Source organism: Homo sapiens, chromosome 14, assembly GCF_000001405.40.
Source record: "Homo sapiens chromosome 14, GRCh38.p14 Primary Assembly".
Taxonomy (NCBI): domain Eukaryota; kingdom Metazoa; phylum Chordata; class Mammalia; order Primates; family Hominidae; genus Homo; species Homo sapiens.
The window spans coordinates 31,471,164-31,878,078 of NC_000014.9; the positions used below are offsets into that span (position 1 = coordinate 31,471,164).

Sequence of the window (406,915 nt, forward strand, 5' to 3'; positions counted from 1 at the left end):
GATCATGCAGACTGGAATAAGAGGCATATTAGTAGGGACCACTAAGAACCTAAGTCCTTAAGGCTGTCCTGCAATTCTCTGGACTGTGGAGGAAGGGATTTGGAATCAGATTTGATTTGATAAAGAAAAATAATGAACTATTTTTATGAAAACTAAATAATTGAAAGCTGTCAAAGATTATGACAGAGAAGTCTATCATGGCTGACTCCATCTTGTTTCTAGCTTCCCAGGCTGCTTGTCCTTGCTCATTCTTTGGTGTAGGCCAAGCTGACTATGGGAGGAATTTATAATTTAATTTTGAAGTAAGGATGATAATAATGTCTCCTTAAAATTAACTCCCTTCTTGCTCAGGGATCAAAACTGCCTTCGTAAAACTAATGAAAGGCCAAGAGGTTAGGATTATGGGAGGGGCCTGAATTCTGCTAAAATGTAGGTATAGCTAAACAATAATCATCCATTGTCCCCTAGTTTGCCCTTTTATAATCCCTTGCTGCTCAAGACTCATGTGGCCAGAGGTTGCAAGATTTTGTGACTTCCCCAATTGCTCCTATAGATAACATCATTATGGTAGAACCTGAGATTAGTCTTTTGACAGGTTTTTCAGACTTTTGCATTCTAGCAACTGACTGATTCCACTTGGCTGGGACTCATGACTCAACTGGTCCCATGGCTCCTACCCAGAAGTGGACTCAGCGCACGAGGACCATTTTCTACACCTCTATGATTTCATCCCCAACTAATCAGCATCACCCATTCCCTAACCTCATGCCCACCAAATTATCCTAGCGTCTGAGTTCTTGGGGAGACTGATTTGGTAATAACTCCAGTCCTACCACTTGGCTAGCTCTGCATTAATAAAACTCTTTATTTACTGCAATACTGAGTTCTCAGTGAATTGGTTTTGTCTGTGCAGTGGGCAGGGAGAAGCTGTTGAGCGATTACATTATTGTCTTTGAGTCTTATAACTAAGTGAAGTTAATACTGACTGCACAATAAAATAAATGAATAATAGAGATTTTAATAATTAATTGTTCATATACACCTATATCTTAAATTTCATTTACTTGAGATGAACAAGGGAGAGCAGTATTATTAGATGGCAGCTCCCTGATTGTTTGCTCCTTTTGGCAGGTGAAGCAAAACAACATGCTTGAGGGACAAGATCCCTCAAATCCCACAAATAACAGAAAAAATTCCAACTTCAGAATTAATTAATAACTGCATTCATGTATTTATTCAATTTTAATAAATAGTCATTCATCATTCCACCCTGAGCTAGGTGTTAGAGATAGATGAGAAATAAGACACTGTTCTTACAGTGAGTTTAGAGAAAAAACAAGGAAAATAAGGAATAACATTAGAAAAAACTCTTATTTCTCTCCCCACCACTGTATTTTTTCCCTCCCTTCTGCCTCTCAATCAAGAAAGGACAGGACTTAGAAGGAAGCCACCTCCTGGAAAGCCTGAACTAAACTAAAGTGGGGTGACTGGCCCTGACTGGAGGGAAGGCTTGTGGCCCAAACAATTTGACATAAACCAGATTTTCAGGCTCATAGAGGCTCCACCTCTAGGCAAATCTTTTCTTTTCTTCTTCTTCTTCTTTTTTTTTTTTTTGAAATAGATTTGCTCTGTTGCCCAGGATGGAGTACAGTGGTGCAATCTTGCTCACTGCAACATCCACCTCTTGGGCTCAAGTGATCCTCCCACTTCAGACCCACAAGTAGCTGGGACTACAGGCCTGCACCACCATACCTGGCTAATCTTTGTATTTTTTGTACAGATAGGGTTTCACCATGTTGCCCAGGCTGGTCTTCAACTCCAGAGCTCAAAGCCATCCCCCTGCCCCAGCCTCCCAAAGTGCTAGGATTAGAGGCATGAATCACTGTATTAGTCCATTTTCACACTGCTATAAAGAATACCTGAGACTGCGTAATTTATAAAGACAAGACATTTAATTGACTCACAGTTCCTCATGGCTGGGGAGGCCTTAGGAAACTTATAATCATGGCAGAAGACAAAAGGGAAGCAAGGCATGTCTTACATGGTGGCAGGAGACAGCCAGGGCCGGGGAAAGCCAAACATTTTAAAATCATCAGATCTTGTGAGAACTCATTCACTAGCATGAGAACAGCATGAGGAAACCGCCCCCATAATCCAATCACCTCCCACCAGGTCCCTCTCTCTACATGTGGGGATTACAATTCAAGATGAGATTTGGGTGGTGTATTAGTTTATTTTCATGGTGCTAATAAAGACATACCCAAAAGTGGAACAAAAGGAGGTTTAGTTGGACTTACAGTTCTACGCAGCTGGGAGCCAGAGGCCTCAGAATCATGGCAGGAGGTGAAAGGCACTTCTTACATGGTGGCGGCAAGAGTAAAATAAGGAAGAAGCAAAAGCGGAAACCCCTGATAAATCCGTCAGATCTTGTGAGACTTATTCACTATTACGAGAATAGCATGGGAAAGACCAGCTCCCATGATTCAATTACCTCCCTCTGGTTCCCTCCCACAACACGTGGGAATTCTGGGAGATAAAATTCAAGTTGAAATTTGGGTGGGGACACAGCCAAACCATATCAGGTGGGGACACAGACCCAAACCATATCAGCTACCACGCCCTACTAGCAAATCTTTTCTTTTTTTTTTTTTTTTTTTTTTTTTTTTTTTTGAGACGGAGTCTCGCTCTGTCGCCCAGGCTGGAGTGCAGTGGCGCGATCTCGGCTCACTGCAAGCTCCGCCTCCCGGGTTCACGCCATTCTCCTGCCTCAGCCTCCCGAGTAGCTGGGACTACAGGCGCCCGCCACCACGCCCGGCTAATTTTTTGTATTTTTAGTAGAGACGGGGTTTCACCGTGTTAGCCAGGATGGTCTCGATCTCCTGACCTCGTGATCCGCCCGCCTCGGCCTCCCAAAGTGCTGGGATTACAGGCGTGAGCCACCGCGCCCGGCCGCAAATCTTTTCTTAAATGCCAGCTGACTTGCTCTTCGGAATACCTTTCTGTCTCTTTTCTCTTTCATAGCACTTCTTTGTACACATATATACTGCCTTCAGAGTCTCCAAAATTTGCCTTGGGTTTGACTTCCGACTCCAATTGTTTCCTTCCTCTAGGCCACAATCAAGAGTCTGATATTCTAAGTACTGTGCTTAGCTGTACTCTCCTATAGGTGAAGCCGATTAAAGTAATTTCCATTAACTTGTGAATGAAACTTAACATTCTTAAAAGGTGTCTTTGCATTTTAATAGCAGCCCCTTAACACAAATTAATCTCTATTTGGTAAGATGTGTGAAAGTTACTTTTTGTGGGAAGAAAGAGGGTGAATTATTCCTTAATTCTCTGTTTAAAAGAGTTGCTACTCTCAGAGCCTCTGGAGTCTCATCTCCCAGTCACTCCCCAGCACAAGGCAATTTTGCTTTTCTTCCTGAAGCTAATCACTGAAAAATTCTTTAGGTTAAATTCACTGGACATATTTTAGTCATCTCTCTTAACCAATCTGTACACCCTACATCTTGAAATGTTGTGTTTCCTGACAGGAGACTTAGTTTTCCTTCTCTCTTTTCCATATGCTCCTTCTGAAGTTCCTGTCATGGGATCACCTCTGTGCTTGCCTCTAAACATCAGTGTTCCAGCCTCAGCCTTGAGTGCTCACTGTACACACTCACCTGAGGCTATGACTCTACTCCCATGGCTTTAGTTACTGTTCATTCGTTCATCTATTCAATACTTTTTTTTTTTTTGAGATCGAGTCTCAGTCTCTCACCCAGGCTGGAGTGCAGTGGCGCAATGTTGGCTCACTGCAACCTCCTCCTCCCAGGTTCAGGTGATTCTCCTGCCTCAGCTTCCCAAGTAGCCCGCCACTATGCCCGGCTAATTTTTTTATTTATTTTTTATTTTTAGTGGAGACGGGGTTTCACCGTGTTGGCCAGGCTGGTCTCGAACTCCTGATCTTAGGTGATAGTCCATTTTAATGTCTCTCAGGCATGAGAAATAAAAATAGAATTCTAAGTCTCCAACCTGACTGAACAGACCCCCTCTCGGCAAAGGGGACCCCAGAGAAACCTTGAAAACTCTCGGTCGTGATGGGATGGGAGGTCAGACATACCTTGCTGTACTCCCTCCCACGCTAACTGCCATTAGGCTTTCTTCCCTTAGGACTAAACAGAAACTAGTCCTTTCAAAAGACTCCACCCTTGATTTCAACCAAAGGCCTGAACACTGCCTCTCTTGCAGTTTCAACAAAACAACCAACCAGCATTTCTTCCTTATGAGAGATCACCGACCATGGAGTGGTTTGGCCAGTCTATGGAGAATGCACAGTGAGGGCTTTTGTGTCCTCTGCTTCACTTTTTGACATCAGGAGGCCTAAAACTCCACTTTCAGATAACGCTAATGCCGCCATTTTTGGAACATGGGTCCCATAAAGAAGCATGAAGCTCAATTACACATGCACATATTTATCCTCTCATAAATATTCAGGACTCCTTCTATAGCTTATTGAATACTGTATATTTAGCTACCCTTTTCAGCATAAATTCCTGTCTTATTCTTCTAACCTTTAAAGTGCCTGTTTCTGGCTTCTGGCTGGAGGTTATGCTTCAAAGCCTGTCACAATGATCACCCTGCAGGCTGCAATTTTTTATGAGAAATAAAGTTCTTCTTTCCAAATTTATGAGCCTTGTCATTCTTCAGTTGACAGGCACCTGAAACTTAGTATGTCTGTATTAGTCTGTTTTCACACTGCTATAAAAACATACCTGAGACTGGGTAATTTATAATGGAAAGAGATTTAATTAGCTCACTGTTGGAAGGCGAGACAGGCACTTTCTTCACAAGGCAGCAGGAGAGAGAAAAGCATGCAAGAGCAAGGAAAACTGCCTTATAAAACCATCAGACTTTGTGAGAACTCACTATCGTGAGACGAGCATGGGGGAAACCACCCCCATAATCGAATCATTTCCCTTCCTCAACACATGGGGATTACAATTCGAGATGAGATTTGGATGGGGACACAGAGCCAAACCATATCAATGTCCAAGACTGAACTTCTTTACCTGCTCCTTCCTTCCTCTTTTTCTTTCTTTCTTTCTTTTTCTTGCTTTCTTTCTTGCTTTTGTTCTTTCTTTCCTTTCTTCTTTCCTTTCCTTTTTTCTTTCCCTCCCTCCCTTCCTTTCTTCCTTCCTTCCTCCTTCCTTCCTTTCTCTTTCTTTCTTTCCTTTCTTCTTTCTTTTCCTTTTTTCTTTCCCTCCCTCCCTCCCTTCCTTCCTTCCTTCCTCTTTCTTCTTTCCTTCTTCCTTCCTTCTTCCTTATTTCTGTAAATGGAAACCACGAGCTGTCTCCGAATACAGAAATGTATGCATTTGTCATATTCTATCCATCATCTTTTGAATGGCTTTTATATTTGGGGAAATTCCTACATTTTGAGTAACCCCTTCTCACTCATGTAGAAATCAGAACTTAAATTCCCCAGCCTCATTTGCAGCTAGGATACAGGCATGCTGACTAGATATCCTTGTGCAAGACTAAATTTGGAAGTGAGCAATGTGAATAAGCAAGCTCTGCATGAGATTTCTGTCCTGTTGTCAGAGCTTTCAGGCACAGAGTGGTTCAAGACCTAATGCAGAAATGGTATCAGCGGCAGTAGCAGTTTTAGTAAAGCCAAATTGCTGATATTTTGGGCTCAACAGCAGCAGCAGCAACATTTGGTATCATTTACTGAAATACGGAACACCAGTGACAAATTCCTGATTTGGGTAGTTTTGTGGCATGTTTTGGGCATGGTTTCTGAGAGCTGCTCCTTGAATGTTTCTCCAACTATCCTAATAATTCTGTGAGTTACTTAATGTCTTTTAATAAATCAGTTTTTGCTTAAATCAGCCAGAATGAAATCTACTGTTTGCAACAAAGAACACTAATTGACAGAGGAATTGTCCTCAACTTCCCCTTCAACCAACAGAATTTACAGAACTCGACTTTTCTTGATCCTTACTTACACTTTTTTAGTAGGCCACATCATCTGTTACTTAGATTACTTTGGCACTGTCCTATTTGGCCACCCACCTCTAGTTTTGACCTCTCTACTGTAGTAGACAGAGCAATCTATCTTTCTAAAATGCAAATCTCAACCTATCACTCTTAGGTTTAAGGTCTTTCAGTGGCTTCCAAATGCCCTCAAGATAAAGTCTAGGATCAAGTCCAAATTCCTTCTTATAGGCTCTCAGGATCTAGTCCTGGTTGACTTTTCCAGCTCATGTTTCCAGCCTGCTTCTCACACTTAATGTTGCAATTATGTTTTTTGGCTTGTGCTGGACCAGCAGCAACAGGATCCCTTGGGATCCTGTTAGAAATGCAGAATCTGGGCCGGGTGCAGTGGCTCACGCCTGTAATCTCAGCACTTTGGGAGGCCGAGGCGGGCAGATCAGGAGGTCAGGAAATCGAGATCATCCTGGGTGAAAGCCCGTCTCTACTAAAAATACAAAAAATTAGCTGGGCGTGGTGGCGGGTGCCTGTAGTCCCACCTACTCGGGAGGCTGAGGCAGGAGAATGGCGTGAGCCCAGGAGGCGGAGCTTGCAGTGAGCCGAGATCACGCCACTGCACTCCAGTCTGGGTAACATAGCAAGACTCGGTCTCAGAAAAAGAAAAAAAAAAGACATGCAGAATCTGGCCTGGAGTGGTGGCTCACGCCTGTAATCCCAGCACTTTGGGAGGCTGAGGCAGGTGGGTCATGAGGTCTGGAATTCAAGACCAGCCTGGCCAAGATGGTGAAACCCCGTCTCTACTAAAAATACAAAAATTAGCCGGGTGTGGTGGCAGGCACCTGTAATCCCAGCTACCTGGGAGGCTGAGGCAGAAAATTGCTTGAACCTGGGAGGCGGAGCTTGCAGTGAGCCTAGATCACACCACTGCCCTCCAGCCTGGGCGACAGAGCAAGACTCTGTCTCAAAAAAAAAAAAAAGAGAAATGCAGAATCTGACTTACTGAAGTTAGATTTACTCCAGGTTTACTGAATCAAATCAACATTTAACAAGATTATTAGGTGATTCATTTGCATATTGAGGTTTGGGTAGTGCTGCTTTATAGCAATGTCTTCTCTTTCCCTCCAGGGCTCTTACACATTCTGCTTCCTCTCTTTGAAGGAACTATCCTCCTCTTCTTTATATGCCTAACACTGTTCTGCAGGACTCAGGCCCTTATCCAGGAAAACTTTTTTGACTGGTGAAGGCAGGAATTACCATTTTACTCCTTTTTCTTTCCTACTAAACTGGAGTTTTCTAACCTAATTGTACTTTAGACTTAATCTGAGAATAAAAAATATACTGGCCGGGTACGGTGGATCACACCGTAGTCCCAGCATTTTGGGAGGCCAATGTGGGTGGATTGCTTGAGGTCAGGAGTTCGAGACCAGCCTGGCCAACATGACAAAAGCCTGTCTCTACTAAAAATACAAAAATTAGCTGGGCGTGGCAGCACACGCCTGTAATCCCAGCTACTATGGAGGCTGAGGCACGAGAATTGCTTGAACCCAGGAGGCAGAGGTTGCAGTGAGCCAAGATCATGTCAATGCACCTCAGCCTGGGTGACAGTGAGACTGTTTCAAGAAACAAACAAACAAACAAACAAAGATACTGGTTCCTGCGTCCTGCTTCTAGAGATTTTAGTTTTAATTGGTTTGGATAAGGCCTTGAAACTGACATTTTAAAAAAGTATCCCAGATGATTACAATGTGGAGCCAAATTCAGAACCACTGCACTAGACTTCAAGCTTCTTTAGGACAGGGATTGTGTCAGATTCACTCTTGTTTCCCCAGTGCCTATCACAGTGCCAGGTACATATACTATACTGGTAAATGATTGTTTCCCCTAATTTCTCAGGGATATGGAATCAGATTTGTGTTGTACACAGCATTCTATCTTATACCCTAACCCCTCTCACACACGTTAGCATCTGAGCATCCTTCTCATCAAAACAAAGAGCTACTTCTTGAGGAAAGAACTTACACTGGCATTTAAAATGCATCTCTAATCATCCTTGTATTTTGTTCTTAAACCAGTTTGATACTGATATAGTGAAGCTGCTTTATATAATCGAGTGCTGACAGGCACATTGTTTTGAAACAGTGTCTCTTTGTACCAGTTCCACAGAGCAAAACCACCAACTCTTTGTTTATAAACCTTTTGAGTCCTGAGAATTCAAAATAGTGAGGAGGTTGATGAGATCAACGCAATTATAATGAGTAGATTTTTAAAAAATTAACCAGTTTTCTGTGAGGTTAAAAATGCATTTGGGAATAATTTTCTTAATTATACCCTATTTTCTTACATTTAAATTGACTTTAAAAAAACTCTTAATATCTTATATTTATACAGTGCTTTACATGTTGTAATTGTGCAAACTCAACTTTTATTAAATATCTTTTATTATCAATTGTGTATAATATTATAGAAATGAAATGCTATAGTTGATAGAATTCTTTCTGTCCCTGAGTTGTTTACAATTTATAGAAAGATGGAACAAAATACTTCAAAAAGCCCTGACCTAGGTCTCATGAAAAAGACAATTTAAAGCGTACATAGATAGCTGTAAGGAATGACAACATATGGCTTACAAATACCACAAAATCCACGCTTTCCAGGGCATGTTCCTTGTTTATTATTGTAGCAGGCCTGAGGAGGTAGACAAAAGGCACTCTCTGTAGCTGCTAGATTTCCAAAATCCAAATCTTGTTTCAAAGAATCCTATGTTGCATTCAATAATTTTCTTTCTTAAATCCTGCATCATAAAACTAAAACTTCAGTGGGCTTGTCAGGACCTGGGATAGTGTGGGGTGGAAAAAAGCACCATCCATTTCTCATTGCAGCTGTAGTCGGAGCCACAGCCTGGTCATCAATTCATATCTCCCTTTCCGAAAAAGAAAAAAAAAACTGTTCAAGCTTCAAAACCTTGAAATAGGGTCAGCAATTAAAGTTTTCATCTACCCAAAGCTTTTGTCATTCCAAGTAAGAGAGACCAAGCCCCCAATTGCCCAGGGGAGCCCTGATACCACGTCAATTAGCAGGATTTCTAGGACACCAAACTACTGTTACTTTCTCTATAAAAAGTTAGTCATGAAGATTAATTTTCTTCTTTCTGTATCTCCTTGTAATTCATATCATACGTTTTGGGGATTTCTGCGTAGGCTATATGCTTGCGGTTTGGAATGCTTTGTACAAAGCATGCTGGTGTATTCAGGGACTGAGTGTGGGATGTGACCCAAATATCTCCATGTTGTATCAGTTGAACTAACTAGATAGTTCAGTTGATTTAGAATTGACAGGACTACCTATTGATTGACATGTATTGATTGATTGATAGAATTAACTAAATACAAAGACAATAGGTGAGTGATATTATGTGGTTCTACATAACTTAGGTGCAGTCACTTAGTACACAAAGCTTGAAACATAACCTGAAAATCAGAGAACACAAATTAATATTGTTATTGCATTTATAAAATTAAGTCTATGACAACAGGCAGATTCTTGAACATTATTTTAGCCCCAAATTTTGGAGATAGCTTACTCTATAAATATTAGAAAAAGACAGTTAAGATGCCTTAATAATTAAAACACTAAAGTAGAAGTGTCTTTATGCTTTAACATGGATGTAACAAGATGAGTGCCTTGTGGCCGGGCGCGGTGGCTCATGCCTGTAATTCCAGTACTTTGGGAGGCCAAGGTGGGCGGATCACGAGGTCAGAAGATCAAGACCATCCTGGCTAACATGGTGAAACCCCGTCTCTACTAAAAATACAAAAAAATTAGCCAGGTATGGTGATGGGCGCCTGTAGTCCCAGCTACTCGAGAGGCTGAGGCAGGAGAATGGCGTGAACCCGGGAGACGGAGCTTGCAGTGAGCCGAGATCATGCCACTGCACTCCAGCCTGGGCAACAGAGCGAGACTCCGTCTCAAAAAAAAAAAAAAAAAAAAAAGAGATAAGTGCCTTGTCACTTCCATGTTAAGTTTTATTCATACCAGTTAAATAATTTAGATGTTACTAAATAATGAGGGAGCTCTGTCCAAATGTCTGTCAGAAGATTCTGTGACAGAAAATTCAAATCCTTGGATACTATTGATCAATTTGGCAACTGATATTCCTAGCTTCAAAAATCAAAAGTTTTAGCTGGACATGGTGGTGTGTGCCTGTAGTCCCAGGTACTCCAGAGGCTGAGGCAAGAAGATTGATTCAACCTACCAGAATGACTACACTATAATTAAAAAAAGGAAAATAACAAGTGTTGGCACAGATGTGGGGAAACTAAAACGTTTATACATTGCTGGTGGGAATGTAACATGGTGCAAATTGAAAAGCTTTATGATTTCTCAAAAAGTTAAACATAAAATTACCATTTGAACCGGTAATTCCACTCTTAGGTATATACCTACAATAATTGAAAACAAGGACTGACACAAATACTTATATACAAATGTTAATAGTAGCTTTATTCACAATAATAGTAGCTTTATTGACAATAGTCAAAAGGTGGAAACAACACAACAGATGGCTGGATTTAAAAATTATGTTATATACATACAATAAAATATAATTCAGCTGTAAAAAGAGAATGAAGTTCTGATACTGCAACAACACAGATGAACCTTGAAAACATTTTGCTGAGTGAAGTAAGTCAGACACAAAAGGGTAAATACTGTATAATTTCACATATATGAAACATCTAGAATAGGCAAATTCATAGAGACAGAAAGTAGACTGGAGATTATTAGGGACCAGGGGGAGGAGGAATAGGGAGTTACTACTTAATGGGCACAGAGTTTGTCCTTGGAATGATGAAAAATTTTGGAAATAGATGGTGGTGATGGTTGTACAATTTCGTGAATATAATTAATGCCACTGAAATGTTCACTAAAAATGGTGAAAATGGTAAATCTTATGTTACACATATTTTTCCACAATAAAAAATGAGTCGAAATAATCATAGGTCCAGCACAGTGGCTCATGCCTATAACCCCAACACTTTGGGAGGTTGAGGCAGGCGGATCACTTGGCACCAGGAGTTTGGGACCAGACGGGCCAATATGGGCAAAATCCCATCTCTACTAAAAATATAATTAGCTGGGCATGGCTGGGTGTGGTGGCTCACGCCTGTAATCCCAGCAGTTTTGGAGGCCGAGGTGGGCAGATCACGAGGTCAGGAGATCGAGACCATCCTGGCTAACATGGTGAAACCTTGTCTCTACTTAAAATACAAAAAATTAGCCAGGCGTGGTGGCAGGTGCCTGTAGTCTCAGCTACTCAGGTGCCCGAGGCAGGAGAATGGCTTGAATCCGGAAGGTGGAGCTTGCAGTAAGCCGAGATCGCACCACTGCACTCTAGCCTGGGTGACAGAGCGAAACTCCTTCTCATAAAAAAAATAAAATAAAAAATAAAAAAATTAGCTGGGCATGGTGGTGTACACCTGTAGTCCCAGCTACTTGGGAGGCTGAGGCATAAGAATCACTTGAACCTGGGAGGTGGAGTTTGCAGTGAACCTAGATTGCACACTGAACTCCAGCCTGGACGACAGAGTGAGACTCTGCCTCAAAGAAAAGAAAAGAAAAGAAAAGAATCACATTTGCAGCATGATCTTGCAAATTGCTTGTTTTCTTGCAGCCCTTTTATTGCTCAGAAATCTAACTATAGTACAGCCTAGTTATCTCTCTAATATAGGGACTATAGCATACAAAAGCAGAAGGTATATCCTATTGGTATAATTGACCAAGTGCGTGTTTGCTTAAGAATCTAGAATTTAAATTTAGGCTTCTGAGTTTAGGTTTGTGTCCTTTCTACAGAAGAATCTTCACTAAATGTTGACTCAAACAGAGCAAGAATGGACTTCTTGAAGACCTTTTTGAAATTCTCCCCAACAAATAAGTAGAGTGTGGGAGAAAAGATAGTATTGAAAGAAGTGGTTAGCACTGTAAGTATCAAAGTCAACTCTAAAAGTAGTGACTGGTTCGTAGTGAGAAGTAAGCCCTGGTGTATATGGTAGGGCATCCAACACACAAAGAAAGAGATAATGGCAGTCATCATAACTTTGAAGGGCTTGCTGGATTTAAACAGGCTCCTCTCTTTCACCTTGCTGGCTACTCTTTCATAACAAAAGATGATGATGAAGAAAGGCAGAAGAAAGCCCAGCAAGAAGCGGCTGATGAAACAGGCCACATGAATCCACTGCCTTGATGCTTGCATCTCCTTGCTTTCCCAGTTAGTAGACACAGCATAGTTATTTTGGCAAGTCACCTTTCCTTTACGGTCATGATGTGTCTCTCTGAAAATCAAATAGGGGATGCTGAGGGCAGCGGCTGAAATCCAGACTCCCAGGACAATGCTGGAAGCCCAGCGCGGGGTTCGGTGCTGCTGGGACCACACTGGGTGAAGAGTGAGAAGGTAACGATCAAGACCGATGGCCGAAAGGAAGAAAACAGAGGTGAACATCCCCAGAGACAAAGTGCCATTGAAGACCTTGCACAAGGCAGTTCCAAAGTTCCAGTGATTGTCTTGAAGTTGGGAGGTGGCCATAAATGGCAGAATCATTGTTGAAATAAAATAAGAGAGAATGAGATGAAAAAATAAGAGAGTATTGACAGTCTGTTTCATCTTGAATCTTAGCACCCATAGATAGAGGCCATTGGTGATGGTACCAATTATAGATGAAATGTACAAAGAAAGGGCAATAATCATTTTTGATGCAGGAGCTAGAAACTGAGTGCTGTTTCTTACTAAAGTAGAGGCATTGATCAGGTAATCAGTAGAGTTGATCAGATCCATAATGACCTGTGGAGTGAGAAACAGTGAAAATAACAACAAGAAAAAGCAAAAGAAAAGGTTAAATGTAAAAATTTAAAGAGTAATTTTTTACATAGTGATACTTCTAGTCCAAATGATAATATTTTAACAGCAGTAAGCAAAATATTTCTGCAAATCAAATATTTTTCTAAGGTCTATACTTTTATGTTTTAATGAGGAATTAAGATCAGATGAATCTGAGCATCAAAAATAGAAATATATGGATGAAATGAAATAAATGTGAAAAGAAGTAAATGTTGGGACATTTTGACAATTGTTCAATAATTAGGTAGTTAAAAATCTATTTTTTTTTTCTGAGATAGGATCTCACTCTGTCACCCAGGCTGGAGTGCAGTGGAGTGATTACAGCTCACTCAGCCTCAACCTCCTGGGCTCAAGGACTCCTCCTGCCTCAGCCTCCCAAGGAGTTGGGACTACAGGTGCACACTACCAGGCCGGATAATTTTTTTGTTTGTTTGTTTTGTAGAGATGGGGTCTCACTATGTTGCCCAGCCTGGTCTTGAACTTTTGGACTCAAGTGATTTTCCCGCTTGGCCTCGCAAAGTGTTGGGATGACAGGTGTGAGGCACTGCGTGTGGCCAAAAATCTTCTACTTGGACGTTAACCAGAAGTCTGACACTTTTTGATGGGCAAAACTTCTTGAATAAGGCAATGTAGAATGAGTCTTATTTGACTTGTGAGGGCAAAAGTAGCTAATGAAATGAATTTGAATAACAAAAATAATAGCAATGTTGCAAATTAGTAGTTATGGGTTTTATAATTAGATTTCTCTCATGAGCTAATTATATATAGTAAATACTATTGTCTAGTATTCTAATACTCAGCACATAACAGTAATAACTAATATTCATATGGGAGCTGTAAGCCACTGCAAGATTGTGAAGTACCTTCAGAATCATCAACAAAAGAGGGAAGTGTATTGTAAGATGTAGTAATTTTTTTTTTTTTTGAGTCAGAGTCTTGCTTTGTCACGCAGGCTGGAGTGCAGTAGCATGATCTTGGCTTACTGCAAACTCTGCTTCCTGGGTTCAAGCTATTCTCCTGTCTCAGCCTCCTGAGTAGCTGGGATTACAGACACTTGCCACCACGCCCGGTGAATTTTTGTATTTTTGGTAGAGAGAGGGTTTTGCCATGTTGGCCAGGCTGGTCTCAAACTCCTGACTTCAGGTAATCCATCCACCTTGGCCTCCTAAAGTGCTGGGATTACAGGCGTGAGCCACTGCGCCTGGCCAAATGTAGTAATATTAATAGTTCATTCTTGAGGAGGGGACAAAAAGGAGAAAAGTCACCAAACTCATATTTATCCAATATTTGTGGTATGCCAGGAACTTTCTATAAAAATCATTTCTGGCCGGGCGCGGTGGCTCATGCCTGTAATTCCAGCACTTTGGGAGGCCGAGGTGGGCGGATCACAAGGTCAGGAGATCGAGACCATCCTGGCCAACATGGTGAAACCCCGTCTCTACCAAAAATACAAAAATTAGCTGGGTGTGGTGGTGTGTGCTTGTAGTCCCAGCTACTCGGGAGGCTGAGGCAGGACAATCGCTTGAACCTGGGAGGCAGAGGTTGCAGTGAGCCGAACCGAGATGGTGCCCCTGCATTCCAGCCTGGTGACAGAGCGAGACTCTGTCTCAAAAAAAAAAAAAAAAAATTCTGTTTTTCCTTGCAAAGCCTGTGAAGCAAATCTTTGAACAGAGGGGAAAGTGAGGCTTCGTAGGGTTACATGTCTTATCCATCAATATTTCCCACCATGCCTCCATTGTACCAGGTGGGAAACTCTACTACTGTTTTATATTACTTCTTTGAAACTCAGTAATTCATATGTAGTGTTTTTAATAATGCTCAGATGATTTAGATAATCAGAGTGTTTGATTATCTAAAATATCCAATTTCTTGGATAATGGATCCCATGGTATCAAAAATATAAACCTGAGAATATTTTGGAAAATAGCTGTTATAACAGAGTCATATCAGCAAATTGGTTTTAGATAAATTGGATAAAGCAATGGAAATTACTAATGATGCTTTTTTCCTCACTAAACAAAAACATTCTAAGAATATATACAGAGAAGTAAGATAATTGCTATTTATTTTATTTTTGTTTATTTTTTAGAGACAGGGTCTCTCTCTGTCACCCAGGCTGGAGTGCAGTGGCACGATCCTAGCTCACTGCAGCGTGGAACTCCTGGGCTTCATCAATCCTCCCGCCTCAGCCTCCAGATAGCTGGGATCACAGGTGTGCAGCACCACATTTGGCTAATTTTAAAATTCTTTGTAGAGAAAAGGGTCTTGCTGTGATACCCAGGCTGGTCTTGAACTCCTGGCCTAAAGTGATCCTCCCACCTCAGCCTCCCAAAGTGCTAGGATTAGAGGCATGAGCTGCCGTGCCCAGCCATAATTGCTATTCAAAAATCACAACTTCCTAAGTTAATTCTGCCTTCTAAGGGAGTTGCAAAATTTTTCTCTAAAGTAGAAAAATGATTCTTCATGAAAATACCTTAGTAGTCTTCTTTGGGAATAAAAAGTGGAGTCTGAAGCATATGAAATGGACAGGCAATGGCAAATAAAAGAATGAGAACTTGAGAGAGAGGTTTTGTGAAGGCCCTGGGACCTTAAGAAGAGGGTGGAAGACGAGGATGATTTTAAGACAGGCAGCACAGAAAAAAACTCAGCAGGATGTTAGGAGCCCTACAGAGGAGAAAGGGTCAATGAAGTATTCTGAGAAGCAGAAATGACACAGGGGATTTAAAAATAGGAATGTCTAATAATTATAATCTATTTGCTATGCTTTGATATGGTATAGTGTCCCTTTTCCCCATTAACCCTCAGCTGTCTTGTGTTGGTGGTGGTTCTGGGGAATCAAAGTCTCTGTGGTGTTTTTATCCATGGAGTATGTGTAGAGGTGTGTCTGTGATCAGTGTATGTGTATCTCAGTGTATTTGTGTGATCTCTGTGTATGTATGTGTCTGTGGTCTTTGTATGTTTTTCTGTGGAATGTGTGTATGTGTAGTGTTTGTGTGTTTGTGTTGTATGCGTGTGGTCTCTTTATGTGTGTGCATATGAGAAACTAGATACCCGAATTATGGGAAAGATTTTTTTTTAATTGTGCATCTGAGCTCTAGAAGGACATCTGAAAGTAATGTAGAACATGGGCAAAATCATAGTAAAACTTTTCTGATCAATGTTGGTAGTGATTCTGAATATCATATAAAGTTTCCTAGGAATTCTGATTTATTGCACATAACCAGGAGATTTCTTCATCCTTAAACACCTTTAAAATGATGTTAAAGTACTTGAGAATAAATAAATGGGGCAGATCTCAGACTCTGGCATCCCACAGACCTGGGTTTGTATCCTACCTCTACCACTTACCAGCTCTGCAAGTTCAGATAACTTGTTGAGACTTTTTCTCCTGCTAAGCCCCTCAGTTTTTTTTTTTTTTTTTTTTTTTTTCAGATGGAGTCTTGCTCTGTCCCCCAGGCTGGAGTGCAATGGCGTGATCCTGGCTCACTGCAACCTCCGCCTCCTGGGTTCAAGTGATTCTCCTGCCTCAGCCTCCTCAGTAGCTGGGACTACAGGCACCTGCCACCATGCCTGGTTAAATTTTGTATTTTTAGTAGAGATGGGGTTTCACCATATTGGCCAGGCTGGTCTTGAACTCCTGACCTTGTGATCTGCCCGCCTCAGCCTCCCAAAGTGCTGGGATTACAGGCATGAGCCACCGTGCCCAGCCACAGGCGGCTTTCAGGAAGACCCCACCTCCACTTGGGAACACTGAGCTGCTGGCGCAGGGGAAGGCCACAGGAGCATCGGGAAGCTAATGTGCAATAAGCCTAGAGGGTCAATTCGGATGATAGCTCTAGGATAAACCTACTAGTCCAGAGAATCTTACCTCAGACCTGTATCTTCATGCCAGATTGGTCTTGAGCAGGCCAAAGTGACTCTACACCATCAATTTCTCACTAGGAACAGAGTGAACAAAATCAGTGACACTTTGCCTTCATTTCATATGTCTTTCTTCTTGCTGATGCTACTCCCCAAGCTTGAACTTGCTATTATTTAAATACTCAGTGAGGTCTTTTCCTCTTTTTGGTTCCTTTTTTTCTGTGGAATTTACTGCTATAGAGGTATAGAGAAATGAGTACTTCTTCAAATTATTTCTCCATTTTGAGGGGCATTAAAAAAAATCTGTAAGTGACCAAGTGCAGTGGCTCACACCTGTAGTCCCAGTGCTTTCTGAGGCCGAGGCAGGAGGACAACTTGAAGCCAGGAGTTAGAGACCAAAATAAAAAAAAAAAATAGCCGGGCCTGGTGGTGCACACCTGGCACACCTGTAGCACTAGCTACTCAGGAGGAGAGGCTGAGGCAGGAGGATCACTTGAGCCCGGGAGTTCGAGGCTGCAGTGTGCTATGATCATGGTGGTGAATAGCCACCACACTCCAGCCTGGGCAACAGAGTGAGACCCTGCCTCTCAAAAGAGAGAGAGAGAGAGAGAATGAATTGCATAAGCTAAGTCATTTCATTTAAAAGGTTAATAAACTTGTTTCGGGTGTTAATTCCCTTCTCGTATTGGGTCATCCCGCCAGGCACCCACTCTGCCTCAACTCTAGGGTGTTTATTAGCAGATGGATGGATGGTGTTGGGTACATAAGGAGGTGGTAAATATCAGGCAGAGACCAAAATAAACTCTGGAAATGAGCTATCTAATCTTTCTGGACAGAAAATAGTTAGAAGGAAAAACTTAAATACTGAGTTTCACATTAAAATGGAATTTATGAGGACAGGCCAGAGATTTATATTATTCAGTTTGGGTTGATGAAGACTGACAGGCAGAACAATCTGCATTTGTATGATGGTTGTAGAACGGTTGGAAAAAAACAGAATTGGTTACTACATCCTAGAAGATGATCTCATTATAAGGAATCTTCCAACACAGGTAATGCATTTATGAACCATTACTGACTGAGTTCTACATTTCCTATGTTCTTCTCTCTAATCTATCTCTGAAATTTTTTTTGGATCCCCTTCTGTGCTGACCTCAGTGTCCTGATTTTTTTCCTGCCTGCTTTCCTCTTCATCTCTTCATTACCAGTGGAGAAAATACATCAAAACCACTGTGCAGCGTTGGTGGTCAAGAGTTTAGGAATCAAAACCATTACCCAGTCTTTGTTAGACTTAGAATTTTAAAACTTTAACTGCTAGATTGTAGCCTTATTAAAAATAGGCTTAAATTTCAGTTCTTAATTCATTTGTGGCTGTGACCTTCAACCTAAGAACTGATCTTTGCAGGTTAAGGATAAATTTTCAAACCTGCTACTGTGTTTTAAAAGGGATTTTAAAAGGAATTTTGACAGGCTTTCATACCCTTGGGGTTAATTCACAGATTTGGAAGCAATCTGAGATATTATTTGGTCCAAACCCACTAATTCTGAAGATTAGCAAACTGAGACTCAGAGAGGTTAAATGAATTACAAAAGGTTTTCACCAAGAAAAGCTAAGGGCTCCTTCTTATGCTATCTTCTCAATTAAAAAAAGGAATTTGGGCCAGGCTTTTCCTCTTCTCCCCTCACTCTCTGTTTCTCAATTCTATAATTTCTAAAATTCATAAATAACAAATATATTAGGGACTAGTTCTTAACTTTTCTCCTCAAATATGTACTAGGGCTAGTACAACCATTAGATAGCCTAAAATTTGATTATTATATATCTCTCCTCAGAAATACCCTTAATAGTGAGTATTTTCCTCCCATAGGTGATTAAACCAATGATATTAACAATGTTAGGAAATACACAGAGTGTATTTGAGGAAGTAATTCTCTTCTGTGGCTTTAGTAATGTGGCTTCTTTCAGTTCACTTTTCATATTTCAAATCAAGTCAGATGATTTCAAAAAAGAACTTATGGAAATGGAAACAGTTTTATGTTGTTTTGATATAACCACTGTTTGAAGCAGAAATGCAGAAGCAGATGGTACTGCTGAACCAAATGTGTGAAAGGCTAGTAACTCATAGATGCATATAATTTTTAGAGTTGGAAGAGACCAAGGAGTTAAATTCATCTAACTCCCATTCTATAAGTATTTCAGATGACTGCAGTTGTGTAAGTTATTTATGAATATGATTTGTCTGCTTATAAATGTTGTGCCTGGATGACTGTCCTTAGTATACTTGTTTATGCTTGCAAAAATATGTATGTTATTATTGCCTATTTTATTGTGTAAAGTGGCCTATAAAGTGTTCTGTTGTTTTTGTTACTTTGTTTTGTTGTTGATGCTGTTTTTAAGAGACAATGTCTCTCTCTATCATCCAGGCTGGAGTGTGGTGGAGTGATCACGACTGACTGCAGTCTTGACCTCCCAGGCTTAAGTGATCTTCCCACTTCAGCCTCCCCAAGTCACTGGGACTACAGGCGTATGCCACTGCAGTGGGCTATTTTTTTATTTTTTGTAGAGACGAGGTTTCACTATCTTGCCCAGGCTGATATTGAACTCCTGGGCTCAAGTGATTCTCCTGCCTTGGCCTCCCGAAATGCTGGGATTATAGGCATGAGCCACTTCACCTGGCCAATATGTTTCTCAAATAAATCTTTTAAAAATGTAAATGCCTTTAAAGAACTTAAAAAATTTTTTTTAGAATTTTTTTTTTCAGAATTTTGATCTTTTAGGATTTCAACATTTGGGATTGTGGCCCAAACCCCTATAGGTAAGGGTTTAGCACAGTACCTGGCACATGATATGTATTAAATATATGATAGCTAATGCCAGGTGGGGTGTCAGAGCCTTGCCACAGAGAGTGATCGGCTTGAAGGTGGTAAAAAGAATTTACCAACAAAAGTATAGGTTTGAAAAGGAAAGTTGTATTAGATGGAAAGAACACTGTGGCAGAGTGCAATGGGCGGGCGCTTCGGCAAGAGAGGACTGAGGGAGCTGCAGTGGATTTTCCTTAGGGGTATTTATGGACCTTCAAGCAGGAGCTTAAGGATAATTTGGACCATATTAGTCACACAGGTAATGATAAATGATTACATTTGTAGACATTTTGGTGCTGTGACATCAGTAAGAATTGCACAGTGAGTTTTGACACGCATGCAGTCTGAAGATCTATAGAAATTCTAGTTACTTATAAGTTTTTGGGAAAGAAGCCTGGTACCAGATGCCAGCTTTAGATAGGAAGGACATCTAATTACTTCTGAATTCCTCAGATAAGGAGTTTTGCCTCCAGATGGTCTGCTTGCTGACCACCAGGTGATCTTTGCTCTCCTCAGCTAACATTAATATTATGTAAGTTGTAGTAGAGAACACCTGCAAGTCCAGTGGGCTGGAGCAAATCTCTGAGCAATGCAATTCAAGAAACATTCATTGAGTATCTATTGCATGTAAGACAGTATTTGAGACTGGGGAAAATAAAGTAAGTACTTCAAAATAATTGCCCTTAATGTTTGTAGTTATTAAAGGTGATACCTGAACTCAATAGCTTAGGGATGTTGGGGAGGGCATATTCTGGGTCTTGGAAACAGTATGCTTAAAGGCAAAGCTGAAGAGAGCAATGCTTCATTTTTCTGGCCTGGTTCTGTACTTTTCAAGGTCACTTCTCACCACCCTCCATATTCCAGCATAGTGACAGTGACAATGCAGGTGTCACTCCAGTGCTTTCTAGCCTGGCTGAAGTCACACTCACCTGGAAATCTTTAAAAACATACAAGGTGTTCCTGAGATTTCATTCATGCAATGTTTACCAAGTATTTATTGTATTTGAAGCACTATTCTTGCCACTGGGGAGAGACAGTGATAAGAGCTGTATTCTTATGGAGCTTACATTCTAGTGGGGAGAAGTGAGCATTAAACCAGTAAATAGAGGCAGATACGGTGGCTCATGCCTGTAATCCCAGCACTTTGGGGGCTGAGGAGGGTGGATCGCCTGAGGTCAGGAGTTCAAGACCAGCCTGGCCAACATAATGAAACCCCATCTTTACTAAAAATACAAAAAAAAAAAAAAAATTAACTGGGTGTTGTAATCCCAGCTACTCGAGAGGCTGAGGCAGGAGAATCGTTTGAACCCGTGAGGCAGAGGTTGCCATGAGCCGAGATCACGCCGTTGCCCTCCAGCCTGGGCAACAAGAGTGAAATTCCATCTCAAAAACAAAAAAACAAAACAAAACAAAAACAGTAAATAAACACAGAAAGAAGAGAAACATCAGCAAGCACTACAGTGCTATGCAGAATATTAAAACATAGAAATGTGAGATCATCATGGCAGATGGGAGACAGGACTAGATTGCAGCTCTAACTCGGACGGACAGAGCAGTGTGTGGAGGCTCACATCATGAATTTTAGCTCCAGAACGACTGCAGGAACAAAGCAGGAATCCCAAGAGGACCCACAGACCCTCTGAAGGAAGCAGACTGCTCCTGCAGGACCCAGGAGACACCCCAAATACTGTGAGTGCCCAAACTGCAGAAGTGGGAAAGGGAGACCCTCCTCTCCAGAACACACAACCCCACTAGGGAAAATGAACGTCTAGTTTGTGGGAAGTTTCACACCTTACCAGGAGCTGAGGCAATTTAGAGAGGCAAGTGAATTATGCAGCAGAGGAACAGGAAAGGTCCTGGGAACTTGCTGGGTCCCCAAGCAGGCCTTTCCTGCCTGGCCCCACAGGGATCCTTTTGGGAGGGCAGCCAGAGGTGTGGGGGAGTGGGGTGGGGGATGCCACAGGGAGAAGGAAGTCTCCAGCTAAACTTTGTAACAATTTGACCTGGGCAAGAAGCCTCCTGGCCAGAACTCTGGCGAGGGTGTGAATCCGGCATCCAGACTCCACAGGTGAGGGAGGAACCAAACCCTTTTCTTTTGCAGCTGGGAGGCGGGTAGCCTGGGGCAAGTTCTCAAGCCCTGCTTGCTCACTGCCTGGAAACAGACTCGTGGCTGTTAGGGATGGCACAGTGGGAATGAGAATGGCCCTTTGGATTGTGTGGGACCTGGGTGAGGCCTGTGACTGCCAGCTTTATCCCACTTCCCTGACAACCTGCATGACTCAGCAGAGGCAGCCATAATCCTTCTAGGTACACAACTCCATTGACCTGGGAACCTCGCCCCCATCTCCACAGCAGCTGCAGCAAGACCCACCCAAGCACCCAAGGAGAGTCTGAGGTCAGACGTGCCTTGTCCTGCCCCCCCCCATGGGCCTTTCCTACCCTCCCTGGTAGCTGAAGACAAAGGGAATATACTCTTGGGAGTTCTAGGACCCCACTCACTGCTGGTTCCTCTTCATATTACCACAGCTGATGCTCTCTGGAAAGCACCACCTTCCAGCCGGAGACCAACCAGCACAAAAATAGAACATTGAATGCAAATGGCCTAAACTCTCCACTTAAAAGATACAGAACTACAGAATGGATAAGAAAGAACTCACCAACCATCTGCTGCCTTCAGGAGACTCACCTAACACATAAGGACGCACATAAACTTAAGTAAAGGGGTGGAAAAAGGCATTGCATGCAAATGGACACCAAAAGCAAGCAGGGCTAGCTATTCTTATGTCAGAAAAAACAAACTTTAAAGCAACATCAGTTAAAAGAGACAAAGAGGGACGTTATATAATGGTAAAAGGCCTTGTCCAACAGGAAAATATCACAATCCTAAACATATATGCACCTAACAATGGAGCTCCCAAATTTATAAAACAATTACTAATAGACTTAAGAAATGAGATAGGCAGCAATACAATAACAGTGGGGGACTTCAATACTCCACTAACAGCACTAGACAGGTTACCAAGACAGAAAGTTGACAAGGAAACATTGGATTTAAACTATACCTTGGAACAAATGGACTTAACAGCTATGTACAGAACATTTCATCCAACAACTGCAGAATACACATTCCATTCAACAGTGCATGGAACTTTCTCCAGGATAGGCCATATGATAGGCCATAAAACAAGACTCAATAAATTTAAGAAAATTGAAATTATAGCAAGCACTCTCTCAGACCACAGTGGAATAAAACTGAAAATCAACCAGAAATAAACTTCAAAACCATGCAAATACATGGAAATTAAATAACCGGCTCCTCAATGAGCATTGGGTCAAAAACGAAATCAAAATGGAAATTAAAAAGTTCTTTGAGGAGCCAAATCAAGATGGCCAAATACGAACAGCTCCCATCTGCAGCTCCTAGCAAGACCAACATAGAAGGCAGGTGACTTCTGTATTTCCAACTGAGGTACCCAGTTCATCTCATTCAGACTGATTAGGCAATGGGTGCAGCCCACAGAGGGCAAGCAAGAGCAGGTGGGGCATCGCCTCACCTGGGAAGTGCAAGAGGCTGGGGACCTCCCTCTCCTAGCCAAGGGAAGCCATGAGGGACTGTGCTGTTTGACCCAGATACTATGCTTCTCCCACACTTTTTGCAACCCCCAGACCAGGAGATTCCCTTGTATGCCTGCACCATCAGGGGCCTGGGTTTCAAGTACAAAACTAGGCAGCTGTTTTGGCAGACACCGAGCTAGCTGCAGGAAGTTTTTTTTCATACCCCAATGGCGCCTGGAACCCCAGCAAGACAGAACTGTTCACTCTTCTGGAAAGGGGGCTGAAGCCAGGGAGCCAAGTGGTCTCACTCAGCAGTTCACACTCCCACAGAGCCCAGTAAGCTAAGAACCACTGGCGTGATATGCTTGCTGCCAGCACAGCAGTCTGAAGTTGACCGGGGATGATGGAGCTTGGTGGGGGGAGGGACGTCCACCATCACTGAGGCTTGGGTAGGCAGTTTTCCCCTCACAGTGTTAAGGAAACTGCCAGAAGTTTGGACTGTGCAGAATTCACCACAGCGTGGCAAAGTGGCTGTGGCCAGACTGCCTCTCTAGGTTCCTTCTCCCTGGGGAGGGCATCTCTGAAAGAAAGGCAGCAGCCCCAGTCAGGGGCTTAAAGATAAAACTCCCACCTCCCTGGGACAGAAGGGGTGGCTGTGGTTGCAGCTTCAGCAGACTAAAACGTTCCTGCCTGCCAGCTCTGAAGAGAGCAGTGGATCTTCCAGCACAGTGCTCGAATTATGCTAAGGGACAGACTGCCTCCTCAAGTGGCTCCCTGCCTCCTGTGCCTCCTGACTGGGAAACACCTCCCAGCAGGAGTTGGCAAACACCTCATACAGGAGAGCTCTGGCTGGCATTAGGCAGGTGCCCCTCTGGGAAGAAGCTTCCAGAGGAAGGAGCAGGCAGCAGTCTTTGCTGTTCTGCAGCCTCCACTGGTGATACTCAGGCAAACAGGGTCTGGAGTGGACCTCCAGCAAACTCCAGCAGACCTGCAGAAGAGGGGCCTGACTGTTAGAAGGAAAACTAACAGACAGAAAGCAATAACATCAACATCAACAAAAAGGACACCCACACAAAAACACCATCCAAAGACCATCAGCATCAAAGATTAAAGGTAGATAAATCCACAAATATGAGGAAAACCCAGCACAAAAATGCTGAAAATTCCATAAACCAGAATGCTTCTTCTCCTCCAAATGATAGCAACTCCTCTCCAGCAAGGGCACAAAATGGGACGGAGAATGAGTTTGACAAATTGGCAGAAGTAGGCTTCAGAAGGTGGGTAATAACAAACTCCTCTGAGCTAAAAGAGCATGTTCTAACCCAATGCAAGGAAACTAAGAGCCTTGATAAAAGATTACAAGAACTGCTAACTAGAAAAGCCAGTTTTGGCAGACACCGAGCTCGCTGCAGGAAGTTTTTTTTCATACCCCAATGGCGCCTGGAACCCCAGCAAGACAGAACTGTTCACTCTTCTGGAAAGCAGGCTGAAGCCAGGGAGCCAAGTGGTCTCACTCACATAAATGAACTGATGGAACTGAGAAACACAGCAAGAGAAATTCGTGAAGCATACACAGGTATCAATAGCCGAACTGATCAAGCGGAAGAAAGGATATCAGAGATTGAAGATCAACTTAATGAAATAAAGCGTGAAAACAAGATTAGAGAAAAAAGAATGAAAAGGAATGAACAAAGCCTCCAGGTAATATGGGACTATGTGAAAAGACCAAACCTATGATTGATTAGTATACCTGAAAGTGACGGGGAGAATGGAACCAAGTTGGAAAACACTCTTCAGGATATTATCCAGGAGAACATCCCCAACCTAGCAAGACAGGCCAACATTCAAATAAAGGAAATGCAGAGAACACCACTGAGATACTCCTTGAGAAGAGCAACCCCAAGACACATAATCTTCAGATTCTCCAAGGTTGAAATGAAGGAAAAAATGCTAAGAGCAGCCAGAGAGAAAGGTCAGGTCACCTACAAAGGGAAGCCCATCAGACTAACAGCAGATCTCTCTGCAGAAACCCTACAAGCCAGAAGAGTGGGGGCCAATATTCAACATTCTTAAAGAAGAGAATTTTCAACCCAGAATTTCATATCCAGCCAAACTAAGCTTTATAAGCAAAGGAGAAATAAAATCCTTTACAGATAAGCAAATGCTGAGGGATTTTGTTACCACCAGGCCTGCCTTACAAGAGCTCCTGAAGGAAGCACTAACTATGGAAAGGAAAAACCAGTCCCAGCCACTGCAAAAACACACCAAAACATAAAGACCAATGACACTATGAAGAAACTGCATCAACTATTGTGCAAAATAACTAGCTAGCATCATGATGAAAGGATCAAATTCACATATAACAATATTAACCTTAAATGTAGATGGGAAAAATGCCCCAATTAAAAGACACAGACTGGCAAATTGGATAAAGAGTCAAGACCCATCAGTGTGCTGTATTCAGGAGACCCATCTCATGTGCAAAGACACAACATAGGCTCAAAATAAAGGGATGGAGGAATATTTACCAAGCAAATGGAAAAAAAAAAAAAAGCAGGGGTTGCAATCCTAGTCTCTGATAAAATAGACTTTAAACCAAAAAAGATCAAAAAAGACAAAGAAGGGCATTACATAATGATAAAAGGATCAATGCAACAAGAAGAGCTAACTATCCTAAATGTATATGCATGCAATACAGGAGCACCCAGATTCATAAAGCAAGCTCTTAGAGACCTACAAAGAGACTTCGACTCCCACACAATAATAGTGGGAAATTTTAACATCCCACTGTCAGTATTAGACAGATCAATGAGGCAGAAAATTAACAAGGATATGCAGCACTTGAACTCAGCTCTGGAGCAAGTGGACCTAATAGATGTCTACAGAATTCTCCACCCCAAAACAACAGAATATACATTATTCTCAGTGCCACATAGCACTTATTCTAAAATTGACCACATAATTAGAAGTAAAACACTCCTCAGCAAATCCAAATGAATGGAAATCATAACAAACAGTCTCTCAGACCACAGTGCAATCAAATTAGAACTCAGGATTAAGAAACTCACTCAAAACTCCACAACTACATGGAAACTGAACAACCTGCTCCTGAATGACTACTGGGTAAATAACAAAATTAAGGCAGAAATAAATAAATAATTTGAAACCAATGAGAACAAAGACACAATGTACCAGAATCTCTGGGACACAGCTACAGCAGTGTTAAGAGGGAAATTTATAGCACTAAATGCCCACATCAGAAAGCGGGAAAGATCTAAAATTGACACCCTCATATCACAATTAAGAGAACTAGAGAAGCAAGAGCAAACAAATTCAAAAGTTAGCAGAAGACAAGAAATAACTAAAATCAGAGCAGAACTGAAGGAAATAGAGACACAAAAAACCCTTAAAAAAATCAATGAATCCAGGAACTGGTTTTTGAAAAGGTTAACAAAATAGATAGACTGCTAGCCAGACTATTAAAGAAGAAAAGAGAGAAGAATCAAATACACACAATAAAAAATGATAAAGGGTATATCACCACTGATCTCACAGAAATAAAAACTACCATCAGAGAATACTATAAACACCTCTATGCAAATAAACTAGAAAATCTAAAAGAAATGGATAAATTCCTGGACACATACACCCTCCCAAGAATTAACAAGGAAGAAGTTGAATCCCTGAATAGACCAATAACAAGTTCTGAAATTGAGGCAGTAATTAATAGCCTACCAACCAAAAAAAAGCCCAGGACCAGATGGATTTACAGCTGAATTCTACCAGAGGTACAAAGAGGAGCTGGTACCATTCCTTCTGAAACCATTCCAAACAACAGAAAAAGACGGACTCCTCCCTAACTCATTTTTATGAGGCCAGATACTAAAACCTGGCAGAGACATAACAACAAAAAAAAATTTCAGGCCAATATCCCTGATGAACATTGACGCGAAAATCCTCAATACAGTACTGGCAAACCAAATCCAGCAGCACATCGAAAGCTTATTCATCACAATCAAGTTGGCTTCATCCCTGGGATGCAGGGCTGGTTCAACATATGCAAATCAATAAACATAATCAGTCACATAAACAGAACTAATGATAAAAACCACATGATTATTTCACTAGATGCAGAAAAGGCCATCAATAAAATTCAACACCCCTCCTTGCCAAAAATACTCAATAAACAAGGTATTGATGGAACGCATCTCAAAATAATAAGAGCTATATATGACAAACTCATAGCCAATATCATACTGAAAGGGCAAAATCTGGAAGCATTCCCTTTGAAAACTGGCCCAAGGCAAGGATGCCCTCTCTCACCACTCCTATTCAACATAGTATTGGAAGTTGTGGCCAGGGTAATTAGGCAAGAGAAAGAAATAAAGGGTATTCATACAGGAAGAGGGGAAGTCAAATTGTCTCTATTTGCAGATGACATGATTGTATATTTAGATAACCCCATCATCTCAGCCCAAAAACTCCTTAAGCAACTTCAGCAAAGTCTTAGGATACAAAATCAATGTGCAAAAACCACAAGCATTCCTAGACACCAATAATAGAGAGCCAAATCATGAGTGAACTCCCATTCACAATTGCTACAAAGAACATAAAATACCTAGGAATACAACTTACAAGGGACATAAAGGACCTCTTCAAGTAAAACTACAAACCACTGCTCAAGGAAATAAGAGAGGATACAAATGGAAAAACATTCCATGTTCATGGATAGGAAGAATCAATATAGTGAAAATGGCCCTACTGCCCAAAGTAATTTATAGATTCAATGCTATTCCCATCAAGCTACCATTGACTTTCTTCACAGAATTAGAAAAAACTACTTTAAATTTCATATGGAACCAAAAAAGAGCCCACATAGCCAAGACAATTCTAAGCAAAAAGAACAAAGCTGGAGATACTATGCTACCTGACTTCAAACTATACTACAAGGCTACTGTAACCAAAACAGCATGGTACTGGTACCAAAAGAGATATATAGACCAATGGAACAGGACCAAGACCTCAGAAATAACACCATGCATCTACAACCATCTGATCTTCGACAAACCTGACAAAAACAAGAAATGGGAAAAGGATTCCCTATTTAATAAATGGTGCTGGAAAAACTGGCTAGACATATGCAGAATGAAACTGTACCCCTTCCTTACACCTTATACAAAAATTAACTCACAATGGATTAAAGCCTTAAATGTAAAACCTAAAACCATAAAAACTCTAGAAGAAAACCTAGGCAATACCATTCAGGACATAGGCAAGGGCAAAGACTTCATGACTAAAACACCAAAAGCAATGTGGCAACAAAAGCCAAAATTGACAAATGGCATCTAATTAAACTAAAGAGCTTCTGCACAGCAAAAGAAACTATCATCAGAGTGAACAGCAACCTATGGAATGGGAGAGAAATTTTGCAATGTATCCATCTGACAAAGGTCTAACATCCAGAGTCTACAAGGAACTTAAACAAATTTACAAGAAAAAACAACCCCATCAAAAAATAGGCAAAGGATATGAACAGACACTTCTCAACAGAAGACATTTATGTGGCCAACAAACATATGAAAAAAAGCTCACATCACTGGTCATTAGAGAAACGCAAATCAAAACCACAATGGGATACCATTTCATGTCAGAATGGTGATCATTAAAAAGTCAGGAAACAACAGATGCTGGAGAGGATGTGGCGAAATAGGAACACTTTTACACTGTTGGTGGGAGTGTAAATTAGTTCAACCATTGTGGAAGACAGTGTGGTGATTCCTGAAGGATCTAGAACCAGAAATACCATTTGACCCAGCCATCCCATTACTGGGTATATACCCAAAGGATTATAAATCATTCTACTATAAAGACACATGCACACATATGTTTATTACAGCACTATTCACAATAGCAAAGACTTGGAACTAACCCAAATGTCCATCAATGATAGACTGGATAAAGAAAATGTGGCACATATATGCCATGGAATACTATAGAGCCATAAAAAAGGATGAGTTCATGTCCTTTGCAGGGACATGGAGGAAGCTGGGAACCATCATTCTCAGCAAACTAACACAGGAACAGAAAATCAAACACTGCATGTTCTGACTCATAAGTGGGAGATGAACAATGAGAATACATGGACACACGGAGGGGAACATCACATGCCGGGGCCTGTCGGTGGGTGGGGGAGTAGTGGAAGGATAGCATTAGGAGAAATACCTAATGTAGATGACGGGTTGATGGGTGCAGCAAACCACTATGGCACGTGTATACCTATGTAACAAACCTGCACATTCTGCACGTGTCCCAGAACTTAAAGTATTTAAAAAAAAAAAAAAGGAAATAGGAATTCAGCTTTGTTCAGGAGGCTCTTTCCTGGGATCTGCTCCCAGCAGGTGACCTTACTGGATATGATCCACCACATTGGGCTCCATATCCTCTCCATGTCTGGACAGGATTCCCAGAACTGCAGGCAGGATATACCTGGAGGAGAGGCAGAAGGTGAGGCTGGGAAGTTGGCCTAGATCTTGAAAGTACTTGGATTCAGGATCAGTCTCAGGAGATAGGGTTGGACTGTGGAGCACAAGAGGAGAATATCAGTTTTGTGCAGGAGCAAAAGAGTTAAGACTTTGGATAGATTTTCTTTTTTGCCAATTCAGACTCGAGGTAATCTGCTGAGAGTAAACAGACACAGGATGTTGGAGAGCAATGAAGATTTACAATTTCCTAGGAAAGTAATGAGATATTAAAAATGATTGAGTGGTATTAAGCCTCTGTTTGAGATTAGGGACCAAGTGGTCCCTATCCTGAGAAGGCGGAAAATACCTCATCAGGAAAATTTTAAATTCTGACCTGCTCATTCTGTTGCATTTGCTTCTAGCCTGTATGTAGGGGCAGAAGGAGATGGCAAAATATTCAGGGCAGATGGCTTCTAAGCTAATACTACCAAGGGAGGAGGCCAGCTGACTTGAGAGTGCCAGTCAGAGAGTAGTAAAAGTGGTGTTGCTGGGGGTTTAGGTGAAATATGGAGTGTGCAAAGCCATCATGAGCTTGCCAGATGGTGAGAAAATGAGAGCTTGAGAGACTGGAGGTCTTAGTGCAGGCAGAGTAGTAGTGTTTGGATAAACATAGAAAACTATGGTCAGGTGTGGGATGTTGGAATTTAAAAATTTTGAGGTTTAGCAGTTCTGAGTGATGGCAAATTATCTAGAATGTGGCAAAGAAACTTGGGCAGTAAAGCAGTCATTGGAATTGATATCAAGAAACTTGAATCTGAGGTTATTAGATAGTCTTAGTCTAAGAGTGGTGGAAAATCACTGAAAAGTTGTAAGTAAGAAGTGATACGGTCACAGCGATTGTTTAAAAAGATAGCCCAGTTTTTGAGGTTGAGGATGGATTAGTGAGAGGTGAGAGTGGAAGTGGGAAGACCAATTATGTTAGTTTGGGTTCTTCACAAGCAGACCCCAAGACAAGGATTCTCAGCAAGTAGCTTATTTGCTAAATAAATGATTCCAGGAAATCCAATAAGTGGTGGGGAAGAGAGAGGGAAAGGCAGGAGCAACAAAGGGTGAATTATTAAACAGTTTACAGCTGCAGGTAACTAAAGCTGAATCCCAGCAAGGAAGAGAAACACCGGGTGTAGAACACATACTGCTGGCTTACCTCACCTGCAGTGTGAAGGCGTGAAGGGCTGGGGTATATACACATCAGCTCCTGTCAGTTACTGTTTGAGGAAGCTCCCAGTGGGTAATTTCTTGGTACTTCCTCTGCCACACACATGAGCCTAGTGGGATCTTGTGGCCAGAGAAACTTTTGGGCAAAGAAAAAAAAAAGGTAGATTCCAGCAGATGAAGGAAGTCTGGCCAGCAAGGACTGAGATGGTAAAGGCAACCAGTCATGAATGGGCATCAAAAAGGATGTGTTGCATCTGTTTGAAGGCTATTATGTTAATATTAGTACAGACAAGGGAAGAGGTAGCTTGGAAGACAGTTGTGAAAGGATTTAACAGGTGCATAAATGCTACTTTTGGGAACATTACTTTTATATTCTCCATTTTGTTAACCATGCTTGTAAGAGTGCTACATTTTTGTTCCTCTTTTAAAGTAAAGTGCAAGCCCAAGATATTCCAAGTAGATAGGAATAAAGTCTGATACTGTTACTCCTGACTCAGGTGAAAAGTGAAGGCAGTGTTGTCCAATAGAAATACTGTGTGAGCCACATGAAAAATTCTTTAGAAGCTACATGTAAAAAGCAGATAGAATTAATTTTAATAGTACATATTTTTTTACTGCTATAATCAAATATATCAAAATATTACCATTTCAGCATGTAATCATACAAAAAATATTGATGAGGTATTTTACGTCCTTCTTGGTGCTAAGGCTTTAAAATCTGATGTGTATTTTACACTTAGAGTATACATCAGTTTCAGTAAGTCACACTCAAGTGCCCAATAGCCACCATAGAGTGCAGGTCTAAGGGATGGTTTGTTTAAGAGATGTATTCTTATTTCACAGTGTATTATAAATAGCCGCTACCTAGTAGAAGGAAAATAGTTTGCATTTAAGTATTGAATGTTAAAGCTAAAATGGAAGAAGCAATATTAGTATAGTTTTGACTTTCTAAAGAGGAGTTTCCTAATCATGGTATTTACTTTGACACTGCCAAATCAAGTGGAAGATATAATTTGTAAGCTTAGTGTGGGTTTCTCCTAGTGACAACTAGATGACTAGAATGACAACTTTCTTAACAAACTGTTTTGACCTTAAATAACGAGTGGCCAGGTGCAGTGGCTCACACTTATAATCCCAGCACTTTGGAAGGCTGAGGCATGAGGATTGCTTGAACCTAAGAGTTTGAGACCAGCCTGAGCAACATAGTGAGACCCTATCTCTAAACAAAACAAACCAAAACAAGCAAACAAACAAAAAAACAAAATTAGTAGGCCGTCTTCCTGAAAATAAGCATTTCTTACTGTTTGCCAGTTGGACAGGAAGTATTCTTTAAGTTTTTGACATCAGAATCAGCCTTTTTTATGGCTCACTTCACATTCATGTCTTTCAGGCAGTATCCCAGTGTTATCTCTTCCTTTCCTTATTTCAAAACACAATTGGCAGAAGGAATGCAGAGCTCCTTGTCATATGAATCGCATGTCCCTTTCTTTCTCCGTCTTCATGATGGAAGTGAGAAATTTCTATGGCTAGGTAAGTGAAATAACTTAAGACAATATAATACAATGGTCTTTGAGATTATGATTTAATTATCAAGGGTCCAGAGCTATTCAGATGAATGAGATCAAATATTTAAAAATACTCCTATACTTAACAAAAATTTCATCCTCTAAGATATCTTTATGACAGCCACGGTCAAATGTGGCTCATTTATGTTTTTCTCCTAATTTGGGCATAGGGACAGCATAAAAACTAAGGCAACTCAGGCCGACTGTGGCTTAACCAAGGTAAGGAGTCTTTATGGCCATACCCAATTTAGGCATAAAATGTTCACTACTGGCTACCAGAATCTCATTTTTATGAGACCTTTAAGGAGTGTGGGGTGGGTTTCCTTATTTTATAAATAAAGCATTCTTCTGAGGAAGTCTAGTCACTGCTTCAAGATTGACTAAGAAAGTAACCTAGCAAAGTACAAAATAGCTTTGGAGCTTTGGCTTCAGAAATACTTGGATTTAAATCTTGGCTTTACTATTTTTATAAGATATGGCCTCAGTCCTACTAGATTCCGTGTTTCAGATATTCCCTATTTATCATAAAGAGATTTTTAAAAAGTGCTTGACTCACTAGATATTTTGCTGTGGTATATAAATCTAAATATGTATGTATATTTCTATAAAAATGGGCCGACTCTATGTATTCTGTTTGGTAACCTTTTCCATTTAATATGTTTTAAATGTTTTCTGGCCTGGCACAGTGGCTCATGCCTGTGATCCCAGCACTTTGGGAAGCCAAGGCGGCAGGATTGGTTGAGCCCAGGAGTTCGAGACCAGCCTGGGCAATTTATCGAGAACACATCTCTACAAAAATTTAAAAAATTAGCCAGTCATGGTGGCATGCATTGGTGGTCCCAGCTACTTGGGAGGCTAAAGTGGGATGATTGCTTGAACCCAGTAGGTCAAGGCTGCAGTGCGCTATGATTGCATCACTGCACTCCAGCCTGGGCAAGACCCTGTCTCAAAAAAAAAATTGTTTTAAATGTTCTCCATATCAGTAAACTAATATGTTAACAAACACACATCTGTATTATCTTTTTTTTTTTTTTTTTTTTGAGACAGGGTTTTGTTCTGTGGCTCAGGCTGTAGTGCAGTGGCATGATCATGGTTCACTGCAGCCTCAACCTCCTGGCTCAAGTGAACTTCCCACCTCAGCCTCCCGAGTAGCTGGGACCATAGGCATGTGCCACCATGCCTGGCTAATTCTTTGGTATTTTTTTCATAGAGATGGGGTTTCGCCATGTTGCCCAGTCTGGCCTCAAACTCCTGAGCTTAAACAATCTGCCTACCTCAGCTTCCTGAAATGCTGGGATTAAAAGCATGAGCCACCACACCCAGCCTGTATTGTCATTTTAATGGTTGCCTAATATTCCATTGCAAGTTATTCTGGGGATTAAAGAGACAAAACATATGAATATAACTGGCATCTAGTAATTGTTAAAACTATAAAGAGAAATGGTGCTGAAATTCATATTTCATAGAGTCAACCTGCTGGTTGACCTTTTCACACCTATCTTTGCTAGCCAGCCATTATCTTGCATGCAGGCAGTCTCCTCCTGCCTTAAAGCAAGACCTCCAAGACCTCTGCAGGAATTGCTTCATACATCAGGACCAGGAATCCTGTGTCTCAGTCACTGTAGGCACCAGAAAGAAGATGGCTCAGGGACCTGGATAGAAGATGTAGGTCACAAAGATTTTCTCTCATGGCAAATAATAGAATATTGCAGCTCCTTAGAGAAATAAAAGATATACTGCCCTGTTTCAAGATCTAGGCCATACCAAAGGAAAGAAAAACTTTTGAGAGATGGTTTTTCAGAACAGAGAGTTAACTTCTGTCTCTGTGAAGTCTTTCATTTCTAGCACCCTGGAGGTGTTTGTTCCCTTCCTTTTGGAATAAAACTCAGCTAATGACCTCTCACTTTAGTGAGATTATCAGAACTTGCAGAACATTCCAGATTCCTATTTGAAAATATGTGTTCCTCTTACTACATTCCTAGCCTTAAAATATCCTCTTTAACATTCCAAGAATTATTTTTGTAGATGATCTTGGCTGCAGTTCAAAATACTGTAGTGTTTGCTAGGCTAGTTCATAGTCCCTCTCTGAATACCATTTTACAGAAGTGTTCTCAGCTAGTCTGTGATACAGGCTATCTCCGGAGCTCAGCTTGCATGATCCCTCTGGTCATATGGGACAGGGTGTAAGAGAGGAATGTTGAGGTCTATTAGCCATTCTTCCTTTTTACTACATCTCCTGGGAAGCTATAGGTGCCAGTGAAAATAGAGTCTGCGGGGAAGGATAGCTGCATATTAGGCATCTTATGATGCTGTCCCAGGAGCTTCTCCAACTAAGCCAATTGATGTCTCAATTTCTCAACAGAAGTAGCTGTAGATAGTGAAAGAAAGAGAGCATCAGTCTTATGGCCAATGAATGCTGTTGAAGTCCTGCTATGTGCCAAATACTGTGCTGCCATTGTAAATAGAAAAATAAACCAGGCAGTAGTGATTCAGCTATTGTGGAGCTTCTTAATTAATAGAAAAACCAGTAGGTATGAGGCAAATAATGACAACTGTGTTTAGTGATAGAAACAAAGAGGAGATTGACCTAGACTAGGGAGTCAGGGAGATTTTCTTAAGGAAGTGACTCTGAGCTGAGACTTGAATTTAGGTGGGTAACAAAGATGGGGGACTGGTACTTCCAGCAAAGGAAGCACCTTGTGAGAAGGCCCCAGGTATGTTTGAGAACTGGGAGAAGTTCAGCACAGCTAGGGGCAGAGAGCTAGGGAAAGGAATGAGGCAAGAGATGTGCATAGGACCAAATCATCTAGAGCTTTATAGTCATATTAATTCCTTTGCATTTTATTTTAAGGGTGATGGGAAGGGGGAAGACAACATATGTATTAATTTTTTAGGGCTGCCAAAATGCCATGGACTGGTTGGCTTAAACAACAGAAATTTATTTTCCCACAGTTCTGGAGGCTGGAAGTCCAATATCAAGATGTTGCAGGCTTGGTTTCTTTGGAGGTCTCTCTCCTTAGCTTGCAGATGGCCTCCCTCTTACTGCCTCTTTATATGGTCTTTTCTCTGTGTGTGTGAGCCCCTCACGTCTCTTTCTTCTTCTTATAAGGATTTCTTCTTAGAAGGACACCGCTCAGATTGGATTGAGATCCCTCCATGATCTCATTTTAACTTAGTCACCTCTTTAAAGGCCTTGTCTCTAAATACAGTCATATTCTGAGATACTGGGCTTTAACATACAAATTTTATGGAAACATAATTCAGCCATAACACCATACATGTGGCAGTAGTATAGAGAATTAATTGGAGAGGGGCAATTATGCAGACCCATAGGAGTCTTGTGAGAGATGATAGCTACCCCATCAGGGTGTGTGCCATGAGGAAAGAGCAAAGGCAGAGTTTGAGAAACATTTCCATGGAGGACTGATGGCATATGGCAGTGACGTAGAGGGAGGAGCCAAAGATGCCTCCTAAATTTTTGGTTTTTGCATCTGGTTAGTGGTGTGGTTTGTTTAAAGAACAATGGAGAAAGAGAAACAATGGTTTTGGGGGGAAGATGATGGTTTTATTTCTGCTGATGTTGAGTGGTTGATGAGTAGGTTGTTTACTGGAGGAGAAATCAGCCTCTGCAACACACAGAGCTGGGATCATACGGCTCAGCCTCTATAACAGACAAAGTTGCTTGTCGCCTAGCCCTTACGTTTTACTTTTCATGGAAAAAAAACGTGTAGCCCTTTTCAAAAACATGCTCTTGATATCCTTAGAAATTCAAAATTTGTTAAACTAGGGTTCCAAGTTAACACTTTTATAGTTAACGTTGTGGAAGATTTAACATTTTTTCATAGTCAGCTTGACTTGTGACTATTATAATGTGCCTAAAGAAATTGCCTGTTACTGGGTAGGGAACAAGATGACTGAGGTACAAGGTTGGAAAGACAGACTACCCGTTTTGAATTTTTTTCTTTTTTCTTTTTTTTCTTTTGAGACAGAGTTTTGCTCTTGTTGCCCAGGCTGGAGTACAATGGCGTGATCTTGGCTCACTGCAACCTCCACCTCCTGGGTTCAAGCAATTCCCCTGCCTCAGCCTCCTGAGTAGCTGGGATTACAGGCGCCTGCCACCACGCCCGGCTAATTTTTGTATTTTTAGTAGAAATGGGGTTTTACCACGTTGGTCAGGCTGGTCTCGAACTCCTGACTTAAGGTGATCTGCCCACCCTGGCCTCCCAAATTGCTTGGGTTACAGGCATGAGCCACCTCGCCCGGCTTGAATGTTTTATCAGGTGTAAGTATAACCTGATTTAAAAAATAAATACTACAATTAAAAAAAATTTTATAATATTTATTTTATTCTCATGATTTTAAAATTTAAATTTTCAGAGCCTGTGGTCAAACATTAGCCACTGATAAAATGGCAACAGGTAACAAATCATATAAGAATATGTTTTCATTGTTCTTACTCTTGATATTCTTAAATCGATATTACTCCTAACTAGTTTGATTTTTAAATACATCTACCTACTTGCTCAACACCAAAATAAGAGTTCAAAAAAAAAAAAGAAAAAGAAAAAGAAATTGCCTGTTATCCTTACCCTGTTTGTGAGGATAAAACCACTCTTTTATTTCCTTTTCTGCATGCTAAGTCTTAGTAAAGAATGCGATCTTGCTCTAAAAACGAAGTCTGTAAAACTCTGACGTATGTGGTAAAAAAGGAGTCTTTCTATAGCAGCAGAGTCCCAGGGAGTAGAGTTGTGTGGGAGTTGGTGGCCCTCTCAGTGAGAGTGAGACTGTCAATGATAGATGGGGAGCAGAAAAGCAGGGTCAGGAAGCAGAATGTGCTGTAGCCCAAGTGCTGGGTCATGGTCAGTGGTGTTCTTGTGTGCCCTGGGATACTTGGAGGCAGGCTGCAGCTAGGTCAGAGGTGGGTCAGGAAAGAGCTGAGTTATTTCTGGAAAAGACCGAAGTTTTCCTTGAGTCCCCTGCCCCACGTTGCCTCAAAGGTCAAGGAGGTGATGCTACCTTGCTAAGAAGTAGCTGTAAGGCAGCCTGGGTGACAAGGCAAAATCCTGTCTCTACAAAAGATAAAAAAAATTACCTGGGCTTGGTGGTGCACACCTCTAGACCCAGATACTTGAGAGGCTGAGGTGGGAGGTTGAGGCTGCAGTGAGCCGAGATTACACTACTGCACTGCAGCCTGGGCAACAGAGTGAGACTCTGTCTCAAAAAAAAAAAAAAAAAAAAAAAAAGTAGCCATAAGGAGAGGAGTTAGAATGACTAGCTGTCCTGGTTTGTCTGGATCTGGGGCTGAGGGGTTCCTGGAATATGGGGCTTTTGGTTTTAAAACTGGGTTTCGCCATGTTGGCCAGGCTGGCTCGAACTCCTGACCTCAGGTGATCCACCCACTTCGGCGTCCTAAAGTGCTGGGATTACAGGCGTGAGCCACTGTGCCCGGCCTGAAATTTATTTCTAATTAAACAAGTTTTCCATAATATTTTATGAGCAAGAAAATAAAAATTGAAAGTGGAACATTACATAAGAGCAAACAGCCAATGAAAATTAAATGGAGGGTGGAGGGGGGAAGCATTGTCCAATTAGGGAAACTTTTTTTTTTCTTTATTTTAAAAATAAAGACACACACCTATGAAGGAAACATATTTTTTTTCCTTTTTTTTTTTGAGACAGGGTCTCACTCTGTCACCTAGGCTGCAGTGCAGTGGCTCGATCTTGGCTCATTGTAACCTCTAACTCCTGGATTTAAGTGATTCTCATGCCTCAGCAACATGGTGAGACCTTATCTCTACAAAAAATGCAAAAATTAGCCGCCGTGGTGGCGTGCATCTGTGGTTCAAACTACTTGGGAGACTGAGGTGGGGGGATCACTTGAGCCCCAGAGGTGGAGGTTGCAGTGAGCCCAGACCACGCTACTGCAACCTAGCGTGGGTGACAAAGCAAGACTGTCTCAAAAAAAAAAAGTAATGCACACATTGGAATAATATGCAATCCTTTTTTAAAAGGTAGCAGATTGATTGTTCTGATATGTGAAAATGCCCAACACACACTTAAATGTTTTTTGTTGTTGTTTTAGTTTTTTTTGAAACGGACTTTCGCTATGTTGCTTAGGCTGGAGTGCAGTGGCACAATCTCAGCTCACTGCAACCCTCACCTCCCGGGTTAAGGAATTCTCCTGCCTCAGCTTCCCAAGTAGCTGGGATTACAGGTACCCGCCACCACACCCGGCTAATTTTTGCATTTTTAGTAGAGATGGGTTTTCACCATGTTGGCCAGGCTGGTCTTGAACTCCTGACCTCAAGTGATCCACCCGCCTCAGCCTTTCAAAGTTCTGGGATTACAGGTGTGAGCCGCTGTGCCTGGCCTCAGGTGAACATTTTTTAAAAATTAAAAATATTTAGTGATACACGTTACTAAAATGTCTCAGGTAATTTGGTATGAAAATCATATTTTATTTATTTTTCTTTTTTTCCAGATCCCATAAGACTAATGAAAACCACATTTTTCTAAACAGGAAATTAACTATGCAGCATGTATTTAAACAATTATTAGGATAAAATATAAGTATTATTCAGAGAATAAGTATAGAGAGTATTTGTGTGTGGTGTCTAAAGAAATTCTATCCCAAATAAATCACTTCTCAGATTATGAGACATAGGTTTGAATACATTCATATTTATTTACAATCTAATTGAATGTTCATCCCCACCTTTCACCCACATTGAATATCACCTTTACATAGTTTTTCCATTTTAATGATTATTATTGACCACTAGGGGGAGAAACAACAAAAGCTTTGAAATTTTTGATACATTTGAAAGATTATTTAAATGCCAGCTGTGACATGTACTAATTGTAGTGAAATATGGATTCACAGAAGGTGCTAGCATATATTCTTGGTTGTTGGAGATCTGTTGATTCTATGGGGTCCTTCAGAAATAATGTAACAGAAAGGTGATGTAACTTCTCCAAAGGGTGAGGAACAAGGTGTTCTATGGTTGACCAGCTAAATTAGTTTTGTTCAACTTGTGCCTTTGCCCAAAGAGTAAGTGTGAAAAATAAACCTGTCTAATTAGAATGAATGATGAAAGGATTAAATGCCTTGGACTTCAAAGATGGGAAAAGTGGCAGTAAAGGAAAAATATTAACATAATCAAAACAATTTCCCTATGCTTTGCCTTAAGTGCACTTGACAATTAATACTTAAAATTATGGGCCAGGTACAGTGGTTCATGCCTGTAATCCCAGTACTTTGGGAGGCCTAGGTGGGATGATCACTTGAGGCTGGGAGTTCAAGCCCAGCCTGGGCACATAGTGAGACACCATCTTAAAAAACAAAATTACGGTTAAACATATAGAACATATTTGTTAAAAAGTGACTGAAAATTCTAACCAGCTAAAGGTGTATTTATCTTAAACTACTCAATATGTGAGTACTTTGAACTCTGTTGCTTAGTTAGAAAATGTTTTTGAACTATTTTTTATTCAAGAAATTGCTGACTCTGTTAGTTATGAGAAAAATGTATAAAATATGTTAATTCCACAAATAAATGTTTAAAGTCTACTCAATGCTAGGTACTCAGGAGACCCAAAACTGGATTAGACATATATATTTTCCTGAAGAAGTTTGTAGACTAAAAAATCTATTCATAAAAACCTATAAAACAAGGTAGATGTGAGACATACCATTAGAGAAGAGGCACTTTATGTATTAAGAAGGAAAAAATTATTTCTCTTCTCTTCTCTTCTCTTCTCTTCTCTTCTCTTCTCTTCTCTTCTCTTCTCTTCTCTTCTCTTTCAGAAACAGGGCTTTGCTCTGTCGCCCAGGCTGGAGTGCAGTGGTGTGATCACAGTGCACTGCAACCTGGAACTCCTGGTCTCAAGCAATCCTCTTACCTCAGCCTTCAAAGTAGCTAGGACTACAGGTGTGTGCCACAATGCTTGGCTAATTAAAAAAATTTTTTTTTGTAGAGATGAGGTCTTGCTGTGTTGCTCGGGCTAGTCTTGATCTCCTGCGCTCAAGCAATCGTCCTGCCTCAGCTTCACACGGGGCTGGGATTACAGGCATGAGCCACCATGCCCGGCCTACTTCTATTTTGATGTGTCTATAGGAGGTCGGGGTAGGAGGTATGAAGACTGTAGGAATCAGAGAAGGTTTTGTGAAGAATGTTGCATTTGAGCAGGGTTTAAAGATATTAAGGATATAGAAATGTGGCAATTACAGGAAAAACATTTCAAGTTCAGGGAGCACAGTGAGCAAAGGCATGGAGGTAAAATGCAAAGATGTATAAACTTCACACCGGCATTAAACAGAGGAAAGACCTGGTGATTTAAAAAGATTTAAATCTAATCCAACATGTGACATAAATTTAGTTTCACCTGTGACTGTTTGTGATGGTTAATTTTATGTGTCTGGGCCACAGGGTACCCAGATATTTGGTCAAATTTTTTTTGGGCTATTTCTATGGAAAGTTTTTGGATAAGATTAACATACACACACACATTTATTTAGAGACAGAGTCCCATTCTGTCGCCCAGGTTGGAGTGCAGAGGCGCCATCACGGCTCACTCCAGCCTCTACATCCCGGGTTCAAGCCATCCTTCTGCGTAGCCCCCAGAGTAGCTGGGACTACAGGCTTGCACCACCACAACTGGCTAATTTTGGTATTTTTTGTAGAGACGGGTTTTTGCCATGTTGCCGAGGCTGGTCTCAAACTCCTGAGCTCAAGTGATCCACCCGCCTTAGCCTCCCAAAGTGCTGGGATTACAGGTATGAGCCACTGAACCTGGCCCAAGATCAACATTTATTTATTTATTTATTTTATTTTTTTTGAGACAGAGTCTCGCTCTTTTGCTGAGGCTGGAGTGCAGCGGCGTGATCTCAGCTCACTGCAACCTCTGCCTCCTGGGTTCAAGCGATTCTCCTGCCTCAGGCTCCCAAGTAGCTGGGATTACAGGCGTGTACCACCATGCCTGGCTAATTTTTGTGTTTTTAGTCGAGAGGAGGTTTCACCATGTTGGCCAGGCTGGTCTTGAATTCCTGGCCTGAAGTGATCCACCCACCTGGGCCTCCCAAAATGCTGGGATTACAGGCATGAGCCATGGTGCCCGACCCAAGATTGACATTTAAATCTATAGACTAAGTAAAGCAGATTGCCTTCCATAATGTGGGTGGGCCTATTCAGTTGAAAGCCTGAATAGACCAAAAAAAACGGACCCTCCTCCAAGTAAAAGAGAATTCTCCTGCTTGAGACCTTTGAACTAGGACATGGGCTTTTCCTGGTTCTCCAGCAACGTGCTCCTGTTTGGACTTAAACTGAGACATCAGCTTTGCAGATTTTAAATTTGCCAGCCTCCATAATCACTTGGGTGAATTCCCTGTAATAAATCTATCTATTGATCTACCAATCGATCCATTTATCTATCCATTCATGCATCCTATTGCTGCTGTTTCTTAATACTGTTTAAAAGAAAGCATCTAATAATCTACCAACAAATATTTATTAGGTGTCATTTTAATCCCAGTGCTCTGCTAAACAATGGAAAAAATACTAGAGTAGCATAAATCTATAGTGAATAAATCCCAGAACTACTTCAATGAATATATACTGATAAAACTAATTTATTTAAAATCAATGTTTACTTTATTAATTTATTATTAAAGAAAACAATTAAAACTGTAACTTGGAGGAAAGTGGAAAAATAAATTATAACCCCAACAGCCTAATACAACCACTGTTAGCATCTAGTGTATTTTCTTTCAGTAACTTTTCCCTTTGTGGTATTTGATGTATATAAAATATTAGTTTATGAAAAATCATGCTGTCAATTCTTTTCTTTAACATGATATCACAGGTCAGATACAGTGGCTCATGCCTGTAATCATAACACTTTGGGAGGCTGAGGTGGAAGGGATAGCTTGAGCCCAGGAGATGGAGTTCACAGTGAGCCAAGATCATGCCACTGCACTCCAGCCTGTCCAGCCTGGGTGACAGAGCGAGACTCTGTTCCAAAAAACAACAACAACAACAACCAACCAACCAACCAACCCAAACATTATATCATAAACATTTCCCCATTTGTTTCATAATCTTAAGAATTATAATTTTTAATGGCTGTACAATACATAGTCTGCAAACATATAATTTTTATAATCATTTCCTTATTTTTGGATATTTAGATTATGCAGATTTTTTCTTTTTCTTTTTTTCTTTTTTTTTTTTGAGACAGAGTTTCACCCTTTTCACCCAGGCTGGAATGCAATGGTGCGAACTCGGCTCACTGCAACCTCTGCCTCCCACGTTCAAGTGATTCTTCTGCCTCAATTCCCAAGTAGCTGGGATTACAGGCGCCCACCACCACGCCCAGCTAATTTTCGTATTTTCAGTAGAGATGGGGTTCCACCATATTGGCCAGGCTGGTCTCGAACTCCGTATCTCAGGTGATACACCCACCTCTGCCTCCCAAAGTGCTGGGATTACAGGCATGAGCCACCACGCCCAGCCGATTTTTTCTGTTTTTAAGATCATCAATATAAATATCTTTATTACAGTCTTCTCACAGTTTGAATTATTTAAGAACAAATTCCTAGAACTGGTATTATTAAATCACCAGGTATGAAGTCTATATAGTAAGTCTAAATTGTTTTTCACAAATATTATACCAATTTGTAAGGCCATTGACTTTGACCATACATTTGCCTACCTAGTATTCATTCTCACCTTCATTAATCAAAGACTTTTTTTTTTTTAAGTGGGAATGTGACTTGTTATAAAAGCCTCATTTCCTCAGACTCCCTTGCATCTAGGTACGTCCATATGACCGAGATGTGGTCTATGATGGTTACAGGGTTCCGCTATGAGACACACTTTTGTTTTATTACATAAAAGGAACATGCTCTGCTGGCACACACTTTTTCCTCTTTTCCGCTCTTCTTTCTGACTGCAGGTAGAGCAGCCTTCTTGCAACTTTGAGGATGAAAGCTACAAGTTAAAGTGGTGGAAAAGGAAGCCAGAAGGAGCTTGTGACTTTCTTGAACATCTGCACCAGCTCTGGTCTCCTTTCTCTGGAATTCTTGTTACATGAATAAATTAATATGTGTTTGGTTAAGCAACTGTAGTCATATTTCTGCTGCATGAAATCAAAGGAAAACCTAATAGTAACATATATGCATAGTTATTCTCCACAATAATGAATATTGTCACTACAATTAGTGGGGATGGGGCACTGAGTTGGTACTCTTGATTGCAAATAACAAAAAACCTAAGCTGGTTTAAAGAAAAAAGGGAATTCACTGGTCCATGTACTGGGGGAGGTAGAGGGGTTGAATTCAGGCTTCACGAAGTAGCATCAGTAACACTTTTAGGTCTGACCTCTTTCTCCCTTTCCCTTTTTCCTCTCTCTCCCTTTCACATATCTCCTTTGCTTTCCTCTGTGTGTTGATCTCTTCTCTCCTACAAAAAAATGGACTTCTTCCACGCAACTGGAGAAATTGACCATGTTGGTTGAATGTCAGGAGAAAGAAAGAACTTTACAGTTTTGATCATATCAGTCCTTGGGAAGGACTCTGATTGACCAGGCCTGTTTCACCCATTCTTGGATGTGTTCATCCAAGAAGGGACGGGGAATAGAACAACTGTGATTATCATCCCCACCAGGATCACTCAAATACAGAAGAGGCAAGTCCTCAAAGAGAAAGTGAGGTGTTGACACCATAACATAGCTGCTGAAAGGCTAAAACAACCCATCATCAATAACCATTTTTTACTAATAAAATGTTTCTTATTGTTATTTTAATTTACCTTTATTTTAAGTTGAAGACTTTTTTGTTTGTTAATTTAATTTAATTTAAAAAATTTGAAAATTCCCTCTCCTAACATTGACAACCAGAATATGCTTATACCTGACAAATTGGGTAGTTGAATAGTCTCTTTATTTTGAACATGATCCCAATTTTGGGCTTGTAATCTAATATTCTGTAACTGGAAATGCCATGCACAAGGGAGAGAAAATATATGTTCTTTATGATGTCTGTGTATGTATAATGTTCTAAAGGTCCTAAATTTAGTGCGAACAGTGGCAATGGTGTAAGACATAAATTTAATCTGTAGTTGTATTTGAGTCATGTAATATATTTAGTATAGAGAGATTAAAAATATAGTAGATTCCCTTTCTAGAAGTTAACTAAATTGATTTTAATATATTACTTTGTGAGGGCTGGGGGCAGTGGCTCATGCCTGTAATCCCAAGCACTTTGGGAGGCCAAAAGCGGGCAGATCACCTGAGGTCAGGAGTTCGAGACCAGCCTGGCCAACACAGCAAAACCCTGTTTCTACTAAAAATACAAAAATTAGCCAGGTGTGGTGGCGGGCGCCTGTAATCCCAGCTGCTCAGGAAGCTGAGGCAGGAGAATTACTTGAACTGGGAAGGTGGAAGTTGCAGTGAGTTGAGATCGTGTCATTGCACTCCAGCCTGGGCGACACAACGAGACTCTGTATCAAAAAAAAAAAAAAAAAAGAAAGAAAGAAAGAAAGAAAGAAAGAAAGAAAGAAAGAAAGAAAGAAATATATACTACTTTGGGAGAAAGTTTCTTTAAGTATTACACTGGTATATTGGCATTATTGATTTTTCCCAAAGACTTTGAATTATTCAAAATGAGATTCAAAATCCTATTTAGGATTTAAGCTTTAGACTAAGGCTTAAAAGTAAGACATATTGCTTTTTCCCCCCATCTAAAGTAGTCTAGAGGATCTTTTGGTAAATAATATGAATATTTTATTAAATATTTTAAAATTTACTAAATATTCATTCATTTGGTGCTCAGAGCCATTATTTCATATGTTGTTATGGTGCACATGGGATCTTATGATTTTGGAGAGCGGGACAGTGGCTGTTGATTCTTTCATTCTTTACTTCTAGCTTTGGTGTAAGGGTAGTTCTAGGGTATTGCATGAGGCAAATGGATGAGAAACCAAGTCATCATTATGCATAGCTTTGCCTACATCATTCCAACAAACTGAATTTAAATGCCCTTTGAAAGTGGGAAGATTGAGACCTAAAAATAAGTAAGGTATTGATCATACCATGTACCCTATATATTAAATCGGCTAGATTTCCCTTTTCTTTTCAGAAAAGGGGCAGGTGATGGAAGTAAATGACTATCTTTTCTCTGCCCTCATATCTTCTTCTGTGTCTGGCTGCTCCAGACCAGCTGCCACCTGCAGTTATACACCCTGATGTGCTACTGGTTGCTGAGAAAGAGGCTTTTAAAAAAAATCTCTTAGAGTATAAATAAAATAACAGGTCAAAAATGCCTGAGACATACTGGTCTGCTGATAAATATTAATTACACCTGGATTTACATAATAGACGCTTGTTCAGGGTAGTTTGCAAACTTGCCATTTAGGCAACTGCATTTTATATGGAGCCCAGAGGAAATGACATTTACCTTCCAATGGATACTTGGAGTCCTAAGTAGGGGCTATATGCAGCTGAAAACATCCTGATAGCCATGTGATTTCATGCTTCTGTACCTTGCTTATGTTTTTCTCACCTGCCTGGAATTCTGTATTTTGTTTTTTGGGACTTAGCATGAGTTTATATTCTCTTGGAAGTGCTTTCTGACCATTCTCATTTCGCCATGACCTAGGTGCACTTTGTTTATACTCTCAGAGCATCTTGTGCATAATCATATACTTGAGTTCTAATATAATTGATTTTCCTACCTGCCTATCCCAGTGTAATTTCAGGGCGGGCTGCAACCATGTTTTATTTATCTTTGAAACATTATGGCGTAACAAAATACTAGGATCAGTGGGTACTCAGTGTCTGTTGAAAGGAGGAAGCAGTTGAATTTTATCTATGGAGTCTTCTCATCTCCCTCCTTGTTTTCCTTCTCTTTTGTGGTACCCCACCCTGTCTTACCCCATCTCACGACTTTTGTGCCTTCGTTCATTCTCCTTCTGGCTTGCTGATGGCTTCTATTTCCTGCTCTTGTCTGAGCTTGGAAATAAGTTTATTTACATCATAAATTACAAACCACTAGAGTGAGAAAAGTGTTGATCATCCATTCAAAAGTGTTGAATCCTTCAATAATTAGCAGAGTACTTTTCACACATAGGGGTTGATATGGTTTGTCTGTGTCCCCACCCAAATCTCATTTTGAATTCCCACATGATGTGGGAGGGACCCAGTGGGAAGTAATTGAATCATGGGGGCAGGTCTTTCCCGTGCTGTTCTTGTGATAGTGAATAAGTCTCATGAGATCTGATGACTTTATAAGGCAGAGTTTCCCTGCACAAGCTCTCTCTTTGCCTGCTGCCATCCAGGTAAGTTGTCACTTGCTCCTCCTTGTCTTCTGCCATGATTGTGTGGCTTCCCTAGCCTTGTGGAACCGTAAGTCTAATAAACCCTTTTTCCTGTATACATTACCCAGTCTTGGGTATGTCTTTATCAGCAGCATGAAAATTAACTAATACAGGGGTTTATTTAGACTTTAAAATATGTTGCTTTTTTTTTTTTTTTGAGATGGAGTCTTGCTCTGTCACTCAGGCTGGAGTGCAGGGGGGCAATCTCTGCTCACTGCAACCTCTACCTCCTGGGTTCAAGCAGTTCTCCTGCCTCAGCCTCCCAAGTAGAGTAGCTGGGTCTACAGGCATGTGCCACCATGCCTGGCTAATTTTTGTATTTTTAGTAGAGATAGGGTTTTACCATGTTGGCCAGCCTTGTCTCAAACTCCTGACCTCAAATGATCTGCCTGCCTCAGCCTTCCAAAGTGTTGGGATTACAGGCATAAGCCACCATGCCTGGCAATATCTATCTAGTTTTCTATCTAGTTATAAAAGTAATACTTATTCACTGTAGAGAATTTTTAAAAATACAGAATGTCATCAATCATAAAAAATCACTTATCTATCACCTATAGATAACCATTACCAATATTTCAGTACATTGATACGTATACTCTTTTGTTCCCCCGCAGGCATAAGCCAACATGGGTGGCCAATGTATATACACTTTTATTTATTTTTCTCAGCACAAATACAATGATACATTGACACATATAACAGTTCTTTTCCATGCATATATACTCTTTTCCTTTTTGCAAAATTGGGATCATACTGTATAAAATCTTTTATCCTACTTTTTGTATTTAACATGTATCATGAGCTTTTTATCATTATGTAAGCATTCTTTTAAAATGTCATTTATGTAATGCGTTTCTTATTTATGGATATTTAGATCATTTCCAGTTTTTCCTTTTATAAAACATGTCTGTGATAAAAATTCTGTGCCTAAATGATTTCTTTAAGATAAATTCCTAGAATTATTTGACCACTCTGTGTGAATATTTTAAGGTCTTTTGATTCAATAGCCAAACCAACTTCCAGAAATATTATATCACTTTTCCATTCATCCACCCACTAGCAAATATATATGTATTTTTTTTTTGAGAAAAAAAAGCATATATTTTTTTGAGATGGAGTTTCACTCTTGTTGCCCAGGCTGGAGTGCAATGGTGAGATCTTGGCTCACTGCATGCAACCTTCATCTCCTGGGTTCAAGCGATTCTCCTGCCTCAGCCTCCTGAGTAACCGGGATTACAGGCGCCCTCCACCACACCTGGTTAATTTTTGTATTTTTAGTAGAGACGGGGTTTCACCGTTTTAACCAGGCTGGTCTTGAACTTCTGACCTCAGGTGATCCGCCTGCCTCAGCCTCCCAAAGTGCAGGGATTACAGGCATAAGCCACCGAACCTGGCCAGCAAATATTTTTGAATCCTTTACTATGTGTTTGGCTCTAGGAGCTAGGATTATAATGGATAATAATACACTCAAGGTCCTTGCTCTCAAAAGACTGACATTCTACTGAGGAAGACAGACAATAAACAAATAAGTGACAACATAAAAGAATAATAGATTGTTGTCGCTGCTCTGAAGGAAGCCCTAGTAGAGTAGGACTGTACTTTGGTTAAAGTGGTGAGAGAAGGCTTTTCTGACAGAGTTAATTTAATCCGAAATATGAACACTAGCCATGGAAGTGGAGAGGATCATCTGCTGCGAAGGGCAGAATGGCAAGAAATGAGGTCGAGAGGGCTATGACGCCAAAGGTCCAAATCATGGTCCTGTGTTAGGTGACAGGGAGCTATTGAATATACCAATCATGGCAATGTGTTTATAGGCATCAGGAGGTCCACGCTTAATCACTTTTGGTGAATGTCTGCATTTTAACAGACGTTTCTAGAAATACCCTCCTTAACTCTAAAGAATGCCCCCACTGGTGGAATTTTGGGCATCACAGTTGGTGGACATTTCACTGCCTCTTAGGTCACATTTTATATGGAGGTGGCCTGCATTTCCTACATTCGAGGGTTTCTTCTCAGGCTATGTCCTCTTCCATCAATGCCCACGAGTCTACACAGATATTTTGGACATATACAGCAACAATACAAGGATCAAGGCTCATTTTCTTGCCTTCTCAATTAAGGTTAATAAAACCTGCTTAGCCATGATTTTCTTGGATTGATTTTATATCTCCTTAGCAGTGGAATTATTTAAGATGAATTTTTAAATATTTAATCTAAATATGCTTGCCACATTTGCACTCTGTATTTCTAATATACATATACTATATTATATATATTATAATAATTATATTACTTAATATTACATATTATATGGAATTATATATTATATATAGAGATAATATATGTAGAGAAATATATACGGACAATGAAAATAATCTTTTGTATAAAGAATTAAGAAGAAATTAATTTCCAAAAACTTTGTAGTATTATCTGAGATACATATTGAGATTCAACAGCAGGAGCTGTTTCTGAATCTAAATTCTTGGCTTTGATTAGTTTGTGTTTATATTAGGAGTCAGGATCTGTATTAGCTTTCAGATTTATTTTTGAGTATTTTGTGCATTGATATTTTGCTGAACACATTCAGATTTATACATATTTAAACATGAAAAGCTTTTTATTTTGGTAGTATAGATTTTACTTATTTCTTTCCCATCAAAAAGAAAATGATCCTCTATTAGAATTCAGATTTTTTCAAGACCATTCTGAAATCAAACATGATTATGGTGAGGAAAGCATTCTTTCAATTCTTTGTCTAAAAAAGCATGTCTGTACCGTACTATTCTGATTGTTCTTTTGAAAAGACATATTATTATAAGCAATCAAAACAAAATTTGTCTTGTATAACATAAAAGGAAATCAACAAATATCTACTGAGTGTCTACAGTGTACCAGGACCTGAGTAGTCACTGTGAGGACAATTGAGAAGTGCAGTATGTGATCCCTGCCCTATAATTGCTGACAACCTAACAGGGGAGATGAAACACAGGGATGGGGGAGCCCTTGGACACTGACATCTATAGCGCACCTGCTGTGGCCTAGGAATTGTGCTAGGTACTTCCACATAACTTATCTCATGCATTGCTGAGCTCAACATCATCCCCTAAAGTCTTCAGTATTCTCCTTCCCACTCTATCCAGTCATCTAGGCTTCAGGTCATCCTTAGTCCTTGCCACCCTAACTTACCTCCCACATCCAATCAAGATGAATTTTCATTCCTGGATCCTTCCAGTGGTCCTTTGACTGGTCTCATTGCCTCTATTCTCTTCCCTTAGCAGCTCATCCTCCTTCCATATTGTGGACAAAGTGAACTGTCAAAAATAAAAATATGATTAGATTAATTACAATTCTTTTGGGGTGCAAACAACATAACTCATTTAAGCAAACGTGAGCATTTATTATTATGACTGCAGCAGTGATTCTTGGGGTCCCAAGAGTAGGTTGCAGTGGGGTTGGATGAACAGAATGGACTGAGACTGCAGTCCTTCCTTTCTAACTCTTGTCTTTGCTCTTCTTTAAATGTTTACTTTATTTCTTACTGCAGATCAACTTTTTCTTACTTCTGGTCTATGTGGCAGAAAATGACAGCCAGACTGAGCCTGGACTTGATCAGTCCCCATTCTAAATTCCTCAGGGGAAGGCGTCATTTGACGAGCTTGGGTCAGGTGTCACCCCTGGATCAATCGCCAATGGCAATCAATGGCAATCACAGTTACCTTGAAGGAAAAAACAACTGAAACGTTGTTATTGAAAGGGAGAAGGAGCAGTTCTCAGGAAATGCATTGCTAGGCAGACAAATCAGTAGGCATTTCTTGGAGAGGCTGAGCATTTGAGTTGACTGGAGTATGTGATTGAATTAGAGGGAAAAATAAATAAGGTTGCAGGGATGATAGTTTGGAACTAAATTTTCAAGAATCTTTATGTAAAGCTAAGAATGTGAAGTTCATAGATATTTGGAAGTTACTGCAGTTTTTAAAGAGAGTAACATGATGAAGCACTATTTAGGATAATCTGGAGGCAAAGTAAATAGATTAGAATTGAGAGACACTGGAGCAGAGCCCATCTAGGAAGAAATTACAAGAGTCAGATATAAGAGCACTGGAAAAACGAGTAAAAATATTAGGAAGGACAGGATTACTTGGACATAGGTAGGTTTTTTGTCTTGTTTTTTGTTTTGTTTTTGTTTTTTTTGAGACAGGGTCTTGACCTGTTGTCCATGCTGAAATGCAGTGGTATGATCATGGCTTGCTGCAACCTTAAAATCCTGGGCTCAAGTGATCCTCTTGCCTCAGCCTCCCCAGTAGGTGGGATTACAGGCACACACCACCACACCCGGCTAATTGTAAAAGTTTTCCTTTGTAGAGACAGGGTCTTGCTCTGTTGACCAGTCTGGCTTCAAACTCCTGGCCTCAAGTGATTCTTCTGCCTTGGCCTCCCGAAGTGCTCGAGTGGTGGGATTACAGGTGTGAACCACCACACCTGGCTGACTTCTGTTTTTTAATCTATGTGAAATTTTTGTGACTATCATACTGCTATGGGATACAACACAAAACAGACCATATGTTTCACAGTTCATAAGGCTGAAACCATGTAGTTCAAACAATGCTATCATGGTTGTTAGAATTTCTAATTTTCTTTCCTCTGGGAAATAACAGCCAGGGTTTTTTTTTTTTCCCTGTCTCCCACCATCCCCACCCCACCGTATCATATATTGGGAAGATATTATTAGAAATAGGAATGAAGCCACAAAATTCTGGGGACTGGTTAGGCAGAGGGCAGGGAGAATGACGAAACCATGACCGATTGTTTTCAATTCAAGAGTGGAGTTCCTGTAACAAGGATAAAGCTAATATCATTAACTGTGAGTATTGGTGAGTCATTTTTAAGGAAGATCTGTCAAGTTTTTATAGCAATTTCTGTGTAAAGTTTATTTTAACATTTATCACATTGCATTTTACTTATCTCTCCATGTGGCCACTCAGCATTGGGCTGTCAGCTTCTCTAGGGCAGACATTCTTGCTTATTAATTTTTATATCCATGGTGCTTGGCACAATGCTTGACTTGTTATAAGTGCCCAACAAATGCTGAATATCCCCCATTTGATTATAGGCTTTTGAAGGTAGGGTCTATGCTTCTCCATATAACTTCCAAAGCATGTTGAACAAAAATGCTTTGAATTGAACAAAAATTACTAATATATGAGTTCCCAACCTTTCCCCTGTCTTGATTCTTTTGGATTTTTATGCTAAGAATCAAGAGCAAAAAGAGTGTAAGAGAAAAACAAGAAGGCTACGTTTGGGTGAAGAGTTTTCTGGGGGCTTGTATAGAAGAAGTGAGGGACTACCGGGGATGTGTGAGGACAGTGGATGGGACAGCATAGAAAGGGATTTTAAGAAGTGTTGATGTGAACTGTGTGCTTTCTTCTTGGTGTTCGGACAACACAAGTAAAGGACTTGCTTTATTTTTGAACTCCTGTTTGTTCTTGGACTGTGTGCCTTTGATGATGCCATTCTGGGATAGAACTATAAGGGTCACAGGTACATGAGCTTTATATTTATTTAGTAAATATCTGTGAAAGGAAGGAGAAGAAAAGAGAGCTAAAGAGAGAAGACAATGAGGGCTGGATGAAGGAAGAAAGAAATGAAGGGAGTACATTAATGTCAGATATCATAGAGGAGATATGTGAATCTAAACCATATACTTCCATTTCCATTTAGAAACCAATATGGTTCATCTGAATTATTATTAATTTTCTCTGAAATTGGTGAGATTTCCAATTAGATATAAGGAGCTGGGTGAGTTTCAAGTGAGAATAAAAAGCACTGGGACAAGCTCATTTTGCATTAAGAAATTCAGCTGATCTTTTATTACAAATAAAATGAACACTGAATAGTAATTTTCATTAAAGAATGAAAGCATTTAACTACTTACAAATACTTCAATTATTAGTTTTCAAAATGTATTTTATAGTAGAGATCAATACTTTTTGTCCAAGGAAATTACCCGCTTAAAATCTAGTATTTTTATATAGAAACATCATTCCTGGGATAAATTAAAAACTATTTTTTTCTAAATAATATACATGGATGTTGAGACTAATGTGGTATGCTATATTGGAAATATCTTCACAAACTTTAAAATAGAACATAAAAAATATTCAAAGGGCAAACGAAATAAAATAAATTTCAGGAATGAATCTGTTTTTAAGGTCATGTATAACTACTATTATTACATAATATAATTCTGAATAAATAAATCGTGTGTGCATGAACAAGCTAGAAGCTTATTTTAAGGGTTTCTTGAGGCTTTCTCACATTTAAAAAAGTCAGGCTATTGATTATAGAATCATAGCATTTTAGAACAGAAAAGGGCCTTGGAGATGGCCTTGTTCAACCCTTTCATTTTACAGGTGACTAAAGTATGTTATTTGGGTAGCAGCAAACTAAAAAGTCTTCAACGATGGTTCTCTATTGCGGTAACAACCACTCTGGCCTAACTATTCCTTCACCAGATCACTGCAACTCAACTGCAGGAACACAGAAAGAACAAAAGCGACAACATCAAGCCTCCGGGTTTGCTGGAATTCATTAATGACATCCCTTCCTGCTGAGCTAACAAAACCTTGAACCAGCAAGCAGTTGTCTTCTTAAATTGAGCTTGCCAACTGTGTTATAATGGTGGATTTAGAGACACTAGGTGACTCCACTTGAGCAGTTGTGGTGGCCAGAGAAGAATTATTCTTATCCTCATGAAACGTAGCCCAAACAATCATTACCAGTTGGTTCTAGGGAACTGCTTTTAGTGAGACTATTGTTGTCAGTATTGTTGAGTTGGGGTAAAAAGAAATAAGGTTACAGGGATGATAGTTTGAGGCCAAATTTTCAAGAATCTTATGTGATGTTAAAGATTTTGAAGATTGTCCTAAAGACATTTGGGAGTTACTGCAGTTTTTTTAAAAGGGAGTGATATGATAAAACACTATTTAGGGTAATTCAACTGGAGATGAAGTAGACAGATTAGAATTGGGATACTCTGGGAGGATAGAAGGTACAACAGAACAAGCAGGTGTGCCCCACTGAATCATCTATACATTTAGAAAGGTAAGACATATGTTTATCTCATAAAACAAATGAGTGGGCCGGGTGCAGTGGCTCACACCTGTAATCCCAGCACTTTGGGAGGCAGAGGTGGGTGGATCACTGGAGGTTGGGAGTTCGAGACCACCCTGGTCAACATGGTGAAACCCCGTCTCTACTAAAAATACAAAAATTAGCTGGGCATGGTGGCAGACTCCTGTAATCCCAGCTACTCAGTAGGCTGAGGCAGGAGAATCGCTTGAACCCGGGAGACTGGGGTTGCAGTGAGCGGAAATCATGCCACTGCACTCCAGCCTGGGCGCCAGAATGAGACACTGTCTCAAAAAGCAAGCAAACAAAAACCAAATGAGTGAAGATAGTTCTATGAGCAAAGCAGCTTTTAAATACCTGCTAAAGTGTGATTTCCCTTGTGAATTTTCTTATGTCCCTGTATTAGTCAGTCCTCGCATTGCTATAAAGAAATGCCAGAGACTGGGTAATTTATAAGAAAAGACATTTAATTGGCTCATGGTTCTGCAGGCTGTAGAGGAAGCATAGTGGCATCTGCTTCTGGGGAGGCCTCAGGAAGCTTCTAATCACAGTAGAAGGCAAAGTGGAGCAGGTATGTCACATGGTGAAAGCAGGAACAAGGGAACAAGGTGGGAGATGCTACACACATTTAAACAACCACATCTCATGAGAACTCACTATCATGAGGACAGTATCAAGGAGGATGGTGCTAAACCATTCATGAGAAATCTGCTCCTATGATCCAATCACCCCCCACCAGGCCCCACTTTCAACACTGGAGATTACATTTCAATATGAAATTTGGATGGGCACACAAAAATAAGCTATATCAGCCCTCTTCCCGACTCCACCACTGTAATTAATCAAGCAATATTGCAATGATTAATTTACATGTCTCTCTAGTTTACCAGTAATAAGCTCTTTGAAGGTAGGCATAGTCTTATTCCTCTTTGTATATCTACCACCCCATAAATATTACATAGATTGTTTTGAATTGAATATATTGTTATTGTTTGGTCTTGTAGGTCCTCATCATCAATCTCTAAATGAAGTTACTTGAAGCAATTCTTGAAACCATAATAATAATGTCTCCAGAATTGGTGGATTCTTGGTCTCACTGACTTCAAGAATGAAGCCACGGACCCTCGCGGTGAGTGTTACAGTTCTTAAAAGCGGCGTGTCCGGAGTTTGTTCCTTCTGATGTTCGGACATGTTCAGAGTTTCTTCCTTCTGGTGGGTTCGCGGTCTCACTGGCTTCCGGAGTGAAGCTGCAGACCTTCTCCCTGAGTGTTACAACTCTTAAGGCGGTGGCACATCTGAAGTTGTTCATTCCTCCTGGGGGTTCGTGGTCTCGCTGGCCTCAGGAGTGAAGCTGCAGACCTTCACCATGAGTGTTACAACTCATAAAGGCGGGGAGGACCCAAAGAGTGAAGAGCAGCAAGATTTATTGCAAAGAGGGAAAGAACAAAGCTCCCACACTGTGAAAGAGGACCCGAATACATTCCCATTGCTGGCTCCAGCAGCCTGCTTTCATTCCCTTATCTGGCCCCACCCACATCCTGCTGAATGGTCCATTTTACAGAGAGCTGATTGTCTGTTTTACAGAGAGCTGATTGGTCTGTTTTGACAGGGTGCTGATTGGTGCATTTACAATCCCTGAGCTAGACACAAAAGTTCTCCAAGTCCCCACTAGATTAGCTAGACACAGAGCACTGATTGGTGCATTCACAAACCCTGAGCTAGACACAGGGTGCTGATTGGTGCATTTACAAACCTTGGGCTAGACACAGAGTACTGATTGGTGCGTTTACAATCCCTGAGGTAAACAGAAATGTTCGCCAAGTCCCCACCAGATTAGCCAGATACAGAGTGCTGATTGGTGCATTCACAAACCTTGAGCTAGACACAGAGTGCTGATTGGTGTATTTACAATCCCTTAGCTAGACATAAAGGTTCTCCAAGTCCCCACTACACTCAGGAGCCCAGCTGGCTTCACCTAGTGGATCCTGCCCTGGGGCCACAGGCGGAGCTGCCGGCCAGTATCGGCATGCACCCGCACTCCTCAGCCCTTGGGGGTTTGATGGGACGGGGCGCTGCAGTGCAGATGGTGGCGCCCATTGGGGAGGCTTGGGCCGCACAGGAGCCCATGGCGGGGAGCCGGGGGGAAGGCTCAGGCATGGCAGGCTGCAGGTCCCAAGCCCTGCCCCACAGGGAGGCAGCAAAGGTCCAGCGAGAATTCGAGTGCACCACGGGCGGGCCGGCACTGCTGGGGGACCCGGCGCACCCTCCAAGCTGCTGGCCCAGTTACTGAGCCCTTACTGCCGGAGGCTGGCGGCGCCGGCCGGCTGCTCCGAGTGCGGGGCCGCCGAGCCCACGCCCACCCGGAGCTCGCGCTGGCCCGCAAGCACCGCGTGCAGCCCCGGTTCCCGCCTGCGCCTCTCCCACCAAACCTCCACGCAAGCTGAGGGAGCCGGCTCAGGCTTTGGCCAGCACAGAAAGGGGCTCCCACAGTGCAGTGGCGGGCTGAAGGGCTCCTGAAGCGTGACCAGAGTGGGCGCTGACGCCGAGGAGGCGCCTAGAGCGAGCGAGGGCTGCCAGTACACTGTCACCTCTAAATAAGATAAACATTTGAAGAGTGCCTTTAATGTTCAAGGAATTGTGAAAGACACAAAGTTGAACATGACATGGTATCTGCTTTGGAGAGGCTCATAGCTAAAGAAGTGTATTGGTTTGCTAGGGCTGCTGTAACAAAATACCACAGACTGGGTGGCTTAAATGACCACACAGAAATTTATTTCCTCACAGTTCTGGAGGCTGGAAGTCCAAGACCAAGGTGCTAGCTGGATTGGTTTCTTCTAAGGGCTCTCTTCCTGGCTTGCAGGTGGCCACCTTCTCACTGTGTCCTCCTGTGGCCTTTCCTCCGTGCATATGCCTCCCCGTTATCTCCTTGTATGTCCAGATTTCCTCTTCTTATAAGAAGCAGTAAGATTGAATTAGGGCCCACCCTAAAGGGCCCACCCTAGTGGCCTCATTTTAACTTAATCACTTCTTCAAAGGCTCTATCTCCAATTGCAGTCACATCCTGAGTTTCTGGGGGTTAGGGCTTCAACATACGAATTTGCCGGGGGGACACAATTGAGCTTATAAAAGGAAGGAGACTATAATAAACAGTTTAATACCAATCAGCTTTGATGGGAGGCATCTGGGAAATAAATAGTTCAGAACAGTAAACTTTGCAGCAGAAACTGGAGATGAAAGTTTGAGACTTTAATGGAATTTAATAATCAATGCATTCTCTTGAAGTCATTTTACAAAAATCAATATAAATTTTCAAATACCTTATTTGGAAAGCCACTGTGTAACTGGGCCAGATGGTCTGACATGAACTATACTCATTTATAGTCTTTTAAGGTAAAATGTCCTCCATGGGTATACAGTGTAGTAGTTTACTGGCACTGATTTTGGAATTACATTGTTCCGGTTTGAGCCATGGTTCTGACAGGTCCTGGTCTCTGTCGTTTATCCTCAGGCAAATGGCTTATTCTCACTAAGTTTCTTTCCTTGTCTGTAAAATAGGGGTAATTCTAGTTCCTATTTCATAGGGTGGTTATGAGGATTACATTAACATATAGGCTTTGTACATAGTAAATGGTCAATAAATTGTAGCTCTGTTCACAGGCTGTTAGTGGCTTGAATTCCTCAGACAGATTCTTTATTAAACATAATTATTCTTTCTGCTCACCCCTGAGGCTTAACCCAGTTTTTCATGCAGTATTATTTATTTATTTATTATTTATTTATTTATTATTTATTTCTGTTGCCCAGGCTGGAGTGCAGTGGGGCCACTGTACTCACTGCAGCCTTGAATTCCTGAACTAAAGGGACCCTGTCCCCTCAGCCTCCTGAAATGCTGGGATTACAGGCATGAGCCACTGTGCGTGGCCTCCAGTGCTATTTTATTAATCTTAAGAGATGTATCCGTGACAGTTCTAACTTGAGAACCTTAGATAGAGATAGTATAACATAAATTCAAAGCATTACTATAGATTATGGTAAATTTTAATGGTTCTCATGAAAACAATAAGGATTTCTTTATCAATCTGAGAGAAATTCTGTTGGGAAGGTATTATAGCATTAACCACTCTGTACTGTACTGTGTATATGTTTGCCTCCTTGGTTAGACTGTGAATTCTTAGAGAAAAGAAAACATGCCATGTTTATCTTTGCACTGTGATGCAACGATGGTGTAGTGGTTAAGAGCATGGTCTTTGGAGCCAGCCTTCTTAGGTTGATACCCTGGTCTATATCCAGACTTTTGGGATTCATACTTTACTTGTTTGTGTGTCCTTGGGCAAGATACTTAACCACTTGAGAACTCACTCACCTGTGAAGTAGAAATAGTAATGATGTCTACATACTTCATAAAAACTTCTATGAGGACTAAATGAACTAGTATATGTAAAGCTTAAAATAGTACTTGGTATGTAGCAAGCATTCAGTAGATTTTCACCATCATTAGTATAGCACATAGCTTAGCTGTGCTTAATAAACATGTGTTAAGTGAATGAATAACACGGATTCTGAGTAGTAAGAAGTTGGTGGCTCAGTGCTAGCTGGCATTCTATAGCTAAGCATGCAACCAAAATCGTATAATGAAGGACCACTGTCAGGGAACAGTGGCTTATGATAATAATGTGCTAGCAAAACCTGGAGGTAAGTTTCCTGTAACTTTGTAGAATGTGTGCTAATGCTGATGAGTCCAACACTGTGCCACACATTTTCCAGCAAATAATGAATACTTTTTGAGGGGGAAAAATCCCTGGGAAAATAAAATAGCTTCAGGAAGCCATGAAACTCTTGCTTTATTTTTGACTTGGCATAGAAGGTGGGGCACATACCTTGTTCTGAACCGAAGAAAGTGTAGTGAAAATATTATTTCATATTTCTCTTTTGTCTTTGGTATAGCAGAGTCTTCTGGTGCCCATACAATACTCCTTCTCTCTTTTTCCTTGCCAACAGTCGTGATTTTATATCCACCCCTCACCTTCCTGTTACAGATAAATCCTGATTTGTCTAAGTCAATTGTGGACACAGACACAACTCCAAACACACACACACACACGTGCATGTGCATGAGTGCACGCGAGTCTGATTTAGGAAGGAGCATAAGACACAATTCTGGCCAAAGAAAAATGAGGATAAATCTGTGATGAGGGCTTCTGGAAAAGATTTTCTTACTCTTAAAAAGAGACACGCAGGAGGAGGCAACCTCATTTTCTGCTGCACATTGCCACGTCAGGATGAAACGTTTGGAATTGTGACAGCATCTTGTAAGTATGAGGGGGAGCTAGCTATCAAAATGTAAACAAATTTTCTCTTTAGAATCAGTGAGATTTAATCTACGACAGAAATTTAAGCTTAGGTGTGAAATGACTTTCTCTATGTCTCCTATGAAGTTTGTGGTTATCTCATTATTACATTCTAGATTTCTACACTTTCCATCTAGTGCATTCAAATATGTTGACAATTTTTAGAGTTACAACTATGTACTGTTGCTTACTTTATATCTGTGATTTTTGATCCTTGTTTCCAGAAACATCTTCAATCTTATTTTTTTATAACAGTTTTGTCAAAATCTAATTCACATACTATGCAATTCGTCAATTTAAACTGTACAGCTCAATGGTTTTTAGTATATTCACAGAATTAAGCATTCCTCACCACAATCGCGGTTAGAATATTTTCATCACCCCCCAAAGAAACTTTGTAACCGTTAGCAGTCCTTCCGCATTTATACCCACTCCCTCTAGTCTTAGGCAGCCACTAATTTACTTTCTGTCTCTATAGATTTACTTATTCTGGACATTTCATTTAAATGGAATCCTGTATGGTCTTTTATGACTGGCTTCTTTCACTTGGCATATGAAAGATTCATCCATGTTGCAGTATGTATCAGTATAGCATGTCTTCTCTTGCTGAATAATATTATATTGTATGGATATGCCATATTTTATTTATCCATTTAAACAGCTGATGGACATTTGAGTTGTTTCCATTTTTTGGCTATTATGAATAATGCTGCCACTGATGTACTTGTACCTTTTTTTTTTTTTTTTTTTTTTGAGACAGAGTCTCTCTCTGTCACCAGGCTGGAGTGCAGTGGCGCAATCTTGGCTGACTGCAACCTCCGCCTCCTGGGTTCAAGTGAATTCTCCTGCCTCAGCCTCCTGAGTAGCTTGGACTACCGGTGCATGCTACCACTCCCAGCTAATTTTTGTACTTTTTACTAGAGACGGGGTTTCACCATGTTGGCCAGGATGGTCTCCATCTCTTGACCTCGTGATCCGCCCTCCTCGGCCTCCCAAAGTGCTGGGATTACAGGCGTAAACCACCGTGCCCAGCCACTTGTATATATTTATGTACACATTTTTTGTGTGGCTATATGTTTTCATTTCTCTTGAGTGTATACCAGGAGTGAAGTTGCTGGGTCACATACTAACTCTATGTTTAACCTTTTGAGAAACTGTCAGATATTCTTTAAAGTGGCTGCACCATTTTGTATTTCCATCAGCAGAATATAAGGGAACCATTTCTCTACGTTCCCTCCAATACTCATCATCTTTCTTTTGGATTATAGCCACCTTAGTGGTATCTCAACATAGTTTTGATTTGCATTTCTCTGATGGCTAATGATGTTGAGCATGTTTAATGTGCTTATTGGCCATTTGTGTATCTTCTTTGGAAAACTTTCTATTCATATTTTTTTAATTAATAAACTTTATTTTTAGAGCAGTTTATTTAGGTTTATCGAAAACATGAGCAGAAAGTACAGAATTCCCCTATATTCCCTTACCACTCCCCCAGTCCACACACAGTTTCCTCTATTATTATTTTTTGAGACGGAATTTTGCTCTTGTTGCCCAGGCTGGAGTGCAATGGCGCGATCTTGGCTTACCACAACCTCCGCCTCCCAGGTTCAAGCGATTCTCCTGCCTCAGCCCCCCTAGTAGCTGGGATTACAGGCATGTTCCACTACGCCTGACTAATTTTGTGTTTTTAGTAGAGATGGGGTTTCTCCATGTTGGTCAAGCTGGTCTCGAACTCTCGACCTCAGGTGATCCGCCCACCTTGGCCTCCCAAAGTGTTGGGATTACAGGCATGAGCCACCGTGCCCAGCCAGTTTCCTCTATTATTAACATCTTGAATTAGTCTGATACATTTGTTATAATTGATGAGCCAATGTTGGCACATTATTATTATTACCTAAAATCCATAGTTTACATTAGGGTTCACTCTACATTGTACATTCTGAGGGTTTTGGCAAAGTTATAATGACATGCAGTCACCACTACAGTATCATACAGAGTCGTTTCACTGCCCCAAATATCCCCTGTGTTCCACGTATCCATCCTTCCCACTTCCCCTTTCCCCCAAAACCCTGGCAGCCATTAATCTTTTTACTGTCTCCATAGTTTTGCCAATTTCAGAATGTCATGAAGTTGGAATTGTATGGTATATAGTCTTTTCTAATTGGCTTCTTTCACTTAAATATGGATTGATGGTTCCTCAATGTCTTTTTATGACTTGATAGTTCATTTCTCTTTATTGTTGAATAATACTTTATCGTATGGATGTACCACAGTTTATTTATCCTTTCATCTATTGGATGGCATTGTGGTTGCTTTTGAGTTTTGGCAAATATGAATAAGTGGCTGTAAACATTTGTGGGCGGGGTTTTGTGTATAAATATATTTTCAATTCATTTGGGTAAATGAATGCAGTTTCTGGATTATATGGTAAGAGTGTGTTTAGTTTTGTAAGAAACTGCCAAACTGTCTTCCAGAGTGGCAATACTATTTTGTATTCTCACCAGTAATGAATGAGAGTTCTTTTTGCTCCTTTTGTCTATTTTTTAAATTGGGTTATCTGTCTTTTTATTACTGACTTGTAAGAGTTCTTTATATATTCTAGATATAAGTCCCTCATTGGGTGCATGATTTGCAGAATTTCTCCCCATCCTGTGGGTTGTCTTTATTTTCTTGTTGGTGTCCTTTGAAGCACAAATTAAAATTTTTATAAAGTCCAGTTTATGTCTTTTTTCTTTTGTTACTAGTTCTCTTAGTGTCTTGTCTAAAAAGCCTTTGCCTAACCCAAGGTCATGATTCATTCCTATGAATGATTCTTCAAAGAGTTTTATAGTTTTAGCTGTTTTATCCATTTAAAATTAACTTTTATATGTGATGTAAGTTCGGAGTCCAGCTACACTTTTTGTATAGGGATAATCCTGCTGTCCCAGCACCATTTGTTGGAAAGAGTACTCTTTCCCCCATTGAATTGGCACTTTTATTGAAATTAACTGGCCATAAAAATGAAGGCTGATTCTTGGGCACTCAATTCTGTTTTAGTGATCTGCATTTGTATCCTCATGCCAGTACTACACTGTCTTGATTACCGTAGCTGTGAAGGAAAATTTGAAAACAGAAAGTGTGAGTCCTCCAACTTTGTTCTTTTCTTCGAGATTGTTTTGTCTATTCTGGGTCCCTTGTATTTTCATATGAATTTTAGGATTGGCTTATTTTTTTCTTTTCTTTTCTTTCTCTTTTTTTTTTTTTTTTTTTTTTTTGAGACAGACTCTTGCTCTGTCACCCAGGCTGGACTGCTATGGTACAATCTCAGCTCACTGCAACCTCTGCCTTACAGGTTCAAGCGATTCTCCTGAGTCAGCCTCCTGAGTAGCTGGGATTACAGGCGTGCATCAGCATGCCCGGCTAATTTTTGTATTTTTAGTAGAGATGGGGTTTCACCATGATGGCCAGACTGGTCTCGAACTCCTGACCTCAGATGATCTGCCCACTTTGTCCTCCCAAAGTGCTGGGATTACAGGTGTGAGCCACTGCACCTGGCCGGTGGAATTGTTTCCTTAATTTCATTTTTGAATTGTTTATTGCTAGTGTACAGAAATACAGTTGATTTGTGTATATAGATCTTATATGCTGCAACCATGCTGAACTGGTTTATTATTTCTAATAGTTTTAGTAGATTCATTCTGTTTTTCTACATATGAGATAATATTATCTGGAAATAGAGGTAATTTTACTTTTTCCTTTCCAATCTAGATTATTTTTATTTCATTTTCTTGCCTACTTGACCTGGCTAGAACCTCCAGTACAATGTTAAATGGAAGTGGCAAGAGTGGATTTTTTTTTTTTTTTTTTAGATGAGGGTCTAGCTCCGTCACCTAGGCTGTAGTGCAGTGGCATGATCTCGGCTCACCACAGCCTTGACCACCAGGGCTCAAGCAATCCTCCCACCTCAGCCTCCTGAGTAGCTGGGACCACAGGTGTGCACCACCATGCCAGACTAATTTTTTGTATTTTTGTAGAAACAGGGTTTTGCCGTGTTGCCCAGTCTGGTCTTGAACTCCTGGGCTCAAGTGATCTGCCTGCCTTGGCCTCCCAAAGTGCTGGGATTACAAGCATGAGCCACCGCGCCCAGCCTGAGAGTGGACATTTTTGTCTTGCTCCTGATCTTAGGGAAATAGTTTTCAGTCTTTTACTATTAAGTATGATGTTAGCTGTGGTTTTTTTTTTTTAAATAGATGCCCTTTATCAGGAGTGTCTAAGGAGAAGAGAGACAGCAACAAGCAATGGAAAAATAGATGTTGATGGGTATCTCATAGAAGGTTCTGTGCCCTACCTTTTGATCAAAGCCCCAAGGACAGGTAAAAACCTGTGACTGTCTAAGGCATTCAAAAACAGAGCCAGATTGTGCCGTGCTCCATACAGGTAAAATCAGAGTTCAAAATAGAAACTGGGCTGGGTGCAGTGGTTCACACCTGTAATCCCAGCACTTTGGGAGGCCAAGGTGGGAAGATTGCTTGAGCCCAGGAGTTTAAGACCAGCCTGGGCAACACAGAGAGACCCTGCCTGTACAAAAAATTTAAAAAAAAATCCAGGCATGGTGGTGTGTACCTGTGGTCTCAGCTACCTGGGAGGCTAAGGTGGGAGGATCGCTTGAGCCCAGGAGGTCCAGGCTGCAGTGAGCTGTATTCACACCACTGCACTCCAGCCTGTGTGACAGAGCAGGAACCTGTCTCAAAAAACAAACAATAAAAAAAAATGAATTTAAGTTGTAGGAAAATAAAGTTACATTTTTTGCTCACACAAATTGTAAGCTGAAACTCATAATCACTGTGTTATTAATCACCAAATAACTTTTACATCGGGTTTTTTTTCACTCATAAGTGGTAATGGATATGTATAATAATAATTTCCAGTAACATAATCTTTCTGGATGCCTGTCCTGCTCAGTATGAATCAATTCTGTTTCTTAGTGAATACGTTTTTAAAATGCTAAAACATTTTTTGGAATTAGCATTGATTTTTTAAGGGAATCTCCTGTGGCTAGAGCAGCGTATCTTTAATTGATTTGGAGTTAGAGAATAATACATTTATAGAAAAGACAATCACATTTTACATAAAAATCAATGCCATTTTGCCATGTAAAGGCTTCTGGGAAGCTGACTGAAGATGTGAATCTTGAGGCATTCCCTTTTATACGTTCAAATGAAACATTTATTCATTACTTTCTTATTTTGTAGGACTGTTATGTAATCAGAAGCAGGATTTCATGCAAAGTGTGGACATACATTATGATTTTCCTAATTACCACACTGCATTTTAATAGAAAAAAACCCATCAAAATTATTGAATTTAGCCCTGGAATTCAAAACAAAAACTATTTAAAATAATATTTTTCCTACGTTTTCAAAAATTTTCCCATTTTGAGAAGCCTACATTATCATATTTCTTTGAGCGCTTACTTTACTTCTTTTTCTTCTTGAAAACTTAGAAAAGCATTGATACTGGGTATTGTTTTTTACTTTATAACCAGTGGTTCTCAATCCTGGCTATACATTAGAGTCAAGTGGGTTGCTTTTATTTATTTATTTACATTGTTTTAGTTTTTATTTATTTATTTACATTGTTTTGTTTTTTATTTACATGATTGTTTTTTAGAGACAGGTTCTTGCTCTATCACCCAGGCTGGAGTGCAGTGGTACAATCATAGCTCACTGCAACCTCAAATTCCTGGGCTCAAGTGATCCTCCTGCCTCAGCTTCCTCAGTAGCTGGGACTACAGGCATGTGCCGTCACTGGGTTGCTTTTAAAAAATAACAACACGCGGGCCTTAGGCACCCCTGGGGGTGAGAGTTTGTCACTGATATTCTTTAAAAGCTCCCCAGTAATTTTAGCATACAGCTAGGTTGAGACTGTTATTTAAATGATCACTAGAAATGGTGAATTTTATGGTATGTAAATTATACCTCAATAAAACTGTGTAAAACAATAATCACCAACAGGTATCTAAAGCCTCACTGACATAAAGTGTCTCACCCATATGACTATCAGGTGCCAACAGGCCCAGTTTCCCCAGGATCGAGAGGTTTCCCCACACGAGGGACTTGCAGTGCTATAAAACTGGGAAAATCCTGGGAAAACTGGAAGAGGTGGTCACACTGTAGTATGGAAGAGATGGCTTTTCTAGATAGAAAAGAACATTTTTCCCTTCTTGGTAAAGGTTATTTGAGGAGAAACAGAGGTGGTTCTAGCTTCTTGCCCTTCTCAAAGACACTCATTGTAGCCACTTCTTGACCTCATACTCACTCATGAACACCTTGTCCTTTGACTTCAAACTCCACCACCTCACTGAAATTACCCTCTTGGAGATGACCAATGACTTTGTAATCACCAAATCCAGTGACTCATCAGTGTCTTCTGCTGATGCCTTTACCCCTTCCTTCTTGCTTTCTGTGGCATAGTATTAGAGTGTTTTTCCTACTCTCCTTGAACCATTGCTATTGCCTTTGTTAGCTCTGTTTTTTTTTTGTTGTCTAGGTGTAGGCATTTTTCATGGTTCTGTTGTCGGCTCTTTTCTTGCCTATATATACTTATGATTTCACCTGTTTCCTTTCTGCATAGATTCCTATTGTCAGTAGCTGTTTTCATGACCAGGACAGCCTTTCCCTCTCAGTATCTATGGCCCTAATGGGGTAATAGAAGAGAGAAAGACACACACCTGCTTGCACAATCTTAGAAAACTTTATTGTCTTCATAGTGAGTCCTGACATTATAGGGGGCAGATATGTAACGTGACACATCAAGACAAATTTATAGTAGTTAACTTTGACAAAGGTTCATATTTCCTGCCTCAGTAAATTGCAAACCCCATGAAAAACTCTGTATTGTCTCCCTAGCATTTGGCAAAGTGCCTGGTACATAGTAGGCACTAAATAAGGAGCTGTGCATCTTCAATAGCAACACATTTGCTGTTGTTTCTCAGTTCAGCCTTTCTTACACCATTCTCAGTCACATGCCAAAATTAGTAGAGGGAGATGGGAAAGGCCTGATTGCCGATGAAGGGGTATGGCCTGAGGGTTCTCTTAAGTTCTCTCGGTATTTTGTGACATATAGTATTTACCTAGGAGCCCTGGAAAAGTTTCCGGATGGATCTAGATACTTTAAAGATAAAGCTATTCCCATCCCAATTTCCATTAAACCTCAAGTTTCCATAAATGATAACAACACTGTGTAACTGTATCCCAGTTCCAAAATAACCACACAATATTCTAAGTAAAGAGGAAAGCAGGGAAATAGTCTGTAGGGAGCCTAGAAGAAAGGGAGTCAAAGGGGAAGACTCGGACATCATGTCTCTTCTGTTTAGAACGTTGGTGGACAGATCATAGCAGATGCTTTACTGCACCTTGGCAAATGTCTCTCTATGGGTCTAATGAGCTGCGTGAGGCTAAGCTAGCCAATGGAGATTGTTCACCTAATTCTATCTCTGATTTTGTGATCAGCAAGCAGGAGTCAGATTATGTTGTAGCAACCAACATGGACTTTTCTACAGGTACGAACTAAGCAATGTGAGCTCTAGAGTTGAGTTGACAATTATGTTTCTCACTTTAAAGTTTGACTTTACGTTAGTCTGTAGCTGTAGCATGCATTAGTTGTCCCAAGGCCAGTCATCTCTGGATGCACTGACAAAATGGAATTTTTCATTTGACCTGCAAAACTGGAAGAATATAGTGGCTACATCAAGGAGACAACACTGTGAAACAGCAAGCTGACCCGAGACAACGTGTCTGGCTTTCCTTTTCTACCTCTGAAATTCCTATTTCATATCTCTAGCTCTAACTTCTCTTGAGTTCCAGTCATCTGGGCATCTCCACCTTTGTATCCCAGGCCCATCTCAAACTCATTTTTTTTTTTGGTGTCAGGGTCTCACTCGGTCACCCAGGCTGGAGTGCAGTGGTGCAATCATGCTTCACTGCAGTCTCCACCTCCCAGGTTCTAGTGATCCTTCCATCTCAGCTTCCTGAGTAGCTGAGATCATATTTTTATTTTTTGTAGAGATGGGGTTTCCCTGTGTTGCCCAGGTTGGTCTCAAACTGAGACCAGCGATCCTCCTGAGCTCAAGTGATCCTCCCACCTCGGCCTCCCAAAGTGTTGGGATTACAGGTGTGAGCCACCTCAGCTGGCCTCAAACTCATTCCTAAGTGCAAATTACTAACCTCAAACTTCCAATCCTGTATTGTACCTGCTTTGGATTTCTTCAGAGGACTTCTAGCTTGCATAGCACTTACTTGTTTTATACATTGTTTGTTTCCCTCCACCACAATATAAGGTCCATGAGACAAGAGTTTGTGTATGTTTTGTTCATTGCTGTATTCCCACTACCAACAATAGTGCCTAATATGCAGTGGGTATTCGATGGATATTTGTTGGGTGAATGGAGTCCTTTCAGTCTTGTTTTCAAATATCTTTTAGGTTAATGTTGTCCTTTCCCTTCTTATTGACACCATTACGTTAGACTATGAAATAGAATCTACCAAGTCTCATATAATCTAGGTTTCTGTTACTTTAATCCTGTGCATCATTGCCAGATCAATCCTACTTGGAAATTATCTCTCATTGTGTCACTCCCTTAGTTGTAGCTCAATACTGTTTAAATATAGGATCTTCAGCCAGGCATTTGGAGCTACCACAATATGACCCCAATCTGTCACTTCAATTTTCTTTCGTGTGATTCCTTTACAGATGCCTTATAGTACAACCAAATTGGGCTGCTTGTTCTTTGAGTATTTCTTGAACTTTACTACCTCTGTACTTCTCCCATTCAGTTACTTTGCTCAGGAATGCCCATTTCCAGCTGTTTCTGTTGGTATTTGCTTTTGTGTAGCTAATAATATTCATAGATGACTATTTTAAAATTTATCCATTTAAAAAATTGACATTGTGGTCAGATGAGGATTTAGCTCTTTTATACTATCACACTTCACCTCTGTGCCACACAGCTTCTGTTTTTCCCTCCGGTTCCTCTGTCCTATATGGGCCACATCAACAGCTTCTGTGCCTCTGGCTCCTTGCTGGGTTTGGACAGTGGCATGTTCAAGGGAGGGAGGTGAGGCAGGTGACGGAGGTGAGGGTGTTTATTACCCCAACTCTCTTCCACTGTCCCTCAAACGAAGGTTATTGTTCCATTCAATACGGCCTCCTTTTCACAGACTTCTTTTGGATTTTGGTCAGCTCCCTCCCTCTTTCTTTGGACCTAGGGGACCCAACCCTGGGTTATTAAATATCCCTGTGATTTCCTTACATGCTGCCCACATTTTTGGAGATGACATTTTTATAAAGAAACGCCTCTGGTTAATCCTAATCTGAATGCACCCTCTGCTTTCTGTTGGGATTTGGCTGACAGATGTATTCTCTCTGCATCCTCCCAATTTAGTTATATTAAAATTTTTGTTACACCAATATTATTATTGTTATTTTTTTTTTGAGACAGAATCTCTGTCACCCAGGCTGGAGTGCAGTGGGGTGATCTCAGCTCACTGCAGCCTCTGCCTCCTGGGTTCAAGAGATTCTCCTGCCTCAGCCTCCCAAGTAGGTGGGACTACAAGTGTGCATCACCGCACCTGGCTAATTTTTGTTTTTTTTGTAGAGATGGGATTTCACCATGTTGGCCAGGCTGGTCTTGAACTCCTGAGCTTCAGTGATCCACCCACCCCGGCCTCTCAAAGTGCTGGGATTACAGGCGTGAGCCACCACACCTGGCCAAAATCAATATTATTTATAATAATATGACATTATAAATATCATAGTGTTCCCCCAGCAAATTTCCTTTCTGATACAGCCTTTTGTTTTTTCACAAATCGGTTATTATCTTATTTGCTCATTTGCTTAGTTTATGTGGAGCTTTTTTTTTTTTTTTTTTTTTTTTTTTTTGAGATAGATCTCCTCTGTCACCCAGGCTGGAGGACAGTGGCGTGATCTCAGCTCACTGCAACCTCCGCCTCTCCAGTTCAAGCGATTCTGCTTCTCAGCCTCCCGAGTAGCTGGGACTATAGGCGCATGCCACCATGCCTGGCTAATTTTTGTTTTTTTGTAGAGACGGGATTTCACCATGTTGGCCAGGCTGGTCTTGAACTCCTGAGCTCCAGTGATCAGCCTGCCCTGGCCTCCTGAAGTGTTGGGATTACAGGCGTGAGCCACCATGCCCAGCCTATGTGTAACTTTTGCCGCTTCTTCCTAGAAAGACAGTTGAACAGATTAGACATTCTATTTCTTCTGGAAATTTCCCTCCTGAGTCTTACCGTCTTTTTTTTTTTTTTTTTTTTTTTTTTTCAATCATGCTTAGGAATAGTCTAGGCTTGCATTCAATATCTCTGGAATCCTAAGACTTTTTCTTGGTTTACTCCTTTGATTTACTGAAAAATATATAACAGTAGTTTCCTAAGAAGTGAGAGGCAAATTCTTTGAGGTCTTGACTCTCGAAAAAGTTCTTGATAATTTGGTTGGGTACAGAATACTGTGTTGAAAATGGCTTTTCCCTCAGGATTTTAAAAGCATTGCTTTATTATCTTTTATTATCTTGTGTTTTTGATGAGAAGTGCAATACCATTCTAATTTTCTAACTTTTTTTTTTTTTCAAGACAGAATCTTGCTTTGTCACCCAGGCTGGAGTGCAGTGGCGTGATCTCGGCTCACTGCAACCTCCACCTCCTAGGTTCAAGCAGTTCTCCTGCCTCAGCCTCCCAAGTAGCTGGGATTACAGGTGCCCACCACCACACTTGGCTAATTTTTGTATTTTTAAGTAGAGACGGGGTTTCACCATGTTGATCAGGCTGGTCTCGAACTCCTGACCTCATGATCTGCCCACCTCAGCCTCCCAAAATGCTGGGATTACAGGCGTGAGCCACCTCACCCAGCTTTCCTAACTTTTGAATGTGATTTTAAGAAGTGTTTAGAAGATGAATCTTTGTGTTAGTCGTTTGATTTTTTTCACTGTGATTGACCTGTGATACATCCTTTCACTCTGGATATCTGTGTCCTTAAGTTCTTATCATTTTTTTTCTTGCAATATTATAGAATACGTTCTTAGCTGCCTGCTCAACAGACATTCTCTTCATATTCTTTGCTAACAGAATCCCGTTTTTATCCGGGCAACAATGCGTCCAGACCTACAGGATAGATACATCATGATTGTTAAAACAAATCATGGTAATCCCCTTTCCGTTTGCCAGATGCAGCATTTACTGTTCCAGCTTACCTTGTAACTAAGGGTGGCTATGTGATACCTTTCTTCTGGTCAATACGATAAAGGAAGTATTCTCGGGGGAGGAGAGGCTTCAGGGAATGGTTTTATTTTCCAATATAAGCCACAAGCATAGGAAGAGCTTATTGTGTTACCACTTTTCTCTTCTTTGGATTTGACTGTGAGAGAGCATATTGTCACCTTAAAATTGTAATAGCCATCTTACAGTCAAGTGGGGACAAGCCTAAGGCAAAATGCCAAAATACTGAGACTGTCAGAGTTGATTGAGTCAGTACATCAAACCAGGCACAGTTCCTCCAGACTTCATGTTATCTGAGATAATGGAACACTTTCATTATTTTAGCCAGTTTTTGCGGGTATTTTGTCAGGGGCAGGCAAATGACTTCTGATTGGAGCATAGTCCTTTGATAAGTTTTTCTCTTCATTTTCCCTGTCTGTTTCTGGAACTTCTATTAGCTGGAGCCCCTGGATTCATTTCTTTACCTTTTCCCCTCTTCCTTTTCCCCATCCCCTTTCTCACTGTTCTAATTTCCTGGGAAATTTCCTCAATTTTAGCCCCAACCATTCTACTAAATTATTGATTTAAGCCATCAGGTTTTTAATCTCATAAATGTAACATTTTTTAAGAATTAGAGGCTAGTAATTATTGTTTTGAAAAGTTTTCTTCTGCTACCTGCATTGTCTTTATTTCTTCTGAATTCCTTTTCTACACTGTTGTCTTTAGGGTAAAGGTATTCCTCAACTGTTGGGTGATACTAGGCTGTCTTTTTATATTTGCAAATGGTTCTTAAAAGTTGATTGGGAGCTTTATGTATATGGATGGACTTCCTTATATGTGATGAGGCAGCAAGCAAGCTTTTTTGTTTTTGAGACCCCAAAATAGCAGTTTCTATAGATCTTTTAGGATTTTAAATTTCTTCAAAGAAAATCATCAAAGGAATATACAGATACATGCAAGCATTCTAGGAGTAGCGTAGGTGAAAGTGATTATAGGCCCCACAGTTTACTACCTAGACTTTCACTTAATCCTTCTGTGATGTACTGCTAAATATTAACAACTAGTTATGTGAAAGGGGGAAAAAAAGACCTGATTTGTAGCATTTGCCAACATCTGTGTGTCATTATTCTCAACATGGCCAATTTCAGCCTACCAACATGATGTCATTTAATGTGGAGTTGGGAAGATACACATAGTAGCTTGCCATCATCACATAGTATTTCTACCATACGAACACAATAGGCGTAAATAACCTCGAGGAAATAGTAAAATATAGTAAAAATAATTAGGCAGTTATAAGCTTTGAATATTGATTATGTCTGTTTTTAATACAATTTATTTAATTGTAAGCTTATATAATTTAAGTTTTTTCAATGGCACTGTTTAACAACTGGCTTGCCAAATTCCTGAAAATTTAGCAATCAGTTCTTGTGAGCTGGTACAAACTAGTTCCAGAGCATCACTGCTGTTTCCAGTCCTAGGCCCAACCCTCACCATTTACTGTGTCTGGCCTTCCTGATTCTGGAGCCTCTATTGCTGATTTTCTCCTGAGAATATAGTTCTGGTAGCCTGCAAGGTGTGGTGGTGAAGGATAAAGGATAAAGAGTTATGGCCTAAATGTATGGGTTGTGACTGAGTAAAACTAGGAATCTATAGCTTATTCTACAGGCTTTTGACAAATCCCTATATTTTCAGCCACCTACCTAAGCACTTGCCTTCGACAGTGCCTAGCACCACAGATTCCTGAGCCCTCTTTGTCTCTGCCAGTAAAAGAAGCTTCTCTGCAGACACCAAAGAGCAGTGCCTCTGCCTTCCTGGGTCAGGTGCTGCTGTTCTACCTGCTTCCTCTCTTCTAAGATGTTGACATCACTTCTTGGTTATTATCTTTTCTCCCATTCTCTTTGTCCTTGTGGATTTATGCCTTTTATATGTCCTTTCTACATTTTAGTGGCAGCAGATAAATAAGTGTATTCAGTTAGGTTTGTTTAACTGGAAGAATAGCTCAATAAGTATTGCATTTAAAATTTGTTGAATTGACTTAAGATTCCTGGAGTTGTTGTAGCAGCAACTAAACTCTGTCAATTGTTGCTGCTGTCAGTTAGCAGGAACTCTGTCAATTAGCAGGAACTCACCAACTACTGATTTATTTAGTGTATTATTGTATCCTAGGCTATTAGATACCCACTTTGATTTTTCCTCTATTCTTTCCTTAAAATGAACTTTTTATTTTAGAGTAGTTTTAGATTTACAGAAAAGTTACAAAGACTGTACAGAATGTTCTCATATACCCTTACCCAATTTTCCCTATTATAAGTATCTTAGTATGTTACATTTGTCACAATTAATGAACCAATACTGATACATTACTATTAATTAAGGTCCATACTTTATTCAGGTCTCCCTAATTTTTACATAATGTCCTTTTTCTGCTCCAGGATCCTCTTCAGGATACCACATTACATTTAATCAGCATATCTCCTTAGGCAAGTCTTGGCTGTGACAGTTTTCAGATTTTCCTTGTTTTTGATGACTTTGACAATTTTGGAGAGTACAGATTAGGTATATTATAGAATGTCCCTCAACTTGGATTTGTTTTTCTCATCATTAGACTGAAGTTATGGGTTTTTGGGAGGAGGACCACAGAAGTTAAATGTCATTTTAAATATATCGTATTAAGGGTCTGCAATACTTAATGCAATTCTGATGCTAACCACTTGGAGTAGCACAGACTCCAAGTTAAGGTCACAATCCCCAGCAAGACTGCTCTCACTTCAGATGCTAGCCATACGTTTGGGGGTTCCCAGGCCACCCACACTTCTGCCCAACTAACTACACATTCAGGGGTTCCCACAAGCCCTTCAGCTTTGATAATTCCCTAGAATGACTCACGGAACTCAGGGAAGATCTATACTTACGATTATAAAGCACACAAATCAGGGACAGCCAAGTGAAGAAACACATAGCAAGAGGCCAGGGAGAGCCTCAAACACAAACTTTCATGTCCTCTCCCCATGGAGTCAGAATGTGTCACGCTCCTGGCACATCAATGTGTTCACAACTGGAAAGCTCTTCTGAGCTGTGGTGTCTGGAGTTTTGAATTAGAATTTCATTACACAGGCATGATTGATTGAATTATTAGCCACATTTTTGAACTCAGTGTCTGGGACCCCTCCCCTCCATGGAGTTGATTGAGCTGTGTTGATATCACCTGGCTCAAAATCTCCAAGTCTCTAATCACATGATTGGTCTTTCTGGCATGCCAGCTCCCATCCTGAACTATCTTATTAGCATAAATTCTATGATCTGAGGGGCTCATGAATAACCGTCACTCTTATTACTTGGGAAATTCCAAGTACTTGGCATCTTCCTCCCAGGAACCAAGGATGAATGAAGGCCGGTCAAATTCTTTACTATACAGCATACTATCAACATGACATATCACTGATGATGGTGACCTTGATCACCAGGCTGAGGTAGTGTTTGTCAGGTTTCTCCACTGTAAAGTTATTCTCTCCCCTCACCTTTTCCGTACTCTACTCTTTGGAAGGAAGTCACTACAGGCACTTCAGATATAAAAAGTTATGCCCAACCTCCTTGAGGGGTAAATATTTACATTAAATTAATCGGAATACTTTGACAAGAGAGATTTATATCTTCCTCCTGTTTATCTATTTATTAATGATTTACTTTATATCAGTGTGGGTTCATGAATATTTTATACTTTGGTTATAATCTAATAGAGCTTTATTTTACTACTCACGTTGTTCTAGCCTTGGTTGTTGGGAAGTCTTGCAGAGGCATCTTGTGTTCCTTTGACTTCCTCCCGCCACTGTGAATTGTTTTGTTTTTGTTTGTTTTTAGCACTTCCTTTCTTGTACTACAAGATGCTCTAAGCTCATCTTCTGTTTCCTGCCCCAGTCCTAGAGCCAGCCATTTCTCTAGAGAGCACTGGTTTTTTGAAATTGGAGAATACGTTTTATCTACATTCTTTTTAATCATTTTCTTTTCTTTCTGACTTTTGTTTAAACTTTATTTTTGGAAATAATATAGCTAGTCAGTGCTCATTCTCATTTTGGGTGAGATTACTGAGATACAGAAACTGTAAATCAGGGTCTGTCTTTCCTCTTGCACAGGAGACAAAAACAGCATTTTAAGTAAAAATTGCAGTTGCAAAGACCCGGAGTGTTTTCTTTTTGATAACCCCCATAATCCCAGAAGGGATGGAATTGTCTAAAATGAAAAAGAGAAGCACAGTTCAGGGAGTTGTTGGATGAGACTACGGAAACAGCAAGAGAAAACATGATTTTGACTTCATGATTTTTGTCTAGAATTTTATTTTGGAGATTTAACACTGGAATTTCATCTCTGGGAGGCCTGGGATATCTATTTTCTTACCAACATTTTATGTTATGAAGAATTTAAACATTTAACAAAGATGAAATAATTTTAGCCTGAAATAATTTTATGGTGAACTCTGTTGATATCACCTAGATTTTATCATTAACTGTTTATACTCCTTGTTCTATCACATATCTGTTTATCCCTCTGTCCATCTATTAATCTTCTTATTTTTGATATATTTTAATTGCAGACATCAGTATACTTCCCCCAATACTTCAGCATTTGTGTCAATAGCTAGAGTTCAATATTTACTTACAGTTTTTAAAATGTAAAATTTATATACAATGAAATGTGCAAAGTGTCCATCCATCAACAGATGAATATATAAAGAAAATGTGGTATATATACACAATAGGATATTATTCAGCCATAAACATAAATAAAATATAGTCATTTGCAACAACATGAATAGAAGTGGAGCCATGTTGGCCAGGCTGGTCTCAAACTCTTGACCTCAGGTGATCCGCCTGCCTCAGCCTCCCAAAGTGCTGAGATTACAGGCATGAGCCACTGTGCCCAGCCTTAATTGCCTTTTATTTATGAAAATACCACAAGTTTAAAATCCATTATTTTATTGACTGGGCATTTTCCTACTTGAGACTACTACGAAAAAAGCTGTTATGACCATTTCCGATTAAGTCTTGTTGGCTATATGTTTTCATTTCTCTTCGGTAAATGCTTAGCAGTGCAATTGCTAGGTCATAGAACAGGTGTATATTTAAGCCTCATAATGCCAGACCACTTTCCAAAATGGTTGCACCACTTAAAATTTCCTCTAACAAAGTGTATGAAAGTTCCGATTTCCTCACAACCTTGTCAGTGTTTGGTTTTGTCAGTTCTTTAAATATTTGAGATTCTGGTGATTATGTAGTGATACATCATTGTAGTTTTAATTTGTATTTCCCTGTTGACTAATGATACTGAGCACTTTTTCATGTGCTCATGGCTATTCATGTAGCTTCACTTTTATGAAGCATCTTTTCAAACCTTTTGTCTATTTTTCAATTCAATTTTTTTTTGTGTGTGAGTTCTGGTATTTCTTTATATTTTAGATCAGTGCTGTCCAATAGAATTTCCTACATTTGTTCAAAATGTTCATTGTAAAATGTGTCTAGTGTAATTGAGAAAAAAACTGTATTTAATTTTGATCAATTTACGTTGATATAGCTACATTGACTGATGACTACCATATCAAATAGTGTAGTTCTAGATATGAGTCATTTTTGGATACATGTTTTGTGAATATTTTCTCCCAGTCTGTGGCTTGGCTATTCATTTTCTTTTTTTAAAAAAATTAAAAACAAAATTTTTAAGTTTTATGGAAGTATGGTAGTTGTATATATTTATGGGGTACATGTGAGATTTTGATATAAGCATATAATGTGTAATGATCAAATCAGGGTAACTGGGATAACCATCACCTCAACCATTTATTTTTTTTTTTTTTTTGGGGTTAGGAAGATTCCAATCCCACTCTTCTATTTATTTTTAAATATACAATGAATTATTATTAACTGTAGTCACCCTATGTTGCTACTGAACACTAGAGCTTATTCCTTCTATCTAACTGATTTTTGTACCTATTAACCAGCTCATATTTATCGCCCTTCCACACTGCCTTTCCCAGCCTCTGATAACCATCAATGTATTCTCTATCTTCATGAGATCAAGTTTTTCACATATGCGTGAGAACACATGATATTTGTCTTTCTATGCCTGGCTTATTTCACTTAACGTAATATCCTCCAGTTCTATTCATGTCGTTGCAAGTGACAAGATTTCATTCTTTTTTATGGCTGAATTATATCCTATTGTGTATATATACCACATTTTCTTTATCCATTCATCTGTTGATGGATGGACACTTAAGTTGATTCCATATTTTGGCTATTGTGAATACTGCTGCAATAAACATGAGAGTGCAGATATCTCTTTGATATGTTGACTCTCTTTCTGGTTATATACCCAGCAGTGGAATTGCTGGATCAAATGGTGTTTCTAGTTTTTTATTGTTTTGTTTTTTTTTTTGAGACGGAGTCTCCCTCTGTTGCCCAGGCTGGAGTTCAGTGGCGTGAACTTGGCTCACTATAACCTCCGCCTCCCGGGTTCAGGTGAGTCTCCTGCCTCAGCCTCCCAAGTAGCTGGGACTACAGGCACCTGCCACCACGCCCAGCTAATTTTTGTATTTTTAGTAGAGACGGGGTTTCACCATTTTGCCCAGGCTGGTCTTGAACTCCTAACCTTGTGATCTGCCTGCCTCGGCCTCCCAAAGTGCTGGGATTACAGGTGTGAGCCACCGCACTTGGCCAGTTTTAGTTTTTTGAAGAAGTTCCATATTTTCCATAGTGGCTGTACTAATTTATATTCCCACCAACAGTGTAGAAGGGTTCCCCTTTCTCCACATCTTCACCAGCATCTGTTATTGCCTGTCTTTTTGACAAAAGCCATTTTAACTGGGGTGAGATGATATCTCATTACGGCTTTGATTTGATCTGATAATTAGTGATGTTGAACATTTTTAAAAAACCTGAATATCTGTATATATTTATTTGTACATCTTCTTTTGAGAAATGTCTATTCAGATCTTTTTCTCACTTAAAAATCAGACTTTTTTTTTTCTGCTTTTGAGGTGTTTGAGCTTCTTATGTATTCTGGTTATTAATCCCTTGTCAGATGGGTAGTTTTCAAATATTTTCTCCCATTCTGTGAGTGGTCTCTTCACTTTGTTTCCTTAGCTGTGTAGAAGCTTTTTAGCTTGATATGATCTCATTTGCCCACTTTTGCTTTGTTTGCCTATACTTTTGAGTTCTTACTCAAGAAATCTTTGCCTGAACCAATGTCCTGGAGCATCTCCTCAATGTTTTCTTCTAGTAGTTTCAAGTTTCAGCTCTTAGATTTAGGTTTTTATTTTGATTTGACTTTTGTGTATGGTGAGAGATAGGGGTCTAGTTTCATTCTTTCTCACATGGACATCTAGTTTCCCCAGCACCATTTATTGAAGAGACTGTTCTTTTCCTAATGTATGTTCTTGGTCCCTTTATTGAAAATGTGTTGACTGTAAATGCATGAATTTATTTCTGGGTTCTCTATTCTGTTCCATTGGTGTATGTGTCTGTTTTTATGCCAGTACCATGTTGTTTTGGTTACTATAGCTTTGTAGTATGATTTGAAGTCAGGTGGCTTTGTAATATAATTTGATGCCTCTAGCTTTGTTCTTTTTGCTTATGATTGCTTTGGCTATTCTGGTTCCTTTGTGGTTCCATATAAATTTTAGGATTGTTTTTTCTATTTCTGTGAAGAATGTTATTGGTATTTTGATAGGGTTTGCATTGAATCTGTAGATTGCTTTGGGTATTATGGACATTTTAACAATATTGATTTTTCCAATCCATGAACATGGAGTATCTTTTTCCTTTATTTTTTTCATTAGTGTTTTACAGTTTTCATTTTAGAGATCTGTATTAGTCCATTCTCACACTGCTATAAAGAAATATCTGAGACTGGGTAATTTATAAAGAAAAGAGGTTTAATTGGCTCATGGTTCTGCAGGCTATATAGGAAGTGTGGCTGGGGAGGCCTCAGGAAACTTACAATCATTGTGGAAAGTGGTCATTGTAGAATGTGAAGGGGAAGTAGACACATCTTCACATGGCCAAAGCAGGAGGAAGACTGAGATGGGGGAGTTGCCACACACTTTTAAAAAACCAGATTTCATAAGAACTCTATCAGTAGAACAGCACCAAAGGAGGAAATCTGCCTGCATGATCCAATCACCTCCCATCAGGCCCCACCTCCAACATTGGGTATTACAACTCAACGTGAGATTTGGGTGGATACACAAATCCAAACCATATCAACTTCTTCTCTTTCTCCTTCTCCTTCTTCCTCTCTTCCTCTCCTCCTTCTCCTCCTTCTCTTCCTCCTCCTGCTCCTCCTCTTCCTCCTCCTCCTTCTCCTTCTTCTCCCTCTTTTTTTTTTTTGACGGTCTCACTTCCATTGCCCAGGCTGGCATACAGGGGTGCAATCTTGGCTCACTGTAGCCTCAACTTCCTGGACTCAGATGATCTTCCCACCTCAACCTCCTGAGTAGCTGGGACTACAGGTGCACACCACCATGGCTGGCTAATTTTTTGTATTTCAGTAGAGGGGATTTTGCCATGTTGCCCAGGCTGGTCTCAAACTCCTGGGCTCAAGTGATCCACCTGCCTCACCCTCAAAAATTGTGAGCTGTTGTGCCCAGCTGAGATCTTTCACTTATTTGGTTAAGTTTATTCCTAGGTGTTCTATTTTATTTGTGGCTATTGCAAATTGGCTATTCATTTTCTTAGTGGGATCTTTTGATGTGCAGAAGTTTTAAATTTTGATCGTGCCTAACTTGTACATTTTTTAAAATGGCTTTTGTATTCTGTGACACATCTAAGAAACTTTTGATCACTCCTAAGTCAGGAGTAAATGCTCTCATTTTGCACTTTCTCAAGAAATTTTAGAATCATCTCATTAATTGCTGGGATTATGATTGGGGTTTTGTTGAATCTATAGATAGCGTGCAAGTAACATTGACTTTGATATTTTTAATTTGAGACTTTCAGGAATGGATATCTATGTTGGTCGATGTATTTTAATACTTTGGCGAAAGGAAAACAGGGTCTGATCAGCCTTCTGTGTTTTAGGCAAGAAGAGAGCCTATAATAGTCTACAAAATACTTCTATTTTGTGTTGTTTACTCAGAAGGACTTTGGACAACAATTTCTTTGACTGAAACTGGGGTCAGAGTTGCAGACTCCCTGGAACATGAAAAGTCAATAATCTAGTTCCCAAAAGGCAGACAAGAAACTATTCCCAAGATGAACAAATGATGAGAATAGAGGTAAAGGTGAAAATGATGGTAAGTGTGAAAAATCCATTTATAACACTTCAATTTGTGTTCTTTAAGGAAGAAAATATACCTTGTGCTTTTTCTGGTCTGCAGCATCTCTAAACTATTTGCCTTTATTTTCTCAAAAGTATTTTAGGAACAGTGAAGTTACACAACTTTGTTCTCTTCAGTTCTTATTTTAATTCAATATGAGCTTGGAAGAAGAATCTACAGATTATTTCATTTAATCCCTTCATGGTGTATGAAGTAAACAGATTTAGAGTTAAATGATTTGTCTGAGGCCATGCGGCTAGTTAGTAGCAGAGTTCTGACAACATCCCAGGCTTTTCTATCTCTCTACTCCACTGATATTTCCAGTATGCATTGCTTTTATAATAGCTAACCACTCACTAACTCCTGATCCCCTACAATGTGCCTGGCGCTGTGCTACATATAGGTGATATAAATTATCATTATAATATACTTTTGTTCCTCAAATACCACATAGCTCTATGTAATAGAAGACATATGAAAATAGTAAAAGGGGCCAGGTACGGTGGCTCACGCCTATAATCCCAGCACTTTGGGAGGCCAAGGCGGGCAGATCACCTGAGGTCAGGAGTTTGAGAACAGCCTGGACAACATGGTGAAACCCCGTCTCTACTAAAAATACAAAAATTAGCTAGGTGTGGTGGCAAGTGCCTGTAATCCCAGCTACTCAGGAGGCTGAGGCAGGACAATCGCTTGAGCCGGGGAGGCAGAGGTTGCAGTGAGCCGATATCATGCCACTGCACTCCAGCAGGGGTGACAGAGCAAGACTCTGACCCCAAAAAAAAAAAAAAAAAAAAAAAAAGAAAAAAGAAAAGATTGTATGAGAGAGACCTGACATAGGCTAGCATTGCTAACTTCAATTTATAAAATGAAAGCAATCAAACTGCACCTTAAATTCATGTTCTATTAAATAAAATGTTAACTGTTAAGGAAGGTGAAGTTTAATGCTTGATGAAATTATCAGAGAAGTCTATAGAAAAAGAAAAATTTGAGACAGAATTTCAAGGAATGATGGAATTAGGAAGGGTAGAGGGATTATAAACTATTATAATCGGGACACAACAAATATGTTAATAAAAACTTGAATACCTTATAAATTAAAATGCAATTTCAATGCAGTTCAAGACAAGGACATTACATATGTTTATGGGCTTCTGAAATAAATTACTTTTAACTAAAACTAATGAAACACAGATTTATATGAGAAGCTTAGAGGTAAATTAAGTCGTGAAGTAGGCATTCAGATTTCTTTCTGCAGAAGTAGTGATATTTCCCCCAGGCGCTTCTCTTATGGTAGCTGGTCCTAAGGGAATACTCTTTTGTCAGTAGCATGCAGTAGTCCTGTATAGGTAATAAGAGACCTCCATCTCCATATTGCTTTCAGCAATTTGCCCTAAAACAAATAATCTAAACTCTTTGATTCCTCATTTCCATATGCAGTAATAGGACTAATAATAACTGCCCTGTCAATCTCATGGCAGTTGTGAAAATGAATATATACAATTTTTATTTATCAATTATATTACACCTCAATAAAACTGGAGAAAATGAGAAATGTACAGATTATGGTTCAATGAAGATTCTATGAAGATATTTTTAGGGACAAAATCTGCAGTGTTGTCTGCAGCATTGACTTGGTTGTCTCCAAAGATTATAATAGCATTAATAATATTTTTCCTTGGGTTTAGATAACTCTATGGTGTCTGTGCAGTATGATTAATTGAATGCTTCATATGTACTGAATCTTTTTTCATGAACTAGGCTGATTTACAATGATACAGTTAGCAGTTATTTAGGGTGTCACTGGAAAATTCTTGTTTATATTACTTTTTATTTATACATTATGTACAAAAAATTGCCTTCTTCATGCTTGTATCCATATTATTTACATAATTGAAGAATGATGATGAACTGCTAATGTAGACAGAGAATGGAGATGAAACTAATTTCTTATATAACCACTGAAGAGAAGAGTGGTCATGGAGAGAAGAGTAGAACAAGAATTATAATCATGTTTAATTTTTCTTTCACTTGGAAATGACTTGAGTGGGTTCAACCATTACTAAGAAAAATATAATTTGATTTGTGAAACAAAGAGATTCTAAGAATCTCTTTGTTTCACAAATGTCTCTATTCTCTAGTATCTAATATTAAAATATTATTTTATGGGGTTGGCAATTAATATTATAAAATGAATGAATTATTAATAGTTAATAACATTTAATAACTCTCAACAAAGATTCAAACTACACAAAGGTTTTAATTTTGTAACAAAATGTGCAATTTTTTCCACAAATGGCAAAAAAGAATTGCTCACAAGAAACTATACCTTGACTGTAGACTTATTAAAATCTAGGTTATTGAGTATTAGTTATCTATTGCTGCATAAAAATTGCACAAACTTGGTGGTTTAAGACAATATGCATTTATTATCACACGGTATCTGTGGGTCAGGAATCTGGGCACAACTTGAGTCCTTTGCTTCATAATCTCTCACAAGACTGCACGGAAGAATCTGCTTCCAATCTCACATGGTTGCTGGCAGAATTCAGTTTCTTGCAGGCTGTTGGACTGAGGGCATCAGCTTTCTGTTGGCTATTGGCTGTCCTTTGCTACATGGGCTTTTCCACAGGGCATTTCACAAGATGATAGCTTGCTTTCTCAGAGCCAGTTGAGGGTCTCCTAGCAAGACAGATATACCATGTTGTGTAATATAATCATAGAAGTGATATCTATCAGTTTTGTTGCATTTTATTGATTAGAAGCAAGTTCTAGGTCCTGCTCACTCTCGGGAGGGACTTACACAAGGGTGAGAATACCAAGAGGTGAGGACCACTGGGGGCCATCTTAGAGTCTGTGGAAAAAGAATGGATTAATTTGACATATGGTAGAGTGAAAAGAGAGGGTAAACTCAGATGCTTATTAGCAATTCATATCCAATTAATTCTATAATCCAGAAGCAATTGGTGGGAATGGCTTAATAGAATTTCCAGTTAGCGATATAGTATCACAAACTAATAAGCACAAGGTGCTAAGTACATTATTTTCTTCTTCTGTGATCCTGCTCTGTCTCCAGTGCTGTCAGCTGTGAAATGAGAAAGCCTTCCATCAGACCCTGGAAAAGATGTAAAGAGCTGTACTTCAGAAAAATATTGGAGAAAAGTACAAATCTTAAAAAAATTTTTTTGAGTAGTGCATTTCATCAGCAGATGCTGTCAATTTTGTTATACTGGTAACAGATATCTATGGAAAATGAAATTCTCAACAGCACATTGCCAGCATGTTCCCCCACAAAAACAGCCATGGTTAAATAAAATAGAAATTCTTGCACATGATTAGAAATTTGCAAAAGAGATTAAATGTGGCATTGATATAATAAAGCCTTTGATTAACTAACAAAACTTCATCAGGTATCTAAAAGAGCTGTTTGAATTTCTAACCAAGTCAGAACACCAGCTATTACACTCCTTAAAACAATTATGCCCCAAATTAACATCTTATATGCAAAAACATTTTGTCTGTTTTGAAGACTAACAAAGACTGGAAAAGCATGAGAAAGATGAGTAGTTATCACTTCAATAGTGTTTGGATTATTGAGTTATGGTTAATTGATGGTCTTTAATAGGATTTACAAAGCTAGTATCATAGACGGTCAGGGAAATCCTCTTTCCAAACATTATATAGTTAAGTCACAGAAGATGCTGTGGAAAATAGACCCAAATAGTGCCTATAAGTATAGTTGGTATGAATTGAAGCACTACAAGCAGTGATAGAGCTGTGTGGAAGACAGAAGACAAACATCACACTTTTAAGTTTGCCGATCTACCCTGGAATAAATTGATGTTACAATCCTTGATGTTTGTATTTCTGCTCTGTTGCTCTAAGTGAGAATATAGGATGTACTTTGAGAGATTACAGTAAGTTGTAGGAGTTCCTCACTCATATAAATGGATTGAACAGGGCCAGGTGCGGTGGCTCATGCCTGTAACCCTGGCACTTTGGGAGGATGAGGTGGGAGGATTGCCTGAGCTCAGGAGTTCAAGGCCAGCCTAGGAAACATGGGAAGACCCTGTCTCTATGAATGAATGAATAATAAACAGATTTAATGAATTCTGGATCTGCTGTATTTATCGCATATCATGTATAATATCTTTATGTATGGTTAATAAATTCTAAATAGAAAAGGTTAATAAATGAATCAACAAGATTGGGTACCAGAACACCAAGTAGATAAGATATTATCCAAGCCACACGATTATAGAGAACATCCTCACATTTTGGCAGCAGCATAAAACAGACAAACATCTACATTATCTCATTTTTCCTGAAGAAAACAGAACTTCACATGAGCTGAAATGAATGCTTGGTATCATGATGGGTCTCTGTCATTGTCCTTGGTATGTCCTCTAAAGTAAAAACAGGAAAATCCTCTTCTGAATACCTAATGAAGTAAGGTTTCAGCAAAGTCTTGTAGAAACTTATGTTCTCTAGTCTCTAAGAATTGAAAGGTGGGAGGGGCTTGGCTAAAGGAATACTTGTTTGGTACTGGAGAAAATGAAAAAGCAAAAACATGGGAATTCTGGGGTTCCGTGCCTCGCAAATATTTGTCTTGGGTGACAAATTTTTTTCCAAATTCTGATTGTGTGGCTCCTGTTTCAGGATGGGCTCTTTGAAGCTTTAAACATTAATCAGAGACTATATTCAGGTATAAAGCAAGCCTGTGACCTTTGTCCAAGGATTCAGTTCAGTCTTGTAAATCAGAAATTCAAATGTCAAATCATTCATGATTTATTCAGCTTTGGATATGGGCATTTAGAAACACATGCTGTCAAAGTATAGAGGTGTATTTTTAGTCATTTGAGGCATATTCTCTGAAGTCTATCCCATCTACAAAGATACATACATTTCCTTTATGTAATTTTAAATTATAAGAATGGGGAACGTCTTTGACAGGACTAGTTTATGCCAGTTAAGATGCTGAAAGGCCAGCAAAGTCTTTGATAGGGGAAAGGCCATGAATTTCTAGATCACATTTCATATTGAGAGAGTGGCTCATTGTGGGAGCTATTCACTTAAACAGATTTATTCTATATTTCAATGTGCAAATTAGTATTCAATGTAGCTAAGAGACAGTTTCATGCTTGGAGCCATGAACAGGGAGGTTTGAAAACAAATCACAGTGTGAGGCAAAGTAGGGTCAATTAAGGGGGTTGCCATTTAGACAAGTCCCATAGATGGGATAAGGTTTTCTTTTTGGTGAGCCTTTGGACAGGATGAGAAGGTCAGTTGTGGACAGTAACCTCAAACTAAAGGAACTGAAATAAGTTTCTGAGCTTTATTCAGTATATTCAACAGAGACAAACTGTCCAAGATACCCTATTCTTCCTTAGTGAGTTGAGCAAGGGAGTGGATCACACGTTCTCAGCTGACATTGACACAGCCTGAGGCCTATGGAAAGGGAATGAGGTAGTCTTCTTATCTGTGAGGGAATCTGAAACTTCAGTGAGTCCTTAGTCACCTAAGAAGGGTTGTCTTTTGGGAGGAACGAGGGCAACCTTACAGGTATAAATCCTTCCTTTTTAGAAAACAATACAAGGTATTACTCTACACATAATTAGGAGATATTCAAAAGAATCTTCTTTATTTTGATCAGTATTTATTTATTTATTTATAAATTTCTGTCAGGGTGGGGGAAAATCTTGTTCAATACAGATTCCACCAGGATTGTAGCTAAGTCACAGACAGCCTATGCAGTGTCCAGATATCCACATGCTGAGGTGAACTTCATCTTCAAGGTATTTATCTATGCATACCAGCATCCATGGAGATGCTAATAACTAACCATGCAGATTGTTGCCAAATGTTCCCTAATTCTTGACCTTAAGGACTCTTTAGGATCAGCATTCTCTTAGCCACTTTGTGGCTCACTCAGATCTATCTATCTGCCTAAACATAACACTCAACCATTCTTATTCTGTGGTTCTGCCACTGCACTGAGCTCCACCTGGTAATGGGGACATTGATTCTGTTGTTTTCACATCCCCCAAGCTGATTTGGGGTTCTGTTGTCCCCCCTCCCCACTAGAGATTAATCTTGGGTGAACAGGAGAGAGGTAGTCTCAGAGTATGGGAGTCCTTCTTATTCGCTGTAACAGGCACAGATTATTGTAGCTCAAATAACAGAAATCCTAGCCAACAGTGGCTTAAATATCTCACATAACCAGAGGTCTGGAAATGCAGACCAGGACTGGTATAGCAGCTTAGTTATACTGCCAAGAATTCATCTTCTTGCCATATTTCCTCTTTGTCTTCCTCAGCTTTTGGCTTCTATTATTGTGGTTGTCATTATTGTGCTTTTCATGTTCACAAGATGACTGCCACATCTCCATGTCACATCCATGGTCAAGGTGGGAAAAAGGAGTTAGCACCAACTACGTTCCACTCAATCAGAAAAGCAAAAGCTTTCTCAGAAACTTCCCAGAAAAATTTCCCTTTACCACATTGGGTTAGCCAATTACAAATGACTGGTACAAGAACCCATGGATATTTAAGTTCTCAGTTTTCTTCAGATTCTCTTCATCCCTCATAATCCCAGGAAACTTGTTATAGTCTGTCTAGGACAGATACTAACTTGGCTCATTGACTACCCACTTCCAGTCACATTCTCCATTGCTTTCCTCTACTCTACAGGTTAGAGAGCTCTAAATGCTTAATTTCTCAGTTTCTCTTGGTTCTAAGGATGGTCATGTGACCCGGTTCTAGCCAGTCGGGTGTGTGTGTGTGTGTGTGTGTGTGTCTTCCTTTCCTGAATAAAAAAGGCAAAGGCTCACTAGGAAATTCTCTTTGTCATTCCCTCCTCTTCCTATATGGAACATAGCTTTGATGCCTGAAGGTACAACAAACATCTCATGACTATGAGGGGATGAAAATGGATACCAAGGATACCAAGATGATGGAACAAAAAGAATTGATTTGGAACATGACGGCACTATGGATTCATCGTATTGGACCTCTGTGATATAATTCTGAACTTTTCATATAAGACTAATATACCCCTACTTGTTTAATACAACTGTAGAGTTATCTGCTACTTGCAGCCAAATGTAATCCTAACTAATATAGGCAATAAATCATGTTTTTATATCACTATGTAGGTCTTCCAATCTATTGTCTTTGCCAGAGCTGTCTCCATTCTTCTAAAAGGTCCCAACTTCCAAAATTCAAAACCAAGAAAACAACCTCTTTTCTCTGACATTTTTATTGGGTCAGACATTTTGCTGTGTCAGAAAATGATTCCATATAATTTGTCCAAATGGGGAAGGGCTATGCGAGATACAAGGAATTATAGGGAGAAAATTATTGACACATATTTAAAAATATATCTCAGCATAGTTACAAATACACAGAAACCCATCCAAATTAGACTAAGACAGTAAATTTATTGGGTGGATGTAAGTATATCTTATGGACCTAAGGATAGGAAGTCCGGTTGAACCTCATTATGAACTGGAACCAGGAACTGAAAAGTTATGAACCAGTGCAGCTCTTCTCCCTTTCCTCTATGGTAACATGATCTCTTATGATCTACTTTCTTCTTCTCTCTTGCATTGGCTTTATCTGCTTCTGCATGCACATAGTAGAAAATAGTAATTTCAACTGTATTAGCTCAAAGACAAACTAAGATTGACTAACACCTGTTACTTTTATTTTCCAGGCTCTCTGGAGAATTAATCTGATTGGTCAATTTTTTGGTTGTACATCAGTCTTTAGTCCAATTAGTGACCTTGGGAATGGGGTCAAATGACTTAGCAATTCTTAGGACCAAAGGAGAATACCCTTTTGAAAAGAGGCCATGGATATGTATATGTGTGTCAGTGTTTTTTGGAGAAGAAACATCTCTACTACTCTCCTAAAATTTTAATTTGGGGAAAGGTAAACCAAAGTAATGATTCAGCCATTCTACAAACATTATTCTCACTTGCTCCTCCTCTTATGTTTTCTCTCAGGGAATTCATCTAGTTGCTCATGTCATAAACCTCTACACAACCAATGATTACCACAATAGCTAACAATTACTAACTCTGTGACAGCTGTTCTACATGCATTATCTTAAGTTCAACCTCACAACAACCATAGAAGTAGGAATTAACTATTTTATTGATAACAAAGTGAAATTTAGAGATGTTAAGTCAAGCCTTCAAGAGAGAGACCTCATGTCTCCTTGTCTCTGATCTTGCCCCGCTGATCCATTTCTTTTTTAACCCAGTAATCATAGTGGTATTTCTAAAACACAAATCTGATGTTACTTTCCTGCTTAAAATCCTTCTATAGTTCCCTTAGGATAAAGTCCAAATTTCTTTACAAGATATATACAGCCTTTCTTGATTTAGGCAACCTCCATCTAACCAACCTTCACTCCATCCTCATCTCTTTTAGTCACTTTGTCCTAAGTTGCACAGATCATTTACAGTTCTTAACAATCCAGAAAAGAAATGTATTTTCTACTCCTCTTGTGTTCTCTCTTCTTTTCTCTCTTCTTTCTTTTTTTATTTTTATTTTTGATATCTTTTTTATTTTTTTATTTTTATTTTTTAGTATTTATTGATCATTCTTGGGTATTTCTCGGAGCGGGGGATTTGGCAGGGTCATAGGACAATAGTGGAGGGAAGGTCAGCAGATAAACATGTGAACAAGGGTCTCTGGTTTTCCTAGGCAGAGGACCCTGCGGCCTTCCGCAGTGTTTGTGTCCCTGGGTACTTGAGATTAGGGAGTGGTGATGACTCTTAACGAGCATGCTGCCTTCAAGCATCTGTTTAACAAAGCACATCTTGCACCGCCCTTAATCCATTTAACCCTGAGTGGACACAGCACATGTTTCAGAGAGCACGGGGTTGGGGGTAAGGTTATAGATTAACAGCATCCCAAGGCAGAATAATTTTTCTTAGTACAGAACAAAATGGAGTCTCCTATGTCTACTTCTTTCTACACAGACACAGTAACAATCTGATCTCTCTTTCCTTTCCCCACATTTCCCCCTTTTCTATTCGACAAAACCGCCATCGTCATCATGGCCCGTTCTCAATGAGCTGTTGGGTACACCTCCTAGACAGGGTGGCGGCTGGGCAGAGGGGCCCCTCACTTCCCAGACGGGGTGGCCGGGCAGAGGTGACTCCACCTCCCGGACGGGGTGGCGGCCGGGCGGGGTCTGCCCCCCACCTCCCTCCGGGACGGGGCGGCTGACCGGATGGGGGCTGCCCCCCACGTCCCTCCCGGACGGGGCAGCTGGCCGGGCGGGGGCTTTTCTCTCTTCTTTCATCTTTCTTCCTTCTACTCTCTTCTTCTTTCTTCTTCCTTCTTCTTTCTTCTCCTTTTAATTTCCTCTTCCTCCTTCCTCCTTCCTTCTTTCTTCTTCTTCTGACAAGGTGTCACTCTGCTGCCCACGCTGGAGTGCAGTGGTGCAATCATAGCTCACTGCATCCTTGAACTCCTGGCTCAAGCAATCCTCTTGCTTTGGCCTCCCAAAGTGTTGGAATTACACGCGTGAGCCACCATGCCTAGCCTTAGCAGTCCATTTCTAACCTCTTTACAACAATCTCCTTGCCATTCTCCCAGCTAACTTCTACACATTATTCAGATTCAGCATTCAGCTTAGATATTACCTAATTTAGAAGCTTCCCCTGATTGAATTGAGTGCCCTTTCTTTGTATCACTTTGTCCTTTCTCCTGTATCCCTCAATGCTTTTCTCCTGTACTTATCATATTATACCGCAATTTTGTTGTTAACTTATTCTGTCTTTTGCACTGGATTATAAAGCCCTTTAGTGGAGGAATTATGTCGGTCTCAATGCTGAATATTTTAAGTCTACTGTAGTACTCGGTACATAGTAGTTGCTCAACGAATATTTGTTAAATAAATGAGTCTTAAGTCTGGAAGAACTTGCAAAGTTCTTTACCAGGTTGCTGGTAAAGCAACCTGACCTTTCTTTCAGGGAACTGTCAGCAACACAAGCCATGAATACCAACGCAAAACAGACTCTCACTGTAGATCACACGGGAAAAAATAAAATAAAAAGGTAAAATCCTTAACGGTGGTAGTATTTAAATGACCATATACTGCTTAGTAAGAAATCCTGGGGTCATTTTCAAGGTCCCCCATTTCCTACTTTTGTTAAGCTGGGTCAAGTCTCTTTAAACTTTCTCCGTTTTCTTGTCCATAAAAAGAGTATACTAGGTAAGTCTTCTGTCTACCTCGGGACTTCTGTAAGTATCATAAGAGATGTTTTATATGACAACACTTCACAAACGTTTAGTAAAACGCTGCAAAATGTTTGTAGCTGGCTATAAACAAGATCATGCAGATTGGGTTCCTGAGCCAACAAACCCAAAGAAGACCGGTTGCTAGGAAGAGAAAGCCGAGCGTTGCTCCGTGACGTCATCACTCCGCGCCACCCGCGACAGTTTCCCAGCAGGGCTCACAGCAGCGTTCCGCGTCATGGGGATTTGGCAGCGTCTGCTGCTTTTTGGTGGGGTGTCGCTCCGGGCTGGTGGCGGGGCCACTGCCCCGCTTGGGGGAAGCCGAGCGATGGTTTGTGGGCGCCAGGTCCGTGGTGCTGCAGGGCAGGGGGAAGCGGGCTGACAGATGCTGGGCTGCAGGGCCGCAGATGCCCTGGCATTGCTTCTTGCCAAAGACTCGCCTCAGTTCCTGAGACCCCCAGTGTGCTGGACGTGCCTACTTTTCAGGCAGGCCCAGGCTGAGGCGTGGCGGGACTTGAAACACAGTTAGAACGTAGATGTGGTATTCTACATTGCTTTCTTGGCTTTGGGTTATTTATCAAATAGATTGAAGAAAAGCAAAACACGTGGAAGCCTTATCTCCGTAAAGAGGCAGCGTTTTTACATTTTTAAACGTTCAGCGTATCCTGCTAGAAAAATTTCAATTTAAGCAATGTGTCTTTACAATTGTTATCAGTAGTAGTAGGTAAATGTCTCCATAGTGAAGATGAGCAGAATTAGAAAAGAAAGCCCTCTTAATTGCAAACCCCAGATTGTTTTTGCTTTTACAGTGTGATGATGGAGATGGCTTATTTAAAACGGCTTTTTATTATTATTATTTTTTAAAGTTGTCTGGCGCCGGGAGTGAGACCCTAAAACAAAGAAGAACACAAATCATGTCCCGAGGACTTCCAAAGCAGAAACCGATAGAAGGTGTTAAACAAGTTATAGTTGTGGCTTCTGGAAAGGGTGGAGTCGGAAAATCTACTACAGCAGGTATTATAGGATATTAATTCTATTCCTGATTAAGAACTTATGCCAACAGACAAGTGCACACTATTGAAATTATAGTTTTGTGTTTTAAAAATTTATTTGTGAAGTTCCTAACATGTGATTCCTTAGTTTCAGGAGTTGGTAGCGGGTAGACGCTTAGATTTTGGAGTTAGACAAAAGTAGGTACTAGCCGGGTCTCCCACCCCTTAACTCAGGAAAAAGTGGTCAGATTGTACAGCAAATCTTCAGTTCACTTAACTGTAAAATGGAGATAACTTCTTTCATAAGATGGTTATTCAAATTGCACAAGCTAACCACTTAGCTTAGTGTTTACTAGTGTTCAATAATTGGTTGCTGTTATTTTTAAAACATCTAGTAACTTTTTTTTTTTGTTTTTTTTTTTTTTTTTGAGACGGAATCTCGCTCTGTCACCCAGGCTGTAGTGCAGTGGCGCAATCTCGGCTCACTGTAAGCTCCGCCTCCCGGGGTTCACGCCATTCTCCTGCCTCAGCCTCCCAAGTAGCTGGGACTACAGGCGCCCACCACCACGCCCGGCTAATTTTTTTTTTGTATTTTTAGTAGAGACGGGGTTTCACCGTGTTAACCAGGATGGTCTCCATCTCCTGATCTCGTGATCCGCCCGCCTAGCCCTCCCAAAGTGCTGGGATTACAGGTGTGAGCCATCGCGCCCTGCCTACTAGCTCATTTTTCCCCATTTTTATCAGAAGGGAATTCTGGAAGAATTTGTCAGATGTTTTGGAAAAGTTAAGATTTACCAAATATTGTATTTGTGGTGGATCACTAATCCATTACTATTTGATAGATACCATATTGTTAAAAAAAATTAATAATCTGTTCTTAATGAATTCATGTGCTCTCCTGCACATTTTTCCTTTCTTTCCTAAAGGTTTACAATCCATCTGGTTGTTTTTAAAATTTAGAAGCTCTTAGTTTTTGGTTCTAGAACCTTTTGGAGTACATTTTTCAGTTTTCAGTGGTTTGAATCCTTTTGCATGCTCTGTGATTACTTGAACTGGATAAGGATGGAAGGTGTTTTCATGATTGTAGCCATAAGTTCTTTGCGTTTTGTAATTTGTTGGGTCTGTAGGCTGGCACTTGTTTAAGATTGTTTGTTTATTATTTTTAGTTGGAAGATGATTGTTGCCATGAAATGTGAAAGCATTTAAACAGGAAAATGTATGAGAAAGTGTACAACATGTGACACGTAATGGGTGCTTCAGTAAATGTCCCTTTCTCACTTTTTTTCTGTTAACATTATACCATCTGTCCCGAAAAGCTGGCCCATACTTTTTCATAACAGCTCTGTGAGCATATCTAAGTCTTAAAAATAGGTTATTTTTATGTAACTCTATTGGTATTATTAATATATTTCTTTTCCTTATATGTATTTATTCCTGCCTCAAACTACTTCAAAATACTTCCCATTTGAATATACATGCTAGAGATGTTTTAGATTAGAATGATGACATTTGACTAATGCAAATATGCTCAGTGATTCTATTGTTTAAATGTAGGAAGAACCTAACTCTAAAATGAATTGCCCTCTGAAAGTTTCTGCCTTAAAGTTGTATTATGTGTAACCTATCTTGTACCTGAAATTCAGAATTTTGTAACTTATAAAAACGAATTTATCAAGTCTTTGCCCTAGGCTAAGTATTTTACATGCAATATTTCGTTTAATCCTGATCACAGTTATGAAGTAGGCATTGTTTTCATTTTATAGAAGAGAAAACAGACTTATGGGTAAAATAACCTACTCAAGAGTACACAATAGAAGGTGGCAGAGCTGGGATTTGAACCAGGTCTGCCTTAAAAATTTATGCTCTTAACTAGTTTTAAGAAAATAACCCTGACATAGTTTATACCATTGTTCTGTAAGGAAATGTGATTCACATTATGAGCGCCTATTTGTTGATCAGTCTTTGAATTGTGTTACTCTTCTCGGATGTAGCATATTCCTATTGCTGGTCTAAAGCTGGCTTTGGGACTACTGCTTTCCTTCTTTATGGGATTCGTCAGCATAAGCAGTTTGGGAACACATTTTACTCTCTTACCTTTTACCCTTTTCCCTTCCCTCTGTGCACAGTAGTCCAGCCTTTCATATACATGAGTATTTATGAATTAGATACTTGGAACTCCTGCAATATCAGCATTTATTTTTAAAAGGCAGTAGGGGCAGGATGCGGTGGCTCATGCCTGTAATGCCAGCACTTTGGGAGGCTGAGGTGGGAGGATTGCTTGAGCCAGGGCAACATGGCAAGACCCTGTCTGTAAAAAAAAAAAAAAAAAAAAAAAATGAGCTGGGTGTGGTGGTGCCCACCTGTGGTCCCAACTCCAGCCTGGGGGACAGAGCATAGTAATCATAAATGAAAGGCAATGAGATTGTGTACATTTTTTAAAATAAAAAGACAATTTTTCTATAAAATATGGTTTTGAAAATAATTGAATTATATATTAACATGATTTTAAAAAATTAAGTGGATTATTTGAACAAAATTGTAACAGAAATGGATTTTTAAAAATGTTAGTTTTGGGACATGCATCTATTGCATTTATTGGCAAATTACTTTTTTACTTTTCTTTTTACTTTCTGTGTTCCTCCATGTGCTTGCTCTTTACAAGTAAGGGATATATGTTCAAAATTTATATGCTTAGGTTATTACATGAAAATATTAAAATTACATGAAATTATTAAAAATTACATGAAAATATTAAAAGATAAAATGAATTTTAATAGAAGGAAAGTTACTAAATTCAATTACTTTTTTTGTTTCTTACAGTGAATCTTGCACTTGCACTAGCAGCGAACGATTCGGTAGGTGTTTATTAATAGAAATATTAATTTATTAAAATGTTTTTAAGGCAATGATAAAGAGCATATTGGTGTTTTTTATTTACTCTGTCAGAAGCTATAGTGTAGTTGTAGTGAGTTGCATATCTTTAAGGAACTCAATGCTGCCATCACTACTGGTTACATTTAATAATAATAATGTATTTAAGTGTTGACCATATATTGTTTGCTATATATCCCACAAGAGGCTTTGATGTTCTTTATATCCTAAACCAATTTTGCCTTTATGATTTACAGAAGCATTATTCTGGGTTCAGTTTTTAAGTGTTAGGGATTAAGTTTTTTTAAGGGGAAAGATATTCTGAAAGTAGTGTATATCCATTAAAACAAAATTCAAATGGAATACGTGTGTAATGCAAAACTGAAAGTTTATGCATTCCTTTCTGTTCCAGAGAATTAACTTAGGCTATAGTTCTATGTATATCCTTTCAGCTCTTCCTTTCTCCATATAAAAATCTAAAACAATGTACATGTATGTGTGTGTGCATACATCTTTCCATGATGTGCCTCATTCTTAATGGCTGGTGCATTAATGGTCAATGATAATATATTTAACCAGTTCCCATTTGATGAAATATTTAGGTTGGGTCCCATTTTTTCCCTACTCTAAACGATGCTATGGTGGAGTTCTTAAATAGTATTCTTATATACTAAGTGATGACATTTTTGTAGGATAGATTCCTAGGAGTAAAACTACTAGGTCAAAAGATATTCCTACTTTAAATTGTACTCCTAAAAGTTTGCTTGTAAAAAATTTCAGTTCCATTCTTTTCCTTGGGAGAAGAAAAAAAAATTCAGCTATAGTCTATGGGAGTATCAATTTTTCATAGTCTCATTATTGTTGGATGTTATCTTTTTAGATATTAAAAAAAATAACATTCAACTTATTTGCAACTCCATAAATTATCAGCTACTAAATGAAAAGGCACACACGTATTTCAGAATTGATTTTAATTTCTGCTTCATACCTATTTTATAGAATACAGGCAAGAATCATTTAATATGTTTAACTGTGGCTATACTTCTAACTTATTTTCTACCCGTACTATGTAACTTCAGTTCCTAATAAATAGCACATATGAAAAAATAATATGTGGTATCTCTGTAAGTATGTTATCAGTATATGGAGTCCAGAATCTGCCAGATCCTGGAACTAGACATAGATATTCATGTCTTCTGATGCTTGGCTGTATATTTCTGAAAATTGGAAACTAATAAACAAGATTTATAATATTTTGGTTATGTAAATTTTATTCACCATAGAAACAGGTAGCATAAAAGGACTTTTAGGGAAGAAAATGTAATTAAGTTTCTCTAAAGTTGCGCTTCTAGAAAGAGAAGATTCAAATATCAAGACAAAATTTTTTCTTAAAAAATTTTTTTTCAACTTGCTTCCTTTTATGGGGGACCTACTTTCATGTATCCCATCTTATCCTCTTTCTTGAATTCTTTTTTTTGTTTTTCTGAAGGACACCCTTGAGTCCTTATATGGTTTGGTAGGCAGAACAGTGGCCTGCCAAAAGTGTCCACATCCTAATTCCTGGAACCTGTAAATATGTTACTTTTCCTGCCAAAAGGAACTTTGCTGGTGTGACTAACACCAGCAAAATTAAAGATCTTGAGATGGGAAGATTATCCTGGATTATCTGGCTAGGTCCAATTGAAGATCCTTATAAATGAAAGATGGAGGTAGGTCCGAGTCAGAGTGACTTGATAAGAGAAGGATTCAATCCACCATTGCTGGCCTTGAAGACAGAAGGGGACCACTAGTCAAGGAATGTAGTCAGCTTCCAGAAGCTTGAAAAGGCAAAGAAATTGATTTTTCCCTAAAGCTTCCAGAAGGTACGTAATTCTGCCAACACCTTAATTTTAGCTCATTGAGATCTCTTTGGACTTCTGTGATAATATTTTATAGAAGTAGGAAACTAATACATATAGGAAGTAAATTTGCTTATTTCTTTAATTTCCAAAAGTGTCTTTAATTTATATTCGTTATTTGATAGCTTAACTAGATTCTAGTTAACTATAAAATTCCAGGTTCAAAATAATTTCCTCTCTGAACTTTGAAAACAACATACCGTTTTTTTCTAGCATGCTAATGAAATGTCTGATGATAGTCTGATTCATGTTCTTTTGTAATAACCAGTGTTTTCCCTCTCAAAGAGTTTAGGTTTTCTTTATGTCTTTTACATTTAAAAGTGCCACAAACATGCGTCTAGTTATTGGCTTAACCTGCGTGGGATTTGGCCCTGCAGTATCAAGCTTTGAGTATTTTTCAGCATAGGAAAAATTTCTTCTGCTCATTGATTATGTTTTGTGATGTGTTTGTTCTGTCTCCAGAAACCTGTTAGGTAGATACTGACCTTTATGCTTGTTAATTTTTCTGTCATATTTTGATCTCTTTGTCTTTTGCTCTGTGTTTTGAAAGATGTCTTTGACTATTTTTCACATTGCTGTATTGGACTTTAGTTGTTATTAGGTTCTTCTGATTTTGTTTTTCATTTGGAAATTATTTTTTTTTCCAATTTTTCCAGAACTATTTCTTATTTTCCACTTGCTGTTCCAAAAAAAAGGTTGTACCATTCTCTTGAATCTCTCCGAGGATGCTAATTGAAATTAATAAAAAGTGTTTTTCTTAGTGACCTCTGCTTACTTAGGATGGTTCTTGTAATGTGGCTGTTGACCAGCAGAATCAGCTTTACCTGGGAACTTGTTAGACATGTAAAATCTTGAGCCCCACCCTAGGCTTACTGAATCAGAAACCCTGGGGATAGAGATCTGCAATCTGTGTTTTAACCAACCCTCTAGGCGATTTTGATGCATGCCAAAGTTAAGAACCATGGATCTAGAATTTTCCACTTCTAACCTGCTAATGTCACCCTCTTTTGTTTTCTAGTGTGGTTATGGTTTTATTTAGTTTTAGACTATTTTGTTTCCTTGTCATTTCAATGGAATTTGGAAGAGAAGGGAGATAAACATATATGTTTAGGCAACCGTATTGAGATAAGAGCCAGTAATATGGTTTTTTTCCTAGTGATTTTAATGACAGCACTTAGTTACCCTAGAAAAAGGACCCTGTCTTCCTTAAGGAAGGAAACGGAAAATTCAATGGATGGGAAGGTAGATAAATTTGTAGGTGTGGACCTCTTTTAATTTGGTTATCATTGCAGCCAAAGCTTTGAGTCTTATAGATAATGTGAAGTAACTATGTAATAAGGGATCCAAGGATGAAAAAAACAGTTAACTCATTTCCTGTTTAGAAAAAAAAAGTGCAGCTCGCTGCCAGCACTTATTTAACTTTACATAAACACGCCCTTCGAGGCTGAACCAAATCTGACTGATTTTCAATGTGAAAATAAAATATAAAAACTCTTCTTGGAGTTATTTCTAAACAGAACTAACATTAGAATTCTCTGAATCATCAGAATTGTCTATTTCAGAAAAATTGGATTCATCAAATGAATCTTCGGCCAACAACTGTTTGAGGATGATATTACCATCACACTCAGGAATGCTACGTTTTCTAGGATTTGACATTTTCAGTGATTGAGAATTACTATATTTTGTAAATTGAAATGCTGCTACTAAAAATAGAATGCTATAAATAGAATGATGTCTTTTGTTTCCAAAGTTGATATACTAGAGTGATGTGAAAATAATAATAAAAGCAAGATATTTCATGGAGTGGCAAGATCTAATAAGATAAGGTTGTAGGCCTAGGGGAAACAGGTCCAGGAAGCAATTCATTTTACTTTTCATGTTGTACTTAGTAATATCTGAAGTGGATTGCGTAAGCCCTGGGGAGATTTGCAAGACAGTCCATTGGGATGTGGGCAGAACATTTTTCTTTTCTATTTGAATTAATTTTTATTTTAATATTTGTTTGTATATACCTTATATATGGTATTAGTATAGTAGCTCTAATATAATGTATAAACAAATATATTAACATATTGAGGATGTATGCCCAAATACCTTTTAAAAAACTGATTGGGGTACATGATCAGAAAAGTTTGAATGTCACTGGTCTAGGCTAAAGGAATTTCTGGGCTGGACCATATGCCTAGTTCAAAAGAAGACTACCTCTACCTTGTAGATTGAGTTTTTTTTGTTTTTGTTTTTGTTTTTGTTTTTTAAGATCTCGATCTGTTGCCCAGGCTGGAGTGCAGTGGTGTGATCTCAGCTCACTGCAACCTCCGCCTCCCGGGTTCAAGTGATTCTCATGCCTCATCCTCCTGAGCAGCTGGGATTACAGGTGCCCGCCACAACACCCAGCTAATTTTTGTATTTTTAATAGAGATGGGGTTTCACCATATTGGTCAGGCTGGTCTGAAACTCCTGACCTCAAGTGATCCACCCACTTCTGCCTCCCAAAGTGCTGGAGTTACAGGTGTGAGCCACCATGCCTGGCCTGCATTGAGGTTTTAAAAGCATTATAGGAATAGGGTGTAGATTTTTCCTGCTTTTTCCTTGCCTTTTATACTTTCCTTTGAGGATGTGGATGGGTAGTATTGCAGAGCAAAATTTGGGGATCATGTGTACTATGCATATAAATATTGCAACCCATGGTGTGCCTGAGCCAGTGCATACTGGCTTGTGACAGCTGATTGTTAAATTTTCGGTGAATTTTGCAGACCAACTCGTATCATGTTGTTAGCTTGAAATAGGCCCATGATGGGAATATTTAAACCATGGAAATTGGCAAACACTGAAAATCAAGCCCACTACCCCAAGCCAGTTGTTAGACCTTAATGGTACCCACTGATCTTATATATTGACAATCTTATTTTTTGATTTTTCTTTTTTCTCTTTCTTAAAAACATCCTTATTATGGATCTCATTCTTTTACGGCAAAAATTTGATGCACAGTTTGGAAGAGCACTGAGACTGGGAGAGGGAAACTTAAAGACCATCAGAAACCATTGATAAGCTCTGTGAGATTCCTAAGTCAGTTCATTTCAGTTCATTTTAGTTCAGCAAACATTTATTGAGCACCTCTAACACTCATTGCCAGACACCGGCAGAAAGTAAAGAAGAATAAACATATACTGTGGAAGCTTATAGCCTGCTAAGATTACATTCACAAATGTTTAGTCTATATAAATATGTTGTATATTTATATAAGTGTATGTCTGTGTTTATGTGTCTATATTTTTTTGGTATATAGTTGAAATTGGTTTAATAGTTTCTTTTGTGAGAAAGTTTAATTAAAGCAACATTTAATAAGGTTTTATTAATATTGCTTCATAACAGAGTAGACACCAGTGTACTCTTAAAGGTTTTATAATCTGATAAGGACAAAAGGAAGACAAATGTTTTAAAATGATGAGATATATTCAGTGTCAAATATAGTAGTAAATCTGCCCAAGATGAGTAGCTTTTATTCCAGAGTAAAGCAGTATTGTTTTAAGTAGAGCATTTTCATGAACATAATTATATTTGATTCTCACAGAAACCTGTAATGCAATCCACATAGTATTTATCAGTTTTACAGTCTTTATTGATTCTCCCCTAATATCCTTGCCACATTTCATCAGCAAGCAAATATCCCTTTTCCTATCTCTACAATATTTTTCCAGTATGTTCCCATTGTTCTATTTCCACTGTTCCTATTTTAATTAAGGCACGTGCTACTTTTGGGTCATTCATTCATTTATACCTCAAACAATTATAGAGTGCCTACTCTGTCCCAAGTGCTGTGTTAGTTCTGAAGATACAAAAATGAATGAGACACAGAATCCCTGCCTTTGAGGAACTCATAGACTAGCATCCCACTGCAATGACCTTTTACCTGCCCGTACTTAGTTAAATCCTTCCAGTACATGATGCCAGACTTCTCTCACTATTGAAATCACATACTCCCTTGCTCAGAGTCATAGCTGGATGCTTTTGCTGATATTCAATATCCTCTGCCATCTGGCTTCAATCTACCTTTCTGGGTTTATCTTTAGCTATTCTTCTAAATGGCTTCTATGCTCTAGCTAATCTGGGTTACTTGCCAAAGCCAGTCTAGGCTGGATATACTATTCTTGATAGCTTACAGTTATTCTTCTACTTGTCTACTGGAATGTTTGTGTTACCTTTCACCAGCTTTATGTGTCCTATCTTTCAGGCTTCCTTATATGGCTGTGCTGGTTATATCCTGCACAAGGATGCTTGTTGAGGGGATTGAGTGATGATAGAAATTCAGGCTACCCTCCTCTTGATGTGCACCTCTTGTTCTGTTGTTTATGATCTGTCAAAAAAAAAAAAAAGATGTGCACCCATGGGCTGCTTTGTAATTCACACAAAGGCACTGTGTGAGCTAGCCTTGCTCAGAAGGGCAGCTCAGCAGCTCATTGAAGTGTTCCCTGAATTCCTGCCAAGTGAGTGTCTTCTTCTTTTTTTTTTTTTCTCACTCTGTTGCCCAGGCTGGAGTGCAGTGGCATGATCTCGGCTCACTGCAACCTCTGCCTCCTGGGTTCAAGTGATTCTCCTGCCTCAGCCTCCCAAGTAGCTGGGATTACAGGCAAGCACCACCATGCCTGGCTAATTTTTGAATTTTTTGTAGAGACGGGGTTTCATCATGTTGGCCAGGCTGGTCTCGAACTCCTGACCTCAGGTGATCTGCCCACCTCGGCCTCCCAAAGTGCTGGGATTACAGGCGTGAGCCACTGTGCCTGGCCTGGCCCTTTCTTCATCTTTTGAAATCCAGTAACACTGTTGATTTGTATTATTATTGCACTCATGCAGCCATTCTGATAAGTTTTATAATAGGAAATAACTAACTTTCATGGAGCATTCATTATGTGTCAAGCACTGTTATATGTGCTTTCCATGGACTATTTTAATCTTCATGACATGGTTCTTAGTTCATTTACTCTTCACAGCAACGTTATGGGAATAAGTACTATTGTGATCCCCACTGTAGTTGAGGAAGCAGAAACACCTATAGGTTAAGTAATTTGCCTCAAGTCACCCAGAAAGTAAATGGCAGAGCTAAGGTTCGAATGCCAACCTAGATCCTGTGCTCTTAACGTACTTGGTGTATTGCTCCTATTTTAGCTAGATTCTTTTTTTTTTTAATTTTTTTTGTGATGGAGTCTTGCTGTGTCACCCAGGCTGGAGTACAGTGGTGCAATCTTGGCTCACTGCAATCTCCGCCTCCCGGGTTCACACCATTCCCCTGCCTCAGCCTCCCGAGTAGCTGGGACTACAGGTACCCGCCACCACACCCATCTAATTTTTTGTATTTTTAGTAGAGACAGGGTTTCACTGTGTTAGCCAGGATGGTCTTGATCTCCTGACCTCATGATCCGCCTGCTTCGGCCTCCCAAAGTTCTGGGATTACCGGCGTGAGCCACTGTGCCTGGCCTAGCTAGATTCTTATGATTAAGAACTAGGTTGTCTTTATTCTTGGCTACCCTCAGCAGCTAGCGCAATGCCTTATGACTTAGAAAATACATGGTAAATGTTTGCTATACGTATGATTGTACAGGCAGATTTGAAAGTATTAAGTGTAAAGTTTCGTTTTACTTTATTTTTTGTGAGAAGTGGTATGGGATGGAGGTGTTTGTTGCGACTTAGTGGCCTACACACTGTTCTTTTCCTGCTTCTTAAAAGATGACGTATGGTCATGCTTTACTTTATGATGGGGGTACCTTCTCAGAAATGCATCATTAGGCGACTTCATTTTTGTATGAACTGCGTAGAGTGTACTTAAACAAAGCTAGATAGTATAGCCTACTGTACACCTAAGCTATATGGTATAACCTATTTGTCCTAGGCTACAAACCTGTATAGCATGTTACTGTACTGAATACTGTAGACGTTTGTAACACAATGGTAAGTATTTATGTATCTAAACAAAGAAAAGATACAGTAAAAATATAGTATAAAAGATACAAAATGGTACCCCTGCATAGGGCACTTACCATGATTAGAGCTTGCAGGACTGATAGTTGTTCTGGGTGAGTCAGTGAGTGGTGAGTGAATGTGAAGGCCTAGGGCATTAATGTACACTTTTGTACAAGTAGCACAGTAGGTTTGTTTACACCAACATCACCATAAACACGTGAATCATGTGTTGTGCTGTGATGTTATGATGGCTGTGCTGTCACTAGGCAATGGGAATCTTTTAGCTCCATTATAATCTTATGTCACCACCGTTGTATATGCAGTCCATTGTTGACTGAAATGTTGTTATGGGGCATATGTCTGTATTCCATGATTCTACTTGGCCCTCTTCTCATTTTATACTCTACCTAGTGATCTCAGCTTTTCCCACTGCTCTGGTTACTAGTCACGTGCCTTTACTCCAGATGCATCACCAGCTTGCATATCTCTCCTGGGTACTAGTCTGGTCTGTCTGGTTTTCTATGGTAGATGTGTATTTGAATGCTTTATAAGCATTTCAGACTCAGCATGTGTAAAACCAAACTCTTCATCCCTGTGACTGTCTTTGTCTCATGGAAGTCTGTCTACCTATCTATGTTTTTTTGGTGGAATATAGCTGAAAGAATCATACAGTTACTTCCATTCCCAAATCAATTACCTGTTCCTGCTGCTTCTGCCACTTAAAGTTTTATAGACTGTGTCCTGTTATTTCATTCCTTAATGCCACTGCTTTATTTGGATCCATATTGTGGATCTTCTGTGATGACTTCTTTTACTATTATTCCAGCATTAGGTTATTCTTGTTCTCTATTTTCTCTGCTATGGTGCCTTGAGGAAAGGATGAACACTTTCTATATTATTTTATAAAGTTTGTTTACTATCTCCTCTGCTAGTCTGTGAATATTTAGGGGACAATAATTTTGGTTTTATTCCTTTTTTTAATCCTTGGTGCCTTGTCCAGTAATGGAACATAGTAGGTTCTTGATAAATGTTGGTAGTGACTGTGGAGCATGTTAAGTGAAGAGTGGCCACAAATGAATGAATGAGTGAGTGAATAAATAAATAAAATATACACAGCAAATTCCAAGTGTTGGATAAGGTGCCTATAGTTTTGTTCAATACATATTATGCTTTATTTTTCACTGAGCAAATGAAGTAATTAAAATCTGAGATAATGTGTTTGAAGCGCTTAGCACAGTGGCTGACCTATCATAAGTTTGAAATAAATTTTTAGTATTGCTAGCTAAATAAAAGCTTTTAAGTAATATTGCAAAATAAATCAGTGCACATCTTATGTACTCAAAAAAAATTTTTTTTTTTTTGAGACAGAGTCTTACTCTGTCACCCAGGCTGGAGTGCAAGTGGTACGATCTCGGCTCACTGTAACCTCTGTCTCCCGGGTTCAGGGGATTCTCGTACCTCAGCCTCCTGAGTAGCTGGGAGTACAGGTGTGTGCCACCATGTTCAGTTAATTTTTTGTAGTTTTTTAGAGACAAGCTTTTGCCATGTTTGCCAGGCTGGTCTTGAACTCCTGACCTCAAGAGATCTGCCCGCCTCGGCCTCCCAAAGTGCTGGGATTACAGGTGTAAGCCACTGCGCCTGGCCTACTCGATTCTTTCCTTCTTTTTTTTTTTTTTTTTTTTTTTGGAGAGATGGAGTCTTGCTCTGTTGCCCAGGCTGGAGTGCAGTGGCCTGGTCTTGGCTCACTGCAACCTTTGCCTCCCGGGTTCAAGTGATCTTCTGCCTCAGCCTTCCGAGTAGCTGGGATTACAGGCACATGCCCAGCTAATTTTTGTATTTTTATTGAGATGGGATTTCACCATCTTGGCCAGGCTGGTCTTGAACTCCTGACCTCAGGTGATCCGCCTGCCTCGGCCTCTCAAAGTGCTGGGATTACAAGAGTGAGCCACTGCTCCTGGCTGGCCTACTTGATTCTTTTAGCAACTTATTTTACATTTTTACTGATTTTTCCATTGCTACAAGGAATCATTAACCAGAATTTTAATTGGACTTAAAGATGGGAAAGAAAGCAGTTTTATCTTCAAAGAGTTTATGTTTCTTCTGTTATTTCTTTTTTATTGATGTTTATCTCAAAGCATTTATTTTTTTCTCATGATTACATAATGTCTTAACACTTATTCTTCCTAGATGTACTGCTTTTTTTCCCCGCAAATTATTATGAGTGGTTCTTTAAACATAATTAAGATTATCTTTAGCCCTTTGAAGTTCTGTGATCATGTCAGAACAAACTAAGAAATTGTAATTCAAGATTTAGGTTTTGATTTTTGAAAGGTTCAACAGTCTTAAGTCAGAATATATTTTGTATCACCACTTACAACACTATGATTTTCTTCATTAATAAATATGTATATAGTATCTAATAGTCCAGCATTTTTGTGTGAGATACATCTGGGCTTGATTCTGGCTCTGCCTCCTGCAAACTCTGCGACTTTTGCCTGTACCTACCTAATAACGTTGTTGTGAGTATTAAAGGAAATAACTCATGTAAAGCACTTAGCACGGTGTCTGGCATACAGTAAATGCTAATAAGAGTTGTTCTTATTAGCTCCGTGTTATTATAATCTGGAATATTAGTTATGTGAATTTGGAGTAAATATGGATGAAAATATGTTTCTCACAGTTACATATGGCAAATCCTGATGTATACTATTTAGTTCAAGTTTATAAGGTTGGAGGCTCATCTTTTCTTTAATACATGTGTTGTAAAGGGATTATGCTATATTAAATTAACCAATTCTTAATACTTTTATTATAGCTTGGAAGTAAATACAATACATAACATTTCTTATGAAAAAAATTGTGTTTCAGTATTGTGGTTAGCCATTTTGGAGGAAAGGTATGCTATTTTTGTTTAAAGTATAGTTATTTTAAAGCTAGAGCAGAAACCAGGGCAAAAGGTCAGATTCAGAAGGAACAACTGCAAAATCATTATTTTTTGCTTTTTGCTTGTCAATTCAAAGGCAATTCTTGGTAAGAAATGTGTTTTATATTTATAAGTGCATTTGAATTCACACATTTCATGTTCACTGAGAGAGGGGCTCAGAAACTATATTTGTAATTATAAAGCAAAACTGTTTACTAAAACTAAGAATATTTTCAGGATAAGAAATGGAAATACTCATTATAATTGTTTAATTTTGTCGTGAATATTTGATAATTGTGACATCTACACACACACTTTCATATATTCATTTACCAAATGTTTGCTAAGGGCCTGTCATCTCTTAGGTGCTCTGATTGGCATGGGGGATACAAAATGGAAAGAGCCCTGTCCTTGTCCTTTTCTTCATTTATTTTTAGAGACAGTATCTTGCTCTGTTGGCCAGGCTGGAGTGCAGTAGCATGATTATAGCTTACTGCAGCCTTGAACCCGTGGGCTCAAGCAATCCTCCTGGTTCAGCCTCCTGAGTAGCTGGGACTATAGGTATGTGCCACCATGCTTGACTAATTTTTTATTTTTGGCAGAGACAGGATCTCACTATGTTGCCCAGGCTGGTCTGAAACTCTTGGGCTTAAGTCGTCTTCCTCCTTTAGCCTCACAAAGTGCTGGGATTACAGGTATGCACCACTAGGCCTACCTTTATCTTAGTTAATGTATAGCCTAGAGACTGTTTGGGAGATTGTTGTTTCCAGTTTGCTCCAGGCTCTCTATATGGCTTGATGATTCCTTAACTATCTGCAGTCTTCTTGTCATTTACCACAGATGCTCTTCTAAATCGTTCCCACTTTTATCAGGTCCTCTATCCAATTCCAATTTCCTTATTCCTAGCACATGGTCTTGCTTCCTATTCCATGTGAAAAATGGACTTTTCATTGGTAACTTATCTGGAGGCTTTTCACTCACAAGTTTGGTAGCTGCCCTGAAATGACATGAAGGCTTAGTTCAGGTAGGATTGTTGATTGCAGTGCTTTTGCATGGCTGTTCCATGTTGCATGGCCTTCCTCAGCATGGCAGCCTCAGTGTAATTGGACTTACTTGGTGGCTGAGAGCTCTAAAAGTTAGTGTCCCAGTGAATAAGGAGGAAGCTGTATGGCTTTTTGTGACCTTGCCTTGGTAGTCAGGCTGGATTAGTGGTTGAAGTAGTTATGTGCCTTCCCACATTCAAGGGGAGGAGACAGACCTCCCTTTTGATGGGAGGGGTATCAAAAGCCTTGAAACCTTAACATCATCCTTGTCTTTCATCTCTTTCATCTCACCCACTCTACTTCTATATATCAGTCACTAAGTGGGTTTTTATTTGAGAAGTATCTCTTTCTCTCCACTGTCGTGAACCTAGCTAAGAATTTTATCATCTTTCACTTGAGAGTTTTCCATAACCTCTTAATTGGTCTGTTTAATCTCATCCACCTTGAATTAAATAATGGTTCTTCATATTGATTGTAGGGTAGTTCTTATGGCCTACAGGCCTCTGCTGAGATTGCTTGGCTTGGTTTGTTTGTTTGTTTGTTTTGAGATGGAGTCTTACTCTGTGGCCCAGGCTAGAGTGCAGTGGCCTGATCTTGGCTCACTGCAACCTCCACCTGCCAGTTTCAAGCGATTCCCCTGCCTCAGCTTTCCAAATAGCTGGGATTACAGGTGCCAGCCACCACGCCCAGCTAATTTTCGTATTTTTTAGTAGAGATGAATTTTGCCATGTTGGCCAGGCTGGTCTCGAACTCCTGACCTCATGATCCACCCACCTTGGCCTCCCAAAGTGCTGGGATTACAGGCATGGGCCACCGCACCTGGCTGCTTGGCTTAGTTCTTAAGGGTTGGATTCTGCCTAATTTTGCACTCTGTACTTGATGTTGTTGGCACTGCTCCTTTACACTGGCTGTCTTCCTTGCCTTCTTTGCCCAGCTCCTGTCATCCTTCAGGTCTTGGATTGGATGTCACTTCCTCTGTGGAGCCACCTTAGTGGTTTCAAGTAATGTCATTTCCTCCTCTATTGGTTCATATGTTTATCTCATGCCATTAGAGTGACCATGACTTTCACAAGGTCGGGGACTGCGTCTTAAATCATCTGCCACTATTGCCTGGCCCGTTGTTATGAACTCAGTAAATGGTAAGTGATTGAAAACAGATTACACTTTGGCAGAATTCTCCAAAGTTTTGAATGCATTACTGGGTTTTCTAAAATGTCCATAATATTACCAAGGAATCATTTTGACTTGGGAGAACTATGCTTAGAGAAGGTTTTAGGTAAGGGAGTTTATATCTTGTGCTTCAACATTTTTATTTCAGTTAAAACATATACAGCAAAACCCCAAAAACTTGTTTGAACTCTTATTCTAATATGCCAGAAAATTTAGGAAAGTGGGCAAGTATTAGATTTAAAACAAGCTTTGGTAAGATTAAGGGCTCTGAGAATTGAAATCAGAACAGTTTTGTTTTCGGTTGTGGCATTTTAAAGCTTTAATTTTGGCTGTGAAATATTTCACGTGACAGATTTCATTCCAGCCTGTTTCTTTCTGGTCAGGAATGTGTGATGGTTCACTTTTGGCAATTGCACTATGTGAAAGGGCTTGGGTCAGCACCACTGTGCAGAAATGGGTCAATGAGCGTTCAGATGAAAGGGAAAACACTTTTAAAGAACCTTTATATATTGCTGATGTAATAAGACAAAACTCATTATAAGCTTGAAACTCTCACCATGTTCTTGCTTTCTCCTTCATCTCTCAAATGCTTTGCCAAATTAACCACATCAACTAATTTTACAGAAAATGGATTGCTGAAGAAGCTTCTTCAGAAAGTCTCTCTCTCTTGTCTTCCAAAAGGACATAAGTCTCCTTTGTACTTCTGTAAAAATCTTAAAATGGCCACTTAAAGAGAGCGGGCAGCTTGTTGTAATTCAGTGAATGATAAAGTACAACCGCCTATTTTTCAGTTGAGTTGGGAGGAAGAACTGTATCCTACTGTTGCTTTAAAAGATGATTTTATTACTGTCAGGACAAATAACAAGCTAGGATTTTCTCAGAGCAATAACTGACGAGTTAGATTACTGCCTGTGGCTCTTAAACAATGTAACATTCTTGAATTAAGGAAGGAAAGTACTCAGGTAGTCTTTGAAGGAAGTCTAGGTTCCCTGCATGGCTATAGGGTTGCTGTTTCACTTTTTTCTGAGTAGATAAGGAAGCATAAGCCTTCTCCAAACCCTGGAAAAGCCTTTGCTCTCAAATTTGTGCTGGAATGTTATCTGGAGTGTGATGGAGCCCTTTGCCAGTCACCATGGAAACTGATGAAGGCTCTAGTTGTCCTTTGGGCTATTTGGGGTGGCTTAAATAAAGGATGACCAATGCGTCTAATCCTGTTCTCCACATACGCTTTTTCTTTAAAAATGATTAAAAATACAGCTTACTTAAGGAGGAAAAGGATATCTGTATCATGTTTCTATTAGGCTATTTAAAACATTGTGTGCAGCTGAAGGGTATCCCGGCCAAGAAACGTTAATGAAAACTATCATTCTGGATAGGCATAATTCCACTGGTTTCTGATGTTGTCTGTTAGCCCCCAAGCTGATATATGCAACAGAATAACAAATGCTAATTTTCCGTTTACCTACTTAGTGATGGAAAGGAACTTGTCATAGAAATGAAGACATGGGTAGTATTTTAGTATGTCATTGCCAAGTGAAATGCAGTTTCAGTGGTGGTGTCAGACATAAAAATTAAAAGCATCTGTGAGCAATTAAAGCATTAATTATTCTTATTTTGCAGACATCTCATAGCACATTTTCCAGAATCACCAGTCCGTAGCTAAAGCTAGGGAAAAGAAGTCTTACGGTAATCTTTAGATGTCCATATTTTGGCAGTCCCTCCTGTTCCCTTAAGTGGGGCACAGAGGAGGAAGATCTGAGCAGAAACTATTAATATCTAGGGTGTTACCTGGTGCTGATAGAAGAATGTTTCTTAATTAGTTAATTTAAAAAATTGAGGTGAAATTCATATTGATAGAGTTTTGGTTTGTGAGCCACACTGATTGCACTGTGAAGGATTTGTTCCATTTTCAAGGTCTGACCCTGATTGAAAAGGCAAAATGGGAACTTAAGATGATTGAGGCTTGCCTCTTGGTTGTTTCAAATAACATGCTTTCCTTTAATGTCCAATAAAGGCTATTTATATGAAATGAAAATCAAGGATATAATACTCAGTGCTTCTACAAATAAGGATAATTTTATTAATTAGTTCAAGATTTTACTGAGTACTTTACATGTGCTGTGTGCTCTTTTTAGTCCTAGAGATGTAGTGGTAAAATGTGTAAGTTTCTGTTCTTAAGGAGTTTAAGTGTATTGGAAGAGACATAATAAACATATACTTTTAGGTGGTTATAATGGTTACAAAAAATAATAAAAAAGTGTAAGGATGTAGAAAGTGATGGGAGGTCTGGGTGCTGTGGCTCATGCCTTTAATCCCAGCAACTTAGGAGGCTGAACTGGGAGAATTACTTCAGGCCTGGACTTTGAGACCAGCTTGAGCAACATAGTGAGATCCCCGTTTCTACAACAACAAGTAGCTGGGCATGGTGGCGTACAGCTGTAGTCCCAGCTACTCAGAAGGCTGAGGCAGATCACTTGAGCCCAGGAGTTCGAGGCTGCAGTGAGCTATGATCACACCACTGTGCTACAGCCTGGGCAACAGAGTGAGACCCCCATCTCTAAAATATAAAAAATAAAATGAAAGTGATAGGAGGTGCAATTTTAGATAAGGATGTCAGGGAGGAGATCTCTGAAGACATGACATTTGAGCAGACATCTGAATGAATTGAGTAATTGGGCCACAGGAAGAGCAAAAGCCCTGAGGTAGAATCAACTTGGATTATATGAAGTGTTTTTATAAATGGGAGGAAAGCCTCATGAACAGAATAAACAGGAAGAAGGTCCATGTGATTGGAGTGGTCTAGGGGAAAGGTAGATAGAGGCATGTCATGCAAAGCCTCATAAGCCGTGGTGGAAATTTGGATTTTTTTCTGTGTACAGTGTAGTGGGTTTTTCACCAGGGCAGTGACAGTCTAATTTACTCCTTAAAAGGATCTGGCTGTAATGTAGAGAATAGAGTATAGGAGAATAAAAATAGAACAAGACGACTAGCTAGTAGCTAATGCCAGTGTGTAAGCTAAAGTTGATAGCTTGGACTATGGTGGTAGAGGTAGTGATAAGTACATCTGTTCCAAAGATATTTTGAAGATAGAGCCAGGAGGACTTGCTGATGAATTGGATGTGGATGGTGAAGGAAAGAGATGGTTCTTTTTTTTTTTTTTTTTTTGGTATGGTAAAATATGCATAATATAAAACTGACCATTTTAATGATTTTAAAGTGTGCAATTCAGTGGCCTTAAGTACATTAACGTTGTGTAACCATCCTCACTATTCATCCCCAGAACTTTCTTATCATTCCAAACTGAAACTCTATTCATTAAATAATAATTCCCCGTTTTCTCCTGTTCCTAGCCCCTAGTAACCACTAATCTACTTTCTGTCTCATGAATTTGACTGTTCCAACTCGTATAAGTGGAGTCATATAATATTTGTCCTTTTATGTCTGGCTTATTTCACTTAGCAAATTGTTATCAAGGTTCATCCATGTTGTAGCATATATTCAAATTTCACTTCTTTTTAGGTTCTTTGGTTTTGCTTTTAGCAACTATGTGAATAGTATTGAAATTTCCTGGGATGGAGAAGACTCTTGAAGGAGAGGTTAGGGGTTAAAAATCAGTTCTCCTTTACACATGTTAAATGTAAAACGCGTGATAGACACCCAGGTGGATATGTTGAGTAAGTCTGGGGCTTGGAGGAGAGGTTGGGGCTGGAGATTTAAATTTGGATGTCAGCATAGTATAGGTGGTTTTTAAAGTTATGAAACTGGGTAAGTTTACCTCAGAAGTAAGAGTAGACTTGAGAAAGTGGCCTTTTAACTAGTACAATTTAAAGTTATGATAAAGGAATACATATATTCTAAGATGTACACAAATTGCTAAATTTATAAAATTTTAAAAGTTGGCATTGATTTTTAATGTTTTAATTGATATAGCACATTAGTTTTAAGCAGTTATTTGCTTGTTATTTTGTTAGTCAATTCGTTTACTTTCATTGGCTTGAAATAGTGGTAAGCCTTGTTTTTTAGTAGTTCTCTAAGAAATTAAAAAAATAAATTAGTGTCAAGGTGAATTGGGTACTGGCTAGAATGGCTGTTTTCAAAAGTCACACATATAAATTTTATCATAGTAGGGACAATTTGAAAATTAGTAGATGCCATAGATAATAGGATTAATTATGTAAAAATTAATTTATATGTAAATATAAAATTAATAGATAATAGGATAAAGGGGGCTTGTTTATGAATGGAGTATTCTAGTGAGCAAACACCAGCTGTGTGTGACTAAGGGTGGCACCTATCCAGGGGAAGGATGTTTTCAGGAAAATTTGTGTACTTTTTTTTTTTTTTTTTAACAGCAGAGAGGCTTTTTAGTTAGACTACTGGTCTCTTTTCTTTTCCAAAGGATTAAGTTTCAAAAGAAGGATCAGACCACTCTTGTGGGGTGAAATGGGGGTGGAGGAAATATTTGGAACAAGAGGAATGTTTGCAGCAACACTGGAGTAGAACTTTCCCTAGACGCTGTGGTTCATAGGCATCTGACCAAGTCTTTCAGAGGCAAATCTTAGTATTACTTATTTTTTTTTCCATTTAATGAGAGTTGCTTAGCTTGATTAGCTCCCAGTTTTGTCTTTACAATGGTCATACCACAGAGCTTGTGAATATCAATTCTTTTACATTTCCTTATTATAAACGATACATGTTTTGAGCATCATGTCTTTACAAAAGTAGCCTGATAGTAGAAATTGTTTTGTAATAGAGAAAAAAGGATTTGGTTTTATGTTACTAAAGATGTTACAATTAATCAAAAGAAAAAGGAAAATTTGAAGATTTAGGGAGTCTACCAAATGTCATTTTTAAAGGAGGAAATTAAAGTCAGGAAAGAACAGACTTGCTTGGAAACATGTCCTATAAATGGAACTTGAGTAGCTAACATCTGCCTCTGACAAAATTCCCTGCAAGGCTGCTATTTTTCCTTGTAGTCCTTGAGTTAGGGCACTGACATTTTCATATTTGCCGTGGAAATGATTGTGATAATATAAATGATGTTTTATTTTTATACATGATTAGATAGGGAAGATGGAAGCCAGCTGTTTAAATGCATGTCTTATGAAACGCTGCAGGAAATATAACATAGGCAGTAGTAAATCAAAGGTGGCAGAGAGGGTATTGCTGAGGCTCATGTAGCAGGGATGGGGCAGAAAACCTCTCTTGTTTCTCTTGGTGACTGCTGGTTTTAGCTCTTGCAGAGTTGGGTAGGTTAGCCCATTACATCACACAGCATGTGGTTTTATGATTTAGAGGACCCAAGGCATTTCTGTAAAGCACGTTTATTAACTACCTGCTATATATTAGACACTGTGGTGGGAATTTTGGATAAAATGGTAAATAAGATAGTTTGAATTATTTATTTACATCTGTGATAAGTGCCACAAAGAAGTCCTGTCCTCAGGAAAGCAGATAACAGGATACTGATCCTAATCTGAGGATTGAGAGAAGACTTCCCCCAGTGAGTAATACTAATTAGATCTGCTTTCCTACAACCATTATTACTCCCTATCTCTAAGGGCAATAGGAACAATTTTAAGCATGGTATAAAACCGGTCAGATTTTCTTAAAAATTACTTTGCTGTTGTATGGAGAATGGAGGGGATGTTAGAGTGGATACTGGAGATCAGGTTAGGCTATTACAGTAACCTCAGCAGGAAAGAGCATGGTGATATCTTGGACTGGAGTGTTGACATTGGAAATGGAGAAGGAGGTAGAATTGGTAGGTCTCGGTTATAGATTGGATATGGGAGTGGAGAGGAAGGGCTCAAGGATGACCGCTATTGCAGGTTCTTGACTGTACAACTGAGTTGATGTTAGATATATTTTCCCAATGCATTTGAAAATAATATGCATATTTTCAAGTTTGGTACACAAAATTGCCCTTGCTTATGAAAATTCACAAATGTGTTGTGTTTTTCCAGTCGTCCTTTGGTCAAGATGCAAAACCACAGTACTTTTCAGCCTTTACCGTTTTACCTACTATTAAGTAACCTATGTATTTGATTAAGGCTTGCTAATTGTCATAATTGACTGAAGTTCCAGCAGTTTTCTTTTTTTTTTTCCTGACAGGGTCTTGCTTTGTTGCCTAGGCTGAAGGCACCCAACTTCTGCCTCCCGGGCTCAAGCAATTCTCCTACCTCAGTCACCCAAGGAGCTGGGACTACAGGCATGTGCCACCACTCCCGGCTGATTTTTTAATTTTTTGTAGAGATGGGTTCTTATTATATTGCCAAGGCTGGTCTTTAACTCTTGGGCTCAAGTGATCCTCCCACCTTGGCCTCCCAAAGTGCTGGGATTATAGGCATGAGCCATTGCACCTGACCCCCAGCAGTTTTTTAAAAACAGTTTTAGAGATGTAGTTCACATATTGTGCAGTTCTTCCATTTGAAGTGTACAATTCAGTGGCTTTTAGTATATTTACAGAGTTTTACATCCACCACCACCAATTTGAGAACATTTTCATTACTTCCAAAAGAAACCCCATACCCCTGAACTGTCACTCCTTAATTCCCCCATATACCCAAGCCCTAGGCAACTACTAATCTACTTTCTGTCTCTATAGATTTGCCTATTTGGGATATTTCATATAAATGGAATTGTCTTAGGTTGGGCTACTGTAACAAACTACTGTAGACTGTGTGGCTTAAACAACAACTTGTTTCTCACAGTTCTGGAGGCTGGGAAGTCCAGGATCAAGATACTGGCAGATCCAATGTCTGGTTGAGGGCCTGCTTCCTAGTTTGCAGATTACCTTCTCATTTTATTGGATTATCACAAAGTGGAAAGAGAGTGAGAGAGCTCTTTGGGGTCTCTTTTATAATGACTCTAATCCCATTCATGAGGCCTCCACCCTCATGGCCTGATTATCTCCCAAAGGCCCCACCTCCCAGTGCTTTCACATTAGAGGTTAGGATTTCAACATACGAATTTTAGGGGACACAGATATTCAGTCCACAACAGGAGTCATACAATATGTGCTTTTTCTGACTGGTTTCTTTCACTCAGCATGTTTTCAAGGTTCATCCATGTTGTAGTGCAGGGGTGTCCAATCTTTTGGCTTTCCTGGGCCACATTGGAAGAAGAATTGTCTTGGGCCACATATAAAATACACTAACACTAGCGATAGTTGATGAACTTAAAAAAAATCACAAAAAAATCTTATAATGCTTTAAGAAAGTTTACGAGTTTGTGTTGGGCCACATTGAAAGCTGTTTTGGGCCACGTGCAGCTCTGAAGTTGCGGGATGGACAAACTTGTTATAGTGTATTTGGTACTTCATTTCTTTTTATTGCTGAATAATATTCCATTGTATGGATGGATCATATTCTGTTTATCGATTTCATCAGTCGATGGACATTGGAGTTGTTTCTACTTTTTGGCTATCATGACTCATGCTGCTATGAACATTTGTGTGCAAATTTTCGTGTGTACGTATGTTTCAGTTCTCTTAGATATATACCTAGCAATGGAATTGGTGATCATACGGTAACTCTCTGTCTAACTGTTTGAGGAACTGCCAGGCTGCTATCCATATTTCTGTTCTATTTCACATTCCCACTTGCAGTGTGTGAGGATTTGATTTTCTCTATATCCTCACCAATACTTATTTTCTGTCTTTTTGATTATAGTCATTCTCATGGTTATGAAGGGTTATCTTGTGGTTTGATTTGCATTTCCTGACTGTGTTTCTGTTGGACTAAAATGTTAATGACATTGAAGCTGGGAAGTTTACTGGCTGACATAGAATTTAAGAAGTCATTTTAATTCTTAGAGAGTACAGATGTACAGATGAATTGGCATATACAAGTAAGTATTTTCAGCATTTTGTAATGCTTAACATTATCTTTATGATTCTCATTTAGCAACTAACAATTAAAACATGTTTTGTATCTTAAGTTGTACAAGGTTTGAAGTACTTGAAAAATAATTTTCCTTAAACCCCCAAACACTTTTGTTGCAGGTTTTTTCCCCTTTAAACAGCAATGGTCATTCCTTTGGCCCCTAAACAACACAATTGAGAATATCTAAGTGATTATGGACAAATTCAGTTGAACCAATCCAAGAACCATCTGTGCTAGACACTATGTTTATCCATGGTGCTACCCTCACAAAGCCTCCAGCCTTGTGAGGAAGACCGATATATTAATACATATTTATTTACATAGAAGGAAGAATGTGGCAAGTGCAGCAGTTTGTGGGTATAAATAGTATATTAATACGAGAACAGAGAGAAATTAATTCCAGTCGTTCAAAGGTAATAATTTGAAGGTGAGGTGTGGTTTTGGCAGGTAGAAAAATAGCAGAAGATAATTCTAGGTTGAAGGAACTATGTAAGCAAAGTCATAGCAAGAAATGACAAGATATTTGGAATGAGAACTACAGAAAGTAGCTCAACTAGAAAGTAGTGCGGTGGAGTGGCATTTCTGCATTTCTGTTTGCTTAATTCTTATGGTCACAAGATGGCTGCCCCACTGAATTGTAAAGAGGAAGAAAAAGAATGTGTTCCCTTGTTTTTTATTTACAAGGGAAGAAAACTCTCACTAGACATTTTCTAGATTCACTGATCAGGATTGGATCTCATGAACATCTTTTAGCTGCAAGGAAGACTGGGAATGTGGAGAATCTGACACTTTCTACCTTTCCAGTGGGAGGTGAGTTCTGCCTTTGAAAAGGAGGGGTGGGTTAGGAGTTACTGTTGGGTAGTAATATCCTCTAGTTGTAAAAAAGCAAAGGAAGAGATAGGTTGAATCCAGGTTTGGGTAATGAATGAAAAAATGGTGATGCCATTTTCCAAAATGAATTTTGCAATCTAAAATTGAATTGGGTCCTTACTCTATTAATGTCACTTACTTGAATCTAACTCTCAGTGTTTGGGACTCTATAACCTCACTTTCTAATCATGAAACCTAACGGAAAACAGAGGAGGCAGCTGGAAGTAGTACAGTGGTTTTTAAATGCTACTCTTAGGACTGGTGCTAACTTCCTGCATAAAAATCACCTAGGAGCTTGTTAAATAAATCAAAATCTCTGGGAATTGGTATTTTTAGGTCTGGGATTTGACCATTAGTTTTGTTAACAAGTTGCCCGGGTGGTTCTGATACACGTCTAGGGTTGGGTACTTTTGGTAGAAAAAGTATGGGCTATGGATTCTGGCAAATCTGAATTTGATTCCAACTCTTCACTTATTAACTGTGTAAACTTAGGCCAGGCATTTGATCTGTCAGAGCTCAGGTACCTCATTTGCTAAATGTGTAGGAATAATAATAATGATAATGCTTACTTTACACAGCTTTTGTGAAATGTAGATATATCTTATGTGTAATGCCACTAGTATAACGCCTGGCACGTAGTGAGCATTCATTAACTCTGGCTATTATTATGTGTTAGCTTACAGTAAGTATGTGCATTTGATTTAGCATAGAAACACAAATTTCTGTACAACTACAACAAAAAGAAAAGAAGCAGAATATAATAAATTGCTTCTATTGTTGCTTACTATCTGTTATTTTCTAGGCTATAACATATGAGTCTTAATTTTCTTAACTGCATTTTTGGCTATGTCTGTACTCTATTATCTATATAACTTAAAAATTGGCTAATATACCAAAAACTCTAATTTTTGTGAAATATGCTACTTAATATTTACTAGAGGCTATTTTTCACAGTGATCTCATGTAAAACCTTAAACTATACATGGTTCCTGCTCTTAAACAAAAAACAGACAATATAAATTCAGATAAAAATAATAAGTGCACATTAAGGATCATTTTGTTATTCTTAAAGATTTTATAGTTGCCTGGGTTAATAATTAGAATGTTATTTTTGATGGTTGTTTTGTATGATAAATAAATACCCACTGAGAGTGAATGCTTATTTTTCCTGCTTCCGTGCATAAAGAGGTCTTGGTGTACAGAAAGGAGAAAGATGCTAACATTGAGTACATACTTTCTGCTAGGAAATTAACTTAATTTGTTGTATTGGCAAGAGGCAGCATGTTGTAGTGTTACCTGCAGACTCTGAAGCCCTGTTGCCTGGGTTCTTATCCCATTTTCTGCACTTGAACTGCCTGACCTTGGGCAAGTTACTAACCTTTGTGTGCCTTGGTTTCTTCATTGGGGGTTATTGTATACCTACTTTATAGGGTTGTCATGAGGATTAAATAAGTTAAAATATATAATGTGTTTAGGAAGTACCTGGCACATAGATAGAAGTATATGTACTGTGTGCATGCACTACTGTTAGCTATTCTTTAAGTTTCACAAATTTGCAGTGCTCTATAATCTTCACAAAAATCCTATAAATTAGATCTCTCTCTCTTTTTTTTTTGGTCTTAAAATGTCTTTATTGTATTTTAAAAAGTAGATCTTCTTAATCTTTACAGGTAAGAAAATTGAGGTTTGATGAGGTTAATAACTTATCCATAATCACCCATCTATTAAGTGATACAAATACTAGTTTGCTTTTTCCTGCATCCTACTATGCCTTTAATATGTTAATTTTTTTTTTTTAAATCCTTAAAAATAGTAATCACCCGGCTGAGCGCGGTGGCTCATGCCTGTAATCCCAGCACGTTGGGAGGCCAAGGTGGGCAGATTACGAGGTCAGGAGTTCGAGACCAGCCTGGTCAGTATGGTGACACCCCTCTCTACTAAAAATACAAAAAAAAAATTAGCGGGGCGTGGTAGCATGCACTTGTAGTCCCAGCTGCTTGGGAGGTTGAGGCAGAAGAATTGCTTGAACCCAGGAGGTGGAGGTTGCAGTGAGCCAAGATCGTGCCACTCCAGCCTGGGCAACAGAGTGAGACTCCGTCTCAAAAAAAAAAAAAAAAATAGTAATTACCCATGTGATTCATATGGTACTAAGCAACATTTTCATTTATCAAAAAATTGTTACTACTTGGCAGTGGAATTAATAGATTAACTCTTTTTGAACTTTGAGTGAGATGTTAATATTTTTAAAAAGATCTGTTATTGACCCTTAATTTAAAATATTGCATCAAGGTGTAACAGATTAAAAAAAGTCATATTGTAATAACAATTTAAATGAAATTAATTCCATATATATTATTTACCTGGGCTTAGATGCTAACATTTTTATAGCATCATTTTCTAGGTAATAATAATTATGGTGCCTTGATAATTTTTCTTAGTTTTTGAACTTTATTTTTAATTTGATAGAGTTGTATAATAATGTCTATATGTGAATACAGTACAATTGTTTATTTCACTCATGATTTAGATGACATCTGTGATTGAGTAAGTTATCTAAATCCTCAAGTTTCATACATTTTATAGAAAATATAAGCAATTATGCTAATGGAAAACCTGTAATATATATTAACAGTATTAATTGATTTGAAACCTATGTGTCTACCTCTATGGTGTCTTTTATAAGAATAATTCAGTGTACAGAATAAGAAACTTAACATCACATATTAAAATGAAAGATGAAGTGTTTTTTTAAAAAATTAAATGTATAATAGAGGGGTGAAAGTGTATTAGATTAGCTCCTAAAGCCAATCTTCTATTAGGTATTTTTCCTTACCTGTTTTGCTCTTCCTCCTCCTCCACAAGCACACACACACCACATTCACCCTGATCTTCAGATAGGTAAAAATCACCAAACTGCTCCCCCGTCCAACCCCTGCCATATTTTCTGCATGGTTTTAGGCACATAGCATTAGGTACAACATGCTTTGAAATTTCCCATTAGAAGCAGTAGCAATATTGTTAGCAATAGCTCTAAGGAAGCTGTTGGCTGGATGTTTCCTCCTCAGTACTCTTTGGTCTACCTTTTAAAAATTTCTTTCAGTAAAGTGCAGCTTGCTGTCAGTAATTAATTCTCCTTACTTTGTTCAAGGAAGTTGCTGAATTTGCTTATGAGTTAGAATGACAAGCCTTATCCTCATTTTACATATAGTATATTCTACCTTAGTTTCCCTTTATGTGTAACATACAGGTGGCAAAACTACTCCACATCCTTTGAATTTCATTATCTGATTCTGTCTAATAAGAATTTATCCAAATCTTTCTCACAGAGCAATCCTTTTTTTTGAGTCAGAGTCTCACTCACTCTGTTGCCCAGGAAGAAGTGCAGTGGTGTGATCTCAGCTCACTGCAACCTCTGCCTCCCAGGTTCAGGCAGAACAATCCTTTTTTTAAAAAAATTATTTACCTTCTTTCTAACTTGGCTTTCACTAATTCATTTTTCCTCTCTCATTTTTTTTTTCTATCAGGAAATTATTTCCTCCCATCCCATCTCCTTGAGGAACAGGAAGGGCCTTTAATTCTCAGCGGAGCAGTGTTGGAAGGGTCATTGAGGGGAAGAGAGCAGAGCATATGGAACTGTGGGTTTCAAAACCAGCTGCTGGGCCGCTCTGATTTTGAGTCTGAAGGGTGGATCAAGTGCTCTGTTCATATCTGATCTTATAATTGCTTTTCTTTAGAAGAGCTGCTCTCAGAATTATAAATACTCTTCCCTTCATTGCAGTTTAGTTAAGGACATTCTTAAGGAATTGATGTTAGTTTTCCAGCATCTTTGCTGCAGTACTTTATTTGTTTGGGGAAAGGTTCTTGTTTAGTTAGGTTTCTAGGTCCCCAGGCTTTGATTCTGGCAACAAATGACTAGTTGATATCACAGATAACTATGATTTTTAGAGCTCAGTGTCTGTAAGCATCTTCTGCATTTTTATAAGCACTACATGGTGGTAGAAGGCGTTCTAATTTTCTCTGTATTTGAAGACTTTACTTACTAAGGGCATTAAAATCTTTTATTTTATTTTTTTAAAAATTATACAGACCAAGATTTAAAGTTTTTCTTCTCTTAATCTTAGGTGTTTTATTCCTGATTTACTTTTCCCTCCTTACTAAATGAAAATGTGGCACTTAAGGCAACTGTTTTCTTGTTAAAGAAGAAGTTGCTTCTCCAGTTCCGGAAAGAAAAACAAACCCAGATTTGCAGCTTTTTTATATTTGAAACCCTATTGTACTAAATCTTGCTAGTAAGCAGATAAAAAATTTTCTTCTTTTTGGTTAGCTTTTTCATACCATGTTGTGACTTTAGTTTTCAAAGATTTAGACAATGTACTTTATCACTCTGTCACCCAGGCTGGAATGCAATGGTGTAATCTCTGCTCACTGCAACCTCTGTCTTCCGGTTTTAAGCAATTCTCCTGCCTCAGCCTCCCAAGTAGCTAGGATTACAGGTGCCGCCACCATGCCTGGCTAATTTTTGTAGTTTTAGTAGAGACAGGGTTTCACCATGTTGGCCAGGCTGCTCTTGAACTCCTGACCTCAAATGATCCTCCCGCCTCAGCCTCCTAAAGTGCTGGGATTACAGGCATGAGCCACTGCGCCCAGCCATATTTTTTAATAAAGCCACCATAGAACCATAGCCATTCTTTGTAATAGATTTTCTTTCATGAAGTCTATTTTTTTTGGAGTTGAGGCCAGTAGAAAAAGGAAGATGATATTAGATTTTCTGGGGAGAAAATGGTTGTTAGGAATAGACTGCAAAGAAATTTATGACCCCTTTTAAACACCAGAATGTTTTTAAGCTATATATTATTGTATAATTATTATATAGTAATATTACTTAATTTTGAGCCCTATAACTTAAAGTATTAGTGTAGAAGTATTAGAAGAGAGACTTTCTTGAAATCATAGTATGTTAAAGCTTATAAGAGACTGTGGGGATCATATAGTAAGCAATACTGAAATTCTACAGAATAACAGATGGAGGTTTGTTCATTCATTTATTAGTTTATTTACTTACCCATTTATTCAACAAATATTGAGTTTTTACTGTTCAGAATACTTGGGGATATTCCTGCCCTTATGGAGCTTATAGTAAATAGATAACAAACATCCCAAGTAAGTTAAATAGTATGTTAGAAGGTGATACAAGTGAACCGAGATGGAGGAGGGGTAGTGCTTAAGGATTAGTGCTGGTTTGCAGTTTAAAATATGATAGTTTCCATTGAAAACATGACACTTGAGCAGAGAAGAGAAGAAAATGAGAGTAGACTGTGTGACTATCTGAGGGAAGAGTATCTCAGGGAGAAGGAAGAGCTGGGGCAAAGGCCAATAGGTGGGAGCATGCCTAGTATACCATGCAAGGAATAGTAATAAGGCCAATGTGATTTCTGGAGGAAGAAGTGGAATGGAGTAATAGGTGATGAAAATTACTAGGTTTGGGAGGCAGGAGGTGGGTGGGGAACTGACTGGGTTATGTGGGGTGAATGGTTGTAAGGACTTTGGCTTTTACAGGAATGAAATGGGAGGAGTGGTGGCAGTGAAGGGTTTTGAGCAGAGTAATAACACAATCTGACTTATGTTTCATCTGAATCATTCTTGCAGCCCTGTTGAGAAGAAAGGCTGGGGTGAGGTTGTCAGATTTAGCAAATAACAAATTTGAATTTCAGATAAACAATGAATAATTTTTTAATGCATATGTCCCGTGCAATATTTATTGATTATTCACACATAAGGCAGAATGTTTACTATGTTTTTTTAAAAAAAAATCATTTAAAAAAGGACCTCTTTAATGTTATTGTTGATTACTGTAGATTATTATTATTATGATCCTGCTGGTCCCAAGGCTTAGTAGCAAATTTTCATCTCTCTTTCCTGTATTATCTATATTTCTGTTTTTCACATTGTGGTCATCTTATACCCTGGAGTGCTACATATATAGGTTGTTGGATGGCAGCCCGGACCGAATGAATCAGAATTTCTGGGATGTAATAGGGAATCTCTGTAACTACCTACTCTTCTAGGTTCTGGGTATATAGTAGTGAACAAAGCATGCAAAAATCCTTACCCTCATGGGATTTACATTCTAGTAGAGGAGATAGTAAACAATAGGTAAATACATTTGCACTCCATATGTGCTGGTTTTGCATCTGTGGATTTAACCAACTGTGGATCAAAAATATTTTTAAAAACCCAATAAAAAGAACAATACAACAATAAAAAGTAATACAAATAAAAATACAGTATAATAACAATTTACATAAAATTTATATTATATTTGGTATTATAAGTAATCTAGAGATGATTTAAAGTATACGAGAGGATGTGTACAGGTTATATGCAAATACTATGCCATTTTATGTAAGAGTCTGAGGATTGGCCGGGAGCGGTGGCTCACGCCTGTAATCCCAGCATTTTGGGAGGCTGAGGCGGGCGGATCACGAGGTCAGGAGATTGAGACCATCCTGGCTAACACGGTGAAACCCCATCTCTACTAAAAATACCAAAAAATTAGCCGGGTGTGCTGGGGGGCGTCTGTAGTCCCGGTTACTCGGGAGGCTGAGGCAGGAGAATGGCGTGAACCCGGGAGGCGGAGCTTGCAGTGAGCTGAGATTGCGCCACTGCACTCCAGCCTGGGCGACAGAGCGAGCTTCCGTCTCAAAAAAAAAAAAAAAAAAAAAAAAGAGTGAGGGTTTTGGTATGGGGGCGGAGGTGTCCTGGAACCAATGCCCTGCAGATACCTAGAGACAACTGTATATAATATGTTGAATACTAATATAGATACTAAGAAGAAAGAAAAAGCAGGGTGGGGAATAGGAAATGTGTAGTGTTGTGGTAAGGGAGTTGCAATTTTAGATAGCCTGGCCAGTGAATGCCTTACTATATGGTTATGTTTAAATCAAGACTTAAAGGAAGTGAGTAAGAGACCAGGTGGATACTTGGGGGAATAGGATTTCTGGTTGAGGGAATAGCAACTGCAAAACTCCTAAGTCTGGAGTGTTCCTTGTGTGTTTAAGAAGCTGCAAGACAGTAATATGTATGGAATAGATTAGAAAAGGGGAGAGTAGGAGATGAGGTGAAAGAGGTATGGTAAGTGGCTGGTGATTGTTGATTAGTGTTTAGGCTTCATGATACACTGGAGAGAGACTTGGGATCCTAGGCCCAGGAATGGCATTATCTCTGGGCCTTAGTTTCTTTTATCACTAAAAATTAGAAGACTAAGATGATCTCTTAGGTTTCTTCCTACTCAAAAATAGAGTCTTTAATTTGAAATTGATTATTGGCCAGGTGTGGTGGCTTACACCTGTAATCCCAGCACTTTGGGAGGTCGAGGCAGGAGGATCACTTGAGCCCCAGAGTTTGAGACCAGCTGGGGCAACGTGGTGAAACCCTGTCCCTACAAAAAACGAAAAAAAATTAGCTAGGCATGGTGGCCAGTGCCTGTAGTCCTAGTTACTCAAGACACTGAGGCGGGAGGATTGTTGCTTGAGCCAGGAAGGTCAAGGCCCCTATTGCCCTACTGCACTCTAGCATGGGCGACAGAGCAAGACCGTCTGAAAAAACAACCAAAAAGAAATCTGCCATTTATCTTGCATTTCTATTTTGTACCTCTTTTGAGAGCAGTTATAAATATTTTATCATTTGGGATTCTTCTGTACTTTTCATGAGCTCCTCTCAGGTTGTGTTCCAACTAGCCAGGTGATTTTTTTTTTCTTTTATGCTGCTGTGTTTTCTCTTTTTTCCTGATTGAACTTGAAGATTTAGACAGTCCTTTGATAAACAGCAGGAAATTGTTCTCTTATCACCTTGTTAACCATTAGCTCTTCTGACAATCAGATTCTTATTTAATCTTAGCTAATAGAATTTGGAAACATATATTTTTCTCTACTAAGAGATTGAAATTCTTATGATTGGCAGCTTGACATAAAGCTAGGCAGAAAGAGAAGAAAGAAGAGGCTTGAATAATTTCTAAATTGAATAAACACCAACTGCCAGTCCGAGATTAAACTGAATATAATATACAGGGAATCATGGGAGTCTTAGCTGGGTACTTCTGTAGAAGTACAACTTTTAGGTAGGTCTTATTTAGAAATAATTGGGTGGGAACGTTCTAAGATGTTGTTTTGATGGGTTCTATTAGCAGAAGACATGGATAAAAGGAACATATCATGAAGCTTTACAATCTTATTTAGTATAAATTGCATTGGAAGAACAAAGCAGTATCAAAACTGTGGTTCGTGTCTTTGAAATCCAACACACAAAAATAAGACGTGTAGGCTCTCAAATTGCAGCTTTCTTGCAGTAGTAGTGAAACAGTATAATTACTCTTGAATAATTCTGCCACCTTTTACAACTTCCACAGGGTGTTACAAATTATAAACAAATCCAAAAAACTAATTGTTATCTTGGGGTTTGATCTATCTTGTTTTATGTCATCTGCTAGATTTTGAAATCTGTAGGAGAGTCAGAAAAAGAGTATATTGTTAGATACCAACATTAGGTTAAGTTTATGGTGACATTAAAGATGACAATCAGACTTTACAATAGTAAGTTTACAGTTATTTTTGCTAATAGTAATTTTTTTTATCTGTTGTGTATTTGGTAGCTTTTGTAGCAAATATTCGTTTGAATCTGGCTGAAATTGAAGAAAATCCTAAATGGAGCTTTCTTGAGTAAATAAAATTATTATAGAAGGAGTAAGTTGGAAAGGATTCATAAAACTTAGCTGGCTGGACACCCAGCTGCATACATTTATTTATAGGCTTTTACCTTGCTCATTTATTTTTCTAACAGTGTAAAACTGGAAGTTTAAAGTGAAAGACTATTTACATACTTAAAATAGGAGCCTATTTAAAAATAACGGAGTCAATTATGAAAAACAAATGAAGTTTATTTGGCACCTTTTGAACATTACTGAATTCTAGACTTGAAAATCTGTTTAAATTTATTTTTATAGCAATGGTAACTGTACTGGTCTGGTAGCTGTGCCAATTCTAAGTATAATATGCTTTAATTAATGTATGCTTTGGTGTTTCTGTTAATGGACACTGATTTTTTTTTTTTTTTTTTTAAGACAGAGTCTCACTCTGTTGCCCAGGCTGGAGTGCAGTGGCGCAATCTTGGCCCACTGCAAGCTCCACCTCCTGGGTTCATGCCATTCTCCTGCCTCAGCCTCCCGAGTAGCTGGGACCACAGGTGCCCGCCAGCACGCCTAGCTAATTTTTTGTATTTTTAGTAGAGACGGGGTTTCACCATGTTAGCCAGGATGATTTTGATCTCCTGACCTTGTGATCCGCCCACTTTGGCCCAAAGTGCTGGGATTACAGGCGTGAGCCACCGCGCCCGGCCTGGACACTGATTTTATTCATGATAAATAAAATCTAAGCAAGACATCCTAATTTAGTTCCAGTAAAATAGTCTGAAAAGAGTGCTTTTTAATTTTTAAAATCTAGCCAATTAAGGATGAGAGAGTAAATCTTTACTGAGATAGCTCCTCTGACGCTGAGATGACTGGCCTGCGTGCTCTTGGTGCTAACAAAATTACATTGTTGAATGACTGAATAGCTTCATCATGAAAAACTTTGCTCTCTAAATTGAATGTTGGCTAACTATGACATGTGGACCAAATCCTGCCGTTTTTTGTGAAGTTTTATTGGAACACAGCCATGTTAATTTATTTACATATTGTTTATGGCTGCCTTGATGCTACAATGGTAATGTTGAGTAGTTACCATAGAGATCATATGATCCTCAACGTCTGAAATATTTACTGTTAGCCCTTTAAGAATAAGTGTGCTCTGTATCTAAGTTTTTGGAGTTAGATCGTGTTAAAGTTCTGTTGGAGGTTTATGAGGTTAGCATTTTCATGTTTAATTTCCCATTCTACTTCATTTTAAGAAAGAATACTTTAAATGGTCATTTTGAGTGTAAGTTTCTGGCTTTCTCATTCATGAGTATGGATAATACCACCTTGCAGTGTTGCTGTGAGGATAAGTGAAAAAATGTAAATAAAATGCTTAGCTAACTGCCCAGTACCCAGAAGGAATTCAAAAAATGGGGAGATGCAATCAGGGAAAGTGTTGGTGTCTGGGTAATTTAAGATGGTATGTTTTTATAGGTTCTGATTTGTCCATAGGGCTGGCAGTGGAGGCCTAGTTTATCCGGCATCTTTATATAACTTTGCTGTCTAATGTCCCTTTATCCTGTTCTTCCTCCGTCCTTAATCCCTTTGCTCCTCTCTCTCTTTCCTCTCTTTCTCTTTTCCTCCTGATCTTTATATTTTCCTCCCTTTGTTTCCTTTTTGATATATGCAAGCATTGGTACTAAATTTAGGTCAGTCTCTTAGAGTACGTAGAGAGCCTAATATGTAGAATATTGTCAGTTAGTGTTATTTCTATTCTCTAGGAAGCAGAAGAATTCGAAAATCTTGTAATTTCCCCCTCCTCCTTAATTTTTACATAACGTTTATTGGAGCCATCTAGGCATATGTAAAATCTACTCTTACCGTAGCAAATGTTAGGAGAGATCTTCAGTTTTTTTGGAACATTATGCCAAGAGTTCATCTTTAGGCAAGCTTGGTATTCTTCTAGAAGCAGGATAGATGATAGATCTTTCCTAGCATTTTGAAGGAAACTTGAAAATCTAGTGATGATAAAATTGACCCTAGCAATCTTATATTAGTTAGAACACTTAGTTATGTTCTTGTTTCATGGAAACATAAACTTAAAAAGCTGTTATTTTACTTGACAGGTAATGTTAGAAGATCAATTTGAAACTTAGGACCTAACCCCCTTCATGTTATTGTAAAACCAGCATTGATATAAATAAGAGAACAAGGAAAGAGAATTTTAAAATAGCTTTTGTTTTTATTGGTATTTATTATTATTTGGCAGTAGTTTTTAGTTTTTGTAGGTGTCATAAAAATACAGAAAAGAGATAAAATTCTAGGATGATAGTTATAGCATTAGCAGAACTTTATGCAATAGAAGTTAACAATTAGCCATATTTCTAGATTTAGGTCCCCTCATTTGAAAATCTTGTTATCCATAGTAAATTTAATTGTTTTAATTTAGCTAAATTCTTCTGTTTGTGGTTTAAAAAATAGTTAAATTGGTCAAATTTCTCATTGACTGTTCCTCCCTTCTTAAATCTGATACCTAAATGCATTAAGCTTAAATTTTATATACCACCATTCTATGAAAAATCAAGTATCCTTCCTATTTTTCTCATTTATTTTACATAAAGCTGAGATTTTCATAGAGGCAGATATTAATCCCGTTTTTTCCTCTGAGGACACTGAGTCATACAGATATATATATGTATATTTAAACTGCAGTTTTAGTCAGTATAAAGTTGGAAACACAAATGTTAGATTTACCTTATTTTGTATGTTCATAGGAACCAGATAACAAAATTTAAAAAGTTTTTTTTTGTCTAGAAATAGGTAGGTAACATCGAAGATGAGTGATTGCTTCAGTTTTTCAAAAAATTTTGTCGAGGGGTTACGAGTTTTATTCTGTAGGATATGAAGAGAGTAGTAGGAAAGTTGTAAGACTTGATGAAACAACTCTAAGACATATCGTGTTAGGGTTCTGTTTACTTGTAGATGAGCAAAACCAGTAACAGATTGATTTCATCTATCAAAGGAGAAAGAAGAGAGGGGAAGAAGAAAAAAAAGAGACATATTTTTTAATAGCGGATTTTGTTTTCCTTTCCTTGGCTAAGCTGCTGATTAATTGACAGCCAGCGAAGAGCCCAGACAGGGTATCCTGTCCTTCAGCAGCTGGATGCATCATCAAAGAAAACAGTTTTAGTTGTTTCTGAATCCTCTAGAAGACGTTTTGTATTTAATTGTGACTTGCATATAAGAGGTTGTCTCTGTGTTAGGTGTGCCAGTATCCTTGTTAGTGCTTCCATCTCATTTATGCCAGATCTACATCAGAGTTTCTCACTTGCTTTATTATGGCCCTGTTTCCATGATCTTTTTTTATTTTGTCTTCTTTGGTGTGTTAGACAAGCTTTCCAAAAGTTAATGTTGTGTCTTTCTGGGGTTTTGCTTGCCATCACAAATCATTATTTTAAAATTGTTTACATGTAATTTGTTCTCAAACTCATGTTCAGATCAAAAAGGTCTTAGTCTGCTTGAGACTATATGAGAGACCTGAACTACAATATGTAAAGCATATAGGATGGATTTCTCTATCAGTTGTCTAGACGATATTAGTAAATCGTAAAAAGTATTGACCCTAAGCAATTTATGCTCTTTTACTTAACTGTTGCTTTGGAAGTTTAGGTTATGATTTGTAATATTTTGCCAATTTTATTTTCTGTACTCAGATTACTGTTGCTATATGCTTCACCTTTGAGAAGAGTGGGAACAATCTTATGGTAAAGTGTTTTTGTTTTGTTTTATATTTTTATTTATTTTTTTACAGTCCAAGGCCATTGGTTTGCTAGATGTGGATGTGTATGGACCTTCAGTTCCAAAGATGATGAATCTGAAAGGAAATCCGGAATTATCACAGAGTAAGTAAAGAAGGGATAAATATTATAATAATAGTTGCACTTTTATTAATACTTACTGGGTGTCAGACATTATGCTAGATGCAATGTATATTTTATGCACAATGTAGTGTAAGTCCTCACTTAAGTTAGTAGATTCTTGGAAACTGTTACTTTAAGTGAATAGATATGTTAATTGATATAAACAAGAGTTAAGTTCCTATGGCATATTTCTGGTCACAAAAACTTCACCAAACTTCTAAATAAAGACTCAAAACACTTCTAATATTAAACAAAGAAATAAATTTGGGCTATAAGTACATTTAAGAAAGATTAATAAAAACAATATAATTATTTACACAATTTTTAGTGAATCAGTGAGTGAAAGCAGTCATAGTGGTGGTGGGTTAAATCAAGGAATAGGTGTTTGCAAAGTGAAAATTGTAAGGAGCATCTCTTACCATCATGCAATTCAAGAGTAACCAATATGGCAGATCATTGAGCATTTTCTTACTGCATTGTTTATTGTGCATTTGTATGATTATCATATACTTTACTAGTTTTTTTTCTTTTTTTTTTTTTTTGAGACAGAGTCCCACCCTGCTGCCCAGGCTGGAATGCAGTGGTGTGATCTCGGCTCACTGCAACCTCTGCCTCCTGGGTTCAAGTGATTCTCCTGCCTCAGCCTCCCAAGTAGCTGGGACTACAGGTGCACGCCACCACGCCCAGCTAATTTTTGTATTTTTAGTACAGATGGGGTTTCGCCATGTTGGTCAGGCTAGTCTTGAACTCCTGACCTCAGGTGATCCACCCACCTCACCCTCAAAAAATGCTGGGATTACAGGTGTGAGCCACTACACCTGGCCCACTAATTTTTATTTGGCAATCATTTGTATCCATTCATTCATCTTCCAACCCACTTATTCTGGTTCAGGGTTGGGGGTGCCTGGAGCTATCCTGGCAGCTCAGGGCACAAGGCAGGAATCAACCCTGGAAAGGAGGCCATTCCATTGCAGGGTACACTCACACACCCACACTCATTCAGACTGGGACCATACAGACACGCCAGTTCATCTAATGTGCATAGCTTTGGGATGTGGAAGGAAACTAGAGTACCCGAATACCCACGCAGACCTGGGGAGAACATGCAAACTTTACACAAGACTGTGGTCGTGGCTTGAAATTGATTTTTTTCTTTATTAATGTTACAACAAAATGATGTTGAAAGAAAGCAATTTTATTGGAGGACCTGCTGTATAGTGATTCAGAAAGCAGACATGATAGATTCCGGATATTAGCCCTTTGTCAGATGAGTAGGTTGCAAAAATTTTCTCCCATTTTGTAGGTTGCCTGTTCACTCTGATGGTAGTTTCTTTTGCTGTGCAGAAGCTCTTTAGTTTAATTAGATCCCATTTGTCAATTTTGGCTTTTGTTGCCATTGCTTTTGGTGTTTTAGACATGAAGTCCTTGCCCATGCCTATGTCCTGAATGGTAATGCCTAGGTTTTCTTCTAGGGTTTTTATGGTTTTAGGTCTAATGTTTAAGTCTTTAATCCATCTTGAATTAATTTTTGTATAAGGTGTAAGGAAGGGATCCAGTTTCAGCTTTCTACATTTGGCTAGCCAGTTTTCCCAGCACCATTTATTAAATAGGGAATCCTTTCCCCATTGCTTGTTTTTCTCAGGTTTGTCAAAGATCAGATAGTCGTAGATATGCGGCGTTATTTCTGAGGGCTCTGTTCTGTTCCATTGATCTATATCTCTGTTTTGGTACCAGTACCATGCTGTTTTGGTTACTGTAACCTTGCAGTATAGTTTGAAGTCAGGTAGCGTGATGCCTCCAGCTTTGTTCTTTTGGCTCAGGATTGACTTGGTGATGCAGGCTCTTTTTTGGTTCCATATGAACTTTAAAGTAGTTTTTTCCAATTCTGTGAAGAAAGTCATTGGTAGCTTGATGGGGATGGCATTGAATCTATAAATTCCCTTTGGGAAGTATGGCCATTTTCATGATATTGATTCTTCCTACCCATGAGCACGGAATGTTCTTCCATTTGTTTGTATCCTCTTTTATTTCACTGAGCAGTGGTTTGCAGTTCTCCTTGAAGAGGTCCTTCACATCCCTTGTAAGTTGGATTCCTAGGTATTTTATTCTCCAGAATCTACAATGAACTCAAACAAATTTACAAGAAAAAAAACAAACAACCCCATCAAAAAGTGGGCGAAGGACATGAACAGACACTTCTCAAAAGAAGACATTTATGCAGCCAAAAAAACACATGAAAACTGCTCACCATCACTGGCCATCAGAGAAATGCAAATCAAAACCACAATGAGATACCATCTCACACCAATTAGAATGGCAGTCATTAAAAAGTCAGGAAACAACAGGTGCTGGAGAGGATGTGGAGAAATAGGAACACTTTGACACTGTTGGTGGGACTGTAAACTAGTTCAACCATTGTGGAAGTCAGTGTGGCGATTCCTCAGGGATCTAGAACTAGAAATACCATTTGACCCAGCCATCCCATTACTGGGTATATACCCAAAGGACTATAAATCATGCTGCTATAAAGACACGTGCACACGTATGTTTACTGTGGCCCTAATCACAATAGCAAAGACTTGGAACCAACCCAGATGTCCAACAATGATAGACTGGATTAAGAAAATGTGGCACATATACACCATGGAATACTATGCAGCCATAAAAAATGATGAGTTCATGTTCTTTGTAGGGACATGGATGAAACTGGAAATCATCATTCTCAGTAAACTATCGCAAGGACAAAAAACCAAACACTGCATGTTCTCACTCATAGGTGGGAATTGAACAATGAGAACACATGGACACAGGAAGGGGAAGATCACACTCTGGGGACTGTTGTGGGGTGGGAGGAGGGGGGAGGGATAGCATTGGGAGATATACCTAATGCTAAATGACAAGTCAATGGGTGCAGCACACCAGCATGGCACATGTATACATATGTAACTAACCTGCACATTGTGCACATGTACCCTAAAACTTAAAGTATAATAATAGAAAAAAAAAAGAAAAAAAAAGCAGACATGGAAGACTGTACTTTGAGGAATCATTTCTATAATTCGCTACTACAGAAGTTTCTCTGAACACGTAGAGCACCGAATTTTAATAAAATAAATAAAAAGTATATATATAAAAAGAAATCAGACATGGTACTGGACTGCCTGGGTTTGATTCTCAGCCCCATCCATTTACTAGCTATATGACTTGAGTAAATTGTTTTAATCTTTTTGTGCCTCAGACCCCCATATGTAAAATAGTTACAACTACTGTGAGGATTAATATAATGCATTTAGCAGAATTTCTGGCACATAGTAAGTGATCAAAAATGGTAGATCCTCATTATTGTCTCTTTATATTAAATGTGTGGATATATGGGATTATTTGAATAGGAAATATATTTGTGTTCAGAAAAGATGAAAATTATTTTCTCTGATCAGATTTCTTGGTCAGATTTGTTTTAAAGTGTTAAAAAAAACTCCCAAAACATTATTTTCTTTCCCTAGCCTCTTTACTAGAAAGAAGTAATTTTTAAATACCTCTTTAATGTTTACTGCTGTTGTTATTGCATTTAAAAAATAAAGCTATCAGAAGCTTTAAGAAGAAGGAAATGTTATTATCAAAAAATGAATTGGCTTGGCTTAGTGGCTCACATGGCTGTAATCCCAGCACTTTGGGAGACTGAGGTGGGAGGACAGCTTGAGCCCAGGAGTTCAAGACCAGCCTGGGCAACATAGTGAGACAAAAATAAAAAAATTAGCTGGGCATGGTGGCTCACACCTGTAGTCCCTGATATTCAGGGGACTGTGGTAAGAGGATCACTTGAGTCCTGGAAGTCAAGGCTGCAGTGAGCCATGACTGCACCACTGTACTCCAGCCTGGATGACAAAGCAAGATCCTGTCTGAAAAAAAAAAAAAAAAAAGAAAAAGAAAAGAAAAGAAAAAAAGGAATTGGAAAAACTGATAATTTTTTTAAAAGAATGGTTTTATGGGAAATTGGTTTATTGATTTGTAATGATAATGAGTATAAAATTGAATAATTTCTTTTTGTTCTTATTGGGCTTTTTATTTTCCATTGTTCTAGAGAAAATGACTATATTTACTCCTGTATATTTATTGGATTATCTCTGTAGGTAATAGAAGATTATTTTTGTTGTCATTAAAAGTTAATTCAGCATTGCTTACCATTTAAGAGGCTTTTGTTTGTGGTTTAGTTGTTGGAGCCAATTATAATGTTAAGTTTTGGATAATTCTTTATGAGACAGTAAAGATTCTCCCTAACATTTTGAAGAAAACTTAAAGATTTTAGTGATGTTAACATTGACCCTAGCAGTAGTATATTGCAAGTACCCACTTAATTATTTTCTTGTTTCATGAAACATAAACTTGAAAAGCTGTTATTCTGGTTTCTTTTTCTTGACTTTTTAGTGGAATACATACTTAGTTTGCAAATATATGACATGAGCCAAGGTGTCAAGCTTTCACAAAGAAGGAGTAATGAATTTGCATACTTTAAATGATAGATTCATTATGTTTGTCTCTTGATTAAAGTAATATGAAAACTAGTACATGCAGAACATGAGGAATGGCAAAATGGAGCCCTCAGTGTCATTCTTTTCTTAAGTAGTCTGCTTGGTATATGCCAACATAAACACTCGAAGTGAACTTTAATTTCTTTCTTCTTGTTTTACTGAAGCTATAATCTTAAATTTGATGTTTGCAAATTGGCTGCCAGTAAATAGGCTTTCGGGTAAAGACGAGGTACTGGAAATCTTGGAAAGGCTGAAAAAAAAAAAAAAAAACACTTTCTCTGTTGACAGGCTGATCTTAAGTCCCCCAAGAAATAAACTGAATGATTAAGGCGTTCACTTAAAAGAATGTGGAATCTTAAAAATGCAACTTATAAATTATTTTTGAATCTTAGAAAAACCTGCCACCATTCTACTAATTGGTATCATTCTGACATTTCTACATTTTTCATGTTAATTTATCCTATTCTGCTATTACAGAAAACACAATACAATACAAAATTACCTAATTAACAATAAAGAGAAACTATGAAAGGCTTGTTTCCAGCAGTTCAGGTTTTGGGGAGATAGACCAGTGAATTGAATCCCACCTTTATAGGTGTTCCTCTGTTCTGGGACTAAGCTGGACAGCCTTGCAAGCAGTGGGACTTCAGAATTACCTTTCTCCTTATTATTTAAATAGATGTATGGCAATGTAGTTTTTGACAATTTGTTCATTTTAAAATGATATGTTAGGGTTGGCAGATCATACGTTTATCCACATTCTCTTCATACCTTTTTTTGGGAGGGTGGGGGGAATTGTAGAAAAACAACACATTTTGCATTTAAGACATTTTAGCCTTCATTACCAAGAGAAAGTTTCTGTTCGATTTTAAAAAAGTGAATTCAGTAATTGAAGATTTTAAGTTTATAATAGTTTTGAGTTTCTTAGGCTGAGAATGTTTCCGTCAGCTTAAAATGACAATAGTGATTTTTCTATGTTATCATGCAAAATTATGGTAGTGGAAAATCTAGCCAGTTTGTAGAAAGGGCATTATGCAAAAGCATCAACAGGCTGACATTATAATGACTGAAGATGAGCAGTTACTTTGGGAAGCTAGTGGGATTTAGAATAAAACCTAAACGTCCTTGGAGAAACCAGCATCTAAGCATGAATATAACCTTTTTTAAAGAACAAATGCCAATTTTTTCCTTCATTTTAGCTTTCCAAATAGTGTCAAATTCAGATTTCATATTATAGTATAGCCAAATTATAGTCCTAGAAATTATTGTAGGTTTTCAATTGAAATGGCAAATGAATATTAAATGGCTGTTGCACAAGAGAGACAACACATCTCTCTCTTAGTAGATATTAGTAGAAATATCTGCTTTGTTTCATAGTTTTGTGATGAAAAATCACTTTCAGAATACTGGTGAATTTATTACTACTTAGTTTTACTGAAGAGTCTTTAAATGTAATGAGCTAATAAAGTAGGAAAATTTCAAGACCTGTGGAGAGAGTTTACTAAAATGGATATGTCAAGTATTTTATTGAGGATGACACAGTGTTTATTAGTGATTTTGAGTAGGATCCCCTTGTCTTTTCTATTGTGGGATAGTAATTTTGCACTCATGGCACAGTTTTCTGCTCTATTTGTTTAAAGTTAGTAAACTTTTTTCAAGTTTAGGAATTAATGTGTATGTAGGCTTCTGAGACAGAGAAGTGGAAAATCAGCTTGAGCAAATGACCTTTTATAATCTCTGATAAAAACTACAAAGAAGGGACTGAGATCTTCTGCTTCTTTCTTCTTTCTTCTTCTTTCTTCTTTCTTCTTCTTCTTCTTCCTTCCTTCCTCCTTCTCCTTCTCCTTCTTCTTCTTCTTTTCCTTCCTCCTCCTCCTCTTCCTCCTCCCTTCTCCTTTCTCGTCTCCTCCTTTCTTCCTCCTCCCTTCTCCTTCCTTGTCTCCTCCCTTCTTCCTCCTCCTTGTCTCCTCCCTTCTCCTTCCTTCTCTCCTCCTCCCTTCTCCCTCCTCCTCTTGTCCTCTCTTCTCCCTCCTCCTCTTCTCCCCTCTCCCTCCTCCTCTCGTCCTCCCTTCTCCTTCTTCCTTTTCTCCTCCCTCACTCCTTCTCCCTCCTCCTCCCTCCTCCTCCATTCTTCTTCTTCTTCCTCCTTCATCTTCCTTTTTCTTTTCTTTTCTTTTTTTTTTTTTTTTGAGAGTATCACTCTGTTGCCCAGGCTGGAGTAAAGTGGTGCCATCATAACTCACTGCAGCCTCAAACTCCTGGGCTCAAGTGACTGTCCCTCCTCAGCCTCCCAAGTAGCTGGGACTACAGGCGTGTGCCACCATACTGGCTAATTTTTAATTTTTTGTAGAGCTGGGGTCTCACTGTGTTGCCCAGGCTGGTCTTGAACTCCTGGACTCAAGCAATCCTCCTGCTTTGGCCACCCAAAGTGCTGCGATTACAGGGCTGAGCCACCACACCTGGCCTGGAACTGAGATTTCTTAAAGGTAACTTAAGTGCTTAAAGAATGAGAGTGAACTCTAGTTATTCCTTAAGTCACTCTGTTGTTTCCTTCCAGAGAAGAGATCTAGGGGTGTTGCTGAAGGTGTTAACATGCAAGATCACATTCCTATCCAAAGCATGGAGTTCCCAAAGGGTGTAACAGCTATTTGCTGCTCGGCTTGTGGATGTTAGCCCAGCCGGTTAGGGTGGTTCTGGGGATACTCACCAGATACCTCCAGTTTTAAGATGACTAGTACAGTAGCCTCATGGGCCACAGAGGGCAGGGCATATTGTTGGCTCCTCTTTGGGGTATCATAGATATGTGGACTGCAGGAGGCTCCTTCAGCTTGAGGTCTGTAGTTGTCCAAGGTTTTGATGGGGGTTGTTGGAATATTCTTGCTTACCTCTTCACTGTAGGGAAAATTTCCTCCTGATTCCCAGCTGATCCTGGTTGCTGGGATAGGGTTGTGGAGTTGGTGTATCCAAATGTAGTTATTTATTTGTTGTTCTGGCTGTCTTTGTGAGGAGGATGAGCACCAGGGGCTTAGTCAACTCTCTTGCTGACATCACTTTATTTTGTTCTTTAAAGGGGCAATCATTACAGAACTGGAAGAAAAGAGAATAGTGATGTTTCATTGGGAAACTTGGCTATTAACCTTCTCTAATTTTCAGTTTAGAAACTTAACTAGCTGGCTGGGCACAGTGGCTCACGACTGTAATCCTAGCACTTCGTGAGGCCGAGGCGGGCAGATTGCCTGAGCTCAGGAGTTCAAGACCAGCCTGGGCAACATGGTGAAACCCCATCTCTACTAAAATACAAAAAAATTTGGCTGGGCGTGGTGGTGTATGCCTGTAGTCCCAGCTACTCGGGAGGCTGAGGCAGGAAAATTGCTTGAACCTGGGAGGTGGAGGTTGCAGTGAGCCGAGATCGTGCCACTGCACTGCAGCCTGGGTGACAGAGTGAGACTTTGTCTCAAAAAAAAAAACAACAAAAAAACACCAGGGACCAGTCCCGGTATGTGACCTTTCAGACAAAGAATTCAAAATAGCTGTGTGAGGAAACTCAAAGAAAGTCAAGATACTACATAGAAAGAATTCAGAATTCTATCAGATAAATTTAACAAAGAGATTGAAATAATTAAAAAGATTCAAGCTGAAATTCTTGAGCTGAAAAATGAAGTTGGCATGCTGAAGAATGCATCAGTCTTTTAATAGAATTGATCAAGCAGAAGAAAGAATTAGTGAACTTGAAGACAGACTATTTGAAAATATATAGTCAGAGGAGACAAAAGAAAAAAGAATGAAAAACAGTGAAGCACAACAACAGGATCTAGGAAATAGTCTCAAAAGGGTAAATCTAAGGGTTATTGGCCTTAAAGAAGAGGGAAAAGAAAGAGCTAGAGGTAGAAAGTTCATTCAAAGGATAATAACAGATCACTTCCAAAACCTGGAGAAAGATATCAATATCCAAAAGTACAATAAGGTTATAAAACAAAACAGATTTAACCAAAAGAAAACTATCCAAAGGCATTTAATAATCAAACTCCCAAAGATCAAGGATAAAGAAACAATCCTAAAAGCAGCAAGAGAAAAGAAATAAATGACATACAATGGAGCTCCAGTACCTCTGGCAGCAGACTTTTCAGTGGAAACCTTACAGGCCAAGAGAGAATGGCATGACATATTTAAAATGCTGAGGGAAAACACTTTTACCCTAAAATAGTATATCTGGTGAAAATATCCTTCAAGCATCAAGAAGAAATAAAGACTTTCCCAGACAAACAAAAGCTGAGGGATTTTTAACACCAGACTTGAGCTACAGGAGATGTTAAAGGGAATACTTCATCAGAAAGAAAAGGACATAGGCTGAGTGTAGTGGCTCACTCCTATAATCCCAGCACTTTGGGAGGCTGAGGCGGGCGGATCACCTGAGGTCAGGAGTTCGAGGCCAGCCTGGCCAGCATGGTGAAACCCTGTCTCTACTAAACATACAAAAATTAGCTGGGCATGGTGGCGGGCGCCTGTAGTCCCAGCTACTTTGGAGGCTGAGGCAGGAGACTCACTTGAACCCAGGAGGCAGAGGTTGCAGTGAGCCGAGATCATGCCACTGCACTCCAGCCTGGGTGACAGAGTGAGACTGTCTCAAAAAAAAAGAAACAAAGAAAGATAAATAAAGAAAAAGACATTGATGAACAGTAGGTAATCACCTGAAGGTACAAAACTCACTCGTAATAGTAAGTATGCAGGGAAAAAAAGATTTTTGTAACATTGTAACTATGTGTGTAATCTACTCTTATCCTAAGTAGAAATCTAGACTTAGAATCTAATGCTGCCACTGATCTGACAGGAGGCGGAACTCAGACAGTAATGTTCCCTTGCCTGCTACTCACCTCCTGCTGTGTGGCCCAGTTTCTAACAGGCCACAGACTGGTACTGGTTTGCGGCCTGGGGGTTGGGGACCCCTGGGTTATCAGATAGAATTGCAAGCCTCATGGTAACCTCAAACCAAAAAACATTCAATGAATACACAACAAATAAAAAGCAAGAAAGTAAATTATATCACCAGAGAAAATCAGCTTCACTTAAGGAAGACAGGAAGGAAAGAAGGAAGGAAGAGAAGACCACAAAACAACCAGAAAACAAGTAACAATATGGCAGGAATAAGTCTTTATTTATTAGTAATAACAATGGACTAAACTCTCCAATCAAAAGATGGAGTGGCTAAATAGATAAAAAAAAACAAGACCCATTGATTTGTAGCCTACAAGAACTACATTTCACCTATAAAGACACACATAGACTGAAAATAAAGGGGTATAAAAGATACTCCATGCCAACAGAAACCAAAAAAGAGCAGGAGTTGCTATACTTACATCAGACAAAACAGATTTTAAGACAAAAATCTATAAGAAGAGACAAAGAAGGTCACTATATAATGATAAAGGGGTCAATGCAGCAAGAGGATATAACAATTTTAAATATATATGCACCCAACACTGGAGCACCTGGATATATAAAGCAAATATTATCAGAGCTAAAGAAAGAGATAAAGCTCAATACAATAATACCTGGAGACTTCAATACCCCACTTGCAGCATTGAACAAATCTTCCAGACAGAAAATCAACAAAGAAACATCAGACTTTATCTGTATAGACATAAGGGATCTAATAGATATTTACAGAGCATTTCATCCAGTGAATGCAGAATACACATTCTTTTCCTCAGCACATGGATCATTCTTAAGGATATACCACATGTTAGGTCACAAAACAAGTCTTAAAACATTCAAAAAATGGAAATAATATCAAGCATCTTCTCTGACCACAATGGAATAAAATTGGAAATCCATAACAAGAATTTTGGAAACTGTACAAATACATGGAAATTAAACAATATGCTCCTGAATGACCTGTGGGCCAATGAAGAAATTAAGAAGGAAATTGAAAAATTTCTTGAAAAAAATGATAATGGAGATATAACATACCAAACCCTGTGGGATACAACAAAAGCTGTACTAAGAGGGAAGTTTGTAGCTATAAGTGCCTATATCAAAAAGAGGTAAAATTTTCAATAAACAATTTAACGATGCATCTTAAAGAACTAGAAAAGCAAGAGCAAACTACACCCGAAATTAGTAGAAGAAAAGACATAATAAAGATCAGAGAAGAAGTAAATGAAATGAAGAAAACAATACAAAAGATCAATGAAACAAAAAGTTGCTTTTTAAAAAGATTGACAGAATTGACAAACCTCTAGCCAGACTAAGAAAAGAGGAAAGAAGATTAAAAATAAACAAAATCAGAAATGAAAAAGGAGATGTTACAACTGATACTGCAGAAATTCAAAGGATCATTAGTGGCTACTGTGAGTAAGTACATGCCAATAAATTGGAAAATCTAGAAGAAATGGATAAATTCATATACACGTACAACCTACCAAGATTGAATTAGGAAGAATTCAATCTTCCTAAACTTAAACAGACCAACAACAAGTAACAAGATCAATGCTGTAATAAAAAGTCTCCCAGTAAAGAAAAGTCCACGACCCAATAGCTTCACTGCTGAATTCTACCAAATATTTAAAGAACCAATACCAATCCTACTCAAACTGTTCTGAAAAACAGAGGAGGAGGGAATATTGCCACACTCATTCTGTGAGGCCAGTATTACCCTGATATCAAAACCAGAGAAAGATACATCAAAAAAAAAAAAAAAAAAAAAAGAAAGAAAACTGCAGGCCACCTTCTCTGATGAATACTGATGCATAAATCCTCAATAAAATACTAGGAAACCAAATTCAGTAATACATTAGACCATTCATCATGACCAACTGGGATTTATCCCTGGGATGCAAGGATGGTTCAGCACAAGCAAATCAATTAATGTGATGCAGTGTATCAACAGAATGAAGGACTGAAACCATATGATCATTTCACTTGATGGTGAAAAAGCATTTGATAAAATTCAACATCCCTTCAGGATACAAACCTTCAAAAAACTGGGTATAGAAGGAACATACCTCAACATAATAAACAGCATGTATGACAGACCCTCAGCTAGCATCATAATGAATGGAGAAAAACTGAAAGCCTTCCCTCTAATATCTGGAACATGACAAGGATGCCCACGTTCACCACTGTTATTCAACATAGTACTGGAAGTCATAGCTAGAGCAATCAGACAAGAGAATGAAATAAGGGACATCCAAATTGGAAGGGAAGATGTCAAATTATTCTTGTTTGCAGATGCTTTAATGTTATATTTGGAAAAACCTAAAGACTCCACAAAAAAACTATTAGAACTGATAAACAAGTTCAGTAAAGCTGCAGGATACAAAATCTACTTGCAGAAATTGGTAGCATTTTTATATGCCAACAGTGAACAATCTTAGAAAGAAAAACATAATCCCGTTTATAATAGCCACACATAAAATTAAATACTTAGGAATTAACCAAAAAAGCAAAATATGTCTATAATGAAAACTGTAAAACACTGATGCAAATAACTGAATGGGACACACAAAAAATGGAAAGATTTTCCATGTTCATGGATTGGAAGAATCAATATTGTTAAATTGTCCCTACTATTCAAAGCAATCTACAGATTCAATGCAATCCCTATCAAAATACCAATATCATTCTTCATGGAAATAGAAAAACAATTCTACTATTTATATGGAACCACAGAAGATCCAGAATAGCCAAAGCTAATCTAGGCAAAAAGAACAAAACTGGAGGGATCACATTACCTGACTTCAAATTATGCTACAGAGCTGTAGTAACCAAAACAGGATGGTACTGGCATAAAAACAGACACACAGACGAATAGAACCAAATAAAGAACCCAGAAACAAATATACACACCTGCAGTGAATTCATTTTCGACAAAGTTTCCAAGAGCATACAGTGGGGGAAAAGATGGTCTCTTTAATAAATTGTTTTGGGAAAACTGGATATTTGTATGCAAAAGAATGAAACTAGACCCCTATCTCTCACCATATGCAAAAATCAAATAAAAATGGATGAAAAACTTTGAGACCTTCAACTGTGAAGCTACTAAAAGAAAACATTGGGAAAGATCTCCAGGACATTGGCTTCAACAAACATTTCTTGAGCAATACCCAACAAGCACAGGCAACCAAAGCAAAAATGGGCAAATGGTATAGCATCAAGTTAAAAAGCTGCTGCAGAGCAAAGGAAACAATCAACAAAGTAAAGAACAACCCACAGAATGAGAGAAAATATTTGCAAACTACACATCTGACAAGACATTAATAATGAATATATTACTTTGTACATTAATTTTAATGGCAAAAACTGCAATTACTTTTGCACCAACCTGATATAAGGAGCTCAGACAAATCTATAGGAAAACAATCTAATAATCTGATAAAAAATGGACAACAGATTTGAATAGGCATTTCTCAAAAGAAGACATGCAAATAGCAAACAGGCATATGAAAAGGTGCTCAACAGGCTGGGCGCAGTGGCTCACGCCTGTAATCCCAGCACTTGGGAGGCCAAGGCGGGCGGATCATGAGGTCAAGAGATAGAGACCATCTGGCCAACATGGTGAAACCCCATCTCTACTAAAAATACAAAAATTAGCTGGGCGTGGTGGCATGTGCCTGTAATCCCAGCTACTTAGGAGGCTGAGGCAGGAGAATTGCTCGAACCCAGGAGGCGGAGGTTGCAGTGAGCCAAGATCGTGCCACTGCACTCCAGCCTGGCAACAGAGCAAGACTCTGTCTCAGAAAAAAAAAAGAAAAGAAAAGAAAAGAAAAAAAAAGGTGCTCAACATTACTGATCATCAGAGAAATGCAAATCAAAACTCCAGTGAGATATCATCTCCCTTTAGTTAAAATGGCTTATATCCAAAAGGCAGAAAATAACAAATGCAAGGATGTGGAGGAAAGGGAACCCTTGTATACTGTTGGTGTACATAGTGGTTGAACCACTATGGAGAACAATTTGGAAGTTCCTCAAAAAAACAAAAAATAGAGCTACCATATGACCCAGCAATCCCACTGTTGGGTATATACCCAAAAGGAAGGAAATCAGTATATTGAAGAGATACCTACACTCCCATGTTTGTTGCAGCACTGTTCACAATAGCTAAGATTTGAAGGCAACCTAAGTGTCCATCAACAGATGAATGGATACAGAAAATGTGGTACGTATACACAATGGGTACTAGTCAGCCATAAAAAGGAACGAGATCCTGTTATTTGCAACAACATGGATGGAACTGGAGATCATTATGTTAAATGAAATAAGCCAGGCACAGAAGGATAAACATTGCATATTCTCACCTCTTTGTGGGATCTAAAAATCAAAACAATTGAACTCATGGACAGAGAGAGTAGAAGGATCGTTACCAGAGGCTGGGAAGGGTAGTAGGGGAGTTGAGGGGATGTGGGGATGGTTAATGGATACAAAAAGATGGTTAGGAAGAATGAATAGATGAACTATTTGATAGCACAGCAAGGTAACTGTAGTCCGTAATAACTTATTGTACATTTAAAAATAACTAAGAGAGTGTAATTGGATTTTTTTTTTTTTGAGGTGGAGTCTCGCTCCTTAGCCCAGGCTGGAGTGCAGTGGTGCGATCTCAGGTCACAGCAACCTCTGCCTCCCAGGTTCCCGTTCAAGCAATTCTTCTGTTTCAGCCTCCTAAGTAGCCGGGATTATAGGCACGCACCACCATGCCCAGCTAATTTTTGTATTTTTAGTAGAGATGGGGTTTCACCATGTTGGCCAGGCTGGTCTTGAACTCCTGACCTTGTGATCCTCCTGCCTCAGCCTCCCAAAGTGCTGGGATTACAGGTGTGAGCCACTGCGCCCGGCCTAATTGGATTGTTTACAACACAAAGGATAAATGCTTGAGAGGATGGTACCCTATCTCCATGTTGTGATTATTACACATTGTATGCCTATATCAAAACGTCTCATGTACCCCATAAATATATACATACTATGTACTCACAAAAATTAAAAATAAAAAATTAAAAAAGAAGTCTTCAATAAGAGATATATATATATATAGAAAATAAAATGGCTTGTGTATGTTTGTATTCATTTTATTGCATCTATTTGATAATTTTTGATTTTTAAAATATAAAATTTGGTAGTATCAAAGTCCAGAACTGAAACGTTGACTTCTTTATGGATGGGGCTTATGGGGGATATGTAATGCTGGTCAGTTTTAAATACAGTAGTATTGTGGGGATTAGAACCCTAATATAGGGGCTAAGTTTTAACTGATAATCATTTGGTTCTTCTGTAAGCAAGTTTTTTTGTTTCAAACAAATAAATGATTGTATAATACATTTAACACAGAAGCCTCACAATAGCAGGATTATTCTTACTGTCAGATTACAACTACTATTGTTGGGCAAGAATAGCAACTAAAAATTGAGATACCAGTTTTAATAATCAGAAAGTACTGAGTTTAGACAGCTCTCTTTGAATATATTAGTAAGTAGCATAGCCTTTGGAGGAACATTTAGGGCTTTTTTCTTATAAATGTTTATCACAGTGGGTGAAAAAGGTTATACACACATACACACACATACACAGACACACATACATGTGTATATTTAAGTAGAACATATTTTTAATTTTTTTACATGCAACTTAACTAGCACTGGCTTGAAAACTTATGATTTTCTTAAAAAATTATGAAATTTGCTCTTAAAAACTTATGATTATTTTAAACCTAGTGTTAAAATTTTCAGTTGGGTCAAAAGTGATACATTAAAGGAGACATTATTTCTGTTTATTTAGTAGACCTTTATGACTGTCTTTTGTGTAGTTAGTCGGCATGAGAAATACTTGGTTATATGGTTATCAAATCAGATTTGGTCTTTCTCTGTGAACTTACAGTAGACATACTAGCCATTGATTATAAGCATCAGTACATGCTGTAATAGAAATATAAGTGTTTTTGTGTGTGTGTAAACCTAGAGATGGTAACTAAATGAAACTGGAGCTTTGAGATTTTTTGGAAGAGATGATTCTTGGGCTAAACTTTGCAAAGTAGATAAGCCAGGAGTCTGTTGTAAGAAGGTATTGAGGATTGACAATGAGGATGGTGATATAGTTTGGCTCTGTATCCCCACCCCAATGTCATGTTGAATTGTAATCCTCATGTGTTGAGGAATGGACCTGGTGGGAGGTGACTGGATCATGGGGGTGGTTTCTCCCATGCTGTTCTCATGATAGTGAGTGAGTTCTCATTAGATCTGAGGGTTTTAAAAGTATGGCACTTCCCCTCTCTCTCTCTCCTGCCACCAAGTAAGACGTGCCTTGCTTCCACTTTGCCTTCCACCATGATTGTAAGTTTTCTGAGGCATCCCCAGCCATGCAGAACTGTGAGTCAATTAAACCTTTTTTATTATTATTATACATTAAGTTCTGGGGTACATGTGCAGAACGTGCAGGTTTGTTACATAGGTATACACGTGCCATGGTGGATTGCTGCACCTATCAACCCATCATCTACATTAGGTATTTCTCCTAATGCTATCCCTACCCTAGCCCCCCCAACTCACTGACAGGCCCTAGTGTGTGATGTTCCCCTCCCTGTGTCCATATGTTCTCATTGTTCAACTCCCACTTATGAGTGAGAACATGTGGTGTTTGGTTTTCTATTCCTGTGTTAGTTTGCTGAGAATGATGATTTCCAGCTTCATCCATGTTCCTGCAAAGGACATGAACTCACCTTCTTTATGGCTGCATAATATTTCATGATATATACATGCCATATTTTCTTTATCCAGTCCATCATTGATGGGCATTTGGGTGGGTTCCAAGTCTTTGCTATTGTGAACAGTGCTGCAATAAACATACGTGTGCATGTGTCTTTATAGTAGAATGATCTATAATCCTTTGGGTATATACCCAGTAATGGGATTGCTGGGTCAAATGCTATTTCTGGTTCTAGATCCTTGAGGAATCACCACACTGTCTTCCACAATGGTTGAACTAATTTACACTCCTAGCAACAGTGTAAAAGCGTTCCTATTTCTCCACATCCTCTCCAGCATCTCGTTTCTTGACTTTTAAATGATCGCCATTCTAACTGGCGTGAGATGATATCTCATTGTGGTTTTGATTTGCTTTTCTCTAATGACCAGTGATGATGAGATTTTTTTCATATGTTTGTTGGCCACATGAATGTCTTCTTTTGAGAAGTGTCTCTTCATATCCTTTGCCCACTTTTTGATGGGGTTGTTTTTTTCTTTTTGTTTAAGTTCTTTTAGATTCTGCATATTAGCCCTTTGTCAGATGGATAGATTGCAAAAATTTTCTCCCATTCTGTAGGTTGCCTGTTCACTCTGATGATAGCTTCTTTTGCTGTGCAGAAGCTCTTTAGTTTAATTAGATGCCATTTATCAATTTTGGCTTTTGGTGTTTTAGTCATGAAGTCTTTGCCCATGCCTATGTCCTGAATGGTATTGCCTAGGTTTTCTTCTAGGGTTTTATGGTTTTAGGTCTTACGTTTAAGTCTTTAATCCATCTTGAGTTAATTTTTGTGTAAGGTGTAATGAAGGGATCCAGTTTCAGCTTTCTGCATATGGCTAGCCAGTTTTTTTTTAACACTGTTTATTAAATAGGGAATCCTTTCCCCATTGCTTGTTTTTGTCAGGTTTGTCAAAGATCAGATGGTTGTAGATGTGTGGCGTTATTTCTCAAGCCTCTGTTTTGTTCCAGTGGTGTATATATCTGTTTTGGTAGCAGTACCAAGCTGTTTTGGTAACTGTAGACTTGTAGTATAGTTTGAAGTCAGCTTGCATGACGCCTCCAGCTTTGTTCTTTTTGCTTAGGATTGTCTTGTCTATATGGGCTCTTTTTTTGTTCCATATGAAATGTAAAGTAGGTTTTTTCTAATTCTTTGAAGAAAGTCAATGGTAGCTGGATGGGAATAGCATTCAATCTATAAATTACTTTGGGTAGTATGGCCATTTTCACAATATTGAGTCTTCCTATCCATGAGCATGGAATTTTTTTTTCCATTTGTTTGTGTCCTCTCATTTTCTTGAGCAGTGGTTTGTAGTTCTCCTTGAAGAGGTCCTTCATGTCCCTTGTAAGTTGTATTCCTAGGTATTTTATGTTCTTTGTAGCAATTGTGAATGGGAGCTCACTCATGATTTGGCTCTCTGTTTGTCTGTTATTGGAGTATAGGAATGCTTGTGATTTTTGCACATTGGTTTTGTATCCTGAGACTTTGCTGAAGTTGCTTACCAGCTTAAGGAGATTTTGGGCTGAGATGATGGGGCTTTCTAAATATACAATCATGTCATCTGCAAACAGGGACAGTTTGACTTCCTCTCTTCCTAATTGAATACCCTTTATGTTTCTTTCTCTTGCCTTATTGCCCTGGCCAGAACTTCCAGTACTATGTGGAATAGGAGTGGTGAAAGAGAGCATCCTTGTCTTGTGTCAGTTTTCAAAGGGAATGCTTCCAGTTTTTGCCCATTCAGTATGATATTGGCTGTGGGTTTGTCATAAATAGCTCTTATTATTTTGAGATATGTTCCATCAATACCTAGTTTATTGAGAGTTTTTAGCAGGAAGGGGTGTTGAATTTTGTTGAAGGCCTTTTCTGCATCTATTGAGATAATCGTGTGGTTTTTGTCATTGGTTCTGTTTATGTGTTGGATCACGTTTATTGATTTGCATATGTTGAACCAGCCTTGCATCTCAGGGATGAAGCTGACTTGATCTTGGTAGATAAGTGTTTTGATGTGCTGCTGGATTCAGTTTGCCAGTATTTTACTGAGGAATTTCACATCGATGTTCATCGGGGATATAGGCTTGAAATTTTCTTTTTTTATTGTGTCTCTGCCAGGTTTTGGTATCAGGCTGATGCTGGCCTCATAAAATGAATTAGGGAGGAGTCCCTCTTTTTCTATTGATTGGAATAGTTTCAGAAGGAATGGTACCAGCTCCTCTTTGTACCTCTGGTAGAATTAGGCTGTGAATCCATCTGGGTCTGGACTTTTTTTTGTTGGTAGGCTATTAATTACTGCCTCAATTTCAGAACTTGTTTTTGGTCTATTCAGGGATTTGACTTCTTCCTGGTTTAGTCTTGGGAAGGTGTATGTCCAGGAATTTATCCATTTCTTCTAGATTTTCTAGTTTATTTCCGTAGAGGTGTTTATAGTATTCTCTCATGGTAGTTTGTATTTCTGTGGGATCAGTGGTGATATTTCCTTTATCTTTTTTAATTGCATCTATTTGATTCTTCTCTCTTTTCTTCTTTATTAGTCTGGCTAGCAGTCTATCTAGTTTGTTAATCTTTTCAAAATACCAGCTCCTGGATTCATTGATTTTTTGAAGGGTGTTTTGTGTCTCTATGTCCTTCAGTTCTGCTCTGATCTTAGTTATTTGTTGTGTTCTGCTGGCTTTTGAATTGGTTTGCTCTTGCTTCTCTAGTTCTTTTAATTGTGATGTTAGGGTGTCAATTTTAGATCTTTCCTGCTTTCTCTTTTGGGCATTTAGTGCCATAAATTTCCCTCTACACACTGCTTTAAATGTGTCCCAGAGATTCTGGTATGTTGTCTCTTTGTTCTCATTGGTTTCAAATAACAAACTTCTTTATTTCTGCCTTCATTTCATTATTTACCCAGTAGTCATTCAGGAGCAGGTTGTTCAGTTTCCATGTAGTTGTGCAGTTTTGAGTTTCTTAATCCTGAATTCTAATTTGATTGCACTGTGGTTGCAGAACCTGTTTGTTATGATTTCTGTTCTTTTGCATTTGTTGAGGAGTGTTTTACTTCAAATTATGTGATCAATTTTAGAAGCAGTGTGATGTGGTTCTGAGAAGAATGTATATTCTGTTGAGTTAGGGTGGAGAGTTCTGTAGATGTCTATTAGGTCTGCTTGGTCCTAACTTGAACTCAGAGCTGAGTTCAAGTCCTGGAAATCCTTGTGAATTTTCTGTCTCGTAGATCTGTCTAATATTGACAGTGGGGTGTTAAAGTGTCCCACTATTATTGTGTGGGAGTCCAAGTCTCTTTGTATGTCTCTAAGAACTTGCTTTACGAATCTGGGTGCTCCTGTATTGGGTGCATATATAGTTAGGATAGTTAGCTCTTCTTGTTGCATTGATGACTTCATCATTATGTAATGTCCTTGTTTCTTTTGATCTTTGTTGGTTTAAAGTCTGTTTTATCAGAGACTAGGATCGCAACCCATGCTATTTTTTTGCTTTCCATTTGCTTGGTAAATATTCCTCCCTCCCTTTATTTTGAGCCTATGTGTGTCTTTGCATGTGAGATGGGTCTCCTGAATACAGCACACCAATGGGTCTTGACTCTTTATCCAATTTGTCAGTCTGTGTGTTTTAATTGGGACATTTAGCCCATTTACATTTAAGGTTAATATTGTTATGTGTGAATTTGATCCTGTCATTAGGATGCTAGGTGGTTATTTTGCCCATTAGTTGATGCAGTTTCTTCATAGTGTCGATGGCCTTTACAATTTGGCATGTTTTTACAGTGGCTGTTACCAGTGATTCCTTTCCACGTTTTGTGCTTCCTTCAGAAGCTTTTGTAAGGCAGGCCTGGTGGTGACAAAATTTCTCAATATTTGCCTATTTGTAAAGGATTTTATTTCTGCTTTGCTTATGAATGTAGTTTGGTTGGATATGAAATTCTGGGTTGAAAATTCTTTTCTTTATGAATGTTGAACATTGGCCTCCACTTTCTTCTGGCTTGTAGGGTTTCTGCTGAGAGATCCGCTGTTAGTCTGATTGGCTTCCCTTTGTGGGTAACCCGGCCTTTCTCTCTGGCTGCCCTTAGCATTGTTTCCTTTATTTCAACCTTGGTGAATCCTACGATTATGTGCCTTAGGGTTGCTCTTTTCGAGGAGTGTGTTTTTGGTGTTTTTTGTATTTCCTGAATTTGAATGTTGGCCTGCCTTGCTCGGTTGGGGGAGTTCTCCTGGAAAACACTGAAGAGTGTTTTCCAACTTGGTTCCATTTTCCCTGTCATGTTCAAGTACGCCAATCACATGTAGATTTGGCCTATTTACATAGTCCCATATTTCTGGGAGGCTTTGTTTGCTTCTTTTAACTCTTTTTTCACTAATCTTCTCTTCTTGCTTTATTTCATTGAGTTGATCTTCAATCTGTGATATCCTTTCTTCTGCTTGATCAATTCAGCTATTGATACTTGTATATGCTTGATGAAGTTCTTGTGCTGTGTTTTTCAGCTCCATCATGTCATTTATGTTCTTTAAACCAGTTATTTTAGTTAGCAATTCATCTGACGTTTTTTCAAGGTTCTTAGCTTCCTGCCATTGGGTTAGAACATACTCCTGTAGCTCAGAGGAGTTTGTTATCCACCTTCTGAAGCCTACTACTGTCAATTTGTCAAACTCATTCTCTGTCTAGTTTTGTTCCCTTGCTTGCAAGGAGTTGTGATCCTTTGGAGGAGAAGAGGCATTCTGGTTTTTGGAATTTTCAGCCTTTTTGTACTGGTTTCTCCCCATCTTTGTGGATTTATCTACCTTTTGTCTTTTATGTTAGTGTCCTTTGCATGGGTTCTCTGAGTGGTTGTCCTTTTTGTTGATGTTGATACTATTCCTTTCTGTTTGTTACTTTATCTTCTAACAGTCAGGCCCCTGTGCTGCAGGTCTGCTGGAGTTTGCTGGAGGTCCACACCAGATCCTGTTTGCCTGGGTATCACCAGTAGAGGCTGCAGAGCAGCAAAGATTCCTGCATGTTTCTTCCTGTGGAAGCTTCATCCCAGAGAGGCACCCACCAGACGCCAGCCAGAGCTGTCCTGTATGAGGTGTCTGTTGGCCCCTACTGGGAGGTGTCTCCCAGTCAGGATACACAGGGGTCAGGGACCCCCTTGAGTAGGCAGTCTGCACCTTATCAGAGCTCGAACACTGTGCTGGGAGATCTGCTGCTCTCTTCAGAGCTGTTAGGCAGGGATGTTTAAGTCTGGTGAAGCTGCGCCCACAGCCGCACCTTCCCCCAGGGGCTCTGTCCCAGGGAGATGGGGGTTTTATCTATAAGTCCCTGACTGGGGCTGCTGCCTTTCTTTCAGAGATGCCCTGCCCAGAGAGGAGGAATCTAGAGGGGCAGTATGGCCGCACCAGCATTGCTGAGCTGCGGTGGGCTCCACCCACTTCAAACTTCCTGGCGGCTTTGTTTACACTGTGAGGGTAAAACCGCCTACTCAGGGCTCAGCAATGGCAGATGCTCCTCCCCCTACGAAGGTCGAGCGTCCCAGGTTGACCTCAGACTGCTGTGCTGGCATGAGAATTTCAAGCCAGTGGATCTTAGCTTGCTGGGCTCCGTGGGGTGGGACTTGCCGAGCCAGACCACTTGGCTTCCTGGCTTCAGCCCCCTTTCCAGGGGAGTGAACGGTTTTTTTTCTCACTGGCGTTCCAGGTGCCACTGAGGTATGAAAAATAAACTGCTCCAGGTAGCTCGGTGTCTGCCTAAGTGGCCTCCCAGTTTTGTGCTTGAAACCCAGGGCCCTGGTGGCATACATAGGTGCCAGAGGGAGTCTCATGGTCTGCCAGTTGCGAAGACCGTGGGAAATGTGCAGTATTTGGGCTGGAGTGCACAGTTCCTCTTGGTACAGTCTCTCACCACTTCCCTTGGCTGGGGGAGGGAAATCCCTTGATCCCTTGTGCTTCCCAGGTGAGGTGATGCCCCACCCTGCTTTGGCTCACCCTCCATGGGCCGTACCCACTGTCCAACCAGTCCCAATGAAATGAACTGGGTACCTCAGTTGGAAATGCAGAAATCACCCGCCTTCTGCGTCGATCTCGCTGGGAGCTGCAGACTGGAGCTGTTCTTATTCAGCCGTCTTGCCAGCAAATCCTAAACGTCTTTTTTAAAATAAAGTACCCAGTCTTAGGTAGTTCTTTATAGACGTGTGAAAATGGACTAATACAGGAAATTGGTACCGGTAGAGTGGGGTACTCCTCTAAAGATAACCTTAAAATGTGGAGGTGAGGTTGGAACTGGGTAACATGCAGAGGTTGGAATAGTTTGGAGGGCTCAGAAGAAGATAGGAAGATATGGGAAAGTTTAGAACTTCCTAGTGTCTGGTTGAATGGTTTTGACCAAGATGCTGATAGTGATATGCACAATGAAGTTTAGGCTGAGGTGGTCTTAGATGGAGATGAGGAACTTCTTGGGAATTGGAGTAAAGGTCACTCTTGCTATGCTTTAGCAAAGAGACTGGTGGCATTTTGCCCCTGCCCTAGAGAGTTGTGGAACTTTGAACTTGAGAGTGATGATTTAGGATATCTGGCAGAAGAAATCTCTAAGCAGCAAAGCATTCAAGATGTGACCTGGCCTTTTCTGAAAGCATACAGTCATATGCATTTACAAAGAGATGGTCTGAAATTTGAACTTAGTTTAAAGGGAAGCAGAGCATAAAAGTTTGGAAATATTGCAGCCTGACCATACGGTAGGAAAGCAAAACTCGTTTTTTTGGGGGGAGAAATTCAAGCTGGCTGCAGAAATTTGCGCAAGTAATGAGGAGCGAAATGTTCATCACCGAGACAATGGGGAGAATTTCTCCAGAGAATTTCAGGGATCTTCATGGCAGCCCCTCCCATCACGGGCTTAGGAGGGAAAAATGGTTTTATGATCCAGGCCCAGGACTCCACTGGTCTTTGCAGCCTTGGGACATGGCACCCTACATCCCAGACACTCTAGCTCCAGCTGTGGCTAAAAGACGCCAAGGTATGGCTCAGGCCATTCTTTCAGAGGGTGCACACTCCAAATCTTGGCAGCTTCCACATGCTGTTGGGCCTGCAAGTGCTCAGAAGACAAGAGTTCAGCTCTGGGAAGCTCTGCCTTGATTTCAGAGGATGTATGGAAATGCCTGGATGTCCAGGCAGAAGTCTGCTGCAGGGGCAGAGCCCCCATGGAGAACTTCTTTTAGGGCAATGCAGAGGGGGATATGTTAGATTGGAGCCCCCACAGAGTCCCTACTGGGGCACTTCCTAGAGGAGCTATGAGAAGAGGGCTACTGTCCTTCAGACCCCAGAATGGTAGATCCACCAACAGCTTGCACCGTGTGCTTGGGAAAGCCGTAGTCACTCAATGTCAGTTCATGAAAGCAGCCACAGGGGCTGTACTCTGCAGAGCCACAGGGGTGGAGCTGCCCAACTCCTCGGGAGCCCACCCCTTGCATCAGCATGTCCTGGATGTGAAACATGGAGTCAAAGGAGTTTATTCTGGAGCTCTAAAATTTAATGACTGCCCTACTGGATTTTGGACTTGCATGGGGCCTGTAGCCCCTTTGTTTTGGCCAATTTCTCCCATTTAGAATGGGATCATTTATGCAATGCCAGTACCCCCATTGTATCTTGCAAGTAGTTAACTTCTTTTTGATTTTACAGACTCATATGTGGAAGGGACTTGCCTTGGCTCAGATGAGACTTTGAACTTGGACTTCTGAGTTAATGCTGGAATGAGTTAAGACTTTGGGGGACTGTTAGGAAGGCATGATTGGTTTTGAAATATGAGAAGGACATAAGATTTGGGTGGGGCTGGGGGAATGATATTGTTTGGTTCAGTGTCCCCACCCAGATCTCATGTTGAATTGTAATCCCCATGTGTCAAGGGCAGGACCTGATGGAAGGTGATTGGATCATGCGGGATCCCCCCATGATAATGAGTGAGCCCCTGTCTCTTTCTTTCTTTTTTTGCTGCCATGTAGGACGTGCTTTGCTTCCACTTAGGCTTCTGCTATGATTGTAAGTTTCCTGAGGCCTGTCCAGTCACACAGAACTATGAGTCAATTAAACCTCTTTTCTTTATTACCCAGTCTTAGGTAGTTCTTTATAGTAGTATGAAAACGGACTAATACGTATGGCAATCAAGGGAGGGGGAATAGCAGGTGTTAAAAGTTGCACAATGTAAGCTTTTGGGCATGGTTAAAGTAAAAGTCTTTGAGGTTGAGTTGCAAGAGTGAGAGCAGGGCCAGAAAGGTAATTGAGAGTCCTGTCATAAATACCCTCTTGGGTTTGTTTGAAGAGTTGAAGTGTGTGATTCAGACACTATGAGATGCTATCATGGATTTTAGGTAAGGGAGTGACACTCAGTTTTGCATTCTGGGAGGAACATTTTGACAGCATTGTGAAGGAAACGTAATAGGACTAGATGCGATGTAGGGGCCAGTTGGGATGTTATGCAGTGATCCAGGTGAGATGTAATAAGTCCTGATTTAAGTCTGAAGTGATAGAAATGGAGAGGAGGAGACCTAATTGTGAGGTATTAAAGAGAATGGATGAATAGACCTTGGTAATTTATTGAGTATGACTGAGAAAAAGGTCTCTGAATGGCCCTTGATTTTCTGAGTTGGATGACTATGTAGATATATTATCCATCAGGATAGAGCAGATAGGAAAAAGGAATACATTTAAGAAATGTATTCTTAAATGATGAATTAGGTTATGATATGTTGAATTTGGTTGATGCCTAGACAGAATTAGTCAACAGATGGTTGGATATGTGTTTGGAATTAAGGAGAGAGGTTTGGGTTAAAGATACACATTTGTGAGTTAGCAGTATAGGTAATATTAAATAGTTGGAGTTGTTAGTTGAGATCAATGAATCTCAACCAGAGGTGATTTTGATGTGTAGAAGACATTTAGCAATGACTAAAGACTTTATTTATTTATTTATTTATTTGAGATGGAGTCTCACTCTGTTGCCCAGGCTGGAGTGCAGTGATGTAATCTCGGCTCACTGCAACCTCCGCCTCCTGAGTTTAAGCAATTCTTCTGCCTCAGCCTCCCGAGTAGCTTGGATTACAGGCGCCTGCCACCATGCCCAGCTAATTTTTGTATTTTTAGTAGAGACAGAGTTTCATCATGTTGGCCAGGCTGGTCTTGAACTCCTGACCTCAAGTGATCCGCCTGCCTTGGCCTCCCAAAGTGCCGGGATTACAGGTGTGAGCCACCGTGCCTGGCCAACTGAAGACATTATTGATTGTCAAATCTTGGGGATGCTACTGACATCTTATAGGTGGAGGCCAGAGATGCTGCTAATATCCTCCAATGCACAAGACACTCTCCCACAACAAATTATTATCCAGTCCAAAATGGCAGTTGTGTTCAGGTTGAGAAACCATGATTAGACAACATAACCCAAAAGAGTTTTAGAGGGAGTCAAGTATAGGATTGAGGGTAGAATTTTGGGAAATATTAGCCTAAGGTCATCAGAGAAAGGGTATGAAGAGGTGATCAGAGAAGTAGAAAGAAGACCAGGAAAGAACTGTACCCTAGAAGCCAAGGAAGCAGGGAGTTTTGGGAGGAAGTGGTTAACATTTTTAGCATGGCTAAATAGGATAATAATTGAAAATTACATTTTAGATTTGACAGTATGTTCAAAATTTCAGTTTATGAAACTGTTATGTTGAAGACATCTGAGCACAACTTAACATTGTGCTTCTCGAAGCAACATACTATGTGTGACCCTTAGGAAATCAATCATTTGGGAATCTATTGAGTATCTCTAGCCTAGTACATTGCTATGCTCTAGGGATAAGAAGTGGGTAAGATATAAATTCTATTTCTTTTCTTTCTTTTTTTTTTTTTTTGAGAGGGAGTCTTGCTCTTGTCGCCCAGGCTGGAGTGCAATGGCATGATCTCTGCTCACTGCAACCTCTGCTTCCCAGGCTCTAGTGATTCTCCTGCCTCAGCCTCCTGAGTAGCTGGGACTACAGGGGCATGCCACCACACCTGGCTCACTTTTGTATTTTTAGTAGAGACAGGGTTTCACCATATTGGCCAGGCTGGTCTCAAACTCCTGACTTCAAGTGATCTGCCAGCCTCAGCCTCCCAAAGTGCTGAAATTATAGGCATAAGCCACTGTGCCCGGCTGCTATGTCTGAGGGGTTCATAGTCCAGTGGGGGAGATGAAAAAATGTCAACACATTAAGTACCATAGTAAATAGTAGGGAATGAACAGAAGACCATGGAAACAGAGGAACTTCCAGTCTTTCTATGATGTAGTCCTGTCAACCCTGTACCCCGATAAGGCTTGCAATCAAAGAGCATAAAGAGAAACAAGAGAGTTGGGTATATTTTTAAAAAGGTAATGGAAAGATCATGTTTATCTTTTTAATTTTGATTAAAAAACTGACAGCAAAACTGTGGGCCATATATTCCATCTATTATGAACAAAATATGTGTGGGATATTTTATTTATAAATCACCTTTTATTACCTCCACACCAAAGTAGCCATTTACCTTTATCTTATTTTATTTTATTTTATTTTTTTATTTTGTTTTTTGCTCTGTCACCCAGGCTGGAGTGCAGTGGTGTGATCTCTGCTCACTGCAAACTCTGCCTCCTGGGTTCAAGCGATCCCCCTGCCTCAGCCTCCTTAGTAGTAGTCCCAGCGCCTGGCTAATTTTTGTATTTTTAGTAGAGACGGGTTCACCATGTTGATCAGGCTGGTCTCGAACTCCTGACCTCAGGTGATCCGCCTGCCTTGTCCTCCCAAAGTGCTGGGATTATAGGCATGAGCCACCGCACCTGGCCCACTGTTTAGCTTTAGAATGTGCCTCACAGACATATAATCTCTGTAACCTTCCTCTTTCCTTTTTATCTACTGCTGCTGCTTTGTAATTCCAGGCAGAGATTGGAAATGGCAGTAAGTAACCTAGGGTTGTGGCAATCTGAGAGTTGTTTAGAGAATATGTAAGATGGTCCTAGAGTTGGCTTTTTCTCTTGCCACTTCTTGCCAAAACGAGCTACACCTGTCTAATATCTAATCCCAGGTTTGACTCACAGGTGAGGAGTGAGACTTCTCACCAGTTTGTGTTCTTAAGGTTCCTAATTTAGATTATAAATAGAGCATAACAACATAAAATGTTAGAAATGGAAAGTCCTTTGGAGAGATTAATTCATATATGATTATTACCAGGGTTGAGTGATTTGCTTGTAATCATGTAATAGTTACTGACAGAATTGAAAGCCCAGAAGGGTGTCTTCATGGGAACCACATTTCAGGGACATTGGTTCCCAAACATCATGAAGGGAGTACATCAGAATCATCTACACTGCTTGTTAAATATACAGATTTCCAGGCTTACCGTAGACCCATGGAATAAAAAAAGGTCTGGGAGGAGCTATTGGTAGTTGTTACCTTATTAGTAGATAATTCAGAGTTATGAACAAAGTACTTTAAACTCTATCTAGCACATGGTAAGCACCAGTGCATATTGTTTTCATTAGTATTTTATCAGTATTATTGTACAATCTGAAATGTGGGAGGAAAAAAGGGAATTGAAATGATTTTTTTCCTTTTTAATTTCCCCGCTTTACTTTTTAAAAAAAAACTTTCTCATAAGGGAAACCTTATGAGAAACCAAGAAGTAATTAAAGTTCACAAGAAGGCATGTAGATGTCAAGAGTGTTGTATAATGATTTTTATTTGCTCAGGAAAAATTAGAAAGTGAAAGTGTAGAAATGCAATGCATTTCGGCTTACTCTGCTCATCTTCAGCTTGTACTGAGTATTTCATTATAGCATAATATAGTGCAGTGGTTCTAAGACTTTTTGGTCTCTGGAGTCTTTCATGATGTTAAAAATTATTGGCCGGGCACGGTGGCTCACGCCTGTAATCCCAGCACTTTAGGAGGCCGAGGCGGGCGGATCACGAGGTCAGGAGATCGAGACCACAGTGAAACCTTGTCTCTACTAACAATAGAAAAAATTAGCCAGACGTGGTGGCGGGCACCTGTAGTCCCAGCCACTCAGGAGGCTGAGGCAGGAGAATGGCATGAACCCGGGAGGCAGAGCTTGCAGTGAGCTGAGATCGTGCCACTGCACTCCAGCCTGGGTGACAGAGTGAGACTCTGTCTCAAAAAAAAAAAAAAAAAATTATTGAGGATCCCAAATAGATTTGTTAATGTAGATTATATTTATTTATATTTACCATATTAGAAATTGAAACAGAAATTTAAAAAGTTATTAATTCATTAAAATTAGGCCCATAAACTTGTTAATGTGAATAACATTTTAATGAAAAATAACTATTTTCTGAAAAAACAGTTGAGAAGAGTGGCATTGTTTATGTTTTTGTAAATTATTTTAACATCTTGCTTAATAGAAGACTGCCAGATTCTGTCTACTTTTGCATTTATTCTGTTGTAAGGTGTTGTTTTGGCTGAAGCATATGAAGAAAATCCAGCCCCATACAGACATGTAGTTGTAAAAAAGAAGAATATTTTAATAGCCTTTTAAATAAGTGTGGATTTTCTCCTCTTATACTACACCAAAATTTGGCAAGTGTTGGTTTCTTAAACATGAGTTAGAATGTTTAATTTGAGACCATATCTGTGAAGTTTATTCAGTCTTGTATATTGTAGACTTTGAAGTGGATCTTATAGCCATGCATGATTTTATAACATCATGTATTGCTCATTTAGAAAACATTAGTTCATTGATTTATGCTGGTCTTCTAAGTGTTTACACATTTCATTATATAAAATATATTTTAAAATCACATTTGTTAATACTGTATTATTACTGATCTCATCAGACAATTCTTTAAGTATTGGGAAGCTGCCAAACTCATAGTAGGCAGTTAAAGGTTTTCTAAAAAAGTCTAATTTACTTGAAAGTTTTAATTTTGTCATAGACAACAAGTATTTCCAACTGTGTTCTTTGAAGTCGTAGGTTTATTTTATTTTGTATGCTAAATACCCATGTCTGAATAGCCCTTTTTTTTCTGTTCATCCTTTTGTCTTCCAAGTAAAAATGATGTTCCATGAAAAATGCCTCTAGTTCAGCTTGCAACTCAAACAATTGCATAAGGGCTTTTCTTCGAGGTAGCTATTGTAATTCAGTATGTAGCAGGGATGCTTGCTGTGTACTTCCCATTTTGTCACACAGAATGTTAAACCTGTATACAACATTTGAGATGTGATAAATTGAATAATTTTTACTGTATTACCCAGGACATTCTTCAGTGAAACTGACCTTTAATTTTACTGTGATACATGGTGGTGAAGAATATGATGACTATAAGTACAGTTTGGTGCCACTGCCTTAATTTGTGCTAAGGTGCCAGCAGTTTTACCTACCATTGCTTTTGAACCATCAGTGGAAATGTCAGCCCAGTGAAAAAACAAATACTATATTCCCACCCCCCAAAATAATATCTTTGTAGAATTATAAAAATAGTTTTACCCTCTTGGATCATCTGAAAGATTCTTGGGGATCTCCAGAGAGAAAGGGCCAATAACCAACCATATTTGGAGAATTGCTTGTTTAATGGAAAGTTCTTTAATCAAAAGTCAGAATTCTTGGTTTCTAGGTTAGTAATCCTTGTTATAGATCTCAGGAAATTACTGACTTCATTTTTGTTTCTTCTCCTTTTATTAAAGTGATGTGGAAGTGAGTGCTGTAAAATAGTTTGTGTCTAATGTCAGGAAATACCTTATTAGGCACGGCACATTGTAAAAAAAGTTCTGGAGAGATTTGAACTAGGTCTTTCCTTTTCATTCATTTTATTTATTATAGTGATGTTAAGGTGGCTGGAATTGATAACCTATTTTTGTAAAACTTCTATTTTTACAAAAATGTACCAAGTGATAATTAACTAAGACAGTGGAGTCATGTTGGAATATAGTCTATAAGATACAAAAGTTGTCCTCAAGCTACTTGTAGCCTGATTAATAAACACACAGATATAGCAGTATAATGTATTTTATGCTATCACATAATTGCTTTAAATAATATATAGGAGATCAGAGAATGACAAGACTGACGAATGGGGAGGTAGAGAGTGGCTCCATGAAGATCATAGAATTAAATTAGACCTTTATAAAAATGGAGAAATGATATATGCCGAGGTACAAAGAGAACATGTCATACTTCTCAATTAATCTTTTCCCTTCCCAGACAAATACCTATCCTCAGTTTCCCTCTTCCTGTCATTCTGTGGTTTGTGACATCGTTTTTCTCGTACTTCTTTTCTTTGGACCATTCTAAGGCCCATGATTTGTGCTATTAAGATAGCATGGTGTACTGGAAAGATCTTGGGCTTTGGAGTCAGAGTGACCCAACCTGCAATTCTGAGAGCACATTTCATAGACAGTCTGAAAATTAAGTGAAATAATACATTTAAAGGTGCTCCATAAATGTTAACTGCCTTTCTCTATTATTACAAATAATGAACAGCAACAGAGAATGAGTTAATTAAGATGGTAGCATGCTGTGATGAAATTTATCCATTAGACTGGGAGAGCAAAAGACTTGTGAAAAGAGAGACAATAAGGTATTGTGGTTATCATGGACATTAGAGATGGAGAGAATTGTAGTAAAATCCTGATTGTAACCTGTACTATTACCTTTGTGTTTATTTTGGGCAAGTTGACTTAAACTCTCAAAGCCTTAGTTTATTTATCTAATAAATGGGAATGGTTTTGGGAAGATAGTCAATAGATCCCCCCACATATTTGTTTATTCTTTATTCGAATGTGATTTTGTTCAGTCCTGGGGGATATTGATTAGGCTAGGCTAATCAGTGAATGCCATTAGTTGGTGACCTAGTCTTTGGTGTAAGATGATTATGTGTTCTTGTTGACATTTATAGATCATGAATATCTTGACACACTCTGCCTAGTTCTAGAAGTCCCTCCATATACCTCTTTCAAAGCCTAAAATATTTATCATCTGCCCCTTTATAGAACAGTTTTCCAGTTTCTGTCGTATGCATTTAAGTTACCTGGAATCAGTTTGGTTATTTTGAGGCTTTTGAGCTTCCTTGGGTGGGTCCAGAGCAGCCTTTAGTGTCAAGGGCTAATTTACCCCTTTACTAAGGCAATATCTTTCTAATGACTCTCTACCCAATGCTCCATGTATTGTGAGATCTTTCCCCTTTGACTGATGGGAACATAAACTGTTCTCAGCTGTGTGCAATCTCTGGGAATTATACAGCTTGTATCTCCAGTGATTCTTTCCCCACCATTGGGTAATTTTTCTCATTCATGTGAAAACTCCACAGGACCCCTCTGCAGTTGTGGGGAGTTCTCTCTCTATGTCTCCTTTCTCCCCAGTATTCTGCTCCATAAATTCCAGCTGCCTTGGCTTCCCCTAACTCTCATTTTCTTTTCTCAACTCACCAAGATGAATGGGCTCTGTTTGGATTCTCCCTCCCTGTTTTTCAGCCTGGAAGCTGTCTCCAGGACAATAAACTGGGGCAGTCATAGAGCTCATCTCACTTGTTTTTCTTTTTTCAGGAGTTATAGTCTTCCCTGCTGTAATTCCATGTCTAAAACATAGTTTTTATGTTTTGTCCAGTTTTCTAGTTTTTTACAGGTGTCTGTGTGTGTGTGGGTTGGGGGGCTACTCAGGGGTTAAGTCCCATTTCTGTTGCTCTTTTATGGCCAGGAGCAAAGCTCCATTTATAGCTGTTACTTTTTTTTCCCTCTATGTATTCTCTACACCACTAAAAAGTCAGATGAATCCATCATCTGTATAATCACGTTTGTTTTTATAGCAATTAAGTGCCATAGCCACTTGTATTAGTATGGGTTCTCCAGGGAAATAGAACCAATAATACACACACACACACCCCCACCCCACCCCCCACACACAAAGAGATTTATTATAAGGAATTGGCTCACATAATTATGGAGGCTAAGTCCCAAGATCTACATTCAGCAAGCTGGAGACCCAGAAGGGCTAATGGTGTAGTTCCAGTATGAATCCAAAGGTCTAAGAACCAGTATAGCCAATGATATAAGTTTTAGGTGCTGTAAATTCCAGTCTGAGTCCAAGTCCACGTCCAAAGGCAGAAAACCGACATCCAAGCTCAAAGATAGGCAGAGAGTGAATTCTCCCTTATTCCACCCCCGTTTTTTTTTCTATTCAGGGCTTCAATGGATTGGATGATGCCCACCCACATGAAGGCGGGCAACCTGAATTACTTAGTTTACCAATTCAAATGTTAATCTCATCCAGAAACATCCTCACAGACACACCCAGAATAATATTTAACCAAATTTATGGGTATACGGTGGCCCAAAGTGACATAAAAATTAATCATCATACTCCTCAAACTCTTAGGGTTGCCCTTCATCTAAGTTGTATAATAATGAATCAGTACCTGTGTTCCCATTTCCTCCCAGCATGGAGATAATCCTGGAGTTTCTAGATTAATCTCAATCTCATTTTGACGGTTGTTTCCTGGGGCTACTTTCCAACCAAAACACATAGCATATTCAGAATAATTTGAGAGGGACTATTTACAAGATGTGGGAGAAGTGTAGGGAAACAACAACAGATAGGATAGTAACTGATGAGCAATACTGGAGCAGTTTACTGTCCCTACACCTGAAGAGTTGGGGGGAAGGAGTATCCAAATCTGAGAGAGAGTCTTGTAGAGATGTCTGCCTTCGGAGGAACAATGACACTTGGTGGAGGACCTAGCCAGCCTGGGGCTACCCTACAGAGAGGAAGCCAGGAAATTAAATTCCTTGACCACCCTCTCCTCCTTCTTTCTGATCTCCTGCTTTTGAGGCAGTCTGTATAGAAACCCCTGGGGCGGCAGCGGGCAGAGTGAACTGGAGGGGCAGTTGGAAATATTTGGCAAAGACAGCTAGGTTGGAGTAGCTGCCTGGCCCCTTTCCTTTAGAAACAGGTGTTTCAAGATACACAAAGTTTGAAATGAGAGAAAAAATAGTTTATAGATTATTATTTTCTTGCCTTTCTAATACTCCCAAAGTAGTCTTCCATGTATGTTCTGAAGAACTGATGAAAGCAAGAAGAAATAATGTTAAATTATCCAGAGTTGTTTAAACTCATCAGCAGATGCTGTTATTTTATTGATAAAGCTGGTGATATTAAAAATTAATCAAGTTTGCCCATTGTAGTAATAGGTCAGGATTTAGATACTCCATAATCCACACTGTATTTTAAGAAAAGTATCCATAGGGAAAGAAGAAAATATTCACGTCCATAAAAGTGGTTTATTTAACATTGAAGCATAGTAGTGGCAAATATTTATATGTTAATCTATATTTTACATATTTCTACTTTTAAATTATTAATAGACATGGATGGGTAATTTTAGGTTTAATTCAGACTTTCTGTAAGTCATTTAGAGGAAGCTCAGTGTGAGGCATTCTTTGCTATAAACAGAATGGGTGAACATTTACTGGGTGATATCTGGTAATTAGCAACAAATTTGGAGCATCCAGGAAAGATGCTGCTGCTTTGCATCTTTGGCTGTGTATGCCACTCAGTTTGTGGAAATTCAGTCCTGTTTTTAGGTGCATAGTGCATGGCCTTTGACCTACCTCTCTGCAGCAGTATCTTCAAACCACCTTCACCTCTTGCAACTGGCAGCCGAGGTGGGTTGCATGGTGCAGTGGTGCTGTTACCACACATAACCACAGATTATCACCAAACATATAACGTATTCTAAAAATAAAACACTTTTAAAAAATTTCAGAAACATATTTGAGCATTTTAATAACTGAGTAGAAATTAGTCGTAGTTTTATAACATTTTAGAGCTTGGAGAGATCTTTGCAAGTTTATTTTACTGATGAGATTTAGATACAGTCACATAGCTTATTTAATGATTGAGATTCAGTCACGCGCATTATTAGTGAAGTGCCAACATAAGAACCAGGATCTTCTGATTACCTTCAGTGATTTTATTATGCAAAGCTTTTGCTCGTTGTAGATATTCAGAGTTACAGAATCCACAAATGCATTATAAATAATGGTCTGGCATCAACACTGAGGGAGATTTTGTTGTTCCATGACAGCTCTATTTATTAACTGGTTTTTCCTTATTTTGGTCAAAAACTTGCTTCCTAATAACTTTCACATATTATTCCTAGTCCTGTCCTCATGAGAATCACCTAATTCTTTTTCCTTTGATAACCTCTGAAATATTTGCACACTGTGATGAGCTCAGAAAAACAACTTTAGGTCTTTAGCTTTTTCTTATATAATGCAATTTTCGATATAATTGCCGTTCTGGTTGCCTTTCTAGCCATGGATCACTTTGTCAGTATCCCACCTGCTTAGGGTTCCCAGGTTTGAACGTTGTGTCCAGGCATATTCTGAAGGGATATAGTGAATGCACTTTTAGTCACCCAATATAAAATGGTGGGCAATACAGTAAAAGAAGAAAAGCGACAAAATCAGTTCTTTTTTTTTAATTTAATTTTATTATTATTATACTTTAAGTTTTAGGGTACATGTACACAATGTGCAGGTTAGTTACATATGTATACATGTACCATGTTGAGTTTGCTGCACCCATTAACTCGTCATTTAGCATTAGGTATATCTCCTAATGCTATCCCTCCCCCCACCCCCCACCCCACAACAGTCCCGAGAGTGTGATCTTCCCCTTCCTGTGTCCATGTGTTCTCATTGTTCAATTCCCACCTATGAGTGAGAACATGCGGTGTTTGGTTTTTTGTCCTTGTGATAGTTTACTGAGAATAATGATTTCCAATTTCATCCATGTCCCTACAAAGGACATGAACTCATCATTTTTTATGGCTGCATAGTATTCCATGGTGTACATGTGCCACATTTTCTTAATCCAGTCTATCATTGTTGGACATTTGGGTTGGTTCCAAGTCTTTGCTATTGTGAATAGTGCTGCTATAAACATACGTGTTCATGTGTCTTTATAGCAGCATGATTTATAGTCCTTTGGGTATATACCCAGTAATGGGATGGCTGGGTCAAATGGTATTTCTAGTTCTAGATCCCTGAGGAATCGCCACACTGACTTCCACAATGGTTGAACCAGTTTACAGTCCCACCAACAATGTAAAAGTGTTCCTATTTCTCCACATCCTCTCCAGCACCTGTTGTTTCCTGACTTTTTAATGATTGCCATTCTAACTGGTGTGAGATGGTATCTCATTGTGGTTTTGATTTGCATTTCTCTGATGGCCAGTGATGATGAGCATTTTTTCATGTGTCTTTTGGCTGCATAAATGTCTTCTTTTGAGAAGTGTCTGTTCATATCCTTCGCCCACTTTTTGATGGGGTTGTTTGTTTTTTTCTTGTAAATTTGTTTGAGTTCATTGTAGATTCTGGATATTAGCCCTCTGTCAGATGAGTAGGTTGCGAAAATTTTCTCCCATTTTGTAGGTTGCCTGTTCACTCTGATGGTAGTTTCTTTTGCTGTGCAGAAGCTCTTTAGTTTAATTAGATCCCATTTGTCAATTTTGCCTTTTGTTGCCATTGCTTTTGGTGTTTTAGACATGAAGTCCTTGCCCATGCCTGTGTCCTGAATGGTAATGCCTAGGTTTTCTTCTAGGGTTTTTATGGTTTTAGGTCTAACGTTTAAGTCTTTAATCCATCTTGAATTAATTTTTGTGTAAGGTGTAAGGAGGGGATCCAGTTTCAGCTTTGTACATATGGCTAGCCAGTTTTCCCAGCACCATTTATTAAATAGGGAATCCTTTCCCCATTGCTTATTTTTCTCAGGTTTGTCAAAGATCAGATAGTTGTAGATATGCGACGTTATTTCTGAGGGCTCTGTTCTGTTCCATTGGTCTATATCTCTGTTTTGGTACCAGTACCATGCTGTTTTGGTTACTGTAGCCTTGTAGTATAGTTTGAAGTCAGGTAGTGTGATGCCTCCAGCTTTGTTCTTTTGGCTCAGGATTGACTTGGCGATGTGGGCTCTTTTTTGGTTCCATATGAACTTTAAAGTAGTTTTTTCCAATTCTGTGAAGAAAGTCATTCGTAGCTTGATGGGGATGGCATTGAATCTATAAATTCCCTTGGGCAGTATGGCGATTTTCATGATATTGATTCTTCCTACCCATGAGCATGGAATGTTCTTCCATTTGTTTGTATCCTCTTTTATTTCCTTGAGCAGTGGTTTGTAGTTCTCCTTGAAGAGGTCCTTCACATCCCTTGTAAGTTGGATTCCTAGGTATTTTATTCTCCTTGAAGCAATTGTGAATGGGCGTTCACTCATGATTTGGCTCTCTGTTTGTCTGTTATTGGTGTGTAAGAATGCTTGTGATTTTTGTACATTGATTTTGTATCCTGAGACTTTGCTGAAGTTACTTATCAGCTTAAGGAGATTTTGGGCTGAGACAATGGGGTTTTCTAAATATACAATCATGTCATCTGCAAACAGGGACAATTTGACTTCCTCTTTTCCTAATTGAATACCCTTTATTTCCTTCTCCTGCCTAATTGCCCTGGCCAGAACTTCCAACACTATGTTGAATAGGAGTGGTGAGAGAGGGCATCCCTGTCTTGTGTCCGTTTTCAAAGGGAATGCTTCCAGTTTTTGCCCATTCAGTATGATATTGGCTGTGGGTTTGTCATAGATAGCTCTTATTATTTTGAGATACGTCCCATCAATACCTAATTTATTGAGAGTTTTTAGCATGAAGCGTTGTTGAATTTTGTCAAAGGCCTTTTCTGCATCTATTGAGATAATCATGTGGTTTTTGTCTTTGGTTCTGTTTATATGCTGGATTACATTTATTGATTTGCGTATATTGAACCAGCTTTGCATCGCAGGGATGAAGCCCACTTGATCGTGGTAGATAAGCTTTTTGATGTGCTGCTGGATTGGTTTGCCAGTATTTTATTGAGGATTTTTGCATCAATGTTCATCAAGGATATTGGTCTAAAATTCTCTTTTTTGGTTGTGTCTCTGCCTGGCTTTGGTATCAGGATGATGCTGGCCTCATAAAATGAGTTAGGAAGGATTTCCTCTTTTTCTATTGATTGGAATAGTTTCAGAAGGAATGGTACCAGTTCCTTCTTGTACCTCTGGTAGAATTCGGCTGTGAATCCATCTGGTCCTGGAGTCTTTTTAGTTGGTAAGCTATTGATTATTGCCACAATTTCAGAGCCTGTTATTGGTCTATTCAGAGATTCAACTTCTTCCTGGTTTAGTCTTGGGAGAGTGTATGTGTCGAGGAATTTATCCATTTCTTCTAGATTTTCTAGTTTATTTGCATAGAGTTGTTTGTAGTATTCTCTGATGGTAGTTTGTATTTCTGTGGGATCAGTGGTGATATCCCATTTATCATTTTTTATTGTGTCTATTTGATTCTTCTCTCTTTTTTTCTGTATTAGTCTTGCTGGTGGTCTATCAATTTTGTTGATCCTTTCAGAAACCAGCTCCTGGATTCATTAATTTTTTGAAGGGATTTTGTGTCTCTATTTCCTTCAGTTCTGCTCCGATTTTAGTTATTTCTTGCCTTCTGCTAGCTTTTGAATGTGTTTGCTCTTGCTTTTCTAGTTCTTTTAATTGTGATGTTAGGGTGTCAATTTTGGATCTTTCCTGCTTTCTCTTGTGGGCATTTAGTGCTATAAATTTCCCTCTACATACTGCTTTGAATGTGTCCCAGAGATTCTGGTATGTTGTGTCTTTGTTCTTGTTGGTTTCAAAGAACATCTTTATTTCTACCTTCATTTCGTTATGCACCCAGTAGTCATTCAGGAGCAGGTTGTTCAGTTTCCATGTAGTTGAGTGGTTTTGAGTGAGATTCTTAATCCTGAGTTCTAGTTTGATTGCACTGTGGTCTGAGAGACAGTTTGTTATAATTTCTGTTCTTTTACATTTGCTGAGGAGAGCTTTACTTCCAAGTATGTGGTCAGTGTTGGAATAGGTGTGGTGTGGTGCTGAAAAAAATGTATATTCTGTTGATTTGTGGTGGAGAGTTCTGTAGATGTCTGTTAGGTCCACTTGGTGCAGAGCTGAGTTCAATTCCTGGGTATCTTTGTTAACTTTCTGTCTCATTGATCTGTCTAATGTTGACAGTGGGAAGTTAGAGTCTCCCATTATTATTGTGTGGGAGTCTAAGTCTCTTTGTAGGTCACTCAGGACTTGCTTTATGAATCTGGGTGCTCCTGTATTGGGTGCATATATATTAAGATAGTTAGCTCTTCTTGTTGAATTGATCCCTTTACCATTACGTAATGGCCTTCTTTGTCTCTTTTGATGTTTGTTGGTTTAAAGTCTGTTTTATCAGAGACTAGGATTGCAACGCCTGCCTTTTTTTATTTTCCATTTGCTTGGTAGATCTTCCTCCATCCTTTTATTTTGAGCCTATATGTGTCTCTGCACGTGAGATGGATTTCCTGAATACAGCACACGGATGGGTCTTGACTCTTTATCCAATTTGCCAGTCTGTGTCTTTTAATTGGAGCATTTAGGCCATTTACATTTAAAGTTAATATTGTTATGTGTGAATTTGATCCTGTCATTATGATGTTAGCTGCTTATTTTGCTTGTTAGTTGATGCAATTTCTTCCTAGTCTCGATGGTCTTTACATTTTGGCATGATTTTGCAGCAGCTAGTACCGGTTGTTCCTTTCCATGTTTAGTGCTTCCTTCAGGAGCTCTTTTAGGGCAGGCCTGGTGGTGACAAAATCTCTCAGCATTTGCTTGTCTGTAAAGGATTTTATTTCTCCTTCACTTATGAAGCTTAGTTTGGCTGGATATGAAATTCTGGGTTGAAAATTCTTTTCTTTAAGAATGTTGAATATTGGCCCCCACTCTCTTCTGGCTTGTAGAGTTTCTGCCGAGAGATCCGCTGTTAGTCTGATGGGCTTCCCTTTGTGGGTAACCCGACCTTTCTCTCTGGCTTCCCTTAACATTTTTTCCTTCATTTCAACTTTGGTGAATCTGACAGTTTTGTGTCTTGGAGTTGCTCTTCTCGAGGAGTATCTTTGTGGCGTTCTCTGTATTTCCTGAATGTGAATGTTGGCCTGCCTTGCTAGATTGGGGAAGTTCTCCAGGATAACATCCTGCAGAGTGTTTTCCAACTTGGTTCCATTCTCCCTGTCACTTTCAGGTACACCAATCAGACGTAGATTTGGTGTTTTCACATAGTCCCATATCTCTTGAAGGCTTTGTTCGTTTCTATTCTTTTTTCTCTAAACTTCCCTTCTCGCTTCATTTCATTCATTTCATCTTCCATCACTGATACCCTTTCTTCCAGTTGATCGGATCGGCTCCTGAGGCTTCTGCATTCTTCACGTAGTTCTTGAGCCTTGGCTTTCAGCTCCATCAGCTCCTTTAAGCACTTCTCTCTATTGGTTATTCTAGTTATACATTTGTCTAAATTTTTTTTCAAAGTTTTTCACTTCTTTGCCTTTGGTTTGAGTTTCCTCCCATAGCTCGGAGTAGTTTGGTTGTCTGAAGCCTTCTTCTCTCAGCTCGTCAAAGTCATTCTCCGTCCAGCTTTGTTCCATTGCTGGTGAGGAACTGCATTCCTTTGGAGGAGGAGAGGTGCTCTGGTTTTTAGAGTTTCCAGTTTTTCTGCTCCATTTTTTCCCCATCTTTGTGGTTTTGTCTACTTTTGGTCTTTGATGATGGTGATGTACAGATGGGTTTTTGGTGCGGATGTCCTTTCTGTTAGTTTTCCTTCTAACAGACAGGACCCTCAGCTGCAGGTCTGTTGGAGTTTGCTAGAGGTCCACTCCAGACTCTGTTTGCCTGGATATCAGCAGCGGTGGCTGCAGAACAGCGGATTTCGTGAACCGCAAATGCTGCTGTATGATCGTTCCTCTGGAAGTTTTGTGTCAGAGGAGTACCCGGCTGTGTGAGGTGTCAGTCTGCCCCTACTGGGGGGTGCCTCCCAGTTAGGCTGCTCGGGGGTTAGGGGTCAGGGACCCACTTGAGGAGGCAGTCTGCCCGTTCTTAGATCTCCAGCTGCATCCTGGGAGAACCACTGCTCTCTTCAAAGATATCAGACAGGGACATTTAAGTCTGCAGACGTTACTGCTGTCTTTTTGTTTGTCTGTGCCCTACCCCAGAGATGGAGCCTACAGAGGCAGGCAGGCCTCCTTGAGCTGTGGTGGGCTCCACCCAGTTCGAGCTTCCTGGCTGCTTTGTTTACCTAAGCAAGCCTGGGCAATGGCGGGCGCCCCTCCCCCAGCCTCGCTGCCACCTTGCAGTTTGATCTCAGACTGCTGTGCTAGCAATCAGAGAGACTCCGTGGACATAGGATGGGATTATATCCAGGTGCGGGATATAATCTCCTGATGCGCCGTTTTTTAAGCCCGTTGGAAAAGCGCAGTATTAGGGTGGGAGTGACCCGATTTTCCAGGTGCTGTCTGTCACCCTTTCTTTGACTAGGAAAGGGAACTCCCTGACCCGTTGTGCTTCCTGAGCGAGGCAGTGCCTCGCCCTGCTTCGGCTCCGGCACGGTGCACTGCACCCACTCTCCTGCGCCCACTGTCAGGCACTCCCTAGTGAGATGAACCCGGTACCTCAGATGGAAATGCAGAAATCACCTGTCTTCTGCATCGCTCATGCTGGGAGCTGTAGACCAGAGCTGTTCCTATTCGGCCATCTTGGCTGCCCTCCGACAAAATCAGTTCTTTACACTACTTTACTTCTTTAATCTTATGCTTACCTAACCACCATACTTATGAGACTTAAGAAACGCTTTGGGGCCAGGCTTGGTGGCTCACGCGCCCAGCACTTCGGGAGGCCAAGGTGGGTGGATCACTTGAGGGCAGGAGTTTGAAACCAGCCTGGCCAACATGGCAAAACCCTGTCTCTGCTAAAAATACAAAAATTAGTAAAAATACAAAAATTAGGGCATGGTGGTGAATACCTGTAATCCCAGCTACTCAGGAGGCTGAGGCAGGAGAATAACTTGAACCTGGGAGGTGGAGGTTGCAGTGAGTTAAGATCACACCACTGCACTCCAGCCTGGGCGACAGAGTGAGACTCTGTCTCAAAAAAAAAAAAAAAAAAGAAACACTAATTAGATTAATCATCAAATTCCCTTAATCTTTTCAAAAATTTATTTTAAAATTTTATCTGTTTATTAATTATTTTGTTGATACATAATACGTGTGCATATTTTCAGGGTACATGTGTTAATTTGATACACTCATGTAATGTGTAAAGACCAAATCAGGGTAATGGGGACATCGATCACCTTAAATCCATTTCTTTATGCTAATAAGAACATTAGAATTATTCTCTTCTAGCTATTGTACAATTGATTAATGTTAACTGTAGTCACCCTACTGATCTATTGAATACCAGGTCTTATTTCTTTTTGTTTTTTTGTTTTTCTTTTTGTTTTTGAGACAGAGTCCCACTCTGTCACCAGGCTGGAGTGCAGTGACACGATCTCAGCTCACTGCAACCTCTGCCTCCTGGGTTCAAGTGATTCTTCTGCCTCAGCCTCCCCTGTAGCTGGGACTACAGGTGTGCACCACCACGCCCAGCTAATTTTTGTATTTTTAGTGGAGACAGGGTTTCACCATGTTGGCCAGGATGGTCTTGATCTCTTGACCTTGTGATCCTCCTGCCTCACCCTCCCTAAGTGTTGGAATTACAGGCATGAGCCACCGCGCCTGGCCAATCTTATTTCTTTTATATAACTGTGTATTTATTTGTACTGATTAATGAACCTCTCTTCATCACTCCCTTACCCCCTTTTTTCATCCCTTCTTGGCCTCTGGTAACCACCAGTCTACTACTCTTTATCTTCAACAAATCCATATTTTTTAACTTCCACATATGAGTCTGAACATGTGATATTTGTCTTTCTAGGCCTGGCTTATTTCACTTAATGTAATGACCTCCAGCTTCACTCATGTTATTGAACATGACAGGATTCCATTCTTTTTTATGGCTGATTAATATTCCATTGTGTATATATGCATAATATTTTGTTTATCCATATGCCTATTGAGGAGTACTTAGGTTTATTCCATATTTTAGGTCTTGTGAATGATGCCCTGATAAACGTGGAAGTGCAGTATCTGTTTGATATATTGATTTTCTTTATTTTGGATATATACCCAGCAGTCAAATTGCTGGATCAAATGGTAGTTCTATTTTTAGTTTTTTAAGGAAGCTCCACACTAGTTTCCATAGTGGCTGTGCTAATTTACATTCCTACCAACACTGTAGGAGGGTTTCCCTTTATTTACATCCTCACCTGCATCTGTTACCTCATGTCCTTTTGACAAAAGCCATTTTAACTGGCCGTTTTATACTGTGTTATTGTGGTTTTGATTTGCATTTCTCTGATCATTAGTGATGTTGAACATTTTAAAAATATACTTGTTGGCCTTTGTATGTCTTCTTTTGAGAAACATCTATTCAAATCTTTTGCCTATTTAAAAATCAGGTTATTATTATTTTACTATTGAGTTGTTTGAACTCCTGCTATGTTCTCTTTATTAATCCCTTGTCAGATGGATAGTTTACAAATATTTTCTCTCATTCTGTGGGTGGTCTTTTCTCCTTGTTGATTGTTTCCTTAGCTGTGCAGAAGCTTTTTAGCTTGGTATGATCCCATTCATTTGTTTTTGCCTTGGTTGCCTGTACTTTTGAGTTCTTACATTTAAAGATCTTTGCCCAGACTAACGTTCTGGAGCATTTACTTAATGTTTTCTTCTAGTAGTTTCATAGTTTTAGGTCTTGCACTTAAATATTTAATCCGTTTTAATTTGATTTTTGTACATGGTGAGAAATAGGGGTCTAATTTCATTCTTCCTCATGTGGTTACCTAGTTTTCTGAGCGCTGTTTATTGAGGAGACTGTCCTTTCCACAGTGTATGTTCTTGGGATCTTTGTTGAAAATGAGTTGGCTGTAAAATGAGTGTGGATTTATTTATGTGTTCTCTATTCTGTTCCATTGGTCTATGTCTGTGTTTTTATGCCAGTACTATATTGTTTTGGTTACTGTAACTTTGTAGTATATTTTGAAGTTAGGTAGTGTGATGCATCCATCTTTGTTCTTTGTGCTCAGGGTTGTTTTGGCTATCCTGGGCCTTTTGTGGTTCTGTATACATTTTTGGATTATTATTGCTATTTTTATGAAGAATGTCATTGGTATTTGGTAGGGATTGCATTGAATCTGTAATATTAATTCTTCCAATTCATGAGCATGGAATATCTTCCCTTTGTAAAAATGTCCTCTTCAGTTTCTTTCATCAGTGTTTTATGGTTTTCCTTGAATAGATGTTTTACTTCTTTGGTGAAATTGATTTCTAAGTATTTTATATTCTTTGTAGCTCTTGCAGATGGACTGCTTTCTTGATTTCTTTTTTAGATTGTTTGCTGTTGGTGTATATAAGTGCTACTGGTTTTTATATGTTGATTTTGTGTAGTGCAACTTTACTCAATTCATTTATCTGTCCTAACAGTTTTTTGGTGGAGTTTTTAGGCTTTTCTATGTATAATATCATGTTATCTGTGAGCAAGACTAATTTGATTTCTTCCTTTCCAATTTGTATATGCTTTATCTCTTTCTCTTGCCTCATTGCTCTGGCCAAAACTTCCAGTATTATTGTTGAATACAAGTGGTGAAAGTGGGCATCTTGTCTTGTTCCAGATCTTAGATGAAAGGTTTTCATTTTTTTCTTTGTTCAACGTGATGTTAGCTGTGGGTTATACGGCCTTTATTATTTTGAAGTGTGTTCCTTCCATACCCAGTTTGTTGAGGATTTTTATCATAAAGGGATGTTGAATTTTATTGAATGCTTTTCAGCATGTATTGAAATGATCACATGATATTTCCTCTTAGTTCTGTTGATGTGATGTATTACATGTATTGATTTCCGAATGTTGAACCATTCTTGTATCCCTGGGATGAATCCCACTTATTCATGGTGAATGATATTTTTAATGTGTTGTTGAATTCAGTTCGCTGCTATTTTGTTGAGGATTTTTGCATCTATGTTCATTAGTGTTGTTGGGTCTATAGTTTTCTTTTTGTTGTGTTCTTGTTTTATTTTGGTATCAGGGTAATTCTGGCCTTATAGGATCCGTTTGGAAGTATTCCCTCTTATTTATTTTTTTTGAAGAGTTTGAATAGAATTGGCATTACTTCTTTAAATTTTTGGTAGAATTAAGCAGTGGAACCACCAGGTCCTGGGCTTTTCTTTGGTGGGAGACTCTTTATTATGGCATTGATCTCATTACTTATTGGTTAGTTGAAGTTTTCTGTTTCTCCCTGGTTCAATCTTGATAGGTTGTATGTGTCCAGCAATTTATCCGTTTCTTGTAGGTTTTCCAATTTGTTGGTGTATTGTTGTTTCTTATAATTTTAAATGATTCTTTGTATTTCTGTGGTTTGAGTTGTTATATCTCCTTTATAGTTTCTGATTTTATTTTTTTTGGGTCATCCCTCTTTTTTCTTAGTTAATCTAGCTAAAGATTTGTCAATTTTGCTTGTCTTGTTTAAAAAATCAACTTTTTGTTTCATTGATCTTCTGGGTTTCTTTCAGTATCAATTTCATTTATTTTTGCCCTGATCTTTATTATTTCTTCCCTTCTGTTAATTTTGGGTTGGCTTATTCTTTCTTTTTAGTTTCTTGAGATGCATTGATATGTTGTGTTAAGTTATTTATTTGAAGTCTTTCTTTTTTTAAAATGTAGGTGTTTATTGCTATAGACTTCCATCTTCATACTGTTTTTCCTGTACCGTAGATTTTGGTATGCTGTATTTTCCATTTTCAGTTGTTTCAGGAAATTTTTAAATTTTCTTCTTAATTTCTTCATTGACCCATTGGTCATTCTGGACATGTTGTTTAATTTCCATCTGTTTGTGTATTTTTTTGTGGTGTCTCCTATTAGTAGTTTCTAGTTTTATTCCACTGTAGTCCAGAAAGATACTTGATATGATTTCTACTTTTTTGTATTTGTTGAGACTTGTTTTGTGGCCTAAGATTTGGTATCTTCTGGATAATGTTTTATGTGGCAATAAAGAGAGTGTATGTTCTACAGTTGTTGGGTGAAATGTTCTGTAAATGTCAGTTAAGTGTATTTGGTCTAGTGTGCAGTTTAACTCTGATGTTTGTGAATTTTTTGTCTAGATGATCCATCCTTTACTGAGAGTAGGGTATTGAAATCCCCTACTATTACCATATTGCAGTCTGTCTCTTCCTTTAGATCTATTAATGTTTGCTTTATATGCTTGGGTACTGGGTATTGGATGCATAGATATATATAGTTATTATATCTTCTTGGTAATTGACCCCTTTATTATTATTGAATGACCTTGTTTGTTCTTTTTTGCACAGTATGATTTGTAGTCATCTTACCTGATACAAATATAGCTATTCCTGCTCTTTTTAAAGTTTCCGATTGCATGGAATATCTTCTCCAATCTCCTTACTTTCAGTTTATGTGTGTCTTTATATGTGAGGTGCATTTCTTTTTCTTTTCTTTTTTTTTTTTTTGAGATGGAGTCTCGCTTTGTCGCCCAGGCTGGAGTGCAGTGGCGCAATCTTGGCTCACTGCAAGCTCCGCCTCCCGGGTTCACGCCATTCTCCTGCCTCAGCCTCCCGAGTAACTGGGACTACAGGCGCCCGCCACCACACCCGGCTAATTTTTTGTATTTTTTAGTAGAGGCGGGGTTTCACTGTGTTAGCCAGGATGGTCTCGATCTCCTGACCTCGTGATCCGCCCATCTCAGCCTCCTAAAGTGTTGGGATTACAGGCGTGAGCCACTGCACCCAGCTGTGAGGTGCATTTCTAATAGGCAGCATATAGTTGGGTCTTATTTCTTTGTCTCTTCAGCCACTTTGTCTTTTAATTAGAGATTTGAGTCCATTTACATTCAGTGTTTTCATTGATAAGTAAAGACTTTACTACTGCCATTTTGTTTCTTATTTTTTGGTTGACTTGTAACTCCTCTCTTCCTTTGTTATTGTCTTCTTTTGTGGTTAACCCTGAGTTTTCTCTGGTAGTATGTTTTAATTTGTTGCTTTTTAATATTAGTTTATTTATTATAAGTTTTTGCAATGTGGTTAGTATGAGACTTGCAAAAAAACATAACAAGCTATTTTAGTGAGAGATTACAACCTGGGTCAGATCACAAAGAAATAATAGAAACAAATAAAGAATTTTTTAAAACTTCTATACTTTACACCCCCCCCCCCACATTTTGACTTTTGTTGTGTCATTTTACGTTTTTATTTTACCTGTCTCTTAACAGGTTCTTATAGCTATTACTGTTTTCGATAGATTTCTCTTTTAGACGTCATGCTAAAGTTATGAGTGGACTACATACCATAATTATAGCATTAGATAGAGTATCCTGGAGTTATCTGTGTACTAATCTTACCAGTGGGTTTTATACTTTTAAATGTTTTCTTTTGCACATTAGTGGTTTTTTCTTTCAGATTGAAGAACTCCCTTTAGGATTTCTTGTGTGATGGATCTGGTGGTGGTGAATTCTCTCATTCTTTGTCTGGGAAAGACTATCTTTTCTTCATATTTGAAGGATAGCTTTCCTGGATATACTATTCTTGGATGGCAAGTCCCCTTCCCTTCCCTGCCCTTCCCCCGCTTTTTTTTTGAGACTGAGTCTTGCTCTACTGCCCACGCTAGAGTGCAGTGGCATGATCTTGGCTAACTGCAACCTCCACTTCCCAGATTCAGGCGATTCTTGTACCTCGGCCTCCCAAGTAGCTGGGATTACAGGCACCCGCCCCCACGCCTGGCTAATTTTTGTATTTTTAGCAGAGATGGGGAGTCACCATTTTGGCCAGGCTGGTCTTGAACTCCTGACCTCATGTGATCCACTCAACCTTGGCCTCCCAAAGTGCTGGGATTACAGGCATGAGCCACCACGCTTGGCCATCAGGTTCTTTTTCTTTAATTTTGGCATTTTGAAAATGTTATTCTTTTCCCTTCTGGCCTGTATGGTTTCTGTTGAGAAGTGTGTTGCCAAATGAATTGGAGCTCCTTTATATGTTATTTATCTCTTTTCTCTTGCTGCTTTTAGTATCCTTTCTTTGTCGTTGATCTTTTTGAGTTTGATTATTATATGCCTTAGGGTAGTCTTTTTTGGGTTGAATCTATTTGGTGTTCTCTGATCTTCCTGAACATGGATATTTATATCTTTGTAGCATTTGGAATGTTTAATTTTTTAAAAAAATAAGCTTTGTATCCCTTTCTCTTGCTCAGCTCCCTCTTCAGCACCAACACTTCTCAAATTTGTTTTTTTTTTGAGATAATTTTCTATATCTTGTAGGCAATCTTTGTTCCTTTTCTTTCTTTTTTCTCCTTTGTGTGTTTTCAAATAGTCTTGTTTTTGAGCTTACTGATTCTTTCCTTTGCTTGATCCAGTCTGCTGCTGACTACTTCTAATGAATTTTTCACTTCAGCAAACATATTTCTCAGTTTCAAAATTTCTGCTTGATTTATTTTTAATATTTCAGTCTCTTTGTTAAATTTCTCTGTTAAATTTCTGACTTGTTTTTCTGTGTTATCTTGGAGATCACTGAGTTTCCTTAAAAGTGCTATTTTGAATTCTCGGTCAAAAACTCACATTTAGCCATCTTGTTAGGGCCAGTCATTGGTTCCTTGGCTTGTCCATTTGAGGAGGTCAGTTCCCTGTTTGCTGTTTCTTGTGGATGTACATCTATGTATTTGCAATGAAGGATTAGTTATTTATTCCAGTCTTCCGTCTCTGGCTTGCTTTGGTTTTTATTGGATATGTTTCTTTAGAGTTTGTATTTTTGAATTTCTTTTTTTTCTTGTTAGGTTGCTGCCCCCTTTTTGGCACTAAATGGCACCTTAAGCCCAGGTTTGCCTGAGCTCTAGTATTCAGTATTTGATCAGAGCACTGCCCATCTCAAATGGGGGAGGTCTCAAATGGAATATTCTGGCAATGTTGGAAGGCTGGCTAGGGGTTTGTGCACAGGGGACCTGTGTAACACACCTCCTACAATGTGGTGCTGCTGAACAGTCAGTCTGATTTGGCATTTCCTTTGACAGAGTTACAGATCAGAGTTTCCAGGGCTAGGGATGGTGGTCCCACCTCCCCTCATTGCCTTTGGCTGTCCTCAGGGATATTTCTCCCTTTAGGCGTTCATGATGCTTCCTGTGGGTTGAGGCTGGGACAGATCTTCTGCCAAGGAACCCAAGATGGTGGGGAAACTGATTGTCCACTTTGAACTCACTGTTTTCAGCCGTTTTGGCTATCTAGCTTATTTGTACCCATTGAAAATGTGGACTGTTTTCTTGGCCTTACCACGATATCTGGTCACCTTTTGGAAAAGGCTACTTTTAATTTCTTATGGTTAATAAGGTTGTACATGTAGCCATCCATTAAAGCCAAGTAATAAATAAAGGTGGACACAAAACAATCTGTTTTATAGCCATAAGTTATAGTATACCTAATTGTTGGTTGTCATTTTGTAAAAGTAATAACAATAAGCTAAAAACTGATTTTTCTGTTGTATCTTTTCTGTCAGCAAAATGAATTAGCTTTGTGATATTGAACAAGATGAAAAAGAGAAGAAAAGGAGGCAGAGTCCAATCAGTCAGTAAAAAGATTTAGTGGAATCTGACTATGGTGTACAGAATATCATCAATTCAAACCAGGCAATTAAAAGTTGTATTAAGAGGTTGCTTTAAAAAATTAAAAGTATGTATGATATATTGGGTTGTAAGAAAAGCCATGGACTGGAAAAATCCTAGTACCATAAGAAGGAAATTCACATGCTAGTCAGGTAGAACTCTCCTGGAAGAAGCGCCTAGGTCCTGTGTCTTGATGCACTGACTGATAATCCATATTCCTACACCATATCTTGGTAAGCATACTACCTATGTTTATGATGTAAAGTAAATCCATCAGTACTAACACTTTTAACATTATGTTTGGGAATAAGTTTTATAGTCGTGGTGATATTACATGTGTGTATTTGTGTTAAAGGTGTTTTGAAACCTTTCAGACATATCAGATAATCTGCCCTGTTAGCTTTGTTATTTTAACTTGAAATATTTAATTCAAATTAAACATAGACTATACATTAACTATGATCACATTTGGTTGTGAACGAAGGAAAACCCAATGAAATAGTAGGTTAAACAAGATAGTTTATTACTGTTTCACATGAGTGAGGCAGTCCATTCACTACTGATATGTTAGTTCTATTCTGCAAAGTCCTCAGGATCGAAGTCTTGTTTTTGTTTTGAGACAGTCTCGTGTTTTCGCCAGGCTGGAGCGCAGTGGTGCTATCTTGGCTCACTGCAACCTCCGCCTCCCGGGTTCAAGCAATTCTCTTGCCTCTGCCTCCCCAGTAGCTGGGATTACAGGTGCCCACCACTACACCTGGCTAATTTTTTTTATTTTTAGTAGAGACGGGGTTTCACCATGTTGGACAGGATGGTCTCGATTTCTTGACCTCAAGATCTGCCTGCCTCGGCCTCCCAAAGTGCTGGGATTTACAGGCATGAGCCAATGCTCCTGGCCCCAAGTTTTGTTTTTTTACTTCACTGTTACACAATACTTAGGAGGATTTTAATATGAAAGATGTAAAATAATTTGGTTAAATTTCTAAACAGTGTCAGAACCTTTAAGATAATTGGATTTATTCCACTTATTAGTTTGGCTTATTAAATTTACAAGAGTTGCTTATGTATTTTGGTTGTTAGATTTGCAAGGCTACCCTGTCGCTCATTTGAAAGGTTTGAGAAAATCAGATTTATTTGATTTGTAAATTTAGTTTTAAATGTTTTAGGCAACTTAATTTCACTGGTTTATAATTGAAGATAATTGTTTAGGGGAATTTAATCTGTAATGATTGAACATGAAGATAAAATGTGAAAGTAATTGTTTATATTTTTCTAGTAAAATTATAAATGATATACGCAACAAGATTTGTGAAATGAACTTTTAAGTTTTGCACTTTTAGAGTTTTGAAATTTTAACTTTTAAGGTTTGCAAAAAGTTTAAAAACATACAACTTTAAATATGTGATACAAGTAACCATTTTTGTATAATAAAGTCTCACCTAAGTTGACATTTCAGAAATTAAAAATATGAGGAGATAAGGTATTATGCACATGCTGTTGAGACTGCTGAAGTTATTTTTTAAAAATGTTAAGTATACATTTTATGTTGTCAAGAAGGAGCAAATACTCTTTTTAATATTTGCATAGTATCTTCCATTAGACTTTAACACCCTTAGCTCTTTGCCTTTAGGAGATTCAAATTAAAAATTCACTTTTTTTTTGTTTTGAGACGGAGTTTCACTCTTGTTGCCCAGGCTGGATTGCAATGGCGCAATCTCCGCTCACTGCAACCTCCGCCTCTCAGGTTCAAGTGATTCTCCTGCCTCAGCCTCCTGAGTAGCTGGGATTACAGACATGTGCCACCATGCCCGGCTAATTTTGTATTTTTAGTAGAGATGGGGTTTTGCCATGCTGGTCAGGCTGGTCACAAACTCCCGACCTCAGGTGATCTGCCTGCCTCAGCCTCCCAAGATTCACTTTTTCAGGGATAATCATGTTGTCAAAAATATTAGCCATGTATACAGAGAAAGTTGATAAGACATGAATTAGTTTGTATTGATATAAGTTCAAGTAATTGCATATGTGTGTAAAGATAGAGCCTAACTAAATAAGCTTCTTTTGGGAATGGCTTTCTTTCTTTTTTTTTTTTTTTTTTTTGAGACGGAGTCTTGCTGTGTCACCCAGGCTGCAGTGCAGTGGCACAGTCTCAGCTCACTGCAAGCTCCGCCTCCCAGGTTCACACCATTCTCCTGCCTCAGCCTCCGAGGTAGCTGGGACTACAGGCGCCCGCCACCACACCCGGCTAATTTTTTGTATTTTTAGTAGAGACAGGGTTTCACAGTGTTAGCCAGGATGGTCTCAATCTCCTGACCTCATGATCCACCCATGTCGGCCTCCCAAAGTGTTGGGATTACAGGCGTTAGTCACCGCACCTGGCCCCAGGAATGGCTTTCATTGAAAAAATACTGTCTCCATACTTAATGTCTATTAGCTACTTCTTTGAAGGAGAAATGTAATTAAAATGCCTGTGTTTAAAAGCGGCTTTAAATTATTAACACTGTCTTAGTCCATTTAAGTTGCTATAGAAGAATTCCTGAGGCTGGGTAATATATAAAGAAAAAAGGTGTATTTGGCTCATGATTTTTCTGGCTGGAAGATTGGGCATCTAGTGAAAGCCTTAGGCTGCTTCTACTCATGGTAAAGGAAGGGAAACTAGTATATGCAGAGATCACAACGTGAGGGTGGAATCAAGGAGGGCAGCAAGGTGCCAGGCTCTTTTTTAACAACCAGCACACATAGGAACTAATAGAGATAGAGCTTACTCATTACCATGAGGATAGCACCAAGCCATTCATGAGGGATCTGTCGCACAACCCAGACACCTCTCATTAATCCCTGCCTCTAATGATGGAGATCACATTTCAACATGAGATTTGGAGAGGCCAGTATCTAAACTATAGCAGATACTGTTCCACGTCTTTGGATTTTTTTTTGTTTTTTGAGACAGAGTCTTGCTATGTTGCCCATGCTGGAGTGCAGTGGCAGGATCTCAGCTCACTGCAACCTCTGCCGCCTGGGTTCAAGCAATTCTTGTGCCTCAGCCAACTGAGTAGCTGGGATTAAGGCTGGTCTCAAATTCCTGGCCTCTAGTGATCCACACTTCTTGGCCTCCCAAGGTGCTGGCATTACAGGAGTGAGCCACCACACCCTGCCCAGATCTTTGGATATTTTTTGAAATGTGAAATTACTTCTCAAATTTTATCTTAGGTTTTTTAGCATGAATCACATTTTTTTTAAGGATGGGTTATCTCAGGTATTGTGTAATACACATTTAAAGTTTCTTTCTTTTGTAACCTATGGAATGGTAGATGGTATTTTTAAACCACACATCTGATAAAGGGTTAATATCCAAAATATTTAAGAAACTTAATAGCAAGAAAACAAATAACTGTATTGAAAAATGTGTGGCCGGGCGTGGTGGCTCACGCCTGTAATCCCAGCACTTTTGGAGGCTGAGGCAGGTGGATCACAAGGTCAGGAGATCGAGACAATCCTGGCTAACATGGTGAAACCCCATCTCTACTAAAAATACAAAAAAATTAGCCAGGTGTGGTGGTGGGTGCCTATAGTCCCAGCTACTCAGGAGGCTGAGGTAGGAGAATGGCATGAACCTGGGAGGCAGAGCTTACAGTGAGCTGAGATAGTGCCACTGCACTCCAGCCTGGGCAACAGAGCGAGACTCTGTCTCAAAAAAAAAAAAAAAGAAAAAAAGAAAAATCTGCAAAGGATCTGAATAGACATTTCTCAAAAGAAGACATGCAAATGACCCATAGGTGCATGAAAAAATGCTCAACATCACTAAGTGTCCATCAATGAATGAATGGATAAAGAAAATGTGGTTGAATGAATGGATAAAGAAAATGTGATATATATACAGAATATATCATATATATACTACTCAGCCTCATAAAAGAAAGAAATTCTGTCATTTGCAACTATATGAGTAAAGCTGGAAGACATTAAGCTTAATGAAATAGCCAGGCATAGAAAGACAAATATCATGTGATCTCACTTATGTGCGGAATCTAAAAAAAGTGGAACTCAGAGAATTAGAGAGTTGAATGGTGGTTACCAGGGGTTCCAAATGGGAGAATGGGGAGATATTGGCCAAAGGACACAAAGTTTCAGTTAGGTAGGAGAAATAAGTTGAGGAGAGCCATTGTACAGCGTGGGGACTGTAGTTAAAATACTAATGCATTGTGCACTTGAAAATTGCTAAGAGAGTACATTTTAAGTGTTCTCACCACAAAAAATTGACAAGCTTATATTAATAAGCTTGATTGAATCACTCCATAGTATATACATATATGAGAACATTGCTTTGTATACCATAAATATATATAAATTTTGTCAATTAAAAATGATTAAAAAATAAAGTTGCTTTTTCTTTAAATGATGGCATTTATATAAAGTAATAACATTTCTAATATGTGTGCCCTGATTTTAAAGACATCAATATATAAAAACCAAAATTTATAAAACCATCAAGTTTGTGAGTTGCGTTTTTAAATTATGGAGAGGTTTTCCTTTGTACCAAAGACCCTGTGACAAGGCCAAATCCTATAATTTCCTTCATAGCACTAGTTTTGGTTACAAATTTACATTTATCTAGTGATTGTGTATCGGGGGAACTCACCCCCCATATTTTAACATAGGTTCTTTCTATTTTCCCTACGTGTCAGCCGGTCTGAGAAATAAAGAGAAAGAGTAAAAAAAGAGGAATTTTACAGCTGGGCCTCTGGGGGTGACATCACGTATCAGTAGGACTGTGATGCCCACCTGAGCCGCAAAACCAGCAGGTTTTTATCAAGGACTTCAAAAGGGAAGGGGGTGTACGAACGGGAAGTGGGTCACAAAGATTACATACTTCAAAGGGCAAAAAGAGAACAAAGATCACATGCTTCTGAGGAAACAGGGCAAGGACAAAAGCAAAGATCACAAGGCAAAGGGCAAAATTAGAATTACTGATGAGGTTCTATGGTCAGCTGTGCACGTATTGTCTTGATAAACATCTTAAACAACAGAAAACAGGCTTTGAGAGCAGAGAACTGTTCTGACCTTAAATTCACCAGGGTGGGGTTTTTCCCCACTCTAGTGAGCCTGAGAGTACTGCAGGAGACCAGGGCGTACTTTGGTCCTTATCTCAACTGCATAAGACAGACACTCCCAGAGCAGCCGTTTATAGACCTCCCCCGAGGAATGCAATTCTTTTCCTAGGGTCTTAATATTATATTCCTTGCTAGGAAAAGAATTTAGCGATATCTCTCCTACTTGCAGGTCTGTTTATAGGCTGTCTGCAAGAAGAAAAATATGGCTGTATTCTGCCCGACCCCGCAGGCAGTCAGACCTTATGGTTGTCTTTCCTTGTTCCCTGAAAATCGCTGTTATTCTGTTCTTTTTCAAGATGCACTGATTTCGTATTGTTCAAACGCACATGTTTTACAGTCAATTTGTACAATAGTGGTCCTGAGGTGACGTACATCCTCAGCTTATGAAGATAACAGGATTAAGAGATTAAAGTAAGACAGGCATAAGAAATTATAAGAGCATTATTTGGGAACTGATAAATGTCCAGGAAATCTTCACAATTTATGTTCAGAGGCTGAAGTAAAGACAGGCATAAGATATTATAAGAGTATTATTAGGGAAGTGATAAATGTCCATGAAATCTTCACAATTTGTGTTCCTCTGCTGCGGCTCCAGCTGGTTCCTCTGTTCAGGGTCCCTGACTTCCCACAACAATTGTGTGGTTAGTATCTGTCTCTCCTATTGACTTTGTATTTCATGGGGGAAGATATTATGTCTGTTTTTCTTTGCTACTATAGCACTAACACCAAACTTCATACTTGGTACATACAGGTATATCTCAGAGATGTTGCAGGTCTTGTTCCAGACCACCACAATAAAGCAAGTGTCTCAATAAAGTAAGCAACATGAATTTTTTGGTTTCCCATTGCATATAAAAGTTATGTTTACACTATACTGTAGTCCATGAAGTGTGAAATAGCATTATGTCTAAAAATATGTATGTACCTTAATTAAAAATATTTTATTACTTAAAAATGCTAATGATCATTAGCCTTCAGTGAATGGTAATCTTTTTGCCTTTGGATGGTGTTGCCTGCATGTGAATTGCTGCTGACTGATCAGGGTGGTAGTTGCTGAATGTTGGGTTGGGTATGGCAATTAACTTTTTTTTTTCTTTTTTTTTTTTTTGAGACAGAGTCTCGCTCTGTTGCCCAGGCTGGAGTGCAGTGGCATGATCTCAGCTCACTGCAAGCTCCGCCTCCTGGGTTCATGCCATTCTCCTGCCTCAGCCTCCAGAGTAGCTGGGACTGCAGGCACCCGCCACCACACCTGGCTAATTTTTTCTATTTTTTAGTAGACATGGGGTTTCACAGTGTTAGCCAGGATGGTCTCAATCTCCTGACCTCATGATCTACCCACCTCGGCCTCCCAAAGTGCTGGGATTACAGGTGTGAGCCACTGTGCCTGCCCCGGCTATGGCAATTTCTTCAGACAAAAATGATGTTTGTCACATTGATTGACTCTTCTTTTCATGAATGATTTGTCTATAGCATGTAATGCTGTTTGATAGCAGTTACCCACAGTAGAACTTCTTTCAAAATTGGAGTCAATTCTCTCAAGCCCTGTCACTGCTTTATCAATTAAGTTTATATAACATTCTAAACTTTTTGTTGTCATTTCAACAAAGTTCACAGCATCTTCACAGAGTAGATTCCATCTCAAGAAAGTACTTTCTTTGCTTATCATAAAAAGCAACTCCTTATCTGTTTGTTTTACCATGAGATTGCAGCAATTAAGTCCCATCTTCAGGCTCCATTTCTAATTCTAGTCTCAGTGTCATCCATGAGGGTTGGAATCAACTTCTTCCTAACTCCTGTTCATTTTGATACTTTGATCCCCTCCAATGAATCATGAATGTTCTTAATGACATCTAGAATAATGAATCCTTTCCAGGAGATTTTCAATTGATAGATCCGTTAGAGGAATTACTATCTATGGCAGCTTTAGCCTTATGAAGTGTATTTCTGTAATAATAAGACTTGAAAGTCAAAATTACTTCTTGATCCACAGGCTGCAGAATGGATGTTTTGTTAGCAGGCATGAAGACAACATTCATCTGATTGCACATCTCCATCAGAGCTCTTGGGTGTCCAGGTGCATTGTCAATGAGCAGTAATATTTTGAAAGGAATTGGCCGGGCATGGTGGCTCACACCTGTAATCCTAGCACTTTGGGAGGCTGATGCGGGTGGATTGCCTGAGTTCAGGAGTTTGAGACCAGCCTGGGCAACATGGCAAAACCCCGTCTCTACTGAAAATACAAAAATTAGCAAGGCATGGCAGAGAGCATCTGTAGTCTCAGCTACTTTGGGTGCTGAGGCAGGAGGATCACTTGAACCCAGGAGGTTGAGGCTGCAGTGAGCCGAGATGGTACCACTGCACTCTAGCCTGGGTGACAAAAAGGTTTCAACAGTGGGCTTAAAATATTAGTAAGCCATGCTGTGCTGTCAGCCAGGCTTTATTTTTCCATTTATAGAGCACAGGCAGAGTAGATTTAGCATAATTTTTGAGAGCCCTTGTATTTTCAAAATGGTCAGTGAATATTGGATTCAACTTAAAGTTACCAGCTGCATTAGCCCCTATTAAGAGAGTAAACCTATTATTTGAAGCCAAGCATTAACTTTTTTCCCCTAGCTGTGAAAGTCCTGGTATCTTCTTCCATTTCATCTACATTGAAGATCTGTTGTTTAGCTACTTCCTTCCATTATCTTAGCTAGATCTTCTGGATAACTTGCTACACCTTCTACATCAGCACTTGCTTCTTCACCTTGTACTTTTATGTTATAGAGATGGCTTTTTTTTTCTTAAACCTCATGAACCAATATCTGCTACCTTCCAACTTTTCTTCTGTATCTTCCTCACCTCTCTCAGCTTTAATAGAATTGAAGAGAGTTAGGGCCATATTCTAGATTACATTCTGGGTTAAGAGAATGTTGTGGCTGGTTTGATCTTCTATCCAGACCAATAAAGCTTTCTCTGTCTCAGTGATAGGGCTGTTTTGCTTTCTTTTTATTTATGTGTTCATGGGAGTAGCACTTTTAGTTTCTTACAAGAACTTTTCCTTTGCATTCACAACTTGGCTGTTTGGTTCAAGAGGCCTAGCTCTTGGCCTATCTTGGTTTTTGACACAATTTCCTTACCAAGCATAATCATGTGTATCTTTTCATTTAAAGTGAGAAACATATAACTTTTTATTTCACTTAAACACTTAGAAGCCATGATAGCATTATTAATTGGCCTGATTTCAATATTGTTGTCTGAAGGAATAGGGAGGCCTGAGGAGAGAGAGAGAGAGATAGGGGGATGGGCTGGTCAGTCGAGCAGTCAGAACACACACACAACATATATTGAATAGGTTTGCATCTTATGTGGGTGCAGTTCATGGTGCCCCACAACAATTACAGTAGTAACATCAAATATCACCATGATAGACATACTAATAATAAAAAAGTGTGAAATATTGTCAGAATTGCCAAAATGTGACATATAGAAATGAAGTGAGCACATGCTATTGGAAAAATGGCACCAATAGACTTGCTCAATGTAGGGTTGCACAAACCTTTGATTTGTAAAAAATGCAGTAACTGCAAAGTACAATAAGGCAAAGCAAAATAAAACAAAAGTATGCCTGTAGAAGGCACTCAATAAATATGTTGAATGAGTGAGTGAGGAGAAAGAATTGTCTTATGTAGTAAGCCTTTAAAATCAAATTCCTTTTTAAAGAAATGTAATTTTTATGCAGTCTTTTTTAGCGGTACAGCTATTATATAAATTGATAATTGCCTAAATATTAAATGGCACAGAATGAAATCTTTAATGTAGTCACTGTTCTAGAAATACTTCAAATGTAGCCAGTAACCAAAATCACCAGACCCCCAACATCCAAAGTTTTATTACCTGTGTGGGCAGCCTCCAATTTAATGTGGTATGGCAGTCATTGATGACTGTGCTTTTTATTACTTCTTTACTATGATTTCTTATCTATATACTCTGATATATGGGCCATTCATATAAGCTTTCAAATCTCTAGTGTAACTAAATGGGTAATATAGTAAGGCTTTTATTATCTAAACAATGTTTATTGAAAAGAGTTTGCCTCTAAGTATTTGTAAGTATATTATCTTTCAAAACAAATTCGGTTTATATAAGTCTTATAGCCACAATGTTATAAAGGCCACACCGAAGCCAGTGTCTTGTCTTTGGCTGTACCTCTATTTATTTTCTATTTTTGTCCTTCATTGGGTCTTTTTATGCAGGCAGTCATAATTTGGTCTTTTTAAAATGTTTAATACAGGTTAAAGCCTTAAACAGGTTTTTTCTTGCTTCATAATATACACATGAACAGGCATTTTGGTCACTATAACAAGTGTAATTTTGTGTTTAGCCCTTGTTATAGATATCTTTTTCTTATCTCAGTATGTCATTCATATTTTTCTAACTTGCTGCTCAACACTCTTCTTTTTTACTACTCATGGGTATGTATTGCTAGTGAGTTTTAAATTCCAGCTCTTGAATTCCTTGTACTTGTAGCTTACTATTGCTACTTAAAAATGCTACTTCAAAAACTTGAGAATTTGCTACTTCAAAAACTTGAGAATTTTAGAAGTCAGAACTAATAGAAGAAAAAGAGTCTTATACATCATATGAATTTGATAAGGCTGGAAATGTCCCCTATAAACAGAAAGATTGAGAATAACAGAAATCTACCTAAAAGATATGTCAGAACAAACAAAAAAATTCAACTACTGTTTAAAAGATGATTCATATTAATTACAGAGTAACTTGATATATCAGAACACTGTTAAATCATTCCAGGGAAATTGTCTGGGCATCTTCAAGCAATAGAAAGAAACCTGTTTTCATATTAGCTAACCTTTCAACTGTGTGTTATCTATTAATCTCATGTATGTTGGAGTAACTGTAAACCTCCTGCTTCTTGGATATGTATGTGAAAAGAATATGGCACTTAATGAAGAAACAGGCCTTAACTGAAATACTTAATGTTTCTGTTGCTAGCTTTTTAACTTTGGGCAGGTTAGTTTAATATTCTGATCTTCGGCTATTCCATATGCAGTATGTCATATAAAGACTTCATTTGCCATATGAAGACAGTTTGCCCAAGGTCACAGATAGTGACTAATTTATGATAATAAATAATATTTCACTGCACTAAAAATGGCTGATGATCAAATATAGGTTATGGAAGTTTTCTTTAATAGCTTTTTTTTTTTTTGAAAGGGAGTCTCACTCTGTCACCCAGGCTGGAGTGCAGTGACGTGATTTCAGCTCACTGCAGCCTCCACCTTCTGGGTTCAAGTGATTCTCCCACCTCAGCCTCCTGAGTAGCTGGGACTTCAGGCACGCGCTACCATGCCGGCTAATCTTTGTATTTTTAGTAGGGACGGGGTTTCACCATGTTGGCCAGGATGGTCTTAAACTCCTGACCTCAAGTGATCCACCTGCCTCGGCCTCCCAAAGTGCTGGGATTACAGGTGTGCGCCACTGTGCCTCCTTTAATAGCTATTTACTGTGGACTCTTTAGCTGTTTACAGAATTGTTTTGGACATTATATGAACATGTTTATGAGCACTTACTTTACTAATCAAGGGGAATATAGTATTTAGATGGTGAGGCAGGATAAAGGCATAAAAAGATAAATAATCATAGAGGATAACATTTATTAAGTGTCAGATGCTAAAGGAGATTAGAAGAGGGAATAGTTATGGAGAGCTGTTTTGGAGGCTGCCATGGAAGAAAGGGATTACATAAGCTGAGAGAAGGCTGAGGATAACCTTGACTTTCCCCAACTGTAAAATGGAGATATTACTTGCCCCATAAGGCTGTTGTAAGGATTCAGTGAAATAAAATATCTAAAGTGTCTAAAATAAATGTAGTGCTTTGTGACTATGTGATGTAACTGCTACTACTGGTTTTTGTTTTTTGGACTGAATATAAGTGGTTCTTTCTGTCATCTTTAAAATTTTTCTCTCCCAGATGCCTGACAACTTGGAGATGACATATAGTTTTCATCTTAAATACCAACTGACTACCTGGGACATAATGTTGAAAAGATTCTCAGACTCTACCTGGTTTTAGTAGGGAAGAATGCTATGATCAATTACTGGTGACAAGGCACATATAAAATAGGCTGGAGGCAGGAAATGGTTGTGTATGGGTTGCTGGAGTAACAGTATGTAAACTGTGTTTATTATCTTTACTTTAAGTCCTAGTATGTCTTATTTGTTTCTAGCCTTCCTTTTACTACATCCTGTAAAACTTTCTAATATAAGATGGCAAGTTTTAGAAGTGAGATACCAAGTTTATATCTGTACTCAGTGAATTAGCCCCGGAGTAGAAAAGAATCTGATGTATCACCCCTGCTCCAAAATATCCCTTATGCATTCTTTCCCATTTATATTCTAGTGAGCTAATAGTTTCTGTTTAAAAAATACTTAGATTTTCTGAAAAGCTGAAGTTCTCAATGTGATCTACTTGAGCCAGATGATTTTCCTAATGCAGTCTGTCCACATGAGAAAATGAGAGTTTTGATTGTGGAAAGGATGAATTGGAAAAGAGGGGCATTTTTTTAAAACTGAAAAATAGATTGGATTAAAGGAAAGATATGCCTGAATGGCTTTCAGCTTTTAGATGGTAGGATGCCTGAGATGGGCATAGTAGGGTTCCAAGATGGTACAAAAGAGAAAAGTATGCTGAAGATAAATGGAATTTTAATATTAAGAGTAATAGAAGCCATAACATTACAAAAACATGATTTTCTTCATAGTCTTATTTTCTGCTCCTTTCTCAAATTTTCTGCTTCCTCCCTCATTTCCACTTTTAGATACAGCATTATTTTATTGCCTTTTGGTTGTCCAGGTTGATGGCTCAAGTTTTGAGTTTTGACCCATTCCACTTTCTAGTCTTTACTTACCTTCTCTCTTTAAACCCCTCTTCTTTTCTTCTAGGTAAATAGGTAGAGCATTGTAAACCTCTCGTGGTACTAGTATTTTCTGGTGGAACCACTTTGTCTCACACAGCCACCTAAAGTTCTTCTGAGAGAACAATTATGCATGTGACTCCTTTTCTTGCGTCTGATTTCTCATTAGAAAGGACCTTGGTTTCAGAAAGGAAGGACTAGAGAAGTAGCTGGTGAGAAGTGAAATTGTAAAATTTGTACTGGATGCCCTTTCCTTTCTGAACATTCTTGTATCTTTGCATGTCTTTTCTTCAAGATACGAATACAGGTTTATTTTTTATAAAACTTTAAAAATAAATATTTTTTCTTTTACTTTACCCTGTGTTTGAATATTATTTAAAATTTATAAAATGAGGTTGTATATTCTTGATTATACTCTCTGTCCCCATTTTAAGAAATGGATTTAATGCTTCTAGTTAAATGATTTCAAGTGATAATGTTGTTTTAGACATATATTCCTGAACCATGGTGTTCAGCTACATTTCAAACTCTTTATTTTTGGAGCCAGGGAACAGAGTAGAAAGTACAAAGGTTTCTAAGGCTTATTGCTAATACCAAGTACATGGTGACATCTACTACATAGTTGATTCACGAACAATGGAATTCCTATAAAAAGAAGATCTGATTCTAGATCAGAGTTATCCCTGGAACATGTAAAGATGTCAACTTTAATAGGAAGATGTAAAGCAGCTGTTCTTGTGCCTATTTCCTTTTTACCTAGCTCTTTAGTTTGATGTGGTCACAGTGGCATTTATTCTAGTTTAACAATTAATTTATAATATAAAAGCAGTCCCTAGATTTGTTTGAAACCAACTGGTTACATACAAAAGATTAATTAAATTCACACCTATTAGAAAAGATAGAACTTTGTTGTAATAGAGTGAGAAGGATGCAGCATTGTGGCAACTGAAATAGTTTGACTTACAGTAAGAATCTTTTATGCTTCAGTGCATGAGCTCTCATGAAAATATGAGGAGGTAGGAAATAATGATCTGTATCATGATAAGTTCAGCTAATAATGGCCTCTTCAAAAAGCTATTATTCACAGGGCAGTGGATTCCAAAGTTTCTTTGTTAACTTTCACTTGTTAGTACGTTGTAAGTTTTTCTATTAAGTTTATGTGGAGGAGTTGCTGTACACATTTTTAAAAAATAAAATTCTAAGGCAAAGAAACTTATTTGTACCTGTAATCATGAGTTGTTGTGTAGAGTCTTTCTTAATTAACTAAAAAATATGGCTTCAGACTATGCCAACATTTCATTTCTGGTAATTTTTTGTTTTTCTCCGAGACGGAGTCTCGCACTGTCACCCAGGCTGGAGTGCAGTGGTGTGATCTTGGCTCACGGCAACCTCTGCCTCCTGGGTTCACACCACTCTCCTGCCTCACCTCCCGAGTAGCTGGGACTATAGGCGCTCACCACCACACCCAGCTAATTTTTTGTATTTTTAGTAGAGACGGGGTTTCACCATGTTGGCCAGGATGGTCTCAATCTCCTGACCTCGTGATCCACCTGCCTTGGCCTCTCAAAGTGCTGGGATTACAGGCGTGAGCCACTGCACCTGGCCCATTTCTGGTAATTTTTATAATTAAAGCAAAATGCTTTTAGGCAATTTTAATTTTGTTTACTGATACATAAGAAAAGATAACTATTTTAGTTGCCTCAATGCTGCATCCTTCTCACTTTATTACAACAAAGTTCTATCTTTTCTAATATCTTTGCTTATGACATTCTTTTTAATGTATATGCTATACATTTTTATTTCAATGTGCTTTTTTCTTTGTTAAATTTTCCGTATCATCCTTCTGCAGGGGCCATGCTAATCTTCTGTATCATTCCAATTTCAGTTTAGGTGCTGCCAAAGTGAGTACCTGTTAAATTTTAAAGAAACACATTTAACATGGTGATGAATCTGCTCACATTTCTGAGCTTTCAATTTATAATTTATCATATATTAACTATAGGAATTAAAATATGCATTAAAATTATTAATTTTTAATATTTATATTTATTTTATTTTATTTTACTTTATTTTATTTTATTATACTTTAAGTTCTGAGATACACGTGCAGAATGTGCAGATTTGTTACATACATATACAAGTGCCATGGCGGTTTGCTGCATCTGTCAACGTGTCATCTAGGCTTTTAAGCCCCACATGCTTTAGGTTATCTATCCTAATGTTATCCCTTCCCTCTGCCCCCCACCCACCGACAGGCCCTGGTATGTGATGTTTCCCTCCCTGTGTCCATCTGTTCTCATTGTTCAACTACCACTTATGATTGAGAACATGCGGTGTTTGGTGTTTTTGTTCCTGTGTTAGTTTGCTGAGAATGATGGTTTCCAGCTTTATCCATGTCCCTACAAAGGACATGAACTCATCCTTTTTATGGCTGCATAGTATTCTGTGGTGTATATTCTTTATCCAGTCCATCATTGATGGGCATTTGGGTTGGTTCCAAGTCTTTGCTATTGTCAATAGTGCTGCAATAAATATCCATGTGCATGTGTCTTTATAGTAGAATGATTTATAATCCTTTGGGTATATACCCAGTAATGGGATTGCTGGATCAAATGGTACACCAACAGTGTAAAAACATTTCTATGTCTCCACATCCTCTTCAGCATCTGCTGTTTCCTGACTTTTTAATGATCGCCATTCTAACTCACATGAGATGCTATCTCATTGTGGTTTTGATTTGCATTTCTTTAATGACCAGTGATGATGAGCATTTTTTCATATATTTGTTGGCTACATAAATATCTTCTTTTGAGAAGTGTCTGTTCATATCCTTCACCCACTTTTTGATGGGGTTGTTTTTTTCTTGTAAATTTGTTTAAGTTCCTTGTACATTCTGTTTATTAGACCTTTGTCAGATGGATAGATTGCAAAAATTTTCTACCATTCTGTAGGTTGCCTGTTCACTCTGATGATAGTTTTCTTTTGCTGTGTAGAAGCTCTTTAGTTTAATTAGATCCCATTTGTCAATTTTGGCTTTGGTTGCCATTGCTTTTGGTGTTTTAGTCATGAAGTCTTTGCCCATGCCTATGTCCTGAATGGTATTGCCTAGGTTTTTTCTAGGGCTTTTATGGTTTTAGGTCTTATATTTAAGTCTTCAATCCATCTTGAGTTAATTTTTGTATAAGGTGTAAGGAAGGGGTCTAGTTTCAGTTTTATGCATATGGCTAGCCAGTTTTCCCAACACTGTTTATTAAATAGGGAATCCTTTTCCTATTGCCTGTTTGTGTCAGGTTTGTCAAGGGTCAGATGGTCGTAGATGTGTGGTGTTATTTCTCAGGCCTCTGTTCTGTTCCATTGGTCCATATATCTGTTTTGGTACCAGTATCGTGCTGTTTTGGTTACTGTAGCCTTGTAGTATAGTTTGAAGTCAGGTAGCATGATGCCTCCAGCTTTGTTCTTTTTGCTTAGGATTGTCTTGGCTATGCAGGCTCTTTTTTTGTTCCATATGAAATATAAAGTAGTTTTTTCTAATTCTATGAAGAAAGTCAATGGTAGCTTGATGGGAATAGCATTCAATCTATAAATTACTTTGGGCAGTATGGCCATTTTCACAATATTGAATGTTCCTATCCATGAACACAGAATATTTTTCCATTTGTTTGTGTCCTCTCATTTCCTTGAACAGTGGTTTGTAGTTCTCCTTGAAGAGGTCCTTCACGTCCCTTGTAAGTTGTATTCCTGGGTATTTTATGTTCTTTATAGCAATTATGAATGGGAGTTCACTCATGATTTGGCTCTCTGTTTGTCTGTTATTGGTGTATAGGAATGCTTGTGATTTTTGCACATTAATTTTATATCCTGAGACTTTCCTGAAGTTGCTTATCAGCTTAAGGAGTTTTTGGACTCAGACAATGGGGGTTTTTTAAATAAACAATCATGTCATCTGCAGAGACAATTTGACTTCCTCTCTTCCTATTTGAATACACTTTATTTCTTTCTCTTGCTTGATTGCCGTGGCCAGAACTTCCAATACTGTGTTGAGTAGGAGTGGTGAGAGAGGGCATCCTTGTCTTGTGCTGGTTTTCAAAGGGAATGCTTCCAGCTTTTGCCCATTCAGTGTGATATTGGCTATGGATTTGTCATAAATCGCTTTTATTATTTTGAGATACGTTCCATCAATACCTAGTTTATTGAGTGATTTTAGCATAAAGGGCTGTTGAATTTTGTTGAAGGTCTTTTCTGCATCTATTGAGATAATCATGTGGTTTTTGTCATTGGTTCTGTTTATGTGATGGCTTACGTTTATTGATTTGTGTATGTTGAACCAGCCTTGCATCCCAGGGATGAAGCCAACTTGATCGTGGTGGATAAGCTTTTCGATGTGCTGCTGGATTTGGTGTGACAGCATTTTATTGAGGATTTTCACATCGATGTTCATCAGGGATGTAGGCCTAAAATTTCCTCTTTTTTTGTTGTGTCTTTGCCAGGTTTTGGTACCAGGCTGATGCTGGCCTCATAAAATGAATTAGGGAGGAGTCCCTCTTTTCTGTTGTTTGTAATAGTTTCAGAAGGAATGGTAGCAGCTCCTCTTTGTACCTCTGGTAGAGTTCGTCTGTGAATCTGTCTGGTCCTGGGCTTTTTTGGTTGTTAGGCTATTAATTACTGCCTTAATTTCAGAACTTGTTATTGGTCTATTCAGGTATTAGTTTAGTCTTGGGAGGGTGTATGTGTCCGGGAATTTATGCATTTCTTCTAGATTTTCTAGTTGATTTGCGTAGAGGTGTTTATAGTATTCTCTGATGGTATTCTGTATTTCTGTGGGTTCAGTGGTGATATCCCTTTCATCATTTTTCATTGTGTCTATTTGATTCCTCTCTCTTTTCTTCTTTATTAGTCTGCCTAGTGGTCTACCCATTTTGTTAATCTTTTCAAAAAAACCAGCTCCTGGATTCATTGATTTTTTGAAGGGTTTTTCGTGTCTATCTCTTTCAGTTCTTCTCTGATCTTAGTTATTTCTTGTCTTCTGCTAGCTTTTGAATTTGTTTGCTCTTGCTTCTCTAGTTCTTTTAATTGTGATGTTAAGGTGTCTATTTTAGATCTTTCCAGCTTTCTGATGTGGGCATTTAGTGCTATAAATTTCCCTCTAAACACTGCTTTAGTTGTGTCCCAGAGATTCTGGTACATTGTATCTTTGAACTCATTGGTTTCAAAGAACTGATTTATTTCTGTCTTAATTTCATTATTTACCCAGTAGTAGTCATTCAGGAGCAGGTTTTTCAGTTTCCACGTAGTTGTGCAGTTTTGATTGAGTTTCTTAATCCTGAGTTCTAACTTGATTGCACCATGGTGTGAGAGAGAGACTGTTTGTTATGATTTCCATTATTTTGCATTTGGCAAGGAGTGTTTTACTGCCAATTATGTGGTCAGTTTTAGAATAAGTGTGATGTGGTGCTAAGAAGAATGTGTATTCTCTTGATTTGGGGTGGAGAGTTCTGTAGATGTCTATTAGGTCTGTTTGGTCCAGAGCTGAGTTCAAGTCCTGAATCTCCTTGTTAATTTTCTGTCTTGTTGATCTGTCTAGTATTGACAGTGGGGTGTTAAAGTCTCCCACTATTACTGTGGGGGAGTCTAAGTCTCTTTGTAGGTCTCTAAGAACTAGCTTTGTGAATCCGGGTGCTCCTGTATTGGGTGCATATATATTTAAGATAATGCTTCTTGTTGCATTGATCCATTTACTATTATGTAATGCTCTTATTTGTCTTTTTTGATCTTTGTTGGTTTAAAGTCTGTTTTATCAGAGACTAGGATTGTACCCTGGTTTTTTTTTCTTTCCATTTGCCTGGTAAATATTCCTCCATCCCTTTATTTTGAGCCTATGTGTGTCTTTGCATGAGATGGGTCTCCTGAATACAGTACACTGATGGGTCTTGACTCTTTATCCAATTTGCCAGTCTGTGTCTTTTAATTGGGGCATTTAGCCCATTTATATTTAAGATATATATATATATATATATATATATATATATATAATTTTATTTTATTTTTTTTGAGACGGAATCTCCCTTTGTCTCCCAGGCTGGAGTGCAGTGGTGCAATCTCAGCTCACTGCAACCTCCGCCTCCCGGGTTCAAACAATTCTTCTGCTACAGCCTCCTGAGTAGCTGGGACTGCAGGTATGCACCACCATGCCTGGCTAATTTTTATATTCTTAGTAGAGACAGGGTTTGACCATATTGGTCAGGCTGGTCTCAAACTCATGACCTTGTGATCTGCTCGCCTCGGCCTCCCAAAGTGCTGGGATTACAGGCATGAGCCACCGTGCCCGGCCAAGGTTAATATTGTTATGTGTGAATTTGATCATAATGCTAGCTGGTTATTTTTCACATTAGTTGATGCGGTTTCTTCATAGTGTCATTGGTCTTTATATTTTGGTATGTTTTTGCAGTGGCTGGTACTGGTTTTTCCTTTCCATATTTAGTGCTTCCTTCAGGAGCTCTTGTACAGCAGGCCTGGTGGTGACAGAATCCCTCAGCTTTTGCTTGTCTCTAAAGGTTTTTATTTCTCCTTCACTTATGAAGCTTAGTTTGGCCGTATATGAAATTCTGGGTTGAAAATTCTTTTCTTTAAGAATGTTGAATGTTGGCCCCTACTCTCTTCTGGCTTGTAGGGTTTCTGTAGAGAGATCTACTGTTAGTCTGATGGGCTTCCCTTTGTAGGTAATCTGACCTTTCTCTCTGGCTGCCCTTAATATTTTTTCCTTCATTTCAACCTTGGTGAATCTGATGATTATGTGTCTTGGGGTTACTCTTCTCGAGGATTATCTTAGTAGTGTTTGTATTTCCTGAATTTGAATGTTGGCCTGTCTTGCTAGATTGGGGAAGTTCTCCTGGATGATATCCTGAAGAGTGTTTTCCAGCTCGGTTACATTCTCCTCATCACTTTCAGGTACACCAATCAATCGTAGGTTTGGTCTTTTCACATAGTCCCATATTTCTTGGAGGCTTTGTCCTTTCCTTATCATTCTTTTTTCTGTAATCTTGTCTTCAAGCTTTATTTCATTAAGTTGATCTTCAATCTCTGATATCCTTTCTTCCGCTTGATCAATTCGACTATTGATACTTGTGTATGCTTCATGAAGTTCTCGTGCTGTGTTTTTCAGCACCATCAGGTCATTTATCTTCTTCTCTAAACTGGTTATTCTAGTTAGCCCTTCCTGTAACCTTTTATCAAGGTTCTTAGCTTCCTTCCATTGGGTTAGAACATGCTCCTTTAGCTCAAAGGAGTTTGTTATTATTACCCACCTTCTGCCTACTTCTGTCAATTCGTCATACTCTTCTCTGTTCAGTTTTGTGCACTTGTTGGAGAGGAGTTGTGATTACTTGGAGGAGAAGAGGCATTCTGGTTTTTGGAATTTTCTGCATTTTTGCGCTGGGTTTTCCTCATCTTTGTGGATTTATCTACCTTTGATCTTTGATGCTGATGACCTTTGGATAGGTTTTTTGCATGGGCGTGCTTTTTGTTAATGTTGATGTTATTGCTTTCTGTTTGTTAGTTTTCCTTCTAACAGTCAGGCTCCTCTTCTGCAGGTCTGCTGGAGTTTGCTGGAGGTCCACTCCAGACCCTGTTTGCCTGGGTATCACCAGCAGAGGCTGCAGAACAGCAAAGATTGCTGCCTGTTCCTTCCTCTGGAAGCTTCGTCCTAGAGGGGCACCCACCAGATGCCAGCTGGAGCTGTCCTGTATGAGGTGTCTGTCAACTCCTGCTGGGAGGTGTCTCCCAGTCACGAGGCACAGGTGTCAGGGACCCACTTGAGGAGGCAGTCTGTCTCTTAGCAGAGCTTGAATGCAGTGCTAGGATAGGAGATCCCCTGCTCTCTTCAGAGTCGGCAGGCAGGAATGTTTAAGTCAGCTGAAGCTGCATCCACAGCTGCGCCTTCCTCCAGGTGCTCTGTCCCAGGGAGATGGGGGTTTTATCTTTACGTCCCTGACTGGGGCTGCTGCCTTTCTTTCAGAGATTCCCTGCCCAGTGAGGAGGAATCTAGAGAGGCAGTCTGCCCATAGCTGCTTTGCTGCACTGTGGTGGGTTTCACCCAGTCTGAACTTCCTGGTGGCTTCCTTAATACGGTGAGGGGAAAACCACCTACTCTAGCCTCAGTATTGGTTGACGCCCCTCTCCGTGCCAAGCTCTATTGTCCCAGGTTGACTTCAGACTGCCGTGCTGGCAGCAAGAATTTCAAGCCAGTGGATCTTAGCTTGCCGGGCTCTGTAGGGGTGGGACTCACTAAGACCACTTGGCTCCCTGGGTTCAGCCCCTTTTCAGGGGAGTGAACGGTTCTGTCACACTGGGGTTCCAGGTGCCATTGGGGTATGAAAAAACACTCCTGCAGCTAGCTCAGTGTCTGCCCAAGCAGCTGCCCAGTTTTGTGCTTGAAACCCAGGGCGCTGGTGGTGTAGGCACTTGAGGGAATCTCCTGGTCTGCAGGTTGCAAAAACCGTAGGAAAAGCCTAGTAGCTGAGCCGGATGGCACAGTCCCTCAGGGCTTCCCTTGGCTAAGGGAGGGAGGTCCCCAGCCCCTTGCACTTCCCAGATGAGGTGACACCCCACGCTGCTTCTGCCTACCCTCAGTGGGCTGCCCTTTCCCTCTAACCAGTTCCGGTGAGATGAACTGTGTATCTCAGTTGGAAATGCAGAAATATCCTGCCTTCTGCATTGGTCTCGCTGGGAGCTGCAGACCAGAACTGTTCCTATTTGCCCATCTTGCCCTGCTCCTTATTTATTAAATTTTAAAATGATTTTATTTATTTTATTTTTAGAGTTGGGGTCTCACTATGTTACTCAGGCTGGACTCAAACTCCTGGGCTCAATTGACTCTCGAACTTCAGCCTCCTGAGTAGCCAAGACTACAGGCATGCACCACTGTGCCTGGCTTTATTTTTATTTTTAATTGACACATAATTGCATATATTTATGGGACACAATTTGATGTGTCAGTATATGTATTGCATTGTATCATAATTAAATCAGGGTAATGAGCAGATTAATCACTTCAAACATTATTTCCTTGTTGTGGGAACATTTAAAATATTGTAAGCTATTTTGAGATACACAATACCTTATTGTTAATGCATGTAGTATTTGAATTTCTGTGTCTGGTTTATTTCACTTAATGTCCTCCAGGCTTATTTATGTTTGTGAAAATGACAGAATTTCCTTCCTTTTCTTTGCTTTTTTTTTTTTAAACTTTTATTTTATGTTTGTGAGTACATATGAAGGTTTGTTACTTAGCTAAACACATGTCACAGGGGTTTGTTGTACATATTTCATTTCCCAGATATTAAACCTAGTACTCAATAGTTATATTTTTTCCTCTCTTCCTCCTCCGATTTTCCCGTCAAGTAGACCCCACTGTCTGTTGTTTCCTTCTTTGTGTCCCTAAGTTCTTATCATTTAGTTCCCACTTGTAAGTGAGAACACGTGGTATTTGGGTTTCTGTTCCTGCATTAGTTTGCTAAGGATAATGGCCTCCAGCTCTATCCATCTTCCTGCAAAAGACATGATCTTGGTTTTTTTTTTTGTTTTTTTTTTTTTACGGCTGCCTAGTATTCCATGGTGTATATGTACCACATTTTCTTTAACCAGTCTGTCATTGATGGGTATTTAAGTTGATTTAATGTCTTTGGTATTGTGAATAGTGCTGCAGTGAACATTTGTGTGCATGTGTCTTTATGGTACAATGATTTATATTCCTCTGGGTATATGCCCAGTAATGGGATTGCTGGGTTGCATGGTAATTCTGTGTTTAGCTCTTTGAGGAATTGCCATATGCTTTCCAGAATGGTTGAGCTAATTTACACCTCCATCACCAGTGTGTAGGTGTTGCCTTTTCCCCGTAACATTGCCAACATCTGTTATTTTTTGATATTTTAATAATAGCCATTCTGACTGGTGTGAGTTGGTATCTCATTGTGGTCTTTATTTGCATTTCTCTCATGATCAGTGATATTGATCTTTTTTTCATATGTGTTTTGGCTGCATGTATGTCTTCTTTTGAGAAGTGTCTTTTCATGTCCTTTGCCCACTTTTAATGGGGTTGTTTTTCTCTTCTAAATTTAACTTCCTTATAGAGGCTTGATATCGGACCTTTGTCAGATGTATGGTTTACACATATTTTCTACCATTTTATAGGTTGTCTGTTTACTCTGTTGATAGTTCCTTTTGCTGTGCAGAATCTCTTAAGTTTAATTAGATCCCACTTGTCAATTTTTGCTTTTGTTGTGATTGCTTTTGCTTTCTTTGTCATGAAATCTTTGCCCATTCCTATGTCCAGGATGGTAATACCTAGGTTGTCTTCCAGGATTTTTATAGTTTTGGCTTTTACATTTAAGTCTTTAATCCATCTTGAGTTGATTTTTGTATATGGTGTAAGAAAGGGGTCCAGCTTCAATTTCTACTTATGACTAGCCAGTTATCCCAGCACCATTTATGGAATAGAGAATCCTTTCCCCATTGCTTGTTTTTGTCAGCTTTATTGAAGATCAGATGGTTGTAGTTGTGTGGCCTTATTTCTGGGCTCTTTATTCTGTTCCATTGGTCCATGTGCCTGTTTTTGTACCAGTACCATGCTGTTTTGGTTACGGTAGCCCTGTAGTGTAGTTTGAAGTTGGGTACCATGATTCCTCCAGCTTTGTTTTTCTTGCTTTGGATTACCTTGGCTGTTTGGGCTATTTTTTGGTTGCTTATGAATTTTAAAATAGTTTTTTCTAGTTCTGTGAAGAATGTCATTGGTAGATTGATAGGAATAGCATTGAATCTGTAAATTGCCTTGGGGAGTATAGCCATTTTAATGTTATTGATTCTTCCTATCCATGTGCATGGGATGTTTCTCCATTTATTTGTCTCATCTCTGTGTTCTTTGAGCAGTGTTTTGTAATTCTCATTGTAGAGATTTTTCACCTCCCTAGTTAGTTAGATTTCATTCTTTTTAATGGATGAATAGTATTCTATTGTGTCTATATACCAAATTTTCTTTATACGTTCATCTAATGTTGGACATTTAGGTTGATTTCATATCTTGACTATTGCGAATAGTGCTGCAGTAAACATAGGAGTGCAGATATCTCTTTGACATACTGATATCACATTAAGCAAATATTAGCAGACCAAATTCAGCATTCTATAAAACAACTGCATTATAATTAAATTGGGTTTAATCCAGGAAAGCAAGTTTGTTTCCAAATTAGGAAAAATCTCTTAGTGTAACTCACCGTTTTAGCAGATCAAAGGTGAAAAAGCATGTGATAGTTCAGATTCTTTAATCTGTATTCATATGGTAATTGAAGAAAATGGCCAAAAATATTGCCAACCGTGATAGCGAAAGGTTATAATTGGATGCTTTGGAAAGAATTGAGAAAATCACATAGAAGAAAAATAGTGCTTTCAAATTAGGTATGGGGAGATTGAGCTAGTTAGTTTAGCCAGAAATTAAAGAAGGAAACTATAAACATACACTCATTGAGTATTCCTTTAATGAAGGACCACGGCTTTTTCTTTGAGTAGGGATTCAATGAATGGAATATGGCAGAGGATTTCTTATATAATCCATGCATATATGCTTTACACAGTTTTCAGTCTCAGTCTCTTGACAAGAGGGGAAAAACCCTGAAGAACATATCTTGAAATCTGAAAACAGGATACTCCTAGGTTTTATGACTTTGTCCTAGACTTTTTGCCCAATACTTGTCCAAATCATATTTGTTATGGTAGAGAAGTAGGATATGAAAGCAAGAGTGAGTGGGAAGGTGATTGCATAGATAGTTTGATAAAACAAATTATATTTTATTGTAATCATTTGTTGACTATATAAAGGATTTTTTTACTTCACTATAAGCAATAGATTGCTTTTCTCTACAGATTAATGCAATTTTTCATCTCAGATTTCAAAATTGAGTTTTTCTACTTTTGTGGATTTTTATACTTTTTAAGCTAAGTAAAGGAACAAATAAGTAGTAACACTCCAGTGTAGGAAGGACTGATTAGATATGTGTGTGTGTGTGTGTGTGTGTGTGTGTGTGTGCATGCAAATATACACATACATGTATGCACATATTAGATTAGCATATATATAATTTATATGTTTATGTATCTTTGTATATGAATAAAATTGGACAAAATTAGTTATTGAGGCTATTTTTTAGAAACATTTTAAAATTGTAGTTGAGTTGTTTTATTGAGGTTATTTATTTTTTTTGAGACAGAGTCTTGTTCTGTCACCCAGCTGGAGTGCAGTGGCACAATGTGGGCTCACTGCAACGTCTGCCTCCCAGGTCCAAGCGATTCTTTCATGTTAGCCTCCTGAATAGCTGGGACTATAGGCGTGCACCACCATGCCCAGCTAATTTTTGTATTTTTAGTAGAGACAGCATTTTACCATGTTGGCCAGGCTGGTCTAGAACTCCTGACCTCAAGTAATCCACCCACCTTGGCCTCCCACTGTGCCTGGTATTGAGGCTGTTTTTTAGAAACATATTTAAAATTGTATTTGAAGTATTTCTTAATACAATTATGTCCCAACTATTTATCAATGTTGTGTCTATTGGAAATAGTATGCTTGGTATAATGTTTAAACTGTTGCAAATTGAGTTATATTTAGTTGAAAGTTAAATTGCACAATATGAGTAGCCTATTTGTATTTCCAGTTTGGTATTCTTTGATCCTGGAAGGATGGACGGGCAAAGGGGAGATGTTAGTCAAGTAGTGCGAAGTTTCAGTTAGACAGGGGGAATAAGTTCTAGTGATCTGTTGCGCAGCATGGTGACTATTGTTAACAATCATTTTTTGTATATTTCAACATTGTTAAAAGAGTAGACTTTAAATGTTTTTACTGCAAAGAAAGAATATGTGAGGTGATGTGGAATGCTAATTAGCATGGTTTATTATTTATTTACTTATTATTATTCTACTACAATGTAGACATGTATCATAACATTACGTTGTACCCCGTAAACATATGCAATTTTTGTTAATTAAAAAAATTTTTAAAAAGATGAAAAAAAAACCCAATTCAGAATGTTTATGTGTTGTGTTTTATTGTTCTAAAAGAGAGGATTTTTTTTTTTTCCAGGCAACCTAATGAGGCCTCTCTTGAATTATGGTATTGCTTGGTGAGCATATATATATTTTTAATGTTACTTTTCAGAATAATGTTGATTAATTTATACAAATTAGTTGTATTTTTATGTTACTGTTGCAGTATGTCTATGGGCTTTCTGGTTGAAGAAAGTGAACCAGTAGTTTGGAGAGGCCTTATGGTAATGTCGGCCATTGAGAAATTGTTGAGGCAGGTAAGAATATTGCTTTAAATATCATTTTATCATTGGCAAAGCTGTGGTTAATACATTTGCTGATTGGAGAATTGTTAAAATTTGCATTCAGGAATCAGTTGATGGGATGAATGTATAATGCGTAATATGGCACCTAATGAGTTAATGTGATGCCAAGACCAAACTTCACTGTTAACATGATTTAATCTTTCCCATTGCTTGTGAGTACTAAAAATTCTATTGTCTTACTTAATACTGTTTTCTTGCTTTGACTGTGTCTGCAGTAAGAAGACCAAATCAATTTTTATAAGTTATCTTCCTTCTTTAGATTTGTGATTAATCTCATTGTGGTCAATATTGAGTTATAAGGGCAGTGTAGAAATTCTACAGATGTAGAAAAAAATTATATAAACCAATGTACTTGTGATTTAAAATTGCTCCAGAAAAAAGTAAAATTTTGTTTTGAGTATATATGGTTATATATTTGCATGTGTAATATCTGTCCAATCAACTTTAATTTAGCCTTAAGAAAAGAAGAGAACATTTGATTGGATAATCTAAAAATATCAATTGGGCTATATGTTATTTATAGTTAGCTTGGAATAAGTTTTATTTTTTTCTCAGTAGATTTGAGTTTGTAATTGTCTTCTAGGTAAAAGTTAAAAGTAATTTGCATTTACTTCATCAACTTATAACAGTTACCTTTTATTTGTTCAGATTCTACTTTGGGTCAGGCACCATGCAATAGGTTGATAATTCTAATGGTAGATACTCCTATATTCATTTTCAGGTATACAATTAAGTAGATGAAATCTGTCTTGAACTCTGAAACTCTTCTTTTTTTCACTATAACATCTTGCCTTTCTACCACTTTTGCTGCTTGAATTGTGATAAATGTGCTGTTTGATTTTTGGTCCTAGTCATTTAAGTCTCTTGGTTTCATTTTCTCCTCTTTTACTGTCAGATCCCCTAGTTAGTGATTTCATTTAAAATCCCCAAACCACCCCATCCCCACCAATTCCTTTGTGACCTTGACCTTTATTTGTCTTGATTAACCCACCCTCTGTTTTCTGTACTTCTAAATACTATCAGAGAATATAGAATAGTTGTGTTAATTGCCTGCATTATATATTTTTGATTTTTGAATTTAGCTACCTTCACAACACTTCAGTCATCAGATTTTACATGTTGTTATTCTCAAAAAATATTCAGGGAATTTGGTAGTCTAGCAGAGGTCCAAATGAAGATTTGGCAAAAACAAGCTCTCTGACACATAAATTGTATAAAAGTTACAGTTTATTGGTTAGGTGTGGTGGCTCACGCCTGTAATCCCAGCACTTTGGGAGGCCGAGATGGGCGGATCACGAGGTCAGGAGATCGAGACCATCCTGGCTAACACGGTGAAACCCCATCTCTACTAAAAATACAAAAAAATTAGCCCTGCTTGGTGGCGGGTGCCTGTAGTCCCAGCTACTCGGGAGGCTGAGGCAGGAGAATGGCGTGAACCCGGGAGGCGGAGCTTGCAGTGAGCCGAGATCGTGCCACTGCACTCCAGCCTGGGTGACAGAGTAAGACTCCGTCTCAAAAAAAAAAAAAAAGTTACAGTTTATTTTGAGAAGTATGGTGGATACATTTTCAGCAAACATACTATAGAATATCAGGATAAAGATGGGGTAAGAAAATGGATTCATATTTTATTGGGATGCTTTGAGGTTACCTAGAGTATATCTATCTTACAGTCTTTCGTGAAGTCACTTTCATGTGTGCATTTTATTGGGAGCTGAAAAGCTGGTATTTTAGGCCTACACTGGGACTAATGCTGATCATCAGAGCTAAGGAGTGTTTTCACTTTTGTTTTGATTTAGAAACCAAACCATTATTTGGTAAATTTAACATCCTTAATGAAAATTCAGTAGCTAGATAGAACTTTTGTACCTGATTCATTGGCTCATTTTAAACAATTGAATATAACATATATACAGAAGAATGTACAAATCATGAGTATAATTAGATAAATTATCCCAAAGTTGAAACACCTATATAATCATCATTTAGAACAAGATAACTAGAACAAAACCAGTGATCCAGAACATCCTCTCATGTTCCCTCCTAGTACCCATTTATGGGGAGAAGAAAAATACTGTGGTCATTCTGATATCCTGAACTAGAAGTCTGGTTTAAAGTTGTTTTGTTTTTTTCTTTTTCTCCCTGACAATACTTTGTTGAGCTAAAATTATGCATACAATGAGATGCATAGATTTTCAGTATATAATTCAGTGATTTTTGATAAATATATATACCTATGTAATCATAACCCAATCAAACTAAATAGCATTTCCATCCTCCAAGAGAGTTTCCTTGGGTCCCCTTCTGTTTCATCCCATACCCATAGACAATCATTGTGATTTCTGTCACCGTAGTGAGTTTTACATGTTTTTAAATTTCAAATGAATAGGATTATACAGGATGTAGCTTTTTTTTTTTTTGAGACAGAGTTTAGCTCTTGTTGCCCAGTCTGGAGTGCAATAGTGCCATCTCAGCTCACTGCAACCTCCGCCTCCCAGGTTTAAGCAATTCTCCTGCCTCAGCCTTCTGAGTAGCTGGGACTACAAGGCATGCGCCACCACGCCTGGCTAATTTTGTATTTTTAGTAGGGACGGGGTTTCTCCATGTTGGTTAGGCTGGTCTTGAACTCCCAACTTCAGGTGATCTGCCCGTCTCGGTCTCCCAAAGTGCTGGGATTACAGGCGTGAGCCACTGCAACCGTCCAGGATGTAGCTTTTTTTTTATATGGTTTCACTTAGCCTAAGGCTTTTGAAATTCATGTTTATTGTTGCATATAATAGTAGTTGGGTCTTCTTTATTGCTAAGTAGGATTCCATTGTATGAATATAATAAAATGTTTTTTTTTTCTGTTGATGAATATTTGGGTGGTCTCCAGTTTTGGGCTATTGTGAATAATACCTCTATAATACTTTTACAGTTGTTCAGAAGTTTTCCAGTTGCTTCACATTTGTGTTAACATTTGGTGTTGTCAGTCTCGTTACTTTTAACCATTCTAATAGATATAAAATGTATCTTGTTATGGTTTTAATTTGTGTTTCCCTGATGATCAATAATATTGAGCCCTTTTCCACATGTGTATTAGATCTCATATTTTCTTTTGTGACGTGTCTGTTCAAGTCTTCTACTCATTTTTTATTTTTTATTTTTTATTTTTATTTATTTATTTTTTAGTAATTGAGTTGTAGGAATTTGTACGTATTTTGGCCATGAGTCCATTGTCAGGTAATAGATATTGGGAGTATTTATCCCAGTCTGTGGCTTGTCTTTTTATGCTGGAGTTTGAATTTTAATGAATTCCAATTTCTTATCTTTTTTATGCTTAGTGCTTTTTGTATCCTCTTTAAGAAATCTTTGCCTGTTTACCCCAAGGTTATAATGATAAGAATGTATTTATTTTTTTTTCTTTTTTAAAATTCTTAATTTAAAAATTTTATGGGTATATAGTAGATTAGTATATTTATGGGGTACATGAGATATTTTGATACAGACAGGCACTGAGTAATAATTGCATCAGAGTAAATGGGGTGTTCATCCCCTCAAGCATTTATCCTTTGTGTTTCAAACAATCGAATTATACTCTTTTAGCTATTTTAAAATGTACCATCAAATTATTTTTTACTATAACTACAGTCACCGTGTTGTGCTAGCAAATATTAGGTTTTATTCATTCTTTCTGTTTGTTTGTACCCATCAGCCATCCCCATTCCCTCCACCCCCACCACCCTTCACATCCTCAGGTAACCATCTTTCTATGCTCTATCTCCATGAGTTCGGTTGTTTTAATTTTTAGGTACCACAGATAAGTGAGAACATGTGATGTTTATCTTTCTATGTCTGGCTTATTTCAGATATTTGAGAGGACTTGAGTGTTGTGATCTAAGTTGTATCTGCTTTAGGGGGCACCCCAAACCTAGTAATGCTTGGTTCTTGCAGACGTGCAGAGGTACTGCCTTGATGGTCTTGGACAAGATGTGGGTGAATTCTCTGGATTACCATTCAGAGGCTCTTGTTCTCTTCCCTTACTTTCTCCCAAACAAACAGAATCTCTCTCTGTCTGTTCTGAGCTACCTAAAGCTGGGGATAGGGTGACACAAGCACCCCTGTGTCCTCTACCACTGTGACTGCACTAGTCAGACCTGAAGCCTGCACAGCACTGGGTCTTGTCCTGCTGTTACCACTATCCGGCTACTGACTATGTTTGCTCAAGGCCCTGTAGCTGTACGATCAGCAGGTGGCAAAGCGAGACAGGCTTGTGTCCTTTCCTCAGGGCAGTGAGTTCTCCCAGACCCCAGGTGGGTCCAGAGATGCCATCTGGGAGCCACAGACTGGAGTCAGAAACCTTAGAAGTCTACCTGGTGTTCTGTTATACTGCTGCTGAGTTGGCAGTCAAAGCATGAGGTGCAGTTCTTCCCATTCTTTCCTCTTCTTTCCACAGGCAGAGGAGCCTCACTCTGTGGCCACCAGCACTACAGACCCACAGGGCATACTTCTAGGCTTCCACTGATGTTCACTTAAGGCCCCAGGGCTCTTCAGTCAGCTCGTGGTGAAGGTTGTCAGGCCTGAGACTCACTCTTCAGGGCAGTGGGCTCCCCTCTGGCCCAGAGCAGGTCCAGAAATGCCATCCAAGAGCCAAGGGACCTAGGACCCCACATGGTGCTCCACCCCACTGTGGCTGAGCTGGCACCTAAGGTGCCAGGCAAAGTCTCCTTTACTTTTCCCTTTGCTTTTATCAAGTAGATGAAGTCTGTCATTGTAGCTACCACAGCAGGGAATGTGCTGTATCTTACCTTAAGCCAGCACATCTCAGAGTCTCACCCAAAGGACCGTGGCATAGTTCCCGGGCATTGCTGCTGGTTGTTCATGGCCCAGAGGCCCTTTATTCAGCAGGTGTTGGTCCTGCCATGACTGGATCCTTCTCTTCAAGGTATCGGGTTACCTTCTGGCCCAGGGTGTGTCTAGGAATGTCGTCCATGAGCCTGGAGTGGGGTCCTCACAGGTCTGCTCTGTGCCCTGTCCTACTGTGGCTAAGCTGGTATCCAAGATGCAAGACAAAGTTCTCTTTGTTCTTCCCTCTCCTGTCCTGAAGTGAAGAAAGGGTCTCTTGTGAAGCCACGACCTGTGCAGCCTGGGGTTGGGGGAGTGTTGGTGCATGCACTCCATTAGCTGCCCTGGCTGGTGTCTTAGTAGGTTGTGTGCTTCCCTGGTCCACTGGCTCTGAGCACAGCTCAGCTCTAGGACTCGCCTAGGAGCTGCAGTCCTTGTAGCCTAGACTCCCTTTGAAGTTTATTTAGAATCCCAGAGCACTCCAGCTCGTGGTGTTGAGGCTTGCTGGAACTCAGGTTCCGACCTCTGGGATGAGCGATTCCCCTCTGGTTAGGGCCAGTCCATATGCTTCCTCTGTGTGCAGGCATCAGGTAGGTGCAGCCTGGTTCTGCTTTTTGCTATGATGGGGCAGCACAAAGTTCAGTGCAAAGTCTCACAGTTGCTGCATTCTCCCTCCCCAAGCACACAGATTCTCTGTGCCACACAGCTCTTGGGTGATGGGGAAGGGTGGAGACCACAATTCAAGACTGTCTTTCCTGACCTTTTCAGTGTGTCTTTCAGTAATATAAAATTGAAACCAGGTATTCTGAGTGCTCATCTGATTTTTGGTTCTTATGTAGGTTTTGTGTATGTGTGTAGAGAGTTGTTAAATTTGGTGTTCCTGCGTTGGGGGCGGGGGGCAATTTTTTTGCAGCCTTCTATTCCACCATCTTGCTTTGCTGTCTCTCTCTTATGTTCTCAAAGCTTTATAGTTCTGTCTTGTACATCTTGAATTAATTTTTATGTGTGAAATAAGGGTCAATGTTTATAATTTTTTATAGTTTATACAGTTATGTTAGCATCATTTGTTTGAAAGACTTCCCTTTCCCTGAATTTATTTATATATTAGATAAAAATCAATTAACCGTATGTGTATCATCTATTCTGGATATGCAGTTGTGCTCCATTGATCTGTTTGTTTAATCCTTACTGTAAAACCACATTGTCTTGATTATTATAGCTTTATAGAAGGCTTAAAATTAGGAAATGTGCATTTTCCAACTGTGTTTTTTCAATTGTTTTGGCTGCTCTAGTTTCTTTTACTTTTCTATGTATTTTAGATTCAATTTGTGCAGAAAAGCATGTTGATACTTTTATTAGGATGATATTCAATATATAGAACAATTTTGGATGAATTGAGATTCTGACAACATTGAGTCTTCTAATCTGTGACCTTTTCCTACATTTTGTTAGAGATTCTTTAATTTCTTGGAGTAATGTTTTATAGTTTTTAGCATATAGGTCTTCTTTTGTTAGATATATCTTTTATGTAATTTATATTTTTTGATCATCTTGTAAATTGAATTGTTATTTAAGTATTGAATTTCAAATTGTTTGTTGCTAGTGTACAGAAACATATACTACTGATTTTTGTACATTAACCTTGAATCCTGTGACTTTGCTAAATTTTAATAATCTAGTAGTTGTTTAGTAACTGTATTAGTGTCTTGTGTGTACATTTATGTTGTCTGCAAATAAAACAGCTTAATTTCTTCCTTTTCAATCCATTCCTTAAATTTGATTTTCTGGTATTCTTATTGCCCTTACTTACTGCCAGTATAATGTTGAACACAGAATTAGAAGAGACATCCTGGCCTTTATCCTGATTTTGGTGGGGAAGAACATTAAGTATTTTGTTGCTATGAAAGATGATAGCTGTATCATGCCCTCTCTCAGGTTAGGAAGTTCCTTCCTGTTTCCTTGTTTCTTGAAAGTTTTTATTGTTAATCATAAATGTTGAATTTTTTCAAATGCTTTTCCCTTACCACTTATTGAAATGATCATATAATTTTTCTCCTTTATTCTTTTTAATTTGGTTATTTATTCTCACTGATTTTCTGATGTTAATGTTTTCTTGATCATATTTTAATTACAATGAGTAATATTGTAATTATAGTTGTCCCTCAATATCTGTGGGGGATTGGTTCCAGGAACTCTATAGGTACCAAAATCCATGAAGGCTCAAGTCTCTTACATAAAGTGGTGAATGTGGTATTCGCATACAATCTACACTCAGCCTCCCTTTAAATAATTGCTGTATTACTTATAATAACTAATACGGTGTAAATAGTTATTATACTGAATTGTTTAGAGAATAATGACAAGATAAGTCTGTACATATTCAGTACAGATGTAACCATCCAATTTTTTTTCTGAATATTTTTGATCTGCAGTTGGTTGAATTCATGAATGTGGAACCCGTGGATATGGTGGGCCAACTGTACTTTTACTGCATTGCTGGATTGAATTTGCTAGTGCAGATATTTTGTTAGACTTTTGCAATAGTGTTTGTGAATAATATTGGTTTGTAATTTATTTTTCTTGTAATATTTTTTTCAAGTGTTATATGAGAGTTAGCCTGGCCTCAAAAAGTAAGTTGGAAAGTACTTTCCTCTTCTGTTTTGTGAAATATCTTGTGTAAAAAATTTATTAGCTTTGGTTTAAATGTTGGTATTTGAAGGAATTTATCGGTGAAACCCAGGCTTGGCGTGCTTTGTTTTGTTTTGGGTTGGTAGAACATTTTTGATGACTAATTCTATTCAGATTTTAAATTTTATCTTGTTTTAATTATGTTAAATTGTGTTTTATAGGAATTTGTTTCTTTTACTTTAATTGTATAATGTACACATGAAATTTGTTCATAATATTTTCTTATGTTTTTAAATGGATATGGGATGTAGCAGTGTTCCCTCCTTATTTCTAATGTTAGTAATTTGTTTATTTTTCTCTTTTATTCTTGATTGTTCTTGCCAGATGTTTATAAACTTTACTGGTTTTTTTTTTCAAAAAAACCGACTTTTCACCCTTAGACGTTTTTCTGTCATATGTTTGTTTCTTATTTCATTGTTTCTGCTTTTATCATTATTATTTCCTTCCTTTCATTTGTATCAGGCTAATATACCCTTCTTTTTCTAGCTCTTAAGGTAGGCAGTTAAATAATTGATTTAAATTTTTTTTTAAATACAAGCAGTTAAGGCTATAAATTTATCTCTTAGGCGTTGCTTAAACTTTCACAAATTCTGATACGTTGGTGTTTTCATTGTCATTCAGTTAAAAGTAGTTTCTAATTTCCTTCTTTTGCCTACAAATATTTTTGGTATGTTGTTTAATATCTGAACATTGGAAGATCTTCTTAATAACTTAATGGCATTGATTTCTAGTGTAATTTTGTTTTGGCTAGAGAATACACTCTGTAATATTTCAGTGTTAAAATGTTTTGAGATTTTCTTTTTGTGGACCAGCACCAGCATGCGATCCATCTTTGTGAATATTTCATACGCTTTTGGAACGACTGCATTTTTAAATTATTTTGGTTAATGTTCTTTAAATATGATTTAGGTCAGGTTGGTTGACAGAGTTCACATTTTTTTGTAACTTTATTGATTTGTCTAGTTACTGTATAAATTAATGAGAGAGGAGTGTTAACATCTCCAGGTATGATTGTATATTTGCCCATTTCTCTCTCTATTTCAATTTTTACTTAATATATTTTGGAGTTCTGTTATACTCTCATATGTTTTGAATTGTTATGTATTCGTGGTGAATTTGCCCTTTTGTTGTTATGAAATACTCCTCTATATCTCTGGTAAATTCTTCATATTGAAGTCTACTTTATCTGATACTAATATAGCCACATTTGCTTTTCTTATGCATATAATTTCATGGAATGTTTTAATTCTTTTACTTTTAACCTTCTATTTCATTATATTTAAAGTGAGTCTCTTGATTTCAACATTTAGTTGTATCTTACTGTTTTATCCAGTTTGATAATCTTTGCCTTTTAATTGGAATGCTTAGTTTATTTACATTTAGTATAATTATTAATGGTTGGGTTTCAGTCTACCATTTTGATTTTTTCCTCATATGTTTCATCTGTTTTTTTCTTTTTTCTTACGTTCTTTGAATAAATGAAATATTTCTTGAATTCCATTTAAATTCTCCATTAGGTCCTTAGCTATCTATCCCTCTTGGTATTATTATTCTATGACTGCTTTAGGGATTATAATATGTTTTCTTATCACAGCCTTCTTAAAGAAAAGTTAATATTGTGCTATTTAATATGTAGTTAAGAATGCTGTGTCTCAGTCCATTTAGTGTTGCTATAAAGGAATACCTGAGGCTGGGTAATTTATAAAGAAAAGAGGTTTATTTGGCTCATGGTTCTACAGACTGTACAAGAAGCATGGCACCAACATCTGCTTCTGGTGAAGGTTTCAGGCTGCTCCCACTCATGGTGGAAGGCAAAGGAGAGCCAGTATATGCAGAGATCACCTGACAAGAGAGAGGAAGTGAGGCGGGGAGGAGGTGCTAGGTTCCTTTTTTTTTTTTTTTTTGACAACGAGCTCTTGTAGAAACTAATAGAGTGAGAACTCTCATTACTTTAAGGATGGCACCAAGCTGTTTATGAGGGATCCTCTTCCATGACCCAAGAACCTCCCACTAGATTCCACCTCCAACATTGGAGATACAATTTCAACATGAGGTTTAGAGAGACATCTATCCAAACTATAGCACCCTGTAACAATACAGTACCATTCACCATCTCCTATATTTTATTGTGATATATTTTAACTATACATCCATTATAAATCTCACATACAGTGCTATAAAACTTATTTAATCATCTTTTAAGCTAGTTAATAAAACAATCTTTTTTTTTTTTTTTTTTTTTTTGTGAGACAGGGTCTCACTCTGTCACTATGCTGTAGCTCAATGGCATAATCTAGGCTCACTGCAACTTCCGCCTCCTTGGTTCAAGCAGTTCTCCTGCCTCAGCCTCCCAAGTAGCTGGGATTACAGGCCACCACATCCAGCTAATTTTTGTATTTTTAGTAGAGACGGAGTTTCACCATTTTGGCTAGGATGGTCTCGATCTCCTGACCTCGTGATCTGCCCGCCTCAGCCCCCCAAAGTGCTGGGATTACAGGCGTGAGCCACCGCGCCCGGCTGCCAAAACAATCTTTTTTATTTACCTACACACTTGCTATTTCAGTACTTTTCAATTTTTCTTTAGATCTGAGTTTAATCTGGTACTGTTTTTCTTTATCTTAAAAATCTTCATTTTTTTTCTATGTTGTGGGTCTGCTGGTGATGAATTTTCTCAGTTTTTATTTATTGGAAATGTCTTTATTTTTCCCTCCTTATTTTCACTGCATATAGAATTTTGAGTTGACATTTTAAATTCAAGTCTTAAATGATGTTCCACTGTCCTCTGGCCTTCAACTGCTACTACCATAGTAGTAGTTTCTTTAGTTGTTCTGTGAGTAAGGTGGTTTTTTCTCTGGCAGTTTTCATAATTTCCTTGATATCTTTGGGTCATTTTTCTTGCCTATCCCTTAAATATTGATGCTTTCCAGAATTACATCCATAGCTCAATAGCTAAGGGCATGGACTCAGAAGTCACATCTGCCTGAGTTTATTCCATTTTCAATATCTAATAGCTGTGTGACCTTGGGCAGAAACTTCTCTGAGCTTTTGTTTTCTCATCTGTAAATGGGGTTGATGGTAGTTACCTCATCATGGGGATTAAATGAGTTAATATGTGTCATATGCTTAGGAAACCTAGTGTCATGTACATGGGTTTTGTAATTATTTTATTTTGTCTGGGTATACTTTTTTTTCACATTTTAACTTATCTTCAATTAAGATGTATTTTGCAATTGATGGCTTTTCAGCATTGCTTTATCCCTGTATTGAAGTGGGGTCCTTTCAGAAAGGTTTTGTATCGTTTTTGCAGTCACCTGGAATGCTTTAACCTGAGGCACTTTCAATTTAATTATCCGTTAGAAGTTTTGGGGACCACTCTGGTGGTATGAATACAGATCGGAAAGCTGCATGTATACCAACTGGTGGTTCATGTTGTTAAGGAGGTGTTTTCTCCCCTCTGCCATGGCCCAAGTTGAGAGATTTCTTTCTAAATTGTGGATTTATATATTATTTATCTTTGGTTTAAGATGATGTAGTCCTTTGGGATCCTAGCTTTATGTAGGATTCTCCTATTAGACCCCAATTTATCTTAGGTGTTTTTTTCGTTTAGTGCTACACAAAATAATGATGCATCTTATAATTAGTGGTGTATTAGATTTGTTGATGTTATAATGGGTATCAACATTGTTACCAGCATTATCCCTGAGACACCTCTTCTGTCATGGCTTGAATTAATGTTGATTATAGTAAGGGAAAGTAATGAATTGAGGACTTCTCTTTGGTTAACATTCATATTTGGAGGTGTGTGATTTAGTGGGAGGAAAAGGAGTTAGTAAACAGGAAAAGAAGTAGTTCAAAAGGTAGGAAAAAACTAAGGATACTAATGTCATGAAGATTAAAGGTTTGGAGCAATGGTTTTCCAACATATCTGTATATTAGAATCATCTAGGGATTTTAAACAATTTTCAAATTTCAGCTCACACCTCAGACCAATTAAATTACAAATCCTGGGCATGTGACCCAGGCATTATCACTTTTGGAACTGTCCACCTGATTCCAGTCTGTGGACAAGTTTGGGAATCACTGGTGTGGAGAGTTTTAAGAATGATAGGTCAGGGAGAACAAGGATTGAGATAGGGCAAGGGAATAATAGATGTTCGGTGGAAATTTGTAAACCTTAACTAGAACAGGGAATGAAAAAAGATTATAGGGGTTTAAGAATACATTTATAACAATACTATGTAGGTAGAGGTGTATTCTACCTATATAGAGAGTATTGTATTCTAAAATAGGCCATTCAAGAATTTGGGGGCTGGGTGAGGGAAAGGAAAGGAAAATAGGATGGTAGCTTAAGGAGGAGTGGTATATTAAATTAAAGCCTTTTTTTTTCTTAAAGAGGACAGCCATACCTTTTACAAGGTGAAAGGATTCAGTGAAGAGGCAGTGAAAATTATAGAAAATGAGAGGATTGTTTTAAAAAATTATGAAAAAGGCAAAAGGGAATAGGATTAAAGGTCAGAGAGGTAAGTTATTTTTGAAAAAGAAGTTCTTCCAAATTTGTGTTTGGAATAGAAAAAAAGGGCAGATAAAGTAATCCCATCCTACCTGACACTAAAAAGAAGTTAACAAAAGGTATTCTTCCCAGTAGACGGGAAAAGATGGTGCATTTATTCAATAGAGCAGTGATGCACAGTTTTTAGTGTTCATGAAAATTACATGGAGAACTGATTTAAAATTCAAATTTATAGGCTTTCTATTCCACTCTCCCACTTGAAGATTTTTATTCAGTAGGTCCCAGGTATGGCCAAGGAATTCACATTTTAATTAGATTATTCCAGGTGACTCTAATGCTGGTGGGTCTAAAATCAGGCTTAGGCATACAATGGTACAGAGGCAGTTCTTTTTAACTGCTTTCAGAGGAATTAAAAAAAAGAGAGATGAGGAGATGAATGATAAGACCCCTGTGTAGCAGCAAAGGCCTACTGGATGCTGAATATCAAAATTTTTACTTTTGCCAAGTTTTTATGACTGTTTTCAATAACTCTTTGAAGCCTGCAAGGTGACATGGGTAAACCTTTTGTTAGATCTAGGATTAGTAACTGGTGTGGCAGAAAGTCCAAAGGAGAAAAATATCCAGGGAATTAATGAGTGGAACACTGAAGTCCTGGTTTCAAGAAAGACAGGTAGTCAAGAGGGATCAGGAGACTGGGTAAAATTGGAGAGATCAAATATGAAACACCTGGAATGAGGAAGAAGCAATTCAGTAGCTGGTAGAAGAAAAGGTGTGAAAAGTGATGGATAAGTTGGTTGTGTTCAGAGGAGGGATATTAGAAACTTAGGCTTTTCTAAAAAATAAAAGAATTTGGAAATGAGGTTATGTGAGGAAAATCAGGTCTCTAGCAAAGCAATAAAAATGTCAAGGATCAAAGTATCACACACTGGGAGCAGGGTTGCCAGGTAATATGTTGGATGCCCAGTTAAGTTTGAGCATCAGACACGCAATGAATAATTTGGGATCTGCCTTTTCTCCATATCCTCGCCAGCATTTGCTATTGCTTTTCATAACAACATGGAATGCTTCACAAATTTATGTGTCATCCTTGTGCAGGGGCCATGCTAATTTTCCCTGTATCATTTCAATTTTAGTATATGTGCTGCTGAAGTGAGCACTTGGGATCTGTCCATACTAAAATATTATTCAGTATGGCTGGGCACTGTGGCTCACACCTGTAATCCCAGTGCTTTGGAAGACCAAGGTAGGAAGATCACTTGAGGCCAGGCGTTTGAGACCAACACGTGCGACATCGCAAGACTCTATCTCTACAAAAAATAAAAAACAGCTGGGCATGGTTGCATGTACCAGTAGTCTTGCTATTTGGGAGGCTGAGATGGGAGGACTGGTTGAGCCTAGGAATTTGAGATTGAAGTGAGCTGTGATCATGCTGCTGCACTCCAGCCTGGGCAACAGAGTGAGACCCTGTTTCAAAAAAAAAATTCATTGTGTATCTCATATTCAGGCATAAATGACTTTGAGTTTCCTGTATAACTGTGTTTGAACTGTTTGAGTCCACTTATATGAGGATTTTTTTCAGTTAACCACATTGGAAAATTTTTTGCAGATTTGGAACAACTTGAAAAAACTTGCAGATGAACCATGTATCTTAGAAATATCAAAAAATTAATAAAACATCACATATGTCATGAATGCCTAAAATATATGTTGATACTAGTGTATTTTATCATGTACTACCTAAAGTATACACAAATCTATTATAAAAGTTAAAATTTATCAAAACTTATGCATACAAAACTTACACACTGTGCATGGTGCCATTAGCAGTCAAGAGAAATGTAAACAAATGTACAGATGTAGTACTACGTTATAACTGCATAAAATTCACTGTACTACATACTATACTGCTGTGATAATTTTGTTAGCTACCTCCTGTTGCTATTGTGGTGAGCTCAAGTGTTGTGAGTATCCACTTAAAATGCTGTGTGCTAATGATCTCTGCGTGAGCAGTTCATTTCTCCAATCAATTATTACAGTAAAAAGTTATGTCTTAGAGTTTTCATGTATTTTTCATTGTGTTTAACATAATACCGTGAACCTTGAATAACACCATGGGACCATGTGAAGTGCCACTAGTGATGCTGGAAGTCTCTGAAGAAGTAGAGGAAAATCACAACATTACAAAAAAAAGTTGAATTGCTTGATATGTACCATAGAATGAAGTCTGCAGCTGCAGTTGCTTGCCATTTCAAGATAAATGAATCCAACCTAAGGACCATTGTGAGAAAAGATAAGAAAATTTGTGAAGTTGTTGCTGCAGCTACATTATCAGGCATGAAAACCTTGCACATTTTGCCAAATACCTTTTTACTTTGTATTGAAAATGCAGCTTATATATGAGTGCAGGATTGCTATAGTAAAGCATGCCTGTAGACTCTAATATTATTCAAGAAAAAAATGAAGTCATTATATAACAACTTAAAGCAAAAGATAGCTGAAGAATCTAAAGGTGGAGAATTTAATGCCAGCAAAGTATGGTTTGATAATTTTAGGAAGAGGTTTCCCTTAAAAAAATATCAATGTAACAGGAGAGGCAGTTTCTGCCAGCCAAGAGGCAGCAGATGAGTTCGTGGACATCATTAAGTAAATCACTGGGCCAGGCGCGGTGGTTCACGCCTGTAATCCCAGCACTTTGGCAGGCCGAAGTGGGCAGATCATGAAGTCAGGAGTTTGAGACCAGCCTGGCCAACATAGCAAAACCCCGTCTCTACTAAAAATACAAAAAGTTAGCCAGGCGTGGTGGTGGGCGCCTGTAATCCCAGCTACTCGGGTGGCTGAGGCAGGAGAATCGCTCGAACCTAGAAGGCCGAGGAGGTTGCAGTGAGCTGAGATTGCGCCATTGCACTCCAGCCCGGGCAACAGTGTGAGACTCCATCTCAAAGAAAAAAAAGAAAAAAAAAAAAAAAAGAAAATCTTTGAGGAGAAAGGCTATCTGCCTGAACAGGTTTTTGTTGTTGTTTTTTTTTTTTTTTAACTTTTAGGTTCAGGGGTTCAGATAAGGGTTTGTTATATAGGTAAACTCATTTCAGGGGGGTTTGTTGTACAGATTATTTCATCACCCAGGTACTAAGCCTAGTACCCAATAATTATTTTTCTTTTCCTCTCCCTCCTCCCGCCCTCCACCCTCAAGTAGGCCCCAGTGTCTGTTGTTCCTCTCTTTGTGTCCATGTGTTCTCATCATTTAGCTCCTACTTAAAAGTGAAAACACGTGGTATTTGGTTTTCTGTTCCGGCATTAGGTTGCTAAGGATAGTGGCCTACAGCTCCATCCATGTTCCTGCAAGAGACCTGATCTCATTTTTTTTTTTTGTGGCTGCATTGTATTCCATGGTGTATATGTACCATCTTTTCTTTATTCAGTCTACCATTGATAGGCATTTAGGTTGATTCCGTGCCTTTGCTATTGTGAATAGTGCTGCAGGGAACATACAAGTGCATGTGTCTTTATGGTAGAATGATTTATATTCTTTAGGGTATATACCCAGTAATGGGATTGTTGGGTTGAATGGTAGTTTTGTTTAGCTCTTTGAAGAATCACCATACTGCTTTCCACAATGGTTGAGCTAATTTACACTCCCATCAACAGTGTATATATAAGTGTTCCCTTTTCCCCCCACCCTTGCCAGCATCAGTTATTTTTTGACATTTTAATAATAGCCATTCTGACTGGTGTGAGATACTGTCTCATTGTGGTTTTGATTTGCATTTCCTTAATGATCAGTGATGTTGAGCTTTTATTCATATGCTTGTTGGCTACACATATGTCTTCTTTTGATAAGTGTTCATGTCCTTTGCCCACTTTTTAATGGAGTTTTTTTTTCTTGTAAATTTGTTTAAGTTCCTTACAGATGCTGGATATTAGACCTTTGTCAGATGCATAGTTTGTGAATATTTTCTCTCATTCTGTAGGTTGTCTGTCTAGTCTGTTGATAGTTTCTTTTGCTGTGCAGAAGCTTTTAAGTTTAATTAGATCCGCCTGTCAATTTTTGCTTTTGTTGCGATTGCTGTTGACATCTTCGTCATGAAATCTTTGCCATTCCTATGTCCAGGATGGTATTGCCTAGGTTATCTTCCAGGGTTTTGATAGTTCTGGGTTTTACATTTAAGTCTTTAATCCATCTTGAGTTGATTTTTACATATCATATAAAGAAGGGATCCAGTCTGAATCTTCTGCATATGGCTAGCCAGTTATCTCAGCACCACTTATTGAATAGGGAGTCCTTTCCCCATTGTTTTTTTTTTTTGTCAGCATTGTTAAAGATCAGATGGTTGTAGGTGTGTGGCCTTATTTCTGGGCTCTCTATTCTGTTTCATTGGTCTATGTGTCTATTTTTGTACCAGTGCCATGCCTTGAACAGGTTTTTAATGCAGGTGGAATTGACTCATTCTGGAAAAAAAAAATGCCACAGAGGACACTTATTAGTAAGGAAGAGAAGTGAGCACCAGGATTTAAGACAGGAAGGGCTAGGCTAACCCTATTATTTTGTGCCAGTGCAGTTAGGTTTATGATCAGGGCTGCCCTTATCTATAAAGCTGCTAACCTCTGAGCCTCAAAAGGAAAAGATAAACACCAGCTGCCAGTCTTTGGGTTGGACAACAATAAAATTTAGTGATAACCCCTTTTCTGGATTGGGTCCACTGACGTGTTTTCCTTGAAGTCAGGAAGTACCTTACCAATAAGGTACTGCCTTTCAAAATTCTTTCGATATTGGACAATGCCCCTGGCCACCCAGAACCATATGAGTTCGACATGAAAGGTGCTGAACTGGTCTTCTTGCCCTCAAACACAACATCTTTAATGTATCCTCTAGATCAGGGGGTTGTGAGGACCTTTAAGGCTCATTATGCAGGATACTCTATGGAAAGGATTGTCAGTGCTATGGAAGAGAACCCTGGTAGAGAAAAAATCATGAAAAAGCTGTTAAAGCTATCAAGCCCAAAAGAAATTCCTGCTGGAGAAAAGCTGTGTCCAAATGTTGTTCATGACTTCACGGAATTTATGACAGAGTCAATCAGGAAAATCATGAAAGAGATTGTGGATATGGCATAAAAGATGAGGGATGAAGGGTTTCAGATATGCACCTCAGAGAAATTCAAGACCTTGTAGACGCCACACCAGAGGAATTAACAGGAGACAACTTGTTGGAGATGAGTGCTTCTGAACCAGTGCCAGACGATGAGGAAGAATTAGTAGAAGAAACTGTGCCAGGAAACAAATTGACATTAGACAACATGGCATAAGGATTTTGATTATTCAAGACTGCTTTTGGCTTTTATGACATGGACACTTCTATGATGCGGGCACTGAAACTAAAGCAAACAGAGGAAGAAGGATTGGTACCATATGGAAACATTTTTAGAGAAAAAAAAATCAGAAATTACGATGTATTTCCATACACTAATACTGAGCCCCCTAAGTACTTCTCATGGGAAGAGCCAAAGAAGTTTGTCACTGCCACCCCTAAGACAGCAAGACCATTCCCACCTCTTCCTCCTTTTCCTCAGCCTACTCAATGTGAAGATCACGAGGATGAAGACTTTTCTGGTGATCCACTTCCACTTAATGAATAGTAAATATATTTTCTCTTCCTTAATAACATTTTCTTTTCTCTAGCTTACTTTATTGTAAGAATACAGAATATACTATAACACAAAATATGTGGTAATGACTGACTATGCTATTGGTAAGGCTTCTGATCAACAGCAGGGTATTAGTAAAGTTTTTTGGGAGTCAAAAGTTATATGCATATTTTTGACTGTGAGGGGATCAGTATTTCTAAGCTCTGTGTTGTTCAAAGGTCAATTGTACTATTATTTGCTAAATCTGGTAACCCTAGATGGAAGTGATGTTTCTTAAAAAAGACAGGAAGGTGGGTAATAGTCAGGTTGGGAGAAGGCAGACATAATGATGCAGTGGAGCTGAATTGCTTGAGAATAAGAGTTTGAGGTAATATTAAGGGAATATGTTTAGCCCAGAGTGGCAGGCTCGTGAGTAGTGGAAATGAGGCGAACATTAGAGTAGGAGGTGGGGTGAAGAATTATACCAGGACGGGGCAGTCTTGCCAGGATTGTTCCTTGTAATTTCATTAAGGAAGATGGTTTGTCAATGCCTTTACCAACCTCTGCAGCTTCTTCTGAAGGATAACTTATTTTTTAGGATACATGAAGTCTCTTGGTTTCAACTGGCCACTGTTTGGTAATCTGCATAATTTCACCATATGTCCTTCTAACCTCATCTGCTAGAAGGAAGGGAAAAGATTGATGGATAAATATGGTGTATGTTCATGAATGCATTTTGTGATGCCTTGGGAAAAAAGCATGTCAGGATATATATATTTTTTTAAAGTTAACTTTAGGATCTATTAGGAAAAATAGGCAGATATATGCTAGGATGTTATTTTGAGTATTAGATTTATCAGTATGTGTTGCTTTTTATTCTCTTGATATTTGAAACAATTTCCTTTTATTTTCTATTTTGACTTTAATAATTATAGGTGTAAACATCTAATACATTTCACTCAATGAATAACTGATAATTTAAAATTTTTCTGTTGTTAAGATTCCTGATTAGTATTTTTTTTCCTCCTGAATTGTGCTCCTGAACATAGATATAATTAGTTTAATGCAAATGAGAAAAGTCTTTTCTTAGAATCTTTGTGTTTTAAACTATGTGATATTGAAAAAACCAACTTTAGTTATTAGAAAAAAGCCACAGAAAGAAAAACTTCAAAGGCTACTGTGATGTCAGCACCTGCTGTGGTCATAGTGTAAACCCTGGAGACCAGGGATTTTGGCAGCAGTTTTAGTGCTTTTAGTTCAATCTTCAGTATCCCCAAATGTGAAGCAGATGCCAGTTTTCTTCTCTAGGCTTCTGATAATGGCATATAATGAGTTGGTTGTTTCCTAGCAACTAAAGAAGCAGTTTCACTTTAGCTGATCCTGCAATAGAAATGAGACATTTTCCCTTGATAGTTGTTATTAGTGATTTCCCTGACAATGGAATTTCACTTTTGAATAAGGAATATTCTCAGCTTTTGGTTTCCTAAAGAATTTTGATTCTGAGTTGCGCTAAGCTCTGCTTAATCCTGTATAAAATGAAAAAAAGAAATTGAGTCCCCTAAGTACCTCTCATGGGAAGAGCCAAAGGAGTTTGATACATAGTTTCTTAAATGGCAAGTGATTATACAAGAAGCTGTAATAGGTGTATTTTCTCAGTGTTTAACAGAATAATTAATGACCACATTCTTTTTTTTTTCCCTGCTTAATATTTGCAGCAGTAGAGGTTTCTTAGGTAATGGCCAATGTATGTCGAAATAAATATTGTAAGTTTTTATTACAAGTGCCATTTTGATATAAAGTCAGTATAAGGAAAACATATTTTAAAATCTATAACCCATTTGATTTCAAACAGTATTCTGTATTAGAAATTATTATTATACCCAATGATTTTAAAGGCTCTTAAAATAGTTCACTTTAAGGTGAATTGTGAAACAATTCAGTGTTTAAATATTAGTAGTTGTAAGGCATCCATAATTGACTGAATCATATCTAAATCCTTCTAATTTGAAAGTAGTAATAGATCTGGATATATTCAGCCTCTTAAGATATATGGAGGCATGAGAAAAATACTTCAGACGACCTTCTTTGTAGTCATTCATAGTTTAAATAGTTTCTAAGGAAATGATCCATTTTTCTTCCTTTGACATTATAAAACTAATATAAGTTACCATCCTCATCCACCTCATCCAAATTTATGGTATGATATATTAAGTTATGCCTAAGTGTCAGAGAGATAAAATATTAAATTATGTTCTTAAGATATTAAGTTAGCCATATCTAAATATACCAAAGAAATTTATTACCTTGCATGGAAAAGATTCATAGACTATGCATTAACTATAGGTGAAGTCATTGAATATTGTTATTGTCAGTTTGGGGCATGTGACCTTATTAATTTCTTTTTATGATTTTTGCATCATCAGGTACTCTAGCAGGCCTCATATTTTAAAAATGCTTTAAACATTAAGGAATGAGGAACATTAATTAATTCAGTTTTCAGTTGGACAGGGCGGTAGCCTTTTAGGCACCTAAGACAAAATTAAAAAAAAAAAAAAAAAAAAAAACCTTTAAACATGAGGTAGATTTTCTTTTCTTTTCTTTTTTTTTTTTTTTTGAGACGGAGTCTCGCTCTGTTGCCCAGGCTGGAGTGCAGTGGCGTGATCTGGGCTCACTGTAAGCTCCGCCTCCTGGGTTCACACCATTCTCCTGCCTCAGCCTCCTGAGTGGCTGGGATTACAGGCACCCGCCACCATGCCTGGCTAATTTTTTGTATTTTTAGTAGAGACAGGGTTTCACCGTGTTAGCCAGGGTGGTCTTGATCTCCTGACCTCGTGATCTGCCCACCTCGGCCTCCCAGAGTGCTGGGATTACAGGCGTGAGCCACCGTGCCTGGCCAACATGAGGTAGACTTTCTATATAATATAGTTCAGTTATTGTTTTTAGATTTATTTGGGAGCTTAATGTGAAGCTAAGGAATCAGGTACATTAATCCTGATTTTGAATTCTCCTTTCCATTTTAAAATTATAGATTAGTGAACAAGGAAATAGATACATAACTAAAGTCCAGTTCTTTGAAACATTTGTATAAGGCAGTATTATTTGGTGAGTAGCTTAGTTTGATTAATCTAACAGAAGTTCTTTTTGGGCATTTTTTCACTCATTTAGTAATTATTTATTGAGCTGACAGCAGATACTTATTGCTGTACTTTAAAAATGTCATTGGGCTTTTTGTCATCTTACAGCAACATACATACATACATACATTTATTTATTTATGATGGAGTATTGCTCTGTCGCCCAGGCAGGAGTGCAGTGGCGTGATCTCAGCTCACTGCAACCTCCGCCTCCTGGGTTCAAGCGATTCTCCTGCCTCAACCTCCTGAGTAGCTGGGATTACAGGTGTGCGCCATGACGTCTGGCTAATTTTTGTATTTTTAGTAGAGACGGGGTTTCACCATGTTGGTCAGGCTGGTCTGGAACTCCTGACCTCATGATCTGCCCGCCTCGGCCTTTCAAAGTGTTGGGATTACAGGCGTGAGCCTCTGCACGCAGCCAGCAACAGACATTTATTGGCTATTTACTATGTTTGGGCCATTGGTTAGATGTTGAGGTTACACAGTTGTATAAGACATAGATCCAGAGTTCAAAATGTTAAATAAAGCCTTTAGTTACAGATCTACTTTTGACTTGTAATAATAAGCAAGAAATATAGATATGCTAGAAGTTTTGATGATTTAAAAAATACTGTTGTGCAATGTTTTATTTAAGGCAATCAAAGTTGGAATTTAGAGAACAAGGCTGAGTGTTACATAGTGTTGACCATCAGGTTGGTAATAGTGTTACACAGTATAAAAGTTTGCAGTCTCATTTAAGGTCCATGTCATAGCGCAAACCCTGTTAGTCAGCATTGAAAGAGAACAAGTTGTTAGAAGGAGTTAGAAACAGCCTATGAATATTAATTGCTGGTTATTTCCTTCTACTTAAAATGTCCTTCTTTTTCTGTTGTCAGATGACTTACATGTGTACCTACAACTCACTGTGATGATGAGTACTTATATATGCAGTTTTTGAGTATTGTAGTGTTCCTTTTTTTTTTTTTTTTAAATGTTGCTACTGGAGCTATCTAAGACCAAAAATTACTGCAACTTTTTAGATTGGCACCAACTGTTCCCAGTTTCCCACTCACTATGGTTTGGGTGTTGGTCACCTCCAAATCTCATGTTGAAACTTGGTCCTCAACCAGGCAGTGTTGGGAGGTGGGGCCTAATGACAGGTGTTGGGGTCGTGAAGGGCTGAGTCCTCATGAATGAATTAATGTTATCATGGGAATGGGTTAGTTATTACAAGAGTGTATTGTTGTATAGTGAGCCTGGCCGCTTGTGCTTTCTCTTTTGCATTGCTTACTCGTCCTTTCTTAATGGAATCATGCAGCACAAAGGCCCTCACAAGATGCTGGTATCTTGACCTTGGACTTCCTAGCCTCCAGAACCATGAGGTAAATAAAACTCTATTCTTTATAAATTACCCAGTCTGTGGTATTCAGTTATAGCAACAGAAAACAGACTAAAACACCGCCTGAGTCATTTGTGCCAAATTTCTCAAGTGCTGTAGTAGATTTGGTCACTGTTATTACTTCACTAATTTACTTTTATTTTTTGGTTTCTAGTAATGCAGGTATAGAGACACTTTTCACTTGATAAAATTACGTAGTGATCTGATGCTTTAAATGGGTAATTTTATCAAGAAAGCAATATAAATAAAGTAACCAAAGTATAAAATAAGGAGGGGAGTTACTGTTTTAAAGTATCAGCCACTGATATTTCACTGCTTGTGCTGTGTAGTTTTGAATTGTAGCAATTTGAAAAGCTGGGAGGGACCTGGCTCTTGGAGTATTTTTCTAACCCAACACCCAGGGAAGATCTCCTGCTGCAGCCTTCTGGTTATATATAGCTGAGCTAGATTATATTCTGCTCTATATTATTGATCAGTCTTCTTGGGTCAACTCTAGTTCTGTCATCTTTGGAAGAGGAAGGTACTTTACTGTTCTTGGCCATGAATTCCTTCTTTAGGCTTTAGGTCTTGCAGACACATCTTGCACTGTTCTGGATGCTAGCATGTCATCTCTTGTTCTCCCATTCGTTATATCACTAGCTATTTCCTCACAGTGGCTCTCTCCTTTGTCAAGGTTATGCTTCTTTATCTCGTTACATGGCCTTCTTCCTTAGAACTTTTCAATATGGTATTAACTTCCTCATCCCTGATCTTGCCCTTAATTCCCAGTTTAAAGTCTTTGTTTACTTTGGAAATGACTTTTCGCCTGAGTGAAAAAAAAACGTGTTCTCAACCCATTTGTAGACTAACTCAGGCTCTGAAAATGATTGAAGCTGTGGGCTCAGGTTACCAATTTTACTTTCCTGTCATTGATTCAAATGCTCCCTAAAGAGAGAGGTAGACCTTTCCCTGATTCTGTCCATTCATATTAATTTCTCATTCTCACTAAGTGAACATTAGAGAATTAGAAACCTTCAGAACATAGAATTGGGGGTATAATTTGACTGTTTAAATACAAACATAAAAGTTTAACAACAGATTTCATTTCTGATTTTTCTGGCTTCTAACTAAAGAAGTAAAAATATAAGAGAAAAACGGAGTGTCTTGTCTAACTCCAGGCCTGAATCTGAAAAGAGAACAGGAAAGGAAGTAACAAGAAAGAGAAAGGACATAAAGGTACTATGAAATTGAAGCCATCATTGTAGTTTAAATTTGACCAGTGTTTCAAATATAAAGCAAAGATGTTTGGGTCGTCTTTTGTTCTGACCAGACAGATAAACTTTTCTCATTTCCTTCTTTGTGTATCTACCAGAGGAAAGTAATGAAATAGAGGTCCTGGAACAGTTCATGTTAAGGGTAGGCTCTAACTGTAGCTCTGACAAAAGTAGGAAGCATGCAGAAAGCTGGCTTGTTTATAAGAGATAAAATGGCACAGTCTTATTCAATTGAAAGCCAACAATCAAAATTAGAGCAAAAGGAAGCACTATTAGAAAAATGTGCCAAGCCAGTGAAATATATTGATCAAAGGGGAATGAAAGATATCAGACACAGTTTATTAGCAACAAAAAATAGTGAGGCTGAAGTAATTTGCTTTTGAAAATAAATAAATTAAAAGGAGGCTAATTACCACCTTTACAATGTCCTATTTCTACCTTAAACACTTCCAGAAGCATGCCTTTTTTACTCTATCTGTTGTTCAATGCAGACTTAAAATTTTGTGTTAATCAATATTTATTCTGCAATGCCAAGGTGACAAACAAAAATATGAAAAGGCTGTTAGGGCTTAACATTTTTGTTGCAGATTAAATATACAGCATTGAAAACTGGAAAGGCATGACTTCATCTCTGACCAGCAGAGTTAAAGAGAAAAATCTCTCCATTTTCCATGATGCAGACTTTGAAGAATAACCTACAGTGATTTGAACTGAGTTAGGATGAGGGTAATTATAAAACATAAGAGTCTTGTCTTCTGCAGTGATAATTAAGAAGCCTTAATAAAGGTCACATGAGATGACTTGCTGAGCCTTTAGGAGAGCTTCTTAGAGTAGTGGCCCCTGTTGAACAGGTAAGGACTTACCCTATCTCTTTTGGTGCAGTCGGGGATCATGGGATCAGAGTCAGATGTCAAAAGCCTACTGGGGCTATTTAAGCTCCAGGAAGACTTGAACAGATCCCAAGCAGGCGATGAGAAGAGTAATAAATATTATTGGGGACTTCCAGTACTGGAGATTATGACCTCTTTTTACTATTTAGGTATATACTGTATTTCATTGACTTTAAGTTACGTATTTTTCAAATTTTAATATCTCTGAAATTGGAGAGTATTTTATAATCAGTAACATCTTGGCATTGTGTCAGTTTAATATTTAGCATTGTTTTCTTTCTTGGTTGTATATAAAATAATGGTGTATCTTCCAATCTATGGTGTTTTAGATATGACGAGATATAGTCAATGTTTTCCTTATAATTATTTTAATACTGATTGAATTGTATTCCCATCTTTGCCGTCATTGCTGCAGAGCGATTCTACGTCATTCATTTTGGTCTTTTTTTTTTTTTAAGTGTTGAAAGACTATTTTAAACTGATGGCGGCAGTTTTGGTAACTTGTTTTAGTAACATCCTCTTTTATGCCCTCATCACTGACTTTATTTTCCCCCCATCACTTACCAGAGATTGCCAGATGATTCTTCCCAAAGCATAACTCTCATGTCAGTAATTTCAGAGACCATCAGTGTCTCCTTGCTACTTTTTAAAGCAAGCTACCCTCTGGCTTTATTCATTTTTTCAGTAGTTAGATGTTAGGGATATTGTTATAAATAAAAAAGGCACGAAACCTGTCCTATAGATTCTTTTGGCTACTGCGAACATTTACTTACTGATTTTTTTTAAGCCAGTGCTATGTGATCATTCATAGTTTGAAAAAAATTTCTATACTATTTGCCTTCATAGGCATGTGTCTGTGTTCACTACTTATTTTTCGTATTATTATTAATGTGGTGTTGATGGAAAGTCCACCAAAAGAAGTGACTCAATAGTGACTTACACTTTTTTTTTTTTTTTTAAGACAGAGTCTCGCTTTGTCACCCAGGCTGGAGTGCAGTGGCACGATCTCGGCTCACTGCAACCTCCGCCTCCTGGGTTCAAGCAATTCTCCTGCCTCAGCCTCCCGAGTAGCTGAGACTACAGGCATGCACCACCATGCCTGGCTAATTTCTGTATTTTTAGTAGAGATGGCATTTCGCCATGTTGGTCAGGCTTGTCTTGAACTCTTGATCTCAAGGAATCCACCTGCCTTGGCCTCCCAAAGTGCTGGGATTACAGGCATGAGCCACTGTGCCTGGCCCATAATGACTTAAATATCTTTTAAAAATATTTTTTGTTTAGGGTAGGCCTATATGTCTGTAGCAACAAATATATTAGACTTTTATAGTTAGTTTATTTTGGTAGCATCTAAATGTGGTGTATTAATTATCTGAATGCAGAAAGCATCAAATTAAATAGGTTGAATTGATATATTATCCCTAGACAATAATATTTTACTAAAAGTAGCTACCTATTATTAGGTATTTATTATCTGCTAAGACTTATACTGTTTATCTGCATTCACATTTAAATCACACAATTCTATATAATGTACTATTACTATTATTTTTACAAATGATGAAACTGAGGCACAATGAGGTTAAATAACTTGGGCAGGGTCCTACTTGTAATCTCTCTGATTCTCTTGGCTCAGCTTTTAACTAAACTGTACAACTGAAGTTTTAAAATTTTAAATTTTTGCTTGAAAGATTGAAAACACTCTTTTTAATGTCATCCCTGAAACGCTAATTGACAAAATATTAAGAGTATTCTTTTGTTTCCCAAGTTCTCATTCAGCTACAAGTTTTGTATTTTATACGTTGTATTTTATAAGACATTTCTGAGTGAATGTATCTGTAAATATCTTTACTCTGAAATATATTTTTGTGAAGTTTATATGGAGACCTGTTATAAAGTCTTTTTAGTAGTGTTTGGCAATGAGAAGTTTGATACTCTTCTATGTTGTGATGTCAATAACTGCAGTAATATAATTCATTTATTAAGTATAGTAACTGTAGGATTAGATTTTAAATGTTCTTACCATAATGAAATTTTAAAATGTTAAGTATGTGAGGTGATGAGTATGTTAGTTGCTTGATTTCATCATTCTGCCATGTCAGCATGTATCCAAACATCACATTGCACCACATAAATATACTGTGCAGTTATTATTTGTCAATTAAAATAAGGTAAAACTTAAAAATTGAATTAAAATTGTTATACAGTATTCATTATTTGGGCTTAATTACATTTCACTGAGGTACAATGGCATTTCCCAGTTACCCAGAACAAGTTATTATTCAGTAAAGGGAAATAAGTTTCTGTCCAGCGACACAGTAAATGTCTGTATTATCCAGATTAAAACCCAACAGCTCTTTTCTTAGTGGTTAATTGTTGATACTTCTACACTGTTAAGAGGGATTTGTGGAAGCAGATGGCCATTAGTAGTTCAGTAGACTAGTTACTCTTCAGTAGTAGTGAGAGGTGACAGCGTGCTGGCAGCCCTCGCTTGCTCTCGGTGCCTTCTCGGCCTCAGCGCCTACTCTGGCCATGCTTGAGGAGCCCTTCAGCCCACTGCTGCACTGTGGGAGCCCCTCTCTGGGCTGGCCAAGGCTGCAGCCGGCTCCCTCTGCTTGCGGGGAGGTGTGGAGGGAGAGGTGTGGGTGGGAACCGAGGTTGCATGTGGCCCTTGCAGGCCAGCGCGAGTTCCGGGTGGGCGCAGGCTCGGCGGGCCCTGCACTTCGAGCGGCCGGCCAGTGCCACTGGCCCCGGGCAGTGAGGGGCTTAGCACCTGGGCCAGCAGCTGTGGAGGGTGCGCTGGGTCCTCCAGCACTGCCGGCCTGCCTGCACTGCACTTGAATTCTTGCCGGGCCTCAGCCGCCCCTCCACAGGGCAGGGCTCAGGACCTGCAGCCTGCCATGCCCCAGCCCCCTCCCCCCCACCACCGTGGGTTCCCTCACGGCCTGAGCCTCCCCGACGGGTGCTGCCCCCTGCTCCAGGGCTCCCGGTCCCATCGACCGCCCAAGGGCTGAGGAGTGCAGGTGCGCGGCGCGGGACTGGCGGGCAGCTCCATCTATGGCCCCAGCACAGGATCCACTAGACAAAGCCAGCTGGGCTCCTGAGCCGGCTGGGGACTTGGAGAACTTTTATGTCTAGCTGGAGGATTGTATGTGCACCAGTCAGCACTCTGTGTCTAGCTCGGGGTTTGTGGATGCACCAGTCAGCACTCTGTATCTAGCTAATCTGGTGGGGACTTGGAGAACTTTTATGTCTAGCTAGAGGATTGTAAATGCACCAGTCAGCACTCTGTGTCTAGCTGAAGGTTTGTAAATGCACCAGTCAGTGCTCTGTATCTAGCTCATCTAGTGGGGACTTGGAGAACTTTTATGTCTAGCTAGAGAATTGTAAATGCACCAGTCAGCACTCTGTGTCTAGCTCAGGGATCGTAAACGCACCAGTCAGCACCCTGTCAAAATGGACCAATCAGCTGTCTGTAAAATGGACCAATCAGCAGGATGTGGGTGGGGTCAGATAAGGGAATAAAAGCAGGCTGCCCAAGCCAGCAGCGGCAACCCACTTGGGTCCCCTTCCGCATGTGGAAGCTTTGTTCTTTCGCTCTTCGCAATAAATCTTGCTGCTGTTCACTCTTTGGGTCCGCGCCGCCTTTATGAGCTGTAACACTCACTGCGAAGGTCTGCAGCTTCACTCCTGAAGCCAGCGAGACCACAAACCCACTGGAAGGAATGAACAACTCCAGGTGTGCCACCTTTAAGAGCTGTAACACTCACTGTGAAGGTCTGTAGCTTCACTCCTGAAGTCAGCGAGACCACGAACCCACCAGTAAGAAGAAACTTTGGACACACCATCTTTAAGAACTTTAACACTCACTGCGAGGGTCCGCGGCTTCATTCTTGAAGTCAGTGAGACCGAGAACCCACCAATTCCAGACACAATAGTTTCACCTAATGTCAAGTATTGGATTACTTTCAAATCATTTTTATTCCCTGTGAACAAATAGATTTAGAGAGAACCCTTTGCAATATGTGAATAGTTTAGGTCAAATAATGGTGTTAAAGAGCATAGTCCCCATGAGACTGCCCTTACTTTTGACATTGACTGCAAGTGTAGGGGTTCCCAAGATCACCCTTAAGTTCAATAATTTGTTAGAAGGACTCAACTCACTGAAAGATGTTATACTCACACTTATAGTTTATTACAGGAAAAGAGTACATATTAAAATCAGCCAAGGGAAGAAGTGCATAAGGTGGAGTCTGGGGAGTTATCAAATGCAGAGCCTCTGTTGTCTTTTCCCCTCAGAATCAGTCTGTTAGTCTCCTGGCATTGATGTATGATAATACGGGTGTAGCATTGCCAACCAGGGAAGCTCATGTGAGCCTTGATGTTCAGAGTTTTTATTGGGGCTCCGTGATAGGGGCATGATTGATTGTCCATATGGCTGATCTCATTCTTTTGTCTCCTGTCCCTCCAGTCATGACCCAAAGCCCCCACTCTAAATCACATTATTACTACATGGCTAGCTCAAGGCCCATGAGCAGAGACCTTAGAGATTACATCCTAGAAGCTGAGGTCAAAGACAAATTATCTTGGGGCCTTTTGGGGCAAGGTTAAATTCTTTACAGAAATAATGTGAATAATACTGGTTTCCAAAATGAATGTATGTGTAAAGCTAAATTTGGATATTAACCTAGTAGCTATGACATACTGCAACTGAAACTTTCTAGTAATTAAAACTCAGAATTCCTTGAAAGTACAATTGACTCTGACTATAATATTCTCCAGCCAGAGAGGCTACTAGGATGGTTTTTTAAAAAATACTTTGAGGTCTACTAATTCTGTTATACCCCACATTCCTGTCACTCTTGGTAAGTGCCCAAATATTAGCCTCTCTGGTCATTAAAAAGAAAAAATTTTCATCTTTATGCTGTTTAGGACTTCCATTCTCCTAAACCTAAACATTTCTTCCTTTTCTTCCCCAATTTTTGTTTGGTGCTTCTGGTGCCCAATTTTGTACTACATAAATTCTCTTTAATATCTTTAACTAAAAACTGTGATTCCCTGCAGACAGTGCTTTTAATGAAGTCTTAAGTAGAGCTTGTTTTTTGACTCACTGTCTACTAGAGATTTAGGGTAAGATTTGGCATATTCCTTATTTGCTAGGGCAGCTTCTACTCTAATACTTATATTCTTATATTCTTTTTGCAGGAGGAGAAGTTTGTTAAAAAGCTTTAGAGCAGGAGGAAAGAAAGGAAAGTGCATTTGGAAGAGAGCCAAGTGAGCAACTTGAAGAATAAGTGCCCTGTTTAACCATGATCCTAGGACTTTATAAACTGGCATCTCGTGCCCCTTTCTCGTGATTCTTCCCTTAGGGTGGGCTGCCTGCATCCATAGTGCCCTTCTTACCCTTGGGAATTGAGCACACACAGTGTGTTTGGGAAATTGTACACATGCCCATCTGAGGCTTTCTTTCCTTTTCTGGTGGAGTGCCCCAGTAAGGTCATAATCCACCATTTTGCCTCTTAATGTGTGTATTAGTCTGTTTTCACACTGCTGATAAAGATGTACCTGAGACTGGGGAGAAACTTACAGATCCACATGCCTGGGGAGGCCTCACAATCATGGCAGAAGGCAAGGAGGAGCAAGTTACCTCTTACATGGATGGCCGCAGACAGAGAGCTTGTGCAGGGAAACTCCCAATTTTAAAACCATCAGATCTTGTGAGACTTATTCACTGTCTTGAGAACAGCATGGGAAAGACCCACTCCCGTGATTCAGTTATCTCCCACTGGGTCTCTCCCACAACATATGGGAATTATGGGAGCTACAAGATGAGATTTGGGCGGGGACACAGAGCCAAGCCATATCAATTTGCATGCCTGGGCTCAATCGCCCAATACCTGAGATTTTATTGGAAGCCTTTTTTGCTTCTCCTTGGTGCCTGCATTTAATTAACACTTTAACAGCTGTGGATCAACAGGAGATTGTCTCTGCCTGGCACAGCTGCCAAATTATCATTTTTAGAGAAGCAGTATGATAATTGTCCAGCCACCACCTGACATTCCTACTGGGTCGGCGAGAAGAGCCCTCTCCTGCCTTGCTCATGCCGGTCTAACTACCTGTAACATTTCCCTCCTCAAGAGCCCAAGACCACAAATCTTTGAGGAAAAATGGATGAAGATCAGTCTTCTGTAACTGCTTTCTGCTGACAGAGGGGTGGTGTTGGTTCTGTGAGTATTGGCCTCTTGCTAGCTCTCAGGGCAGGAGGGTGACTCTTTGGGTGGTAAAAGCAGTATCTATCCAGGTCCAAGGGAGACAGGGGCAGGATTTTGCCTTCTTCCTGTCCCACTGATGGACATTCTAGGGGTCCCCTTTAGAAGCCTGCCTCTTGGGTATTGAGAGAACAGTATCTCTCACTGAGGATTTTTATACTTATATTCTTTCTGATAGTCATAGTTACTGAAAGTATAATTGGCCAGGCATGGTGGCCCACGCCTGTAATCCCAGCACATTGGGAGGCCAAGGTGGGCAGATCACCTGAGGTCGGGAGTTTGAGACCAGCCTGAGCAACATGGAGAGACCCCGTCTCTACTAAAAATACAAAATTAGCCAGGCATGGTGGTGCATGCCTGTAATCCCAGCTACTCAGGAGGCTGAGACAGGAGAATCGCTTGAACCTGGGAGGCGGAGGTTGCTGTGAGCCAAGATCATGCCACTGCACTCCAGCTCTAGGCAACAAGAGCAAAACTCCATCTTAAAAAAAAAAAAGTGTAATCCTTCTCTCATTCTCTTCTTTGTTCACTTTTTTTCTCACTTGTTAAAGATGTTGGCACTTCCTGTTCCCTCTAGTTCTACCCACCACCTTGGATAACTTCAGAGTTCACATAGACAATAAACTTTAACATCCCAGTGTGTCTGGAATTGGTGGGTTCTTGGTCTCGCTGACTTCAAGAATGAAGCCGCGGACCCTTGTGCTGAGTGTTACAGTTCTTAAAGATGGTATGTCCGGAGTTTGTTCCTTCAGATGTTCAGATGTGTCCGGAGTTTCTTCCTTCTGGTGGGTTTGTGGTCTCGCTGACTTCAGGAGTGAAACTGCAGACCTTCGCGGTGAGTGTTACAGCTCTTAAAGGCAGTGTGTCTGGAGCTGTTTATTCCTTCCAGTGGGTTCGTGGTCTCACTGGCCTCAGGAGTGAAGCTGCAGACCTTTGTGGTGAGTGTTACAGTTCATAAAGGTGGCGCGTCCGGAGTTGTTTGTTACTCTCATCCGGAGTTGTTCGTCCCTCCTGGTGGGTTCATGGTCTCACTGCCTTCAGGAGTGAAGCTGCAGACCTTCATGGTGAGTGTTACAGCTCATAAAGGCGGTGCAGACCCAGAGTGAGCATCAGCAAGATTTATTGTGAAGAGTGAAAGAACAAAGCTTCCACAGCGTGGAAGGGGAACCGAGCGGGTCGCCGGCTGCTGGCTGGGGTGGCCTGCTTTTAATCCCTTATCTAGCCTCACCCACATCCTACTGATTGGTCCATTTTACAGAGAGCTGATTGGTCCATTTTATAGAGAGCTGATTGGTCCGTTTTGACAGAGTGCTGATTGGTGCATTTACAAACCTTTGGCTAGACACAGAGTGCTGATTGGTGCATTTACAATCCTTTAGCAAGACACAAAAGTTCTCCAAGTCCCCTACCCAATTAGCTAGACACAGAGTGCTGATTGGTGCGTTTACAAACCTTTAGCTAGACACAGAGTGCTGATTGGTGCATTTACAAACCTCTAGCTAGACACAGAGTGCTGATTGGTGCATTTACAAACCTTTAGCTAGACAGAAAAATTCTCCAGGTCCCCACCTGACCCAGAAGCCCAGACGGCTTCACCTCTCAATGGCAGTCGCCGTGGGACTTTGCACCACCTAGCCCGGGCACTCTGGCAGCCCAGAAGGAGCACATCCCCCGATCAAGCCCAGCAGGTGCTGGCTGGCCATGCCCAGTGCAGGGCCTGCCGAGCCTGTGCTCACCTGGAACCCGCACTGGCCTGCGAGTGCTGCACGAAGCCCCAGCTCCCACCCGTGCCTCTCCCTCCACACCTCCCCACAAGCAGAGGGAGTCAGCTCTGGTCTTGGCCAGCCCCAGGTAGGGGCCCCCATAGCGCATCGGCAGGCTGAAGGGCTCCTCGAGCACAGCCAGAGTGGACACCGAGGCTGAGGAGATGCCAAGAGTGAGCAAGGGCTGCTAGCACATTGTCACCTCTCAATCCCCCCTCTAAACAGGACACCCCAACTGCTGTTGGGAATTTGGCCGATGACCACTCTAGCTACTTCCTGCTGGATAGGGGCAAAGAAGGGGCCCTGCAGTTATAGTGTCCTCCAGAGGGGAGCTCTTTAGGCCAGTGGAAGGGCCAGCGGATCGGTCCAGGGGTCCTCGGTAGAAGTTGTTAGTTGAGCTCATTTGGGGTTCCATTTGTAAGATCATCAGTTGAGCTTGATGGCCTCAATTCTAGAGGAAACAAATTTGACAAGAAGGTTAAAAATACAGGGTCCAAAGGTGAGTAACAGCAAGATGGCTGCCATGGGACCTAGAAAGGGGAGAAGCCATGTTGCCCAACTCCAGAGGTTGGTATAAGAGTTTGAAAGGCGTTGTCTGATTTCAGAAGCCTTTTCCTGTAAATGCCGGGTGGCATCTTCTACTATCCCTTACTGGTTAGTGTAAAAACAACACTCTTCCCCTAAGAAGGTGCAGAGTCCTCTTTTCTCAGCAGCGAGGAGGTCTAGGCCTTGGTGGTTTTGGAGAGTCACTGCTGCCAAAGAGTCTATTTGGGATTGTAGAGTAAGGATAGATTTCATCACTTCCTGCAAATTGTCTGAGAAATCCTTTGAGAGTGTGTGGCAGTAGGATAATACATGTTACACTGTTAATTTTTAGTAAACCTTACTTTAGTTGAAAACCTTGTAAGTTTGGGATTTTAGTTTTTCTTTGCTGTTAATAAGACCTCATTCAGTCCATATTAACTTAAAATTGGTATAGATGGCTCCTTCCTGATTCTGTAAGTACTTTAAGGTTTGGCTGAGTGCAAACAGCTCACACGTTTGAGGAGACCAATTATTAGGCAATTTTCTTAACTCTGCTTCTATAAGAGTTTCATTTTCTCTTAGTGAATACCCATTGTGTCTTTTTTTCCTTAATCGCCTGGGAGGAACCATCTATCATCCTGTCCTGTAGGGAGTTCCTCCTAGATCTGGTCGGACCTTTGTATGGTAATTAAGATTTAGATGTCCTGTTAGGAAACCTGCTGGGTTAAGAATTTTTGATAGGAAGGCTACGGATTGTCAGTGGCCTCAGTGCTTTCGGGCTATGCCCTTGTTTACACTGACAACAAGGTGGTATTGGATTGTTATAGGGTTACAGGGAAGACCTTCAATTATCAATTGTGGGTTTTAAATTTACCCTGGCTTTTAAAGGAATAGGGTACACTGTTTTTTCTTTACTACTTCCATCTCTCTTTCTTTCTCTTTGACTTCTCCTTTGTCTCTCTCTTTCTCTCTTTCTGACTCCCTCTTTGTCTGTCTCTTCCTCTCTTTGTACTTCTTTCTTTGACTTTTTGTCTCTCTGGTTCTCTCCTTGATTAGAGTATAGAGGGGCCTGGCTATCTCGCTGTGTCCGGGGATCCATAGTCAGCAAACGCTGATGATTCCAGGGAACCCTTGCAACTGTTTTAATGTCTTAGGGTGAGGATAAGCCAGTATAGGCTGTATATGTTCCTTGCTGAGGGCCCTGGTCCCTCTAGCTAAGATTAGACCTAGATATTTGACCTGCTATAGGAAAAGCTGGGCCTTCGGCCTAAACACCTTGTACCCTTGATTAGCTAGAAAGTTCAAGAGATCTAGAGTAGCTTGCTGGCACGAGGCTTCTGAACTGGTAGCCAAAAGTAAATCATCCACGTACTGAAGGACCAGAGTGCCTGGACTTGAGAAGTAACCTAGATCTTGGGCCAGTGCCTGACCAAACAGATGAGGGCTATCCTTAAACCCTTGGGGCAAGACTGTCCACATAAGTTGGGACATGTGGTCTGTGGGATCCTCAAAGGCAAAAAGAAACTGGGAGTCAGAGTGCGGGGGAATACAGAAGAAGGCATCCTTGAGGTCCAGAACAGTGAACCATTCTGCTTCCTCTGGTATTTGAGAGAGCAGGATATAGGGGTTGGGTACAACTGGATATAGAGGAATTACTGCCTCATTGATGAGTCTAAGATCTTGGACTAGTCTCCACTGACTGTTTGGTTTTTGTACTCCTAGAATTGGGCTGTTGCAGGGACTGCTGCATTTCTTTACTAAGGCTTGAGCTTTTAAATATTTAACAATATCCTTTAATCCTTTATGAGCTTCAGGCCTTAAGGGATATTGCCTTTGATAAGGAAAAGTGGTGGGGTCTTTTAGCCTGATTTGGACTGGGTGGGCATTTTTTGCTTTTCCAAATTGTCCTTCCAATGCCCAGACTTCAGGGTTTATTCCCTCTTCAGGTAGGGGACAACAAATGGGTAACTTGTTCCCCATATTCATGTAGATAATAGCTCCAGCTTTGGCTAATGTATCCCTCTCTAATAAGGGTGTGGGACTTTCAGGCATAACAAGAAAGGCATGTGAAAAGAGAAAGTCTCCCAATTACGACTGAGGAGTTGGGAGAAATACCTGGTTACAGGCTGTCCCAGGATTCCTCAGATGGTAATGGACCTTGAGGACAGTCGTCCAGGACAGGAGATTAACAATGAGAAGGCTGCGCCAGTGTCTAGGAGGAAGTCAATTTCCTGGCCCTCAATGGTTAAAGGTACCTGGGGCTGAGTGAGGGTGATGACATGAGCTGGCGCTTGTTCCGGGCACCCTCAGTCCTGTTGTTGGATCATCTGGTTGGGGGCCTCTGACCCAGAGAACCTTTGTTCTCTGGGGCAGTGCACCTTCCAGTGATTGCCTTGGCATAGCAGACATGGACGAGGGGGCGGCTTGTTTCTCATTGGACAATCTTTTTTAAAGTGTCCTAGTAAACCACACTGATAAGCCCTACCGGGTGATTGGCCTGCTCCATTTTCTGTCCTCTCTGAACCACCAAGGTTTGTTTGTCTGAGGGCCATGACTAAGGCTGCGGTCTTTCTCTGATCTTGCTTTTCCTTTTGGGCCTGTTCCTCTTGGTCCCTGTTATAGAATACTGAGGTTGCCAGGTTTAATAATGTCTCCAAATTTTGTTTAGGGCCCAGGGCTTGCTTTTGGAACTTTCTCCTGATATCTGTGGCTGATTGGGTAATAAACTTATCTTTTAGAATCAATTGACCCTCAAGTGATTTGGTTGACAGGGGAGTATATTTTCTTAAGGCCTCCCATAGCCGCTCGAGGGAGGCAGAAGGATTTTCTTCCTTTCCCTGAGTTATGGTGGACATCATTGAATAATTCATGTACTTTTTCCTAATTCTCCTTAGTCCTTCTAGAACACAGGTCAACAGATGTTTGCAACTGCAGTCCCCATGATCTGAGTCAAGGTCCCAGTGGGGATCCATACTGGGGACAGCTTGCTGACCGTTAGGGATTTTGCCCCTTTCTTCAGCTGTCATTCTGTCATTTACTTGACTAAGATACCAAGTATCTCCAAACTCTTGGGCTGCAGCTAAAGCTGCATTCTTTTCATTAAAGGCCAGGGTTTGATCTAACAATAGCATGACATCTCTCCAAATGAGATAGAAGATTTGTCCTAGACCCTGTAGGACATTTATGTACCTATCAGGATCATCTGAAAAATTCCCCAGGTCTGCCTTGATCTGCTTTAAATCAGAGAGGGAGAAGGGGACATGTACCCAGGTTGGGCCAAATTCCCCTCCCCCTACAGCTTGAAGGGGACATAACCGATAGCCCAGGGGTTTTTGTTGTCCTTTGGAGATTTCTTCGCATATTTCCTTCTGGGCAGGGGAGATTAGAGGAGGATTATCGTTAATAGGACGGGGAGCTATAGGGAGGCTAGGATATGGGGGTAAGCTGATAGGTCCTCCTGTGGGATGTAAATGGCAAGCTTTGCATAGTTGTGTATTCTCCTTCAATGAAAAGAAAGCTTGGACATAACTTATTTCACTCCATTTGCCTTCCCTCTTACAGAAAAGGTCAAGCTGCAGGATAGTATTGTAATTTGTACTTCCCTCAGGTGGCCATTTTTCCCCATCAGAGAGAGAGTATTGGGGTCAGGCTGTAGCACAGAAAAAAAATGTGTCACCTCTTTTTCAGGGTTTATGGGTCAAATTGGTCCCAATGGCTTAGGATGCATTTCAAGGGTGAGCCTGTTGATGCCTGAGTGTTTCCTATCTGAATGACAAAACCGCCCGCAGATTTGGTTTGTTTGTTTCTCCCCCTGCCCAAGAACCTGCAATGGTCCCTGGACCCTGCTGATTGGAATAGTTGCACTCACCGATGCAGCAGCAGAAACAACCCCTGCCCAAGAACCCACAACAATCCCTGGACCCTGCTGATCGGAATAGTTGCGCTCACCAACGCAGCAGCAGAAACACTAGCTTTTCTCCCAGACCACAAGGAGGACTAAGGAAGGTCGGATTTAGTGACCCTTACTGACGCATTCTCGAAAACCTGCACCCTTTCCTGTCCTCCTAGACCACAAGGAGGACAGAGAAAAATCAGATTTAGTGGCTGTTACAGACGCATTCTCGAAAACCTGTTAGAGTCCTAAACATTCTCCTGTTAGTACTGGAACCTTACCCGTGTCCTATAAAGATGTTATGCCCCCAGAATGAAGTGGAGGGCCATACCCTGATGGAGGGAAGGGATCTCCAGGGTTGGAAGAGTGACACCTTTTGTCTTCACTTATATGAATAGGAAGGATACAATTTCTGAGGCTCCCCATATCCTAGCTTCAGGAATAGCTTTTGTTAGGCCTGCTTGTCTGAGGAGGGATCCTAAAATTCCGGATAGTTCCCCCTACAATGGGGCTTTGGGAAAAATTATGTCTTTCTGATTGGTGAGCCTGGGTGCCTAAAGAAGGAAATAGAGTCCTGGAGTTTATACTAGAAATCATTCTTATAGGAGAAACTAGAAAAGCACCAGAGACAGGGAGTGATTTTTAGAAGCAGGACTAACCTCGGAGAAGAGAGGTGAGGGGAAGTTTGTCTGACAGGCATTAGGACCCAGGAGGCAAGGGTCAGGATAGATAGGATAGATGGGTGAGTCTCGCTTGGGCGACATGCCTTTGAGGGTTCCGCTCATGGCCACAGGGTCAACCAACTTGTTGTTCGGACCCCGGAGCTGAATGGCTTTCCTCTCTGTCGACCCTTGGCTCGGCCCAGAAGTACAGGAAAAGTGGAAGCTGGTTCTAGGCAAACCAACGCTCCCAACTCCAAAGAGTCAGGGGATGTTAGAGAGCCCCTTCCCAGAAAGCCTGACACCCGTGTCTTTAGTCTGGTTGCCGCGCTAGTAGCTTTTAACTGGCCGACAGGTGCCCGGTATTTAGCCCCTGAATTCTAAGGAGAAACAGGACAGAATAGCAAGCAAAAGGGGTCCAGTGGTACTCACCGCTCGGCGATAGGTGATAGTCTTACTGCTTGGCAATAGGCGATAGTCTTACTGCTTGGCGATAGGTGATAGTCCCTTCGTGGTTGCAAAAATGTGTCTGGAATTGGTGGGTTCTTGGTCTCGCAGACTTCAAGAATGAAGCCGCAGACCCTCACGGTGAGTGTTACGGTTCTTAAAGATGGTGTGTCCAGAGTTTGGTCCTTCAGATGTTCAGATGTGTCCAGAGTTTCTTCCTTCTGGTGGGTTTTTGGTCTTGCTGACTTCAGGAGTGAAGTTGCAGACCTTCGCGGTGAGTGTTACAGCTCTTAAAGGCAGTGCGTCTGGAGTTGTTCATTCCTTCCGGTGGGTTCATGGTTTCGCTGGCCTCAGGAGTGAAGCTGAAGACCTTCGCGGTGGGTGTTACAGTTCATAAAGATGGCACATCCGGAGTTGTTTGTTCCTCCCGTCTGGAGTTGTTCATCCCTCCCAGTGGGTTCGTGGTCTCGCTGGCTTCAGGAGTGAAGCTGAAGACCTTCGCAGTGAGTGTTAGAGCTCGTAAAGGTGGTGCAGACCCAAAGAATGAGCATCAGCAAGATTTATTGTGAAGAGCAAAAGAACAAAGCTTCCACAGCATGGAAGGGGACCCGGAGCGGGTTGCTGGCTGCTGGCTGGGGTGGCCTGCTTTTATTCCCTTATCTGGCCCCACCCACATCCTACTGATTGGTCCATTTTACAGAGAGCTGATTGGTCCGTTTTGACAGAGCACTGATTGGTGCATTTACAAACTTTTAGCTAGACACAGAGCGCTGATTGGTGCATTTACAAACCTTTAGCTAGACAGAAAAGTTCTCCAGGTCACCACCCAACCCAGAAGCCCAGATGGCTTCACCAATGGTACTCGCCGCAGGACTTTGCAGCACCTAGCCCCGGCACTCTGGCAGCCCAGAGGGAGTTCGTCCCCTGATCAAGCCCAGCAGGCACTGGCTGGTTGCGCCCAGTGCGGGGCCTGTGGAGCCGTGCCCACCCAGAACCTGTGCCAGCCTGTGAGTGAGGCACGCAGCCCTGGCTCCCACCCATGCCTCTCCCTTCACACCTCCCTGCGAGCAGAGGGAGCCAGCTCCGGCCTCGGCCAGCCCCAGAGAGGGGCCCCCACAGCACAGTGGCGGGCTGAAGCGCTCCTCGAGTGCAGCCAGAGAGGATGCCGAGGCCAAGGGGGCACCAAGAGTGAGTGAGGGCTGGTAGCATGTTGTCACCTCTCACCAGTGTTACCAAAACATCAGGGGTTTGGTCTGGGTCCTGTGGCTCTCTGCACAGAAAACCAGTCACTGAGAGAATGAGTATTGCCAGGGAAGAAGGCTTTAATCACGTGCAGCAGCTGAGACAATGGGAGATCAGTCTCAAATCCATCTCCTTGACCAACTAAAATTGGGGGTTTATTATAGCAGGGAAGAAATGTAATTATGTGTGGGAAAACAGGAACTAGGGAGGGGTAAGGAAGAGGAACTGGTTAACGAGAAGCAGGTGACCACTTAGGAACATAGGAATTAGGGAGGGGTAAGGGAGCAACCTGATGGATGAAGGGTCTGCCATCTCATTGTCTGGATGTGGTGATCTGGTGAGTTTCAGTTCTTTGATACTTTTTGAGAAGGCTGAGGATCATTTCCTGAGAAAGGAACTTAAATAAGACAAACGTTAGTTTTAAGCTTTAAGACCAGAAGGGTCAATTTCTATATTTATTTTAAAAAACTACTGGGTTGGTTTCACTAGCCTTTTTAGTTTCTTCCCTTTCTCAACTTGAGTGCCCTTGAACTCCACTCTCATGGCACACCAGGAATTTTATCCCCTTGAAGTATTCATCTTAATTACCTTACCATAGTTTTTCGTCTTTGAGTTCTTTTATTAAGGCCATTATATGTCAGATTCCTTGACTGTTTCACTCTTTCTGTACCTTTCATTTTTTTCCTAACATGTTTATATATGGCACATTATGTCACTGGCTTGCTGATAATTTCAGCTCCTTCGTATCTTTCCCTTTCAGTTGTGCCACAAACCCATTGGTACATTCCTTTTACTCTAAACCCATAAACTCCAGTTTAGAATGGATTCAGCATTCGACTTTCTCTATTCTTACGCTTGGGCTGCTGGGTGCTGCTAGAGATGTCCTTTTAAGTGGCATGTGGATGGCACTATGAATTAATGATTTCTAGCCTTGCTCAACAACCCGTAGGAAATTTTTCTTCTATTTTTTTTCTCTCTTGCTTAGAAACCTGTTATTCTAGGCAGCCCTCTCTTTTATTCTCCGTAGGAACTATTTAAAATCTGCTTTGTTATTCTGAAGACCTCTGTCCTTCTACCTCTCCCTTTACTTTTAATGCATGATTCCATTTTCTGTTTCACAAAGAAAATTAAATTTATATGGTGCAAACTTTCTCAATTACCAGCCAGCCTCCTTAAAAATGTATCTGTATCTGAATTCATTCTTGCCCTCTTCCCTTCTGTATCTGGTTCTTAGTCTTTACTAACTCTTTTCCATCAGCATTTAAACATGCATGTGGAAGACAGTACTGATTGGCTATGTAGAAACTATTCCCAGCCCCTGTCTCTTTACTGCTTAAAAGTAGGTCTAGAAAGTCAAAAGATAATCTAGTTGCTCTTAGAGCTGAGTGTGGCCATGTGAACCAGTTCTAACCAATGAGACACAAGGAACAGTCTGTGGAGATAGCCTCTATGTAAGATGTTTTGCTTCCTAATAGAAAGGCAGGTTTTGTTCTTCCTCTTTCTTTGTAGGGAATATAAAGACATGATCAACTTGGCAGTGGTAGCCATTTTGTGGCAGAACAAGAAGATAGAAAGACCAAAGCCTTGGCCTTTGATGATATCTCTGAGACTTTGAAAAAAAAACAACAACTTAGTCTTTTTGCATCTCTGTGAAGGAATACCTGAAACTGGGTAATTTCTTAAGCAAAGAGGTTTAACTGGCTGATGGTTCTGCAGGGCATACAAAGAAGCATGGTGCCAGCATCTGCTTCTGGTGAGGGCCTCAGGAAGCTTACAATCGTGGTGGAAGGCAAAGGTGGGGAGCAGGCGCAGCACATGGTGACAGCAGAAGGAAGAGAGACAGGCGGGAGACCCCAGATTCTTCTAAACAACCAGATCTTGCGTGAACTAACCGAGCGAGAACTCACTTATCACCAAGAGGATGGTGCTGAGCCATTCATGAGGGAACTGCTGGCGTGATCCACTCACTTCCCATCAGGCCTCACTTCCAACATTGGGAATCACATTTCAGCATGAGATTTGGAGGGGAGAAACATCCACACCATACCACAAATAAAAAGTCCCAGAGTTGTCTACTTTCAGACTTTTTAAAAAAGTAAATAATAAATGCCCTAATAGTTTAAGCATTGTTAGGTTTTCTGTTACTTGCAGCTGCAGTCATCTTAAGTTATGATGTATAAGTTTTTCCCAGTTTTAAAAAACAACAAACGAGAAATAAGTAACACTGCCTTGACTCTATGACTTCCACTAAACACCAGCCTAAACTTTCTTCTCACTTAAGCCAAACTCTTCGAAAGAATTTACTAAATCAGTCTCTCACTCCCTCATCTACCATATACTTCTGTTTATATTCAGCTCTACCATGCTTTAGTCAGGGTTGGGTCACCAGAGATGCCTTTAAAAATTCCTGTATATACTTTTCAATTCTTATTTTAAATGATCTCTTTATACTATTTGATCTACTGATCGTAAAGTTTCCCTAATACTACATTCTCTTGTGGCGTCTACCTTTTATCCTCTCTTTCTCATTCTGCTTTATAGTTTCCCTTTTCTCTGCTCATTTCTTAAATATCAGTCCTTAACATGGGTATAATTATTCCACTTTTATAGGCTTAGAAACTAAATAAGCTAAGGTCATGTACAGTCATGTTTTGCTTAACAACATGGATATTTTCTGAGAAATTTGTCCATAGGCAATTTTGTCATTGTGCGAACATCATAGAGTGTACTTCCACAAACCTAGATAGTATAGCCTACCACACACCTAGGCTCTATATGGCATAGCCTATTGCTCCTAGGCTACAAAATTGAACAGCATGTTATTGTACTGAATACTATAGGGAATTGTAACACAATGGTAAATATTTGTGTATCTGAACATACCTAAACATAGGAAAGGTACAATAAAAATACAGTGTAAAATATGAAAAATGGTGCCCCTGTGTAGGGCACTTACCATGCATGGAGCTTGCAGGACTGAAAGTTGCTGTGGGTGAGTCAGTAAGTGAGTGGTGAGTGAATGTGATTGCCTAGAACATTGCTGTACACTACTGTAGACTTTATAAACATTGTACACTTAGGCTACACTAAATTTATTTAAAAAATTTTCTTTCTCTCAATTATAAATCTGCCTTAGCTTACTGTAACTTTATTACTTCATAAACTTTTTAAGTTGCAAAAAACGTTTTGACTCATAATATTTATACCACAAACACATTATACATCTGTACGGAAATATTTTCTTTCTTTACATCCTTTTTTCTGTAAGCTTTTTTTTTCTGTTAAAATTTTTTTTTCTTTTACTTAAAAAATTTTTTTTGGTCAAAAACTTAGACACAGACACTCATATTAGGCTAGGCCTACATGGGTCAGGATTAGCAGTATCATTGTCTTCCACCTCCACATCTTGTCCCACTGAAAGGTCTTCAGGGACAGTAACATGCATGAAGCTGTCATTTCCTATGATAACAATGCCTTCTTCTGGAATACCTTTTGAAGGACCTGCCTGAGTCTGTTTGACAGGTAACTTTGTTTTCTTAATAAGGGAAGGAATACACTCTATAGTAATGATAAAAAGTATACTGTAGTAAATAAACCAGTGACATGGTCCTTTATTATCATCATCACCATCACCCAGTATTATGTACTGTACCTAATTGTATATGTTACACTTTTATGTGACTGGCAGTGCAGTAGATTTGTTTATACCAGCATAACCACACTTATGAGTAATTTGTTGTGCTATGATGTTAAGACAGTTATGACTTTACAACAGCTATGATGTCACTAGGCAATAGGAATTTTTCAGCAGCTCCATTATAATCTTAAGGGACCATTGCCTATGTGGCCCATTATTGACCAAAATATCCTTCTCTGCACATAACTGTAATTAGTAAATGGTGCAGCCAACATTTGAACAGAGTCTAAAACCTCTGCAATTCATCTCTAGGAACCTTTTCTGATTTTGTGCTCATTCTGGGCAATGCCTAATGGAAAGCTCTGCTTGACTGTCCTATGGATATCTCAAAGTCCCAAAGTCCAGATTAGAATTCATCACTCATCTACCTGAAAGTCTTCCTTCTTTTCTTGTGACAGAGACTTAATGATTGACACTACCAACCACCTAGCTGCTCAGGCTAAAATCCTGAGTGTCACCCTTGACTCATCCTTCTTTCTTTCCCACTGTTTGTACTTATGGTGTTCATTTCTCCCATCTCTGCTGCTATCCTTCCCTACAATGTCCACCCTTTTCTGTTTTTTGGGAAAGCTGTAACAGACTCTTTACCTATATTCCTATATAATCTGAGATATTCTGACTAATCTTACTAAAATTCAGATCTCATCAAGTTACTTTCCTGATTTATACCCTTTTGTGGCACCTTGTTTTTTGGACAAAAGTTCAAAATCTAACCTAGGAAAAAGGTCCTTCTTTATCTAATCAGGGCACATTTTCCCACTTCTACTCTCTGTTCCAGCTGTCTTAAGCAGTTTGATATTCCTGAATTCACTTTGCTGTCTCTTGCTTCTGGGCCTTCCCTCCTGCTTTCCTGTCTTGCTGGAATACCCTGTTCTTAACTAACTCCATCTTATCCTTCATGTCTTAGCTTAGATGTTACTCCTTTGGGAAAGCCTTGTGTGGTAACCTCTCACTTCATATTAAGTGCTCTTGTGTTCTGCAGCATGTTGAAAGGGCCACACATTCTCTTGTCTCAGGGCCTTTATACATGCTGCTTCCTGTGCCTTCTTTTCCCTACCTCTACCTGGTTGCTATTCATTCCAGACAGTGCTCTGTGGTAGACCCACATTTTCCCCTATCATAGCAAGAAATTCTTCTCTTCACTTTGTGACATTTCAGACAGTTTTTATTGCATTCCTGTGTTTTAGAAATTTAGAATTTTGAAGCTTGCTTTTAATTTGTGGCTCCTTCACTCTTAATCTAAGCCTTAAAAAGAAACACCACTACCAAAACAACCCCAAGCCTGTTCCTTAGCTTTATGCTTCTCCAGGCAAGCTGACATTGCCTAACTCAAGAATCGATTTTGTGTCAGAAGTCAGCTGATGGTGTTTGTTTAAAAAAAAAAAATGGTATTTTCAGCTTTCGGCCCCGACTACTGAACCTGACAAGTTCTGACATCTCTTCTCTTGGCTGCCTCTCACTTTTTTTTCTGTTTCCATGGAAATGGACATCAGATCACAGAAACATAGTAAGATACTAGTGGCTAATTGCTGTTGCAGAATTCAAAATTCTTTTTGTTTGTGGAGTGATTATTTTGGTGACTCTTACCCACTGTGTAGTATGTGGTAGTTAGCCAAAACATCTAAGGCAATTTATGGGTTTGAGAGCTAGAAGATGCTTTCCAAGAGTCACTAACTGGTATCCTAAAATATATTCTCTTTTTTTATCTTTCACGGAAAACATATTTTAAGAACTATAATCTTGTCAGAGAAGAACATTAGATTTCAAGCCAGGAGATCCAGCCCTAGTCCCAGATCTGCTGCTATCTCACTGTTTGACCTCTGTCAATTTTGTTATATTTATTGAATGAACAATTGCTGCTACTTAGACTTGGGGCTGTTTACAAGTGTCCCAGGGAAAAGACTGTCTTTCTGCCAGTGTGCTTTAATAGCAAAGATAGAAATAAAATATATAACTAATCTTAGTTAAGAAAATCAAACCCAAGTTTCTAAACATCTAAATGGAAAAATGCTTTTAATCTCAGGCCTTTATTTTTTGCCTTCTGGAAAATGATCAGAATAAGATTCTGTCATATGGCCAGAAATGTTGGTGTAAGATTATATTTTTAATATACATGTGGTTTCTTAAGACAAGTACAGCCTATCTTACAGCAAAGTGATTAAAATTGTAGTAAAAAAATTCTATTAATTTTCCATTTAGTGAGGGGAGTTATTACATTACTTATATAATTTGTATTTTATTCAGATCCAGGATGTATGAGGAGTTGCCACAGTCATATACCTTTGTGTCAGGCTTATCTTTACTAGGTCAGGATTTCTTCATAAATCTAAATTTAGAACTTGGAAAGCCAGGTTTTGTTAAGTGCAAAAAGGGACTGGCATGTACATATAAAAAAGATTAGTGTTTGCTGAGCTGCTTCTTCAGCACGTAGTGTCTGCTCTATATCAAATGAACCTGAGTAATTGAAATTGAGTATGAACAGAATAAATCTCTTTTTTGCATGACTACACAGAATAAAATAGAGATGCATCTCAATTTATGATGAAGTTATGTCTCGATTAACCCATCGTTAAGTTGAAAATATCGTAAGTCAAAAATGCATTTAATACACCTAACCTACCAAAAATCACAGCTTAGCCTGGCCCACATTAAACGTGGTCTGAACACATACATTAGCCTACATTTGGGCAAAATGATATCCAAAAAGTGCTGGCAACACAGCACACTAAAGAATATGTGTTGTTTACCCTCATGACTGAATAGCTGGGAACTGATTTGTTGCTGCCGCCCTGCATCGCCAGAGAGTGTCATACTGCCTGTATGTCACCAGTCCAGGAAAAGATAAAGATTCAAAATTTGAAGTATAATTTCTACTGAATATGTATTGCTTTCATACCATCGTAAAGCCAAAAAATCATAAGTTGAGCCATTGTATGTGTGGGACAATCTGTATAGGTTTATACTGAACTCTCACTTATAATTGCAAGTATATAGACATAAGTCATACAGGTTAAGACATTATAAATAAATTAAATGGGAAATAATCCATTTTATACTTTATAATTCAGTCAGACATTCCTAAAGGAAAAAAAAAAAACTACCTTATTTAATTTGCTGTGAATTTAGTCTCCCATAAAGAACTGCACTAGACTTGGAGTCTGGTCCTGTCACTTCCCACAGTTTGTGAGACAGTTGCAGGCATCAGTAGATTCACCATAGGCCCCAGTGCTTTTAGGTGCATAGCATTAAAGCAAAAGTTTATTTTTGTAAATAAAAAAGTCTTATACTTGTGGTATAATTAGACAATAAGAAAAAAATATTCAAGAAAGAAATTATAATGGCCCATTACCCCATGATCAAAGTAAGCCACTATTAATTTTTTGGCATATTCTTTCAATTAAAAATATCTACCAGTGCATACAATGAGATCATGATAATGCTATACATGCTGCTTTTTAGCCAACTTACTTCATTATGCCATGTCATGAACATTTTACCCTGCTATTAATATTCTTTTAAAAATGATTTAAATAATGATATAGTATGCCATCTTGACTGATTTTATAATTTATTTAACTCTTAAGAGCTTATTGGATATTTAGATTGTTTACTTACATACAACATTGAGCAGGAGCCTATAAACTTTCTTTAATCCCTTTAGCCAATGTGGAAAGTGCCTAGATTATATGATTTTCCAGGCTAGTACCTTATTACTTTTACTTTGATTTATTCTCATCGCCCACTTCTCATAATTCTGTAAGTCCCACTAATTTTATCTTTGAAATCACTCTTAAATTTGTTCATCTCCATTCTCGCTATAATTGCAGTAGTTCAAGTCTTCGTCATCTAACTTGGAGTACTGCAATAATAACGTGCATAGCTGGTCTTCCTACCTCTGGACTCTTCTTTCAATGTATTACTCATCTTATGGTTAAAAATTATCTTTCTAAAACATGGATATAGTAATATATCCTCTGGTTTTAAAGTCTTTGATATTTTTTCATTGTCTGTGGCATAAGGCATTTGCCTGGTTTTCAAGGACATTCGTATTTTGGTCCTGTCTGTCCCTTTTAGCCTCATTATTCTCCTCTTTCCACATTCCACATAGGTAGCCTTCCCTGAAAACACTGAGGTGTTCTCAGAGTCCTTTGTGTACTTTGTTTCTTTTCCATTGCTTAGAACGTACTACCTCTCACCTCATTGGCTTCTTACTTTCTTCTTCAATGCTTCAGCTCAAATATTACCTATCCTTTAAAGCTGTGCTGTCCAATACAGTAACTACTAGCTATATGTGGCTTTTAAATTAAAGTAAAATAAAGTAAAAAAAATTCAGTTCATCAGTCGTAAGTATATTTCACATGCTCAGTAGTCACATGTGGCTAGTGGCTATTGTGTTGGACAGTACAGATTAAAGAAAATTTTTATCACTGCAGAAACTTCTATTGGACAGCACTGCTATAAAGTCTTTTATCAAATAATTAGTTTCCTCCTTAAAGTTTCCATAACCCTTACAATGAACCATTTAAAGAGCCCTTGAATTCCTTCATAGTAAGTGAGGGACACCAAGCCTTTTTCTTTTTATCACTAGCACCTAGAATAGTATGTGGCATGTAGTTCTATTTCAAGATGCGTTTGTTGGCTGATGAACAAATAAGTAAAAAATGACTCAAATTTTGGGGAGTCGTATGGGTTAATGGCAATGTTCGGAGGCTTTCAATTCTAAAGTAATGCTAATCCCCTTTTGTAAAGTGTGTAACTATTAGTTTTACTTCATTAGTACAAAGTCTTAGGCAAATTGCCCTGTTTCTCTGATGATTTTACTATCTAAATATTGGATATCTAAATATCTAAATACTGGGGAATTAAGTATGTTTGCCTTATAGAATTTAACATAAGGCCAACATTTACTGAGTGTGTGCCAGATATTTTAGACATTTCACAAAAGTATAAAGCATTTCCAGTAGATTCCATGCTATTGCCAGAGTTTATATTCCATGAATGGAGAGAACAAACGTTGAGCTGGCTTAGTATATGGCTGAAATTTTCACTGCTTTTATTTCATTTTCATAATAATTTTATTATGTAGGGTAATTTTTTTTTCTGTTTTTCAGATGAGGAAACAGAAGCATAGAAAAGCTAAGTAGCTTTCATAAGGTCACATATAGCTGGGAAGGGACTCTATTACACCTCAGGTGCATCTCTAGTAACGTTTTTTTTTTTAAACTTTTATTTTAGGTTCTGTGGTACATGTGCAGGTTTGTTATATAGGTGAACTCATGTCCCGGGGGTTTGTTGTACAGATTATTTTGTCACACAGGTACTAAGCCCAGTACCCAACAGTTTTTTTCTCTCCCTCCCCCCATTCTCCACCTTTAAGTAGACCCCAGTGTCTGTTGTTCCCCTCTTTGTATTCATGTGTTCTCATCTCTTAGCTCCCTCACTTATAAGTGAGAAAATGTGGTATTTGGTTTTCTGTTCTTGTGTTAGTTTGCTAAGGATAATGGCCTCTAGCTCCATCCACGTTCCTGCAAAATACATGACCTCATTCTTTTTTATGGATGCATAGTATTCCATGGTGTATATGTACCACATTTTCTTTTTTTTCTTTTGAGACAGAGTCTCGTTCTGTCGCCCAGGCTGGAGTGCAGTGGCACAGTCTTGGCTCACTGCAAGCTCCACCTCCTGGGTTCACGCCATTCTTCTGCCTCAGCCTCCCGAGTAGCTGGGACTACAGGTGCCTGCCACCATGCCCAGCTAATATTTTTGGTTTTTGTTTTTTGTTTTTTAGTAGAGACGGGTTTTCACTGTGTTTGCCAGGATGGTCTCAATCTCCTGACCTTGTGATACACCCACCTTGGCCTCCCAAAGTGCTGGGATTACAGGCATAAGCCACCACGCCCGGCCATGTACCACATTTTATTTATTCAACCTGTCATTGAAGCGCATTTAGGTTGATTCCATGTCTTTGCTATTGTGAATAGTATTGTAATGAACACATGTGTGCATGTGTCTTTATGGTAGAAAGATTGATATTACTTTGGGTATATACCCAGTAATGGGATTGCTGGGTCAAATGGTGCTTCTGTGTTTAGTTCTTTGAGGAATGGCCACACTTCTTTCCACAATGGTTGAGCAAATTTACACTCCCATCAACAATGTGTAAGTGTTCCCTTTTCTCCGCTACTTCGCCAGTATCTGTTATTTTTTGACATTTTAATGCCATTCTGATTGGTGTGAGATGGTATCTCATTGTGGTTTTGATTTGCATTTCTCTAACGATCAGTGATGCTGAGCTTGTTTTCATATGTTTGTTGGCTGCACATATGTCTTCTTTTGAAAAGTGTCTGTTCATGTCCTTTGCCCACCTTTTAATGGGGTTGGTTTTTTTTCTTATAAATTTGTTTAAGTTCCTTATAGATGCTGGAATTAGATCTTTGTCACATGCAGAGTTTGTGAATATTTTCTCTCATTCTGTAGGTTGACTGTTTACTCTGAAGATAGTTTTTTTTTGTTTTTTTCTGTGCAGAAGCTTTTAAGTTTAATTGCATCCATTTGTCAATTTTTGCTTTTGTTGCAATTGCTGTTGGTGTCTTTGTCATGAAATCTTTGCTTGTTCCTGTATCCAGAATGGTATTGCCTAGGTTGTCTTCCAGGATTTTTATAGCTTTTGATATTGCATTTAATTCTTTAATCCATCTTGAACTGATTTTTGTATATGGTGTAAGGAAGGGGTCCAGTGTGAATCTTCTGCATATGGCCAGCCAGTTATCCCAGCACTGTTTATTGAATAGGGAGTCTTTTCCTCATTGCTTGTTTTTGTCAGCTTGTCAAAGACCAGATGGTTGTTGGTGTGTGGCCTTATTTCTGGGTTATTTATTCTGTTCCATTGGTCTATGCACCTGTTTTTGTACCAGTACCATGTTGTTTTGGTTACTGTAGCCCTATAGAATAGTATGAAGTCAGGTAGCATGAAGCCTCTGGATTTGTTCTTTTTGCTTAGGATTGCCTTGGCTATTCAGGTTCTTGTTTGGTTCCACATGAATTTTAAAATAGTTTTTTCTAGTTCTGTGAAGAATGTAATTGGTAGTTTGATAAGACTGCCATTGAATCTGTAAATTGCTTTGAGCAGTATGACCATTTAAATGATATTGATTCTTCCTATCCATCCATAAGCATGGAATGTATTTCCATTTGTTTGTGTCATCTCTGATTTCTTTGAGCAGTGTTTTGTAGTTTTCATTGTAGAGATCTTTCACCTCCCTGGTTTGCTATACTTGTAGGCTTTATTCTTTTTGTGTCAGTTATGAATGAGATTGTGTTCCTGATTTGGCTCTCGGTTTGACTGTTGTTGCTGTATAGGAATGCTAGCAATTTCTGTACATTGGTTTTGTATCCTGAAATGTTGCTGAAGTTGTTTATCAGCGTAAGAACTTTTAGACCGAGACTATAGGGTTTTCTAGATGTAGAATCATGTGGTCTGCAAACAGGGATAGTTTGACTACCTCTTGTTCCATTGGGATGCCCTTTGTTTCTTTCTCATTCCTGATTGCTCTGGTCAGGACTTCCAATACTAAGTTGAATAGGAGTGGTGAGAGAGGGCATCGTTGTGCCAGTTTTCAAGGGGAATGCTTCCAGCTTTTGCCCATTCAATATGAGGTTGTCTAGGGGTTTCTCACAAATGGCTTTTATTATTTTGAGCTCTATATAACCTTATTTGAATTGTTTAATACATTTAATGCCACTTGGTATCTTTAGTGATATTCTTCAATTGTTCATGGCTAGTGTATGTCTTGGCTTTTGGATTTAAGAGAAACCAACAGCCTGAAAAAAATTTGAAGAAGGAAATTATAATGCCTCACTGTTAACATTTTGTGATCAACTGCTAAGGCCTGGTACTGTGCTTGGTTGGGCTAATGAGATCTAATAAAATCACTTTAAAGGAAAAACCGTAAGTTCTATGAGGAGTGGAATTCTCAAAGCCTTTTGAAGGCATTTTATTGATTATAATTATAATCTCATGCCACTGGCTCTTTAGCAGGTTTTTAAAAATGTCCTAAACCTAGCATCAGTATTATAAAGTTCCACTGTACAGTGCCCAGCATGGAGGTAGTATTCAGTAATGGTTTGTTTAATGAATTTTTGAAAAATAAGAGACACTGCTATTGGTAGTTATAATAGCTAGCATTGTTTGAATGTGTTCTGTTTGCCAAGAATTTTGCTCTGCTTTTTACTTGAATTATTTCATTTTGCTCACTAATTGACAATTTATTGAACACCTATAATGTGTTAGTTACTATGCTAGGGCTGGAGATACAGTGATGAAACAAAGACCTTTGTCTTGTGGATCGTACATTTTGGTGGTAGAGACAGAAACAAACAGATAAATGAAAACCGTATAGTATAACATTGATTAATGATCCATGCTTTGGAAAAAAAGGCAAGATAAGACAATTGAGAATGATCAGGGAAGGCTTATCTGAGAAGGTGACATTTAAGCAGAGACTTGAATGGAAGGAAAGGGAGTGAGCCATCCAGGTATTTGGAGGAAGAACATACAAAATGAAGGGAACAAGTGCACAAGTGTCAAGTGAGCAAGGAAGCCAGGGGTTATGTCATCTAGTATCTTATAGTAAAGATTTTGAACTTTATTCCAAATATGATAAAAGCAATTGGAAGTTTAGGGTAGTAAAAGGGACATGATTTGGTTGTTTTAAAAGGATTACTTTGGTGGCTTGTGTAGAGAATTGAACTGAGTGGGATTGAAAGGTAGAGGTTAGGAGAAGAATGAAAGTAGGTAGACCAATTAAGAGTACTCAAACAACCCTGTGAGATAGGTTGTATTATTGTCTCCATTTTTTGGTTAAAACACAGAGACAGAGAGGTCAACAGGCTTGTTCAGTGCTACAAATCCAGTTTGTTTTGTTAATTGCTATCCATTACTTCATGGGATTGTTGTGATAACTAAATGAGATACAGGCTGAGTATCTTTTATCCAAAATGCTGCGTACCAGAAGTGTTTTGGATATCAGATTTTTTTTGGATTTTGGAATACTTTCATATACATAATGAGATACCTTGAGGATGGGATCCAAGTCTAAACATGAAATTTACTTATGTTTCATATACACTTTATACACATAGCCTGAAGGCAATTTTATACATTTGAAATAATTTGGTGCATGAAACAAATCTTTGACTGCATTGACTGCACCCCATCACATGAAGTCAGATGTGGAATTTTCCACTTGTCGGGTCATGTCACTGCTCAAAAAATTTCAGATTTTGGAACATTTTAGATTTCAGCTTTTTTTTTTTTTTTTTTTGACTTGAGTCTCACTCTGTTGCCCAGGCTGGAGTGGAGTGGTGCAATCTTGGCTCACTACAATCTCCACCTCCCGGGTTTAAACGATTTTCCTGCCTCAGCCTCCCAAGTAGCTGGGATTACAGGCGCCCACCACCACGCCCAGATAATTTTTGTATTTTTAGTAGTGACGGGGTTTCATCATGTTGGCCAGGATGGTCTCGAACTCCTGACCTCAAATGATCTGTCTGCCTCAGCCTCCCAAAGTCCTGGGATTACAGGTGTGAGCCACCGTGCCTGGTCCGATTTCAGATTTTTGAATTAAAGATGTATTTTATCTAGAAGTGTCAAACATTGCTTTGTACATAGGAGTTGGTAAATGTTATGGCCTTTCTCATAAAAATAAATATTGCAAGTTTGAGAAGGACAGTTCAAGAAAATTTATGTAGCAATTACTAATTAATGGCCTAAAGTCATATAGAACCTGGTATTTGTACTCCTTTCCTTCCAGTCTTAAGGATTATGTCTTATAAAGATCTGTCCAAAGCACCGATAGAATTATTTTAGCCTTTAGGAGACAAAGTTCAGAGATATTTGATATAGCTGTCTTAAAGTATAAAGGGCTGTCATGTGAAACAGGGATTTGTTTTTTATGACCCAAGAGAGCAGAAATCTGATCCAAGGGTGAAAACTACTGGGAAGGTTATTTTGGCTCATAAAAATAAATATATTTCAAAAATAGAATGAATGCTCTATCAGTGGAACTGTTTGCATGTTGCTATATCATTTTTCTGGAATGTGTCAGGCATTCAGGGTTTTTTGTTTAGTTTGCAGATTTCTTCAACCTGAGATTCACTAAAATATAAGCTATATGAAAGCAGAGATCTTGTCTGTCTGGGGGACCACAGTATCCTCAATGTCTAGAGAGCACCATGCTTGATACACTTGTTGACTAAATGAATAATGAGTTAATTATTCTCACAGGTCATCTGGATACTTCATTCCTTCTCTTTGCCTAAAGTTCAGTTCTGATTTTTGATTGATGACTTGAGTGTTTATACTGGGTTAAAAATAAGGGAAACTATTGTGAATTGCTTTCTAGGAAGTCAAAGGCATCACTGCAGGGCTTCTCAACAGTGGCACTATCAATGTTTTGAGCTGATGATGCTTTGTCTTGAAGGGGCTGTCCTGTACATTGTAGGATTTTAGCAGCATCTCTGGCTGCTAAATACTCAACAGATATCAGTAGCAACCCCCACCCCCACTTAACAGTCATAGCAATAAAAAATATCTTCAGGCGTCACCAAACGTTCCTTTAGGGGCAAATCAGCTCTTGTTGAGTTAGCGAATAACCCACCAGAACACACCCATGCTAATAGATGAATCCAATATTTTCATTAGATAAAATTAAAGAAAATAGTGTCATTTAAGGAAAGCTCATTGTAAATTATTTATTTTAAGATGAACTGTGCACTAGTATGAGCTGTGTGTTGAGGCATGCCTGTAGCTTTATAATGAAGAAATTGTAGAATGCTCTTACGTATTTCTAATTTGTTTTGAAATATGATGAATTCAAGTTGATTATTTAGCTTTAGGTCCTCAGTAATGAAGGCTTACCATATTTCTCTTATATTGTTTTTTCAGCCCCAAATTACCTTGACAACCATTATATGTTGAAATACAGATGTGGAGAGTTCAAAAGGAGGGGTTGGTGGAATTAGTGGTTTGTAACTGTCAAAGACAAAGACATCATAAGGTATAACAGCAGAAAAGGACAGCAGCAGCAGAAAGCTGAGCAGGTGATCAAAGATTCTAGAAGCAGGAGACCCAAGGATTTTTTTAAAGTTATGTATATTTTAAAATTTATATTTTGGTCTTAGTGTAGAAGTATGATCATCTCATGATGGATATGGTTTCATAAGCAGTTATGGTATATGCTAGGCACATTAGAAATAAATTATTTTTGGGCCACACTTAGTTTGTACGTCTTGACTCCCCTTCCTAGTATTTACATTGATATTTCCTTTTGTTTAAATCCAAATAGCAAGTTCTAATAAATCCAAATAGCAAGTTCTAATAAATCCCTGCTTGTATTATATTTTAATTCAGTATGTTTTCTTGTCACATCACACTTTGTTTGTAACATATTTTACTAAACTATTCATGGTCCTGATTTAAGTATAAGCTGGGAACTGTTGCATTTTAATATACAACATTTGCATATATATTATGATGTAGTCATTTATAAAATATAATAGTCTTACTGGGCATTATTATAAAAGAAGCATCTGTCAGCATTTCTATTATAAAATCAAAAAATTTTAAGGAGTTTCTGACTTGTCTGTTTCTAAATTGCTTTGGCATAAAACCTGTATAGAAGCTGTCAACTGAAATCTAAATTTTGTTATTTATAGAAGGCAGAATTGAAGCTAGTTTTTTTTACTACTTTTTATCACTACATTAAAAACATTCATATTTTTTCATAGATTCAGGTGCTTTTTACTTGATATTTATTTATTTCCCATAAACCCAAGTGAGGAAATGGAAACTGAGAGCCACTCAAATGTACTTATTTATTTTCTTGTGTTGTATTATAAATTTATTTATTATTATTATTATTGTTAAAATAGAGACAAGATCTCGCTACATTTCCCAAGATGGTCTCCATCCTCCTACCTCAGCTTCCCAAAGTGCTGGGATTACAGGCGTGAGCTACTGCACCTGGCCATGTAAAATTTTTGATAGATTTATTTGAAAAGTATTTACCAAGTAGACGCATTAAGTATTTTGTTAGAACCACCTTGTAACATGATGGTGTCTGTATAAAGCCTGTAGGTAGCTAGATCCAGACTTAGTGTGAGTAGAGAAACTCAGTTAATGACTGCAAAGTAATATCAATTTAGAAGGGTCAAAGAGAAATAAGAACCCCTACTATTGATCACTAGACAACTATTCACTTTCTCAACCATAAGACCTGTCTCTGCAATCTCATTATAGCTGATACTTTTACAAGTGACTAACTTGGTTGATTGCTATCCCTTCCAGCTTTTTGTGAGATGTCATTGCTGTTACTGTAGTAGGTGATTCTTTCAAATTGCTTTTAAAAACTCTTGAAAGCCAAAGTTATTATCTAATTTTGAACCTGAGATTGGGGATCTTCTTATGAAACTGATTATTTATATAGAAGGTTAACATTAGTTACTATAGAACTTCAAACAAAATTGAAATAATTAAGGAGTTTAAGCACCTGAAATTGAAAGAGTTTACTCATTTATAATTATTCAACAAGTACGGCTGGGCACGGTGGCTCACGCCTGTAATCCCAGTGCTTTGGGAGGCTGAGGTGGGCGGATCACTTGAGTTCAGGAGTTTGAGACCAGCCTGGCCAACATGGAGAAACCCCTTCTCTACTAAAAATACAAAAATTAGCTGGGCGTGTGGCAGGCGCCTGTAATTCCAATACTTGGGAGGCTGAGGCAAGAGAATCACTTGAACCTGGGAGGCAGAGGTTGCAATGAGCCAAGATTGCACCACTGCACTCCAGCCTGGGTGACAGAGAGATGCTCCATCCCCCCCCCCCCCAAAAAAAAAGTCATTCAACAAATATGTATATCTTACCCCAGACACCATATGCAGAATATATGATGAACAAAATGGGTGTGGCCCTTAGCATTATAGGTGACATATAAGTAAACAAACATAGAATAAATAGTTCTTATTTATTTTGGTCAAGTTTAATAGTATTCCAAAGGCTTACCCTTTTATAAATAATCCACAATGCAGAAACCTACATTTGAATGTACAAATTTTTAATGTTTATTGGAATGTCAAGATTAAAACATATTACTTTAGTCATATGTAAACTCTTATTTCCACATTAATAGAATCTTTTTGCCTTTATATGTATTTTGTTATTGCTTTTGCCTAGGAACTTGATTTTTATGTATTTTTCTTGTATTCAGCCATCTTAACACTGTTATTTATTCTAATATTAAGTTGGTGTAAAAGTAATTGAAGTTTTTGCCATTTTTTTAAAATGGCAAAACTACAGTTACTTTTGCACCAGCCTAGTAACTTTTAAACAGAATTCCTAAGTAGGTGATGTTCTCTTTGACAGTGTTTATATCTCTTAATTGTTTTCCTTTTCTTATTGCATTATCTAGCATCATCAGTTGAATTTTGAATAATAACAGTGATAGTGGTCATCCTTGTCTCATATATGATATTGATGGCAGTGTTTCTCCTCTTTCACTATTAAGAGTGATGTATGCTGTAGGTTTCTAGTAGATCCTTTTTATTAAGTTAAGGGTGTTTCCTTTATTCCCAGTTTACAGAGATTTAATGATTAGAAAAAGTAAGGTTCTGTTGATATCATGGCAGTACGGCAATTTGGACCAATATTCATGCTAAGGACAATTTAAAAATTGGATAAAATATGAAAAATAGATTTTTACAATTATTTGGGAGAAGATGAGAACCCATAGGAATAAGCATATTCTCTCAAAATCACTTTTGTTTTAAGGATGTTTGTTGATCATAGCTTACCAGTTTTGAAGCTAAGTTCTGCCTTCATATGCTTCACAAGACTGAGGGGTGTAAGTCAAAATCTGGAGTTGGCCAAGGTTGAGAATTCTGCACTGTAGTTTGCTTGAACCACAAAAGGCTGAGCTTTCAGGGTAGCAGTGAATTAATGCTAATTTGGCTCTCCCAGAAACTTGCAAGACAACTTTCATCATCATCTGCTGGATCAAGTAATCTTTTTTTTTTTTTTTTTTGAGATGGAGTCTTGCACCGTCGCCCAGGCTGTAGTGCGGTGGCACAATCTCAGCTCACTGCAAGCTCCGCCTCCTGGGTTCACGCCATTCTCCTGCCTCAGTCTCCCGAGTAGCTGGGATTACAGGTGCCCACCACTATGCCTGACTAATTTTTTTTTGTATTTTTACTAGAGACTGGGTTTCACCGTGTTAGCCAGGATGGTCTCGATCTCCTGACCTCATGATCCATCCACCTTGGCCTCCCAAAGTGCTGGGATTACAGGCACCTGGCCTGGATCAGGTAATCTTAAATCTAGAATTTAGATTAAGATGGTCCTGGATTGTAGTTTTTCCAAGCTGTAGCAGAGACAAAAGAAAGTTCTCTTTGGAAGAGGACGTTGTCAGCCAATGTGTCAGTTTATTTTTTTTTTAAACACATTATTCAGTGCACAGGCAAAGATAATCAGGCATGGAAGGATAAAAGACACTTTGAGTAAAACCTAGTAGATACAACAGACGATAGAAATAGACTCAGTGAAAATGATACACTGGAATTGTTAGACATAGACTATAAAGCAACTAAATTTGCTATGTTCAAAGAAATAAGGCCAAAAATAAAAATCTAGCAACAAACTGGAAACTAAAAATTATCCAGCAGATATGAAAGCAGTAAGATAATAGTAAAACTGAAAAACACACTATTTAAAACTTAATCATTAGGTTGTACATGAGATTAGATATAGGTGTAAAGAGAATTAGTGAACTGGGAGATAGGTCAGAATAAACAGTTCACAATGCAATGTGGAACGATAAAAAGGGGAGCTCCAAAGAAGATGGTAAGAGATACAGATATTCAGCGCAAAGAACCAGAAATCCAGAGAGCCAGCTTGAATTCCAAATTCCATCATTACCTTATATAATACATTTGACACACATAATTTTTTATGCCTCTGGGTTTCAGCATCACTTCTTAGTGGGCACTGCTGTTAATGCAGTTTTTACTTATGTAGCATAGTCCAAAGATTGCTTAAGTTTTCTGCTGTAACTTCTCATTTTTTCCATTTAACCATTTAATGAAAACATTTACTAAGTATGTAATATTTGCCAGATCCTAAGATAGATGCCAGGAATGGATACAAAGAACAGTTTGTTCATTATAAACTCAAATACTGCTGTCATGTGTCAGCTTATATAGCTGGACAGCTGAGGCTGAATTCCTGGAAATGCCCCCTGTATTCTGAAAGCCTAGACTCAAATAGCATTTTGAGAACTATCCATTTTTATGACTTACATTTAGGAATAACACAGCCTCCTTTTCTAGCCTTCCTCAGAAGAGTATCACCAGAAGATACTCTGAAACTCTCAACTTGGTCAAATGTATAACATAAAGGAAGGATGGAATTTGGAATTCTAGCTAGCTCTCTAGATTTCTAGTTCCTTGCTTTGAAAAGGGAACTGGAGGCCGGACGCGGTGGCTCATATCTGTAATCCCAGGACTTTGAGAGGCCGAGGCGGGCGGATCACGAGGTCAGGAGAGCTAGACTATCCTGGCTAAAACGGTGAAATCCCGTCTCTACTAAAAATACAAAAAAGCCGGGCATGGTGTGCCTGTAATCGCAGCTACTTGGGAGGCTGAGGCAGGAGAATGGCGTGAACCCAGGAGGCAGAGCTTGCAGTGAGCCGAGATCGCGCCACTGCACTCCAGCCTGGGTGACAGAGCAAGACTCTGTCTCAAAAAAAAAATGAAAGAAAGAAAAGGAAACTGGAAGACCCAGGTTCTAGATCTGCTACTACTTATGCTGACCTCACTGTCCACTCCTTTAACTTTGGCAATTTCAAAAGTAATTAGTTAGATCAGACTCTGGGCAAATCATTTAGCTAGCCTATATTTCAGAATCTTTTTTAAAAACACTTTTTTAATACACTGTCAAAGATTTATTGTGCTTAAAAATGTGAATTAAAATATATTCTGAATTTTAAAAAATCAGAAATGAGTTTTAAAAATGGTTGATTTGTGGGAGTTCTTTATATTCTGTGTATGAGAGAGAGATTTTCTCAGTTTCTGGCTTGCTTATTTATCTTTAAAATTGTGTCATTTCATGGGTAGATTGTTTTTAACTTTGTAAGTCCAGCTTATCAATTTGTTCTCTTTTTTTTTTTTTTTTTTTTGAGATGGAGTCTCACTCAGTAGCCCAGGCTGGAGTGCAGTGGCATGATCTCAGCTCACTGCAACCTCCATCTCCCGGGTTTAAGCAATTCTTCTGCCTCAGCCTCCCAAGTAGCTGGGACTACAGGTGTGCGCCACCATGCCCAGCTAATTTTTGTATTTTTAGTAGAGACAGAGTTTCACCATGTTGGCCAGGCTGGTCTCGAACTCCTGACCTCAAATGATCTGCCCACCTCGGCCTCCCAAAGTGCTGGGGATTACAGGTGTGCATCACCGCGCCCGGCCTATTCTTTTATGGTTAGTACTTTTTTGGGTCCTAAGACAACTTTGCCTATCCCAAGCGTGAGGAAATTCTATGTTTTCATCTAGAAGGTTTTTGATTCTGGTCTAAGCCTATGATCATCTCAAATTAATTTTTGTGTATGGTGTGAAACAGAAGTTGAGGTTCACTTTTTCCTATACAGATGTCCAGTTTTCCAGAACCAAATGTAAAGATATTTTCCCCCATTTAATTGACTTAAAGCCTTGGTTGAAAAAAAATGTTTATATATATAGATAGGTAGGTAGGTAGATAGATAGATATCCCTCGTATGGAGTGGCTGCTTTTGAATTCTGTATGCTGTTGCCTGCCTCATACTACGTGTTCTTGATTGCTGTAGAGTAAGGCTTCTGGATTTGTTTGTAAAGATTATTTTGGGCATTTTAGATCATGTATATTTCCATAGCAATTTTAGAATTAGCCTGTTAATTTCTGCTAGGATTTTGCTAGGGATAATATTGACTCTATTGCTCAATTTTGAGAGAATTGCCATCCTAACAGTGTCGAGTCTTCTGATCCATGAATATTATATATCTTGTCATTTATTTAGGTATTTAAAAAATTCTCTCAGTAGTATTTTATAGGTTAATAAAGGTACATATTTTGTTGGTTTTATTTCTATTTTTTAATTTTATTTTTAATTATGTGTTTCTAATACAAAGAAACATAATTGAGTTTAGTATATTGACCTGTCATACTACATTTCTGAAATCACTTATTCTAGTAATTTCTGTAGATTCCATAGGATTTTCTGTATATGTAATCATGTCATCTAGGAATAGGAGAGCTTTCACTTTTCAGTATTTATGACTTTTCCTTTTCTTGCCTTAGTGCACTGACTAGGATTTTCAGTACTATGTAGAGTAGAAGTGGTGAGAATGTATTTACTCGTCTTGTATTGATCTCTTAGGAAAAGCATTTAATGTCCCATGACTAAGTAAATAATGTTAGCTGTAGTTATTTCATCGACATCATCCATCAGCTTCAGAGAGTTCTGTTCCTAGTTTGCTGAGAGTTGTTATTATTAATGGCTATTGAATTTTGTCTAATGATTTTTCTGCATTTGTTGAAGTGATCATCTAGCTTTTCTCCTTTATTCTGCTAATGTGATAAATTACATTAAATCAACCTTGTATTCCTGGAATTAAATCATTTTGTCATGATGTATTATTATTTTTATATTTTGCTAAAATCATTTTTCTATTATTTTAAGGATTTTCTGTCTATGTTCACGGGTGATGTTGTTCTATAATTTTCTTCACATAAAAGGCTTCAGAATCCAAATATCCCTTCACAAAGATTATCTGCCATATAATAATGTCCTTTTAAGCATGAGCACTTCTGTCTCTTGTCCTTCATTCACCCCAAGGATGACATTGGCTATTAAATGAAAGAAAGTGTCGAATTAGAGTCAGGACATTTGATAGCTGTTTCACCTTAGTATCTCCAATCTAACATAGAGAACAATCTCTGACTAGACCAGTGCACACAGTGGTTCTGGAAATGAAATGAGAAATGAGAAAGCTTCAAAAACCAAATTTCAAAATAAAAGAGTATTTCTCAAAAAAATTTTTTCTTCACATAATATCTTCATAACAGTTTATTGTTAAATTTAAGACTCTAGCTTTTTAGTTTCATATTTCATAAATTTCTTCATTTTAAGTTTCTTCTACTTTCTCAAGGTTTATTATAATTATTTTGTGCTTTTTAGTTGAATTTTTTGAATTATAAATATACGTGTCTATGAGTTTTCCCCTACATAAATAAGTAAATAAATATTGTATAGTATTTATAATCAAAGACATGAAATAGTAGCAAGAATACTATATACCTCAGTCACAGATAAGGTTCCAGTAATGGGTCTGTAGATATTCAGGGTTTCTGCTAGCTACTCCTCTTCTGTGAATCCTGTATGGTCTTTGTAGATCTGGCGTTTAACCTCCAGGTTATAACCAAGAAGACAAGTCAGTGATGATCAGATGACATTAAGTTTTATAGTCCCTACCATGCTAACTCTAGGCCCAAATTTGTTGACTTTACTACTGACATTTTGGACCAGATAATCCTGTATTGGGAGGGAAAGAAGATTGTCCTGTGTACTAGAAGGTGTTTAGTAGCATCTTTGGCTTCTGTCTTCTAACTGTCCATAGCAGCCTTACTTGTGACAATTAAAAATGTCTGTAGACGTTACCAAATGTCCTGGAGTAGGGTGAGACCAGAATTGCAACCTAGATGGCAACTACTGCTCTAGGTTGATTTCTTTTTGTCATTTATGTAGACCTAGTAGATTTCTATGTAATTTGTATATATATTAAATTACCTTTTCAATTAATAGCAAACCAGGAAGAACATGGCAAAGTCAACTGTTAGCTGCTTCAAACAGTAGAAAAATTACAGATTGGATATTGTCACTTGTACCTTATTTGGTATCACAAGTAGTATCTGAACCAAGGACGAAACATACACAGACTAAACATATGTGGAACCAAACACTATATGGTTCAAATAACTGAAAAGTATAGGGGATTGGTGTATGTCTATTTTGTGTCTGCTTCTTAAATGTTTCCCACCGTTTTATTAATCAGGGTGAAATACATTTAAAAAATTTTAAACATCAGAGTGAATGGCCAGGCGCGGTGGCTCACGCCTGTAATCCCAGCACTTTGGGAGGCTGAGGCGGGCGAATCACAAGGCCAGGAGTTCGAGACCAGCCTGGCCAACATGGTGAAACCCTGTCTCTACTAAAAATATAAAAATTAGCCGGGCGTCGTCGCGCATGCCTGTAATCCCAGCTACTCGGGAGGCTGAGGCAGGAAAATTGCTTGAACCTGGCAGGTGGAAGTTGCAGTTAGTCGGGATTGCACCACTGCACTCCAGCCTAGGCGACAGAGCGAGACTCTGTCTTAAAAAAAATCAGAGTGAATATAAATTCATAATCTTGGATAGAAAGACATATTACTTGTTTGTCATTTGTATGATAAATGTCTGAAATATGCTTCACAAACTGCTATGGTGGTGGCCCATAAAACATTATAAATAAATGGTAACTTGTTACAATAGGTATATATTTCAGAGGGAGTATATATTACTCAGTCTTCCTAACTTTTCCTCATTGTTAGAAATACAGTGGGGTTTTCTTTTTGGCCATTTTCCTCTCCATTATAAATAAGTGTTTGTCTGAAAAGTATTTTGTGCATAGAATTTTTTAAATATATAAAGCCAAATTGCTTCCCAAAAGGATTAGGCGACCTCCAAAGTTTTCTTGACATTGTTTTTTCCCTGCCACCCTAACTTAAGAAAACACTTTAATCATTTATTTAACATTAAAATGTGTAAAGTGTGCTAATCTTAAAATATTGTGCACACCTGAATAACTACTCTCAAGATCAAGATCTAGAACATTTTTAATATGTAGGAGGTTTCCTCTTGTGTCTTTATACTCAATACTCACTCTCAGTGGTAACCAGTATATGACTTCTTTAAATATTTATTAGTTTTGCCTGCCCTTGAACTTCATGTAGATAAAATCTTTTAATGTCTTCTCTCTTGCAGTGTAATGCTGAGATCCATCCATGTTTTTGCATGAATCCTCAGTGTATTCTTTTTTGTTGTTATATAGTATTACACTGTATTATGTACTACAAAATGTCCATTCTCCTGTTGACATCTGAGTTATTTCTAACTTGGGGCTATTATGAATAAGCTGCCATAAACATCCATGTGTATGTTTTATGGGATTCAGATGCACTAATTTCTTTTGTGTATATACCTAGAAATGTGACTGCTGGATTTTAGCTTAGGGATATGTTTAGTTTTAGTTGGTTCTGTCAAGCAGTTTTCTAAGGTAATTGTACCGATTTAATCTCCAACCATTCATATGAGAATTCCAGTTGTTCTACATCCTTATTAACACTTGGTTTATCTGTTTCTGTGATTCTTGCAGGTGTGTTTTGGTATCTCTTTGTGTTTTAAAAATGCATCTCCCTGTTGAGTACTGCTTATTGTCTACTTGGATATCCATCTTTGTGAAATGGTGGTTCATGTTTTTTGTTGATTTAAGATTGCATTGTTTGTTTTTTTCTTACTGATTTATAGGAATTCATGATATATTTTGGATATGCGCCCTTTGTCAGATGTGTTGCAGATATCAATCAATGGCTTGTAATTTCACTTGCTTAATGGAGTCTTTTGCTGTAAAATGCTCTTCTAATTTAGCTCAGGTTATCAAATTTTTCTATTCAGATTTATGTGTATTTTATTTAAGAAGTCTTTTCTACCTTATGAAAAATTCTGTTTTCTTCTAGAAGCTTGATTGTGTCAGCTTTTACATTTATGTCTATGATCTCACTCAAATTAACTTTTTGAATAGTGTGAAATAAGTGTCAAGGTTAATTATATTTTCCATATGGATGTCTAGTTGTTCCAGCACTTAATTACAGTGGTATCTTGGTTATAAATCAAGTGACCATATGTGTGATCACCACTCTAACCTTTGATAGCTGTCTCCCTAAGCATCCTACTTGTATATACTTATAACAATGTTTAAATAATTCGGGTTTGGCACAGTGGCTCACAGCTGTAATCCCAGCACTTTGGGAGGCCAAGGTGGGCAGATCACCTGAGGTTAGGGGCTTGAGACCACCCTGGCCAACATGGTAAAACCCCATCTATTAAAGATGCAAAAAAAATTAGCCGGGCATGGTGGCAGGTGCCTATTGTTCCGTCTACTCCGGAGGCTGAGGCACAAGAATCGCTTGCACCTGGGAGGCAGAGGTTGTGGTGAGCTGAAATCATGCCACTTCGCTCTAGCCTGGGTGACAGAGCAAGACTCTGTCTCATAATAATAATAAATTAATTATTTCTGTTCATGGTAGTCGCACTTACTTAACAGTTGAAGCTCTCCTTTCTTCCCATGTATAAGAGTATAGACAATTTGAACCAATAATTCTTCTATTTCTGAATTTTTTTGTTTTATTTATTCTTTCTTTGGAAATGGTTTTCATTTTTTATTTGTAAGCACACTTTTCACTTAAGAAATAAAAGTAATGGTTCAGTGCTGGCCTTTTACAAGTTTTGCATGATAACCTTCATATTTATATGTAACACTTGAGAATTTAAAAGCTTTTATGTTTTCAATAATAAACTTTTAAAATAGTGGTTGTCACTGCTTATATTATAACTCAACATATTCTGCACAAAGTATTTAATATGTTTAGTTTTGCTTACATTACTTCAACTTGTTTTACCTTCAGGTCATATCAAAAATATAGTGGGAGCTCTGGAAATTACTCAGGAAAGAGAATAATTTGAAAGTCAAGCTATTTGGAGGGCAGAGATAAGAGGTTGCCAGTTATATGGGTTTTATTAGGATTCTCTTCACCAGAGGCTACAACCTTACAGAACTGTGATCAGTGATTATGTCATGTGAATTTTTCCTTTTTGCAAACTAAGCTCTGTGAACCTAGATCTCAGATACATATGACTGGGGACTCTTGACAGTTCCTTTTCTTCCAGCTGTTTTATTTTATACTTTATTATTTGGTACACTTCCAGGTACTTTGAGAAACAGATTTAAATATTATCTCTCTATAAATTTTTTATACCAAAAGACAATGATTATCTGGACAGCCCAAGGCAGGAATATGTTACCTAATGCTCAAGGAGAGGAATTAACTTTAAATTCCAACATAAAACAAAAGGTTTTGACATCTCTGGTAGCAACTACTGTGTTTTTTAACTGATTAGGAATGATAATTTAAAAAATTTCCCATATGAAAAACTGTTTCTAAAATGTACTAAACTTTCTGATTTTTCTGTTTCCTTAGAGTTCTTCTTATAGTAGTGATTTATAAATTGGTATTTTTAAAAATTACATTTTATTGAATAGGTATATCCATTCCCTGTTTCATCAAGTTTCAGGGAGAAAATAGGGGAAAAGTCTGTTATATAGTATCTGATCATTTATAGTCAGCTTCAAAATTTTAGAGGCTTGAAGAATATGTCTATTATATATGAAACTGATATGCTAAATATAATAGACATATGTAGAGTGTAGAGTTTTTTATTTGTTTGTTTGTTTGTTTTGAGATGGAGTCTCATTCTTGTCACCCAGGCTGGAGTGCAGTGGCGCAATCTCAGCTCACTGCAACCTCCGCCTCCTGGGTTCGAGCAATTCTCCTGCCTCAGCCTCCCGAGTAGCTGGGATTACAGATGCCCGCCACCACACCTGGCTAATATATATATATATATTATATTCTATATATATATTATATTATATATATATATATTATATTCTATATATATATATTTTTTTTTTTTAGTAGAGATGGGGTTTCACCATGTTGGCCAGGCTGGTCTCAAACTCCTGACCTCGGATGATCCGTCCGCCTTGGCCTCCCAGAGTGCTGGGATTACAGGCATGAGCCACCGTGCCTGGCCAAGTGTAGAGTTTTTGAAAATATGTTGGTCAGTTAATTAGGCTAGAAAATAGAATGCATGTGAGTATAGGTATATGTGTATATGCATATAGAAATACTTCTAAAATTGGTTTTTAATAGACCTTTTAGAGCAGTTTTAGGTTCACAGCAAAACTGAGCAGAAGGTATACAGATTGTCTATATATCCCATGCCCCAACACATGCATAGCCTTTCCTACGATCAGCATCCTCCACCAGAGTGGTCTATTTGTTATACTTGATGAACCTACATTGACACATCTTTATCACCCTGAATCTGTAGTTTACATTAGAGTTCACTCTTGGTGCTGTACATTTTATAGGTTTTGACAATATATAATGACATATATCAACTGTAATAGTATCATACAGAATAGTTTCACTATCCTAAAAATCCTCTGTGTCCTGCCTATTGATCCTTCTCTCCCTCTGACCCCTGATATGCACTAATCTTTTTATTCCCCCACAGTTTTGCCTTCTCCAGAAAGTCGTAGTTGGATTCATACAGTATGTAGACTTTTCTGATTGGCTTCTTTCACTTAGCAGTAGCATTTAAGTTTCCTCCATGTCTTTTTGTGACCTTATGGCTTACTGCTTTTCAGTACTGAATAATATTTCATTGTTTGTGTATATCACAGTTTATCTAGCCACCCACTGAAAAACATCTTGGTTTCTTCCAAGTTTTGGCAGTTATGAATAAAGTTGCCATAAACATTTGTGTGTAGGTTTCTGTGTGGATATAAGTTTTCATCTATTTTGGGTAAATACCAAGAAACATGATTACTGGATCATATGGTAAGAGTATGTTTAATTTTGTAAGAAACCGCCTGTCTTCCAAAGTGGCTGTACCAATTTGCATCCCCACCAGCAAGAAATGAGCGTTTCTTTTGCTCCACATCCTCACCATCATTTGGTGGTGTCAGTATTCTGGATTTTGGTCATTCTGATAGATATGTAGTGGTATCTTATTGTTGTTTTAATTTGCATTTCCATGATGACATATAATATGAAACATCTTTTCATATGCTTATTTGCCATCCATATATCTTATTTGGTGAGATGTATTTAAGGTCTTTGGCCAATTTTTAAATTGGGTTGTTTGTTTTCTTGTTGTTGAGTTTTAAGAGTTCTTTGTATGTTTTGGATAACAATTCTTTATCAAATGTGTCTTTTGGAAATATTTTCTCCCGGTTTTTGGCTTGTCTTCTCATTCTTTTGACAGTGTCTTATGCAGAGCAGAAATTTTATTTTTAATGAGGTCTAGCTTATCAATACGTTCTCTCATTTGGTGCTATATCTAAAAAGTCATTGCCAAACCCCAAAGTCATCTAGATTTTCTCCCAGGTTTCATCTTTTGTAGTTGTATCACAATTCTTGGAGATTCTGTTCTGGTTCCCCTCATCCCCCCAGTCTTTTTTCTCTTTGCTTTCAGTTTTGCACCTTTCAACTGAGATATACTCAAGCTCAGAAACTCTTTCTTCAGCCATTTCCAGTCTACTAATATGTCCATCAAAGGCATTGTTTATTTCTATTGAAGCGTTTTTCTTCTCCAGCATTTCTTTTTATTTCTTAGAATTTCCATCTGTTTACATTATCTGTTGGTTTTTGCACACTGTTTACTTTGTCCATTAGAGCCCTTAGCATATTAATCACAGTTTAAAAAAATGTCTGGTCTGATAATTCCAGTATTATTGCCATGTCAGTGTCTGGTTCTGATACCCTGTATCTTCAGACTATGTTTTTCACCTCTTAGGATTCCCTGTACTTTTTTCTTCCTAGCCAGGCATGATGTATGGGTAAAAGGAATTGCTTTAAATAGGTTTTTAGTAAGGTATGGGCAAGTGCAGGGGGCAGGGGGAATATTCTGTAGTCCTATGAGTACATCTCAGTTTTTTAATGAGCCTTTGCCTCTGGAATGTGAAGTTCACTGGTGCTTCTCAGATCCCTGCTCACTGCCCTCCTCCCTCTTTAGGTGGGACAGAATGACTAGAGGGGGCTGGAGTTAGGTATTTCCCTTCCCTCTGGTATGTTCAGCTCCGATATAAACCCAGCAGGCTGGGTTCTGGTAAACTAGTTGCTTCTGAGAGTAGATCTTTGTAAGGGTAGAGTACTCCTGCATATTTCAAAATAGCTACTTCCCCCTTCCTCTTGCCAGAAGCACCAGCTTTTTCTCTGACATTCACCGTGAGAACCTGGCTGAGTTCATGCAGGTAAAACTCACAACAGTGTGGGGACCCCCATGTTACTGAGTCCTCCTAGAGTTTTTGACCCTCAGACTTGTCAACACTGAGCCTCCATCAATTTGTCATTTACAGTTTAAGTTTTTCTCCCATGGCACTCATTTCTGCTTGTAGGTTTCTACATGGATAAATTGTGGTTCTTCATATCTGCCTGTCTACCTGTCTAATTTTTGGGGCACTGGTTTGCCCTGTGACCTCACCTCTCTTACAGATCTAAGAAAAGTTGGTTTTTCAGTTTGTTCAGTTTTTTACCTGTTAGGACAGAGTTGCAACTTATAAGCTCCTTCCATGCCAGACGTGAAACCATCCCCAAACTGATTTTTTAAATATCCCATATCTTTATAAAAGTAATAGGAGGCAACCTAAAATAAAAATATAAAATCCTCTCCCTCCCCCTAAAAAAGCCTAAGACAGAAGATACACTTCAATAAATGCAGAGGAAGGAGATAGGAAACCCATATTAAAATATCCAGACAATAGATATGACCCTAATTTACCCAGAATTCTCAAGCTCCAGAGATCATGGCAGACAGAGATACTGTTAGAATTTGCCTAATTCTCCACTGGCACTATGAAACCAATTTTAACTATTGTGTACACACACACACACACACACACACACACACACACACACACACATCTTCCTTTCCCAGGTTCATGCCATTAGGACATCCACTTCTTATCTTTGTCTTTTATATTATCTGTTAAGTTGTATGCCAGTGACTTTCAAACTTGACTCTATGCCTGAATTACCTGGGATTCTTGTTAAGATGCAGATTCTGATTCAGCAGGCCCGAAGTGGGGTCTTAGATTTTGTATTATTAACAAGCTTCTAGATGATGCTATTGGACCATACTGCAAGTACCATGAAGGTTCTAAAGCAGCCACCAATATTTACTAAGAACTTTACCAGCTGGCCTGTAGTCTTTTCACATTGACCTGTGCCATAATCCTAGGTTATCTCTTTTATTTATTTTTCTGAGATGGAGTCTTACTCTGTCGCCCAGGCTAGAGTGCAGTGACATGAGCTCAGCTCACTGCAACCTCCACTTCCTGGGTTCAAGTGATCCTCCTGCCTCAGCCCTCCAAGTAGCTGGGATTACAGGTGTGTGCCACCAACCCAGCTGATTTTTTTTTTTTTTTTTGGTAGAGGTGGGGTTTCACCATATTGGCCAGGCTTCTGTTGAACTCCTGACCTCAAGTAATATGCCTGCCTCAGCCTCCCGAAGTGCTGGGATTACAGGCGTGAGCCACCGTGCCTGCCATCTCTTTTAATTATTTCATTTCAACTTCTATAAATTTTATTTTCACTGCATTTTTAAGCCATAATCTTACCTAGATTTTATCATTAGAACTCTCCCACCTCTAAATCCTGTATTTCAGGGTATTACTTTGATTTTATCTTTTAGCTTTCTTACTACCTTACTTATAGGGAGCTGGGTCTCTAACCTCAGTGAGATTTCCAGACCCTGACATCATTATTTTACCTGAGCCTAACAGTCTCCTTCTTACAGTATATTCTTTGCTGAACCTGAAGTTCACCTCCACCGTTTAAATGTCTTTCATACCTTCATCTTTCTTGTCTTTTGCTTACCCATCCCTGTATCAGAATTGCAGTTCAGCTTCTCCATTTCTTTAGCTAGGTTGCTGAATATATCTAACAGAAAATTATATTCTCCAGATTGGTGCCATTACAAATTTATGGTATTCATTCTCGGCTGGGCTCTTGTTTTTTTGTTTCATTTTGTTTTAAATTGAGACAGAGTCTTGCTCTGTCGCCCATGCTGGAGTGCAGTGGCGCAATCTCGGCTCACTGCAACCTCCACCGCCTGGGTTCAAGCAATTCTCTTGCCTCAGCCTCTCAAGTAGCTGGGATTACAGGCATGCACCACCACGCCCAGCTAATTTTTGTATTTTTAGTAGAGATGGGATTTCGCCGTGTTGGCCAGGCTGGTCTCGAACTCCTGAAGTCTGGTGGTCTGCCCTCACTGGCCTCCGAAAGTGCTGGGATTAGAGGAGTGAGCCACTGCGCTTAGCCGGTTGGGCTCTTAATGCTGCTGTTTTTTGACCCTAGACTTTCCTGGATGAGGAAGGCATTCTTTTGCATGCATCTGAAAAGTTTACCACTAGAGAGAAAACACTTTTGAGGAACTAAAGGAGATATTGTGTGTGTGTGTGTGAGTGCCCATGTAGAAATAAGGACGAAGTATTCTGGAAAATAGAAAATGTTGTTTAGTGTTTCTTAGCAGTTAACAAATGAAAGAGCCCCGCTCTTCAAGTGGCTCTTGCTATGTCTCTTGCTATTGTCAGGTTAAGCCATAACTCTCTGTTTCTCATCTTATGCAGTTTAAGGATAATATATTAGATGAATGCTGAAGAAAGTGTTAGTTATTTATCTAGGGGAAGGCTTAGCATCTAGATAGGGAAAGGATGAGGAAAAAGAGATATAAGGACAGCTTTTACCAAGAGAGATAATAGGAATGAAGTGAAAATGGGGAAAAAATGTGATCTCTTGGGTGAGAGAAGGTAGATTAACAAATGAATTTGAGGCTAAGTCACTCAGCCTTATGTCGTAGACATGAATATAAAGAACCTATTTTGTATTACAAATACTGTTAATAGATATATCATGGATTTTTACATTTTGTATTTAAACAGGCAGTTTGGAAATCTTCTGACTAAGCATTTTGAATAATTGATATTCAGAATATCATTTGTCATCTATGAAGATATTTGATGAAATGAATTTGCATTTAAACATTCGTGATGATTCTGAGTAGGAAAAATACACAGAAGAACAAAGCACTTAATTATGTTTCTTTAAAAATAAACGCCACAAAAAGCATTTAAAAATAAGATAAAATATAGTATGTAGAGAACAACTATATCTCAGAATTTAGATTATTTTGTAACTGTATACAGGATAATAGAATATGTATTTTAATGTATACATTATATTGAAAGATTTGTAGAATCTTTTTTTTTTTTTTTTTTTTTTGAGATGGAGTCTCACTCTGTCACCCGGGCTGGAATGCAGTGGCACAATCTCGGCTCACTGCAACCTCCGCCTCCTAGGTTCAGGTAATTCTCCTGCCTCAGCCTCCCAAGTTGCTGGGACTACAGGCATGCACCACCACGCCCAGCTAATTTTTGTATTTTTAGTAGAGACAGGGTTTCACCATGTTGGTCAGGCTGGTCTTGAACTCCCGACCTTGTGTTCCATCCACCTCAGCCTCCCAAAATGCTGGGATTACAGGTGTAAGCCACCACGCCTAGCCAAGATCTTGTAGAATCTTTAAAAAAAATCTTCAGACACAGCTTAAATATCACTCTTTTAACCCTTTGTAAATGAACTCAGTCTCCTTTCTTTCAAAGTTCCCTTTAGGTCTAGGTTATTTCTTTTTTTTTATTTTTATTTTTATTATTATACTTTAAGTTCTAGGGTACATGTGCACAATGTGCAGGTTTGTTACATATGTATACATGCGCCATGTTGGTGTGCTGCACCCATTAACTCGTCATTTGCATTAGGTATGTCTCCTAATGCTATCCCTCCCCGCTCTCCCCACCCCACGACAGGCCCTGGTGTGTGATGTTCCCCTTCCTGTGTCCAAATGTTCTCATTGTTCAATTCCCACCTATGATTGAGAACATGTGATGTTTGGTTTTTTGTCCTTGTGATAGTTTGCTGAGAATGATGGTTTCCACCTTCATCCATGTCCCTACAAAGGACATGGACTCATCCTTTTTTATGGCTGCATAGTATTCCATGGTGTATATGTGCCACATTTTCTTAATCCAGTCTATCATTGTTGGACATTTTTGTATTTTTTTAGTAGAGATGGGGTTTCACCGTGCTAGCCAGGATGGTCTTGATCTCCTGACCTCGTGATCCACCCGCCTTGGCCTCCCAAAGTGCTGGTGTTGATTTCTTTTTCAGCTAGTTTGTTATTGCTGTATGTAAATGCTACTGATTTTTGTATGTTGATTTTGTATCCTGTTACTTTACTGAGTTTGTTTAGTAATTATAAGAGTTTTTTGGTGGAGTTTGTGGGGTGCACGGTAACATATTCAGGCTTATGTACAAGGCATTTGAGGTCAGGGCATGGAAAAATACTGAGGCACTGTGTGTATGTTATTTGTGCATGAGACTAAAACTCCTTGACCCTGAAAACAGGACGGGAAGTTGAGTTCATGGTATGATAAGGAACGCTGAAAACAGCCTCCTAATAATGCAGTTTAAGTGTTTTTACAAGGCCACAGGTGTCTCACGACCCAGCCTCAAAAAAGCCATCTAGTGGATGTTTGTGGTTTAACAAGCCCTTTCTATAAGTAATTGGTGGGCGGATGCTGGGGCGGACTCTCTTAGAAAAGCTGCCCCTCACCCCGCTCAGCTGAAATTGTCTAAAAACTTCTTGGCATTCACTGCAAGCTATAAGCTCTGCAGAGTTAAGGGTTTTCTGTATAGAAAGTCATATCATCTGCAAACAGGGACAATTTGATTTCTTCTCTCCCAATTTGGATTCCCTTTATTTATTTTATTTATCTTGCCTAATTGCTCTGGCTAGGACTTCCAGTACTGTGTGGAATAAGAGTGGCAAGAGTGGGCATCCTTGTCTTGTTCCAGTTCCTAGAGGAAAAGATTTCAACTTTTCCTCATTCAGTAAGATGTTAGCTGTGGTTTTGTCATTTATTGCCTTTATCGTGTTTAGATACATACTTTCTGTACCTAATTTATTGAGAATTTTTATCACGAATGACTGGCAAATTTTGTTAAATGCTTTTTCTGTATTTGTTGAGATGATCATATAGTTTATGTTCTTTCTGTCAATGTGATGTGTCACAATTTGATACAAATGGTAAACCATCCTTGCATTCCTGGGATGAATCCTACTTGATCATGGTGTATCATCTTTTGAATGCACTATTAGATTTGGTTTTCTAATATTTTGTTGACAATTTTTACATCTATGCTCATCAGGGATATTGGCCTGTAGTTTTGCTTTTTTGTTGTGTTCTTGTTTGGTTTTGGTATCAGAGTAGTGCTGATACCAGACTCATAGAATGAGTTTGGAAGCATTCCTCCACTTCAGTTTTTTGAAATACTTTGAGAGGAATTGGTGTTAGTTCTTCTTTAAGAGTTTGAGGCCGAGCATGGTGGCTAACACCTGTAATCCTAGCACTTTGGGAAGCCAAGGTGGGTGGATTGTTTGAGCTCAGAAGCTTGAGACCAGCCTGGGCAATATGGTGAAACACTGTCTCTACAAAAAATATAAAAATTAGCCAGATGTGGTGGCTTGTGCCTATAGTTCCAGCTACTTGAGGGGCTGAGGCCAGAGGATTGCCTGAGCTTAGGAGGCAAAGATTGCAGTGAGCTGAGATTGTGCCACTGTACTTCAGCCTGGGTGATACAGAGAGAGAACCTGTCTCCAAAAAAAAAAAAAAAAAAAAAGAGTTTGATAGAATTCAGCAGTAAAGCGATTCAGTCCTGGGCTTTTCTTTTTTTTTTTCTGAGTCGGAGTCTCGCTGTGTTGCCCAGGCTGGAGTGCAGTGGCACGATCTTGGCTTACTGCAAACTCTGCCTCCTGGGTTCACGCCATTCTCCTGCCTCAGCCTCCTGAGTAGCTGTGACTACAGGCGCCTGCCACCACGCCCAGCTAATATTTTTTGTATTTTTAGTACAGACACAGTTTCACCATTTTAGCCAGGATGGTCTTGATCTCCTGACCTTGTGGTCCACCCGCCTTGGCCTCCCAAAGTGCTGGGATTAGAGGTGTGAGCCACCGCATCCGGCCTGTCCTGGGCTTTTCTTTGATGCGAGACTTTTTATTATTGATCCCATCTTATTACTCATTATTGGCCTGCTCAGGTTTGTTGTTTCTTTCTGGTTCAATCTTGGTAGGTTGTATTTTTCCAGGAATTTATCCATTTCTTCTTGGTTTTCCAATTTTTTGGCATATATTTGCTTATAGTAGTCTTTAATGATCCTTTGTATTTATGTGGTCTTGGTTGTAATTCCTCTATTTTCACTTCTGATTTTATTTATCTGGGTCTTCTCTCATTTTTCCTAGTATAGCTAATGGTTTGTCAAATTTGATTATCTTTAAAAAACGCTTTTTGTTTCATTCATCTTTTGTATTTTTTAAAGTCTCTATTTCATTTACTTTCACTCTAATCTTTATTCTTTCTTTCCTTCCAGTAATTTTGGTTTTGATTTGTTCCTTTTTAGTTCCTTGAGGTACATCAATATGTTAGGTATTTGAAATCTTTCTACTTTTTTTATACAGGTGTTTCTTGATGGTAAACTTTCCTCTTAGAACTGCTTTTGCTGTATTTCACAGGTTTCGATAGGTTGTATTTTTTTGTATTTGTTTCATGAAATTTTAAAATTTCCTTTTTAATTTTTTCGTTGACCCATTGGTCATTCAGGGGCATGCTGTTTAATTTCCCTGTATTTGTACTATTTCCAAAGTTCCTCTTGGTATTGATTTTTAGTTTTATTCCGTTGTGATCAGAGGAGATAGTATGTGTTTTTTCAGTTTTTAAAAATTTGTTGAGATTTGTTTTGTGGCCTAACATATGGCCTATCCTGGAGAATGGTCCATGTGCTGATGAGAAGAATGTGTATTCTGCAGCTGTTGAATGAAATGTTCTGTTAATGTTTGTTAGGTCCATTTGGTCTATAGTACAGTTTAAGTCTGATGTTTCTCTGTTGTTTTTTTGTTGAGATTGTTTGTTCATTGCTGAGAATTGGATGTTGAAATCCTCAACTGTTATTGTATTGGATTCAGTCTCTTCCCTTAGACTGAATATTTGCTTTGTACATTTGGATGCTTTGTTGTAGGTGTGTAGATATTTACAATTGTTATATCCTCTTCCTGCATTGATTCCTTCGTGATTATGTAATGACCTTTTTGGTCTTTTTTTAAAAGTCAATTTAATCTTATATAAGTATAGTTCTTCCTGCTTTGTTATTTATTTATTTATTTGAGACAGAGTCTTTCTTTGTTGCCCAGGTTGGTATGCAGTGGAGCGATCTCGGCTCACTGCAACCTCTGCCTCCCGGGTTCAAGCGTTTCTCCTGTCTCAGCCTCCTGAGTAGCTGGGATTACAGGTGTGCACCACCACACCTGGCTAATTTTTGTATTTTTAGTAGAGATAGGGTTTCACCATGATGGCCAGGCTGGTCTTGAACTCTTGACCTCAGGTGATCTACCCACCTGGGCTCCTAAAGTGCTAGGATTACAGGTGTGAGCCACTGCGCCCCACCCCTGCTTTGTTTTTATTTCCATTTGCATGGAATCTTTTTTGCATCCCATATCTTTAAGTCTGTCTTGGAATCTTTTTCATCCTATACCTTTCAGTCTGTCTGTCTTTACATGTAAAGTGAGTTTTTTGTGGGCAAAATATAGTTGGGATTTTTAAAAAGAAATCCGTTCAATCACTCTATATCTTTAATTTGGGAATTTAATAACAGTCAAGATTATTGATGATACATTGAGGACTTACTCCTGTTATATTATTGATTGTTTTTTGATTGTTTTGAATTTCCTTTGTTCTCTTTTTTCCTCTCTTGTTTATCTTTGCAGTTCGGTTGATGTCTGTAGTGATAAGGTTTGATTTCTCTCTTTTTCAGCTGTGTATCTGTTCTACCTGAATTTTATACTTTATACTGTTTTCATGAGGCAGTTATTGTCCTTTTGCTTCCAGATGAAGGATGCCTTTAAGCATTTGTTGTAAAGCTGGTCTTATGGTGATGAATTCCCTCAGTTTTTGCTTGCCTGGGAAATACTTTATTTCATCTTCATTTCCGATTTTTGCTGGGTATAGTATTCTTGTTTGGCAGTTTATTTTGTTTTCACAGTTTAGATGTATCATCCTATTCTCTTCTGGTGGGTGAGCTTTCTTCTGAGAAATCTTCTGGTGGTTTAATGACAATTTCCTTATATGTGGCTTGACAGTTTCTTTTCCCTCTGCTTTTCGAATTCTCTTTTTTTTCTTTCGTTTTTGATATTTTGATTGTAATGTGGCTTGGAGACTACCTTTTTGGCTTGATTCTATTTGGGGACTTTTGAGCTTCTTCATTTGAATGTTTATAACTCTCCCATGACTTGGGAAACTTACAACTGTAATTTCATTAAACATGTTTTTGGTGCCTTTTTTCATCTCTTCTCCCTCCAGTATTCCCATAATGCAAAAATTTGTTTGCTTAGTGGTGTCTCATAAGTCCTGTAGGTGTTCTTCATTCTTTTTTATTCTCCTTTTTTGTTCCTCCTACTGAGTTATTTCAAAAGACCTGTTTTCAAGTTCAGAAATTCTTTCTTCTGATGATCTATTCTATTGTTGAAGCTATTGATTTTATTTATCATTTCATTTATTGAATTCTTCAGCTCCAAGATTTCTGTTTGGACCTCTTCTATGATATGTATCTCTTTGTTGGGTTTTCACTCAGATAACAATTTTTTTCCTGATTTCTTTTTATTATCTGTCTTTATTCTTTTGTATTTCAGTAAATTTTCTTACAATCATTATTATTATTTTTTTTTTTTTTGAGACGGAGTCTTGCTCTGTCACCCAGGCTGGAGTACAGTGGCGCAGCCTCGGCTCACTGCAAGCTCCGCCTCCCGGGTTCACGCCATTCTCCTGCCTCAGCCTCTCCGAGTAGCTGGGACTACAGGCGCCCACCACCACGCCCGGCTAATTTTTTTTTTTTTTTTAATTTTTATTTTTTTTATTTTTTTTTATTTTTAGTAGAGACGGGGTTTCACCGTGGTCTCGATCTCCTGACCTCGTGATCCTCCCGCCTCGGCCTCCCAAAGTGCTGGGATTACAAGCGTGAGCCACCGCGCCTGGCCACAATCATTATTTTTAATTATTTTTCATGCATTTTGTAGATTTCCTTTTCTTTGAAGTCTCTTATGGGATAATTATCATGTTCTTTGGAGGCGTCATTTTTCTTTGCTTTATCATTCTTCTTTTGTCCCCATATTAATATCTGCAAAACTAGTGGAACAGTCACCTCTACCAATTTTTTATAGTAGCTTTGTAGGGAAAGACTTTTTCTTGTAGTTGTTTCCTGTCATGTTGGATGTGTAGGGTAATTTAGCTTTAGTTCTGGTTGTATATAGTAATGTGGTCTCTGTGTGGTATTTTTGGCTGTAATCAGCATGTATTAGTCCATTCTCATACTGCTATAAAGAACTACCTGAGACTGGGTAATTTATGAAGAAAAAAGGTTTAATCGATTTACAGTTCCACATGTCTTGGGAGGCCTCAGGAAACTTATAATCATGGTGGAAGGCAACAGGGAAGCATAGAACTTCTTCACATGGTGGCAGGAGAGAGAGAGAGAGTGAAGAGGGAAGTACTACTTTTAAACCATCAGATTTCATGAGAACTCACTCACTATTATGAGAACAGCATGAGGAAAACCACCTGCATGATTTGATCACCTCCCACCAGGTCCCTCCCTTGACAGGTGGGGATTACAATTCAAGATGAGATTTGGATGGGGACACAGAGCTAAACCATATCATTTGGCCCCTGGTCCCTCCCAAATCTCATGTCCTTTTCACATTTTGAAATGCAGTCATGCACTCCCAACAGTTCCCCAGAGTCTTAACTTATTCCAGCATTAACTTAAAGGTCCAAGTCCAAAGTCTCATCTGAGACAAGGCAAGTCCCTTCCGCCTATGAGCTTGTAAAATAAAAAACAAGTTAGTTACTTCCAAGATACAATGGGAGTATAGGCATTGGGTAAATGTTTCTGTTTGAAATGGGAGAAATTGACCAAAACAATGGGGCCACAGGCCCCATGCAAGTCTGAAACCTGGCAGGGCACCCATTAAATCTTAAAGCTCCAAAATAATCTTTGACTCCATGTCTCACATTTAGGGCATGCTGATGCAAGGGGTGGGCTTCAAAGGCTTGGCCAGCTCTGCCCCTGTGGCTTTGCAGGTACAGCCTCTGTGGCTGCTTCCACAAGCTGGCATTGAGTGCCTGTGGCTTTTCCAAGTGCACAGTGCAAGCTGTTGGTGGATCTACCATGCTGGGGTCTGGAGAATAGTGGCCCTCTTCTCCCAGCTCCACTAGGCAGTGTCCCAGCGGGGACTCTGTGTGGGGGTTTCAAACCCCATATTTTCCCTCTGCATTGCCCTAGTAGAGGTTTTCCATTAGGGCTCCACCCTGGCAGTAGACTTCCATACATCCTCTGAAACTTAGGAGGAGGTTCCCAAAGCTCAATTCTTGCCTTCTGTGCTCCTACAGGCCCAACTGCATGGAGGCCACCAAGGCTTGGGGCTTGCATTCTCTGAAGTAATGGCCTGAATTGTACCTTGGCCTCTTTTAGCCATGGCTGGAGCCTGGAGGAGCTGGGACACAGGGTGCCATGTCCCAAGGCCCCACCCACAAAACCATTTTTCCTTCCTAGGCCTCTGGCCTGTGCTGGGAGGGGCTGTCATGAAGTTCTCTGAAACGCCCTGGAGACATTCTCCCCATTGTCTTGGTGATTAACATTTTGCTCCTCATTACTTATGCAAATTTCTGCAGCCTGCTTGAATTTTTCCCTAAAAAATGGGTTTTTCTTTTCTGTCACATCATCAAACTGCAAATTTTCTAAACTCTTGTGCCCTGCTTCCCTGTTAAACATAAGTTCCAATTTCAGATCATCTCTTTGTGAACACATATGACTATATACTTTCAGAAAAAGCCAGGTTGCTTCTTGAATGCTTTGCTGCTTAGAAATTTATTCTGCCAGGTACCCTAAGTCATCTCTCTCAAGTTTAGAGATCCCCAGATCTCTGAGGCAGAGGCAAAATGCTACCAGTCTCTTCGCTAAAGCATAGCAAGAGTGACCTTTACTCCAGTTCCCAAGAAGTTCCTCATCTCCATCTGAGACCATCTTAGCCTGGACTTCATTGTCCATATTACTATCAGCATTTTGGTCAAAACCATTCAACAAGTCTCTAAGATATTCCAAAGTTTTCCACATCTTCCTGTCTTCTTCTGCACTCTCCAAACTGTTCCAACCTCAGCCTGTTACCCAATTCCAAAGTTGCTCCCACATTGTCAGGTTATCTTTATAGCAGTACCCCAGTATCCTGGTACCAATTTCCTGTATTAGTCTGTTTTCATACTGCTAAAAAGAACTACCTAAGACTGGATAATTAATGAAGAAAAAAGGTTTAATGAACTCACATGTTCCACATGGCTGGGGAGGTCTCAGGAAACTTACAATCATGGCAGAAGTGGAAGCAGGGACTTTCTTCATATGGTGGCAATAAACAGAGAGAGAGAAGGGGGAAGTGCCACTTTTTAACCATCAGATCTCGTGAGAACTCACTCACTATCATGAGAACAGCATGAGGGAACTGCCCCCATGGTACAATCATCTACCAATGGGTGGGGATTACATTTCTAGATGAGATTTGGGTAGTGACACAGAACCAAACCATATCACAGCGTCAGTGATGTCTGCAAATGACTCAGTAGCCTAGTGGTTTATGGAAGGAGTGGTGTGGCTTTTCTCACTGTGAAGCCAACTGAGTGGGCCGGTTCTCAGGCCCTGAGTAGGTACATGTAGTGTCCAGTGGCTCCACTGGTCACAGGGCCATGGTTGCCAGTGGCAGAAGGTGGCAGGTGGGCCAGGCCTCAGATCTGGGAGGTGTATGCAGCCTATGGTGGCACTGTTGATCAAAGAAATGGGGTTGCTGGTGGCAGTGGGTGCTGGCCCACCATTCCTCACACCCTGGGAGGCATGTATGTTGGCTCCCCTAGCCTGCTTTCTGTGCTAGACCACCGGGAGTATAGTACACAGTGTGGTACCTGGTGCCAGGATCATGGCTGTCCCATGGGTCTAGCTGAAGTCATAGCATTACAAGTATATAGGCATAGTGAAATGACAGTGGAGCCCCATGGATGTGGCAATGCAGGGGCTGTTGGTCCCAGGTCAGGATGAAGTCTAGAAGTGGCACTATTCCCAAAAAGGTGCTGTGCTAGTACACCTTGGGTCCTGGGGAGTGGGGGTTGCCAGTGTGAATTTTTTATCTGGAGCAGAGCAGCTGTGTGGACTAAAGGCAGCTTCCTATCCCGGGCTCAGGGCCTGTGACAACTGTGGGGCTGCCATCCTGAGTTTCTGTGCTTCACAGGGTTTTTGTCACTTCCTTGCTGAATTTCAGTGTTCTTCTTTAGACTATCTACTTGAAGTACAGTCATTTATTTGTTTTCGCCTTCACACCATGGTAAAGCTGAAAAATCATAAGTTAAATCATTGTAAGTCAGAGACCATATATACTTGAAAAATGCTAAGACAGTAGATTTTAAATGTTCTCTCTACAAAAAATGGTAACTATGAGAGATAATAGATATATTAATTATCTTGATATAGCCATTCCACGATGTCTGCATATATTAAAACAGCATGTTGTACTCCCTCTCCTTCTTCATAAAGAAGATGAATGTTGGGCACGTCTAGTCCACCATCTTGATGACCCCTATTCTCTTACCTAAATAGTTGGTGAGATAAATTTTTCACAGTAGAAGTATTTGAACTGACAAGAATGAGTAATAGAATTATTGTATCATCATTTTTTAACCCTTAATGAAAAAGTATAAGATCTAGGCAGCAATTATCACCGACTTCTAATATCACACACAGAGAGAAAATAATCTAAGTAGTTAGCATAAATTATGGAGTAGTCATGCCAAATATTTAGACCAGAATCTGATTAAGTCTCCAGATCTAACTACTAATTTGTAGGTAATACATGAAACAGAGAAACATGGTAAGTGAAACTATGAGAATGCAATAAGTAAATGTAGAGTATGGAAAATCCTGTAGGAGAAACAACCCAGTTTTTCAACAAATAAATTGTAAGAAAAAATTAAAGGAAAGATAATCTATAGATTTAGAAGATTGTGGGTTTTAAATTGATAATGTCAAGAGGGTTTTCTTTTTTTTTTTTTTTTTTTTTCTATTTGAGATCTTGCCAATAGATTCATTTTTATTTTTCTTGTTGCAGGCAAGCATATTAGGGGCTGGCTAAGCAAAAAAAAAATTTTTTTTATTATTATTATACTTTAAGTTTTAGGGTACATGTGCACAATGTGCAGGTTAGTTACATATGTATACATGTGCCATGTTGGTTTGCTGCACCCATTAACTCGTCATTTAGCATTAGGTATATCTCCTAATGCTATCCCTCCCCCCTCCCCCCACCCCACAACAGTCCCCACAGTGTGATGTTCCCCTTCCTGTGTCCATGCGTTCTCATTGTTCAATTCCCATCTATGAGTGAGAACATGCAGTGTTCGGTTTTTTGTCCTTGCGATAGTTTACTGAAAATGATGATTTCCAATTTCATCCATGTCCCTACAAAGGACATGAACTCATCGTTTTTTATGGCTGCATAGTATTCCATGGTGTATATGTGCCACATTTTCTTAATCCAGTCTATCATTGTTGGACATTTGGGTTGGTTCCAAATCTTTGCTATTGTGAATAGTGCCGCAATAAACATACGTGTGCATGTGTCTTTATAGCAGCAGGATTTATAGTCCTTTGGGTATATACCCAGTAATGGGATGGCTGGGTCAAATGGTATTTCTAGTTCTAGATCCCTGAGGAATCGCCACACTGACTTCCACAATGGTTGAACCAGTTTACAGTCCCACCAACAGTGTAAAAGTGTTCCTATTTCTCCACATCCTCTCCAGCACCTGTTGTTTCCTGACTTTTCAATGATCACCATTCTAACTGGTGTGAGATGTATCTCATTGTGGTTTTGATTTGCATTTCTCTGATGGCCGGTGATGCTGAGCATTTTTTCATGTGTTTTTTGGCTTCATAAATGTCTTCTTTTGAGAAGTGTCTGTTCATGTCCTTCGCCCACTTTTTGATGGAGTTGTTTGTTTTTTTCTTGTAAATTTGTTTGAGTTCATTGTAGATTCTGGATATTAGCCCTTTGTCAGATGAGTAGGTTGCAAAAATTTTCTCCCATTTTGTAGGTTGCCTGTTCACTCTAATGGTAGTTTCCTTTGCTGTGCAGAAGCTCTTTAGTTTAATTAGATCCCATTTGTCAATTTTGGCTTTTGTTGCCATTGCTTTCGGTGTTTTAGACATGAAGTCCTTGCCCATGCCTATGTCCTGAATGGTAATGCCTAGGTTTTCTTCTAGGGTTTTTATGGTTTTAGGTCTAACGTTTAAGTCTTTAATCCATCTTGAATTAATTTTTGTATAAGGTGTAAGGAAGGGATCCAGTTTCAGCTTTGTACATATGGCTAGCCAGTTTTCCCAGCACCATTTATTAAATAGGGAATCCTTTCCCCATTGCTTATTTTTCTCAGGTTTGTCAAAGATCAGATAGTTGTAGATAATGCGGCGTTATTTCTGAGAGCTCTGTTCTGTTCCATTGGTCTATATCTCTGTTTTGGTACCAGTACCATGCTGTTTTGGTTACTGTAGCCTTGTAGTATAGTTTGAAGTCAGGTAGCATGATGCCTCCAGCTTTGTTCTTTTGGCTTAGGATTGACTTGGTGATGCGGGCTCTTTTTTGGTTCCATCTGAACTTTAAAGTAGTTTTTTCGAATTCTGTGAGGAAAGTCATTGGTAGCTTGATGAGGATGGCATTGAATCTATAAATTTCCTTGGGCAGTATGGTCATTTTCACGATATTGATTCTTCCTACCCATGAGCATGGAATGTTCTTCCATTTGTTTGTATCCTCTTTTATTTCCTTGAGCAGTGGTTTGTAGTTCTCCTTGAAGAGGTCCTTCACGTCCCTTGTAAGTTGGATTCCTAGGAGTTTTATTCTGTTTGAAGCAATTGTGAATGGGAGTTCACTCATGATTTGGCTCTCTGTTTGTCTGTTATTGCTGTATAAGAATGCTTGTGATTTCTGTACATTGATTTTGTATCCTGAGACTTTGCTGAAGTTGCTTATCAGCTTGAGGAGATTTTGGGCTGAGACAATGGGGTTTTCTAGATATACAATCATGTCGTCTGCAAACAGGGACAATTTGACTTCCTCTTTTCCTAATTGAATACCCTTTATTTCCTTCTCCTGCCTAATTGCCCTGGCCAGAACTTCCAACACTATGTTGAATAGGAGTGGTGAGAGAGGGCATCCCTGTCTTGTGTCCGTTTTCAAAGGGAAAGCTTCCAGTTTTTGCCCATTCAGTATGATATTGGCTGTGGGTTTGTCATAGATAGCTCTTATTATTTTGAGATACGTCCCATCAATACCTAATTTATTGAGAGTTTTTAGCATGAAGGGTTGTTGAATTTTGTCAAAGGCCTTTTCTGCATCTATTGAGATAATCATGTGGTTTTTGTCTTTGGTTCTGTTTATATGCTGGATTACATTTATTAATTTGCATATATTGAACCAGCCTTGCATCCCAGGGATGAAGCCCACTTGATTATGGTGAATAAGCTTTTTGATGTGCTGCTGGATTCGGTTTGCCAGTATTTTATTGAGGATTTTTGCATCAATGTTCATCAAGGATATTGGTCTAAAATTCTCTTTTTTGGTTGTGTCTCTGCCTGGCTTTGGTATCAGGATGATGCTGGCCTCATAAAATGAGTTAGGGAGGATTCCCTCTTTTTCTGTTGATTGGAATAGTTTCAGAAGGAATGGTACCAGTTCCTTCTTGTACCTCTGGTAGAATTCGGCTGTGAATCCATCTGGTCCTGGACTCTTTTTGGTTGGTAAGCTATTGATTATTGCCACAATTTCAGAGCCTGTTATTGGTCTATTCAGAGATTCAACTTCTTCCTGGTTTAGTCTTGGGAGGGTGTATATGTTGAGGAATTTATCCATTTCTTCCAGATTTTCTAGTTTATTTGCATAGAGGTGTTTGTAGTATTCTCTGATGGTAGTTTGTATTTCTGTGGGATCGGTCTCTTTTCAAGGAGACTCCCTATATTTTAGAGTTACGTTGCTAAAATACATGTAGATGAAATGATATGATATCTGAAGGGTAAATGTGGAATGAGTAAATAAGACTGGGCATAAATTGATAATTTTTGAAACTAAGTGATAAATAGTACATGAGGGTTCATGTACTGTTTATTCTTTTTGCTTTTTCTTCTTTCATGTGTTTATATTTCCTGTAATTAAATGTAAAACAAAACAGAAGCCATGTGCTTAGATCATAACTCAAACCCTTTTTTTAGCCTTGAGGTTCAACCTAGTCTGACCTCTACTTACCTCATCTCTACCATGCTTACCCAAGTTCAGAGTACATTTATTTTCTTCCCTTTTTTTCAGATATACCAATTTCATTAACACTTTAGGGCCCTTGAACTTATGGCTGTTCTCTCTATCTGGAAACTTTACCCTTTAGATCATTAGTGTTTATTTCTCGATATACAGGTCTTATCTTAAATGTCATCTCAGAAGAGCAGGCTGTCACCATCACTATCATCTTATCTTATTTTCTTCAAAATGCTCATCATGATTTGATGTCTCCTTTTATATTTATTGATAGTTTCCATCCATTAGAGTGTAAGTTCCATGGTGGTGATGCTGTCTTCTTGACTATCTTGTTCACTGTTAACTTTGCAGTACTTCAAACAAGTACTTGGCAAATATGGTACTCAATGTTTATTGAGTGAATCAATTAAAAGTTCATAAAGCTGTTTAATTATAAGACATGATTAATCTTTTAATATATAACATCAGCAATATATAGTACAATTGCCTAGCAAAAGTATTTGAAATTCAGTTGGCATTTTCATTATTAATGTTTTCAAAGGCTCATGTGTGGGAAAATTAGCTCTTAGCAAAGCTTCAGAAAAATGTAGAAAATTCACAAAATGTCAAATTTTCTCTTAGCATTTATTTTAAAATACCTGCATTTTCCGTAATTAATGTCATGTCTTGTTTAAGGCTGTTTTTTATATCCAGATAAGCAGAGATTAAGTTTTATGTGTGTTTATATGTGATATGAAAATTGGGTAATAGTTCTTGGCTTGTTAATAATTATGAAATATTTTCAATTATATCTCCCATCAAAAAGGAACTGAGAAACACCTTAGAAATAAATGCATAGAAGAGATGAGACCATAAAATTATAAGACCTACTCTTTTTTAAAAAAATACATGAAATACTATTTTGTCATTCAAAATAACTACTGAGGGAAGTTGTCCATAATGGTTATTGAATAAAATGATCTGTTTTACTAATGAAGTAATTTTGCATTCTACTGTTTAGTATTGAAGATTCATGTAGGATGCAAAAACTCGTGGGTTCCCTTCTCCTGAGTGTTAAAGAAGACAAGCTTTTCCTCCATGGCACAATAGGGGATGAAGACTTAGGCTTGTTTTACCATAGCCAGGTGGACGGTTCCTCTTACCATCCTCCATGTATGGCACATAGGAGTCTTAGAACATACCCTTTCCACCAGAAACATCCCACTATCGACTTTAAAAAAAACAAAAAACAAAAAAAAAGGTCTCCTAAGTCCAAAGTGCTATAGATCTAGAAAATTCTTCAAATTTGGCTCCTTGCCAGGACAGTTTTTATTCTGAGAAGATTTTGTAATTTGTTTATTCTTTTTTAAATTTCTTTGTTTTTTTCTTTATTTAATACAGCTTTATTGTGGCTTGTCGTGTAGAAAACACTATGAGATTATAGGGGATAATATGGAGTTGCCTTTGATAATTTTATTTTTGGAACTTCTCTTTTGGAATTACCTTTATAATGAGTCAGTTACATATATGCCGCATATAGTCGTATCTTTTTTTCTAATGGAAGATAAAATTTTTATATTTATTAATTTTGAAATTATTTTTACTTGACAAATATTGTATGTATTTTTGGTATAGAACATGATGTTTTAATATATGTAGACATTGTGGAATAGCTATATAAAGCTAATTAATTACCTCATATACTTAGCATTTTTTTGTGGAGAGAACATTTCAAATCTGTTCTCATAGTAATTTTCAACTACATATGGTGTCCAACTTACAATGATTTGACTTATGATTTTTCAACTTTACCATGGTGTGAAAGCAATGTTCATCTAGTAGAAACTGTACTTTGAATTTTGATTCTTTCTTGGGGTAATGATATGTGGTATAATAAATATTCTCTTGTATCTTGTATGCTGGCAAGAGCAGCAAGCCATTCTGTTACTCACTTTCAGTATGGTATTCAGTACATTACATGAGATGTTCAACACTTTATTATATAATAGGATTTGTGTTAGATGATTTTGCACAACTGTAGGCCAGTATAAGTGTTCTGAGCATGTTTAAGGAAGGGAAGGCTAAGCTATGATGTTTGGTAGATTAGTTGTATTGAATGCATTTTGACTCACATTATTTTCAACTTAGTATGGGTTTTTTGGGACATAACCCCACTGCAAGTTAAGAAGCATCTCTATACAGTATATTGTTATTAACTGTAGTCACCACTAGAGTTGTACAATAGAGTTCCTGAACTCTATTACTTCTATTACTCTATTACTTCTGACTTTAGTGTGTGTGTGTGTGTGTGAGAGAGAGAGAGAGAGAGAGAGAGAGAGAGAGAGAGACAGGGTGTCACTTTGCAGCCAGGCTGGAGTGCAGTGGCACAGTCATGGCTTACTGCAGCCATGACTTCCCTGGGCTTCCTCCCACCTTAGCCTCCTGAGTAGCTGGGGCTACAGGTGTGTACCACCACACCTGGATAATTTTTGTATTTTTTATAGAGATGGGGTTTTGCTGCGTTGCCAGTCTGGTGTCAAACTCCTGGGCTGAAGCAGTCCGTCCACCTCAGCCTCCCAAAGTGTTTGGATTATAGGCATGAGCCACTGCACCTGGCCTTACTGCAATTTTGTGTACTTTGACCAACACTCCCCCATTCTTCCACTATAACTGCCATTCTATTCCTTCTATGAGTTCTACTTTTTAGATTCCATATATAAGTGAGATCATGCAGTGTTTGTCTTTTTGTGCCTGGCTTATTTCACTTAACATAATACCTTCTAGATTCATCCACGCTGTCATAAATGACAGGATTTCCTTCCCTTTTTCAGGCTGATTAGTATTCCATTGTGTATATGTACCACATTTTTGTTATCCATTGATACACACTTAGGCTGATTCTATATCTTGGTTATTGTGTCATATATTGATTAAAAAATTACAGTTTACAGTATTGCCTATTTACCAGATCTGGCTCCATCTACTTTTTACATTTTACTTTATTTATTTATTTATTTATTTAGAGCTAGGGTCTTACTCTGTTGCCCAGGCTGGAGTGCAGTGGTGTAGTTATGGCACACTCAAGCTCCTTGGCTCAAGTCGTCCTCCCACCGCAGCCTGCTGAGTAGCTGGGATTACAGGCATGAACCACCATACCCATCTTACTTTTTACATTTTAAAATTCAAATCCATTCTCATAGGAAAAAGGTTTGTTACCAAGATATTTGAAATATTACACTTTGTAAGTAGTTTTAAAAGAGGTGTGTGAAAAATGTTTTCAGCAGCCACAACACCATTAAATGATGTATATAGCCTTTCAAGCTTACAATATTTAAGAAGATAACACTTCTGAATTTTTTTTTGGAGATCAGTCTCACTCTGTTGCCCATTCTGGAGTGCAGTGGCACAATCATAGCTCACTGCAGCCTCCAACTGTCCAATTCCTGGGCTCAAGTGATTCTCCCACCTCAGCCTCCCAAGTAGGTGCATGCCACCATGCGCGGCTAATTTTCTAAATTTTTTGTGTAGATGAGGTCAGTGCTTTTCAATTTTTTAATTACAAAGAAAATATATATCCTGTATAGACTCAAGCAGCATCAATACAGAAATATATAAAGTAAAAGAGTGAAGGCGTCCCACCCCTGGCCTTGCCCACTCTCACCATTTGGAGTAATAACTCATAATTGCTTAGTAAGCATTTTCCCAGACTTTTCCTAGGTACATACATGTATGTGTGTTTACCTCAGTATAGGTTTCTCCCTTAGTAGTGAAGTGATAGTAGTCATATAGTTTAGCAACCTGCCTTTTTTCACTTAATAATATATTGTGATCAGTACATATAAATATATCTCATTCTGTTTATTGGCTTACTAGTATTTCGTAGTATTGAGTGACAGTAATTTACTTAATCATTATCTTATTAAGCAACACTGATATTTGATCCTAGTTTTCATTATTAAAAATAATACTGCATTCAGAATCCTTGTGTATGGGATAGCACTGATTTTGGATATATAGTTTCTGTGTTCATCAAAGAATCTAACAAAGCATGGATTATGAGTGTACATGTATGTACATGAGCTAAGTGAGACAAATTATTACCTATATGAATTTGATGTTTTCCTAGGTGCCTTTACATTGTACTAAGTTTTTTGGGGATCAGTTTTATAAATAATTTTTCAACAGAAACATATCAGAAAGTTTAGTTAATCATTCTTTAATTACCCAGGATGAAATTGAATTGTTGCTATAGCTAGGTTTTTGGGAAAAGGACAAATTTGCAGGTTCTTCAGAGAGCTTTGGTTTTTAAAATATAAGGTGAAAGTATCTTTTAAAAATCTTTTCTAACTATGTTGTAACTTGAGTATTGTGGATAGGCCTTGAGGCAAGTATAGTACTGCTCAATCATTTGGGAAGTTGAAATCATATTCAGGAACTTTCTTACTTAACTGAACTAGAATAGCTTTTAACATGTGATAGCACCTATAAAATTGATTAGGAAAGAAAAGCTTAGGATGAGTAGTTTTTGAAGGACATCAAATACCTTACTTGTAGCTTCATGGGTATTTGGCTTTACTTCACTTTGATGGTCATCACTAGACAAATCTTCCTCTTATATGGAAATCATGCCTAAAGCATATTCTAGTATAGAACCCAAGGCCTTCAAACCACCCAGTAAGTGTTAGTATTGATCTTGGATGCTTCATATTTATGTGAATGACTATGTTAGATGACATATTAAATGATTCAGTTGTTACAAAAATACAAATTTAGGAGTATTCATGAAAGCTTCATATACAGAACTTTGTTGCCATAATTGTTTGGCAATTTAAATGCATCCAGATCCAGTTTTTGGGAAATTGTTGCTCCTGCACATTGGGACTTCTGTGGCCCACACTGCTAATGGGTGTGGCATAGCCTTCCTTGAAGGCAAGAATACCAGTTAGTCTTTTTTTTTTCTAATGAAAAAACATTTTTACATTTGCACATCTGATTTTGGAGCACATGACTTTCAGATTCATAGATAATTGCTGCTGAGCTTAGCTTATAATGTTTGGCCAAATAATTTCTATCACAAGCCTGAGATTGCTGATTGAGAGGACTTAGCCAAGTAAGACTAACCAATAATTCTTGAGTTTTCTTCATAGATCCCTCATGTAGCTTATTGAATAGTCTTCATAAAACCATGAAAATATTAGTTATGCTCTGAGCTTCATCACGGGTCTATGTGAGAAATGTATATGCCTCTATTTCTTTTGGAGGATGATGGGAGTGGAAGAGGAACAGTGGGGATGAAGGTTACTGTTCTTGAAAGGGTGTACATTTTCTAGAAAGAATATAGGCTTTGATGCCAGAGGTCAGTAGCTTTGGTGGTTGGAGGGTGTGGAAGGTCTCTTTTGATTGCCTCTGTGTTTATCAAGAAAATAACATCTTTATTGCATCCATGTATGCCTGGCACTATGCTTAGCCTGAAGGTACTAAAGTAAATAAAACTTGTCCTTTGTCCTTAAAAGAGAGAGTTCACTATCTAATAAGAACAGAGAAGTATGGCTCTATTGTTAATATACACTTCTTCCAATTTTTTGGTTTGTGCCCAAGTTTTAGCTTTAGTTTTATCAATGTAGGTCTTTTTTTCCCCTTATGTGTTCATATGTCCTTGATTAGGGAGGAGAGAGATTGAAAGAAAGAGAAACACTGAGAGAGAGATTGAGGTGATTGATTTATTCAGACCATTAGCTAACTTACATTTTATGTTGGCAATCTGAATATATTTTTTGTTTTGATTTATTGTCCTATACATTAATATTTCAGAATTACTGAGAGTATGTCTTGTTTTCTGATGAAAAGTAGCTTGGTCAGAACTTTAATTTTATTTGCTCATTCATAACTAGTTTGTTGTGTTAAATACAAGAATCTAACATTAAATTATGCCTGTTTGATGCAGTTTTGCAAAAGTGTGCATTCGTCTTGTCAAAAATTATTTCAACTCTAGAAGAGAAAAAAAGAATTACATTAAAATGTGACTTACAATTTATAATCTAATTAACAGTCCAACTGATAATAAAGGTTTTTAAACTGACAGTCATGATATTTGAAATAAAAATGACTTATCTGGACACTGGTACTGAAACTAAGGCAGACAAAATATGCTCCAAATAGCACATTTTTGTCACGATAATCTTACTTGAGAAACCATAGATGATTGAGTTAGTTAGTTTTGATATAGAACACAGGCCTGTATTGAGCCCTATCATGATCCAATTATTTTTTCTTCTATTTCATGGCATGGCTTACACCTCAAACTCTGGCCTGCATTCTGTTATGTATGTGCCACTGGAGACAGGGACAGATGAGAGAAAATTAGAGTACAAGCTTTACTGGTTTATAGGTCTTTGTCATAATTTTTATTTGGGTAGGATATAATGATGCTTATGTAAGTAATATTAGTTTCAGTTTTATAGAGAGCAAACTGAGATGATTTTCACCAAGATTACAAGGGATGTACTAATTGGTTTCTTTATTGTATTCCTATCTCCACTTCATGAGGGTAGGGACTTCAGGGATCTTGTTCATTGCTGTGTCCCCAGTGTCTGCAACAGTGCTTGGCACATGTAAATGTTTGTATTAATTTCTGAGTCATGACTGAACTCCATAATGATTATCCCATTATTTATACTCAGACTTTACATATGCATATTAATGTGTGATCTGTAATATAAGATAAATATGAAGACAGCAGATACCTATTTAGGCAAGAACAACCTCTAGATACATTGCAACATTCACTTGCTCATCAGGGCAGAAGATTATTATGAGCAAGTCTAGATATAATGACCAATGTACTTAAATGAGAATGAAGAAACAGCTGCTCACTTAATGGTCTTTTAATGAGATGCATAAAATTTGGTCCATTCTCTTATTTCTTTACAATTTAGTGATCTTAAGTTTCTTAGATGTCCTTTAGGTATTTCCGAAGTAATTTTGTAGCTTAGCAAGTTGCAAAGTGCTGAAGTTGATAACATGGGAACTAGGTTGTTTTATGTGTTCATTTCTTTCTCCAGTTCTTAATCCTATTTCTCACCGATATCTTTATCATCTGCTTTGCAATTCTCATACATGTATTCCTTAATCTTTCTCAAAATCTTTTGTGTTATAGGTAAGGGCTCCTGCATTATTTAGTTCTCACTAGGACACCTACATATTACATTAAATTTATTGTTTTCTCTTCAGCTTTGTAAGTGGCAAGTCTATTTAACACGGGAAAGACATAGGTCACTAAAATGTAGGAATTTAATTGATATATTCAAAAAAAAGGTCTGACTTCTGCTTACTTCTTAGCTTCCATTTTTAGTCCTTTGTTATTTTAAAATTGTATTTTGGCCCAATGTTTCCACACTTCGTTTTAATCTTGAGAACTTTCCCTTTAATTTTCAAAAAGCCATTTAACTCCACTTAAGTCATCTAGGCACATGGAAAAGATATTTTTAAAATTACACATTCAGATCATTTTGTAATGTGATTACCTCACAAATGTACAAATATGTTCTTAGCATTTCGTTCTAAGTGTAAACATGGTACACTCATTGAGAGAAATTTTAATTTTGACTTATGATAACCTGGACCAAGGAGGATGGGGCCATATTAGGCTTGACTCTGCCTTTTAGCTGGTGTTCTAGGTGCTGAGGACTTGTCCCCAGGCCCACATGGCCACCTGTCCACATCCCGAATTTACAGATTCAAATCTAAAGACATAAGCTCACAGACAAATTAATCAAATACTTAATTCATAAAAGCAACAGGTTTTTTTTTTTTTGCCTTAAAACATCTAGCAGAGACAACATAAATCTGCCTGAATAGACTCAAAAATATCTAAATTAAATTTTGAAAATGTTTCTCTTTTATTTTACCAATGATTTTAAAGCTATCTTTGTTTACCAAAGATTACTAAAGTCATGTGAACTTGAAAAGCATTTGGGCTAATTAATTTTGACTACCTCTTTATTTATAAGCCAGTTTGGTACCATAAAGAATATATAAACAGACATGTACACATATGTATACACAAAAATACAGACAGACAGAAATAAGGATCTTACAGCTTTAGTTTTAAAACTTTAGCCATGAGTTAGGTAAAACTCACTAGTTTAAAAGGACAGTTGTCACTCTTATAAATGGAACAGGCTGAAATTTATATGTCTCATATGGCCCAAGCCCTTACTGAGTTATAGAAAAAAAGCAGGGTAGCAAATTTATATCTCAAAGCACACACAAATAGAATTTAAGTTTTAAAGGAGTTTGGTTGTGTTTGTTAGAGGAAGATTAAAAATGGATGCCAAAGTAACACAAAATCATAGGGATTTACCACAGGATTTTATGAGGAGACCAATTTTATTTAGAATGATAGTTTTTAACTTAGTCTGTTTTCCAACTGGACCATTGAGCGCAGGGTAGAGCCCATTAAATGGAGCACTGTCAACAAAGCATTTGCAGTTTTTAGGGCCTAGTCATTTAATTATGTGAAAAGCAGCCTCCGGTTGGAAGGCAGAACATTTAGATTTTTTAAAATAAAGGATTCTGCTTTTACTTGAACCCCCAGTGTCCTGAAAGAGGAAAACACCATGGGACCCAGCTGCACAATGTTTCCACAGTGTACTTTGCTCCAAAGAAATTTCTCTGAGTGTTTAAACTTCACCTGTCTTATCTAAATGCTCAAAGAAACAAGTAGCCCCATTATAGTAATACCCATTTACTATAAACAACTGCTGTCGGCCACCTCCAAAACTGCAGTTATCGCCATTGACTTATCAGCCATCACATACAACAAAGTCAAGTTTCTCTCTCACAACTGTAAAGTCTCAAAGTAATCTCTGGTACCCCAAAAGCCAGTGAGATCAGGTAACACAAATACAAATGAGAGTAGAGTTTTAGAATTGAGAAGAATCTGCCTACGATTCTTTAAATTCCACAGGAAGACCGAAGACCCCCAAAAGGGGTTGTTGGCACCTTTTCCTTTGTTCCTTATGGAGTCTGATTCATTAGAAGTTCCTCCCAGATTATTTTATGTGGTACTGAAGATGGCAAAGAGGAAGAAAGAGTAGGGAGAAGTAGATGGGAGAATAGTTCTTAAAAAAGGAAGCAGAGGGAACAAATACATAATTAAAAAAAAAAGATTTTAATCTACTGAAAAAAATTTTCTAACGGCAAAATCCAAACAGAAGATAAAAGTGCCCCCCTCAAAGCCCCATATATATATCAGCTTTAATTAAGCTGACTTCTGATCATAGAGCTCTTTTTAAAAAATCCATTCAAATCTCTTGTTATTAGATTTTAGCCAGGACAAACAGCTGCTATTTCTGGCTTATTTATTTATTTTATGTATTTTTTGAGACGGAGTTTCGCTCTTTCAGCTCTTGGCTGGAGTGCAGTGGCGCGATCTCGGCTCACTGCAAGCTCTGCCTCCCGGGTTCAAGCCATTCTCCTGCCTTAGCCTCCTGAGTAGCTAGGACTACAGGCGCCCGCCACCATGCCTGGCTAATTTTTTTGTATTTTTAGTAGAGACAGGCTACTAAACACCATCACCGTGTTAGCTAGGATGGTCTCTGTCTCCTGACCTCATGATCCGCCCGCCTCAGCCTCCCAAAGTGCTGGGATTACAGGCGTGAGCCACCACGCCTGGCTTATTTCTGGCTGTTTTAACCAAAGGTAACTTACCAAGTAGCAAAGCAGTATCCCCACAAGTTGAAATTCACACAAATATCAAACCAACAGGGACTGCTTCCCTGACTGGGAATTGAACCTAGGATGCAGCAATGAAAGCACAAAGTCTTAGCCACTAGACCACAGGGTGGATGTGTTTTTTTATTTTGTTTTGTGTTTTTTTTTGTAAATCTTGCAGGGAGGCGAAAGCAGGCAGTTTGATCATTTAAAGGATTTTTGGAAGGCTTAGGTGGGAGAATGGCTTGAGCCCAGGAGATGGAGGCTGTAGTGAGCCATGATGGTGCCACTGCACTCCAGCCTGGGCAAGAGTGAGAACATGTCTACATACGTACATACATGCCTTTACATACATGTTCCAGATCTGATCTCACCTGGCATACTGCTTAGCTAACTCCCTGAATATTCATGTTTCAACAGTGTTAGTCATTAGTCTTGGTTTAGAAAAAGTTTGTTGGATCTGCATTTTTATAATCTTAGTAATTTTATTGTCATTTATTTCTACCTTTTAGACTATCAGTCTTCCAATTACCTGTTTCATTGCCCTAAGCAGTTGTTGGCTAGACAACAAAGATGTATTTTGGAGACCCATCTTTTCAATGGGTGGTGTTTTTAACTTAGCTTCTGTTTCTTAGCTAAAATTCCTGAGTTTGGCAGGAGCCTATCAAGCAATAGGGCAAAGAAAATATTCTCATCTTAGATAGCTCTGAAGAAGAAGTAAGCCTACTTTACCTAAGGCTTTAATAAACACTTTATCCAGGATAGCTCTCTTTTAGCCTTTTGTGAAGAGTTTTTTAAAATAGGCAACAAAATGTTGAAATCTTTTTAGAAGCTTCTGCACATCAGTAAGCATCCTTGGATGAGACTAATGCAAGAGCTCTCATTTTGAAATGTATTTTCTTAAAGTGCAGCATTGTTTGGAACATTTCACTGCCTTAAAAGTATGCCATTTAGAAGAAAACCTCTGGTGCTTAACTACCAGTCCTTTGACCTGAAACTCTGTTGTGAAACAGGGTTGGAAAAACTTGGACCTAAACCCCCAGTACTGAGACAGGTGGAAGCAAAGGCATTTCTCTGCAGAGCTCTTTACCTGAATCTCCTGTCCAAAGACAGAGACTGAAACCCTCACTCTTAAAGGAAAAAGAAGCTTTGAAAAACAGTCTAAATCTAGACCTTCAACCAAAGAGTGAGAGGTATGAATTCAGAAGAACTTACCCAAAACACCCATTGAGACTTGTGAAGATGAAGAGTTCATCCTGGTACCAAGCATTGCTTTCAGAGAAACACCAGGTGGTTGGGGTGGGGGCCATGCAAAGGGGAAGGTTCACTCCGAGTCCTGCCGACTTATGCCATGTATGTCAATCTGAAAGGAAGAAACTAGGTAAAACTAATATAAGTAGAGAGTTTATTTGGGCCAAGCTTGAGGATTGTAACCCAGGAGCACAGATTCAAGATCAGCCGCAGTTACAAGTGGATGTTTAAAGGCAAAAAAGAGGACAGGGAGTGGGCCGATACAGAGTTGTTAGGAATTCTCATTGGTTTACACAAATAACATTGATTAGTGATGGTAATACATTGTTAAGCTATAGGGTATGGGCTACAGTGTCCGGCGCAACATATTATGTCAGTTTATAGCTACTTTATGACAATAGCAAGCAGTTTCAGGAGATGAATACATAGCTCATAGGAGAAGGAGGATGTGATTACAGTCTCCTTTTAATGTCTCTCTGGACTTGATAATTTTTAAAGAGTCACATTCCTCAGATAAAAGTTATTTTCTCAACCTTCAAGGAGTCATGATTGAATCCCCTCCTAGCTCCTTACCTAGAGGTTGGGGGGACAATCTTCTCAACAATGTTTCAGGAATGCATTAACTTTGTAAATTTTAATGTTCTTTATTGGTATAACTCATTCTTACATACACTAGAATGAGATGTGTTGGATGGCACTCAGTGTATATTGTGGTTCAGTATAAATTTAAATGAGGTTTTACAAAATTCAGCTAAGTTTTCCAAAGGAAATATGATCATTCCATTAAAAAAAAAGTTTGTTAAACATACCAAGTAGTTTGGAGCTTTCCTGTTCTTATATAAGGTAACCCTCTCCTTTTTTTTAAAAAAAAAAGCTTCTTTGTTATTTTGGTGCTTTTGGATAAAAATTCCTTTTGCTCACCTTTTCCTTAAATCCCTCACAAATATTTTTCAGTTTACACAAACAGATCATAGTCATGGTATTTTTTTTTCAGTAGTTGGAAGGAAACTTAGTGCTTACCTAATCTAAAATAGTTTATTTTACAGATGAGAAAACTAGGGTCCCGAGAGGTTAATTGGCTGTCCTGTGGTCACACAGCTAGTTTGTGACAAGAATGATTAGAATTTAGGTATGCCAGTCTCCCTAAACTGAACTTACTCCTTTATTTGATGAATAGATATCTGGATTCTTGTCTGTCCCTAGCTAGATTTATTGTCTTGATTTTTGCCAAACTTCCCATTTCAGTGCTTGTTTTTTTTAATAGTAATTAATATCTGAACCAGAATGTTAAATCTCAAAACTTCATTTTAATAGTTCATCCTGTAATTGCCTGGTGGGTTCATCTTGTCCACTGCCCAGACAGAGCTGATGTATCTATGCAGGGGAATTGCAATAGAGAGAGAGTTTAATACACGTAGAGCTGGCTAAATGGGAGATCAGAGTTTTATTATTACTCATATCAGCCTTCCCCAAAATTTGGAGGCTAGAGTTTTTCAACATAGTTTGGCAGGCAGGGTGCTAGGGAATGGGTGCCACTGATTTAGTTGGGGATGCAATCACTGGGGCGTGGAAAATGGTCCTTGTGTGCTGAGTCTACTTCTGGGTGGGGACTACAGGAAGAGTTGAATCATGAGTCTTTGGTCTGAGTGAAGTCATCTGGTTGTCAGAAATGCCAAAGTCTGAAAAGACATCTCAAAAGGTCAATCTTAGGTTCTACAATAGCGATGTTATTTACAGGAGTAATTGAGGAAGTTACGAAACTTGTGACTTCTAGAATGATGACTGCTTATCATTTACGCCTACATCTTAGCTGAATTCTACCCCTTTCATAATTCTAACCTTGTAGCCTTTCATTAGTTTTACAAAGGTGGTTAAGCTTTGGGAAGGCTTATATCATCTTTACTGTAAGATTAAACTAGAAACTAAATTTCTCCTAAAGTTAGCTTGGCCCATGCCCTGGAAAGACCAAGGGCAGTTTGGAGGTTAAAGGCAAGATAGAATTGGTTAGGTCAGATCTTGTTCACTGCTGTAATTTTCTCACTGTTATAATTTTTGCCAAGGCGGTTTCAGTACTTAAAATAAAACTGCATATAGAGCTACAATTTCTCTCAGTTGATTTCTTATTTGCTATGATTTAATCTTTACATTTAAAAATAATATCTATTGAGTCAGTTTCAAAAATATGTTCAAAAAGCTGTGGGTGTTTAAAAATATTTTAAAGTATTATATCTTTTCTTAGTCTTTATAGGTTATTTACTTTGATTTAAATGATTACTCCATGTAATTTTCTTGTATAGATGGTTGGTAGAATTATACTGATTTAAAACAAAACCTGAATTTAATGGTAGATTATTAAAAGCTAAAGTATTCTTCAACCTCACAAAGTCAGGAAATTTACACTCTAGATTTCCATGGTAACTAGGATACTTGCTTTACAATACAAAAGACTCTCAAAGGATCATGTAAGGAAAGAATACTTACCTACCATTAAAAACATATTCAGAAATAAACGTTCTTATAATGAACCAGAATAGGAAAAAAAAAGGAAAGCAAATGAATAATTCTTCTATTTCTAACTTACATTGTGTAATAATTTTCTATGGGTATACAAGTTTTATTTTATATATCTATTTTATCCTACACTGAAGAAGTAATATAATAAAGCTCCTATGTTCTTGAGGTTATGAGGATGTGTTAGCAGAACTCTTCAGGGATTTGAAGAACAGTGATGCTGTGCTGCATTCTGTGCAAGACTAGGAACATGACTTGAGTCACACAGACCAGGATCTAAATCCCATTCCTAATCACTCACCAACAGCCTAACCTTGGACAACTCTTGTAACTTCTCTAATCCTCAGTATTTTTGTCTGTAAAATAGAGATATTATGCTGATTTACAGTGTTGTACAATTATGTATATACAGTATATCTAATGTCAGCCTTATAATAGGCTCTCAATAACTATTAATTTCCTTGTGCTCTCCTTTACCTATTACCCCACTTCTTCCATTTACCAGCCCATTTCCACCCGAGGGACCCTAAGGCTCAAAATTAGGATGTGACCACAGATGGCAGGTAGGTGGAACTGAGGAATAAACTTGGTTGGGATAGTTCTTCAGATCATCCCTAGCATGCAGTATGCTAGTCTAACGCAGTAATGTCCTTCAAGTGCTCTAATACCTTAACCACTGAACAGTGTCTGTAGATACTCTTAGGGGGCTTCAGAAAGCCACTTCTATGACAGCTATACTCCTGTCCCTTTAGGACCTTGAATCTTCCCAAATACAAGTATTTTTTTCTAAAGATTTTCTTAAAATTTTCTTAAGACCTTTAGTAAAAGTGTATTGTAGCTTTATATTTTTCTTTATTGGAGTGCTACACATCTAAATATATTTTATAAGCTATTCCAAATTAGGTTAATACAGTGATTGATTACTCCTACTGGAAAAAATTTGAAATTTCAGCCTTTGAGGTAGAGAAGATTTTGATAAAATTTATTTTGACAATTTCTTTAAAATATCTTGATTCTTAAGCAGGTTTGTAATATATTAGGCCTTTTTGGTAGCAGTCCTGTCCTTCAATAACATCACCTTCCTAGGTTATGAACATCTGTATATATAAGCACTTGGCCTAAAGCAGGACTTTAGAGAACTTAGAGAGGTGTTTCTATAATTAACTGAAATACTGTTACTTGTGTGATAGTATCATTATTTTTATATTTGAAGCTTTACTATTTCAACTGTACTGTGGATTTACATAGCCATCTGTGGGCTAGCTGGGGAACTGATAATGTTTTAAATATTAGTTCAGAAAATAGATTCAGAATTACCAAAGATTGACCCATGTATCAACTTTTGGATAACAAGACCTCTGTGAGTTGATGGTGTCTTCAGATCGTCAGGGCCAGCCTGCTGTGTACCTCTGCAAGGAGGACAACTAAGAAAAAGGGAGGTGATAAAGGGAAAGAAAAGGAGTAAGTTTCTTCTTTTATCTCTTAAAATTGTCTGCTGTTACTTTTTGAACTCATAGTGACTTTAGAGGGGTTTATTTAGATAAACAGCCTCCTCTCCCACACCCTTTTTTCTTTTAGAAAGAAAGACATTGTAAAAAGGATTAGAGAACTTTTTATCATTTGGGAAGAAAATGAAAAGATTAGGGAAGAACATTTATATAATTATTATAACTTGAATAATATGTTTTCATTTTATAACTGGGTCAGCTCTTACCTGAACAATCTCAAGGATGTTTATTGTATATTGTATCATTTATTTCCACAAGTCTGTAGGCCATCAACTAAAGTAAAAATCTTTTTATTATTCAGATTTTTATTGTGGCATTTATATTTAAATAATTTCTCCTGTGTAACAATTTTCTTCTTGCAATCAAAATAAAATGTTGCATGATTTTACATATAGGCCACTGGGTAAAACAAAACACATGCCTCAGATGTAAAGAAAAACACTTTCTGCTCAATTTTAGATTTATGTTGTACATAAAAGGTGCCTCACATGGCAAAAATTTTAATTTTAGTTGTATAATAAAATTTTAAGGGGCAACTTGACTCATAGAATCATTTGGCAGATATTGAATGAACACTGGTTAGATATTGTGGAGGTATGGATCTGGAGGGAGAGTCCAGAGATGGATGTAAATATTTTCTTCGTTTAGGGAGCATAAACTGAAGTTGAGAAGATAGTTACATATAAAAAAATTATCCCAGAATCCTTAGAACTGGAAGACCCATTCAAACCCTGGAAGTTAGTTGAATAACGATCCTAGGAGCTTGGTAATTTGCCTGCAAAATTTGTCCACCAGGTTAGCTGCATCTCTATACCAATAGTGGCATGCTTTCATGCTCTGGGATTCTGAGTTAAGCATGAGTAATGTTCTGTTTGCTAGTAGGGTAGGACTATACCTAACTGACGTAGAAGAATCAGGAAATTAGGAGCAAACAGCAAACTTGATTATAGAATAGAAGTAGCAACAGGTATATGGCCAGAATCAGATACAAGGACACTATCTTGAGATCCACTAAGTATAAGTCAAGTAGGCATGAGACTCAAAACTGAGTAGTCAGACAAGAAGGATAGCAGCAAGGTCTGGTGCAGCCTAACTTGCTTTAAGAAGTTGTCCTGTCACTTATGGCATATTCCAACCACCATATGAGTGGGCTACCTGGACACAGCCCACTTTTGAGCTGTTCAAACCAATCTAGATCTCTTTTACTTCATGATTTCTCTATTTGTTCTTTGGTTACACCTTTCCATGCCCTTAGGATTTTAATTCTTCTTGGCCACCACTTTGACTCCAGCAGAGCTCTCTGTCTTAGCAGTGATTTTCTTCCCTGATTCTGTGTGGCTGAGTTTACACCACTGCTGATGTTATTTTCATCTGGCTCACATTGGCCTTGCTAGCAGAATAGAATGGCTGGGATATTCTGCCATTGCTTTGGAGAAGTGTAAGTTGACCCTATGGTCCTTAGACTTGGCTTATGTAATGCTAATGATAGAAACTGCTACTCTGGAAACTGATTGTGGGAAACTGCTTGTGGTAAACTGCTTGAACCAGCTGAGAAGCCTAAAATGGAACTATTGACCATACATTCATTGGACCCTTTCTGTTCATCATGTAGAATTCAACCTATTTGCACTTGTGTTCCCAGAATCTTTCAGAGTGAGACCTGATTGCTGCTGTTTTGATCTGTTTCTTAAGTGTCCCTAAAAGATAGAGACCCGAGTTCTTTTCCTATTCATAACACCATATTCTTTATAACGGATGTCCTGAAAAAGACAAATTACCTTATCTGCCCAAATATAAAATACAATTTTAGTTCCCAGTCATTCCTCAGAAAAGAGGGAATTGCCTTTATTTGAGTCTTTGAGTTATTCTCAGATTATTAGACATTATTTTGAGTGTAAAATGTAAAATATTATTTGAGGAAAACATGTTAGCCTAAAATTACCATTGTCAGCATTAGTTTGGGCTATTTCCCTTGATAAACCCGTGATGTAATCAATCATGCCCTCTCCCCTCCATAGAGGTTGGGCCTGGGACTCAAAGTTTCAACCCTCTAATCACAACATTGATTCCCCTGGAAACCAGTCCTCATCTTGAGGCTATGTAGGTGCCCCCAGCCACCAGTCAACTTATTAGAATACAAAAGATACTCTTATCACTCTAGTGATTCCAAGGATTTTAGGATTTATGTCAGTAAATGAGACAAAGACCAAATACATATTTCACAATATTATAAGGACAAATGAAGAAAACAACTATCTCAATATTGAATGGCTTTGCACAACAGCTCACTGAATGCATTCTATTTGGATCCAAAAGTGGCTGGGCATGGTGGCTCATGCCTGTACTCCCAACACTTTGGGAGGCCGAGGTGGGCGGATCACCTAAGGTCAGGAGTTCAAGACCAGCCTGACCAACATGGTGAAACCCTGTCTCTACTAAGAATACAAAAATTAGTTAGGCATAGTGGCACATGTCTGTAATCCCAGCTACTTGGGAGGCTGAGGCAGGAGACTCGCTTCAACCTGGGAGGCAGAGGTTGCAGTGAGCCGAGATCATGCCATTGCACATCAGCCTGGGCGACAAGAGCAAAACTCCATCTCAAAAAAGCAAAACAAAACAAAAGAAAGCAAAAAAACAAAAGTGCCATATCTCACATTAGAGGGTAATAATGGTCATGTGTTACTATGTACAAGAGACATCTAGCAGGGAGCCTCTCTTGGCTGACTCAAGTCTGAACTGTTGCGCCTGATCTGTACCTCATCCTACCCTTCTCAGCTGTCTTGGCCACTTGCTTTGTTTTTGATTAATTCATTATGCTGTCTATATCCTTCTTAATTTGATGCACATATTTGATTTCCTGGCTACCTTGATGAACTTTCTGCTGCATTACTGCCTCTCTATCCACAGGGCATCTCTGGAGTACCTTGGTAACTCCAATTTCTAGACTAACTGAGTCTACCCTGCTGAAATCCTTTGAGTTTGGAGCCTGAAAGAGAACTGAGAAACTTTTACCAAAGGTAGGGTTACCATGAAGCTAATAAAGCTTAAGTTCAGGGTTCTACATCTGCATAGGATCCTGGGATATTCTGGGAATTTAGAATGTTCTAGATGGGGAGAGACAGCCAGGTTATGGTCAGGAAGGTCAGGAAACATTTCTATATAAGCATTTCTGTTCAAAGAGTTCTCAGAGAAGGAATGTGAGTCTCTAAGCCTCCAGAAATTTATGGTAATTTCTTTTCGTGTTCTAAGTAAATATTTACTTTTGTACCTAAGTTTTCATTTATAATTTGGTATTCTTATTTTAAGAGATGACCACTCAAATTGTATATGCTTCAGGCCACACAAAATCTGGATCCACCACTGGGTTTTACTAAATGAGATGCTTGGGTGTTTTGCTAGTTCTTATTTCCCTATACTTAGTAAAATATAATTTATACAACAGTAAGTAGAATCTAGAGCCTCCCCAAATCATTCTAAAATCATTGCTTTCGTGGCTCCTTTACAAGAGAACTGGAACTGTCACCAAACCAAACTAGATCTGTTTGACTGCACAGATGAGTTTGCCTTCACACACAATGGGAAGCCAAGCACTGAAGCACCAGATTTTTACACTGAGAAAGGTTTATTGCAAGTCGACTGACAAGGAGACAGAAGGAAACGCTCAAATCTGTCTTCCCAAGCTGACTGGATCCTGCCATGGAGTCATGCCAGGACTTGATCTGATTGGATCCTGAATCCTGCCATGCAGTATCCACCTCTTAATTCAGTCCTTACTCCTTAGTCCAAGCACTTAGGTTCTGCCCATTTGGTTCATCTTCATGTTCAGGTTATGTGACCTTCAAACTGGGGGTCCAACAGCAACTGAAAAACAGCCCATAGCTTTGTTACATAAAAGTTTACCAGATTGGTCTAATACAGTTCCAAATCGCCCCTTTATTATGTCCATTCCTCAGTATTGAGGGAAAAGGGGTGACAACCACTCTAGCTAGTTCCTGCTGGTTAGATAGTAGACCTTGGTTAGAGAAATGAAATTGTTTAGTGCTCAGGATTATGTTTCAGAAGAAGTTACTTCAACCCAGTTCTAGGACAAAGGAATAAAGAGTTAGCAACCTGAACATTGTTTGTTTCAGAGAACAAGGGAAAGAAATCTCAGATTTTATAGCAAAAGTTCACACCCAGGTTCCCAATCAGTTCTCTTTGTGCAAATGAAGGATTGAAACTTGTAACTTGCTTAGTTCTGATTGATTGATACAGCTCAACTCTGATTGACTGGTTCAAGTGAGCCCCAAAGGTTCTATAGATTAAAATGTGTGAGTTTTGGAAGAAGAGTATGTGTATAACTTGTAGTCAGCAAATGGCTACATGGCTCTATTTAAAATTTAGGCTCAGTCAGCTACTCAGGATCCATCTTGAAGGACTGGCTCAAACCTGTTGGCAGATAGCATTGCATCCCATCATGGTGCCAGAGTGGTTGACTACCTGCTCCAGGTCCATCTGGTCCCTTGTAGAGATCCTTGAGGCAGGGCAGTGGCCAATTGAACGACTAGAGTCTTTTACTTATGAGAGGCACTCAAATGTGTGCTAAATTTGAACCAAAGTCTCTTGGGTTAAGTTGGTTCCTGTTTCCAGCTAAAATGAGTTTAAAGTCTTAAGGATTGAGTCGGCACAATCCTAGTGGGAGTCGCTTGCAGACAGCTGTTAAAATAGGCTAGAACAATTTTAAAGAGCAGCCAAATGCTTAGCCCAAATATGAGGAGGATCATTAAGACTTGTAGGGTGAAACACAGAAGGAATCTTATACCAGGGTTAAGCCAGCTGAAAACGTCTGGACATTGGAAATTCCACCCAATAAGTCCAGCCAGGAGTCTTTCTGAAGGTGTCCCTTTCAGAGATTTGGCTAACATTATAACCTCAGATGTTCCCAATTCACCTGAGTGGTAGTATTTACCCAGATACAGCAGCAAGTATTAGCGATAGCAGAAACACCACCCTGTGCAGTGAGGTGTTAATCTAAAGCAGTGTGGTTGTCTAGGATCACACAAGCAAGGGAGTCTAGGGGAATCTCTGTTGTGCCCTGATGGCATGAGTGGTGAAGCAGGCAGCTCTATTAACAGTGCAGAAAAGTTTCTGACCATTCCAAACAGAACCTAGTCCAAACCAGGACCTCAGAAACCTTCCTGTGCAGCTCCTTCACTAGAGTTAATCCCTTTCAGCAAATCACATCCATGAGTGGCCTCCAACTATAATCCATGGGGTCATTGTCAGTGTTGGCGTGTGCCTCAAGACTCTCAGGTAGCTCTTGGAGAGCAGGAGGCGTAGAATTAGTGAAACTGACTGAATAGATGGGAATTTGCATAAGATCTGTCTGTGGCCAGATCTCCTGGTGAGGACAACTCAAGTATTATTTTCCCCTTTTTTGGGAGAAGGATATGTGGGCCTGACAGGTTTCTAAGAAGTCCTTTCCCAGGAGGTGAATGGGGGCTGAACAGACAAAAACAAACAAACAAACAAGCCAAAAAAAACAATGTGGTTTCTCCTGACTGGATGAATTCAGAACTCCAGAGAGAGGGTGTTGAATGCCCACCAAGGTTAAAAAAGACTAAGGAAAGGGCCTAGGGCCAAGGCAGGCTAAATGCCACTCGGGTCTTTGTTATTGGGCTTTTATTATTCTGTTGGTCTGTTCCACCACCCCAGTGGATGTTAATAGGCCAAATTTTATAAACATTTTGAATAATTTGCCCTGTAAAATGAGTTCCTTAGTCACTGTGAAGCTCTTGAGAGACTTCCCAGGTTGATATAATTTTTCCAGTAAGGTTTAACTACTGCCATTGCTGTGACCTATCAAGAAGAAGGTGTTAACCCAGTTTGAAAACATGCAAATCATAATTAGTACGTGCTGGTTTCCTTGTGAGGCAGGGAGCTAAATAAAATCTTGTTGCCATACTTTAAAGGGACCACTCAGCAATGGGAAGTGGCCCATGGAGGCATGCAACAGTTTGCCAGTAGTGTATTGTGGACAAATTTTACACAGATACCAAAGTCATGAACAACCGTGAAGGCATACCTGACATCTTTATAAATACTGGCTGTTTTACCTTTGGCTAAAAGACATGACCTAGTAAGTGCATGCAGTTCCACTTATTAGGCAGACTTGGCCTTAGGAAAGGTAAGTAAAGTGGCAGGATTGGGCAAGTTATTACACCAGGTGATGGTAAGATGAGGATAGAAAGAGAACCTTATGGGTCAGGCGTGGTGGCTCATGCTTGTAATCCCAGCACTTTGGGAGGGAGAGGCGGGTGGATTACCTGAGGTCGTGAGTTTGAGACCAGCCTGACCAACATGGAGAAACCCCATCTCTACTAACATTACAAAATTAGCTGGGCATGGTGGTGCATGCCTGTAATCCCAGCTATTTGGGAGGCTGAGGGAGAATCTCTTGAACCCGGGAGGCGGAGGTTGCAGTGAGCCGAGATGGCGCCATTGCACTCCAGCCTGGGCAACAAGAATAAAACTCCATCTCAAAAAAAAAAAGAAGAAGAAAGAAAGAGAACCTCATCATTTGCTAGCTGGCTTATGATGTGACTTGAAGAGAGCCGTGACAGAGTATGGAATGGAGATAGTGAGAGGTAGCCCCATAACTATCTTCTCTATGGCTTTTACAAGGAAGAGACAGCATCAACTGCTCTGAGACAAGGGGTCATAGTATCCTAAAGGTCTAGTTTGTCCCCAATTCTGATATTACACTAGTAATATCAGATTTAAAAAGGGGAAATCCCCTGAATGTCCTCAGAGCATCCCTAGTCTGGATTGTGAAAAGAGGGCTGAGGGACTCCATTGGGATTTAGTTATAACCAACTATTGGAGGAACTTAGGAAGATTCAGTTCAATCTACAGATAGATAACAAGGACTTGAAGACAGTGCACAGAGTTACAATCTAATAACAGATGTACTTTTGCTTTCCTTAGAAGCATAACTTTTTCTCTCCACAGTGATCATCTAAGAAATCTCAGATTTAGAATCTTTTGCAGCTGGGAAGCCAAACCGAGGCAGGTTTTTGGAGTTTACTTACAGTCTTAAGGTTCTTGGGCCTGCCAGGAAGTGACAGTTTTCATTCACTCCCTGAAAAGCTGGGAACTCCTGAAGCCAGGCATTTTATTCACATTCTTAAATATGACATTTCAGTCCAAACCTTAGTAATATAACCAATGTTTCCCATTGCATCTTGCTTATAAAGAGAGAGCACATTTTTTTTTTTTTCCCTGAGACGGGGTCTTGCTGTCTTACCCAGGCTGGAGTGCAGTGGCGAGCTCTTGACTCACTGCAGCCTCTGCCCCCCAGGTTTAAGCAATTCTCCTGCCTCAGTCTCCAGAGTAACTGGGATTACAGGCATGTGCCACCATGCCTGGCTAATTTTTTGTATTTTTTTTTTTAGTAGAGATGGGGTTTCACCAAGTTGGCCAGGCTAGTCTGTGAACTCCTGACCTCGTGATCCACCCTCCTTGGCCTCCCAGAATGCTGGAATTACAGGCGTGAGCCACTGTGCCCGGCTGAGAGAGCAGATTTTTTACTGAACTTACATTACATAAAAATAAGAATACTCATTAATGGTTTCTAAATTTTGTAGGAATCAAGTTGTGAGAAAAAGCAAATGCTCCCACCCTTGTTCACAAAGGATATGTTATCAAATTATTGCAAACTCTAAATAACTTATGACAGAAAATTTCCTAAGTCTAGAAAACAAAACATTTAAGTCATAACAATTAAGTTATGACTTAACGATTAAGACTTAAAAATAAAGTCTTAACAATTACTTAACTTCAAGTAGTTTTGTTTTTCTCAGTCTTAATTAATAATTTTGGACTATAGCCAATTGCAAGTGCTTCCAGAGAAAAATTTGAGATAATAACTGTGGATAACAAAAATTCAGAACAGCCACAGTCAAAGATCTGATGAGAGTTTGTAACTAACAAAGAAATCTAGGTATTTCGGTAGCATATAACTAATTTCACATCATGACATATACCCCAACATATCCGAATTTTAGGAATCTTATACAATTTTGGAATAACTTTTAATAGCACATTTACACAAATATGGCTTAAAGGAAATTCAACAGCATTCCTTATTTGACAGTGCTTCCCATATTATTTACCAAATAAGCTTAATCATTTAAAATCTCTGTAAGATGAGAGATGCACCCTTTGAGGCTCTCCAGGGGGCCCACCTGTAAAATGTCAAAGTTAATTTTAGGCCAAGAAGCTTGATTTAGGATTTGGATCCTGGGAGAACCTACGAAAGACATCAAAAAGTTCAAAGTACTTCCTTCAACAGAATCATAGGTCACTGCCAAATAGTAGTTACTCATTTAACCAGAGTGACAATCAAAAGACTTCAAAAGCAATACAGAAAGTTACATGAATGTAAAAACCTTAACTCTTTTAAACCTCAGTCTTCCTAAGCAATCTTTGTTTCCTAGGCCAGTTACTTTGAGCAGGGGAATACATTTAGTAACAGCATAGGAAGTCCTGGTTACATGAAATAATTCAGACATTTAAGGCCTGGTTACATGAAACAGTGCAGACATATAAAACTACAGAACCAATTTATACTGGGATAAAATATTGCTTTTCTAGACCTTCAAGATAAATCTGAAACCAGAGAAACTAGACAGTTCTCAGGAAGAAATGGGGCAGAAAGAGAAACTTATTTGTAATTCAGAGAATGGCTATTAAAGAAACAGACTTCAGAATTAAAAATCAAAACCTCTTGCAATCTTACCAGGAGCAAATTGATGTCTTAAGACACTCTTGTTATTTTAACATAGAGGGCCAAAATTATAAGTTCTGTGCTTTAATATCAACATTCACTGCCTAGAAAGACTTTTTAAAATTTCTTTTAATTATAGCCAACTTATTCACACCCCAAGTTTCTTTCTTAAAATTTCTATTTATTAACCTTTTCATGACTTACTCAGACCATCTATGACATGCTTAGACTTTCTACCTTTCCCTATAATTCTCTTTCTTAAATAACCAGTCATTTTACTTTAGGACAAAGATTTACTACACATGATTCTTTCTTATACAATATTATTCTCTTTTCTTTATATCCATAACTTTCTTACGTCTCTCTCCCCTTACTATTAGTTCCTTTTTATCTTGTTTCTGTTTCCTTTCTAAATCCATATTGTGAAGCTTCTTTTAAATAACCTCCAAATTTGACAAAATAATTTTTTTCTCACTGAAGAACATATTTTATGTGTTTCTTATAATTTTTTCTTATTAAAAACACACCTGGCCAGGTGCAGTGCCTGACGCCTGTAATCCCAACAGTTTGGGAGGCCGAGGCAGGCATATCACGAGGTTAGGAGTTCAAGAGCAACCTGAGCAAGATGGTGAATCCCCATCTCTACTAAAAGTACAAAAATTAGCTGGGCATGGTGGTGGGTGCCTGAAATCTCAGCTACTCAGGAGGCTGAGACCGGAGAATTGCTTGAACCTGGGAGGCGGAGGTTGCAGTGAGCTGAGATTGCGCCGCTGCACTCCAGCCTGGGCGACAGAGCAAGACTCTGTCTCAAACAAACAAACAATCAAACAAGAAACACCTTTTGGCACAGTTCATTTGAAGAATTATAAATTAGAATTTTTAACTCTTAGTAACCTTAAATTTTATTAAAAACATAGAAATCTTGCTGGGTGTGGTGGCTTACACCTGTAATCCCAGCACTTTGGGAGGCCAAGGTAGGCATATCACCTGAGATCAGGAGTTTGAGACCAGCCCGGCCAACATGGTGAAACCCTGTCTCTACTAAAAATAGAAAAACATTAGCCAATTGTGATGGCGGGCACCTGTCATCCCAGCTACTGGGGAGGCAAGAGGATGGTTTGAACCTGGGAGACGAGGTTGCAGTGAGCCAAGATTGTGCCACTGCACTCCAGCCTGGGCGACAGAGTGAGACTCCGTCTAAAAAACAAACAAACAAACAAACAAAAATAAACATAGAAATCTTGAATTGCCTATTGCATATCAGTCTTTTATAAATAAGAACCATTTTATAATTATTAGAAAAACATGTTTTCCTATAGCATAATTTTTAGAGACCAAACATATTTAGTCTTTCTATTAAATTTAAGAAGTCAAGGAGAGACCTAATTTTGGTCCTTTCATGGCCACCATTTTGTCACCAAACCAATTGGGTCAGTTTGCCTGTGCACAATGGAAATCCAAACACCAGAGCACCAGGATTTTACATTGAGAAAGGTTTATTGTGAGTCAGCTAACAAGGAGACAGAAGGAAATGCTCAAATCCATCTCCCTGAACTGGGGGCTGGTCAGCTTTTATAAGCATAGGGTAATGAGGTGTGATCTTATTATATCTTGCAACGAGGTGATGCCAGGAAGCATGATCTGATTGGATCCTGCCATGGGGTATGCCAGGGCTCAATCTGATTGGATTCTGGATCCTGCCATGTGGTGTCCACCTCCTAATTCAGTACTTACTTCTCAGTCTGAGCACTAGATTCTGTGTGGTCATTTGCTTGGTTTATCAGCAAGCCTTTATAGAAAGCCTACTATGTGTGATGAAGGTACTGGCCCAGGTGTTTTTCAGGTACATTAAATTCAATTCAGAGTCATTTGAAATGAATTGCCTTAACTGTGAAGTATTTTTTGTTCCTTGGAACCTTAATAGCAGTTCTTTTTTTTTTTTTTTTTTCTCTGAGACAGAGTCTTGCTGTCACCCAGGGTGGAATGCAGTGGCGCAGCCTTGGTTTGCTGCAACCTCTGCCTGTTGGGTTCAAGAGATTCTCATGCCTCAGCTTCCCAAGTAGCTGGGACTACAGACACCCACCACCAGGCCCAGCTAATTGTTGTATTTTTAGCAGAGACAGGGTTTCACCATGTTGGCTAGGCTGGTCTCAAACTCCTGACCTCAAGTGATACGTGTGCCTTGGCCTCCCAAAGTGCTGGGATTACAGGCATGAGCCACCACACCTGGCCAATAGCAGTTTTCTTTAAAGAAATAAGAAATTGAAAGTAACATGATAAATATGAGTAAGTGCCAGGGAAAAACAATGATAAATTATTGGCACCAGTCATTTGATGTTCTCTGAAACCCAGAGACGTGTCAGTCTGCCGGTGCTAGGAGTTTTAGTGCCAAGAATGTAAAAGGAAAATGATCCTTCATCTTTTGGGGTAAGTTTTGTCAACCTGAAGTAATCAAAAGGATCAGAATCCAGTTTTAAAGAGTTTATTAACGTGAAAGGCTAGGAACGGCCATCCAGGAAACACAGACTCCAGAGAAATGGAGTCAGCACTCTGAAGTTAAAAGTTAAGGTCTTGCATATAGGAAGAAAACAAAGAAATTTAACAGGATCACAACATTTTCTATATAAGACTGATTTATGAGTTATAACAATTTAGTTACAGTTCGTTTTCTTTTTCCCTATGGCTTGTTTTCTTTACAGCTGGTTTTCATTTCCTTTCCAATTTAAGAATATATTTAATATTCTATCTTAAGACAATGTGATAGTCATGAAGTCATGAAGTCTTTGTATGAGAAAGGTTAAGAGGGAAGTTAATGTATAAGGAAAATCAACAGAGAAGAGGGAAGGAACCTTCCCTGACACCCTTTATTCATTTTACAAAACATTGAAACATTGTAGGTAAGGAAGAAGGCTAATCTGTAATCAGAGAAACAGAGTTATAGCTTTCTAGGTTACATTTGCCTGTCATGTGACTCAGGCCTCATGATCACATTTCTTTAAGGGCTCAAAATAATGTAAAGCTCCAGCAGCTTAGATTTTCAATTATTTTATTTCACAGTTTCATAGATGGAGGTCATGGGTAGTCTCGGGGTAACTATTTTTCAAGCCAAAGAACCCTGTATTGAGAATGAATTCATTATGTTCATCATTTCATCAGTCTATTAAAGTATGTCATTATGTCAATATCAAGTACATGTGTTTGGGAAATTAGGATTCCTAAAAAACAAATCAACATATAATGTCAGATACTGAGGAATGTTTTGAAGAAAACACGATGTCAGGGAAGGAGAGAGTTTAATGGTTATGGGAATGCTATTTTATAAAGGCTATACTGGCTTTTTTGCTATTGCTTGAATGTAGCAAATATATTCCTATTTTAGGGCCTTTGCACTTATTATGGCTTCTGGCTGGAGTTCTTTCCTTCAGATATTTGCATCAGTTGTTTTCTCAGTTTATTCAGGAGTCTGACCACCCTGTCTAAAGTAGCACCTTCCACCATTCAATTCTTTCTCCTTACTCTACACCGTCTGACCTTGGGGACCAAAGAGATTCAAATAAATTCTTTGATAAATCCTTTGCTGTCTGAACTCTTCATACTTGCTATCTGAAATTTGGTAATTGAAGAGATTTTCTAAAATATTTATTCTTATTTGATCTGGATATCTAAATCAGGGACCAAATAATTTTGTATAGTAAGGCAGGGGTTCCCAACCCTTAGCCCACAGACCAGTACCAGACCATGGTCTGTTAGGAACTGACTGCACAGCAAGAGGTGAACAATGGGTTAGTGAATGAAGCTGAGCTCTGCCTCCTGTCAGATCAGCAGTGGCATTAGATTCTCATATGAGCACGGACCCTATTGTGAGGGATCTAGGTTGCACACTCCTTGTGAAAATCTAATGATAAATGTAAATCGCTTGAATCATCCTGAAACTGTCCCCTGCTCCCATCCATGGAAAAATTGTCTTCCACAAAATGGTCCCTGGTGCCAAAAAGGTTGTGGACTGCTGTAGTAAGGGATACCTGTAGTTTTCTTCACAGCACTTATTACTTCCTGATTTGTTTGTCTGTCTATCTGTCTATCTATCTTTCTGCATGTCTCCTTCACTAAATTGTCAGTTCCATCATGGTTGTGATTTTATTATGTTTATTGCTCTATTACCATCACCTGGAACAATGGCTGGCACCCAGTCAATTCTCAATTCATGTGTGTTGAATAGATGTGTTGACATATGAATGAATCTGTTTGACCCAATATCATCTACACTTTTTATTTTAAAAGTATGATTATAGGCCAGGCACGGTGACTCATGCCTGTAATCCCAGCACTTTGGGAGACCAAAGTGGGAGGATCACTTGAGCCTAGGAGTTTAAGACCAGCTTGGCAACATGGCGAAACCCTGTCTCTACAAAAAATACAAAAATTGACCAGGCATGGTGGCACACGTCTATAGTCCCAGCTATTAGGGAGGCTGAGGTGGGAGGATCACTTCAGCCCAGGAGGTTGAGGTTGTAGTGAGCTGTGAGCATGCCACTGCATTCCAGCCTGGGTGATAGAGCGAGACCCTGTCACAAAAATGAATAAATAAATAAATAAGTAAAAGCATGATTATATGGAAAGGACATATTACATGTTATTAAGTTTTAAGGAGCACAATATGAAATTATATACAGTTTCCACTTAGGTTTAAAAAAATCAAGTCTTTGCATGTGTTCATTTAGCCATTCATTCCTTGAAAGAAAACGTCTTGAGCGTCTCCTGTTACCGTTTTATAGGAAGACAGATCATGAAACAACAGTAAATGAATGATAACCTTCTCTTCACTCACTGCTCTCTAGCCATATTGATCTTTCAATTTCTCAAAGTTAGCAAGCTCTTTTCTGTGCACATTTTACTGTCTTCACAGGGCTTCTTGTATTATAAAGCTGGTGATTATGTATTTATGAGGATAGTTATCTGCCTGATATCTCTGTCTCTGTATTGTAACTTCTGTGAGGGCAGGAATCATGATACCATTTAATCGTCAATACCTAGCTCAATGCCCAATACATAGTAGGTATTCAGTAAACATTTCTTGGGCAAATGAATGAACAGGTGATTAGGGGAAGTATGTAGTAGAAACACTTTAATGAGAGTTAGTGGAGCTTTCCCCAAAGAAATGAATTTTAAGCTGGGATCTGAAGAATGAGGAGAAATTAGGAAGTGAAGAAGAACAGGCAGAGTGTTCTGGAGCTTAAGCTTAGATATTATCCTAAAGGCAAGAGAAGAGTTTTAAACAAAATGTAGCACTATCAAACTTCCATTTTTCAGTGTTGTTAGGAACAGACTAGATAGGCAGTGCTGGAGCCAGAGAGGCTGGTTGGGAGGCTTTAATAATAACAGATGGTGGTGGCCTCACTTGGGTTCTTGGCAGTGGAGAAAGAGAGAAGTGGGTGTGTTTGAGAGATTTTTAGAAGGCAGAATAACTGATTGGGGATAGTGAAGGAAAAGGAAGAGTTATTGTCATTCCACGTTTCTGCTTTACAATTGAGAAGATCCTTGGGCCATTAATAGAGACTAGGGACTCAGAAGGAAGAAGTATCTGAGGAGTAAAGAACCTGAGGTACCCTTGAGACCTATCTAAATGAAGGCTGAGCAGTAAGGACTTGGTTATATAGGTGAATATTCTGGGTATAAATAAATGCCTTGAAAGAAAGAATCAAAATGTTAATAATATTGGGACTCAAGTTATATTAAATTTTTTATTATTAAGTTTTGGGTTTCATTATTAGTGTATTTTTGTGAAGGAAATATAATAAACTTAAAAAAATTATATTAGCATGGGAAATGCAAAATTTAAAAAAAGGTGACAAAAAGCTAATATCTTCTTTAGGCAAAATGTGGGCTACACCCAGTAAAAATAAGTGAATGGTCCTGAATAGAAGCCTACTGAGAAGTGAGTTCAACATTAACGTGTGTGTATGCGGATGAGTCATCTGGAAATTTAAACTTGCCATTCAAAGAAGGCCTCCTAGTGGAAGGGCCTGTCATTTATTCATCCATGTATCCTTAGGACTCAGCACAGTGCCTTGTACCTAGCAATGGCTCAAGCGATAGCTATGATTTTATATTTGTTATTAACACATTAATTTTGTTTACATCACTATTCAACATTGAATTTTTATACAATGATATAATCTATGTCATCTTTTTAGGTAGATTGGGGTCAACTGGACTACTTAGTTGTAGACATGCCACCAGGAACTGGAGATGTGCAGTTATCAGTCTCACAGAATATTCCTATAACAGGTAAATCTTCAAAGTTTAAAGTAATTTGTACTTTTTTTGATGTGTTGTTATTGCTATACCAAAAAACAAACTCCATGTTAGGCAAATATTTTGCCTTAAAAATATTCATTCACTTATAAATTTTTCATTAGAGATCAGAAGCATAAATTATTCAAAATATTACCAGAATAAGTATATTTATAAAACCATGAGACTTTTGTTACTAGGAAGAGTGAAGTCTGTGGTTCTTGTTCTTGGGAGAAAGAATTTGTCCAAGAGACAATTTTAGCAAAAAGAACAGAGAATTTATTGAAGAAAGTACATGCCAAGAAAGGAGCAGGCTGGAAAAACAGCAGTAGTAGCAGCAAGGGTTCAGTAGTAGCAGCAAGGGTTAAGTAGTAGCAGAGACAGTATGCTCTGAAAGAGGAGGCAGAATGGGCTGCTGGAAAGAAAATGAGCCAGCAGCCCTGAGAGTTCAACATTGCAGTTTTCATTGTGTTGGACTCTTTCTTTAAGTTCCTGCCTGTCTCAAGTCTCTGCCATTGTCTTTGGCTAGTTTCCCACTTCTGCTTTAAGTCCCTACCTTGTCCCTGACTAGTTCTTGCCACAGTTTTGTAGGATTCTCTTACTCTGAGTTGATGCACATGTGTGTGCCCAGTGTTGGATATGAAGTCTACTTAATGGCATTGTTGCTCCTTACCGCCACCCCAGGAAGGTGGTAAAGTGGTTAAATCTGTACTTACTGTGCCTGTGTATCTCTTAGGAATTTCCCCTTTGCCCTCTTTCTCTTCATATCAGCATGTACCTAGCTACATTCTGACAGGTTAACTGTAGAGTGAGCAATTACTGGGCATCTTAAGGGGTATTTCAGGATGTTCCTTTCTGCATAGGTATTTCCCCTCCTCTCTGTTCATACCTAGCATGCAGGTTTTGGGTAGTCTCTGGGATGTGAGATTTTCTAGTCCTCCTTTTCTCAGGGGCTCTCTCTCCTGCTCATGTCTAGCTATCTGTCTGCTCTAACACTTCACAGAGGTGGTAGTATAAATCTGTGTTCTAGAAAAGCAGTAGCATTTAAGTATTTTTTAGGCAGAACATGACTGGTTCACTGCTGTGCAGCATTTATACTACTGGTACATGACAGGCACTCGGTAAATATTTATTGAGTGAACACTGGATAAGAATAAATATTAGGGGCTGAGTGCAGTGGCTCACGCCTGTAATCCCAGCACCTTGGGAGGCCGAGGTGGGTGGATCATGAGGTCAGGAGATCGAGACCATCCTGGCTAACATGGTGAAACCACATCTCTACTGAAAATACAAAAAGTTAGCCAGGTGTGGTGGCGGGCACCTGTAGTCCCAGCTACTCGGGAGGCTGAGGCAGGAGAATGACGTGAACCCAGGAGGCAGAGCTTGTAGTGAGCTGAGATAGTGCCATTGCGCTCCAGCCTGGGCGACAGAGTGAGACTCTTGTCTCAAAAGAAAAAAAATAAATAAATAAAAATAAATATTAGGAAAATTGGCTTTTTGGTAAATACAACTATGGGAGAATTTTATAGTCTGCTAATTAATATTAAAGTCAAGAAAGCAATAAACATAGCTTATATCAAATACATACTACTTCAATATGGTAATGCATATCTGTTTTATGATACGAAATTTAAATATTAGTACAGTAGTTACCCTTTATTTTGAATCTGTTTCTGAAGATTTTCCTAGATTCCACTAAAGAATAGTTGCAAATCTATAAATAAAAGATTTCTGGGAAAATAATGGAATTTTAAAGTATCTTTGCTAATTAGTTATATACTGATTACCAAACAATATCATTGATATTTAATGATCAAAAGTTTAGAATCTAAGTTTTTGACAAAATATACGTGTTGTTTGGAAATATCAGTATAGCCTCATTAATAGAGATACTTTTGCTGTTTTAACATATTTGTAATCTTAATTGAGTCTGAGACTTTTTCTTTGATAAGGCAGGCTGTAAAATATGAGATGGGAGTAAAATGATATATGAAAATAATTCATTTTTTCATACTGTGATTTTTCTTTTTTTTTTTTGTCTTTTTCCTTTTTAAGGTATTTATAGTTTTAGGATCTTTTATATTTACAAATTTTAAGAATATTTACCAAATGTTCATTTTAAAAAAATGTGCTTCTGATACCTTGGAATGCCTTTTGCAAGCATACAAAATACTTGCATTATTCATATAGATAATACATTAGTAAAATTGGGCTAAATTCTCATTTATGTCTTGAGTAGTGACTTGGCACCTTGAAAAAGTTTAATTTACCTCACACAGATAAACTGATGTTGCCTAAGCAGTTTTTTTCTCCACTTACTTTTCTTTAAGCCCCTTTGGACAAGATTTATGATTAAATTACCCTATTTTAGTTTGTATTTATACTCTAACACCAGCATTGCATATAGATAGAGGTTGAGATTTTCTTCCCCATTCTTTCTTACATCCTAACATTTAACCAGTATATTTCCTTTTTCCTTTCCTCTGATGAAGAGTCTGCCATGTAATAGGCAGTTAATATTACATGAGAGTAAGACATAGTCTTTTTTTTGTTGTGGTGGTGAAATGTGCAGAGCAGTTAAGTAGTACTAATAATATATTGGCATTGTTGTGCAGCCATCACTACTGTCCATCACCAGAGCCTTCATCTTCTCAAACTGAAACTCTGGAGCTATTAAACAGTAACTCTCTGGCCGGATGTGGTGGCTCATGCCTGTAATCCCAGCACTTTGGGAGGCTGAGGCAGGCAGATCACGAGGTCAGGAGATCGAGACCATCCTGGCTAACATGGTGAAACCCCATCTCTACTAAAAATGCAAAAAATTAGCCTGGTGTGGTGGCAGGCACCTGTAGTCCCAGCTACTTGGGAGGCTGAGACAGGAGAATGGCATGAAGCTGGGAGGTGGAGCTTGCAGTGAGCCGAGATCGCGCCACTGCACTCCAGCCTGGGCGACAAAGTGAGACTGTCTTAAAAAACAAAAAAACAAAAAACAGTAACTCTCAATGGATCCTCCATTCTCCCCAGCCCCTGATAACCACTATTCTTAATTTATTTTTTACATTAAAGGAAGACCAAGCAAGAAAATATATTTTGAAAGATTGCATTAATGCCAGATGTAGTGGCTCATGCCTGTAATCCCAGCACTTTAGGAGGCCGAGGCAGGAGGATCACTTGAGCCCAGGAGTTCAAGACCATCCTGGGCAATATAGTGAGACCCTATCTGTACAAAAGAATATTAAACAAAAAAAGTTAGCTGGGAGTGGTGACGTGCACTTGTGGTCCCAGCTACTTAGGAGGCCGAGGCAGGAAGATCACTTGAGCCCTGGAGGTCGAGGATGCAGTGAGCTGTGTTCATGCTATTGCACTCCAAACTGGGTGATAGAATAAGACCCTGTCTCAAAAATAAATAAAAATGAAAAAAGATTTAAACAAACCTAAAATTTATTTTATGATTTATTAATAAACCATTATATCAATAAATTTTGATTCATATGCAAGGTAAATGCCTAGCACTATAGAGAAGAAAAGGATAAGTAAGTCTATTCCCTAGACAAGAGTTCCTTACCTTTTTTGACTTTCAAAGTTTTTATGAGAATTTGATGAAAACTCTGGATTTTCTCCAGGAAAATATATTTATATATGGTATACAGAAACACTAATTTTGTATATAAATTTAGGAAGTTTACACTCCTCAGGTTAAAAGCCCCAGCTCTAAGAGATAGAGCATGGTGAGGAGCAGGAGAGAGTGGCTGGTAAGAAAAGGACATGTATGACTGTAATCCACAGTATGAGAAGTGCTTATGAGACATCTAAACCCAGGCTATGGGGTTTCAAAGGAAGAGAATGTGAGATTAAGGGGAATACGAAACACTTCATGGAAGTGGACCTTGAAGAATAAATATGATACATTGTAGAACATTCAGGATTGCTCCATACCTTGCTTTCTTTGCTTGTTCTTTAATAATTTAATCAATAAAAAGCACTAATTCTTTATGGACAGTAGATTTCTGTATGAAATGGTACCGCGGCGATTGCCTGTTAATAATAAACTGCCATTGGATGACAGTCTTCCATATATTAATTTTCAAATTTAATTCTTACAGGTGTTATATGATTTCTATTTTCTTAAATCTCAGAAGGGTTTAGTGGCTTTCATAAGATAACACAATTACAGTAGATCATAGCTAAGTTTCATATTCATTTTGACAGAGTTTAAAGCTTATGCTGTTGACCTCTATATCAAACTGGCCTAATGTAAAACCCAACAATATTTGACTCATTAATTTTTCTGAGTTTAGCCCTAATCCATTAAAATTCACTTAGGTTGAAATTATTCTAATCTAGGTAATCCCTGATAAAAAAATAAATTTATCTGTGAATATGCCTAAATTTGTGCACCCCGATGGGATGAATATCCAACTCGTTATCTGGATTGGTGCTTACTACATTCAGTAATTTTTTTGAGTCCTGAAAGACTACTTTGGGCCTCTTTAACTCACACATTCCAGGAGAATTCTGGAAGTAGTCTAGAAGCAGTTTTCTTCATCTTTTAGGAGTATAGCCCCAAGTGATTCTTGAAGAGACCAGTATTATCTTTGTGCTGATTCATATGCCTTGAACATATGGCCCATTTTCAGACACCCTGGCTGTCTGTATAGAGTTGTAGCAGGCAGTGTTAGTACATTCATGTTGTGGTTATTAAGTCAGTATTAAAATGGATAACAATGAAAGACTAGATTTCCTACACTGAAGTTGTATTAATTTGAATTAATTTTATAATTATAAAAAATAGCAGCAAGGAAATGCAGATAAACAAAAAAAGAAAAAAAAAGTAGCAAACAATAAAAATGTCCTACCAAAAAGGATGTTGAAGGGAATTTGGGGAGCATGTGATTGTGTCTATGTGTGTGTTAAAGCCTTAGTTCCTGAGGTTTGGGTTTATTCAGGCCAGTGTCATTTCACAGATAGCATATCTAAAAAGGTACCAAAAATGATTCAGCTCCCAAGATTTAGAGGGAATGGCACCAACCAAAGAATTGCTGGCCTGGCTGAATCATGACTTTCATAAATTTACAGAACCTGTAACAGCCTGTCAAAATCATGTCTGCTCTTTCAGACTTAGCTAAATTGTATGTTCTCTAATTATAAACCCAGTTTTTCTTTCCTTATCATTGACTTTAGAACTCTTTTAAGATACTCTGTGTTCTTCTCCCTTTTCTTATGTCCCATATCCCATAAACAACATAAGCTCTTTAGATTCTCATTTGAATATCCTTGTAATTTGATCTCTCTCTCCTTCCCAGTAAACACCTTCATATAATTTGGGATCCCTCTAGAAAAAAACCCTTTGTACTCACTACTCCCACCTTCCTTTTACTTTCCAGAATATGTCTTTACAGCACAGTTGATCCTCACTTAGAATGCCTTTCCTCCCCAGTCAGTGAGTACTCAAATCCTGTGTAATCTTTAAAAGCTATTTAGCTCAAATGTCTACTCCCCGCCATCTTCCCCAAACCCGCATTTAGGAATCACTTCCCCCTCTTTGGAAATCACATAGCATAATATTTGGATTATTCCTATAGCACTTCTGATGTTCTTCATTCAAAACCTGCATACCTATGTTATCTTCTCCAGCAGACTGTTAACTTCCTGGAGGGCTAGGCTGTTTTTCTTTCATCTTTGCATTTCTCAGGGTGCCAAACTCAGTGCCTTTCTGCAGCTACTCAGGAAATGTTGAATCAATGAATGAGTGTTTTATCTGTGACTGTATTATCTTTCCAACTAGGCTGGAAGCTGCTTGAATGCAAAAATTTTTTCCTATTTATCATAGTATCTTTTAAAGTACCTTGGCCTATAGCTTATGCAATTAATATTAACTGAGTCAATGACAAAGCTAGTCTGACTAGCTATTACTGTTTATGTAGAAGGATTTGTGCCCCCTTATCTTTCTTTTTTTTTTTTATTTTTTTTTTTATTTTTTCCCAATGCTATCCCTCCCCCCTCCCCCGACCCCACCACAGTCCCCAGAGTGTGATATTCCCCTTCCTGTGTCCATGTGATCTCATTGTTCAATTCCCACCTATGAGTGAGAATATGCGGTGTTTGGTTTTTTGTTCTTGCGATAGTTTACTGAGAATGATGGTTTCCAATTTCATCCATGTCCCTACAAAGGATATGAACTCATCATTTTTTATGGCTGCATAGTATTCCATGGTGTATATGTGCCACATTTTCTTAATCCAGTCTATCATTGTTGGACATTTGGGTTGGTTCCAAGTCTTTGCTATTGTGAATAGTGCCGCAATAAACATACGTGTGCATGTGTCTTTATAGCAGCATGATTTATACTCATTTGGGTATATACCCAGTAATGGGATGGCTGGGTCAAATGGTATTTCTAGTTCTAGATCCCTGAGGAATCGCCACACTGACTTCCACAATGGTGGAACTAGTTTACAGTCCCACCAACAGTGTAAAAGTGTTCCTATTTCTCCGCATCCTCTCCAGCACCTGTTGTTTCCTGACTTTTTAATGATTGCCATTCTAACTGGTGTGAGATGGTATCTCATAGCGGTTTTGATTTGCATTTCTCTGATGGCCAGTGATGATGAGCATTTCTTCATGTGTTTTTTGGCTGCATAAATGTCTTCTTTTGAGAAGTGTCTGTTCATGTCCTTCGCCCACTTTTTGATGGGGTTGTTTGTTTTTTTCTTGTAAATTTGTTTGAGTTCATTGTAGATTCTGGATATTAGCCCTTTGTCAGATGAGTAGGTTGCGAAAATTTTCTCCCATGTTGTAGGTTGCCTGTTCACTCTGATGGTAGTTTCTTTTGCTGTGCAGAAGCTCTTTAGTTTAATTAGATCCCATTTGTCAATTTTGTCTTTTGTTGCCATTGCTTTTGGTGTTTTGGACATGAAGTCCTTGCCCACGCCTATGTCCTGAATGGTAATGCCTAGGTTTTCTTCTAGGGTTTTTATGGTTTTAGGTCTAACGTTTAAATCTTTAATCCATCTTGAATTGATTTTTGTATAAGGTGTAAGGAAGGGATCCAGTTTCAGCTTTCTACATATGGCTAGCCAGTTTTCCCAGCACCATTTATTAAATAGGGAATCCTTTCCCCATTGCTTGTTTTTCTCAGGTTTGTCAAAGATCAGATAGTTGTAGATATGCGGCATTATTTTTGAGGCCTCTGTTCTGTTCCATTGATCTATATCTCTGTTTTGGTACCAGTACCATGCTGTTTTGGTTACTGTAGCCTTGTAGTATAGTTTGAAGTCAGGTAGTGTGATGCCTCCAGCTTTGTTCTTTTGGCTTAGGATTGACTTGGCAATGCAGGCTCTTTTTTGATTCCATATGAACTTTAAAGTAGTTTTTTCCAATTCTGTGAAGAAAGTCATTGGTAGCTTGATGGGGATGGCATTGAATCTGTAAATTACCTTGGGCAGTATGGCCATTTTCACGATATTGATTCTTCCTACCCATGAGCATGGAATGTTCTTCCATTTGTTTGTGTCCTCTTTTATTTCCTTGAGCAGTGGTTTGTAGTTCTCCTTGAAGAGGTCCTTCACATCCCTTGTAAGTTGGATTCCTAGGTATTTTATTCTCTTTGAAGCAATTGTGAATGGGAGTTCACCCATGATTTGGCTCTCTGTTTGTCTGTTGTTGGTGTATAAGAATGCTTGTGATTTTTGTACATTGATTTTGTATCCTCAGACTTTGCTGAAGTTGCTTATCAGCTTAAGGAGATTTTGGGCTGAGACGAGGGGGTTTTCTAGATAAACAATCATGTCGTCTGCAAACAGGGACAATTTGACTTCCTCTTTTCCTAATTGAATACCCTTTATTTCCTTCTCCTGCCTGATTGCCCTGGCCAGAACTTCCAACACTATGTTGAATAGGATTGGTGAGAGAGGGCATCCCTGTCTTGTGCCAGTTTTCAAAGGGAATGCTTCCAGTTTTTGCCCATTCAGTATGATATTGGCTGTGGGTTTGTCATAGATAGCTCTTATTATTTTGAAATACGTCCCATCAATACCTAATTTATTGAGAGTTTTTAGCATGAAGGGTTGTTGAATTTTGTCAAAGGCTTTTTCTGCATCTATTGAGATAATCATGTGGTTTTTGTCTTTGGCTCTGTTTATATGCTGGATTACATTTATTGATTTGCGTATATTGAACCAGCCTTGCATCCCAGGGATGAAGCCCACTTGATCATGGTGGATAAGCTTTTTGATGTGCTGCTGGATTCGGTTTGCCAGTATTTTATTGAGGATTTTTGCATCAATGTTCATCAAGGATATTGGTCTAAAATTCTCTTTTTTGGTTGTGTCTCTGCCCGGCTTTGGTATCAGAATGATGCTGGCCTCATAAAATGAGTTAGGGAGGATTCCCTCTTTTTCTATTGATTGGAATAGTTTCAGAAGGAAAGGTACCAGTTCCTCCTTGTACCTCTGGTAGAATTCAGCTGTGAATCCATCTGGTCCTGGACTCTTTTTGGTTGGTAAACTATTGATTATTGCCACAATTTCAGAGCCTGTTATTGGTCTATTCAGAGATTCAACTTCTTCCTGGTTTAGTCTTGGGAGAGTGTATGTGTCGAGGAATGTATCCATTTCTTCCAGATTTTCTAGTTTATTTGCGTAGAGGTGTTTGTAGTATTCTCTGATGGTAGTTTGTATTTCTGTGGGATCGGTGGTGATATCCCCTTTATCATTTTTTATTGTGTCTATTTGATTCTTCTCTCTTTTTTTCTTTATTAGTCTTGCTAGCGGTCTATCAATTTTGTTGATCCTTTCAAAAAACCAGCTCCTGGATTCATTGATTTTTTGAAGGGTTTTTTGTGTCTCTTTTTCCTTCAGTTCTGCTCTGATTTTAGTTATTTCTTGCCTTCTGCTAGCTTTTGAATGTGTTTGCTCTTGCTTTTCTAGTTCTTTTAATTGTGATGTTAGGGTGTCAATTTTGGATCTTTCCTGCTTTCTCTTGTAGGCATTTAGTGCTATAAATTTCCCTCTACACACTGCTTTGAATGCGTCCCAGAGATTCTGGTATGTGGTGTCTTTGTTCTCGTTGGTTTCAAAGAACATCTTTATTTCTGCCTTCATTTCGTTATGTACCCAGTAGTCATTCAGGAGCAGGTTGTTCAGTTTCCATGTAGTTGAGCGGCTTTGAGTGAGATTCTTAATCCTGAGTTCTAGTTTGATTGCACTGTGGTCTGAGAGATAGTTTGTTATAATTTCTGTTCTTTTACATTTGCTGAGGAGAGCTTTACTTCCAACTATGTGGTCAATTTTGGAATAGGTGTGGTGTGGTGCTGAAAAAAATGTATATTCTGTTGATTTGGGGTGGAGAGTTCTGTAGATGTCTATTAGGTCTGCTTGGTGCAGAGCTGAGTTCAATTCCTGGGTATCCTTGTTGACTTTCTGTCTCGTTGATCTGTCTAATGTTGACAGTGGGGTGTTAAAGTCTCCCATTATTAATGTGTGGGAGTCTAAGTCTCTTTGTAGGTCACTGAGGACTTGCTTTATGAATCTGGGTGCTCCTGTATTGGGTGCATAAATATTTAGGATAGTTAGCTCCTCTTGTTGAATTGATCCCTTTACCATTACGTAATGGCCTTCTTTGTCTCTTTTGATCTTTGTTGGTTTAAAGTCTGTTTTATCAGAGACTAGGATTGCAACCCCTGCCTTTTTTTGTTTTCCATTGGCTTGGTAGATCTTCCTCCATCCTTTTATTTTGAGCCTATGTGTGTCTCTGCACGTGAGATGGGTTTCCTGAATACAGCACACTGATGGGTCTTGACTCTTTATCCAACTTGCCAGTCTGTGTCTTTTAATTGGAGCATTTAGTCCATTTACATTTAAAGTTAATATTGCTATGTGTGAATTTGATCCTGTCATTATGATGTTAGCTGGTGATTTTGCTCATTAGTTGATGCAGTTTCTTCCTAGTCTCGATGGTCTTTACATTTTGGCATGATTTTGCAGCGGCTGGTACCGGTTGTTCCTTTCCATGTTTAGCGCTTCCTTCAGGAGCTCTTTTAGGGCAGGCCTGGTGGTGACAAAATCTCTCAGCATTTGCTTGTCTATAAAGTATTTTATTTCTCCTTCACTTATGAAGCTTAGTTTGGCTGGATATGAAATTCTGGGTTGAAAATTCTTTTCTTTAAGAATGTTGAATATTGGCCCCCACTCTCTTCTGGCTTGTAGGGTTTCTGCCGAGAGATCCGCTGTTAGTCTGATGTTGTGCCCCCTTATCTTTCTTACCATCCTGCTGATTCATTCCTATGAGTGCCTCACCCTGACTGCTTCTCACCCAAGTGTTTTTTCTGTGTATATGTTAAAGGAAGCATTTTTCAAGGAAACGTGCATTTTATTTTATTTCCCCTCTGAGAGAAAACTACTTTCATTTTAGGTATTTATTTATGGTTTTTTTTTTTTTTTTTTGCTGTGCTGTATATAATATCCATGTGGTCAGTTGATGCCTTTTAGTATTCCCTTTGTTTTAGTGTGTGGGATAGTAGTGTGCATGTGGGCATTTGCTATTTGATTACTTGCAGGCTCTATATTAAATTACTAATGAGAATAATTAGTATTGTTCCATTGTAATACAGTAATTAGAAATTATCTTATTTATGCCAGGTGCGGTGGCTCACGCCTGTAATCCCAGCACTTTGAGAGGCCGAGGCGGGTGGATCATGGGGTCGGGAGAACGAGACCATCCTGGCTAACACGGTGAAACCCTGTCTCTACTAAAAAAACAAAAAATTAGCCGGGCATAGTGGCGGGCGCCTGTAGTCCTGGCTACTCGGGAGGCTGAGGCAGGAGAATGGCGTGAACCTGGGAGGCGGAGCTTGCAGTGAGCGGAGATCATGCCACTGCACTCCAGCCTGGGTGACAGAGCAAGACTCCGTCTCAAAAAAAAAAAAAAAAAAAAAAAAAAGAAATTATCTTATTTACTTGAAGTGTTGTTTAGTAAGGTGCTAAATACCTTTCTAATTCTCTCTCCTTACCTGTGGAAAACTTGCTTAACTCCACAGACTTGTAAGGATCAAATAAGATAATGAATGTAAAGCCTCCATCTAAATGTATAGTATTTTCTAGAAACTACAGGAACACTATCAAAAAGTTTTTTTGTGGGACAGGGCAGTTAGTAGAGAAATGTTGTGAATTAGAAAGAGCCTTTCTATCAATTTTGCATTTCTATAAGCTATGTTGAGAATAAAATCAGATGTTTTATACTTGGGAAGAGACAATCTTTTGGAAAATATGTAGAGGCAGACCTGTCCATACAGAAAGTGCAGTATTCTGAGAGAGAATTTTGATATTAGCTAGATACAAGATACAACCACCCCCACACACACAAAAAAATCCTTTTTTATAGTGTACATGTAGTTTCTAGAAAATACTATACATTTGGATGGAATATTTACATTCATTATCTTATTTGATCCTTACAAGTCTGTGGAGTTAAGTTCTCCACAAGTAAGGGTAGATAATCAGAAAGATATTTAGTACCTTACTAAACATCCCTGCAAGAAATAAGGTAATTTCTTAATTAGCAACTCTTTGTATATGCTCCATCTTGTTACATAAAATGGATAACAACCTCATTACAGGTACACCTTGGGAATATTACAGGTTTGGTTCCAGGCCACCTCAATAAAGCAAGTATCGTAATCAAGCAAGTTGCATGAACTTTTTGGTTTCTCAGTACATACAAAACTTACATTTACACTATACAGTAGTCTGTGAAGTGTATACAACATTATGTCTTTAAAAATATACATTCCTTAAATATTTTATTGCTAAAAATGCTAACAGTCATTCAAGCCTTTATCAGGTCATGCTCTTTTTGCTGGCAGAGTGTCTTTCCTTCGTGATTGTGGCCACTGAGTGATCAGGGTGGCAGTTGCTGACGGTTGGAGTGGCTGCGACATTTTCTTAAAATAAGACAACAAAGAAGTTTGCTGCATCAACTGACTCTTCCTTTCAGGAAAGATAGCATGTGATGCTGTTTGATAGCATTTAACCCATAGTAGAATATCTTTCAAAATTGTCTTCAGTCTTCTCAAGCCATGCTTCTGTTTTATCAACTAAGTGTGTGTAATATTCTAAATCCTTTGTTGTCATTTCAACAGTGTTCACAGTATCATCACCAGAAGTAGATTCCATCTCAGTAAACCACTTTCTTTGCTAATTCATAAGGAGCAATTCCTTATCTGTTCAGGTTTGATAATGAGATTTCAGCAATTCAATCACATCTTCAGATCCCACTTCTAATTCTAATAATTCTCTTGCTGTTTCCACCACATCTGCAGTTATTTCCTCCACTGAAATCTTGAACCCCCAAAAGTCATCTGTGAGGGCTGGAATCAACTTCTTCCAAACTCCTGTTCATCTTGATATTTTGACCCCTGCCCATGAATCACAAATGTTATTTGGTACAGTGAGAATACATACAACATAATATCGATTAGGATTGCCATCCTATTATATGGGTGTGGTTTGTGGCACCCCACAACAATTATAATAGTAACATCAAAGATCACTGATCACAGATCACCATAACAGATATAACCTTAATGAAAAAGTTTGAAATATTGCAAGAATTACCAAAATGTGACACACAACCACAAAATGTGTCTATGCTGTTGGAAAAATGGCACGGGTAGACTTGCTTGACACAGGTTTGCTACAAACCTTCAATTTGTAAAAAATGCAGCATCTTTGAAGTGCAGTAAAGTGAAGTGCAATAAAATGAGGTATGACCATGTAAGAAGAAACTTTAAATTAAAAAAGAACTTCTTACTTGTGTTAAATATTTTTCCTTCTTTGTTTCAACTGAAGTGCTGTGTATGATATCTGAAGACTGTCTCAATTTGACTTCAACTCTTGGAATTAAGTAAAGACTTCATGCTTCATATGAAATATGTGAAGCATGTTTTCTCTTTTTAAGGATTGGAGAGTTTTAGTAATTTATTTATATTAAAGTGCTGTATTAGTCAGAGTCCTAGCAGGAAACAGACGGCAAACCTTAAAATGAATTAATAAAACAAAGTTTAATGAAGCAACTAGTTACAAAGGAGTGAGCAGCATTAAGGAAACCAACCAGAGATGGTGACATACCTAGGGACTAGTGACAGTACAAGTTGTTATTGCCCTTCCACTGGAAAGGGCAAGGGAGTGAACTGTCTTAGTGGAACTTGGAGCCTGCTGGAGCCATGGAAAAGGGGCTGCCTGATAGAAGAAGCTATGGCTCTTGCCAGAACTGCTACAAGGCAGGAAGGAGTGGTGGGTGAGGTAGGTAATAAAACTTCAAATTCTTTCTCCTCCCACAGTCTCATCTCCTTTTGTCCCTCCTGATAGTGGATCCCCATTGAGAGCCAGAAGGCAAGGAAACTTAGGTGATACAGTCCACAGAGGTCAACTCTTGGGGGACTGATCAGGGCAGAGGGCATTTGGGCAGAGTTTGAGGGGCACAGAGGGAGACTACAGCAAGTGGAATAACTAACACAACATTGCTCCTTCATGGTTATAATTGTGAATTAACAGCTTGAGATAGATGAAGTACAAAGAAAGAGGACAGAATTTCTGCCCTCTAAAAGATTGTAAGCTAATTTAGACACCAGTAGTACAGTCAAATTAGTGAAAATTGATACTGTCACAAAGCAAAATTATACTGTCATTAAACCTACAAACAGAATATTTATGTTGTAGATGAGCAGTGATGCAAGCATATTTTGTGTAATGGGGAGTAATAGATGGAAGAGTTTATTTTGATAGGTTAGTTAGAAAAAAGTTCCCCTTCACTTTATTAAGTAAAGATTGATATAGGAATGAAACTTTTGGAAATTGTTCTTATAATAGAAGGGACAAAGACTGAGCAACTGAGAGGGAAGCTATCATGATCCCTTCTTTGTTCCCTCTGTGTTCTTCCAGGGAACAGCAGAAGTGGTACAGGACACAGCTAGACAGTCCTAGTGTAAATCCTGTTTTGATTTCTTATCTCCTGGAGAGAGAGAAGCCACTGTGTATGACAGTAGTCAGCTAGTTAATATGTTGAATATTCATGGGCTCAAGAAAAGTTGCCCTAACAGTTTGGTGTGATACCATTGCTGTGGTTTGACTGTGTCCCACAAAAGTTCATGTGTTAGAAACTTATTTGCTAATGTAACATTATTAATAGGTGGGGACTTTAAGAAGTGATTGGGTCATCAGGGCTCTATCCTCATGAATAAACGAATGCCCTTATCCCAGGAATGAGTTAATTCTCAAGGGAGTTAATTAGTTCTTACAGGAGGGAGGGAGTTCTCTCCAGAGCAGGTTGTAATATAATAAAAACAAGTTTAACTTATTCTTAAGATCTCCTTAGCACACGATTTACTTGCCCTTCTTCTTCTTCTTCTTCTTTTTTTTTTTGACAGAGTCTTGCTCTGTCACCAGGCTGGAGTGCAGTGACATGATCTTGGCTCACTGCAGTCTCTGCCTCCTGGGTTCAAGCAATTCTCCTGCCTCAGCCTCCTGAGTAGCTGGGACTACAGGCGCGTGCCACCATGCCTGGCTAATTTTTTTGTATTTTTAGTAGAGACCGGGTTTCACCATGTTGGCCAGGATGGTCTTGATCTCCTGACCTCGTGATCCACCCACCTGGGCCTCCCAAAGTGCTGGGATTACAGGCGTGAGCCACCGTACCTGGCCGCCCTTCTTTTCTACACAATGTCATGACGTAGTGGGAAGGCTCTCCCCAGAAGTTGCTGCCATGCCCTTGGACTTCCCAGTCTACAGAGCAATGAGCCAAATAAACTTATTTTCCTTATAAATTAATTACCCAGTCTCAGATATTGTGTTATGGCAAAAGAAAATGAAATAAGACAATTGATAATGAGGTGATGTCCTTTCTACCTGTCTAGGACCTTTCCTATCTGGGCCCTGCTGATAGAAGGAAAGCCAGAGGTCTTTCTGTCTCTCATTCATTTAAATGAGATGAGATAGGAGTTTTAAATTAAGACATTGTAATATTTCAGTCATTGTTTAAAGTGAAAGGCATTTATTGTTTGTGAAAGGTGTCAGGCCTATTGTCACAGTGACTAAACTTCCATTCACTCATCAAAAATTCTTGAGAAAAAGTTAAACTTGCCTACCCTGATATTTTTCCTTCCATCAGCAGTTTACTTAATCAGTTATCTCTTTTATGGTAACCCTCTTTGACTGTCAGTTTGGACAATGGTTTCTGTAATGAAGAAACCTATTGGGGATTGGAGGATCAGACAGAAACTTATTGTTGCCAAGTTAAATAAATGAATGACCCATGCACCATTACTTTAAATAGTTTCCTTGATTGTTTGGCATTTACTCTTCCAAAGCAAAAGGAACATAGTAATTTCACTTAGGTAAACTAAATAAAATCTTTTATTTTTTTAAATAACTATTTTTTCACTTCCTATTTTCAAATTTGCTAGAGTAGTTCCTTAAAGGCATCTAATGCCAGTGTTTTGGAAAACATTGAAAATTCAAAGAAAAACATTTGGCTATTTTGGATTTTAGTGCTGTGTTTCCCCTAAAACTTTGTAATTTATAATGACCTCAAAATGTAGCTCTAAAAATAACTTTGCACCTTAAAGGTTCAGGAATTAGGACATTACGTTTCCTAATATTAAGGAATATTAAATCTTCATTAATGTTTTCAGTTTCCAGAACAGCACGTTAAAGGAGGCAATCAATTTTGGACTTTTTTCAAGCACACCGTCTTTCCATGCAAATGTTGGGCAGAGTTGTAATTAATAGATACTTGGCAAGAGTTGCATGATGTAGAAAGAGTTATTGTTGTATTCATCAAGTTAAAAAATTCTTTCTGAAATAAATTGGTTTTGTTGTTACACAAATTGTAACCAACTACTAGAAACTGCATTCCAGGGTTTCATCTTTTAAGACATTCCTGGAAATTCAGTTTGAAACTTCAGCCCTGGTTAGATTGGGAATCAAATTTATAAAATCAAATATAATGCCATTTACTAAATGCTTTCTATCTTTCTTTTCTTTTCCTCCTTCCTTTCGTTTCTTTCTTTGGGATGGAGTCTCTCTATATTGCACAGGCTGGTCTCAAACTCCCTGGTTCAAGGGATTCTCCCACCTTAGCCTCCCAAGTAACTGGGATTACAGGGATGCACCACCACACCTAACTCTCAATCTAAATTTAAGAAGAAATAAACTCTTTAGGGCTCTTGTATTTGGCTGAACATATATGAAATACAAAGGAAGGGACATAATTTCTGCCCTCTATGAGTTTGTAAGCTAATATAGACACTAGTAGTACAGTCAAATTAGTGAAAATTCATACTATCACAAGGCAAAATGGTACTGTCATTAAATCTATGAACAGAATATTTATATTGTAGATAACGAAGTATATTTTAAGTAGTGGGGAGTAGAAGTAATAGGTAGATGTTACAGTATATCAGTTAACAGTTCAAAAAATAGCTTGAGAATTAATAACTTCTGAAGTATGACATGAAAAGGAGCAGGATTTTAAAAGCTTCCCCAGATGATTCTTATTTAATCAGCTTTCAGAATCACTTGTCTAGACCAACCCATCTGATGTTTGAATTCCCTGAATACCTATCAAGAGGTCATCTAGCCTGTATTTGAATAGGAAGTTTCTGAGATAGTTCATTCAGTTTTGTCGTTTAAGAATTCTGGTGCAAAAACAGGCACATAGACCAATGGAACATAATAGAGAGCCCAGAAGTAAGGCCGCACATCTATGACCATTTGATCTTCAATAAGGCTGACAAAAAACAAGCAATGGGGAAAAGACTTCCTATTTAATCAATGTTGCTGGGATAACTGGCTATCCATAAGCAGAAGATTGAAGCTGGAACCCTCCCTTACACCATATACAAAAATCAACTCAAGATGGGTTAAAGACTTAAATGTAAAACCCAAAACTATCAAAACCCTGGAAGACAACCTAGCAATACCATCCTGGACATAGGAATGGCAAAGATTTCATGACAAAGATGCTAACAGCAATCACAACAAAAGCAAAAATTGGCAAAAGGGATCTAATTAAAATTAAGAGCTTCTGTCCAGCAAAAATAAACTATCAACAGAGTAAACAGACAGCCTACAGAATGGGAGAAAATATTCACAAACTATGCATCTGAAAAGGTCTAATATCCAGCATCTATTTACAAGACAAAAAAAAACATTAAAAAGTGGGCAAAGGACACGAACAGACACTTTTCAAAAGAAGGCATGCATGCAGCCAACAAGCATATGAATAAAAGCTCAACATCACTGATCACTAGAGAAATGCAAATCAAAACCACAATGAGATATCATCTCACACCAGTCAGAATGGCTGTTATTAATACAAAGTCGAAAAATAACAGATGCTGATGAGATTGCAGAGAAAAGGGAACACTTATACACTGTTGGTGAGAGTGTAAATTAGCTCAACCATTGTGGAAAGCAGTATGGTGATTCCTCAAAGAGCTAAAGACAGAACTATCATTCAACCTAGCAGTCCCATTACTGGGAGTATACCTGAAGGAATGTGAATCATTCTGTCATAAAGACACATGCACGTGTACATTTGTTGCACTACTACTCACAATAGCAAAGATATGGAATCAACCTAAATGCCTATCAATGGTAGACTGAATAAAGAAAATATGCTATATACACACCATGGAATACTGTGCATCCATAAAAAAAGAATGTTCCTTTGCGGGGACATGGATGGAGCTGGAGGCCATTATCCTTAACTACCTAATGCAGGAATAAAAAAACACCCCATGTTCTCACTTATAAGTGGGAAGTAATAATGAGAACACATGGACACAAAGAGGGGAACAACACACTGGGGCCTCTCAGAGGGTGAAGGGTGGGAGGAAGGAGAGGAGCTGAAAAAAAGTAACTATTGGGTATTAGGCTTAATACGTGGGTGATGAAATAATCTGTACAACAAACCCCCATGACACAGGTTTACCTATATAACAAAACTTCACATGTAACCCCGAACCTAAAATAAAAATTAAAAAATTTTGGGGGGCATTTCCTTCATGATATGCCAGACAGATAAAATTCCTTAATGTCTTAAAGTTCAGTGAAGAGTATAATGACCAATATGTGGTCAGGTTCTTACTAAAAACCACTTTTAAATTCATTAAACATTTATATGTAGAAAAAAATACAAATCCCACAGTTTAAAAAGTTGTGCACTTGGTCATAGATGTTAGAAATTTGATCAGGATCTGAAATGTAGCTCTGAAGAATGCCTTCACATCTTAAGTATGACAGTATTTGGAAATAGATCAAAGCTTTCCATATAAAGTCTCTGTCTCTATTCCTTTATTTCCTGAAAAATACCTGGTTAAATAAAGTTAGGGTAATGGTAATCAGAGAGCAGCAGTTCTCCTCTCTGGAGTTTTTTTTAGAGAAAGAATATGTATAAAAAGGAATGTGTTCTGTTATTAAAAGGTCTTTGGTATTGGTTTGCTGCAGTCATGAGCAAGCTGAGCTATATGTGCATCACAATTTAAAATGCAAAATATTTAACCTTAGAGTTCAACATGAACAAACACTGGAAACCAAAATAGTTTTTTCAGTTGTAGAGCCATATGTGTACAAGTAAGCTCCCCAAGGTGTTTGCTGATCAGTATAAAGATAGATTCAAGACTGGAAAAATACAAGGGTTTTATCTTTTCTTTTTTCTGTTTTATTTATTTTATTATTTTTTTGAAGGATTTTTCTTATTATACTTTAAGTTCTAGGGTACATGTGCACAACGTGCAGGTTTGTTACATATGTGTATACATGTGCCGTGTTGGTTAGCTGCACCCATTAACTCGTCATTTACATTAGGTATTTCTACTACTGCTATCCCTCTCCCATCCCCCCACACCACGACAGGCCCAGGTATGTGATGTTCCCCACCCTGTGTCCAAGTGTTCTCATTGTTCAATTCCCACCTATCAGTGAGAACATGCAGTGTTTGGTTTTCTGTCCTTGTGATAGTTTGCTCTGAATGATGGTTTCTAGTTTCATCCATGTCGCTACACAGGACATGAACTCATCCTTTTTTATGGCTGCATAGTATTCCATGGTGTATATGTGCCACATTTTCTTAATCCAGTCTATCACTGATGGACATTTGGGTTGGTTCCAAGTCTTTGCTATTGTGAATAGTGCCACAATAAACATATGTGTGCATGTGTCTTTATAGCAGCATGCTTTATAATCCTTTGGGTATATACCCAGTAATGGGATGGCTGGGTCAAATGGTGTTTCTAGTTTTAGATCCTTGAGGAATCGCCACACTGTCTTCCACAATGGTTGAACTAGTTTACATTCCCACCAACAGTGTAAAAGCATTCCTGTTTCTCTACATACTCCCCAGCATCTGTTGTTTCCTGACTTTTTAATGATTGCCATTCTAACTGGTGTGAGGTGGTATCTCATTGTGGTTTTGATTTGCATTTCTCTGATGACCAGTGATGATGAGCATTTTTTCATGTGTCTGTTGGCTGCATAAATGTCTTCTTTTGAGAAGTGTCTGTTCATATCCTTTGCCCACTTTTTGATGGGGTTGTTTGTTTTTTCCTTGAAAATTGGCTTACGTTCTTTGTAGATTCTGGATATTAGCCCTTTGTCAGATGAGTAGATTGCAAAAATTTTCTCCCATTCTGTAGGTTGCCTGTTCACTCTGATGGTAGTTTCTTTTGCTGTGCAGAAGCTCTTTAGTTTAATTAGATCCCATTTGTCAATTTTTCCTTTTGTTGCCATTGCTTTTGGTGTTTTAGTCATGAAGTCCTTACCTGTGCTTATGTCCTCAATGGCGTTGCCTAGGTTTTCTTCTAGGGTTTTTATGGTTTTAGGTCTAACATTTAAGTCTTTAATCCATCTTGAATTAATTTTTGTATAAGGTGTAAGGAAGGGATCCAGTTTCAGCTTTGTACATATGGCTAGCCAGTTTTCCCAGCACCATTTATTAAATAGGGAATCCTTTCCCCATTTCTTGTTTTTGTTAGGTTTGTCAAAGATCAGATGGTTGTAGATGTGTGGTATTATTTCTGAGGGCTCTGTTCTGTTCCATTGATCTATATCTCTGTTTTGGTACCAGTACCATGCTGTGTTGGTTACTGTATCCTTGTACTACAGTTTGAAGTCAGGTGGCGTGATGCCTCCAACTTCGTTCTTTTGGCTTAGGATTGACTTGGCGATGCGGACTCTTTTTTGGTTTCATATGAACTTGAAAGTAGTTTTTTCCAGTTCTGTGAAGAAAGTCATTGGTAGCTTGATGGGGATGGCATTGAATCTATAAATTCCCTTGGGCAGTATGGCCATTTTCACGATATTGATTCTTCCTATCCATGAGCATGGAATGTTCTTCCATTTGTTTGTATCCTCTTTTATTTCATTGAGCAGTGGTTTGTAGTTCTCCTTGAAGAGGTCCTTCACATCCCTTGTCAGTGGGATTCCTAGATATTTTATTCTCTTTGTAGCAATTGTGAATGGGATTCACTCACGATTTGGCTCTCTGTCTGTTATTTGTGTATACGAATGCTTGTGATTTTTGCACATTGATTTTGTATCCTGAGACTTTGCTGAAGTTGCTTATCAGCTTAAGGAGATTTTGGGCTGAGACGATGGGGTTTTCTAGATATACAATCATGTCATCTGCAAACAGGGACAACTGGACTTCCTCTTTTCCTAATTGAATACCCTTCATTTCTTTCTCTTGCCTGATTGCCCTGGCCAGAACTTCCAACACTGTTGAATAGGAGTGGCGAGAGAGGGTATCCCTGTCTTGTGCCAGTTTTCAAAGGGAATGCTTCCAGTTTTTGCCCATTCAGTATGATACTGGCTGTGGGTTTGTCATAAATAGCTCTTATTATTTTGAGATATTTTCCATCAATACCAAATTTATTGAGAGTTTTTAGCATGAAGGGCTGTTGAATTTTGTCAAAGGCCTTTTCTGCATCTATTGAGATAATGATGTGGTTTTTCTCTTTCGTTCTGTTTATGTGATGGATTACGTTTATTGATTTGCATATGTTGGACCAGCCTTGTATCCCAGGGATGAATCCAACTTGATCATGGTGGATAAGCTTTTTGATGTGCTGCTGGATTCGGTTTGCCAGTATTTTATTGAGGATTTTTGCATCGATGTTCATCAGGGATATTGGTCTAAAATTCTCTTTTTTTGTTTTGTCTCTGCCAGGTTTTGGTATCAGGATGATGCTGGCCTCATAAAATGAGTTAGGGAGGATTCCCTCTTTTTCTTCTGATGGGAATAGTTTCAGAAGGAATGGTACCAGCTCCTCTTTGTACTTCTGATAGAATTCGGCTGTGAATCTGTCTGGTCCTGGACATTTTTCGGTTGGTAGGCTATTAATTATTGCCTCAATTTCAGAGCCTGTTACTCGCTATTCAGAGATTCAGCTTCTTCCTGGTTTAGTCTTAGGAGGGTGTATGTGTTCAGGAATTTATCCATTTCTTCTAGACTTTCTAGTTTATTTCTGTAGAGGTGTTTATAGTATTCTCTGATGGTAGTTTGTATTTCTATGGGATTGGTGGTGATATCACCTTTATCATTTTTTATTGTGTCTTTTTGATTCTTCTCTCTTTTCTTCTTTATTAGTCTTGCTAGCAGTCTGTCAATTTTGTTGATCTTTTCAAAAAACCAGCTCCTGGATTCATTGATTTTTTGAAGGGTTTTTTGTGTCTCTATTTCCTTCAGTTCTGCTCTGATCTTAGTTATTTCTTGCCTTCTGCTAGTTTTTGAATGTGTTTGCTCTTGCTTCTCTAGTTCTTTTAATCGTGATGTTAGGGTGTCAATTTTAGATCTTCCCTGCTTTCTCTTGTGGGCATTTAGTTCTATAAATTTCCCTCTACACACTGCTTTAAATGTGTCCCAGAGATTCTGGTACGTTATGTCTTTGTTCTCATTGGTTTCAAAGAACATTTTTATTTCTGCCTTCATTTCGTTATGTACCCAGTAGTCATTCAGGAGCAGGTTGTTAAGTTTCCATGTAGTTGTGTAGTTTTGAGTGAGTTTCTTAATCCTGAGTTCTAATTTGATTGCACTGTGGTCTGATAGATAGTTTGTTGTGATTTCTGTTCTTTTACATTTGCTGAGGAGAGCTTTACTTCCAACTATGTGGTCAATTTTGGAATAAGTGTGATGTGGTGCTGAGAAGAATGTATATTCTGTTGATTTGGGGCGGAGAGTTCTGTAGATGTCTATTAGGTCCTCTTGGTGCAGAGCTGAGTTCAAGTCCTGGATATCCTTGTTAACCTTATGTCTTGTTGATCTGTCTAATGTTGACAGTGGGGTGTTAAAGTCTCCCATTATTATTGTGTGGGAGTCTAAGTCTCTTTTTAGGTCTCTTGGGGCTTGCTTTATGAATCTGGGTGCTCCTGTATTGGGTGCATATATATTTAGAATAGGTAGCTCTTCTTGTTGAATTGTTCCCTTTACCATTATGTAATGGCCGTCTTTGTTTCTTTTTATCTTTGTTGGTTTAAAGTCTGTTTTATCAGAGTCTAGGATTGCAACCCCTGTTGTTTTTTGTTTTCCATTTGCTTGGTAGATCTTCCTCCATCCCTTTATTTTGAGCCTATGTATGTCTCTGCATGTGAGATGGGTCTCCTGAATACAGCACACTGATGGGTCTTGACTCTTTGTCCAGTTTGCCAGTCTGTGTCTTTTAAATGGGGCATTTAGCCCATTTACATTTAAGGTTAACATTGTGATGTGTGAATTTGATCCTGTCATTATGATGTTAGCTGATTATTTTGTCCATTAGTTGATGCAGTTTCTTCCTAGCATCAATGGTCTTTACACTTTGGCATGTTTTTGCAGTGGCTGGTACTTATTGTTCCTTTCCATGTTTAGTGCTTCCTTCAGGAGCTTTTGTAAGGCAGGCCTGTTGGTGACAAAATCTCTCAGCATTTGCTAGTCTGTAAAGGATTTTATTTCTCCTTCCCTTATGAAGCTTAGTTTGGCTGGATATGAAATTCTGGGTTGAAAATTCTTTTCTTAAAGAATGTTGAATATTGGCCCCCACTCTCTTCTGGCTTGTAGGGTTTCTGGCGAGAGATCCACTGTTAGTCTGATGGGCTTCCCTTTGTGGTTAACCCGCCCTTTCTCTCTGGCTGCCCTTAGCATTTTTTCCTTCATTTCAACCTTGGTGAATCTGATAATTATATGTCTTGGGGTTGCTCTTTTCAAGGAGTATATTTGTGGTGTTCTCTGTACTTCCTGAATTTGAATGTTGGCCTGCCTTGCTGGGCTGGGGAAGTTCTCCTGGATAATATCCTGAAGAGTGTTTTCCAGCTTGGTTCCATTCTCCCCATCACTTTCTAGTACACCAATTACATGTAGACTTGGTCTGTTCACATAGTCTCATATTTCTTGGAAGATTTGTTTGTTTCTTTTTACTCTTTTTTCTCTAAACTTCTCTTCTGGCTTCATTTCTTCAATTTGATCTTCAATCACTGATACCCTTTCTTCCACTTGATCGAATCGGCTACTGAAGCTTGTGCATGCATCACATAGTTCTTGTGCCATGGTTTTCAGCTCCTTCAGGTCACTTAAGGTCTTCTCTGCACTGTTTATTCAGTTAGCCATTCGTCTAATCTTTTTCAAGGTTTTTAGCTTCCTTACGATGGGTTCAAACCTCCTCCTGTAGCTCAGAGAAGTTTGTTATTACTGACTTTCTGAAGCCTACTTCTGTCAGCTTGTCAAAGTCATTCTTTGTCCTGCTTTGTTCCGTTGCTGGTGAGGAGTTGTGATCCTTTGGAGGAGAAGGAGTGCTCTGGTTTTTAGAATTTTTACCTTTTCTGCTCTGGTTTCTCTCCATCTTTGTGGTTTTATCTACCTTTGGTCTTTGATGATGTTGACCTACAGATGGGGTTTTTTTGTGGATGTCCTTTTTGTTGATGCTGATGCTATTCCTTTCTGTTTGTTAGTTTTTCTTCTACCAGTCAGGTCCCTCAGCTGCAGGTCTGTTTGATTTTGCTAGAAGTCCACTTCAGACCCTGTTTTCCTGGGTTTCACCAGCAGAGGCTGCAGAACAGCAAATATTGCAGAACAGCAAATATTGCTCCCTGATTCTTCCTCTGGAAGCTTCGTCTCAGAGGGGCACCTGGCTGTATGAGGTGTCAGTCGGCCCCTACTGGGAGGTGTCTCCAAATTAGGCTACATGGGGGTCATGGACCCACTTGAGGAGGTGGTCTGTCTGTTCTCAGAGTTCAAACACCATGCTGGGAGAACCACTGCTCTTTTCAGAGCTGTCAGACAGGGACGTTTAAGTCTGCAGAAGTTTCTGCTGCGTTTTGTTCAGCTATGCCCTGCCTCTAGAGGTGGAGCCTACAGAGACATTTGGGCCTCGTTGAGCTGTGGTGGGCTCCACCTAGTTCCAGCTTCTGGCCGCTTTGTTTACCTACTCAATCCTCAGCAATGGCAGACGCCCCTCCCCCAGCCAGGCTTGCCTCCTTGCAGTTGGATCTGGGACTAGCAGTGAACAAGACTCCGTGGGCAAGAGATCCGCTTAGCCAGGCGCGGGATGTAATCTCCTGGTGTGTAGTTTGCTGAGTCCATTGGAAAAGCACAGTGTTTAGGTGGCAGTGTCCTGATTTTCCCGGTACAGTCTGTCAGGGCTTCCCTTGGCTAGGAAAGGGAAATCCCCCGACCCCTTGCACTTCCCTGGTGAGGCGATGCCCCGCCCTGCTTCCACTTGCCCTCCTTGGCCTGCACCCACTTTCACACCAGTCCCAGTGAGATGAACCAGGTACCTCAGTTGGAAATGCAGAAATCACCCATCTCCTGTGTGGATCACACTGGGAGCTGCAGACCGGAGCTGTTCCTATTCGGCCATCTTGCAAGGGTTTTATCTTAACTTTACTGGAGACATCAGAAGGAGGAAGCAGGGAGGAGAGAGAAGGAGAATGAAGACAGACAGACAGACAGACAGAGACAGATATGCACGACAGAGCTGTCTGATTCTGATTCCATCCTAAGCGCTTTAAAATCCATGAAGGCCTCTTTTGTCCCCAGTGGTTCCTAAGTGAACTCATTCTGGATAGCTCTTGTTAGTTCTTTTTTTTTTTTTTTTTTTGAGGTGGAGTCTTGCTCTGTCGCCTAGGCTGGAGTGCAGTGTAGTGGTGTATCTCGGCTCACTGCAAGCCCTGCCTCCTGGGTTCACGCCATTCTCGTTTCAGCCTCCCAAGTAGCTGGGACTACAGGCACTTGCCACCACGCCTGGCTAATTTTTTTGTATTTTTAGCAGAGACGGGGTTTCACCATGTTAGCCAGGATGGTCTCAATCTCCTGACCTCATGATCTGCCTTCCTCGGCCTCCCGAAGTGCTGGGATTACAAGCGTGAGCCACCGTGCCCAGCCAGCTCTGGTTAATTCTTTATAGCGTCATTAAGATGAAGTGACTTGAAGCCCATTTAACTGTTCACTCCATTATACTGAAGAGCCAGTATTTGTCACTAAACAGCAGATATGTATCCAGATTTCTTTGGCGAACTTGTATTCTTTTTTGCTATACACACACACACACACACACACACACACATACATACATATATATATATACACACATACATATATACAGATATATATATATACACACACATACATCCATACACACACACACACACATACTTTAAGTCCTGGGATACATGTGCAGAACATGCAGGTTTGTTACATAGATATACATGTACCATGGTGGTTTCCTGCACCCATCAACCTGTCATCTACATTAGGTATTTCTCCTAATGCTATCTCTCCCCTGGCCCCCAACCTCTGACAGACCCTGGTGTGTGATATTCCATTCCCTATGTCCATGTTTTCTCTTTGTTCAACTCCCACTTATAAGTGAGAACATGTGGTGTTTGGTTATCTGTTCCTGTGTTAGTTTGCTGAAAATGATGATTTCCAGCTTCATCCATGTCCCTACAAAGAACATGAACTCATCCTTTTTTATGGCTGCATAGTATTCCATGGTGTATATGTGCCACTTTTTCTTATCCAGTCCATCATTGATGGGCATTTCGGTTGGTTCCAAGCCTTTGCTATTGTGAACAGTGCTGCAATAAGCATACGTGTGCATGTGTCTTTATAGTAGAATGATTTATAATCCTTTGGGTATATACCCAGCAATGGGATTGCTGGGTCAATGGTATTTCTGGTTCTAGATCCTTGAGGAATCCCCACACTGTCTTCCACAATGGTTGAACTAATTTACACTCCCACCAACAGTGTAAAAGCATTCCTATTTCTCCACAACCTCTCCAGCATCTGTTGTTTCCTGACTCTTTAATGATTGCCATTCTAACTGGCATAAGATGGTATCTCATTGTGGTTTTGATTTGCATTTCTCTAATGACCAGTGATGTTGAGCTTTTTTTCATATGTTTGTTGGCTGTATAAATGTCTTCTTTTGAGAAGTGTCTGTTCATATCTTTTGCCCACTTTTTGATGCAGTTGTTTGTTTTTTTCTTGTAAATTTGTTTAAGTTCCTTGTACATTCTGGATATTAACCCATGTCAGATGGATAGATTGCAAAAATTTTCTCCCATTCTATAGGTTGGCTGTTTACTATGATGATAATTTCTTTTGCTGTGCAGAATCTCTTTAGTTTAACTCCATCCCATTTGTCAATATTGGCTTTTTTTTTTGCCATTGCTTTTGGTGTTTTAATCATGAAGTCTTTGCCCATGCCTATATCCTGAATGGTATTCCCTAGGTTTTCTTCTAGGGTTTTCATGGTTTTAGGTCTTACACTTAAACCTTTAATCCATCTTGAATTAATTTTTGAATAAGGTGTAAGGTAGGGGTCCAGTTTCAGTTTTCTGCATATGGCTAGCCAGTTTTCCCAACATCACTTATTAAATAGGGAATCCTTTCCCCATTGCTGGTTTTTGGCAGGTTTGTTAAAGATCAGATGGTTGTAGATGTATGGTGTTATTTCTGAGGCCTCTGTTCTGTTTCATTGGTCTGTATCTCTGTTTTGGTACCAGTATCATGCTGTTTTGATTGCTGTAGACTTGTAGTATAGTTTGAAGTCAGGTAGCGTGATGCCTCCAGCTTTGTTCTTTTCGCTTAGGATTGTCTTGGCTATATGGGCTCTTTTTTGATTCCGTATGAAACTTAAAGTACCTTTTTCTAATTCTGTGAAGAAAGTCAGTGGTAGCTTGATGGGGATAGCATTGAATATATAAATTACTTTGGGCAGTATCGCCATTTTCACAACATTGATTCTTCCTATTCATGAACATGGAATTTTTTTTTCCATTTTTTTGTGTCCTCTCTTATTTTCTTGAGCAGCGGTTTGTAGTTCTCCTTGAAGAGGTCCTTCACATCCCTTGTAAATTGGATTCCTAGGTATTTTATTCTCTTTGTAGCAATTGTGAATGGGAGTTCACTCATGGTTTGGCTTTTTGTCTGTTATTGGTATATAGGCATGCTTGTGATTTTTGCACATTGATTTTGTATCCTGAGACTTTGCTGAAGTTGCTGATCAGCTTAAGGAGATTTTGGGCTGAGACGATGGGGTTTTCTAAATATATAATCATGTCATCTGCAAACAAAGACAATTTGAATTCCTGTCTTCCTATTTGAATACCCTTTCTTTCTTTCTCTTGCCTGATTGCCTTGGCCAGAACTTCCAATACTATTTTGAATAGGAGTGGTAAGAGAGGTCATCCTTGTCTTGTGTCATTTTTCGAAGGGAATGCTTCCAGCTTTTGCCCATTCAGTATGATACTGGCTGTCGGTTTGTGATAAATAGCTCTTATTATTTTGAGATACATTCCATCAATACTTAGTTTATTGAGCGTTTTTAGCATGAAGTGGTGTTGAATTTTATCGAAGGCCTTTTTGCATCTATTGAGATAATCATGTGGTTTTTGTCATTCGTTCTGTTTATGTGATGGATTATTTTTATTGATTTGCATATATTTAACCAGCCTTGCATGCCAGGGATGAAGCCGACTTGATAATGGTGGATAAGCTTTTTTATGTGCTGCTGGATTCGGTTTGCCAGTATTTTATTGAGGATTTTTGCATTGATGTTCATCAGTGATATGGGCCTGAAATTTTCTTTTTTTGTTTTGTCTCTGCCAGGTTTTGGTATCAGGATGATGCTGGCCTCATAAAATGAGTTAGGGAGGACTCCCTCTTTTTCAATTGTTTGGAATAATTTCAGAAGGAATGGTACAGTTCCTCTTTGTACCTCTGGTAGAATTCAGCTGTGAATCCATCTGATCCTCGCTTTTATTGGTTGGTGGGCTATTAACTACTGCCTCAGTTTCAGAACTTACTGGTCTATTCAGGGATTCAACTTTTTCCTGATTTAGTGTTTGGAGGGTGGATGTGTCCTGAAATTTATCCATTTCTCCTAGATGTTCTAGTTTATTTGCATAGAGGTGTTTATAGTATTCTCTGATGGTAGTTTGTATTTCTGTGGGATCAGTGGTGATATCCCCTTTATCATTTTTTATTGTGTCTATTTGACTCTTCTCTCTTTTCTTCTTTATTAGTCTGGTTAGAGTCTATCTATTTTGTTAATCCTTTGAAAAAATCAGCTCCTAGATTCATGGATTTTTTGAGGAGTTTTTCTTGTCTCTATCTCCTTCAGTTCTGCTCTGATCTTAGTTATTTCTTGTCTTCTGCTAGCTTTTGAATTTGTTTCCTCTTGCTTCTCTAATTCTTTTAATTGTGATGTTAGGGTGTCGATTTTAGATCTTTCCTGCTTTCTCCTGTGGGCATTTAGTGCTATAAATTTCCCTCTAAACACCACTTTAGCTGTGTCCCAGAGATTCTGGTTTGTCGTCTCTTTGTTCTCATTGGTTTTAAAGAACTTCTTTATTTCTGCCTTAATTTCATTACTTACCCAGTAATCATTCAGGAGCATGTTGTTCAGTTTCCATGTAGTTGTGTGGTTTTGAGTGAATTTCTTAATCCTGAGTTCTAATTTGATTGCACTGTGGTCTGAGAGACAGTTTGTTATGATTTCCATTCTTTTGCATTTGCTCAGGAGTGTTTTACTTCCAACTGCTAACTAGAATAACCAGTTTAGAGAAGAACATAAATGACCTGATGGAGCTGAAAAGCAGCACGAGAACTTCGTGAAGCATTCACAGGTTATCAGTATCCTAATTGATCAAGCAGAAGAAAGAATATCAGAGATTGAAGATCAACTTAATGAAATAAAGCATGAAGACAAAATTAGAGAAAAAAGAATGAAAAGGAATGAACAAAGCCTTCCAGAAACATGTGAAAAGACCAAACCTACGTTTCATTGGTGTACCTGAAAGTGACGGTGAGAATGAAACCAAGTTGAAAAACACTCTTCAGGTTATTATCCAGGAGAATTTTCCTTCCCCAACCTAACAAGACAGGCCAACATTCAAATTCAAGAAACACAGAGAACACTGCAAAGATACCCCTTGAGAAGAGCAACCCCAAGACATATAATTATCAGATTCACCAAGGTTGAAATGAAGGAAAAAATGTTAAGGGCAGCCAGAGAGAAAGGTCGGGTTACCCACAAAGGGAAGCCCATCAGACTAACAGAAAATCTCTCTGCAGAAACCCTATAAGCCAGAAGAGAGTAGTAGCCAATACTCAACATTCTTAAAGAAAGGAATTTTCAACCCAGAATTTCATATCGAGCCAAACTAAGCTTCATAAGCAAAGCAAAAGAGAAATAAAATCCTTTATAGACAAGCATCCAGGCCTGCCTTACAAGAGCTCCTGAAGGATGCAGTAAATATGGAAAGGAAAACTGGTACCAGCCACTGCAAAAACATACCAAGTTGAAAAGACCATTGACACTATGAAGAAACTGCATCAACTAATGGGTAAAATAACCAGCTAGCATCATAATGACAGCATCAAATTCACAAATAACTGTATTAACCTTAAATGTAAGTGGGGTAAATGCCCCAATTAAAAGATGCAGACTGTCAAATTGGATAAAGAGTCAAGACCCATCAGTATGCTGTATTCAGGAGACCCATTTCATGTGCAAAGACACACATAGGCTCAAAATAAAGGGATGGAGGAATACTTACCAAGCAAATAAAAAGAAAAAAAAGGAAAAAAAGCATGGGTTGCAATCCTAGTCTCTGATAAAGCAGACTTTAAGCCAGCAAAGATTTAAAAAGACAAAGAAGGGCATTACATAGTGGTAAAGGGATCAATGCAACAAGAAGAGCTAACTATCCTAAATATATATGCACCCAATAAAGGAGCACCCAGATTCATGTAGAGACCTACAAAGAGACTTAGACTCCCACACAATAATAGTGGGAGACTTTAGCACCCCACTGTCAATATTAGACAGAACAACGTGACAGAAAATTAACAAGGGTATTCAGGACTTGAACTCAGCCTGGACCAAGCGGATATAATAGACATCTACAGAACTCTCCACCCCAAATCAACAGAATATACGTTCTTCTTAGCACCACATCGCACTTACTCAAAGTTGGATTCTTAGCCTTCCAAAGTTCACATGCTATCTCTCACCAGTATCTTTGTTTTTTTCTTCTTCATCAATTAGGATGATTTAGAACACCAGTAATGTTGATATAGCATTGTTTCCACTTATTATTGTGTTTAATTCTTTTTTCCACAGTTGATATAGTTTTCTTTTTTTCTTTTTGAGTTGGAGTCTCGCACTGTCACCCAGGCTGGACTGCAGTTCACTGCGATCTCGGCTTACTGCAAGCTCCGCCTGCTGGGTTCACGCCATTCTCCTGCCTCAGCCTCCCATGTAGCTGGGACTACAGGCGCCGGCCACCACGCCCGGCTAATGTTTTGTATTTTTAGTAGAAATGGGGTTTCACCGTGTTAGCCAGGATGGTCTCGATCTCCTGACCTTGTGATCTGCCTGCCTCGGCCTCCCAAAGTGCTGGGATTACAGGCGTGAGCTGCCGTGCCCAGCCAATTGATATAATTTTCTGTAGGAAGATTTGTTTCTGAAGTGAGCAAAATAATGATTCATTTCTAAATTAATAAAACATTCTCTTTGTGACTGTAATCACTTGTATAGTCTGTTGGAAAGGAGCAAGAGATCAAAATAGTGACTCATCCAAGAATTATTTATATTTCCTGTTGGTCTGTGAGTACATTTGAGGTGAATTTACCTTTTAAATTATGTTTCTTTCTGCTGATACTAATATTGGTAGGTAATCCTTGATCTTACAGCAAATAATATTTAAAACTCAGGAATTTTGGGGGTGACAGGAGAAAGACAGAGGAGAGCTAAAAAATACCAATGCCAATCTACTTTATAGTTAATAGAAAATTATATTTGGTATTGTTTTTGTTAAACATCAGATGTTGAATGATTATTTTCTTTTGATGCAAGTATATTTCTAAATAAAGGAGAATCAGTAGCACTAAATATTAAGAGCAGTGTGAACATTAAAAACAGTTAATTTTTTAAGTCTTATTTGACTTTATATTGGTGTGCTCATAATTGTAAGGTATGGAATTATTTCTCCAGCTATAACCCTGAGCAGGTTTTGTTGCACATGTCTAGTAGGCTCCAGCACTGAAGTTCTCAATCAAGCAAGAGAATTAGATACAATCTATGCCCTGGGGACTAGAATGCATAGTTGAGTTGTTCCACACTGGTATAATTATGATCAGTCTAACATCTGGAATCATCAGTTTTAAATGTTTAACTACTCTGAACTCTGACCCAAATCCACATATGCAGTCATAAATAGATTTTCCTCTTAATAGGAGGATTGACAATTAATATTCTAAATAATTATTTTGTAAAATGTTTATGTATTTGCCAGAATCTGCCAGACAATCAACCTTTTATAGTAAATCTCAGCTGATAGGAAGCCTTTTAAAAGGATTATAAGTTGTGAATTAGCATTTAAACAATATTTTTAATCGTTTAGACTTAGACATTTACTTTAGAAAATGGACAGAGAATTCTTGGCCAGGCGTGGTGGCTCACACCTGTTATCCCAGCACTTTAGGAGGCTGAGGTGGGCGGATCACGAGGTCAGGAGATCGAGACCATCCTGGCTAACACGGTGAAACCCCATCTCTACTAAAAATACAAAAAATTACCTGGGCATGGTGGCGGGTGCCTGTAGTCCCAGCTACTCAGGAGGCTGAGGCAGGAGAATGGCATGAACCCAGGAGGCGGAGCTTGCAGTGATCCGAGATCATGCCACTGCACTCCAGCCTGGGCAACAGAGCGAGACTCCATCTCAAAAAAAAAAAAAAGAAAAAGAAAAAAATATTGATAGAGAATTCTTGATGGGCTTCTTGAGATAGGCATTTTTCCCTCAGAAAATAATTCAATTTATTGCAAACTAAACTTCATTTTTTGCTGCTGTTGACACTTCCTTACAGTCAGTAGAGAGAGCACAAGTTTTCTATCAGTCCCTTCATCACAAACTGAAGTGACATCATTAATGATGGTATAAAGGGTGAAAACTCTAGACTAATTCATATTGGCTCATGTTTCTGGGAAAAATTTAAATTTAACAGGTAGAAAGCCAAGAATTATAAAGATGAAATGTAATATCAGGTTTCAGAGACCATCTGTTAAGTCGAATGATACAGTAACAAGAATAAATTGACATAATTCCTTTAAAATTTAAAAATCTGGGGCCGTGTGCGGTGGTGCACGCCTGTAATCCCAGCACATTGGGAGGCAGAGACAGGTGGATCACCTGAGGTCAGGAGTTAGAGGCCAGCCCGACAAATAAGGTGAAACCCCATCTCTGCCAAAAATACAAAAATTAGCTGGGCATGGTGGTGGGCGCCTGTAATCCCAGCTACTCAGGAGGCTGAGGCAAGAGAATTGCTTGAATCCGGGAGGTGGAGGTTGCAGTGAGACGAGATCGTGCCATTGGCACTCCAGCCTGGGCAACAGAGCAAGACTCCGTCTCAAAAAAAAAAAAAAGGCCCAGCGCATTGTCTGGCACCTGTAATCCCAGCACTTTGGGAAGCTGAGGTGGGTGGATCACCTGAGGTCAGGGGTTCGAGACCAGCCTGACCAACATGGAGAAACCCCATCTCTACTAAATAAATACAAAAATTAGCTGGGCATGGTGGCGCATGCCTGTAATCCCAGCTACTCTGGAGGCTGAGACAGAAGAATTGCTTGAACCCTGGAGGCGGAGGTTGCGGTGAGCTGAGATTATGCCATTGCACTCCAGCCTGGGCAACAAGAGCGAAACTCCATCTCAAAAATAAATAAATAAATAAATAAATGAAATTTAAAAATCTGGGCTATCAAAGCAAAAATGGACAAATGGGATCACATCACGTTAAAAAGCTTCTGCACATTAAAGGAACCATCAAAGTGAAGAAACGACCCGGAAATGGGAGAAAATATTTGCAAACTACTCAACTGACAAAGGATTTATAACCAGAATATATAAGGAGCTGCAACAACTCTATAGGAAAAAATCTAACAATCCTGTTTAAAAATTGGCAAAAGATCTGAATAGACATTTGTGAAAAGAAGTCATACAGTGGCAAACAGACATATGAAAAGGTGCTCAGAATCATTGATAATCAGAGAAATTCAAATCAAAACTACAAAGAGATATCATCTCACCCCAGTTAAAATGGCTTATGTCCAAAGTCAGGCAATAACAAAGCTGACAAGGATGTGAGGAAAAGGGGACCCTTGTCACTGTTGGTAGGAATGTAAATTAGTACAACCACTATCGAGAACAGTTTCGAGGTTCCTCAAAAAACTAAAAATAGAGCTACCATATGATTGAGCAGTCCTATTGCTGGGTATACACCCAAAAGAAAGGAAATCAGTATATCAAAGAGGTATCTGTACTCCCATGTTTATTGCAGCAGTGTTCACAATAGCCAAGATTTGAAAGCAACCTAAGTGTCCATCAACAGATGAATGGTTAAAGAAAATGTGTTATTTATACACAATGGAGTACCATTTAGCTTTGAAAAGAATGAGATCCTGTCATTTGCAACAACGTGGATGGAACTGGATGCCATTATGTTAAGTGAAATAAGCCTGGCCAGAAAGACAAACATTGCATGTTCTCACTTATTTGTGGGATCTGAAATTAAAACAATTGAACTTTTGGACAGAGAGAGTAGAGGATAGTTATTCGAGGTAGGGAAGGGTAGTGGGGTCGGGAGGAGATGGCAGTGGCTAATGGGTACAAAAAAAAATATTTAGAAAGAATGAATAAGACCTAGTATTTGACAGCACAACAGGGTGACTATAGTCAATAGTAACTTAATTGTACATTTTAAAATATCGAAAAGTTTAATTGTATTGGTTATAACACAAAAGATGAATGCCTGAGGGAATGGATACCCCATTTTACATGATGTGGTTATTACACATTGCATGCCTGTATCAAAACATCTCATGGACCCCTTAAATATATATAACTACTATGTACTCACAAAAATTAAAATAAAATTTAAAATAAAAATCTAGGTTATGCTAGATTAAGGACTAAATTTAGTTTTACTGGAGATTATGTTGTTTATGCATTATTTTCTTATAAAATTTGAAGTTCACTTTAGGGCTATCTGAAATAATTACTTATATGATATACGAAACTTATATACTATACTAAACTTTGATGTACTATACAGCAAAAGAGGTAGTGATTTATGTGTGAGCCAGTTATGTTTCTGTCTTCTTCAACAAGGATTAGAATTTTATTTTCAGGGCAAAACCCAGAGGCTGATTGTATTGTGATTAAGGACTTAATCATTAATTAAGAACATATATTTCAGCAAAATACCCCATATATTTCTACAAATAGTAGACAAAAAAAATTTTACACCAAAAAAAACTTCTATAAATATAGTTCCATGAAATGTTTACATGCTTCGTGAGCATTTGACAGGACATGGAAGATGATCATTGTCCTTGTCAAATGTTGTTATTAATTTGTTCGAATGGTGCTATTCAGACTATTCTGCAAAGAAACCCAAATGGCATAGATGCTTATTTGTGCTACTGTGTTAGGGTTAATTAAGCACAGAGAAAACCAAGCCAGTTTAATATCCCTCTCTAGTATCTTATAGCTATTAAAATAATGTCCCTGAACATTTTAATAAAACTTTTATTTTTTTAATGTAACAGCTGTTTAAGTTAAATAGGGCCTATGGAAATAGATTCATTTTATAAAGGAGTTAATTGAGATATATCGAGACTTAGTTATTCAAGGTTATATATTATATTAAGACTGTCATCAAAACCAGAATCTGGAGCTCTTGACTCCTAGTTCAAGGAGTTGCCAACTTAAAGTTTATGCTGAAGTAATCTAGGGGAGATGATTCTGAAAATATAAGAACATTGTTTAAATTGCTGATCTTTTGCTAAGTGCCTGTTTTGTGCAAAATATTATGTCATTACTTTTGTTTGATAAAAAGATGAAAAAAATCATAATGTCCTTGAAGCTATATTGTGTAATGGTGATACAAATAGTAGACAAAAAGTGTTTAAAACAGTAACATGTTTATATCATATGAAAGCTAAGAATACTTTTTAGAGCCAATGCAGTAGAGAACACCCTACATACTAATATATAGTGAAGGAGAAGATTTGGAGGAAATAGCCAAGGAGATTCCTCTGCTTATGTAGGAAGAGAATAGCTCTGAGATTGAGGGCTAATACCCCTTAAATAAGATTACTAGGGCAGTCAAGTTGAGCAGAGGTCGTTCTAAAAGCTATTTATAGTTAAGATGTAATGCTAAATAGTGTAATCATAGAGATAGCTGAGTCCTTGGAAACTATCTAGTGCAGGCATTAGTTTTACAGTTAAAGAAACTGAGACTCAGAGTGATTCTTAGTTATTTGTTTGAAGTTAGTTATACAGCTGGATACAGCCAGAGCTAGAATTTGATCCTTTCCAAATGACTGGATATGAAAAAAACTAGGAAACAGATTAATAAGAGAATCTGGAAGGTGGCAAATTCTGGAAATGTATTGGAGGTGTAGAGTGTAATTTTTGCCGAGATATGATTTCCATCAGTCTTTGCAAGAGGGGAAGAGAGTGTTAATTTTTGGTTTCTTGGGCAAAGTAAATCAAAATAGAAGGCTGTAGGGATCCATGGAACAATTTGAAAAGTAGGATGAGCTGCCTGATAGCCTTTAGGAAAATGACCTTCCCAGCAACGTCTAAGGCATTTTATTAATAACAATAATATATGTAATAATGATATTAACAGTGACAGCTATCATTTATTGAATGTTAGGCATCATGTCAAGTGTCTGTGTGTAGTAGTTTATTTAATTATTTTAATCCTGTGACCTAAGTATTTTCATGCTATTTGTAGATGAAGAAACAAAAACTCTGATAGGTTAAGTCATTATCTAGTCATACAGGTAGTCAGCTATAGAATCAAATTTTGAATCCTGATCTCTTTGAATTCTAAAAATAGTGTATCTCAAACTTGAGTAATGAATAGGCCCTCCTTCTAAAGGAAAGATAATCTTCCCGCACCCCATACTGACTTATTTTTATTATAAGATTACTTAACTAGGTGTAAACACAAATTTCTTAAGTTTATAGCTCATATTGTATAGTTTAAAAATTAAATTAAATACAAGCAAAACTTACAAAATCAGTAAAATTCAAATTTATGACGTTAATTTAATGTAAAAGATTTTTTTCCTGAAATGAAGATGCTGATTGCAAGATGAATTTACAGCTAACTACTACTGTATAGGTTCTTTTGAGTTTGGCATGCCCATACTGCCATGTGCTTTGTGATAACTTAGTTCTCCTACCACTTTTCTCTATTTGAACTTCTTCAAAATATCCCTTCAGGCAATACTGTCTAGTATCATTTGACCTTCACTTGGTGTAATCAGTTATTTATTGTTAATCTTGCCTCTGTTTTCATTAGTTGTGTCTGCCACTTGATACCAATTTAACAGTTTGGGGCTCTGAATTGTCACAGCATTCTGTATTTAATTATAAGGTGATGGTCAGCCATGTGATCTATATTATGTTTATGTTAATTATTTTTTAGGTTATCATCTAGAGGGAACCACAAAATTAAAAAAAAATTCACGGATTCAGCCAATCTTAACCAGGCCTTTGTTGTTTTGACCTAAAGAAAAATTGTGCTGCACTTTCTCTCAAAACTCTGTACAGTAGTACTACCTGGTTTCTGTAGGGTAGTAGTGGAGATCCAGAAAATTTGCCATCTCCATCCACTTCAGTTCAGGCCTCTACCATTTTGCATCTGAATTTCTACCACAGCCCTCAGTTTTATTCCCACCAAACTGCTTTCCACAGTGTGAGTTTTTAAGAATATAAACTTCTAGGACTCAGCCTAAGAATCACCTCTTTCTGGACACTTTTCTCCATTGTTTCTCCTATGTCTAGCTTCCCCTTCCATCTGTCATACTTCACCATTTTCTCTCCTAGATTGAATTAGTTAGCTTTTCTTCCTATTTCTTCTTTATAACTCCATAACACCCTGTGCACACCTCTGTTATAATGCTTAGCATATTGTATTGTAATCCTTATTTTTTCAGTCTTCCAAGTAGAATATTAACAGCTTCTTCTTCCTCCTCCTCCTCTTCTTTTCTTCTTGTTCTTTCTTCTCCTCCCCCTTGTTCTCCTTCTCCTCCTCCTTAGCATATGGTATTGTAATGCTTAATTTTTCAGTCTCCCAAGTAGACTATTAATAACCTCCTCCTTCTCCTCCTCCTCATCTTCCTCTTCTTCTCCTCCTCCTCCTCCTCCCCTCTTTCTCCTTTCCTTTTTCCTTTTCCTTTTCTTTTTTTCTCTTTCTTTTGTTCTTTCTTCTTCATCTTCCTCTTTTTCCTCTCCTTCATCATCTTCTTCATTGTCATCTTCTTTTTTCTTCTTTCTTCTTCCTCCTCCTTTTTCTTCTTTCTTCATTTCTTCTTCTCCTCCTCCTCCTCCTTCTTCTTCTTCTTGTTTCTTCTTTCTTCTTTTTTCTTCCATTTTTTTTTTTGAGATGGGGTCTCACTGTATTGCCCAGGCTGGTCTTGGACTCCTGGGCTTAAGTGATCCCTCCGCCTCAGCCTCCCAAGTAGTTTGGATTACAGGCACATGTCACCATGCCTGGCTATTGGACTATTAATTTGAAAGTAAAGCCTAGCTTGTGCATCTGTATAACTAGCACATTATCTGAATGAGAAGAAAGTTCCACTGATAGAGTTATGATCCTGAATCACTGATTAGTCAGTTGCGATTTTTATTTTATTTTATTTTTTGTTTTGAGATGAAGTCTTGCTCTGTCACCCAGGCTGGAAGGCAGTGGTGTGATCTCCGCTCACCGCAACCTCTGTCTCCCAGGTTCAAGTGATTCTCCTGCCGCAGCCTCCCAAGTAGCTGGGATTACAGGCACGAGCCACCATGCCCGGCTAATTTTTGTATTTTTAGTAGTTACAGGGTTTCACCATGTTAGCCAGGCTGGTCTTGAACTCCTGACCCCAAACGATCTGCCCACCTCGGCCTCCCAAAATGCTGGGATTATAGGTGTGAGCCACCGTGCCCGGCCCAGTTGTGATTTTAGAAGTGAGGATTCAAAGGTAGGCCAAAACAAAGTCGACATTTTCTTGTCTTTCTCATTCATGTGTGTAAAATGTATATGAATGACCTAAATAGTTAACGTAATAGACTATTTGCGTATGTAAGCAACATAATGCTGGAAGTAATTTCTCCATAGAGAATTAAAAGATAATAGTATTTTGTTTATCTTTGGCTAGGTGCTGTGATTGTCTCCACGCCCCAGGACATCGCATTGATGGATGCACACAAGGGTGCTGAGATGTTTCGCAGAGTCCACGTGCCCGTAAGCGTTTACAGCTTCACTGTGAAAAATATAAAACTCTTCTAACTGAAGAAGCAAGTCATTGAAAAATACAGTTGAAGTTTTAATTTAGTCCTGTACAGAAGTCTTTATGAAAGTCCTAGTTTATCATTTTGGTGACTTTAAAAACACACTTATAGGTACAAACATGTCTATACATGATATTAATCCATAAGAATTGTAAAACACCCTTTAGGTAAGAGTTTTCTATAGAAGTGCTACTTCTCTCATACTTGCAGCTATCACTGACAAAAAAAATTACAAGAGTGTTTTAGGAAATTATTTAGATAGATAGGCTTGAATAGATCACTTATGGGGAAGCGGATGAAAAAAAGATTACTTTTTTCCTTCTGCCTCCTACAGTTCAACTCATTTATAGCTCACCTTCTTCTAGGAGACACTTCAGGATTTTCTCCCTAATTTGGTGGAATGAAAGTTAAAAATAAGATAAAAATAGACAAAATAATTAAAATTAGATGGGGTTAGAAGTGAAGTCAGTAAACAAATTGCCTGCTATTAAGAAACTTAAATACATGCTAGGGGTGTACCGTGACTTTTCTAGCAGCCAAAGGAAAAGAAAAATAGTACCATTATAAAACTGTGCATTTCTACAAAGTTAAAAAAAAAAAAAAACTGGATGCTCAAAAGAGACAGAGCTGAGACCAGAGAGAAATATCTTCCCTAGGTTCTTAGAAAGAAGAACCTGTGTATGTAATGAACACACTCTCATCACCTTCTTTATAGTAAATACAGGGTTCTTCCTTCTAGTGTGCCTCAATGAAAGCAGGTGGAATTGTGCTGGAGTACAATTTAAAGCAAACATTTCAGTACAGTGTCAACATGATGCTTCTCTGTGGCTGGCTAGCTAGTGGCCTTGCTTAATTCAAAGACAGATTTTAGAGCATATATATCAGAGCTTTTTAAACTTTAGTCTGTAGATTAGCTTCAGGAGTCTCATGTTTTTTCTCTCCCTCACCTCCCCCAGCCCTAAATTGTATGCCTACAAGTATTTGTTTTGGTATGGAATGAATTATAACTTTTATCAGATTCTTCAGTGAGACCATGACACAGGATAAGATCCAGTAATGTATTTGAATGAATGGACTTGAAGGGAAGCTTTCATAAATGTTTATCTCTCAGAGGGCTTCTGAAAAGTGTAAAATAGTGTAGTAGAATGGTTGAGGTGAATTTCCTCAAGTACCTCTTCTCCCTTGCCAGTTAGCACAGTGCTGTGGGTATTGGCAAGCTGAGGAACTCTGGGTTGGATTGACATGTTCTCGTGAAAATCGAGGAGGCTTATAAGGAAGGTGCCTGTATGCTTACCTTCCAGGTGGTCCAAGGGTTTTTCACTAGCAGGTTTATAATTGTAATCAGCAAGTAGTTTAGGGCCAGTGTTCTATGTCGTGAACTTTAGGTTGGAAAATTTTTAAAACAGTGATAACCAAATGCCTGCCTCACACCGAAAACTCTCTCTAAAGCACCTAATTTGAGCAGTGTTACTTTGTATTATGCCCTCTAAGACAAACTAGACACAAGTAATGCCTACCCAGATAACTAAATAAGGTTACTTGTTATAGGGGATTTTAAAATATAAATCAGCAAAAAGTTAGGAGGTTATCTACCAAAAATTATGACATTGACTTAAGTAATCTATAATCCTTCTTTCTGGCAGAAATTAGATAACAGTGCCAATTGTCTATTAAGATCACTCCAAAGTCAGGATAATAGCCATTCTATTTGCACATAAGTGAATGCTTAACTTCTCATTCTGTAAGATGAGAGTTGAGGGTGTTCAGCTCACCCAAAAACATGAATTCCTTGAGGAAAAAGTTTTAAACAGAGCAGGAGTAAGACCTTTTTAAAATTTTACCCCCTATAAATTATCATTTTATATATCAAAATACCATTTCAACTGACACTGTCATTTGAGGTGACTGGCTGTGGAGAAAGTCCTACATGGACTTTGCTAGTTAGGAGTCTAATGACCGTAGTTGCCAAATTCAGCATATATTATTTTTCAGTCCCTATGTAAACCTGTATACCTGTGAACGTGGATACTTAATCTCATACTGTTCTGACAGATTTTTTCCTAAATTCTAAGACAGAGGGTTGGACAGATAATCCTTATGGAACATAACAGAGAGGAAAAGGGATGGTCACTAAGTCCAGGTTAGGCTATTGTTAGGTGAATGCCACTGAAGGATAGACGTTAAGGATATTAGCAAGGAAGTATTGTGAGGAAGTATTCCAAATGAAGGCTGATGGACTGCATAAGGCTCATAGGACTACTTCAGGGATCAGTTAGAAGGTGAAAGAGCTGTTTGGGATCAGAAAGTTGATATTAGAGTATAAGTTTGCCAAGTTAGAGCAGTTCTGGGTCATGACAAGGTCCAGGATGCTGTCATGGGTTTGTGGGACTTAGTGGGAGTAGAAATGAAAGTCATTGGAACTGTGTAATTCTTCCAAGTTGAAATTTATAGTTCTTTCCTCTGGCCTTTTGGACATCTTCCTGTATCTTTATTACAGCTCTCTTTTTTTTTTTCCACCCTACATTTAAATTATTTGCCTTCTAAACTACAAACATTTTTTAAAAGAGATAGAAGGTCTTAATCATTTCTTAAACCTGCAGAACAAGATAGGTATTCAGTAATGTTTGCAAGTGAATGAGTGAGAACTTTCCAGCAATAAGCTCTGTGAACAGTTGGGCAATCATGATTAGCTACATTGTAAAGAAGGTCTGGGCTATGAGTGGGAAGTGGATTTGTTGACCTCTGAGATCCCTCTGGGCCTTAAGAGCCAGCCCCACAGCCAAAGTAATAGTAAAGGATTTGAAATTATTAAGTGTTTTATAAATACAAAAAAAGATGTTATGCTTTGTTTATACCACTTTATTCCATTTCTTCCCCTTGGTTTTTAGTCCAGCTCTCTGTTTTTCCCCCATTTGACGTGCATTAGTTACCATGGAAACGATGATGTCATTGGAATTCATCGGTATGGACAGAGTTTAGTAATGTCTGCAAGAACATATTGAAGTTAATTTAAATGATTTCTTAAAACTCAAGGCTTAGATAGGGGAAGTAGGAGAAGAGATGAGCTATTAAATTCTCTGTTCTCTGCCTGAAATGATAGCAACTATGCCAAATCCTCAATTATCTCAATATTTGTAGGTAGACTATTTTTTTAAACAAAATAAAAATTTTCAGTCTTATACATTTTTAATAATGAGTAATTTATGTGTTGTGTCATTCTCACTCATTTTTCTTGCCTTCTTATATGTGGGAGTCCCAGGCACCCCGATCTGGAGCCCTTCTCCTACCATTTGAACTTCTGATGTCAAAGGGATTTCACTATATACCCCTTCCTTCTTTGATAATCTCATTCCCTGCTACTGAAAAGTAAATTAAAGTATATTTATTCTCTTACTCCTTCGGCACATAAGGGATCACTTAGTTACTTTTAATTCAACAAATGTGATTAATTTATTTTTCCACAAATCTATATTTACTGATATTTAGTGTCTTCTATAAGCAAAGTGCTATAATAAACTTCCATTAGTGGTTTAGAAAAAAATAAAGAGGATGAAGCCTCTTTCTTCAAGTACTTTATATCATCCTGTAGACTAACTCTATTTTGATGCAAAGGCCTTAAATTCTGAGATGCATGAAAACACTTTTTCTTCCAGGCTATCAGGGATGACTTTATGGAAAAGCCATGATTATTTTTTTCATGCCACTGTAATTTTACACATCCTGGTCCTTTGCCTGATAAGCCATGGCCAATTTAGGGAACTCATGTATTCATTTTTAACATCTCTGCTCAGACATTATTTCTTCTAGAAAGCTTTTCCCAGTATGCCAGGAAAAGTTAATACTCCTGTCTCAGATCTACTTACACATATATTTAGTTTGGTTCTTATTCCACTGCAGGTTTACCTGTCAGTCTTCACAGAAGAATGCAGGTTTTGGATAGCAAGAAAACATGCTTTAAACATTCTTAAATGCATAGTTACCTGGCATATAGCAGGCAGGATACTTTGATCTGGGATGTAATGCCATCCACATCTGCTGTTCCCTTTACCCCAACTCATGGGCTACTCTGCCTTGCTTTCTCTGTGCCACAGCCAAACTGGTCTTCTTCCACTTCTTTGAAGTTTCCACACACCATTTTTCTCCTCAGGACCCTTACCATGCTTTTTTCCTACTGGAGAACATTTTAACCTCACTTTTCACCTGTTAACTCCTTTTTATACTTTGGTACTTAGATTAAACAAAAAGCTTTTCTCAGGGAGAGGTGCCCTAATCCTTTTTATTTATTTATTTATTTATTTTTTTGAGACAGTCTCGCTCTGTCACCCAGGTTGGAGTGCAGTGGTGTGATCTCGGCTCACTGCAACCCCTGCCTCCTGGGTTCAAGCAATTCTCCTGCCTCAGCCTCCCTAGTAGCTGGGATTGCAGTCACCCACCACCACGCCCAGCTTATTTTTGTATTTTAGTAGAGGCGGGGTTTCACCATGTTGGCCAGGCTGGTCTCAAACTCCTGACCTCAAGCAATCCACCCGCCTCAGTCTCCCAAAGTGCTGGGATTACAGATGTGAGCCACGGTGCCCAGCCTGCCCTAACCCTTTTATGAGCTTTTTTAATTTTATGATCCAATTACACTCTATTACTCCTTTTCTAACTGTTTTCACATTTGTCAGTACTTTCACATTAGCATACTATGCTATACTATACTGTACTATACCATACCATACCATACCATACCATACCATACCATACCATACCATACTATACTCATACTATAAGCTCTATGACCACCTGTCTCTCTCGCTGTGCCTGGAAGATGTAGTTTCTCGCTAAATATATACTGAGTGAATGAGTGGAGTAGGATTTTCATAGGCATATCTAGGGACTAGGGAGGGACAGAATTCAGTCTTGAAAGAATCAGGAATACACAAGTTGTGTTCAGGATTGTTCAGTTTGTCTATAGTTGAGATAGTTACGCATTGGTGTATTGCCAGGTTTGGTAGAGCCCTAAACAGTAGGCTAAGGAATTTGTACTTTCTTCTTAAGATTATAAGAGGAGTTCATAAAGAATGCTGGATGGGAAGTAAACATCATTAGGATAGAGCTTTACAAAGTTTTAATCTGATAGAGATGAATAAAAAGAATAGGAGCCAGGAAACATAGAGGAAGTAAGGGAACATTTGCAATGATCAAAGTTATTCATGCTGCAGATTGTGACCCACCAACAGATCGTGAAATTGATACAGTAAGAGATGTAACCAAAAATGCTTAAACCATGTCAGAGTAAATTGCTCTTAGGAAGACAGTCTTATTTCATAAAGATTTGGTCTCAAGTATAAATACACATATGTGTGTATTGTGTTTCTTCCTGATGTAACAGTACTATTACAGTAGATGAACAGATAAGCAGAGTGGCCTTCTTCCATGTAGTCAAGATGTGAAATATTTCTTTTATCAGTAAGACAGTTTAAAAAGTTGGAAAAACATGGTGTAGGTGATAGGCAGTAAGGGGCTTAATTAGAATAATGCCAGTGAAAGTGGAAGGGGAAATGAATGTAATTGACATTTTGAAGGAAGAGTTGAAAATCTTGGGAATCGATTGTATAGGGTAGGAGAGTTAGAACAAAAAAGGCAGAAATCAAAAGAATTTTGAGAGTTATGATGCCATTAATAAATCTACCAGGAGCTGCTTTGTAGCTCAGGTAGACAACAAACTAGAAATAAGAGGTTAGGTTCTCAGTCACAAATCTCTGCCCTTCTTCTCTTTGAGAGTTGTGATTTAATAGTGTTTGTCAAGGAAGAAACTGGTAAAGATACTGACAAAAGAAATACTCTTTAAAAAATTTCTTATATACAGATTTTTATTACCACTTAGAGAACTATATTTTTGATATTCTTTTGTGGTTTCAAATTAAATTGCTTTCCAAATTTTCTTATAATTTTTTAGATGATAGGAAACTACTTGCAGAGGCATTTTTGCATAGTAGTGAAGAGCATGAGCTGAGGAGTTTGAATTGTAGATCCCAGCTCTGCCACTTTGTAACTGTATGACCTGAGTTATCTATTCTATGCCTTAGTTTTCTCAATCATCATATGGGAATCATAGTAATATTTTCCTCAGGAGGTTAAGATGAGAAATAAGATAATGCATATAAATGGCTTAAGTACAGTTCCTGGCAGTCTAAGCACTCAATGTTTACATAATGTTATATAATTAATTTTTTCTTGTAATTACTTTTTAGAATGTTATGAAACAGATAAATTTACAGATTTTTATGTATTTTACCTGGGTATTTTAACTAATCCCTTTAGTTGGTAATAAGAATTTGGGGCTGGGCGTGGTGGCTCATGCCTGTAATCCCAGCACTTTGTGAGGCCGAGGCAGGAGTACTGCTTGAGGCTAGGAGTTGAAGACCAGCTTAGGCAACATATTGAGACCCCTGTCTCTTTAAAAGAATAAAAAATTAGCCAAGTATGGTGGCATGCAACTGTAGTCCAAGCTACTCAGGAGGCTGAGGTGGGAGGATCGCTTGAGCCTGGAAGGTTTAGGCTGCAGTGAACTGTGATCATGTCAGTACACTCCAGCCTGAGTGTTATAGAGTGAGACCTTGTCTCAAAAAAAAAAAATTAATTAGAATTTTAAACACTACTGTTTTTTGAGATTTCTTTATTCCTTGAGTATATTCATTGAGCCATCTATATTATCTTCATATAGATTTATTAAGTTGCTATATTATTTTGAGTCTAAAATTCTGCATTATTTGAAATTTACATCATTTAAGGAAGGCTAATTGCTGTTACAAGTAGACCCCAAAATATATAATGATACAAATACAATGGCAGTTTCTTTCTTGCTCATGTAACAGTACCATTACAGTAGATGAACAGGTGAGCAGAGTAGCCTTCTTCCATGCAGTCTTTCAGACTGTTGGAGCCTCTGTCATCTTCAATTGTGACTTCTAAAATTACATTAGGAGCCATCTTCATTCTAGCTAGCCACAAGGAAAGAGAATACAGAGGGATGTACCTACATTGGAGATTTTTATGGGCCAGACCTAGATGTGATACACATACTTCTGCGCACATTCTATTAGCTAAAATCAGTCACATGGCCACATGTCATATCTCTCAAGAAGCCTAAGAAATATCAATTAGTTGTGTGCCAAGGAAGATGAGATCATGAATTTTGGTGAGCAGCTAGCAGTCTATACCACATTTGACCTGGAAACAAATATATAGATTAAATCCTAATGTAGATCACTGAACTGATTTATTTCCTAATAAATAATTCTGAAAATTGTATAACTATTTTACTCTTACAAATATTTATTTTATAAAGGAGAGATAGAAATTCTACCTTTCCTGTGGTTTAATTTTTCTGCTAAAAACAAAAAACAGAGACAAGCCTACTGTGGCCTGGAACTTTTTTTTTTTTTTTTTTTTTGAGACAGAGTCTTGCTCTGTCGCCAGGCTGGAGTGCAGTGGTGTAATCTTGGCTCACTGCAACCTCCGCCTCCTGGGTTCAAGCAATTCTCCTGCCTCAGCCTCCTGAGTAGCTGGGACTACAGGCTCCTGCCACCATGCCTGGCTAATTTTTGTACTTTTAGTAGAGACGGGGTTTCACCGTGTTAGCCAGGATGGTCTCGATCTCCTGACTTCATGATCTGCCCACCTTGGCCTCCCAAAGTGCTGGGATTACAGGCGTGAGCCACTGCGCCTGGCCGGTCTGGAACTTTTTAGTATTTATTTGTAAAGGTTAAGGATTATATTGTTTACTTAGAAAAATTAGACGATCTTTATTACCTTTATGAGACTGGATAGCATTCTGCATCTCAGCCATAATTATTTCTCAGAGACTGGAGATATATGCTTATTTGTGACTTTCCCCAGGCTCTCTCAGAAGTCTATGTATGCTTTGAACTAGAATGCTGTTCTATGTGAGTTACATAAATTAAACTCATCTCTCACAACAACCCTGTGAAATACAGAACATCATTTCCCCCATTTTGCACATGAGGAAATGTGGTTGAGAGAGGTTAAATAACTTACATAAGAATATCTATTTGTTTAGTGGGACATCTGGGCTCTGATCCAAGAAGTCAGCTTTCCAGAGCCCGTATTCTTAACTGCAGTTTCTGTGGATACTCCAGAGTTGAGTTTTAGTACTGTGGACATCATGGACTATCACAGGGTGACAGAATCTAGGGTATAAGAGGGTTCTTCATCAAATTTGCTTGTTATTGGGGTTCTGATTATTAAGGTAGACAAGTGAAGCCAGAGGAAACTGGTGGATTGAAAATGGGGAGGAGTTAAGGAGCCATAGGTTCTGTTGACAGTTAAGGAGGTATCATGTGGGCGATAAGGGGAAGGGGAGTTCCACGTCCAGGATCTAGGAGAAAGGAATGAAGCCTAAGACTTGACTGCAGCACTGGGTGGTAAGGATGGCTCAAATCAGGCCTGCCCTGTAACTGTGCTCTTAATTACTATGCTATATTGCTCAACTTTATTGACTCATTATTATTTTAAGCCACCTAATTCCATGCACAAAAGTCTCTATCTAGTTGTCATCTTGTTTGGTGACTTCCTTATACAAACCAGTCACTCAGATAGTTTGAATTTTGGCTTTGTCATTTACTAACTGTGTGACCTTGAGCAAATAATTTAGCTTCAGAGTTTCCTTCCATCATATAGGGATGATAATACCCATCTCATTGGTCACTATGGCAGTGAAGCATGATTATATTTACATTACTTAGCATAGCCTTAGCACACGGTATGGTAAAGGGTAGCTCTGAATGTTTTTGATATAGTGGTAGACATTAGAGATCATTATAAATCTTTGTTTTCAAGATTAAGAATGCAGGACATAGAGAAATTGAGTTGCACCTCATGGACCCACAACTATTTAGTTGGTCCCTGAAAGGAGCATGGACACAGGCCCCCCCATTCATTGTTCTTTCCATGTCAAATGACTATTTCTGAAAGAGAAAACAAGAACACCTGTCTCATTTTTAAAACTTATAACATCCATGCACATGCTTCAAGGAGTATACCAAAAACTGGTTTGAGTCTAACAAAGAACTGAAAAGCAGTTATGAATCTAATCTATTTCAGTTATTATCATTCATTATTTAACAATGAATTTTTCCTCCTCACTTTTTCTTAAATCATGGCTTTTAATGCTTGTAACAGGTTCCAACCAGCAAGCATTTAACCTGATTGTAACCTGGATAAATTGGATTATATAGTAGCTTAAAAATCTTGCTTGTTACTTACCTGTATCTGGGTTTAAAATGTGAAAAATAAATTAAAATTGGAGCCTTTTGGGCCTCCTTAATTCAATAGATTTAGACAGAAAAATCCAATATTCAGAGCGATGTTCATATTTCAAGAGAATCAATTTTTAAAAAGTTAAGAAAAGAAGTGCCCTTCTGAGCCAGTGATGGATTGGAATACTGCAAAAATCACACGCAAAAAGGTTGTGGTGGCTGATGGTAGCCAGGCATGTAGTATTTGCTTTCTTTCAGTAAAAGTAGCTGAGGTAAAAAGAAAAAAGGACCTTATGCTTTGATGAGACATTAAAAAATGATTGAGCATGCTTACAGCTGTATCTCAGTGGTATTATGTAAATTAAGCTATAGCAAAGAATCTGTTTTCTAATGTTTCTGCTATTAAAGGATATACACAATAGCTCTACAATAAATACAAACAGCTTAACAGTATATGAAGTATTCACAAGATGTAAGGCTTATTTGGCGGGGAAGACATCATAATGGACTTGAATTCTTTCCTATTTAAGAGAGAAGAATTTTTAATGAACAAAACTGTAATATGGATATTCTAATGTTCTTACTGCATTAGTTGCCCCCATTCAAAACCTCCTTGATTATGGAGGATTGCTGTTAAGTGAACTTGAGCAGTGGTTTCTAAGCTTTTTAATACCCAAGGCTTTCTTTTAAATTGTCCCCCAGCTAACCCCATGTTTTGAAAGAATTGTTTGCCACTGTTTGCATATGTTAATTAATGACTGATGTCTTCTCTTTTTTAATAAATCAAAGATAGAATATATAAATAATATGTATGTACATCTATATATAGATATAACTGTATCTCTGTGCATACAGAGAGAGACATACACAGAGTTATGTATATAACTGTTGTATGAGCTCTGCACAGAATGAGATAACCATAAAAGAAGATTATCACATTTGGCTGATGTAATTTCAATTAAAAGCACAGAAACTTGGTAGTTTATCTGTCTTGTATATTTTTAAAGTGTTTTATTTATGTTCAGTTTTTAAAAATATTCGTAATAGGCCAGGTGCAGAGGCTGAGGTGGGAGGATTGCTTGAAGCCGGGAGTTAAAGACCAGCCTTGGCAATACACTAAGACCTTGTTTCTACAAAAAATAAAAAATTAGCTGAGTGTGCTGGCATGCATCTGTAGTCTCAGCTACTTAGGAGGCTGAGGCAAGAAGATCGCCTGAGTCCGGGAGTTGCAGTTTGTTTGAGGCTTCAGTGAGCCGTGATCACACTACTGCATTCCAGCCTGAGCAGCAGAGTGAGACCCTGTTTCAAAAAAAACAAAAATTCATTATAAATCACAGAACCTGACAAAATATTTTTGTGCATCTTTAGACCCTTAAAAGATTAGGTAGGAGAACTACCAAAATAGCTTCTACAGTCAGGCTTTAATTTTCTAGAGCAGCACTGTCCAGTGGAAATATAAACCATGGAAATACGAACCACAAACGTAGTTTTGAAGTTTTTAGTAGCCATATTTTAAATAGAAAGAAAAGAAGAAGTTAATTTTAATAATATATGTACCACAGTATATTCAAAATATTATCATTTCAACATGAAAACCACATAAAAATTATTGAGGATCAACCAAAAAGGAATTGTATTTGAAAAACACTAGGAATTCTTACAATTCAGTAAGGGGAAGAAGACATATAATCAATTGAAAAAATAGGCAAGAGACCCGAGCAGGCACTTTATGGAAGAGGATATACAAATGACAAAAAAATGTAAAACATATAGTCAACTTTATTAATAATTATGGCAATGCAAATTAAAACCATAGTAGAAAAGATAGCTGGGCACAGACTCCAGAAAAATGAGGACAAACTGGAATGCAGCTGCACCTCCGAATCTTCCTTTCACTGTCTCTGAACAAAGAAAACCAGTAATGTGTAATGCCTAAGCCTTCATTTCCACCTTCCAGATCTCCCGCCACTTTACTTTTGGCAAACTTTAACCAGGAACCATGTAAGGAAGAGTCTAAGTAATTTGGTTCACAGTATAAACAAGTAAACGGTTGAACAAGCCAGCACAATGAGAGTCTACTACACATTCATCATATTTGCTAAAATTTATAAAAACTGATGGTACCAAAGATCCAGGCTGTGGAATGGCTGGAATTCTCATACATTGCTGGTGGTAGTATAAATTGATAGAACTTTATTTGGAAACTTTTGCTTCTTTAACGTATTAAGTTAAATACATATAACCTAATATCCAGCAAAAAAAAAAAAAAAAAAAAGAGAGAGACATGTACAAAAACATTCACAGAAGCATTATTTACAGCAGCCAAAATCTGGAAACAACCCAAATGACCCAAAAGGAGAATGGATATTTGTGGTATAGTCATTATAAAATCTTAGGACTCAATGAAAATAAATTACAGGTACATAGTTTAGCTGGATGAATCACTTGGACACAAAAATATATATTGCATGATTCCATTAGTATCAAATTCAAAACAACACAAAATTAATTTATGGTGTTAGAAAGCAGGTTAGTGAATACCTTTGGGAATGTGTTTGGAGGATATATAGGGAAACTTCTGGGGTGTTGGCAACATTTTATTAACAGGGTCTTGGTAACATGGGCATACATTTTGGTGACTCCATTTTGCCTAAACTTAAGTACTTTTTTGTGTGTTCCTGATATACTTTGATGGAAAAGGTTAAAAATAAATAACTTGTAAACTTTAAAAATTATTCAGATATTTTACATTTTTTTTACTTGTACTAAGTCTTCAGTACTTAGGGTGTATTTTATCCTTATAAGACATGTTAATTCAGACTAGCCACATTTCAAGTATCCAGTAGCCAGCCACACGTGACTAATGGCTACCCTATTGGGCATTGTGGGTCTATAGCCCTACCATTTTAGAGCTTCTATGGAGTTAGACTTTATTTCAGGGCTTTCGTTGAAGTATTAATTAGGAAGAATAGGAGATTATTCCTCCCAAGGAACTCATTTTAATTTTACTGCTTTTGGTTTTATAGAATATTTTCTATTGAAAAACAGATGGTTGTTTTTATATACAAGTTCACAAGACACCTAATATGTCATTGTTTTGGTTTTTTGTTCTTATTGCTTTATTACCATTCTTCTCATGACCACCTTTTTTAAAAGCAAACTTTTCATTGAAGCTGTGACATACATACATAAAAGGGCACAAATTATAGCTCAATGAATTTTTACAAAGCAAACATACCCACTGTTTGTATCCCAGAAATAGAACAATAGAGAGCCTAGACATCATATATTTACAGTCAATTGATTTTTGACAGAGGTGCCAAGAACACACAATGGAGAAAGGACAGTTGCTTCAATAAATGGTGTTAGGACAACTGGATGTCCACATGCAGAAGAATGAAATTAGACCCTTATTTCACACCATATATAAAAATCAACCCAAAATGAAGTAAAGACTTACATGTAAGACCTGAAACTATGAAAGTATTAGAAGAAAACCTAGAAGAGAAGCTCTATGACATTGGTCTGGGCAATTATTTTTCTGGATAGACAAAATAGCAAAAATAGACAAATAGGATTACATCAAACTAAAAAGCTTCTGAACAGCCAAGAAAACAATCAACAGGGTGAAGAGACTACTTACAGAATGAGAGAAAATATTTGCAAAACATGCATAAGGAGTTAATATTCAAAGTATATGAGGAACTCAACCCAATAGCAAGAAAACAAACAACCTGATTTTTTTAAATGGGTGAAGGATCTGAGTAGACATTTCTCAAGAGAAGACATACAAATGGCCAACAGGTATGTGAAAAAATGCTAGTATCACTAATCATCAGGGAAATGCAAATCAAAACCACAATGAGATATCCCCTCATACCTGTTAGAATAGCTATTATCCCCTCATACCTGTTAGAATAGCAAAAGAAAAGTGTTGGCGAGGATGTGAAGAAAAGGGAACCCTTGCACCCTTTGGGTGGAAATATAAATTAATATAGCCATTAAGGAAAATAGTATGGAGGTTCCTTAAAAAAATTAACTATACAACTACCATATGATCCTACAGTCCCACTGCTGGGAATATATCCAAAGGAACCGAAATCAGTTTACGAAAGAGATACCTGCACTCACATGTTTACTGCAGCACTATTCACAATAGCCAAGATATGGAATCAACCAACAGATGAATGGATTTTAAAAATGTGTACACACACACACATAGACACAGACAATGGAATACTATTTGGCCTTTAAAAAGAGAGAAATTGGCCAGGCGCGGTGGCTCACACCTGTAATCCCAGCACTTTGGGAGGCCAAGGCAGATGGATCACGAGGTCAGGAGATCGAGACCATCCTGGCTAACACGGTGAAACCCCATCTCTACTAGAAATACAAAAAAATTAGCCAGACGTGGTGGCGGGCGCCTGTAGTCCCACCTACTGGGGAGGCGGAGGTAGGAGAATGGTGTGAACCCAGAAGGCGGAGCTTGCAGTGAGCCAAGATCACGCCACTGCACTCCAGCCTGGGCAACAGAGCAAGACTCCACATCTCAAAAAAAAAAAAAAAGAAAAAGAAAGAAATCCTGTAATAACATGGATGAACCTGGAGGACATTATATGAAGTAGAATAAGCCAGGTACAGAAAGACTAATACTTCATAATCTCACTTATATGTGGAATCCAAAAAAAGTTGTATTATAGAGGTAGAGAGTAGAATGGTGGTTACCAGGGGCTGGGCAGCAGGGATTGGGGAAATGTCAGTCAAACAATATAAAATTTCAAAATAAGAAATAGAACATTACCAGCATCCTAAAAACTCCTGCCTGTGCCACCTTCTAGTCACTACCCCAAAATGGAACCCGAATTATAACACTATAGATTAGTTTTGCTTGTTTGTGAAATTTTTACAAACAGAATAATATAGTGTTATACGTTTGTGTGTCCGGTTTATTTTGTTTAAAATTATGTTTGTGAGATTCACTTATACTGCTGATAGTTGCCATCGTTCTTTTCTTGTCATTGCTCTGTAGCATTCCATTAAATATATCACAGTTTGTCCATTTTATTGTTGATGGACACGAGTAGTTTTCCATTTTTGACTATTATGACTAGTGCTGTTATGAACATTGTTGGACATGTCTTTTAGTGAATGTTTTGTTCATGTTTCTGTTGATACATAACTGGAAGTGGAATTGCTGGGCTGTAGTATAAACATGTATCAGTTTATGTAGATACTGCCAAACAGTTGTTTAAAATGATTGTACCCATTTCCACTCAACTGAAACAATGAATCTTACTTGTTTCACATTCTCACAAACATTTGATATAATTTTGTTTTTTGTTTAGTCATATTGATATTTCTTTTCTAATACAGTCTTAAGCATAAATGTACTTTGAGTATCTTCTTTTGTGGAATATCTGTTAAATCTCTTGCCCATTTCTTTATTGTATTATCTGGCTTTTCCTTATTGGTTTGCAGGAGTTCTTTATACATTATGGGTAAAAGTCCTTTGTCATGTATGTGTATTGTATATACCATCTCCCACTCTATAGCTTGCCCTTTCACTCTTGAATCATATCTTTTGATTAATTTCTTAATTTTAATGTAGTCCAATTTAATTTAAATAATTTCATTTGTGTCTAGTGTAACTTTGTGTCCTGCTAGAAAAATCTCTGCCTGCCTGCAGCATTAGTATATTGCCTATTTTTTTCTAAAAGTGTTATTATTTACCTGTCATATTTAGCTCTAAAATTCACCTGGAATTAATTGTTGTGTATGGAATGAGGTAGGAGGTTAAGATTCATTATTTTATATATGGATATCCAGTTAACATGCAGTACTATGTTGTCTCCATTGTAACTTAGTGACTTTCATGTATGGGTCGATTCTGGGCTTTTTTTTTTTTTTTTTTTTTTTTTTTTTTTGAGACGGGGTCTTCCTCTGTCGCCTGGGCTGGAGTACAGTGGCACAATCTCAGCTCACTGCAAGCTCTGCCTCCCAGGTTCACGCCATTCTCCTGCCTCAGCCTCCTGAGTAGCTGGGACTACAGGCACCCGCCACCACGCCCAGCTAATTTTTGTATTTTTAGTAGAGATGGGGTTTCACCGTGTTAGCCAGGATGGTCTTGATCTGACCTCATGATCCGCCCGTCTTGGCCTCCCAAAGAGCTGGGATTACAAGCATAAGCCACCACGTCTGGCCTGTTCTGGGCTCTTTATTCTATTACAACCAAGTTTTTTGGTAAAATCAAGCAAAGTGGTATATGTGTGGGACGTTCTTAAGATGAGGAAATTCTAGAGTTAAGTGGAATTAATTTATTCAAGATGTCTAGGAAGCAATATTAGAACATTTATCCTTTAACTAGGAGAAGTTACATATTATCAGTAATAGAGCCAAGCTTAGTTATCAAAACCTCTGACTTTCAAACATATAAAGGGTTCTTTAGTTCCAAACTTTTTTTTTCCTTTCTGAAATAGGGCCTTGCTCTGTCACCCAGGCTGGAGTACAGTGGCACAATCACAGAGCTCACCTCAGCCTCAACCTCCCAGGCTCAAGCAATTCTCCCACTTCAGCTTCCTGAGTGGCTAGGACCACAGGTGTGTGATACCACACCTGACTAATTTTTTTGTGTGTCGTGGAAACAGGGTCTTGCTGTGTTGCCCAGACAGGTCTTGAACTTCTGGAATTACAGGCATAAGCCACCATGCCCAGTCTACCTCCAGACTTTCAGTTATACATCCTTATTAGTAAATGATGTTTGAACATATAACCTAATATATGTATGAAATATATTTATTAATAAGTTATATATTGTATATGTAGTATACATATATTACTACATTAATATGTTATTTTCTTTATAAAACACACAAAATTGAAATTGAAAGGAAATCATAACATAGAAATAGAAATCCTAATGTTTTCTTTTTACACCTCTATATCAGCCAAGATGGGCTAGGTTATGTGTGTTATCAACTCTCAAATTTCAGTGGCTTAAAACAGCACAGGTTTATTTGTCTCATGCTCTGTGTCCATTGTGGTTTGGCTTCAACACTCCTCTGTATTGCATCGTTCTCTGTATTGTTCAACACCCTGGCACCCAGACTGATACAGCAGCCACCAGCTGGAGGCTTGCTTGTCATCAGGACAGAGGGAAAAATAATGAGGAATTAACACTTAAAGCTTTGGCCTAGATTTGACACATGGCACTTCTGCATACGTTTCATTGGCCAAAACAAGTTATGTGTTCCTACCTAATTTGAGGGAAGAAAAGTCCTAACCTTGTGCCCAGGCAGAGAAATGGACATATTTTAGACAGCATTAAAAGTTGACACCTCTCTCATGATCAGTTTTGGAGAACACAGCCCAGGATTTGTGTTTGTCTAAGAAAATAAACACACAAAGACAAGTCTATTTAGCTTCTTCCATTATTTTGTATTGTTTTTAACACACTGAAGTCCTGAGTAATGAGTCAACTACAACTACAGGCATAGTGGCCTCTCTTGCTTACAACTCTGTAATGGCTTTTTAGCACTCATTATATAACTCAGACACCTTAATATAGCCTACAAGCCCCACCTTTCCAGCTTCATCTAACTCCACTCACACCACACCTTAGAGGCCTCAGACTGGCCTTTCAGTTCCTTGAAGGGAGACATGTGCTCCCTACTTCTGTTTTGAATGTTTTTCTTCCCTTTTCCTTGTTTTTGCCCAGTCACTCTGTAGCTTTAAGATCAAATGTTTCTTCAAGGAAGCCCTCTCTGACTCCCAGAGTACATCAAGTCCTCTCTGTTCTACACTCTCATAATACCCTATACTTTGCTTCCAGAGAAGCCATTCCATTTTATGAGTGTATTTTTGCACTATTCTTTGTTCAGTCAATTTCCTCCAATTACAGTACAAGCTCCAAAGGGTAAGGATCAAGTCTGTTTTGCTCAGCACTGTATGCTATTCCTTGTGTTTAGCCCAGTTACTGGCATATATTAAGAGCTCGTTAAATATTGAGTTTGGTTATAGTTTTATATTTTAGGTCTGTGACATTTGTGTAGTCTATAGAGAACATGTCTGAGATATTTATACAGTCCATAGAGAATGATGTGATAAGAAGATGTAAATCACACAAACTGCAAATACACACTTGTTCTATGCCTCTATGTCTTAGGGAGTCTAAGAGATTCCAAGGTCAGAATGTTTTTCCTGTTCTCTCTGAATTGAAATATACCCTCACAAAGATTTTCACTTTCTTTAGGTGTTTTTCCTTTTCTCACTTTTTGAGTGATAATTTTTTGTTTAAATTGAGAGCCATACAGTCAGGGGATATATCACATTTAACATAAATGGCAGTAAAACTGCCCAAGCAGTGAGTGTATTATATAGGCATAGTTAATAAACAAGCTGTGTGACATTAAGCTATGTTTCTCTCTAGCTTTCTGGAGATAGTACTGAATTCCCAAAACACAGCGTGATTTATTTTTTGTGATAGTGTGCATCAGCAAAAGGGCATATATTAGATGCTTGGAAAATGCTTTGCTATAGATTTATGTCTTTTTACTATTTGTCTTCATATATAATTATTGGGGGCAACTTTAGTTTTTTCTATTTCTCTTTTCAGAAAGAATAACAATTTTTTCGCCTTCTTATCTATATGTTTCATTGTGGACTATCAGTACTGTTCTTCATTTAAAATGCAAATGTTCTAATAATCTACAATCATAACCTTATGGTAGAACTGATACAGACATTGTAATCTCTAAGCCTCTGAAAATAGTGTTCTGCATTTTTATTGTAATCTCTAAGCCTCTGAAAATAGTGTTCTGCATTTTTATTCTAGAAGAGAGCTACTGCTCCTCATCAATGAGAGAGTGGGATTAAAAGGAACATGAGTAAGGATTATATTTGCAGAGCCTATCTATTTATTCAACAGTATTGTTGAATAATAACATTTCTTAAGTATCATCTTCCCTCAATATATGTGGGGGATTGGTTCCAGAATCGCCCTCCCCCCGCCACTGCATATTCCAAAATTCATGCATACTGAAGTCCCACAGTTGCTTCTAGGACATCAGCCATTCCGGTACTTGGGTTTTGTGGCGGGCAAATACTATATTTTTTATCTGTGGTTGGTTCAAAAAAAATTCACACATAAGTGGACCCCCCACAGTTCAAACTCATGTTCAAGGTTTAGCTGTATCTATTTTGTAGCAGAATCTAGGGAAACTTAGAAAGAGAATGACCTTTTCTATGAAACTTAATTTTGTTTCAGACAATAACATTCTGATAAGAGCTGAGTTTTACTCTTTTGTTAGCACTGTCAGTTTTCTCAACCATAGAATGAGAATGATAAAATAACCATCTCGGCTGGGCACGGTAGCTCACTCCTCTAATCCCAGCACTTTGGGAGGCCGAGGTGGGCGGATCACCTGAGGTTGAGAGTTCGAGACCAGCCTGACCAACAGGAAGAAACCCTGTCGCTACTAAAAATACAAAATTAGCCGGGTGTGGTGGTGCACGCCTGTAATCCCAGGTACTCGGGAGGCTGAGGCAGGAGAATCACTTGAACCCAGGAGGTGGAGGTTGCGGTGAGCCGAGATCGCGCCATTGCACTCCGGCCTGGGCAACAAGAGCGAAACTCCATCTCAGAAACAAACAAAACAAAAAACAAAATAACCATCTCATAAAGTTCTTGTGAAGAGTAAATAAGATAGTACATTTAAAGTACTTAACCCAGCACCTGGCATACAACAAACACTTCGTTATTTTAGATTTACTGTGAGACTTCGTCCAAAGTTACCTCTTAGGTATTTATTTTCCTCTGTTCCTCCCTTCTTATTTTTCTCCAAATTGTCATCAAAGATAAATTTCTAAAACAAAAATCTGATTGTATAACTACCTCTTTGATACCATCTTTTCAGCTTTGAAAACCTTTAGTGGTTTCCTGTTGTCTGAAGAGGAATGCCTCAAATACATGGATGGTATTCAGCATCTTCCCACGTGGCCCTAGCCTTCCTTCCCAAACCATCTTCTGCCTTGACCACCCACTGGGTTGCAGCCCAAGTAGGCCACACAGTTTTATTTTGCTACCTTGGCTTGTTGTCTTCCTTCTGTCTAGAATTCCTGCTGTGGGCCTCACCTCCTCATCACCCCACAACCTGAAGAAACAACTGTCTATGGGAAACTCAAAGATTTCTCTTCTTTCTAGGCAGAATTTTTGGTTCCTGTTCATTCATCTCTTTTTAGCATTTATTATGATATCAAAGGTAATTCTATATGTCTTGCTCTCTTACTAGCTCATGAGTTCCTTCAGAGCAGAGGCCATAGTTTATTCATCATTGTGATAACATTGATGAGTGCCACTAGAACTCAGTAGGCACTCTGTAAAAATTTGTTGAAGTAATGTATTAATATTTGGTTTAATTTTATTTTGATTTCAGTGTGTTTTTATTCTAGGTCCTTGGCCTTGTCCAAAACATGAGTGTTTTCCAGTGTCCAAAATGTAAACACAAAACTCATATTTTTGGTGCTGATGGTGCAAGGAAACTAGCACAGACCCTTGGTCTTGAAGTTCTAGGTAAGACTGTGGGATGTTCTTTTGTAGAAGAAGTGGCAGAAGAGAAAGTGGGGATGAGGCTTGATGATTAAGAGTGTCTCAGAGGCCGGGCACGGAGTCTCACACCTGTAATCCCAGCACTTTGGGAGGTCGAGGTGGACAGATCACGAGGTCAGGAGATCGAGACCATCCTGGCTAACATGGTGAGACCCTGTCTCTACTAAAAATACAAAAAATTATCCAGGCGTGGTGGCGGGCGCCTGCAGTCCCAGCTACTCAGGAGGCTGAGGCAGGAGAATGGCATGAACCCTGGAGGCGGAGCTTGCAGTGAGCTGAGATAGCACCACTGCACTCCAGCCTGGGTGACAGAGTGAGACTCCATCAAAAAAAAAACAAAAAACAAAAAACAGTGTCTCTGAAAATGATGAGTTGCTTTTGGCTTTGTGTTTTAAATTAATATAGCACAGTTCTATGTGTTAACCTTTCTTTGGCTTTTTTGAATAGGTTTGTTCTGTCAACTATGATAATTTCTATTTTAAATAAAAACTGTCTATAACTTAAATTTGAGAATAGAGTTTTGTAGTCCAAGTACTGTAATTTGAAGCCATATTTTAAATGATACTCATCAGTGTGTTTGCTAAGTTGGGTGTACATCTCTCAGTAGAAACAGGTACATTAAAATGTCTGTTCCGTATGTTGTAAAAACCTCTAAAAGTGTTCGTTCTTAGTGCATATGTAAAAATGCCTTCCTGATTAATTCTTTGTTAGTCTTTCTGCTTTAGAATGGCAGTATTTACTGTTTTCTGTAATATTTAATGTGTTTGATATGTCTTTAAAATATGGCACCTGAAATTTACATTGTACGCACTGTTCATGGCACTGAACTGAAGAGTTCATTAGTGCTGTGAGGAAAACTAAAATCATGTGTTAAATAAGCAAAACACAGGTTTTGGATAAAACATGATGTTCCAAAAATCCACAGGCAACTTAACAGACTTTTTAGAAAACATGTTTTGATATTCTAATTGTGAATGGGTTTCTGTTCTTGCCAAAGGCAGGTGTTAGATGCTGAATAGGGAAGGCATAAAGTGAATTATTAGACTTAGGTAGTTAAAAATTAAGATCCCTAGAGATTAAGGAATTTCAAAACATTCTCTGTTATAATTAAGTTTCTAAAAGTTGATGTTAAATATATTATTGTTATGCATTTGCACTATAGCAGCCACTACAATACCAGGTGAATACTAATGATATATTTTGATACATTGCTATAATTATAGCCACTAATTATATTCTGCAACTGTTTTTCATTTAACCCAGAAAGTTCAATTTTCCAAATCTGCATAATAACAGATTGACATTCGCTTATATAATAAAGTAAATGTGTAATTATAATGGCATTATTGAATTATACTGACAACATTGTAATTTCCTAACTTACAAATGAGCTGAACAATTTCCTAAGTCAGTTATTTAGAATTTGAAACATTTCATTGAGAAACAATGGTATGTATGGAAGTTACATTTTAACCAATGGCTCACAGATGTACAATTACCCTAAAAATGTATCAAAAACACTGACTACTGATCACAAAAATTTGATGGTGCCCTAGACTGCTATGTCTGACAGTGTTAGGGGAAAAATCATTTAGAATTCCTCGTTAGGGCACGTCCCCTCCTTTTAATGTAGTCATGGGTCCCATGGTGTCTCCCATGAAGTGGAGCAGGGCTTCAATTATGAAGAGGTTGGAATTGGGAATGAGGAACTGAAATCAGGGAAAAAGCTTTCACAGCTCTGGCCTCTTGGCCAGTTGAACCTCCTGGGAACCCTTATTTGTCCTTTACTGACTCCCTGGCAGACTCTTAATTCAGTGGGTCGTGTTTTAAATGATTATTTGGTACGATAGCTCTTGAGAACCTTATCTGTATTTACCTACAGGGACAGTTTATGCATAGTAGTTAAGGTCTCAGACCATCTCACAGAAAACCCTTTAACCTATTATATGTCTGAAATGTTTCCTCATTTCTTTCAGACTTAGCACCTCAAAAATACTTCTCAGGCTCAGACTGCTCCTCACTCACTTTTACTTTTTAAAAATCCCTGTCTAGATACAACAATTAGCCCATTACCATTCTTACTACGCACCTATTTTTAACAAGATTTTTCCCCTTCTTGGTCTAATCTTCTGTGTCTGTAGGTAGGATTGTGAGTATCTGGAGAGCAGAAATGATGTCAATAGATGGCTATATAAAGGTGAAGGTTTTACTCTTTTACCTTCCATTTCTGCAGTAGAAAAGAAATCCTTCATGATTCTTTACTAGAATGACAGTTCATAAATTGAGAGGAAAAAAATTTCATTTCTAAGCATTTTCTATAACATTTTTGCTGCTTGCTCCTGTGACAGTTTCCTATAGTCCGAAGTTGATCTAGAGAATAGGAATCAAATTTAATGAAAAGCTGATCCTTAAATGGTTACTAAAATATCATGTATTTGTCATTTGGCCGTTGGATATTGAGGACTTATAGTTTAAGATCACAGCATTTGACAAGAGGATCATGAAATAACATTTACTTTTCCATGTACTTCATAGTATATACTGTAATATTTTTATAACATATACTTCATTATTTAAATTTCCTGACATGGTGCTAAATGACTTATTTGAATAAAGCACCACATACACGTATGTTTTAATAACTTTTGCATGGATTTGGAGTGGTTCTGAGAACGCTAAGTACCATGGCAAGTCAACTTTTCCGCTTAAGACTCCACTCACTGTGCTTTAAATCTCAGTCTTGATAGACTTCATTTGTGATAGTGTGCTGGAAAGAGTATATTGGATGAGGGGTCAGAATTTAGGTCAGCTCCTAAATTCCACTGCCTAATAGTAATGTGTCCTCAAGAAAACACACCTCTCCCATCTCAGTCTGTATTTTGGAGGTTCTTATCATATACTTGCTGAGATCTCACCAAGCTCACAAGTTATATATGGTGCTACATAGGTTAGTAAATAATAAGAGAAAAATAATTCTGTCTGATAAAGAGACAGATAGTTGAGATAACAGGTCTGGCCTACTTTTGACCAGTTCTTTGAGCTCACTCCATTTGCCAACATCAGGAAGGTTATTTTGTTGTACTTTTTTTTGAACTACTTTGCCTCCCCATATTTTTCTCTTCAGTTTCCTCTTATTATGTGGCATGATGTGTCTATATCAGATATTAATGGGAGAAATCATTTGCAAATGTCTTCCAAGCCATTGCTTGCTTGGAGACTTCCAGCAAAGAATAAATCAGAGGCCTCATACCTTGATGTGGTGCCACAGAGCTTTCCTATATAAACATACAATCACTGTACTACTCTAAAATAGAGTATCTTGTTTGTAATTCCCATTTGAAATTTCTTTTTCAAAGATTTAGCAATTAGAAGATAGTCAATTTGAATCAATTTAGTTCCGATTTTGTTTCTTTCCATAGTTCAAATAGTGAGATTCAAAATGCCTATATGAACTTTTCTGGTTCTAATGGATGTCTGCTGGGCTCTTTTAGGAGACATTCCCTTACACCTTAATATAAGGGAAGCTTCAGATACAGGCCAGCCAATTGTGTTTTCACAGCCTGAAAGTGATGAGGTAAGTTCCATTTTTGGATACATATTTTTATTTCTTTTTATGTACTTTTGAAATACAGAAAGAAAGTTGGGAAGATTAAGCGTTTATATTTGCAGTGCATATATATTTAAACAAGGATTATTTAACTTGTCCAAAGCATCTTTAAGTTACTGTCATGTACAGTAAGCTTCCAGTGCTGGCTCTAAATTATCATCTAAACAAGTTTACCTACAGAGAATCATCACCCAACCAGTTTTCTCAAGAAAAGCGTGAAAAGAGAGTTTGTAAAATTCTTATATTGCTGGCTAGCAATATCTAACTGCCCAAGATTATTATATTTCAGTATTAGAAGTTCAACTGATTGGAGAAGGAAGCCTAATGCAAGAAAGTATTGAATTGGATATAAGGCAATTGTGTAAACCATTAGAGGTGGGATTTTTTTTTCTTTCCTTTTTCTTCAGACAGGGTTTTGCTCTGTCACCCAGGCTGGAGTACAATTGTGCGATCCCAGCTCACTGCAGCCTTGACTTCCCATGCTCAAGCAATCTTCGCATCTCACCCTCCCCTCCCGAGTAGCTAGGACCACAGGTGTACACCACCATGCCCTGCTAATTTTTTTTTTTATGGAGACAGGGTCTCACTATGTTGTCCAGGTTGGTCTCGAACTCCTGGACTCAAGTTATCCTCCCATCTTGGCCTCCCAGCATGCTGAGATTATAGGCATGAGCCACCATGCCCAGCCTAGAGATGAAATTTTCATTGCATTTATTTTAATAAATATAACTGGGAAGGTGAGGTGAAAAGACTAGTAGTGTTTCATTAGCCAACATAGTTGGAGATATAGTTGATAGATTTTCAAAATTACTGCCACATAAAATCTTTAAGCATAAAATATTTTAATCTTTTTAAAAATAGAAATAAAATTAATCATACATATTTTTTCTTTCCTAAATAACACTTGCTATTTAACTTGGAAACTGAATCATCATCTGGCACATCAGTTCAGATGTTGTTCCTTTGTTGAACAGCCCCAATCAATCTTCTAATAGTTTTTCTTTTTTTTTTTTTTTCTTTTCCTTAACTAATGGGTATAGCTTTACAGTACTGGTATTTTTTCCAAACATAACTGCTGTTCTTTATATTCTAGTTTGCTTCCTTTAACCTTCTGTGAATTGGAAAATAAAGGAGCCAAGTTTGGTTAGAGCTGTAAAGTAAGAGTAAATGAACAGTAATCTTGGATGAGTAAAGTATATTCATTTTGAGTGATCTGTTTTCTGCGTTTAGAGGTCCTTTCCTTTTCTTAAGAGTCAGCAGCTATGGTATAGGTGATTGTTTTGCTGGCGATATGATCTCTGAGTAGATATGGTATAACAGTTACCATTATTTTTCTCTTCTCTGTCTTTTAGGTATTAAATGTTAAATTTCCTTTTCAGTCTTTCTCAACAATTTTTCAGCTAAGCAAAAAACCATAATCCTTTATCATCTTGGTAATTAAAGTCTGCCAATCCCAACTACCATAGCTGTACTTTATGCAATATATGAAAAAGTTCTTTGAAAATTGAGGGTTTTTTTTGCTTTAATTACACACTTTTAAGTGCCTCCTGAGAACAGACTATAAAGACATTTCACAGTGATTCCTAGTGAATAAGAATAATTTCTTATCAGTGTATTTCAATTAAGAGTTTAGATTTTTATTATGGTTTTCACCTGTTCATTATTTTTTCTTTGAAATCCTCCAGAAGTAAGAAACATTTCATTGAAGTTAGAGGAATGTAATATAACAGAGAACATATAGCCACCATCCAAAGATAATATGATTTAATACTCTAAATAGCTTTGTTAGATTCTCGAAGGGGATCTCTGCATGGCAGGAAGAGCACTAAATCTGAGTCATCATGGGGTACCAAGTTTGCCACTTTCGATGTGTGACCTAAAGCAAGTTTTCTAACCTCTCTGAACCTTTCTCTCCATCTATAAATTGATGTCATAATGAGGAAGATGAGAAAGAATAAATGAAATAATAATGTGAAAATACCTTGAAAAATGCCAAGTAGAATATAACTGTATTTACCTTCTGAAACTGCCTGTATAAGATGTCATGACACTAAATGTCTCTCCTCTTCCCTTTGCTAAAGAGCTGAGTCCACTTAGTGTCCTTGACGTGGTATCAAGTAAATATCACTCTTTGATGTTATTTAAAAATCAAAGTAGGCCCGGCACGGTGGCTCACGCCTGTAATCCCAGCACTTTGGGAGGCTGAGGCGGGCAGATCACGAGGTCAGGAGTTTGAGATCAACCTGGCCAACATGGTGAAACCCCGTCTCTAGTAAAAATACAAAAATTAGCTGGGCGTGGTGGCACACACCTCTAATCCCGGCTACTTGGGAGGCTGAGGCAGGAGAATCACTTCATCCTGGGAGGCGGAGGTTGCAGTAAGCCGAGGTCACGCCATGGCACTCCAGCCTGGGCAAAAAGAGCAAAACTCCGTCAAAAAATAAAAATAAAAAAATCAGGGTAGCAGCATTTGAATCATGAGAGAAGAATTCCCAGCTTCAACATCAAAGACATTAACTCCTAGACACTAAGAAGCTGTGATTGAGGCCTAGGATCAGAATCCTCCAGTTAGTCTTGTGATGAATCTTGCCTCCTGAAAGCCTCCTTCCCTTTCCCCCGTGAACTCAAATAGAAATGTGCTCTTAGAAACTAGTCACAACGCTCTCACCAGATTCTGTTGTATTCATAGAAGCATAATACCTATTCTGCCTGCATGTCTTCATTTAAAGAATGAAGGAAGTGTTTATTTGCCAACATGATAAAACTTCTGCAGAAGTTAATGGGGCAAAACCTATAATGTTATTTGTTAATTATCCACTTTAGACTGATACTGTTGTGTTGTGTTGTGTTTTGTTTTGTTTTGTTTTGTTTTGTTTTGTTTTGTTTGAGACAGGATCTTACTCTGTCACCCAGGTTGGAGTGCAGTGGCACGATCTCATCCTCCCAAGTAGCTGGGACCACTGGTTCACACCACCACATCCAGCTAATTTTTTGTGTGTTTGGTAGAGATGGGGTTTCACCATGTTGCCCAGGCTGGTGTCAAACTCCTGAGCTCAGGAGATTCACCTGCTTTAGCCTCCCAAAGTGCTGGGATTACAGACATGAGCCATCACACCTGGCCTAGACTGATACTTTTTATTGTTTACTTTTAGGGGTTGACTCATAGGCACGATTATAAATCAGTAAACGTTTAATCGTTAGCTTTTTGTCTTCCTTCTTACTCCACCTTCTCCATTTTCTATCACTCCATCCTCCCAGCACCAGGTGTTAGGGCTCTTATTCTCTGCCCACAAAATCCTTTAGAATTACACACTGAGGATTTAACTCTCCCAGTAACATTTAACTTTCAGAAGAGGCAAACACTAAAAAGGTAGTGATTAATTTAAAGATATGAATTGTGGTGAATTTAAGACATCATTGGAAATGTTGGAAGAGCTGTTAGTACCAATTAAAAAGTACTAATAGTCTGCTGCTTGCTCAGACAATGGGCAAAACCTTCTGCACATGTACACCACTTAGGAAAGGCAAGTAAGACTCCAAATGTGACTAGTGTAAAGCAGCCAAAGAAAACAATAGAGGAGGGGTGAGAAGGCGATATTTAGAATTCAGAACCCCTAAATTCAATAGCATCCCCGCATGCTGGTATGATTAATACTGTTGATGCAATTAAAACTACCTTCTGCTCTTGATTAAGACCAGAATACAAGGAATGGACCTGTGATTAGCTGATAACATTGTGGTTTTATCCTTTTTATCAAGTAAGAATATTAGCTACAGAAAGATGTGCTATAAGATATTCCTGGTAAAGACTTTCAAATATTAGTGGGAACTTTATTTTCTTACAATTTCTAAATTATCACCTCACAATCTTAATATGAAATGACTGTGTATGATAAATTGGGACTTCAAATATTTAAAAACAAAAACAAAGGAAAAGACCTTTGTGCACTTTGGTTACCATTCATTCCCTGTTGCTAGTTAATGGCATAGCGGACAGTAGGGTCCAACTGTATTATCTGTGCCTCTAGATGACCTAACAAAAAGATCTTGAATAGGAGAAAAGGGTTAGTCTGTGTAGAGTTGATGAAAGAAGAGAGTATTAATAGTTTGAGTTATCTCAGTTATGTCCTTTACATATGATATGTGTGTGTGTTACTTTTTTGCTAGTTATGGATTAAACAAAAGAAAGATAGATTTGATTTAATTATTCCTCAGGTGGGAACAGTGCCCAAAGGACATGTTCATATGAGTTCTTCAATGAGATTATAAATTTCTTGAGACTATAATGATAATAACAGCAGCTACAGATATTTATTATATGCTTCCTCTGTACCAACAATTCACATGCCATATTCTCACTTAATACTCCGAAAATGCTTTGAGCTAGATATAATTATTATAACCAGTTTACAGATATGGAAACTGAGCCTAGAAGGGTTGAGTAACTTGCCCAAAGCCTCACAGCTGGTAAGTAATAAAGCCAACATTCTAAACCATGGCTGTCTGACTTCAAGGCCCCAACTCTTCACCAATGAACTGTTCTGCCCCTCTTTTATATCATTACACACCACAGATTTCCCAACACAATGCCTTGCACGCAATACAAACCAAAATGTATTTGTTGAAATAAAACTGCACTGGCTAAAAAATTTAGCCTCAACAGTTTTTGAGAAATTGAAACTGTTAAACTAAGCACTTTCAGTGGTTTCTCAGCAACTGACAATCTATTACTTTGAATGTGATATATTAGAAGTCAAAGTTTGGAGATAGTCCATTAAAAAGGAAAGGTTAAATGTAGCCAATTTGATTGTTCTGGAATTATTCAGTATTTTTTGTATTCTGATAGGTTTATGTCTCTAATGTAGATAAATACTAAAAGATTACAGAATGATGGCCTTGTCTCATCTTGCTTTAGTGAACTTTAAATTTTCATCACAAAATATTAGGCATAAGTACCTAGAAAAGCTACTAGGAGATAAAAGGTATTTATAAAGATGTATGGGTGAAAATCAGCACATTTGATTTGAGAGAAACCTTTCTTTATAAGTAGATGTTATTTCTATTTATAAACAAAAACTATTGTTTCTGTTAACTACAGCAGAGAAGAACCCATTTTTAGACTATGCTTTATGATTATAATTACTTGTATTTGGGTTTACTGTTTAACATGTGGTGTAGTGGAAAAAGCTGGACTTTAGAGTCAGTTGGACCCAGGTTTGAAGGTTTTCCAGCCTGACTTCATGACCTTGAGCAAATAACTCCTGGTTTCATCATCCAAGTTAAGCTGATGATGCTTGTTTTACGTGTCTAAGTGAGATTATTTACATGAAGTACTTGGTATAGTAGGTACTCAATAAAAACATTTAAAGCCTTATTCATGTTTTTAGAGTTTTTTTTTTTTTTAAGGACTCTCTTAAAATGACTTTTAATACTTTTCTGGTAAAATAAATCATGATTTAGCTGTTAGGGCTCAAGCATAGTCTTTAAAAATGAAGACATGCGAAACACTCTTAAAGCACTTCATCAAGTCAGGGCAAATGGACCACAAACATCTCTTTTTACTGTGCAGAGTCTGGGAATTGGTCAGCTTAGGTTCAAAGCCCAGCTCATCTCTTACTAGCTATAATGTTTTTGACAAAATTATTTACCTTTCTGGATGTTTCCTTATCTGTAAAGTCGGGATAATGATAGAATTTACCCCCAGAGTAACTGTGAAGATAAATAACACTTGGCAAATATTAAGTACTCAGTAAATCTTAGCTGTTTTCATTAGTTGTATATAAATATATAACTGTAAGCATATTATTTTATTCGTTTGTTTTCACACTGCTGATAAAGACATACCAGAGACTGGGCAGTTTACAAAAGAAAGAGGTTTATTGGACTTACAGTTCCATGTGGCTAGGGAGGTCTCACAATCATGGAGGAAGGTGAATGGCAAGGAGGAACAAGTCATGTCTTACATGGATGGCGGCAGGCAAAAAGAGAGCTTGTGCAAGTAGACTCCCATTTTTTTTAAGCTATCAGATCTCATGAGATTCACTGTTATGAGAACAGCATGGGAAAGACCCACCCCATGATTCAATCACCTCCCACCAGGTTCTTCCCATGACACATGGGAATTGTGGGAGTTACAATTGAAGATGAGATTTGGGTGGGGACACAGCCAAACCATATCACTCCACCCCAGCCCCTCCCAAATCACATGTCCTCACATTTCAAACCCAATCATGCCTTCCCAACAGTCCCCGAAAGTCTTAACTCATTTCAGCATTAATTAAAATGTCCACAGTCCAAAGTCTCATCTGAGACAAGGCAAGTCCCTTCCGCCTATGAGCCTGTAAAATCAAAAGCAAGTTAGTTACTTCCTAGATACAGTGGGGGTACAGGCATTGGGTAAATACAGCTGTTCTAAATGGGAGAAATTGGCCAAAACAAAGGGGCTACAGGCCCCATGCAAGTCTGCAATCTGGTGGGACAGTCAAAGCTTAAAGCTCCAAAATTATCTCCCTTGACTCTATGTCTCACATCTAGGTCACGCTGATGCAAGAGGTGAGTTCCCATAGTCTTGGGCAGCTTTGCCCCTGTAGTTTTGCAGAGTATAGCCTCCCTCCCGGCTGCCTTCATGGTTTGGCGTTGAGTTTCTGCAGCTTTTTCAGGCACACTGTACAAGTTGTCAGTGGATCTGCCATTGTGGGGTCTGGAGGATGGTGACTGTCTTCTCACAACTCCACTAGGTCATGCCCCAGTAGGGACTCTGGGGGCTCTGACCCCACATTTCTCTTCTGCACTGCCCTAGCAGAGGTTCTTCGTAAGGACCTCGCCCCTACAGCAAACTTCTGCCTGGGCATCCAGGTATTTCCATACATCTGAAATCTAGGTGGAGGTTCCCAAACCTCAATTCTTGATTTCTGTGCACCCACAAGCTCAACACCATGTGGAAGCTGCCAAGGCTTGAGGCTCGCTTCACCCTCTGAAGCCATGGCCTGAGCTCTTCATTGGCCCCTTTCAGCCATGGCTGGAGCAGCTGAGGAGCAGGGCACCAAGTCCCTAGTCTCCACACAACACGGGGACTCTGGGCCCAGCCCAGAAAAATTATATTTTCCTCCTAGGCCTCCAGACCTGTGATGGGAGAGGCTGCCATGAAGACCTCTGACATGCCCTGGAGACGTTTTCCCCATTGTCTTGGGGATTAACATTCGGCTCCTAGTTACTTATACAAATTTCTGCAGCAGGCTTGAATTTCTCCTCAGGAAATGGGATTTTCTATTCCTATCACAGTGTTAGGCTGCAAATTTTCTAAACCTTTATGCTCTGCTTCCCTTATAAAACTGAATACCTTTAACCTCTTGAATGCTTTGCTGCTTAGAAATTTCTTCTGCCAGGTACCCTAAATCATCTTTCTCAAATTCAAAGTTCCACAAATCTCTAGGGCAGGGACAAAATGCCGCCAGTCTCTTTGATAAAACATAACAAGAGTCACCTTTGCTTCAGTTCCCAACAACTTCCTCATCTCCATCTGAGACCATCTTAGCCTGGACCTTATTGTTCATATCAGTATCAGCATTTTTGTCAAAGCCACTGAAGTCTCTGGGAAGTTCCAAACTTTCCACATTTTCCTGTCTTCTTCTGAGCCCTCCAAACTGTTCCAACTGCTGCCTGTTACCCAGTTCCAAAGTCACTTCCACATTTTCGGGTATCTTTTCAGCAACGCCACACTCTACTGGTACCAACTTACCGTAATAGTTTGTTTTCACACTGCTGATAAAGACATACCAGAGACTGGGCAGTTTACAAAAGAAAGAGGTTTATTGGACTTACAGTTCCATCTGGCTAGGAAGGCATCACAATCATGGAAGAAGGTGAAAGGCAAGGAGGAACAAGTCGTCTTACATGGATGGTGGCAGGCAAAAAGAGAGCTTGTGGAGAGAGACTCCTGTTATTAAAGCTATCAGATCTCATGAGACTTATTATCACAAGACCAGCATGGGAAAGACCCACCCCATGATTTAATCACCTCCTACTGGGTTCCTTCCACAACACATGGGAACTGTGGGAGTTACAATTGAAGATGAGATTTGGGTGGGGACACAGCCAAACCATATCAATTATCAATGTAGAAATTAATGGTTTTAGAAAATTTTACTATTGTGTTCTACAGTTACTTTTTATGAATAAAGTAGAGGATATAAGTAATTTTGCATTACATTTATTTAAAGGAACTCTTAAAATGCAAATATCATTACCATGCAGGCATTAGGTTAGCTTGTGGCCCACTCTGTGGCTTAAGAGCTGCTGTTAGTGTCCCATGACACTGGGATCCCAGACATAAAGAGTGTAACAATGGAACTAGGATTTTTTGCATGATATCCATTTTTTACCAGGTGAAAGAGCCTATAGGTGCTTGGTGCTGGTATTACACACCATTCTCGGGGAGATGAAGAAAATGCTTTCCTAAGATAAACTGTAGCATGGTAATAAATAGTCCTCCTTAAAATGACTAACAGCTCTTATGCTAAAGAAGTTTTGGCAGTCTCTAACTCAATATATCAATTTTTCAGAGCAAAAAGGTGTAATCTCTCTGCAACTAGACTGGGTTGCTAGTTTGCTGACACCAGAATTAGAATTTGAAAAACAGTAATTTCTGGTACTAAATATTACTTCAGAGTCACCTTCCAAATAATTACCCTCCAAATAATCTAAAATTCTTTCTTCCTTGTGCCGCCTGCAATATATACAGCACTATCTTCTCAATACTGAATTTCCTCATCTCACTCAGCCTTTTTACTATCAAATACAGTGGGCCTCTATAACAAACAGTTGATGAGTCATTCAATGTCTGCTGAAGAGAAATACAGAACAAATAAGTTTGTTCTTTTCCAGGCCAAAGCTTACTTGAGGATTGCTGTGGAAGTGGTAAGAAGATTGCCATCACCTTCAGAATGATTCCCCAAGTGTCCTGGAAATTTGCCTGGTACTGACATTAAGAGGACCTTTGGAAATCAGCAATGTGGTGATGGAACCTACAGAAATAATAGAAATCATAACTGTTTTATTTCTAAGGAAAGAATGTCTTCATATTTGACTTGCTAAGCTAAGGTTCACAAAACTTTGATGTATCAATGTTAACTGCTATATTTAGGAATTTTTTGAAAGCTGGTGTGTACCACCTGCAAAGAACTGCATTTTATTTTATTGAATTACCCCTTTAGAAATCACGAGTTTATGATGTTACAAGTCCATTTTGGGAGAGAACTGTACACTTTTTGCAGGACCACAGAATTAGTAATTTAAATGATATACTAAATTTGTGTATGGGCATAAGTATTACGCCTTCCCACCAGGCAATTTGGACTGTCTTTGAATCCTGTCTTTGGTACTGTCTTGGACATGTTCTTAATATGAACCTCTGCTTCTTCATCTGGATCACACTATACCCCAGACTTAATGAATTTCAGTCTCCAGGAGTGGAGCCTGAACATATGTATTTTTAGTAAGACCATGATGATGTTGATGATGATTCTGGTAATCATGGCAGTAAGAATAATAGCTAACATTTAACAAGTTAATTATAATTGTTCTTCCATTTGTGTGAGTGGGTACTATTATCTCCATTTTACAGATAAGTAATTTGAGATATAATTTGAAGGCACTCAACCTTGAGTGTCTTGCTGAGGGTTACTGTATCTAGCAGGTGATGGAGCTTGGATTTGAACTTGAGTAATTCGATATTAGATTCATCTTTTTGTACACCAATGTGCTTTTGTTAATTAAAAAAAGTCGGTGGTGGCTAGGCGTGGTGGCTCACGCCTGTAATCCCAGCACTTTGGGAGGTTGAGGTGGGTGGATCATGAGGTCAGGAGTTCAAGACCAGCCTGACCAACATGGTGAAACCCCGTCTCTACTAAAAATACAAAAATTAGCTGGGTGTGGTGGCATATGCCTGTAATCCCAGCTACTCGGGAGGCTGAGGCAGGAGAATCATTTCAACCCGGGAGGCTGAGGTTGCAGTGAGTGGAGATTGTACCACTGCACTCCAGCCTGGTCAATGGAGTGCGACTCCATCTCAAAAAAAAAAAAAAAAAAAAAAAAAGTCGGGGGAGATGCAATATTTAGCATTTCCTCAAACTTTTTTTGGCCATGAAATCCACCACCCCCCTCCTTTTTCAGAGCATTTCATGAAGTTCACATTTCAAATAATACATTTTGAAAAACATTTATCTTGTCTAATTGAAGCTCAAAGAGATAGAGTCAATGACTTTTCAAAGTCAGGTAGCAGATAGTTTTAAAGCTGCAAGTACTGATAAGTGTGAGCCATTAGTTAATTCGCATTTATAAAGAAGTGGTCTGTCACTTTTGGCAAATGTCTTGACATCTGTTGCTCTACAGTTGTCAACTAGAAAATTAGGCATAGAGTTTCACATTATTATAAGCATGTTTTCACACAAAAACATGTACATTGATGTTTATTGCAATTTTATGTGTAATAACCAAAAACAACCCAGATTTTCTTCATTGGGTAAATGATTAAACAAACCATAGTACATTCATACCGTGAGTGCTACTCAGCAATAAAAAAGAACAAACTATGGGTACAGGCAGCAACTTATAATTCCAGAGAATTATGCTGAATGAAAAAGGCCAATTTAAAAAGGTTTTGTACCAAAAGATTCCATTTATATAACGTTCTTGAAGTGACATAATTATAGAAATGGAGAACAGATTAGTGGTGGCTGTGTTAAGGAGGGGGTGAGGATGGGAGAGAATTGGGCGTGGCTGTGAGAAACATGAGGGATCCTTGTGATGATGGAAATGTTCTATATCACAGCTATCGATGTCAGTATCCCAGTTGTGATATTGTGCTATAGTTTTGCAAGATGTTACCACTGGGGGAAATTGGGTGAAGGGCACATGGAATCTCTGTATTATTTCAACTGCATGTAAATCTACAATTATCTCAAAATAAAAATAAAAGTTAAAAAAACACAAACTGCTATATCTGAACTGAAATTTACTGGACCAAATTATACTAATTAATATCATGAATAAAATTATTTGTGGACACACTGTAATCATATCACTCTGAGAAGGAAGTAATGACTTAAAGTTTCAGATATTCTTTGTGTATTTATTGTCTGTTGAGGAAGAAGAAAATATAGATGATCATTGAGCACTTGTGAATACAAAAAATACTTAAACCAAACTTAACTTTTTTCAAAAAAGAATGACTTAAAGTTGTATGTCACCATTTAATACATATCATAGGGAAATGGGAAAGGTGGTCTTTACTCATAAATACATGACCGAGAGAAGATCCACATATAAAATTCCCTGCCCTCTTCTCCTCCTTCTTTTGACTGTTGTCTGCAGATGCTTCAAGGAAGTCTACTGAAACAAATGGCGGTTGGAATATATATGCAGGTTTAGACATGGAGGAAGGAACAGTAGCTATAAAACAAGAACTAAGCTTATTCTAAAATTTTGCCACCAACTCCAAAGGTAGACTGAAGTACAGGTAGTTTGCCTGTTTGTTAAGGAGTGATATTTATTTTCCATTCTTCACATCTCAGTAGAGTGTAAATAAAAGACTGATATTTTGAAAAGGTGAACAAAATTGGCAAACCTTTAGCCAGGCTCATTAAGAAATGAGAGAAAGAAAGATGACATAAATCAACAAATCAGGAATGAAAAGGAGACATTATTACAGACATGAAAAGGACAATAAGAAAGATTACAAACAACTTTATGCCCATTAAATTGAAGACTTAGATGAAATAGACAAATGCTTTGAAAGAAACTACCAAAGCTCACTTATGGAATAGATATATTCCTTTAATATAATTTATGACTGAGTAGTCATAAATTACTTTTAAAAATATAATTTGTGTTAAGAACCAACAAAGAAAACTCTAGCCCCAGATGCCTTTACTGTCAAAATCTACCCAACATTGAATGAAGGAATAATACCAGTTCTACACAAACTTTACCAGAAAATAGAGGGGGCACTTTCCAACTCATTTTGTGAAGCCAGCATTACCCTAATATGCAAACCAAAGACAAAGACAATACAAGAAAAGAAGAATACAGACAAATGTTCCTCATAAACATAGACAGAAAATTCTTCAACAAATCTTACTTAATTGAATCCAGCATTATATAAAAGGATAATACATATGACTACAAGGTCATTTTCCTGGGAACACAAGGTTGGTTCAACATTTGAACATCAATCAATGTATGGCAGATTCAAGAAGAAACAGTAAAGCAAAACAGACTAAAGAAAAAAAGCATGTTTATTTGAATAGGTATAGACCAAGCATATAACAAAACTGAACATTCATTTGCAATAAGAATTAGCAAACTAGAAATAGAAAACAACTTTTTCAACCTAATAAAAGGCATCAACAAAGAACTACAACTAACATTATTGCTAATGGTGAAAGACCTACTGCAAGGCTGTCCAAGCTCACCATTTTATTCATTATCATACCTAAGGTCTTTCCTAGTGCAATAGAAAAAGAAATAAAGGCATATAGATTAGAAAGGAAGAAATAAAACCATCTCTGTTCACACACAAATTGATTGTCTATGGAGAACATTCCAAATAATATACACAAAAGCAACTAGAACTAATACATGGATTTAGCAGAGATGCAGTATGCAAGGTCGACATACAAAACCAATTTTATTTCTGTATACTAGCAATAAACAATTAGAAATTGAATGAAAAAAGTTCGATTTATAGCACCCAAAAAACCATGAAATATTTACATGTAAATATAATAAGATATGTAAAAAATCTGTTATTCTGACAACTACAAAACACTAATGAAGAAATCAAAGAAAACATTTAGGTGGTGAGACATACCATGTTCAAAGTTTGGAAGACTCAACATGTTTAAAATATCTATTCTCCCCAAATTGATCTATATCCAATGTGATTTCTGTCAAAATCCAACAAGACTCTTACTGAAATTGACAACTTGATTCTAACATTTTCACGTAACTAGAGTGTCCAGAATAGCCAAATTATTTTGAACAAAAAAAGATTAAAGTTTAGGAACTTACACCACCTGATTTGAAGAGTTTTTTTGTTTTTTATTTTTTGAGACGGAGTCTCACTCTGTCGCCAGGCTGGAGTACAGTGGCACGATCTTGGCTCACTGCAACCCCCGCCTCCTGGGTTCAAGTGGTTCTCCTGCCTCAGCCTCCTGAGTAGCTGGGACTACAGGCATGCACCACCACGCCCAGCTAATTTTTGTATTTTTTAGTAGAAACGGAGTTTCACCATGTTGGCCAGGAAGGTCTTGATCTCTTGACCTTGTGATCTGCCCACCTCGGCCTCCCAAAGTGCTGGGATTACAGGTGTGAGCCACTGTGCCCAGCCTGAAGACTTATTATAAAGCTACAGTAATCAAGGCAATGTGGTATTGGTGTAAAGATAGAAATATAGATCCATGGGACAGAGTTCAGAAACAGACATACACAGATATGATAACTTGATTTCCAACAAAGGTACCAAAGCAATTCATTGGAGAATGGATGACTTTCCAGCACTTGTGCTTGAATGATGAGACATCTTTTTACAAAGAAATAAACTTTGCCAACTTCTAGATATAAAAACACATCAAAATGGATCATAGACCTAAATATAAAATCTAAAACTATGACACTTCTAAAAGAAAAACATAGAGGAAAATCTTCATGATCTTGAGTTATGCAAAAATAAGACACAAAAATCCTGATTAAACAATAACAGAAAAAGTAGATAACTTGTATTTCATCAAAACTAAAACTTAACTGTTTGAAAGACACAGTTAAGAAAATCAAAGGCAATTTATAGACTAGGAGAAAACATTTGTGAAACATGTCTGATGAAGAGTTTAAAATATATAAAGAATACGTACAACTGATTAATAAGACAACCCAATTTAAAATGGGTGAAGGATTTCAATAGACACTTCGCCAAAGAAGAGATATCATTGACAAATAACATGAAAATGCTCAATGTTTTTAGTCATTAGGGAGATGCAAATTAAAACCACAATGGAATACCACTACAAAGCCACTAAAATTGCTATGATTAAAAAGATTGGCAATACGAAGTGCTGAAGATGATGTGGATCCCCTGGAAATCTCATACCCTGTTGGTGGGAATGGGAATGTAAAATAATACCACTTTGGAAACAGTCTGGCATGCTTTTTTTTTTTTTTTTTTTTTTTGGACACAGGATCTCTCTGTTTCCCAGGCTGTTTTCAAACTCCTGGGCTCATGCAGGTCTCTCACCTTGGCATCCCAAAGTGTTAGGATTACACGCATAAGCCTCCATGCCTGGTTCTGTTACACTCTTAAAGAGTTAAAAGATGCACATACCCTATAATTAAATATTATGCTCCTAGATATTTACCCAAGACAAAACAGACACATATTTGCATGAAGACTTACACACATGTTCCTATCAACTTTGTTTATAATATCCAAAAGCTGGAAACAACTCCAATATGCATCAAAAGGTGAATGGGAATGTCCTGAATGGAAGATCATCATGGCGGATAGGAGGCAGGACTAGATTGCACCTCAGACTCAGACGGACAGAGCAGCGTGCAGAGGCTCGCATTGTGAATTTTAGCTCCAGAATGACTGCAAGAACAAACCAGGAATTGCAATAAGACCCACAGACCCTCTGAAGGAAGCAACTGCTTCTGCAGGACCCAGGAGACACCCCTAATATTGTGAGTGTCCCGACTGCGGAAGTGGGAAAGAGAGATCCTCTTCTCCCAAACACATCACCCTCACTGGGGAAACGGAAGGTCTGTTTGCGGGAGAAGTCTCCAACCTTACCAGGAGCTGAGTCAATTTAGAGAGCCAAGCGAAATACAGGGGTAGAGGAAGCAGCAGGAAAGGTGCTTGGAGTTCTCTGGGTCCCCAAGCAAATCATTCCTGCCTGTCACCACAGAGATCCATCGGGAGGGCGGCCAGAGGCACAGGAGAAAATGCCACAGGGAGAAGGAAATCTCCAGCTGAACTTTGAAACAATTTGACCTGGGCAAGAAGCCTCCTGGCCATAACTCAGGGGAGGGTATGAATGTGGTGTACAGACTCCACAGGTAGGAGAAGAGCCAAGCCCTTTTCTTTCTCAGCTTAGGGGCAGGTAGCCCAAGGCAAGTTCTCAAGTCTTGTTCACCCACTGCCTGGAAACAGACTCAGGGCTGTTGCGGGGGGCACAGTGGGAGTGAGACCGGCCATTTGGATTGTCTGGGAGCTGGGTGAGGCTTGTGACTGCCGGCTTTCCCCTACCTCCCTGACAACCTACATGACTCAGCAGAGGCCAGCCATAATCCTCCTAGGTACACAACTCCACTAACCTGGGAACCTTGCCCCCATCCCCCATAGCAGCCACAGCGAGACCTGCCCAAGGAGAGTCTGAGCTCAGACATGCCTAGCCCTGCCCCAACTTGATGGGCCTTCCTATCTACCCTGGTAGCTGAAGGCAAAGGACATATACCCTTGGGAGTTCTAGGGCCCCGCCCATCGCCAGTTCCTCTCCATACTACCACAGCTGATGCTCTCTGGGAAGTGCCACCTCCCAGCAGCAGGCCAATCAGCACAAAAATAGAACATTAAACCACCAAAGCTAAGAACCCTCAGAGAATCCATTTCACCCCCCTGCCACCTCCACTGGAACAGAAGCTGGCATCCACAGCTGAGAGACCCATAGACGGTTCACTTCACAGGACTCTATGCAGACAACCCCCAGTACCAGCCTGGAGCTGGGTAGACTTGCTCGGTGGCTAGATCCAGAAGAGAGATAACAATCACTGCAGCTTAGCTCACAGGCAGCCATATCCATAGGAAAAGGGGGAGAGTACTACATCAAGGGAACACACCGTGGGACAAAAGGATCTGAATAGCCTTCAGCCCTAGACCTTCCCTCTGAGAGAGCCTACCCAAATAAGAAGGAACCAGAAAACCAACTCTGGTAATATGACCAAAAAAAAAGGCTTTTAACACCCCCCCGCCTCCCAAAATCACACTAGTCCACCAGCAATGGATCCAAACCAAGAAGAAATTTCTGATTTACCTGTAAAAGAATTCAGGAGGTTAGTTATTAAGCTAATAAGCAAGGCACCAGAGAAAGGTAAAGCCCAATGCAAGGAAATTCAAAAATCAATACAAGAAGTGATGGGACAATTATTCAAGGAAATAGATAGCATAAAGAAAAAATCAAAACTTTAGGAAAATGTGGACAAACTTACAGAAATGCAAAATGCTCTGGAAAGTCTCAGCCATAAAATTGAACAAGTAGAAGAAAGAAATTCAGAGCTCAAAGACAAGGTCTTTGAATTAACCCAGTTCAACAAAGACAAAGAAAAAAGAATAAGAAAATATGAACAAACCCTCCAAGAAGTCTGGGATTATGTTAAACGACCAAAACTAAGAATAATCAGTGTTCCTGAGGAAGAAGAGAAATCTAAAAGTTTGGAAAACATATTTGGGGGAATAATTGAGGAAAACGTCCCCAGTCCTTGCTAGAGACCTAGACATCCAAATACAAGAAGCACAAAGAACACCTGGGAAATTCATTGCGAAAAGATCATCACCTAGGCACACTGTCATCACTTTAGCCAAAGTTAAGATGAAGGAATCTTAAGAGCTGTGAGACAAAAGCAACAGGTAACCTATAAAGGAAAACCTATCAGATTAAGAGCAGATTTCTCAGAAGAAACCCTACAAACCAGAAGGGATTGGGGCCCTATCTTCAGCCTCCTCGAACAAAACAATTATCAGCCAAGAATTTTGTATCTAGCAAAACTAAGCATCATATATAAAGGAAAGGTACAGTCTTTTTCGGAAAAACAAATGCTGAGAGAATTTGCCACTACCAAGCCACCTCTACAAGAACTGCTAAAAGGAGCTCTAAATCTTGAAACTAATCCTGGAAACACACATCAAAACAGAACCTCTTTAAAGCATAAATCTCACAGGACCTATGAAACAAAACTACAAGTTAAAAAGCAAAAACAAACAAAAACAAGGTACACAAGCAACGAATAGCATGATGAATGGAATGGTACCTCACATCTCAATACTAACATTGAATGTAAATGGCCTAAATGCTCCACTTAAAAGATACAGAACTGCAGGATGGATAAGAACTCACCAACCAACCATCTGCTGCCTTCAGGAGACTCACCTAACACATAAGGACTCACTTAAAGTAAAGGGGTGGAAAAAGGCATTTCATGCAAATGGACATCAAAAGTGAGCAGAGGTAGCTATTCTTATGTCAGACAAAACAAACTTTAAAGCAACAGCAGTTAAAAGAGACAAAGAGGGACATTATATAACAGTAAAAGGCCTTGTGCAGTAAGAAAATATCACAATCCTAAACATATCTGCACCTAACACTGGAGCTCCCAAATTTACAAAACAATTACCAATAGACCTAAGAAATAAGATTGACAGCAACACAATAATAGTGAAGGACTTCAGTATTCCATTGAAAGCACTAGCCAGGTCATCAAGATAGAAAGTCAACAAAGAGCAATGGATTTAAACTGTACCTTGGAACAAAGGGACTTAACAGATGTATACAGAACATTTCATCCAACAAGCACAGAATACACATTCTATTCAACAGCTCATGGAACTTTTTCCAAGATAGAAGCCATAAAATGAGCCTCAATAAATGTAAGACAATTGAAATGTTGTCAATCACTCTCTCAGACCACAGTGGAATAAAACTGGAAATCAAATCCAAAAGGAACCTTCAAAAACATGCAAATACATGGAAATAAAATAAACTGCTTCTGAATAATTATTGGGTCAAAAATGAAATCAAGATGGAAATTTAAAAATTCTTCAAACTGAACGACAATAATGACACAACCTATCAAAAGCTCTGGGATACAGCAAAGGCAGTGCTAAGAGGAAAGTCCATAGCCCTAAACGCCTACATCAAAAAGACTGAAAGAGCACAAACTGACACTCTAAGATCACATCTCAAGGAACTAGAGAAACAAGAACAAATCAAACCCATACCCAGCAGAAGAAAGGAAATAACCAAGATCAGAGCAGAGCTAAATGAAACTGAAACAAAAAACAATACAAAACATAACTGAAATTAAAAGCTGGTTCTTTGAAAAGATACATAAAATTGAAAGACTATTAGCAAGATTCACCAAGAAAACGAGAGAAAATCCAAATAACCTCATTAAGAAGCAAATCAGGAGATATTACAACTGACACCATGGAAATACAAAAGATTATTCAACGCTACTATGAACAGCTTTATGCATATAAACTAGACAACCTAGAAGAGATGTGTAAATTCCTGGAAAAATACAACCCTCCTATCTTAAATCAGGAAGAATTAGATACCCTTAGCCGACCAATAACAAGCAGTGAGATTGAAAGGGTAATTTAAAAATTACCAACTAAAACAATCCAGGACCAGATGGATTCACAGCAAAATTCTATCAGACATTCAAAGAATTGGTACCTATTCTTTTCTCACTATTCCACAAGATAGAGAAAGAGGAAATCCTCCCTAATGCATTCAGTGAAGCTAGTGTAACCCTAATACCAAAACCAGGAAAGGACATAACAAAAAAAGAAAACTGGAGAAATAGGAACACTTTTACACTGTTGGTGGGACTGTAAACTAGTTCAACCCTTGTGGAAGTCAGTGTGGCGATTCCTCAGGGATCTAGAACTGGAAATACCATTTGACCCAGCCATCCCATTACTGGGTATATACCCAAAGGACTATAAATCATGCTGCTATAAAGACACATGCACCCGTATGTTTATTGCGGCATTATTCACAATAGCAAAGACTTGGAACCAACCCAAATGTCCAACAATGATAGACTGGATGAAGAAAATGTGGCACATATACACCATGGAATACTATGCAGCCATAAAAAATGATGAGTTCATGTCCTTTGTAGGGACATGGATGATATTGGAAATCATCATTCTCAGTAAACTATCGCAAGAACAAAAAACCAAACACCGCATGTTCTCACTCATAGGTGGGAACTGAACAATGAGATCACATGGACACAGGAAGGGGAATATCACACTCTGGGGACTGTTGTGGGGTGGTGGGAGTGGGGAGGGATAGCATCGGGAGCTATACCTAATGCTAGATGACGAGTTAGTGGGTGCAGCACACCAGCATGGCACATGTATACATATGTAACTAACCTGCACAATGTGCACATGTACCCTAAAACTTAAAAGTATAATTAAAAAAAAATAAAATAAAAATAAAAAAAAAGAAAAGAAAACTACAGACCAATATCCCTGATGAACATAGATGCTAAAATTCTTAACAAAATACTAGCTAACCAGATCCAACAACATATCAAAAAGATAATCCACCCTGATCAAGTGAGTTTCATACCAAGGATGCAGGGATGGTTTAACATATGCAAGTCAATAAATGCGATACACCATGTAAACAAAATTAAAAACAAAAATCACATGATCATCTCAATAGATGCAGAAAAACCATTAGACAGAATCCAGCATCCCTTTGTGATTAAAACTCAGCAAAATCGGCATACAGGGGACATATCTCAATGTAATAGAAACCATCTGTGACAAACCCACAGCCAACATAATACTGCATAGGGAGAAGTTGAAAGTATTCCCTCTGAGAACTGGAACAAGACAAGGATGCCTAGTCTCACCACTCCTCTTCAATATAGTACTGGAAGTCCTAGCCAGAGCAATCAGACAAGAGAAAGAAAGAAAGGGCATCTGAATCAGTAAAGAGGAAGTCGAACTGTCACTGTTGCTGACGATATGATTGTTTACCTTGAAAACCCTTAAGACTCCTCCAGAAAGCTCCTAGAACTGAGAAAAGAACTCAGCAAAGTTTCCAGATACAAGATTAATGTACACAAATTAATAGCTCTTCTATACACCAACAGTGACCAAGCGGAGAATCAAATCAAAAACTCAACCCCTTTTACAATAGCTGCAAAAAAAACCCAAAAAAACAAAAAACATACTTAGGAATATGCCTAACCAAGGAGGCAAAAGACCTCTACAAGGAAAACTACAAAACACTGCAGAAAGAAATCATAGATGACATAAACAAATGGAAACACATCCCATGCTCATGGGTGGGTAGAATCAATATTGTGAAAATGACCATTCTGCCAAAAGCAATTTACAAATTCAATGCACTCCCCATCAAAATACCACAATCATTCTTCACAGAATTAGAAAAAACAATTCTAAAATTCATATGGAACCTAAAAAGACCTTGCATACCCAAAGCAAGACTAAGCAAAAAGAACAAATCTGGAGGCATCACACTATCTGATTTCAAACTATACTATAAGGCCATAGTCACCAAAACGGCATGGTATAGTTATAAATCAGGCACATAGACCAATGGAACAGAATAGAAAACCCAGAAATAAACCCAAATACTTATAGCCAACTGATCTTTGACAAAGTAAACAAAAACATAAAGTGGGAAAAGGACACCCTTTTCAACAAATGGTCCTGGGACAATTGGCTAGCCACATGTAGGTAAATGAAACTGGATCTTCATCTCTTACCTTATACAAAAATCAACTCAAGATGGAGTAAGGACTTTAAGACCGGAAACTATAAAAACTCTAGAAGATAACATTGGAAAAACCCTTCTAGACATTGGCTTAGGCAAGGATTTCATGACCAAGAACCCAAAAGCAAATGTAATAAAAACGAAGTAAATAGTTGGGACCTAATTAAACTAAAGAGCTTTTGGATGGCAAAAGGAACAGTCAGCAGAGTAAACAGACAACCCACAGACTGGGAGAAAACCTTCACAATCTCTACAGCTGACAAAGGACTAGTATCCAGAATCTACAACTAACTCAAACAAATCAGTATGAAAAAAAACAATCCCATCAAAAAGTGGGCTAAGGATATGAAAAGGGAGTTCTCAAAAGAAGACATACAAATGGCCACCAAACATATGAAAAAATGCTCAACATCACTAGTGATCAGGGAAATGCAAATCAAAACCACAATGCGATACCACCTTACTCCTGCAAGAATGGCCATAACCAAAAAAGCAAAAAACAGTAGATGTTGTCATGGATGCGGTGATCAGGAAACACTTCTACACTGCTAGTGGGAATGTAAACTAGTACAGCCACTATGGAAAACAGTGTGGAGATTCCTTAAAGAACTAAAAGTAGATCTACTATTTGATCCAGTAATCCCACTACTGCGTGTCTACCCAAAGGAAAAGAAGTCCTTATACAAAAAAGATACTTGCACACACATGTTTATAGCAGCACAATTTGCAATTGCAAAATCGTGGAACCAGCCCAAATGCCCATCAATCAATGAGTGGATAAAGAAACTGTAGTATATATACATGATGGGATACTACTCAGCCATAAAAAGGAATGAATTAACAGCATCCACAGCAACCTGGATGAGATTGGAGACTATTATTCTACGTGAAGTAACTCAGGAATGGAAAGCCAAATGTCATATGTTCTCACTGATATGTGGGAGCTAAGCTATGAGGACACAAAGGCATAAGAATGATACAGTGTCCTCTGGAAGAAAAAAAGGTGAATGGATAAACAGTTTGCTACTATACAATAGAATACTTCTCAGCAATAAAATGGAATGGAGTTATTGATACAATAATGTAAATGATTCTTAAAATAATAATGCTGAATGAAAGAGGCAGACAGAAAAGAGTACAACTTGTATAATTCCATTTATATACAGTTTCAGAAAATGCAAGCTTAACTACTTGACAAAGTAGATCAGTGGTTGCCTGGAGACAGATACTGGGAGAGAAAGGAAAGAGAAAACTTTTGGAAGTGATAGAAATATTCACTAACTTGATTCTGGTAAGGTTTCACGGGTGTATACACAGGGGAAAGTTCATCAAATTGTACACTTTAAATATGTGCAACTTATGCATCAGTTATACTTCAATAAATCTGTTAAAAAGTGATGTATTAATATATTGCTTTCTGATATTTGATTTAGTTAAACCTTTTTGAGTGCCTGAAATGTCACAATTTTCATATGTGGTTATTTTCAAATCCCTTTTTCAAAGCCTTTTTAAATTAAAAAATACCTTATTCAAACTAGATGAGCATTCTCTTGTTCTAGAGGAGCTGGTTTGAGTGACTTCTGACATTTGACTTCAGGTTGAAACTTGAAGTATAATCAATTAATTTATTTGCTTTCTTTTCTTACTTTGCCACATCCTAGGAACAGCAAATTGTTTTCACATTTAAAACGTTTTAAATAATTGGGCTTAAAGTTTCCATAGAGTATAGTGTTGCTAGAACTTGATTATAGACCACTTTTTAATCAGAAAGTCTAATTTATATAACATTTAAACCCAGTCTTCAGGTTAAAGTTTCTAAAAGTGCTCTATAAACCTAGTTAAACTCTAATTTTGGATGACCTATCTAAATATTGGTGTGCCATACTTTCAGCTTATTAATGGAAAAATAGCCTACTTTTTTCTCCGTGAACGTTAGGTTGCTAACAACAGATAACTTGGTTAATAGAAAAAGGATTTTTAATACAAAATCATGTTCTTTAATTTTAAAAAAGACAAAAAATGGCTGTGCATTTAAAGATTTTTTAAAACTACTTTCCTGATGTTTATTATTTTTAATCTTTTATAGATATTTTAAGTTCCATAGTTGTAATTTTTTGTTTCAGCTCATTCGCACCCTATGACTTTGGTAATTTTTATACTGCAAATTAGTTTAGGCCTGTATGATAACACCAGTTATCTCTTAAAAATTAAACATATCAAGCAACTTTCATTCTTATTATTTAATTTGCAAAATAAGGAACAATAAATTACCTTCAACTATATCTATTTCAACCATTCACAAAACATTTTGAAGAGTATGGGTGTTGCAGCTGTTGAACTGTTGTTTAAACATTATTTCTCACACTGTGCCTAATGGATTTAATTATGGTTCACACAGTTGTTTCTTCAGATGAAGAACTATACAGATACATTGTAAACCACCATGAGAACATGTTATTAGGCTGTCTCTGCTGATGAAGATATTTTCAAATTATATTGTAAAAGTCCCTTGCAAATCAATTCCGTTAAGCACTGGGTTTCTCTTATAGGTCACTAAGCATTGTTACATACCTAGTTTAAGTACAACAGAAAGCCAACATATTCAAACTAAAAGGCTTTATTGTGACTCAACCCAAAGGCTGGCAATAGTGACTAGTCCAAAATACATTTCTATTGAGAAGAACCAATCAAAACTATTTCTTCAACTCTTAGCCACCTATACTTGCCCCTAGGGAGCTCGTACTTTAATTGAGGACACTAAACTATCACAAATAAAGTAAGTTTTAATAAGAGCCAGAATTCAACTTTGAGTATATTAGTTGTTTTAAGGAAATGGATTGGAGAAATAAGATCTAGAATCAGGTGTGAAGAATAGATGGTTGAATATGTTAATATGAGCAAAGAAATGAGAGGATAGGAGCAGACCGAAATGATATACATGGGGAAACCAGTCTACCTAAGAGACATGGTTTCATATTTGAAAGTAACAGGTAATAGGATGGAAAAATAGGACTAATCAGACTGAATAGCATAAATAACATGAAGTGCAGTTTGACCTTGATACAATGGACAGTCATAAGATTTTTTAAAATATTTTTTATTTATAATGCCTACCTTTCAAACTTCCAGACAAAATTTAAAATGTACAAAAAGGGATTTCATGAAAAGTAATTCTCCCTTTTAATAGAGCCTAACAAACTGATTTAAAAATTTATGTGATGAGCAAAGGTCCAAGAATAGCTGAGAAACTCCAGAAGGGGAAGGAAGGGGAGAGGGAGCATTCCCTATCAGATAACAAAGACTTACTGTAAATCTATAATTATTAAGACAGTTTGATATTGATACAGGAGAGTCCAGAAATGATCTATGCGTATTTGAATACTTGACTTATGACAAAATGGGGATTGAAGATCCTGAGGAAACAGTGCCCGGATAGTTGGTTATCCAAGGGGGAAAACTGGAACCCTACTTCGTGCCATACAAAAAAAAATCAATTTTTATGGCAAAATTATGAAATTTAGAAGAAAATATAGGACTTGTCTGACTTTGGGAAGGAAGAATCTCTTAAACAAGATACAAAAAGTGCTAATCATAAAAGGTTGATAAATTCGTCTACATTACAATTAATATCTCTTCAGTGAAGTACATCATATAATCACGAACTGGGAGGACATTTGAAGTGCCTATAACTATCAAAGAGCTGGTCATTTGGAATAATTTGAGAACTCCTACAAATCAATAAAGAAAAAAAGGATAATATAACTTAATTGAAAACTGAGCAATAGAAACAAACAGACATTTCACAGAAGAGAAAACATGAATGGCCAATAAATGTAAGAAAAGAAGCCAATCCTAGTACTAATCAGGAAAATGCAAATCTAAAGCAATGAGGTACCATTTTACACTCACTAAATTGTAAAAATTATGAAGTCTGAAAAAGTGTGAGAAGCAATGTGTTTCAGACATAGCTAAAAGGAGTGGTAAAGTGGCACAGTCATTTTGGGGAACACTTTGTTATAATATTCAAGTCACATAACTTACTGTACTTCTGGGTATTTCCTGGAAAATTTCTTGCACATGTGTCCCAGAAGACATATATAAGAATGTTCATAGTGACACTGTTCAGAGTAGCAAAAACCTGCAAGTAACCCATTTGTCTGGTGCCATGGTTAGAATGTTTTTGTCCCCTTAAAATTCATATGCTGAAATCCTAACCCCCAAGGTGATAGTATCAGGAGGTGGGGACTTTTGAGAGGTGTTTAGGTCAAAATAATGGAGCCCTCATGATTGGTATCAGTGCCCTTATGAAAGGAACCCCAGAGAGCTAGCTAATCCCTCGTTTCTACCATGCGAAGTTATAGTGGAAGACAGCCATCTGTGAAGTGGCCCTCACCAGACACTGTAATCTTGGACTTCCCAGCCTCCAGAACTTTGAGAAATAAATTTCTGTTATTTACAAACTACCCAGTCTGTGGTATCTGTTCGGGTAGCAGCCGAACAGACTAAGACATCAGGTGACAGGAGAATGGATAAATTCATTGTAATATAGTCACACAGAATATTATACAGCCAGTGATAATGAACGACAGCTCTTTTTAAAAATTGATGAATCTTAGAAATATGATACGTGAAAATTGCATGTTTCAGAAGACCATTTTATAAAGCTCAAAAATAAGAAAAACCACCTAATATATGGGTTAGCCATGTATATGTGATTAAAAAAATTTTTAAACCTATGGGAATGACAAATATTAAAATCAGATAACAGTTACTTCTAGGGCATGAGACAGGGGCGTGGGCTGGAAAGGAACACAAGGGTAGATATGGTGTTGGTAAACTAGACTTTTTTTAAGTTGGGAGGGTGGGTGGGAGTCGTGGGTATTGTTTGTTTTTTAACTCACTTGTATGTATTCTTTCGTATGTATGAAATATAACAAAAATATCATTTGGAGAAATATGTACACCCTCCTCATTCAACCACCCATTTCTCTTCTGCAGAGGCTTGTTATTTATTAATTATGGAGCATCCATACAGTGGAGTATAATGCAGCTATTAAAAAACAATAAACAGCTTCCAACATTCTGAAATGGAACGATCACTGGGTTACATATTGTTAAGAGAAAAAAATGTGTGTGGAATGCTACCATTTACATTAAAACGTGCACATACACATATATTTGTGTGTGCATACACCAGCTGTCTCTGTAAGGTTACCAAGAAACCGGCAGTCATAAGTTCTTGACTCTGAGTATGAATTATAGAAACCATATGTAGGAAATGAGGTGGTACCTGCAAGGTGGTGGGGTTGGGCTGGGCCAAAGGAGTGTCGTTCAGTAACAAAACCAGGAAGAACCGCTAGTAAATCATCACAGGATTCAGCTCTGAGGGAACAAGGATCTGAGAAAGGGTGATGGCTGTGGGGCTGCAAGGTAGAGCATACGGATGTTATATATATATTTTAATGCCTTAAATGGTTAAACAGTTCAGTCTGCACAATTACATAATATAAAGCCACATATCTAATCTATTAAATGCAATGTATTTTTTTTATTAATGATCTGTTCAAGGTGTAGTCATAATGTCTTCAAAAGGGCTTGTGGAATCTCCGTTTGTATCAAAACCAGGAGAAATCTCTTCAAAATCTGAAATTCGTCCAGATTTACTCCACATAAACTACTTTTTGACCTTTCATCTTGAGAAAAGCATAATTTCTGTCTTTGGTGGGAATATAAAAGTGTTTGCCTCCTAATGTTTCCTAACTAGCAATGCCAAAAAATACCCTTCTAACTGGATGTTTTAAGTAAAAGTACTTTTAAGGCAGAAAGTAGATATTATAAGATTTATTCTCTTGTCATCTATAATTAAGTTTAATGAAAATACTATATTTTAGTTCATTCAGGCTGCTATAACAAAATACTATAGACTGGGTAATTTATAAACGACAGAAATTTCCTTCTCACAGTTCTGGAGGCTGAGAAGTCCAAGATCGGGATGCCAGCAGATTTAGTGTCTCATGAGGGCTTATTTTCTCTGCTTCAAGATGGTGTCTTCTTGCTGCATTCCCACATGGCAGAAGGCGAAGGGGGTGACCGAGCTTCCTCAGGCCTCTTTTATAAAGGCACTAATCTCATTTATGAGGGTGGAGCTCTCATGAACTAATCGTCTCCCTAAGGCCCCTCCTCTTAATACCACATTGGAGTGTTAATCTTGGGAGGACACATTCAGACTGTAGCATGCTATAAACTTTTTCTTCGTCCCAATTACATTATGCTGTGCATTTTTACATACGTATAGTATTGGATTGGGGACTTTTCTTAAGCTGTGCCGTCGATATTGCCATGCCCATGTGGTTGCTAATTTTCAGCAGAAACTGCTGGCACCCTAACATGAGTCCTGTCCAACTTTTCTTCTTTCCCACCCCTCATCCCTCCTTTCTTCAGCACTTTTTGCTGTCACTCTTCTTGCAGTTGTTCTTTTTGCCAAAATAAGAGCAGGAGCTAGTTGTACGGAGACATATTGACTGTAGTGTGTGTGGCTTTCTGCTGTCCTGTTTCCACGAGCTTAGGAGGGAGTCGTCACTCTCACCGGTACAAATCGATTACTTCTTGTTGGAGTACTGAGCCTTTGAACATCTGTTTTTCTTTACGTCATTTATGGGACTCAGAGATCCACTTGAAGTTTTTTTCTGTCTTCCCACGGGGATTTTCTAAAACTTGTGTTATTTCCTGTGGCCCAGAGATTGTTTCATTTTCCTGCAAGAGAGGGGAAAAGGATCTAAATGCTTCCTGTGATTGCATAAAGTTTATTTTAGGAACTAAAATCTGCATTATTTTTTTTCCTATTGTACACTGTTTTGCTTGCTGAAGAATTTCTGGGGAATATTGGGCGATGTTTACTTCTTGCACCAAGGCAGTGTTTCCCTTACTGACTAGAAAGGTTTACAGTCAATATTCTGTGGCCCTCGAGTTGGAAGTCCAGGTTTGATGTGTTCTGTGGAGGAGGGACAAAACATTTCTCTGAATTTCTCTCCTTTGTCAAGTTGCTAGCGTTCAAGATTGTTGCCTGAAACAGCATTATTTAGTCTCCCTCTACACTGACCAGTTTTTATAAATACTGTGCATAAAGTCACCAATAAACAAAAGTATGAAAACCATTTATTAGCTTATGTGTCTTTTTATGGTGAGGAAAGCTTTTACCGTCTTGAATTAGCAAGTATAGTAATTGTTTTCTGTTGAATCTGAAAGATTTCTTG

General features: G+C 38.6%; 2 protein-coding genes, 2 long non-coding RNA genes and 2 pseudogenes across 20 annotated transcripts, besides 10 other annotated features; 2 read left to right on the forward strand and 4 right to left on the reverse strand.

Annotated features, from left to right (window-relative positions):
* Positions 1-11,711: 11,711 nt before the first annotated feature.
* Positions 11,712-16,876, reverse strand: GPR33 (G protein-coupled receptor 33). The gene is made up of 2 exons (NM_001197184.3): positions 16,734-16,876; positions 11,712-12,808 (listed from the first exon to the last, which is right to left on the reverse strand). Exon 2 carries the CDS (start codon positions 12,800-12,802, stop codon positions 11,801-11,803), a length of 1,002 nt encoding a protein of 333 aa, NP_001184113.2. The 5' UTR covers positions 12,803-12,808; positions 16,734-16,876; the 3' UTR covers positions 11,712-11,800.
* Positions 16,877-18,800: 1,924 nt separating this feature from the next.
* On the forward strand, positions 18,801-86,933 carry LOC105370438 (uncharacterized). Of its 3 annotated transcripts, none has more exons than XR_943722.3 (4): positions 18,801-18,940; positions 54,889-55,013; positions 79,608-79,764; positions 82,862-86,933. It is a non-coding gene; the product is annotated as an uncharacterized LOC105370438 (long non-coding RNA). The 3 variants fall into 3 exon arrangements; XR_943723.3 differs by having other exon boundaries at positions 86,662-86,933; XR_943724.3 differs by lacking the exons at positions 54,889-55,013; positions 79,608-79,764; positions 82,862-86,933 and adding exons at positions 32,210-32,349; positions 43,338-43,503.
* Positions 21,335-22,534: an enhancer, noted in NCBI's record as "MED14-independent group 3 enhancer chr14:31961704-31962903 (GRCh37/hg19 assembly coordinates)". NCBI's record gives its function as "activates an origin of replication core promoter dependent on BRD2, BRD4, P300/CBP and CDK7 cofactors, and independent of MED14, by STARR-seq in HCT116 cells {active_cell/tissue: HCT116}" and the evidence as "EXISTENCE:reporter gene assay evidence [ECO:0000049][PMID:35650434]".
* Positions 73,209-73,358: an enhancer, noted in NCBI's record as "active region_8236". NCBI's record gives its function as "activates an Ori minimal core promoter by ATAC-STARR-seq in GM12878 lymphoblastoid cells {active_cell/tissue: GM12878}" and the evidence as "EXISTENCE:reporter gene assay evidence [ECO:0000049][PMID:35858748]".
* On the reverse strand, positions 82,336-90,168 carry NUBPL-DT (NUBPL divergent transcript). The gene is made up of 3 exons (XR_943720.2): positions 89,948-90,168; positions 82,825-82,900; positions 82,336-82,467 (listed from the first exon to the last, which is right to left on the reverse strand). It is a non-coding gene; the product is annotated as an NUBPL divergent transcript (long non-coding RNA).
* Positions 90,084-90,483: an enhancer, noted in NCBI's record as "active region_8237". NCBI's record gives its function as "activates an Ori minimal core promoter by ATAC-STARR-seq in GM12878 lymphoblastoid cells {active_cell/tissue: GM12878}" and the evidence as "EXISTENCE:reporter gene assay evidence [ECO:0000049][PMID:35858748]".
* Positions 90,084-90,965: a biological region, named in NCBI's record as "H3K27ac hESC enhancer GRCh37_chr14:32030779-32031334".
* NUBPL (NUBP iron-sulfur cluster assembly factor, mitochondrial) lies at positions 90,241-390,061 on the forward strand. Of its 15 annotated transcripts, NM_025152.3 has the most exons (11): positions 90,241-90,384; positions 90,905-91,052; positions 93,851-93,885; positions 128,126-128,216; positions 202,192-202,231; positions 202,321-202,411; positions 316,617-316,710; positions 355,466-355,551; positions 375,308-375,428; positions 378,956-379,038; positions 387,955-390,061. In NM_025152.3, exons 1-11 carry the CDS (start codon positions 90,277-90,279, stop codon positions 388,015-388,017), a joined length of 960 nt encoding a protein of 319 aa, NP_079428.2. In that variant the 5' UTR covers positions 90,241-90,276; the 3' UTR covers positions 388,018-390,061. The 15 variants fall into 15 exon arrangements, 13 of the variants coding, with proteins under 13 accessions (NP_079428.2, XP_011535485.1, XP_047287744.1 ...); NR_120408.2 differs by lacking the exon at positions 316,617-316,710; XR_007064050.1 differs by lacking the exons at positions 316,617-316,710; positions 355,466-355,551; positions 375,308-375,428; positions 378,956-379,038; positions 387,955-390,061 and adding exons at positions 224,528-224,591; positions 231,954-232,022; positions 232,887-233,654.
* Positions 90,410-90,965: an enhancer, noted in NCBI's record as "H3K27ac hESC enhancer chr14:32030779-32031334 (GRCh37/hg19 assembly coordinates)". NCBI's record gives its function as "activates a minimal SCP1, AML or CMV promoter by ChIP-STARR-seq in naive H9 embryonic stem cells {active_cell/tissue: H9 hESC(naive)}" and the evidence as "EXISTENCE:reporter gene assay evidence [ECO:0000049][PMID:30033119]".
* Positions 149,974-150,473: an enhancer, noted in NCBI's record as "H3K4me1 hESC enhancer chr14:32090343-32090842 (GRCh37/hg19 assembly coordinates)". NCBI's record gives its function as "activates a minimal SCP1, AML or CMV promoter by ChIP-STARR-seq in naive H9 embryonic stem cells {active_cell/tissue: H9 hESC(naive)}" and the evidence as "EXISTENCE:reporter gene assay evidence [ECO:0000049][PMID:30033119]".
* Positions 182,047-182,247: a silencer, noted in NCBI's record as "peak2131 fragment used in MPRA reporter construct". NCBI's record gives its function as "represses an SCP1 promoter by STARR-seq MPRAs in K562 erythroleukemia cells {active_cell/tissue: K562}" and the evidence as "EXISTENCE:reporter gene assay evidence [ECO:0000049][PMID:32103011]".
* RNU6-602P (RNA, U6 small nuclear 602, pseudogene) lies at positions 190,876-190,980 on the reverse strand (annotated as a pseudogene).
* Positions 212,162-212,349: a silencer, noted in NCBI's record as "fragment chr14:32152531-32152718 (GRCh37/hg19 assembly coordinates)". NCBI's record gives its function as "represses an EF-1alpha promoter that drives an FKBP-Casp9 reporter gene in an ReSE screen in K562 erythroleukemia cells {active_cell/tissue: K562}" and the evidence as "EXISTENCE:reporter gene assay evidence [ECO:0000049][PMID:32094911]".
* Positions 215,529-215,635, reverse strand: RNU6-455P (RNA, U6 small nuclear 455, pseudogene; annotated as a pseudogene).
* Positions 238,758-239,291: an enhancer, noted in NCBI's record as "NANOG hESC enhancer chr14:32179127-32179660 (GRCh37/hg19 assembly coordinates)". NCBI's record gives its function as "activates a minimal SCP1, AML or CMV promoter by ChIP-STARR-seq in naive H9 embryonic stem cells {active_cell/tissue: H9 hESC(naive)}" and the evidence as "EXISTENCE:reporter gene assay evidence [ECO:0000049][PMID:30033119]".
* Positions 322,287-322,487: a silencer, noted in NCBI's record as "peak2132 fragment used in MPRA reporter construct". NCBI's record gives its function as "represses an SCP1 promoter by STARR-seq MPRAs in K562 erythroleukemia cells {active_cell/tissue: K562}" and the evidence as "EXISTENCE:reporter gene assay evidence [ECO:0000049][PMID:32103011]".

Excerpts from the sequence above, each read along its gene's own strand:
- GPR33 (NM_001197184.3), bottom strand. The coding sequence starts at position 12,802 with ATGGATCTGATCAACTCTACTGATTACCTGATCAATGCCTCTACTTTA.
- NUBPL (NM_025152.3), top strand. The coding sequence starts at position 90,277 with ATGGGGATTTGGCAGCGTCTGCTGCTTTTTGGTGGGGTGTCGCTCCGG. Across the intron at positions 90,385-90,904 it reads CGATGGTTTGTGGGCGCCAG|TTGTCTGGCGCCGGGAGTGA; the intron begins GTCCGTGGTGCT and ends TATTTTTTAAAG. Across the intron at positions 316,711-355,465 it reads ACAGAATATTCCTATAACAG|GTGCTGTGATTGTCTCCACG; the intron begins GTAAATCTTCAA and ends ATCTTTGGCTAG.